Genomic DNA, 576,716 nt, shown 5'->3' on the forward strand with positions numbered 1-576,716 from the left:
AATAATGACATGTTTGTTTGTATGTTAACATCTTCCGAGTATGTAGACCAGGGATTTTCAAACTTTTAAATGCCAAAATATGATGAGCCCCTTGCCAGGGACTTCATTGTTAAAATGCATTGAATATATTACATTTATGTATTAATAATGTATGAAATGTTGTCACGGCCAGCTCGTTTCCGACCGTAACATAAAGAGGTTTCCACATACAACAAACGGTTTGCATTGCAAGCTTATTTATTTAGAACAAAAATGATCTGTTGCAGAAATATAACACAATGTCTAGGGATTTAAATGAACAAGAGAAAATAATAGTCCAATGGGGTAATAAATGTTGGTAAATAATAGACAAACTAAAATAGAACAAATTGGAGCAAACAACTTTTTTGGAGAACTACGTTCCACCAGAGGAAGTAACGTTGGGTACATCAGTCCAAACATTTATACTCTCCACACATCAGTTATCCAATTAACAGTGATCTCACAGTCGGATGTAATACTGCCACCATCAGGTAGAGATTAAAAAGACAGGGTCGTAACAATGTATAAAGGTTTTTTGTGTGTGTGTGTTATTCAAGAAGTATCTTTGATATTGTCATTGCACTGAAGCCAATTCAAAGCAATAATAGGCCTTTATAATCTAGAAATTATCTACTGTATATACCTGAAGAGTAAAGATGTGTCAGTAAAATCCAATGTATTTGAATACGAACAATAGGAATAGTTTCAAAGCAGTTTTACAAGTAACTTTTTTATTTTACACAGACACCCTGGAACCCTATTACCTCCCCCTGAGGCTGGCCCCAGTTTGAAAATCCCTGAAATATAATCCCTGGAATGACGTGCGTAAATGATGACGAATTTCATTTTTCCTTTAAGTATGGAAAATAAATGCAGAAATGAATACACAAACACATACATCATAGTCCGTTCACATTACAGATGGTTGTATATTCACGGTTCCCACTTTAAAACAAGATGAGCACAGACATTTGCATATGATTTATCTCAGTCATGGCTGTTTGCAGGGCATGTATGCTTAAAAGAGACATTTAAATGCATTTGTACAGCATCATTCTGTCTGTGAAGAATGAATAGATCTATCTATCTATCTATCTATCTATCTATCTATCTATCTATCTATCTATCTATCTATCTATCTATCTATCTATCTATCTATCTATCTATCTATCTATCTATCTATCTATCTCAAGACAATTAAGAACACTCTCCAAATCAAAAAAGCATAATAAATATGGAGGTCTTCTAGACCTTGAAGCTCCAGGAGCAGAATTGGACACCTGTATTAGAACATTATTAATAATGATTCATTGGAAGCTTTAATTGTGCACTTGTAACCCCTCCAATTGTACTCCTACCATTCCGAGCGGGATTCGACCTGGCATCTCCGGCATGGAAGGCGGGCACGATAACAAGACTACAGCCTCTAGCATCAATCACTTGTGCGCCTCTTGTTTCTTTCTAGACTGTGGGAAGTGGAGGGATTAGGAGGCCGGAATCAAAACTGTCACTTTGATCTCTCTGATTGTTGAAAAGGAAATTCCAGCTTTAATCTTAACCTTTGGATTAGTACAGGCACTTCCGTAAGGACACCTGCAATACTTCATTGAGTCTATATGTACTGTATCTACTGTATGTGTATGACTGTAAATAAGTCAAGAAGAAATGAGGTATTGAGGGTGTGGCAAGCAGGGCGAGGTCGAGGGCCGCGAGAGAACGGCGCAAGGTTTCGTATCTCTCACGGAGCTTCAGAAGCATAAAAGGGGGAGCGACGACAGTGAAGGACGAGAGAGGACCAGGCCTGGACTTAATGTTATGTTTTGTTGTGTGTGTGTGGCAGTCGTCCGTGAGGGGCTGCCGCTTTTACTTTCGTTTTATTGTTGGTTTATTTGATGGATTTAAAAGTGTTTGAATGTTCGCCGGTTCCCGCTTCATTGCGCATTTGTGTCTACCTTAATGATGATGATAAGGAGGAGGAGATGGTGGTAATGGTTGTTGGAGTTAAGTGACAGTTTGAGAAGTCTAATGAGGTCTCACACACACACACACACACACACACATTGGGTTTCCATGTTTTATGGGGACTTTCCACAGACAAAATTATTTTTATACTGTATATTCTGATTTTTGACTGTATATTCTATCCCCTAACCCTAACCCTAACCCTACTCCTAAACCTACCCAGACAGCAACATAGTGTCGGTCCAGATCTGGCATTTTCACAGGTTTGCATTTTTAAAGCTTGCGCAGAGATAGAAAAAATAAAATAAATAAAAACATATTTATTACTCGAGTCACCAGGCACTGTTGTTGTGCGAATGAGCGGGCCGAAGCGCGTTAAATCTAAGGGATTTCTGGTAGAACGGTGTCGTGTAAGCGGCCCCTAAGTTAATAACTAATGATCTTTGCAACGGAAGTGAATCGATCAAAACTAACTTTAGCTGGACAATAACTTTATTCTAGAGTGCTGTAAAGCCAAAACAATCTCTGTTACTTTAATTTCCTATTATCACTGTAAAGCTGCTTTGTAACAGTCCATATTGTTAAAAGCGCTATATAAATGAAGGTGACTTGACTTGACTTGGTATTACCATCTTTGTGGGGATGGTAATACCACAAACACACACACACACACACGCACATGCACATGCACACACACACCCTCAGTCTACTGCAATTGTGTGGTGCTCAAATGAACTTGTCACTCATACTGTAGCCTATTTGAATAAACACACACTTATGAATAAGTTCCCTAATATTTTAGCAAGTCACTTGTCTTATTAACCACCAGACGACTAAATTTAACTCCAACGCCTCTCTTTCTACATCTTCACCCTCTACAGACATCAAACCCAATGTCAGCCACCCCGAACATGCAAAATTATTCATAGAGAGAAAGGTACTTGAAGTTTTCTGATTGACAAAAGGTGGCGTCCCAGTAGTCATCTCTAAACAATGTGATTTTTGAAGTGGATGTCATGCCTACCGACTGTTTTTGCTGAAATTTCACCCTCTTCGGTCGGAGGTCTGTCACACTCACTAATTAAGAATGGAAGAGGAGTGACAGACTAAACGACTGCCTGTGACATTTCTCTCCAATTCCCTGTCATGGATTGCAGTAGCCCATTTTGGCAGCAAATCAATGTGAAGCTTGCTGAAATAAGAATACTACTGCATCAACATGAACAAAACAGACTGAATTAGGAGGCAATCCATGGAGTAACTTTGCTAAAGAAAGCATATTATCATCAGTTAATTTTTTTTTTTTATTCGACAAACGCTCAATCATCTGTCAATCATACACTGTGCTGAAGAGAGGTTTCATAACTTTGCCAGTTATGTTTTTGTATTCAAGACTTGCCGGGAGTGAGGAAAATTTAAAATTTTGCTCTCATAAAAAAAACCTTAACTGCATTGAATGTGTATTTGTGGTGTACTGCATACATACATACACATATATATATAATATATATAGCTTCTGGCAGCGTTTCTGAGGATTCTTATCATATTCCTCATGATCAATGGCCTCCAGTTCAGTAATATTATTGGGTGTGTGTGCTGCAATCACCTTCTTCAAAGCCCACCAGAGATTTTCTATGGGGTTCAAGTCAGGTGACTGTGATGGCCACTGTAGAATCTTCCTGGACTTATTCTGCAACCAAGCCTTGGTGGAATTTGAGGTTTGCTTGGGATCATTGTCCTGTTGGAAATAATCCCAAAACTTATGTGGCTTATTTATACGATTCTGAGCACTTTTATTGTGCTTTTGGGTCAGTAGTGGTGTACGTCCTGGAGTTCTGGCATGCGTTTAGTACGCACCTTACTTTGCAAGCTGAAACCTCAGTGTCTGTTGCCACCAAGTCATGCTGCAGATCTTTTGCAGTCACTCGAGGGTTTTTTCTGAACCTGCCTTCTAAGAAACCTGATTACAATCGTTGATAGCTTCCTTTTTCTGCCCCGTCCAGGAAGTGTAACCACAGTTCCTTTAACTTTGAACTTGCGAACTATGCTTCCAACCGTGTCTCTAGGAACATTTGTTATTGTGTTGAGCTATTTCAATTACTTTTGTTTGATTTGTTGAACAGCTGAAAGTCTATACATTTTGTCAATAAACCTGATTTGCAATGGGGGTTGAATAATTTTGATTACAACTGTATATAAATATGAAATTGAGTAGTGCGGTATTAAAGCAACATATTATTTTTAAACTTAAATTGTTGGGAAAAGTCTTCCATTGAAGTGTGTATAAGGTAGTGTGTGCGTGTGCGTGTGTGTGTGCGTGCGTGTGCGTGTGTGTGTAGAAGTGTGAAAATGGCAGCTGTGGTCCACTGACAGAAGTGAGGGGGAGAGATAGAGAGTGAGAGATGTCACAGCTCATTTGACATGACAGGTGACTCCAGGGTCAGAAGTTCACATTCTGAAACACCACACAGCACTAACGTTTGAGTGAACCAGCTGACCACATACCTATTATATTGCCATGCTTCGGAAAATACATTCCACCGCTATCCAGTTACCTGACACATTTCTTTGTCTCTTGATGACGGCATGCTAACGTAACTTCCACATATAATAGGGCACAGCCTCGGCTGTCTGCGCTAAATAAAGAGCCACATTTCCAAGAATGAGTGGCTCCGTGTGCAGAAGTTTGTGTATTTGAGTGAGTGCAGATTTGAGAGTGGGGTCAAAGTTTAAAGAACTATGTATGAATACTTCATTATTTAAACCATTTAAAAATATAATTGAAATAATACACATTGCATTACAGTGATGAGAAAAACTATTTCAGTTATTTGTCTTGAAAAAAGCTTTCACAATGCATTGTTGTAAGATCATATAGTAATTAATTTGATTGGAGAAAAATCTGTGTATTGGATTTTGCACACGCTTTTATCCAAAGTGACTTAAGGTGCATTCAGCGTATATGCATTTTGTCAGTTCATGCATTCCCTGGGACTCGAACCCATGACCTTGCCTTTGCTGGTGCCATCCTTTACAATTTAAACAACTGAAAAAATAGTCATCAATATTTTTATTTAATTGTCCAAGAAGAGAAGGATTCCACATTAGAATTGTGTATATGCATTCAAATATATTTATTTTTTGTCAGCTTTTAGAACTATACTTGCTTATAGCTGATCTCAAAGCTAATTCAATCCACCAACATCTTTATTTTTATTTCATTTTTATTTTTAATGATCCTAAAATACTAAATAATATATATATATATAAGTTCAGATGCATAAGTCTCTAAGTGCCATCTGAAATTTTCTTCTAGCATGATGATTTTTATCAAGCTCATATATTTAAGTTCAGTAATTTCACTTAAATGGCAATGAAAATTACCTATTAATTGTCATTTAAGTGAAATTACTGAACTTAAATATACGAGCTTGATAAAAATGATATATATATGTGTGTGTGAAAATAATATATATTTTCATCTTTTACATTTTATTTTATTTCACCTTTATTTCAATGAATGAAGACTATTTTAATAGTTTTTGTTTTAGTTAACAAAAACAACACAGATAATGTAATGTAATGTAATGTAATGTAATGTAATAATTGTCTATTTCTCTGTTTTGATTTTGAGGTGACCTGGACTATATTCTTTAGATTCCATACTGCTGCGTATGACTCACAGTGGCCTTGGGCAGTAAATGACCATCTCCTGTGTCCTCTCCTTCGGTCTGTCTCTCATGTGAGTGGTTTATATAAGGCTGAAGGGGGGAGAGAGCGGCATCTCTGTTCTGCTGATGAGAGATGGGCTAGAATCTGAGGAATCTGAAGCGGCTCGCTCCTCTCTCTCCTGTCATGCCCTCCTGACTGAGAGCATTTGAGGTTCCTCTCACCTCTGGAGGATTATTTTCAAATAAGAGCCTGTGTTATACAGGATATCAGCAGAAGCTTTCAGCACTGGGAGAGAGCAAATGTACCTCATTCATACAGAATAATGCAGGTCTGCTGTAAGAGGCTTAGCATGAAAATGTATTGTAATTTTGAACTGGCCTTAAACCACATCCTTCTAAAAAATTAAAGAAAAGGAAATTAAATAAAGATATAAAACAAACAGAATCTGGCTTTGAGCTAGTAGAAAAAAACATGCAGATTTTTCCAAGAGGAATCCGGGTGACTTTCAGTGCCCGACACTGAATACTGAGATGGTGCTGTGATTGACAGCTCTGTGTGTGAGCTTGGCAGCGCTGCAGAACGCTTCTCCTGCTCTGTAGTTAGCAGAGCTGCCCTGAGCGCTCGCTGTGTGTTGGATCACTACTACTGCAATAAACCTCTTTCACCCTCTCTTTTCACTCCCCATTCAGGGGGAATATTTATCTCGCCTTTGTTTTATAATTTATTTATTTATTGCCATTGTAATGAATTCAGTTGTATATTCTTCATCTGGAGGGTACCATGGCTCCTCCAAGGGTTTGCTTAAAGAATAAGGAGTGGGTGGTTTTCACAAGCTCATACTGTAGTACCTCCGACAGAAACAAAGTGCCTTTGTGTTACTTGGCTTCAATAGATAGACCAATAGTGAAACTGCTTCTATTTTTATTATTGTATTGTCTCTAATTTTTCTCTTTTTATTTTTTAAATTATACTATTAACATTCAAATTAGAGTGAAGCAAAGCATGGATTTCAGAATCTCTCTCTTTTTCTAAGTTTAAATTGGATGTTCAATGAGGTTTCAGACTTTTTTTAAATGTCTAAATAGTTCTTAATTATTTTTAAATAAAAGAATTTAAATGATATAAAATACTTGTTTTTATATTTTATTTTATTTCAGTTAAAGGGGTCATGAACTGGCTTTTTAAAAAATGTATACTGTTTGTCTGAGATCAACTTATAGCGTTCGCATGGTTTTTACATTCAAAAACATAATAATGAATAAGTAATAGACTATTTTCTACCCTGGTTTTGCGCCCAGGTCCTGAAACGCTCGGATTTTATGGGCGTGCCGCATTGAAGGCTTGGAAGTAAACACCCACTGATATGATTGGATAACAATAACAGTTTTGCATATTATAATGAGTTTCGACACTCCCCTGTGAAAACTTCCAATGTGGAAAAATGGCAACCGGAATGATTCGCCCATACATGTTCGACCCAGTGTCTGATCACGAATCGCAGGACAATGAGCCAACAACACCTTAAATACTAGTGATGTAGTACTCGAGTCCGGTCTCGAGACCGATTTCTGCTTTCTCGGACTCGACTCGGACTTGTTCCTTCAAAGACTCGGTCTTGACTCGGACTCGACCCTTCAAAGACTCGGTCTTGACTCGGACTCGGCATAGGCGGTCTCGTCCCCATCACTAGTCCACTAGAATACATACCACTAGAAAATTTTAATTTGCTCTGCATGTCCTAACTATGATTAAAAAAGTCAGGGTGGGCTTAACATGTTGATGACAGAGCAGCACTGTTGAAGCAGTTTAGAAAAATAGGCAGAAGATGATGTATGTGGTAGGGATTTTTTTGATGATAGTAAAAGCATAGTCCATATTAAGACGTTAAGACTGCTCCTCTAAACAATTCCCAATCTAGCTTAGTCTGTAGGCCTAACTGTTGATTATTAACTGGGGTGATATTAAATCATGAATATGAAAACTGACATGTTTTTATGATCTTGGTCTCGACTCCTAAAGACTCGGTCTCGACTCGGACTTGCTTCCTCAAAGACTCGGTCTTGACTCGGACTCGACTGAATTTGAAAACCAACGGACTCGGTCTCGACTCGGACTCGACCCTTCAAAGACTCGGTCTTGACTCGGACTCGGCATAGGCGGTCTCGTCCCCATCACTATTAAATACAAAGGATACTCCAGCCTATGACAGCATAGTAAATTATCGTTAATTATGACAAGCTATGTCCTTCATAGTTGGACCCTTCTGGGTCTGGTTAGACATAATCAGTAGATAGCAAACGATCTGTAGCAATGCAATACTAGCACATATTAAAAATTAAATTTTACTCACATAAGTGCACCATTCCTGTCGGATACAATATAGAAGGCACAGCATAGTTTTTTAATCTCATTCTGTCTGCAAATCCAGCCTTGACCTGTGTCTTGTTTACAAAAGAATCCGCGGTGAAATGAAGCGAACAAACGCACAATGTCTCACCCACGTGAGCTGGAATTTCATTAAAAATAAAGTTCAACCACGCATTCCTAAAATTGGAATATAAAGGAAGCTTATGCAGCGGCTGTGTTCTTCCACAACCAGGCACTGCACTATATTTTATAATCTTCAGCTGCATTTTCATTGCTTGGTAGCTCGATCAGGTTTAGCGTCACGTAGGCCTATGTTATTTACCTATTATATGTCATGTACGAATTGGTGGTCGGGGCTACAGAATTAGGTGTAGGTCTTCTTCTGTTGAGGCAGCATTTCACTGCACTCTGACGTCACAGGAAGGCAAATTCGCAGACCTCTTGTTTGATGAGCCAGCTGTCAATAAAAGCTTTTAAATGACTAACAAGGAAGTTTTCGGGAGGTCAGAAATTTACAGGATATTCTTATATTACGATGACCTTTTATATATTAAAAGCTCAAGGAAAAGTTGATTTCTCAATTCATGACCCCTTTGACATTTATTTTATTTCACGGAAATGGTTTTAGTTTTAGTCTTAGTTAACAGTCCTGAGTACCATATATATTAGGGGTGTAATGGTACATGTATTCATCTGACGGTTCATACAGTCAGACAACAAATACAGTCAGTCACAGGGGATCCACACTCCAATCCAGAGGAGGTGCACGTGGTAATGTAATGCTGTTTGCTAACCGCCACAAAAGGAAAAAGAGCAGAAGAAGAAGAGAGGATATATGCACCAACCCAAAACAAGAGTTCAGATGTCATGTAAGAGCTTGCTAGTAGCATATAGAGGGCATTGGCGTCACTTTCCCGCCGGAACACGCCCCCTCAGCCAGACTGAGTGGCAAAAGAGTCTGCTGCGTGACTGGATTTAATTGGAGAAACTGAGAAAACACGAGAAACGATTATCAGTTTAAACTAAAGGTTGGACTCGATAGTATTCCTTACAACTTACCAAAGATCCAGCGGTCCATGGATATTGACATGCAGCAAGGAATCGTGTTTCCTGACATTTAAATGTGCCTGATTTCGCCACCAGGGAAATACATAAAGAAAATGTGCCTGTGAATGCTTCATATAAATACAAAATAGGTAGGCCTAGGTATAAATCCGGGTGATCACTTATATCAAAGTTATGTATATGACCTAGACCCAAAGACCCAATTTAGGCCAAACTTTAGATGTCAGAGAAATGGCCTCACATTTGACTTTAGAATACTTTGATATACAGAGGAATTCCTGGTTGACTCAAAAACTGCAAGATGCCCCAGTCTTGTGTCTGCAAAACAAGCCAAAAATCATCAACCCTCCATCAGTGTGATGTTTATGTTGATATGCTGTGTTTAGTTTTTCACCAAACGTGGTGCTGTGGATTATGGCCAAACATCTCCACTTTGGTCTCGTCTGTCCAAATGAGTCTTGAGGTCTGTTCCAGAAGTCTTGAGGTTTGTTTAGATGCAAATTTGCAAACCAAAGCTGTGCTGCCATGTTCTTTTTAGAGAGATGAAGCTTTCTCCTGGCAAGCCTTCCAAACATGCCATATTTGTCCCATATTTTTCTAATTGTACTGCCATGAACTTTAACATTAAACATGCTAACTGAGGCCTGTTGAGTCTGAGATGTAGTTCTTGGGTGTTTTGCAATTTCTCTGAGCATTGCACTGTCTGACATAGGGTGAATTTGCTGGGACGTCCACTCCTGGGAAGACTGGCAAGTGTCTTGAATGTTTTCCACTTGTGAATAATCTTCCTTGTGTTAATAATGGACTTAAAATGGTTTATCTAAGATAATTGCTCCTTATGTCTTTCCTGCTTAGCATTGTGTTAACACACACCTGAATGCTCCAGACCAGCAAACTGCCAAAAGTGTTGCTTTTATAGAGGTGATCACACTTGCTGATTATCAATTAACCAAAGACATTTGATTAGCAGCACCTGACTGCTACTTACCCTCTTAATTCCTATGGAAGCAGTAAGGGTGTACTTAGTTTGTCACCCATGGCTTTTCCATTTTGTTAAATAAAAATGTACACTGTGTAATATGTCATGTGTTGTTGTTCATCTGAGGTTGCATTTACCTAATTTTAAGACCTGCCAAGGACCAGATTATGTCCTGATACATAAAACCATACAATTCAATAGGGTGTCCTTTCTTTTTCACATGACTGAATACATACATACATACACACACACACACACACATATACACACACGGTATACCCCTATACCGCCCGTCCCTAAAACTTGTATAGTTTTTGTCAGTGTTTATTTAAAAACATCCAATTATGCAGAATATAAAATGTTAAATAATTGATGAGTTGTCAATACATAACATAACAATATATAACAATACAATATATAAGGTATGATTTTACCCCAAAATTCAATATACTGACACAAAATCGTAACGGCAAATCCAAGAGTCCAGCTGTGTCTGTGAATTGCAGCGATCCATTTGCTTCTCTTTTCTCTAGCTTTCGGCAGTCTGTAAAAATAAACCTCAGATTTCTTGCCAAATCTGTTTGTACAGTCAGTCTCAAAGCTCTTTCCTGTTTTAGATGTATTTTGTGTGTTTTTCGCGGCATTTACGCTGAAAACCAATGCTGCCACTCAGTCTTTTTGCCACTCAGTGGGCTTAACAGTGACGTCATGTGCATACCCTCTAAACGCTGAGTTTCAATTCATTTTTGTGACGCGTTTTCCACTAACTTCACAGAAAGGAAACCGGGACGGCAGAAAGCGGCATGCTGTTTGTTTTCTTTATTTTACAAAAGCACAATGTTTTGTTTTTATTGTGAGTGTACACAAATAAAAATAGACTCTTTCAAATGATGTCTTACTCTTATCTGTATGACTATAAATGACTGAGTACCCTCTTTTTGAGAATAGACGTGAAAATGCACTATCCAATCTTAAATGGTTGTAATTTGAGAATGTTTTGGAATATAGACCTATATTTGGTCTTGTTTTAAACAAAACACTCAAGACAGATTATTCCTGAAGTGAAAGCATTTAAAAATATTTATTTTATATAGAATATATATTTTACTAAATCATTTTTACCATGAAATTACTATAAAATCAAAGCCATATGTCTAACCAAGTTGTGTTCCAAATTTGAAGTTGATATCACAAAAATGTAAGTTCCCATGAAATTTTGTTGAGGTACTGTACCAAAAATAGCCACTCATACAAATCATCCACATTCCATAGATTTGTTTATGCATTCTCCTGTAACATATTAATACATTTCTGTCCAAATATCACTTCTATCACAAAATAGTCGCCAAATATGGAATCTTGAGACTCAGACCTTTCCGACGGTATGTTTTGTCAAGAATAAAAAAGGTTTTGATTATTAAGTAGTTAAGTTGTTGTTTCCGCTGTTATAATGAGACAAAATCATTTGGCATTGTGCCGATTTGTGTCGTGGAATTCCAGCGATGAAATATACATGTCCTGGAAATGGGAAGCCTCGGGCGGCGCTTCACTCCTCGTGGAAAGGTGAAGTAGGCTCTTTTTCTTCTTCTCGCTCATCTTGGTGCGAGAAGGTGGATTGGTTGTCTCCTTTGGTTGCAAGGGTGTAGTTTGAACATTGGGGGGTTGAAGTAGCTTGAACATTTGGGGGTAGAATTCAAATGGGTTGCACATTTTGTCATCAGCGTTGCGATAGTTACTTTGAGCACTGATTTGATTTCTTTGATGGCAAAGATGAATTTTCAGCATCATTACTCCAGTCTTCATGATGCATCAAATAGGTATCTGCTAGATGATTTTACTGATGAAGATACAAAATAAATAAATAAATAAAAATCACTTGTTGGCAAGGTTCCAGAGAGGTGTTCAGCTGAAGACACACCAAGACCTTTGTGTGAAGTAACTTTACCACTGTGTGCTGCAGTGGTGGTTTACTCTGAACATCTTGTGCCTGGCAATGAGGTGCGACTGTAATCAGAAAAGGCCATAAACACCTCTTCTGTTAACATCAGCAACACAGCGTGTCTGAACATGCCGATCTGCCTCATGCTACACAAACACAAACACGGGCCGAGACCATAACACTCCACCCAACGCAAAGCCTCATTATCACATGCCTGATTAGGCAAAATACAACCTATAAGTGAAAAACAGCAGCAGGGTCATTCCTACAGTATAGTTTGGTGGATTGCATGTCCCCATTAAACAATACTGCATATTTTACAAAAAATGTTAATCAACTTTCATGCAACATGATTTTCCATGCATAGATGTACCCCGGCTAATACATATAATGATTAGTATCTAAGAATAATTATAATAATAATATCTATCTTTTGTATTGTGATACACATTTTTATGTGTAAAACCATTTAATTAGTTTAAGTCCCTCCAACTTTAGTCCACCCTGTTACATAGGTGCTACTTGCCCTTTAAAATCTTAAGTTTATGCCCTAAATCACATGACTTGCAAGAAGTGACATAATTTCCTTGGAAGAAAAGCAACTCCAAGAAGAATCAGTCATAGGCTGCATCCGAAATCACATAATTTGCCTTTATCTGAGTCCTGTATCTGTAGTACACACCAAAGCATTGGCCTAAGATGAAGTCAGGTGACGCAACTCAGTGCTTAATCAATTCTATAAATAACACCTGTTTGAGAGCATCACCAGCTTCATGACTTCAGAAGCCACTTGTTAGTCACTGTCTGTCTCTGTTTGTCTGTAGTACAGGAGTGAAAAAAATACATTCTACGTTTAGGAAATGTGTTTCGCCGTTCCCCCGCTCTATTACCGGGGACGACCGACATGAGCTATGTGTTCTTTGTTTGGAAGTTCTAGGCTTGATCAGCTCTCGACATCAGAAAGCTCCATTCTGGTTTCACTCTCTTTGATGATAAAAAAAAAAGTCCCCTTACTTATGCACCTCGTGGGACGGGTCATACGACTGCCGAGGCAGCACGTCGACTTCCCTCATGGGGCTCCCAGATAGAGCTCTTAAACAAGCTCTGCCCTTTTTCTCGGTCTGTTGACGTTTGCGCCCCCTGTTCAGGCTGGTACAGCAGGTCCTGCTCTGAGCCGATGGTAAACTGCTCACCCTGAGGGCAGTTTACATTCCTGGACACCTCAATTTGGAAGCAGATGTCCTGTTGAGGCATGGGCTGAGGCCCAGGGATTGGCAACTCCAAGGAAGTGGACTTGTTTGCCTCTGAGGAGTCAACACACTGTTCCCTGTGGTATTCTCTCCATCCTCCAGCTCCTCTGGGGATTCTAAGGGAGGCTACATTCTAATTCTACAGAAGTAATCAATACCATTCTCAATTCTTGGGCTCCTTCTACTAGAAAGCCGTTTGCTTTAAATCGCATTTATTTTCGTCAGAGTTTCAACAACACCATCGTGCAAGTTGACTGCACAGTTGGTTTAGTACTGAAGTTTCTTTGGGAATGTCTGTCAGCTGGACTGCCCCCTGTGACTCTTAAGGTTTATGTGACCGCTATGTTGACTTGCCACAACTAGATCGAGGGAATGGCAGTGGGTAAACATGTATTGGTGTCCTGTTTTCTGCACATTGCCAGATGGTTGAGGCCGATAAGCAGACTGTGGTTTCCGTCTTGGTATCTTTCTGTGGTGCTTGAAGTGAAGCTTCTGACTCTTACTCCATACCGGCATGATGACTCCGACTTCCAACCAGATGGAACTGGATACATATTCTGAATGTTCTGATCCAATCTGACTTCTGACCTGTAATGCTGCCTGAATCATAATCATACACTGTTCGTTCGTTGGCCAGAGGAGAACTGGCCCCCGACTGAGCCTGGTTTCTCCTAGTTTCTTGCAACTGTTGCCTTGGCTTTTGGCTTGTTTAGTTGGGGACATTTATTATTCAACAATATTATTGATCTGCCTTACTTAAGGTGGACGATGACACAATTTTCTTCTAGAAACAAACTTTGTTGTATTATTTTCATGTTATCACTGTGAAGCTGCTTTGATACAATCTGTATTGTAAAAAGCGCTATATAAATAAAGGTGACTTGACTCTTAAGGTGGATTTTCTAATTGCTTTTATCTTTCTCAAAAGGGTAGGAGATCTGCAAGCTTTGTCAGTCGCCTCCTCCTGTCTGGATTTTGCCCCTGGACTGGTAAAGGTGATTTTGCAACCAAGGTTGGATTACGAATGAATGAATGAGGCATTTATATAGCGCTTTCATGTACTACTGTACACCCAAAGTGTTTTACAATCATATCAGGGGATCTCTCCTCAACCACAACCAGTGTACAGCATCCACTTGGATGATGCGATGGCAGCAACAGTACAACGGTGCCAGTGTGCTGGGGACACTATACTGTAACAAGTACACGTCCTTCGTATGAGACGTTAAACCGAGGTCCTGACTATCTGTGGTCATCAACACTTATCTGATAGTGTAAAACATAACATGTCCACCCTGTTTTTAAATAGATAATAAGTTTTATATATCTAATGTTAAATGCTAATCTTCTATTAGCATCTTTCCTAGCTAGTAATGGACTTTATTTTAGCTTAAAACATCCACCGTGTTAAGGTCCACCCTGTTACACAATGCACTGTAAAAAATTTACATTTACATATTCACAATAAAACGAAGCAACATCCAAATGAAAACTTGAACGCCTCTGTCAATGTGACTCACTCAGTTCACCATGCAGAATCCGAAGCTAGCCAAAGTCACCTCTCCGGGAAGAGAGAGCATTTCTTTGTAAATGTGAGACAGGTCAGTCAGCTTTGCACATCCCTAACACACTCTGGTGTGAAAAAGAGGCACCAAAACGGAGAGCACATGCTCACAGCCAGTCCAAAGTCATTACTGCTAGTTCATCCATCTTGTTTTCTCACTGAAGGCGCATTTGTCAGTCTTGGAGGGAGACGAGCGAGCCTCACGCCATGCGAGCTTTCAGGGGCTGATTTATTGGTTCAGAACAATGACTTCCTATTTGGCTAGTGATCAGTCATGTAATAGGCAGTTGTTTGACTTCTTTGTTTTGATTTTTTTGGTGCGATGATGAGAGACAGAATCCTAGATAAGGCTGGACTAGGTTTGTCAGCTTTGTGGTATGATGGATGAAACACTCTGTTTTCTAAAGCTGACCCCTGAGCCACACAGGTCAGAGCAGCATGGTGGTGACACACACACACAGAGACAAGCACACACAATCAGAAAGATGTTGCCCCAATCTACAGTGTGTCCTGTAATATGATGACTCTAGTGCACAGACACAAACATTAGATGAACTGGAACAGTGACTGCGAGCCAGACCCCATCGCCCAATAACATGCCTGAGCTCACTCATGCGCTTGTGTCTGAATGGAAGAAAATCCTGCTTCCAAGTTCCAACAGACTGGAAAACCTTCCTAGAGGAGTGGAAGCAAAAGGAAGACCAACTCCCTATCAGTGCCAGTGGATTTAAATTTAAATGTATGTGCTGTGCTTTCGTTTGTGTGTTGCTTTGGATAAAAAAAAAAAAAAAAATATATATATATATATATACTGAATGAATAAAGGTAACTGGATGTGCACATACTTTGGGTCATAATAAATAAATCATTACCATATTAATTTGCCATGGTTTCTATAAGACACTACAGGATACATTTAAATTATACTATGGTATTAGATTGTCAGAGGGTGCAAAACACATATTATAAAGCACACACAAACACACACACATGTTAGTACTCCTATCATTATGAGGACATTTCATAGGCGTAATGGTTTTTGGGAACACTTTATTTTGATGGTCCCTTGTGAACATTCTGTTGACTACAAGCAACTATACAGCTACATGTTAACTAACTCTCATTAAAGTATTAATAGACTATCTGTTTAATATCTGTTAAATCTTTATTGTGATGCTCCCCAACAGACATTCTACTGACTATAAGTAACTTAGCAACTATATGTCAACTTATTCTAACCTTAATGCTATCTGCATTTGATAGCACTTTAACACAATTAAAATGTATTTAATGTCCATAGAATAGCACTTTACTGTGTATGTGTATATGTGTATTTAGATGTCCTGTCTGCTAACTGTGGTAATTATAATATGTCGTTGAAAATTGTGGTATCTTTTAAATTGTGTTGTATTGTATTTAGTTTCAATGTTTAGTTGTGTTACTTTGTATTGTGATGACCTGACGGGGGACTGCAGATGTAAAATAGCCTTGGGGCTAACTCTGGCATATTTAACACTCTAAAGAGAATTAGTAGACATGTAGGATCCAATGTTACTTTTAGTCAAAAGAATGGGTTAAAGGGACCATCAAAATAAGGTTAAACCTGTTTTTTATACTGAGCTAATGACATTTTCTAGCCCCTAACCCTAAACCTACCCATTGCAGAAAACATTCTGCATTTTAACATTTAAAAAAAAAAAAAAAAAAAGTTTACTATGTTTATTTAGTTAATTTAGTTAATTTAGTTAATCACAAAAACATAATAATAATAATAATAATTACTGTAAAATTATAATAATTATAAGTATTATATTTTAAATATATAATATTATTATTTTAAATAAATGTTTTAAATAAATTATTATTATTAATATTATTATTATTAAATATAATTAAAATGATTAAATTAATGATATTTAATAGTATTATAAAATATTAATATAAAAATGTATCACTTGGTGAAAATTGCCTTGTTATTTGAAATAAACAGTTTAAAACCATTATTTTAAATTACAGTACCCAATAAAACCAACAGCAAGAATGTGCTACCAAAAATAAACAACTTCAACAATTTCCCAAGAATGGTATTTTCTGTGGAAAACAGGATCAGTATCTCCTCGAACTTCTTTAAATGAAATTATAAACACTCTGACTTACTGCTTCTGTCTATCTGTAAAAAAAAAAAAAAAAAAAACCCAAGGGAGAATACCACCAACAGCACTCATTATATAGGATATGTCTGCTGTCCTCCCCTGGGAAGATGGCTCTGGCTCTGTCAACCTGTTCTCTGCTTTCCGTCTTGAAGCCAACAATAGATGTACACAGTTCTCTTGAATGAGTAGCCGACAAAACAGGCTTTTTACCTTGACCTATTGACCTGACACTGGAATGCACCAACACCAGCTTTTTAACCTTGCAGCTACAAACCACACAGCCATAATCAAACCAATTAATGTAAGGGAAAGTTTGCTGTTACAGCATTAAAATGAACCTCCATCATAACACCACATTTGAATGCCGTAAGCATGTTTCAGTCATGTGTTCACTCAGTTCACGTGAAGTACTCAGAACTATAAATAATGCTGTGTGGGCACATGTGGGTGAAATGCACAACCAAACTCTGTTTCTTGGCATTGTAGATGAAAAACAGTTGAGGTCTGGACACGAACGTGGTGGTCAGCTGTGAATCGTTTGATGGAAAGGCATTTTTTAAAATCCCATCTCTACCCTTAAGGCTCCTCTGGAGACATTGAGAGACAGTTGGTTGTTGGAAAGTGTCGAGCCAGCATGTGTTTGAGTTGTGTAAGCACATTTACTGATTCGTCCCCCCTCTGTCGGCATTCAACTCCCCAGTTCGCTTGTTCATTGTGCGTCCTCCTTACAGAGCATGAGGCATGTTCACTGCCTGTGGTTCAAGGGGATGAATTGAGATTAGGGGAGGGAACGTACAGCATTCATTCATCCCGTTGAAGGATTGTGGGTTACTCTCCGCTCCTCTGAGACAGACGTTCTAAATGCATGCTGACACAAACACCTACATCAGTCTCTCCCATGTCAGATAGACACTGATTTAAGTAAATCATAAAAACCTATTAAAGGGGACCTATTACGCCCCTTTTTTAAAGTCTTAATTTTGTTTTTGGGTGTCTAGCATAGAGTTTCATACTTGATTTTTCAAAAAAAAAAAATTCACATTTCTAACGTTGTTGCAACACCTCTCCTCCTCTGTCTTTGAATGCTCAGGAGTGCGTTCACAAAGCCAACTATGGTCGCAAGTTCCGTCATTACCAATAGAATTCAATAAAACTAGCAACCATAGCTGGCTAACAATGCTTTTGGGAAACACACTCCTGTCTTCCAAAAAGCACAATGTGCTCTGATTGGTCAAGTGTGTTGTGATTGGTCAACTGCTTCAAGTGTGTTTCAGAAATGTCACACCCCTTACCATAACCATGAGTTTTAACATACTAATGCAAATCAACCAGCCCTCACCTCTTTTTTTGGCTTATGCCTTGGGCAGTAATTGTTCAGTAATGTGCGTTTCCGGATGAAAACTCAAGACTACAATCTAGCCATTTCAGGGAGTTCAGAAACAGTGCTTACTTATGTAGAGAACACCATTTTTCAAGCTCAAACAGCAGCATTACACATGAAAGAAAGGAAAAAAAAGAAAAAAAAAAGGAAAAAAAAGAAAGCATAATACGACCCATTTAAACGTATAGTTCATAGGATTTATCATGATTTAATTGCTCTTATGTCACTTATTGCCGCTTATTATATTCTTTATTCCATGGAACACAAAAGATTATGGGCTATGCAGAATGTCTGAGTAGCTATTTTCCATACAACTGAAGTCAATATCAAATCTCAGGTACCATTAAACTTGCCAGGTTTAAAGTGGGCATATGCAATGCTGGGTAGATGTGATGGTGGTGGATCCAGCAAGAGAGTAGTTTAGGCAATATCTAATTTTATTAACACTATAAACAAAATAATCACAGAAGGTGGTCCAGCGGTGTGTGTATCCAGCACGCTGTCCATACAGTGCATCATTTATCCCTGGGTGTTTCTGCTGAAAGAACAGTTCCTTAAAAGAGCAAGCATGGGCGATCAGCGTTTTTAAAAGCGGTTCAAAAGCATCCAGCGTCCAAAAGTAGACGGAGGCCATAAAGCACATCTTGCCCCGGCGCGACACTGACACCAAGCCGCCACGGGCTGGCCCCCAGCCTGCTCGTCGCAGAGGGCGTCCCCGCCTGGCTGAACCGGCTCCGGGAATACCAAAGGCATCCCGTCCACCCCGAGCTACCCACAGGAAGGCGACGCAGCCCGTCCAGATTGCTAAACCCTCGAAGTGAACATCAAAGTGGCCCTGAGACAGGTGGCCCATAGGCCCTTTCAGGACCAGCTGGTGAACGTGCAAGCACTGCCCCCGGAGGAGGCAGACCCAGTCCTCGTGTGGCTGTGCCCCGTTCGCGCATCTACGTGCCGTCTGCGTGGACCGCACATAGAGATTCAGAAGCTCAGAGCAGCTCTTTGCCTGCGCTTTGGAGGTCAGCAAGAGGGAAAGGCTGTCTCCAAACAGAGGTTGGCTCACTGGATGGTGGATGCCATCGCCTTGGTGTACCATTCCCAAGGTGAGCCATGCCCCCTTGGGGTGAGAGCTCACTCCACTCTGGGTTTTGCTTCCTCCTGGGTACTGGTGCATGGCAAGACCCCATGATGTCAGTCCGACGTAACGTTTCCATCCCCTTCTTCAGGAAACGGCGGTTAAATTAGTAACCTAGATGTTTCCATGACAGCGTTTAAGATAAATCTTTTCAACTTACTACTGGAGCAGCCACGTTGCAAAGTTTCAAATAATTATTAAACAGTAAGCACAAACTATGCAAAAGTGGCAGCCCTTCCGGAACACTCAGTGTCCAAATTCATTCACTCATTTTTATTTGCTCCTTCAAGTGAACTATATCAGTGGACCAATTTGAGCATCAGTGAATGAGGGTATGGAGGGCGATTTCGGACACAGTGTCAAAAATATGCCACTAGTCCTGAAAAGTGAAACCAGAGTATTTTGATCTGCTGCCTCTAAATTTCTGACTATGGTTGTATCTCTCCATGACTACAAATTGTCACACCTCAGGCCCATTCATTATAGACAGCACACCAGACCTGTCTAGCCTTTCCCACCTCTTATACATAATGTATAGAAGTGAACTCTTAAATAATTGAATAGCTGACATGTTTGCCCTACACACAAACATACAGACAACAGGAATTAATGTATAAGCAAGAATACAGTACACTCCCAGACACATGCAATGCACTACAAACATATGTCCACTGGAATATAATATTAACCAGTATTGAATTTTCTGTCAGGTGAGCCACAAGTCATGTAGTTTTTTTTTGCTGTTGTTGTTTGCCCCATTGTTGAAAAGGCTTGATTTGTGTTTGTTATTTTCCTAACCCTGTCAACCTTGAGGAAAATGACCCAGTGGGAACATACATTAATTAATTCAGCAGCCACAAAATTAAAACAACTGCATTATCATATCAGAATACATTTGCTGTGGCCATCTTACACTGGCTATCAGCACAGCTGGTGGTGCAGAACCTCTCAAAGTCACCAGGAAACGAGCATTCCAAAGCCCCAGAGAAAGTACTGTGCCGCTGATTAAATATACGCAAACCTGCAGTATGACAAAATCCACCATAAAGCCTGTGGTACATGCTACAAAACTACAAAGAGGAGGAGGGTCTTTAAGGTATGGCTACAGACACAGGCTAATGCTAAACGTTATGTTTTGAATGTTCTCCAGACGTCCATGTAAAAAAAAAAAAAAAAATCATTATAAGTGATTATCTAGTGACTGTGGTAATCCCTTGGATGTCTGTCGTTGCTGCTACAGCCTTATTAGATTTGTCCCTCTGGCTCAATTTAAGCTACTATTAGAAATAATGAGCCTTTAGCCACTAATAAATTGTGTGCCTTTAACCCTGACTCAAGCATTCAGAGAGAAAGAGATTTGTGCTCAGTAATTCATCTCTTCTTGATATCTCCAGTTCTTTCTTTCTTTCTTTCTTTCTTTCTTTCTTTCTTTCTTTCTTTCTTTCTTTCTTTCTTTCTTTCTTTCTTTCTTTCTTTCTTTCTTTCTTTCTTTCTTTCTTTCTTTCTTTCTTTCCCAGAGTCCCATGGAAATACTTTGTTTATTGTCATGTACCACAGTAACTATTGCATTCTTTGAAGTACCTCGGAGAACCATGGTACATCAATATGGTAATCATTAATTACCATATTATTCACCAATTGTACCCAACAAAACGGACAAACTTCTTCTCCTAAACAATAAGGACTTTTTAAACTCTGCTGCTCTATGTTTCACTGAAACCTGGCTAACTGAACCCATTCCGGACAGCGCATTACATCTGCCGGGCTTCCAGCTGGGAAATCGAGTGGTGGTGGGACATGCTTCTACATCAAAGAAAGGTGGTGTACAGATGTAACAGCATTGAAGAAGATGTGCTGTCCAAATCCAGAAGTGCTCTTCATCAGCTGTAAACCGTTCTACTCGCTGCGGGAGTTTTCCTTGCTCATTCTCGTAAGTGTTTACATTCCACCGCAAGCATGTGTGAACGCAGCGCTGCAAAAGACACGGAGCAACAACAACCGGACTTTAATAAAGCAAATAAGCCAAAACTGCCCAAAAAACAGACAGCACGTTACATGCCCTTCCAGAGACAGTAATATACCACTGTTACACCACAAGAAAGGATGCATCCATACATCGCTCTGTCCCACATGCAGCTTTGTGGCTCTCTGGAATTTACAAGCCTGCGTCAAGTGCACTGATTGAAGTGTTTCTGAGGCTGCTGCCATCGATCTGGATGAGCTCACAGAGACTGTAACATCATACATCAGTTTCTGTGTGGATATGTGCATCCCTACCAGGACTCATTAAACTTTAACTTTGACAAACCATGGTTCACTGCAAAACTCAGGCAGCTTCATCAGGCCAAAGAGGATGCCTACAGGAGTGGGGATAGAGTCTTGTATAAACAGGCCAAAACACACTGACAAAACTCAGAGCAACTACTCTGAAAAGCTCAAAAAACAGTTTTCAGCCAACGACCTTATATCAGTTTGGAAAGGCCTGAAAGACATCACCAATTACAGGACACCATCCCGCAGTACTGTGTGGAATCAACAACTGGCCGATGATTTGAATGAGTTTTATTGCAGGGTTGAAAAACCCTGTTTCACATCCCACACCCATTCTGACCTTCTCTCCATCAAAACCTCCAGCAACATCACTCTCAAGTTTGCAGATGACACCACACTCATTGGCCACATCCAGGAAAGTGCATGATGAGTCTGTGGCTGTCTGGTGCTGTCATAACAAGCTGGAGCTGAACATGCTCAAAACTGTTGAGATGATTGTGGACTTTAGGAGGAACACCCCAACATCTCCCTGTGGTCCTGTTTTTGGAATGGCAGGTTGACTTGTGCTTATTTAAGAGTAAGTACTTTTTAAGTTGTAAATAATTTCTGCAGTGTAGAATTCAGGAGCTTTGTATGTCTTATTGTTTTAAAAAAAAAAAAGTTATAAGCATAGGTTCCATTTAAAAAGTATGTTTGCAAAAAGAATACTGAAGGTTTAAATCTATCTTGAATTTATTTTGTTTAAAATTTAACATGCAGTAGAAGAGTAATAACACTTTTTTGTTGTTGTTAATAGAAAGGTTTAAAAACAAACACTTTCTCTTGGCTGCAGAAGTACAGTGTGAGAGAAAATGTCAAGCTTCTAGGGGGGCCTTGCTGTATTGATTTGGAGAAGTAGGGGGGCCTTGGAATAAATAAAAAAAATAAAAATAAAAAGAACCACTGCTTTAAAGTGTATTACAGTTTTTTTACAATCACTTTGATACTATTTTCAGAACCTTGATGTCATTTTTCAAAACTCTAGACACAAAATGGTTATCACTTGTAACACAGGCTGTCTAATGTTCAAAACAATGCATTGTGCATTCACATCTTTAAAGAAATATTGCACAATCATTGGTTCAAAAAACTAATTTACTGTGAAATACCATTGAAACTGTAATGGATTTTTCCCTAAACCTAACTATCTGGGGTGTCTCTAAATGGACACCCAACTCTGTACCTGAGTCTCGTCTCCTGGCGACGTCCCCACCTGATATCTGAGTCTTGTCTTCAAATCGACGTCCCCACTTGGATATCTCACCTAGTCTAACTTGTTTTCCCTTACTAATTAGTTTTCTTGCTGCGCAGCAGAAATGAACAGACAGACTTTCAGCAAATGTCCTTTATATGCTTTAATAACAGCCGGGAGAGTCTTCAAGCAGTTCTCAGAGAAACTCTCCCAAGAAGAATCAAGGCCGGAGGATCTCAAACAAATTCCATTGAGAAATCCCACCGAAAAACACAGACACAACAGTTTTTATAGAATCGAGGTATGGCATAAATGTCAGGCTGCATTACATAATTTCCCCATTATTTGATTGGTTCTTCATATGCAAACCCCTCTGTTACTATGTAAAGCAAACTTTGTTTTAATGATGACTTCATTCGTTAATCACAAGATTCTAACAGACTGTCTAGTTTCATTTCCCAAACTATGTTATTAATACATACGCACAGTCAAAGTCACAATTTTTCCATTGATTTTGTACAATACATCCTGTTCAAATAAGGTTAGATGTTAGGAACATGGTTAGTTTAATATACAGTTTAAAATTTCCACGACAAAACATAACTATAGATCACCCACACACAAGCAACCGATAGTTTCACTGTGTCATTGTTCGTACAATCATTAAATATTGTAGAACAAAATAGGTGATACAGGTTTCATTATGGTACTACATGTACAGTAAATACACCTCTGTAAAAGTACTGCAGTTGTAAAGAGAATACTACAGACACAGTGGAATCATTGAACAAAGTTTGTAATATATGATGCAAAACACTACAGTACAATCACAACATAGGTTTATTTGAATCAAAGCAAAAATAATTAGCTATGAAATAGAAAATACAGTACTGTAAAACATCAAATGCAGTGTTCCTCAACTTGCTTGCACTGTAAGAAACAAAACAGGAGTGATTACTGTACTTCTACATTGTCATCAACTCTGTGTTGTGGATTTGGCCACAGGTTCTCATCTACATCACAACGGATGTTTTCATTAGCCAAACATCTTGGAAAAAACCTTCAGGCATGGCGAATCTAGGCCTGACACTGGTCTGCTGTGATGTCATTGCAGGCGTCATCCATGGTCTGAAGAAGAGTGACTTGTTCATGAGGGTGCCTATCATGAACCTTCCATCTCCATGCGGAGAAAAATTCCTCAATCGGGTTAAGGAAGGGAGAGTATGGGGGTAAATACAGGGTGGTAAATTGTGCATGGGCCTGAAACCATGCTTGCACCACATGAGCATGATGGAACCTGACATTGTCCCACACAATGACATAGGTCACACCTTCAGCTCTACAAACCTGATCGAGCTCATCAAGAAAGGTGACAAGGAGAGCTGCATTATATGGTCCAATATGAGGTCTGCGTCCCACCACACCATCTTCTGATATAGCCGCACACATGGTAATGTTGGCCCCACGTTGTCCAGGTACTTGGATGGTTGCCCGCTGGCCAGTGAAATTCCGACCTCTCCTTGTCTTTGCCTCATCCAAATATATGAATTTGTGATGGTCGTCATCAGCATCCAGCTCCATCACCCTCTAAAAATACATTTTGGAAAGAGACTTAGAGATTACTGTACAATGTAGAATTTGGGAATGTTTTTACAACAGCCATCTTGAAACTGAACTTACCTGAACATACTCAGTCCTCATTTGCTTCACTCTGTCTGCATTTCTTTCGAAAGGCACACGGTATAGTTGTTTTATAGATACCTGGTGCCTTTTCAGTATGTGTGCAATAGTTGGCAAGCTTATGGATCCCACATTGTTGAACATGTCTTCATTGTCCAAGATATGCTGGCGAATTTCTGTAAGGCGAATATCATTTCTGGCCTGAACCAAATCGACCACAGCCTGCTCTTGTTGGTCAGTTAGAATTTTGCCTCTGCCTCCACTATTTGGCCTGGTCACAATTCAACAGGGAACATTAGAGTAAGAAGACACTTGGTCACATCACCTATTCTGTGATACACATTGGTATGCAGTCGTTTGGCAATTGAGAGTAGCATATTACAGTTTTTCTCGATTGTTTACACACATTTTCTGGTACTTGAGACACAATGACCACAACATGTAACTCATTCACCAACCCCCTGAGCCAATTCTGCTGAACTACAAGCAAAATTCCTGCTTTACACTCAAATTGCAGTTCTAAAACACACTTTTTTCAAAACACTACACACAATTCTCTGCTTTTGGCACAATTTTCATGCAGAAAATCTCTTGTTTTCACAAGGAACACACTGCCATTCAGATATGCACACTGACTCATCACATGGGCAAACACCCGTCACACAATTTTACAATTAGCAATCAGAGCTTTAGCATAAAAGGGCAACAGGTGAACTCTTCAGTGGAGCAATGAAGGCCAACACTGGATTTTTTTATTTATTACTGTAACTGTATACAGTAAATTCTGCTGTTGTTTTGTATGTAGACCACTGTATGTACAACTTTGTGTTGGTTGGGATGTACACTGTGTACATTGTTTTTGTGGGAAAAATAAAATATATTCGTTACCGTGTATTTGTGTGTTCTGAGTATACAAACAATATTCTCAGATATTTTACAACACACTTATGTATGTACTGTCTGTAGTAAGTGTAACACTGAACAAAAAAGGCCTACGTCATTATGATGAATGGAGAAGAAGTGTTTTACATTCATCATAGTGTTTTACATTGAGCACATCAGTGTTCAACTGGTTCTTATAAATGTCTATTCATGTGATGGTTTGTGTGTGTCATTTGAAAACAAAATACCATTTTGAGAAGAAATAACATTGTTTTGAATGTAAAGTTTCATTTTGCAGGAGAATTGAGGGGTTTTGCCCATTGTGTGTGTGTTTTTGGATTTGTGTGTAGAGTTCTGAGAATATGAGGCATGCTTTCAGAAAATGTGTGTAAACAATCGAGAAAAACTGTAATGAAGAATCAAGGTGCTAGCAAGCAAGCTTAGCGATAGTTTAGTTATCACGTAAGTCAGGATTGTATGTTTTGACTAGAGGCTGGATGTTAGCTAACTTTGTTATTCAAGATACAAACACCTAACGTTAATGTTACAGACACGCTGTTGTGGTAGTTTTGAAGGTGACTAACGTTACCGCCACCGTGTTGACACAGTCGAACAATATGAAGTTGTCGGACGTAGCAACAGTAACTAAGGGGGGCGGGGCTTAGCCAAAGGTGAATTGAGAAAAGGGTTAGAGTTTTGAAAAATGTGCATTTTGATCATTGGTTGTGAGTTTTGTGTCTAAAGTTGTGAAAAATGACATCAAGGTTCTGAAAATAGTAACAAAGTGATTGTAAAAAACTGTATTTCCACAATAAGCATGCTTTTTTTGTAAAAGTATGCCAAAGTGTACTTTATGTTGGTTTACCATGGTACCAACATGTTAAGCTTCAATAATATCAGAATATAAAAAAAGAATATAATATCTGTTTTTAATGAACATGGATGTTTTTGACTGTCAAAATGTGAGCTAAAACCTCAAATAAATGTGTGTGTGTGTGTGTTTGTGTGTGTGTGTTTGTGTGTGTGTGTGTGTGTGTGTGTGTGTGTGTGCGTGTGCGTGTGCGTGTGTGTGTGTGTGTGTGTGTGTGTGTGTGTGTGTGTGTGTGTGTGTGTGTGTGCGTGTGCGTGTGTCTGTGTGTGTGTGTGTGGTGTAAGGCGCTCAGCTGAAGTTGAGGGATAGTGGTGCTGGTTATGTGATGAGACTACAACAATAAGTAAATGTGAAGTATTATCACATCACTTCCTGTATATGCAGACATCTGGTATTAGCCATAATTTAGCATAAAAAAAATAAATAAATAAAAACCATCAGAGGCTACAGAGAATCCATGGAGAAGAACACAGTTCATGAGTCATGCAATAAAACGTTTGAGTGTTTGGGGGTTGCCTATATTGTGAAGAGCACATGTCCCCACAAGGATAGTAAAACCTAAAATCACCCATATTATGGGGAGCATCCAACAGTCCCCATTAAGGAAAATGGCTTATAAAGATTCTAAATAATGCCTTAATGAAAATATAAAAAGCAGAAAGCTTTCTGTGGGGGTTAGGTTCAGGGTACGGGATGAAACAAATTTGAGAATCTAAGAATACCTAATGTTCTGGAAAGTGTTTCAAAATTATCATCAGATTTCTTTCTACTACACAATTACAGTGGGTTTTTTTTTTTTTTTGCCAATGAATCACACTCAAAATTTGAGTGTGGGTTGGTGGAGACAGAGTTTGTAACCATAACTTTAGAAAAAAAAATTTAAAATAATTTATTTACGATTAATGTGAATATGATGTCAATATTCATTCTTTAAATATTACATTTATCATCAAGATTGATATATTGAGACACCCCAAATGTGTGCTTCTCCACATTCTCCAGAGTTTACATAATATTATATTCGCCAATATTACAGATGATTTGGACAGATATTGGATATCCAATATCAGTGTGGCGAGCAGGACGAGGTCGAGGGCCGTGGGAGAACGGCACGAGGCCGGTGGCGTGATTGCAAATGAGTGACACCTGCGCGACGCACCGGTCTCGCATCTCTCACGGAGGAGCGGAAGCATAAAGGAGGAGCGACGACAGTGAAGAGCGAGAGAGGACAGGCCTGATTTTTAGTTCATGTTTTGTTTCTGTTTGTGTTGCCAGCAGTCGTCCGTGAGGGGCTGCTGGCTTTTACTTTCATTTTTGTATTTGTGTATTTATTTATTAAATATGTTTGAATGTTAGCCGGTTCCCGCCTCCTTCTTCCCATAACATCTGAACCCCGTTACATTGGTGCCGAAACCCGGGAAGAAGGAGGGACACGCTGTCGGAGAGCCCTCGCTGCTGGGAGGAATCGCGGTGCTGAGGAGGTCGGGCAGCACGAGGGAGCGTCGGCCGCCGATTGCTGCCCGAGGCGATGGTGCTGGATCGAAAGAAGATCAGGTGGGACGGAGAGCTCGCTGCCGTCCTCCTGGGTCGAGGAGGGATGGCTGCCATCCGCGAGGGAGCGGAGGAGTCGCTCCCGTTCGCCGTGGGCCGGAGCCTGTTGCCGTCGGCCATGATGGGGGCGGAGCAGGGGACGGGAGGCTCGCTGCCGGCTGCCCTCGACAGGAGGAGCCATCGCCGTCCGCCAGGAGGCGGAGGAGCGTCGAGCCGTCCCCCAACGGATGTCCAGTACCATCGCATGGCACCGCGAGTGAGTCTCTCAGCTGGTTGAGGGCCGAGCGGCAGTGTGTCCGGGAACCGGATCAAAGATTATTTTTTTTTTTTTTCCTCTCTCCCCTCTCTCGTCTCTGTCGCTCCTCATGCTTCCGTCTCCTGTACTCTCGCCTCGTCTGTCCATACCCCCAGGTACCGCAGCCGCCGTGATCGGTCCTCCCGGGGAGGGGGGGGAGTAGGCGCAGCCTCGGTGGTACCCCCCGGCCTGCGAGGGGCGATGGGGGTATGTGGCGAGCAGGACGAGGTCGAGGGCCGTGGGAGAACGGCACGAGGCCGGTGGCGTGATTGCAAATGAGTGACACCTGCGCGACGCACCGGTCTCGCATCTCTCACGGAGGAGCGGAAGCATAAAGGAGGAGCGACGACAGTGAAGAGCGAGAGAGGACAGGCCTGATTTTTAGTTCATGTTTTGTTTCTGTTTGTGTTGCCAGCAGTCGTCCGTGAGGGGCTGCTGGCTTTTACTTTCATTTTTGTATTTGTGTATTTATTTATTAAATATGTTTGAATGTTAGCCGGTTCCCGCCTCCTTCTTCCCATAACATCTGAACCCCGTTACAATCAGATATCTGGATATCTGTGTACCTTTATCCAACCACCAACTCAACCACCACCGTGTGCTGTTCGTCTGATCAACTGAAGATGAGGCGAGTGTTCGGAAACTCGATTGAAAAGAGTCTATACTCGTCTACAATACATCACAAAAGTCATACTTCAAAGGAGAACTGCAAGAGCTAAAGGCAGCATTTGGGACCGGATCGGTGTCTCTCAGAGCAGTATGTTTGCACTAAAGGGTGGTTTTCACCAGGATGTTGACTCTGTTGAATGTCTGGGTCAGAGGTGAAAGGTCATCAGTGCAGTGAACATTTAGAAAGAGACAGAGAGGAAATGTCCAATTCCTGACAATCTCTCTCATTACCTCAAAGATCCTGAAAAAATCCATGTGGTTTGTTACACGGCCTCAACCTCTTTACCTCGTTCAGCTTATGACATCAGTTCCGATTCACTGTTTCACCAAGTCGACACCATGAAAAATACAATTTCATATCTGGTAAGAAAAATGTACGTTTATGTAGGTCTATGTAATGTTTACTGTGAGTAATGTGAATAGTTCAAAAAATTTTTTTTTAAAAAGCATGAAGGTCCACCCCAACCCAGATTGTACGAAAACATTCAAATGAGATTTTACGAATTCATACAAATTAACCACCAAGAGTTTGTACGTTTCCGTATGATATGCTTACGCCCCTGTTGACGGTTAGTTTAGGGTTACGCTTTCATACTCGTCACATCGTACAAATTCAAAATGGCCACCTCATAAAATCGTTAAGTTTTTTTTTTATGAGAATAGGTTGAAAATGTTCATTTTGAACCCTTATTTAAGCCACATACATGCATACGTGATTTGTTTACTTTCCCATATGAAGCAGAATTGTTGTTTTTGCTTTGATCCGTGACCTGCTGTAGACTCTGCTCTGTGACCTGACGCTGAAAATGATAATGAGGTCACAGTCAGGGGCAAGGCCGAGCCTGGACAACAACCAAGGTTTTCTTGATGGATGGTAACCTTGAAAGAGCCTCAAGTGACATTAGTATGCATCCTGTCAAATACAGGGCATCTCCCAGCACGAATCTACAGAAATTCTGAATATTTCTTTAAAAGTCTCAATATTAATTCAGTAAACAGTTTTGTGCATGCCATCTCAGTACAAAAATCAATTTTATTCACATGCTACATGCACTGAAATAGTGCTGCACAGTGAATATTTACATTAATGCTCCATGCTCATTACATCAGCAATGTACAAAGCTACAGTTAAGCACACCATGTATGTGCTTGTAGAGGACAACTGAATTCTTCAGAACATCACATACACGTCTAGATAGGTTGTGTTCTCAGTTCATCTGTCTCACCATTGTAAGTGTGTGTTTGTGTGATTGCTGGTACATGTGCATCTGCTTCCAGACATTTGGTTAAGCATGGGCACCCCAACCATCTGATGGTAGTGGCATAACAGGAGGTTCAAGCAGATTCTCATGCATTGAATATCAGACATCAGCCAGTCAGAATTGTAGGACAAAGATTATAGGACAGCAGATGCAGTGTCTCGAGAGTCGAATCCACACTCCAACCCTTACAAAAACAAGCATCCTTCAAATTCATTTTAAGTATACTTAAGTAAGAAGTTTATTTGTAACTAGTAGTACTAGTACTAGTACTAGTAGTATACTTGTTTGTGTACTGTTTCAATACTACTTGGGACTAAATTGGCCCACTATTTAGTGTACTTGTAAGAATTTCTTTAAGTTAACAAAACACCGTACTTACAGTTTACTATTTATATATAATTTTTTATTTTATAATTAAGTATACTATATGTTCCTGTTTTGGTCTTAATTTTTCATATTTGAAATATACCTTTAACTATACTTGAACTCTTTCCATTCCAAAAACATTTTATTCTAGCTGCATTCTTTGTTTATCAACTCTTGAATGTGGGTAAGTTTCATTAAAGAAAGCAACATTTTAAACAAAAAGCTGAGAAAATAGCATTTTTGTTAAAGATGGGATTCAGAACGATGATCAAAACATAGATGGAGTAGATTGCGTCCATCAACACCCCCAAAGCTTCATATTAATTTCCTCTTCGTGGGTTCAACATTTCATTTAGTAACGTTTGGCTGTTTTGATTTATGATGTTTAATGTCTGATGATCATGATACAAGTTGAGCACCACAACATGTAGCCAATCAGCAAGAGGGAGATTTGAAGAAAGACTGTAGAAAGAGATATGGTTGAGAGAAATTACAAAAGAGAAAACTGAAAAAAGAAGGGTTATGATCAGGCAAGATCTTTAGGACCTGCATTAATATTAGACAAGCTTTCCAGTGCTGGAGGGACCTAAGCGGGAAGGCATGAAACGGACAGCGAGGTTGCATTGTTTCTGCTCCATACATGAGTAACCAACACTATCTCACGACCAATTCGTACGAATTCGTACGAATGATAAAAAGTTGGCTAATTTGTACGAATTCGTACGACCTCACTCGTACGAATTTGTACGATTTGTCTAAACCCACGTGATGGGTAGGTTTAGGGGCGGGGTCAGGGGTAGGTCATTCGTATGAATTCATACGAATTGGGCAATTCGTAAAATATGTACGATTTTTCGTACAAGTGAGGTCGTATGAATTCGTACGAATTAGCCACCTCGTAGAATTTGTACGTTTTCCCGTGAGATCAGGTTGGAGTAACACTGTTTTTGAGTTTTGTGTGCTGCTGGCGACTAACAACAAACTCTTGCTTGTATATACTCATGTACTGTATTTTTTTTTTTTTTTTTTTTTTCTTGTTGTTTGTCATCTTTGCATAATTTTTCAAGCAGCCTTATTTTGCTTATTTTCTTTAAAAAAAAAAAAATCCACTCTTGCATTGCATGTTCGTGCATTTTGGGGGCGGAGCAATGAAGGGAGGGGTGTGTTTGTTTGGGTTGATTTCAAATATCAACAATGTTTTTCAGAAATCCTTTACTGCACCTTTAAGTGAAAAGGGCATATTCTGATGGTAGCTTATAAAGTGAAAAAAGTGCTTAAATGAGAAAAGTTTGGCAATGATGAGTTACTTACTTTGCATATAGTAAAAGCCTGATCTTCTTTCTTTTATTTAACAATATGATGTAAACACACACATAGGAATGACCAAAATTTGCAGTTTCCTGCAAATCTGTCCTGATAATAAAAATAATTATAATAGGCATAACATAGTGATTTAGGGTAAGGCAAAAACCTTTTTTTTTTTAAAATGTACTCGCTCAAAGACAACCAAAAAGTGACATAGTGTAGCTATAACTTGATATGCTGTATCTTAACATCGAAATGCACACGCCACAAGGCGCGGAATGAACAGTGAGACACAACAGCCGAAGATGTCCGTCTGACACGTTCTTATACAACAACTATTTCAAATCAGCACAGATGGAACCGAAGAACAGGCTGTGATACTTTTACATGGACAACTATATTGCGTTATATATATCAACGTATATGTTAACCATGCAAATAAGTTATGAATTGAAAATGAATTTATATTCTGACCCAATTCAGAGGGTGGTTGTATGAAACAGAAGGAACAGGAGTGAAGAAACACACTATGTGAGAGCATCAGTGGCAGCAAGCCTACTAGACGCCCACTTTCTTTTCCTTTCCTCTCCCACACACACTCTGTTCCTGTGACGTCCACTCAAATCCCCCCACACGTCTGCGTGGGTGTCTGCTCCCCCATTCATCCGCACTCCTCCGCTTCACACTGTTCTCATCCCCGCACATCCTCCTCTCCAGCCTCTCAATGGTTTTCACGGCCAAAAGTGCCACACGCTTTGGGCTCCGAGTTGGAAGAGGGAAGCACACCATGTTTGGTTGCATGAATGTACTATTTGTTTAACTTCCTGAATAAAATGTTAAGACTCTCTAAAGTCAGAGATTTTCTTGTATAAGCCGCCTTATTTCATCCCATTTCATGTTTGCATCGGGTTGCGATAACAAGAATTGTGGATCCAGAGGTGCTCCCATCTTTCATCAGCTGCTTGTGTCCTAATGTTACCTCAAGCTGATGTACCAGGCTTCAATTTCAATTGGCTGGTTTCCAGGAGTTACAGCCTTTTCCGAAGCTCACTCATAATCCTATCAAAACACGCATCATACTTTCCATGGAGACCAGCTTGTTTCTCGGGACAATGTCTCCTGTGGTATTATGGTCACACAATGTTGAGGATTATTGCACCATCACTCATTAATAGCTGGAATTAATGTGACGAGGTTGAGGTCGGACCAACACACCACATATGGCCTTTTTTGCCCATTATCAAGACTTAGGCGCACACTGTAACTGGTAATAATGAGAACTTTCCACTGACTTGACATTAATGCTGCTTTCACATGCTATCAAAATGATCCAACTACCAACTTCTGAAATCTAAGTACTGGTATGTCATGTTTAAGTGCTTTATTCTAGCATATTTCTAAGGGAAAGTCACTGAAACATTCTAGCAATAGAACACAAAATCATGTTATTTACAGTCACATTCCATAAAGAAAAACAAAAAAATGTGCAGAAGATAGCCATAAGCCACGCTTGCAGACTCTATTCAGCTATTTAGCTATCAGCTTGCAGATAATAATGGATATGTATTTGTTAATTACAATTCTTTGTTTAAAAACCGCACAATGTGCCTTAAACAGTCACACTTTAGATTAGGGTCCAAATCTCACTATTAACTAACAATTAACTATGACCTTTTCCTCAATAAACTCATAATTACTGCTTATTAATGGTTAGTAAGGTGGTTGCTAAGTTTAGGTATTGGGATTAAGGGATGTAGAATATGGACATGCAGAATAAGGCATTAATATGTGCTTTATAAGTACTAATAAACAGCCAATATCCTAGTAATATGCATGCTAATAAGCAACTACTGTAGTAAATAGTGAGAATTGGAACCTAAACTAAAGTGTTACCCATTAAACTGTTACTGTATATGTAAACATTTATGACCAAAGTGACAAACGCTAACACGGTTAGGCGTATTTGGAAAAATAGATAAAACCTACCATTCAAACGTCTTCACCAAGATTAAAGTTAATGACTTCTCCCAAATCCAAATTATCTTAGTTTCTGAGTCGCAATTACAACTTCAGGTGGGGGAGTTCATGTGCAACTTCTGTATTTACAATAATTCCACTGTGAAGCAGCATAAAGCACATGAATATTTAAGTTCACATAACTGTGTGTGCTTGCTGTTTCTTTCGAACTATTTATGAAATATATTTCTGAGTGAGAATTGTCAACAGGTTTTTTTTTTTTTTTTTTTTTTTTTTTTTTTTGCATGCAAACATTTAGAAGGAGAGAGTTAACATATTTATAACAATAGACATTGAAGAGGCAAAGATTGATAGGCTAATTGCGATCTCATTAATATGGATGCCAGAGTCATACCTTTCTGGATTTATGTCTTCAGTGGAAATCAAACAGTGCGTGCGGGTGGATGTATTTGTTTGTTTGCAGCTGGAATTTATGTGGGTGGACTAACAGTTTTCTTTCAGCTCACGTGCTGTCAGTGTGTGACTGTTATGAAGTTATGAAATCCATATGGCTGTTCTCAGGATTGTAAATGCAACACAAATTTTTGTTCGTTTACATTTATAAATTTTTAGCATATAGTAATTTATTTGTAATAAACACTTTATGAGGGTTATTAAAAAAGTGTTATTTATATGTTAAATCATGTTTTTTTTGTTTGTTTTGTTTTTACATACACGCAGAGTGTGCAGTGTGCTTAGAAATTTGTCCGCTCTCCAGAGCACAAGTTTACCTTCAGTGTTGTGTAAAGCCAGGAACACACTAGGCCGACGGTCGGTCGTTGGGCAACGTTGGGCCGTTTTTGAGCGTCGACTGACTTAGTTTTTTCGGTGTGTTCTGAAGCATTGGTTCTAGTTGGCGCCATAATTTTTTGGGGGGGCAATTCAACTTGTGTTGACAATTGGCGACAATTGTGCGAGAGAGAGAACTCTGATTGGCTGTTCAGTTTAGCGAACGAGTCAGTGCTGAGAATAAGAGCAAAAGTGATAAAAGAGAGCAAAGAATTCACGACGGCACAGACAGAAGGCTGTTTTAATTTGACTTTATCTTACCTGACCATTACACTGCATGAAGATTTTCAGAATAACATGAACGGAGTGGAATACAGAACGTGATCAGCATGATTAATATTCAAAACGGCAAGCAAGCGCTGCTTTGTTTATGGTTTGTATACCTGCAGTCTTATTTTTGCTTTCCCTTTTTGAATGACGAATATAAACGAATAAATCTGCTTAATTAGACAGTTATCTCCTTTACACGGAGGCGCAGAACACACGTGCTAGTAGATGACAGTCGCCTGTAGTCCTTTCGGTGTGTTGAAGAACAGATTTTTTCTTCCCCAGATGCAGGGACAACACAGTCGGCTTTCATCAGCACTAGTTCTTTGTCCCTGTCCCATATGGCACCCAAAACACTCACGGTCTTCCTACGGAGTCCACAATTTCATGATGTAACGCCGCTTTGACTGTCGGGAAGAAGTCTGCTGCGGAGCTTCAGTGTGTGCGTGTGCAGTGGGTGTGAATGTTTGTAATTAAGGCACCTAATACACTCTTACTTGAACTTTGTGAAAACACAATTCATAATGAAGCTCTGGTCCACATTGCATTCTCAAAAGTGTTGATCCAGGAACATGTTGTACTTAGTGACCTAGAAATAAATCCTAAAATGTTTTTGTTCATTTCCAGGTTTAAACTGGATTTTGAATCCCAGATTTCCAATGTGGCTTTGAACTTTTGATCAACTAACCCATGGCTCTTTGTTTGGAGGCTCATAAGAAGGAAAATTAGGACCGTCTCCACTGTCTGCCAGTTTCGGTGACTCTCTGCTCCTCTCTGTTCCTCCTCCCTTGTGGTAATAGATTATATCTTCTATTCATAACAACTCAAAGACGAGCAGGTTATTGTTATGATATTGGAATGTAACCACCGAAAAGTCATGTCACATTACACCTGGGCCAAAAGCCGAAAAGCCCCACCCTGCCCTGAAACCTGTTTACTTTACTGTGTGTGCATGTTTGCATGTGTGTAAATCTAAACCATGCCTTCTCTTGCCACACCTTGCTTCATTCCTATCTAGAGAACAATAAAGCAACAGTACCTTGCTGAAATCAAAGATCAGGGTAATTTGTTTTCTTTCCCATGCTTTCATATGACTATTTACATCATAGCAAACCTTTTACGCAATAAGTTCAAACAAAACAGCACACTGTGGATAAACACATTAACAGTGGTTAACTGGTTACGCTGACTACTTTGGCAGCATATTCAGCATCTTTACTTTACCTGAGGCCTTCTTTTAGCCAAATATTAAAGCAACATCACATGTATACTTCTCAGAGAAGACAGAGAAAAGAAAATCATCCAAAATGACAGAGAATGCAGGCAAAATGCAGGTAAAAAATTTAGGCCTACTACCTTACCCGATGTTTATACCCTTTCTGTGCTTATTAGAGTATCAAATCATTCGCTAAGCAACATGCTAACTCTACACTCAAAGTTAAATCTCCTGAGCATTTTGCATGAGAGCAGAGAGAGTAAATCAGTTACATATGAGTTTTCATTTCATTTAGGATGCTGCCCTTGAAGGCACTTAAGTGGGCAGAAAATATATCGGTTGATCTTGATCTGACTTGATGTCATCATCATATTTTTTTATGAGTTTGACACCTCAAACAGTAGCACACATAGAGTTATATTTTAAGACTGTGGTTTTGTCGCACCCTGCTTTAAAGACATGCTTGTCAGGTGTTTCCATGATAGATAGAGGTTATGATGTTGTACCAAGTGCTGATCTTTGCATTTTAATTCAATTTAATTACATTTATTATAAGTTCGTCTGATGTTATTCAGACGTTTCTTATATTGACGTGTCATGCACACATGACATTTCATCTATTGACTTGCACAGCAGGATTTATTGACAGCTTATACAAATATCAAATTGCTAACAAAACATTAGCTTAAGCTAGTGTGGTGGCGCACATTTGCTTGAGCATGACGTTATGTTTACTTTGTGTGGCTTCTAACAACTTGTGTGGGGAAAACATTTTGTCATTTAGTATGTGACCTTCTTAAAAGTATGAATAAAATGATCAATTTAGTTGTTCAAATATATTGAGCAACACACAGCTTTGAGCGGACCATTTGCTAACATGCCCCTATCCAGGTGTCATACAGTCACTTGATTGTAATCGGCCTCAGTCTACACTTCTAGCCAGAAAGCATTGAACCAAACTTGGTGAATTCATAATCATTTATTGTGGCTAGAACAGTACCCATTAGAAAGAGAAATAAAAAAATGAGATCTCTAGGGTAGGCAATTTTCAGACAGGCTAGCAATAGCGAGCTAGCTTTGGAAGCATAAGATCCCACCCTCCCTTCAGAGTCGAGGTCTGCACTGGACAGTTTATTCCCCCCGCTTCTTGCGAGGTTCTATTCCGCCCGCTCCCGCTTGAACGTCTCTCCTCCAAAACCCGACCACAAAGGCTGAACGTGGCCGGGATGCAAAGAAAATATCTTGCCAGGTTGCTCAGGGCAGGGAACTGGGAACTGTGTGAATGCCACCACTGCAGAAAGCAGTATAATATATTGTATTATGCAGGAACATTCTATTTTTTAGGTTGTGGATTTGAATATATATTTAGACATTCTCAAATATTACTTTTTGTCAAAGTTTATTTATTTTTTTGTTTGTTTGTTTTTAGGTGCTCTTCATTTGGGAGTCACACTTGTGGTCTTCACGGTCAAAAGTGACCAGACCCCTGAAATTTAACATGAATAATGTGTGCGTTTAGGTATGTGTGTTAGTGTGTGTGTGTGTCTGTTTTGCACTCTTGATGTTTTAGAGATTCACCCCTTCACTGTGTGCTTTTTTCTGCATCGTGGCTGATGTGTAAATTGTACACAAAAAATATTCTCTGTATTTTCGTATTTTTGACTATTTTGACTATTACCGCGAAGACCACAAGTGTGAAATTTTCTTATGACCACTTAGACTTTTCAAATCACGCCCTTACTTTTTGTGTGTGTGGTCATATACTAATTGCCATAAAATTCACCAAGTTTCGTACCATTCCGCTAAAGGTAAGATTTCTTTACGATTTTTTACGATGAGCACCGACTTTTACAAAAGTGACTGAAGAGCACCGGAGGGTTAAAATATATTGAAATAGAAAACAGTAAATTCTAATTACATCCCACAATATTAACATTGTACTATATATATATATATATATATATATATATATATATATATTATTATTATTATTTATTTTGTATCTACTAAATGCAGACTTGGCATGGCAGTGGCATACTTTTACTTTATTTCTGAAAATGTAAAAAAAATTAACAACAGGAAACCGATTTATATAATTTCAATTAATTAAACCAATTACATTAGATGTTACATTAATCAATTTGATCAAATATTTTTAAACAGTGTATATACATACACTCACCTAAAGGATTATTAGGAACACCATACTAATACTGTGTTTGACCCCCTTTCGCCTTCAGAACTGCCTTAATTCTACGTGGCATTGATTCAACAAGGTGCTGAAAGCATTCTTTAGAAATGTTGGCCCATATTGATAGGATAGCATCTTGCAGTTGATGGAGATTTGTGGGATGCACATCCAGGGCACGAAGCTCCCGTTCCACCACATCCCAAAGATGCTCTATTGGGTTGAGATCTGGTGACTGTGGGGGCCATTTTAGTACAGTGAACTCATTGTCATGTTCAAGAAACCAATTTGAAATGATTCGAGCTTTGTGACATGGTGCATTATCCTGCTGGAAGTAGCCATCAGAGGATGGGTACATGGTGGTCATAAAGGGATGGACATGGTCAGAAACAATGCTCAGTTAGGCCGTGGCATTTAAACGATGCCCAATTGGCACTAAGAGGCCTAAAGTGTGCCAAGAAAACATCCCCCACACCATTACACCACCACCACCATTCTGTTTACGCCAAATTCTGACTCTACCATCTGAATGTCTCAATAGAAATCGAGACTCATCAGACCAGGCAACATTTTTCCAGTCTTCAACTGTCCAATTTTGGTGAGCTCGTGCAAATTGTAGCCTCTTTTTCCTATTTGTAGTGGAGATGAGTGGTACCCGGTGGGGTCTTCTGCTGTTGTAGCCCATCCGCCTCAAGGTTGTGCGTGTTGTGGCTTCACAAATGCTTTGCTGCATACCTCGGTTGTAACGAGTGGTTATTTCAGTCAAAGTTGCTCTTCTATCAGCTTGAATCAGTCGGCCCATTCTCCTCTGACCTCTAGCATCAACAAGGCATTTTCGCCCACAGGACTGCCGCATACTGGATGTTTTTCCCTTTTCACACCATTCTTTGTAAACCCTAGAAATGGTTGTGCGTGAAAATCCCAGTAACTGAGCAGATTGTGAAATACTCAGACCGGCCCGTCTGGCACCAACAACCATGCCACGCTCAAAATGGCTTAAATCACCTTTCTTTCCCATTCTGACATTCAGTTTGGAGTTCAGGAGATTGTCTTGACCAGGACCACACCCCTAAATGCATTGAAGCAACTGCCATGTGATTGGTTGATTAGATAATTGCATTAATGAGAAATTGAACAGGTGTTCCTAATAATCCTTTAGGTGAGTGTACATTAATAGTAATTATCTATTAATGGTGACATATACTCTATTTCCACATGCTATCATTTCATAAAAGAAGGCCTGGCATTAAAGGTCAATTTTTAGAATCTTCATGGTCCGTACTGTATATGTGTGAACTCTGACTCTGTGTGGAGTTTAGAAGAGAAATGTAAATCCCAGTGAATTGAAAAAACATGTGAGCCTTTGAAATTTGACCAGCTGTGATTGTGCCATTGCTTTGTATTACCATCCTTTGAAACACATTTGAATTCCTGGAAAGTCTAGACACCCCCGTGATGCTCTTATGTGACCTTGTGTCAAGCTGCACTTCCCAATGTAACCAGCTGTGACGTGGAACTATGGAGTTGATGTGCAATGCAGCAGTGAACCCTGTGACACCCATATCAGATCAGCCTTTCATCCCCACGTGTCACCAGCAGTTTGGCAGTGGGATTTGTGGAATGTGTGTGTATCTGATTATGTATAAAAGAGTAATCCCTGATCAGAAAAAAACAGTTAGATGGTAACCTGGAGAATAAGCCTTTTTATTTGATTTTGGACTGATCAAAGGTCATACACGCTCCAGTCTGTCACACTGCGGTCACTTCAGAGGTCTGCTGGGACATTTTCATAGATAGAAAAAAACATGCACTGAATGAGAAAACAACATAGTCATCCATCATGGTACTGTAGCTTCACACGTACACACAGTACAGTACACACAGTAATCACCAATGATTTGTGAGTCTTTTTGAGACAAAAAAAAAACGCTCTACATGGGGCTCATGAATACTTAATCATTTGAATTAATTCAATTGATACCAATGCATTCCGCACAAGGTGCAATTACCAAGTACACATTTTTCGATCCGCACAGTGGGAGACGGTCTTTAAAATTAAGTGTGCACAAAGAGAAGGTTCAGTTCGTTTGTAACCGAAGGCCATGAACCAATTGGCTGATGACTTCACTGGGTTGAAAAGGGTTAGGGATCTTCTCAGCCTGTTTAATCTGTCACAGACTTCACTACTGAGGCAAGGGGTGAGCTTGAGCCAAATCAAATTGTGCTGCATACGCAAACATTTACTGCAATATATAACACTCTCCCCCAGTTTCACGGACAAGGCTTAAAGGATTAGTTCTCTTCAGAATTAAAATTTCCTGATAATTTACTCAACAAGATGTTCACGTCTTTCTTCAGCCGAAAAGAAAATATGTTTTTTGAGGAAAACATTCCAGGTGTTTTCTCCATATAGTGGACTTCAACGGTTATCCACTGCAGTTTCAATGCAGCTTCAAAGGGCTCTACACGATCCCAGCTGAGGAATAAGGGTCTTATCAAGCGAAAAGATCGGTCATTTAAAAAAAAAATTATGTTGGCCGTTATGTTGATTAGTCTCCCCAGGTGTTTTTCATTAGCCACGCCCCCTTGTTATCTTGTTTAGCTTGTCTGTCTGTGTATTTAAGCCCTGTGTCCTGTTTCAGTCTTTGTGAGTTCTTGGCGTTGTATGTTGGCTGTTCCTGAGTCTCTGTCTGAGTTTGCTATCTTTTGAGTTTCTTTAATAAAACCTGCTGCACTTGAATCCTGCTACTGCATCTCCTTCAGCTGTCTTCATTACAGATATAGATATACTTTTTAACCACAAATGCTCGTCTTGCACTAGGTCTGCAATGTGCCACGCATTACCTAATCACATTGAAAGGTCACGCGTGATGTAGGTGGAAGTACCAACCTAGTGTTTACATAGTGAATGTGCAAAGACTAAGGCTGCCTTCACACTTCAGGGCTTAATGCTCAATTCCGATTTTTTTTAAAAATTAGATTTTTTTGCAAGGCCGTTCACATTTCCAATTAAATGCGACCTTTTGTGATCTCCTGTGTGAACGTGAACGTGAAATTACCCAGAAGTGACCCGCATGCGCAGAAGAGTACTCAACGGTCAACGACGTTGTTGTTTGCGGAAGTAGCTAAACATGGATGTCAACAGTGGAGCTCGTTTAGCGATATTAAAGTTATTTTCCCAACGGAGCCAGCACAATTTCAATCTTCTCGTTTTAAGAAGAAAATGAAAAAGGAGGAGAGCAAGGTTTTTGGCTATAGTTGTTGTTTATCTTCTCATTCCCGCCTACTTCAATGCAGAATTATGACGTTTGTTGCGTATCAATGACGTGCGGGTCGGATACATGCGACCTGGCCGTTCAGACTGAAGTCGCATTTCAAAAGATCGGATACGTATCGGATTTGGACCACATACCCAAGTGGCCTGGGTCGCATTTGAAAAGATCGGATCTGTGTCGTTCAGACTGTCATTAAAAGATCAGATACAGGTCGCATAGGGGCAAAAAAATCGGAATTGGGTCGTTTCAGCCTGCAGTGTGAACTAAGTCAAATGCCATTTACAAAAATAAATAAAAATAAATAAAAGGTAAAACAACAATGTCAGTCGTTTTTTCGCCCTACCTTATTGAACACACGTGACCTTTCAATGTGATTACGTAATGCGTGGCGGATCGCAGTGCTAGTGCAAGATGAGCATTTGTGGTTAAAAAGTATAGAAAATGACCGATCGTTTCGCTAGATAAGACCCTTATTCCTCTGCTGGGATCGTGTAGAGCCCTTTGAAGCTGCATTGAAACTGCAATTTGGATCTTCAACCCGCTGGACCCCAGTGAAGTCCACTATATGGAGAAAACTTCTGGAATGTGGGGGTGAGTAAATCATCAGAATTTTTATTCTGAAGTGAACTACTCCTGTAAGCCTAGTCCCAGACTAAAATGCATGTTTGAGCTGTTTTAACTGAAAACAACTTGCACTGATGGTGCTGGTGTAGTGCTGCCCCCAAAAGCCTTCTTAACTAGCTAAACCAGAAGGGATACCTAGACGAGCCCTGGTTCAACAGCTAAATTTGACTGGTTAACAGGCATGCTAGAGAAGTACCAAACCAGCATGGACATTCATACTGATCGGTTCAGCAGCATTAACTAGCATTTAACTTTTGAAGCTTGATGCTTTGCAAAGCAGTGACATTAAACCAAGTTTGACTTGAGGATTGCGAGAGACTTTTAACAACAGCATCCTGTCCGCCCTCTGGTTGTGTGAAGCACTTTTTCCAAAAGACGTGTTGTGTTGACGGAGGAATGAGTGGGATACAGTACCATGTTGAAAAGACCCGCATAAGCTCCAAAAGTAATAGTGAATAAAACCTTTTTAAGCAGTTTTTGAAAGAAGTCTCTTATGCTCACCAAGGCTGCATTTGGAGACTAAAATGGTTATATTGTCAAATGTAATTTTTTCCAAAGCTGAATTTTCAGCATCATTACTCCAGTCTTCAATGTCCCATGATCTTTCAGAAATCATACTGTTATGCTGATTTGCTCTTCAATAAACATTTCTTATTATTATCAATATTTTTTTTATGGAAACATTTATGGATTTTTTTTCTTTCTTTTTTTTTTTAGGACAGAAAGTTAAAAGAACAGCCAAGTATTTGCTATCACTTTTGATTAATGCATTCTTATTCAAGAAAGGTATTGATTAGTTTCAATGTGTGCATATGTATATATTATTTTCAGTTCACTCACCATTGACAGGTACGTATTGTTTTTGATTCTGAATGTTGGAGCATGGATCTGCAAGATTCCTGTGCATACATCTTTAACCAAACTGATCAACCAGCAACCACCAGAAAACCATGCTGGTCAACCAGCTTCCTCTGCCCACCACTATCCTGGTCCAACAGCTTAGACCAGCACCAAACCAGCTTCAACCAGCATAAACCAGCCTTCTGGTCTTTTCAGCACATGTGCTGGGGGAAGGTTTCTGTTTGGGTATTGCCAACAGCAGAGTTATTTGGCAGACTGAGAGCTGTTTGGCACATGCACATAGTGTTCCAATAGCTATGGGAGCAATCTTCCAGCCCCTGGAACGGCTTGCTCACGCCGTGCTCAAATACCTTGACTGAACCTGGTAGTATATAACATGAGCTTGCAGCGATACTCTATTTTTGTGACTTGTGCACCAGCAAGATTCAAGTCCATAACAATAAGTTGAACAACAACAAAAAAATGTTTCATAGAATTAACTAACGGGAAGCATTGGCGAAGGAGGCTTCGTAGATGTTTTATTGGCAGCATTGCATATGGCTAATGCTACACCTGGTTAATAATTCAACACAACCAAGTTACCCAGCCATTCCACATTTCACACATGCAGCTATAGAATCGCTACATGTCAACAATGAACCAGAGGGTGTGCGACACTAATGTCTGAGCGCTAAATGAAAGGCAGCCTTTAAAACGATTTACAGACCTATTCCACGCACTAGCCACAGAGCGCCACGGCTATAAAATGAGAGCATGCTGTAGTGTTATGAGAGCAGGTTGAAAGAAAACTGCCTTGACACTTTCATGTGCACAACAGTGTGAATGTCCTGTAGGATTTTGCTTTACAAAATCAGGGCACACACACGTGAACATACTGTATCGGGCGTAATAACTGTGATTTGTAGTTGTGGCTAGCACACGCTATGGGGCCATGTGTTCAGAGGGTTACAGAAGGACACGATCAGACAGTAAAAACTGGCCTTGTTGTGTCCACCCACCCCTTAGTAACAGAGCTTAAATTAGTGGAGTCATGCTTATTTTCTTACTCATAACAAGTTACTTACAAGTCTACTACTGCATAGTTGTCAAGACACCTTTATTTATATAGCACAGTACAGATTGTTTCATAGCAGCTTTTTCAGTGATAAACGGGAAAATAACGATTCAATGATGCAGAGTTCAACTCTGCTGTAAAGCAGCTCTAAAAAGACAATAGTAAACAGTCATTAATCCGTTGAAATCAGTTCAATGTTGATTCATTTTGGTTCAACAACAGTGTAAAGTGCTTCCATTATTAAATGAGTTCATTTCAGCTAAAGCAGCTCTGCAGAAAACTAAACTAAGCTAAATTGAGTTATAATCCAATAGTGTCAGTGCAGTAAGATCAGTAATATTGCTGCATATTAGCTTAGACAACCAAGTTTTATTTCAGCGTTAAATTACCCCTATAAATAAATGCACGTATTTGACATAAATGAGTATAATTTATACTATCCAATTCCAAACCATGTATTATGGTTCCTAATAAAATTACCTGCCAACCAAAGCCCATTTGGTGCCTGCCAAGTGTTACTTTTGGACCGTATAGGACCTTTTTTACCCAAATTACACAACTTAAAAACTTAAATTCCATTACTGTCAGACAAGTAACTGTATAAAGACAGCAGTGTTAAAAATTAAGTTTGCAATTTCGACATGACTAGTTTCACCAAACAAAATGGCAAAACAAATTACCGTATTCAAACAGATTTACTGATCACTCCCTTGTCTTCAATTGGCCAGGCAAACAAAAACCCCGCCCCAAACTCACATTATAGAGTGCAACATAATTTATTTTAATATTCTCATTTTTCTTTCTTTTTTCCATAGGAAGTGTAAGGTCTTACAAACATTTAGCGTTATAAGCCATGAACCAAACCAATCAGCAATGATGTGAATCACAACATTACAACACTTTGAAACAAAAAAGTAATTGAAAATCAGACAAAAATACAAAAGTATACAATATTGTGTACTTAAAAGCTTTAATGAGGTAAATTACTACAAGCATTGAGAGTGAAAATAAAACAGATGGATAAACATAAAACTATTGATTGAAATATGTTTATTCTGTATAGAAGCAATATATTTTACGTTTATTGCAAAATAGACATTGATATACAAACATTTAAAAAAAAAATTATTTATTTTTTTAGCAGTTTGCTTGTTTACTGGTGGAGATTATTTGCAGAATCACGGGTAATGTAGTGTTAAACACGATTATTTAACAATAAGTTGAAATAATGTGGGCTGATGACTTCAACAAAGGCACGTTTACCAGAAATGAACAACACCGTAGTAGGTCTGTCTTTAACGGTTTATAAGTTGTCATTAAAAATCTATTCCACTATATGGAGAAAATAAATAGGATATTTACTTCCAGAACATGACTGTTGCACTCTATGTTCCACAATCACACAAAGGCAATTAACCTACAAATGGTTTACTTACATTTTTAGTAAGTCGGGAAATGAGAAAACATTTGAACACAGAATAACCTACAACAATAGCATGGCAAAAACATCCATTTTGAGAATTTTTATGTATAGATTGTTGGCGCTGATGTATGCATGCCCACAGCAGTCACAGGTGAACTCAGGTGATAGAGCAGTGGGAATCTGCAGTGCCAGCATGCCTCGGGCTACACTAGACCAAAACTCACCCCAGTCTTCCCTCATGACTCATGACTCCACGGGCACAGGGCAGCAGAAACATTTGTTTGAAGGAATCGAGTAACCTTAGGAAAAAAGGAAAAGAGTGTGGAGTGTTGAGACATGCCCTTTGTTGTGCTCTTGGCAAAAGATAAGCAGGGGGAGGAGGAACATGCTGGGAAATCCATAGCATGAGCATTCAAGGCATGGAACCATCATATCAGATAGACCTGTTTTAACGCAAGGCTACAGAAATGTCCAAAGCTTAGAAAATGCACAGAAGTGCTACCAGAACAAATACAGCTTTAGCCAAGGTTAGGATTCACAGCATGCAAACAAGTGCAAAACAGATAATTATACATATCAGTCACTACAACAAAGAGACAAGTTGCAGTATTACAGTTCAATATGGGATTTTATGCACAACATATTTCTAAATAGTACTTAAAGTCCCCTTGTAGTCAATAATTGTATCCCTTAAAACTCATATTTGATCACCAAAATTACATATTTAAACGTTTTATTCCTTGAAAAAATTCTTCATGCCTTAAAATAGCTTTAATGTACCTAGACCCTTGGCTCATTTAGTATACGTGGTTCTATGAATATGCTAATTATCCCCGCCTCCACTCACTCACACCAGCTCAGAGAGCCACTCGTTGACGATCATACGTTGACCTGATTGGTTACAAGGTAGTTTGTGATGTCAGAAACACCAGCGATTTCAAATCGCGTTTTTAAGACTTTCTTTGGTTCACTGCAGTTTTAAGGAGAAAATACTCTGCAATTGTTTTGACTTATGAATTTGCACATGGTTTGTCTTATAAAGCATATTAAAAACACCACATAGACATAAACAACATTAAAAGCTTGATTTTCACCCCAGGGGGACTGTAAGAAACTTCAAAAATGACAGCACGGAAATTTCATTTAAGTTGCACAGAGCCCTGTAACTTAGAAAAAATTATTTATACATACACTCACCTAAAGGATTATTAGGAACACCTGTTCAATTTCTCATTAATGCAATTATCTAATCAACCAATCACATGGCAGTTGCTTCAATGCATTTAGGGGTGTGGTCCTGGTCAAGACAATCTCCTGAACTCCAAACTGAATGTCAGAATGGGAAAGAAAGGTGATTTAAGCAATTTTGAGCGTGGCATGGTTGTTGGTGCCAGACGGGCCGGTCTGAGTATTTCACAATCTGCTCAGTTACTGGGATTTTCATGCACAACCATTTCTAGGGTTTACAAAGAATGTTGTGAAAAGGGAAAAACATCCAGTATGTGGCAGTCCTGTGGGCGAAAATGCCTTGTTGATGCTAGAAGAGCAACTTTGACTGAAATAACCACTCGTTACAACCGAGGTATGCAGCAAAGCATTTGTGAAGCCACAACACGCACAACCTTGAGGCGGATGGGCTACAACAGCAGAAGACCCCACCGGGTACCACTCATCTCCACTACAAATAGGAAAAAGAGGCTACAATTTGCACAAGCTCACCAAAATCGGACAGTTGAAGACTGGAAAAATGTTGCCTGGTCTGATGAGTCTCGATTTCTGTTGAGACATTCAGATGGTAGAGTCAGAATTTGGCATAAACAGAATGAGAACATGGATCCATCATGCCTTGTTACCACTGTGCAGGCTGGTGGTGGTGGTGTAATGGTGTGGGGGATGTTTTCTTGGCACACTTTAGGCCCCTTAGTGCCAATTGGGCATCGTTTAAATGCCAAGGCCTACCTGAGCATTGTTTCTGACCATGTCCATCCCTTTATGACCACCATGTACCCATCCTCTGATGGCTACTTCCAGCAGGATAATGCACCATGTCACAAAGCTCGAATCATTTCAAATTGGTTTCTTGAACATGACAATGAGTTCACTGTACTAAAATGGCCCCCACAGTCACCAGATCTCAACCCAATAGAGCATCTTTGGGATGTGGTGGAACGGGAGCTTCGTGCCCTGGATGTGCATCCCACAAATCTCCATCAACTGCAAGATGCTATCCTATCAATATGGGCCAACATTTCTAAAGAATGCTTTCAGCACCTTGTTGAATCAATGCCACGTAGAATTAAGGCAGTTCTGAAGGTGAAAGGGGGTCAAACACAGTATTAGTATGGTGTATATCAACATCTAAATATCTTAAAAAAAAAAAAAAAATGTGAGGAAATGTTCTCTTTTTTTGGGAGGAGGAGAGGGGGTACTCTCTCAAGGTACTTTCAGAAACATCTTACAATGGCCACAAATTGACAAAAGATAAAGTTAGCCAATGAGGCATTGGCAATTAGCGGACAAAAAGCAGACATTTCTAAATAAATGGCAAATTTTTCATATCAAGAATGTCATAAAAAAGTTAATATTTCCCATTATTAAAACTTGTGATTAGAATATTTTGTCCAATATAGCAAGAATTTTTCTCAAAATGAACTTGAACTGAATATGTACCAGTGCTTCCACATACCAGTGTGACCATTTTCATTCAGCTAGTTGGTCAATCACAGAAATATTTGTTCTGTGCTTTGCATTCTTTCTCTCTCTCTCTCTCTCTCTATGAATCCACAATTTGGCTATAAATGTATTTGCCCGCTGTGTACAGTCTCCTTGAAGTTCGTCCATCTCAAACTGATCTATTGTGAGTCTGTCTGTCTGTCCCCATGTCTAGGTGACGGCACAGACCTCTCACCTCAATTTACTGCCATCCTCTTCTCCAGCGTGTTCCCTTTGACCGACAGAGTTTCACAACACTTCTCAGCTGCTCCTCTCACCCCATAAACACCCACACTCAAATAACTGTATGTTCAAGGTCACTCTGAGGAACAGGAACTTAAACATATAGCCAAACTAAGACATAAAACATAAATCATTTGACATGTTCCAGTATGTACATAATGTCTGTTGCTTGATCAAAGCGGATAAATATATCCACACACATGTTGCAAGGGGCATCCTGAAACACTACTATCTAGTTTACTTCGCTCAGGGTCAAAGGTCACCCATTCATACACGTCATTTTAACAGCAGCTCATGACTGAATGGGGTAAAAGGCTATGTTTGTCCGACTGGCAAACAGAGGGGAGAGAAAGAGAATGAGATCCCTATAAAAACTGAGAGATGAAAGAGAAAGGTTATCTCTTCTCTCACTCATTGATCTGTGTGCACGGCCCAGAGCCTGCATGGGTGCTCACACGCACCACTTTACACGCATCACTAATAATAATAAAATAAAACCTGCTCACAGAAGTACAGATTTGCTTTAAAAAAGTAATGCAGTTCTTTAATGCAGTTATTCATTCTGACCAGTGGGAGGGTTTTAAAAGCTGAGCCAGCTGATTGGTCAATAATTATGAGCGTGTTTGAAGGCCAGCGGGACCTTAGATATTATCCTTAAACATTTCTAGGAAAGCCAACAAGGAAACCTTTGGGGGAAAAATGACCGTTTGTCTGTTATTTTGCAGGAAAACTTATTTCCTTCAGCAGAATTAAGGAAGGGTGCAAATGTCTCACTCAAGAGAATGGGATAGTTTCTCAGAATATGTTGTCAAATAATGTGAAATGTGAAATATTCTTGGAAATCCAGATGCAGCACATCTACTGTGTCTCAGATACGGGGTGAAACATTCTGTATGTAGGACACGTGTGAAAATATTTTGTGATTTTTATCATTGACAGGACCTGTTGTGAGTATATAGAGTATACATGTTGATATAACCAACAATGAAAGTTGGTTAATCAAAACTCATAAACTGAGTGAGTCCTGAGTGGAAGTGAATAGCCGCGTTTCCACTGTCGGGCCAGGGCCGGGCCAGGGCTTTAAACGGGCCGTGCCGGGCTAATAGCCTCGGGCCAATAGCACCGGGCATGCGTTTCCACTGTCGGGCCAGAAGCTCCACAGCGCTTCACTAAAAACACGCCCGTAACACGCCTCTCTGGGACAACGTCACACTAACCCATCATTTCACCAACAAATGGAAGTGTTATCAGAAAACTAATAAGAAATCACTGGAAACAGCGTTGAAAACAAACACGATAAAAGCGGCCGTTTGCTAGCTTTTTTTTTTTTTTTTTTTTAGCAGCTAACGTTACTTGAATATTTAAAACCCAAGGATCGATGTTTTACCACAGGTTTACAATAAAAAGTGATACATTGACCATAATGAATCAATTTATGTAAAAATTGCACATTAGTCACTCAGAAATAAATTACCGTTAGGTCTATTTCACAAAAGAAAGAGGACACACTTACTTTTTCAGTCGCGTCTGTTTCTTTATCTGGTAACTTAGTTACAGGACATATTTACATCACATTTAGAAAAAATGATAATTTCTACAAATATATGCCATACGACCTGAGGAGCTTTAGCACTCTCTCGACTCCCATACAGATATTTTCAGTCAGAGAAACAGAGGAAGCTCCCGAAAAAAAAAGTTACTTTATTTTTTGATAGTCCGGTTTAAAGAGACGAGACGTAGGCTATAAAATAAAAACATGACTGTGATAGCCTTTAAGATTGGTCTGATTTCTTCAAGCGTTCGCTATGTTTTTTTTTTTTTTACTATGCGTATCTTCAAGCGTTTACTATGTTTACTATGGTAACGGCTAGCGCGCATAGTCTTTTGCATCACAAACAGAAGGCATTCAAACATGAACGCGATTTAAATTATTTTATTTTTAAGTCTTAAATGCTGACAGAATCATCCGGCGCTGCCGTCTCCCAACGGTAAACTCCTCCTCTGTTGGTAACCACTCCTCTAGCCCGAGCTGGCCCGCTTTGGCCCAAGGTATTCGACGGGCCAGAAATCCTGGCCGTTGGCCCCGAGTAAGCCCCGATCAAGCCCCGGAAGTGACAGTGGAAACGCGACTGGCCCTGGCACGCACTAGCACGGCCCGGCCCTGGCCCGACAGTGGAAACGCGGCTAATGAGACATTAGCACATGTTAGGTCACATGCTTTCAAGGCACTATAGTGAGTTCATTGTAGACTAGAAAATACATATGTGACCCTGGACCACAAAACCAGTCACATGGGTCAAGTTTTTGAAATTGAGATTTATACATAATCTGAAAGCTGAATAAATTAGCTTTCCATTGATGTATGGTAAATCTGGAATCCGATGGTGCAAAAAAATCGAAACATTGAGAAAATCGCCTTTAAAGTTGTCCATTTATGTTCGCAATTGTGCAGCATTCACTCACAAAAATAAATGTTTTATATATTTATGGTAAGAAAATTGACAAAATATCTTCATGGAACATGATCTTTACTTAATGTCCTTACGATTTTTGGCATAAAAGAAAAATCTATATTTTTGACCCATATGTATTGTTGGCTATTGCCACAAATATACCTGTGCGACTTGTGACTGGTTTTGTGGTCCAGGGTCACATATATATTGGATTAAAAAAAAATCTTTAATGCACATTTTGTAAAAACAATAACTCAAAGACCAAACAAATCTGTGTTATGCATAATTTCTGTGTAGCTGCACTATTGATGATATTGATGGCAGCGCAACAGAAAATGAGGACGTAGTAAGAAAGGATGAAATTGAAGATTAAGGAGGATAGAAGCAGTGAGGGTGATGGTAGAGATGAAGAATATACTGGAAGTCATATTGTTGTGGAAGTTAGGCATTTGGGTACATTATCCTATGCTAGTTTGAAAGATGTGATCCATACAACCAGAGGTCAGGAAAGATGGCACTGCCTATGGTCTCACTACACTGACAAGCTGGGATTCTCCCAAAATGATTACTAAACAGGTTAAAATCGAGTTACGAGTGGAAAGCGTGCTACGCTGAAAAAGAGTCTTGTTGATTGTCACTCGTGCTTCATTGATTTGGAATTCCAAGAAAGAAACAATGCTTTTAATGCTTTTTAAAACACTAAGAAATGGTTTCACTACTTTCCAAGCAGTGAAGTTGCATCAGAATTTGTGAGTTCCAAATAAAATATAATAGCACAATAGATGAAATGAATAATTTTTTTAAGAACTTTTCACCACTTTTCAGATAGTGAAAATGCACCTTTCACTATCCTAAAAGGACAAAGTCAGTAGGAAAGTCAGTCTACTGATTGCACCCTGAAGAAAAGGTCAGATGTAAAAAAACGAATTTTGCAAAGTGATTTTTAGTCTTAAATAGCCTATATGTAAATAAATAAAATATAAAGTCATTTATTTTTTTCTAGCTGTGATTTCATAATTAGTCTCACAGAGGGCTAAATGAAGTGGTAAAGCAAAGTAAATATTATGAAAGGTAATCTAAAGAAATATAGCCTTGTTTTGTAATATGATACTTTACAGGAATGAGCTGTAGTAAGGGTTACGGCTTTGTAAAAACTAAGTGTTCTTAGAGCGCCCTCTCCAGGCCAATATATGTAAGCTGAAATTAAATGAAATATTTAAATGACATGATAATCATAAACATAAAAAAAAAAACGTATTAAAAATGTTTCCTTGGCAACTAACTGAAATAAAACTAATTAAAGTAGTAAAATTGCTAAAAATTTATTATAAAAACAAATCAAAGCTAAATAGAAATATATAAAAAGTCAACGAATAAACACTAGGCCTATTATGTGCTTGGAGCAATAACTTAATAGTAGGCTACATTCGAAAATAAAAATTCGGTCATCATTTACTCACTCTCATGTTGTTTCAAAACCTGTATGACTTTTTTCGTCTGTGGAACACAAAAGACCGGTGGAGTTCAAACAACATTGCCATACAGGTTTGGAACAACATGACAGTGAGTAAATTTGAACAGAATTACATTTTTGGGGGAGAACGTATACTTTTAACAGCATTAATGGTATGAAACCCTCTTTTTTTGGTATAAAAAAGACAAACACATTACACATTTATACAAACATTGTATTGTATGACAGTATAGAATGGGGGCATCACTGAAATCCTTTGACACTGAAAAAAATATATATTTTCATAAATTTCAATCAACCTCTGTATTAATCAACATATTCCAAAGCAAGAGCCGTTAATACTTCATGGACACATCAATGCACAGAGCTACAGCGGGTGTGCAAGATCAGTGACATTGTGCGGGCTCACATCCGTGACTCTTCACGCACGAATTCATGCAAGGCACAATTTAAACACAACTAGCTATTTACTTAGTGGAACAATTTGATCAATTCTACACAAAAAGGTAAACTGCAGGGAAGGTTTCGTAAAAGCAAGTATTGCATAGTCAAGTATTATCAGTGTAAAATGATTAAAAAAATCATGAGCAACAAATCCACTGTGTAAGGGGGACATGTGCCGGTTATTTGGTCTGGCATCTGAGGCATTAAGACAAAATAAACTCAAGACATAAAGCAGAATCTATAGGCAATACGATTCTGTTCAAATTAAAGATAGCACAAGAGGGAACATGCTTCAGACACAGACTCTAAATTATGTTTATCATAGATGTTGTAGGAATCAAGTCAGGTCAGTTTGCTGATGAGTTCAAGTCAATAGAGTGAGAAATGAGTCAACAAAGAAGATGTGATGAGCTTGAATTTCTGACAAAAAATCATTTTTAAAGGCAACAGAGGTGACTTACTATAGTGCACTTGGACATACTGTATGTTCAACATAGGATTATTTTGATTAAAGCTATATACAGACACAGAAGGGACTGTATGTGTATATTTGACATGCAACGAGATCAACCGCGCGGACGCACTCTTAATGGAAGATTTCACGGCCATATAATTCCATAGAATTCGATTCCATAGAAGAATCATTTTGGTTGCTCAAAGAACATTTTGGTGAACAGTTCTTAGTGTAAAGAGCATTTTAATAATCTAAAAAAACTTTTTCCACTATATATATATAAAAAAAAAAAAATCGTTGTGCTAAAAGGTTCAATGGATATTAAAGGATCTTCATAGAGCAATTTATGCCAAGAACCTTTATTTTTAAGAGAGTAGTGTATTTTCATAGGAAGTTAAATGGCATCATGGGAAAACTGAGATTGTGAACTGAACTGGGCACTATTTGAGGGGACAGCCATTTGTAGTGGTGTCCGAAACCATAGTGGACATTACCGAGTACACTCATTCAATCCCAGATTGCACCGCCGGATGCACTCATTGGCAAGAGAATACCCACAATGCACTGTGAAGGTCGCGCCGAATGAATTCCCACGTCTCGCCAGAAGATGGCGCCTGCAGCTGAATCATCCATCCATTTTCCAAACCGCTGGTCCAATGTGGCTACAGGTATAGACCCAGACAGCAACATTGTGTCGGCCCAGATCCGGCCCACATGTGGATTCCACACGTTCCAGGTATGGGTCGGATCTGGGCCAACACTACTGATGTCTGGGAATTCCTTTTTAATTGATTATTAAATCGTTTAAGGTTTATACATGCTAGTTTCCATGATATAGTTTAAAATAAATCTTTTCATTACTATTGGAGCTGCCAGTTTGCTACGTTTCAAATGATTATTAAACAGCAAGCACAAACTATGCAAAAGCTGCAGCCCTTTCCGGTGCACTCAGTGTCCGAATTCACTCAATCGTATGCATTCACTCCTTCAAGTGGACTATATTAGTGGACTAATGTAGGGTATAGTGAATAAGTGTATAGGGGGCGATTTCGAACACAGCTTGAGACTGAAACTGTGCCATTACATAATAGTAATGACAACTTTTCTGCACCAAAAGGAAAGTGGAAACATATACACATAAACAAACATACACATCAAAACATGGCAAGAATCAGTCGAAAGGCCACATGCTGATGCTGGAAAAAAAAAAAAACAGTGCAGAATATTACAGTTTATGTGCCATGAAGGTCTTTTGCAGTGGTTAACAAAGAAATCAATGTAGAAAGGAAAGGCCCCTTGGTGTTTAAACTCTCATCGCATAAGTTTTCATAAATAATTAAGTATAACAAAATCAATGGCATTTACCTGAAGAGATTATGGGGACAGAGTGTTAACTAAATAGAGCACTATATTTACAACAAAGCTTGATCTTTGCCTTTCTTACATCTTACAAAGAGGGTGCTGACAAACTTACTGACAGTAGGAAAATAGAATTATTCTATAATGTTAGTGTTGCTTGATTATACATTTTTAGAGAGAAATAAACAAGATAGGCTATCTGCATCTGATATTGTTGAGTGGCATGATAAATAAGAAGGCTTGGACGGAATAGCATATGGATTTGTTGAAGATGGTTACCTGCTTACTAATACATATACTCAGTGCAAGTGTAAACAGGTGTCATTCATTAGACACAATGGAACAATGTTAGTTAAGCGCTCTGTGTGAAGCAAATGTGCCAGTAGATCTTGAGGTTCCATTGCTATAAACGTTGAGACGGGCATTTTTCTATATGTGTTCTTGAAGTTTTTTTTCTATGGCTTTTCATAGAAGTAGCACCATACGTTCGTCGCTTGTTCGTAAATCTGGAAGATAAAGAGCAGATGCAATGCTGAGGCTGGTCTATACCCTCTTCATGCACACTTGACACCTGCTGATGTGAGTTCGTAGATTCCCGGCTTTTAGTGTTGTAGGGACAGGTTTCCTGTAACCACAATAAAAACAGATATTTAACAGGAGAACAGAAAAATACATTTACATTTTTTGATCAGTATTATTATTATTGTAAGAATCTACAGTAATAAAAGAGCAGTTGACCAATTGTTGGAAGTGTGGAAACCATGGAAGTTTCTGCCATGGAATAAAATAATAATAATAATAAAAGCTGAAGTCACTACAGTATTTCTTACAATTCCTATTTTATATTTAGTTTTTTAGTTTTTAAGTTAGCATCTCGCAATTCAGAATTTCTCATAATTGTGAGTTTACAACACAATTCTGACTATTCCGCGCAATTTATATCACAATTTTGAGATAATATCTTGCAATTTGGCCTTTCCTTCTGAGAATTGGAAGCTTTTGAATCTCGCAACTTGGCCTTTTTTCTTATAAAAGCAGTTTATATACTTCAATACAGACTTTTTTTTCTCAGAACTGCACGTTTCTAACATAAAATTCTGACTTTTTTTCTTTTTTAAGTTTATATGTCACAAAACTGCATATATAATGATTATTTGATTAATTTATCAAATGATCTAATTATTAAATCATCAAAAATTATGAAATTCGATAAATGTTGTTTAAATAGTTATTTAATTATATGCTACACTTCATCTTTGTACCATCAGTCCTAAGTAATACTAATTAACAAGATATATGCAATATATAACAATGTTTTAATTGCATATTGTTATTGTAATTAATTACAGCACCATGCGATGTAATGTGTAAAGTGGACACATTCTAAAAAACAAAACAAATTGTATTAGTTGTTGACCTGGTTATTGGTTATATTAGACATTGGTTCTATTTATTGAGACATAAATACAGTACAAATGCACTAAAATTATCAAGAAAGTATTGTGCCCTCTTGTGGTTAGAGAGAGGTTTTACTTTAGCTTTGAAATTCACCATGGGTGTGGCATTTACAGCATACATATTTCAAATGATAATAAAAAAAAAACAGCTTATGATATATTCTGTGTGAAGTTGAAGGAAAAAAAATGGTGCATCCATTGAAAGGGTATGAAACTGCATGAGAGTTCAGCCAGTTGTCAAAGAATATAAAGTGTGTAAAAGCTTACGTAAACATATCGTTGTCCTCTATGGTGGCTAACCAGAAGCTGTAGGAATTAGCATAGTAGTTGCAGGTGCCGCGACCGTGACACTCGATGAAGGGAGCCGAACGAAATTCTTCCAGACAAGAGCCAGGAGAGGCCAGAGCCTGACCGGAGCCCTCAGCACCAGCACTGGTGTGCTATTACACAGACAGACAGAGTGAGACCTTAAGTACACATTCTCACTGAATCATCCTTGGGTATTATGAATTTAAACTGATTTAGCTTGCTCTCAGTATACCAGGTGACTTAAATAGCTATGTTTGGAAAGAATGAATCATTCAAGAATGAATGGGGTGATGTTGTATGGTAGTGCAGCTACATAAAAAATAAGAATAATTTTACAAAGCTATTTTTTTTAAATCTATTTCCACTTGAGTTTCAATAGGCCACATTTAATATGACTATAAAATATTATAATGATTTTTTTTATTGTTATAATTCATTAAAGATATTCAACAAAATAAGGCTATATATTGCAATAATACTATTGTATTGTAAAAATAAATCTATAAAAAATCAAGTATTTAAAAAAAAAAAGAAGAAAAGATTTCATTTTATAATACAACAGTAAAATTATAATACTAATATTTCTGTCTAAATTTCTTCATTTTTGAACGTTTAAAACATTGAACTTTTATTTTGGTGGGTTACCGGCAAATAAATATTTGTGCAGCCATTTTCAGAGTGAAGCACAGCACTGCGTTCATTTAAGACTCTGAAACTATCTCTGAAACCTGCAGCACACATATTTATTTCAATAATTTGCCGTCTTAGTGATTTGACTATCACATTAAGCCATATCGTGATACTGATTTTTTTTATATATATATATATATAAAACAATTCTCCTCACCATGACGAAAGAGTATCCGATCCAGAGAGAAGCCCAACCGCTAGGGCAGGTTGGGATCTGGATGGTCTGGCTGTGCACTGCTATCACCATAGCAGGAGCCTCACAAACCGAACATCTGTCACAGGAAAACATACATGCACATGAGTAGGAAGATAAATTCTTACACATGGAAATAGCAAATGTTTCATAAAAGATCACAAACCTGCTGATGAAGGGTTTGATGCTCTGACCGGTAATAGGGGCCATGCTCATTGGCATGGGCTCAGGAGAGGTGAGCCAGTAGGAATAGTCATTCCGAGATGCAAAATTACATACGTTGTTGATGGTGCAGAAGAGGAAAGGCATTGGGCTGAACTTCCTTAGGCAGCTACCAGCTGTACCTATAGGGTTAAAGAGAGCAGGAATGTCAGGGACAGTTTAACTTTGATTTATAATCCATAAAAACTACTCTACTAAACTACTCGAACTTTTTTTTCACTGTTTTTGAAAGAAGTCTCCTCCCGCTCACCAAGGCTGCATTTATTTGATCAGACATTCAGTAAAAACAGTAATATTGTGAAATATTATTACAATTAAAAAATTACTGTTTTCTATTATTATTTTCTATTATCTGAATGTATTTTAAAATGAAATTTATTCCTGTGATGCAAAGCTGAATTAGTCTTCAGTGTCACATGATCCTTCAGAAAACATTCTAATAAGCTGATTTGCTGCTCAATTATTATCAACTGTTATTGGTGTTCAATTATTATTAATGGTTCTTATAATCAATGTTAAAAGTTATTGCTGCTTAATTTTTTTGTGGAAACCATGATACTTTTTTGATGGATAGAAAGTTCAAAAGAACAGCATTTATTTGAAATAGAAATATATTATAACATTTCAAATGCCTTTACTGTCACTTTTGATTAATTTAATGCATCCTTGCTGAGTAAAAGTATTAATTCTTTTTTTTTTTTTTTCTTACCTCAAACTTTTGAATGGTATTGCCTCAAGTTTGCCACAAAAATATTAAACAGCAACTGTTTTCAAAATTAATAATAATAGTGTTGCTATAAAAAATTGCTGACCTAGGTCTTGCCCATGTGATCTCTCGTTGCCCTGGACATAAAGCAGCGAATATCCTTCGTAAATCAGTGTTGTTCCATCAGGACATTGTGGAACATCAACAGACTGACTGTGGCGGGTTACGAGGAAGCCATGGTCCATTGAGGAAGGGCCAGGAGGGCCGATGTGACCTGGGATACCATCAGGCCCTGAGGGCCCAGGGTACCCTCTGGGGCCTACAGAAAAGAGAATTTGGGGAATAAAATAGGGATCAGTGAGCATAACCGATCCAATGAATGAAAGTCATTTCAGTTTTGCTGAAATTTCCAGAACTTTCCTCCAGTTCTTCTGCCTGGGACTGGTAATGTCTGTTAACATAATTGGAATATCTGTGCACCTACCAGTAGGTCCAGTCTGTCCAGGCTCTCCTTTGGCTCCAGGATTTCCATCAAAGCCAGGTGTCCCATCAGATCCTTTCAAACCCTGAGGTCCAATCACACCTAGGAGAGTGGTTTTGTGTTAAGTGATGTTAGCTTTTTTCATAGACTTGAGTTCAGATAGTTGAAAGACTCACCGTGTTGTCCTTTTGGTCCAGGGAAGCCTTGGATTCCCACTAGACCTTCGGGACCCTGTGGTCCTGGAAGACCAGGTTCTCCCTTTACATATGTGTGTGGCCCAGGGGGTCCAGGGGGGCCTTCGCTACCTTAAATAACAATATTAAAAGCAGAAATTTACAGAATATAGAGCTTTCAGACCTAAATTGTCATTTTATTACAGATGCTTCACCACATATTCATGGGATTTGTGAAAGCAATTTGAATCTGTAATTATGTGAATACATCCTGCATCAGAATACAGTCAAAGCAATGGAATATGAATTATATTGATCGAGATTTTATATTATTGAATTATTTATATAATTAATTGTTAATAATAATAATTGTAATAATTAATTTTATGAACAATTATGTACAATATAAAGCAATACAATTAAAGTATACTATTAATATAATATTAGCTATACAATTGAAAAGGCTTATCTGAATAAACATGGATAGACACCAATGATACAATTTAATGGAAATCTAAGTTCAAGTTTTGTTCATACCTTTGAGACCTGGGAATCCTCTATCACCTACATCACCCTTAGAACCAAACACTCCTTCCTCACCCTTCATACCTGGAATGAAAGTCACTCAATCTCCCATCTCTGTCAAGCATTGCTTTATATAAATATGACGGATGACACAAAGGATAAATAAAATGCACTTCTGATCATTCTGTCAAGTTAAATTTAATCTTAAATCTTACCAGGGAAACCAGGAACACCCTGTGGTCCCATCTCACCCTTTGGTCCATTATAACCAGGCAATCCAGGCTCACCCTACAGAGAACAACTGTATTAAATTATACCCTATCATTTTTAAAGGCACATGTTTTATTTTAGAAGATGTACCCTTTACAAACTCACAAGGTCACCAATGAAACCTTTGTCTCCTTTATACCCTTGAGAGCCTCGTGGGCCAGGGATGCCAACATCTCCCTTATCTCCTTTAGATCCAACACTGCCTGGAAAGCCAGGTTGGCCTGGAACACCAGTCGCACCTGCGGTAAAAAATGTTTAGCTGGGTGTAAGATGATGCAGGCCACAATCAAAGTCATGCTTTAGAGTACTAAATCCAGTTCAATACACTTCATTTATTAACAAGAGTAACAACTGCATTTTATAATCATAGTGAACCCGTTAACTGTTAGACTACTAACAAGGAAAATGATTGAGAATGTTTAGGGTTCACCTTTTTCTCCTGGCTGCCCCTGAGGTCCCCTGTCCCCTTTAGGCCCCTCCATGGATTCTCCTGGAAGTCCTCTCTCTCCAGGTTGACCACTTTCCCCTGAGAATCCTTGCACACCTTTCTGACCTTTGGTTCCAGGAATACCTGGATTCCCAGGAATGCCAGGAAGACCAGGGTTGCCTTTGTCACCTGTGTGGAGACAAGGAGAAGTATTAATGTTTAATTTTAATTTCACTAAATATGCTTAAATTATTAATTGGAAGGAAAGAAGAAAAATGTATTCATTTTTAGTAGAACTCTCAGTCCTCCATAAATGACAACCTAATTATTGAGGACCTGTGATTCTAACCTTTGCCACCAGTCTCTCCGGGGGTTCCTGGAAATCCTTTCCCAGGTATACCTGAAGAAACAGAACAATTATTTGTCTTTAGATCATCGGGTCTCATTCACTAACCATTTGTACAGTATGCACACATTTGTGTGAGAAAACTGCGTAGAAATGTTTCAACAAACAAAACATGATTCATCAACTTTTTTAATTGTATTGTAAATGTATGAAAAACATTGGAAGAACTGAAACGACACTTTGACAAAAATCACTTACTCTGGGGTGAGTGAATGTGTTATGATTAAATTTGATTCATAGATATATTATAAATATATACAAAGTGTAAGAAAAGGTGTTATAGCTGTGAGATTCCTCTACATACAAAAATGCAGATGCACCTATGTAGGTGTTGTCTGTATAAAAGGTGTTTAAACTGGTTTTGAGGATGGCACTCTTGACATTGCTCGGGGATCTTGCTGCGCACGCTCTGAGACGATAGCGCATCCTTAGAGCGCGTTATATGTTTGCTGTGATGAAAGCCCTTATACGGAGATGGTTTGGGCATGTTTCATGCAAATAACTAACCTCAGTCACACAGTCACTCATTTACAATACTCAAAATTCATTAATTGTCATGAGAAGTTCTCCTGTGCATATAAATATGAAAAATCTACGCAGTTATCAGTGAATGAAACCCATTGTCCAATAGTGTCTTCAAAGGAGTCCAATATATGTTACTCTGAAGCAGGATTTCCCTTTTTGAGCTACCTTTCACCTTTAGAGCTACACAATCTCACCGGGTACTCCTCTCTCTCCAGTGAATCCAGGAATTCCATCTACCCCTGCTTCACCTTTGTCCCCATATGGACCTGGAGGACCCTGCAGACCAGGTTCACCTAATAAAAAATAAAAAAAAATAAAAAAAAGATCTCATTAGGATTTTCACCACCAAATGTATGTGGGACATTTGAAGCTTGCCTGTAAAGTAACTTTAATGCACATTTATTTTGTCTGTCTCAGAAGGGTTCTACCTTGGATAGAAACCTTTTGAATGTGTCTAGCAACATTAAATGGGTGTCTTATTAAACAGATCTCAGGTGTATTTCAGTTTGACTTACCTGGGCGTCCAGATAACCCAGGATCTCCTGGGGACCCCGGCAAACCACTGACACCTTTCTCACCTGGCTTCCCTGGACTGCCTGCTCATGAATGAAAGATTGTATTATTGTCCAAATGTGTTAATAACACATTAAGTGTAATGTGTAAAATTTAAGTGTAATATGCATTGATCATTGGAATGATCTTGCCTTGGTAACCAATAAGTCCTGTGTCTCCTTTAGTTCCTTGAGATCCAGGACTCCCCGGGACACCCATTGTACCCTTCTGTCCCTTATCTCCATGTTCTCCAGGGAAACCAGGGGCTCCTATATTTCCCTGTAAGTATGAGATGAGTCAGAGGAAGATATTTATTAGCATTGATAATGTGCAAATTTACACTTATTTAGTACGAGTCTCATACAACAACACAAACCTTCACTCCAGGAGGACCGGGGAATCCTACTGCTTCTACACCAGGATCTCCTTTATCTCCTTTGGAGCCATCAAAACCCTTAAATCCCTTGTGTCCCGGTAACCCACCACCACCTTTATGACCTTTTTGCCCAGTTGAACCTAAAGAACCACAAATTGCTCATTAAGAAACAGTAAAAAGGCCCAAACAACAGTACATTTACATTTAGTCATTTAGCAGACGCCTTTATTCTAAGCGACTTACAAATGAGGACTAAATTAAGCGAGTCATTGTGAAGAGACAAAAACAACGCAAGAAGTGCTCAAAATACAAAGTTCAGGCATTGCTCAGAATAGCATAAGCCAGAAAAGGGAGGATTAAAGGAAAAGGATTTTTTTTGTCTTTTTTTTTTTGTCAGTGCCATGGTTCAACATCTGCCTGTAGACAAAGACTAAGAACCTTTTTAATACGCAATGGCCTATTATCTATGAAAAGTCATACAAGGGTCATTGATGTGATGCTTATTTTTGTCCTATTGATTTTAGTGCAGTCAATCGATTTAAAAAGATAACTTATTAATCACACATTTTTCTGTAATTAATTGTTGATTGTTGAACATTAACATTTTTACTATCTTTTTATATTGTAATACATACTTTTACACCGAATCTCTAAATTAATGTAGAAACAACATAGTGTATATTTTAAATATTGTTTTGATTTCATATTTTTATTAAGTGCTTTGAATGAAGGCCAGTATCACCGATACCAATACTACTACTGATGTCTATATTAAATATATTTTTTCTCTAGATTTTTGGAGATGAAATGAGTGATTATAGCCATACATACATTAACATTAATCAAATAAATTAACCAGGTATTTGACAGCCCTAATTTATATATTTATTTAAAAATACATGAAATGCACATGAAAATACACACAAATAAATACACCCCTTCTGTGATGAGCAAATGTCTTGTTGAATTGAATTTAACTGAATTGAATTTCTTTATTGTCATTGTATGCGTTTGTAGCTTCCTCGCTAGATGCAATAATACGATAAGTCACAATAATGTTAAAAATGATCCTAATACTAAGCAATACAATTTTATAAGATAAGCAAATAAATAAAATAATTTAAATGTATATAATCAATCTAATAAAAATAAAAAAAAGATAACAATAGTTAACATCAGTAGGCTATACTATGGAAGCTTGTTTCCGCCACAAAATAAAAAAAAATTAAATGATAATTGCGACTTTTTATCTCACAATTGCGAGTTTACATCTCGCAATTCTGACTTTATTTCTCAGAATTGCGAGATATAAAGTCAGAATTGCGTGTTATAAAGTCAGAATTCTGAATTCTGACATATTTTCTCAGAATTGTGAGATATAAACTCACAATTGTGAGATATAAAGTCCAATTCTAAGGGGAAAATAAGACGGACTTTTTTTTTTTTTTACCTCAGAATAGTTTATCTCACAATTCTGACTTTATAACACGCAGTTGCAACTTTATTTCATGCAATTCTGACTTTATATCTCCCAATTGCGTATTATAAAGTCAGAATTGCGTGATATAAACTCAGAATTGCGAGAAAAAAAGTCAGAATTCTGACTTTATAAGATGCAATTGCGACTTTATTTCACGTAATTCTGACTTTACAGTATATCTCGCAATTCTGACTTTATAACACGCAATTGCGACTTTATTTCACGCTATTCTGACATTATATCTCAAAATTCTGAGAAATAAAGTCAGAATTGCGAGATGTAAACTCGCAATTGTGAGATAAAAAGTCGCAATTATCTCTTAAAATGTTTTATTCTGTGGCGGAAACAAGCTTCCATACTATACACAATATACACCACCATAAAAAATAAAAAAGAAATAAGAAAAAGAATAATAATTCCAGCTGGAAACTGAAACTGGATACACACTATTCCGGTGAAATTCACATTCTCTGTGCAGCAATTAAATGGATTACAAAACAGTTAAGTTACAGAACAGTTTGAAAGTAAAAATAAAACTCATATTGGCTTGATTCAGAGCATCTATGGCTCTGGGAATAAAGCTGTTCCTCAGTCTTGAAGTACGGGCATAAAATGCCTTATAACGCATAGGTGGGAGTAATTCAAACATATGACGGCATGGGTGTGCAGGGTCCTTATAGATGCTGATTGCTGACAGCCTTCGTCAGACAATGTAAATCACAGAGATATCTTCCAGTGCTGGTAGTTCAACTCTAATTATTTTCTGTGCTCGCAGGACAACCCTCTTGAGTGCTTTCCTATCACTAGCTGTGCAGCTAAGAATCCACACTGAAGAGCAGTATATTAAGATACTCTAGTACACTGTTAGAAGGTAATCAGCATTTGTTGAGGCAAACCAGCTTTCCTTAACATCCTTAGGAAAAACAATTTTTGCTGTGCTCTCTTGATCAATGCAGTAGTGTTTATGGACCAAGTGATGTCCTCTGAGATGCACTTGCCCAGAAACTTGAAACTGGACACTCTGTCCCCTCTGGCTCCGTTGATAACAACTGGAGTGTATTCCAGCTTCTGTGATCTCCCAAAATGTATAATTAGCTCCTTGGTTTTCTTTGTGTTGAGAATCAAGTTGTTCACCAGCTTACTATATTCTGTCACCCACTCAATAGGCTGATTCGTCATTGTTAGAAATCAGACCAATCACTGTTGTGTCATCCGCAAACTTTACAATGATGTTATTAGAAAATGCAGTAACACAGTCATGTATCAAAAGGAAAAAAAGGATGGGGCTCAGTACATATCCTCGTGGTCTGCCAGTGCTCAATGTTATGGTGGAAGACAGATGTGTGCCTAATCTCACCACCTGAGGACGCTCTGACAGAAAATTCAGGATTCAGTTACACAATGATGAGCTGAGTCCTAGATCATGAAGTTAAAGAATGAGCTTATTGGGTTCACAGTATTAAAAACAGAGCTAAAGTCAATAAAAAACTTTCTCACATGCCCTTGTCTATCCAAGTGGGACAGGACAGAGTGGATGGTCAAAGAGATGGCATCCTCAGTGGATCTTGACTCTATACGCAAACTGGTGTGGGTCCAGAGAGGCAGGAATAATGGTCTTAATATGTAAGAGGACCGGTCTTTCAAAGCACTTCCTTATTATTGCAGTTAAGGCAACTGGATGTCGTTCAAATTGCTGATGTTTGTTTTCTTTGGTACTGGTACTATGATAGATGACTTCAGGCACTTGGGGACTCTTGTCTGCGATAAGGACAGGTTGAAGATACTTGTGAATACCTCAGCTAACTGTCCAGCACATTCTTTAAGTACCCATCCTGAGACCCCATCCAGGCCCGTGGCTTTCCGTGGATTAATCCTCCGCAATGTACACTGTACCTTATGTGTGCTTAATATAAGTGTCTGTTCAGTCTCTGCTGCTGGGATTGTTGCACTAGTTATGATATTGTCAACTTCAAAACTAGCAAAAGCTTGTTAGTCAGTGCAGCATCACTGTGGGAACAGACAGATAGAGTTACTCTTATAGTCAGTGATTTTCCTGATACCTTGCCACATACTCTGTGCATCAGCACTGCTGAAATGATTTGTATCCCTTTGTCTGTAGGTATTTTTGGCCTTTTTTCTTCAGTCTTGACCTTGCTTTTTTATATACTCTGGTGTCACCAGATTTAAAAGCGTTGTTTTTTGCTTTCAGGAGATTTCAGAGCTTTATTCATCCACGGCTTCTGAGTTGGGAACATCTTTATTTTCTTATATGTTGTGACACTGTCCACACAGCTATAAATTACCTGGCTAATGACCTGAATGACTTCTACTGTAGGTTTGAAAGGCACCCATTATCACACCCCTCACGCACAAAAGATTTTTCCCCAACAACCCCCCCCCCCCCCCCCCTCCCCCCCTCCCCCCACCTGTGTTGATAATCTGTGAGAATGATGTGTGCCGGCTGTTCCAGAAGCAAAAGCCCAAAAAGGCCCCCGGCCCTGACGGCGTTTCTCCATCCTGCCTGCGTGCCTGTGCGGACCAGCTGGCGCCGATTTTTACGCGGATCTTTAACCGGTCTCTGGAGTTGTGTGAAGTGCCCTCCTGTTTTAAACGGTCCACCATCATTCCAATCCCCAAAAAAACCTCCATCACAGGACTAAATGACTACAGGCCTATCGCTTTGACTTCCGTGGTCATGAAATCTTTTGAGAGACTGGTGTTGTGCCATCTGAAGAACATTACAGGCCCCCAGCTGGACCCCCTGCAGTTTGCCTACAGGACAAACAGGTCGGCAGATGATGCTGTTAACATCGGGCTGCAATACATACTGCACCACCTCGACTCCCTAGGGACGTATGCTAGGATCCTGTTCGTAGACTTCTCCTCAGCGTTCAACACCATCATACCTGAACTCCTACAGTACATCAGAAGCTCACCCAGCTCTCAGTGCCTGCCTCCACCTGCCAGTGGATCACCAGTTTCCTGAGTGATAGGCAGCAATATGTCAGATTGGGGAGCATTTCATCCAAACCCCGGTCCATCAGCACCGGCGCTCCTCAGGAGTGTGTCCTCTCCCCACTGCTCTTTTCCCTCTATACCAATGACTGGACCTCAAAGCACACGTCTGTGAATCTCTTGAAGTTTGCTGATGACACAACTATCATTGGTTTGATCCGGGACGGGGATGAGTCTGCCAATAGACAGGAGGTGGAGCAGCTTGTCCAATGGTGCAGTCAAAACCACCTAGAGTTAAATCCCAAGAAGACTGTGGAGATGACAGTGGATTTTAGGAGAAGGCCCCCCTCACTCCCCCCACTCATCATCCAGAATGACACAGTGTCCTCTGTGGACTCCTTTAGGTTCCTGGGTTCTACCGTCTCAAGGGACCTAAAATGGTCCACCCACATTGACTGTGTCCAAAAAAAGGCGCAACAGAGGTTGTACTTCCTAAGACAGCTAAGGAAGTTTAACCTGCCAAAGGAGCTGTTGATCACATTCTATTCGGCCATCATTCAGTCTGTCATCTGTACCTCCATCACTGTCTGGTTTGGGTCAGCCACCAAACGGGACAGGGCCAGACTGCAACGGACAATAAAGGCTGCGGAGAAGATCATTAGAGCTGACCTTCCCTCCATCCAGGACCTGCACCGGTCCAGGTTCAGGAAAAGGGTGGTAAAAATCTCTGCAGATCCCTCTCATCCTGGTCACAAACTTTTCAACCTTCTCCCCTCTGGCAGACGATACAAGGCACTGTATGCCAAAACCAGCCGATACAAAGTCAGCTTCTATCCCCAAGCAGTTACTTTGTTGAATACTTGAAACTGCCCTTATCCTCATACTGGACATAGTCAACCAATATGACTATTCATCTACTGTACCTCATGCAAACTTCAATTTTCTATTGAATGCACTAATTAAATAATATATTACCATTGTATGGACCTGCACTGCTCTATTGTTATTTTATTAAAAAAATTCTAAGACAATACTGATATTGCACTATCCTCCCTTCTGCACTTTGTAATTTTCACTGTATTGTCAGAGTAAATATATAACAGTATTCTGTTTTGACATACTTTTCCTACTTGTGTTTATATGTCAAGTGAGTGTTGTAGCCTGTTGCAGTCAATGAATGTTGTAATTTGAGAGCCTTGTTGTTACCAAGTCAAATTCCTAGTTTGTCTCTGCAAACATGGCCAATGAAGTTGATTATGATGATGATGATTATGATGATGATGATGATGACTCCAATAATTGTGAAGATATTTATGGATTCATAATTAATAATATTTCCTTTTTTAAATTAATTAATTATTATTTTTATTTTCTGTATTTTGTATTAACCCACATGTAGAAGAGTAGAGTACTATATGCACCTGGAAGTCCCATGTCTCCTCTTGGACCTGTGTCTCCAGGATCTCCAATACGTCCTGGATCCCCAGGGATTCCAGAGTCTCCTTTCTGACCTACAGTGTAGACGCAGTAATCAAATAATGTTCTCATAATAACATTATTGTATCATAGTGCTTATCATAATTTTAAACTGACTTTTAAAAGTCAGATTTTGCTTTAGGGACTAACCTGGCTGTCCAGGTGATCCTGGCATTCCATCTTTTCCTTGCATTCCAGGGTCTCCGCGTGTTCCAGGGAACCCCTTATCTCCAGTAGGACCAGGATCACCTGATAGACAAATATTTTTTTTGTTTACAGTTCACTGATTTTCAACAGCAAAATCAGCAAAATCTTTGATGATTGCTCTCATTGGAAGCCACCAATTCAGAAATGTGTATTTCCTTAACATTTAATCAAAGATTGTTTGTTATTTACTTGCATCTGTTTATCTTAAAACAGAAAAAAATGTCTGACAATATTTAGATTTTTTAAATATTTAGTTTGTCCAGTTGTTCTACAGTCGTTAAGAAAAAAATGTAATTGGTTTATGGTCTATGGCAAACACCTTCTGCTCTAAGTACCTGGGTCTCCGCTGTCTCCTTTATCTCCTTTAAGGTGTTCCATATCCACATCAGTCATGTTACCAGGTGGCCCCTGTAGACCCTGATCTCCCCTCTCACCCTTGGGACCTGAATCACCAAACACTCCCCTGATCCCAATCAAACCAGGGTCACCTGAAAGAGACAGAACATCATCATGAAGATTTAGCTAATGCAACTCTGCAGGTGCCTCTGCCAGAGTAAGATAAAGTTATCTTACACTGCATGAAAAGTGGGATTTTCGACAGTTACCGGCGCTGTAAATTGTCGTGGAAGTTCAGGTTTACGACTGCAAACGGCAATTTACAGGCAACACTGCAAACTGTCGGAAATTGTCGGAAATTGACGTGAGACTTGCTTGCCCCGTGACCCCCCTCCCTCTAATGCTTTAACATGTAAATGAGACTGCTGTGAGCTTTACAAATGCAAATGAGGGTAGCAGGGGGAGTTTTATCCCAGGTGACTCAAAGGTATTAACTTAATTCTAAAAAAAATACAATATTTATTTATAACGCAAAATTAAAAACAGCCAAGGCTGACCAAAGTGCTGTACAGGGCAATAGATAAAATGCAGGGCGGAAACAGGACAATTAAAAAAAAAAACAATAGTTGTGTCAAGGGGTTTTAAAAGTTTTCAAGGATGTTTTGAAGATGGAAATTGAGGGAGCTAGTCTGATATAGAGGGGTAGACTGTTCCAAAGTTTTGGGCCTGCAGTTGCAAAAGTGCAGTCGCCTCGTTTTTTAAGTCTGGATCTGGGCACGATGAGAAGACAGTGATCACTGGATCTCAAAGTACGAGATGGAGTGTACGGGCAGCGGAGATTGGTCAGATATTGGGGGGCCGGTTTGTTAAGAGCTTTATACACAAATAGTAAAATGTTAAAATCAATCCTGAATGTGACAGGTAGCCAGTGGAGTTTGAATAAAATAGGGGTGATCGACTCGTATTTGCGTGTCCCGGTGAGAAGTCTAGCCGCTGCGTTTTGAACTAGCTGTAGACGAGAGAGAGAGGCCTGAGATAGCCCAAAATAAAGTGAGTTACAATAGTCTAAGGCCATCCTTAAAAATATTCTTGTTTGCCGTAACCCGATCGACCCTGTCAATTTAGTAGCCTACCGACCCAATTATTTATTTTTTCCCCCTTTTAGTCCGACCGACTTGCCGGCTGAAACTTGTGTTAAGACCGACCGCTTTTTTGTAACTCTTCAAACAACTAATATTCTAATTCTAACAACTAATACTGCATACAAACATAAGCTATAGCAGTGTGATTTTTATTTCAAAATAAGAGATTTTTGTTTAACAGTAACACCAGTGACACAACTCCAGGGGACCACTACTTTCATTATAAATTTTATAATATGTATTCTGCATTTTTTTTATATATATCATTTACATAATATATTTGATAGTTATGTATACATTATTGTATTTTAAATGGTGTAAAAATCTGTTATTGACCTCAAAATAAAGCATTTTCCCTCTGTACATGACTGGGGACGAGCACCTCTGTGGTGCTTGAAATTCTATATAATTCATAAAAATCAAATATTGCCACATTGATGGCTCAAGAGGGTGTAATTGTTCAAATAACATATTGTTTTATTTTAAAATGTGAAACACGTTTATTTTAAAAGTGTTTTTTAAGTGTAATATTTCTGTAAAGGCTAGGGACAGAAAAATGGACATTTTCATAGAATGACCCTCTTACATTTTAGCTTAAATTGATATATTTAATGAAAGTAGCTAGATTAGTTATATGTGTCATTAGCAATAGCCAATGTTATGTAAAAAAGACACAAAACCATTTATTTCAACAATTAATTTCAATCAGGCTTTGCCACAAAGGTAAAATGTGCATTCCATGCAAACAGCATCACAATCTCTTAGAGGCCAACCACTGTGCATAATACAACACGAACAGAAGATTGTATTTGACTCATGCTGCATACACATACGCAATGACAAGAATTATGCCTACTGTACATATAGAGTTACAACTACGATTAGAGTTGTTTACATAAAATGTACCTCGTTTCTATTTTGCATTAAAAATGTTTGTGGCCCCTTTAAGAAATCCCTCTCTTCTCGCGATACTATTCACTTGTGCTGGACGCGTGCGCGCGACCAGAGAACGGCAGCCATTTTTCATTGTTCAGGAGAGCTCCATGACGGTGCGTGCATCGATCGGATTCTGTGTTATACGTTCTTCTTTCTCGGTAAATATTACTCCAATATCTTTAATATGCACAAATAAGTTGTGAAGCGAAGTTAAAAGAACATTTGATGTGTACATTTTTGTTTATAGATTTATTTGGAGCGCATGTGTGACGAGGGAACCTCGTGGTGATCGGACGATAAAGGATTGGGTATGTACGTTTTATGGTTTATGGGGGAAATTACTGATGGCATGTTTATTTGATAAATCTGTTAATGAGTTGAATCTATATTCTGTGATTATACAGTATAACTTTATGGTTAAATGCATATTTCTGGTTCCGCATGGCATGATTAAACGTGGGTTGTGGCTTTGTTAAAGTGCTTTTATTTCTCTTGTAACTTAGGCCTAAGTTACCTCAGCCACTGCCGTGTTCCAGTTTGTGTTATCGTATTTAATTGTAGCCTAACATATTTTGGTTTGGAGAAATCAATTTAAATCTGACCAGTTGCAGTGTATTACACTGCATTTCAGTTTGAATTGAGTTAAGTATTCTGTGGATTTGGGCATTGATCCACTGGTTAAGCTTTTTGTGACATTTGATTGTCATCTTCAAATTTACTGTAAACTGTTTCTACAATTTCTTTCTTTTTTTACTAGTGAAATCTATTTTTTTTTCTTGTGAAATCTCTTAGAACAAGGCAAACTTTTTTCTTAATCAGACTTTTATCTGTTTAATTGTGCTTCCATTGACCGCTGTCACTTATTTTAAACAGCAGTCAGAATAAAACCCCAATTTCAAAAAGCATAGTTTGCTTCCGGTGTGTATTTCTGCAATTTCACCCGGTTGCATTTTTTCTCCTTTGTTTAATTTTACTGTGACTTATGTTGTTCTTATTAATTTTACTGTGACTTATATTGTTCTTATTAATTTTACTGTGATTTATGTTGTTCTTATTAATATCACTCTCAATTAATTGTTTTCCAGCTGCCTTTAAGACATATTACACGACAGTGCGCAGGAGCTTCAGGTACAAACAACCAGATCTGGCATTGCAGGCGGAAGCTGTGGTGAATTCAGCTCGGAGTCGAGCGAGAAGAAAGACGGTAAGATTTATTAGATTAGATTCGTTTTTGGTCAATGTGACTATTTTTCAGGTGCATTAATAGATGTGTGTTGTCCATACGCAGTGCATTGGGCAGTACTGATTGTCTTTATTGGTTTTAACAGCTGCTAAAAGCGAGACAGAGTGTGCTAGCTGAGGATGAGGTGGGCCTTCGGAAGTGTGCTACCATAGACCTGATGTCTGATGAGGAAGGTGTGTGGGGTGTCTGGATGGATTGTGCGACCTCCGTCCTGTCGCAGCCAGGAGCTCACAGAGCTCTGTACCACGCTGCAGTCGAGATTAGAGGCGACTCCAAAGTACAGGGCAACGCACCACAGACGTCTGCAAAATGGACTGAATTCAGACAGAATGCCGCTAGTTACCTGCAGCTGTATTTTGTCAGGCCTTGTGAAATGTAAGAATATTCTGTTTTTCATGATTTCATCATAAAGCAAGAGGTCATGGGATTGATGGCTATTATTTGTTTAATAATTGTAAATAATCCTGTAATTTACAGGAAGCAGTATGCCATCTTCACAACTCTGAGACAAATTGTGGGCGCTACAAACTGGATCAAGGTAAAAAAAAAAAAAAAAAGAATCTTACATTCTTTTATTTTTTTACTTTCATAAAAACTTACAAACATTTTAAAGGTAAGATTCAAAGAATATGCTTTCATTCTCTTGTATAAGAAAATAGATCCGTTATAGTTTACGATCTTAATCATACATTTTGTTTCCATAGAGTAACCTCGCCTCATAACGAGGGCGTAACCTCACATTTACTCAGAGCTATGTCTGCAAGTCCAGATTTTCATGACGCTGATCATGACGACATTGTAAGTAACTTTTACTATTTTCTCCTTGTTTCATTTTACTGTGACTTGCGTTGTTTTTATTCATATCACTCTCATTGAATTGTTTTCCAGCTGCCTGTAAGACATACTACGAGACAGTACGCAGGAGCTTCAGGTACAAACAACCAGATCTGGCATTGCAGGCCGAAGCTGTGACGAGTTCAGCTCGGAGTCGAGCGAGAAGAAAGAGGGTAAGATTTTTAGTCAATGTGACTATTTTTCACGTGCATTAACCTGTTAAGCTGCAACCCCACTTTTGAAAAATCCCCAGAAATGACATACCCAAACTGAAACAGATACAGTTCATGAACCCTTTGCATTAAAAGCACAAGTATGGTCTCATTTGAAAGCTGACACCTGACAGTTTATTGTAAATGTAGAATTAATTTTTGTCATAATGACAAAAATTGTTATAAATAGCTTCAAAGTTTTGTAAAATTACTAGAAATTAATTTTTATGAAACATCCTCATGAAAATAAAATTGAAGTTGGCACTGGAGCAATCTAGAAATGCACCACAGCTAAAGCCATATGTCTAAACATTCTATGTTTAAAATCTGAAGATAATAAGTCCAAAACTCTGTATTTAGTTAAATGTTTTTCAAGACCATGTCAAATGACTTTATTTTGATTTGACGCTAAAATGCTACTGATGTTTATTGTCATCTTCTAACCATCTATCCAGTATATTGTCTCTATTGTTTTGTGGTGCAGACGATCCCCATTCAGTCTCAGTCTCCCCCTGCACACATTCACACCTCTCCAGCCTGGTTATGGCTCGAAATATGCATTTCTTTTGTCTGCATTATAGCTACTAACGACTGGCTATTCACAGGCTATTCATAGGGTTTCAGTCCCTAATTTCTTTTCTCAAAGTTTACCCCACATTTTAAACTGTATCAAAAGCATTTCTTGAATAAAGACACATTTCAGGTAGCATTAAAAAAATAATAAAAGTATAACTTCTAGGTAGCAGGTGCAGCTAGCATGTTAGCTTAGCACACCATCAATACACGACAATTTATGAGATTAAAACCATGTTTGTGCTCTAAACTTACTTTTTAACGCACGTTGAGTATTTTAAATAATCTTCTGTGATCTAATTTGGCTTCAGATAAAAAAAAAATCAGACAGAAAATATACTATTGGATAGTGTTCTGCACAATGATAGTCTATATAGATTAGCATTACATTATAAATATAATCTATTATTATGAAAATACCTGGCATGGCTTGAAAAACACAGGTAACTCAAATATCAGTGCAATCATGTTTATTGTCTTCAAAACATCTGTATCTGCATGTTACAGCACGATCTCTTGTTAGCTTTGTGTGTATCAGTGACATCCTGGAATGTCACATGGTCATGGCTCTTCTTCATGTTCCATATATGGACTATTATTGTGCTTATAGCGCCCTCAGGCTATTGGTATGAATTAAAAAACACAGTATCGGAATACCAAATGCTCATAAAGATTACATCGACGCATTTGGGTATAAATTCAATAAATATTATTCCTGTCTATAGAAATATGATGTAAATCTATGAGAATCTATCAATATTTCTCCAAATCTGCACATTTTTGAGCTAAAGCCCTGAGGGACGTTGTTTTGTGTATCGCTGTCATGACGACAGCACGGAGTTTTTTATGAATGAAAGCGGCTGACGCGCATAATTCATATTAAAGGTATCGACTCATTTTTTCATTTCATAACTCCTGACACAAATTAAGACATAACTGTCACTATGAGTTTCTCAGAATACAATAGTGGTCAAATACTGAAACTTGAGTATTATATCTTTTTAATGATGTATAGTTTGTCAAGGTATAACATTAAATCTGATATTAATTTTGAATTAAATAAATAAATAACGCTTCAGTGCGCGGGCGCACTGGCAACGGTTAACAGGTTAATAGATGTTTTGTGTCCATACACAGTGCATCACAGTACTGATTGTCTGTATTGGTTGTTTTTACAGCTGCTAGAAGCGAGACGGTGTGCTAGGTGAGGATGACGTGGGCATTTGGAAGTGCGCCACCATAGATCTGATGTCCGATGAAGTTCAACCACCAGCCAGGAGCTCACAGAGCTCTGTGCTACGCTGCAGTCGAGATTAGAGGCGACTCCTAAATACAGGGCAACGCACCACAGACGGTTTCAAAGTGGATCGAATTCAGAGAGAACGCCGCTAGTCACCTACTACAGCTCCGAAGATGAAAACAGACACTGAGCTTCCAATTTGTTGTGTGTGCAGATGATCTATGCTTTGTACATAGGTGTATATTGTTTTGTGTCTGTGCTAATAAAGCTCTTTCTTTGAATAAACAGCATGTCCCTGGCAAATTTTCCATTCCTTTATAAATTCATGTCCTTGATGGTAATAATAGTGTAGTCCATAGGTTAACAATGACATGAATATACCACAGAATAGCATATTATGAATATAAAAAAATAATTTATATATTATTATTTATGTGAATATTATAATTTTTTGAATTTTTAATGAGCAAGGGTGACCAATAGTAACAGATCTGCCAACCAATCACGAGTGATTTTTCTTGTTTAAACCACGTGGGTTCAACCAATAGTGAGTGAGGAAATTCAAGCCTTTCTCTGGCGGGAGCTGCTATTCATATGGTAATTAGAGCCATTCACACCTCCAGCGCGAGCGCTCTGCATACGTCATGGTTCGTTTCCGACAATATTCGGCACAGACGAACGCGACGTTCACAGGCTGTAAATTGTCGTTAACTGCCGAAAATTAGGGAGATTTGCGGCCGTTTACGGGGTCGGAAATCCCAATTTTCATGCAGTGTTATTTAGTCCAAATAAAAAGAATAGTCTTAAATGTGTTTTCATACCTCTTTGTCCAGGTTCTCCAGGGTTTCCAATGAGACCTGGAAATCCAGGGGTTCCTGTCATTCCCATGATTCCAATTTCTCCTTTTGGACCTGAAAAAATCCAAATAAAAATCCAAATATGAATCAACTTAAGATAAACAAGTATGTGTCAAGAGAATGCCAGAAAATGGGTATCAAAAAAGTACTCACCACGTTCACCAGGGAAGCCATCTTCTCCAGGATTTCCTGGTTGACCAGGAAATCCCTTAGATCCTGTTAGACCTGGGACACCAGGGTTACCCCTGTCTCCTGGAGGGCCAGGCATGTCCAGACCAGGTAGACCTTGATAACCTTTTTCACCCTTTATACCTATCCGACCTGGGATGTCATCAAGGAATGTTACAAACCATGTGATATGTGAACATCTATGCATGTGTGTGCATATACTATACACCTGTGTGGGTGTTACTCGCTTGAAAAACTCACCAAGGGGTCCAGGGCCTCCAGGTGGTCCCATTGGTCCAGGTGGTCCAGGTTCTCCATGTCCTGGAGGACCTGGCGGCCCCACCGCACCATGAACTCCAGGCGGTCCATGGTCACCTGCAAAAATCCAAATGAATTTAAAGTTATTATACCCCCTGAACCCATCCTCTTCAATTTCCTGCAAGCCACCTCTGTAACACAGTCATTATCTAGAGTGGATTACTTCAATGCTCTATTTTCCGCCTAGCATGCACAATACAACCTATGCAAAGTATCCAGAACATGCCTGATCTTCAGTCAACCTAAAGGTACTTTCACAACTTTGCCCAATGCATTTAACTCTGTGCAGAGCTGTTTAGTTCTTTAACGTAAATTCACCAATACCATCCTATGATAGGATGGTCTTCGTGAATTTATGTTCAAAGAACTTTTGTGATGCCACATTCAATAAATCATCAAAGATTGCATATGTAACCTAGGTTCCCTGAGAGGGAACTCAATGCTGCGACATTTTGTTGATGATATAGGGACGCTTCACCGAAACCGATGTCTGAAGCACTACTGGCCACAGCAGTCATATGCTGTCACTGACATATCTACTAAAGGGTGCCCGCATTAAACTTCATCAACTTTAAATTGTCAGAAGGAATATGCGCAGGCATACCTGAAGTATGGCAATAAGGCTCAGTGTCTCGTTCCCTCTCAGGGAACCTGGGTTACATACTCAACCTTTGCCAATTCTCTTTCAAGGGAATTTTGACAACACTATGGGAACGTTTCGCCCACTACGCCATACTAAATGAATGCCTGCGCACCAGCTGCAGCGAACCAAGCATAGCCCAACCCGAAGGATCTGAGTCTAGGATTGCCATACAAGACACATACCATGTGACCAAGTGCTTTACCGCCTAGAAGCACGAAAATGTTCTGCAGCTCAAATGCCCCCTTCAAACTTGCCTGGCAGGGACACTCCTGCAACCAGATTGGTCCTAAGACCAAAAAATCTTTAGGTAATCCTTCAAAGGAAGAAATTCCTTGCTAGAGCCCCCAGGAAAACAGATGAAAGCTTTAGCGCAAGTTCTGCAAGGAAGACTCAATTGTTACGTCACTTACCTTCTCATCTAACCAATCGTGTTATAATACTTGTAGTATAAAAGATCGGTACTTACACATGTCTGAGTTTGCAGATGCTGATGCCAACATTCACCGCCATCCTCCCCACCACCACCACCACCACCACCAGGATGGTCCCTACTCATACCTCCCAAGGGGTCGGATGCGCCCCTGCCTTCGTCTTCAGGCAGGAAATGCAGATTCCAATACCCTCGGATTACGAGCTACGGACTGGACCTACGCCAAAGAACTTTATAAACTTGCTTGCTGGGCTGTTAATAAATGAATGCTTTGTTACATCATTTTGCCTAACTAGGAAGGCCGCAGCTTCAGCTGTGTCCACCAACAACTTCCACTCTGGAAGAGAGCAGATTACTGCTTCGCCACATTAGCTGTCCACAGGCCTTGGCAAATAGTAAAGCTCCTTAAAAGCAACCCAACTGAGTGGATCAAATACTTCAGCATCAAGTCTCAAAGAACTGGAGGAAGATACAGAAGATAGCAAGGGATATTCACTCGATCCATCTAATCCATCAACTGCTGCTCTAACCCTCAATCCCTCAGAGGAGAATAGCTAAATTAATTTCAGGAGATCCAGCCAGGAAAATATTCCAGCCTATAAGCTTTTTCTACACTATCGCCCGGGTGACAGAAGAGAAAGTGGGAAGCTAATAGCGATGCACTTCTTCCTGGGTGTCACCTTAATAAAAAGCAACTGAAAGACTTTTACCATCGATCCACCAAAGAAAAATGCTGCCTGTTTTAAGCCGGTTTCCTAGGGAAGTGTGCCAACATATCCTTTTTTTTTTTAAACTGGACCGAAAGAGTGGGTTGAAAATAGAGTCCTACAACCTCTCTGCTAAGCAGCCCTTATATCAGTTGATGGTTGTTTATTCTTAACGCAGTTCCAGCAAGGAAGTGTGCTGATGTCACACAGGTCTCATCTTGGGACTTATGATGGAGGGGAAGGGGGTGTCGAGAGACAGAACGTTACACTCCATCTGTGCTTGACATGCCCTCCTTAATTTCCTCATGGATCCATCAGGGATACATGCTAATGCAGCTAACGAAGAAAACTTAGCAAGGATTGCACAGCTTTGAGTCCTCAGACCTACGAGCCAAGATGGCTTTCCTGAGATTCACCTTAGATTTTCTGTGGGCACGCACAGAGAGGAATGAACTTTTTAAAAGCCACAGACTGAACCTTCACTCTCTGAACCTCTTGTCTACCATTTCTATGGCAGCACCAAAGAGGCCAGAGGGCAAGATTGGGGCATCGAGGAGAAAGGATTTCTCAATCTCCACTATCCCCAAAAGATTTAGCCACAGACGCCTCTCTGTGGCAATCATAGCAGCCATTGAATAGCCGATGGCATGGGCCATTTGCTTTGTGGATTGAGGAGAAACGGAAGGCTCACAAGGGAGGAGCACTGATGACTGGAAACATCCTGAGAGCCAGAGTTGGAAAGTAACTAATTACAAATACTTTCGTTACAGTACTTGAGTAGATTTTTTTTCTACTTTCTTCAGCATAATTAAATTGTGGTACTTTTACTTGAGTTGACTTCGCTACATGTATTTTCACCAAAAGTACAAAGTACTTTGACAAAGGTGCCGACAGAGCAACAGGGCAAGCTGACATTTAGACACTTTTGAAACTACTACGGTGGAGCCCTGAGCTTCAGCCAATAACAGACAGATCTGAAGCAGTTCAGCCAATAACAGACAGGTCTGAAGCAGTTTAGCCAATAACAGGCAGATCTGAAGCGCTTCAGCCAATAACTGACAGGTCTGACTGAGGCACAAAACCAATTCAAAACTTCCAGTTCAGCTGTGGGACGGGGTGTTCAAACCACGCTTTGACATTCAATCACTGTCGCTCGTGTTTTGAATCAGTATCGCTAACGTTTCAATATTTTAGTGAATGTAAGTGAGCTATGCTCATATTCTGATTTTAAATTTTAATTATGGCAACTCCTGAAATGGGTCATCCCATTAATAATACCAGAGCACTGACCAGTTGAAATAAATAAAATAACTCATTACATGGACGCAGTTATTGCATGGACAGAGCAATAACAATGTAAGTGTCTTAAATACATGGACATAGTTCAAATGAATGGTAAAGCTCGCCCTCTTTAACAATACAGTTGAAGTAAATGTACAAAGCAAACTTTCTACAAAGCTGAAAAAACCTCAACAACAGTGAAATAAGATCGCATGATTTATCGATCAATCAGATGCATGTAAAAGTGTAGTTCGTTACTATAGCAACAGTGGACTCCCAGCACATTTTCGGAAGAACGAAAAAAAAAAGAGCATTTAATTTAAAATATTACCCATACCCCACTTATTTTTTATTTTATTTTTTACTGGCACTTTTTTATTCATACTGTTGTAAATCTCTCTTTTTTTAATCGCACCTCTCACTTAACCTTCTTTGCTTTCAATTATGAAATGATTCAAATGAAAACATTCAAATGATCTTACCTGGACTTATTTTTCAAAATTAGTAATAAAACAATCGCTCTTGACAACAGGGAAAGCTAGTATGTTTGCTTAGCATACCGTCAAACACTACAATTTATGAGTTTAATATAATTTTTTGTTCAAAATCACAATACATGTCAGTCGTGTTTGAAATTACCTCTGGTGTTTCATGTTGCTTCTTAAACAGAGTGAGAATATATTTGATTAAATTATATGATACAGGCTATGTTGATTAGCATTCCATTAAAGGGTTAGTTCACCCAAAAAATTTAAATTAGCCCATGAATTTCTCACCCTCAAGTCCTCCTAGGTGTATATGACATTCTATGTTCTACATTCTGTGTATATGAATACAGTTGGTGTTCAAAACATGTCCTGGCTCTTCCAAGCTTTATAATGGGAGTGAATGGCTGGAAAAAAATTGAGTTTTTGTAAGAAAAATACCCATATGTATAACTTTATAATCTAAAATAACTAGCTTCCGCCAGCTGACCGTACGCATACTACGCAAGTTGACTTGCACCACAAGAGTAAACCGTGGCGCATGTATGACGTAGGATGTAAGGAGTATCATAAGCTTAGATGCCTCTCGCAGTTTAAACAAATAGGGCTGTGCAACAAACTGAAGCTCCTCTTCTATTATATAGAAATCCTCCGACATTTATTTTCAGAATTGCTAATTCGTGACTTGGGTTTTGTTTTGCTCTTACCTCTGAGCTTCCACGTTTGTCATTACACTGTGAGTCGGGCCAGGGGTTAGTCTTCCACCGTAAATCGATGCGCACAGCCGTCTGGCCTAAGTTAGCGATTATAGTTTATAAAGTTTTAAATATGGGTATTTTCCTTACACAAACACATGGCTTCACTTCAGAAGGCCTTTATTAACCCCCTGGAGTAAAAGTGGAGCACTTTAATCATGGATGGATGCACTTTTTTGGGCTTAAAATTTTCTCCAGTCATTCAATGCCATTATAAACCTTGGAAGCATTTTTCAATATAACTCTGATTGTATTCGTCTGAAAGAAGAATGTCATATACACCTACTGTAGGATGACTTCAGGGTGAGTAAATCATGGGCTAATTTTCCTTTTTGGGTGAGCTATCCCTTGTAGACATACATCATTCTTATGAAAATACCTGAGATAGCTTGATGAACACAGATATATTATCGCTATCATGTGTTTGTCTTCATGTTTCATCAGTCAAAACATTTGCATGTTATTATATCCATATAAGACATTTCCTGAAACGTTTAATACTTCTATGAATACTTCTGTGCGAGGTATGAATCAGTATGTACTGGGCTTCCAGTATGAATGAAGCAGATATGACATGTGAGTGTTTAGCGCTCCATATCGCTATCATCTCCCCATTTTGGGTAAAAATAGCAAAATAATACTAAAGTACTTTGTAATGTATAGTTACTTGACTAGTTTTTATTTTAAGCAAACTACTTATTTACTCTTACTTGAGTCATATTATTTTTCAGTACTTCTACTTTTACTCAAGTAAATTATTCATTAAGTAGCAATACTTTTACTTAAGTACAATTTTTTAGTACTCTTCCCACCACTGCTGAGAGCATCGCAGCTAACACATGAAGAGAAAGGGATATACCTGTCTTGAACTCCTCCGCCAGCTCCACCTGTATTTCCATCAATCTGCGAGGTGCAGATGCCTGGCTCCCATCCCTTGTGAAAAGAGCCAGGAAAGAGCAGAGCTGATCGAGCAAGCTCCACTCCTAAATATATATCACACAAGTTGTGGTTTCATCCCAAAAATGAAATGCACATCTCCTAAACCTGTTAGAGCTTTCGGCTGTCACGATTATGCAATTTGGCAGACCATTCATTGTCTAAGAAATTATTGCTATTATGCGATTATGACAATTAATTGTCTGTTTTTGTCAAGGTTGGGGTGAAGGGATGAAGTGAGGACTCAATAATGCAGAATAATGGCTTTTATTTCATACAAAATTTAAACTACCCCGAGGGTGAAAACAGGACCGACAGCAGGACTTGACTTGACAACAAGGCAGGGAAACACACAAGAGGTAACATTTGAAGACGATCCTGCACAGGACTGCAAACACAAGGAGAATAAATAGGGCAGCAAACTAAGAGGGTAACGAAGTAGGGCAGCTGAATCAATAATCAGGTAACAAGATGGGCGGGCGGGCTTAAGATAATAGACAGGAGAGCACATGGCACAAGGAAACATACATGACAAGCCATGTGCTCAAACAAAACAAGACATGAACACACAGCTAATGAGAACACTCATAAGCCGCTTGTTCACACAGAAGGACACAGCCAGTGAAAAACAAAAGCCTCATGCTGTAAAGTACAAGACAAAACATTGAATGAAAGCACTCGGCTGATGAAAACACGAACCGCATGCTACACAAAACACAACAACACACACAGACAGAAAACCGCACGCTCACACAACAAACCAGAGCGCACTAGAACGAGTGAATGCTCGTCCCATGCGCTCACAACAGAAGACAAATACACGGAGTATGATGTCTGCATCCCAATACAGAACCGAAACCAAACTAGACTGAAGTGCCGGGATACGAATACCACACTCCGCACACAAAACAACTCATGTGGACAGAAGGAGTGTCAGAGCTCTTAATCAACCAAGAATAAACAGACTGAAGTGACAGAACCCTGACAGTTTTAGGGGTTTGATGGTTATTACGTAATTAAGTAATTAAACTAACAGCTTCACTATTAGTAGAGAGACGTTGCACAAACTCAATTCACACAAGCCCAATCTCTCTCCACTCCCTCTCTCTCTCACTAATTCATTTACATAAATCCAATCCTACGCAATGCTTTATCTCTGTTTTTGATTTAAAGTGGACAGAATGCTGGATCTAACAACCTGCAGCCAAAATAACTAACACAAATTAACTGTTATTCTTACCCATCCAGTAAGCTTTAACTTGTCAATGATTGCCAATTACCTTCTCCGTGCGATACGATAATCGATACGCTGGCGCCAAATATCGATATTTTAATTAATAAAATAAGGAGCTCTATATAGATTTTCCTGCTCCCAGCATTGCTACTTCATGGCTCCTCGAGGTGGCGCTCAACACATGAATGAGGGAAACGTGAACACGTTAACAAGCCTAAGAAAAATAGTTTTTTAACGGGATGGTGGACAGCAGTGTGAGTAAAATAATAGATGCCCCAGCTACGTTTAAGTTCAAAGTCTGGAAGCACTTCGGCTTTTATACCATTGATGGGACAAACATGTGGTAAATCCGCTTACACAGATACACACGGGAGCAGCTGAAAGCAGGTGACTATCAGCGGAACCGTCTATCAGTGTGTATATTAGGGATCCGCTGATAGACGCCTGCTTTCAAATGCTAACGTCTGTATCTGTGTAAGCATTTGGTGAAAAACGTCAAAGATGTCTATTTACAACATGTTTTGGAAGCGTTGATCATTGTAGCCAATCACAGACATATATGTTGAGCATGTGAACCCAATGGCCAATCAGGGGTATTTAAGAATCCGCTTAACAACGCTCAAAATTCTAGGGGGTAATGCTGGTATAGTCACTTTTTTGAATTTTTAAATACCCTAGTTGGTATCTTTGACAACACTATTCCCAGGTTTATTTTAAGGAAGCTGGTAAACACTGAGATGTTCCCAGGTTTAAATAAAAGAGGTTGGTAAATTTTGAAATGTACCAGGTTTATATAAAACAAGTTGATAAGTGTTTAAATGTGTCTGTTTAAACAAAAAGAAAAGTTTAAAGGAACCGTATGTAAGATTGTGGCCAAAACTGGTACTGCAATCACTTTCAAATTACTGTAGAGCGGTGTATCCCCTCCCCCTCCCCCTGACTCGAGGTTGCCTGCTAGGCTGCAGGATCCAGCAGGAACGTAGGCTGCTACAAGGAGCTTCCAATGGCAAGTGACGAGTCCTACACAGTAAGTTTTTTTTCTGTTAATTATGTTTATGCTTCATGAGAGATGTTTTGCGAAGTAATTATGTATAGCAAAAATTCCGTTTTCAGCCGTCTCCATCTTTCAAAGGCATCTCCTATACAAATCCTTGTTTTATTTCGTAACGTTAGACATTTTTTATCCGACACGTTTGTAGCTGCAGCTGTGGTAATTAGAGCAGAGCTGGCAACCCGGATGCCGAAACACTACTGACTTTGTGATTGGTAGATAGGTGGAGGGTGGCGCATCAGGCCAAAACACAACATGACAACATCAACATCAGTTGAGGGCTGCAACTTCACTTTTAAATGACAATATCCTGGCCGGACTACTGTTGTCAGTGATATAAGTATTTGAAATGAACATGATTTCTTAATGTCTAGTGACATATCAGGGCCATTTTATGATTAATTGAGATACATTTCTTACATACGGTTCCTTTAAGCTTTTAAAAAGTATAAGCATAAAATGTTTAATTTACATAAGATGTTAAAGGGGTCATCGGATGCCCATTTTCCACAAGTTGGTATGATTCTTTATGGTGTTCTTGTAAAGTTTGTAATATACTTTGGTGAAAATTTCTCAATGGTTGTGTAAAACAACACCCTTTTTACCTCCTCAAAAACAGCTTTGTTCACAGTGACCTGTTTCGGTGCATGTCTCTTTAAATGATAATGAGCAACTGCTCACTCCAGCCCTCTCTTCCATGGGGGGTGTCGAATGGCTGAGGGCAGAAATATGCTAATACGGGACAGTCAGTCAGTGGTCGTTAGCGGAGCATGAGCATTATGACATCATAGTGCTCAGAAAATCCAAACGGCCTGATTATTGAGAGTGTTTAGACTTTTTGAGGATTAAAAAAAGGAGTGAATGGATTTTTTTAATGGTGGTTGTGTCCACACACTGCAAAGACACATTTATATGCAAACACCATATAAAACTGAATTTTGCATTCGATGTCCCCTTTAAATTTAATTTACTGTTTTCTAACAGTTAAATAAGGAGAGAAAATCTGCATTTAACCTTTTCACTGGCATTTTGTTTTCATAATTAGACAGATATCGTGATGTATCATTATAGGATTGTCTAGCAATATATAGATTATCGCAGAATTGCGAGGAACCCTGTGATTGCCACCCCTACTCCCTATACACATAGTATGCATTCTGTTTGGGCACCAACTACAAAGAAAACTACCCTCCGAAAAAGAAGAGTGAATTTGAGAGTAATTTCGACTGAGGGGGAACCCCATGTCTATGTCTCTTGTGCCTTCTAAAAGAGCTCAATAATCGTGGTTGACAAAAATAATCGCAATTAGATCAAATAACCGCAATCAGGCAGTTATTTAATAATCTCAACAGGCCTAGAGCTTGCCATTATGTCTAACTAAGCATTAAATTGACAAACAACCACATATATTTTTACATGCACACACAGACAAAGATGCTTCCTGAAGACAAAAAAGCTGATGATGTTTAATGCGGGCACCCTTTTATAGACATGCCGGTGACATGACATGCACCAAATGACATCATATGACTGCCGTGGCCAATGAGATTGGCAAGATCGTGCTTTAGACACCAGTTCCACTGAAGCTTTCCCATAGCATCAACAAAATTATGCAGTGTTGAGTTCCCTCGAAAGGGAACCTTTACCTTTTTTTAGAAAGGCATAAATGAAACCATCAGGATTTTTTTTTTTTTTTTTATCACTTTCCATGGTCTTCCAAAATCAGTTACAGGGAACAAAAGTATCTGCTAAAAATTCCTTAGTCACTTCTCAAAGTACATTTTGAACATCTGGTAAATAATCTATTCAAAAGCATTATGTGAAACCAACATATAACTGTACCTTTGATTCCTTGAGGTCCAGGTGGCCCAATACTTCCCTCAGTTCCAGGAACCCCTGCCATTCCAGGATTACCCTTTTCCCCTGGAAATCCTGACACTCCTTGCAGACCTATGGCACCCTTAGGACCAGGAAGACCCCTGCCAGGTTCACCCTGTATACGATACAGATCAAAGTCAATGACAAAGTGACAATTTCTCACCCATTTCAATAAAATATTATACATCAAAATCTAAATGGCAGCCACCATCATACTTTTTGCCCAGGTGTCCCTGCACGACCAGGAAAGCCATCCTGGCCTGATTGACCAGGCTCTCCTGGAATTCCATTAGGACCTGGAATCCCAGAGTATCCTAGCAGAGGGAAAGACGGATAGTTAGAAAACATTACAGATTAGATAGCTGAAACAAAAGTGACACTCATTTATAAATGTGCATTCCCTAGAATGTGAATAGTTCACTATCTTTTCTTTTTTTTTTGCAGAGTATAGTATATCTTTATCAGAGTATAATATATCCAGAGTAGTATATCTTGATCAAAGTATGCCCAACCTAAATCTATATAGCACTTATTTTTCCACTGTAGCTGTTGTTATCAATGAACACAATTAGAGTTTAAAAGTTAAAGGTGCAGTGCTTTAGCACATTTCTCCTTTAAGCTTTTAATTTGACTGTTACAGTCTGGCACTTGCAGGTTACCTTTTGGCCCTGGGGGCCCAGGAAGTCCAATTCCTGGCAGCCCAGGGTCACCTTTGTTTCCTGGGAATCCTTGTAGTCCATGTTCACCTTGAAGACCTCTATCACCTGAGTGACAATGTGAAAAAGACGTCAACACAGCCAGCTCTGCATCACACCACTGAGTGCAGTTTTCAAGCAGTATGAAACATTAGCATAACCTGAATTTACCTTGAAGACCAGGTCTGCCAGTCTCTCCACGAGGCCCTGGGGCACCCTGAGGTCCAGGTAAACTTATTACTCTACCAGCATCACCTTTACTTCCTATAAAGATATTTGGGATTATGGTTGTTTTAAAGAGCATAGCATTTACTACCAGTGGATAAGCAAATGTATTACTCTAAATCAATGACCTGGAAATCCTGGATTTCCTGGTGCACCAGGCAACCCTGAAGAGCCTTTGTCACCAGGTTCACCTGGCTGTCCTACACCTGGGATACCAGGGGGACCTCTCTCACCCGGAAGGCCGGTGGTACCAACATCTCCATCCAGGCCACGATCACCCTTAATACCAACTCTGGCCTAATCATAGAAAAGATTTATGAATCAAAATATCTTCTATGGTTAGGAAAACACTGCAGAATATACATTGGGGCTTAGATGCACTGTGAATTAGATGCAAAAGTGAATTCAGCTATTTAAGTATATAAGTCTTTTTAGTCAGATCTTTGAACTCACAGGCTCTCCCTTGGCTCCAGATTGCCCTGGGAGGCCATCTCTTCCTGGGATGCCATCAACACCTGGGAATCCTCTTTCTCCAGTAGTCCCAGGATAACCCTTATCTCCTTTCAACCCTGGAGCCACAAAGACATCACCAGGTGCACCCTGAGCGCCAGGGGCACCCATTAAACCCGGAGAGCCATCTTGACCCTAAAGTCCAAGGAAATGCAAGAAGAAAGGTAAGATTTGTGCAGACAGGATTTATTGTGTTTACATCCACATTTAAAGTGGCCACAGTGCACTACCAATTGAGTTGTATCCAATCCAATGTTGTTGGTGCCACAAAATGGACTTTGACATACTAAGTAAGAAATGTTATATAACAATATAAAATGTACGTACAGGATTTCCAGCAGGCCCAAAAGGTCCTGGCACACCCTTCTCTCCTTTACTCCCTACTTGTCCAGGAAAACCTAAAATGAAAACATTCAGCATGATGCATAATCTCAGAAAGTCCAAACATACCAAAACAAAGCCTTGCTCACTTCTTCTCACCTTGCTGACCCTTTGGCCCCTGGGGACCAGGCGAACCTGGGGGCCCGGAATCAGTGCACTCGGTGCATTTTTCCCCTTGATCACCTGAAAGAGTAGAAAAACTTAGAACCAATTTTGAGGAAACTGAAACTACAGTGAACAAATGGATGACTGTATAACAGCCTCACCTTTCTGTCCCACCTCTCCTGACAACCCTGCAGGTCCCGGAGGGCCTGGAGGTCCTTTTTCAATATTACAGTCTTCATCTAAAATAAACAAGATTAATGCCAATGACATTTTGGAATGGACAATCAAAGGAACCACACAATCATCTTTACACATTGTGTCTTATTACTATTAGCCTCTTACCAGAAATTACATAATCACTCCATTCTTTCCATGAGGTTTTTGAGTTATGATTATTAACACAGCATGACAAAAACAGTCATTTATGTTTAAGATGTTCTTACTGATCGGCCCTGGTGGTCCGGGTGGGCCGGGTTGTCCATCAGCTCCGTTTGGACCTTTAAGAGACACTCCATCAGCTCCTTTATCTCCCTTCTGGCCAATCTCTCCAGGAAGGCCAGGAGGTCCAGGAGGACCCTCAATTTGTCTGCCTGCAGTCAACCATGGACATAAGGGAAAGCATCATCATTACTGTGAACTATTGTACTAAATTATACCAACATAATTCTACATAACACTTTATCAAAGTGTGCTTCTCTCACCTGGGGGTCCAGGATATCCACGCTCTCCCGGATAACCTGATGAATGAAGAAAACAGATGAACAGATAAAAAGACTGTACAATTTGACAGGACAACCGCATAAGGACAAGACGTCAAGCAGACATCACCTCTCTCTCCTTCTACTCCGGGGGAACCAGGAGGACCAGGAGGCCCAGGACGACCAAAACCCTGTAAGATAATTAGTATTATTAGAAACTACCAGTCCATAACATTGTTCTAAGTGAATTAGGTGTGGAAGTAGCGTGTGGCTTTGTTAGTCATCAGTACAGTTTCATTACTGCAGCCGATCTAAGTTTGTATTGTATTTTGGAACCACTTACATGTCCTGGTGGTCCTTTTTCTCCTTTGTCACCCTAACATGAACCAAAGTCATAATTGAAATAAATAAAAGAAAAAAGAAGAAAATGCATTGTATGTCTAGAGTTACAGCATGGCCCTCCAAGATGGGATTTCTTACCTTTATGCCATCAAACCCAGGAGTACCAGCGAGGCCACTTTCCCCCTATCATAAACAAAGGGTTTCAAAAATAATCTCATTCAATGTGATTTAAGTATTTGAAATAAGAGAGTACAATTAACCATTATCAAATCTGAAATAACAGCTGGCAACAGGTAACTGCTCTGCTCAAGTCATTGTCCAAGATCACCATACCTTTTCTCCACTCTGTCCATCTTTGCCTGGTTTCCCCTTGAAAACATAAAGTGAAGCTCAGATTTCACATAATAAATAAAACACTCCTATAATGAAAAGGTCAACCATAATATGTACATCATACAATTACACAATCACAACAATCATACAATCACAATTCATACAAAACAAGATGTACAGTGGAGGAAAGTCTGGGATTCAAAGCCTGTAAATTAACAATGTTTTATTTTACTTTATGGTATAAATTAATACAATTATTTAAGATTGATTATTGTGACTCTTTATACAGATGATCAGATGTTCTTGCTTCAATGCTCTCTGGATCTTTCTTAAATCATGATCATCAGGTTTTAAACAAAAATGCAGCTTTCATACAGCTCAAGTGCTGCTGTCATTAAAGCAAAAGAGATACAAACTAAATTTGACTTTTTAAAATTATATTTTTAATCTACTTATTCTGATAATATAATTCATAATTATATATATATAAAAAAAAACACTATTAAATTATTAAAGTACAAGATAACACATTTTGCAATTGGTCTAAGAAATGTGGACCCCACTGTTAAAGCTGAGTGATTTATGATTAATGTATTATGTAAGTAAGCATTTAGTTGTGTTCTTGTACAAGTCACTTACTATTGGTCCTGGTGGTCCTTGTTCACCTTTGATTCCAGGTTGATATGGTGCACAAAAACCCTTGGTGCAGAGGGCAAAGGCTAAATTAATATTTATTACTATTCCTTAAAACTTGTAGACAAACTCATAAATTCAAAGATTCAAACAACATCACAAGGTTAGGTTTTGTTTTACAGGTCAACTATGCAAATATATACAGACAATGCAATATAATTATAAAATTGCATAATATTATAATATATAAAATTACACAGAAATATACAACAATATACAATAACACATTTTATAATATATTTATAATTATACAATTGATTCTGTACAATCCAGTTGTATTTGTTTTGTTTATAGAGTAACACAATTTTGTGCTGTCACTTACTCTTTCTCCTTTGTCTCCTTTAGAGCCTGTTTCACCCTAGAAAACATGCAAGGCACAAGGAACACTTAGCAGTGTAACTTAGATAAAATAAATGTAGCCCCAAAATATTTGGACACCTAAGCCACACAAAAATGTATACATTTCATAGGGGATTTGATGACATCATACCGTTGGTCCAGGAACATAAATTGTTGTGCCAGGGCCTTCAAATTCATCTTGTCTCCCAGGTGGACCGGGGGGACCGGTTAAACCTCGTTGTCCCTGAAAAGAGAAACAGGGATGATCATGATAATGAGTGAGACTAAACCAGGAAAGATGCTGATCAGCTTTGATAATGCAATATGTGGGGGTGTTATCTGACAAATGGGGTACAGAGTTTGATTCTTATGATTGTTTGTATTATATTTTCAACTTCAAGTCATGTTCAATAGTAAGAAGCACACAAATGTATCCTTCTAAGGCAGAATTTGTTACATGCTTCAAGTGCCACTAAAGGTTATGAGCCTATAGTTTCCCAGAACTCACCTTTTCTCCTTTCTCACCAAGAAATGTCAGCTTGTCACCCTGCAACAAGAACGGGTAAGACAGACTCTAGTCATTTCACAAACTCTAGGCACAAACATTATAATCTATGCAAAAGATTTCAGATGTTACCGGTTCTCCCTTTTGACCAGTTTCACCATGCCTTCCCTTCAAAGAAAAATGGCATGGTGTGAGATTCAGGTGAGAGTTCACTGGTGTCGGTTAATTATGTTTTAGTCTATAATTTGTTTTAGAGATTTTAACTTTAAACTCACAGTAGGTCCAATTGGTCCAGGTGGGCCGGGTTGCCCTGGTTGTCCAGAATATCCTTTTTGCCCCTACAAAATGAAAAGAGAATCAAATAAAAGTTATGAAACATGTTAAAGCATACAACAGGCAATAATATATAAATGGTAAATGCACATTTTCAATATGAACACAAAAAGGGGCATTGAAATTAAAATCCGTACTGGTGAACCGGGTGGTCCTGGAAAGCCCCTGTCTCCTTTTTGAGGGATGGGTACTCCAATAACACCACCTGGATCTCCCTATGAGAGTAAAATATTCAAAACAAATTCACTGCACCATTTTCAAGACACACATCAATGACTAATGAACTATACTGCTTGACCAACGCTATCTCACAACCAATTCGTACGAGTGAGTACGAGGTGGCTAATTCATACGAATTCGTTCGACCTCACTCACCTCCATACGAATTGGGCAACTCGTAAAATATGTACGATTTAGCAAAAATCATACGAATTCATACAAACTCCCTCGTAAAATACGTACGAATTGCCGTGAGATCGGGCTGGCTTGACAGAAGAATTGTTTTTCTTCTTGGTGATTACCACCATTTTATAAAGGCACCTAGGCACTCGAGCCAGTACGTAATGGTAATTTTACCATGGTTAGGGTTGATTTAGGCACTCTTCATGCTTTATGTTGTGCTTAAAGGGATTTTCAACTACCTTTATATAGTTACGTCATTAGTAATATATCATACTCTTTCTCTGTGTTATCCACGCCCAGATATCCCTGTTTATTTGTCAGCATAAGTCCATTCAGCAGACTTTTAGCCCCAGGGCTTTTGTTAAACCTACAGATAGAACTGCATTTTTCTATTCCCACTCACAGACAGTCTATTCGACAAAGGGATTCAAAATCAAAAGTGCATTATGGGTGTTTAAGTTTTTAGCAAAAGGGAACAAAACACCCCTTTTTCTCTGTTTTCTCATGCAGTACTGATTTATTGTCACTTGTTAATAACCCCCTTTAAGAACAAATCTCTGTAACATATGACCATATTGCTTTAAAATGGGTTTCATACCTTTACTCCCTTCAAACCTGGAATACCCTGAGGAAGATTCAGAAAGATATTTGTTAAGTCAGGAATCTGTTGTTAGACTGGATTAACAATGTTACAAATATAACACAAGATGTACGTTTTTATGTAATGGCACAGTTTATTAAGCACTAATATAAATTTGACATATTAGAGGTATATGACATGACATAAAAACTAATCATACTGGTGGTCCTTGCACTCCTGAAGAACCTGGAAGTCCGTCAAAACCACGCTCCCCCTGGAATACACAAAATAAATCCTCTATTCAATCACACTGAGGATTTTGAGATGAATTGAAGACACTGATGGCTCATCCCAATTGATTCACTTTAAAGGTATAGTGGAGGATTTTCCCGAATTTTAGAAAAGAACCGCCCTCACCACTTTTTGATAAAATGCACATGCGCAACACTCTACCTGCTCCCGAGAGGGAACGCCTATTAAACGTGTGCACGAGACAGCATGCACGAGCCTAGTGCGTGACTTGTGCCAGGGCTAGCATCGCTAATCATAGCTTACATTAACTTTTACTAGCAGTGATTTTAAATGGATTTCTCCAAATAGCATGCCAAACTTTACCTGTCGAGTAGAAACTTCGCGACTGAGGCATCAGTGGGAAGCCCAACCTGTGCTTTTAGTGCATGCCAGCGTGTGAAATATTCTCCCAAAAACACTCTGGTCTTGTTTCTTTCTTCAGAGGCCTTTCTCTTCTTGTCATACAATTCGTAGACACTTTTTCTCTTGCGACCCTCAGACATTTTGAAAAAACCCGGTGAGAACGGCGAGCTTCAGTGAATGGCTGAAACCGTAGCTCACCACACATATACACCTGAAAGTGCGCATGCGCAGAAAGCGAAAACTACCTAGGGACGAGCACGTACGACGGCCTTACGTAAACATATCACCAGAATGATCCACCCGGGAAAAGAAAATCCTCCACTATACCTTTAAATAAAAAAAATTATAGGTCTCATCAAAAACACAACAAACATTTTGTACCTTGGTTCCATTGCAGCCTGGAATTCCATGAGGTCCAGGTGCGCCTTCTAGACCTGGAAGACCCTGTAGAATATCAAAACAATAGCAGAAACATACAGAGATGCAGAAACATTGTTTTGTTTTCCCAAAATTCATGATATTCATTCATGATGATCAATTTTCTCCAAAAAAAGACTCTCAGTTCAACTTACTGGAATACCTGGACGTCCTGGGAAACCTGCCACACCGGGTGGGCCCTACAAAAGAAACATCTATATGATATAATGATGTAAAAGTACATTTTACAGTGCTACTATTATGTAACATCAATCTTTTTTGATCAATCTTACAAAATATGACTATATTTTTACAAGACAAGAGCAGACACCTACTCTGCTTCCTTTCATTCCTGGAGCTCCTGACTCCCCTGTATCTCCCTGGAAGAAAACACAAAAACATATTAAAAGAACACTGCAATTCATTTTTGCTTTTGCTAACTCACCTTAAAATTGTCTTTAGTTATAATAGCAAAGTGTTGGTTGCCATTTGTAAAACCTAGGGTGACTTCATTGTGTATGTACACTTCAGGCAGCTCCAGATACCACAATGCAACACGATTGTGATATCAACGCATATTGCGTTTAATTTACCCCACCACAAAGCAAGCAATGTCGTACATCCGAGTGAACGAGACGGAGGGAAGTTAGCGAGAGAAGGGCATGACGGACTGGAACGCAGCCCTAGTTTGTTTGTTTCCTCTTTCCTTTGTTCTAGTTCCCGCTAGTCTTTTGTTGTCATAGTAACTAATTTGATTAGTCATTCTGTTCAGGTGTGTGCACCTCGTTATGTCTGTGGCCGTTTCTCAATATGCTTTTTTTGTCTGTACTTGTGTTCTTGTGGACTTGTGAAACGTCATCAATCGCTGCCCAAGTACTGTTCCAATTCAAAGTTCACATCTAGCCAATTCCAGTTCAAATCCCCGGATGTGTTCTTGATCCGCCCCTTTTACCGAGTAACCCCGCGTAATTTAAAAATACTGCTGTTATTGTGTCACGAAATGTAGTTTTAAGAGTTTTTCAGGTGAGAATGTAGTTGTTTAAAGCTCAAATCTTTGGTTTATTTATAAAGATAGCACCTATTTGAAAATTTGATCTGATGTTTTCGGAGTTGTGAGATCCATGCAATCGGACGCTCATGTACCCTGCCGAGAACAGCCTTCCCTCGGTTAGTGCTGCTGACGTTTGCCGCTGACTCGGATGTGTCTAGTCTAGTGGTTTAACATGAGATATAAATAGTCTTGTGTATATCTAACAGGCTATTTATTTATTTATTTTATTTGTCTCATTAATCTATAATTTGTTCCCTGGCAAAACATTTTGGCTGAGGGCAAAGTGCAGTTTCATAGCTTTATATATCTATTTAACTTTAACGTTGTAGCCTAGAGAGCTGACTTGTTTGACTGAATCGTTTGCTTTATTATTGTATAGCTTCTTATACCTTTTAGGCTACTTATACTTTTACAATGGCTATTATTGATCATTAAAACTGACATTTAACAAAAAAGGTTATGTCATTTTATTTTATATATTTAAAACATATAAAATATTTTATTATACATGTTGACTACATTCTCTTCACTGTACAGTATGTACATATATAATCAAATTAAATGACACAACCCTGTCTCTTTTTGCTAAATGTCAGTTTTAATGATCAATATTATAATGTTTTTTATGTATCATATTTTTTAAATGAAAACAAAAAGAGTCAGGGTTGTGTTTTATATTTCGTGTTGTTATAAATATATGCAGTGAAGATAATCAATTGCGTTGCCTGAACCACATTTGTGTGGCCATTAATATGTTTACGATTTTTTTTAAATAAAAATGAAAAGAGGCAGAGTGGTGGTTTATAACATATTTTGTTTTATTGTAGCCTAAATATACATAAAGAGATAACCGGAATAGCCAGAGCGAGCTGAGTGACGCTATCAAGTACGCCGCTGTTCCATTTGCAGAATTATCAGACTTGAGTCCTTCCGTCCTCGGGAGTTCGTTCTCCTGAGTCGAACTTGTCAAGTCCGAACTACCAAGGACTCAAGTCCGAAGTTTGCGTACTTGGTATTGAGAAACGGCCTGTATATAAATTCATGCATGTTCCTCTTTGTTAATGATATAGTTGTGTTTGTTTGCCTGCCTGGTTTTGAGTTTACGCTTGTGGATTATTAAAAACTTTCTGAACCTTCTTCTTCATTGTATGTTCTTGCAACTGTGCATGTCAGCATTAACCACTGTTAATGAGCCTAGTTGTAAAGTGTTTAACTGAGCTCACAAACTTTGTGCTTTGCTGGCGTAATGTGTGTTTCTATATGGTTTGCACCTTTATATGTCACTGACACATGTTAGCTTTGCACGTGATCCTGACCAGGATGAAAGGATTTTTGTGAAATTTACATTTGTATTTGGGTATGTAGATGGAGTCAGCCATTTGCTAATGTACCTGAAGCTGTGCTGCACTTTTTAGGCCAGTTTCACACATACTGGGCGTTTAAATATCAGTGAATGGGGCGAGTTCTGAGGAGTGATAACACACAGCTCATGTTCCCAGTGGGTTTGCTGTAATCTGTAAATACGAGTGTATGTGATATGTGGATCTGCTGTTCCGCTTGCTGAAGTTGATGATAGAAAAGTAGTTCGACCAATAGCGTGAAGGCATTGTGCATAATCGACCAGTTGTGACGTGCAAGAAGGCGGGATCTACAAAGATCCGTCAAAGGATTGCAAGTATGCGTACATAGAATGTATGAGCACTTTAGAGATTAGAAACAAAACCCAAAAAACTGACATTTTAGGCAATTTAGAAATTTCAACCGGACACTTTGTTAAAGTCCAAAAATGAGGGTACAAAAGCAAAACCAGTTGAGAACCATTGCACTGTACGAGTCACGCTCTCCAAAAAAAGGGAACTTTCGAATAGCAAATAGTCTTTTAAAATTACTTCAAAATCAGTATTGTACTTTACCTTTGGTCCCATTGGCCCTGGGGGGCCCTCGTGACCTTGCAATCCAGGAAATCCGACATGGCCCATTAAACCAGGGAGTCCAACCTCACCCTAATAAGGAAGAACAAAGGGTGATGATTTCAATTAAATGAGTGTCTTCTCATACATATTCACTACTGACCTTATATGTCACAACATATGCTGTTAACAGAACCGCACCACTAGATGGCGCAACAGATCCTTCTTTGTAGGATCAGTGCTCTGACATTATGAACTACATAAAAAAATATAATAAATGGCACACACTCAAGTGATCACGGTGTTCTTGTGCTGGGTGTGTACAGTTCATGCTGTATTACAATGTTCAACAACATACTTTTTTTATAACAAGTATAATGCTTGATCCCTACTCTAATCTTTACTTTCAGACTCCCTCCTCAAGTCCTAATTCTAATTTGACCTCTTCTACTAGGTCAAAGTGCTAGTGAAGATGTCTGAAAGAAACAATATGCAAAACAGGGGAGATGTGCAGGAAGCAGAGGAAAACATACTCACCTTTGCGCCTTTAACACCACTGCAGTCACATCCACCACATGAAGACCCCGAGCATCCCCCCTGCAAGGAAGAAAATGTCAAGTTTCACACTGAACCACTAGGAGGCAGTAAACACATGAAATTGCCATTGGTACCAGGTTCTTAAAGGAGCGTTGGACTAAATCAGGGGTGGTTGGCACTGGGCCAGTAAGTCAGTGCTGGCAGAATGTACCAATGGTTTAAAAATAACTTGACAAACAATGATAGCTTGCATATATGCACATCATGTTGTATCTATATACAGTGGCGTAAATTTGATTTAAAAAGTGGGTGGGACATGAGTAAGAATAACAATTGCAGAAAAAATAACATTACAATGTCCAGAAATCAATTTCAATAGTAAATTTTTTATTGACATAGAAGTCATATTTAACGTGATAGTTTCATCCTTAAATCTATTATAATGCAATTGTTATATGGTTGTTATATGGTTACAGTGTCACACATTAATGATCCATGCAGATACATGGCTCACATTTTACCCAGCCAAACTATATGTAAAAAAATATTTTAATTAGATATAGACACAAGCTCTTTTTGTGGTGCCCCTAGTGAAACTGCACTTTATTTATTTATTTATTGTTTGTTTGTTGTTGATGTATTGTTTGTGTGTGTGTGTGTGTGTGTGTGTGTGTGTGTGTGTGTGTGTGTGTGTGTGTGTGTGTGTGTGTGTGTGTGTGTGTGTGTGTGTGTGTGTGTTTGTTTTGTTTATAGACCAAAATTTGCTTTTAGGATTCTTAGTGTTGTTTAAGAATGTGTTGTTTGGTTTTTATAACATGAACAAAAAAATTGTATTTTACTATTAATCTTTTATTGCTCCTTGGCACATATATTGTAGTAAATTCAGTGAAAAAAAAAAAAACTTTCATTGTCTTTAAAAAAATTTATCCAAGATATTTAATCTTTGAATCTTTATTTAAAATAAAACTTTTTAATCTAATTTGTTAAAGTATGCAGTATGTTTTAAATGTAATATTTATTTAGTTATTTTGTTTATTTTGCTTGCTTGCTTACTTTTCCTTCCCACTTTTTAGTACCATAATATTATATAGTACTATATTAAATCTGTACATTTGCATTTGTGCTTCATGTATATTTTTGAGATACATTGGAAATAAAAAGTACAGATGAAGTCTACACCCCATAACACACTATCCTCGTTGATCCTGGAACAAAATTCCAATCAACCAATCAGATTTGAGGGATAGGTTTACAGTTAATGCTGAGTTTAGGCTTACAACAAGGGTTAGAACATTAGGGCTAAAGGGCTAAAACATTCTTATTCACCTACGATTTCCCTCTGATATTAGGGATAAGTAATGGGTAAGGTTAGGTTGAGGTTTTAGGCATAAGGGATAGGACTATGTTTTTGGACAGGAATATTATTCCAGGATCAACAAAAGATGTCTTACTTGGCAAAAAGGAAGCTTAGTTTGGACTATTTATTCATGCAGTGTTGGGAATAAACTAATCCCTCTGCTCTCTTTTACACACGTAGATCTGGACAGTCCGACTCATCCTAGTGAATCAGTTCGTTCTAAACGTACCTCTTTTCATATTAACCTAAACTGTTATCTCTCATATGTAGCTCTTGCAAGTTCATTCAGATGGTTATTGTAAACAAATTAACATAAAGATTCACAGATTCAACTGAATTGGTCTTGTTATTGTACATTTAATTTTGCAGTTACACTTTGGGCTGTATACCATAAGCAAATGTTGTCTTATATAAGCTAAAGAAAGGGTTACAGTTTAAAATTTTAATAAATCACATTCATATTTATCATACTTAAAGGGATAGTTCGGGCAAAAATTATATTTAACCCATGATTTACTCACCCTCAAGCCGGAGATGGATGCTGGCGTATGACGTAGAATGAACGTGACAGCGCAGCCAGAGAGCAGAGCAAAACAAAACTCTACGTTCGTTCTACGTCACGACGCTTCCTACGCTACGTCCTACGTCATACGCCAGCATCCATCTCCGTGAACGCGCATCGACCGCTACCGGAAGCCAGTTATTTTCATTTATAAAGTTTTAAATATGTATATTTTTACGACAAAACCGCACGGATTACCCTCAGAAGGCCTTCGTTTATCCCCCTGGAGCCGGATGGATTACTTTTGTGAAGGATGCATGCACATTTTGGGACTTGAAGGAGGTGGACCCCATAGCTTCACATTATAACCACTGAAAGATCTAAGACATTTTCTAAAATAACTGAAAATGTGTTCGTCTGAAAAAAGATTGACATATACATCTCGAACGGCTTGAGGGTGAGTAAATCATGGGTTAAATATCATTTTTGGCCGAACTATCCCTTTAATAAATCATAATTAATAGGTTTTTGCAGAATAGAGGTCCACATTTGCATTGCATTTGCATTTTACTCTAATTTTGTGTCTCAACATCAAATGATGACTCAGGAAAGAAATATTACTACGGAAAGGTCAAGTCAAGTACATTGTTGTATACATTATCCTGTTTAGTATACTCTATTGTATACTTCACATTTCAGCAAATAGTAGATCATCCAAAGGTTCTTTATTCATTTGACCCAGAAGAGAGAGAGAGAGTTCCCATAAAGTTGTACTACAGTCCCTGTGAATTTTACCTATAGTCCTGATACCACGCATGCATAAAAATAAATAAATAAATAAATAAATAAAAACATTGTGAAGGGTGTGTTCATCAAAATGAAAATTCTGTCATTAAAGGGATAGTTCACCCAAAAATGAAAACCGTTTACTCGCCCTCAAGATGTTTCTAACCTGTATGAGTTTCTTCCTCATATGTGTAATCAAACAGTTGATGGGCCCCATTGACTTCCATAGCAGGAAATAAAAGTACTATGGAAGTCAATGGGTGCAGTCAACTGTCTGGTTACCAACATTCTTCAAAATATCTTCTTTTATGTTCAACAGAAGAAAGAGGTTTGAGAGTAAATGATGACAGGATTTTTATTTTTGGGTGAACTATCCCTTTAACTACTCATCCTCATGTCGTTTCAAACCCATACGACTTTTTTTTTATCTTCAGAACACAAATGAAGATATTTTTACACAATCGCTTTATATGATGAACAGATTTAATCTAGGCTTTTGTTCACATATAAATATTGATCAGCGAATGTAGAGCAATTCAATTCGGTAAATGGAAGCTTGAGAATGACGTAAGAAAACCAAAAAGGCTCACACCAGCATATTTGAGCTTCCGCAAGAACAATGCATATGGTTAAGCTTCACCAAATTTAAGTGTTCTATGTATGTTTGCTGATTAATATTTATATGTGAATGAAAGCCTAAATTAAATCCGTTCATCATATAAAGCGATCGTGTCTCTTCAGAAGTCTTGGATTAAAATGCTTGATTCATATGGATTTATTTTACAAACTCTTATGCTAGTTTTGAAGTGTAAAGAGTTTTGGGTGAAAAGACTTTCAATGGAGGGACAGACTAAGATTTCATAAAATGTATTCAAACTTATGGGTTTGGAACGACATGAGAGTGAGTAATTGATGACAGAGTTTTCATTTTCGGGTGAACTAACCCCTTAATATAATGCATATGTCAGAAATTGTAAGAGTAGTATGTTATTATTGTACCAACGTTTGTATGATATAAAGGCACAACAGAGCTTGCTGCTTTGCACTACAAAGATTGAATATGACTTAAATAGTTTATGTACTGTAAGGTGAAAATTGTGCATAATAGCTCAAGCCAAGACATTTATTTACAAGCTAACTGTTGTAAACACTGAAAATTATTATGACAAAAAACATGCACAAGTTTTTTTCTCTCTCTCTCTCTCTCTCTACATAACAGTGTATACATGCGTATGTTACCAAGGAGATAAAACAAGTAGTTGGCATGCATGCAGATTGTTTGGTCTATACTGAAAGATTACAGATATCATGGAGATGGTCCTGTAGATCCAAACAGAGGCATCAGGCCAAGAATTTAACAGACCTGTTCTACTGTTAAGACCCTAATAAAGGCCTCTCTCTATATCACTAGATGGACAGCTGGTCTAAGCATGATACTGGACCCTGGGAAACCATTTCTTCCATCCACGCATCCCTCTATCATTGCAGCCGTTCTCCCGCTCACGTGTGAGGCAGGCAGCCAAACGTCTGCACATCTGGAGAAGCAGGCCTGGCGAGGACTAGCACCAGCTGCCGGGGTCGGGTCTGAGACCGCACTGCCCCCACCGTGAGCAAGGCCTAACTGAATCAGCATGTGGGTGCTGAGGACCATGAGAAACAATGCTTTCAGTCTCAAATATCAGCTCTGGCTTGACCCACTCTGTCCATTTCTACAAAAGCCCGCCATCCCTGGAGTGTAATTTCCGCATGTGAACAGACCGTGTTCTGGCTATAATGTTAGATCGGACATCCCTAATGCAATCTCAGTGCCAATGAGATGCATTCTTCCAGCAATTCACAGACAAGCTGACAAAAATATATCCCTTTCTACAAGAGAACTGAATGTCTTGTAAGTAGAATGCCCACTCTCACACACTCTCTCTCTCTCTCTCTCTCTCTCTCTCTCTCACACACACACACTATCCCGCCTGTTTTTGAACAGTTAAACATAGTGCTGACCTACTTCTTAACAGCCAGTCAGTCTATTAAAACAAGTAGGTACTTTCCAGCAACAAGTCACACTTGGCATTTCAGGACTTTTTAAAGCATTTTTGTGAGACACAAATGCCATGTTTTTGTTGTCAACATTATTAAATAATTATGTTAGTATGAAAAGTAGGCCAGCTTCTTGCTTGGCTGTTCCCAACAATTTAAATAAAACAGCAATGTCATCATAATCTGTTAAATTGATACAATCTTATTATTAACATTTAAAATACAAATATACATATATATATGCAAAATGCATTGTATGTGCAACACTGTTATTGCATGATTTCCTTCAATTAGAAAAAAGTTACATTTTTATATAACTATGACAACCAATAAGTAACATAATCTGGATTTGTTTTGTTGTTGTTGTTTTTGGTAACACTTTATTTTGATGGTCCCTTTTGAACATTCGACTAACTATAAGTAACTTTGCAACTGCATGTCAACTAACTCTCATTACAGTATTAGTAGACTGTCTGCTTAATATCTGCTAACTCTTTATTGTGATGCTCCTCCAACAGACATTCTACTGACTATAAGTAGCTTGGCCTTCATGCCAATAAATTCTGACCCTATAGTCTACTAATACTCTACAAACTCTCTAATGACAGTTAGTAGACATGTAGGTGCAACGTTACTTGTAGTCAACAGAATGTGTTAAAGGGACCATCAACATAAAGTGAAACCAATAAATCTAGCAAAGTTAATTTATGCAGGCCTTGTTTATTGTTGTTACTCATTCTAGAGTATGTATTTTTAGGTCATATAAATTCTATATACTTAATTTTATATAATTTGATTTTGAAATATTTTAAATTAATTAATTGCATATTACATTAGGGACAGTACTTTTATTTATTTTTTGTTAAGTAATTGATATGTTTACTGTTACATATGCTGTGTTTTGGTTCTGTTTTCCCTGGGCCTGTCTTCTAACCCAGTTTCTCAGTGCATCTGATTAGGTATCCCATTTACATGTGTCTCATTAATTAGCTCATTAGTTCCTCTTTTGGTTTAGCATTTATACTCCTTGTATTCCTGCAGTCTTTTTCCTGTCTTCGTTAATGTTAACTTGCGTAATGTCTGTTTCCCTGTGAGTTTTGTGAATTAAAGACCGTTTCCTGATTCCTTCGTCTTTGTGCACTACTTCTATACTATCACCGGTGGCATTTACTCAGCAATGCACATTAAATTGATCAAAAGCGATATTAAAGACATTTGTAGTGTTACACTATTTGAAAATATTACTGTTTTGCCGTTTTTAAATGCAGCATTAAGCAAAAGAGACTGTTTTTCAAAAAGATTAAATAATCATACTGACCCCAAACTTTTGGAAGGCTGAGTATGTCCCACGTACAGTTAGGGAAACACTCCTCCAACAGACATTCTTTGTAACTACATGTCAACTTATTCTACAAACCTGAACCCTAACCATAACCTAACAGTCTATTACAGTCGACTAATACTCTAATGAGAGTTAGTTGACATGTAGTTGCAAAGTTACTTATAGTCAACAGAATATCTAAAATAGAAACATTGTATCCAAAGTTAGTTTCTAGAATCTAGAATCTAGAATAGTTTTGTCTTCATTATAAAAGACTCTCCCTCATCTTTTCTTTCCTGCGCCATCATGTTTGAAATAACCACCAGATCTCTGAAGGCCAAAGTCAGATCTGTTAGGGATCAGACATTCCTCTTTCCCCAAAGCATGACCGAGGTCAGATCCCACCCGTCGACATGCATGAGTAGCGTGATCTACGCACATGTGTATAAGTTGCTTTATCATTCTAATGTATATTTTAGCACTCAGAGATCCTGTGATGACTATCGCCCAGTTCAGACCACAGCTAGCTAATCTGCAGCCTGGATCAGCACAGCAGGGGAACTGCTTTGAAATGGGAATTTTGTTTTTCCTTCCCGGGTCAGTCTTGCATCCCAACAAACCCAAACATGACTTGAGCAGAAAAATAGCAAAAGCAGATAAGAGTGCTGATAAAACTCTTAATATAGATGTTTTTATAGATGTGAAAAATGTGAGTGCTTAAATGTCCTTGCTTTCAAAGACATTATCGTGAGATTTTGTGTTTGGCCTGTGATACATAAACCGTCTCCTGGGTTTGTCTAGGCATTGCTCTTAGAGCAAACAACCCATGAAAGCGTGAAAACACAAAGACACAACTTGTCCTCACCTTTACTTTTGTGCTGGGTTAAAGAGCAGTGCAATAGTGAGATATTTAACACCCTCAGTGTGAAAGGAGGCTGTTTTGTAAGCCTTAATGTAGTTTCTTTGGCTTTTAGAAACAATTAGCTAAAATTTTGGAAGGAATGACTGATTACTGGTTTCAGGCTTGGACCGATTGTATAGTAAATTTCGGAATGAGTTATGATTTTTAGGCTCTTTGAGGCAGAAAAATAAACATTGGACTGATTTATTTTCCATGAATGCATGGAAACAAATGATTAATCAATTAAATTGAAACTGATTTGAATAGCTTATTTTGGTGGTTGTACGCCAGTTTCCATTTCTAACGTTTGTTTTTCGTGTGTTAGCTGTCCCAAAATAAATATGTGAACTTTCCTAAATAAATACACATTAGGTCTAGTGTTCTGACAAATGTATCAAAATTAAATACGTACAAGCTTATAACAAGAAAAAAATATCTGCCAATACGATAAGAAAAATAAACTTAACTCAAGGGGAAACTGTCAGGGTTCTGTTTATTCTTGAGTTGGTGACAGAGCTCTTGACATTGCTATCGTCTTGTCTTTCTGTGAGCGCGCGGTTTCGAGCGCACTCGAGTCATGCGCTCTTCCATCTACATGAGTTGGCCTGTGTGCGGGGCATGGTGTTTGGATCCCGGCACTTCGGTCTAGTTTGGTTTCGGTTCTGTGTCAGGATTCGTACCTTCATAATCTGTGTGTTCGTCGTCTGTAGTGAGCGCATGGAATAATTTGTTCGTTTTCGTGCACTCTGTCTTGTTGTGTGAGCGTGCGGTTTCGAGTTTGCTCGGGCCGTACGCTCTTCTGTCTGCGTGTGTTGTTGTATTCTGTGTAGTTTTCATGTTTTGTCTTGTGCTGTGTAGCAAGCGGCTGGTGTTTTTCACTGGCTGCGTCCTTTCATGTTGTCGTGTTTTGTGTGAACACGTGGTTTATGAGTGTTCTCATCCGCTGCATGTTTGTGTCTAGTTTTGTTTGAGCACATGGCTTGTGATTGTGTTCGCTGGCCATGTGATTGTGTTTTTATCATGTTTGGTGTGAGCACATGGCTTGTCATGTATGTTTCCTTGTGTCATGTGCTCGCCTGTCTATTTGTCTTAACCCCGCCCATCTTGTTACCTGATTATTGGTTCATTTGCCCCACCTGTCCTCCATTGTTACCTCCTTGTTTTAGGAGTTGTTTACACGACACCGCTTTCGACTAGAAATGCAAAACTTTTTATGCGTTTTGGCCGTTCGTTTACACGACTACAGCGTTTTAGGTGTCTGAAAACGCAAACTTTTGAAAATGGGTTTCAAAATGCTAGTTTTTGAAAACGGTCTCTGCGTAAACAGCAAAAACACAGATCTCTGAAGACGATGACGTCATGCACATGCGTCTTTTACCCGTGAGGTAAAAGGCGCCTTTGATTTAATTTTTTCTCTAAACCACTAGATGGCGCAAAAACTTGCCGCAGCACTTTACAAAACATTCGCTTTTCAAGATGCACATAGAAATTTGGCTGATCCTTGACGCAATAGCAGACAGCAGCTTAAAGTTAATTCTGTCCTAATTTGGGATAATGATAATAATGGGATCTCCTTCAATGTTTTCATAATCTTAACTTTTTTAAATAACTTTGTTTCTGTATTTTTTAAATAATTGGTTTATTAAAATATTTTTATGATAGTATATATTTTTTAACAAAATTGAATGAATTCTTTTATTTATCAAAATAAACAGAAAATAGTACAAAGTTTGCTAGAGTGATTGTTTTGAACAAGTATTAACTTAGACATTATTAAAAACATATTATTTTAGCTACAGTATTTGTATCAATATTGTGTGCCTTTTGCCCCCCTCGCCACTTTGTACATTTATACGATTTTTAAACAAAATGAACCGCTTTTATGATTTATTTTCACACAAAATGTGTTGCTCTATCAGTATTCAATACAAACATTATTATATATATATATATTTTTTATTTTTTTTTGCATTCATACACTTTGTGAGGAGTGAAAAGCGCAGTTTTTCTTAAGGTGTGCCTGTAGCCCCGTTGTACCCTACTAAATTATATTTATGGAATAGTTATGCTCCATTTATTACCTGTTATCCACTTTTTGATCTTAAACTGTCGTAAATCTTGCATGCTTTGGAGCACAGACTTAAGTTTGATCTCTTTTTAGAGAAGATACTTGGCAGATTATTGTTGAAGTGGGAAAGTTGAAGTTTATTATTACATATGTGTTTCTTATTCATATATCTGTTTTCTTTATTTTTTATTTTACTATCTGTGTAATGTATTTGTCTCTGTGTACTGGAATCTTGACACCAAAACAAATTCCTTGTGTGTGCAATCATACTTGGCAATAATTTGCACAAAAATAAAAAATTTAAATTAACTCCAAACCTGTGAGAAAATCAAAGCCAGAAATCTAAACAAGCTGTGGTCCAAATTTGAGGTTGATATCTCAAAAATTTGCTTTCGGTAAGATTTGTTTTGGTGCAGTACCAAACGTTTACTCTAGATAAAATGAGTCTCTTATTAATTTCCAATGGGAAATTGGAAAGAGAAATTAACTCTCTTATTAATTTGCAATATAAGTATGACAACTTTTTTTCATTTCCCTTTTTGGAATCATGTCCATGATTTTTTACCTTTGCCAAGCTTCGTACCATTATAATGAAGTAAAAAATTACAAAAAAAAAAAAAATTACAAAATTAAAATGACTGAACGGCACTATAGGGTTAAGCTTATAATCACTTAATTATATTTCATTTTTGAGAGAACAAAACTTAATGTCTTATGTCATTTTGCCTCTCAAGTTAATGTATTGATTTACGAAAGTTTAGATATACTCGAATATATTGATATACCTGAAAAATATTGTGCTTTGCATTCCGCAAATCAGCCTGAATGGGTCGAACTGGTGGGTAAATGATGCTTCATGATCAAAAATCTGTCTGAACATCTGGAACAGACATTTATTTTAGACAACAGAAAAAAAAAAGAAAAAAAAGGACAAATCAGCATGTGTACGTGCTCTTCAGAGTCTGAAGACATCTTCTACATGTTATTGTAAAATCAAACAGATCTTCAAAAGATAAAGGTGAAGGAGGAGTGGAAAGTACGCATTCAATTAAAATGTGCAGGGAGGGTGTTTTAGGAGGGAGCATTTAGAGGCCACTTTGAGGCTGCTCTCAGTATTTTAACTTAATGAGTACAGATAGCAAGAGCAGGGGAGTGTTACACAGTCAAAATATTGTGAAATGAAGCCCCTAAATCCCTGAGGTACAAACAGTTTGGGTGGATTCTGTCAGTTTGGCTTCCTTCCACGTGTATTTCAACAGTGAGAAGCCAACACAGTCTTTCTTTTACTTAAACAGTGTGAAAGACAGATGTAATGTGTAATGTATATAAGAACAAGAGAGCGAGAGAGAGAGAGAGAGAGAAACAGCATGTGTCATGTGTCATGCTGGCTTTTCTATTTGACAGGATACAGCAGTGGAAAGAAGGAAAACTGATACCAGCTATCCAGTCAAACTAACAGTTAGTGTATAAAAGAATCCACGTCATATAGCCAGAGGTGTAAAGTCCAGGTTCAGAAAGTAAAAGTCCTCCTTAGTATTTTGTTCCAATCACCTGGATTTGCTAATTAGCACAGTTTTTCAGCCAGGAGATAGAATTAATTAGTGAAATCAGCTGGCTGAGTTCATCGTATGGCAGGACTTTTACTTTCTGCCCCCTGGACTTTACACCTCTGCATATAGCCTACATTATGTAACTTTTCTTGTTAATAGTAACTAGTGAATCTCAGATTTATAACCTGAGCTGAATGCATTTTACGTTCACACTGTCAGGTGACAACCGCATTAACAGGTGTGAGTCACGAAATGTCCCGTTCACACAGCAGCGTCTTGAATACTGTCTGTATGAACAAGCAACGGGAGTCAAGCCCGTATGAAAAGATGGTGACGTCCATAAAACTGCTAAGTCTTTAACACGAGTCCAATCAAGCTTTGGGTTTATCCGTCAAATCTTCATTGCAAGAGCAGCATTTATATCTGGGTGGAGAGCGGAGTATTTGAGTCACACACAAAACTGATGGGAGCCGCTCCGGTGGAGAAGAGTGATTGGATCTAAAACCCTCATATCTCAGTCATGAAAACCCACAACTCACGGTATACACTCGTTTGTGCAGTGCAGAGCGGCTCTTTCACATTGTATGACGTGACGGATAACAAGTTGTCCAGTCCGATTCCGATCAGGGCACATTTTCCGAGAACGCGCTTGTGAGTCCTGAAAGTTTACGGGTGTGGGTTCGGTAATCGAATGCGCTTTTCACTCCTGTAAATAACTAAACTGTGTGTGAACGTAACCGTGATAACAACCGCATTCTGCTGCTGTGTGAACATGGCCTAAGTCTGTAACTCTGTATCACTAAAAAAGACAGCAAATTCTGTAAGATACTATTCACCAAGGCATTGACTGGGAGAACCCAATTGATCATATATGACAAGCTAATAAGTAAATATTGTGATATATATTTTTCATTAAGGCTGGGGAAAAGTAGCCTATCACACAAATCATGCCTGACAAACGTTCAAGCATTTCAACATAACCTCTGCATACTGCCTGTTAAAAGCTACATTTCATTTTAGGTTTGGAAGTCTGCAACAGCATAATCATGAGCATTAAATACATGTGGAATGAGCTTGATCTCCTAAGTGGTTTTCAACAAGGGGGCCTCAGCAAACTTCCAGGGGTCCCAATATGTCTTTAAGTTGAAAATGCTAAAACACACACACACACACACACAAAAGATGTAGGTATAACATTAAACCAATATCATATGTTTTTACTAAAACAGAAATACCAGAGGTAGATATGAGCTTATATAAGAAGGCCTTTGAACATTTTCTTGAATAAAGGAAGAGTGAGTGAGAACTACTGCCCTAAACCAATTCCATCCAAATGAAAATATGTACTCTGTGGATCAAGCATGCAATATAAAAAGCAACATAACAAAAAGGTATTTTTTTTAGTTTATGACCATTGTAAATTTACTATCAGTTAGACGTCAAAGTGCTACACCAGAAAATGTCAGCATAAATATACTGCATACTTTATTTTAAAGAAGTACTATGTAATGTTCTAATGTTAAAAGAAATGTTCATCCCAAAATGACAGTTCAAATATTTTATTATCCTCATGATCAAACGACATTGTTTGTATCAGGGTTATCATCACTAACTAAAGCTAAAACCATAAAAAAAAAAACGTTTTCGTTGCTTGAAAGAAGATAAATGTTTTTAAAAGAATTTCACTAAAATGACTAAAACTAAGTAAACTAAAATTAATAAATAAAAATGTATAAAATGATACAAACTGATGAAAACGTTAACTTTTAACTTGAACTATTCCTTTAAAAATAATTTCTCCTCTCTCAGTTCAGTGTGTAAAGACAGCTATAATTAAGCTGATTTGTAGGTTGATTTTAACATTGCTGTGTTTGTGGCTCGATGTGAGTCTGTATATTTCCTGCAGTTTAAACATGTAAGGGCGCTTTCTTGAAGATTGCCTGATTACTTTGGTGACTTATCGGGTGGGACGTTTATGTAAAGAGAATCAGAGAGTATTGTTGTTTGTGTTTTCTAGAACAACAACAACTAAAACAAAAGCTTTCCTGTTGGTGCCCTGCCAACTGCAACATTCCATCTTTCTCGCTTCTCATATCTGTAAAGCTTAAGGGCGCTTCCCTCCTTTACAGATAGAACAGCACTGAGAGAAACACAGCGAGAAATGTGTTAACCCATTGTATGTTCAATACATCGATATTTGCAAACGGATTTGAGAATGTCCGGTCTTTATCTCTCACACACCATAAAAGAAAATCAGGCTTGCTGCATGACATTCCTGTCAACAGACCCCTGATTACAGTTGCCATATGGAGGCCGTTAAGATAGTGTTACCACATTAAACGGCTCTGCTAAAGATGTCATTAGCGTGGAAAAGCTAAGTGCAACATTTTAGATTTAAGGTAGAAACTGATAGCCTGGTAATACCAAACTCTGCTACTGTACTTCGCTTTGCTTCGTAGACAGAGTCTGGCATGGCATAATTGAAAAGCGTTTTCTTTCTCGCGGGGGGGCGCTTGTCTGAAGTTTAAAATCATTGGTTCCCGTAAGCCAATCACATAACGTTTGGTTATGGAGTGTGTTATGCGCATGCTCAGCCGCATCTAACTTCCACTGTAAACACATGATTTGAAAACAAAACCATTGAGCGAAATACCGGAGTGAACATGGCTGTGAACGACTTTTGCAGATTATGTGAAGTAAATCTACGCATCCACGGTACAATCAGTGTCTACGTCACGGCTCTCAGCCCGCCCTCAGTTCGTTGATTGGCCGGCTGTTTTCAGGCCGGAGGAAAACGGAAAGCTTTTACGCTGTCTCAGACTGAGTACAGAAGCGAAATGAAATTGAGCGGAAGTAAGAAGTCTGACGTAGTCAGCCTAGGAAACTGAGGCCCCATCCACACTACTGCGTTTTAGTTTAGAAACGGAGAATTAAAATGAATACGATCTCCGTCCACACCAGTGTTTTAGCTGCGTATTAGAATTGATCTCCGTCCACATTAAAACGACTGAAAACGCGGATCACGTGACCATTCACCAACACTGGGCATGCGCAATGTGTAAACCTAGAGACTTTCAAACATCAAAATGTCATTTATTAATATGTATTTGTGTCAAAATGACATATAAACATCTTTTCCTATTCTATTTTGCCTGGAAACGCTTCCACGTGTCGCATGAAAAATAGGCGTCGGTTCTATTTCTAGCATGCACGCGTTTTCCGCGCGAGCCGCGCCTGAGACGCGGCAGTTTCTTACTGTAAGAAACTGTTCCAGCGGGTGGAGTTTACTGGTACTGAATATTACCTGTGTATACTCCATGACTGATGACACCCAATCATAGAGCCGAGCGTGAGCCTCTGCGTCATCGTTTCTAAAGTCCTCCGTTTTGACCCGTCTTCACTAAAACGCCCTTTGGAGATTCAAAACGCAAACCGGGGTCGGCAGCGTTTCTAAACTTCTCCGTTTTAGGTCTTCGTTTTAGTCTGGAAGGGAGGTGCAAACGTAGCAAAAGGTCTCCGTTTCTAAACGAAAACGCAGTAGTGTGGATGGGGCCTGAGGCTGTGAAACACTCAAACTGCCCATAAAAGTAACAGTCAGAGTTTAGAGTGTGAGAAACTAGGCCATGCTCCTAATATGGAGAAGCAGGACTGAAGTGACCATGAAGCATGACCGTTATGTGAAGTGAATTGGGCTGGAATGACGTTTCATCACCTTTGATTTAAAGAAGAAGAAATTCATATGTCTTTGTTCCAGTCAAGTTTTTGATTCATTCACAGTTACATGTAGCTTTGTTCTTGCAAAAAGTAGGCCTATTTTAAAGTTTCTCATGGTAAAGACCCCATGAAATGGCATGATGAGTACAGTTTTTCACTAATATTCCAAAAAGGTTTTTAAGGATACATCAGGATTTTATGGCTCATATTGTATGAGGAGCTCATATTCGATGAGGAAAAAACACTTAAATTTTTTTTCAGAGGCCCAAACTGAGCAAAAATATGCACATTGGTGCAGTTGCTGACAACTTGTAGCTTGTAATGTAACTCATTGAGATCAGTATAGCAGACTATTAACATAAAATGCATATAAATATCAGCTTAGATATTTACTTATATGTCTTAAAAAGATTATATTTTAATGCTTTTATAATTATTATTTATTTTATTTGAATGCTTTCTGTATTATTATTTTTATTTATTTTTTTGTGGGGCAAAACATATGATGTGGTGCAATACAACGATCATTGAGAGATGAACAAATGAATGTTCCTTAAAAGCCTGATATTTTAACATGATTTTCAAGTAAATCTAAGTTGTTGCTTTTGTCCAGTACATATTTATTTTATATATAATATACTCATTACTTTAGCAGATTATAAACAACAGATTTTTCATGAAAGTTTTGATCATGTTGATAATTTAGAAGGCCTTGTAAATTTGTGTATCAAATATGCACACTAGGCTTTAAACAGCTTGCATTAAAAATGTTCTAAGGATGCTTCCACTGCTTCCACTTTATTCAATACTGGATTGTAACATCCGATATTAACACGAAGCATTGTTTTCCTGACCAATCCTGATTCATTGCAGTATAGCATATTTGTCTCAGTAGTTGACAAAAGAGTCTTATCTGGATCCTCTACTGCAGCCAAGAGGAAAAGGCCTCTATAGCAAGGAGAATAGAAGGAAATCTGGTGATTCAGCTTTTGGGATCATCCCATTTTTAGATGAAATCGCTACTCCACATTTTCGTCATTGTTATAATCATCTGTGCACATCTGTCCTGTGATCAGCAGTGTGGTCAGAAAGGGCTTTTCTCACAGCCGCCTACGTAAAACATGCACATAGCCATTCAATGTTCCATTGTTTTCACATGTACACATTGACACGCCATTGAAAGCATCTGAGGCCATAGGCTAAGCATTCCTTCATCAGACTGTCCACATGCATTGTCCTACACACGCCTGGAATCCCCCTGAGGAGACTGGAAATGACCTCATCGGTCAACAATGACAGAATGTCCCATTGTGTGTTGGGCACATGGTTTATACTGGACTAATGCATTAATCATACAACTGTGTTTTCTACATATTTAAAATCAAACAACAATAAAATTGTTGTCAGCCATGATCAGACATGAAAACTCAGTACATTCAGCATGCTGCTGTTTTTCAAATAAAACCAAATAATTCACACATAAGATGAAATCAACAGACACACAAGTATCGTGGATGAATCCCGTGCATTCAGTATGCAGATGTTCACTCTAACAGCAATTATAATTATGGAGCCAAAAGAACATGGCAGGCACTGAATGACAACGGCAAGATTTAAACTTTTCAAATGACAAAAATTCATCATTCAAAAAAGATGTTAAAATCATGACATCACAGCTTGTGGGCGGGGCCCCATCTTAGTTTTTACTATTGTGTGCCACTGCCTTTTGGGTTTTTTTGGGCACACAAATATGCTGCATGTAAGCATGCGCTATATACGCCGTAATGAATTCATGGCAACAACAAAAACATTCACTTTTTAACATCCTCCAGATGTTCTGTAGTAGTAAGCATTTTGGCTCGCTCAGTGCTCAGTGGAATTAAAAACACATTTTAATTGCTGGGAGCCAGGGGTTGACAAAAACTCTAATTATATCAGTTCACCTTTCTACACTTCTTTGCTTTTCACAGTAAGTTTTCACATGACCCTGATCAGATCAAGGGCCATTATGTTTTCTGTCAGGACTCTTCTGTAGGGTTGAATTGAGTGAACATGTCTGAATATTACAGATTAAACCAGCGCATCACAACTTTGACTCCATATGAACTCAGTGAGTGCTGTGTTAGTATCATTTATAATTATATTTATTCATGATTAAAGTATTTATACAAATGTTGAATTAGCTTATATTTTTAGCTTTTCATTTTTCACTTTAACTTTAACTATTTTCACTAATTTTAATACTTTAACTTATTTATTTCAGTTAGCTGCCAATGCAACATTTCTAATTTTCATTTAAGTTTTTCATTTAATATTTTTATTTTATTTTATTTCAAATAAGTTTTAGTTAACAATAACAACACTGACTTCATATTTTATATGCAAATTAGAATGTAGCCATCAGAAAAGTGAAAATCAGAGAGAGTCAGAAGTCTTAACGCTGAATGCTTAAAAAGGACAAGGGCTACATCCACCATCCACCAGCATTGCCAAAATGACGACACATAACTCTCGGTGGACCATGTCATGACTCCATTAGGACACAATCCAAAGCTCTAAAAAGTGACAAGAGTGCAAAGGCTGTCAACAGCTGCCGCTATGTTCAAAAGGAACCAATAAAAGTGTGTCGCTGAGAGGAATAGACTGTCTCTCATAGCATTCTTGCATGTCTGAGTATTTATGCGGGAGATAAAACATCTTGCTTATTAACATAAAATCAGCAACACATTCCATCTCATAGTTCAGCACATTTTCTGAAGAACACATTCTGTGAAGATGCAGGGAAGGTTTCCTTTAAAAGTATGACATTCAAATCCAGAATATTCCATTCCAGCCTGACTAGTTTTTCAGCTGTCGCATGACCTCTAAGGGGCAACATCCAGCCTGGGATCTATTTATCCAACGTCTACAGGTTAACCTGTCAGTACACTGACCCTTAACCACGTCCTGTGCACCTCTAATGTTGACTCTCTTCAGCGGTGTGGATTTATGTGTTTTTAAGATTTCGGCTCTGTAAATAGACGAAAGTGCTCCAGATGCAAAGGCTGTTCTATGCATCACAGGTATCCTTTATGTTATGCCAATCACATAATACACTGTGATTATAATATAATATAATATAATATAATATAATATAATATAATATAATATAATATAATATAATATAATATAATATAATATAATATAATATAATATAATATAATATAATAAATTCAGTTCATTCTATACTAAAACACATCCACATCCTAAAATACATAAACACATTAGGGACTGCAGATGAAAAATAGCCTTCTGGCTAACTCTGGCATATTGACAGAAATGTTTATTAATATGCACTGTCCCTGTAATAAATAAATAAATCCATAAAATAAATAAATAATCACTTGCAACTGCGACTTTTTTTCTCACTGACGTGATAAAGATGCTATTCTCTAATAAGCATTAAAATACACAAATATTTTAAATGAGTTTTATTTATTATATATTTTATTATATATTTATTTAATTCATTAATATAGAGAATAGAGAATGGTGCTAGTAATGCCAGTGGCATCGATTCCCAGAACGCACAAGCCATAAAGATGTGTAATATAGCTGCATTGTAAGTTGCTTATATGTAAATGCAATACATTGTGAAAGACGAATATGTACCAATGAGGAACATAGGACTGCTGTAAAGTGTTCAGAAGGCACTAGTATAGCTGAACATAGATAACTCTCTCTCTCTCACACAGCCTCTTCTCATCTCATTATGCTGTGTGTAGGAAGCCAACCAGATCCACAAAAAGGAAGGAACTCCCACACTAATGCTTCAGCTATGGAGGGGTTTCCCTGCCTTAAGAGGATGGATATTGCTTTTTCCTTCTGTCCACAACTTATTAAGCAAAGACTAATAGCAATCTGTCAAAAGCACGGCTACATCATGCTCACGAAGGCAGTGTCAAGCTTTTACCAAAACCACATGCACAATGAGCCAGTGAAGCATGCCAGACACATAAACATAGTTCAATCAGTTGAACAGCAGAAGTGAAGTCTTTCACACTTGGTTCGATTACCTGGTCTGAACCCGAGTTTACATGTCCCCCCCTCCCCCTGCTGGATTTTGTTCACATTATTTGACTTGGGTCTGAACCGCAGTGCATTTGCATTATCAAAGCAGCAGCTGTTTACACCTGTTGCTCTGTAATGACGACGCAGCTGTAAAATGTATAGCCCTTTTGCGCTAGAGAAACAATCTTTCGAATTTTGTGTTTGAACTTTGTTTTGCTGTAGCTCTGTATATTTCTATGGCATAGCTGTCGAATTAGCTGGTGAAGTGGATTTACTTATTGTAGAAATAATGAAAGTCTTTGATAATGTTTAAGCGGATGTCACAACAATAAGGTCTATAGCATTGCTCACCTCACTTTTACAGCCTATTTTGGTTTTTGAACCTTTGGTTTTATCAATGGTGGGTCACTTTCGCGGTTTAGTACGATTGCGCTCATATCAGCAGCGAACTGTACCGGAGTTCACATGAACCATACCCCAGAGACCATCCTTTTAAGGCGGATTCGGATACTGCAAGTTCGGAAAACAGCGTTCATATCATCCAAACCAACCAATCGAATTTGGGTGCGCATCAAAAGTGCTATTGTGAAAGCGCCCTAAGACAAATCCATAACCCACATTATTACATCAGCTATGCAAGATGCGAATAGATATGTCTGTTTGCATGCAAAATAGGGACTGAAAAAAAGAGAGATTTGCATAAAGGTTTGTAGATTTAAATTACAGTGTTAGTGTTTGATTTGTATTAAAATTATAGTGTTTATTTTAGATGCTACTCTGATAAAACCTCTCACAGATCAGCAAAAGGTCAGTATTTACAGTACTCACCCTCATGTCATTCCAAACCTGTATGAATTTCTTGTAGTGAACATCAAATCTTCTAAGTATATTTAAAAAACTGTACTTGCAGATCATATATTATTAAGTATCAAATCAAAGAATGCTTAAAAATTTGTGAAGCATATGATCATTATAAAGTGGATCATTATATTCCCCTCATATCTATTACTCCATAATGTTGCATCTCAATCAAGCATCTCATGTTTTGCGTGGATATGTGAGAGCATTCAAGATACTGCATTAATGGTGTGTTAATGAGAGAGCTATAGTAAATGTGGGATTAAATTTGGAGACTGCTTATGATATTCCCTGTTCTGTTAATCATCTGGCCCTGTGTATTTACGCCCTCTGCTTCGGTTTAGTGTTCTAAGTTTAGTGTTCTACGTTAACATTTGTGGTTCTTGTGTAGTGTTATAGCTCTTAATTAAAGTATACCATCATCATTCATTCTGCGTCACGCGTCATCCATGGAATTTGAACTGCATGCATCCCTGACAGAGATACTGTCTGTGTCATAAACATCAACAGATAAACTAGACATGACCCGGTGTTTATAATGAAACTGCATGCATATATATGAGAATTCCTGCTAATGCAATAATCTAAGGCACATGGACGTTTGGAGGTACTCCATATTCTGCTACGATTCAAAGAGAGGGTGGTAAACTTAATCTGATTTATTGTACTAAATATTTCCTTGTTCTTGTGGGAAAGTGCAAGTCTCTGAGAAAATTCACAGTGAGATCCCAACAGAACAAGAGCACAGGTCAGACTCTAAAAACAGGAGTAAATGCCTGAAACGTGAGAAGAGAGAAAGGTAGTGGACAGAGAGCACAAAGCTAAGAAAAGACAAGCATTCAGAGGCAGTCCTCTGTGTTTAATCTGGATGTAATAAAGCTGCTCAAAAATAGAGTTGTGGTCCTAAACAGGGGTGAGAAGATTTTGCAGGGCATAGCTGTTTTCTTCACTGAAAATGAAGGGCATCTAAAGGACAGAAGATAGGCCTAGGAGAATGGTATATACATTCTACATTCCATTCTCAAACAACATCATAACATGCAGGAAATAAAATAAAAAATGCAGATAATTTTTCTCACAATCTATGGACATAATCTAACATGAGTCTGTGGTTCGTAAAAGTGTTTGGCATTTGCTTTCGGGCCTCAAGAGAAAAAATGCAGATGAAAGGTAAGGAAATGCTTTCTGTTGGTTTTCATGATCACAGTGGCGATACAAAGAGTCAAGGCGCTGAAACATTGTGTAACTGGTTCTACTCGACCTGCTCCAAGCGGGATTCAAACTGGTGTTGCTGCTGCACTTGAGGCCAGGGGAGTGAGGTTTACACATACAGCTCTTACTAGCTCGCTTCCGTTACAATTGTAATGCCTACATACACAAACATGACAAATGTATGCGCCCCTGTATTACAGTAACTCAAAAATATCTACATCTGAATAATTCAGGAATCACCCAGAGGGAAGAAAAATAGCATTCTCTTTCCAAAGGTAAAGCACAAGAGTGAACTAAAGTCAAGAATATCATGACTTCCTTAGTCAAATGCCATGTCTTTCCCTCAGATCATGTGTAAGCTAACAATGACCCTACCTTTTTTTTTAGACAGGAAATCTCCACAATTGATGTCCTGAACAGACCAGGAAGGACTGGGATGGAACAGGTCATTACATTTTTGGAACAGACACATTTGCTCTACTCTATATTTAGGGCTGGATGTCACACAGGCTTCAGGTTTAATAATTAAAATAACATCTGTGTCTCGTTTCAGTCTGATACGTGTCCAACTGGTTAAAAAAAATCCAGCTTCTGTGTTTAGAAGGTTTCTTCCTCCATATCCTCAGAGGTGAAAAACAGAGTGGGTGTCAGATGTCACCCACGGCTTATTTACTGTAGATTAAAAGAAAATGTAAAAGAAAATGACAAATAAAACTAAAGCTGGATGGAACAGTGGGAGGTCAGACAGTGTAGTTTCAGTTTAACAAGAGGATTTTTATCAGACACATAAAAAGTAATAGTCCACTCCTCCATTGGTAGGGTCAACTGTTAACTTGGGAGTTTCAGCCTCCTCATTATGCACTGAGATTCCAGAGCTTGGCTGATTTGGCGTATGCTGGGTCAGTTACTTGAGATTTATTTATTTTTTCATTTAAATTTTTTTAACAAAATCTATAGTTATTCAAAAACGACAACTTTAAACATGTTGGTAGGCAGTTTTCTATCACACACACATGTTGTGTTTTCATGTTTTATGGGGACTTTCCATAGACATAAAGATTTTTATACTGTACAAACTGTATATTCTATCCACTCAAATTAACCCTACCCCTAAATCTACCCATCACAGAAAAATGTCTGCAGTTTTACATTTTCAAAAAACATTACTTAGTATGATTTATAAGCTGTTTCCCTCATGGGGACCAACAAATTTCCCCACAAAGACAAGGATTTCGGATATTGACATCTTTGTGGGGACATTTTGTACACAAGTACACACACACACACACACACACATTAGGGACACCTGGGCTGCGTTCAGCCCAGACAAAACGTTGCACAACGTTTTTTAAACAGAAACGGTGATGCGTTGAACACACTGTTCTGATGACGCAAGAGTTGCAACTATGGCAGCTGAGAAGGCCATTCTTTGTGTTCTTTGTGAAGAATTTTCGGAGCCTGATGAAGTCGGTATAAATATGTGTTTAATACTACAAAATATGCCAGATGTTACAGTTACTGCACTTGCCGCCCAGAACAAAAGAGAACATCCCAATCGAGTGAAGGGATTTGTGGAAACTGAAATGGAAGCACACATCTTACCTAATTCAGACTAAAACACATATACCCTGTATTTTCTTTCTCATTTTTAGGAAAAGCACTTAATTAGCATTGTTTATTTCTATGCCAAATGTCATACACTTGCAATGAAGCTAAAAATATAAACAACTACATCATTATGTTGATATCCTATATTTTTACAATAAAACTTACGACAAACATGTCTTCTAATATCCTCAGTTGTTGCGTATACCGAGCTGCATCGAACACATTTGTAAATTACTTTCCTTGAACCCATTGTGCGAGTTCACTTTAATACCGCGTGCTTTATATACATGTTGCTGCTGATTGGACTGCAGTTCTGACACACCCACCAAACAAGAGAAAACGTATCTCAAACCCCGTTGCACACCGGTGCACGCCGTTTCCAGGAAACATGACGTTCAACCCGGAAAACGTAGCAAAACGTTGCGCACCGTTTTGAATTTGAACGTGGCCCTGTTCAACTGCTCATTAACGCAAATATGTAATCAGCCAATTACTTTGGAAAAGTACTGCCTGGTCTGATGAGTCTCAATTTCTACTGCGACATTCAGATGGTAGGGTCAGAATTTGGCATAAACAACATGAAAGCATGGATCCATCCTGCCTTGTATCAACAGTTCAGGCTAGTGGTGGGGGTGTAATGATGTGGGGGATGTTTTATTGCCACAGTTTGGGCCGCTTAATACCAGTTGAGCATCATTTAAACACCACAGCCTACCTGAGTATTGTTATAATGTTCTGATGGCTACTTCCAATGGGATACAATGAATTCACTTTACTCAAATAGCCATTCACCAGATCTCAATCCAATAAAGCACCTTTGGGATGTGGTGGAACGAGAGATTCGCATCATGGATATGCAGCCGACAAATCTGCAGCAACAGCTTGATGTTATCATGACAATATGGACCAAAATCTCTGAGGAATGTTTCCAGCACCAACTCTCTACTAGCAAGGTGTACCTAATAAAGTGGCCAGTGATTGTGTGTAAGATAATAATTAATATAATAATAATTATGAGATGTTCACTCAAATGTATTCAAGGTGCAAGGAAAATGCAGGAAAATAAATTAGGAAAATATATTTGCTGTAAATGATACCTAAAATTGTGAGGCTAGTTGAGCAGAGGTTTGATATTTCACTTTTCTAAGCAACAAAAATTATGTGTTCACCTTATGGGTGATAAAATGAGCCCAAATGCTTACATTGAGAAATATACCTAGGATCCAAAATATCATAGAGAATTGTTATTGGGCTCTTTTGACCTGAGCCAGTAAGAAGCCAACTAGCAATGTAAAAATCAAGTTCATAACTTGCATTCATGGGAAAATGATGGTCTTGCCACATGGATCACGTGCTCAAGTTGCACATGCTAAACCATCAACACTGTAAACAAACTCTCCATGACGCAAAACAAGGGGTGGAGCGACCAATTACAACAATCAAGACCATATCTAACAGAGAAAGCAAAGAGCCGGAGAGAGAATAAACTACTTCTGTTTATCTGTCCTGATGATTATCGTTTTGTACCATCCATGTTTATCTGTTGCTCTCTCTTCCTTGAATCATGCTGGAATAGCAGGCGCTGTGCTTTGTCAGCAGTGATTTTAGATCAGATACAGAGAGATTACGAATGATCTCACATCAAATAAAATCTCATCTGAAATCCCACACACAGAAACATGTCAATGTACAAAACCCCAAAAATTACACCCACAGGTCCTGAGTTCATGTGCATGCAGTACAGACCCCAATGCGAAATGTGCATGAACTCGCCCCTACTGGTCCATCGAACAATAGAGCGATCAAACAGCATTTGAAACACTGCATTCAGAGCACTGGACAGAGAGGCTGTCACTAACAATAGTTATCTGTTCTCCAAAAAATTGCGCAGAAGCCTGTGAGGCCTACTTGTAAAATGCTCTCCGGATAAATCGAAGCGAGGTTAGAGATTTTTCCAAAACATCTGTGTCTTCTGTTTCTTGGAAATACGTGAATTTGGAGTTATTTTAGTCATGAACTCAATGTGAGTGTTTAGTGTTGGTCTTACTGCCTGCAGCTTGTTCATCTGATCTTTAACATTGATGACAACATGACATTCTTCCTAATAAAGTCCACAGACGCCTCCTTGTGTGATGCTCTCTGCAAACACTCCTGTGGCAGAGCTGGCATGGATTTTGGGCTAATTTGGTTCACGTGGTACTGTGAAAGGCCAAAATAGCATGCTGGGATCTAACTCATGGTTCTCTAACAAAAGTCTGTGCTTATGTATGTCTGCGAGACAGTGCATGTTTTATGTCAGGTTAAAGATGCAAACCAGAGACAAAACTAGAGCAATCAATTGATATAAGTTGCCACCAATAGCTTATCTGACAGTATCACTACAAACATATACAACAGGTCTAAAATCTGAGACACAGTTCCTTACACAATACTATGTTATATGACCTCAAAACACTTTTACACATGATTACCAAAACCAACATAATAAAACTTTGCCAGATCGTGCTTAAAGGTATAGTGGAGGATTTTCCCGAATTTTAGAAAAGAACCGCCCTCTTCACTTTTTGAAAAAATGCACATGCGCAACACTCTACCTGCTCCCGAGAGGGAACGCCTATTAAACGTGTGCACGAGACAGCATGCACGAGCCTAGTGCGTGACTTGTGCCAGGGCTAGCATCGCTAATCATAGCTTACATTAACTTTTACTAGCAGTGATTTTAAATGGATTTCTCCAAATAGCATGCCAAACTTTACCTGTCGAGTAGAAACTTCGCGACTGAGGCATCAGTGGGAAGCCCAACCTGTGCTTTTAGCGCACGCCAGCGTGTGAAATATTCTCCCAAAAACACTCTGGTCTTGTTTCTTTCTTCAGAGGCCTTTCTCTTCTTGTCATACAATTCGTAGACACTTTTTCTCTTGCGACCCTCAGACATTTTGAAAAAACCCGGTGAGAACGGCGAGCTTCAATGAATGGCTGAAACCGTAGCTCACCACACATATACACCTGAAAGTGCGCATGCGCAGAAAGCGAAAACTACCTAGGGACGAGCACGTACGACGGCCTTACGTAAACATATCACCAGAATGATTGACAACTAGGAGGACCAATAGTCTTGATGATCCACCCGGAAAAAGAAAATCCTCCACTATACCTTTAACTGATCGTGCTTTTAACGCCACTCATTGGACATTTCTCTTTGAAAGTGTCAAGAAATGTGCAAGAAGCAAAGCAATGTAATTTAATTAAAAAAATAAAAAACAATTATATTCTAATCATTAAAATTTACGTAAAAAGAATCCCTTTAAATTTGACCTGATTTCAGGTAGGGTCTGGCCAGACAGCTGCATTGTGACAATAAAATGTTTTAAATGGCCAGTCAGTGTGTTAGGGTCTGGAAATATGATGTAAAGGCCTATAATGTGTCAAAAGTTAACTGTCGACCCCTATATTTTTCTATGCTTTATGACCTGGAGTAAAGATTGTGCTGTCCAGTCCAAACTGTTTGCTGAATGTATTGAGATCCATTAAGTCAGCTGCATAAACAAACCACAGAGAACAACACAAACTCCTTCCAATTTTGATGTTTAGAAGACATGGTGAGAAACAGAAGGACCAATCTTTCAAAGCAAAAGGCAGGTCAGACAGAAGAAAACTGCACTTCCGTTTGGACCTGAGACAAATTTTGGCTTGGTCTTTTTTTTTTTGCCCAAGAGTTTGTTTTTGGTAGTGCAACATTATGGATTATGATACGCTTTTCACAAAATGTGATTATACCACAATATAAATGATTCATTTATTTGTTTGTTTGTCTGTTTGTTTAAAACAACCTTCCCTTACAGTTTTTGTGTGGGTCTGGTCATGTCTTATTGTGCCTATATGAATCCTCACAGCTACTGGTGTCCCTTCTAAAAAAATGCTAATAATAACAATGCAAGATGCCCCTGTTTATAATGATATTTACACAGGCATCTTCTCTGAGTCATCTTCCATTCCACTTTGATTGACAGGGCAGATGGCTGTCTCATGCATTATGGGCCAGTAGGGCTGGCTGAGTCCCAGTTACCGAGACCAAATGATCCGCTATGGGTATTGCCCAGGCTAATTTCCACATTCCCACAGAGAAAGCCTGGGATCTGGGACTCCCTGTGTGCAATGGCTGTTCCCCCTTATCCCAGTATAAAACAATCAATACCTCGGACAGTGTGAAATAGACTAGTGATTAACTACAGCAAAAGGGAACAAAGATACTGTGAGTGCACAGATTCAATGAAAGGTTTCAGATATCCCCAAAAAAGGTATGTTCCAATCACCTGGTAGTATTTACACATCTTGGGAGTGGTTACTAATTGTGTATAAATGCAAAAGCAATGCCATGATTATGACCAGTTCACATTTCTTGGGAATTGAACCCATGACCTTGGCGTTGCTGTTTAACTGTTTTAGCTATAGGAAAACTGTTGCCCTTGTCTTGTTCTGATCATGGGCCAGCAACAAAGTTTATCAGTAACGAAGTTTTTTAATCCATTAAGCCATAACACATTTGTATATGCCTTCCTCTCTGTGCAGTATTAGTACATAAACCACTGAGATAATCTAGGCTTGATATAATGACAAAACTTGCTACACTGTAGGCAGCAGATCAATAGGTTAAGGGCATAAGAACAGTTTCCCCAGACCACCCAGATATATACACTCACATCGCGTTAAAAAGCCTTTTACAAAGCTGTGTGAGTGTGTGTGTGCGGTTGGATTGCAGGAGTATAACATTTCACTTTATACTTCACTGTCATAAAATGATAATAATAGCAGTAATAAAGCATTTTATCTTTCAAACAACACATTACTACTCAACTTTTCCTAAACAATGATTATCATAATCACAAACTGCTTTCACCAGTCCACCTCTGTGGTTGCCTATTTTAGTCAAGTAAAGCAGGGTGGTCACCAAGCAATAGTTCATGAACTAGAAGGGCAATGCTTCTAGTGCTTCTAATGCTTCTGTGGCCCTATCACAAAGGTCTCAGTTAAAGGGGGGCCCATCAGGGGTTATTTTGTCCCAGGCCCTGTGAACTTAAGCAATGGCCCTCTGTAAGGGTCAGGGTTGTTCAGTTTAGCTTGGGGTGTTTAGTCAAAGAGAAAAATACTTCAGATGATCCATATTAGTATCAGTCAGTCTGAATTGTGTTTGAAATTTCGGTGCCATTTCTAAACTGTCAGTTCACTAGTTCGCCTGCCCATTCAGCCTTAAAGGTTAATAGTAAACTAACTTGGCTTGCTGTCCTTGGAGGAGGCTCGACCTGAGAGAGGGCCCACGTTTGATTTGCATATACAGAAGGCTGCATGACGGAAATTGGAGCGAAAATGGCATTGCTCTGGTTTAAATGTGTTTCACCAAGCTTGGAAAAACTGCTTGACACACTACAGAGTATCTATTGAAACTGCAAGATCTGCATATTTCTCATGTATTATTGAAAATAATCAAAACAATCCTAGACAGCACTTTCATACAATTAACAGTCTACTTAATGTAGATGGTGTCAGTTCTTTGACTTCATCTGATTGGTTGTGTAATGAGTTTCTTAAATTTTTCAGTGAATAAATTTACAATGTTCACACAAATATTCAAAGTCTTTTTGGGTCTGCTGAAGTTTTTCTGGCACTCCATTCTCCAAATGTACTATATTACAATCTGAGATGCTCTGCAAGCAGGTTTCTCATATGAAAGCTTCCACTTGCATACTTGATCCTATGCCTAGTAGCCTGTTTAAATCTTGCTATGGTCCTTTATGTCCCTCAGTTCTTGCTATAATAAATGACTCTTTGTCATCTGGGGAGGTGCCAGAAGCACTTAAAATTGCTGCTGTCACTCCTGTTTTGAAAAAGCAAAACTCTGATATAAAAATTCTTTCAAATTATCGCCCTATTTCAAATCTTTCATTTCTGGCTGAAATCTTGGAGGGTGTGGTTGCGGCCCAATTAAACAAACACTTAATTGAAAATAATCGATTTGAGCCTCATCAATCTGGGTTTCGGAAATTACACAGCACCTGAGACTGCGTTGGTTAAAGTCACTAATGACTTATTATTAGCCTCCGACTCCGGCTCCATGTCTCTTCTCATTCTCTTGGATCTTAGTTCAGCCTTTGACACTATTGACCATGCACTGTTACTTAATTGTCTTGAAGATGTATTTGGTTTGTCAGAGACAGTTCTTGGCTGGTTCAAGTCCTCCTTCATTGACCGATGTCAATTTGTTTTTATGGGTGGCTATAGGTCCAAAGTTGGTTCTGTTCATACTGGCGTCCCACAGGGGTCAGTATTGGGTCCCTTACTTTTTAGTATGTATATTTAGCCACTTGGTCAACTATTAAGATCTCTTGACCTTAACTATCACTTTTATGCTAATGATACGCAGATTTATATCCATTCAAGACTGGGTCAGCAAGTGGACGTTGTGCATCTTTCGAACAGTATTGCTGAGATCAAGATTTGGATGCCTAATAATTTTCTGTCTTTAAATGGCTCTAAAACAGAAGTTATGCTCCCTGGCTCTCCTCATCAACTGTGAACTTTTGTGCAGAATACGGTTAAGACATCCTTTTATCACCTCCGAAATATAGCACATTTACGTCCTATGTTGTCCTTCTCAGTTGCTGAGAGGTTGATAAACTCTTTTGTTTTATCACGTGTTGACTACTGTAATGGTCTTCTAGCAGGGGTATCAAAAACCTCAATTGACAAACTTCAATATATTCAAAATTCGGCTGCTAGAGTATTGTCTGGGTTCAGGGCTAGGGACCATATTACCCCTGTCTTGGAGTCTTTGCACTGGCTACCTGTCAGGTACCGTATTGATTTTAAAATCCTTATGTTGACATATAAGGCTTTGCATAATCTAGCTCCTCAGTACTTGACAGATCTATTAATGCCTTACACACCACGTCGTAATCTGCGTTCCTCTCAGAGTGGTCTCTTGGTTGTTCCCAAGACACGGCTTCGTTCTAGAGGTGATAGAGCATTTTCTTCCTATGCTCCTAAGCTTTGTAATTCTCTCCCAGCCGACATTAGGGAAGCAAATACATTATTTACTTTTAAATCTCTTCTCAAAACATTCTATTTTAGGATTGCTTTTACTTGATTGTTCATTTTTATTTGTTTAGTTTTGTATTTAAAGTGTGTTGTTTTCTCTTTAAAGCAACTTTTTAAAGGCGCTGTGTAAAATAAATGTTTTATTATTACAAAACCTCTCGCAATACAACTTTAATATAGTAGGATGTCCTGTTACTTTATCCTCTACAGTAAAAGACCTGGGTGTTATACTCGATTGCAACCTGTCTTTCAAAAATCATATTTCATATGTTACAAAAACCGCCTTTTTTCCACCTTAGAAACATTGCTAAGCTACGTAATATGCTATCAGTTTCTGATGCAGAAAAGTTAGTTCATGCATTCATGACCTCGAGACTAGATTACTGTAATGCTTTATTAGCCGGTTGTCCTGCATCCTCAATTAACAAGCTACAGTTAGTCCAGAATGCCGCCGCTAGAGTTCTTACTAGATCAAGAAAATATGATCATATAACACCGATTTTATCATCACTGCATTGGTTACCTATAAAGTTCCGTATTAATTACAAGGTATTGCTACTTACTTATAAAGCCCTAAACGGCTTAGCTCCAGTCTATTTAACGGATCTTCTATCGCCCTATAATCCATCGCGCTCTTTAAGATCACTTAATTTAAGGCTTTTGGTCATACCTAGGATATCCAGAACCACCAAAGGAGGGAGAGCATTTTCACATTTAGCTCCAAAACTCTGGAATAGCCTTCCTGATAGTGTTCGTTGCTCAGATTCGCTCTCCCAGTTTAAAACTAGATTAAAGTCGCATCTCTTCAGCCAGGCATTCATATAATATTTTTAATCTTACAGTTCAAATTACAATCCGGCCTCTAGTTAATAAACGCCAGAGGAGAACTGGCCCCCGACTGAGCCTGGGTTCTCCCAAGGTTTTTTTTCTCCATTGGGTCACCTGATGGAGTTTTAGGACACCATTAGGTCACTTGATTGAGTTTTTCGGTTCCTTGCCACTGTTACCTTTGGCTTGCTCAGTTGGGGATATTCTGGGGATATCTAATTTGATTTTATCAATAAATTCCACTAGAAACAAACCTTGTTGTATTATTTTAATTTAATACTGTGAAGCTGCTTTGATACAATCTGTATTGTGAAAAAAGCGCTATACAAATATACTTGACTTGACTTGACAACTAACAAAGGCTCAAAACGAGGAACAGTTGTGTGAAATCAATAAAACAATGAGTAACCACGACAACCAATGATAAACGTGCTAGACACCATCGCTGCGTCCGGAATCGAATACTTCCCTACAATATAGTGTGTGAAAAAAATGTTCGCCAACTCAGTTCGTTTGGAGTAGTATGTCCAAATACATAAAGAATAAATAAGTTGTCATGAAAACATGTCATGTAGGGAGCAATACATTTATTATTCGATTTTAGCTTCTTATTTTTTTTCACAAAAAAAAAAATCTGGATCTGAACATATCTAGAAATGTTTATATTCACTATAAAAAAGGTCTAATTTTTAAGATTTTAATTTACATGACTTTTCCAGGCTTGTAAATCACAATAAAAAAAAAAAAATCATGCTGTGGGAACCCTGTCTTTAGGTGCAATTCTACAAACATTCAACAAACATTTTGTTCACAGTCCAGCCAACAATTTACGTGAATATCAAATACAGAGTACCCTACAAAAATGCTTTTATTAGGGCTGCTTGGCTAAAAAAGGGAGCACATGTAAGTGCTTTATGAGACTACGTGTTGTTTTCTATAAAGATGAAAACAAATAAAACACAGAAAATGAGAAAGAAATGTCCAGGGCGAAGGGAAAGGAACAGTGATTCAAGAAGGTAAACAGTTGCAACTGTTGCTTCCTCTGCACTGGCATTCCATCCACCCTCTCTTGGGAGATGCTGGAACAGTCCGATCAGGCGTAGGCGGAACAGTGTGTAAGCCTAGTGATGTCCGTCATGTTTTTCCCCCCAATTGGACCTCATCCATCCTCCGTCTCCCCACTCACTCTTTCTCACACCCATCACCACATGTGCGTTTTCCAAGAATTAGACAGACAACCCACCTACATGAAACTTGCCAGTCTCGAGGGGCAGAGCAGGCCTGAGTCACTTCAGGAATTTCTTTCACTATCAGAGGGTGTGATAAGACGGATTACAGCGCACAAACTTAACTACATAAAGCACATAAAGATTGTATGTGTATTTAAAAACACCAACATTTGCATAGTATGGCTTTCAAGGCCTAAATATACTTAATTTTCCATGTTCTGCTCTGTCTGAGTATAGTTGAGCATGCAAGACTTTCAAAGTATACTTCAGGTTTTACACAGGTTTACACATTCAGTAAGTGAGCACTTCCAAGTAATGCATACAAACTGCAAAGTTCTAAAGCACGAAGTCCACGCCAAATGGAGTTGATCTTTTCAACAGAAAACACTTGCCTGAAATGCCTTGTTTGTATGGTCTTGACATTATTTCTGTACAATGTTATACATTTGCATAATGCCTGCCTACTGGCTGCTTTGGCCCACCATCACTGAGCAGTTGGGTAAGTGATTTTGCTATGTTGAGAAGATGCTGTGGGCAAAAAATAAAATAAAATAGAAAATGCAGTGACTTCCAATACCGACATAGTTACCATAGATATAATATAGTTTACAGCTGCTCATGAAGCCTTGGGAGCTGAAACAGGACTATGGTTAGGGGCATTATATATTTCAACATTCTGTCTAAGCGGTAGACCAATCACAACAGACCTGGCCATCTGACCAATCAGAGCAGACTGTGCTTTAAAGAGACAGGAACTTAAACAGAACATTTCAGGCAGATGGCAAAAAGAGGTGCTACAGCAATGCACACTATGACAACAAGTTTTTAAATCAAGTATTGTATTCTAGAAATAAAACTTGTAAATGAGCATAATAGGGGCCCTTTAATATTTACAATCTTTCTCTTCAGTGAAAATTTCCAAAAATATTGATGACTTATCCTGAGTAAAAATCCATCACACCTGAACATTAGAGGTAATTTTAGGGAAATGCATTTACGTGGTCAAGTGTAAATGCAATTAATACCCAATCAGACAACTGTCTCACTATTCAAGACCAATGAAGTGACTAGGCTGATAAAATGAAGTGTAAATAGGTCCTCTAATTCATCTTTCAGGGTGTGTCGGGTACATAATGTTGTTTTGGCATGACTGAGTTCGCTCAGAGATTGCACTGCTATCAGTTAAGTTTACCGAATTCACTTTCATTTACTTTGGCCGTTTCTTGACTTAATTCAAATGGAGAATCTAATCTGTAATGCCATCCTAATTAAGTGAGTTAAGTCCAGGAAGTGAGCACTAATCTGATATGAACTGAATACACGTGAGACCACTTTGACCTTATGAGAATCACAATTGATAAACAAGCTTGGAAAAACATAGTGTTCAACTGAAACTCATCCGGACCAGCCTTCCATTAATGTACAAATAGAAAAGGAAGAAGATTTTCTGAATAAATAAACTGCCAATGTAGACTAATTATGCCACTGAAACAGAAACACATAGATAATATAAGCAAACATTTGTTTGTTAGGGATATTCTTCACCTTTTGTATTTGTAAGAATAAGCCTAGGGAAACAATTCCAAACACACATCTTTAGTCAGCATGAACGTTTTTTTTTTTTTTTTTTTTTACAAATATTTAGGCTCCCAAGAGGAAAAACTAAAATGTCTGGTGAACCACACATACCACTAATGCTGCAAGGATTTAGGGTGGATTTTGCAATACACAATAGTTCATTTCCACCCATTTCACCTAAACATTTATTTAAATTGATTGAGCTCAGGATGCCTTCGCCTTATAGGGCTCCCATTACTAACTTTTCAGTTGTATGTGATAACTGGATAAGTATGTATATTAGGGATTGCACTCACCAAATACATACTACTTTAACTAGAAAAAGTGACTAGTTAAAAAAATATGTCATGATTTTTTTTACAGATGAGAACACTGCCTCCCAAAACAAGCCAGCAACAACAAATGGTTACACCTTTTGGTGTTTGTCACACACAATACAAAGCAAAACATTATTGTTCTCAGGGCTATTGTTGTTGTAGTTGTTTAAACAGTGTTAACAAACCTGACTTTTATACCACTCACAAATGGCATCAATTACAACCCAAGGCTGAGGTGACAGAGAGAGGCAGCTGTGGGAGGCATATGATAGGTATTCCACCCCAAAAAAGTGCTGAGAGATTACAGATTCACACACTTTCAATGTAAATGCATGCCAGAGAACAAAAATACACAGTTCAGAACAGCTCACATAATTAGGTGATAATGTATGACGGCCATTAACCCTGTCAGGGTGATCAGGACCCCAACAAACAGTGGAGAGACGTGGTTGATATTCACATTTATGATTTAAAATAAAAAATACATCCAGAGTACAACGCATGTGTTGCTAGTGTCATGCTTTACAGTTTGAGATACAGAAGACACTGTACAGTAATCTAAAATATATGAAACCAGTACAGCTATGTAAGAAATCTATTGCCAAGGACAATGATCAGTCATAAAGTTTATTAATTATAAAGTTTTAATATGAAAAAAACAAAACAATTGACCAATTGTAATTCAGTATTGCAGAGTTGTGGAATATATGGAAAATGTTGATTATACATCTTATTCAATATAGCTATGTGACATACCAGTTTAAATCAAATTAATGCTTGTAGTAATGTGATAATCCATCAACCAATTCCATTGGAATAGAGTTGTAAGGCATGGTCTGCTATGTTGGGACATTGTATGGCTGTGTTTTGAAATCAATAGAGTTATTCTTCATACAGACATACTCCTACAAATATATCTGCAGTATCAAGGGGCAGTTTATTCATCCAGCAGATATGCCCTTATATTCATTCAGAAATATGACAAAATCACCAGATGTAACTGCTTTGTGAATTTATCTCATCATTGTCACGACACAATCAATCATCCTGCCAGGTCTTATCACCCAGGCACCTGTCATTTCCCGAATCCTTGCCCTGAAGGTGCTTCCCACTGGAGCCCCGCCCCCAGCCACACCCCCAATAAAAACACATGTCCAGCTAGATCTCTCAGATTACTGCATCTAGATCCTTATGCAACTAACATGCAGGAGAAAGCATAAGTTGCCAGAAGTTTACAAAAGTTTGTGTTAACTGTAGCAGTGTGCACACAAGAGTACAACACATTGAAAGAGAATCCAAGGTTGTCTGTGGTTTCCCACATAGGCAAAGAAAAAGGTAGACTCAACATGGCTTTCAAATGAAGACAGTCTCACATTTACTTTTTGTCAGAAACATCTCAAATGCAGGAGTTGGTGATGTACATTAATGTCTTATTGAATATTTATTCCATTCTATTGCACAATTCATATTGCTGAGTATTTTTATTTATTTTTTTACTTTTTATATTACTGGAGCCCTATTTTACTGTATTTTTCGTTTCCTGTCATTGGCTTGATTTGCTTTGCCATTATTTTGTGTTAAACAATCATGCCAATGAAGTACTTTGAAATCGAATTAAGGGGATGGGGGACTATTGTTAAAACAATTGTCGTGCTATATGAATATACATTATGCATTTGATAAAACTGGACTGGCATAATTAGTTTGGTTACTTACAGCATCAGAACATGCATAGCTATCATTCTGCTTGTTTATAATAAGTAATCTGGATTTGGTGTGCTATTTATGGACAATGTTGTCGTTAAATACAGTTATATCCCATCCTTTAACTTTGTCAAATGGAAATTTTCGCATTTGAAAACTAAAGTGGAACTTGAGCGCAAGCAAGTCGCGCACAAGTTACACGCACTTCTCTATGCGCGCGACTTAAGCCTCACGAGCGTACATGGCACTCCTTATGGCCAAACCGACGACATTACTAATAAACAAACATTTAAGTTAGCAAAAGTTTGTTTTCTAGTTGGACTTACCTTAGCTGTGCTCTTGTCTATGCTCAAAGAGACCGTGAGAAGAAAAACAGTGACACATGGAAGTCGCATCTTCACACCTATGAATAATGTCCAAAAGGACACGCTGATGACGGATTCGTCTCCGTTTCAAGCAATTCTTGCCTCTCTTCTACCCGAGCCTGAACTATACGTTTGTCTGCATCTTTGCCCGAAACGTTATGTGGCTGTTTTTGAAAGTAATGTCTTGAAGAAGAGCCCACCACACCCCCTGTCAGGACACTGCGACCACCCATCAGTACGCACCAACACAACCCTGTTTAGAACAATATCATTCGCATATCAGCATTGTAAGGGGAAGTTTAAGTCTGGGAGAACAGCAATTCCCTTAAAACAGCTTTGGAAAGGTGGATTTTAGGTGAGATAACTAACTTTCCGAAAGCGCGAACGCATCAGGATTGAGCGCGTGCGAGATCTGAGGTAAACTATGCCGTTACTTCACATTCAATAATGCACAAAAATAGCTTACTCTTAAAAATATTCAGCTTAAATGTGTTTTGTTGTCATTAAAAGTGATCAAATAATAACAAAACCAAGTGTTTGAAGTTATTTTACACATTTAGTACAAAATGGTAGTTGTGTTTTTGGAACATGTTCTTGGTTTCTAGTTCGTCTAATATGCTTATTAGTTGATCGATTATATATGACCACCTTGAGCTATGTTTGTAGCTATTTCTTGATTGTAAGCTAATGACAGATTGGGCCAGCTAGAAAGCAGTTGCCATGTTCCAAAACACAACTACCGGCTAAAGCTGGATCTTTCAACAAGGAACATGAGATCTAAGATACCAGTACATTTAATGTGTTATATGCACACAATATGCTTAAAATAGAGAGAACTAACTTCAGTCCATCTGTAACGTTCAGATCATTGAGTATGCAGTAACAGGACACTGGCATTGAGCAGAAGGAGATATTTAATCTGTTTTCAAGCTCGCATGGAGGGTGAGAACCATCTGCAGCATTGGAACACATTAAGGTAAAGTCTGTTGTTTTGTTTTGTGTTTTAGAAGCATCTGTTTTCCCTTTGCAAATTTTTTAATTCACGTTTTTCTCATATTGCAGGTGTTTTCTGTTGTGCCTTGCAGTCCTTGTCCTTACAACAGAGGTCAATGCAGTAAGTGTGCTTTTAATTTTACTATATTGAGTGGACAAGTTTAAGTGCAGATTGTGGTGTAGGGTTTGTGCAACATGCTGAGCTGAGCCCCTCAGATGAGTGGGAGTGTCCTTGTTTGGATTTCAATTTCCTCATGTGCAATTCACAAATGTTAAACCGTTACAGACCTTTGCAGTGTGCATGTTCCTTTAATTGAAAGCATGTTTTTTAAAAGCCATTTTTACCCATTTTGCCCATTCCTTATAAGGCTGAAATGTGACAGTTTCACAACAGTCCCACATCAATTAGGTGTGGTTGTTAGTGGTAATATAACTAACTGGTATCCCATAGTGAGAGATTAGACACTGGCCTGAAGTTAATGAGGAAAATGTGTTCAGAGTCTGTGAGTGATTATGTTTTAATACTCACAAACTGACACTTGATGATAAATCGCTCGTAAAAATTTATACGAATTGGTCATGAGATAGTGTTGGTGTGATCATATATACTGTATAAAATACACATCTGCTTATTTACATTTTTGTCTCTTATTGCTGGTGTTAATTTGTAAAACTATTTAAGATGAACAATGCTGCCTTAGGGTGAACTGGACTTTCTAGAATCTCCATAATGTTCCAGTGCAACTTTCTAAGAAAACAGGGTTGTCAACGTAAGGTCCTTAATGTTTATTTTTTAGCAGTTCAGTATTTATTTTCAGAATATTTGTTTAAATATAAAGTTGCGATGAAACGGAAGTGAAAAGATTTAAAGTTGTGATGAAACGGAAGTAGCAACAAATTTAAAGTTGCGATGAAACGGAAGTAGAAACAGATTTAAAGTTGCGATGAAACGGAAGTAGAAACAGATTTAAAGTTGCGATGAAACGGAAGTAACAACAAATTTAAAGTTGAGATGAAACGGAAGTAGAAACAGATTTAAAGTTGCGATGAAACAGAAGTAGAAACAGATTTAAAGTTGCAATGAAGAGGAAGTAACAACAATTTAAAGTTGCGATGCAACGGAAGTAGAAACAGACTTAAAGTTGCGATGAAACGGAAGTAGAAACAGATTTAAAGTTGTGATGAAAAGGAAGTAGCAACAGATTTAAAATTGCGATGAAACGGAAGTGAATAGATTTTAAGTTGTGATGAAACGGAAGTAGCAACAGATTTAAATTTGCTATGAAATGGAAGTAGAAACAGATTTAAAGTTGCGATGAAACGGAAGTAGAAACAGATTTAAAGTTGTGATGAAAAGTAAGTAGCAACAAATTTAAAATTGTGATGAAACGGAAGTGAATAGATTTTAAGTTGTGATGAAACGGAAGTAGCAACAGATTTAAAGTTGAGATGAAAAGGAAGTAGTAACAGATTTAAAGTTGCGATGAAAAGGAAGTAACAACAAATTTAAAGTTGCGATGAAACGGAAGTAGAAACAGATTTAAAGTTGAGATGAAAAGGAAGTAGCAGCAGATTTAAAGTTGTGATGAAAAGGAAGTAGCAACAGATTTAAAGTTGAGATGAAAAGGATGTAGCAACAGATTTAAAGTTGTGATGAAAAGGAAGTAGCAACAGATTTAAAGTTGCGATGAAAAGGAAGTAGTAACAGATTTAAAGTTGCGATGAAAAGGAAGTAACAACAAATTTAAAGTTGCGATGAAACGGAAGTAGAAACAGATTTAAAGTTGAGATGAAAAGGATGTAGCAACAGATTTAAAGTTGCGATGAAAAGGAAGTAGTAACAGATTTAAAGTTGCAATGAAAAGGAAGTGACAACAAATTTAAAGTTGCGATGAAACGGAAGTAGAAACAGATTTAAAGTTGCGATGAAACGGAAGTGAATAGATTTTAAGTTGTGATGAAACGGAAGTAGCAACAGATTTAAAGTTGAGATGAAAAGGAAGTAGCAACAGATTTAAAGTTGTGATGAAAAGGATGTAGCAACAGATGTAAAGTTGCGATGAAAAGGAAGTAGCAACAGATTAAAAGTTGTGATGAAAAGGAAGTAGCAACAGATTTAAAATTGCGATGAAACGGAAGTGAATAGATTTTAAGTTGTGATGGAACGGAAGTAGCAAGAGATTTAAAGCTGTGATGAAAAGGAAGTAGCAACAGATTTAAAATTGCGATGAAACGAAAGTAGAAACAGATTTAAAGTTGTGATGAAACGGAAGTAGAAACAGATTTAAAGTTGCGATGAAACGGAAGTAGAAACAGATTTAAAGTTGTGATGAAAAGGAAGTAGCAACAGATTTAAAATTGTGATGAAACGGAAGTGAATAGATTTTAAGTTGAGATGAAAAGGATGTAGCAACAGATTTAAAGTTGAGATGAAAAGGAAGTAGCAACAGATTTAAAGTTGCGATGAAAAGGAAGTAGTAACAGATTTAAAGTTGCGATGAAAAGGAAGTAACAACAAATTTAAAGTTGCGATGAAACGGAAGTAGAAACAGCTTTAAAGTTGCGATGAAAAAGAAGTAGCAACAGATCTTTTCTTCCGTATTTGTGTCATACATCCAAGAGTGATGGATTATTGAAAAAGAGAAAAGAAAATAGGGCAGGATTTGGTTCCATGCATCGGTTGTTTCTTGGATTTTAAAATGGATGGACAGATTAATTGTTCACAGCGAGATCTATAACAAGCATTTAGAAAAATCAATGGAGCAAATGTTTTTTTCATGCAGAATTTAACTTGGTGTCGTTATTGTAATGAAGGGTTATTCTGCATGAAATTGTCATTTAAATTAGGTGGCTACTTAGATAAGTGGTGTATTATTTTGCTGTCATCATGCCTAGGTTATTCAGTAAGTTATCATCATAATTATTGTTATGTTTTGCACAGATTAATAACCACCATTGGACAGAATAGTATAAGCTTTACCATTGGACAACAGTCTCTGCATGTGTTATGATGAGTGTGTGAACTCCTCTTACATTTTGAGGATGATTTCAACATGAAAACATAATCATTTTCCTGATCCTCATGTTTATCCTCAAACATGTTGTGTTTCTGGCCACGCACATCACCAGCAAACACAGCAAGTTCAAAAGAGCTGATCATTTGCCAGCCTGTAAAAGCTCCTTCAGCTGTAACCTCATTCTTTTAGCTCCAGATCTAGCTGTGGTATGCACCTTGGCACCTTGTTTTTTGAAGAAGACATTGCATACTGTGTAAGGTGGTTTTATAATAGCATCTCAAATCTACACTGACGTGGCAGGAACATGTCAATTCCTACTTTTCAGTTACATGTTAAAAAGTCAAGTTTACAGTCGTTCAGTCATTCTCATGTTCTACTTTAGTTTGCTCTCAATTCTTTCAATTTGGTCCATTCCAAGGTTGTGTGCTGATACAAATGTTCATTTTGAACAGTAGCCTAAGTGCTGATATGGCAATTTGCCCCTAAAGAGATCTGTATGTGCAGTCAGTGGAAGGTTTTCTTTCAGAAAAAAATCTATTTTCACTTTTTTCACAAGTTTTACATGGCACAACTATGGGAATATAGCAGCAACAAAACCTTTGGAAGAAAGTATAAAAGTATATGCTTTTGCTCATTTGACTTGTCAACATTTATATATTTAAGTGTTTATATGGTATAAACATGTATAATGTTTTGCATTATTCAAAGGCCCTTTTGGTTTATGAGAGGTCAGTCAGTTTTGCACAGGATCCTGTGGTGTGTTTCTGCCAAGAACTCCCTCTCTACAAAAAGGAATCAATATCAAGTATGTTTTTTCTTCTTCAGTTAAACTGATTTCCCTGAATAGAAGAAGAATAAACCTCCTTGTCTAAAGCTTTATCAGATTTTGTGCCTCCCTGATCAAAAACTTGTGACAGCAGTAGGCTGAGGCTCTGCATTATACTGGGACAAGGAGTGTAGTGATTTCAGGTTTCAGGCCAAGCTAATTTTAGACAGGCAATGATCCGGCCTACAGGGCATGGTCAATGTAGGTGGCTCACTTAGACAGTAAAGACTGTTTGGTGCATGATGAAGAGCATCAGAGATTAGAGAACCTAAATATAACATGGTCATACCCATATACATTGAGTCTCTGATTTTGAGCCTTTTTGTAATCCAAGACCAAATGCACAATTTTTATCCAAAAGTGACCTTTTTTTTTTTTTTTTAGAGAGAGAGAGAGAGAGCTGGATTAATTAAACGTGTAATGGAGGCCAGCTGGTAAATACTGTAGGTGCAGGTACAAATGGGACTGGTTGTACATTAATATATGATATATTGATATACCAATGCTCAGGCCTGTCTTTTGTATACACTTAAGTATGTTTTATGGCTATATAGTGTTGTCATGGAGATTCAGCACTTTATTTCACAACTTTGGTCTGATGAAAATGCCTCAGATAGTGTTATAATCAATACCACCCAAACCGAGACCAAGTCAAGACCGAGACCAGTGTGTGTTGAGACCAAGACAAGACCAAGACCAGACCAGCACTCCTTAAATTAATCTAAACTAAACATAATTTACTGCCTGAGAAATGTATTATATTTAATCAATAATACAATTATAATAAGACACTATAAAGAGATGTTACCAATTTGCTTATTTATATCTCATGTTATAATATAAAAATCAAGATCTCATAAGTACTTTTTTTGCAATCATATCTTGAATTTTGTAGGCATTTTTGTATTAATTTTGGTGACATTATTTGACCCAACCCCTCATCGATTTCTGACCCGGTACCCAGAAATAAGTTATTGATTGTATTTGAAGCAGGAAGATTTAAATCCAATCACAGTAATATTGTTAACAAATAAATCAGGCAATGCACCGGCAATTCAGTGATATCCCTGCAGTTGTGGTCTTGACCGGGCTTGACAAAAATGCAATGTGGTTGCAATTTCTGCCGTTATCAGCATAGTTCAACGAGTGTTTCCCGAAACCATCGTTCTAACGAACATTCGCAAACTGCATCGCAAAGTTGTGTGGTTGGAACGACAGCTTTTGACCTGTGGTTAGAAGCGTAGTTTCTTGTTTGCATGACATGTGGACTTAATAAATCCTTATCTTGAGCAAAATAAGCAAGCTGACATTAAGTGCAATCTGTATCTTTTATTTAGAATACATACAAATGTAATTTTACATCTTTAGTTTGTCAAGAGATTTAAAGCACCGTTTTTGAAGAGTGCGCATGTGCGAACATGCTCTACCACGTAAGAACGAGCCTATGATTGAATCTGGAAATAAAGCAAAATGAGAGAAAATGTGAAATAGTCATCAGATGCCATGTTCGTAATTTATAGCAAAACATCTAGCATTAATTAGATCTCAAACAGATTCATTAAAGAAAGTTGTTACTCGTGTGACATCATTAACCAACGTCCAATTTGCGACAATATGGTTTCGGGAAATAGTCGTGACTAGCTAGTTTATCGTACTATGGTAGTGAGCCAGCGAGTTATGCCGTTGTATGGGAAACGCACCCCAGAATAGTTCGCGTTCTGGAGCCTGTTCTCGGCCAGGTGAACTTGAGCCTGGCCACATTTTTCCACAGACTTGACGAACGAACAATGACGTAAAGCTGCTACGTGTTGTTTGCCTGACTATAAACAGTCTAAAATCAAACTGTGCGTATCCTGGTGTCTGGCAGGCAGTGCGGCCCTGTTCACAGTACCGGTTCTACACCCAAGACAAGAACGAGTACAAATCAAGTGGTCTTGACACCAAGACCACTCTCGAGAACTACAACACTAGCTTGAAGAATAACATTTTGGGCTGGGATGTAAAAAATTGAGAAAGAGAGACATTTGCATTGTCAGGAAGCACATTTTTTTTAATGGATATGTGGGATTTATTTTACGATTTTATCTTTATCCTTTGGGGTTTATTACTGCCTCTTGTTGCTTGACCTATGTTTGGATAGAAAATCAAAGAAAGTGAAAAAGTTGGTACATAAAAATGACCCATTTGCAACAGCAATAACTGCATTAAAAAATACTGTATTTATGACCTGCATGCTATTCATCAACATCCTCTGTGGAAATTCCTTCTACCATATAAGGTAAGAGGACATGGATGTGGTCACTGGGTGGTTCCTGAAGTTGTGCACGAGAATAAGGGCGCACGTGAAGTAAGTGTGTGCACTCTATACCAGTGTGAATAGGTGGACCAGCACTGCACAAAAGATGTCTACTGGTGATAAGGACAGGAAAAACGCTGCTACATCGCCTGCCAAAATAATCTGCTCCGTCAAAAAAGCTAAACAATTGGGGGAAAATCTATTGTGTTCGATTAGAGGGATCAAGGCAGGATGTAAAATTGTTCCGAGGGGAAGACCTGTGCTGAGGAACTCTCAGCCCGAGCGACACTGGAAGTAGCATTGCAGATAGCAGAGCTTTTGAAATTTTTCGGAAGTTTAGGTTTTTAAATGAATGCACATTCTTTAGATCTACAGTGCATGTCTGTGTGAGTAATGTATGTAGTTGACTGTACAGTATACTGGCCTACATTGAAGGGGTAGTTCCCACAAATGAGTTGTAGTGGCACCACCCATGTCCGGTGTTAAATAGCGACCCCTTTGACCCCAGACTGGTATGAAGTTTGTGTGTCGTGTGAACTTTCCCTAAAGCTGGGAAAGAGCAGCACACACAAAGCAGTAAAATATTCATTACATTTTTATAAAATATCACAAAGGATGTGAAAAACAGTTATTCAATCCTCTATCCGGAGGCTTCTTGGTATTGTTAAACACCATGTCCTACCTAACCAAATGTGACAAATCCATAAGTGACATCTTCAACAATGTGGAGGAAGTGTAGTAAAACTAAACTAAAACTAACTAAAGTAAACCTTTGTGAAACAGAAAAGCACTTCATTATATTGAATGTACACTTGTAGTGTACTTCAAATTGTATGTTTAAAAACTGCACTTGAAGACAATATTATATCAATGAAATAAAATAAAATAAAATAAATAAAACCACTTAGGTACACTTTTAAAAAGTGCACTTTGTAGTAATGTTAAATCAAAATTTTTACTTTAAGTATATTTTAAATCATTGTTTTAATGATCTTTTGTTGTGCTTTAAGCAAGTACAATTATTTGGTGTCTTGACTTCACATGAGAAGTACTTCATTATAAATTTGTACTTAAAGTACTTAAATTCTAAATTGCAACTTTATCATAGAAATGTGCAGTCACAAAAATATTGAAGTGCATGACATAGAAATTTTAATAGAAATTATTTGAGTTTATAAATCCTGCATTCAATAGTACACAACCATATTTCAAAGACAATAGGAGTGAATTACATATCGTTGCTGTTTGGGCACAAACCTTCCCTGGTGAAAAAAATAAATAAAAATGCTAAGTATACTTGCAGCCAGACTAATTAGCAGTATACTTCAAGTGTGTTAATGATTAGTTAACTTGAAGTGTGCTATTTTGAAACAACTAATTGTTTGTACTGAGTATATTTTAGTTGTAATTAAATTGTAGTAAAGCATAACTTTAAGTGTATTTAGTGTACTTTTGTGTACTAAATTGGACCAACTTTAAGTGTACTTAGTATACTTTAAATATATGCCTGTGTAGGGACTAATTACATGCTTGATTAGTGATATTAAAGTGTACTTTATTTGTGTTACAAGTGCATTACAAATTCATTACAAGTGTCTTCGAAACATACAAGCAATATACCATAAGTGTATTTATATATATTTTATTTTATATACGTTTTCGCCTTTTATTATTTATTATGTGGGGCACTTTGTCTTTGGTAACATGAGATTTTGGCCAAATGAAAAAACTGAGGGAGGCACATTCTCGTTTACACCAGGTGTTTTAATCTGTCTCTTCCGTCCACTTTCAACCATTTCTTTCGATCTGATAATCTGAGCTTGTGCAATTTACATATGAACGCGAAAGGAGACGACAGAAAAACATACGAAGAGCGACAGTTTTCGTTTCTGCTCTGACAGCAGCAAGACTGCGCCGAATGCGGTGAGTGCGTAGCCTGACGTCATCATACTCAGATTCTAGTCAGAATGTGAGTCTGATAATGCTCCATTGGGCTGTGATTATGGGGTGTGTTTCAACCGAATCAGGAAAGAATATGCCTCTGCACTCAATTGGATAGACCTACAACCAATCAGAGCAACGGAGAAAGTGACGTATGTTCTTCATTCATATTTCCGATCGACAAATGCCTTGATCGCGGGTTCTCTGTTCCTCTTTTAAAATTAATGCGCTGTCGATATCTTCTATAACAGACGCGATGGCGGAATCTACACATCTCAATTCTCCAGCGGCAGTCATCTTTGTTGTAAACGAATTCAACCAAAGCGCTCTTTGGTGACGTGGATGATTACTTTACTGTTTATCATCTGTCCATCATCGTATAAAGCCCGCCCTGACAATTTGATTGGTCAGAACAGCTCTGGTTCGATCATAGTTGCTCCACAACGGATCAAGTCCAGACCGAACTTCCCGACCTCAAATGTTGTGGGCGGGGCTAAGTTCGGCTGGCATCCAGGCTAGTGAGTGCGTGTTAGAAACCAGGAATGGTGAGAGAACATTATGCTTGGTACATATTTAGACTTCAAACCAAACTTGGGTCTCCAGCCAACAAAGTTTATATCCCGTCTGGCTGCTTGGCTCAAAACCTTTTAGACCCTGTTTACACCTGTATTTGGCTGTTACTAACTGTATTAGTACTGTTACTAACTGTTAACATGAAGTTAAGTGTTGCAAAACATTACATGCAGTTTGCACTAAAGTATATTCTTTTAAAGTATATTATACTTTAAATCTTACCCCTGTCCTTGAAATGTTGGCTTTTGTGAATTACAAATGGCTAATTAATCAAAGTTAAGACATACAGCCGAGGTCAATTAAATGTACGCAGGAATTCACTCTGAACTTATTACGTCACTTTCAAAGGTGCAGCTGTGCTAAGAATGTTAAGATTATTTTTATTACCACTTTATCATATCCGGCTTTTTCTCATCCCCATGTTTATCAGAATTGTGAATTTCTGTTGGTCTCTGGTTACTACATTATGACCTACATTATGAATTAACTTGAATTCTAAATAATTCTAAGCCTAAATATTTACACTCCCCATCGTCCTTGTTTGCTTGTGTTTTTTTGTGCATGTGTGCCCATCCAGAATGCTTAAACATCTCATGAGAGAAAACATCCTTGTTTTAGTATAATGCTATGAGCATGTTACATGTCTGAGAGGAGCATGTGGACATTTGACAAACTAAATGTTCCTGCCTCAGTGACTCAGTGTTTCTATGGGACTTGCCTGTGGTAAAATGTAGTTCCAAGTAAACACTGTGGTACGGGGAAATGTAATTAAGTAGAGCTACTGAGAACAAAGCAATAACACACTTAATGCCATGAGTTACAGTCATTTTTTCCATAGGTAAGGGGTATTGGTATACTTCAGTATGAAGCAGCAGACCGAAAACATAGTTAACTCTTTCCCCACCATTTACGAGATTTTTCTTCATTCATAACAAAATGCTTCTCTGACATTGAAGGGTTTTTCCATGCTTTCACTGTTATATGGTAGGGGGCGCTGTTATGCATCTTCTTAAATAGTACAGCATCTCCATATCAAAAAATAGACTGACATCAAACATTCAACGGCATATAAATCAAAACTGCCTAACATTACAGCATGAAATGTTGAACTGACAAAAAAGTATTGGACAGGGCTAACTTTAAGGGTGTTGATGGTCTCAATCTTCTGATGAAATCTATGACTAAAACGCATTTTTCTCAGTATGAAGCAGAGGGCCTAAATCATATTTAACTCTTTTCCCGCCATTGACGAGATTTCCTGTCATAACAAAATGCTTCCTCGCCATTGAAGGGTTTTTCCATGTTTAAACTGTTATATGGTAGGGGGCGCTGTTATGCATCTCTTTTTGTTCAAAATGGTTTATTTAAAGAAACTTACCCACATTCAAGTATTGATCTGTCTTTTCAAGACTCTTGTGTTGATCTCACTTATTGGATATACTTACCTGGATTTCTCTGTTGTTGTTTTCCATCACCTGTCTTCTCCTTCGTTGGTCCGCTGTGTTTGCTCCCTCTCCTCATGTTCTCATCTCACCTGCCAAGAAAGAACTGTTATTCTCAAGTTAAGTATAGTGATAGGAGGTCCGATTCATTTCGCCAAACCATTTCTTTTGGATGGTTTGTTTCAATGAACCGGTAAAAAAAAAATATATATATATACAACGGTTCTTTTACCTAAACGCATATTTATAACAACTCAGTATCATGGTATGACCATGCTGAAACATTCAGATAAAGTCATGTGAAAAAGTTACTCCAAGTTACTGATTATTAATTTTCATTCACCAAGTTGTTTGTCACAGTTTCATTTTGTGATCCTGCATGTCGAATAAAGTGACACATATTGAGTATTTAATATTAAATTAAAGTTTCCTACATTGAAGTTTTACACCTAAAGTATACAATGCAGACATTACTGCACAAATGCGGATTGAAAAAAAAAAAAGATAGTCTTATAAATTCAACAAAAAGATGTTTGCATGTTTTAATTAAACGTTATTTAATACTATTCAGGTATGTTTCCAGTACGTGCATTAAGCTCTCATGCGCATATTGGCAACTTGCTTGTAAGATTCCTCTGTAATCCTTGTTAAACTTTAACAGTTGAACCGGCTCATTCGTTTTTTTTTTTTTTTTTGTCAGACATGACCGAAAAGGTGACTTTCAAATCTGCCTGTTTTTATTAATTCCGTTCAAACTGGTTATTTGGTTCAATAACCAGTCTAGTAGCTTCTAGTGTAGCCTCAAAGTCGTTCATTTCATTTCAGCCTGGACTCATTATACTTGATTACGTTCAGCTGTGTCATTATCTGGTTAGCTTTGCCAGTTGCTGCCCCAATTCAGAGGCTGCATCCTTCGAAGGCTGTATTCGAAGGATGATAGCATCACCGCTGTGCAACGAAGGATGTCCCAATTCAAAGGCTCCTTCAAATGCGACCTCCAAATGCGTCCTTCGTTTCCTGTGAAAGAAGGATACAACATATGGATCCTTCATGGCCTTGTATCCCAGAATATATTGTGTGTAAGTATTGGGCTTCAACTTACTCAGATATCTAATGATACAAGTGTAAAAAGAAAAACTTTAAAGCAGTTCAAATGTTGACATATATAACTAAGATGTGTTTAAATATAGTTAATACTCTTTATTATTTATAGAAATGGACCTTGGTGAAAATCTTTAGACAGTTTGTGAACCCTGTTTTGTTTTCAGACAGTTTAATATAACTTTCAAAAAAGTCTAATATAAACGTTACTGTCACTCATCAACGGCCGCTGTCACAGTTGGTAGGCAACAAGAACAATCCTCTGTATTGTAATTTAACAATGCTTGTTCCGACCTTCGTGTCATTCGAAGGATGCAGCCTCTGAATTGGGACTCCACTTATATAAGCCCAGTGTTTTCACTCATTCGTTGTGAAGTCTTGTATTTGTGTTACACTTCAAATCTGAGCGTTATCCTTCATGGTTTCCTGTGTTTGTTTGTTTTTGTTTGCCCGTGTTTTTGACCTTTTGCCTGTTATGGGGATTACGATTCTAGATTGTCCCAATAAAGCTGCATTTGGATCTTCAACCACAAGTCTCGGAGCAATTCGTAACACATGACATGAAGGGGGACATTTTTAGAATTATAAAAAATATTTTATTTGCTAAATGTCGAAAAAAGCATAAACTATCAATTAGAAAACAGAAGGCATGTAGTAAATGCATCTGCAGATGCAAAACTACATTTCTACAACTCTTTGAAGCCCATTGCTTCCTCTGCTGTCATTTCCACAATACTCTGCATTAGCCTGCTCAGCTTTCATAGAGAATGAATTAAAAATACCCAGTCAGCTGTAAGATAAGGGGTAAGGGAGTAAGGGGCTTTGGGCAAAACAAGGGGGCTTGCTGTCTCATTCACAGATAACCACAGTTTATCATGCCTCACATTCATCTATCTGATTATTACATGTATGCCAGACAAGACTTTATCTACACCATAGATCACTGTGAATGGAGATACGGGCCACTCTGGAACATGACACACTCGTTTCTCTGCTAAATGGCTATCTGTGGATGTTCTTGTTGTTCAGTCTTACAGTAGCTCTCTGTGGCTTTTTGACTTGATTCTTTTGAACTTGAATTCCTTATAGTGTTTGTCCTCCTTACACATCACCCGTCCTTTCCCTCTTTTCATATTGACTGGTAATTTGTTTGTAATTGTTGCCCCGAGGCTCTACAGACAGACCTCATGTGGAGTACAGAAGTGGTCACTGTAGGAAGCTTAAAAGGATAGTGCATCCAAACCCAAAAAGCAGCGGCCTTCCACTAAGTGCAAATAGCATTAATGCTATAAAACTTAGTGTCTGATGTCTGATGCTATTTATACTTAGTGGAAATAGTGGCAGATACTATTTGCACCTCAGTGTATTTTAGTGTACTATAAAACAGTGTGCAATAATAACAACATATTCAGTGTATGATTATATTTTTGCTGTGCGTATTATGGATGCTGCTTTATTGGGACATTAGCTACTTGTAATTGACATCACCTCCCCTAGCCCTAGGGTTGGGTATCGTTTGATTTTTAATGATTCCGATTCTGCTTATCGATTCAGATTCTTACCGATTCCTAATATTCTAAGGGGCTGTTTACACCTGGCCACTTCATGCGTTTTCTGGGATCGGATAGCTATCCAATCGTGAAAAGACCAGGTGTAAATGCCCTCCGAAACGTATTCGAGACAGATTTAACCTGTTAAGCTGCAACGCCACTTTTGAAAAATCCCCAGAAATGACATACCCAAACTGAAACAGATACAGATACAGTTCATGAACCCTTTGCACTAAAAGCACAAGTATGATCTCATTTGAAAGCTGACTCCTGGCAGTTTATTGTAAATGTAGGATTAATTATTGTCATAATGAAAAAAATAATTATATTTTAGGCCTGAGGGACGTTTTTTCTGAATGGGAGTGGCTGACGCTCATAATTCATATTAAAGGTATCGACTCATTTTTTCATTTCATAACTCCTGACACAAATTAAGACATAACTGTCGCTATAAGTTTCTCAGAATACAATAGTGGTCAAATACTGAAACTTGAGTCTTATATCTTTTTAATGATGTATAGTTTGTCAAGGTAATAACATTAAATCTGATAGTAACTTTGAACTATTTAAAAAAAAAAACGCTTCAGTGCGTCCGCGCACTGGTGAAGCTTAACAGGTTGCTCAAACCACTTCAGGAGGTGGTCTGGGCCGCATTCCCAACGATGCTAAAAAACGTGTGAGAGCGTGTTTTAGACTAAATATCATGTTATAGCCAGATATGACGGCGCTACTGGAGCACGCATCACTGCAGATGAGCAGCTGAGCAGCTGAGCATCTATTCATCAAGCCAATGTGCAAACTATCGCAAACTAGCCTAACTAATATAAATTTCAAGCATTACTAAAGCTGCAGTCCGTAGTTTTTCCTCTTTGTCGCCATCTCTGTTCGAAATCTGCAATTGCAGTTATTCGCAGAATTATCAACTTTACGTGGGTTGTGCCTTGGCACGGTACAGCGCGGATGAATCCAATGTTTTGAGAAGAATGTGCGGCTGTCAATCACCGCGCCGGTGTGAATACTGTCATTCGGAATCACAGATTCTACTTTTTGGAAGTATGGGTTAGCCACTCTAGCCACTCCGAAGTCTTTTGCGGGTGAAATGAGAAATGGCGACACCGTCAGCAGATGGAAGAAACACGTGAAAGTGCGTGAAAGTGTGTGAAACTGTAGACCGTTGTGTAAAAGAAATGGCAATACTGCCTCTCATAAATAACATGAAGACTTCACAAAGCAAGTCTTACAATTAACAGCCTACACGAACACCTGTTTGATCGATCTGCAATGTAAAACAAACAAAATCAAACGAAGATTACAACAGAAATGCAAATTAACACATATTGGCAAAATATGAAATATGTTCTGCAATAATATTGGCATGTTATGCAAATCATCCTCATAACACATCTGTAGCTTGTCAGATGCAATCAAATGGATGGTAATAAAATGTCCGACCATTTCTTTTTTATTTCGGTCCGAGGTTGTGAGGCTGCAGCATTAACGGCGTCTGCAACCTTTTGCCACTTAAGTGCCTTTTTGGCATTAGTAATGCCCACACTGTGCCCTCCAAACAACATTTTACTCCTCTTTTCCACCTCGCCAATGATAATTTCTACTTCACATTGAGTGAAGTTACGTTTCTTGGTTTTCCTCTCTGTGTTTGCCATGATTTTGCAGTCGATGTATATTAACTTGTGGGCGTTTCACGGACTATTTATGGGCAACTATGGGCGTGACATGAAGCCGCAAAAGCTGCGCTACATTTAGAATTGATTGTGATTTATTAATGGAAAACTGCGTAGGATGTGCGTGCGCACGGTTTTATAAATCCGAATATTTCTGTGCGTACGCACGTCCTATGTTTCATCCGTACGCCACTTCTGACGCAAATCCTACGCAAAGTTTTATAAATGAGGCCCCAGTTGTCACTGGTGATTGTCGTTTGAACCTTTCTGAATCCTCCATCAAATTGATAAGTTTAATTATATCAAGTGCTGTGAGAAAAGGCTATAAATTTCCACCTCCAACATCCTCACACGCAATATAGCCTACTAGTCAAGACACCTTCTTTATGTGTACAGATGTGACGTAATGACGCAAAAACATGCTCGAATATCCAGCGGAAATCCAACGTATGAGAAATAAGCGACTGTGTTTACGAGGATATTTTGACATATTTTTGTGTGTATTTGCCCGTTCAAGTTTAAAAAGATGCGGAAGAGAACTCTGTTCAGTATAGCGCACTATTCTGATGAGAGGCGGCTTTCTGTGCATGTTGTTTTGGATGTGTGCACAGCACAGAAAACAGCGCGCGAGTATTCATGCGCTTGAATGGTTTAAAATCACATTAAAATCACTTTTTTTTTCTGTGCATGTGCTTTGGATGTGAGTGCAGCACAGAAAACAGTGTGCGGATCTTCTTGCGTTTGAAATGTCATATTAAATGTAAATGTTAATCATATTAAAGTGCACACAAAGGATTCGATAAGAAGAATCAAAGTTTTTATTTTATAACATATATCTAATTCCTTACCTTAAGTATCCGATTCCAAAATTGGAATCAATTTCCCAACCCTACCACTTACTTCTAACCGTACACGTTAAAAACACTTTATTCCCACTATTAAATACCCGTTAGGCACTTTATTTCCACTTTTGGATGAATTTTTTTATTTGCTAATACAAGATGATGGGCCCTATTTTAACGATCTGAAACGCAAGTGTCAAAGCGCAAAGTGCAAGTAACTTTGTGGGCGGGTCTTGGCGCTGTTGCTATTTTCCCGGCGGGATAAATGACTTCATTATTCATAGGTGTGGTTTGGGCGTAACGTGAAATAAACCAATCAGAGCGACATCTCACATTCCCTTTAAGAGCAGGCGCGCTTGTTCTAAAGCGGATTCCTATTATAACGGCGGATTTGCCAGGCGCGCGCCAGGAGCGGTTCAAGGCTGAGGAGACCGACGTTCTCGTCAGGGACGTTGGGGATGGAGAAACACACCCAAATTAACTTCGGTTAAACAGGCGTATGATAATTTGGGTAAACGTGTAAGCTAGATGTATGCTAGATGTATGATCTATCTATCTATCTATCTATCTATCTATCTATCTATCTATCTATCTATCTATCTATCTATCTATCGTAATAACTGCTGCGTCTGTGTGTAGATGAGAGAATCAAAGTGTATGCGCGTTGTGCACACACTACATTGATTACGGCCAAGCATGCGCCCTTAAAATAGCATATGAATAACATGCGCAACGCGCCACTGACTTTAAACTGTTTTTTTTTCGGTAAAAAAGAGTTTGGTAAAATGTGAATTTGAACTCGGGTCGGTCGCGTCAGAAAATATTGCCACCCACCTTACTCTCAACGGTCTTTTATAACTTTTCTATTATAATACATTTTAAAATGGTCATGACATGACAATTTTATTTTTATATGTGTGCACCTCTAATAAGGAGTCCACTGGCGGCAAGTTGTAGAACCCAAGTGCAGTTTTATTAATACTAAACAAGATCAAACATAAAACATAAAACAAAGGCATGACGTGGCATGGCATGAAACTCAACTGGACATGAACATAGACTTACAAACAGTGGATACAGGAAGAATACTTGACCAAGACACATGGCAAACATGAAATAAACTAGACTAATGACTAGACAAGGGACACCCGTGAACAATGAAACAATGAACCAATGACAACATGACAACACAGAACACATGGCAGGATCACATGACTAAAACAGGGGATCTCATGACAGGCATGAAACAAGAACAAGAAACAAAACCGAATCGTGACAGCACCATAGGCCCCGTCCACTGACGTTCAGTCGCTTGGCGGCTTACACCTGTCTACAAGAGCAAATAGAACCCATTATAATCACTGACACTGTCTACACTGGGTACAGTATGCACATTACATTTCTGACACACTCCAACGCTTTTGAGTCTGACAACAGGATAAAAGGAAGAGTAAAAGAATGTTTGCTTTGACACATCCTGTTTTATCCTGTTAAAAAGACTTTAACATTATAACCACAAAGAACATATAAAAAAAAACATAAAAAAAAAAAAAACATTTCATGGCCCCTTTAAAATTTAATTTATTCCTGTGATGGAAAAGCTATATTTCAGCATCATCATGTCAAATCCTTCAGAAATAATTATATGATGAACTGTTGCTGCTTAAATGATTATTTGATGAATAGAAAAGAATTAATTCTTTCAAAAAATAAATTGCAAAAATATTGCTGACCCCACACTTTTGAATGAGTGTACTCACATTCCAAACATGTATGCTTTTATTTGTTCATAATAAAATAGAAAAGGTGTAATTTCATGAATTATATATTTTGTCCTGTTTGCATTTTGTCAGTGGTCACTAGAAATGTCATTGTATGGAAAATTAAGATTCTTTTAAATTAAATTAAAATATATATATATTATTTTGTGTTCCTCAGAAATATACCAGCATGTTTGGATTCTAATAAGGATAATTCATTTTTAGGTGAACTATCTCTTTAAATGGTCGATTTGAACTGCTTTTTTAATGTGTCAGAAACACAGACATACCTTTTTAAGGTAAGATATTCGAACAAATTTCAGCAAGTTCCTGATTGCAGCTGTGTCAAAAACGTAGACTCAACACTGTTATACAACCAGAACAGGGGTTTGTGACAAACCCCTCATGTTTAATGTGCTGTATAATAGACCTGAGGACGTCTACTCATTCTTTACACCCAAGGAGTTTAGACAAAGGCATGTGAAGACTTCACAATGCTAAATACTCTGGATGTCCAATGCTGTTCTGTCTCATTTCCTTTTATAGCCTGCTTGCTGCTCTAGTCTTCATTCATGATTTCGAAGTCTCTTTCTCTCTATCTCCACTTTTATTTTGTGCAAAGCTGGTCATGTTACTTGTCCTCAAAGAGACATGAAGCATGTCTCCCCTTAAGAAACGCATTAATCTTATTAATGAATAGACATTTTAAATCAGCAAAAGTTACTGATTTGAAACGTGGAACAGAGCATATGTGAAGCATCAAGAATTGTTTCTGCTTTGTGTATCTAAACCAGACACTTAGAACAGCAAAGTGTACATATTCTGTATGTATTTATTTCAGCCTGAAATAAACACTAGAGGCAGTATGAAAACATTTTCAGATAATCTCAAAATTGCCAGTTTACGTCTCACAATTCTGACTTTATTTCTCAGAATTGTGAGATATAAACTCACAATTGCGAGAAATTAACTTGCACTTCTGAACTTTTTTTCTGATAATTTTCTCGCACTAATTCGATTTTAGTGCTATTGTCAAAAACCAACGTAATATCATTTTGTCACCACAGATTCCTTTTTCATATAATTATCTAATTAGTAAGATGGCTAAAGCAAGGATTGCTATTACTATTGGTCATAATATGTTCATCCTAAAACAAAGAATGGCTGTTCACACCAAGGACGATAACTAAAGATTTAATAATCGTTTTAATTATAAGAATAGGGGGCAACACTTTATTTTAAGGTGACGTAGTTACACGTTACTACATCTACTTACTGTAGTTATAACCAGGGGTTAAATTGGGATTTATTATGTGGGGGGGCTCTCCCTGGGGGGGTCCGGGGGTATGCCCCCCCGGGAATTTTTTTTTAAAAATAAACTATTAAATGGCATTTTCTGGAGAGTTTTGTGCAAAGAAATGGAGAAATTGAGTCTTAAATGATATGTGAAAAACTGCAAGGTTAAGAGCATATTTGCATTGTTGTAGTATCAACAGGTATTAGGACATTTAGCATTTACATTACTGTTAATCAGCAGTGGTGGAAGTAACGAAGTACAAATACTAAGTTTCTGTAGGCCTACTTTACTTAAGTAGAATAGTGCATACTTTTGACTTTTACTTAGTTACATTTTGCAGCAATTATTATACTTTCTACTCCACTACATTTCTACAACGTTTCGTTACATTTTCTGATCAGTTTTTCCCCTGCCAAAACAGGGATTGAAAAAAATGTCCTGTTTTCGGTGCTGATGCGGTGACGCGTTCATGTAACGTGAGGGCGGCGCTGCCAATAAAGCACCTAAAAGCTGTCACAAAGAACCGGTAAAAGTAATGATTAATATGTAAATTATAGCAAGTTGACATTTTAATTGTTTATTAATAAACAAGAGTTTTCTGTGTCAGTGCCCTGCATAGATGAAGTTGACGATGCTATCCTCGCAATCTTCGCAGTAGTGAACTCGCCAGAGAGAAATGCACATTTCATACGGATTAGGCTACTCAAGCAGCGGTCTGTTTTCTTTCGTTTTGCATTGTTCTGTTTAAAAGAAGACCTTCCAAGCTTTCTATAGATATATTTATCAGGTCTGTCAGGCAAGTATAGCTCCCTTATACGCTGAGTTTCGGTTCATTTATGAGACGAGAGTCCAGTTCACTCGCCGGCGCGTCCGTGTCGTGATTATCTATTGTCTATATACTATTTTTACTTCTTGTTTATTACAGGCAATTGTTTGATGAAACATTGATTTAAATTAAGATACAATTAATACAAAACGAAATTCATTTTAAAGAAAGGCTTTGTGCTTTCTGTTTGAGGTCTCAGTGAAAGTTTTAAACAGTCTTTTAGTGGCGCTTTCAGAGCGGTCCCGTCCGTAACATTGTTTTTTCCTCATAAATGCGAACATGAAAAATAAAATAAAATGAATATGTTATGTTCTGTGGAGAGCCAACCCTTCTTCATCCGGTGGGTAGTATTACTTTGGTTTGCAGTGTAATTCACAGAATTACCAAAACATATTTTGCCACCTAAAAGTTAAAGATTTTTTGTGTCACGTCCACGGCATGTGTAGCCTATTTCCCTCATATTAAATATAAAACGCTTGATTACACACTGTATTACCTTGTTATGATAGTGACCCACAATGTGCCAAACATTTTTCCTTACCTTGTCATTCAAGGCCAGGGCACTTTTTGTACAACCAACGTTGTGCTGAACTTGACAAAACTGATCTGTTGTTGCAGCGGCGGTCAGCAGCTCGTTTTTTTTTTTTTTTTTTTTTTTTTTTTAAGAAAGTAGAAGGTTCTGGAACTTTTGCGCGCTTCCACATCCCGCGCAACCACGGATCTCCCAGGAACATTCATTATTGCTGCGTACATTTATCCATGTCGGAGTTCTGAGTAGTAGTTTATCTGTAGATACGCATGGCATGCGCGAGCGGTGCGCGATCATGGTCGACTGACAACGAGATTATAAGCAGCTGAACAAGAGTGCGGCCGTGTCCCGATTGTTCTCATCTCAGCTCCGCCGAGACAAAATAGACATGCCATTTCAAAATCGTTCATTTATAATCAGAAATATGTTTTCAAAAGCGTCACTTTCATCAAATTTTATGTGACATAATTTCCAGTAGGCAACTGCCTGCAAACGAGCAGGCTTATGTGCCGGGGCTGAGCCCCGGAGAGCCCCGGCCCAATTTAACCACTGGTTATAACAGTAAATTATGCAGAATTACAAGTAACTAACCCTAAACCAAACCCTAACCCTAACTGTAACTCTATAGTAGTAAGTACAATGTAAGTACAATGTAACCATGTCACCTTAAAAAAAAGTGTAACAGAATAGGGACGTCCATGTGATTTGTTTATGTGAGGTTTGCTATTACATTTCTAAGTGATGGCATTAAAAAAAAATGCAAATACAATCCTTTAGACTTACATTGATAGAGGGACCAAGCCATATTATGGAGATTAAATTATCCTAGTCTTGAGAGAAGGGCTTTTTGATCAGTAAGCAACCACCAACAACAGGAAACACCCAGAACACCCTAGCAGACAAGCACTACTCACATTTTGTTCAGAAATATAACTACAAATTACAGTTCTTTTCTCACAGTCTGACCAATAAAATGACTCACAATACTTGGCTCCTGATCAGTATTCTGTTTGGCTAAGACTAACGCTAGGTTCTTATTTTGAATAAGTAATTACTTCACGACCATTAAAAAAGTATGTTCTATATACTATTAATGTAATCTGGACGTACTACATTCACCATGTTGTCATTATCATGTGACCTACAGTACCAGTATCAGTTATGTTGCTTCACTGCCATTCATAAATCCTCTCCTGAGGCCTCATGGGATAGTAAAGTGTCCATTGTATGCACACTTCAGAATCTCACTGGAAGAAGTTGGTCATCCGGGTACTTTTTGCCTACTCTTTTATGAGTACTGTGAATTTGGACATACTTATTTTGTCACATACTGTTTTTCACCTACTATATAGTAGGGAAGTATATGCAGTTTCAGATGCAGCCCATGTTCAAATAGTAGAATACTCCTTAATGCATACTGCACAGTATGCAATACTCCCTGCTGTTTTATTAAATAATATATGAAACAGTGCACATTATGCAACAGTAACCATTTCAAATGCATGTAGTGAGGTCCTGTAACAACAAAGTGTGCTACACTACATGCATTATACATTTTTAATTGATCAAGTGACCTGATCACACACCCTGATCAAGGTATTCCTACATCCTCAAATCTACTGGTTGTTTATGATGGCTTATCACATAGAACACTTAATGCAAACATGTTATATTCACTATACACAAGTACACAGCTTGTCTTTGAATGGACACTACTGGCAAATAGCAGTTCTTCTACAAGCTGTAAGTATTCACAGTCCTGAAGCTTGGCAGCTTTTCTAATTTGTCTCTTTCTGAGATATACCAGTCCTGTCCACTCTCCCCTTCCTCTCCTCCCATCTTGCTCCCCCAGCACTCGGTCTATCTACAGTATCTATATCTCTCCCTGTTTCACCCATCCGTAATTCCTCAAAGGATTCCTATGGAATTTATTCTCCAGAGCGATTCTAATTTGTCACACGGCATAACAACCGGAATAACCAAATCCAAATACAGTGTCAGTTTTCTTTGCTTATCTCCCCATAGTTGCTCTGTTTCTTATTCATTTTTCCTGCTGGGGAGTGGATGGATATCACCCATCTGGAAACCATTTCACTATAATAGTGAGAGAAAGGCTTTCTATGGATGCAGAAAAAGACAAAGAACTAGGGCAAAATCTTCAAAAGGAATCTTCTTACAGAATAAACATTGCTGTTGTGATTTGGGGATGGATAGCATCACAGTGCCACAGTGTTAAAAAAAAAAGTTTGACCTTGCATATTAAGCTAATATTAACTTAGCATCAATATCTAATTGTTATGAATCTTTTGGTTTCTGTTACATGTTTAGTCTCCCACATACAAAATGAGCTGTGTGACCATTTTTGGTTCCTTTCCATTGTACTGGTTTTCCTGTGTTCCCTGCTAAATTAAACCAAGAGCTCTTCTTCAGTGTGGTTTAGATTAAACTTGGTAGTACAGAGGTTTCTAGAAACTTCCTTTTGGAACTGGGACTTACAAGTTGCATATTCTGTGTACAGACCCACAGCTGCTCACATGAGAGGAGGCCAAAGGAATGTCCTTAGTTTCCGTCTGCTAGCTGTTTTTCCCAGCACTTATTCACTCTGTCAGATGACAGAGACCAGCCGTTATAACCCTCAGTCTATTAATTATAAAGTTATTACTACTCTCGTTCACACACATATATTCATACAGAGACTGTGTTAAAGGAATTGTTCACTTACATCTTTCGTGGAGCACAAAATGAGTAATTTTGAAAAATGTTCATGCTGCTCTTTTCCATACAGTGAAAGCATGCAGTAAATACAGCTGTCAATGTTTAAAAAAGGAAAAAAAATAAACTCATGCGAATGGTCAATGTTAAGTCTTCTTCCATATGACAGCTTTATGTGGCAAACCAACGCATTCTCATCCTAGGGCGTCATATACTGACGCTTTTCACATTTCGTCTACATCGAACGCACATGGCACCCTTTAGTGTCAATATGACACACACAGAGCTTTGTTCGGTTATGGGTAGGTTTAGGTCTGGGGTAGGGTTAGGGTTAGACCGCTAGGAGGCGCCTTCTGGCCCATTTCTATCTGCGTCTCATATTGACGCTAAAGGGTGCCATGTGCGTTCGATGTAGACGAAATGTCAAAAGCGTCAGTATATGACGCCTTGGGATGAGATCGGGCTGGGCAAACAGGCCAAAATACTTTCAGATGAAACAGCAGCACACTTGATTGTCAGTCCTATCACTATCATTTACCCAATGGCAAAAAGTCTCATCATAATGATATCACTTACTTCTTTGAATATCATTTAAGTTTTTACTTCCAGGTTTGTCACTCTAAAAGCATTTTGTCAGAAGTGAGATTTTTACCAATGCCTTCATTTGGACACCAGAATACTCAAAACTTTTAGGCAAAAAAAAAAACACCCAAACCCCGGTGATGGTCACCTGGAGCTTGCCCCATTTCAAAAACTCTACTTGGGATATCATTCAACACCTCCATTTGAAGACCAGGAACCACAACATGTAAGAGGGCAGAAAGCCTTTGAGTTTGGCACCTTGATGGTCATCGCTATCTCTGGAGCTTTCCCAATGGCAAAAAGTCTCATAGCAATAATAACACTTAAAGTTGTGAATATTGTTAAGGTTTAAATAGGCTTTTACTTCTAGTTGTGTAAAATCTTTTTGCTAGAAGTGGGATTTGAACTTGCAGCTCCATTCAGAGATCAGACACCTCAACATGAGAGAAGGCTGAAAACCTGCCATTCTGACTTTTATGCATTGCGGCAGAAAAAAGAAAATCTCACTTCTATCACTGGAGCTTGCCCAGTGCTATACATTTTAATGTTAATGATAAAGCTTAATGCTTTGAAAATAATTTTACTCTTCACTCTTAAAGCTCACTAGAACCTTTTTAGCATGATTTGGTGAATTACTTATGTCAAGTTACTGGCTGAAAATTAAGTGAGATTTTGACAAACTGACAAGTAAACCCAAAGTCCGTTTTTTTTTTTTTTTCAGGCCAATTCACACTGCACCCACAGACAGCAACAGACACTTCGTCAGGTTTTGTCGGATCAGTGTGTTACCCCTGTCAGAGTCTGTCGGATCCTGTTTTCGGCAATTGAGCATGCTGAATTGGCGTTAAAATGTCTGAGAAGGGACAAGCTGTAATCTGGTGACTTAGTGTCGCCCTTGGTCTGTGTCTGTCGGTGCAGTGTGAATTGGCCTTTAGGGTACCTGGCACAGACATAACACATTTGTGTGCGTACACGCACATAATCACAAATGCACCTTGCCATACTCTGATCTTCTTATATGAACAATTTTTTTTCTCATGGTTCATGGTGACTCAGAGTGCACTCATAGGGGCTGTCTATACACCCTTTTACCCAGCTTCCTCGGCTTTCTGTCTTTGTCCGTGGTAGATGGAATGCTGGCGCACTGTCTCAGAAGAGGCAGATCCTCTGAATCCCTTATAAGACAGGATTGCAGGTTACAATCTTACGTTAAAGTCAACGTCTGAAGGGAAAACTAATTGAATGTAGTGCTTAAGAAGGAGAGATCACAGTCTCCTTGTTGCATTTGATGGAATTTCATGCAATTAAAGCAATGTCCTACAGTGCTATTCTTCTCCAGAAACCATATTGAAAATAGAAATTTAAAACATTATGCATATATTTTACTGTAATTTTTAATCAGTTTAATGCAACTTTGCTGAATAAAAGTATTAATTTGATTAAAAACACAATTTTGAGTGGTTGTGTTTGTTAAAGGGGTGGTATAATGCCCTTTTCACAAGATGTAAAATAACTCTCTGATGTCCCCAGAGTGTGTATATGAAGTTTTAGCTCAAAATACCCCACAGATATTTTTATATAGCATTTTAAAGTTGTCACTTTTTGAGGGTGAGCAAAAACGCACCGTTTTTGTGTCTGTTCCTTTAAATGCAAATGAGCTGCTGCTCCCGGCACAGGGGGCGGAGCTTCAACAGCTTGTGTCCTGAAAATTTCTAAAAACTTTTAGCCTGTTATATTCAAACCGAAGTCAGAAAGATGGAGAGACTCAAGAAGAAGTGACAATATGTAGACAACATTTCTGATTGGTTAGTTGGTGAATTTATGTAGCTTATGTGTAGTTATCTTCTAGTCATTGATTAGCATATTCTGTCATGATAATCTTTAAAACGTGTTCACGGGGGTGGGGTTTATGTAAATTTTAGGGTCCGTGATGCCACTAGTCTCTACCAGCCATTTGTTGTAGTCCTTAAAAAGCAATTTCTATAAAAGAAAATATCTCCCTTTGCTTTGAATTTTGAGCATTGTAACTTTGCAGATGTTGTTTATGCTCAAACAGCAGCATTACACACTAATTAAAGTTAGAAAAGTGAAATCATATTCAACCACCCCTTTAATATGAACAACATATTTTAGTGTTGGTTGCTTGTTGATAGTGTAAGGCATATGTGGTTTAACCTGCAAAACATGTAAACATCAAATGGAATTAGCATTAATTTAAACATTCATTTACATCGCACAAAAAAATTAAAAATAAATCAGGCTTATACAAAACTCCTCTGCTCCATGTTGGGCACTAGCCCTTCAAGGCTTACAGTATTTTACCTTAATGACTGTATAATATGGACATTCCCATATGTAAAATATTTGTACAATATCTGTATAATATCTCTAACATAATTCCTTAAAGTGCTGTGGACTCTAAACCATACAGCATAACTGTGATTTTTAAAGGATTAAAGATAAGTGGGTTGATTTTAAGATTTGATGATCCTAGACTGTTATGCTCTGGATTGGGGGCTAATGGGTAAATCATGTCTCTTTATATAGCTGAGATAGCTTTCTGTCTCTGAAAGGTGTAGCCTTCACCCTTTAAACACATTCATATGTGACGTTTTGAGGAAGCTACTCTAAAACTGTAGCTTCACAAGAATTAATGCATTAACAATACATTTACAGGCACTCAAATGCATGCACTCAAATATACAGTATTTTTAATTTAGTTTAGTTTATTTACATGAACTGTCAGGAAAAAAATATATAGATTTTACTTGAAGCCTTAATCCATGATAAAGATGTTCATAATTTATTTTCCAATGCATTTATATAATTTAATTTCTGTCATGCAGAGGCGGACAGAGTACACAGCTTCATTACTTGAGTAAAAGTACAGATACCCCTTGCAAAATTTTACTCAAGTACAAGTAAAAGTACTACAGTCAGATGTCTACTTAAGTAAAAGTACTGAAGTACTTGTTTTTAAAAGTACTTGAGTATCAAGAGTACAAGAGTACATTTTCTAAATATTGCATTACTACTGCCACAGTGCTTACATTGATAAACACAGCAAACACTTGAAGCGAAAACTATCATTAACTTGTTCAGAAAATTGAAATAGTCTGGCGAGGTAGGGCCACGGGTTGGCACATTCCCGGGATGGACCTGCTGCGTCTTCATCCATGGTTTCGTCTCTTATCTAAATCTGACCATGGAGTTGACTTTGGCGGAAAGCTGAAGGTGATTGCTGATAGGCTGTCCCAATCAGTGGCGCCTGCACAATCCAATCACGTTTGAGAGGGAAACAACAAATTGAGGGTTTCCGAGAATCTTTTTTTTTAGAAGAAGTAACAGGTACTCACAGTTATGGATAGAAATGTAGTGGAGTAAAGAGTACAATATTTGCCTCTCAAATGTACTTGAGTAAAGTCATGAGTACTCCTCAAAAATGATACTCTCAGATCCCTCAAAATTGTACTTAAGTACTGTACTCAAGTAAATGTACTCCGTTACTGTCCGGCTCTGCTGTCATGACAACTGGTAAAGCATAAGAGAATGATGATATGTTTGGTCTTGGCGGAATAGATCTGCTACGCTGCTGCTGCAGAGCAACTATACGGGACTTGCTACTGCCAATACACCAATACGCTGCTGTGAGCAAGCGAGACATGCTGCTGCTGGACAAAAGCGAACATGAATTACCCATAGCAGATCTATACAGGTGGAGCTGGGGAAGGTGGAGGGTTTCTGGATGTCATTGTGATTTTAAAAATAAGGTGGATATCACAACATGCCATATGTGACCGTTGTCATAAACACAATCATGCTGATCCAGTCATGATTGTCTGTTTGTGTGGTCGAAATCTATTACACAGTATCATGCATTATGCTACACAAGAACATATGTGTATCAGCAGGACGTCATGGTGAAATGCTGAAGTAACTCGTAAAGTGTGCTGGTATTCTGAACTTTAAAGCCCAGCTGCTGCTCACACTCCCTCAGACATGTGAAACAGCACAGTCCCACTGAACTCCCACTGACCTGTGTGAGCAACACACACAAGCACACGCACTCACATACACACAGGTCACATTCCACTCTCATAGCAACTCATTATAAAGTCCTTTAATTGGCAGGTGGTATGGATCCCTCCTCCAGCTCAGTCCGTCAGTCCTCCTCTGAATCTTTGGAGTAATTAAACACAGACGCATCATGCCTATTTAAGGAGAGACACCAGGTGAATAGGAAAAAAATGAACTAATAGATATCAGCATGAAACTTCTTCAGTTGATTACTGACATTAAGACAAATATCTTTTGTATTTATGTTTAAATATGCAAATTAGGTATTATCTCATTAAATATGCTCTAATTTGCATAAATATCTGAACATTGGATAAAGCCAGGTTCAAAATTCTTGTTTCATTTTGTTGACATATTAGAGTCAAAGGTTTTTACAGAGGGGATTAAAGATATTTCTTTTTATCACTCCATTAATCAGAAAAACTGTCAACAGCCATAAAAAAATCCACTTTCGCCCTGTTTTTAGGTATAAAATGTTGTATAAATCAGAATCTGAATGATATATGAACAAACCCCTCTGTAAAAACCTTAAGAATATGGATAGGAATACAACTGGAAAGTTTGGTGTATGTAAGTGTTACTGAAGTGGAGATTTCTGGCTCAGAGTATGAGAAAAAAAACATTTTGAGAAAACGGCCTTTAAAGATGTGTATTGTAAAAATTCATACTTTTTTTAGTGGAAACAACTACAGACACTATCTTAAATCATTAGCAACAACAACAATACAAACCACCACAGCATTTATGGCCTTCAACTGAACAGAACCCCAGTACAAAAAAACAGTCAAAAACACACACAAACAGAATCACGTTGTCAGAATTTGACATCAGCCAATGAGAATTTAGGAGAAATCTACAGACGCAAATAGACAAAGTGTAGTACAATAAAAACCTAAATGTGTATTTTGGACCTTTTTTTCACCACAAGTCTGAAATAAGACATGTTATTGAAGACAAATAGCCCAAAATTGACCAGTGAAAAAAAAAATATATATATATATACTGTATATATGTTTTTGTCTGCCGTGTCTCCCCTTAAACTGAAAGTAATTTTTTATAAAGTTAATAAAAAAAATAATAATAATAAAAAATAATAATAATAGGGACCATAAACGTCAAAATACTGTTTCAATAGTATAGCCACAAGAAAAAAAAAAAAAAAGATATATGTAACATGATGTGTGTAAATGAAAAAAAAAAAACAGTTTTTCCTGTTTATGTGGAAAAACAGCTCAGATAATACAGAAAATAATTTAAGGTTTAACTGAAATGTTTTGTTAATATTTTTTATATGAAATGTAATGGTCAAGCTCCATATTTCTGCTTTTAAATCCTCCAAACATTGGCCCCATTTATTTCCATTTTAAATCCCTCACGTAACCTCACTTTTTCCTTTTTTTAAGAAATGGAGACACTAACTGAAATATTTTGTTGTGATGATCAACATTAAGCTCTGTCAATTTCAGCCTATTTTAATAAACTCTGAATATTCCTTAAAGTGTTTTTTTTTTCTTTTCTTTTTTACTCCATTGGTTGTGTCTCATCTCATATCGTGTACAAACTGAGCCAGAACTTCCAATGGTGCTCCTTAAAAAAAAGACAGCTTTTGATGTCCCTAATGACCAAAGAGTAGAGGAAAAAGGGCCAAATGAATGAATGAAATATTCAAGTGGTGATTCAGAGGGAAGTTTTTGTCTGCGTTCCGGGTGGCCGTATAATGATAGTGTTGTTCAGGAACCGCTTTGTGCCTGGCCTGAATAGTAAATAAGTGCTGGGAATTAAACAGTTTTGTTGTACAGCATCTGTTGCGAGAGAAATTGATTTACTGTACAATTATTGCAAATTGTATTCAGTTTCTTGTTTTTGACGTTACTGAAAGCAGGAACAACATCCTGTCAGAGCCGCGACCTAGTGGTTAGCACACATGCTTTGACAAATTTAGCTACAGTACTTATGCGGATAATGTGAGTTTAAATCTGTCGAACAAGATGTCTGGTTACGGTTCTTCAAGCTGCAAAACATGGCCAATAGTTCCAAGAAGTTTCAAGCTTGCGTCACCAAGCAACACATATAATCTTATATAAATGTATATGAAAATAAAATTATTAAATCAAATATAGAAAGAAAGATACAGTAAAATAATAGACTAAAAAGAAAAAAGATCCTGAAAACACTTAACACTTAAGCTCATAACTCATAACAGTAGCACTTGTCCTCTATCATCTTTCTAATCAGGATCCCAAGCCGAGGCGAGACCTCAGCAAAGGTCAAAGGTCAGCAGGGGGCAAAAAGTCAGTGCTCAGAAAGCTTTAAAGTGATCTGAGATTCTTGACCAAATGGAGTTAGGTCACTGTTCAAGCAGACAGCTGAGTAGTTAAAAGTCCTATTCAGTTACAAATCATCCAATAAGTGAATCAGTCAGGGTACAGCTCCTAAATGTAAAGACATAAGTGGCTTTATACAAGTGCAAACATCAAAAATTCATAGCTTTGTAATGTAAATGGGAGTGGTTTTCCTCCCATGAGGAAGAATGTGTTTATACTTCACCTTAATGTTGTTTTATGCCTGTAAACTGAGATTCCATCTCAAGGTCTTCAATCACTAGAGACCTTTTGAACACAACAGTTGTTGAAATTTCCAATTGGCCATTTCAAAAATGTAAATATTTAATATTTGATGTTTTATGTTTACAGTAATATTCAGTAGCTTGCACAAATGGTGTCTGTAGTGTAGTGCATTAATGTGTTTTAACGGGGATGTCAGGATATCCAAACAGCTCTGGACACACTCTAAACTATACTGATGTTGCTCCAATTTATAGTCTTTTTTCATCACTTCCTGTCACTACATTGATGGAAATATTCTATAATGTATATAATTTGTAATAGGCAGAAATAAAATGATATAGGCTAACTGATCATTCCATGATACGTTTTGTACAAAAACATCGCACTTACTGAAAGAGAAGAAATTGCACTGAAAAGGTCTGAAAAATGAAAAACAACTATTTTAGCTGCTTCAAACCTGGAATTGATTACAGAAAGGATGTCCTAATTCCCCGTCAGGAAGCTGTCATCTGCAAACAGCCATTAGCATATTTATGGAAACCCCTACAGTATTTTACAATGTTCACAGAGGAAATCTTGGTTGCCAGTTGGTAGTGCATTGGTTCAGGACAAAAACAGAAACAGATTTAAAGGGATAGTTCACCCAAAAATGAATTACTCACTCTCGTGTCGTTCCAAACCTGTAAGACTTTCGTTCATCTTCGAAACACAATTAAGAAATTTGTGATGAAATCCGAGAGCTTTTACCCAGAAAGGTAGTAAAGACGTTGTTAAACGTTGTTGACGTTCCTGTCTTCATCTAACAATCTGGCGTGCGTTTGCCATACAACAACGTAACTTAATTGCTTAACTATGATGCATCAGAGAATTAACTAGATGTGATTGTTTCCTGAAAACCTATAACTTTGTTGCATATTTAAACAAGGACTAGATGTACGGTAGGTTCAATGCATTGTTCTATCTTAACCCTCTGGGGACCAAGCTGTTTTTGGGGCCCTTGAGATGTTCTGACATGCTCTGACATTTGTGCTTTTTTCAGTTATTTATAAACATGTTAATGGCAAAGGTGTAAATTCACTCTATATAGCACAAACAGGCCTACCATAATATGCGAGCAACATGTATGTAGATGTTTGTATTTTTAAGAGAATAATGTTTATGCGTGGTTATTTAAAAAAATAAAAATGAAAGTTGCTGAAATAAGACCACAAAACTCATACAAAATATGTGCCCACAAGACTTTTGACTAATGGATGTTTTCTCTTCGAGTTCTAGCTTCAAAATTATGTGAAAATAGTCTTGCTTTATCGTTCACAAAAAAAAAAATACATTGATTTAAATGGTGTAAAACAGGTTTTGCTTGGAAAGCCAATATGCGAGGGGGAGGAGTAGTTTACACCTTAGATTACCCAGTCCCACCCACTCTGCATAATGACTCTGCATAATTAGCCATTCATTCAGGTGTGACACTGACTGAGCCACAATGCAAGGACAAAATAGCCTATATATTTAGAAGAAGACTTATATTGACCATTTAAGATTTTGCTTACATCTATCTTGTAAATATGTTTTGCTATTTTATTAAAAAGGTTACAATTACAACAATAATTACTATTTCAGCAATATTTCTGCAAAAAAGTACTCTTTCTTTGTAAAAAAAAAAAAAAAAGATTATAGGCCTACATTTTTTCATATGTATTCATTAGTTTGAATATAGCCAACATTGGAACATCTTAGTCTATGACTTTATTTTTGACAAAATAGTATTTTATATATATGAGCAGAAAAGCTTATTTGATGTGACAGTATATTCTACAGTAAAAACTGTACCCAAATCTAGCCAACAAAATATTGTCTTTCATACTTCGCCTGACTGTAACGTTGTTTTTATGAAATATTAGGGCATAGCCTATAAATGTTAATTTGCAGTTTAATACGTTGCTTATACAAATACATTTTATTTCAACATATTTCAGTCGATTTTTACTCATCTCAGTAGGCTATAGCAAAGCAGTTTATTCACACACAGACGCGCGATTCATATTTAGGCTAAACAGTCTTTACAAATATGTACCCTTCATTCATCTCACAGAAACGCGATTCATATTTAGGCTAAACAGTCTTTACAAATATGTACCCTTCATTCATCTCACAGAAACGCGATTCATATTATAGAAACGCGATTCATCTTTTTGTTTACATAGGCCTACACTAACGTTATTCCATAACGTTATTCCACATTAACACTTGAGAAAGGATAACTTAGCCTACCTCACTCCTCAGCGGGATCTGCTCCTCATATCAGCACGGAAACTTTTCTCCATAAGGTAGGCTATATTATGCCTCTTTGTTTACAGCTGATGTGGGGGCGTTTCACAGACTGAAATGGTTCTCAGAATTTGCGTTTGAATAGCACGCGCTCTCCGGGGAGTGGTCAAATTACTGTGAATCATCTCGTAATGAGCTCGACTGGAGTCGCTCTCTTTTTATACAGATTACAGAAGCTGATAATATTTGTTTTTTATATAAATTACTTCATTTAAAAGCTGCGATCTCAAGCTTTATGCCCGTGGGTCTGTTTCCCTGTTTGACTGAATTTTCGCAGAGTTATAGATCATTTTCGAACACGTTTCAAATGGGAGTTTACTGACAGAGAGAAGGCAGAAATAGCATCATGTTAGTTTTTCTTTATTTGTCAAAAAGCAAAACACTTTATTTTTATTGTGAGTATACAGAAAAAAAATAGAAACTGAACAGGATCGATTGATGTATTACACGAAAATGAAAGATCAAAATTAACAGAGCATTTTGTGTTTATTTTTCATTGCTAAAAAAAAAAACGAGCAAAACGCGCGGGCGCGTTTTTGGTCCCCAGAGGGTTAAGGTCCTTTGAAAGTATCTCTCTTTTTTTTTTTAAAGATACGATATTTCATCAGTTTAACATCTGACAGCAAATTTTTCAACATTACAACCCACTGAGCAGACTATCTATCTCTTCTCCACAGCCTTGATTTAATTTGTGATGGATTAAATATGGCATCTACCATAACTAAAGTCTATAATCAAGCATAAACCAAAAACTTTTTTGTGTTTGTAAAGCATTTGTGTGTGTGCGTGTGCGTGTTGTTGATCAGTCATCATGGCGATTTCACTCTCCAGTAGAAAAGGCCTAAAGCATCTGGATCCCAGTGTGTTCCAGACACCTGTTAGATGGTTCAGCCAAGGCTAGACAACAGTGTTGAAATTATTGTGGGAATTATGGTTACGTGGTTAACCACAGAGAGTTATGACTGTGGTACATTGAGAACAGCATGAGTCATATTGTCTTTGTAGCAAACACTGACGTCCATAAATGGATGTTTCTTTCTCTTTATCGTAAGAATTTAAACAAATGGGATAGAAGTCATTTTCCTGCCATGTGCCCACACAGTAATGTAAACATGTGGTGCTCGAGTCAGTATAATGTCATCACGCTGTCTAGTGAACACCGCAAAGGGTGATGTCCAACAAGAGATATCAAACAAAGTCATGTCTAACTGTGTGGATTTTAAAATGGCCACCCAGTGAGAGTCTTATGTCATTTAACCACACAATTGATACTAATTTAGAATGATGCTATCATTCAAAGACTTCAAACCTTAAAGGTGCCCTTAATATTGTTTTGTTTATGTTGTGCAAATGTAATAGTTTCCCTTTATCTGTCTGTTCGTAGAGGAGGAACAGTTAGAGATAGGCCTATCTGAACCTCTCTGAACACTCACTCTATAGCATCAAAACAAGACCGGGTGGAGCGTGGAGGAGGAGACAGGTTATGTCTTTGAGAGGAAAACATATCTCTGTTATCTGACTCTATTCTCTTTATTAGACACATTAATCTCTCTGACACTAGACACTTCCTTCATAAAGTCTAATCTAAGACAAGTTCTAGACTAAATATGGGTTTTTGCTAACACATCGCCACCCTTGTGAAAAAGAAGTCAAATAAAAGGCCACTTAAAGAGAGTATACATTCATGACTACACTTTGTAATCATGTCAAATTAAAAAGTACATTTTAAAACACATTTTAATACAACTTTGTCATGCTTTAAATAAGTACACTCATTTTGATGTGTAGACTACTAAAGCACATGTAAAGTTGCTTGATTATACTTTTGAATGTTTTAAATTTAATGTTGTTATTCAGTATTACATTTGAAGTTAGTAATGTACTAAATTGCAACTTCATCTTTACAAATATTGTAATTACAAATATATTGAAATGAATGACATACAAGGTCAATAGAAATGACATTAAACTATACTTTAGTGCACTATGAATGCTTGTATATTCGGCAGTACACTTTAACCATATTTCAAGGACCATAGAAGTAATTATAAGAATTACATATAAATATGTATTTAAGTTATACTAAATGTAAGTGGGTCAAAAAAGCACTCTAATGCGCAGCTTATAGCAATTTAATTTATGATACAAGTGTATTCTTTTTTAAGTATATTATTTTCGCATTAAGTATTCTATAAAGTTTGCGAAAGTGTACTTCTCAGAAGGTTTGAAATTCCTAAAACACTTAACAAAGAGTTATTCATTACGACATTATTATTTACTGCATGTGTTAAAATGCAGCTACTAATAGAATAGGTCTCTGAGACATTGATTATATGTAATTTGGGCATAATTGTTGATCATCAGAGATGAATGCACGTAGTTTCAGGCCAGTCTGAAGTCATGGCTCTGGAATGGAGCATAGACTTCCCTCTGTCTCTTATTTAAGGAGCCTTAAAATGTCTTTAAATGAATGAGGCCTATTGAACACTCAACTTCCCTCTTCATGACAACAAGACTCAGATGCCTTTTAAATATGTACCATAAATATGTCTGACAGTTGAAAAGCTCTACAATACATGGCAATGCCCTATGGTCTCAAAGTGTGCCGTCTGGTTTTATGATTGGTTTGAAGCAGATTTTTCGCATCATTCCAACATGTGAAAAGAGATTTAAAAGGGAAGTTGCAGGTAGGTGAGTTTGGGCCAAGCTATTGAACCAACAACCTCCACTAAGCAGTGTAAGCATCATTTCATTCCGCTGTTTTATATCAGTGTGGCTTTGAGCTTCATAGTTAGACGGTTGCTAGTTCGTTCCTCATTAATCTATGCCTCTGTTGTCTAGTTTCATTGTTGTTTTAGCGGTCAGTGTCGTCTGGGACATTTCTGGCCAAATGTGCGTCTGTGTTTTTGTTCTCTGTTTTAGCTGGGTATTGTTTTTTGTTTTAGACATAGCCAAAGGCCTATTAGTCAGCCTTCTGACCTTTCTGCGAGGGCTGAACAGACTGCACACTGCATCAGGACATCCCTTTTAGTTGGAAAGATACTATTGTTTACTTTATATGAAGTCCCCAAGTATGAAAAGGACACTGATAAACACTTTACATTTTAAAGTTCATTTTTAGTTCATTTAAAGGTGAAGTGTTTACGTCAGCACTAGTCTCAACGATCAAAGTGGCAAAAATCAATATCGTTCAAAAATGTGTGATCAGTAAGATTATTTTTTTCAATTCTTATATTTAGCAAAGATATATTAAATTGATCAAACATGACATTAAAGACATTTATGTTGAAGTGTTTCCTGTTTCTTGTGCCATGTGCCATTGTTGTAGTCCTTTTGTTCATTCATTGTAAAAAAAGAAAAGTTGACTTGACTTAAAATTATAAGGCAACTTGCTGCACAGATCTTTTGAGTTGACTCAACTAATAGAGTTTACTCAACTAGAGATGTTATAGTTGAGTCAACTCAACTATAGAGATGTTTTAGTTGAGTCAACTCAAAAAATCTGTGCAGCAAGTTGCCTTATAATTTTAAGTTAAGTCAACTTTTCTTTTTTTACAGTGTTGGTTCCCCTGTTCATTAGTCCAGGGCTGCGTTTCCCAAAAGCATCGTAAGCCTAAGTTGATCGTAAAAACGATCCTACGACTGATCTTAATATTATGGTCTGTTTCCCAAAAGCATCGTAGCTTAAGTAGCTCTTGAAAATCTTCGTAGAACTACGAGTGCTCTGGAGTAATCGTACATCCCCAAGTGCATCGTAAGAAGACAGATTTATGAGGACACCTGCAGGACAACCGGCAGTTTACACCTTTAACTTTATTCAAATGCAATGTGATTATAATATAAGGTTTTGATTGTACTTTATTGTACACTTTATTACTCTTTTTTTGTTGAATTAATGTATAAATTAAATAATTAAAAAGGTCAGAAAACAAAAAAAATAGAAATAATTTAATCTAATCATTTTAATCAAAATTAAATGAATGAACAAAATAAATAAATAAAAAATCCTTTAAATCTGTTAAAAATTACATCTTTGTTTCGCTCCATCTCCTCTAAAAGGACATTAATTTCATCTTTTTGAAAGGTATCTTTTCTTGTTTTTTTTTTGTTTTTGTTCAGCCATTTTGTCAGTGCCTATAGACTTGTCTTGATTGCTAATCCACAACATATGACAATTATTAGGTTAAAAGTTCAGAATATAAGGTTATATTTCAGCACTTCGCGACTGGACAGCGACTCTTAAGTAGCACGTAGAGCGCGTTCTCGCGCGTTCATGTTAAGTTCATTTTTGGGAAACGCTCGTGGAATTGCTGCGAGCGTTCGTAACCTTGCACGTAGAAAGCGCTCTTAAGAGCTAAGATACATCGTTATCGGGAAACCCGGCCCTGATTGTTCCCAGGTGTGTCTAGTTAGATGGTTAGCCCTTTTGTATTTAAGCCCCAGCATTTCCTGTGTTGTTTGTCAGGTCTTGTTTGTTTGATTTTCTCAGTTCTGCTCCAGGTTTGCTCCTTGTGTTCCCTGGTGTTGTTTTCATTCATTCATTCATTCCTATTCGGATCCAGCTCTCATTCGTTTTTTTAGTTTGCCTTCATTACACTTGAACAGCAAATAAATTCATCATGTCTGTGTGAAACTTTTCTCTCAGCTCCCGTCATAGTACAGGCATTACAGGAATGGATAAAATGAAACTGTGCAAGCTTTCTTAGCTATTATCAGCTGTTGTTACTCATTACCCTTTGTCCTCCGGTGATTTGATTTGGAAAACCTCATTCCTTCACGCACAAAAACACACTCCTGAGTGCATATACTTAAAACCTTTTTCTCAGGTTGTGTTGGAAGCAGACAAATGCTAATCAGGTGATCATTGTCTCAGGCTAGCTGGAAAATGTTTTCCAGGTAGTGGAGGAAAAGGTCCCCCCTTTTTTTGTGGGGAAAGCGTGGGGTGGAACAGGATAGAACACAATACTCCTCTCATCATCTGCTGCAATCATCAACTATTTAGCAATAACTGAACCTGGCCAGTCTTACACTTATTGTTTAGGTTGCCTTGACGTTTGTGCTGCTTTTTAGTTTGTCATCTTTCCCACCTTCTGTAAGACAAAGCTTCCCTATGGAGTCACTGTTTCAGGACTAACAGTGCTCAGAGAAAATAGCAGTTCCACACCTTTACCTTATTTAGTGGTTGATATTCGCTACACTATCTTCTATCCACTATTTATCCACATATTTGCTAAATATTTAAATGTTAAAAATGCGTATTATAAATCTGGGCTCTGCAGTATGAATATTCGAGAGGAGGGACATATAACTTTAGTCTTTCTTCTGCTAGAGGATCATGAATCTCTCTGAGGTCTTCTTTGTGACTTGAGGCAGGAGGCTCAATGTGGCCTTTGTCTGTTGCTTGTCCAGCATCTCATATCAGACGAACTAGACGGAATGTCTCTGAAACACTTTGTCGCAGACAGTTTTGTCTTGGCCTTAAAGGTTTCATGGACACACAGGGCTGTTTCAGCAGTCTGTGGGATCTGTGTGTAGGTGTGAGCAGACATACTGCCGTCATTGAACGAGACCCTCCAAAAAATGAGGTCCCCTCTTGCAAAGAGAATAATAAATCATGTATTCAATAGCTCAGTAATTTACAGACCCCCTTAACTGAATTCCTGTTATGGGTTAATGTTATGTATGTTATTAACTTTCCTTTATGGTGAAATTCCATAGTTAACTTAGTCTAACTAGTCATGCTTTGAAGGACATTTGAAGATGGGTATTAAGTTTTAGGCGTGTTTCTAATTCACAGTTGCAGTTTCTTCAGTTAAGGGCTATTATTAACAAATTATTATTATTTTATTTGTTTAATTCTATATGGACTTTTTTTTATTGTATTTAGAATAGCTGCTTGCTGAAGCTAATTTCTTAGCAACTATGTATGCTATATACATACAAAAATAGATAAATCATGTACTATAAAATATTTATATATTTTCACAACAAATTTTTTTATTGCTTTTTGTCATCATATGCATCTCATATTTGATCTCAAGTATGTTCTTCTCTGATTCTGATGCTTCAGATTATTTTAGTTAAAAAATAATGAATTTCCATATTTAAATATTGATTGGATCTGGCATTAGGGTTATGCAATAAAAGCTATACATAAAATGCATTCGAAAGGTATCAAAGATAAAGGATGAAGGCATTTTAAAAGTTGTAATGTTGTCTTAACACAAGAAAAAATTTAAGTTTAAATCTATTTGTTTTAATTAAATAAAACCACCAACAGTTATCTTCCAAATTTGGAATATATATATTTGTACCTTTGGTAAGTTAAACATTTTACATTCTCATGGATATTTTTTCAAATGATCTTGTTCGCTATAAACGACCAGGAAAAGAAATAAACAAATAAATTATGGTCTGTTGAGTGATACAGTCTGACCAAGCACAGCTGGAACATGATGGAGATTCACATCAAGCTGCCACATTAGAAAAACCAACAGTACAGTGGCAGCCTCTTGCACAACATCACAACTTTGCAGCATTCTTGTCTGTTATTTTAAGGCTAAATATGCTGCATATATGTCATTTCATATGGCTTAACATCTGATGGCACTGAGCAAGCTTTTAAACCAACCAACTCAACGTGCCATTCAACATTGTCTTCACTCTTTTTCTTTTCTCTTTCAGGGAGTGAAGAAGAGCAGTGGACCATGTGGGGGGAGAGACTGCAGCGGAGGGTGTCAGTGTTATCCTGAGAAGGGTGCGAGGGTAAGTCTGTTTCATTCTTATAGCTCAGCCTAAGTGTCTTTATCCATCCAGTGCTATTGTGTTGGATTTGAAGGGCGTGTCCATCATCAAATATGAAAACATGACTAGAAATATAACACTGCTAGACTATCGACAATGCATCAATGTTTTTGAAAAAGAAACATCTAGGTGAAGCTGAAGAGTGAATGAACACCAGTAAACTGAAGCCTTTTCTATATTACACATCATATTTGAGATTCTAGATACACAACATAAAAGTCAATAATGTTGGGCAGTGCCGTTTGAGCAGACGCTGAAGGGTCAATGAACACCGGTAAACTGAAGCGCTTTCCTAGCAGGTCATCAGCTCAACCAAAGGTCATCATATATTAAATTAACAAAATATATACACTATAAAAGTAACTTACACCTGCACAAAAGGATGTGAATGCGCTAGTGAACTTGACTGTGCTTGTCTGAATGTGTAACGCTGAAACACAGGCAACTAAAGCACAAAGAATTAATGTTATGTATATGGCAGATTGGCACTTGCACTTAACAGTATTTTCATGATCAAAGTGATTTAGGCATCATTCAATTAACTTTATTTTGCCGGTCTGGACTGCATGTGCTAACCAATCAGACCTCAGGTACAGCCCCAAAATCAGAAAAAAAAAATATATATTTTTCAAAGTCACAACGATCATCATTTTCATGATCGATCGGCGCTGTCACTTCCGAGTACTCGAGGACTCATGCACATCCCTAAAATATAATGAATCTAATTTGCATACTAATCCTGCAGTTGCATGCAGTAAATAAAATGCAATACTTAAATGGATAAGTGCTAAATTATATTGATATTATCTTGTACAACACTTCCAAACTAACTACATCAAGAATACATAAAACTTAATTTCAAAATGCAGGCCAATTGAAGTTTGTTGAAATGTTCGCTGAAGTACATAGCAACTTTAAAGCAGGGCTATGCAATTTCTTCTGTGTATTCTCGCTTTTTGCTCACAGGTTTCTCTATAGAGCTCCCCCTACAGCTTCGGAATAGATATTTGACAACACTGTCGAAAAACTCGTTGGCGACTCTCAGATACCAGAGGCTATAGATCAACGACATCAAAGCAGATGGGACATTCTTTAAAACGTCTTCTTCGTTCGAGTTCGAACAGCGTGAGGGAGCGCAATAATGACAGAATTGTAGCAGATTTTTTTGCCGTAAAGCAATTCGTTACATCGCGAGACCTGATATCACGCGATACTTGGGCCCGCCGGCCCAAAGTTGCAAGGGTGGTTTTTCGGCTCACAGGCACTTGGGGGGGTGCGAGACGACCACCATTCAACCCGAAAAAAGTCATATAACTATTCCAATGACTCCGAAGCTGTAAAAAAGTTACTTAGTTCACCTTTAAAGGGATACTCCACTTTTTTTGGAAATAGGCTCATTTTACAACTCCCCCAGAGTTAAACAGTTGAGTTTTACCTTTTTCGAATCCAAGAAACTTTGCTGCCGTACCATGGGTCCAGCAGGCGTAATGATATGACGCAGCGCCTGAAAATAGTCGACCCTATAGTCTACCGAGCTGGGGACTATTTTCAGGTGCTGCGTCATATCATTACACCTATTGGACCCATGGTACGGCAAGCAAAGTTTCTTGATTATTACGCAGGAATGAGAGTATAGTTCCTAGCCATATCAGCCTAGATAATCGCAACTTTTCATTTTCCGTCGGTCTTAGTACACGATGTAACTACAGAAGAGTCAAGTTTTAAATAGGAAAAATATCTAAACTCTTTGGTCATTTTTTTGAGAGAGATGCTAATGGTCATGTCCGATTCAATGATCTATGCTAAGCTATGCTAAAAGTGGTACTGCCAGACCCGGAGTTCGGCTGAATGGATTCGAAAACGGTAAAACTCAACTGTTTAACTCTGGGGGAGTTGTAAAATGAGCCTATTTCCAAAAAAAGTGGAGTATCTTTTTAAATAACAGATAAGTTGCATTAAAGTTACACACTGCACTGAAGTTGGATGTCTTTTTTTATTTATTTTTTTATTCGAGATCTCAGTTTTTTACAGAGTAATCCAGATTGAATTCTAGGTGTTTGACAGTGTTTCTGGCTGCACAAGACATGGCTGTTTGTTCACCAAATCTGTGACCTCTCATCATCATCTGTTGTAAAAGTAAAGCTCCTTAGGGAGGATGAAGTAGAGAGGAAACACATTCCTTAGCAAAATATCAGGATATGAAGGGCCTCGTGAGTATGACTTGAGATGTCAGTTCAGTTGTCTTTTTTTCCTGCACTGTAAAGGAGCAGGAAAAGGGGGTTGATTGTTCTGTTGAGACATAAGTGCCAAGTCTGCTGAGGGTAAAGTGCACTCATTCCAAAAGACATTTTTTCCTTTTGTTAAACATAAATGAAAACGTACTCGGTTACTAATGTAACCTCGGTTCTCTCTAGAAGTGGGAACGAGTACTGCGTAAGTATCTTACGCTAGGGGGAAAATCCCCCAGATACTGAAGCCAAGAAAATTATCCTTAATTTTGTATTAATGTAAAACGCGTTGCGGCAGCATGCAGACATAGGCAAGACAGCTCGCGTGCCTATTGGCTGCTCTGCGGCAACTGCAGCAGCCTATCGAGCGAGGCCTAGCGTGACGTCAGACCCAATGGGGTGCTTCGTGCCCACTGTGTCACGTCCCGCCGAAACGGGCATGGCCTAGGCCTATAAATTCAACTCACAGGCAGCTATTTCTGGTTTTTCATCGCCGAAGCTTAACCAGAGCGTGCATGCACGGCAAGATACGCAGTACTCGTTCCCTCTTCTAGAGAGAACCGAGGTTACGTTAGTAACCGAGTACGTTCTCTTACGAGAGGTCTCTCGTACTGCGTAAGTATCTTACGCTAGGGGACCCAATGTAAAATGCCGTGCTTGCTGGGATCAACACCAAAGACCCAGGGGCGAAGCCCAGGGTTCATATAGTGCATAATCACCAGGGGAACTCACAGGGAGTCTGGGAAGAGGGAGGGGCGGAGCCGCGCTCTTCCACATGCAACAGCGTCCTTAAGACGCAGATGTCATCATACAGCCAGGGCGGGGTGCGGCCTGAGCTGATGGGAAATCATGGGTCCTGCCATTTATACGTCGATCAGCAAGCATTGCTGTAGGGCAGCTCTCAGCAGACACAGTATGCTGAACCAAAAGCATCGGGACAGACAGTACTGGTGCATTTAGACCGACAACAGCCTGGCCTGTAAGGCGGGAACCTCTAGGTTATAGAACCTTATAAATGTAGACGGGGAGGCCCAGCCTGCCGCCATACATATATCTTGTAAGGCAATCCCACTCGACCAGGCCCACGATGAAGCCATGCTTCTCGTGGAGTGCGCTCTGACACCCGGAAGTGTACGCCAGCGCAATGGCGTCAACTATCCATCTGGATAGGCTTTGTTTCGACGCGGCCAGCCCCTTGGAGCGTCCGCTAAATGAAACAAAGAGCTGCTCCGTCTGTCTGAAGACAGATGAGCGAGACACATAAGCTCTTAATGCCCTGACTGGGCAAAGGAAGCTCGCGTCTCCTTCCTCGTCAGAGACCGGTAGGGCTGACAGGGAAATGACCTGCGCCCTAAACGGTGTGTTGAGGGATTTTGGAACATAGCCGTGCCTGGGTTTGAGTATAACTCTTGAGTCATTAGGCCCAAATTCCATGCACGTCGCACTCACTGAGAGCGCGTGTAAGTCCCATATGCGCTTCACTGAAGCGAGAGCCAAAAGAAACACTGTCTTGAAAGACAGGTGTTTAAGACCGATGGTCTGTAAAGGCTCGAATGGGTGACCTTTCATGGCCTCTAGCACCGTGGAAAGGTCCCATACGGGGACTGAGGGAGGTCTGGGAGGATTCAGTCTCCTAGCTCCTCTAAGGAAGCGGATGACTAGATCTTTCCTTCCTATTGACTGACCAGACTCTGCGTTCGAGAACGCTGTAATGGCCGCCACATAGACTTTGAGCGTGGAAGGGGACCTGCCCTTATCCAACAGCTCTTGTAGTAAGGAGAGAACCTCCGTCACACCACAGCTGGAGAACACTGACCATTTTGAGGAATAGAGACGTCGCGTAGACGGAGCTCTAGCCTGCGTGATCGTGCTTAACACTCCGCTTGGGAGGTCAGCGGGTACCCGTTGATGGCCCAAACGTGAAGGGACCACAGCTCTGGGCGCGGATGCCAAATCGAGCCCTTGGCCTGAGAGAGGAGGTCCCTCCTCACTGGCACTGGCCATGGGGCAGTGCTCTCTAGCTGCATCAGAACTGGGAACCAGGGATGGTTCTTCCAGAACGGCGCTACGAGTAGCACTGAGCATCCTTCTTCCCTGATCCGCTCTATCACCTGAGTCAGGAGAGAGACGGGAGGAAATGCATAGAGCGGGCGGCGAGGCCAAACATGAGCCAGCGCGTTTCTGCTCTTGGAGAAAAATTCTGGGCAGTGAGCGTTTTCTTGAGACGCGAACAGGTCTATCTCCGCTCTGCCGAATTTCTTCCACAGCAGCTGGACTGTCTGTGGGTGTAGAGACCACTCGCCTGTCGGAACATTGTTCCTGGACAGTCTGTCCGGTCCCACGTTCAGGAGCCCTGGCACATGCGCTGCTCTCAGTGAGAGCAGGTTGCTCTGAGCCCACACCAGGAGGCGTTCTGTCAGCCTGTACAGGTTTCTGGACCTGAGGCCGCCCTGGCGGTTTATGTAGGACACCACTGACATGTTATCCGAGCGGACCAGGACGTGGTGTCCTTGTATTTGGGGACGAAAATGCGTCAGCGCGTTGTCTACTGCCAGCATTTCGAGGCAGTTTATGTGGAGAAGCCTTCTGACCATTGGCCGAAGAACGGTCTGCCCTCGAGCAGCGCTCCCCATCCCGTGGAGGACGCGTCCGTAGACACTACCTTCACACTCGAGGAAGTCCCCAGGCTTACACCTGACTGGTACCAGTCGTTTGCTTTCCAAGGTTTCAGAGCTGCGATGCATTTCTGATTGACCTTGAGACGAAGCAGACCGGAAGCCCACGCTCGGCGCGGAACTCGCGCTTTCAGTCAGAACTGTAGCGGGCGCATGCGTAGCAAGCCCAACTGGAGTACTGACGATGCTGAGGCCATGAGACCCAGCATCCTCTGAAATTTCCTGAGCGGGACAGACGCGCCGCAGCGGAAAGAGCTCGCTGCGCGCTGAATGTCTAGTACGCACTGAGGTGTCAGTCGCGCTATCATAGAGAGCGAGCCCAGTTCTGTGCCCAGAAAATATATTATCTGTCTGGGGAACAAAGAACTCTTTGCCCAATTGACTCTGAGACCCAGATTCTCGAGGTGATCGAGTAAAATGGTCCTGTGCTCTATGAGCACCAAGTGAGATTGAGCTAGAATCAGCCAGTCGTCCAAGTAGTTCAATACTCGCATGCCTCGTAGTCTGAGGGGTGCGAGCGCCGCGTCCATGCACATCGTAAATGTACGGGGTGCCAGGGACAAGCCGAACGGAAGGACTGTGTACTGATATGCCTGGCCCTCGAAGGCGAATCCCAAATATCGCCTGTGACGTGACGCTATCTGTATTTGAAAATACGCGTCTTTCAGATCTATTGACACAAACCAATCTTCTCTGCGAATCTGCGCGAGAATTTTTCTGGTCGTGAGCATTCTGAACATCTGCTGTACAGCCCCCCTTCGCTCTGAGCTTGAGATAACGGCTCTATGGCCCCTTTGCTCAATAGTTTCGAAATTTCGGTTCGAAGTAGGTGTGCTATTTCTGTTTTTACCGTGGTCTCGACGCGCGCTGTATAATGGCGCGGGCATCGGCGAAACTGTAGCGAATAGCCTCTTTCTATAATGTCTAGCACCCATTTCGTAACCCCGGGCAGCCTTGCCCATGCATCTGCATGGGTGGCTAGGGGTTGAATGCGAAGCGCACGCTGGTCGCTTGGCGACCGGGGGGCTTCGGTGTGCCGCAACATAAGCGTCGCGTTTATGACATTTGAGGCAGAGGGCGCGCTGATGACAGCGGGCAGATTGCCCGCGCTCGACTCCTCTGCGGTGGCAAACCGAGAGGGGGAGGGCTGGGCGAATCCCGTAGGATTTGTCATGTCTATGTGTGGATGTGGGCGCGGAATAGCGGGCACATTTATCACACCGAAAGCATTGTCCGCCTGGGCAGAGCGAATGCACACTGGTTTCGTTTTTACAGAAACCTGGAGACATGCAGAACGTAGTGATTGTGGGCACTGGGCAGTGGGCACATCTGCTACGTTTAATGCGCAATCGAGCTGGGTCGATTTTATGTGCGCGAGCCCTGTGTGATGGGCTGTGCTTGTGTGTAGGAATGAGCACTGGGCAGTGGGCATTTTGTCTACACTCATAACACCATCGGCCGTGGCCGGGACACCAGAAAATACGCTCTTTATGGGATTTATCTGGGTAGCCGTGAAAACGGCTTTTGTGTACAGGCAAGCGGGCAGTGGAACCGGCTTGTTGGCTGCTAAATACACTTGAACAGTCACATTTCTTGGAACTGGACGAGCGATGAGTTTTGGTGGAAGCCCGGCCACAGCGGGACTTGAACACCGTCGTTTTCCTAGACGTGCTAGGACGACTTCGGGACCTCGGGCTTTACCGCAAGCCTGGGCCGCGGCCCACGCGGAGCGGAGCGGCAGCCAGATGAGCGAGAGCGCGGTCTCGCGCTTCGGGCCTGTCGGCGCTGCGAAGTGGCGGCGGTGGGCGGAGGCTGAGGCTGAGAGCTCTGGGCAGACGGTCTTGCACGGCCTGCTGCAGAACTGGAGCGCTTCGGTAGGAAGTGCTTCATAGCCTGTGATGCTTTCTGTACCTCTGCAAAACTCTCCACTAAATCCTTAACGGAAGTTTCGAAAAGACCTGCGGGAGACAGCCGAGCGTCGAGGAACGCGGCGCGCTCAGACTCAGACATTTTGGAAAGCGTCAACCACAGGTGTCTCTCAGCTACGGTGAGAGAGGCCATGCTCCGTCCTATGGCCTGTGCAGCAGACTTAGCAGCGCGGAGAGCGAGGTCCGTAGCACTTCTTAAGTCTGGCACGCAAATTGCATCTGGTCCTCTCTCGTCCAGCTTTCGGAGGAGGTCGGCCTGGAAAATTTGCAACGTGGCCATAGTGTGCAACGCTGACGCAGCCTGCCCAGCGGCAAGCTTTAGAAGGTAGCGCCAGCTTAGCGCGCCGTCCAGCAGAGGGCGGGCATAAGTGGTTGGCTATCGCTTCTTCGACCGGCGGCAGCGAATGGTAGCCTCTGTTTTTAGCATCGTCAACAGCGGAGAATGCTAGCGAAACAGAAGAGCGCATTCTAGCAGAATGGGGGGCGCTCCAAGACTTAGCGACTTCTTCATGAAGCTCGGGAAGAAAAGGCGCTGGTCTGGAAGCGGGCGAAGCGCGCTCCCCAGGAAGAAAATATCCGTCCAGCCGGTTGTGAGCAGGCTGCTCAGGCGTAGTCCACTCGAGGATCGCAGCTGATGATCAGCAGAGCTCACCCAATCCTCACTGCCCGATGCCAGGAGAGAGCAGGAATCATCTTCCCCCGACGCGGCTCTTTCATCAGCGTCAACAACGGAAGCGGCGGCAGACGGCGGCCGCTGTCCGTCAGGAAGAGACGCTGACGAGACCGGTGAAGCTGGCGGGCGAACCGGCAAGCTTGGGCGGGTGGGGGAAGGTTCCGGGACCCGCTGAGCACGGCGCTTTTTACGGCGCGGCACTACAGCGGGCGGGGGTGCAGTCTCGGCGAAGAGTGCCAGGCGAGTCCTCAGAGTCGCCATGGGCAACAGCTTGCAATGAGGGCAGCCGCCGTCAGCGAGCGCGAGAGCTGCATGATCCTCACCCAGGCAGGAAGCGCAGATAACATGGCGGTCCCCGTCACTGAGTGTGGCTCTGCACGAGCCGCAGGATGGCATCTTGAAAAAGACGCAGCTCTTTTAGACAGTGTGTGTCGTGGCGGCGAACACACACGCAGCAGAGAGAAAAGGATATAAGCGCCGGATAGCGCGGCGGGAAGGCGGTTGAAGGCGGTGCGGCCAGCGACTTCAGAGGCGACTCGTCCCGCTGCAGAGGCTTCTTCTGACGGCGCGGCTTCTCTCGGGATCCAGCGATGCGTGTGCTTCGCTGAAGAGATGAAAAATCTGAAATAGCTGCCTGCGAGCTGAATTTATAGGCCTAGGCCACGCCCGTTTTGGCGGGACGTGACGCAGTGGGCGCCAAGCACCCCATTGGGTCTGACGTCACGCTAGGCCTCGCTCGATAGGCTGCTGCAGTTGCCGCAGAGCAGCCAATAGGCACGCGAGCCGTCTTGCCTATGTCTGCATGCTGCCGCAACGCGTTTTACATTAATACAAAATTAAGGATCATTTTCTTGGCTTCAGTATCTCGTGGAAAAGGGATTTTCCCCCTAGCGTAAGATACTTACGCAGTACGAGAGACCTCTCGTAAGAGAACCCAAAAGGGAAGGAATTGTACACTCCCTGTTTGTATTTCTGACGCACATGACACACAACAGAAAAGTCATATTTCTGTTCAGTCTGACATTCTGTTATATATAAGTCAGCTTTTCACATTGATTTGTAGTTGTAATGCACAACAGGATTTACTTTGTTAAACCAATTTCATTCTGATATTTTTTTGTACTATTAGCCATATACAGGAACTAAATATAAGCAAACACCCGGAATATTTACATTTACATTTGATAATTTAGCAGGTGCTTTTATCCAAAGCGATTTACAAATGAGGAATACAACAAGCAATTAATCTAAAAATGCAATAAACATGAGAAGTGCTGCTAATTCAAAGTTTCAGACATCATTCAGGATAGCACACGATAGAATAGGGAAGGATTGAGGAATAGTGAGAGCATAGCTGAATAAATAGTTTTTTTTTTTTTTTTTTCAGCAGGCTGCAGTTAAGACACAATTTCTTGAAAATTCTCAGAACCCCCTAGCAACTCCATAACAACAACCTAAAAACACGTTAGCAACTGCATAGCAGCACCCTGGCAACCACCTACTGCTCTCCAGCATTTTGGTGGAAAAATTCAAAAGAGAGCAAAATTATTCCATACAAAATTACTATCAAATTTCACAGTTTTTTTTCCTTCCAGGATCTGTCAGCATCTTACTTTAGCCAAACACACTTTTCCACTCCACTCTTTGTGTAGTCCTTAGTTTGATGTATGTGTTCATAAATGATGTTTATAGGGAAAAAAACAGCCACACACAGATGTCTGGACACAGTTCATGTCTCCCACTGGGTCCCTTGTGACCCCTCCTCTGTCCAGCCTTGACACGTGAGGCCAGCAGGAAGTAAACGTGAAACTAATTTGTGTAATAATGACAGGGCCGTTTATTTTCAACATTTAAGTTGAGGGATATATTTTTGGCCAGAGGAACTGTGGACATTTTAAATGATTATTTCTATGGCCTAATACAACTTGAAGTGTTTATTTGTACAGGAAAAAGTAATACATCTACAGTAGTTTGATGATTTAGATTTATTCGCAGCGGTATTTTATCAGAGAAAAATAGTCAAATGAATCTTATAGGATCATACAATGGTTCATATTAAATTATCTAACAAATTGTATGAATGTAACTGTACTGGCACTGCACAGCCTAACTGAATCCTTGAGGCCTTTGTTTTGTTTTGTTTTTGTTTTTGTTTTTGTTTTGTTTTGTTTTGTTTTGTTTTGTTTTGTTTTGTTTTCTTTTCTTTTCTTTTCTTTTCTTTTTTTTTCTTTTGGTTTGGTTTCCCATTACTAAGTATCAAACAAAAATGTTATATGATATTTATATTTATATTTATATTTTTGTATTTATACACATTTCTATTGTGTTCTATAAAGGAACATCATTTATCTAATGTTTTTTTTTTTTTTTTTTTTTTTTTTTTTTGGCTGTTACTTTGTGAGGATATTTTAAGAGATATTATGGACCTGTAGTGCCTGCCAGCCAAAATATCCATATTAGCAATATTCTTCATGTGAGTTTTGTTAGTCAGTTACACTTTAGTGAATAAAATGATATCACTATTCACTACTCCATCACTGTTTTGAATAAGAGACACACATACAGGACAGTTAGCTTCTTCTTCTTTTTTAGCAGGTGGTGTAATACGATACGTTTCAACAGATAATTTCGTATGATAGTTTCTTGTTGGTGGGAAAGAGGCACAATTGCTCTTATCTTTCTTCTCTTTTTTTGGCTGTGGGGAAAAAGCAGATTCTCTATAAATGGATCCATGTTCCAGGTAAATAGGTTGTGCATCCTGCATCTCTTTTCATAGACTTCCATGTGTCTGTGTGAGAGAGGAAGTAATGGAGTACTTGAATTCCCTGTGTCTGTCCCGGTGGAAAGATCTGTTGAACTTCTTGTTTGCTCTCATTGTCCGTTTAATCACACACTTTCTAGTCCATGACTTTACTCTCTCTACATTAAAAATGGATTTATATTGAAGACTGCAACTCTATGAGATTCATTCAGCCAGCAGTATTATTATTATTTTGATATCTTTTTTTGGAGATGTCATGTAATGTTATGGAAAATGTTCTCTGTTTCCCTCCTTCAAACAGATACCACAAGTATTTCCCGAATGTCATCTTCATTTCCTCATGCCTCCATACTGAAAGAGACTTTTCTTCTCTTGTTTCTCAAAGGACTTTTTTATTTCCTTTAAATATCACCCCTTCTATCTTCCACTTTGTCTGTGCCCTTTCCATATTCAGCTGTAGAGTCTTGGAAAAAGTCTCTTCAGATTTAAAGAGCACATAGACAAACAAAAGAAGCTTTGTAGACAGGGAGAAGCACAAGATGCAACTGGGACTGCAACACTGAGACATTTTTTTACTTTTAGTTGGGTGGCTACGATCGAACAACTGCAATTAATCTCATGGATACAGAAAAGCATTGCCCCCACATACAAGATACTACAGTCCTGTCTCTGTTATTGCTAGTGTGGGACAACATCGAGATCTATACATCTGTCTGTCTATCCATCCATCAATCCATCCGCCCACCCAGCAGTTGACAACTGCAAAGTATTTACAGTACACCAGCCTACAGCCATCAGACTTTAAATCTCTCTTTGAAATGCACAAGTATGCAAAATACACACAGCCTTAATAACTTTCAGACTTCATGGCCAACTTTAAAAAAAAAAATATATATATATATATAGACTGGCCAAAATCCTGTTAGTGCATTGTTAGTAAATTGTTGTTTCACTAGAAACACAAACCCTAACGACTTCATTGAAAAAGTTTCCATAACAAATTCCTAATGGTGAATGCTTATCCTTCCCTCTTCTTCCTTCCTGTCAAGGGTTTTGGATTTTTGTCTCCTTTAAGGACATATTATATATTGTTTTGACATTTCCTGTCTTGACAAACATTCCTCTCTATTTAAATGCTAGTGTCAAAGAAGAAAATGTGGAGGTCAAAATAGATTCATAGGCCTTCAGCTTCCATTAAACTACACAATATATTAAAAAGTAAAAAAAAAAAAAAAGACCTTGAGTTGTAAAAATGTATTTATGATTACTTTTGTCTAATATGCCATAAGGGACTCATAAATAACTTAATGACATTCACAGTACAATAGTAAACCCTATATCCCAGCCATTTTAGATAAATGTGGTCTACTAAGGCTGTGTGATAAAGATGCCACTGTTTTACTAAAGGCCATGGCTTTTTTGTTTTAGTCTCAACACAGGAATTAGACCTGTAGTTTCCACTCAGTTGGCAGTCTAAACAGTGATCTAAGAGTAATCAACATGAGTGACTTGAAAGGAACCAAGCTGAAGGCCGCTGAAGAGATGCACATGAGGTTTGACGTATGTTCGAAACATCTGTTTGCCTGTCTGAGTAGAGGCACATTTCCTGTAAAGGAAGTCTTGCTTTGGAGTGATTCACAGTCAGTCAGTCAGTCAGTCTCATCCTATCATATCTTATCTGTCTACAATGTGAAGAGCTTTATTGCTCAGGTGCGGGTGCACCACAGAAAGACAAGCTTGTATAAAGATTAGGGTCAAAAATGACATCATTATTATTATTATTATTATTAATACAACTATATGTATATATGTAATGTCATAATGTCATTTTTGACCCTGATCTGATCTATATATGTATGTGTGTGTGTGTGTGTGTGTGTGCGTGTATACAGGTAGGTACAATATGATCTTTACCACCTTTGCCTTTCGCTTACTGTACATTTTCTATTTGTATTTCATTTGTGTAATAGATTGATTAGATTTATATAGATTTTCCATTTTTAATCATCAGTTTGCCTTTCAAATAACCCCTTTTTCTCTGTGACATATAAGTCAAGTTTTTTTTAAATAGGGCAAGGAATTATTCCAGCTTTCTATCAGTCACTCCTTTTCTCTCCCTCTCTTTTTGGGAGATAACAATAATCTAGTTTTTATACAGGAAGGAGCAGTTTAGTCTCTCATGTCTTCATAGTGAATAGAATCAGGTCATGTTATCTCTCTCTCTCTCTCTCTCCCTCCCTCCCTCCCTGCGCAGGCCCTTCTGTCATATGAAATGTCACCACAGGTTTTAGCACAGTGAAGTCTTACGTTTTTGGAAACAATCTATATGTATAGATTTTATTTGGAGAATGTATCTAGTTCAGTTATGATAGAGGATGCAATCTGCAAGCAATCACTTCATTACCGCATGGCGCAAGCTGATTGGCCTCTGCTGATCCTGCAGCCAATGTTTTCAACATTGATAAAAAGAAGAAATGTTTAGTGAGCACCAGATCAGCATATTAGAATGATTTTTGAAGGATCATGTGACGCTGAAGACTGGAGTAATGATGCTGAAAATTCAGCTTTGCCATCATAGGAATAAATTGCATTTTAAAATATATTCAAATAGAAAAGAGTTATTGTAATAGTATTTTGTATTGCTGTTTGTAATGTTTTTATTTTGTTTTTTTTTGTTTTTTTTATGCAGTCCTGGTGAGAATAAGAGACTTTTTTTAAAAAACATTAAACCATTTTACTAACCCTAATATTTTGAACTGCTGTGTCGGTTATCTGTAGTAATATAATATGGATAGTCAGATGTTCACATAAGAAAAGGCCTGCTGGGTCCAATACCAAAAAAAAAAAAAAAAAAATTGCATTCTTAAATGCCAATCTTCACTAATCCAGCTATTACAAAATTTAAATAAAAAAGATTGTTGCAATATATGTAAGAAGGAGAGATTCCGTGTTGTGAATAACTTAATAGGTATTAAACCGGATTGGGAAAATCCATATAAATTATTTGTTTAGCAGTCGGTAGCTCGACAACACTGTTCCCTATCAAATCCCCCTCAATGTCTGCAAGTTGGTAACACACAAATCACATTTTTTTTTCATGACTGTGTTACTGGCATCCAGTAACATCATGTGTTCCTGTGAATGATACTGGCATCTTCTGGAATCTACAAATGATCCAGTGGAAGAATTGAAATGACAGGATAATCTGTTTGTGGTTTAGTTTGGTGGCCAAATCAGCAATGGATCCTTTCCCTCAATTGACTATTGTGTGTAAGACTCAAGAATCAAGCTGCGGGCCTTCAGTCCACCCACGTTTGGATCTCTGCCCTGGTTGTCCAGTTGGTCTGCTGGTGAGCAATGTTTTAGCACAGCTGGGACAGGAGTGGGAGGCAGGTCATTTTGTGAGAGAGAAGACATAAAGCGTGCTAAGTGATGTACCAAACAGCTACTGGATGAACCAACACAGATAGTTTTGATTCTAGTTAAAGATTGTGGGCGTTTGACAGTTGACTTGTTTTTTTATGTAATATTAGAACTAGTGAGTAGATGTTACTATAGTGGGATGTGTGACAGTGATAGTGGTATCGTACAAATTGCGAAATGATTGAAATACCTGTTTTCTTTGTGCAGTATTGTCGGTCCCATAGCCTGAAAGTCCGATGGGGAAACGGTGGTGGGAATTCTTTGTTCCGCTAAGTTTGGGAATGTACCATTGTTAATAGGGAATGGGAACACGGCCTAGTTGCCTCTGATACATTTCCTGTTCAATGCAATGTAAATTATATATTTTATTAAGAGAGTTGATTGTTTAATCTGAGCACCATGACCAAATCTTTCTTCTAGACTTGATATGCATGGGAAAATATGTTAACTGTTCTTGCTCACTTTGCACTTGTTCTCTTTACAGCTTATACTCTCCTTAAGTTCAGGAACAGAATCCACAGACAATGATGTACAGTGAGGAAAATAAGTATTTGAACACCCTGCTATTTTGCAAGTTCTCCCACTTGGAAATCATGGAGGGGTCTGAAATTGTCATCGTAGGTGCATGTCCACTGTGAGAGACATAATCTAAAAAAAAAAAAATCCAGAAATCACAATGTATGATTTTTTTTAACTATTTATTTGTATGATACAACTGCAAATAAGTATTTGAACACCTGTCTATCAGCTAGAATTCTGACCCTCAAAGACCTGTTAGTCTGCTTTTAAAATGTCCACCTCCACTCCATTTATTATCCTAAATTAGATGCACCTGTTTGAGGTCGTTAGCTGCATAAAGACACCTGTCCACCCCATACAATCAGTAAGAATCCAACTACTAACATGGCCAAGACCAAAGAGCTGTCCAAAGACACTAGAGACAAAATTGTACACCTCTACAAGGCTGGAAAGGGCTACGGGGAAATTGCCAAGCAGCTTGGTGAAAAAGCGGGCCCGTCTTAAGTTTGCCAATGACTGAGCCATTTGGATGATCCAGAGGAGTCATGGGAGAAAGTCATGTGGTCAGATGAGACCAAAATAGAACTTTTTGGTCATAATTCCACTAAACGTGTTTGGAGGAAGAAGAATGATGAGTACCATCCCAAGAACACCATCCCTACTGTGAAGCATGGGGGTGGTAGCATCATGCTTTGGGGGTGTTTTTCTGCACATGGGACAGGGCGACTGCACTGTATTAAGGAGAGGATGACCGGGGCCATGTATTGCAAGATTTTGGGGAACAACCTCCTTCCTTCAGTTAGAGGATTGAAGATGGGTCGAGGCTGGGTCTTCCAACATGACAATGACCCGAAGCACACAGCCAGGATAACCAAGGAGTGGCTCTGTAAGAAGCATATCAAGGTTCTGGCGTGGCCTAGCCAGTCTCCAGACCTAAACCCAATAGAATCTTTGGAGGGAGCTCAAACTCCGTGTTTCTCAGCGACAGCCCAGAAACCTGACTGATCTAGAGAAGATCTGTGTGGAGGAGTGGGCCAAAATCCCTCCTGCAGTGTGTGCAAACCTGGTGAAAAACTACAGGAAACGTTTGACCTCTGTAATTGCAAACAAAGGCTACTGTACCAAATATTAACATTGATTTTCTCAGGTGTTCAAATACTTATTTGCAGCTGTATCATACAAATAAATAGTTAAAAAATCATACATTGTGATTTCTGGATTTTTTTTTTTAGATTATGTCTCTCACAGTGGACATGCACCTACGATGACAATTTCAGACCCCACCATGATTTCTAAGTGGGAGAACTTGCAAAATAGCAGGGTGTTCAAATACTTATTTTCCTCACTGTATGTCTCATGCGTTTGACATTTCTTTTGACCGAAGATTCATTCACAAATTCAAATGATTCAAATTCTAATGGTTTGCTCAGAAGGACATACCTAGCACTTTTGAAGACACAAGATTAAATTATATGTGCTAACATGATTTCAGTGTGGGGAAAACTGCTAATTAACCTTTTATCTGTTTTTTTGTTGTTGTTTTTTTTACAACTGCTTTACAGCTCAAATAATTCACCATTTTTAATAAGTAAATAGAACATTCTTGCCTTTAATTTCTCTAGAAATTGGTCCCATTTACTCCCATTGTAAGTGCCTTACAGTAAACGAGAGATGAGCCAAAATAATTTTTCCATGGTCATCAAAATGATGTCACAAATGTAGTCGACTAAGCTTAACGTGACGAGAGGGTTACTTAAAATTCCTGTTGTGGAAAAAAGTTTCATGAATTTAACTCGTTGCCACTCAAACGTGTGGTACTGTAACCATCATCACTCCATCAGCCTTGAACTATTCTAAGATAAAAAACAAACAAAAAAAACATGTTACTTAAAGTGACATAAACATTTCATGATTTCCTCAAAGGAAACTTGATATTTCCAGCTCAAGAGGCGTTTGCTTTTATAAACCAGGTCTTTGAATCCCATGGGCATGTCTGTTAGGATATGAAAGGTAATGTGTCCATATGATGTTATTGATTGTCTGGTGGAGCTCTTCCCATAGCACAGTTCCCCAGCTTCATTCTCACTTATACAGCTGGATCCTGTTTGCACTCATAAGCCGAGCCTCAGAGGGTTCATTCCTGAATCTTGAGTCAACGGCGCAGGTGCCTCAAAAAGTGAGGGGCCCAACCAGGCCTCCCAACACACGTGAATCTCATGCTCTCACATAGACGTGCTAATGGAGGAAACTGTGTAAACACAAGGCATTTGGAAAACAGAATGAACCAAAAACCGATGGGAGTAAAAAATTTCACCCACAGTCTGTGTTTACTCGCTGCATTGTTTACTGTAATATCTTTCATGTCTTCTTTCTTTAGCTCTGGACTGAATTACTTGATGCAATGTGAGGCACGTGTGGCAACACTTGGGCCAGACACCAAAAGATGATCTATCTGGGCCAATTAAAGCCAAATCTAAACATTAAAAGTATAATAAACACAGGATATCAGTGTAGCTGATCTGTGTAGAATACATCCTCTGATGGACTTACTATGGCTGGACAGTTTCTTTTCTTTCTTTCTTTCTTTCTTTCTTTCTTTCTTTCTTTCTTTCTTTCTTTCTTTCTTTCTTTCTTTCTTTCTTTCTTTCTTTCTTTCTTTCTTTCTTTCTTTCTTTCTTTCTTTCTTTCTTTCTTTCTTTCGAATAGTACTTCTGACAAGTGGTTCAACATCTGCTTACAGAGTGTTGATGCTGATGATACTCTCCAAAATATGGTCCAAAATAACAAAAAAAATAACAAAAAAAAAAAAACAGCTAGGCCCACTAGACTAACTCAATTAGCCCCTTTAACTTTAAAACACAATTATAATGAATAATAATTATTATAGTAATACCTTGGCATCCACTGTATGCTGTATTTTTTCATGACATGGCCATTTTGATTTTGTATATGATTAGTTAGAATGATATCTGAAGGGTCATGTGACACTGAAGACTGGAGTAATGATGCTGAAAATACAGCTTTGTCATCATAGTAATAAATTACTTTTTCTGTAGGCCATCTATAGGCGAATTGCGCGATGTTAAATATAATGCTCATTTTCAGATTAATATTGAATTTTGACTCCCACATGCATTATTATTTAGCTCTGGGTTCTGAGGTTAAGAGGATGTGTTTGAAAATGGAGCAGGGAAATTTGGTTCGGTTTTAATGGCTGAACACCTCTGGCACTTTATTTAGTCACCTATTTCAGAGAGAGCAGCTATTTTTAGCACTAATGTCAGCACCACTGTGAATAAACACAGTGACCACAAAGAGTCTTTGGGGCACTTAGGCAACACAAAAATAATGATATGAATGTCAATGCGTTTCATAACTAAATGTCACACCCTTTTTCTTTCTTTTTTAGGTTTTAAATGATAACATAATCAACATACTGTTCAACATTAAAGGAGAAGTTCACTTTTAAAAAAACTTTTGCTGATAATTTACTCACCCCCATGCCAAGATGTCCATGTCTTTCTTTCTTCAGTCAAAAAGAAATTAAGGTTTTTGATGAAAACATTCCAGGATTTTTCCCCATATTATGGATTCTAATGGGACCCAAACGGTTCAAGGTCCAAATGACAGTTTCAGTGCAGCTGCAAAGGGCTTTAAACGATACCAGACGATGAATAAGGGTCTTATCTATCGAAACGATCGGTCATTTCAAAAATAAATTAAAAAGTTTAAGTTTTATAAGCACAAATGTTCGCCTTGCTCTGTTCTGTGATGCGCGTTCGTGACGTCACGTAATACGCAATTACGTTGAAAAGGTCAAGTTTGATGTGTTTACAAATGTGCGGGAGGAGGACCATATACACATTTTAAAATGTATTTGTGTCAGTTTAACGTTTAAAATGCCCATTCGTGTGCGTATCCTAGGTGCTTTAATATTAAAAAGCCAAAAAGAACATTTTTCAAGCGTGACCTTTTCAACGTAATTGCGTATTACGTGACGTCATGAACGCGCATCACAGAACAGAGCAAGGCGAACATTTGTGCTTATAAAACTTAAACTTTTTTATTTATTTTTGAAATGACCGATCGTTTCGATAGATAAGACCCTTATTCATCGTCTGGTATCGTTTAAAGCCCTTTGCAGCTGCACTGAAACTGTCATTTGGACCTTGAACCGTTTGGGTCCCATTGGAATCCATAATATGGGGAAAAATCCTGGAATGTTTTCATCAAAAACCTTAATTTCTTTTCGACTGAAGAAAGAAAGACATGGACATCTTGGATGACATGGGGTGAGTAAATTATCAGCAAAATTTTTTTTTAAAGTGAACTTCTCCTTTAAGGAACGTATTTGTCCACTTTGTGGTTGTCTAGTGTTAGTGGAGCATGTTCATATGTAATGTGATGAACTACACCTGTGATTACTTGGATGGGACACCTGTGTGAACTTAGAACTGAACTAAGAACTCTTCTGTGGAAGTCTCAGGACCAAAACATTTTTTACCAATCATTGCATTCGGTCCAAATGCAATGATTGGAGGGTGGGAGGGTGAGATCTCATGCTTTCAAAGCTAGCTTGCTATTGTTAGCCTCTCCGAAATTGCCTGCCCTACCTTTAATGTAAAATGGTTTTACATTTTACAATTTTGTTGGCTGGGATGACTCTTGGTTTGATACTTTGTATCTAATACAATGTCATTCATATTGTTTAAAGTGTGGCTAAAATGTCCAAATACTTTTTGGGCCACTGTAAATGTTTTGCTTAAACATGGTATCAGACAAGGATTACACTTCAAATTTCGACATTATCAGACACCCACTTAGTGCATCTCTCTGAATCTATCTCTCCACCATCCTGTTTGGATTCCTTCCTTCCTTAAGGGAGATATCTGTTACTAAACCAACAGTATGAACCATGGTAACCACTCCAGCCCTTTAGCCCAGTTAGCAACACTGTATAAATACTATGGGGAAAACATAGAGAGCGCATATGAAAAAAGGATTGGGGGTATATGTGCTGTATCTGTGTGGGAGCAGTCCCAGAGCCTCACGTGTATTTGGACTATCGCTTTTTCCCAAGGACCGGAGATATTTCATTGTGAAGATTAGTCATAGACTAAATAAAGTCAGCTCCAGTGGGAGGTTAAATGAACTGCAACCCCTGACATGGTCTCCAAATATACCCCCGGATGAGCATGAAACATTAGTGACATGAAGCAACTGTAGTGTTTAACATAGAATACATTAATACATTATCTGTTTGTCAGAACACCATGTATGGAAGTTTTGCTGGGGCTCTTATGCTGAATGGTCAAATTAACATATCCAGTTTGTATATTGCAGAATGTTTCGAAAATACAGATGTGTATGGAGAGGTTTACAGATGTACCTCTTTTCATTCAATTCTACCAGGCTCACCTGCCTGTGTGATTTATGATATCTTTTCTTTTGCTTTCTAATTTCAATATCTGATCTAGAGTTGCCATGGTACCAATAGACAATATAAATACCATTTTCAGTACCACAGAAACAAAAATAGGTTATATATAACAACTAAATAGTCATTGCTTCGAGTTTATCAAGTAATTCTTCAAGTAAACAAAAAAAGGAAAGTAATTAAACAAATAAAAACAGTTGACCAAAGATACAATTTCAGTATAAAGTGACTGAAGTTTGTAACAGTATTACATATTCAAGAACATTCTGAAATTCTGAAATCAAAAAAGAAAAGTCTTATGAATCAACTCTATCGATGCCCTTCTCAGTCACTCAATAATCGTGGAGTACCTTCAACCGGCCCTGCTCAAAGTCATTGATTTTGCATCATCCATGGTTAAATAGCTCCATGTGAATGGCCTCAAAGTTTTAACCAAGTTCCAGATGTAGTCAGCGGCCAAAATTTGTGAGACACAGGTGTGGGACAAGGGCCGAGTTTGTTTCAAGGTTTAGCAGTTTTACATTGCAATCATGGCTGCTGCCATTGCTTTTCTGTGCACCATTCATCACTTCCTAATCCTGTCCAGTAGGTGTCAGATAAGCACTGTTTACATTGGTTTACCAACTGGCAATAAAACACCAGAAGAAGCAGGTGAACCTTTCCACCATCTACTGGACTGGAGTATGACACACTGGATTTTAAATCACTTGAGGGTTAGTAAATTATGACAAACTTCACTTTTTGGTGAATTAAACACTTAAATTTTCTCATAATATACATTGCACATAACCTCATTTCTCAAAGAGTCTGAAAACGGTTCGTTTGAAGATTGAGTTTCTCTAAACCCCTCCTTGCCGCCAGCCTACTCTGCTCTGATTGGTCAGACGTCCCAATCTGTTGTGATTGGTCTATCGCTTACAGCATGAGTCGGAAACCAAATGCCTATTACCATATCTAAATTTCAGCTCCGGAGGCTTCCTCAGTGCTCTATTCGCAGTAATACGAACGATGGCGTTGGTTTTTCCATATCAATTCCAGCGTGAGTCCTCCTTCTTTTGTAGTGCATGAAAAGTGTGTTTGCAGTGCTGAAAACAGAATCTTCTTGACATTTCGACAACACAAACCAAATTTGTCCAGGCCTCAGCAACAGCTACAGTGTCTGAGGGCAGGTCAAAGTAGATGTCATGCACAGGCAGCCAAGGAAGACATAGACTGGCATTATGCAAATTTGGGTTACACTTTATTTTAAGGTGTCATTGTTACAGTGTAATTATATATTTAAGTACTGTGTAATAGTAACCCTTTAGAACCTGAAGCTAAAATAGGTGTTTTTCACATAATTAGATTTTTTGACTGTAAAATTCTAAAACAATGTGCTATCTTCATGTGCAAGGTGTCATCTTTTTCAGAAAAAGATAAGCTTTCAATACATTACAGTTATTGACCATTATTGTGTGTGGTGAGTTTGTAAATAGAATTTAAATAGACAAAAAAAAAAAAAAAACGAGAGTAAATTTACTGATTTTTATTTAGAAAAAAAAAACAGAAAAAATCATGAACGAAAGAAACTAACACTTTAAAGTTGAAAAATTACCTATAATACATAATATACAAGTCTTTTTTGTGACATTGGGTTGCACAGTTTTCATTTAGGACGCTTTTTATCATACACGCACACATACAAATGCACGCATTCATAGGCACGCACACATACACATGCACGCACTACATGCTTAGATACGTGAAAGAGTAACGGCCATCCGCCTCCCAAATTTCATAAAAAATCATCCCTCTGTTATGTGTGGAGAGAAAGATGACCCAAGAGCGAGATGCAGCAAAGCAGTCTTTTAATTAACAGAGTCAGAATGTCCAGAGGTAAGAACAGAAACTTTCAGCATATTATAATAAACAACGAAAATCTTCCGGAAAACTGTAGCCGGGAACTTAAACTCAATTCCTCCGTCAAAGCAGCGGAGCGTCTCTGGTAGTAGTGGTTACCGTGAGAAAGCCAGCCGACTCCGGGACCTCCAGGATCAGATCAGAAGGCAACGAGCGCAGTCACAGGTACTCTGTAACAAGTATAGCTTAGTAGCAATTCACAGTGGTAGAACAATCCTCTTACGTGCACAGAACAGACAAAACAGGACAGGACAGGACTTCGACACGGCAGGATGTTTGGCAGAGAATTCGTACGCATAACTTCTGAAATAATCTGGCAAAGAGACAGGGGAAAACAAGGCTAGAAAAAGAGAAGATAATTAGGGAAAGTGATGACTGGTGTGTAACTGATGATGAGAATAATAAGTAATGAAAGAGAACACCTGGGAAGAAGGCGATGTGTGTGCGTAATGACCAATGAAGTAATCAGGGGTGTGAGAGCGTAAATGTGTGTGTGTGTGTGAGTGTGTGGGTGACCAGAGGGGGGAGACAAAGTAAAGGAAGAACCAGGATCATGACAGTACCCCTCCCTCAACGAGCGCCCCCTGGCGCTCCCGAGGAAGGGGACTGACGAGACCGAAGAAAATCATCGACCAGCGAAGGGTCCAGGATGTCCCGGGCAGACACCCAACTCCTCTCCTCCGGGCCGTACCCCTCCCAGTCCACTAAGAACTGATGACCACGACCTCGGCGACGCATGTCCAAGAGTCGACGGACCTTGTACACAGGAGACCCCTCGACACGAATAGGAGGAATAGAGGGGCGTGAGGGCGCACGAATCGACGGTTTAATGCAAGAGACATGGAAAACGGGGTGTACGCGACGAAGATTAGGAGGAAGCGACAGCTTGACTACGACAGGACTAATGATCTTACAAATGCGAAATGGTCCGATGAAACGAGGGACCAACTTACGAGATTCAGAGTGGAGTGGCAAATTAGACGAAGAAAGCCAAACCTTCTGGCCGCGAACGTAGCGGGGACTCTTTACGCGACGCTTGTTGGCTGTGGTGCTCATGCGTCTCCTCGAGCGACAAAGAGCTGATCTCACCGTTCTCCAAGTGCGCTTGCAGCGATCGATAAACGCCTGAACGGACGGGACATTAGATTCCGAATCCTGCGAGGGAAATAACGGGGGTTGATAACCCAGGCAGCAGGAAAAAGGAGAGAGACCCGTGGCTGACGAGGGGAGCGAGTTATGTGCGTATTCAGCCCAGGCGAGCTGCTCTGACCATGACGAAGGATTACGAAGAGCCAGACTGCGGAGAATGCGGACGACAATCTGATTGGCCCGTTCGGCCTGACCGTTAGTCTGTGGGTGAAACCCGGACGAAAGGCTAGCGGAGGCTCCAATGAGACGACAAAACTCCCTCCAGAATTGTGAGGCAAACTGTGGTCCCCTATCAGAGACGATATCAGTGGGCAGACCGTGCAATCTAAAAACGTGATCAACCATGATCTGAGCCGTCTCCTTTGCGGAGGGAAGCTTGGAGAGCGGAATAAAGTGAGCGGACTTAGAAAAACGATCAACGACTGTTAGGATGACCGTGTTACCCGCGGAAAGAGGGAGGCCGGTGATAAAATCGAGTCCTATATGGGACCACGGGCGCGAAGGGACCGGTAACGGACGAAGAAGACCGGCTGGAGGAGAGTTACCGGACTTAGTCTGGGCACAAACCACACAGGAAGCGATAAAACGCCGCGCGTCACGGACCAAAGTAGGCCACCAAAAGCGTTGGCGGATCATGGCAAGAGTGCCCCGCACGCCGGGATGGGCAGACAATTTAGAGGAATGTCCCCATTGGAGAACAGCCAAGCGCGCAGGGACGGGAACAAACAGACGATGCTTAGGACAGGCGCGCGGGACAGCGACACGGGTTAGTGAACGTTTGACCAACCTCTCTATTCCCCAAACTGCCGCGCCCACCACACAGGCAGAGGGAATGATCTCCTCTTGGGTAGTGGCGGGAGTTGATGAATCAAAGAGGCGAGAAAGAGCGTCAGGCTTAACATTCTTAGACCCGGGGCGAAACGAGATGGTGAAATTGAAACGTGTAAAAAATAGAGCCCAGCGAGCCTGACGAGCGTTTAATCTCTTAGCAGACCGAATGTATTCTAAATTTCTATGATCCGTCCAAACAATGAACGGAACCGGAGCTCCCTCCAACCATTGACGCCACTCACCGAGAGCCAAACGAATGGCGAGTAGTTCGCGGTTACCGACGTCATAATTGCGCTCCGCGGGAGTGAGGCGGTGAGAAAAGAAGGCACAGGGGTGTACCTTCTCATCAGAAGGTGAGCGCTGAGACAGGACAGCCCCGACCCCCACCTCCGAGGCGTCGACCTCGACGATAAATTGTCTCGAAATGTCCGGAGTGAGTAAAATGGGAGCCGTAGTGAAAAGAGTCTTAAGACGATCGAATGAGCGTTGAGCGGAATCGGACCAGTCGAATCTAGAGTTAATAGAAGTCAAGGCGGTGAGAGGAGCGGCCACCTGGCTGAAGTTGCGTATAAAGCGACGGTAAAAATTTGCGAAACCAAGAAATCGTTGGAGCGCGACACGAGACTCGGGGGCGGGCCAATCGGTAACCGCCCGTACCTTGTTGGGATCCATACTGACTCCCTCAGCAGAAATGACCGAACCGAGAAATGAAACTGAAGAGACGTGAAACGAGCACTTCTCTGCTTTAACAAAGAGTCGATTCTCCAGTAAGCGCTGGAGGACTCGTCGAACGTGTTGCACGTGCACTTGGAGAGAGGGAGAAAAGATCAGTATGTCGTCGAGATAGACGAAGACGAAAATATTAAGCATATCCCGAAGGACATCGTTTACGAGGGCTTGAAACACGGCAGGAGCGTTGACCAGGCCGAACGGAAGAACCCGATATTCAAAGTGACCGAGTGGCGTATTAAACGCGGTCTTCCACTCGTCACCCTCCTTGATGCGCACGAGATGGTAGGCGTTACGGAGATCGAGCTTGGTAAAAATCTTTGCTCCCTGCAATAACTCAAAGGCAGATGACATCAATGGTAAGGGATAGCGATTCTTTACAGTGATGTCATTCAGCCCTCGATAGTCTATGCAGGGACGCAAAGAACCGTCTTTCTTTTTAACAAAGAAAAAACCAGCACCGGCTGGAGACGAGGACGGGACGATAGTACCCGCATTTAACGATTCTGAAAGATAATTCTCGAGTGCTTCGCGTTCTGGGGCTGACAAGGAATAGAGTCTGCCGCGCGGAGGAGTGGTACCCGGGAGGAGATTAATGCTACAATCGTACGGCCGATGAGGAGGAAGAGAGGTTGCCCGGGACCGACTGAAAACCTCCCGCAGATCGAGATATTCCTCCGGGACTCCAGACAAATCACCTGGCTCGACCTGTGAAGAAGAGACAGAAGAGACAGGAGGAATAGCAGAGGTTAAACAATCAACATGACAAGACAATTTCCATGATAAAATCGAATTATTAGACCAATTGATAAGGGGATTATGTTTGACCAGCCAGGGGTGTCCTAAAACCACCGGACTAAAAGGGGAAGAGAAAATTAAAAAAGAAATAGTCTCTTTATGGTTCCCCGAGACAGTGAGAGAGAGAGGGATGGTCTTCCTTTGAATCCTAGGAAGCGAACTTCCATCTAAGGCAAACAGGGGGGTGGAGTCTCTTAAGTCTATGAGGGGAATACCTTGTTCTAGCGCCCACGTCTCGTCGAGGAAATTTCCTTCAGCACCAGAGTCTATAAGGGCAGAACAAAAGACTGAAGTGTCAGGCCAGTGGATAGAGATAGGAAGAGAAGTACATGATCCAGATGGAGAGTCCTTGGAGTATGCGCTCGCCAGTAGCCCTCCGTTTACTGGCGAGCCCTGGCTTTTACTGGACAAGCGCTGACGAAATGGTTAGGCGCGGCACAGTACATGCACAGACGATTGGTAATTCTGCGCTCTCGTTCCTTTGCAGAGATGCGTAATCCACCAAGCTGCATCGCCTCCGGCTCCGAACCAGCAGAGGGCGAAGTAGAAACGACAGGCGGAGCAGACAGCAGAGACGAATCCTGGCGGCGCGCGCGGTGACGTAACTCAAAGCGCTTCTCTATACGGATCGCCAGGTCGATGAGCGAGTCGAGGCGAGCAGGTATCTCCCGAGCGTAGATCTCGTCCTTGAGTTCCGGAGAGAGTCCCTCCAGGAAGCGGGCCACCAAGGCTGGCTCATTCCAGCCACTGGTGGTAGCTAAAGTGCGGAATTCGACTGAGAAGTCCGCTGCAGAGCGCCTTCCCTGGCGAAGAGTAGACAGTAATCGTGAAGCCTCCTCTCCATAAGCCGAGCGATCAAAAACTCGGATCATCTCTGCCTTAAACTGGGAAAAATTAAACACACAGTCCGCGTCGATCTCCCAGTTAGCAGCTCCCCATTCACGGGCTCTTCCGGCCAGGAGAGAAATGACAAAGGCGACTCGAGCACGATCAGTAGCGTAGGTCGAGGGCTGGAGAGAGAAGACAACTTCACATTGCGTCAGGAAGGCGCGACATTGAGTGGGCTCACCGGAGTAACATGGAGGATTGTTTATCCGCGGCTCAGGCAACTCACGATGATCCTGGGCGGCAGGTGCTTCAGGACGCAGATGAAGTACTCGAGAGGAGAGGTCCGACACCTGAGAAGACAGGGACTCGACAGCCTGTCTAGCAGCAGAGAGCTCCTCCTGATGTCGGCCCAGCATCGCGCCTTGGAGTTCGACCGCTGCCTGAAAGGGGTTGCTGCTCGCTGGGTCCATTCTTGGCCAGATTATTCTGTTATGTGTGGAGAGAAAGATGACCCAAGAGCGAGATGCAGCAAAGCAGTCTTTTAATTAACAGAGTCAGAATGTCCAGAGGTAAGAACAGAAACTTTCAGCATATTATAATAAACAACGAAAATCTTCCGGAAAACTGTAGCCGGGAACTTAAACTCAATTCCTCCGTCAAAGCAGCGGAGCGTCTCTGGTAGTAGTGGTTACCGTGAGAAAGCCAGCCGACTCCGGGACCTCCAGGATCAGATCAGAAGGCAACGAGCGCAGTCACAGGTACTCTGTAACAAGTATAGCTTAGTAGCAATTCACAGTGGTAGAACAATCCTCTTACGTGCACAGAACAGACAAAACAGGACAGGACAGGACTTCGACACGGCAGGATGTTTGGCAGAGAATTCGTACGCATAACTTCTGAAATAATCTGGCAAAGAGACAGGGGAAAACAAGGCTAGAAAAAGAGAAGATAATTAGGGAAAGTGATGACTGGTGTGTAACTGATGATGAGAATAATAAGTAATGAAAGAGAACACCTGGGAAGAAGGCGATGTGTGTGCGTAATGACCAATGAAGTAATCAGGGGTGTGAGAGCGTAAATGTGTGTGTGTGTGTGTGAGTGTGTGGGTGACCAGAGGGGGGAGACAAAGTAAAGGAAGAACCAGGATCATGACACCCAATCCCCTCTTCTGCTGTCTAACACTTATTTCGCCATGTATTTGTTTGTTTCTTTTATTATTTTATGCAATCCAAAACACTCTAACCTGCCGCGCGTCGTATCTCTCTGTTCAAATCCTTCCATCCCGCGCTGCTGTCATTTGTAGATGGAAAGCATGACATTACCGTAATAAGCCGTATATTGGCGAAAAGCGCTTATGTCTACTTTCAGGAACTATTTGAATTATTTTGATAGTGCAAACGGTTGAAGAGTTACAGTGACATGAATACAGCTTGGTTGGCTGTGTTGTTGACGACACATCCGGTTTTAAAGGTCCCATTCCATGGATTATTTTTATTATTTTATCATGTTTCCAGGGGTGCCCTTATAATGTTAGTATGTTTTTTAGATCAAAAATTGTTATAATTTAGAAATAAAAGGCATATTTCCTAGCCTGATTTCATTCCCTGGTTTGAACACTCTGTTTGAAGGGGCGTGTCTGCTGAGAGACTTCAGTGTAAACGCCCTCTGCTGTGATTGGCTGAAATGCTTGCATATGAAATATCTGGCATTACATGTGGAACTATCTGGAAAACTTTTACTATTACAGCTATTATACGTTTTTACTATTACAGCTATCGGGATTAACGAATCGTGAGAAGTTTTTTAAGTATTTAGATCTCTTTCAATCACATAAAAAATTGCAGTGACGAGCATTGAGCAGATGACAGCCTGTTGATCGCGTGAAAAAAGATCTTATCATTGCAACGCAGTTTCTGCACTCACTAATGATTTCACCAATGCAAACATGAGGCATATAAATACAGTAAGAGCTTCGTTGTGCAGTGTAACAGCGTCATTGATTTCATAACGAGTGTTGGCAAGTGTCCATATAAACTCGCGCTGTGTGATTGACAGCTTGGACGATTGGAAAGGGATTGTTCTTTGATCGCTTTCTGTATATTAATCACAGTTTAAGTTAGATTATTTTCATCCTACTAAGAGAAACGATGTGAAGTTGATCGCTACTTCCATATTAAATCACTACTTGTACTTACCGCTTGCTGGAATATAGTTGAAATTGTCCCCTTCGTCAGTATGAAACGCTGAGAGAAGCCTGCTTGATATTATCCCAGGTTAGAAAAACAGTCCGTGGTGAAATGGACAGAGCAAACTAACTTCGAATTAAACTTTTGCGGTATCCGATTATAGATAAACATCAACCATCTGTTGACATTTCGCCATCAATACGCCTGTGTTCCTGTGGGCGGAGGTTAGTCTAAACACGGTTCTGGTGATGTCACTAATGACGGAAGTAGAGGGGTGTAGTCCAATCGAGCCGTTTTTTGTAGTCAACTTCTGTTAAATAAAATATCTCGCTTGGCATTGAACTTTGAGCTTTATAATTTTACAGATATTATTTATACTCTAACAACAACATTACACACTAACTAAAGTTTGAAACATGGGATCACGTAGAACGGGACCTTTAAAGGGTTAAGGAACTACATGTACTTACTACAGGGTTAGGGTAGGATTAGGATGTGGTTGAGGGTTAATTGCATGTAATTATGCATCATTTACTGTTATTACTATGGTAAGTACATGTAACATATGTAACAAAGACACTGTAAAATAAAGTGTTACCCAATTTTGTTACAGGAAGTGAGAATGGGATTGCTGACGACTCATTTCAGCAGTTCAGAATATATTATATATTTTAGGAGACAATAACTTTGTTTGTCGTGCAGTTTGATCATTAAAACTTTGCTGACTTTTTACATTCTCTAGCAGCTATATTATACACTTCATGAAAGGTAATATTCGTTATATATATATATATATATATATATATATATATATATATATATATATATATATATATATATATATATGTATGTATGTATGTATGTATGTATTTAGTTACAGTATAAAATAATCCCCCTCAAAAAGGAGATGAACCAACATGTGATAAATGTCCTTCTGAAGAACTGTGTCTGTGAGCTGTATTCTGTGGCAAAAGTTGAATAAGAACATGAAGCACATGATTCAGTTCAATCTGTGAGCATGACACTACCTTTGACCCGTAACCCTTGGCCTAAAGCTCCAAAGTGACTCAATTGGAATCAGATCCAGGAGGATTTTCCCATCATCCACGCACACTGACCTGCACGTCCTGGCCTTAAGAATGTTTATTTGTTTGTGTTTTAGAGGGTAAAAGTCACTTTTTGGTCTTATTTCCCATATATATTTTGTTAAAGGGCTTTCCTGAATGCTCCCCATGGAGATTAAGCACTCAGAGCAGATGTAAATGCATGGTCTTTTGGCACAGCAGCCATTAATAGCAGAGATGCTTTCCATTTTTGTTCATTCTGTTTTAATACTAGAATGACCCTCTAAATGACACATAAACAGCATCAGCAAAAATTTGTAAATGTAAAACATTCAGTGGTGGACTGTGAATTCATAATGCCGTGGGAACAGAGTTTTAATGTAGCTTTTTTTTTTACTCAATGGACTCCCAAAGAGCTCAGCATGACTGTATTTGGGTCTGCATGTGTGTATACAATTCTGTACAGTTGTTGGCATGGCGTTAACAGTGCACATACACACAAAGATGCACATGGAGGTCTGGACTTCCTCACACTATTTCACCAGCTCTCTCTCTCTCTCTCTCTCTCTCTCTCTCGCCCAGTCTGTCTGTGTGTTTACTGGCACCCATTAGGGGAAGTTGAGAGAATGAAGCTCACATTTGCCTTTTAAAGCCTAAGACAGTGTGCTGGGCAGAATTCTGGGTAAGTTCCTCACTGTACAGCCGGCTGAGGTCACTCTCAGGTTCACATCTTCATGAAATTGATTTGCTATACCCTTTGATCATGCTGAAATATGTTCTATCCTCAGCCAAAACGTCTAACCAAAGAATTGTATCTGATTTGTTGAGTCAGATGTCACCTCACTGGCATGACATCACTACCATGCTTCGCATTACATGACCTGCCCACTGTTTACTTTGTATGGATCTGCACTTCACTAATGACGTTATTCTTTATTAGATACATTACATCAGTGCTTAGTATCCAAATGACACAAGACTAACTGATATGTCAAACAAATGAAAAGAAATTTAAACAACAGTCCCAAGTCATTATACAGTAATTGCGTAAAGGCACACACAAGGATTTGAATCTTTTAAATGCCAAGTCTTCTGGCATCTGCCTCTCTCTTGTATAAATACATCCACAGTCACTGGACCTTCCCAATGATGGGAAACAGTGAGGGTTGGTAAAGAGGTACTCAGTAGCTGGGATTGTGTCCAGCCGTGTGACTCCGATGCCGCTCCTGTGCAGACCAAAAATAAGACAGACTCAAATTGGTTTGAAAAAAATATTGTTTTCTTTTTAGATTTTCAGAGATGGATGACTGCACATTATTTAAACAGTGCAGACATTGCTGATTATATTTGTGGAACAAATATTTGAAAAGTTTTTCTGACCCTGGATCCTAGCTTTGCTGAAGTTTGAGACCTTGATAAAAACATAACAGCAATGCAAGGCCAATATAAACAAATATTTCACTCAGTAATAAACATTCAGTCATCATTTACTCGTCTTCATGTCAATCCAAACCACTTCTGTAAAACACGAAACCAAATTCCATAAAATGGCAGTACACCTCACTTTTTAACACTTAATAAAGCACTCAAGAGTGTCAGCAAAAAAAAAAAAGTGCATGTGGCTTGCTGAACATTTTAAAGTTTTTATGACATTTTTTTTTTTTTAATACAATCATGACTGCTGCCATTGTTCTCCTGTCCACCATGCAGCGCTTGACACTCCAGTCCAGTAGGTGTCAGAAAGGCACATTTTACATTGGTTTGCCAACTGGCATTAAAACTTCAGAAGCAGGTGAACCTTTCCACCATCTACTGGACTGGAGTATGACACACTGGGTTTGAAAGGACTAGAGGGTTAGTCAATTATGACAAACTATTTTGGTGAACTAGCTAGCTGTCAACACCCAGAACATGAAGAATCATGAAGAACATGAAAAGTGTTAGTGGCAAAGAAGAAGAAGAAAAAAAAAAAGAGATATATTTGGCTGGTGAATTTTGTCAGGCCATGCAGGTGATCATTTTGTTGTGGATTAGTTGAATATGTGCGCTATTGCATGAGGGATCTCTGTCAGTAACGTAACTTATAGCCTCAGAGCACACAGCAAACCACATGAGAAAAGAGCACAACCCAATTTGTCTTGAACATCAAATTTGTATGTTTTATTTGATCTGCTACCCTCATTTGGTTAGTATTTGGGTCATTTTCATTTGTTAATGTGGCAGTTTGCTCTCTTAAAGGTGAACTAAGTAACTTTTTTTACCTTAACTGAACAGCTTCGGAGTCATTGGAATGGTTATATTACTTATTTCGGGTTGCATGGTGGTCGTTTCGCACCCCCCTGGTGCCCCTGAGCGGAAAATGCGCACTTGCAACTTTGAGCCGGCGCGTCAGGAAGTCTCGCGTGATATCAGGTCTCGCGATGTAAACAATTGCTTTACGGCCAAAAGAAATCTGCTAAAATGCTGTCATTATTGCGCTCCCTCACGCTGTTCGAACCCGAATGAAGAAGATGTTTTAAAGAATGTCCCATCTGCTTTGATGTCGTTTATCTACTAGCCTCTGGTGTCTGAGAATCGCCAACGAGTTTTTACAACAGTGTTGTCAAATATCTATTCCGAAGCTGTGGGGGGAGCTCTAGAGAGAAACCTGCGAGAATACAGCGAAGAAATCCCGAAGTTACTGAATGCAGCTTTAAGCACAATACAATACCAATTATGGCACAAGAAAAATAGACTACGCCACCCCGGAATGGGCCGGGGACCCACCTGTACATCAAGTGCAAAGCACACAGACACGCAGTGGCTGAGTCAGATATCAAACAACAGGAAAATGTTTCTCATCATTTATTAAATAACAGCAAGAAAAAAAAAAGAAAAAAAAAAAAATATATATATATAATAAACACACTTTGAAATGAATACATCAACCATAACACGTACTACACCCACAATTTAACCACTTCAGAATTGGGGGTTCGACTCGCCTGCCCAACAACCACTACAATTATTTGTGCGCCCACCGCACAACACCAAATCACACTCTGTGAACACTGCAAGTCGATAAGCGACCACCACCACACCAGAGGACTTTGGCGTTGAGTTGTTACCCCGATTCTGAATGGAAAAAAAGAAAAGAACAATATAAACATAGACAACCACACACACACACACACTCACACACCCACATACACCCACATAAGAATCTGTTAATTGAACTCTCTTCACATGCAGACAAAAGGCATCGATTGGTCACACACAAAAGAAATGGAACCACCACTCACTGGCTGACGCTCATTAATAGCTTTTCAACACCGCGTCGCCCAATGATTACGCTCTTCTGAGTGTAATCTCAAATTGGATTACAAAAAAAAACACATAAGAAACATATTCAAAACATACAACACCAATTTCACAAACATAAACACTTTAAAAAGACATCATGTTTTCCGCTAAAAGAACAAATAGAAGTGACAACACAGTTGTTTGCCGCTGTACCCAAGTCCAAAGATCAAACACTGAAATTGAGCGTACTAAATTTGGAATGCGTCACCACGGCCGTGAACGCGCCACTGTTCCGGTCGCCTCTGGACTCCTTATCACGGGACTGAGAAATGGAATAGTAAGTCAAGTGGTCACAAACAATACACCGTTCCGGTAATAGGCAATGAGAAATGGTCGAGGAGTGCTTGCAATAAGAGCCACGATCCAACGGGTCCAGAAAAGAGTCACCACCAAGCCTAACTGCCTCCACAAAGCCTGTTTACGTCCATCGAGCCTGCTGCAACACCTTCCTCGTATCACTATCAAAAATACAACGCACGACGTTTGTAAATTACGAGTTTATGATCTCATTAACCTGACATTCAAATAGGTATGACTTACCGATTGTTGGTGACTCGCACCACCCAGTGTACTCCGTAGAGTGCAAATTACAGGCTTGCCATGACGGGCGTTAAGCAACGCGTCTACGATACTCCGCAGTCGCACTGTGAATTAAATGGGTCTTAACTTATCCTTCCCAACGCACATTAAAAATTAAGCAGCTACCAGTAATTCTTACCTCCCAGATCTAAACACTGCACACCAAAATGACGTCACGTCCGTAACCCAGAAAGACACGCTCCCTTAGACGCCATTCTCATCCCTTTTATATCCGCCGAACATACTGAACCCGCCCCTAATCCTTATCATAATTGATCGCATCACCACATTAAGACACAATAAAATGAATCCTTAAATCTCCCAATAGTGGCATGTCAATGATTCAACCCATGTCATCAAAATCTCACTATTGCCAGGCAAAGTTGGCACCCTGACATTTCTGAGAAGACGTAGTTCTGCTTAGCAAAAACAAATATTAGAGGGAACATTACTGACCACCCAACCCAGTCCTACGAGACCCTCCGCACCTGCTCGAGTGATTCACATTTAGCACATGATGATGATGTCACATGTACTCTCATGATAGGTAGTATATTATTTTTGCAGTTCATTTTGTTCTGGTCCTGCCTTAGACAATGTGTGAAAACAAATAGGGCAAGTATAGACACCTGGAGTGCAGTCTTCTCATTCACTTTTATTGTAATCAGGATAAATGACTCATGTCCCCAGACAGATGTTCTTAGTTAAAAAAAAGAAAGAAAAGTTTTTGCCTGTTAGCAGTTACATATCTGTCTTGGGTGTTTTTAAAGGAATGTTATGGGTTTAATATAAGCTAGACACTATTTCTGTGTTCATGCTTGGCTGTATTACTGTGATGAACTTTCAATAGAATTCTATGGGTCAAGGCAATGCACTGTTCTCTTTGTTCGTTTCACACAGCCGTGTTGTGGCCTCAAAGAGCTCTTGTGGGTAATTTGATCCAGGACTGGGGCTGGATCTATTCACTACTGCTTGGATTTCTGCCTTGGAACATAATATTACACAATCATACAAGTGGGCGAGGACATTGAAATGATCATGGATTGCTGCAATTTTCTTCGAAGGTTCTCATTTTGTGTTCCACTTAAAAAAATTTTAAATAAAAATAAAAACACAATTTTTTGGGTGAACTATTCCTTTAGATATCTGGTAATATCCACTTTCAGTGGCATTTTTGCTCTGAGACCTTTCTGAACCTGCATTCCTACAGTAGTTCCGAGTGTATTCCTGATGCTCAGGCATTTGTCTGTGCTTCCTGCCTTTACTCTCCAGAGTGCTTCCCGTTTCCTGAGTCAACCTCTCAGATTAGAGCTACTGTTTGTAGCTGATTCAGAAACGCATGACTTAGAGCTCACGTGCAGCTCTGTGATGCTGCATTTACTTGATCAAAATAGTAAAACTGTAATTTTGTGAAATATTATCAACATTTTAAATAACTGTTTTCTGATTAAAAAAAAAAGTAATTTATTCCTGTGGCGGCAAAGCCGTATTTTCAGCATCATTACTCCAGTCTTCAGTGTCTCATGACCCTTCAGAAATCATTATAATATGCTGATTTGCTGCTCAAGAATCATTTCTTATTATTTAATGTTGAAAACTTAGTGCTGCTTAATATTTTTTTGTGAAATCCGTAATGCAGTTTTTTTTTTCAGGATTTTTTAAATAGAAAGTTCAAAAGAACAGCATTTATTTGAAATAGATATATTTTGTAACTTTATAAATGTCTTTACTGTTACTATTGATTGATTTAATGCAACCAGGTTGAATAAAAATATTAATTATATTTTTTTACATGTATGTATTTGTATATACATATATAAATAAGGGTATTCTGTTTTTCTTCACTGTATGCTATTTCACATCACTCACACGCACATCATCTGTCTCCAGACCATTTTAAACATCTGCTCTAAATTCAATGTAGTTGGCCTATGAAGTCTAGTTTAATTTTTCATGCTATGAACAGCAGACCAGAAGAAAGACCCTGGGCATTATGTGGGACGGTTCACATGTTCTACAGCACCAGTTCCAGCTGTGTCCCCTCTTGCATCAACCACATGTACCACAAGGCTTTACTAACTACAGCGCATCATTCATACCAGAGGCTGTAGCAATCAAAGATGAAAGCTCTAAGCCATTTTAAGAGTATGGGACATGACATCAAATTACCCATGTAATTCCCACATTAAATCTTGTTTTCAGAGAAATATAATGATTTTTTATGTTAAACATAATAATTGTAAAACATAATAATTGTCAATTAGAAATTAGAAAAAAAATCTAATAAAAAATCCCTTTGAATTACATTATTTAAAATTTTCTAAAGACAATATTTAATATATTATGTAATTTTCCTTTTTCCATTTAGATTTTGTTTTATTTTAATTTTTTTTGCAGTAGATTTTATATAAGTACTTTCAATATCCTGCCCTAGTGCAGTGAACGAACACCAGAAAATTTTGTTTCTGATAGCTCATGGTCTCAACTATGCATTTAAACATACAGTGTATTTTGTCTGTAAGCCAGTATTATCCTGCTATGAATCTTGCTTAGTTGCAGACAAATACATTAACATAAATGTCTGCCTCTTAATTTATTGCTATCCCACCTCCTCAACTCTTCCGTGTCTCCTGTTTTTTCCTGCAGATTGTTGTGTGATGAGGTAATGGAGGAGGTGAGGAGACACTTAACCCTTCAAATGTGGCATTACTGTTACACTCAGTGAAGACACGGGGGGTTTGCATGGGAAACATGGAAAGTTCAAGAAGGATTGAATTTAGTTAAGGCCAACAGGGTCAGCAGATTAAATAACAGAATTTAAACGAATTTTTCTTGGAGAGACATGCAGAGAAATGAAAGGAATGACTAAACAAAAGACATGCAATTTATGCAGAGAGGAAACAATGGTGTGGGGCAGAAGCAGAGGGTAAGAGAAACAGGAAATGACCTTTACTTTTAGGGCTCCACTCTGAACTGGAGAACCCTGGGAGAGTTTCGCTCTCACCTGGCAAACAGGAGCTGTCAGTGACTTGAACTAATGGCTAATCGCTTATTTCCTCCTCATACAAATGTACACTTAGGGCCATGTCTGTTTGTATTTTTCTAAAGGGCCAGTCAGCTGCACTCTCCCATTCCTCTGGTTTTCTTAGAGTTTTTAGACTTGTTTTGCCCTATTTCTAACTCTTGTCTTCCCTCTTTACACACAGCTGAACTTTAAAGGACAAGTTCGCTGATTTTTAACCAGCTTTCAAGTAAAGATTTTTGCCATCATTTACTCACACTCATGTCATTCTTAACACCAAACTTTTGGTTCTTTTTGATATTTACCATGTTCTTTTTGTTGGCTTGCTTCTTATTTTTCTTGACAACAAAATGTTTTTTGAAGAATTTCCTGGCCACTCTTTTCCATATAATGAAAGTGAATAGGGACAAAATGTCAAAAAGGTGCCAATATAGTCTCTATATGACCTGTGCACTATAATCCAAATCTGCTAAAGCCTTGTGATAGCATTGTCTACTGAACAAACAGATTTAACTTAAATTTAAATCGGTTTTGACATCAAACCTGGCATGATGCAACTAAAAGTACCATATTTAAGATCTGTTTTTCAAGTGAATTCACGATTTTAAGTGAATAATGACTGTCTATCTTCACACAACTTCAACTATTGTATGTCTTCAGAAGATTTGGAGGACTTCACAGTGCATAGTGACAGCTCCAGTCACATCCACTTCCATTATATGAAAAAAAGGCAAACAGGTTATTCATGAAAATTTCACTGTTTGTGTTGCCAGAAAAAAAAAAAAAATTGGAATGTATGGTGACCGGGAGGGGACATGTTCGGTTCACTTAGTTTTGTCGTGGCCACAACATATAAACTCGTGGGAACGTGATATTATGTTGTTGCCACGATATATTAATTCGTGGGAACATGATAATAAATCATGGCCACAAGATCATTTTGTTGAGGTAACGACATCACTATGTCGTGGCCGCGACTTCATATTTTGAGAGAACGACAACTATTTGTCGTAGCCACGAGTTATGTTGAGGGAACCCCTCCGGTCAATACTGTAACCATATACAGCAGTCGGAGATGGAGATGACTGATGATATAACATTTTACACTGAATTAGGAATGTCATATAAAGATATAGAGCGGTCTCTGGCATTAAGACATAGGTACGTAAGACACCTGAAGCGCATTCTTAAGTTGAATGGACTTTTTCGTCGAACATTTGCTGGCTTGAATGAAATACTCAACAATCAAAAATAAAGTTCCTTTTAAGGCAATAAACAAAAACAAATTATGAGAAACATAAATTAACAAATAACAAAGTAAATTATGACCAGGGTAAAAGGAGGAGCCCGTATTGCGTGTGAAGATTCGGTTACCACGTTATAAAACTGGTAGCCACGAGAAACGGATGTCGTTCCCTCAACATATTCATTCGTGGCCACGAGAAACGGATGTCGTTCCCTCAACATATTAAGTCGTGGCCACAAGAAACGGATGTCGTTCCCTCAACATATTAAGTCGTGGCCACAAGAAACGGATGTCGTTCCCTCAACATATTCATTCGTGGCCACGAGAAACGGATGTCGTTCCCTCAACATATTCATTCGTGGCCACGAGAAACGGATGTCGTTCCCTCAACATATTAAGTCGTGGCCACAAGAAACGGATGTCGTTCCCTCAACATATTCATTCGTGGCCACGAGAAATGGATGTCGTTCCCTCAACATATTCATTCGTGGCCACGAGAAACGGATGTCGTTCCCTCAACATATTAAGTCGTGGCCACAAGAAACGGATGTCGTTCCCTCAACATATTCATTCGTGGCCACGAGAAACGGATGTCGTTCCCTCAACATATTAAGTTGTGGCCACGAGAAACGGATGTCGTTCCCTCAACATATTAAGTCGTGGCCACAAGAAACGGATGCCGTTCCCTCAACATATTCATTCGTGGCCACGAGAAACGGATGTCGTTCACTCAACATACGATCTCGTGCCCACGAGATATTATGACGTTCCCACGACTTAATATCACATTCACAGAGTTTATATGTTGTGGCCACGACAAAACTAAGTGACCCAAACATGTCCCCTCCCGGTCACCGTAGGAATGTCATCAGGGAGCATAAATCAATTTGACAGAACAGACTTTTGTTTTTGGTTAACTATCCCGTTACATAATTCGCCCAAAAATGAAGATTTTGCCATCATTTTCTCACTAAACAGAGTAATTATTCATGTCAACTCTTGTTTTTGGTTTGTTGTCAGTTCTGAGTTGTGCCGCTCACTCCTCATTAGCATCTGCACTGGTAGGATGGGACAGGACAGAAATGAGTATTGATGAGTAATGAGTATTCACAGTTGAAGGTTGAAGGATGTTTGATCTTAAAGCAATGCCAGATGATGGTAAAAAAAAAAAAAAAAAGTTTCTCAGACCCTATATCTACCTTTGTAGAGTTAATCAGAGACATTGGCTTCATCTGACTGTGTTTATGCTGGTGTGTGGAAGGTTATGGCTCCACCCAAACACATGCTTGTACGCTTTCACGCTAATCTGCAATTGATAGGACTTGGGCCAAGAACCTTTTCATCTGAGTGCGTTTGCTGTGTGCCAGGAATTGATCTCAGATTTAAGTACTGCAGACTGCCAGTGCTCATGCCTGTCTATCATCGTTACTGGCTCATTTCACCAAATGTACACCTTGTAAAGAGCATTGCCAGTTCCATTACTGCCAAGGCCTCATGACATACAGAACATTACCAATCAAAAGTTTGAGGTTGGTGAGATGTTTTTATCTTTTTTGAAAGAAGTATCTTATGCTCACCAAGGCTGCATTTATTTGATCAAAAATATGGTAATATTGTGTGAATATTATTACATTTAAAATTAATTTCTTTTCTATTTGAATGTAGTTTAAAATGTAATTTGTTCCATTGGTTCCAAAGCTGTATTTTCAGCATTATTACTCCAGCCTTCGGTGTCACATGGTCATTCAGAAATACAATTAATTCTGATATAAAACCTTTTTGGCATGTAGGGCTCTTTAAAATTGAGTCAAAAACCCATTGCACTTTTTTTTTTCTATGAGTGCCGTGAATAACTCCGCATGAGTTTCAAGAGAGACCACTACTGAAAGAACTTTTTGTATTATGTTACTATTTTTTTGTAAGTTTGCTGGTTCTGTGGGGCACAGCAGTTTGGTTTTCCCCTGTTGAGCAGAACAGAAAATGGGTCAAGGAATCAGGAAGACACATAGTAGGGGACAGGACGTTTGATGGCCAGCAGGGTATTGACCTGGTTCCTGGTGACGGCCCAGGAAATAACAAATCTCATGTATTTGATCTCTTATACCTTAAAGGCTTTGCATCTGGGCACAAATACAAAGCTTTTTCTGAAGAATAAAAAAGGCTGTGGCCATGGAGTAATGTTATTTTAGTAAACTTTGTTATATTTTCATTGACTGTGACTTGCAGATAGACTAAGCCCTGATACCCACTGTTGGGCAAGTTACTTCGAAACTGTAATGCGTTATTTATTACTTATTACTGTCATTTCAAAGTAATTCGTTACATTACAATATTACTGTATTTAAAATGTAAGGCATTACACTACTATTGCATTACTTTTAAGTTACTCTCACCCAAATAACTGCAAATATGGATTTGGAAATCTAAATGTAGCTTATGATGCTCAATTAGCTCATTACACATCCAGTAGAAGGTGATGTGGTATCCGACTGAGCTTGGACCCATAAGAAATTTTACTATGATGTACTATAGTACATACCATGGTATACCATAGTAGTACCATGGTATTCCATACCTTACATATAACCATGGTACTATATAGTACTTCAGATATTATCATGGTACCATGGTACATTGCATGGTACTGTAGATGTTACTATGGTACATAGTATGGTACCTCAGATTTACCGTGGTACCTACCATGGTACATACCATAGTACCTCAGATATAACTATGGTACATACTTTATAGTACTTCAGATATTATCATGGTACCATGATAATATCTGAAGTACTATACTGTACAGTATGTTACTATGGTACATAGTATGGTACCTCAGATTTACCATGGTACATGCCCTAGTACCTCAGATATAACCATGGTACATTCTGCCGTACATATTACCATGGTACATACTTCCTCAGATATAACCTTGGTACCTCAAATATTACCATGGTACTTTGCATGGACGCATGGTACAGAAATCTTTTTACTTTAAGCCCGGGCTAAACTTTAGGGTTAAACTTTAGCAAAAATAAAAATAACTAAGCCAAATATTTTTATTTTATTTTAATTATTATTGTGAGTGACTGCAGTAGTGTGGGCATAGGCCATTTGGTCTATGAACGAGTCATAGATCTCCAAAATCAGTTTTAAATGTATAATGTAATATTAATGAGATTTTTATTTAAGTAATGTTCTAATTCTAGATGTTTGTAAATGCTGCATGATTTTGACGTGGTTTAATCAATGGCCGTGCGCGTGAACTTTGAACATTCATGTCGCTTTCAAACCCATTCTAGGTGTTTCTCAATGTCAAGGATACTTCCTTGGCAGGACTGGTCCTTCCAAGTCACTTCCTTCAGAGGCTAGGCGAGGCTCCTCTTTAGCATTCGGAGAACATGTAAATGGAACAGGCTAGCAAGTGCACGTCAGTGCGTCATTACGTCAGTGAAAATGAAAAACAGAGCGTTGCTATGGACGCAGTTCTGTTCACTCAGGCAATATAATCGTTTTTAAATCAATAAACTCCTTTTTAATCATATTGATTATTTGACTGTTAAGTGTGTTTAAACAGTGCGGGTCAATTTGACCCATAACATAATGGATGTAATTATTTTTTTAAACAAATGTTTGGTAACGTAAATATATTTACATTTGAAAGCATATTGATCCGTTAACGCTCCGACTCCGTTAACGTCTAACATTTTGAATTTTTTGAACAAGATAGCAAAGCTGCGCGCATAGGATTGTGGGTGATTTGAGAGCGCGAAGAGCGCGAAGGCTACACATATGCATCCTTTCCTGTATATGGGATATTTTTCGAACGAAGGACTCAGTCCTTGGTGGAAATTCCGAGGATCCTCGACATTGGAACAGTCCTTCGACGGATGTCGATGACGTAGCATCCTCGAAATTCTGGCTTCCGAGGATCCTTCCTTGACATTGAGAAACGCCTACTGTCTATTTTTCAAACACTGGAGCGGCCGCGGCGCAGAGTTGCCATGGAAACGGAGTGAAACATTTTGCGCGGACGTTTCTCCTCTGCTGATCTCGCGGTGATTTTGGCGAATTTGCATGAAGGAAAAAAAAACTACCACTTTATTCCAGGTTAACTGCTTGTAACGCGCGTTACTGACATTTGTACCGAGTAAAATATTACATTTTTCCCCCCTGTAATGCCTTACATTACCGCGTTACAGCAAAAAGCAATGCATTACAGTAATTAATTACTTTTGTAACGCGTTACTCCCAACACTGCTGATACGTTAATGCTTTATTTAGCTAAAAACAGATAATGTGTCTTCACAAAGCTTATCAAGGACATGTAAGGGTGAAAACATGCGCTGGAGGGCATTACACAGGATGTTTATATTTACTTTAAAAAACAACAGCGATCATGTGATTTCCTGGGTCGTTGCTAGGTTTGTAGGGGTGTAGTCGTTGCTAGGTTTGGGTGTAGGATGATTTCTAGGATGTGGCTACCACATGTCAAAACAACAAACCATAGACTTCAAGTGGAGGGTAGGACATCATATTTAATGGGCCATATATTTGCTGAATTTTGGGGATGTGTAAAATAAATCTGGCAGAAAGGGTCAAGTAAACATTTGGTTTTTGAGAAAGAAGGGACTTTTCTGGATAATACAAAAGCTAAATAATGAGCCACTTAAAACTAAATGGGCTACTGTATGTCTATGTAAGGACTTGAGGTGCATTGTATGGGGAACTCTCTGGAAATCCATGTCAGTTACTTTCCTCTCTAGCCATAATCTCACTGTAAGGCAGTAATTCACTGTGGAGTCTGAGTAGTCTGAGACTATATATATCATGTGACTCTTTGTACAGTCAGTCAGATGTTCAAGGTCTTTGGTCTTTGGATGATCTCAACCCTGCTGAAAAATCCAGCATTGCTGGTCACCAACATAAGGTATGTTTTGCATGTTGGGACCTTCATGGGCTGCTGGTTTGCTGGACCCCAGCATGGGAAGTGAGAGTGCCTTTGGACCAGCTACACCAGCTCAGTTTTGCTTGAGAACAGCATTACAATGCGAATCCACCAGCACTATACCAGCTCTGACTTGCATAAACCAGCCTCGACCAACATGGACCAATGTTGCTGGTTTATGCTAGATTTTTCAGCAGAGAAATCATGCTGAAGAACATGATCATCATTTTGACACAAACTTGTGGAGTTCATTCAGCTTGAGCTATTAAAACTGCTATATTTGAAGCATTGATTACTTATTTATTATTTCAAATTATATAGCCTGTGTATCAGGTGCAGTTTTTAAACATTTTAGCCTGTATAAACATGACCTGTATGTTACATTAAATGTGTCATTTAAAAAAAAAAAGAAATAAAAATCAAGCCATAATTTCAAGGTTTTTAAGCTATTATAGACATGCAACAAAATATATTTTAGTTGATCTCAGTCAAGTTCTTTTTCCATGGCATTGATAGATTCCCCATGCCCCATTTTCATGGTAATAAGTTGCAGAGTTATGAAATGTTGTTGTAAATGCTCCCTTGTGTTTTTTTTTGTTTTTTTTTTTAAGTAAAGAATTATTTGTATTAAATTATGTTTCATTTCCTGAGAGATGTTTCTAGAAGCACTTGTTTTTTTCTACCATGGGAAATATCAACTACATTAACAAAGTGCCCCCAACACCAACCTCACTACTACTGTTACTATGACAGATCAGCCCGTTCTTATCCCAAGGCGTCATATACTGACGCTTTTGACATTTCGTCTACATCGAACGCACATGGCACCCTTTAGCGTCAATATGAGACGCAGATAGAAATGGGCCAGAAGGCGCCTCCTAGCGGTCTAACCCTAACCTTACACCAGACCTAAACCTACCCATAACCAAACAAAGCTCTGTGCGTGTCATATTGACGCTAAAGGGTGCCATGTGCGTTCGATGTAGACGAAATGTCAAAAGCGTCAGTATATGACGCCCTAGGATGAGAATGCGTTGGACAGATACATTTGGTTTATAAATACAAATTCAGTTCTCACAGTAGCATCTTTCTCTTCATGTTCAGCAAGTAATTTATTCTCTTGACCAGTTGTAAATTCATAGAAGCACAGTGCCACCATGTGAAGTGGCTGTCCCCTACACATCACCACTCTTACAGTCTCACTGAAGTGCCTTGAAACGCACAGCATTATTCAATGTGTTGATGTAATTTCCACTGAAACAGGATGACAGGGCGGGACATATCAAGCAGCTCCTCCCCTTTTTTAAATAGCCAATGGTGTTTAGTTAATCACAGCTCGGCCAGAGCCGTTGAGCTCAGTAAAGCCGCAGTAATTCCTCCTAATCTCCTCCATATCGCTTTAAAATATAGCATTCTGTGCAGAATTTAAATGGGTCCGATATGTTTTGTGGTCTGCGCCGACTCGAACATGAGATCCGCTCTGAAGCAGACTGTTTGTGCATTGCGGGTGGTTCGCGTGACACTAACATGAAACCAGACCTTAATTCACCCCAATGGAAAGCATATTTACAATGTCTGAATCGTTCCCTGTCCCCTACATAGTGCACTTTGTGCCAGTCACCATATAGAAAATGGTAAATGCTTGAACAAGTGACCGATTTTAGCCGCAGCTTCAGTGTCTATTTATAGTGTAGGGGGCGGGACGCTTCAGATTCTAGAGAGTATTTGATTGGACTGAAAAGCTGATGAGAAGCTGAAGTGCAGAGTGATGTCATCAAAATCATGATCCCTACTGGCAGAAGTGAGAGACTGTAAGTTTTGTAACACTTATTATCCTCTAAATGCAAATGTTTTCATTGTTATCGAGCACACTAGCTTATAGATAACAGTAAGTGTTACATATTCATACTAAAAGCCCAAAAAATATAATTTTGATTTCATGGGGACAGTAATGTCAGCATGTCAGTTGCGACAGTCTTTTTTTTTCCCCTATTGTGACGTATATCCAAGTGAAGCGGCTTCTTGAACAAGAAAAAATGTAGGGCGGGACTTAATTTTGTCCACCGGGAACTGATTTGATGGTTGTGGTTTGCCATTGCTCTGATGTCATGTGAGTGACCATAGACTGTAAAAAAAGATGGATGACGCACCCTCACTCTCTTCCATTGTAGAAAAGTGAAGCCGCCAAAGTCCCTATATGGCGCTGACATTTTGCACTGATTTTGAGACCTGATTCTGCGCAGTACTGAACAATGGACTCGAGTCTGCGCAGTAGTGAGCGTGAGGTGGAGCACAGGGGCGGAGCTACGTGGTGGCCAGGGGGGGCCACGGCCACCACTGGTCAAGGCTCGGCCCCCCCGCCAGCCCCCCCAAACTCACGGCCCCACCCCCAGTCTGAGGAGGGGGAAAATAAATTTAATTTAAAGAAAAAAAACCTCCTGAGTTTAAATAAATACTCATAAATAAATACTCGACCCCCGCCGAGTGAACAGGAGGGCGCGAGGGGCGGATTCGCTTTCTGTACGTAAGAAAGCTAATCTGCCGCCAGAGCCGGGATTCGAACACGGGTCTCTGGCGCGAAAAAGCTTAGATTTCACCACTGAGCCACAGGGGAAGATACATCTTTTTACCGTTAGAGTGAGTATAGAAGAGAGCGTCATATTTTGTATCAGCGTTTGTTTGTAGGTGTGTTTGTTGCTTTGTTTATAACAGACTAAAACACTCTATTTCCACCTTTCGCCGATGAGTGACGCAGATTTGAAAACTCACTCAGCAAACAAACAAAAAGACAATTAAGAAAAATAAATTGAATATTGCACTTAAAATGCCATGGTTTACATAAATAAATTATCGCCTAAAATGACAATTCATATTGTGTCTTTCTGTCATTTGCACTAAAAAATCCCCGTCTCATGTTAAGGTCCCTAACCCCTCACATAATCATGACACATCGCACTCGCACAACACAACAGTGGCAACTTTGAAAGCGCCGGTGAAGGCAGCAGCAGCAAACGCTACAAAACAGTGAGAAATTATGATGACATTTTAATTTAATCATTAAAAAAATTACCTGTGTAACAGTGCACACAGTGCAGTGTTGATGTTAAAACTGTGTTGTTACAATGTTTAAAGTGGCTGACAACAATACATATTCTTATTATAAATAAAACTGCCTGTTTTTTTAGCTGTGCATAACTGTAGCTGAATAGTTAGGCCTACTACGCTACTGTATTTTAATATTGATCATTATGGTGGTACTTGGAGAGCCAAATATTTTCTGAGGTGGTAGCCTACTTGGTGTAAAAAGTTTGAGAACCACTGATCTAAGCACCCATCCCAATAACATGGATTATCAATAAGACATTATTAGTGTCCATAAGGAAGTTCAATCCATTGTTTATGGCCTGACGAGCCGCGGGAAAACCGCTACTCTGAGTGAGTTTTAAAATAGTAGTTTTTGACAATCAATTAAGTGCCACCCCAAATAAAAGACTGGCCCAAGCTGGCCCCCCCAGAAATAATGTCCTGGCTACGCCCCTGGTGGAGCATCGATATCAAGGTCCCGCCCACACTCGCGCAGAAAAATGCAAAAAAAAATCCGTCCGTTGGTGCCTACTTCAGTCCTACTTCATTTAGAGATGCTGTCAATCATGACATCACACTCCCGTTTTATAGCATCAAATAACTAAAGGCTGATTTATACTTCTGCGTTGGACCTACGCCGGAGCCTCTACGCTGTAGGCAACGCGTTGGTTTTCATTTATACTTCTGCAAAATTACACTTGCAGAGGAAGCATGTGAAACCCGAGGGAGCGGTCCTAGCAGACCAATCACAGCGCTTGCGTCCGCGTAGAGTTGACGCGTTGTTAAATTTTTGGAGAGGTGCACGTCAGGGTACGCCGAAGGGTATGCGCGCTACACACAACCTACGACGTAGCTACGCCGTGAGTTCGACGCAGAAGTATAAATTGGGCTTAAGACCAAACTTATTTCCAAAAATTAACACTTAAACTTACATCAGCGTGATAAAAACTACCTAAAATGAAAACATCTTTGGAAAAAAATTATTTGAAGTGTTGTTTAGTTTCCCTGGCATCCCATTAGACTACATGGGGGGGATTATGACCTATACTGGGACCAACCACCAGAGGGGGGTGATCGAGATACTTTGGCTTTACTTTTCAGAACTCGTGTGGCATGCTTGTGAGTGACAGGTTGATCCCACCCTCAAGCATCATCTGGAAGAGAAGAGTCCTTTTAAGAGGGAGGGGAAGTTATTTTGATTAAAGATTATGAATAAAAAAAAATAAAAAAAAGATGTGCATGGATAAAACATTTATAATAAATGCTGCAATATTACATAAAACAAGAATTGTCAAGTTTGATTTCATTGAGACTTTAAAACGCAGTCAGAATCATTGGTTCACAATCAATAAGAAAACATTTATGAAACATATAATGCCTAGAGTTTCCGCTTTAAAGGTCAGGCAGTATATACTGCAAAAAAACATAGCTTCATACTAGCTCAGCTTAAACAGTAGCCAGGCCTTATCTGTGAGGTCAGAGGTCAGAGTACTTGACCTCCAGATCCACAGAACACCTCACGCACATGGCTCATCTCTGACTGATGAGGACCTTAAGACCTCTATGTTGGCCACTGCCCACTTCGTAAAAACCTAAAACTACAACTTATGTTATTGGCTGTATTCTGGCACCTTTTTTGTTTTTAGTTAATCGCTTTTGAACCTCTTCTCATTATCTGTCAGAATAGGTGTTATTTATGGATGGACAGGTGGGAGGCATGTCCTGGCCACTTGTTGTCTAGACTTTTTTTTTGGGTAACGCTTTAGATTACAGCCCGGAAAGTACTGCGTAATTAAAGCGATTTTACAGAGTAACTTTCTGTTATTATAGTGTACCTATAAAGTAATTACATGTAAGTATAAGGGAACAACATGTAAAGTTTGGGGAATAAAGGGGTAACAACCAGGAGAAATAACTTTTTTTATACTGTAAGTATTGTAGATCTAAGGGGTACTTATTGTACTATTATGATACAACAATCACATTTGGGACAAATTTATAAAGGTTTCCAAGTCAGTATTATAAGATTGTCAGTATGTATTTTTTTATTGTACTTACATTGTAACTACATTGAACAAGAGGGTAACAAGCACCACTTTAATTTACGGCCCGCAATGCCACACTTACCCTGTAACTACTTGGAACAAGAGTATATTTCCCAGTATATATAAAAAAAATGCAATAGTTTTAGCTTTACTTGCCTTGAAGCATGTAAACTCAAACTTAAACATCTGTACTTTTACTATCAAAAAAATATATATATATATATTATATTATATATTATATATATATATATATATATATAAATGCATAGATATGTACCCTGTAATTTTTAAAAGTTTCAAATTAAAAAAATTAAAATTTTAAAAAGCCTATACAGTTTGTATTGGTACACAATTTTTACAAAAAGGTGCACAGTGTATGTCCTCGGTAAATTGGTCCCAAATGCAAGATTGTTTTATCATAATAGTAGAATAAGTACCCCTTAGTTCTATAATACGTACAGTATAAATATATATTTTTTAATTCTCCTGGTTGTTACCCCTTTATTCCCCAAATTTTGCATATTGTTCCCTTATACTTACATGGAAGTGGGAGGTACACTATAATTACCGAAAGTTACACTGTAAATTCATCTTAATTATGTAGTACTCTCCGGGCTGAAATCTAAAGCGTTACCGAGATTTTGTCCTCATTACTTTTTGGTAGCTCTTCTCCAAGTTGTACAAACTTTAAACATAATGTATTAAATGTCTTAAATTTGCCTTTCTGTGAAAACAGGACTTGCAGAGATGGATGTAAAAAGTGACTGCACACTCACACAGCATGGGAAATATGTTATGCTTATTTTATTGCTAATATTGTCTTTCATTGCAATTCTTTATGAGTTTAAAACATTTTTAATGGCCATGTAGAAAATGAAAGGGTAAAAACTTTGTTTGCAGATTATAATTGTGTTTGTGTTATAATGACTGAGCGAAGTGTAATACGAAGGCTTTAGGACCAAGCAGAAACCTCACTGGCTAGTGCTCACCTTTCACTATCTGCATTTTAAATTCTGCAATTCACTTTGGGTGAACGCAGACGACATGATTAATATTCATGAACATAACAGCCCACCGCTACATTAGCATAACAGGCACTGAGCGATCTACATAAGGGAAGACATAGAGAAGTCATCTTTGACAATTGTTAATGTAGATACAATCATTTCATATTTAAGTAAATGTTAGCGTGTTAGTCTTATTTTCTTCAAAAAAAGAAACTGACTGGCCAATAATGTCTCGAGCACCACCAGTCTTTAAGCTCTGTTTAATATGAAAAATACAAATGATCTTTCATACATGATTGCAAGTGCAACGTTTTAGTTCTAAGTCATTTAAAACTGCATCATATTGTAAGAGAGGCTGATGAGATTTAAAATGTGTCTGCCGTAACTTTTCAGATTGTTTTTACGCCCCAGTGTATAATATTATTATTATTAATAATAATAATAATGTTCATTTCTGTCTGAATGGATGATACAATAAAAAATAAAGGTCTAAAATGGGGTTTTGGCAGAGATGCCATTGAATAACCATTTTGATTTCCATAAAGAAAAAAATTCTTCTTACTGTAAAGAACAGTTTAATAATTTAAAGAACCTTTTTCCATAAAGAACCCTCTATGCAATGGAAACAGATGTGGTTCTATGAACCATTGATGGTAATAAAAAGGGCTTTCGCACCGGAGGATCGGTTATAGGTCCTATAACTATACCAGCTTTTTTGGGTGTTCGCGACAACTGCGTGTTCCCAGGAACTGGGAACGATTTTAGTGATAAGGCAAAATTAGCTCCTTCAGAGTAGGGTCTAACACAGCTCAATAGGAAGGAACTACCAGTGACGTAATTGTACGTTGATTGGCTGAACGCAAGCCATACAAAACACCGGCCCCTGCCATTTTTTTTTGGTGTAAACACAGTTTACATACTTACTCTACGAACTAACTCCATGAACATGGAAAACAGCAAAAAATGAACCAGCGGCGAAGTCCAGTTACTTCTCAACCTTTATGCTACGGAGCTGTTAACATCATTGAATGTTGCGCTTAAATGACGTCTCTGTCGTCCGGCTTACGTCACTTCAAGGTTCCTACTGGCTTTGCGAATGCAACCAGGAAAATGGCCCTAGGGGAACATTTAGTTCTCGGGGGAACGCCCTGGTGGCTAGTCCCTATAACTGAGTTCCTATAACTGTGAAAGACCCTATAGAACCTTTATTTTGTGAGTGTATACAGAGCTTTATGAAGAAACAACTTTGTGTTCGCTGTAGACTATCTTAGACCTCCATACTTACCATGCAAAGCTCAATCAGTGACTTCATCAAGTCTCTTTCTCAAATAATCAGCACACTACCCAGATGCCGCTACTAATCTGAAATGATTTTTTGATGCTCTGTTGATGTGGATGTGCTTTGTGCGGATGACATCCAGTACATAGCACTGTCTTTGATCAGACGGAGTCTTGCACTCTTAACAGGGTCTCAGATCAGTTGGCTGACTGTGGATTAGGGGCAGAGCAGGGGGTTTAAGTGTGCATGAGACTGCAGGGCGTCTGTTTATCAATCTATCCCATCAGAGTAGAACACGGTTTGTTCACTGGATTTAAGTTCTTACCCACACAAATCTCTAGACATGAACACAAACACAATCTTGTTTCATTGCCATTTTCCATTTAATTGCATTTACAGATTTGGAGCAGACAGATCTACAGATAATAGGGCAGACTACATATCACATGTCTAATATCATAGTTCTACAGTTTGACTAATACATGTTTCAGCTCCTGAATGAATTCAGATCAAGTTAAGGAACAACACATGTTTTAAACTAAGAACTCAACATGTGTAGGCCTACTCCACAATTTATCATACACTCATATATGCAGTGTGGTGTTGGAAGCACTGGATGGTGCTATAGAGCTTTACAATGTGTTATAAAAAATATTCATATTTTTATTCATACAAAGTATTATGTTGCCATCTGGTGGGCATGTTTTGAAATGTAAAATATGTCTGGGTTGTGTTCTCAATTAAATATACTAGTTTACTTACTACTAAGAAGTTTGCAGTTTGCACTGTATACTGTGTACTATTAAAAGGTATTTGAAACTAAATGCATTATGCATTTTTGCAACATTCCATACTAATGTTTAATGCATGTGAGAAACTTCTTTGTGGTCTTAAGTGTAAATGAGGTTTACACATTACTGTGTATATATATATATACACATCTTTTTTTATTTATTATATAACTTGTATATTATGATCTAAAACATAAGAATTGAATAACCATTTTGATTTCCATAAAGAACCATTACATATAGAATTACATTCTATATGTAATTTATATGTAATTTAAACTAATTGTGTTACCTCTGTATGTGAACTGCAGGGATTGCCTGGACCCCTTGGTCCCCAGGGCCCCACAGGCCCTAATGGGCGACAAGGTGACACTGGTCTCCAGGGCTCTAAAGGAGAGAAGGGAGACCATGGCAAAGGAGGCATTATGGGTCCAAAAGGAAGTGTGGTGAGTCTCTCTGTCCTGATCTCTATTTCTGCTGTTATGTAAGGACTTAGTAAAATGCTTTTTAAAATACAATAGGTTTAGAGTTTAAGCTGCCTTTTCACTATCTCCGACATTCATGTACTATTGTTACTTTTCATCTCGTGGCAATTGCAATGAACTTTCAAATTGGCCGTGCAGAAGCCGTTATTTATTCGCCATGGTAAAATGAATGAATAGTGAATGAATGAAGGCAAATCAATTTAAATAATTATGTAATGATTATAAAACGATTATTTCAGACATAAGTAGGCCTATCCATAACCCCTCATTTTACAGGAACAGTGTTTAAAGAATAACATTTTATGGTAGTTGGTAGTTCTCGCCTTGCGCTCTTATTTTTTTTTTATTAGATTACATCACATTCAGTCTGTTAGTCGCATAGGCTCTTGTGAATGTACATCAACTTAAAAATGAATACTTTCAAGAGTTACCGAAATCATTTACATTAATTATGTCCCTAGTGTTGCCAGCCAGCACCAGATTTTTTTTTTTTTTTTTTTTTTTTTTTTTTTCACAAAACTTTCATTGCCCCCAGAATATTTTAGTTGTATGAATATCATGCAAAACATTTGATTCTAGCTTAATGCATTATTTTTTTATCAACTCTTGCAAGAAGGTACGATAAAAAAAAAGCAACATTTTGACCAAAAAGCTGAGAAAATCATGTTTTGGTCAAAGACTAAAGCCCAATTTATACTTCTGCGTCGAACTCATGCTGTAAGCTACGTCGTAGGCTGTGTATAGCGTGCGTACTCCGTCAATGACTGGGAAGCGTTGCGTCATAAATGGCGGGAAAAGAGTGAAAAGAATATACTTTAGTGAAAACTGAATTTTTTCAGACACCTAATTAAATGTTAATTGCAATTAAATGAAAATATATAATTCTTTAAACTTAAATGCAGAGTGTCAGAGTTACGTTCAGTTTTGTTGTCATATTGTTTCCTGTGTTTTTGCTTCTTTTTCAGGGTACGCTTACACGACAACAATGTACTAAAAATGGAATCGTTTTTCCTTTGTTTTTCGTGTATAAACAAAGGCAATGTCAAAACAATCCCCTTTCACAAGAATCCGCGGAATCGACAAAAAAATGCTGTATTCTGCTGCCAGGCCAGTAGGTGGCGATATATAGACTGAACACGTAATACACATGCACATGACGTCACCATTTTCACAAATTTGTATTTTTGTAGTTTACGGAGACAATATAGGTATCTTTTTCAAAAACTTGAAACCTGTTTTCAAAAGTTTGCATTTCCTGCCCCCCAAACCACCGCTGACATAAATGAACGGCCAAAAAAGCGTTTTTAGTTGAAAATGGTGATGTGCACTCTAAAAAATGCTGGGTTGTTTTAACCCAATGTTGGGTCAAATATGGACTAACCCAACGTTGGGTTAAAAATGCAATTTAAAAATGGACAAACCCAGCCGTTGGGTAACATTTTTAATGTAACCAATGCAATTTGCCCATTTTTTTATTGCATTTTTGTCCATTTTTGATTTTGTCCAAAATGCAATTTGTCCATTTTTAAACTGCATTTTTTAACCCAACGTTGGGTTAGTCCATATTTGACCCAACATTGGGTTAAAACAACCCAGCATTTTTTAGAGTGTGTAAACAGCCCCTTAGTTTAGTCCCTGGTTAGTGTCCTTTGTTTCTGATTAGTTTCAACTGTGTCTCATCTAGTTACCTTTGTTGGCCCTGTGTATTTATAGCCCTGTGATTTTCACGTTTGTCAGTTTTCATTTGCTTTATGTGTGGTTAGCGTTCTTACTATTTATTCCCACAATCTCCTCCATATTTATGTTTAGTAAATTAAGCCTGAGTTTGTTTTGGATTACCTTTTCGTCGTCTTCATCTTGCACGTTGGCTACCACACGCATTACACAGTGTGCTTTAGAGTGCTTTTTTGACCTACCTACCTAATCTTTATATGTAATTTCATAATTACTTATGTCGTTTTTTAAATATGGTGAAAGCGTGCTGTCGAATGTATTGACAAGCATTCGTGGTAAACTAAAATATGCTTTATTCTACTGAACCTTAAATAAATGTGTAATTTCACATTTTTATGATGAAGTTGCAATTTAGTACATAATATTTTAACTTTTAAATGTAGTATCGAATAACACACTACAGTTTACAGTAAAATTATAATAAAGTGCTTTTACGTATTTTAGTATGTTACTCAATATGCGTACTTCTTTAAAGCTCAACAAAAGTTATCACTTAAGTGTCCTTTTATTTAATTTATTTGATCTGAAAGTAATATATATATACATATACATTTAAGATCTAATGTACACTAAGTGCACATTAAGTTCAATTAAGAATACTTCTTTTTTTACTTCTTTTTTTAAGCCATTTTCGCCTTGTTGTACTTTATCGTTCTGTTTAAAACATACTCAAGAGAAGTTCTGAGAGCGAGTTAAAAAGTTAAACTTCACATGAAAAAGTGAAATGCTAATGTCTTTGGGTCTTTCTTCAGGGAATGGTGGGGGTTCCAGGGTTTGATGGAGCAGATGGTATTCCGGTAAGTATTTTGTTTATATCAACAATATTATGTTTAGATGTGTGAAGTGAAGCAGAGTTTTATAAAATCATAAAGCAACAGCAATATGACAAAAGATACCAATGTTAAATAAATAGTTCCATTTATTAAAACTAATCACAGAAATAAACAAGTCTTCTAAGTAATATAGTTCAAATATCATAAATACTTTTCCTTAGACTTCTAAATGCAGTTTTTATTGTGAGTTTTGGATTCACCAATTCTGGGTCATTGGTAATCTCTCATCAGGGCCACCCTGGTCCATCTGGGCCTCGTGGAAAACCAGGAGCTGATGGCTGTAATGGAACCCGGGGAGATTCTGGAATGCCGGGACTTCCAGGATTCGGTGCTGGACCTGGAATACCAGTATGAATGTTCATTTATTTGTGTGTCAGAGTGAATTATTGAGACAAAATCTATTCATAACTCACACATTACCCATCTAACCTATAACGATTTTATTTTCTCTCGCACTCTCTTTCAATTATTTTGTCTCTGTGTACTTGCCTATCTGTAACTTTTACCTTCTGTATAGGGTCGGCCAGGAATAAAGGGGGAGAAGGGTGACCCTTTGGAGCTGTGGGTCTATATGGAAAGATTCAAGGTAAGAGGAATTTTACTAGTTTAAATGCAGTTTACATCAATACATTTGGTTTAGGTAAAAAATAAAATAGAAATGGTTTCCTGTCACTTTGTCCCTTTTTCTGTTTGCAGGGAGATCTTGGGCCACCAGGTCTTCCAGGATTTTTGGTAAGTTTGACTTTCGTTATTCATCTTGTGATATCAGAAATTGAGCAATCAGGGATGAAAAGATGAAGGGATAGATGTGTTTTCTAAATCATCTAATTTCACTCTTACAGGGACCGTCTGGTAACCCAGGGTACAGTGGACTGCCAGGAAATCAAGGACCTTGGGTGAGTTAGTCATACAATAAAATTACTGAGTTTTTATTTGTTGGACTATTTGTCTGTTTGTTGGATTTGTTGATCTGATAACACGAACGGTGGCGTGGAAAGTAGCTTTTGTCACCACTGACCCAAGTTGGAATCTGCTTTTTTCTGAATTAATTCTTCTCCTTTTTCTTATCACATATCAGCTAAAAAAATATTTTAATCAAAATGATATTCGAAAAGTGAAAATAAAGTGCCTAACGGGTATTTAATAGTGAGAATACAGTGTTTAATGGGTTTTAATTGGTATATAATTGTAAATGGATGTGATGTATCTGCGTGACGTGCAGCTCATAATTACCACACTCAAAACCATGGCTCCCTTCATGGACTTTCGAGGATACCTTTGCGGATCAACAGGTTCAATATGGTAGGATTAGGAGTAGATTTAAGGGATAGGGACAAGTAATGTCTCAATAAGTCAGTATCCATTTATGATGTTAATGAAAATGATCATATACAGTGAAAATGTTGTTATTATTGCATACTGTTTTATAATATACTACAATAGACTGAGGTGCAAAAAGTATCTGCCACTATTTGTACAGCATCTAACAACTATTTACGTTTATTGTAAAACTGCATCTATATTTACATGTAGTGCAAAGAAAGTATTGTTATTTTCACTTAGTTTAAGTAGCATCTATCACTATTTGCACTTAGCATCTGCCATACAATTATACTGCTTGTTTTATTTCAAACCTACTATCTCTTCTTCTCACTGTATTATCTTTATTCAGGGTCCCTCTGGTAGTAAAGGTGTTAAAGGACAAAAGGTATTAAAACACAATATTTTGCTTAGTTTTATATAAAAAAATTACATTCAACCATATATATTTTTATGGCGTCACAATCCAATTAAGTCACTTTGGTAAATTAACATCTATGTTAATGTACATGTGTCGCCTCTACACAGGGTGAAAGCAGTAAACTATTAAAAGGATTCAAAGGAGAATCGGTAAGACAAATATTTAGTGTCATATATCATATATATCAGACTAATATTATTGTGTTTAATCTGCACTGTTAACCCATCTGAGTTTCATATACTCACCTCAGGGGGAAATTGGAGAGCCAGGCCCACCAGGAACTTACTCGCAGATAAGACCAAACATTACAGAATTGCAGGCAGGAAGAACATGATTTTAGTTTATTACGAATATTTTCTCTTTGGGGGAGAACATGATCTTGCTACTGTAATTTTCATCTTCCGTTCATTTTCTGTTTTTTTTTAACAGGGTCAAAAGGGGCGGAAGGGTTATAAAGGTGAACCAGGAGATTTGGTAGGTTACATTAGAGCTTTTTTGCACACAAATTTTCCATTCCTTCAACACAAGGATGTTCATGCTATATTTCTGGAATAGTCAAACAATAGAAGAAGACAAACCACTTATAGAAAAAATGGGAGAACTTATAATGCTTAATGTGGTGGTTGTTGGAATAAAAGCCCCATCTTTCAGTTAAAAGGTTATTTTTGATTGACGTTCGGAGTAGTTGGATCACATTGATTTTATTGGTGATTTGAAATATGTTATTGAAATGTAATCTTGAGTTTTACAGATGATCTTTCCTCATTCAAACAGATAAGAGCAGTATGTGACTTGAAAATAGCTGTCAATGTAACTAATCACTGAATGAACCAAAAGAGACTTGGCAATATCTTAATGATGATCTTTTTTTTCTTTCTTTTTTTCAGGGATATACATCTACGAAAGGAGAGACTGGTGTGTCAGGGTTTCCGGGACAACGGGTATGATTGTTTAAGTGCTGAAATCTCTTTATTAACTGTTAAGTCTATCAAAATGTGCAACAAAAAAAAAAAGCCCATTTGGGTTCATTTTGGTTTTTGAACGTGCACACATATTCAACCTTATATATAAAATGTAACCAATTACTATTAATTACAGGGAAACCCAGGATTAAATGGCTGGCCAGGACCGAGGGTATGACATTTTGATCAATTTCCCAACAGTGCAAAGCATTTGTGTTTACTTAAATATTTCAAGTCTCTCTCCATTCCTACAGGGAGACACTGGACTACCAGGTTTCCCAGGAAATTCTGGCCGCAAGGTAATAAATTAATTTCTGGTTTAGTATTACATCTTGTCATACCTTACCAATCAGTCTGTCACATTCACCGTCTGTCATCGTCCTGTCTTCACTACAGTTCCCAGAATCCTCTTTGTTTCCACACCTAAACTCACTCCCATCATTACCCACTTGTTCATCATCATCATTTGCATCACCTGTCTTGTGTTCATCTGTCTGTGTATTTAAGTTCTCTCTGTTCATCATTCAGTTGTCGGTCAATGTTTGTGTTGTTAGAACTCTGTCTGTGCACGCACACTGTTTCGAATATTCTTCAGTTTAAATAAATATATTGAGTATTTTGGATCTTTGCCTGGAACTTCATCTTCTTCAACCTTGAGACGTTACAGATTGACCGACCCCAATATGAGCTGGGAGCTCGCTGGACAGATCGCGGCTTTGGCTCGGGATAGCCGCGATCTGTTCCAATTCACCTGGGGGTTTGTTCCTCTTGCTGCCTCCTGCTCGCTGGATGATGAGACAATCAAGGCGTGTTACCAGCTTGGGGCCAAGGAGGTCGACCCGAGGGAGCTTCCAGATCTCTCCGGTCAGGACTGGAGAGAGGCACTCTCCAGTTGTCTGGAGAGCTTCCTCCCGTGGCACGCCATGTCATCGTCTGAACTTCACGCCAGTCCAGCCGAGCCAGCACTTCACGCCAGTCCAGCCGAGCCTGCACTTCACGCCAGTCCAGCCGAGCCCGCACTTCACGCCAGATCTGCCGAAGCCAAAGCAGTATGCGTCGTGCCCGCCGCCCCTGAGACTGTGAGCGTCATGCCCGCCGCGCCTGAGACAGCAAGCGTCATGCCTGCCAGCACAAAGCCCTCATCGCTGGTCCCGTCCAGCACAAAGCCCTCATTGCTGGTCCCGTCCAGCACAGAGCCCTCTTCCCTGCGGGTCCCGTCCAGCTCAGAGCCCTCTTCCCTGCGGGTCCCGTCCATCTCAGAGCCCTCTTCGCAGCTGGTCCTGCCCAGGTCAGAGCCCTCTTCGCCGCTGGTTCCGTCCAGCTCAGAGCCCTCTTCGCCGCTGGTCCCGTCCAGCTCAGAGCCCTCTTCATCGCTGGTCCCAGCTCAGAGCCCCCTTCGCCGCTGGCCCTGCCCAGCTCAGAGCCCCCTTCGCCGCTGGTCCTGCCCAGCTCAGAGCCCTCAGAGCCACTGGTCCTGCCCAGCACAGAGACTTCTTCGCCCCTGGTCCTGTCCAGCCCTGGGCCGCCTTCGCCCCCCGTCTCATCCAGCCTTGAACCAGAGCCTGATAATTTCCCCAAGAAAATTTTTTTGGGGGGGCTATGGGTCCTCTCCGCCATGGCCGCCTGAAGGGTCCTCTCCGCCATGGCCGCCCGAAGGGTCCTCTCCGCCATGGCCGCCCGAAGGGTCCGCACCGCCATGGCCACCCGAAGGGTCCGCACCGCCAGGGCCTTATCCTCAACCTGCACCGCCTTGGTCCTGTCTTCAACCTGCACCGCCTTGGTTCTGTCTTCTGTCTGCACCGTCGTGATCACGGACTCCAGGACTAAGTTCTCTCTGTTCATCATTCAGTTGTCGGTCAATGTTTGTGTTGTTAGCACTCTGTCTGTGCACGCACACTGTTTCGAATATTCTTCAGTTTAAATAAATATATTGAGTATTTTGGATCTTTGCCTGGAACTTCATCTTCTTCAACCTTGAGACGTTACACAGTCTGCATCATAAGTTGTATGACCTAAATTCATATCATTCAACAGGGAGAGAGAGGAGAACCCGGAGAGCTGATAGGTTCAATTGAAGATAATGGAGGTACTAAAAACAATGCACTGAGATTATCGCTGTTCAAAGGGGTCCTATTATGCTTTTTTTTTTACATTTTCAACTTTCTTTAGTGTGTATAATCGCTGTTTGATAATGAAAAAGGTCTGCAAAGTTTCAAAGCACAATGTCACTCCAAAAGGAGTCTATATCAGTTATTCTCTATATCAGTTATTCTCTATAAACACTGTTTCTGATCTCCCTGAAGTGCCTCGATTGTAGTCTTGAGTTTTCTTCCGGAAACGTCACAATATCCTCATTTAGATTAGTGAGGCATATGCAAAAAAAATGTGAAAACTAGAAACCTATTCTAGTAGACCTCAAAAACAAAATCAAGACTTTAAAAAGGGCATGATAGGTCCCCTTAAATGTCTGGTATTTGAGTAGTCCTAATCTAACCTCCAATATACAGTCTAATGTTTCAATACATTCTTAATATTTTTCTTTCTTTGCTTCTGTCTGTTTTTCTTGTTAATACAGTGGGTCCTCCAGGACCTCCAGGGGAGCGTGGCCCAAATGGAAATTATGGTTCTAAGGGTGTTAAAGGACAGCCAGGTCCCCCAGGACCCCCTCCCTCTGAACAACAACAAGGTATTTCATGACTGAGCCTTGTCTGACAGTTAAACACAGATAGTTCAATCTAAAATGGAAAAATGGAAATTCTGCCATTATTTATTCGCCCTCATGTTGCTTGCGAACTTGTAAGTATATAAACCTGTTGTCACAGAAACATCTCGGTTGCATATGGTAACCCTCGTTCCCTGAAGGAGGGAACGGAGACATACGTCGTGACCGGCGAAAAGGAATCTCGCCAGAGAAGCCAATCCACTTTGAGCGAAACCAAACGAGGCAATGCACACTGGAGTGCAATCACCCGCAACAGCTGCTCCGCCAAGCAGCGCGATCACACAATGAGTAGCAGGTGCGATTGCACCTCAGCGGGCCGCAGCAGATGTGGCGACGGGACGGGACGTACGTTGTGACCGACGAATATGAATCCCTACCAAAGCGCCACAGCTGCTGACTCCATCCAGCGCGATAGGAGAAGGCTTACACAGAGTGTATCTGTCACTGTTGTTCTGTGATAACCCATACAATGAGATTATTGGATAACACTGGGAAAGCATGCCCTTTCTGTTAGGAAGAAGAATGCTGCGGAACCCACATTCTTCCCCCAAGGAGTTATGTGGAGATATACATATGGACTAACCCAAAGGTTGTACTGCGTATGAAATACTGGGTGGCTTAGCCCAAGGGAAAGACACGGGCTTCCGTTTAGGAGCAGCTGTGGAAGAATACACATATGGGATCCCCACAGGGTCACACATAAGGGACCCAGCCTTGACCCGGTTCCCAAGGATTTAACGGATAAAGGCCTGTCACCAGATACTTCGCCACATCCGGGCCGAGGGTGTTTAAGGAGTCAACAGGTTATTTACACTGGAGTAATAAGGGTGCACAGTAGGGTGCAGCAAGCCGACAGAGCTGGGCCTCTCAGTGCTTCTACCCGTTTAGGGTGAGAACACGGGAGGAGACCGGCTCTACACGTAGGCTATAATATCTAGCGAACGTGTTAAGTGTCGCCCAACCCGCAGCTCTACAGATATTTGTTAGCGAGGCGCCACGTGTCAGCGCCCAGGAGGATGCAACGCCTCTTGTGGAGTGAGCATGCAACCTGAGCGGGCAGGGCACATCTTGTGCTTGGTAAGCCAAGGCGATGGCATCAACTTTCCAGTGGGCCATCCTCTGCTTGGAGACAGCCTTTCCCTTCTGCTAGCCTCCGTAACAGACAAAGAGCTGGTCTGAGGTCCTGAGACTTTGAGTTCTGTCCACATACAGACGCAGAGCGCGGACAGGACAAAGCCAGGGCTGGGTCTGCCTCCTCCAGGGGCAGCGCTTGCAGGTTCACCATCTGGTCCCAGAAGGGAGTGGTAGGAACCTTGGGCACATAGCCAGGCCGGGGTCTCAGTACAACATGGTTGTCACCCGGCCTGAACTCTAGGCATGAATCGTTGTCCGAAAATGCCTGCAGGTCCCTTACCCTCTTGATAGAGGCCAGTGCAACCAGCAGCAAAGTCTTCATGAAGAGAAGCTTTTAGTCTGCTGATTGCAAAGGCTCAAAGGGAGTATCCTGGTGTGCTCGAAGCACCAGGGAAAGGTCCCAAGAGGGTATGGAGGGGGCACGGACCCTATCGAACATATTCGGGGGTCCTCTCTGCAAGAAGAACACCACTTGACGAATAGATTCCACTTCAAGGCATACGCACGTCTTGTAGATGGCGCCCGTACTGAAGTGATGGTGTTATGTACCTCTGGGGGTAAGTCACCTAGAACCTCGGCATCCCATCCAGGGACCACACATGGAGTTTCCAGAGGTCCGGACGTGGGTGTCATAGGGTGCCCCGTCTCAGAGTCAGAAGGTCCTTCCTCAGAGGAATGGGCCAGGGAGGAACTGTCACGAGGATCATGAGTTCTGGGAACCAGGTCCGGGTGGGCCAATAGAGAGCCACCAGAAGGACCTGCTCCTCATCCACCCTGACTTTGCACAGGGTCTCTGCAAGTAGGCTCACTGGGGGAAATGCATATTTGCGGAGGCCCTGGGGCCAGCTGTGTGCCAGTGCGTCCATGCCAAGTGTTCCCTCGGTCAGGGAGTAAAACAGCTGGCAGTAGGAGGTCTCTGAGGAGGCAAACAGGTCTACCTGAGCCTCCCTGAACTCTCTCCAGATCAGCTGAACCGCCTGGACGTGGAGTCGCTATTCTACCAGGAGCACAGCTCGTGATAGCTCGTCGGCCACACGGTTGAGCACACCGGGGACAAACATGGCCCGAAGCGACCTCAGATGCTTCTGACTCCAGAGGAGGAGATGGCGGGCGAGTTGTGACATTGCGACGGGAGCGTAGACCACCTTGTCGGTTGATGTACGCAACGGTCGCAGTGTTGTCTGTATGGACCAGCACGTCCCTGCCCTGTAGCAGCCTTTTTAAGCGGCTCAGAGTGAGACGTACTGCTAGCAACTCGAGACAGTTGATGTGCCAATGCAATTGGGGGCCCGTTGTAAGCCCGTCTATTGGTCCAATGGGGGTTTCCAATAATACGGGGAAGGTTTCTCTGCACGTTACTGTCTTTCCTTTTACACAACACAACAAGATTAAATGGAACACAATTCTCATATGTATTTTCTCGTTATTTCATCTGACTCCATGAATGAAAAAGATTTTAATGATATCTGTGCATCATCAAAATGAACGAATATTTGATTATTCTCTTAAACTCTGTTTAGATTTTACCCGCTTAGATCAGGAAACTATATCGCTTCGAGTTCCTTACCAGGTCTCCGGCACAAGTGGTCAGTCCCGAAGATCAGAAGCAGAGGCAATTGGCTAAATATCTAGGATTTGCCGTAATTCCCACGCGCACAATCGAAGATATTTTCATCTAGCCCCCTTGGATGCCCTTCAGGAACTTAATTCAGTCTTTTTACCTTAGTAGAGGTTTTTGGCCACCATTAAAGACGTCAGTAGATCAACTTTACTTCTCTTTAATAGCTTTGGATTAGCCAAGCCTGTGATTATTCACGTACGCTTATCTAAAGTAACATTAAATTAGAACAGAAGTCACCGGACGCGTCCAAGCTAGGTTGACCAACCATCTGCTGATTCTAGACGGACAAACCCATCCTCTCATCCAAGTAGCCTGCACACTTTCTGATATCAGTAATTAGCCGTCGCTAATCTCTGACGCAACCTTGTGGAAATATATGGATCCATTAATCTATTTGGGAAAACAAGTCTCAGAGTCGTTCAGAATAAAATCAAACGTTTACAATTTATTGACCAGGTAATGAAGCAATAATTCAAAATCCAATTCACAAGAATAAAATCATCAGTTAATCATAACATAACAACAGTTCAGGAATCGAAGAATTTGTAGAAATTATTACCTGGCAATGAAAATTACACACAGCGTTGTGGGGGCAGTCAACCTACAGACTCCTCGAACTTTTCTACACCTTTTCCTAGATATACCCAGATAATTCAATATTCTTACCAAATGGTGGCGTCTGTCATTATAATTAGATTTTGGTTCCCTATTCAGGGATTCACACTGAGAGATCAGAATTTGTATTTGAATAGGTTCTTGTTTTACATACAGGAGGCATAGTCTGAATGGAGGATCTGGGGCAGGGAAACACCTTTAAGGGACACATCACTTTTCTCATATTTTATAACTTATTTTAGATTTTCATTATGGTTGGGAGAATGAGACCATTTTACCAGGCGCACTGAGACACTTTAAATGATATCAAACATGCATAGATACTTCTTGTACATAGTTTACATTGCATAGGTTTTCAGTGTATTTCAGGTGAGGGGGAGGGGGGGATGAAGGGGAGATAGTGTGTGTGAAGTGTGAACTGCACTGTGTGCTGCATCTCGGAAATCCCTGTTACATATGCAGGAGATAGTTCAAGTGTTAATTTTCAGGAGGGCCTTTTGTTTCATCGAGGGGTCGACCAGACATACTGGCACCAGCCTTACACTGTCCACACCTCTGACACTGCATGCCCGTTGTACATGGCACCCCGGTCAGTGGCAGAGGCATCTGTGACACCTGTTCCAAGGGCAGCAGGAACGAGGGGTCTGACCACAGGCTGAAGGTCTGGCGGCATGCCAGTGTGATTGTCACCCGGTGAGTGCCGTGATGCCATGCCCATCTCGGGACTCGGCCGTGAAGCCAGTGCTGAAGCGGTCTCATATTGAGCAGTCCAAGCGGGGTTACCACTGTTGCCGCTGCCATTCAGGAGCCTCTGAAAGAATTTCAGTGGGACCGCTGTCCTGCCTTTGAACGTATTCAGGCAGTTCAACACCGACCGAGCGCGTTCCTCTGTGAGGCGCGCTGTCTGTGCGACCGAATCCAACTCCATACTGAGAAAAGAGATCCTCTGCACGGGGGAGAGTTTCTTCTTATCCCAGTTGACCTGAAGACCCAACTGGCTGAGGTGCCTGAGCACGAGGTCCCTGTGTTCGCATAACTGATCTCGAGAGTGTGCTAGTATGAGCCAGTCGTCGAGATAGTTGAGGATGCGATTGCCCTGTTCTCTCATGGGAACAAGGGCCCCCTCCGTGACTTTCGTAAATAAACGGGGAGACCTTGTACTGATATGCTCGACCCTCAAATGCGAAGTGCAGAAACGGCCTGTGTCGAGGGAGAATCGAGACATGTAAGTACGCGTCCTTCAGTTTGATCGCTGCAAACCAATCTTGGAGACGGATGCATTCAAAAATGCGTCTCTGCGTGAGCATTTTGAACGGTAGCTTGTGGAGACTCCGATTCAAAACTTGCAGGACTAAGATCGGTCGTAACCCACCGCCTTTCTTGGGTACAATGAAGTAGGGACTGTAGTGCCCTGACCTCATATCGGCTGGAGGGATCGGCTCTATCGCGTCCTTCACCAGTAGGACTGCGATCTCCGCTCGCAAGACATGGGCATCGGCTGCTCTCACTGTAGTGGAGTGCATGGCCCAAAACTTGGGGGGACGACAGGCGAACTGAATCGCATAGTGACCTGATGGTCCAAATGAGCCAGCGAGACGGACTGGGGAGCGCTAATCAGGCTCGCAGAGACCGTACAAGCGGGACCATAGGTGTACCCGCAGTGGGGCAGCAAGGTGGAACGCAGCGACGCGGCTCGGGAGGCTCTCTCTGGGAGGCGGCCCGTAGCAGGGTCTGAGTGTGCGATGCAACACTTACCTGGTTCCACGGGGCAGGAGGACACTTGGTTGCATTCTCGAACTGCACGCTGCTGCCCACTGGCGATAGAAGAGGCGGATGAGAGTGGTGAGGATTCTCTCCCCCCACTGCTCTCCGGGCCCTCTTCGGACCCAGAGATGGAAGAAACTGCTCTTTTTTTTTAAATGTGGGTACCGCTGGTTTCAGTGGCAGAACACAAAAAAAAGGAAACTCAGGATTTACCACGGCCACCATCTCCCGAAGAGCAGTCCCATCCATCTCCGGGTCGCCCGTCCTAGGGCCGCATACCCCTGGCTTTGCTGCCCCTCTTGGCAGGGGCCTTGACGGGCGGGGCGACCTGCCTGTGACTGGCTCCTCGGCGCCACTTGGAAGGACGCTGCTGCTGCGGCGCGGGAGTGAGGGCAGACCCAGATGAGGGAGACCGACAAAGTCAGGTTCCTTAACTCCCCTGTGACCCAGACCAGCCTCAAGCAGACTAAGGTGATTAATCACATCCTGCCACAGTGGTCAGCTGCTGCCTCCACCCCAATCAGACGCCCCCGGCGGTGATTGGGAGCAGGAGTACGCCCCCGGCGATGAGCAGACTGAGGGGCCGCATGCGATTGGGGTGGAGTACACCACAGGCCTTGTAAGCCTTGCCGGTTAAGTCCGACGAGTACTTACAGGCCCGGGAAGGGAGACACGGCTCTCTGCGCCAAGTGGAGTTAGGGCACAGTTGCATAGCAACGGCCCGCTCCACTGGTGGGACGTGCATTTAATCCTTTGCAGCCCTGCCATCACGGGTGGTGAAGGAGGAGGAGCCACCGGGGCGGTTTCTGGCAGCTCCTCATGCACCTCCGGGAAGAAAGGAACTGGGGTGGGTTGCTGTGAACAAGCGCACACCACCCCGAGAAACCAATCATCCAGCCTCGAGGGCTCGGGACATGGTGGAGGGTTCCACACGAGCCTGATCCTGTTGGCAGCCCGGGAAAGCATGACCATTTTTAAAAGTCTGTTGCGGTGCGTGCAGTAAGAGTTGTTGCTTTTCGAATCAACAATGGAGTTTAAAAATAATTATAGATGGGCCGACAACGAGGTTCAGGCTTTATTAAGCTTATATGTGGAGGACGAAATTCAGCGAGAACTGGAAAGTCACACGCAGTCCTACGTCACCAGACTAATTAGCCTTATCTTCACAGTACTTAAGACCGCAATGGAAATGCAGACAGCAATCGGTCTGGGGGAAAAAAAGTTCCTAGGACAAATTGTTCCTGGTAATTTAGGTGGAAACGCGGCTTTAAACATTACTTTAACCAAACTCTGTCTCTGATATGATTGTTTCTCTGATCCACAGTGGATCTGTGGGGTACAGAGGGACCACAGGGACCACAGGGACCAAAGGGAGGCAAAGGTGAAGCTGGAGAACCTGGTAATCCTGCCACTCAGCCTGGGCCGCCTGGCTTCGATGGGCGGCCTGGATTTCCGGGACCACCAGGACCCAAGGGATCATGTAATAAATCAATGCTAATAAAGTACTTTTTGAATACACACTACCATTCAAAAGTTTGTGGTCGGTAAGATTTTGTTATGTTTTTGAAAGTCTCACCAAGGCTCCATTTATTTAATCGAAAATGTTTTAAAATGTAATTTATTAATTTGATGCCAAAGCTGAAATTTCAGTTTCATTTCTTCAGTCTTCAAATTCACATCATCCTTCAGAAATCATTCTAATATGATGATTTGCTGCTCAAGAAACATTTATCTTGCTTTAAAAAAAAAAAAAACAGAAAAGTCTTACTGACCATATCTGACCGTTCTTTTTAACAGTAGTGTATATAGTGTGTGTGTGGTGCTATTATTAAATATAATATTTGACATTTGACATGCCTAGAAATTAATTGTAAAAAAAAATTAAATAAATAAATTCTGAAGATTTCAGTCTCTCCCCACTTGTATGACTATTGCTTAAAAAATTGCCCAGGATTATTGACCGTGATGACCAAAATTACTGTGATGGAAGTGATTTAAAGTGACATTAAACTGAATTAATACTAAAGACTTTATTAAAAACTATTAATGTGTCTTTATACAGTGGAAGACTTCTTCAGAGGCCCAGCCGGACAACGTGGACGTCCAGGGAATGCAGGAAAAAAGGGACCAAAGGGTAAGATAAGTGGAAACAAAGTTGCTTTAAGTTTTTAATAAACTGCTAGGGTTATTTGCATGGCCAGGATCATGTCATGTTGTACATGTGCGTTTTTTTTTTTTTTTTTTTTTGAGCAGGAACATAAATTATTCTATCTTCTCTACGAACATAGAAGGTGTTTGATATTTGTCAGTCTTTGCTAATCCTGTTAAATTGGTTATGTTTTTATCATTTGATCAGGTGACCATGGTCTGTGTGAATGCAGTGTAAAATCCCAGCCTGGCCTTATGGGCCCTTCTGGTGATGCTGGGGACCCTGGAATGGCAGGGGAGTGGGGTCAGAAGGGTGATCAGGGAGATGCAGGACCCAAAGGTGTCGATGGTGTACTTGTAAGTAGACATACACCATGCCTTGATGTCATGCCTTGTTAAGGTCACAAGGTATATGAAATCTTTACATTAGCCAATTAAATCGATTTTTGTGATTTACAGGGTCATCATGGTGCTAGAGGATTATCTGGACCCAAAGGCAGAAAAGGAGAGATGAGAGAAGCTAAACAGAAAGGTGCAATAGTCATCTGTTATATGTTCAGGAAACAAACATAAAAGTATATTGTCGCTGTCGGGCAGGAACCTCCATATTTCTGTATTTCATCACTTTTATAAAAAAAAATTCATAGACCATTACTATTGGTCACCCTTTACTTCTGTATGTGGGTTTTGCAAGTATTTAACGAAAGAAAAGTATTAAAAAGAGCTTTTGGCTAAACCTCATAACTCCATTGGCTCCTAAAACTGTAGATAAACCTCATACCTCCACCCCGCCTCAATCTTGAATGAAGTGTCGCACATGTTTAGACTGTCTCTGCTTGTTTGCAATGCAGGGGTAAATAATGAACTGGTTCTTTAAATAAGTACAAGTACATTTTCTTTACTCAAGTCAAGTCATCTTCATTTATATAGCGCTTTTAACAATGTAGATTGTTTCAAAGCAGCTTTACAGAGATAAGCGTATAATTTAAGGTAACAGATTGTTTTTGCTTTATAGCGGTTCTTTAATAAAGTTATTTTCCAGCTAAAGTTAGTTTTGATTGATTCGCTTCCGTCGCAACGATCATTTGTTATTAAATTAGGGGCCGCTAACACGACACCATTCTCTCTACACAGACTTTAAATGCGAACCTGTGATAAACGCTGATGGCGTAAATCCCTACAAACCAAGCCTAAACAAAGTACTGGTCTTTCCTTATAAATTTTGATACAGAATTGTATTTTATTTTGTCACTTCGGGGTAGGTACGCGAAACGAAATTTCCCGACAACGCTTTATCTGTAGAGTGGTAAAGGGATCCTTCATAGGGAGAGACTGGTTGGCACTTCAGCACTGCGTTGTCATCGGGTCCAGGCGAAGGTCCTTCGTCAGATCTGGATATGGCCTGGATCCGGCAGGCTGCGGGAAAACCTCGGGATAAACAAAGACACTAAAATTAGCGTAGATGCCATTCTTCTTATGATGTAACGAGTACATCAGGATTTATGGGAAGTGTTCTCGGTTACGGCTGACCTAATCTATGCAGCCTAACATTGAATTATAGAAGTCTATAGTGTATTATGTGAATGCTAGGTCAAAGAGATGTGTTTTTAGTCTAGCTTTGAACTGACAGAGTGTGTCTGCTTCCCGGACAATGGTAGGAAGACTGTTCCAGAGTTTTGGTGCTAAATAGGAAAAGGATCTACCGCCAGCAGTCGATTTTGATATTCTAGGTATTATCAACTGGCCGGAATTTTGAGATTGCAATAGACGTGAAGGACTATAATGCGTTAAGAGCTCGCTTAAATACTGCGGAGCTAAACCATTTAGTGCTTTGTAAGTAATTAGCAATATTTTAAAATTTATGCGATGTTTAATAGGCAGCCAATGCAGTGTTGACAGAACCGGGCTAATATGGTCATACTTCCTGGTTCTGGTAAGAACTCGAGCTGCTGCGTTTTGAACTAGCTGTAGTTTGTTTATTAAGCGTGCAGGGCAACCACCCAGTAGAGCATTACAATAATCTAGCCTTGAGGTCATGAACGCATGAACTAATTGTTCCGCATTTGTCAATGAGAGCATATGGCATAATTTAGATATATTTTTAAGATGGAAAAATGCGGTTTTACAGATACTAGACACACGTGACTTTCAAATGAAAGTTTGGTATCAAAGAGCACACCCAGGTTCCTAACCGACGATGAGGACTTGACAGAGCAGCCATCAAGTGTTAGACAGTATTCTAGGTTATTATGTGTGGGAGTTTTTTGTCCAATAATTAGAATCTCTGTTTTTTCAGAATTTAGGAGTAGGAAATTACTAGTCATCCAATTTTTTTATATCAGCTATGCATTCCGTTCATTTTGTGAATTGGTAAGTTTCGTTAGGTTTTGAAGAAATAAACAGCTGAGTATCGTCAGCATAACAGTGAAAGCTAATTCCATGTTTCCTAATGATATCTCCTAATGGTAGCATGTACAGAGTGAACAGCAGCGGTCCTAGTACTGAGCCTTGCGGTACACCATACTGAACTTGTGATCGATAAGACATCGCTTCATTTACTGCTACAAACTGATAACGGTCAGATAAGTATGATTTAAACCATGCTAGTGCAATTCCACTAATACCAACATAATGTTCGAGTCTGTTTAAAAGAATGTTGTGGTCAATAGTATCAAATGCAGCACTAAGATCAAGTAACACTAATAGAGAGATACAACCACGATCAGATGATAAGAGCAAATCATTTGTGACTCTAACGAGAGCTGTCTCGGTACTATGGTACGGTCTAAATCCGGACTGAAAATCCTCGCAGATATAATTTCTTTCAAGAAAGGAATATAGTTGTGAGGATACCGCCTTTTCTAATATCTTTGACAGAAAAGGCAGATTCGCCTGTAATTGACTAATTCTGTAGGATCAAGTTGCGTTTTTTTAACAAGCGGTTTAATCATAGCCAGCTTAAATGTTTTTGGTACGTATCCTAGAGACAAAGACGAATTAATGATAGTAAGAAGAGGATCTATGACCTCTGGGAGCATCTCTTTCAGTAGCTTAGTCGGTATAGGGTCTAACATACATGTTGTCGATTTAGATGAATTAACGAGTTTGCAAAATTCTTCCTCTCCTATAGCAATAAATGAATCAAATTTTTCCTCAGGGAGACTAAAATGCTCTCCCTGATGCAATACTGTAGTAGACGGTTGCATAGTTATAATTTTGTCCCTGATATTATCAATCTTATAAGTGAAGAAGTTCATAAAGTCATTACTGCTGTGTTGCTTGGAAACTTCTGGGCTTGAAGCTTTCTTTTTAGTTAGTTTAGCCACTGTTTCAAATAAATACATAGGATTATGTTTATTTTCTTCCAATAGGGTTGAAAAATAAGCAGATCTAGCAGCTTTTAAAGCCTCTCTGTAAGTAATCGAGCTCTCCTTCCATGAAATCCGAAATACCGCTAATTTTGTTTTCTTCCAGTTGCGCTCCATTTTTCTGGCTGCTCTCTTAAGGGCCCGAGTGTGCTCGTTGTACCACGGCGTTGGACTATTTTCTTTAATCTTCTTTGAGCGCAACGGAGCAACTGTGTCTAAAGTGCTGGAAAAGAGAGAGTTAAAAGTTTCTGTTGCAATATCAAGTTCTTCTAAGCTATCTGGGATGCTGAGATGATGAAACTGATTAGGAAGACTATTGATAAAGCAATCTTTAGTGGCAGAAGTGATAGGTCTAACATATTTATAACACGGAGTTGGCTTTGCAGCCTTGGCTAAATGTAATTTACATGAGACTAGATAATGATCTGAGATGTCATCGCTCTGCTGCAGAATTTCAACGGCATCAACATCTATTCCATGTGATAATATTAGATCTAGAGTATGATTACAAGAATGAGTAGGTCCTGACACGTGTTGTCTAACTCCAATTGAGTTTACAATGTCTTTAAATGCCAATCCCAATGCATCTTTTCATTATTTATGTGTATATTAAAATCACCAACAATTAGTACTTTATCTGCAGTCAATATTAATTCTGATAGAAGACTAAAGCAAATTCTTTGATAAAATCTTTATGGTGCCCTGGTGGCCTGTATACAGTAGCCAGCACAAATCTCAAACGTGATTTATCGTTTGCACTATATATTTTTACATTAAGCACCAACACTTCAAAAGAAGTATATTTAAAACTAGATTTCTTAGTGGTTTCGAAAATATTACTATAAATTACAGCAACACCTCGCCCTTTGCGTTTCAGATGAGGTTCATGTTTATAACAGTAATCTTGCGGGGTGGACTCATTTAAAGTTACAAGAAACACAATATATAAAGGCTAAAGTTTTTTGTACTTTTGTAGTGGTGTCTTAGTGTCTTAGTCTAGCATTTGTCGCTAAGTCATAGCTAATACTGTCTTAAATAGCCTTAAATATCTTTTATAAGATGAGATTTTGACCAAAAGATAGAACGAGATGTAGTGTCATGATGTTGACTCAATTAGAATGCTTTCAGCGTGACCCAGTGCCTGAGTCATATGTAGGACATGCCAAGGCATTGGCCTGGGACAAAGTCAGGTGACAAAATGATAGCTTAATCATTTCTATAACACCTGCAGGAAATTGTCACCAGATTTACTTGTCTGAAGAAATCGCTTAGGTGTACTTGAAGTATGGCACCATGTGTACAGTATTTTGACGTCACGTCATGGTGTTCACGTAATGGCAACAACAATACCTATGCCACCATACTGAGAGGATGCCTGCATACAGGTTGTGGAAGTTTGCAAAAGCACTGTAGTACAGGAAGGCCTCATTCTGAGAGGACCTGACATCCTGGGGTTGACTCCACATCCACACTATAAAACCTGATGAATGTGTGTGGAGAGGAGATGTCTACCCCAGCACGAACATTGCACGCCTCTCTTGCTAACACCTTAGAAGCAGCAAAACTGGGTAGAATGGGTCCTGACTCCTAGAGGGGAAGCGGTACGGGCCTACGGTGCGGTATCAACTTGATGAACTTCAATAACATAATTGATTAACATCAACTTCAATAAGCAAAGCTACCTTGAGAGTCTGACTCTTCACAGAGTCTGACTCCAAGGGTTCGAAGGGAGCATTTGACAACCCTTCCAATACAATAGAGAGATCCCATGAGGGAACCTGCGGCCTTCAGCCAGGCCTCAGCCGTCTAGCATCACGCAAGAAACCGGACACCAGGACATGCTTCCCCACCGAAGCTCCTTCAATCTGGTTGTGGCAAGCTGAAATAGCGGCCACATAAACCTTAAGGGTAGTGGGGGTCAGTCCAACTGGGAGACACTCTTGAAGAAACTCCAGTACTGAATCAACTCCAGTATTGAATCAACTGGGCAGTCGGCTGGGTTAAGATGGCATTGTTCGCACCATGGTGAGAAAAGATGCCATTTAAGAGTATACAGCTTTCTAGTAGAAGGAGCTCTAGCGTTTAGGATGGTATTAATAACATCGGTTGAGAGACCAGAATCTATGAACTGGTACTCCTTTAGGGGCCAGAACCACAGTTTCCAGATCTCCGGTCAGGGGGTAAAGAATGTCCCCCAAGCCAGTGACAGAAGGTCGGAATCTCCCATGGAGAACCTTCAAGGAGAGATCAGGCCAGACCGAACAGGGTTACCAAAATTAACCACAACCCCTCTTGACAGACCCTCGCCAGAACTCCCTGTCACGTCTGTGACATGGCATCCAGCCTCAAAGGAGCTGGAGGATGGAGAGAAAACCAAAGGGGACGGTGCGTTGACTCCTCGGAGGCAAACAAGTCCACTTCCGCCCTGCCAAACTTCTGCCATATGGACTCCACTATTTGAAAGTGAAATCGCCAATCCCCGTGCCTCAGCCTTTGCCTTCGATAGGATGTCTGCTTCCGTATTGAGGTGTCCCGGGATGTAAACTTCCCTCAGGGAGAGCAGTTTGCCTTCCACCCAGAGCAAACTAAATTCTTGATGTGAGCGAGAACGGCACCTTGATGTCGAACCGCCATCTCCTGCGACTTGGCTCATATTTAGTTCACGGATCCCCTGGAGTTGCAGTGGAGCCAGGGCTGGTATCCATGCACTTGGTAAAGGTTTGAGGAGACAAGGCTATGCCAAACGGAATAATCCAATATTGGTACGCTTCCCCCTGCCCCCCAAAAGTAAACCTCTTGTGAATGGGTAACATTTCTATGTGAAAATATGCGTCCTTCAGATCTATCGTGACAAACCAATCCTCGGATTGGATGTGAGGTACAATAAGTTTTAACGTCAACAGGTTGAAAGACCAGTTTGCTGGATCCGGCGAGGGATGAACTGCCGGAAGGCCTCAGATTGCTTTGCCACCTAAAACCCGCCGATGACTGAACTGACAGTGCCGCCAAACAAGCCAGATGGCGAGATCGGGACGCCCAGCAACAAAGCTCTTTCTTTATTCGATATCCCCAAAAGGTTGAGCCACAGATGCCTCTCCGTAGCCACCAAACCAGCCATAGAACAGTCGATAGCACGGGCCATCTGCTTAGTGGCGGAGAGAAAGATCTGTGGCCTTGTGGAGCTCTTTAACCACTTTGGGGCTAAGGTCCTCGCCAGTGTCAAGTTTTCTGAGCAGGTCAGCCTAGTAGGCCTGTAACACCGACATGGTGTGCTGGGACCCACCAGCCTGGCCTGTCACCTCATAAGCTTTGCCCACTAAGAAAGACGTTACACTGCTTGGCTTTGAGGGTCTCTTCTACCCGAGGCATCAACTTGTTACCCATGCTCAGTAAACCCAATGATAGTTGAATAATTTGACATCATTGAGTTGAACACGGGCAGAATAAGGGGCTTTCCATGACTTCAAGATCACATCATGAAGATCAGGAAAGAAGGGGAGGTTCATTTTGGGTGGCTGGGCCCGACTGCTAGTAAAGAAGTGCTTGTCCTGTTTACTACGCGCCGCTTCCCTCTTCTAATCGGGCCACTCGATATTGAATGTAGCCACCACCCGAGTGACGACCTCTAGCAGTTTCTCACAAGTCTTAGAGGAAGATGTAGACTGCCTGCCAGTCGCACTCACTCCCTCGAGAGCTGATCAAGCATACGCCGCTCTGAGACAGAGAACACACAACTCGTGTCTGTCGTCCCCAGGAATAGCATGATTTCGTTCCTCTTTTTTCACTCCTGTTCTAGACAAACAGACAGATTTGCACACGCAGTGACAGACAAAGCGGCTTCTGAAGACAAGAAGCTGGTGACACTCTTGTGCAGGTGTTATTTGTAGAATTGATTAAGCACGCCATTGCGTCACCTGCCATCGTCACAGGCCAATGGCTTGGCGTGTACTACACGTGACTCAGACACCGGTTCACAGGCATTTCCATTGCGTCAACACCATGGTGTGACGTCTATATTCCCTTGAAAGAGAGCCTAATATGATGCACTGCAGTTAGTGCCTTAGATGCAGCCGGTCTAATAATTGACAAAACACATATATCTGACATAAGCTGGTCAAAAACCTTGTAACTCTATTTGAGCTTGCTTTTGGTCAAATGTTAAAGCAACACCATGTAAGTTTTGCTCTCGGGATCCCCCTACAGTTGGGAAACATTATTGTCTTCTACTACTGTCGTAAAATCTGTCATGGTTACACCAGGGGATACACGTGCATTTGTTGACAAGCCGATACCCCCGAACTCTGCAGAAGGAGTTCTCACGTCTTGGGCAGACTGCCTGCGTTGCGTGTTAAATGTCTTCATACCAGGTACAGTGGCATATATTTCAGCATGTCATATAAATATAATTTCATGGGTTTTATTTTTTTCAAACGCCAAAAGATTGCGTAGCTCACATTTACAAGCCAGCGTCATTATAGTAGCCTATTGGCTACTGTTTTACAGCATGGATATGCTAATTCAATTCAATGTTTGTATGGTAGATAATAGCCATATATCGTTAATATTATAATATCAAGCTACCATAGATGAATCTGCAAAGTTGAAAAATCGATTTGCATTATAGCCTGAGGCAAGACACTGAATTCACAGATTCATGAAGATAAATGGAGGACCAGATAGCTTCCGTAACATAGCCAGGCAGACAACAAATTCGAAAAACTAGAGATAGTATGCAAGCAATATACTTACTAGGCCAACAGCATGACGGCCAAGTCAGCATCGGTCGGGCACCCCTCCTCCTCCTTTAGCTCACGCCAGCGAGCGACACTGGACCAATATTGATCCTCGTCCGGTCTTTGATTTTGTCACTCTCCCTTTTTCTCTTCCTGGTCTCCTCCGACAAAACCTTTGCCTTCTTCGGTTTCGTTGCTGCTTCGGCCATGACAACAACATACAAACGCTATACCAGCCGGCAAACAAAGGCTAGTTGGGCTCTCACGTCCGAATTTGAGGAAATGGGGGGTGGGGGTGGTGGGGGAAGTGAGGTATGCCGTAAAGCAGTCAAATTTTGTAGTTCTTTTTGTGCTCGGGTTACTACCCGAACCCCGAAGTTCCGTAGTGCCGTAGTGCCAGTAAAAGCGATACAGACCCCGTCAGGCTATGGCAGATGTGTCATTCAACCTATTGTAAGTCGATTTACCATCACAAGGGTCTTGGAAATATATTATGAAGGTTGAAAAAGTCCATGGTGTTGCTTTAATAACACAATGACAAGTGTCTGATCATGTATAAAGCCACAATATCAACTTTGACAACACAGTGTTTAATTATTCAAAAAATAAAAATAAAAAAATTCTGAAAAGTAGGTTTGGTTTCCACCTGAAAGCAACGATGTGCAAATTTTAATATTTTGTATGCACTTGTGAAATGCAGGATTACCTGGTGACCCAGGGGACCCAGGTGCAGTTGGTTTCACAGGAGTGCAGGGAATGCCTGGACTTAGTGGAAAAGATGGTGAACCAGGTCTTAGAGGATCTCCTGTGAGTCTTGCATTTCAAAACACTTCAAAACAACACTAATGTGAAGACAGTGGCTGTACTGATGTGCACTGTGCATTGTGTAGTGACTTCTGTGATATTGATCAAGAAAAGTTTTAACTCTGATGCCAGTCTTAACCAAAGTATGTAATTTATATGTATCTGTATGCTTGTTTTCCTTCAGGGAGATGGTCCTGTGGGTGAGCCTGGAGAGAAGGGATACCCAGGTGCTCCAGGTCTTCCAGGTCCAAAAGGCCCAATAGGACAACCTGGCCAAGTTCTTGGAGCAACTAAAGGTGTAAAGGGCCTTTCTGGAGATAACGGACAAATTGGTTTTGATGGATTAAAAGGTTTTCGTGGTCCTCCAGGTGCGTATCAGTGCGTATCATTTGTGTATCATCAATAAACAGTATTATTATAGTTTTTGTTCATATTTTGAATTAGGTTTTATGGGGTTTTTTTCTGTTTTCACTTAAATTTTTGCCATTTTAAAGAATTGCTCATTTTGTTATTTGTTACTGTCATTTTTATTAAATTCTAAACTATTTGTTTATTTAGTTTTAGTTCAACTCTAAACTCTAGAAATATGAGATAATGTGCTTGTAATGAACTTATGTTATTAAACATTACATAATGATTAAGAGATAATTATTTAATGTATATTAAAATGCTCACAAATGTTATTAAACTTTCAATTAATATGATATTGCACTTTTAAAAAATCTACAAATGATTTTGACAGATTGATTAAATGATTTGCATTTATTATTTGAAAGCTTAATTGATAAATCATTAACATACATTATATAATGCTTAATGGATTATTAGTTAATATATATTCAAATAGCTATGAGACCTAATGCTAAATATGCTAATTGTCAATCATCTTTGATGATAGTGGTCTTGACAGAACTGTGGTTATGATGAGTTACTGAATAATATGCTAATATGAATAGTGTGTGATGTGCTTAAAATGACTAATTAAACTATTTTTTTTCACAACATTTGTGAATGTAAAAAAATTGCATTAGGTAATATATGAATCGAAGTTTAATGAGATTTGATAGCTTTTTTTATTTAATACTGAACTGTTAATCATTATGTAATCTTTAATACGTTTATTTAAACATTAACAAGCTATTGACCCCTGTACACTGTTGACCACTTGACCAACCCTTAAACATACCCATACCACCAAACCTCTCTCTAACATTACCCATATCACACCTTAATAGTAGCAAAAGTGTTTTGCAATAGAACATGAATACAATAAGTACATTGTGCCTGACAATTTTTTTTGGTTTGTTTGTTTTGTTTATTTATTTTACTTAAGTAAATAGTAGTTAAAGACACCTAATATAAAGTGGAACCAGTTATACTGGTAACACTTTATTTTGACAGTCCCTTTTGAACATTCTGCTGACTATAAGCAACTATGCAACTACATGTCAACTAACTCTTATTAGATTATTAGTAGACTGTCTGCTTAACAGATCATTATTTAATGTGCTTTAAAATGCTTGCAAATGTCATTAAACTTCAGTTCATTTATAACCTAGTGCACTTTTTATTTTAGTTTTTCTATAGTACAAATGCAAAAAGCTGTTTGAACAATATAAGAATGAACATTTCATTTTGATGGTCCCTTTAACACATTCTGTTGACTATAAGTAACGTTGCACCTACATGTCTACTAACTCTCATTAGGGTTAGATTAAGTTGGCATGTAGTTGCAAAGTTACTTATAGTCAGTAAAATGTCTGTTGGAGGACCATCACAATAAAGAGTTAGCAGATATTAATGAAAGTTATTATAAAGTAAATATATATATGAGCCAGGTGTGAAAATTCTCTAAGACCACTAGAAAATTGTAATTTCTGTGTTTTGCTTTTTGTATTGATTATTTTTCTTTTTTTTCTAGTGAGTTTAGCAAATCCACAGAATGTTATACTCTTCTTCTTAGTCTTTGTATTCATGTCTATTTTACATGTGTCTTACAGGAGACTGTAGCTCAAGAGAAGATCAATGGAATATCGAAGGTAGCTGGATCAAATCTACAACAAGATCTTTAAAGATAAAGATAACTATGACATTAACGGTTGTTGTCCACAACAATGGATAATAACATTGTGTTTATTATAAGCTAGCACTGTAGTTGTCCTCTGCCGCTTTAAACACTCAAACTTTTTAAAGACAGGTGAATTCTGATTTGCTGTCAATATTTTTATCATTAATCATCTGGAAACTGTTCTGAAAGTTATTCCAGTGATATGTAATCCTTGGCATGAACGGGCCTTTGGTGCTTCACCACATTGCAGTCAATCCACCATCTGTGATCACCAATAACCAACTGTTTATTTTTATAGTTTATATATATATATATATATATATATATATATATATATATATATATATATATATACAGTATATATATGTATAGTTTGACATGTTAATCTTGTTACAGTGGAGTGTATTGGAGATCCCGGGCCACCTGGAGACCCCGGGCAGCCTGGACTCCCAGGGTTGGAAGGTTTTCCTGGTAATTGGATGTATTATTGTAATATTTTCCACAATATATTTTTTTTATAAAAACTATTATTATAATAATTTTCTCTCTAGTTACGTTATGCCTGCCAATATATGTGTGTTTTAGGAGTACCAGGTGCCAAAGGCATGCCAGGTCTTTCTGGAGGACCCGGGGCTAAAGGAGAGCAAGGTGAACCAGGAAGAGGAGGCCCACCTGGGCCAAGGGGTGAGCATTGGGTGGCCTGTGTGTTATTGTACATTTTATTTAATCATTCTGTATACTTTAACCCATGTTTGTCTATTAGGCCTTTTTAGCTCTGATCATATGATTTTGACCACATAGGTTTTGTTGGACCTCGGGGCAATTTAGGATATTCTGGCACCAAAGGTGTGAAAGGAGCTTCAGGCATCTTTGGTGTACCAGGTTTGGATGGTGCTTCAGGGGAAAAGGGTGAACATGGTGAAGTTTTAGGAGCATCTACTGGAGCTCCTGGAGAACCAGGACTGCCAGGACAGAGGGGTGAAACTGGCTTTCCAGGAGACCCAGGCCAAAAAGGATACCCAGGTGAGAACTTCATGTGTCTATGGCCCTTTTTACACCTGATAAGATGAGTTTTCAGTGAACCGATCACAGGTGGTCAGCCTAGATGCATTACCCTTTACACCTGGTATTTTTACCATGCGTTTTAAATGCATCTCCTGTGACCATTTTTTGTTCAGATTTCATCAAGAGTAGACCCTTCCTTCTGTTTTTGTCACACTCTACATCACTGCCGCAGGAGCGCAGACTGCAACGCAAAAAAATTAATGAATGAAGACATTATGCTTACAAATGAGGGCAAAAGGAAGCGAATGCAAAGGATGTGAATATTAACAGCGATTTTGATCATAATCCATTTATTATTGGCACAACATTGCGACATATGGTATTAACATGCGAAAGTTGGAAACATTTGTTTTGCGTTTTCGACTACCTCTGGAAGTGGTCAAAAGTGGACAAGCTCAAAACGTTTTAAACCCCATTTACACGTGTATTTAAAGTAATCCACTTGTGTTTGGATCAACGAAAAACGAGATGTCTGTCAAACCCATAATGATTGACATATGCTGATGGTTTACAGTCTTTTGACTTTTGACTCTTTTAAAAGCATTTTAAACTTTCAGGCAAACAAACTTTCCTTTTCTAGTTTCTTCCTAGGGCTGCATATTAAAGTCATGTGCCAAACCCAAATAGTCTTAAAATGTTTTAGTGTGTCAATAAAACATGATATCTATGTATGAAATGTATGATTTATTTCTATTATTATTATTATTTGATTAATGTATTATTTTGTGGACAGAAAAATGTTGAATTTAAGTCATGATTTCATGATTATCGGCACACATTTTACTTTTCTGTGATTGTGATCCTATGTAAAAACATTTATGCCACCTCTTGTATTTTGTAAAAAGCATATTTTATGCCACTTCTAAAACTTATCTGTCTCCAACCCTCAGAAGTTCAAAAGTGAAAGTCTGTCTATGATTAAGGTGGATCAGTTCTGTTGTTATTGACACTCACTAAAGGATGCGATGTCACACAGGTATGGAGGGAATGCCAGGTATGATCGGCCTCAAGGGTGAAGGTGGTCCTCCAGGTTTTCAAGGAGAGATAGGAAAACCTGGACCACAAGGAACATTTGGCTTTCCTGGGCAGCCCGGTTACAAAGGACCTCCCGGACCATCAGGAAAAACCGGAGAACCAGGTAATTAAATTGATGGAAAAAACATTGAAAATTCAGAAGGTATCTTTTTTTGTTGCCCTCATACCGGAAAAGAAAAGTAGAGAATTAACCCAGAACTACCAAATACCTTCAATAACAGGGGACTTGTTACATCTACCAAAGCTCACTCATTTTTTTATGTTAGGGTCAGTTAAGCAAGCGTGTTTATCTAGTAATCATTCAGCAATACCGTACTTGGAAACAGACAGGGAAATCAATGGCCAGTGTACTGGACTCTTATTGACTGATTTTTCTTTATTACTCCAAGATTAACTCTTGGTCTTTAAGAGATTCTTAATCTAATGGTCTTTAGGATCAGAAACATAAATTCAGTCAAGTATGTCCAAACCAATTGACTTATAGTGTATATTATACATTAGATTTGATTTTAGTGGAATGAAGCAAATCCTCTTTCTCCTAACAATGCTTAAATATACTATGTCTCTTTAGGTCCAAGTGGAGTAAGGGGAGACCAGGGAGACCCAGGCCCTTATGGACCCAGTGGAGTAAAGGGTGCCATTGGAGACCCTGGAAATGTTGGGGTACCAGGAAATATTGGGGCCCCAGGAGATCCAGGACAACCAGGGCCCTTTGGATTTAATGGTCATCCAGGGTTAAGAGGTCATTTGTCTTTTTGTTCTTGATTTAATGTTACTTAGAATTGGCAGATTTAAATATGTTTAGTTTGCAATAAGCAGATAGAAATAGTTTGATCATTGATGGTGCTTAAACCCAAAATGGCATTAATTGAATATTGCATTATTATTTTTTCATAAACAACAAAGGTCCCAAAGGTGGTCAGGGCATGACAGGTTTTCCTGGAAAGCTAGGTGAGCCAGGTTTGAAAGGACTTTCAGGAAAGAAAGGACAAATAGGCTTTCAAGGACAAGAAGGTCCAAAAGGATTTCATGGCCCTCCAGGAGAAAAAGGTGAATCAAGAGCATGATTCTGTATGCATGTACATGCACAATATGTAATATACATTCTACCGTGGTCATATATTTTATTTATTTATTTTTCCCCACTTACAAGTTTCCCTTATAAGTTTTTCATGGCCATTTCTTGGCTGTTCTTTTCAGTGTTTTTAAAATATTTTTTTAACTGCTCCATCTGTCAACAGCAGCCTCTTTGCAAAATAACAGATTAAACAATCTGTGCTTAAATGTGCTGCTCAAACCAAAGGTTAGACTAAAATGATCTGCAACCTGTATTTGGACTGTGGAGGAACTTTTGCATTAATTTCTCATTACATAACATCTTTTTTTAATGACGTATGTGTCATTGTCGTCTATATATTGTATTCTTGGTGGATTATTTAAGATTATATTGAAAATGAAATATGCATAATGTCTTGAGCATGTGCTGTATATGCTTTTTCTCAAGGTGACAGAGGGCTGATGGGACCTCCAGGTGAAAAGGCAATCATGAAAATGCCACCATCATTGAAAGCGGACATGAAGGGAACAAAAGGTGACCATGGAAAAATGGGAGAACCTGGCTTCACTGGTCCCAGAGGTGACTACAATCATATTTATTTTCTACTCAAGGACACAAAGAGTAGCATACTTCATATGCAGGGTTTGGAATTTACTTTTTCACTCACCGGCCAATTTGGCTACAAAATATTTATGTTAACGGCCATTCAGAACATCTACTAGCCAAAAATAATAATAATAAAAAAAGAAGAAATAAACCAGATTAACTAAATCACAGCTTTATATATATAAAATTTGGATTTCATATTCATTTCTTATTCAAACAAAATCCTGTCATCCAGCCAGATTGTTCAAACAATCTCATCCCTTCCTCTTTTATCCTTATCACCAAAAATGCATTTTAGGTGGACATACAGATCAATACAGTACAAAGAAAATCAAAAAAAATTAGGATGTTGGAAAATAACAATGTCTTTTCTGTTAACCAAATGCTTTTTAATCTTCGCTATTGCTTCAATGCAAATGAAGCGCTTGCCGTTATTTGTTGTGTCACGTAGTGACGTGCATGTTAAAGTAAGCCAGATATGCGCAGATTCAGTGTAATATGCGCTGTATTTAATATATCATGATGACTCACGAGTTGAGTATTTGCTCCAAATCTGCACAGATTTGGCTTACACGAGTAAGTGAGTAAATATAGTAACACGACAAATTGGCTAGTGATTTGACAGCGTTACCCGCATTTGGCAGGTTGGCGTTTATTAATTTCAAACCTGTTCATATGAATTTCAGAAGCTATGAGAGCTCTAAATGTCGACATGTCTCATATTTTCCGTGTATTTAAAAGAAGCCTTATTTCTGCATACACTGACCACGTTTACATGCACAAGTACATTACAATATTAACCCATTTAATGCATTGAAAAAAACTGGATACACCTGTTGCTGTTTCCGGGTCCATTTGGTTTTCACCATGCTAATATTATATTTACCTCTTTTATTAATTAAAATATGAAGAAATTCTTTGAAATTTAAAAATGTTACAAGAACTACAGCAAAAAACCAGTGTGATACAAAATAATATCTATTTTTATCAATATTTATTGAAGAAATGTTATTTGAATATGTCATGTGAAATTTATAAGAACATATAATATGAGAATTACTAGTATGGATTTTATTAAATTCCTTTGAACTTATAACTCATGACTGCTCAAAACAGTCCAAATTTATGAAATCTGCATATTCTTTTTCAACATCAATATTACTCTGAAATGTTTTCGAACAAAACATGTTCATTTTACTTGCATAAACGTTTACTTTCAGATGAAAAAAAGATAAACAATCTCATTGTCATGCCGCAGTGCTTCATCAATAAGGTGGCAGTAGGGTGAAATGTGGACTTCTCCCTTTTCAAAGCCTTCTTTCTCTTTTCAAATTTAGACTATTTTGTCTATGAACTTTTGATCTACAAACAGACATTATCATTTTATTTTAATTTCATAATTATTGTTTGTGCATGCACACACATGTTCATAAAGTGAGAAAATAAACAAGTGAGAATGAAAACAAATTTGCGTGGTGCAGAAGAAGACGAAGAAGAAGAAGAAGAAGAAGAAGAGTCAAAAGTTCCAATGCAAACTTTTACTCACAATATAAATCAAACTGGTACATAGAAGACAGGCAGAGTGTTCACACACACACACATAACATGACGTAAATCAGACAAGGACTGACTGAACAGATGGAACTAAATACAAACACAGATGAACACTGATTAACAGAACACAGGTGATACAAATGATGATGATGACTAAACAGGTGACAAAACAACTGATAATGACAGTAACCATGGATACAAAGGAGTGGCGGGAAAAGAACAGAGGAGAACAGGAACCAATCAAAACTCAAAGTCCAAACAAACACTGACACGTGACAATTCTCAGCCTGGACTGATGGCAGACTCATGCTTTTGTATTACAATACAAAATGTATTTTTCCGTCACAGTGCAAAATGAAAACATATCCGTACTGGCAAGGCCTGGCCCTGATCGGCACGAAATGGAACGGTTAAGCAATGAGAACGGTTTGGCCAGATGGTAGAAAAGTAGCTTATCTAACAGATGGAGAGAAAAAAATCTACATAATTTTACGTGTAAAGCCACAGTTCACTTTCAGGTCAAAACTTACTTGAACGCAAAAGGTGTAATAATTTAGTTGAAGTACTGTAGTTCTCCGAATTTTTTTATAAAAAAATCTGCAAACAGTCAAGTTTCATTTTCATACTAAACACTATGGATTTTTTAGGAAAGTTTTTGTACATCTTCCAGGTTAAAACGGACCCGATTTGGATAATAGGAGGGTTAATCAGAATTTGGTCATATTCTGATTATTTACATTTCTGCGTTTGGTTTTTGCTGATGTGAATAGAACAACAAGGTCCCTTTCAGACAGATAATTAGAGCTTTTCTTTCAACTGTCCTGTGGCTATAGGTACAAAAGGTGTTCTAGGTTATCCAGGAAGCGATGGGGAAGATGGACATCCAGGTGAGCCCAGTGATGCAAAAGGTACTAAAGGTGTTCCCGGAGAAAAAGGTTATTCAGGGCCTAAGGGAATGCCAGGGCCTACAGGACAGTCTGGAATTGAAGGTTTCCCTGGAATGACTGGACCCAGGGTAGGATAATGACACATATCTCATTGCACATAATCTCCTTGTATATGGGGTTCTGTTAGAATGTTTTGGGTGTTGTGCTTTTAGTCATTGTGGCTTATATTGCAGGGCGACAAAGGCTCACCTGGTGCCTATGGACAGCCCGGAGATTCTGGAATTAAAGGGATAAAAGGTGCTCCTAAATAAACCTATGAAGTGTCCATATTATGCTTGATGTATGCCAAAAAGGTTTACGTAAGATTCCTTTATTTAAGGTGACGTGGGTCCTACCATGAGTCTTCCAGGATCAACAGGACTGAGAGGCGAAACTGGGCTACCTGGAACTTCAGGTTAGGAATTTCCATATTATATAGTGCATCAAACAATATTATTGTCACAGAATGAAGAAGAAGATGATAATAAAAGGTTCCAGTACGAAAAGTCTTTTAATAATAGAATAAACTCAGGTACAGACATATGGTGTAACAGTGTGTGCGTGCAACAAAGCAAACACAAAAACAAACATGGTCCAACAACTGAGGGTGCACAGGGAGGAACTTAAATACATGATGGTGATGAACTGAATGATGAGCAGCTGTGATGATGATTATAGCGCAGGTACGTCTGTAAGATGTCTGCTAGAGATCTGGAAAACATCTGAGAAACATCTTAGAAAGAGCAGTTGTACATACATTCTAAATATAGGCATCTTCTAAATGTCTATATATCGTCTGACAGGAGATGTCTCAGAGACGTATTGCAGATGAGCAAACACTCTAAAAAATACATCTTGCCGATGCAGACATCGAATAGGCGTCTCTAAGGTTTTTAGTGTGCTATCGGGGTGTCCATAGAAACATATAAGTGACGGGAAACGAAGACAAAGAACACATGTGACTGATGAAAACAAATTAAAAGTCCATGAAAATGAAACTAGGAACAAACACAACTGAATAGGTGTGACAATTATATAATATTATGATATTTTACTGTCCCTGGCAGTGGCGCCTGCAGCCGTATGGCTGTATGCTCTGTGCGTACCTTAAGAGGGGTTCATTAATGCCTTCTTTTTTTTAATGATTATTAACATGTACAACACTCATGACATTGAGAAACAAAATAGATTGAGAATAAATAAAGGTTTGCATTTGTGTGTTGTAAAGTCAAATGTGTGTATGTGCGTGCATGCGTGGGGGATGAATGAAAATCTGATTGGCTAGTTTGACATTACAGATAGTTAATGTTTAAAACCAGGCTCAAAATGAGTAAACGCTCTCTAAAACAGCTAAACTTGATTGAAACATTTGCAAAAAGGCCTAAAACTTAATAGTAGGGATGGAAAAACGAAGCCTCTTAAATCTTTGAAGCTTTTATCTGATTCTTTCGGGAAGATTCGAAGCATCAAGAGTCAAAAACAGCGCCATCTTTTTTTGCAGTGCGCTGCTGCATTGTTTTATACAGTTTATATGGCAGGATATATGATAGTGTAATGTAGGCTAAAGACTTTAGTAAATGGACATGGACTTGAACTTGCTTGGGTTCAAACAAGCCGACATGCAGGTGAAGCATTCACGTGACCGGAAAGAAAACAGTGGGTGCTGCTCAGTGAGTAACTTGAGTAATGTAAAAAAAAAAAAAGAATTACGAAGCATATCTACACAAGCACAAAAGTGTGCTCAGTTACTTGCATCAGCTCTTCTACGTGTATGGAAAGAGACTGTCGATTTGTGCAATATTAGATCGTTAACACCAAGGCACAATAGAACGCAACAAATATGGCGTCAAAGCAATCATTTATTTAATAGCTATTTGCGGACGGGTGGGGTACTTCTGAGCATACCCTGAGATAAAATTCTGCAGGTGCCCCTGGTCCCTGTGAACCATTTCTTAAATGAGTTTTTAATTTGCATATCTTAGGTGAGAAGGGACTCATAGGTCAACCTGGAGATAGAGGAAGTCCTGGTTTTGATGGCATTGAAGGGATGAAAGGCCAGCCGGGTGAACCAGGAAAATCTGGACCACCAGGTATAAGAGTTTTGATCATTTTTCTTTGATTAAGCAATTTCGTTGTTTTTGAAAATAGTTTTTAACTGGATCCACTTTTTCATCAGGCTTTGATGGCCAACAGGGTTTCCCAGGAAACCAAGGTCATAAGGGCTGGCCAGGAGAGCCAGGGCAGAAAGGAACCAGTGGATTTCAAGGCCAACCGGGACAAAAAGGTTTGTGGCTCTAATTGTCAAATTTAAAGAAACAAAAACACAGCTATGTTAATACTCCTTATTTGTATATGCTTTCTGGAATGCTTGATTCTAATTGGTCGTTCGTAACATTCCGAGATTATAATGACTGTTGTCAATAGCACCGCAATAGCTACCTCTCGTTCAGGTATTTGAGGCCTGCACTTCCATGATCATCATTATCACATTTTTTATAGTATCTGAAATTATTTATTAATAATCTCTGTCATTTCTACCACTATATATTTATATATATGCTCAAACATTTCCTGGCTAATTTTCCTTCTAGGATTTCCTGGTCTTAAAGGCATTTTTGGGTTGGATGGCCTGCAAGGTCAAAAGGGTATCCAGGGTGTTCCAGGTACCTCTTCAGTTGTATTTGTTATCTTAGAAATGATAACATTATAAATCTTATATTAACTAAAATATATTAATTATGTAACATGATTTACAGTTTAGCAATGTTATCATTATTATCATTATTATTAATTAATATCATTATAAATTATTATTATTATTATTATTTAGATTTTCATGTATATTACCTTATATATTGTTTTTATGCAGAATTAATGATATCTTTGGTGTATTTTGTTCCCTGCAAGGCAATAACGACTGGGGTCCTCCAGGTGACGCAGGAGCGAAAGGAGATAAAGGAGAGAGCGGTATCCCCAGCACTGAGGCTGGCATCCCTGGAGATCTGGGCCTCAAGGGTTTCACTGGAGATCTTGGTAGCTTAAAATGCATATCATAATCTGAATCAGGGGCAGTTCAATGGTCCTTTGAAATGTGGGGCTTTAGCACTATTTCACTGTTAAAACTAAAGAATCGTGTTGGAATTCGCTCTCGTCTTCTGTGAATGTAAGCCCCGCCTTCTTTTATCTGATTGGCCATCACAATCATTTTGGCACTGATGAGCACTATGTTAGACCGCTGTGCTTTTAGTCAACAAACCAAGCAGTGCGTAATGGAGTGCAACAGATCAGCATCAATAATATAAAATACATTACAGCGAATCTATAATTTCCATCTATGGTTTATTGGCTATAATGACGGGATCGCAAAAGTGTAGAACTCAGCGAGCTTGCGCAAATCAGATCTTCAGCGCAGCATATTGAAACACCTCTGATTGGCCGTTGCGTTCAACAGACATGTCTTTGATTGGCTACAATGCTCAACGCTGCAAACGCATGTTGTAAGTAGTAACCTTTGATGCCAAAGGAGAATTTTTTTTTTCATAATTAGGTAATCGCGTCATCTGTATTCGTATTCACAATTATTTTTCTGATTAAGTGTTAAGCTCTATAAGAAAAACAAGGTAACAATACTTTCGGGGCTTAATCCCCCATAGCCCACCCCTAGCACCTCCCCTGTTCCGAAACTGAAGTTTTGTGCATTTTTTTTATTTGAGGCAACTATGAATCAGTTCTAAACACTGAAACTGCTGTGTTTATAGGTGATAAGGGTGAATCTGGGCGTCCAGGTGTAGCAGGTCCTCCAGGCACACAAGGATTCTCTGATAGACAAGGAGTTCCAGGCGACTATGGCTATCCAGGCACTAAAGGACTTCCAGGTGAAGGACCCATTACAATAAACACTAGAAATGAATACTAGAGACTGTATAAGAAGAAGGAGATTGACTAATTAAAGGGACTTTGGTCCCCGTTTGTCCAAATAATTCACAACGAATTATTATTTATTTACAATATTATTTTGCAAAAGAGGGTTAAATATGTTTTGTAAATTAGTGAGGTAAATATAAAGCGTCACTTTGTCAAACAAAAATAACTTTCTTGAAAATTAATTTTGAAAAAGTGTCTTGATACCTGTTGCTGTCATTCGTCAGGTTTTCCTGGTCCTAGAGGGATTACAGGTGACCCATCTCCATTCGGAGCAAAAGGAGATAAAGGAAATTCAGGTGATTTCGGGTTCACCGGAGAAAAAGGAGTCCTGGGGGACAGAGGAGAAACAGGACCGTCTGGGGAGCCTGGAGTGTCAGGAAGAAAAGGTAGATTATGAAATATGGATATGGTAAAGGTCATTGCATTTGGCAAAATCAAAAAAGCGATCTAATAATCATTATGATGATTAATACAAGAGCAAATAAATGTAAACAAAAGAGAATTCAATAGAGAATAAAACTGTTAAATGTGACAAAATGTGCAATTCTTGAATGTAAATCATATTAAAGGAGTCATAATGTAGAAATTTCACTTTTCCACGAGAATCAATGTATGTTATGATTGCATAATGATTGTACACTGGCCGGGAAGCCGATATTTAAAAGTGAAGCGTTTGTTTACCTCAGGGTTTGTAAAATAGGCCACGTGCACGCGCACGAAAAAACGAGATTTTGATTTCTTCCCCCTCTTGACGTCAAGACGGGGGAGGATATACCAAATATGGACACCGCAAACCTATGCCGCGGGAAGCCCGCCCCTCTCCCCCTCAGATTCAGTTTAGTCGACTCGAGAAAGATGGAGAAACCGAGTGTAGCCTACACTTGAGATGCTCTGTGGGTGACTGCCACAAACAACATGCAAATGTGTTTTATCTACCAAAAACGGACGAAACTATCAGGGAACAGTGGAGGAAATTCATTTTTAATGACGCTGTCCCAACAACTCTTTCAAGTGGCGTATCGTTAGGTGTGTGTGCTAAACATTTTACACCGGAATCATTTACAAATTTGGGGCAATATCAGGCGAACTTGGCCTCGAAGCTCCGTTTGGGAAAAGGTGCCATCCCAACCATCAGGGACTTGCCAGAAATTGAAAAGGTAAGACTGTGTTTTTATTGCTCTACTGTGGTTAACAAATAGCAGCTAACAGCTAATGCGGCTATTGTATGTAACGTTACCTTCGAGGTAAACACGGGGAATGGACTCTACGAATGCTAGCCACATCTTTCCACTTTGTTTTACACTAGCAGCTACAGTAGTGACGGTACAGGAGTCCATGCTCAGTGGCTAAAACTGTTTAAATGCAAGTATAACATCACGTTGCATGTCTAAAGAAGAAACATATTGAATGTCTAAATAACCACAACGTGAAACAAGGCAAAAACACCACATGATAGTAAAAATCTCAAAACCACTGTAAGCTGATAAAAAAAAAAAAACTACATCTCCGTTAATGTAATCTACATTAAATAAAAGGTAAATTTATGTGGGAGAAAATAGCAACACACGTTTTTGCTCGAACTGATGTTAATGTATGTCTCAGTCAAAATGATTGTCTTTACCATTCAGAGACATCTTGATGTAGACGTGCATCCAACAACTCTACATCTTCCCTTTCCAGCTCTGGTTCAGAGTCCGGCTCAAACATGTACGGTTGAATCCCATATGTCGCGGCCGGGTCGGGTTCATTGACAACTTGCGCCATGTCAGTTTGTAATGATGCTCAACCCCCCTCCTTCCTGCAACCAATCAACGCGCCCCTCATTTGCATTATTATAATGACCGTCCACGGCAGCCAAAACATCGCATCAGATCTCGCGAGACAATAATGCCTTTAGAAATAAGGGTCTGAGGGGCTCTGTGTTGATTTTTTTTCCACTTTTCTTTTTTAGAAGTGCCTGAAAGACTATAATAGAGCATTGGGTATCCAAGGTAACACAACATTATGACTCCTTTAAAATGTTTTAGATGAGTTGAGCAAAACACCCTGTTTTACACACGTATTTTGCTAACTTTGTTTTGGAATGAGACCTTTTAACTGAGAAAGATCTTGAGTCATCTAGGAATGCTTTATTTCTTTTAAAGGTGAAAAAGGAGAACCAGGAATGATGGGTTTTCCAGGAAGACGTGGTTTTGAAGGCGACAGGGGCCCTGTTGGACCTAAAGGAGATACTGGACCCCCAGGTGATTATTTGAAACAACTAAATGATTTGTCTGTATGATCATTTTTTTATTTAATATAATAAAATACTTTCAATTTACAATCCACACTTAATATGCAGAAATAGCTCTACTATATGGTTTTTCTAGTCAACCAGTTCAGTCATATGTTTCATATTTTGTTTCTAATATTTTGGTTATACAAATATGGAAGTAAAATAATGACTAATCTATAAGAAAAAAAAAAGCATGTTGAATTGCACTAATTGAAAATAATACATTGCATTAACAGTGCTTGCATTTTAATGTATTGTATTTTAAGTGCTTGTACTTTTGGGGGCTGAAATTCAACATGGTTGTATATTTTAGCTGTGAATATTTCAAATGAAAACATTTCATACACAATTTCATTATTAAAAATTCAAGAATCCATATTCACCTTCCAGACTTCCTTTCAAAAATATTCACCTATAATATTCGACAGGCATTTTATAGTCCATTTTATTTCGCTTAAAAAATGTACTTCAACAAATCCAGTGGTTCAAATTCAGCAGAATATTCACATCCGGACACAGCAGGAATAACAGTCGAGTACCAATGCCGTTAAGCCCAAAATTGACTTCAGCCATCCGTGTCCGTGCACCGTCCGCGTGACGTAATTTTCGTCATCAGGAAGGACGTCCGCACACCCCGTCCACATGTACCACAATTTTTGTGACCGCACAGATGGTGCGTATACAACAGCGCATGTGTGAGTAACTTGAGCACTTGAAAACAAAATCCACTAGACAGTGTGCACGCGCCCAACCCATCTTTCTGCGCTCATGGCCAAAGGAGTGTACTTTGAAAGGCTTGTGCACTCAATCGTGTGCAAGACGGAGCGGAACGCGGAAAATAAAGTATACCCAGGCCTTTCTGAAACAATAAAACTACATAATATATGCAGCTTAAAACAAAACATAGATGTATCCTATGTATGCACGTCATTAAATTACCATTATCATCAGTTGAATGTGTGGTGGACAGGACATGAAAATCCATCAATACTACAAATAAATGTTTATGTTGTCCACACATGGACTAAACAGCAGTTAATAAACTATTGTTTCAACTGATCTCTAACTTCTTTAACTTCAACAAACACACAGAAATGAACCGATCAACTGCACATACCTCTGCTTAGCCATGAACTGTGGTTGAAAGCATAGACAGTATAAGAAATGGACACAGCGACCCCATTGGATTCAACGGAGAAAAGTGAAGTCAATTAGAAGCACTCACTTCCTGATGGCTGACCGTACTGCGCAGACTCAAACTGAGCTTGACGACGTAGATGTAACCCGTCTGTCTTCTAGTAGCTGTGCCAAGAGAAATCTGAATTATTCCCTTCCGAATCTTGCAGAGATGGAGAGTGTGAGTAGGAGGTGTCCATGAGCTAGGAGCAGGAGCAACTTTTGCTTAGTATTCTGATTAAATATTTTGTCATTTTGCCTCCACGTCCCACCGATTGCCCGCGAGCTTCTCCTCCTGTCCATACGGTAATCTCTCTACTGTGCGACAGAGAGTCACGTGGTTATGACGCAATCGTTAGCCTATTTTTACAAAAACTGCTTCTACGGGGCCATAACGTAAGATACAAGGTAATGGAGACTTTTATACATTTTCGTGTTTCTTTAGAAATAAATAATGGACAAATGGAGTCTTTAAACGCCTCAGATGTAAAGTTATTCGCTGTCAAAGTGACGCCAAAATGAATGGGAGTCAATGGAATGCTAACAGCAGGTGATGGTCTGCTAATCAATGGCGGTGCCCAGGGAAGCTTCAATGTTTTCCGGAACATTGCCCCCCGGTTGAAAGCTGATGATGTAACATGAAGGTAGGTACGCCCTCACGTGATTCTGATTGGTCGATTGATAAGCTTAAATGTAATTGGCTAAAGAGTATGAATGATCTGTGAAGGAGGAATGCGCTGCCAGGAAAGTCTCAAAAATACACACACAAATCCAAGGTGATCCACACGTGAATGACGATTTACACATTCACATTCAAGGATAAACTCGTAAATTTTAAACATTCGAAGGCTTTTGTGCACAGCTGTAGCTATATCTACGAATTGTATTTTGTATTTGTATTTTTTTTTCACGCACGTGAATTGTTTTTTTGTGCACGGGGATTTTGTTTCATGCATATGAAATTGTCTACGCATGTGTCAATCAAGTTTTTTGCGTGAATTAATAATAAGACTGATCTGCTTCCATAGAAAGTTGCCTCTCGAATATTATAGGTGGGATTATTTTGGAAATTAAGTCCAGAAGGTGAATATGGATTCTTGAATTTTTAATAATGAAGTTGTGAATGAAATGTTTTCATTTTAAATATTCACAGCTTAAAAGTTTTATTATTTACATCGTTACACAGTCATGCTAATAAAGCTCATTTGAAATAGAAAAATTGAATTGAGAGAGAGAGAGAGAGAGAGAGAGAGAGAGAGAGAGAGAGAGAGAGAGAGAGAGAGAGAGAGAGAGAGAGAGAGAGAGAGAGAGAGAGAGAGAGAGAGAGAGAGATGTGTATATAGTATATATAGTAACAAGAGGCTTGACCAGTACATCTAAATGTGTTGGCTGGATCTAGATTGTATATTGAACATTTAAAATGACTGGTTTATCAGACCATAAACAGGGTCAGAAATGTGTTGCAGTGTTCGAAATAAAAATCTAGTTTGACTGCACCTTATTCATTCTCTCTACCTTGTTCTTTCAGGTTTTCCTGGGTCACCTGGTGCTAAAGGACTTCCACCAATTCAAAGGAAACTTCCAGGGGAGATAGGAGCACCTGGCCCAATGGGTATTCAAGGACCTCATGGACACAATGGAAATCCAGGCCCTGCTGGACCTCCTGGTGATGCAGGTACAAGAATTCAAAGCATCAGTTTTAGCCTCAACTAATGCAGTCATGAATGTGACATATAAACTTCTTCTGTGGTACTGTTGTTGCACTCCAGAATCACAGTTCATTGGGTCAATAGCTATTATCTGTTTACAGGGTTTTTGGGTCCAAAGGGGCACAAGGGCATGCCAGGTCTCCCTGGAATACCAGGAAATCCAGGCTTCCGTGGAAAACCTGGACAATTGGGCCACCCTGGTCTGCAAGGAGAAGAAGGTAAATGGTGTGTTTGTGTAAATGGATGAGGATTATGGGATTCTGGGCTAGATTAGTGGATTAAGGGTTGCAGACGACTGGTCACCAAGAGGTCCTGGTTTATTTTTAAATGATTATGAGTTTATTTTTTGTTGTGTAATTTTGGCAACATTCTTTCATTTGTTCAGTTAGGTCGGACAATGTCATTGTTTAAAACAAAGTTTCTAGATTTTATTCATTCTTAAATTATTGGTTTTGTATAAACAGAAAGAATTCAATGAAAAGAATGGAAATTGTTTTTGTGGCTGCACACTTTGTCATGGCTCGAAAGGAACAGTCAAGGATTCAATAGCAAGTGAATACTGGTTTTTATTAACACAAAAGTATAGAGGTGGTGCAGGTTCAGATAGCAGGCAGACAGCAGATAACAGGCTCGGCAACGCAGGACTTAGTGGGCAGACAGCAAACGGACGAACCGCAAACGATCCTCAGAACAGGCAGAAGAATCACAGAACAGGAACACAGGAACTCGCGTCCAATCCTCAGAACAGGCAGAAGAATCACAGAACAGGAACACAGGAACTCGCGTCCAATCCTCAGAACAGGCAGAAGAATCACAGAACAGGAACACAGGAACTCGCGTCCGATCCTCAGAACAGGCAGAAGAATCACAGAACAGGAACACAGGAACTCGCGTCCGATCCTCAGAACAGGCAGACGAATCACAGAACAGGAACACAGGAACTGGAGCGAGGAGAAAAGACTGTGAGCTGAGCCTGAGAACCTCCACAACCATCTGACAAAGACAAGACGAGGTGACAAACAATATATAGGACAATCTCATTCAAAACAGCTGGCGCTGATCAGCTCATCAGCGATAACGAGCCGTGCCCATTCATACAACACGCACTCACATAGCGAGGGCGAGTCAATGAATCCATGAATCGTGACACACTAGAATTACTAATCGATAATGAATCTGAATTCACAGGGTCCCGAGGACGCTCTGGTTTACCCGGTCCTATTGGAATGGCCGGCCGCAGTGTCAATGTTGGCTACCTGCTGGTGAAGCACAGTCAGTCGGAGCAGATCCCCATGTGCCCTGTGGGCATGTCCAAGTTATGGGATGGTTATAGCCTTCTATACTTTGAGGGACAGGAGAAGGCCCACAACCAAGACCTGGGTGAGTGCAGATGACAAAGTAATAAAATCAATAACAAGATGTTGAGTCATTGCATGTCTGACACCACCATCATTTGTACAGCTTTAGATCCAGAATATGAATGTTGAATTACATAGTGTTCGCTTATGAAATTGAATGTGCATTTTCTACAGTATCTGCATTTACATGGACCCTAATATTAGTTTGTAATCGGACTAGTAGCACAGTCAGAATGAAAAAGTCATATTTAACAGCGTCAATCAAAATGAATTGGCCAAATGCGGAATGGATTGTAAGGGTTAGTTTAAACATGTTCTAATCGTTGTGATAGGACATGTATCAACTTGAAAACCGAAACTGGCAAACGTAGAAATGGCGTAATGATGCATGATGCATGGAATGTAACTATACTTTGTGATTCTCTGAAAGCTTTAAAATGCCTCACAGGTCTCTGTTTTGTTTTCCAGGTCTAGCCGGCTCGTGTCTCCCCCGTTTTAACACCATGCCCTTCCTGTACTGCAATCCGGGAGACATATGCTACTATGCCAGCCGCAATGACAAATCCTATTGGCTGTCCACAACCGCACCAATTCCCATGATGCCCGTGGAGGAGGCCGAGATAAAACCATACATCAGCCGCTGTTCCGTGTGTGAAGCTCCAACTGTGGCCATCGCCATACACAGCCAAGATATAACTATCCCACAATGCCCAATAGGCTGGAGAAGTCTCTGGATTGGCTATTCCTTCCTTATGGTGAGACTTCAGTTCAAAATTGTTACACTTTCATCATTGAAACGTGTTTGCCAAGACCTCTAACTGGTTCTGTCACACTCACACAGCACACGGCAGCTGGAGATGAAGGTGGCGGTCAGTCTCTGGTGTCTCCGGGCTCTTGTCTCGAAGATTTCCGCACCACTCCCTTCATCGAGTGTAACGGGGCCAAAGGTACATGTCACTACTTCGTCAACAAGCAGAGTTTCTGGTTGACCTCTATCGATCAGTCCTTCCAGAGTTCCCCGGTCTCCGAGACACTTAAAGCCGGTCAGCTCCTGTCACGCATCAGCCGCTGCCAAGTGTGTATGAAGAACCTGTGACCTATAACCTATGAGCTTTGACACTATTGCAGCAGCATTACAAGTAACACCTGCAGAATTCAGAATTCTTCATTCCAAATTGCAATCGGATGTCAATGTTGCAAGTTAGGCTTTTGAAATTGCTTCAAGTATTTAATGCATCACATATGACATGCCCTCGGATTCACTCTTCATCACTACTGTGTGCCTTATGACCGAAGATATGTATGTGTCCATGATGAGAAGTGAAGCAAGAGATGCATGAAAGCATAGCTATGATATTTCTCTGTATTATTTACTTTTCTATGTATGAAATGGTGCTTAGTTTTCTAACTTATTACCTCAGCATTATCAAACCTGAATCTCTTGTTATTAATACATACAGCTGAACCAAAGAAGCCCATGCTTATGCACCTCTCTGCCCTTTCGTGTTATGTGAATCAAGAACCGGTTCTTATTCAGAACTGGTTCCATTGTTTTAAAAGGCATTATCTATTGATACTTAAAGGGATAGTTCACTTTGAAATTAGATGTTGGTATGTTTTAGCTTACCTCAAGGGCATCCAAGATGTAGGTGTCTTTGTTTCCGCTGTAGTTTCAATTTTGATATTTTTAGGTCAAACCGTTCTTGTCTGTCAGTCATATAATGCAGGTCGATGGTCACCACCTCAAAGAGCATGCACAGAGAAGTCCAAATTAAACAATTCCCCATCGTAAGTACACATTGATGGCCTAAGACACGAAACGAGCGGTTTGTGTGAGAAAACGAACAGTATTTATATAGTTTTTACCTCTTGTACACAACCATGTCCAAGTGATCTGAGGGCGCGCGTTCTGTGCATGCTCTTTGAGGTGGTGACCATCGACCTGCATTATATGACTGACAGACAAGAACGGTTTGACCTAAAAATATCAAAATTGAAACTACTGCGGAAACAAAGACACCTACATCTTGGATGCCCTTGAGGTAAGCTAAAACATATCAAAAATTAATTTCAAAGTGAACTATCCCTTTAATGCAAATAGCCGACATTGTCAGCAAAGGCTATTTATCCTTAGTACAAATAGCATATGACTTCTATTTGCACTTAGTGTGAAAAGCATCTATTGCAGTTTGTTGCTGTTCACACTTGGTGTAAACAGAATCTACTTTATGTTACACTTAGGCTACATTCACACTGCAAGCCTTAGTACTCAATTCTGATTTATTGCTCAGATTAGAATTGTTTTGCCTTTTTGGCTGTTCACGTTATTCACGTACTTCCAAAGAACTAAAAAAACCAAATAACTACCGGTATGTGAAATCTGTGGAGTGACTTCAGGCTGAGGTCGCATTGCAAAACAAACAATCTGTATCTGTTTTAGGCCCACACATGGAAGTGGCCAAAATCAGAATCGAAAAGATCAGATCCCATGTGGTATACTATGCGATGAACAAACAAACAAAAAACAGATCTGAGTCACATCAGATAGCTCAAAAAATTTCATGTGATTTTTTTTTTTTGCCATTCAAACTTGCTGTATATGATCGGATTCCAAACGGATATGCACAAAAATCGGATTTGGAGTCTGAAGGAAAACGTAGCATTAGCGTAAATAGCATCTGCCATTTCTTTCACTGCCTTTTAAAAATACTGGAACCCAGTGATTTCAGTTAAAGTTCCCCTGTGGTGAAAATCAACCTTTTAATGTTGTTTATGTCTATGTGGTGTTATTAATATGCTTTGTCAAACCATGTGCAAATTAATAAGTCAACACCATTGCTGAGTATTTTCTCCTTAAAACTGCAGTGAACCAAAGACAGTCTCGAAAACACGGTTTGAAATCGCTGGTGTTTCTGACATCACAAACTACCTTGTAACCAATCACGCCAACGTGTGATCGTCAATGAGTGGATCTCTGAGCTGGTGTGAGTGAGTGGAGGCGGGGATAATTTGCATATTCATAGAACTGCGCATACTAAATGAGGCAAGGGTGCAGAGTTACATTCTAACTATTTTAAGGCATGAAGAATTTTTTTTCAAAGGAAAAAACTTTAAATATGTCATTTTGATGATCAAAGATTAGTTTTAAAGGATACAATTATTGACTACAGGGGGACTTTAATGGCTTTTGACCATCTGAATTTAACAACAACTGATAGCAAAGTTGCAAAATACAATTTGAATTAAATACAGTTCATTTTTAGATTGTTGTTTTGTTCTATTGGAATCTGAAAGGATCTAATCATTTGACAACATGATTTCTGAGAATAGTGATGGCAATCAAAATTTCAATACGAACGTACCCTCTTCTTTAAAATTACTAAAATAATTATTAACAGAACCAGTGAGGAACTAACTGAATCAGAATCTGAACCAGAATAATTTAATTACACATGATCATTAAGGCTCAATGACACAATACTTCACCACAAGGCCGCCTAAACACAGTGCTATCTGCTATTTTTAATCATTATACAAATATAATTTCACCAGACTTACACTAACACCATCTTCTGATGCCTGTATATTATTTTTGCTTTGTGTTTGTTTATGTAATGAACAGCTTTGAATCATCACTCTTGGATATGTATTTTTTTTAGCATGAACCCTTTATCATCTAATGTTGTCACACACTATTCATTGGGTATTTTATTTCATAAAAGGTCATAAACTTTGAGACTTGAAGCTTTTTACTAGAATTGTGTCCAGTCAAGAGGCTCATTCTGGTTTGTTTGTTTGAACCCTTTGTTGGTTACACCAATTGCACTGATTTCTCTGAGGTTTACATGACACATCTTCAGGTCATTAGAAGACTGTAGTTCAATCTTTGTCCCACTTCCACATAAATGCACAAACAGGCTATATTCTCCATTGAGTCTGTAAACAATGGCTAATGTGGGTCACCTAAAAGTTTTGGACTTTGAGCAGGTTTGCCCATTTTCAGTGCACATTGCACAAGTATTATTGTCCTGAAGCCCATAAACCACTAACATGTATTTGATACCAGTAAAGAGAACCAAATAAGATTATAATTCAGAATATTTGCATTGAGAATGTCACTGCTATTTTTTTTTAAACAAATGTACTTTCAATGTAATTATGTGGAATATTTGAAAACATTGTTTTTGAATCATAGTGTTATTAAATAAAACAACAATAAATGCTTTTTTTTGTTACATTTGTGTCATCTCTCATTTGAATGATATCTGAACAAGATCTACCTTTTAGAAAGTATGAAGTTATGCATTTATAAAGCACCTTATATAGGGCCCACATCAATTCTTGTCAAATAAAAGTAATTGAAGACCACTTTCTGTCCATTTCAAACATATGCTGTTCTTTTGAACTTTCTATTCATCAAAGAATTCTAAAGAAATGTAACATGGTTTCTACAAAAATATGAAGCAGCACAACTGTTGATTATACATTGATTATAATGTTTCTTGAGCAGCGAATCAGCATATTACCAGCATTTTGAATGACAGTGTACTTCGTGAAGCTTTCTCACTAACCACACACTAACCCATTTATTCCAAGATTTAAGAATTTTTATTTTTCTCATATTAGAATTAGTGAGGCAGTATCAGAAAATGTTCATAGAATTTTTACAAAATATAGTGTAGATATGATTTCAATAAAGAAAGATCATGACCATTCCATTCCATTAATGCAAAGAACAACAAAGAAAGTAAAAACTATTTCACAAAATGAAAACAAAGACTATTCAGCAAGATCAAGTTATTCTATCTTTTAATTCCTCCCCCCCCCCAAAAAAGTGTAATACTGCTCTGGAGTAAAATAAAAAAATCAGCACATAGCAGTAGTTCAAATAAACTCTAGTTTAAGTTTAGTGGCGGTATGATTTATATCCATTTCCTTCTTTGGCACTGATTGACAACACAATCCCACAATCCTCACGCCTCCTATGTTTGCTTGGCTCTAGGCACAACATCCTGCTTTAGTCCTTTTCACCTCCATTGGCGTCTCCAGGTCCACAGTGGAACTCTCTCCTTCGCTCCGTTTCTTCAGAATGGAGGGCAGAACCAGATCGAAGAGGGTTTCGAACAAAACGTCCACATTGTAACCCGTTTTAGCACTCGTCTCAAAGCACACGGTCTCGGCAGGCAGGCAGTCCTTCTCCTCCAGGCCTTTGTAGCGCAGCACGCGGGCGTACAGAGCGACGGCGTCCTCTCTGCTCACCTGTTTGTGCTGGAGCGGAGTGCCGGGAGGAGTCGGACACGTGACCTCGGGCTGGGCTTCGTCCCCTCGCTCGCTCTCTGTGTCTGGCCCATGAGCAAGAGTGTCGGTGAGGTCTGCTTTGTTACCCACTATGGCGAATATGCAGTCAGTGTTGGCGGTGTCGGTCAGGGATAGGAAGCGGTTCTCCAGCTCTGCCAGGCTCTGCCAGTTGGTAACGTCATAGGTGAGAATGACTGCAGCCGCGCCACGGCAGTACATGGATCCCAGGCCGTGGAACTGCTCTCGACCTGCACAGCACAAACGTCACGATCAGTATTCATTTGGAGAATTTACACTTACCTGAGTACTATTTAAACGGAATACTTGTACATTACTTTTCTAAGACAAACCTGTTTGGTTCGATTAAAACGAACCCTGGTGCGATTGCTCAGTTAGTGCGGTTCATTTGAATAAGTGTGAACGCCGCCCTGGTGCGCACCAAACAAGTGGACCAAGATGGGTCTCGGTCCACTTCCAAATGAACTCTGGTGTGGTTCGAATGATATATGAACGCAACACAGACCAAAAAAGGGCCATGATGTCACAAGACGCGCCTCTAAAAAGGACAGAATGCTCAAGCATACCTGTTTTTTTCTCATCATAGTCACAATATTGCCCATCACATTTCAGTACAGGCATCAGAACCGCGTCTCCTAGCAGCAGATCTGTGTTTGTGTGTGTGACGGAGGGATTCCTGCCGCTGTTTTGACTCCTTTACACATTTATAAGCTCTTCACGAGTTCGCAGCTGGTCGGAATACCATCATATGTAGGATACGCACATACAACGAGCGCATTTATCCTAGCACACAGCATAGTTTTGGATGTTCTGTCAGTTGCGTCTCGAAATATATACATGATAAAAGCCGACCAATCGGGTTGTGAACATATCCCTTTGCCTTTAGGTTTGGTATCTTTAGGTTCGGTTTTAAAATGCTAATGAGAATGCTAAGCGGAATGTTTAGTCCGGACCAAATAAACCAAGCGAACCAAACTACGAGTGCGAACACATCTTAAGTCAGTTCATTAAATTTCATCACTGCTAGATATTCCAAGGTCAACTGAAAGTGGTATTATTGGAAAGTGGAAGCGTTTAGGAACAGCAGCAACTCTGCCATGAAACACAAGACCACATAAAGTCATAGAGCGTACGGTACACTGAGTGCTGAAGAGCACGGTGCGTAAAAATCGCCTACGCTCTGCTGATTCCATCGCTGAAGAGTTCCAAACACTGGCATTAATATCAGCACAAAAACTGTGCGGCGGGAGCTTCATGGAATGGGTTTCCATGGTCGGGCAGCAGCATGCAAGCCTCACATCACCAAGTACAATGCTAAGCAGTCGGATGGAGTGGTTAAAGCACGCCGCCACTGGACTCGACTGGAGTGACGAATCACGCTTCTGTATTCTGGCGAATTTGGGTTTGACAGAAACCAGTTGAACATGACCTGTCTGACTGCATTGTGCCTACTGTGAAATTTGGTGGAGGAGGGACAATGGTGTGGGGCTGTTTTTCAGGCTATGTCCCTTACTTCCAGTGAAGGGAAATCTTAATGCTTCAGCGCACCAAGACTTATTGGACAATGCTATGCTTACATAGCCTGGGAAAACCCAGACAACTTCCGGCAAATTTAGATTTGCTCTGCAAGTAGTCTGGCAAAGAGCTCATTCAAGCCCATTTCTAATCCGTCGACATCGCGGCACCATTCAGAAACGTTGAGGCGGGCTTTACACGATGACGATCGCTCTGATTGGTTTTAGGTCTATCCAATTGCGCCCAGAGGCATTTGAGCGACGTCCGTTGGTGAAGCGCACTGGTTTTAAATGCATTATTATATTCAAATTGCAAACACATGAGGACAGTCTCCATGAAAGACCCACTGGGAGATGAACGTGCTACTACATTTCTCTCCGAAACGGTAGGAAATTAAATTAGATTTAATAGAGGATTTTAACTGTGACAAGATGATTGACAGGGCAGTTTACGTGACAGGATGCACGCGACAGATCCGTCCGATAAAGATGACGAAGTAGTATGTCCCAAAGCTTGCCTACTTTTTTGCTACACATTCAAAAGTAAATACCTTTTCTTCACAAAAAGAGTACATACTTTTAACTTAGGCGAATTGGGACGCAGCATATGGCTTTACACGATGACGATCGCTCTGATTGGTTTTAGGTCTATCCAATTGCGCCCAGAGGCATTTGAGCGACGTCCGTTGGTGACGCGCCTTTGGAAATGAGTTATTAATGAAGCTTTGCCAGACCATAACTCAGTTGAGAATGGTCTGGTTTTAACCAGGCTAATGCTTACAGCTTTGTGGGAACAGTTTTGGAAAGGCCCTTTTCTATTCCAGCATGACAGTGCCCTAGTGCACAAACCAGGGTCTATAAAGACATGGTTTGGATGAGATTTGTGTGAACAATGAAATCCATTAGAGTGAGTGTAAAATGTATTTGGCCACAACTAGGTCATTTGGCCACAAAAATGGAAATGTTTCATTAGTCACAACAACACAAAGGTAACGGTTAGGTTACAGTTTTCCAGACATTGGTTTGAGTTTAACTAAATATGGTGTATATTTGAGACTTACAAAGTAAAACATATTAAACATTAAATAAAAAGTTTGTGCATTACAGATACAGTTAGAAAGGGTCATTTTCTCTGTACGTTTTACAACCCTACTGATGAGGATTCAACGGTACAAAGGTCAACAGAATTAAACACAAGTACCCTGAATAGTTCTGAGGGGCCAAATCTACTTAAGCCGCGTTTCCACCACAGGAACTTTCCCCAGGAACTAGGAACTTTGGGCTGGTACTCGATGTGTTTACACCGCAGGAACCAGGGTCTAAATGAAGTTCCGGGTAAATATTTCCCCCTCCGATAGTCCCTGCTCACGAGGTAGTACTTTTTCAAAGTTCAGGAACTTTCAGGGGTGGGACTTGTGCGCTGCACAAGCTGATTGGTTGTGTTCACGCCGCATTTTGGTTGGATGACTCCACGCAGCATTTTCTTTATTTTTAACCTCCCTTTTAAAAAGTGGCTTCATGCAGTAAAGTTGTCTGTCTGCAAATATGGAATTTAATAAAAAAAAACTGGGGGACTGGCGACGAGTTTCAGGCTTTATTATTTGGGTATTTGTGGAAGAGGAAACTTTCTGCGCGTTCGTCACAGCCATCTCACGGCCAATGTCCGCAATAGCTGATAACATACAATTTTATATCTAACGTTAGCATTACGAGCTCTGAACACGCTTTATCAGTGCTCGTCTCTTTTATGCCACAGCTTTTAATATTAAGTCATTATGTTTACACATTGTCATCTATTGCAAGGCAAACCATGTTACAAATTTACTATAACAGGATTGAAATAGCGCATTGAGGTGTAACAAACAACTATTTACAAGACTGTCACTATTTATGATTGATAGACGGGGTTCAGGCTTTTTTTAAAGAGTATTTACGCAAAAGGAAATTTTTGCGCGTTATTCCCAGTCATCTCACAACGTACCTTGTCTTAATTTTATACGCATACAAGCTTTCTGAACACGCTTTAGTATCAGTGCTCGTCTATTTTGTTATGTTAATTACCTCGTTAGTAAACCAATAACTGCAACACAGTTTGAATCTCCTCCATACTTATAAATGTGGCGCTCAAAACTGATTACTGTCCGTCGCAGACTGGGAGGAGCAGTTGCGCGCAGTTTACCTACCCGGTACTTTAGACCGCGGTGTAAACGCAGAAAGCAACCGGTCTGGGGCAAAAAAAGGTTCCTGGGAAAAAAGTTCCTGGGACAAATTGTTCCGGGTAATTTCGGTGGAAAAGCGGCTTTAGTTAGAGAAGTAAAAAGTTACAGACTGGGGGTAAAAATATCACTTTCTATTTCTCTTTTCACTTTCTCCTTTAAAAAAAGAAAGACAAATGTTGTCAGTCATGATACTGTAGAAATACAAGAGCTTATTGTTGTAAAAATATGTAGTGGTCTTACACTAGGCTTCTACTGTCTGTGTCTGAGGGATGTGAGAGAAAGCTTTGTTCCTTATTCTTGTGCAGCAAAAATGTGTAAAATAATAGACCTCTAATGCAAATTAAGCGTCTAATACTTATAAGCATGGCTCATTTTAATTTTTAAAATACTTGCATGCCACCAAATAAAGTTCAAAGTTAAAATCATAAGAAATTCAATTTACATTCGTATTTGAGATAAAATGTTCATCGTAGGGATGATCCTGCATGATTTTTTTTTTTTTGGTTATCATGATCGGCCAGTACTTATCCCGATCATTCAAGCTTTATATAAGTGATGTGTAAGCTCTCCCTTGACTGTCACGGGTAACCTTTTTTTTTTTCCTGATAAAGTAATACCACAGATGTTGCCTTGGTTATATTATTTACAGTAATGTTGTAGGCCTATATTATTTTAATTGACAATCAAATAAATAAGCACAACAAATATTCATTTTACAATAGGCCTTTAAAAACAGTTTCCGCAAAACACTATCCATATAAGGATGCTTCGGCTTATCAAAGAGCCTAGAAGACTTTAAACAGTAATTTGTTTTTATTTATTTATGAATATTATGAATGACTCCTCTTGGCACCGGCCCTGGCTCCATCCAGAGACAGCGCAAAGAAACCGATGGAGTTCATTCAATAATACACTTAAAAACGCTGATTCATTCATCAATGAAACAAGGTGTTGAAATTAATTGAACTTTGAGCACCACTTTAAGGCTCAATCGTTGTGTAACGCGTCACCATAACGCTGAAGCGTCACATTGATTCAATGCATTGAACCGCGTTGACGGATGGAAAATCCCCTTAAACGTTGAAAGGATACTTCGACAAAGATATCGCGTTCATCCTCTGACAACTGATGGCAAACTGATTTTTTTTACAAATATATGACCTGACCTGATGAAGGACAGATGCAGGTAAACACACTGCATTGTGTGTGTGAGTGTGTGTGAGAAAGTGTGTGGAGGAGGCGCTGCCTCAGACACCGAGAGCAGATGACCAAAAGATTTTCTTCTGAAAATGTGTATGAAAGCTCTGTTATGTATCCCCCATGTCTGTTGGTTGTTAAATGTTTTTTGTATATTTCTTGAAATGTTATAAAAAAAAAAGTTTGATGTCATCAAGTGTTTTACGTCATCAAATTGGTATAGGTTTGTGAGATTGGCCAAATTTAGTGACTATGCTATGCCGATCGAATCATAGGTTGCATCCAAAAATTGCATACTTCCCTACAATATAGTAGGCAAAAAACAGAATAAGTAGCCTATGTCCAAATTCACAGTACTCATAAAAGAGTAAGCTAAAAGTACCAGGATGACCTATTTCTTTCAGTGAGATTCTGAAGTGTGCATATGATGGACACCTCACCATCCCATGATGCCACGGGAGAGGATTTATGACTGGCAGTGAAGCGACATAACTGAGGCTGGTACTGTCACGTGATAATGACAACATGCCATGGTGAATGTAGTATGTCCAGATTACAGTAACATGCTTTTTTTTAGCAGTTATGAAGTAATTACTTATTGAAAATAAGTACCTACTCAAGAGAGTATGCGATTTCAATCAAATGTGGTTATCGGCTGATAATGATCTGCGGCCGATCGATTGGAGCATCCTTAGTTCATTGTACATTCAAATTTTGCATACTGTAACTTTAACAACTCAAAACTCCCTCCCCAGTGAAACTAAGCTTGCGCAACATCGAGATGTCATAAAGATGAATACATTTAACATTGGGATTTATTCATGGTGTAAAATGTATTACTCCATACTTTCCCTGAATTCAAACCCATGAACTTGGCGTTGCTAGCATTATGCTCTGCTGTATGAGCTTCAGAAGCACCAACAATATCCACTCAGACATGGTGCGGTAATACAGAGAAAGTACAAAAAAAAAAAAATACATCTCGCAATTCTAACTTTTTTTTACATAAAAAATTGTGGAGATGTAAACTTGCAATTGCAGGGAAAAAAGTCAAAATTGTGAGATAAAAAGTTGCAATTACTTTTTTTATTTTATATTCTGTGGCAGGAAACAAACTTCTATAGACTACTTAGATAAAATGCATATAAATATCAGTTGCCACTCTATTTCTCCCAACAAAATATAGTGTCACAATGACCTAACAATACAAAAAAAAAAAAAAAAACTATTATACTAAAAGGGCTTTTACTTAGTAAAAATGAGATCAGATCAGTCAGAGGGCAGAAGCAATGCTTTGATCATGCAGGTAATTTAGAGGCCTTAGAAATTAATGTATCAAATATGATATAATAGGCTTTAAATCTTGGAACATGACAATTAAATAATTGTAAAAATATATGACAAACTGTAATTTTGCTCACATGATGATCTGCATGCTTTCCTGGAAATCCAGGTTATTTTTTTCCATTAAACATAAATAGAGCCACACTCCCACATATAGAAAAAAAACTGAGAAATGTACAGCTACATGGTGAATGTCTTTTGTCCCTCCCTCCTACACCCCCACCCCTGAGAAACAACTGTGTGACCAGTGAAACCTTTAGTTTCCACACACCACACACACACCCTCATCTGACTAGCACACAAGCATGTGACTTATTGCCAGATAAGAGACTGCAAACAACAGTACACCGGGTCATCTGTCATCTGAACAGAATAAAATTCCACAGGAAATGACATAGGCTACTTTCTACATTAGATAGCCTAGATAGAGATAGATTGACCCTTTCAAACATTGACCAAGGCATTTAGGCATTTACTCATTTACATACAAATCAGGTGAAATATGCAGAAGTAAACAATCACGGTCTCCATATTACATTCTAAATATAAATAAAATAGGCAAGAATATATATATATATTATTATTATTTTTCTGTAAATTTTGAAGTGGGTCAAGTTCTATGAACTTCACGCATGACAGGGTCAGTTGTTAAATATCTGAATGAGGAACAAAAAGTGCTGACATTTACGAAAAAAAAGGCCATTACCATCACTGTGAGAAAGCATTTCTGAGCTCTTAAATCAGGATTTAACAAATGCCAACAAATAAAGCAGAAACTCACATAAAAATGTTATAACAAAACAAAATATGATTGAAATAACTCTCACCTGACACTATAGGAGTGTGTTTATTTAGCCTAGTTAAAAGTTCAGCTGACGGTTGGTATTCTTTTAAAAGACACACAGCTTTTACGAAACACACTGTGATAACGTGTTTATGTATTTTGAGCTCTGTTTTACTAAATAAAGAGTAGAAGTAGCCAACCTGCAGTGTCCCATATGGATATGTTGTAGGGTCCCCACTGTTTGAGGAAGAACGCCCCTCCGACGGTGCTTATAGTGTCCTTAAATTTCCTCTCCGTGTATCTGTGGAGGAGAGAAGTCTTTCCTACGTTCATGTCCCCCAGAATGACGACTTTCACGTCTGGTTTCTTGGTCCTTGAGGCTTGAGGCATGTCTCCAAACACATGCCACTCATGCACACCAAACTCTTACAGGTAAAACCTCAACATAAACAATTCAGAGGACGGGCTTTCGCACCATGCGTTTTAAAGTGCATGATCTTATTACGTCCTCCGTATTAAGCTTGGCGAAATAAATCCCATTTGTGTGGGTTAAGTCCAAAAAAAAAAAAAAAAAGATTTTACAGAAAATTAGTAACGACGCCGATTTTCTAACTAAAGAACTTTCAAGTTGGGTTCAGCGGTAAAGCTGTGCTGTCCAATTCGTCAACGAATCATTCTTTTGAGTCAAGATTCGTTCAAGAATCTGATTGAATCAGTCCGAGTGCTTCTCGTGCCAAAAACTATAGCTCCCTATTTAAATGATTTTTTTGTTATTGTTTGATGTAAATGCGTATGGTGTTTTTATAATTGTATAATATATATATATATATATATATATATATAATAAAACATAATCAAATCTTAATAATCATATGTCTACATTAGCTTTACATTTTTGAGCATTTTTTACAACAATAGCCAGGTGGTATATAAAGACATACGAAATACAACAAAATAAAATAAATATATACAAAGAATAAAATCATCAAATGATATTCCTAACATTTTAGAGCATGCTTGGATCAGGGGACCATGTGATAACATCCTGGTTTAAGGGATTATTCATCCAAAAATGAAAATTCTGTCATTAATTAGCCTACTCACCCTCATGTCGTCAACCCGTAAGACTTTCGTTCATCTTCTGAACACAAATGAAGATATTTTTTATCAAATCTGAGAGATTTCTGTCCCTCCGTTGACAGCCTACGCAACTACCACTTTGACGTAAAACTAATACATTTCAATTGAGCGGTTAATCCAAATTTTCTGAAGAGACTCGATCGCTTTATATGATGAACAGATTTAATTAAGGGCTTTTATTCACATAAACATTGATCAGTGAACATAAACAGAAGCTCAACCAAACCTGCATGACGAACAAGAACAAACCTCTTGCTGAAGCTCAAACGTGCTGCTTATCACGAGGATGAACCTCAATGGTTCTTGTTGAAACACAAACGTGGTGCGTAACACGAGAATGAACCTCAATGGTTCTTACTAAAGCTCAAACGTGCAGCATAACACACGAGAATGAACCTCATTAGTTCTTGCTGAAGCTCAAACATGCTGCGTAACACACGAGAATGAACCTCATTGGTTAATTGACTAAACCGCCCAATTCATATCGGTTAGTTTTACGATTTATGAACTTTTTGAAGCATCAAAGTGGTAGTTGTGTAGCTGTCTGGGACAGAATTCTCAGATTTATTCAAAATGGTCTTCATTTGTGTTCTGAAGATGAACGAAAGTCGTCATGAGGGTGAGTAATTCTAATTAATGACATTATTTTAAATTTTAAAGTGAACTATCCCTTTAAATAAATCCACTGAATCACTTTGGTAACCGGTTCTTTGAAAATGGCTGTTCAAAAGAACCGATTCGCCTACATGAGTCAGAGTTCTTTCCAGCTTAACAGTGGCGGGCGGGGCAAATGTAACTTCAGTGCCGACGTCACAGGAAGTAAAAGAGTAAAGGCGGCGCTAAATAAATATAGCTGTTTTTGCTGTTTTAATATCATTGTAAACAGTCGTCGCTACAGTGAGTGGCATTATTTTGGGTGTATGTCATGTCACATGTGGACTGAATTTCGCTTATGTCATCACGCATAAGCAGCAAAAGCAGAGCGTCAGCGGAAGTCTGACGATTGTAGAGGGAGGACAATTCTTCTGTGTCTATCTGATCGAGAGAAGTCCTGTGTCACAGATTCATTAATTAGAATAAATATTGAACTTTGTTCCTGTTATCTGACTGGATACTGCATCTAATCCCTGTACAAAGCTCCACAGCGCCCACTCTCTACCTGAACAGTGTTTGTTTACCCGTGAACTTGATGAATCTGCTCAAACGTGCCACCTTCGTTTTCTCTGAACAGCCACTAATTCTGGCAATTGGTAAGATCGGAGTTTATCGTTGGTTGGTTTCCCAAACTATGAGTAGGTTGAGGAGGACGGAATGCATGGACGTAAATGCTCACTTCTCGGCGTGATAACTGTAACCATTGCGATTGTAGCAGTGTTGCTGTATGATAAAGGTAAATGCCAAAGGAAAGTGCCACATTATAGTAGTGGAGTCCAAATGCTTCCGATCTATTTTTGATTTAATGCATTTTCATTAGAAATGAAAGCAGCAACGTTTTGAGTGACCACGAGTTTATGTAAAGCCTGGTGATTTATGTACGATTTGAGTATGTTCCGAAGGAGTTCACGTCACAAATGTGTTTTTGTTTTTTTTCATTAATGGTTTATTCATTTAAGATTCTTCAGCTCATTGTCCGGTTTAAACTGAATCGCATATCCCTCACCCTGTAAGTTTTGAACCACATTTTATTTTATTAGTTTCTTTTTCTTTTCTTTTTTTATTAAGCTTAACTCACTTTTCAAACACTGAACACGATAAGCTGAACATGCAGAGTGAAAGTGTTTTCCAGAAAGTATTCTTGGAAACATTCTCAAAGCTATTTTACGGTTTTCGCCACTGAGCCGTGGCGTGGAGCGCACGACTGCGATGACGTGGTACACACGTTGTGGTGACGTTCTTACTGTTGTTGGCGCGGTAAACACTGGCGAAGTTCTAAGCAGCTTTGCATGAACCAGCTCAGTTAATCTCGGCGAGGCCTTTATCACTATGCGCTCGGAAACTGCATGAGACGTCGTCAGAACAAGGCCTAGATATCGCCGCCGCCTGTTCGATGCGAAACCGAGTTGCATCCGTGCTCGGTTGCTTCGACCATCATGCTAGTGAATGCAACGCGCGGTTTCCTGTGGTCGGACATGGAGACCAGAGCGCTGTTGAATATCTGGGGTGAGCACGACGTGCAGACGGCGCTGGACGGAAACTTTAGGAATAGCCACGTTTACCGAGACGTCGCGAACCGTTTGTGCGAACTGGGCTTCGATAGGACACCAGACCAATGCAGAATACGGGTTAAGAGCTTAAAGAGGCAGTATTTCCAAGCGAAGGAGGGATCCAGGAAAAATGGGCAGTACCACAAGATGTGCAAGTTCTACGACGAGATGGAGAGGATATTGAGCAATAGACCGTTAGTAGAGAGGCAGGATATTGATAGTGTTGCCGTTGGGGGAGATGAAACGATGGACGAAGATGCTGAGAGTACTGAACTCTTGCAGGAGGCTCACATGGATGGCAGTGGTGAATGCTCTTTTATGGAGCACACAGTCAAAACTGAGTATCCATCCTGCCCCATTCCGGTGACAGTAGGAGGCATGAGTATGTCAACTTATTCTGATCAGTCAGAAAGCAAATGATCTGCCATCTTTAGCCCAATCGGCCTGGTTTCCTCTATGTATGTGCATGTTAATATCTGTATCTTCTTCTTTCGAAGGTTCATTTCCAACCAAACAGAGCAGCCTAACAAAGACCAACCCGCCCGCATCCTCGTCGAGCAGGCCACGGAGAAGCAAGAAGCGATTCGCGAACATGTCGCTGGAGAAGCTGATGGAGAAGTTCTTGGAGCAGAGCATGGAAGCAGAAGACAACTTCTACCGGCTCGAGGAGCAGCGTCTTCAGGCTGAGGATAAGCGCAGGGAGGAGGAACATTCCAGAGAGTTGCAGATGCTGCAGATGTTGGGCCAGATTTTCGCTGGCATCAGCACATCCTCTCCTGCCACTCCGCAGCCCTCTTGTATACCCCAGACTAACCCCACCGTACCACTCATGCGTCCCTCTTTTGGGAATCGTAACCATCCGTCTGCCTTGAACGAGTTTGCCAGCCACAGCCAACCAGCTGGCCCAGGTCTGCTCATGGAAGAGGGTGACGCTAAATGTTCGTCTAGAGTTGCCATTTACTTTCAATTGCCAATTATGAAATCAAAAACCGTCAATTTATCCAATGCTTTACTGTTAAAATCAATGAAAAGGATAGTTCATCCAAAGATGGAAAGTCTGTTGTTGTTTTTTTCGTTTTTTCGCATTGTGTTCAAGCGTCTTTTCCCCCTATTTTAGTTTTAAAAGCATAATGATTAGAAACGTTTCACTTTTCAAAAAGACACCAAAACAACAAGAATTAGGCTAGGTTTTTCTTTTTGAACACAATAGAGAGCCTAAGTCCCGCCCGTCCGCTTCCGGCTCATGGGACCTTATTTCTGAAAAAATATGTATGGAAGTCAATGGCGAGAGACAACTTATCTTTTTATTCCGTCTGAACTGTGCCCTGAACTACACATATGATGTTTGTCAATTTAAAAGGTAATTATGAAAGTCAAGAAAGTCGCAGTTTGTCATAAAACAGAAGAGTAACGTTTAGTTTTATGTGAAAATCGCTCAATGAACTACATCTCTCGTCTCCCACTATGTACGTCACAAGATCCGTTGCTCGTATGTGTGCGGTCTGGTACAAAACACTCAGGCATGACGGCGTTACGTTACGATTATAATTTAAGACTATAGAAAAAATGACAGACATTAGCTTCAGTAAAGTTAGCTTCATTCATTGAGAGAAAAGGTATGACGTCCCATATGTGCGCCTTCTGGGTTTGTAGTCTTTGTAATTACGTATTTTCACAGTCTTATACCTCAACAGTTTTACATCAAGCTGCGACTTTCTTGACTTTAAAATGTATCTTTTAAATTGACAAGCATCATATGTGTAAATCAGGGCACAATTCAAACGAGATCAAAATATTTGTTGTCTCTCGCCATAGACTACCATACAATATTTTTCCGAAATAAGGTCCCATGGTGGTCGACCGGAAGGGGAGGGACTTAGGCTCTCTATGGACATGGACATATTTTCCATACATTGATGATGCTACATTGTGACTGAAAAGGCTTAAAAAAAACATAAAAGTGGTCCATACAGCTATATTCCAGGTCGTCTAAAGCAATATTAAAGCTTTATGTGGAACATACCAATATTTTAGTCATTGCTCACTAATGGTCCTCCTCACCACACAAGCTTTGAAACATAATTTGGGTTCATTAAAAATTGTGGTAGGTTTGATGTCATTGATGCTAAAACGGCATTGGTTCTTGAGTGTATCATAAGCGAACCTGTGGGTTGAGTATGTAAAATACAGAATTATGAGCTACAGCAGAAGAGAATATTTTCAGTGAATAAAATCCTAAATTTCGAGCTCAAGTGGCTTCAGAAGACTCTGATAAAGTGCTCAAGCTGTATGGACTGGTTTTATCATTCTTAATATTATTTTTTGTGTTTCATTGAAAAACAACATGAGCAAATGATTTTTATTTTGGGCAAACAAGTTGTTTTAAACAGTAATTTTAACAAACCAGCTAAAATGGCTGTATCTCTGTCAATTAGTATAGTGCCAATGCATGGAAGTGAACACAGCTGCTCTGGTTTGTGATAAAAACAAAGATTGTTATTTAAAACTAATGATTGATTGTTACTGTGTTCCTCCTTCAGTCATAGAGCGCTCTTTCTCTCTGGGCACGGCAGGAATGGACAGTGTCGTTCCTCTTGTAAGAAAGACAATTCCTCCACTGACATCCAAAAAACACAAGGGTCAGGATGGACGCATTGGAATCATTGGAGGATGTCAAGAGTAAGTGACGCACAGATCTTTCTCAGGGCTATACACTTACCAAATTACTAGGTAAGCAGCTGTAAAGGAGCTTCAATGGCTTATATTAATTCATGGCTAACTAAATAATCACATATTTGGGGGAGATATATAAAAAATTATAGCTATTGTATTGTACAATTTCATCCCATCGTACATTTCCTCTTTTCCCAAAGTTGGTATGTTTAGACTGTCTAATTTAGTAATTAGAATAGTATTATAAGGTGCTATGTGCTGTGATGTGAGTGTTATAGTACTCAGCAGGCTGTTTTCTTCTGTTTTAACTCTCTGTATGTATTATTTGCTTGGTGAAACTTACATATTTGAATTTTTCTTGTTTAGGTACACAGGAGCACCTTTCTTTGCAGCTATTTCGGCTTTGAAAGTAGTAAGTATTCTGTTCAAAATCCACTGCATTTTGCCTTTTTATTCTTTAGGGCAGGGGTGTCCAATCCTGCTCCTGGAGGGCCACTGTCTTGCAGAGTTTACCTCCAAGCCCAGTTAAACACACCTGAAGCAGCTAGGCAAGGTCTTACTAGGCATACTAGAGACTTCATGCAGGTGTGTTGAGGCAAGTTGGAGCTAAACTCTGCAGGACCGAGTTTGGACACCTCTGGTTTAGGGAGATACACAGTAAATTGTCTTCAAAATCCTTAAGTGATCGACCCAGATCGACTCATATTTATCAAATAAATCACCAGTCATTAAATCTTCCTGCCTGTTTTCCAGGGAGCCGATCTGTCTCATGTGTTCTGCACCAAAGAAGCAGCTCCAGTCATCAAGTCCTACAGTCCTGAACTCATCGTCCATCCAGTGCTGTGAGCAGGAACTTTTATTACCATTGGCTTTTATTCAATATCTCAATATTTCGTGTATCATGCCAGCTTAAACGTTTTTTATTTATTGTCATATTGAGAGAAAATTTAGCGTGATGGTTCTTACGTGGTGCTGTTTTGCTCCTGGCTGTGTGTTCCTGCAGAGACAGTCCCAATGCTGTGGAGGAGATTGAGAAATGGCTGCCCAGGCTTCACAGTCTGGTCGTGGGACCAGGTCTGGGGAGGGAGGATATGCTTCTGAAGAATGCAAAGGCAAGAGAAATTATGCTTTACGAACATGTCTTCTGTGGTAATGTAGTCAATACTAAAAGCATTTCATTTTAAAAGGTGAATTTCTTTCTGAATCTACTATATAGTATCGACCACAAATTTAGACATTAGGGTTAGTTCACCCAAAAATGAAAATTTACTCACGTTCAAGCAAACACAGAGTTATATTAAAAAAATATCCTGTATCTTCCAAGCTTTATAATGGGAGTGAATGGTACCATTTTATTTGAAGCCCAAAAAAGTGTATCCATCCAAAAGTAGTCTATAGTGCTCCAGGGGTTAATAAAGACCTTCTGAAGCGAAGCAATGCGTTTTTATAAGAAAAACATCCGTATTTATAACTTTATAATGGCTGTATGCGAATCTAGTTCCGGCAGAAGAGTGACCTCTGACCCGACACATGATATGTTGATGAACGTGGAAGCGCAGAGGATAAACACAACACCGGTCACAAATTAGAATTCTAAAATGAGAAATTTTAAAGAAAAAAATTGTCGTGGGTCTCAAAAGCCAAAGGAGTGATATCTAAGAATTTGTACCAATATTTACCAAAAAAGTAAATATTTCTCCCAACTGGATATTTGTCGTGTCATCCTTTTAATGTTTAAGAGTATTTACCATGAATGGCATCAGCCAGCGACAGTGCGAGGAAGCCGGGAAACAACAATCAGCGAGTCACGCATTGAATCAATGCCATTGGTCTCTATTAAATGAACCATTAGCCATTAGCATTTTTATATTTTGCTCAAAGTAATAAACTGCTAATTTTTGTATTTTGCTCAAAGTAATAAACTGCTAAAAACAAACAACGTACATAATCTGATAATAAACTCTCATCATGAACACAAAACAAAGTTAACTAGTAATTTTTGTCTTCCCTTGCCATCCCTAAATAATTTTCCAAATTATAACATTGTTTATGAAATGCTCTTAATATGCTGATTAAAAATGATACATGTATGGAGAGAAAAGTCTAAAGGCACAATGCGGTAACTTGTCACACAAACCTAGTTTAGTGAAATGGTCTGAGTCATCTTTTATGTCAGAAAAATAATTGTAGGCCTATTTGCAGCATTCTCGTTTTTTTTTTTTTTTTTTTTGCAGTATTTTATCAAAAGTATCTATTTTTCTGCTCACCTTGTTTCTGCTACTGTTATTAAAATAACCACGTCATCTGTAGCTCTTAAGCCCAAAGTGTACTTCGGCCGTCCGTGTTCCGCAACGGTCCGCGCACAAGTGCGAGTTACTTGAGTGCTTGTAAACAAAGTCCACTAGACAGTGCGCACAAGCTGAACGCGTCTTTCCGCGCTCATGCCCGAAGGAGTGGAAAAAAAAGTTTAGACCTTATTCATAGCAGCGCTATGACGGGTATGAAAGCCAGGCTGTGAGAGACAAACTTACTCTGTTTTCAATGGCATCTGCTGTAAGAAGCTGTATAAAGCTCCTAGGACACTTATCATTTCCACAGTTCATATTTTGTCTACTGAATTGTCTGAAAAGAAAGATGCACTGTTTTGTCAGTAGAACAATTCAAAAACACATTAGATAACAGTACGAACCCACTGAATAGGTGTGTGTCTTTCCCTCACAGCCTCGCCATTAAAGATCAGAGATAGATGGCGCAAAAGATCATTACCATGAACGGCCCTGAGCACCTATGATGTAAACCGCTACGTTGTTTTGACTTGCTGCTCACTTTAAAATGTAGAAATGGTAAAATGGCGCAATTATGATGGAACCAAGCCGGGGTCCAGAACCTAATTCTGATGAATCACTGACAGTAGCAATAAATGGACAAACAACATTACAGCAATAGGCAATAATATAATTGCGGAATAGTAAATTCAATATTAATTTGAAATACTTAAATGCACAGTAGACCTATTTAGTAGCCTGATCAGTGAAAAACAAATCAGTGCAGTGGGGTAATTATGGGACATCATATTCACAATGATTTATTCATCAGTCTCTCTCACACACACACACACACACACACACACACACACACACAGTGACGTGTTATCGTGATAATGTAGCAATGCAGAATTGTTGCCCAAATGCCCATACAGTAACACGCAAACCAAACATTTCCCTTTTGTCCAGTCACAGAACTATTTTAATTGTATTCATTAATGGATCTTGCGTTAATATCACATGTCATTAAATATAAAAATAATAGGCTGAACAGTTAATATACAGTAGGCTATGTAGACCACAGCAGTTCTAATTATGTGCCCAGCAGCATATCTGCTTAAAATGGCAAGCGCAGTTAACAGTGCGCAACAATATTGTTATTAAAGTATAAAAACATCTTTATGAATTAATGCCGTACCAAAGATGAGGCGATTTGACCAATCAGATAAAAGGGTCGTTTCGGTGCCGCCCACATGTGCAAATTAAATATTGAACATATTTATAAACCACAAACAAAAAACATATATTGTCAAAATCTTGCTTTCCGTTTGTTTAACAAAATGGAGAAAAAAAAAAACAAGCCATTTTTCCATGTATCACGTATTCCTCCACGGAACAGCAGCATTTAATTTTTCAGATTTAATGGATTAACTGAATGATCGATGATGCACGGACCAGGAGTGTGCACACTTTTAACAGCTTGTGTAAATTAAGATTTTGAAAAGTGTATTTCTAGAGAGCTTGCTCATAATAGCTACATAATTGCTTATGTATTTTCACATTTGTGTTTATGTTGGTTTAATTTATGTTTGGCTTGTGTTTCTTTTTAGGAGATAATTGAGAGGTCAAAACTCAGAGGAATACCAATCATCATTGATGCTGTGAGTACTGTTTTCTCTGACACTGGCAGTCGTGGCCTAAGGGTTAGAGAGTCGGACTTGTACGCGGGTACCACTCTCAATACCAGCTGGAAATAACTGAGGTGTCCTTGAGCAAGGCACCACACCCCCAATCGCTCCCCGTGTGCCGCAGTGAATGGCACGGGTTAATCATGGTTTGCAGTGTGTGTGTTCACTACTCGCTGCTCTAATGTGTGTGCACTAACTTGCATGGGTTACCATAATTGGCCTTCACGTCACTTCACTTATCAATACGCTTTCATACTTGGCATGTTGACAAAAGCCAATAGATTCAGTGTCCCGAATACATTGGGAGAACTGGGTCAGAGATAATAGCTCTGTCATGGCTTTTAAACATTACAGTATTGATGCATATTGCATGATCTAAATCTAAATTGTGAATAAAATAGTCAATTGTGTAAACTAAAGTGTGTTTTTTTTACAGGATGGCCTTTGGTTAGTGGCAAAAGAACCATCAGTCATTCAAGGATATCAGAGAGGAATCCTCACACCCAACTTTATGGAGTTTACGCGTCTGTATGAGGCCATGGTGAGAGTTTTGGATGTGCTAAAACATTCTATGTAGCTGCACAAGTTCTTTTTCTATGTAATATCTAAAGCTCTGTTTGAATCTGGAATCTCATATGGTTGGGACTTAAAATTATTTAAATTAACACAATCCTAATTAAAATACTAAAAGAATCCAAAAACAACAATATACGGAAGGCCTTTGAATATTGTCTTGGATAAAGGGTGAATCCAAAAAGGTTAAGAACCTGTCCTAGAACACAGAAATAGAAAATCATAAAGGCCCAGATATACTTAAAGCGAAATCGAAAAAACTGCAATGATGTCATTTAAAACAAAATCAGGCCAAAATTAAATATGTTATAGTTTGTTTCTGGAGTTTGAAACCGTTTGCCAAAGCAAATCTTCCGGAAAAATTCTCTCTTGCTGGTAAACGCCTTCGAACTACCATTGGTCTGCGGCGACTATGTAATGGCAGGTGTGGCTCTGCCGACTTTGATGTAGAAATGGTCTCTGGTCCATTTATTCTGTTTAGCCAGTCGAGGTCAGATGTCCACGAGTAAAAACAGGGTTCCCACGGGTCCTTGAAATCCTTGAAAGTTTGTAAATCTGAAATGAAAAAAAAAATCTAATCAAGGCCCTGGAAAGTTTTTGAAAATAAGCATTCATAGATACAGGTCCTTGAAAGTGCTTGAATTTATTTTGTGCAAAAAAAATTCCAGAATATTCCCTGCGGTCCACTAATGTGTTATTTCACCAGCACTTCGTGGCCTGTGCATATTAGCTTGCTTGATTTACGTTAGTTACTCGGATTTACGCATTATGTTAAGTGTTTCCCGCGTGAGGTACTTTGTTTTGTACGTTGCCATGACGTTCACACGCACACAAAACTACTATGGTACCTCAACGTGTGACAGACATACCGTGAAACATTGCAAAAATAGGCTGAAACCGCTGAAACGATGTAATCTTGCTCTCGTTTAAAATATGTCCCCACATAAAGTCCTTGAATTTTAGGGTATTAAACCTGGAAAGTTAAAACACTCAGTTTCAGTCAATCTCATGTTAATCTTGAGTATCTATAGAGTAGTATTGCATCCTTCATATCTCCAAAAAGTCTTTAGTTTTATTATATTTATAAAAGAAAGATAGGCTGTACCGAGACTTTCCGGAAAAAAACGAGCGGCTGGAGGCTTGCCGTGTGGGCGAAGCTAAAGAATCACAAGCGCTGTTCACTGTTTACTTGCTGTGCTTACGCGCCGATAGCTAACAACACAGACACTTGAAGCAGTTTTACTCACTGCCTGCGGTTCCAACGCACGACCGTGAACCTTTATCGTTGGGACTGCTCCCTCCTTAAGCATTAGACGATCTGCAAATCCGGCGTCGAACTGGGCCTTGTTTATAAAACAATCATCGTCGAAATGCAGGGAACAAACAAGAACACTTGCACAACTCCGTTGATGCTCTGGAAAAACAAACTCCATCCACTGGTCCCTTAACGCTGAGTTCTTTGGGAATCTGTGCAGCCGATGACTTCCCTAAAGCCGAGCACAGCGCTTTGCTGGGCGTACTGCTTTCGCTCTCTCGCTCTGATCTACGGGTGTGCGCGCGCCCTTCCGGGAGAAGTGCCCTTAGGACCCGTATAAGGAAATTCCGCCCCATCTGACGTCACACAGGCCCATACTCGAAAAAAACTTTCCGAAACTTGTGACAAACCGGAAGGAGTATTTTTGGCACAGAAATACTCCATCAAACGTACAACTTAATTTTTGAAACGTTGTCCATGTTTAGCATGGGAATCCAACTCTTTAACAGTGTAAAAAACTCAGTATGCATGAAATAGCATTTCACCCCCCCTTTAACTAAGGTGTGGGAACCCTGTAAAAACTTGAACACACTGGAGAGGCACTTATTATAAACGTTTGTGTAGCACTTTTCATGCATGAAATGCATTTCAAAGTGCTTCACAAGTATAAAAACAAATATTGACAACACACATATTGTAGTAGAACATGAAGTTGCAATTCCAATTAAAAGCAACACTGTTCAGTGTTTTTATGCTTAATACTGTAAAGCTGCTTGCTTTAAAGCAATCTATTGTATAAAGTGCTATATAAATAAATGTGACTGGAGAGACGTTGCTATGATCAGATTTCTTAACTGTTTACTCTCTGCTATCATTTTTGTTGTTTAAAGGTGAACTAAGTAACTTTTTTACCTTAACTGAACAGCTTCGAAGTCATTGGAATGGTTATAATACTTATTTCGGGTTGAATGGTGGTCGTTTCGCACCCCCCTGGTGCCCGTGAGCGGAAAATACGCACTTGCAACTTTGAGCCAGCGGGCCGCCGGCTGCCGCGTCAGGAAGTCTCGCGTGATATCAGGTCTCGCGATGTAAACAATTGCTTTACGGCCAAAAGAAATCTGTTAAAATGCTGTCATTATTGCGCTCCCTCACGCTGTTCGAACCCGAATGAAGAAGACGTTTTAAAGAATGTCCCATCTGCTTTGATGTCGTTGATCTACTAGCCTCTGTTGTCTGAGAATAGCCAACGAGTTTTTACAACAGTGTTGTCAAATATCTATTCCGAAGCTGTGGGGGGAGCTCTAGAGAGAAACCTGCGAGCAAAAAGCGAGAATACAGCGTAGAAATCCCGAAGCTACTGAGTGCTGCATTAATTTAGGGATGTCAATTTACACGAATTCCCATGATTGATCGCCGTTTAAAATAACGATTGATTGATCTTTAGCCATAATACTGCAATATGCGTCTGCTGCAGAGGTATATAGCCAACAGCATGACAGGGTGTGCAAATGATGCTCAAAACACCATGTTCCTCACCAAATGAATGAGAAGCATTTTTAATCTAAATAAAGGGCTAGTAGGATTGTAAAATAAGTTGATGTGGTTGATCATTTAATTAAATTATTAAAATTATTTAATAATCAAATATAACGACTGGTACAATGTGTTTCCAATGCCGCCTCAGATGCGTGCTTGTCAGAATGTGTAACTCCTGTTGTGGATGCGCTCTTTCTGGAACAACACAGCAACTAAACCCAAAGAATTCACAACAGTTTGTTATAATATTGTTCTCTTTATAATGCTATGTAATATGACAGTCCCAATCATAGTTATCATTAGTCGTGCATTGCTGTTTGAGCTGCATGCGCTGAAGATGTTCGCCGGCGCGCTTTATATAGCGGTAATTCTTAACCAAAGATGAATCATATACATATAGGCCTACACAAAATAAACACCATATTACAACTTACATTTGCTCAAAACGAAATTATCCGAATACACACACATAATCATACTTCTAATCTTAAAGGTGTTACTCTAGCCTTTAAACATCTCGCTTCATTTTTCCTCCTCTGCTTTGTGTTTCGTGGTTGAGCAGCACACACGTGCATGACCACCTGCGTTTTATCAATTAAATCATCGACAAATGAATCAATCATCAATTAATCGTTAGCATCCCTATTTAAGTTATTGTTGAAAGCAAAGTGTGCAGCACATATTTTCATATTCATCTAAACTCAGTGTGGGCGGCATCGGGTTGTTCGCTAACAGTATTACCATGGATCATGTATTTCTATCTTCTTTTTCCCTTAAGTCAAAAAAAGAACTTCACCCAGAGTATATCGGGGCTTTTACAGACTCCCAGTGCATACGGTTGCAGTGTACGTGCTAAATTATTAAACTTTGATTTCAGCATCATGAACCTCTGGACAGCACCGACCACAAGAGAAGTGCTCAGCAACTGTCCATCGCCTTGGGCAATCTGACCATGGTTTTAAAGGGGGAAGAGGACATTATTACTGACGGAAAGAACAGTAAGTGGTTTTCTTGAAATATTTTGACTTTATAACGTTCCAATGCACCATTTTCTTTCTCTAATGTGTTGTGTTTCTACATACTTTCAGTACTGACCTGTAGTCAAGAGGGCAGTGGGCGGCGCTGCGGAGGACAGGGAGATCTGCTCTCTGGTTCCTTGGGAGTTTTCGCTCATTGGGCGTTCAACTCACCTCCAGATGCCACTAAAGGGTAGAGTGCTCCATCTTCAGTAGTTATTTGATGCGTCATTGAATATTAGGGATGTCCCGATACCACTTTTTGCAGAACGAGTCCGATACCGATACCGTATTTTCCGCACTATAAGGCGCACTTAAAAGCCTTTATTTTTTTCAAAAAACGACAGTGCGCCTTATAATCCGGAGCGCCTTATATATGGATCTGGCGCCTTATGTTAACGTCTGTTAAACAACCTCTGACTTAAACCTTGTTTATACTTTCGCCTGACACCGGAGCGCGAGCCTCCGCTGACTGCGCGCGCAACTCCCCAAACAGACGAGGCATTTATACTTGACGCAACTGTTTTGTTTTAGACTGAACACCAGACAATACAACTGATTTAGACGCGCAAACTGGGTGCCGGTGTGATGAGATGTATTGTAAAAAATAATATCCGTCTGCTCGGGCAGATTCGGCTCAAAGTCATGCATCTTCGGATTCAGAGGCGCGCGCGCTGTTAAGCCGAATCTGCCTGAGCAGACGGATATTATTTTTTTTATTAACTTCGCGCTCATGCGGACGCGTCGAGTATAAACAAGGTATCTTGGTTTACATTTGGACTTTGGATGTGATCTTAGGCTTGAAAAGGTTGGTGACCACTGCATAACGCAAACCCAGTCAAACGTTTGACTGCAGTATCTTCTATTCTATATGCGCCTTATAATCCGGTGCGCCCTATATATGAAAACAGTTCTAAAATAGGCCATTCATTGAAGGTGCGCCTTATAATCCGGTGCGCCTTATAGTGCGGAAAATACGGTACTTTGATTTTTGGTACTCACCGATACCGTAACCGATCCCTGAATTTTCACTGCATTTTCTAATTTTTAAATGTATTAGTAGATAAACCAAAAGAATATAAATCATATTAGTTGGCTTAATTTGTTAATCAAATTTAAATATTCAAATGTTTGTCAAAACCAGTGAAATATCAATTATTTAATCCAATTTTGATACTACAACAAAAACTACCATCCTAATTAGTGTGAATTTAAAACAAGTAAGCAGTCAGTGACAAAATAAGAACAAACAATCGAATTACAAATAGGACAAATAAATACAATAGAACAAAGAAAGGCTACAAATGAAATAAACAGTGTTTTTAGAGTTTTTCGGGTAGATCTAACAGGTACAGAAATTTGAATAAAGTAATCAAATGTGAAAAAAAGCATATTCATTACTGTATAAATTATATATAGATAGATATTTTTGTAAAGTTGAAAAGGGTAGCCTATTTAGTCAAGAGCAGTGAGTATTTCTTTGTCCTTTGTTTAACATTAAAACACAGAAGCAGGTTTATCAAACTGCTGCCCCTTTAAGACCGAGCGCACGGACCGCATTTGAACATGGCTACGTTCATTTGAGATATAACCGACTTTGTTTACTATTGGATACTCGCCAAGACGGGCGTTTTTACATAATTTTGTGTGAATTCGTCCGTGCAAGCGCAAGACGTGAAAGACAATTTAATTCAGTATTCGCGCGCTGAGACGCTGGTTTGCGGGGTGCGCGCTTTGGATGTTTGCGTTCATTGAACTTCTTGACCTGCACACGTCCTGTAATAATGTAGGAAACCACGCGTTATACTTAAATAAGGTAGGCCTAACAGTTCATGTTTTACTTTACTTACATATACGATTTCGTTTTCATCCAAATAACGTGCTGAGTGAACGATCAGCAATCAAGAGCATTCAACAGAAGTGCGCTCGCTCGCTTTCTATCTCTCTCTCGTCAGTTAACATTAATAAGCTACATGCCTCGTTTTATTTTCTTTGCCATTGACATCCGACTGAACAAACTTTCCACTATTAAAGGAATGTGCTCGACCAGCTCGCGCGTCTGTGCCGTTGCGCACTTAATCCACTGCGCGTTTTTCTCTTATCAGCTCGCGCACCACAGCTGTTACTATACACACGCACCTTGTACGAACCCTGTGAAATGAGCCCAAACCGCCGACATTATACTTTTCTATGCCTCAGTTCACCTCCACAAAGCACTCGCGGCAGCCAGTTTCGTTTTGCAAAATGTACGTGGTATCGGCAAATTTTTATGAGTACGAGTATATGAGGACAGTATCGGCCCGGTCCCCGATGCCAGTATCGGTATCGGGACATCCCTATTGAATATCACTCTTGAGTTTAAAGAGGACCAATTATGCTTTGTTACATTTTCAACTTTTTTTTTGTGTGTAATGCTGCTGTTTGAGCATGAAAAAGGTCTGCAAAGGTACAAAGTCAATCCAAAGGGAGTTATTCTCTAATATCAGTAAACACCGTTTCTGAACTCCCTGAAACGCCTCTATTGTAGTCTTTAGTTTTCGACCGTAAACGTAAACGTGACAGTATTCTTCTTTTAAATAATTCCCACCCAAAAAAACTTGGTTGACTTAAGTTAGTAGTGTTGAAACTCACCATTATGGTAAAGGAGATGATACTTCCAAAACACACTTGATGCGGTTGACCAATCAGAGCACACTGCACTTTCCAGAAGGCGGGGCTTCATAGAGACAGGAACTAAACAGTGTTACTGACAGACTGGGAAGAGAGGTGCTGCAATCATGTCAAATATGTGAACAAAATAACATTTAAGCATTTAACCTATTGTAGTAGACCTGGAAAATGGAGAGTTTGTATAAGAGAATATGGCCATTTTATTTGTAAATGTTTCTTTTTTCTTTTCTTTTTAGCATAATTGTAAATGTTCTTTTCTCTTTTCTTTTTTTAGCATGAATCCCTCGCTGGTAGCTGCATTCGGTGCTACGTCTCTGACGAGGCAATGTAATCGCCAGGCCTTCCACAAACACAGCAGATCAACCACCACCTCTGACATGATCCAGGAGATAAGCAGCGCTTTCAAGAAGTTGTTTGAAAGCTAAACTGTGTGTGTATCCATTCTCTTTTTACGGTCATTATAAAGACTAAAGGTCTGCATCTTAACGCTACTTGTTAAATAAACATGAAGTACATTGTTGAGCATCTATGTTCTTTTTTTCTTTTCCCTTTTATTTTAAAGTGCCTCTTGTAGTTCTGCAATATAGTATCAACTACTTCTCCACATTCATATCTGTGTGGTGGCCCTCTATAAACGTCCAAACACTGTTTTTTGTTTTTGTTTTTTTAAATGTATGTCTATAGATGTGTGTGTTATGTCTGCGAGTGTTTAGATTTGTATATGATAACCCACCAAAAGATAGTTTTAACACTGTCCCTCTATGAATGAATTGCTGTCTTACTACCAGCTGCAATTTATTTGTCGGTCTGCTTGAAAAATGCTCACTTTCAAGTATTCAAAAAAATACCTTTATAGTGGATGTTCTCCTTACAATAAGCTGTTTAACACCTTGTTTTCTGTCAATAACTCACAATCCTCATTTAATGTGTGGGTCATATTACAAATAATTGAAAGTGGCTGTCACTTTTAGATATAGTTTGTTATTCTACATATTAAACTAACATGAAAGTTTTACTTATAACTGTTTATCTTTTGTATTATTCCCTCTGTGTGGATAATGAATGTGTCGACATGATTTTGGTTGGTATGATCGAGATAGTTGAAACAAAAATCAAATGGGGAAAAACTACAAAAAGTGTTCAGTTTTAATAGCATTCCTGTTTGTACTCGCTCTGATAGTTTCTGTATGGTTTACAATATCTTGAGGACCATAGAGTATGGGGCTTTTGTTAGGTAAATTCATAGCTATTTTATGTCTCATTTGCAATACACTTGTTTAAAAAAAATGCATTCAAATACCTTTTTGTGATTAGTCACCAAACAATTTGTAAATTGTAAGTCAACATATGATAATACCTGAGAAAAGGTGCGGTTTCTAACTAACCAACAAAAATCTATTCATATTAATATTACAAAACATTTAACAGGGTAAAATGTCTTTTCATTTACACTTTATTCTAAGGTGTCTTTGTTACATTGTTATACATTTAAGAACGGAGTAATATTAAGTAACAAAGTACTTCCTATAGGGTTAGGTTTGGTTTGGTTTAGTTGCATAATTATGCCTAATTGTAACTACATGCAACGTTACAATGAAACTATCAAATAAAGTGTTCCTGTATTTTCTTATAGGAGATAAGCATGTAATTTTAGTTCATTCAAAATATTTTTTTTCTATGTGATGGTTTTGCCACATTGTTGCAACCGTGCTCTTCACCACACCACGTTCAGATTTCAAAGCGCATGCGTGGGCTGGCACTAAATACTTGGGGTTTCGAGTCTGACGACAACACGAGGGCGTGGTTTGTTCGCAAGGTCATGGAGCATGCGCAGTCTACTTGCTCCGGGAATACCGCAAACTTAAAACTTAAAATCGCGCAGAAGCCCTCGTTGCTTAAGTTTCATTTTCACTCAGTTCAAGCACGAATGATATCATAATGTTAAACGTAAAAAAAACGTAAAAAAATGTAATTTTTACATTTTAAATGTTGCTTGGTGTCAAGGCCCACGTTGTATACGTTTTATGTTTCTCAAAAGTTTTGGGATCGGTAAGATTTGTAATCATTCTAATGCTAATTTGATGCTCAAAAACAGTAGGCCTACTTCTTATCAATCTTGAAAACTTGTGTACGATTTATTTATTTTTATTGATTGATGAATAGAAAGTTTAATTTATTTTAAATAGAATCTTTTGTAACATTATAAATGTCTCTACTGTAACTTGATAATTGTAATGCATCTTTGCTGAATAAAAGTATTGGTTTATTTTATTTACTCACCTTCAAGTTGTTCTAAACTTGTTCTTCTGTTTAACAAGAATGTTGGTAGACATTGACTTCAACACAGCTTACATTTTTCAGTGTAATTTGAGATGAAATTATATTTCACTGGTGTGATGTCAGACCTATTTTAGTGATATTGTAATAAAATTAGTAATAAATCTTAACTATATTAACATTGTATTCCCATTTAGCTACATTAAAAGTACTGTTCATGCAAAAGTAAAGTTTCTAGAGAGCAGTTTAAAATAGAAATGACTCAATCACATCTGTTGGCTTAGATAAAAACATACAAAAACACCTGTCATTACCAGGTTAGGTGTACAAAGCAAGGACACATTTTTTAACTGAATTGCAAACAAACGATTTATTTACAATATGCAAGGGAACCAACATATTTAAGGGAAAAATATGTTTACAATAAATAAATAAATAAATAAAATATACGATTTACAAAAAAATTGTGCTGGGCAATAAATAAGTGCATCCAAAATAATGTGTGCACTATGTATAATTATTTTGTATATATAAATACACAACATACATGCATATATTTAAGAAAAGTGTTATTTATAAAATATTTATATTTACCGGTATATATAATATACCTCCGAGCAAATGAAAAGGTAGACAACACAATACAAAGAACAAAGCACATAGCACACAACTCTGTTCGGCAGAGACATACACAAGAACTCGAATCACTACAGAAAACTCATTCCGCTACAAAGAGCTCAGTTCACTACAGAAAACTCATTCCGCTACAAAGAGCTCAGTTCACTACAGAAAACTCATTCCGCTACAAAGAGCTCAGTTCACTACAGAAAACTCATTCCGCTACAAAGAGCTCAGTTCACTACAGAAAACACATTGCGCTACAAAGAGCTCAGTTCACTACAGAAAACTCATTGCGCTACAAAGAGCTCAGTTCACTACAGAGAGTTCAAATCCGCTCCGGAGAGAAAGCATGAATGAACACGCCATCCTTTTAAACCAGCAAAAGGTAGGAAAAGCACTCGGGGAAAGAAGAGTACAAATATTAGCATAACGCATTTTGCTTGAGTTTGTGGCACACAAACTTCCTCATTTCCACTGCATGGCGTTGTGTCAGTTGGCTGGGACTGATACCTCTGGTCAGGGCAAGAGCATTCTGGACAGATAAATTAAAAATATTGAATGTCACATAAAAGGAGTCATTTTTATGTATTAAAAAAAAATTCTTACAAAAAGAAAAGCTCTGGCTATGAAGCTTTGTAATGCCTTACCAGTAGTACAAAGGCTCCACAATTGTTTCCATCTTTTTGTGATGAAGAGCAGAGACCACCATTTCTCCAGAATCCTCCCAATTCTTTCGTCTTTGTGTACCTCACAGCCATATACTTCCTGAGTAAATAAGTGGAATACATTCAATTATTTACAAGGTAAAAATGATGAGTATTTCTAATGTGGTCTAGTTCAACTTAAAGGGGACCTATTATGCCCCTTTTTAGGAGATGTTAAATAAGTCTCTGATATCCCCAGAGTGTGTAAATGAAGTTTTAGCACAAATTAGTTTTTTTGCAAAAAAATTAGCTTGCTGTTTCTGTGTTTATCCCTTTAAAACTTTCAAGAAGAGGGCGGGGCTTCAAGAGTTCATACTCCTCAGTCAGGAGGACGCACTGAAAATATCAGAAACTCTCAGTAGCGGTGTTCAGTTTGAACCGGAGTCGGACAACCCTCCTCAGACTCGACGCTCAGTTTGAGCCAGTTTAAGGACTTAAATTTCAAGTTTTTTTCAATGAAAAATTGGTAATGTGATATCAGTCATAAAAAGGGTATCGAACCAGAGACTACCTGTAGGAGGTGGTCTGAGTTTGGTAGCAATGGAACTGTGGCATGATTCACGGGAATGTGAAAGCAACTACTTGGTGCACACTTGTTCAGGAAGTAAAGTAACTGGAAGTTAAGTGACAACGTCAAAACACATGGTCATGATACTGGCGATGATTTTCACAGTGTGTGCAATCAGAGTGGCAATTGAATGGCTTGCAATTAGCCATATCTATAAAAGAGTCTGTTTGCAAGTAGCAGAAAGCTGCCTTCACACAACCTATAGATCCACGTGTCATTCACTCTGCTGTGCATAATAGCGCCAAAATAATAAAAAAGTATATATTGCACTTCTGTTTTCCATCATGATGCACTGTGATGATACGATATACGCGGGGCGCGCCAGGAACACTCGCACATGAACCTCAACAAATGTGCCCAATATGAAGATCAATATGATGGCCGATAAGCAAGCAGAACTTAGTTCTGTTGGAATGAAAATATGTACAGTATGACACTACACTATGATTAAAAAAACATGTACAGTAACATTACTCAATTTGTAAAAATCCTTTATCTTACCTCCACATATCAACATATGTGACATTGTTCCCTGACAATGAGTCCAGTACTGATACTTCCATATTTGGAACATCTGCTACCAGAAGTATCCAGTGATTGCCCCACACATGGATTGGAAGGAAAATCCACTTCATTCGGGAGAACGCCATCTTGGAACGAATTTTAAAACGGTTAGTTCCAGTCCAATATTTGTATTGTGTGGCAGAAATCATCAATCAAAAGCTGGGTCACCATTCATAGCCATCTCAGAACAGGCACCATGTAACCATTTTATAAAAGCAATAAGGTCCTCGAGTCTAGTGCTGTATTGTGAATAAGTCAAGGCTGAAGGACGTTGTTAGGCGCGAAGAGTTCACAATACAGCACAGCCTCATGTACCTTATTGCTTACAGACATCAAGAAAAAAAAACTGCGAAATGTTTGCAATTCACTTTCATTCTAAAAAAAAAAAAAAAAAAAGAAAGTCACTGACTACAGTCAGTAGATACCAACATTATTAAAAATATCATCTTTTGTGTCCAACAAAAGAAAGATACGCAAACAGGTTTGGAACAACATATGGGTGAGTAAATTACAATTTTCATTTTTGGGTGAATTATCCCTTTAACATAGCAAAATATATATATTGTAAGATTTACACTAGTCATAATCACCTTTTCAAACATCCAGGCATCAAATCTGTCACGTTCCCAGAGCACAGGCATGTATGTAGAAATATTGAAACAGCGGTAGCCAGTGTTGGCTTCGATGCTGTTTTCGAGCGTCAACGTGTCCAAATATGCATTTATCACCTGTGACAAACAGTAAAGAAACTTAGTTTTGAAGATTTCAACCTTATTCTTTCCTTTTGACCTATCATGATACTTAATTCTACCTTATCATTTAACCAGTGAGGATGTTTCAGAGATTCAAAATCACTGCTCTCTAACACCTGTCCACAGACGGACAATCTAACTCCACTGTCTACCTCAATCTCATGCTTGCTCAGCTCTGCCAGAAGTGTCTCAGTCTCTGTCAAATAATACCATATTTTATCTTTCAAAATTGCAATTGCAAAATGTAAATTGCAATAACTTTAACATACTACTCACCTGTCAAATCTATTACATCAAAGTCTGTCAACAAGTTCTCCTTCAAAAAACCAGACTGGTCCCCTGTGTCACGTACAACATAAAAAAAAAAAAGATTACATTGAATGATGCATGTTAACATGGATGCAAACAGCAGTCCTTCCCATAGTAACCTTACCACTGTTTCTTTTCTCAATTCTACTTTTTTTGCCTTTCACCTTTCCTTTTCTTTTCCGGGTTGGAAGTACACGCAGTTTCAGCTTGTCATCTTGCTTACTTAGAAGAGGTAGTGAGTCTTCTTTTGGGACAAAGAATTTCATTTTTCCTGTAATTTCATGAATGACTGCAGTTGCATTTAGCAACAACTCATGATCCACACATATGTATGATAGATCCTGGAGAATTTTTAATTTCTCTCGCAGGGCACACTGTGCAGTGGAAACTCCATTTGCCTCTGTGTCTGTCTTCGTACACTGAATGTCATGACAGTCTATGGCAACAGGATGTTCAGTATTGTCCTCGTCATTACATGTCGGTGTGGTGCCCACGAGGCTATTGGCGCAGACAGTATCGTCCTTGTCAATCACTTCTTTCACCTTCAAATTTTTATGACTTGACACAACATCCAAGTCAAGAGTGACATATGGACTGCTGATGTAATCTGGACACAACGAGTACCATGAGTTGTCAGTGTGTTTGAAAACAGCAAAAAAATGCTTGCAGGGTAAAAAAGTGGACTTAAAAGATCTGCATTCACATGACGGAAAGCGGTCTTTGTCTCCGAGATCCACAGAGTACCATTCACATGATTGCTCACTCTGGACTTTATAAAGCCCCTTACTCTGCTCTTGAACTTGTTGGGAGGTATAACAACAAGCTGCCTCTAGGTTTTTCAGGCAATGTTGCACAAAGGTTCTTGGACGGTCCCAGAGGAACTCAGGAACATTAGCACTGTAGACCTTGTGTTCACTGCTGTACATGTAATTAAGTTTAGCGTATGAGAGGAGCTGTTCAGGGATGAACTCGGTAACTATTATTTCAACCAAAGATGATACTGTTTTAGTACCCGAAATCTTCAGGTAAAAGCTCTTCAATGAGTTGTTCATTGCTTCAGTGCCATTGTTTGTGGTTACAGACACATTAAATCCATGTGGAGAAAATCCTCTGCACCACCTCTGAAAATAAGAAAAAAGTAATTTAACACGAAGTAAAAGAAAAAAAACTTTCTGATCTCCCTTTACTGTCAATGTACATAAATGCATTACAATTAATTATAAACAATGAAACAAAACATCAAACAAAAATATTCTCAAGGTGGCACTGTTGTAACCCCTACCTCTTTAATATTGAGCCATCTTTTCTCAACATAGTTCTGAACTTCTGTATTACTCTTATACAAGACACTGTCCCTGAGCTTACTTATTGCTGCCTCACATGTTTCTCTATCATGTGCAGAAGCTACACTACGAAGGAGGCCAAGAAGTTCACTGCGATCTTGATCAGATAGATGGTTCTTGCCTGCAACAGGTGCATTACAATGCCTAATTAGTAATTTCTTCAAAATGTTACAACTATTACTATTTAACACACATGTAATTTCTAGCTTTGCCAAGTTCAATAAACTAACATTACTTTTTTTTCATATTATTTCTCTAATAATAAACATTTATTTGTAGGCGAAGTTCCTCAACATATAGCAGCTGAAGTTATAGGGAAAAAACTTAACGATTATGACAAATATAATTGTTTATCATTTCCCTTAATATTTTGTTTAATATCAATTACTGCAATGTTAATTAAAATACTAATTTTGTGTGGGGCAATTACATATAATTCTTAATGTAGACACATTTGAAATGAGCTGAGATTTGATTTCTGTATTATTGCAGTGCCCAAACAGTGAAATCTGCACTTAGCCGCACGGAAAACAAAATTATTACTCATATTAAATTGTCTGAGTTAAATGAAAAAAAAAAAAACTGAGTTATGATACTGATTTGATCGTAGAGAAAAAAGGTTTAATAAGACAACTGCTAGACATTCCTGGTCCATCACCACATACATTTTGAGAGAGAGAGAAGAATACTTACTTTCCCTTGTCCAGCGAATCCAGGCTTGCTCTCGATGGAAAGAACACAGGTATTTGTGAGTATTTGGGAAGACCAATTGAAGTGCCTGGTATTCTTGTTCACAATAATCAGTCATGAAATAATTTGGATTCCAGGCATCATTCCATTTTTTAATTAAAGACAAGGCCTCAGAGATCGCCATGGTGGACTCATTTTCACAAATGAACTCTGCAACAGGTTTGTAGCCAACATTTGTCCTGACAACAACTAAAAAAAGTGGCAAGGCATATTTTGTTGTTCTGTATGTGGCATCCAGGAGAACCATGTCTCCATACCGTTTAAGAAGTCTCTGCTGTTCTTGGGACTGATGTACAAACAAAAATGTGTTCTGCATGGTGGACTCCTTTTCTTCACTATTCACACCATCACCATCTTGGGATTTATCATCTGTGATTTGGGCCTCTGAGCATTTTCTGAAGTAAAAATGTGCAGCAGGATCATCTTCTTTCCATTTATTCAGCTTTATTTCCAAATTAAGCTGATCAAGACCAGAGTACCTTCCCGCTACTAAAGCCAAATGCACATGGTTTTGAATGGTATGGCTAGTTGGAAAGTAGCACTGATCATGTGACTTTGGGAGGACACAATCCGAAACTGAGAGTTCAGTGTTCACAAACTGCCGAAGCACTTTTTTAAGGAAAGGCACAGATGTAATTCCCAATGACACATACTCTTGAATTTTTTTCTTCACAAGAGGGTGGATATTTCTTGTGTATCCACTTTCTGCCGAAATCTTGTGGTGTTGGTGAGCTGTCTCAAATGGTAAGATGATGTGAATTATTTCAGATGACTCTGCTTCATTTTTCTGTAGAGCTGCTTTCAGAGTGTCCATGACGACTTGTTTTCTCACTTTTGAAGCTCCTTTCTCAATGCTGAATTTGTTGAATCTAGGGGAAAAAAAATGCTTTGTAAGAATATAATTGATTGAAAGAGTTGCTAAACGAACAAAAAATCCTAATGGTTTGATGTATTTTATAAGAGAATATTCTCTGTAAACCCACTTGGAAATGATATTTATTCAAAAAAATGCTACATAAATATATTGTAGGGCTGCCCCGACAAAAGATATTTCTAGTCAACTAGTAGTTATTCATTTAAGTCATTAGTCAACTTAGCCTCTTCCTGTTGACTAACCTTTGTTTGTATATTTGTTGGCATCCCAAAATAAATTTGAATTCAATGCATTTATTTTCAGGTTATACATTAAAACCATCAGTAGGTTAAAAAAAATGGTGTTAACTTAATACAGAATATGTATTTTGTGTTTCAAAATATTTCTAGACAAATGCAATTTGGCTATTGAAATATAAGTTTCGCAACACTATTGTACAGAAGCAATGTAGCTTACCTTCTAATATACCTAATAAAAAGTTTGGCTGTGCAGCCAACTTTTTTGGTTGTTTGAATGTACATTCTCTTCCTTTTGCCAGAATATATATGCTCATCCTCTGAAAAGAGCTGAAATATATGCAAAAGTGTTAACAGAAAAGTATGCTTTTGAAAATTGTGCATTAGTTACCCTAAATGAAAAAAGAAATCCCCTGAATCTTACCTCCTGAGTTTTGCAATTCTTTCGTGGATTTCCATACTGACAGCAATGAATTACTCTGTTTGTGACAGCAAGAGGTACATCCTCAGAAAAATCTTCCACCTGCCAAACCAGACGATGCGGCCCCTTTTCTTTCTTTCTTTTATCATCAGACCTACAAATAAAAGCAAGCACTTAAAGACAAGAAATTGTAATAATAATCTTCAGTTCTCTAAAAGCAACCAAAACATCTCTTATTCTCATCCTTACCAAGCGATGAAAGACGTCAAAGTCTCTCTCTTGTGGCATTCTAGCACAGTGTTGAGGTCAGCTTTGTTGGTGATGAAGCCAGACACATGGGTTTTTGAAATGTTCAGTACATTAAAACAATCAGGGAGCCATTCTGTGGCAAAAAATTGAGTAAGGTAATCTGTAAATAAGGACTAGGGAGAACATGGTGCATTTGAAGAAACTTTTGAACTTGAAATAGCATATTCTATGGTAATTCTTACCTGGAGTAATTATGGTCTGGTCTGCCATAATGCACACAAAACAGAAGGCCTAAAAAACGTAACAATGTGATAACAGATTCTTACCATAGCATAGCCTAACGTTACATTATATGTGCTCTTTAATTGAGTCTTCAATAATTCTACTATAAAGACTATATTAACAATAATATACGAGACAAGCATCTTGAAAGAGACACCTATCATAGTATAAAAACATTATTCCAAATTGTCAATATGTAATAACGTTTCAGTCTACAATTATTCTATTAATTATTATAAAAGAGAATATTTAAACAAACCGTTAAGCATTAAAGTAGTAAAGTCATTCCGTCATTGGCAGTTAAATTAAATTTCGCGGTATTCCCGGAGCAAACATAGACAGTAAAAGGAAGGAGCAAACAAAGTAGACTGCGCATGCTCCATGACCTTGCGAACAAACCACGCCCTCGTGTTGTCGTCAGACTCGAAACCCCAAGTATTTAGTCTGAGCCCGCATGCGTGACTCCATCCGGATCCTCGAGGTCTCCTTTTCTGGTTTTGTGGTACGTTTATTTTGTAGTGAGCATGCGCAGTGTCAGTTCGAAGTCTCAAGGGATCCGTTTCTGGTTTTGAGGGTCGTTTAGTGGGCACGCGCAGGCTCAGTCCGGGTCTGAAAGATTCCGTTTCTGGTTTGTGTTAGGTATATTGTAGTGGGCATGCGCGCAGCCTCGGTACGGAGTCTCAAGTGATCCGTTTCGGGCTTTGGTGTACGGTCATATTGTAGTGGGCATAGCTCCAGTCCTGAATCTTAAATGATCCGTTTTAGGTTTTGACAGATTCCCAATGTGAAGTTTCGTTCCTTCAGCGAGCGCGCAGTGTGTGATGTGTGTATGTGAGCACGCTGTGCGTCTAGTCTCGCGTCGCCTCCCCCTTGTAAGCTCTTTGTTTGGGCGGTGCACTTAATAAGAGCAGACATCGTGTACAGTCCACCATTTTTGAGACAATTCCTGTTTGCACGCATTTGTAAAAGCGAGTGTTCAGTAATGTCGGTGGGACTGGAGTCTGGGTTTTCTAGCGAGGAGGTGCTGAATATTCGCTTCCCTCTTCACCGGGCGTGCAGAGATGGAGATGTGGGCGCGCTGTGCTCGCTCCTCCAGTGCAGCGCAGACCAGCTCTCGGTGGAGGACTCTTTCTACGGGTGGACGCCTCTACACTGGGCTGCGCACTTCGGCAAGGTACATCATCATCATGCACAGTTAAATTATCACCCAGCCACAATGTGCACAAATGTGTTTGTTACTTCCCTTAAAGATGTTAAGTTATTCGCGATGCTTCTCAAACCGCATCAGACATTAATCCATGCAAATGTCATGGATCTGACGCGCGCTGACGATCTATTTGAAAAGGCGCATTCATTCAGTGCGTGCCGTGAACCTCAGGCAGTTTCAGTTTGGCTTGATTTTTTCCTTTTCATTTGGTTTTCCATTTTACGAATGTGTCGTGATTTGTACAGTCTTGTCTAGTGATTATAAACCATTAGTGAATATAAAAGAGCAAGAACGATACGAAGACGAATGTTTTTTTTAACGCTGCCGTTAAAACCGTAACCGAATTTCGAAGACGTAGAAAAGAAATGCAGTTGTTACTGATGATGACATTCAAAAGAGCAGATATAACGCACCAGAAATGCAGCTAATATACAGTTTTTACTGACAGTAGCAGTAACACTATCGCATTCCATATAAAATAAAATATCACACGAACAAAAATGTTGCATTGATTTATTCATTCATTTTACACTATATAACTTATGACAAATAAATAACACTTTTATTTACGTTGCCATATGAATAACCGGCCTGTGAATAATCGTTTGGACACGATGAAAGTAATACGGTTCCACTGCTTTAAAGGGATAGTTAACCCCACAAATTACTCACCCAAGTTGTTCCAAACCTGCATGAGTTTCTTCTATTGAACACAAAAGAAGATGTTTTAAATAATGTTGTGAACCAGACAGTGGACGGTACCCATTTACATTCATAGTAGGAAAACAAATACAATGGAAGTCAATGGCTACTGTCAACTGTCTGGTTAACAACATCCTTCAAAATATCTTGTTTTGTCTTCGACAGAAGAAACTCATACAGGTTTGGAACAACTTGAGGTAAATTATGACAGAATTTTCATTTTTTGGGTCAATTAACCCTTATGAATAAGTGTTTTTGATTCACGTGGTCAAACATTTCAGTCTTCATAGAAGTGTATTTTTAGATTGATCCCTGTGGGTGTAGTCTTTCCTCAGGTAATGATGCTGAACTTCAGGTTCCCCTCACTTTCTCAAGAGCTACATTATTAATGTAACTGATGCTTAATGTGTTGTGTTCTCAGATGTCTCAGAGTTACACAACCAGATGAAGTATGAGAGACAGCAGGTTGATATAAACACCAACCCATCGGTTTATTTTTAGTAATGTGTTACTGAAAAGGGCAAACGTTTTCTGCACAGTTTAAAGTTCCACAGGATGCATGCATGAACTTGCACCGCAACCTTTCAAGGCAGTGTCCGTGTGTATGAGCTTGATCAAAAGGGTTTTATATCAGACTAGATTCCAGTTGAATTAAAGTGATGCCAAATCTGATGTATGACTTATAAAAGAGAGAATGAGGAAGCTGTAAACCTCTCTGTTCTGGTGTCACTCCCACTTTCTCTGTGTTGTTGGCTTCATCTGGATGGGTGTAATGTCTTCTAAGCATGGGAGTGTCTAGAGTAGAATCGTTTTTAAGGCAATGCACTGTTGATTAGATGAATAACAGGAAGAGTCAGGGTGAAATTTGAGATCTTGCAGGAACGAGGATCAGGGAATGTTGAAAACACAACAGTAACCATTTATAAAATGTACTAAATGGCTCCTTTGTCAAATGCAATTGTTTTCTTAGCCATGTGCGTTAAAGCAAGACCAATTATTATGTCTGATTTAGATGTTTAACAGAGGTGTTGTGAACCCTACTGGAGAATAATGGACCCATTTCACAGACTGGCATATGGTTGTGTTTTTATATTGTTTCACATGTTCATGTTGAGAAAAACTAGAATATCCACATGCTCGGGTGAAAGTTGGCTCCTCAGAAGGCCAGAGAGGGTGCAGAGAAACCAACACAGATGTTGCAGGGACACAAGTAACGGTGTGCTAAACAAACTTTCTTATCAGATAAGTTATCTTCTCAGCTATCTTCTTACCTGTAGTAGTGAATGCAGTGACGGACTGCTGTCTTTCCTAATTCTACTGGTCAAAACGATGATTGTTTAGATTTTATGCGGCCTATGCAACGGCTAAGGGAGTGACGGCAAATTTGACATCTTTTTCTCTTCTGACCAATGTAATCAATCTCTAGACAATCTCTCAAATGCCATTGTGGATTTTTTCTTTTGCTATTTGAGCAAATGGGAACGTAAAAATTATATTTGTTGTAGTTTCCAGTCACCACTATACAAGTTTACCCAGCTATGACGACTTCCACTACTGAGAACCTCGGAAATGTGAAGGGTCCATTTACAAAAAAAACAGTTTGTCTACATCTCATTTGTTGTCATTAAATTGTATTTTAAATATGCATTTATGTATTGTATTTTCAGTTTCGGCATTACATCTGCAATCCTGCTCTATCGGTATCGATTACCATCAGCTATTGAAAAGCCCATATCAGTTGAGCACTATTTAAATGCACTTTTCCTTTGTCCTCTCCCATAACCCAGCTGGAGTGTGTAATGCGTCTGGTGCAGGTGGGATGTGGTGTGAACTCTGTGACCTCTCGGTTTGCCCAGACGCCTGCTCACATTGCTGCCTTCGGGGGTCATCCTCAGTGCTTGCTCTGGCTGCTGCAAGCTGGAGCTGATATAAACAGACAGGTAAGACATCACTGTCTTATGAGGTGATATATGAGATGCAAAAAAAATTTATGGCCTAACATTGAATTGTACTTTTACAATAAAATACATTAAAATTAGTTTGTAGTGTCATAGTAAAAACTATGAACTGTCATATAGTGTTCTGTGAAAAACTGGAATGATGTTATTTTATACATTTGGTTTCTTCTCATTTTTGTTATCAGTAATGTACATTAGGGTGTTTAATGTTTATTGCATTATTTTAGTTTTGTGTGTTGTGTTGTGTTTTTGTGTATGACCCTGTGTCTATATATGAGTTTGATCTGTGTCTATATAAGAGTTTTGACCATGTTTTATCATTATTATCATGGTGGTTAACAGTACATTTAAGGTAAAAAAGCAGATTTTGGTTGTTCGTAAGTTTGGTAGATTGGTATATTAAAGGCCCGGATATACTCACGACGAAGTTCTCTTTAATTTTTCACTTTTTAAAGGTATAGCGGAGGATTTTCCCGAATTTTAGAAAAGAACCGCCCTCTCCACTTTTTGAAAAAATGCACATGCGCAACACTCTACCTGCTCCTGAGAGGGAACGCCTATTAAACGTGTGCACGAGAGAGCATGCACGAGCTAATCATAGCTTACATTAACTTTTACTAGCAGTGATTTTAAATGGATTTCTCCAAATAGCATGCCATACCTGTCAAGTAGAAACTTCGCGACTGAGGCATCAGTGGGAAGCCCAACCTGTGTTTTGAGCGCACGCCATCGTGTGAATCGTGTGCACGAGCACGTACGACGGCCTTACGTAAACATCACCAGAATGATTGACACTTAGGAGGACCAATAGTCTTGGTGATCCACCCGGAAAAAGAAAATCCTCCGCTATACCTTTAAGTTTGAAATGCCTGAGCAAGGTATACTACTGTTAGCGAACACCCGGAGCCACCCACACTGCTGAGAGCGCATTTAGATAAATATGAAAATATGTCCTGTACGCTGTCATCTCAATAACAAAATAAACGCGCAACTTAAATGACAGCTGTGAGAAAACAGCAGTTAAAAAGGCATTTGATCGTATTTATTTATACACCACTTAATACTTTGTTTAAAAGTAAGCAGCTTTACAATATTAAACATGAAAAAAAACTGTACTTTTAATAACTTTTAATTAGAATCACAACTTTTCAATTTCTACTATAAAGTGGCTCTACAGTATGTTTGTGTTTTTTACTGGCGGACGTCTGACCTGACCTCGACCTTTTACGGATAGTTCGCTTTGGCAAGCTTGTTCAAACTCCAAACGAACTTCATTTTGGCCTGATTTTGTTTGAAATTGTCAAGTTCGTTCTTCGATTTTGCTTTACTTATATGGGGGCCTAAACATTATATCACTTAATGAAATTATTTGGTTATGAGTTATTAAATATAAAGGTACCAATATGCCATCCTGTAAAACCTGCAACATTGTCACTGTTGTCAAGATATCAAGTTCCATCTTGATTTAAGATTGTAGTCATACCGTCAATCCCTACAGTTTGCTAATTTGAAAGTAGAGGTGTTTATGAAATATGGCTTATACTTGTGCTTATTTTTGATAATAACCCCAGACCCAATCAGCCTAGGTTTACTCAGTTTTTTGAGGCCCTGGGCCCTTCACGACTGTGCTCACGCACTGCATCACTATTATGTTTTCCATATGTGCAGAATGTGGTAAATCCCCATCGGCATATGAGCACATTTCCGATTGTTTATGTATTCTCCACCCCTATCATTCATTGGTGTGTTACAGCAGAGAAATGAGATTACTAGGCCATTGTTACATAACCAGTGACGTGTTCTCCAAATATAGGCTAGTTTCACATCCCCGGTGGCTCAGACAGTTCAGCATTATTCATTTAAGGGCATGACCCTTCCCATCGACTGATCTCTCACACGGTTTGATACTTCAATGAATTTTGCACACATTCTTTTCCAGTGAAAGGGCTGGGTGAAGCTCAGCCGCTCATTTAAGTGTTTACTGTAGCTTTCGGTCAAAGTGGAAAGTGTATTGCTCCTGCTGGGAGCGCCTTTGCTGCTCTGCCAGGATGATCCACCAGCTTCTAAATAAATGATGATGCTGGGTTGTGACGGAGAGATTGCACTTTCACTTCCAGCAAGATGGTGAATGCTGCCATATCCAGCACTCTGGGTAGTCTACACACATTGGGTTACATTTTATTTTAAGGTGACATAGCTACATGTTACTACATGTACTTACTATAGTAATAACAGTAATTATGCATGATTACAAGTAACTAACCCTTAACCTAACCTTAACATGTAAGTACATGTTGTTAATTAATACGCAGTACTTCATTAAGTACAATGTATCTACATCACCTTACAATAAAGTGTAACCAAAATTGACATAAAGCTGAAGGAAAATTACATACAAATATTAGATTAAAAATTAAAACAATTAAATAAAAACCATAGCCAAAAATTGTAAATGTTGCTTTAGCAACTAGCTAAGAGGAAGACAATTTGAAGTAGAGTTGAAGTACTAAAATTACTAAACCTGAAAAGCTAAATAAAAAATAAAAAAATCACATGACAAAATTGCTAAAACTAAGTAAAATTAAAGTGAATTTGCTCCTTTTATTAATAAACACTATAACGGTGATAATAAATAATGCTAAAATAACACATTGCAGATATTTGCTTTATCTAATAGATCAGCTCAGCCTGTGACGATTATTACATGATTGCAATTAGTTGAGTTGATTTAATCTAGATTATTTTGAGAACCACAATCATGGTTCGCTTTAAATTTCAAACACATTGTCCCACATTTTAAGCAAATACAAAAGGCTGATTTCATAGCATTTTGATATGGACTGAAAGATTGAGTTTCTGCTGATACACATAATGTAAGTTTTGATATTACTGGTTATTTTTGCTGTTTTGGTTGTCAGACATACCAGATATTGCAGTTGCAAAACAATTAAAAATTATTTGTGTGACAAATGATCCCAGCTGGTGCTTTAGATTCTCTCTCTCTCTCTCTCTGTGTCTCTCTCTCTCTCTCTCTCTCTCTCTCTCTCTCTCTCTCTCTCTCTCTCTCTCTCTCTCTCTGTGTCTCTCTCTCTCTCTCTGTGTCTCTCTCTCTCTCTCTCTGTTTTGTAGGACTATGTTGGTGAAACCCCCCTCCACAAAGCGGCCCGTGCAGGTAGCATTGACTGCATTACCACCCTCCTGGTCCAGGGAGCCAAGGCAGAGTAAGTCATCTCTAACTGCTGCGCAGAGTAACTGTGTATCTCTCTCTCTCTCTCTCTCTCTGTCCCTTGCATCCATTCAAATGCCCCACTGGTGCCTCATTTAAGAAGGGCTCCATCAAAACTGAAATGTGGATCCTCTTAAATGTAAGGCTCTACATGTCATTTCTTCTGCTGCATGACAACATTGGCTCAAGACACTAGTGAATTATAGTGAGACCATCTTGAATTAAGATTTTCTTAACCCTTTTCTGTAAAGGCAAATGAGCCCCATTGTCCTGAGTGGTAGAAAACTTAATGGTTTTCAATCTCACATTTTCACTTGATTTTAAAACTTGCATGCATGAGTTATAAATAAAAGAATTTGAACTATGTTTATATTCTCTTTATTATGCTGTTAACTGTTAAAGATTTACGCCATGGAAGTGAGGCTGTTACAATTTATACCTAAAAATGTCATGCGGCATTGCATGACTTGCAACCAAAATTAAAAGACAGAAATATTGAATAAATATGCGTATATTAACAACATTGTAATCCAGTCAGATCTGTTAGTCAGATTTTTCTGCTGATTATTTTAGATTTTATAATGATTTGAAAGCTTTTTAATATGTGAAGGAAATTAATTTTAAGTTCATGAAAAATGGTACATTCTTGGACAATACATGTCGGTATATTGGTTTTTTGATGACGAGTGTTTATTAGATCTTTTTCATTGAAGTTAATGTGTTGACAGAGTAACACAATATGTAAACCTTTAAAGGGATAGTTCACCCAAAAATGAAAATCCTGTCATTAATCACTCACCCTCATGTCGTTCCAAACGCGTAAGACTTTCGTTCATCTTCGGAACACAAATAAAAATATTTTTTATGAAATTGAGAGCTCTCTGTCCATTGACACCCTATGCAACTACCACTTACAAGCCCCAGCAATGTAGTAAAGACATCATTAAAGTAATCCATGTGACTCCAGTGATTTAACCTACATTTTATGAAGCGATGTAAGTGCTTTGTTTGCGCAAAAAAACATAATTTGCCACTTTATTTACAAACTATTACATTCACGTTCAGCGCAACAACGTCTGCTCTCGTGTCAACACAACATGAATGTGTCGTGGTGCTCTTGTGAATGCGTGTTGGTAAGTTGTCTTTTTGCGCAAACAAAGCACTCGCATCGCTTCGTAAAATTGAGGTTAAACCACTGGAGTCACATGGATTACTTTAATTAGTAGTTGCTTAGGCTGTCAATGGAGGAATAGAAACCTCTCAGATTTTATTAAAAAGATCTTCATTTGTGTTCTGAAAATGAATGAAAGTCTTACGGGTTTGGAACGACATGAGAATGAGTGATTATTCACAGAATTGACAAAGTTTTGGGTGAACTAACCATTTAATGAATTAGATACCATGAACTAACAATTTTTACAGCATTTAATTTATAAGTATATTTTTGTTTATTGATGTTTGTTCATAATACATTATGGGTAATACAAAAATGTATTAAAATTTATCCAAGATTAATACATGCTGTTCTTGTTAGTTCATGACAAATTGAACCCTACTGTTATGTGTCACTATACACTGTATAGTACAGCTTTTGTCCATTGTGCTAGACCAGGGTTGCCCAATCCTGTTCCTGGAGATCTTCCTGCAAAGTTCAGCTCCAACCCTGATCAATCACAACTGAAGCAGCTAATTAAGATCTTCAGGAGCAAGACGGGTGGTTGGAACTGAACTCTGCAGGTGGACCTCCAGGAACAGGATTGGACACCCCTGGTCTAGACTCTATATCAAGATTCAATGTTGAATATGTGTGTTCTTTTTGTCATTAAAGCTGAAAATGTGATTTTGAAAAGTGACCTAAATACACTCAATCCATTTTGAAATGTATTTTGATGGAGCTCTTCTGAAATATTTGACCAGATTTGGTGTTATCGGCTTGATTTTGCCTAAATGTGAAATGTATTCTGAATTTAGTAATTTGATGATCTCTATCATGTCTTCTATAATCCCCTGTGAAGTGCGGAGGTACAGTAATATCCTTTTTGTTTCCTTCACTTTTTGATTTGAAATGTGTTGTCATTACAAGGTTGCAAACGGTTGCACATTTCCTCATAGCTCAAAAGCGAACAACTGTTGCTATTTTAAATTGTCCTTTGTTGAGAAGGATTTTTTTTTTTTCCTTGTTGGGAGATGTTGAAATGAAGTGTGAGAGCCCCTATAGTATCAAGGATGAATTGAGCTCCATTCACAATGTCTCTGCAGTGTCATTATTTGGCTAATAAATGCATTTTATTGCATTTGATATTTTCTTAGTTTTTCCTAGAATTCTAAAGGCCCGTTCACACCTATAACGATAACTATATTAACGTCCACACCAACGTACGATAACGTCCGGTTTACTAGAAGCACGCGCTGCAGTTTTGTTGTCTGCTTCTTAAAATGCTCGATCTCTTTAAAACAGGATGAATTCTGATTGGCTGTCAATGTTTGGATCATTCATCAGCTGGAAAATTGTTCTGAAAGCGATTAGAACTATTCGTTCATTCGTTCATTCATTCATATCGTTGTAGTGCGGACTATTATTTTTAAGACACTTTTTGAACTATATCTTTATCGTTATTTAAAATAATAAAATATTTATTTATTATTTACCCAAAAATGAAAATTGCCATAATTTACTCACCCTTATGTTATTCCAAACCTGTTCTGCTGAACACAAAAGAAGATATTTTTAATAATGTTGGTAACCAAACGGTTGGAGTAGTATAGAAAAAAATATATATATACTATGGAAGTCAATGTGGCCCATCAACTGTTTGGTTACCGACATTCTTCAAAATATCTTCTCTTGTGTTCAACAGAAGAAAGAAACTCATACTGGTTTGGAACAATTTGAGGTGAGTAAATGATGACAGAATTTATTTTTGGGTGAACTATCCCCTTTTAGAGAAAACACTGTATTCTATTTTAAAAGAAAATGAATTAGAAATTGTACCAAAATAATGTGAGAGAACACGTGTGAAAATAACTTTTTTTAAACTGAAAAACGAAAGAAATGGTAGTTACAAATCTATGCCGATAGTGTTCATCGTCCAATCCTGAAGAGTTTATTTCCAACCTTCTGCAACACACCTGTTTGAAAGTTTCTAGTTATCCTGATATCCTTGATAAGCTGGTTCTGGTGTGTTTTATTAGGGTTGGGGCTAAACTCAAGGAGCAGTATTGGACACCACTGACAGTCATATGCCATAGACATGTGTAGATCTACTTCACATTCTCTTAACCAACACCTTGTTCAGCATTTAGATTCATGTTAGTATATGGCTTTAGTTTGCCCTGCTCATACAGCATTTATTATAAAACGTGCAGTTGACTTTGCAGAGGGATTCTGATGGAAGCTCATTCATGATCTTGATTGTTTGTCTACAGATCTCCAGAGTTTTGCAACAAGGCTCTCGTAGTCGTACTAAGATTTGGTTTTGGAAGTATAACCTCCTGGATATTAAGAATTGTCACTTGAATAAACTGCATCGCACTCATTCAGTGGTGCAGGAGTGTCCTTGTTGCTCATTCTGGAGAAATGCAACGGTTGAATCTTAACAGACTCTCGCCATTTCATCTCTCTTGACAATGAAAAATGCCACTTGGGAATGTAAGGCATACTTTAATGATGATAGTGGACATAATGAATAACTGGAAATGATCTGTTCTTCCACAGAGGCACATCTATACATAAAAACAACCTTTCTATTACTGACTGAAAATTTTTAATACAGTTTGGCTCAATTTGTTGAATGCTTGAAATTTAAAATCTATTCATTGTCATTTTACACTACCAGATCATGAAATTGCAAAATAGTCTAAAATCTATTGTGCTTGATTGGTTCGTAATATGTGTTTTCTTTGTTCAAACTAACATTAGTTGACTCAACAAAGTCCTATTTTGTAAAACAAAGTATGATGTGTTTTGTGGAACAGCGGTCATCTTAGTGTTTCTTGCAGGCGTTTGGTCTAAAGAACACAAGTCTGCTGAAAGCACTACAACAGCTAATTTGACCTGCAGATGTTGTGCTCCTCTTTTGAATGCCATATGGTTGTGGTCAGCAAAGTGTTAACATACATTAATATAATTTATAACAATAGTCTATGCCATTTAATTAAAATTGGTGACACTTTACTATTACCTTTAATTTGTTAACAGCTGCATTTTGTATCATGAACTAAAATAATTAATTTATTAATCTATGTTTAGGATAATTTGTAAATGTACTATTGTTAATTCATGTTTATACCATGGTCTGTCTGAATACTCGATTCTGATTGGCTGGAATGTGTGCAATAAAACCTTTTAATGTACAGGTAGTTCCAAGTCAGTTTATTAATGTTCTGTTTTTTAATAAAGCGCGCACACACATACAGATCGCTCTGCACACAGAAACGTTCAGGAGCACAGAAACTGATGAACGCTGCCCCGCGACTTTTATTAATAAAATAGCTTCATTACTGAATGGCTACATTATATTTCTCAGCAATGGGGGTACCATCGGTTTTGAAGTAATTAAACTCACAGCTTTGCCGTTAATAGAGAGAGAGAGACGCTGCACAGATGCAGGTAATTCACACACACATCTCTCATCTCTCTCTTTCTCTCTAGATAATGAATTCAAATAAGTGCTATAATTCATCCATTCAAATAAATGTAATGTTACTGCACTACTTTATCTTTTTGTCTGATTCAAAGTGGTCAATGCTAGATCTGACGAGCTATAACTGACGAAAATAATGTCATTTTTATCCTTCCAATAAAATATTGCACTGAAAACATTAATTACGAGTTGTCAATGCTGGCAAAAGGCCATGGTATAAGCAGGATAATCCTCGGCTAGCTGTGCATGAAATGATCTGAAACTCCACTTTGTGTCGGGCAGTTCTTTGCCTTCACGTTGTGCATTTAATATATACAACTTGAAAAGCTGAAAGTATATTATAGTATAGTTTGATTACCATTTACAGTGGGTACGGAAAGTATTCAGACCCCCTTAAATTTTTCACTCTTTGTTATATTGCAGCCATTTGCTCAAATCATTTAAGTTCTTTTTTTTTCCTCATTATTGTACACACAGCACCCCATATTGACAGAAAAACACAGAATTGTTGACATTTTTGCATATTTATTAAAAAAGAAAAACTGAAATATCACATGGTCCTCCTAAGTATTCAGACCCTTTGCTCAGTATTTAGTAGAAGCACCCTCTTGATCTAATACAGCCATGAGTCTTTTTGGGAAAGATGCAACAAGTTTTTCACACCTGGATTTGGGTATCCTCTGCCATTCCTCCTTGCAGATCCTCTCCAGTTCTGTCAGGTTGGATGGTAAACGTTGGTGGGCAGCCATTTTCAGGTCTCTCCAGAGATGCTCAATTGGGTTTAAGTCAGGGCTCTGGCTGGGCCATTCAAGAACAGTCACGGAGTTGTTGTGAAGCCACTCCTTCGTTATTTTAGCTGTATGCTTAGGGTCATTGTCTTGTTGGAAGGTGAACCTTCGGCCCAGTCTGAGGTCCAGAGCACTCTGGAGAAGGTTTTCGTCCAGGATATCCCTGTACTTGGCCGCATTCATCTTTCCCTCAATTGCAACCAGTCGTCCTGTCCCTGCAGCTGAAAAACACCCCCACAGCATGATGCTGCCACCACCATGCTTCACTGTTGAGACTGTATTGGACAGGTGATGAGCAGTGCCTGGTTTTCTCCACACATACCGCTTAGAATTAAGGCCAAAAAGTTCTATCTTGGTCTCATCAGACCAGAGAATCTTATTTATCACCATCTTGGAGTCCTTCAGGTGTGCTTTCATGTGTCTTGCACTGAGGAGAGGCTTCCGTCGGGCCACTCTGCCATAAAGCCCCAACTGGTGGATGGCTGCAGTGATGGTTGACTTACTACAACTTTCTCCCATCTCCCGACTGCATCTCTGGAGCTCAGCCACAGTGATCTTTGGGTTCTTCTTTACCTCTCTCACCAAGGCTCTTCTCCCCCGATAGCTCAGTTTGGCCGGACGGCCAGCTCTAGGAAGGGTTCTGGTCATCCCAAACGTCTTCCATTTAAGGATTATGGAGGCCACTGTGCTCTTAGGAACCTTAAGTGCAGCAGAATTTTTTTTGTAACCTTGGCCAGATTTGTGCCTTGCCACAATTCTGTCTCTGAGCTCTTCAGGCAGTTCCTTTGACCTCATGATTCTCATTTGCTCTGACATGCACTGTGAGCTGTAAGGTCTTATATAGACAGGTGTGTGGCTTTCCTAATCAAGTCCAATCAGTATAATCAAACACAGCTGGACTCAAATGAAGGTGTAGAACCATCTCAAGGATGATCAGAAGAAATGGACAGTTAAATATATGAGTGTCACAGCAAAGGGTCTGAATACTTAGGACCATGTGATATTTCAGTTTTTCTTTTTTAATAAATGTGCAAAAATGTCAACAATTCTGTGTTTTTCTGTCAATATTGGGGTGCTGTGTGTACAATAATGAAGGAAAAAAATGAACTTAAATGATTTTAGCAAATGGCTGCAATATAACAAAGAGTGAAAAATTTAAGGGGGTCTGAATACTTTCCGTACCCACTGTACATAAATTAATCAATGCTATTCTCATATTGTTCATTGTTAGTTCAGGATACCTAATGAATTAGCTGATGTTAACAAATTAAATCTTATAGTAAAGTTTTGCAATAAAACAAAGACAGTTGGTACATTGAAAGAAAAAAAAAGAAATCAATTACATTTGTTAATGTACAGTATAGAAACGACTAGAAGGCTGCATTCTGTTATTGTCAAATGGCACATTTAATTAAATTAGCCGTACACGAGAATTTGTATTAAAATATAGCAACTGTTTGGCTAAATTGTGGACTTCGCAGCATTTAATTCACTTCCAGTCAATAGGAAATATTGAAAAACAATGCAGTGTAAAACCACTTTAAACATTATTCAATTCAGGGGTAGCATTTTGTCAATTGAAATTATTCTAAATATGATATTGCAATTGAAATTATTCTAAATACGATATTTTCATTCTAAATTGACATGGCAAATCTGTTTGTGATTCATAACAGAGAATCTTTTAACTATAAGAAGCTTTTAACTTTTTTCTTTAGATTGAATAGTTTATGGCCTTGTGTTTAAGGAAAAAGAGAGACCTCACAGACCGTTGTCTAGGAAGACAAACAGGCACCAGAGAGAGACATAATTGCATCAAAAGTCTTGATTAAACTGTTTATATCCTGTCCAGTGGTACCATACCTACTATCTAAATTAGACCTTGGTATATTTTAATTGATAACCTTTTATTTTTTTTTAAACAAATCAGTTTTAGAAGTAGTCTGATTACTTATATTTTGTTATATTGTTTTATACCATCGTCTGTACTCGAATACTCGATTTTGATTGGCTGAAAGGTGTGCAATAAAACTGTTTAATGCACAGGCTGTTCCAAATCAGTTTAATAACTGTTTTATATTAATGCGCTGTTTTCATTGAAGCAAACTCACACATACATCACTCGCACAGAGAGCAGAGATCGCGCTGCACACTGAAACTTTCAGGAGCACAGAAACTTATCAACGCTACCCCGTGACTTTTGGTAAAATGATTTCACTACTGAATCGCTACATTATATTTCTCAGTGACAGAGGTGACATCGCTGGTTTTTAAGTAATTAAACTCACAACTTTGCTTTTAATAGAGAGAGAGGGAGAGAGAGAGACGCTGCACAGATGCAGGTAATTCACACATGCATCTCTCTCTCCCCCTCTCGCTTTCTCTCTCGCTCTCTCTGTTGCTCGATAATTAATTCAAATAAGTGCTACAATTCATTTATTCATTCAAATAAATTTTATCTCTGTGTCTGATTCAAAGTGGTCAGAGGGCTAGATCTAACGAGCCATAACTGATAAAAATAATCATAATTTTTACCCTTTTGGTCAAATATTGTACTGCAAACATCAATAACATATTATGCTGGCAAATGACCATGGTATAAGCAGGATAATCCACAGCTAGCTGTGCATTAATTAAACAATTTGAATGCACTTCGATTCACTTTGCCTCGACGTCGTGCATTAGAATAATTCAATCCATAGCTAGCCGTGGGATATCCCTTACTTGCCCTGAGTACGTGGCATTCAAAAAAACAGAGGAGAAACATCTTGGAACTAGGGGTTGTTTTTAAGTGTTCAATTTATATTAGTGCATGTTTATTGCCCTATTGGAAATGCTTTTGAGATAATGATGAAATGTGCATTTAGCAGCCACACAAATAGGATTTTTATGATGGCAGTATAAGCAATGTTTCAAAAGTCTTGCAGTGGTAGTGGCACTGAAGCCCCAGGCAACATTAGTTCTGATGACAGCTATAGTGTGTCAGATTTACCCAATTCAAAGCAGAAGGGAAGGTTTTAAATAAAAGGGTTTTATAATATATAGGCCTAGGTAGGAGATTGAAAGGAACGAGGGTTTTGGGTTTTTATTTTAAAAAATCTATTTAAACATTTGCCTTGAATCCTAGACAAAATATAATTCTCCCTCTCATTATTTTTTTAACAAAATTAAAGCTACTTTTTTTTTTAGATTGCTAAATCTGGAAACTTCAACTAACTAGTTTTAAGTTGAGTTAGTTTGCTCCTTCTCATCAATAGTGAGGTCTTGTCTTAACTCACTTGCATTTTTGTTGTCTATTCTGGAATCGTTTACATAATTTTCATTAGATTTGTAAGTTCAAACACATAGGACACAAACGTCAGAATGGTCTTGTTCACCATATTATCAGTGTAATATATGGAAACTTGGAGTTATTCTTAGTACCGACAGAGTAATATGATTTTTTTTTTCTAAATCTACATGATCTAAAAAAAAAATGCAAAACTGGATGTTTTATCTGATTCCTCGCTATCTATTTCTAGCTTTTATGTTAATTGATTTCTTAAAACCCGAATACAGATGATGCTTTACTTTTCTGGAGAAAACATGTCGGCCACCAGTGAGAATATTCTGGATGCTTGAACAGACCACCATATTCCTACCTTAAAAGCTGGCTAAAGAGCACCATTTCATTCTGATCAAATTGTCTGATATTCCTTGAAGATCTCTTGGACTGAAACTGACCCCTAAACAACATAAATGGCGAAGAGAAGACAAAGGAGCTTACAAGAAACAAACATTCATTTATTGCCTTATTGCTGGAACTGTTTCACCAGATCCCAGCAGATTTAAAAAAAAAACAGCAACAAAGTAATTGCTTAACGTCCACTGAAAATTTTCTCTTTTGTCAAATCAAAGAGAGTGAGAATGGATCCCCTCCAAATTCTGCTTGAATCTTAAATGCACTGGAATCAGATTCACAATTATCAACTGCACAAATGTGTATTCTCATCTAAATATGTTTTTCTTTTTCTATTGGACGTCTCCAGTTGTTCATGGCTTACTGAAAAGACATCCACACTTCAACTATTTTTGATGGATTGCCACATTTCATACATCTCCCGTCTCGTCATTGAAATCTTGGTTCTTTCTTCACTCAGATGTCTTCAGTAATTGTGTCTTTATCAAACATGTCTATAAGTTCAGAAGGCCAAGTCCTTTGGAGAAAAAAAGTGCTTTGTCACATTTTCTTTCTTTCTTTTCTCCCTTTCTGTGATACGGAAAGGTTTGCACTCCCTTCTCTTTTAAAGCCTCATGGTTCTCATGTTGGTTTAAATTCACTTTGTTCAGCTTCTTATGTTCTTTACCAGTGACGTACAAGGCTTTCTAGTGTACATTTGGACAATTATCTTTCTTTATTGCCTTGTTTTATTTAAATTCTGCAAAGGAGGTATTTCAGATAAAATGTCCAGTTGAAATTACAGAGTTTGGCTTAATATCCTTATAAATAACTCCATGTAAATTGAACTTATTCTTTTTAAGGCACACTATATTTTTGAGGCTTAAATATGTAAATCTGCTATGCGGATGGCACAAGTCTGATTGGAACATGTACAATTTCTCTTTATCACTTCCTGTCCCTTCTCTAAAGTAAATCATATGGGAAAAACAACACTTCTGGTTAGTCCTAAACCATTTTAAAACATACAGTAGATGTCCTTCTGCCACGACTATTGTCTTTTTTGATTTTATTTTATTTTTTCCCAAAGCCCTCGATCCAAAATTCTGACAGGAGAAAGTGTGGTTCAGGTACTATAATAGTAAAGGAGAGCAGGGTAAAGCACAGGCTTAAATATCAGAGGGTTTGCATTACTAGACCTTAATAGTATTAATAGCATTACTATTTTGTTTTAACCTGTCTGCATCTATTATTCTGAGACTTTGTTCATAGAGAGAAACTGTTTGTATTTACAATGTCGCCTGCAGAATTTAACCTATGATATGATTACCTTATAATAAAACATGTTCTTTTATGAATCATCTGTCACCTTTGTCCTTATGAAAGTGGCATGATGACAAAAGAAATGGAGATTGCATTTTGTTAACTGTTACGGCAAAATTCTAGAGAACATCTACACATCTCAATGTTTTGCAGCTATTGAATTCGAAATGACTTGACTTTTTCAAGTAATCCTAGAAAAGGGGGAGAGCATTCCAAATAGACACTGCTGACTCACTCCAAGTTCCCTCAACGAAACTACACTGTTGTGGCATTAGGAGTGTTCTCACTATCGCTCCCTTCAGTATCAACACACTGGCAAACTGTTGAGGTATTTCATGCGGTGATTGGTTTTACTGATAGGACATTTTGTACCTAGAACTTTCAAAAGACAAAGTTTTTTGTTGTTTCTTTTAGATCTAGTTTTTGTTTTTGACCTGCATGCTTTGCTTAATTGTGCCCTTAAATCAATGCAGTTGATGTTTGTTTATTTCCTCTTTTTTTTTATAGACTAACCATAGGACGTATATAGGACAGGTCTAATCAGTCCCTTAGTCACGTCCAGAGTAAGCATGGTCTGATGCTCAGGAAGATATGTGGTAGGGCTATGGAAGAGAATTTATGAAGTTGAAATAGAGAGTAGCAAAGCATATCAGGAATGAAGAAACAAAATGAATGCTTCTGTTTCATTACTGAAATAAATCTTTAATTCACCAAAGTGAAATTGTAATTTGCCAAAGTGATACAGTTATTCACACTGTATTGAACATTGAAATGACCAGGAAACATGAAATGGCAAACCTGGCAGGTCTAATGTGTATATAAACCTATTTGCCTTTTATGTAAGAAAAACGCAGGTTAAAGGAATTGTTTGCCCCAAAATTTTAATTGTCATCAATTACCCACTCATGCTATTCCAAACCTATTTGACTTTTGTTAATCTTCGAAATGACATTTAATGAAAACTGAATGATTTATATCCCTCCATTGAAAGTTTATTCCACCAACAATTCAAAAGGTCCTAAAGAGATTGGAAAAGCAATCCATATGACTTAGAAGTCTTCTGAAGAGACATGATTGCATTATGCAATGAACCGATTTAATGTGGGCTTCTATTCACATATAAACATTGAACAATGCACATACATAGAGCACATCAAACATGGTAAACCGAAGCTCAACCGAACTTGTTTGATTCATGAGAATAAATCTTGTTGGTTCTTATGCCTCAAGCAAGCACGTTTGAGCTTCTGTTTGCCATACCACTTGATGAACTCTTTGTTTGTTGGTTGAGCGTCAAAGTTTTGGTGTAATGGACTTTCAATGGAGAGACAGAAATCTCTTAGGTTTAATTCAAATTTCTTCATTTTGTGCTTCGAAGATAAATGAAAGGTTTGTAACGATATGAGGGTGTGTAAATTATGACAGAACTTTAATTTCTGGGTGAACAAACCCGTAATGTGCAACTCCTTAGTTTTAATTAAAATTATTAAATATACATGCATTAAAATCAACCGAATCAATAAGCAGTGCAGGGACCAGTAAGTACCATCTCAATAGCATATCATAAAGATAATTCCCTTATTAAAAGTTCAAGTGTGGGTATTTGCAGGTTGGAGTAATGGGTGTGCCGAAAGGTCTTTTCAATTGGTTGCTTAAGCTGTTAGGGTGTGGGGTAAATTTAGGGGTTAGTTTCTGTTGTAGCATTGTTTACCTTTCAGCATGCCCATTACGACCCTGTCTCTAAACGTTAGCCAGCATAAGTAAATCAGTATGTCAAGGTTTTGCTGTTCGTTACCACCGCTTCCGTGTCCAGGTTTTAACATGTCTTGTGTGAAAAGTACCTGGACACATGACCGGTGGCAAAATTGCAAGAAAAGCTTGACGTGCATCTGCAACTATACATTATTTAAGGGTATTCTATTTGTTAAATTATTAAAATTTTCCTTTAAAGGGATACTCTACCGTTTTTTCATATTAAACTATGTTATTCCCTTAACTAAGACGAGTTGATACATACCTCTCTCGTCTCAGTGCGTGCACTAAATCGCTCTGTCTTCGATTTCGGCGCAGTAATATCTTCACTAGAGGGAGCAGGGGCCGGTGAGAGGATTTTTCACAAGTGAAGATATTACTGCGCCGAAGTCGAAGTGCTTCCAAGCACTTGCTATGGTATTCCGCCATACAATATAGTTATCCATTTTACACGCTTAGAAAAGCGCAATGTTTTGTTTTGTGTCACCGTCCTAGGTCGAGTTACACTACGCGAGTAACTGTATTTAAATAGGGAAAACGTGGAGGTGTTTTGTAGCTTCTTTGCTTGGCACATATTGAATGAACTGGGCTAACAAAGTTTCGCCGCAAGACAGAGCGATTTAGTGCACGCACTGAGACAAGAGAGGTATGTATCAACTCGTCTTAGTTAAGGGAATAACATAGTTTAATATGAAAGAACGGTGGAGTATCCCTTTAAACCGGTATAAAATACACTGCCCGGGGGAACAAAGTCGCTCCTTGGATTTAAAAAGCTTAAGAGTTTATGACTGGATCATTATTGCAGAGATTATTATGTTTCTAGCATGTTAAATGTTTGGCAACAGGTCTTCTAACCCTAATTGATGGAGAGTGTAGCTTTTCATTTCTTAAACAACCATATAGGAAGACACTTCATGGCCATATTCCAGGATGACAATGTCAAGATTCACCAGGCTCAAATTGTGAAAGAGGAGTTGGGAGGAACATGAATAATTATTTTCACACATGAATTGGCACCTTTGAGTCCAGACCTTAAATTAATTGAAAGTCTTTGGGATGACAACATTAATTTACATCCAGATTTTTGGTCAAGATCTTGTATCGACAATGCAAGAGTCTAGCACTCTATAAAGTCTACTCTAGCACAACCCAAAGACTTTCAATGAATTTAAGGTCTGAATTTAAGATCACAGCAATAAGGATCCAGTCATAGACTATATGAAATATTTGCCTATTCAAATCCAATCAGCGACTATTTTTTGGCCGGGGCAGTGTATTTCAGTAGGCTATTTTCTCTCATAACCGGTAGTATAACAATCCAATAAGCGAGCCTAATTGTTATGCCAAAATACTCCTTTACCTTTCTCGTCTTCCGAGTGGACATTACTGATTTTTCCCCAACTCCAGATATGCAATAAATAATGTATCATTTTAAAATGTAACATTAACATGACAGTAATTTGAACATGGGCTTTGTAACAACATAAAGCAAAAAATAAATGTGCAAAAAAAAATATTTAATGTAAACTACTAATATTTTTAATGTCGACTTGGCGGCATCATCGTTTTGTCGACAAGTCTTGCACATCTCTACTGAAAATCGTGAAAAATTGTGAAGGTATTTGTGAATCCAATCCAGACATTTAGCAAAACGCCATTTGAGGTACTAAATTGAATGAGAAGGCTACCAGAATACATCTGTGGCAATAAACCATCTTAGTTACATATTTAAGAGGCTAATATAGTGCTATGCATAAGTTTAGACACCCATGCTAAAGTTGATTAAAAAGAGGAATAAAAAAATCATCTTTTGGAAATTGAACTTAATGCCTTAATTAATAAAATTAGGAAAAATCCAACCTTTAAGGACACCAATTTTCTTTGTGAATGAATAATGTATCGTAAATAAATAAATGTTCTTCCTTAAAATACAGGGTGCATAAGTCTGGACACCCCTATGTTAAATTCCCATAGAGGCAGGCAGATTTTTATTTTTAAAGGCCAGTTACTTCATGGATCCAGGATACTATGCATCCTGATAAAGTTCCCTTGGCCTTTGGAATTAAAATAGCCCCACATCATCACATAGCCTTCACCATACCTAGAGATTGGCATGGATTACTTTCCATAAGATCATCTCTCAATGCAAATCAAACCAGCTATTAGGCTAACTGAAATAAAACCATGCCAATCTCTAGGTATGGTGAATGCTATGTGATGATGTGGGGCTATTTTAATTCCAAAGGCCAAGGGAACTTTATCAGGATGCATAGTATCCTGGATCCATGAAGTAACTGGCCTTTAAAAATAAAAATCTGCCTGCCTCTATGGGAATTTAACATAGGGGTGTCCAGACTTATGCACCCTGTATTTTAAGGAAGAACATTTATTTATTTACGATACATTAATTCATTCACAAAGAAAATTGGTGTCCTTAAAGGTTGGATTTTTCCTAATTTTTTTAATTAAGGCATTAAGTTCAATTTCCAAAAGATGATTTTTTTATTCCTCTTTTTAGTCAACTTTAGCATGGGTGTCTAAACTTATGCATAGCACTGTACAAGCAATTTGTGAACTACGACAAAATTATGAGCAATAGGTTAGATTTAGAGTAATCCAATATATTGATTATTATTTAAAACCTCAAGAATGTTTGACATATCTGCGTGTCTATTTATGAATATATGCATGTATCTAAACACAGTCTTCGGACAGTCTTTGTAAATTAGTGTTTGATATTGTCAGAGAGGTTCTATATTGTCGGTTAAAATAGCTGTTAAAGTGATTGTTCACCCAAAAATGAAAATTATGGAATTTACTCAATCCTCAAGTTGCTCCAAACCGGTATTCATTTCGTTCTTCTGCTGAATGCAAAAGAAGGTATTTAGAAGAATGTCGGTAACCAAGCAGTTGATGGACCCCGTTGACTTCCATAGTATGGAGAAAAAATATATACTATGGAAGTCAATGGGGGTCCATCAACTGTTTGGTTACCCATATTCTTCAAAATATCTTCTTTTGTGTTCAGCAGAAGAAAGAAATGAATACCGGTTTAGAACAACTTGAGGGTGAGTAAATGATGGCAGAGTTTTATTTTTGGGTGAACTCTTTAATTCACCTGAATCTGATTAGTAGAGAAAAATGGTTAAGTATTTGCAAGTGCATAGTTTAATGCAACAGCATAACGAGCATAAACAAAACGTTGACAGCAGTTTACAAAAAATTGCCACATATTAGCATGTTCAGTTGCTAATAATTCTTTCATTAACGGTTTCATAAATTGTTGGCATCAAAGTTTCTTGTTTACTGCCACATAATGGGAAATTACCTAACTTGGCCATTTTGAGACTGAATCTTATATTCTGTACACACAGAATGAGAGGGGATTCTGAAAACCATAGTGTAATCAAATTACTGTAAAGTTTGGCCCGAACACTAAACTGTCTCCGTTCAAAAAGGAAAATAAATATACATAACTTATTGTATTAACTGCCACACTTCTAATTACATTTATTTCAATTCCAAATCATAAGAACTCAAGTAGCAGTGAGGAAACTAAATGAAAATCAGTGCAAATGAATAAACCAATGTATTCATGAATCTTTTACATTTACATTAACTGAAATGACCTCTAATTAAAGGTACCAGAAATCTGATCTAACTCTGTCAACATTGTGGACAATATGTATACAAAACACAAAACAGTTTTCAGAAAATATGGCTTTCTAAACTGAACTGGCACTTAGGTTTCGGGATCTAATTCGGGGGACTTTACGCAAGAAAATTACACCCATTTCTTTTCTTTTTTTGTAAAATTATATTATCTGTGATCTACAATAATTGAGTTGTTTGCTGCAGCAATAGCTCAAAAACCTTTCACCACCGTAGCAAGGGTAGACACCTTGCAACCATCAAAGTAAAATGTAGCCTACTATTTCAGATTACATGATACGTTTCTCATTTCTCATTTGTTGAAGTGATGTTTAACAATGGGATTTGTCACATATTGGCAATATGAATGTAAAATATATATAACTATTGAGGTCATGAAAGCAGCAAAAGAAACTAACCCTAAGGAACAAATTAATCTGAGTTGTATTTTATGTTCAAGTCACTCACAGATTTGGGCCAATAAACAGCAGTGGATACATTTGAACTATTAAGCTGTTGTCCACATGATCATTGTGTTTGTGTTGGTAATTATTTCAGATTTCTTGCACCTAAGAGGTTCATTTCCAATTGAGACCTGCCAGGATGGCCACACACCTTCTGAAGTATTTGTTACAAATGTCTTTTTGACATCAGAACTTCCGAGAAGCATTCATATTTTTCTTCAGATTTGGGTAGGAATAATTGGGGAGGGTCTGTTCAATGGAAATTGTTTTATTTTTACTTTATTTGCTGGAAACTGTATTTTATTTTTAGATGTATGATTTGAAAATGTTTTATGTGTTGGAATGAATGTGGGTGTGTGGACTGTGATATAGTTAGATATTCAAAAAAACATGTTCTAATGAATATTATGATGATTGTTTTATAATGAATCCATGAATGAACAAAACTTTATCTTAAAGCCACAAGCAAACCCCTTACTTCATGTATGTAACTCAGTGGTAGCGCATACAGGACATCAGTTAAAATGGATGAAGTGAGTTTAATTGTTACCTAATGATTATTTGCTCAATCTAACATTTAATATTAAATGTATTACAATGCAACAATGCTTAGTTTAAAGTATTTATGAAATGCTTTCTTTTGCACAAATTCCACACAGGTTCAGATTCATGAAAATGATATATAGGGTTTTGGAGACTGCCAGCATTTTCCTTCCTCTTTCCAATCAAATACCAAGGTCTTGGCACCTAAGCATCATGTCCTCCTCACTCACAGTGATTTGCTTGTCCTTCAGACTTTTTGTTCCCCCACAGTACAGTGCTAAAAGATCTTGGACCGTTTTGGAGGCAGACCAACAGTACACATTTTCAGACTCTTCCTAATCAAACACAATTCAGCTCATAAGCTTGTTGGTAGAGACTTAAAACAGAGATGCCCTTCATTTGAATATGCCTAGCCTAATTCCGTACTATACAGTTGGGAAATAACCGTACATAAGTAGTATCTCTGAATTCATAATTTTCATAAAACGGTAAGTGTAAAGCACCCAGATTACTTACTACCAAGGTTCTGAAGTGCACATCTGATGGACACTTTAATGTCCCATGAGGCCACGAGATAGGTGTTGTGAATGGAAGTGAAGCAACGTAACTGGTGCTGTAGGTCACAAGAACTGTGCAGATGTATTATGTCCGGACTTCATTTATCCAATTTTTTCCTAAACTTGGAGGCTCCTCCCAAGTCGCTCCTGAAATGGATGGTAAGGGAGATATCCAAAATGTGTTCTGTTTGTGTACCTATAGGAAAAGGGTTGGAAAACATTGATTTAGGTTTTGCTTTTCTGCAATAGATTCAGTAAAATGTTCTTAATGGGTCCTTAATGCAATGTGGAATGATGTCTTGTAGGTATAAATTGCTCTTATCCCCAGTCAATTTAAATGTAGTTGGTAACAAATCTTGCGTCTAGTCCTAGCTTCGATGTTACATGTAATATGAATAAAGAGTGCAGCAAAAGCTGGCAGTCACTCAAACCCCATACAGATGCACACATTTGCTTATAAGAGAGAACAACACACAAATTAGTGACATTAAACAAATTATTGGTGTCTGATATAAATTGGTTTGGATTGTCTGAGGCTAGTCTGTGTTCTGCGCTACCAAGAGTGACATTTCTGTATTCTCACTGCATTCAGGATAGAAGTGTTAACTGGAGCCACAGGGGTAAGTGTGAACACTGTTATTTTGCCCTTGATTTTGTTCATTCATGTATTCTGGTTCTTCACTGCAATAGAAAATGACTGTGTTGATGCCAAATGCACACTCTCAATCCTTTCTTGTTGTCATGTCTAATTTTAAATGGGATTGCATCTCACATTACCCTTTTAATGCTTTACGGTATCAGCGTTCACCATTTCATCAAATCTTCCTCTTGATGAAGCCTGGATGCTTTTCTCTTTAACTTGCTGTGTCTTCGAGTGTTAAAAGAAGAATTTCCTGACCAGGTCTTATTCCCCTTGTCGCTTCCAAGCTGTCCTTTTTCAGCCATGCAAATGAAGATTCAACCACCATTAAAATCTCTTTAAGGGACAAGTCTGTCTCTCTCTTTTTTTTTATCAGAAGATGGATTGCCATGATATTTTTATTCAGCTTTCCAGGCCACTTATTACAGATTCAAGAAGACTTGTTCTGACTTTGTACGTCTACATTTCTATCTACAGTTATTGTCATCTTAATTGCAACTTCTTTACTATGTTTATTAATAGCATTAATAAACAATAGCATTATTTCCTTTTCACTACTTTTAAATGAATCATCTGTCCAGTTCATCTCTTGCATTGAAGAGAATTCTTGGAAAAATTAATTTAGCAGTGCCAAACTCCCCTTGCCAGTCAATCTTGTGGAAATAATCTCTCCACTTGTGCAAATTTGCCATTGACAGATATTTACCATTGACTGGTGTAATTGAATTATGGTTATTTGTATATATATATATATTTCATGTTCTTGTCTACTTGTGTATGCTTCAATGGTTTTTCATTTTCTATTGCAGTTGAGAAGTCACAACATTATAAATGTCTTTAAATTATATACATTTTCAAAGATGTCAATTTTATAACTTTTTTTTACCCTGATTAAAGAACATATATGTCAGAAATAAAATAGGATAGGAAATGCAGAAAGGGACAGTGTGTGTGTGTGTGTATGAGTGGTTTACAAACATTTGCCATAGTGCAGCAGTGTTAACACGCTAATTTTATCATTGCGCAGCATGAGGAACGCTAGTGGACTGACCGCAGCTGACCTAGCCCATGCCCAGGGCTTTCAGGAGTGTGCCCAGCTGCTTTCCAATGCCCAGAACCAGCAGCTCAGTCAGCTTAACGGGTTCTCAACCAATGGCTCTGTGTGCTTTGGGGACCGCAAGCTAAGCCAAGAGCGGAGCACCCTTAATGGGGTTCCCAGCCGAAAGAGGTCTCTTGATTGCATGGTGTCCAATCACATTAAAAAGGCCAGAACAGATGGTAAGTATTGACTGAATATTTCAAAGATTAAAAATTCAAGCGAATTTACCATTCAAGTGCAAGGAGATGCTAGACTGGGTAAACCCAGCCCAATCTGCCAGCGATTTGATTTCGGCTGGAAACCTGTACATTCTTCTATCCTGCTTCTGTTACAAATTTGCGGAGACCAATCACAAACTGGCTTATCCACCTGGCGCGCTATTGGCGGGTTTAATCCAATCCAATTCCTTTTAACCTCTCGACGATGCTCAATGGCTTCTTTAGTTTAGCAAACAAATCGCTCGAGTGGGTGTAAATATCACTCGCTTTCATGTTTTTTCGTTTTTTTTTGCACAACCTGCAAAAAAACGCTCGATGCCATTGCTGCAAACCAACACGTTTGTTGACACGTTTCCTACCTGGAGTTTTCGCTGCAAAGTACGTCACCCAGATCGTTGGTCTGATTGGTTGAAGGACTATCCAATTGCGTACAGAGTCATTTCAACTATGCCCGTTGATCACGCCTCTTGTGCAGTAGACAATACAGAGCAGACTCCCCAGACTAATGTTCAATCTTAAAAGATTGAGCTTGGTCTGGTGATAGCCAGACTAAGGAGATGCAATACAAAACTCAATTTGGTATTTAGAGAACTTAATCACAAAATTGACAGAATTCTCTTTTGTTTCTCCTTACACTTGAGCAGACAAATACACACAAAATGACTAAATACCCATTGTGTCTCATATCCTCATTAACAGTTGACTATGGCAAGGTTTTTTTTTTTTTTTTTTTATCAGTTTCAAGCTACGTCAATATGCGGTTTAAAATCCTATTCAAATTGCATTTCTCGAAATACGTTTCAGTCCGACTGCTCTGATTGGATTTCATGTGGTTTATGTGACTTTCTCACGCCGCATAAAACTTAACCGTCAGACGTTGTTATAGGAAAAATGCTGACGAAACAAGGTTGTGTTGTGCCGGATGAGCAGAATGACAATATAACTGAGACATATTTTGAAACCGGCAGAGATGACAGCGCGGAAAAAAGCAGTGCATACCAGCCTCCTCCGGATCTACCATGGCCTCAGATGATGCATAGTCCAGCGTAGCGGCTACACATTTCCATGTTGTAAAATTTAAATAAGACATCATCTCTTTTGCAAACCCCTCCATGTTGCGGTTGTTGTTTTTGGCATATATGCCTACCAACGCAACATCATTGCCATAGAAACCAATGCAGATATTTTGAAAAACAAAAGCCACAAATCGGATCTGAACAGTTGCGATACACAGTGTGGACATCAATAATTTTAGATCAGATTTCAATCGGATACACATAATTTGGACTGACGGTCTGAACTTATCCCAAGTTTTAAGTAAGTGTAAACCGTTGAGAAAGAAATCAGGTTTGTATCATCATTATATTAAGTGCATTAGATATTAAAGGCTGCTGTCTGTATCATTATCATTAGCTTTAACAAGGATTAATCAGTTCACTTGTCTTTAATGTTTGAACTTTATATTAGTTAGGCTCGGTTTTGATATTGTATTGAAATTGGAATCGAGAATTGTCATAAGCTTATTAGAATACAAGGTTACATGGATCGAAAACAATAACTACTTTTTTGACAGGGCAGGTAAAAACACAATCGAGTCTGTACAATAAAATTCTTCTCGTGAAACCCTGCATTTGGTCCTAAAGCAAAATCATTGGGACTGTCATCACCACATGTTAATACCTCAACATGTGTCATTGCAGATCTCGGCTATCAGCCAATAAACGGATCCAGCGGAAAGGACCAGATGGAGAGCATGCACATGGAGTTTGGCCCACCACTGAGTACCACAGGTGGGAACCGACTCTTAAATGGATCCTTGCCTTTGGCGTCCAATGGCTACATGAGTCCAGAGCAAGACAGGGGGGTCCACATGGAGAGCTCATCCTCAAGTGGACCTTCAATCCACAAAGAGTTGGAGGTCTTCACCGTGACCTCCATGCAGATACCATGTCGTTGCACTAATTCCTATGCCTATTTGTAGGGGCATTTGCCTTGCGTCATTTAAACTCTTTTGGTGATGTGTGTCTGGGAGGGAAAATAATTTAATTTGGCACACATCACATGTATAAAACATTTGATCATAAGTTACTCGCACCACCCCGTCCTTTTAACTTTTGGTGGTATGCACTTTGTTTTAAACTAAAATGGAGAAATAATTTAGCTGAGTAGGAGCAAATTGAGTTTTGTTTTGCACAATGACTTCCTTGAATGACATTTTAATTTTGATTCCAAAGCGTTCCAAGAACAATTAAAATATTCCGATATTTTAAAGTAGTTTAATTTTGTTATGAGGCTTTTTTTTATGCCCTGAAATCGATACTTGGAAAGTTTGTCAATGTTATTTTCTCTTCAGTCTTAGTACGATATTGATTGACAGCTTTTGCTGTGAATTTTTATTTTCCCTGCCAAGTTCCTGCCCTTGAGTTTTGGTTCAGGCTGTTGGGTAATACTTTTGATATGAGTGGCCCATATTATTTTCCTGTAAAGTAGCAAGAAAAAAAAAAACGAATTCCTGGTGAATGCATTTTTTTCCATGTTTGAAACATGAAATATTGTGCATTTTATTTTCAATCTATTTTTTATTTTCATTTCTTGAACTTTTAATTATCTTGTTATGCCAAAGCATATCTTTTCATGAATGTATAGAGAACATCCATGGACCTTCGCTGTGCAGCTTTCATGCGTGTGTTCTTGTTTGGAAGTTAAGGTGCTATTCAGTCACTTCTTAAACCTTAGACTATTTTACTATATTAGATTGTTGTTCTCTTTCTTTCTGTTGCTGTTATTGCAAAATCTGTCGAAGAGGGTCTTTCTCGTTAGATTTATTCAGTCTCAAGTGTTTATCAGTCAGGTTACTGTACGAGGCTTTTTTTTTTTTTCAGCTAATGTTTTGCATAGAATTTCAGTGTAGAAAATATTTGCTAAACTGATTTCGTATGATAGTAGCTATTAATTGAGAAAAAGTTGGTTATTTGATTACATTGTACTTTATATAAATTCATATAAAAATTGTCATATTTCACACAGAACAAATGGCAGAAATGTAGAACTGCATTATAGACTAACGCATGATTTCCTACTGAAACTATTCTGAATTACAAAGGGACGTCTGACTGTAAGTGCTCATTTCAACATGAGATTGAGATGGAAAATATTGTTCATGTGTGGATGCCTAAGATTGATGCAAATGTAATTTCTATATTCATTAAATGTTCTGTCATTTAACAATCATCATTGACTCTTGGGTTTGTACTTATGAATTGTTTATTAGAACTTATTAAAATAGAAGCCACGTGCATGGTCATTTGATACCCTTTTTCGTAAATTATAATCCAGTGGTTTGCACTTTCCAACTTTGCTGCTTCCACATTTAACATAAATGAGATTAAGATTCAATCCCTGTTATTTAATATTGAATAAATATTCATTCGGCAAAATGTTTAAGGTTGCAGTGACTTGATGCAGGACTTTAATCTCGGGTTCAAATGTTCAGATGTAATCATGTTATGTAAACCAAACTGGATGTGATTTTGAAAACCCTAAACTGAACAATCTACAGAGTACCCCTGAAATGTCCACTAAAGAACATTAACGATGCAGAATTCAGTTTGGATCAAAGACGAATCCTGTTGGAAATTGTTGTGCAAAACAAAAACATTCAGGTCAAATTTGAATGTTAATGAGATTATAATTCATTTGTTCTCTTTGACAGCAGGACTTCCTTTAAATGGGCGCTGCCATCCTGTGCAGCACCTCAATGGTGGTGACCTGACGCGTGGGAACGTAAATGGGAATTCAACCGAGGTTGAGAACTGTGATCATATTGGGAATGTGGGTGTTTCTTTACATCTTGGTTACTTTGACAAAGGCCTTCCCTTTGGGCATCAAAATGGAGATACAGCTGAGAACATGGAGGACGAAAGCAGTCAGATAGAGCACCGCAAGTCAGTCAGTGTAGAGGAGCAGTATGACCACATCACTTTCAACACCATGCACCTCTATCATGGTTGTTAGGATGTCCCATCCGGACTCATATGCCTTTATATATCCATAGAGAATGTGCTGAATTGCTATAAGTCCATGTACTTTGACAGGGTCACTCGATTTGTATTTATGTTGTAAAAAAAATGTTTGTTTTTATTATTTTCTAATTTTGGCCATTTTAATTCAGTTGGAGAATCCCAGAAGCTGTTAATTTGTATGCATTGTTTGTAAGAACATATTATTGTATTAATTGTGCCTACATATAAAATGTAATTGTTTACTGCCAGCATTTTCTTACATAGTAGCTGTATACTGTATGAATAAAATGGTTGATGAATTGACTGAATCATGAATCAGTTTCCACCCTCGACCATTTTTACATTTGTCGCCTCTTGTAGTAAGTTATGTATGCAGAACTTGTGGTAAGATAATGGGTGGTAAGATCGCTGGTTTTATTGACCTGTACAATTTTGGTTATGTTTATACTATAGTTCACACACTTCTAAACTCAAACGGCCCTCCCTCCTAATTATTATCAGATATATGACTGAAAATGTGAACAACAAACGAACAGTAATCGTTTACCTGTTGTGAAATATCATTCACGTCAGAGTACAATGATCGTCGTTTGTTGCATTTCCCGCCCATAGCCGCTAGGAGGACATTGACCTCATTCCTCCTACAGAAACGTCATCGAGGCTGTTCCTCCGACTAAGACCGTACCAACTATTAGGGGGAACTCTGCCATTTACGTAGTCTTGAGATGAACATTTCAGGCAGATTATCTTATTGCTTCTCTTAACCCATAAATACTTCAAACGATTAGTGATATTTCAATCATTGCGTCTCTAAAAACAAAACACAAAATTGATTAACATACATATTGTATGATGATTCTATATTTTCAGTCGCAAATATCCCCCTGTGTTGAACAGGTGGTATAATCGTATCTCGTGAAAAGACGTCTTGTACTCAGAAAGGAATATTAATCATCACTGTTGTTGTGACATATATACTGTTATATTAGGATTTGTTAGTAGAGCTCTAAAAATAATCCCTGACGCTTTTAGTGTAGTTAAAGATGTCTACTCCAGCTAGAAGGCGACTCATGCGAGATTTTAAGCGGTGAGTAACGTTAGCTGAAAAATGATAGATCTGTTTGGATTAGCTGGCTAGCTAAGTTAGTTAGCTTCATAACACTCAGCTCGGTAGGCGATTATTAAACGTAAAATAAACGATTAAAAACACGACATTTAATGTTGTTCTTATTGTTTTGAGTCTGTCGGTAGTATCACATTGCCTGTTTACATTGTGAGGGTTCACAGAAACTCCACGTTTATCTTAGCTTATTAGCTAGCTAGTGTAAGCCGGTTAGAGAAGTTATTCAAGCTCGACTTGTCTGAATGTGATTATATTTTTTAGACTAGTAATATTTTTAAACTAGTAATGTTTATAAAGTAAACAGAAGCCTCACTTTGTCATGTAATATCACACGTTTTTAACAAATTAACGTGATTGAGGCACTGAAATCTATGTTGGTTCCGCACAGGCTCCAGGAGGATCCGCCAGCCGGCGTTAGTGGAGCTCCATCCGAGAACAACATCATGGTGTGGAATGCAGTTATATTCGGGTAAGAAGAGAGCAAATCAGGCTGATCGAGTGGAGGCTCAGCCAACCAGGCTAACAGGCTTCCCACGATCATGGGAAATATGAGAGAATTTTAAAATGGACATTTTCAGGCCTGTAAATGTTATGTTTAAAAATGATGCAACTCCTTGTTAAGTAAAGCTTGGGGTCAGTGAGAATGTTTTTTTGAAAGAATGAATACTTTAAATTAGGAAAGACTCGTTAAATTGATCAAAAGTGGACATTAAGATATTTATAATGTTAAAAAAAAAAAAGATTTATGTTAAAGCAATGCTGTTCTTTTGAACTTCCTATTCATCAAAAGCTCAATTTAGACTAGACTGACAGATGCAGACAGTCACCAGATTACTTACTGCACATCCCTTCTCAGACATACTTATTCAGCATGTGCGATTGGCCAAAACAAGCTCCGACAGGTGTAGCACACTGACCTGACGAAGTGTCTGTTGGCCTAAAAGAATCCTGGGGAAAAAATGCATCACAGAATTCTGCAAAATCTTAATCAGCACAACTGTTTTCAACATTGATAATACTGAGAAATATCAGCATGTTAGAATGATTTTTAATTATTTTAAAATATATCAAAGCAGCAAACAGTTGCACAAATTGTAATATGTACAATATTACTGTCTTTATTGTATTTTTATTTTTTTTAATCAAATAATATGGAGCCTTAGATTAGTAAGAGGGAAGGGGGGGAAAAACGCTTAATCTTACCGACCCCAAACTTTTGAAAATTAGTTTGGGAATTTTTTTAATTTTTATTGTTGTCCTTTTTTCTACAATATTTTATTGTGTGCATATTACTCCTTTGAGTTTGAGGGCTTGACAAGAGTAAATCTGGTTCATATGTGCATTGTTGTTATTTGATATCGTGATCAACATGCTGTACTTTTAGTGACACAAATGTTTCATGTCAGTGTCCTCCTGGCTTTGACCTGATTATTGTGTTTCATGTTTTTACATGCAGTCCAGAGGGAACACCTTTTGAAGATGGTAAGTGTCTGTCTGCTGACCTAGACACAATCACGTGTGGTCAATTGCATGTGTAAAGAAAATTAGTTGTATTTGTCTTTCACTGATTAAAGATACAATGTTGTTTCTGCTCTGCACACAAGGTACCTTCAAACTCACAGTTGAGTTCACAGAGGAATATCCAAACAAGCCCCCAACTGTGCGGTTTGTCTCAAAGATGTTTCATCCTAATGGTGAGTGGTGCTTCCTGTTTGTCTCAAATTAGAAGCCTTGTCAAAGACAATCTAAGCCCCAGCGCTCTCTAAAGTCTGCTCGAGATTAAGGACGTTCCCACACAGAATCTGCTCCTGTAGGATTTATTTAGTCCCTCATTTACAAAGTTCTGCACATAACGTATATAATAATAAAATGTTTTGATAAAAAATTATTTTAGTAATAAACCAATTCAGCAAAAATATTTAATACGTGTGTTAATGCATTTCTTGGTCAATAATATACATTTATATACTAGGGCTGGGTATAAAAAATACCGATTTCACTATTTTAATCTATTCTCGTTTTTATGAACCGATATGGATTCTTAAATCACAAGGATTGATATTTAAGTCTATGCTGTCAAATGATGAATGAACAAAACATTGTATCGTGCCTCCCATCTAATAAATCACTATAACTTTTGAACTTTACTTTTGATATGAAACAACGTCTCAGATTTCAAATTGAAATGAACCGAAACCCAATGTATAGGCGCTTCAGCACGGAATAGGCTATATATTACGCCTATATAATATATAGAATATAGCTCATTATGGTTTATCCCCCTCAGTGTATATATTTGAAGTCTCCATGAAAAAAAAAAAATATATATATATATAATTTTTTTTTTTTTTAAGTATGAATATGTTAGCCTTACTGATATCTATAAGCTGAAATTAGTCACTTGTTCTCACAATTACTGTTTTCTACATGGTGAATGCCACAATGCACTATATAGGGGACAGGAAATGATTCAGACAGTGTAAATATGATTTCCATTGGGGCAAATGAAGTCTGGTTTCACGTAAGGGTCACGTGATCCACCGCAGCACGCACAGTGCTTCAGTCCAGAGACACAAAAGCACAGAGCGGATCTCATGCGTGAGTCTGCGCAGACCACAAAACGTCCCATTTAAGCGATATGGAGGAGATTAGGAGGAGAAACGGTTAGACAGACTCAGCATTTCAAACAGCACTGACGAGTAGAAGAGAAAAAAAAAACTGGTGCCATTCACCAACATAAACTACACATCCTCAGCATGACTAAGTTCACTGTTTTGCTTTTGTAACAGTTTCATATTAAATCTAAAAGGGGAATCTATTAGACAGTGGCTGTCAAATGCGGCTTTACTGAGCTCAACGGCTCTGGCCGAGCTGTGATATAAATGAAACGCTATTGGCTGTTTTTAAAAAGGGGAGGAGCTGTATGATATGTCCCGCCCTGTCTTCCTGTTTCAGTGGAGATTTTGTCAACACGTTAAATAATGCTGTGAAAATAGTTCAGTGGGCCTTTAAGAAATTAAATTAATATAAATGAGTGATTAGTCGACTAATGGCTTAATTGTACGACTAATAGTAGACTAGAAAAATCTTTAGTCGGGGCAGCCCTAATTAATACCGTTTTGGCGCTCTTTAATGTGGTGTGACGGATCGCTGAAGCAGCAGTGAACTGATCATCTCTTCCTCTTTACTACTAGTTACAGCGCAAAATAAACTATATGGACATCAGAAGGTATGTTAAAAGATACAGTACAACTTACCGACACGCCTACTGTATTTAGTACCAACTGACTCGCCGTATAGTTTACACGGCATTAGTTGAGATTTTTTTTCCTTGAGAAAATTTGCCAATAATCAATGTTGATTCTAATTGAATCGGAATCAAATTGCAAGCTTGTGAAAGTGAACTGAATTGTGAAATTTGTCAATACCCAGCCCTAGTATTTACACTTTCAGTATTTTCAAAGCCATTATCAGTTACTGCGGTCATATTTTCTGTACAGTATTAGGAAGTGTTGTTAATGTGTTTTGGAAGCATTCTGAAAGTTATTTTACCATTAAAAAAAAAAATTGAATTTTCTATTTTATTTCTTTATTGACAATGTAGGGAATATGTTGCTCTAACTTTTCTCTTGCTGTTTTTCTCAGTGTATGCTGATGGCAGTATCTGCCTAGATATTCTTCAGAATCGTTGGAGTCCAACTTACGATGTTTCTTCTATTCTGACATCAATTCAGGTGTGTTAATTAACTTTGTTTTATAGTCCTTTTATAGTAAAAAAAAAAAAACAGCTTTCTGTTGCATTTGGACATTATTAAATCTGAGAATTGTCTAATTAGAATGCTCGTTTTGATTTGTGGTTTAGAGAGTGAAGTTTTGCTTGCAATTGTAACTTTTTACATTTCCAATGGACCCTTTTCACATTTCCGGGGTTCTCGAAGCGGAAGTCGTCATAGTTGGGTAAACTTCTATAGCGGGGAACGGGAGATGACCGCAAATAGTATTTCCATTTGATAGTTTCCACGACTTTCCAAAAAAAGTTTAAAAAAAAATAGAGATTAATTACGTTGGTCAGAAGAGAGAAAGATGTCAAATAGGCTGTCACTCCTTCTATTAGTTCTATTAGAAACACCCTTTAAAAGCGTTAATTAATTTTTTTTTTCATTTATTATATTTTTTACTGACAAGGTAATGTAAAACATTTATATAGTTATACATATGTATAAAAAAATTTTTTTTGTGAAAATATAAAAAGCTTTACTAGACTTTGGGATGTTGATAACTGGAAACATGTCATCACAGTATGTGAAAAGGTTATACCTTTGAGGCCTAAAATTTGATTTCTCTTTCTTTACAGTCGCTTCTAGATGAGCCCAATCCCAACAGCCCTGCAAACAGCCAGGCAGCACAACTGTATCAAGAAAATAAACGAGAATATGAGAAACGGGTGTCAGCGATTGTAGAGCAGAGCTGGAGGGACAGTTGACCACATTCACAAACCCATGTTCTCACTGAAACTTTGTTTTCCTTTTGTTTGGCTCTGTTGTTGGAGGATAGGTTTTCTAATCTCCATTTTTAAGTTTTTATGCACTTTACTCATGCAAGATTGTGATCTTTCTTTTGTTTCGTTTTATTTCTCTCCCACATTTTGGCCTGGACTGATTTTCAGCCCGCATTAGGATCACTGAAAGGGGAAATAACCCCTGGTGTATAAGGCTCGACTAATTTTGCATCCGGCATGAACATGCAGTAATTGTCAATTTTTGCAAAATGCATTTGCATCTCTAAAGAAAAACACATTATGGATGATTCAATCAAGGTGTTCTAATCTGGATACACATTAATCCAAGTCATAGTAGTGTTGATGAAAATGTTCTTGGTGCTTCATTGTCAGTTTTAATATCATGCCGTTAAAAGTGTCCTTTTAATTTCTGTTTTGCTTCCATTTCTTTCTGGATTGGTTATGCTGATTTAGTCACGACTCTTCTTGGCTCTGCCAGAGGAGGGTCGGCATGTTACCACAAGAGTGGTAAGAATCTCTAGTACGCACTGAAAACACATACAATGTTGGTAGACAGATGTGAGGGTTTATATAAATGGTCAAAATATGTTGACACAAAATGGCAATATGTGGAGTATAAAATATATATTTACTAGTTGAAAAAAAAAAAAAAGAGAGATTTTGCTGGAATTACTCAAAAATGTCACAAATATCCTTTAAAATACTATTGAGATATACGTTAACTGCAGTTATTAACTGTTCATGGCTTGCATCACAAGTCCAATCAATCAAGTCAAATAATGTCTTCAGGTCTTTTTCCAAGCCCTTACTCTCTGCAGATGTATTCCCTGTTACATGCATGAATGGCCGAGTGTGTCCTTTCCTCTACTAATCTCTTGTATATACAAAATTTTGTGTACAGATTTTGCACTGGTTGGCAGTCTCATTTTCCAGCACTTGTAAATAGGCTACTTAAATAAAAGGTGAAACTACCTTTGTGAGTAATGCATGATTTCTTAAGGCCTGTTCAGTGTTCACACCGAGAATGCTAACTAAAGATACCTATACCAATAACTTTATTAGTGTTTACACCAGCAGACGATGTTATTTTGTCTGTTCTAAGCCTTTAACGTTCATCAGCTGTAAAAATAGAGAAAAACATCTGCAAGTGATTCCAACGATACTGTTTCTCTGTGGCGATATAGTTGTGCTGAGGACTGTGCTGTTTTTATATTTAGAACGATTCTTGGAACTATATCATCATTATCGTTAGTTATTGTACTTTAGTCTGTCATAATAGCTGTAGTCTTTTCTATTTACTAAAACAGAGCCTTTCATCTTTCCATTTAATAACAGACAATTTTCAGATCTAATACACTAAGTTAGTTGAAACCATAGACTGTAAAAAAAAAAAAAAACCGATCGCACAATTATTTTAAGAAACTGAGATCGTGCAACACAGAAGAGCTAAAGACACATTTTTGCCCCACATTTGCGATGTACTTCAAGGCCTCGTCTGAATGTTTACTTTTTTTTAATAAGCCATAAAATGACACTACAACAAGCATGGTTTATTATTTTTTTAATGAACATATGTACAGTTATGCAAAGCATAAATACAAAACCGATAGTTGAAAATGATTTTTACAAAAATGCACTATACTTGTGGCTGGATGAAGAGGATACTTCCAATACTGTAGAACGCTGATAACTAAGTAGCTGACAAAGTGAACCCTATCTCAAATATATCCCTAAAAGATATACATTTACTAACTGATGACCAACTCTAGTTTGTAACATCTCAAAACTGGGTACTAAACTCCTGAATAGAAAAACATTACATGGCAACCAGGTTCACGTGTCACTACCTGTTGTACGATCGGTCTTTTTTCGACCTTTCTAATGCTTTGTCCATTGTCTTCTCATTGTCTCCTCTGCACTTCGGACAGTACCATTTCCCTTTGGGCTTGTGGTACAGGCCAACGCATGAGAAGTGAAACCATTCAATAGTGCATTCTTCATTATCACACCCTATCATCTCTCCAAAAGACACTTGCTCGCACAGGCAGTAAGTGGGTTCATTGGGATCAATCGGCAGGTCTGTCGGGGACGGCTCCCTGTCCTGCTTGCTTTTAGACCTCTTCTTCTTCTTCGAAGACGTGGATGACGTCTTAGCCTTCTTCTCTTTCGGCGTGCCTGAAGCAACCTCCTCGCTTTGCTCCATGGTGTAACTGGAGTTTTCCCGGTTCTCGGAGCCGTTTTTCTGCCTGCGTGAACGCTTTCCACCGGATTTGTCAACTGAAGTCGGGGTCTCGTCTCGTCTCCGGTCCACGGACGGCTTAGTGGCCGACAGCGTCGCAGCAGAAAGTGGTGTCATAGTAACGGTTGCTACGGCACTGGGGGTGCTGCCCACCGACACGGTGCTCTCCGGAGAGTCCTGGGAAGCCTGGAAAATCTCACCCTGCCACTCAAGCTGGCGACTGCGATTCTCCACCATTTCCACCATTTGGCCTGCGATCTGGATCTTTTCGTCACCGAGTTCTTCTGTGCGGATCAAAGAGCGCTGGATGCAGTGAAGGAGACGCCGCCTCTGCACAGGGTCTGATTCATGTCTGTGCTTTTCATAAGCCTCGTCCAATTCATTGAGGATCTCTGCAAGATAAATAACCAAGGATTTGTGTAAAAAAAAAAAAAAAAATTTATATATATATATATATATATAATACTGACACAATGTTTACTGATACTGTCAATCTATGCAATTTTTTTTTTTTTTTTACCTTTATTTAACCAGGAGAAAAGATTATATCTTGATTGAGAGCGTAAAGAGTAATTGCCAGACAAATGCAACATTATTTAATTAAATATGCACTCATTTGGCATCTGAGCTTTCTTTAAAGTCAGGTTATTTTATTTTTTATTTTTTTACATATAGAGACAAAGGTTTTTAACAGAAGGGATTTAATTAATTTAGTATCTTTGCCATCATGTTTTAGGAATAAAATGTTATATAAATAAAATAGCAATGCTCTCTATAAAAACATAATATAAATAGGAATAAAACTGTGAAGTTCGGCATTTTTAGAAAACGGCCTTTAACAATTTGTATTGTAATTGAAATGAACAGATGCAAATAAATTAAGTGTAGTAAAATAAACATTGAAATATAGGCCACAATATTAAAATTGACCAGTGCATGAAAAAACGTTTTTTTTTTTTTTTGTTCTGTAGCGTCGACATTTTACATTCGGTTGACACAGCCGCTGACCATTCATGCGTGTATGTGCAGTCTTTATGATATTTCAAAGACTAAATAGTATTTACGCAACACTAGCACGCAACTGTGATTTCAAGCTACATAAATTTAGACAGGAAGTTTAGTGGCGCTCTAGAATCTGCCAGACCCCTCGACTTCACACTCCATCCGAACAGGATAGGTAGCGATTTCATAGAAGTCACTACAAAATTGAGTTATAAATGACTAATACATAAACCATACATATTTAACCAACTTTGTAGATTTAACCAACTTTGTAGATTTAACCTCTCAATCAGGGGGGGGGGGGGACCTGCGAGTTTCACGTGCTAACAGTTAGCCGCTAGCCAGCTAGTAAGTGTGACATCTAACACCCGTTGCTCAAACAATGCAGTGTTTTCTTCTTACACGAGTGCGAGTGTCCGTATAGTCTCACCTTGATATCTGGCGTCTATTTCCTTCATGAGAGACACACATCTCTGTAGGTCCAGCGGCAAAGACTCGACCAGCTCCAGATACTCCTCAACATATTTCACCACAACATGAGACGACTCGCCGTTTGAAGAAGGGTTCAGCATCTTTTCACACGCATTTAAGAGGTTGGTAGAGCAATAGAAATACGTTTTTAATAATTATTTGATCCTAGTCTTAAGAATTAAAAGTCTGGGAAGCTGAGAAAAGTTACTCATATACGTGTTGTATTGATTTGTGCAGGACCAGTGACGCTTCTATGGCGGAGACTGAGCTCATGAATATAAATTACCTTACGCTGACGTTCCTCCGTAACCTTTCAAAGCGGTGTGTCTAGGCACGGAATCTAATTAATATTCATGAGCAAAACCTTTAACGCAGAATAACCGGTAGTTGCGCGCAACGACGCTTGGTGGCGTTTAATGGCAAGACTTCGACGCAACGGTAATGTTAGATGAGTGACCGACATGTCTGTGTTAATTTTAGGCTTGGGTTTAGTTGAGTTTGGTTTTGAACTGGGAACTGTATAAAAGTCTAGAAAAAATAAATAAAAACGTGCATTTAAAAGAAAAAGAAAATCAGTAATACTTTATAGTAAGTATACAGTAATAAATTACTTACAAATCATTTTGCAAACTATTAGTTTATAGTTCATTCATAGTTTATATATTGAAGTCTCTACATTGTTAATATATTAATAGGCTATATACAAATACTGAGGACTTCATTCATTGTCACTGTAAATAACCAAATTATTATTATTGTTTAATTAGCTCATATTATGTAAAGAGTTAGATCGTGTTTTTTTAGTTCTCACTTGATTAGGTCACAGAAAATGGGAAAATGTCATTAATTAAGTGCTTTAATCCAACCTTTATTTGACAATAACTGCATTAGTATTAAGCGTCTCTTAAACTATAAAGTTTACTGTGATGGGTAGGGTGTGTGTGTGTGTGTTTAATGTATTTGTAAAAATCTTAAGGAACCCTGAATATGAATGATGCAATTAATGTCTAATAAAGGTTGGTTTAAAGCACTTAATTATAGCATTTTCCCTCATTGTTTTCCTAATAACCAATTAACAATTTCTTTACTTCGAGCTAATTAAACAATAATAATTTGATTAAATTACAGTGACAATGAATGAATAACCTACTATTTGTAAATAGCCCATTAATAATATAGAGACTAAAAGCTATTAACTATGAATAAATTATAAACTATTATTTTGTTAATAATTTGTGAGTACTTCATTACTGCATTGTTATAACGTGTTACCAAAAATAGACTATTCAAATCTATTGAATAGATTAAGTATAGTGTCTTATTGTGTGATTATATGAGCCATCTTAATCTATTTTGTTCTTTTTCGTGTGTGTGTGTGTGTGTGTGTGTGTGTGTTGTGTTTCTCCCTTCTTGTTATTCTGATATTTTAGCTTCATTATCAAGTTTGTAAGATATTTTTATATCATTACAGAATAGCCTATTACATTCAGAGTACTGTCAGTCAATCTTAACACCTGTGAATGCCTGTTTTCCCATGTATTATTTTAATATCTCACTCAGACATCTTGAATTTTGTCCTCTCTATATATTCTTTAGATACTTGGATCATTTAAAACTCATGCTGCAAGGTTAGAAGGGTAGTTGCATTCGTATAACACCATGAATGCCCTGCAGGGGTCACTTATGTTAAGGCAATGAGACTCTGAAATGTTGTTTGTCCTCAACTCTGTTGTTTACTGGAACATCATCTAGATATTATTTTCTCTTGAGTGTATTCTTGTTTCCGTTACAACCCTGAAGAGAAATCCAAAACAGTTATTCTACATTTTTTTTACAGTGGTGAGAATGACCTTTAAAAACTGTAAAAGTAGTTCTTTGTACATCTGTATTATTAGCAGTAAGAATGTCAGATGACTGAAATGTCATGGTGAGAGGGGAAAATGTGTATAAAGTTATCCAGAGGCCAGCACAGCTGTCTTCTACTCTTACAGACTCTAACCCGAGTGGTGTTGTAAAAAAAATCACCTCTTACGCATTACAGTGTCAATGGAGGATTCAGAGGTTGGACCAAATTAGGTTACTTTCCACATTAACTTAATGTCAAGAATCAGGGTGTTGAGAAGACGCTCGCAAGCTACGGGCTAATGGCCATTTAAACACCTAAATATAAAGAGCACATTCTTTTGAAGGCTTTTCCCTCATTTAGATGGTGGTGCGGTAATCAGGGGAAATGTTTTGAAATGTGTTGTCAACAAAAAAAGTCTAAATGAATTAATTTGTAGCTCTTAAAGCTAAAAGACATGGATTCCAACCCCAGTTAAAAATTATTTAGGTAAGGTAAAGTTTTTTTAATAAACATTTTTTGTTATACTGGTTGAAACTCTCACTATTCACATGGTGATAGCAATCAATAGAAGTGGTCTAAATATTAAACCATGTGCATAGATCTTCTGCGGAAGTCTTTGTAACCACGTTTGTTTTTTTTGAAGGAGGAGTGGATTTACAGACTCTCTGATGGTAATATTTTGTTGTTGTTTTTTATGAATAGTCATACTTTTCACTTTTTAATTAATAATCTTACAATTTCATTAGTATTCTTAGATTTTGTTTTTCTGTCAAATGATCAGATCCCACGAATCAGTATACATTTCCTGATACATATAGTCAATTCACAACTTTATGTTGCATTTCAATTGAATAAATTCCCCACTTATTATAGTTCAGTACTTTATCTGTGCAAGCTCTTAATCTTAATTATTTGTAATATCTTTGTTAAATCTTAATATTTACCATATAACATGCTGTAAAAGGATTTCAGAATGTTTGCTCCTGTCTATTTATTTTCTTGAGGAAGCTGCCGAGAATTAACGACTCCAGATTTCCCATGACGTAAACTCATTGTTCAGGCCCTTTCAGTATAAACAAACCTAGGCTTGTCTTTGATGAATCTCATGGCCCTTCATTGAGTCACAATGTCCTAGATTACAGTTACCTGTAGCTCACTTTAAGTATTATTCCACAGTCAATTCAGTTCCGTTGGGTAATGTGTAATCAGGCTCATGGTTTAGAGTCATCTGGATTGGTTTTCAGGTATTTGGTAATGGGTGGTGGTGAGAAAGGTTAGGAACGGTGAATGACTTCATCAATAAGTTCATCAATACAAGTCAAATAAGTGCTGATGGTGCTGAGCCTCCTGGTGAGTAGCCTAACACACACTCTCTCTCTCTCTCTCTCTCAAGCACACAGACATAATGGCTCTGGAATTTATTGCTTAAGTGTAAATAATTAAATCACTTCAGATTACCATAAATAAATGGAAATAGGAGACCCAGATTTCCTTTTTTTCTTTCTTTCTTTTTGTGGAACATTGTGTTTTATGCATCTCAGTTACTTTAATTTCTTTAAAAAAGGATTTGTGGACATTTGTGAGACTTCAAATTACTGCTAGCTTTACAATTGACCCAAAAGCATTTGGACTCTTAAACTACACTTACATGTCTTGACATTAAATAACAAAATATCAAATGGCATGGCATTTATATTAAAGAATGACTGCACAAGCAAAATGTTGGACTATATTACTAATAAATACTGTTGACTCAAAGACCAAATAAAAATGTAATTGCATCTTTATTCAAGACAAAAATAAACATAAAACTAAGACCATAAATGGCATTTTTGTACTTTGTACATGTACTTTTTCAGATGCTCTATATTAAAATGTAAAGTCAGCGGATCTCAGATAAACACCTCCCTCCGATTCACTTTCTTATCGTGCCTGCTTCTGCCACCCACTTCCTGTTTATCCTCCGTGTTTCTTCATCTCTCCTTGGGTTGGTGTTTCTTCCTTCATTCGGAGACAAAATTGTATTCCTGTACGACCCCAGAAGTGGTTGGAAAAAGAGAACACAATTTAGATGTGGAAAAACTCCCTGTACAAAACTTAAGATTTCTATTAACCAATTAATGAATAGGTGAATAACTGTGCAGTCACACTTATGTTACTCTTGAATGTATCCTTGTTTGCCATTGCAGACATGGCCGACAAACATGAAGAGGCTCTCCCTCTCCACATGTTCCTACTAGTCAATGTACAACACATAAGCATTCAGACAGACTAATTATGTAACTAGATTGCATAGTCTGAGAAACAGTGACTACTTGTACCTATATGTGATCAGACATTTGTCAGTGATACAGTCTTACAGTTCCTTATTCAGATTCACTCTTGTTGATAAACTTTAGATGAAGAATATCCTGGCATGCTGTTACGCGGGGTGTGTATATTGTATGTGTGTGTGAGAGCCCGTGTATATAGTGAAACCAGAGACGAAGAATGAGAAGCCGTTAGAGCGCTGTCTCCGCTTATGGTGACAAGCAGTTAATCAACATGATTTTGACTTTTTATGGTCTTCGAGCTGCCCAGTGCCACTGCTTGATAAGGACATTCAGTCCCTCTCCTGTCATTCAGTGGTTTCCTCTCACTGGCGGCTAATCAGCCTGGAGACCTTAAGACCTTAGTGCAGCAGTGCATTTAGAAAGTATCCAGACCCCTGAAAACTTTTCCCATTTTATGTTGCTGCCTTATGCTAAATATTTTCAATTAAAATGATTTTCTACAACAATCTACACTCCACACTTCATACTGGCAAAGCAAGACCTGAAAATGTTTGTCTACCGACGGTCCGAGGATCTGCGGAGGAAAATTGCAGAAAATCCCCAAATCTAGATGTGCAAATCTTGTTGCAAAAAAGGTCCTTCATTATATAGTTATGGGTCTGAATACTTATGCATAGTCTTATTTCAAGAGTTTCTTTTTAATACATTTATAAAATTATCACAAATGAGTTTTTTGCTTTGTAATTATGGGGCTTGGAGTGTGGGTTGTGATCAAAAATAAATAAATAAAAACATTTTAACATAAGGCTGTAACATAACAAAATGGTAACAGTATTAAGGGGTGTGAATACTTTCTACATGCACTGTAAATGTGCTTGTATCAGACCGATTGTAAATTCCTTTTCAAATACATTGCACTCACCTGGTGTTGTAATATGAAGTGTGCTCTTCTGTTGCAGAGAGCCGGACACAGAGGGGTACGAGGCCACACAGCTGAGGTCACTGATGGTCACATCATCAGGAAGATTTACTCGATTCTCAATATAATATGTGTCAGCCTTCTTGACAGGAGTGTTTTTGAAGGAAGAGTTCAAGGCAGGTTCCCAGTGAAGAGTGGGTGCCGTCTTTTTATATGTGGCCTTACAGACAGCAATCCTCTGACCATTTTCACTGACCAGATCAGTTTCCAGGCGGGTCACTTAAAAACATAGAACTTTAATTTGAATATCGTTATGATATCATCATTATATATTGTTGTCTTCATTGCTAACTCTAAATACTATTTTTTTTTTTTTTTGTACAACAAATTTAATTCTTCACTGGTTCATGATGACTACAATGAAACAGAGAGATGTAGTCTATCACTGAATGAAACTTAATAACATCAGTTGTTAGTGATCAGTTCTTCAAATTTTCACTGTTTTTACAATAGTGTTACAATAATTTGAAATTGAACTCACCGCTTACAGAGACATTTACAGCTCTGCTTCTTCCTTTTATTGATAAATCACAAGAGTAAAATCCTTCATCTTTCATTGAAATATTGGGAATGAATAATGAAACTCCATTTGAAGTGTTGTACAGCCTCTTTCCATCATTACAAGTGTCGTCCAGTTTGGGTGACAAACCAATATAACATTGTCTGCCCTGCATGCTGATGTTCCACACAAAAAAAATTAATTTATTCCATTTGACATCAGTGACATTATTGGCGCACCATAAAGTTGCATCGCTGCCCTCCACAAAGATCTGCTCTTTGAAATCTGAAAGAAAAAAAATACTATAAATTGTATTTAAATTAGATTAAATATTGGACTAAATTAAATTGTTTGTTTAATCAAACTAAATTAAATAAATAAATAAATAAATGTGATCTGCTTTTGACACATTGAGGTAAATTATTAAAATATATTTCAAATATAAAAAAATGGGTATTACAATGTATTTTGCCTTTTTTTTATATATTTTTTTATACACAAAACCTATATTTCCCTGCCAAGCCAAACTGGTTTTAAATGTTTTCGCGAGGTCAATCTCCTCCGTTCACTGACCATTCTGTTTTTGGTTTTTCCTTTTATTTTCTATCTTGTATCCATTCATGGACAATACAGCTTTAAATAAATAAAAGTGTATATTGTCTGACCTGTCAGTTTTTTTTGAATCACATCATCTTGATTCTGTTGTTCTTCTAGGACAGTAAGTACACAGCATTAGTAACCGGTTAATGTGAGCGCTGGAAACAGAATCATTCACTCAAGTGAGTATTCCTGTTACACAAATGTAAATGTGGGATATTAAAGGTTAAGAAGAAGCTTTTATTACATACATTTGTCATATTTCAAACACAAATCCATCACATGCACATGAAATAACAGATTCCTCATTCTTCTGTACAACCATTTTGAGCTCCATTAAATCAAAGAAGCATCGTGCTTAAAAGTGGAATATAAAAGCAGATTTTCCCTGATCAACAGTTACTGTCCGTTACACTCGTTTATCCACAAAATTGAGTCAAAGCATTGTTTTTGTGACAGATTTAAACAAGGCCATGATTTTCACCATGAAACAAAATACAGTGTTTGGGCACTTTAGCCACACATAGAAATGTGTGAATCTCATTCCATAAAATATAAGTGGCATCTGCAAACATTTTGTTATAATACGAAGAAAGGCCGAACCATTTATTAAGAGATGTAATTGTAACCATATTACAAATTTAAACTCACCTCGTGTGTGGCATCCTGGTCCAAAGATGCTTAGGAGGACGACCACCATCAATATCCAGCTGTTCGCCATCGCTTCAAATCTCTGGTCAGACTCCCTTTTCACTCACCTTTGAATGTGCTCTTTCCCTTGTCTTGAGTTCTCCTCTTTTTGTTTCCTTCAGCAGTGAAGCTATTGTACACTGTTTTTAATTATCATTTCATAATCTTCTCTCACATCCTGTCTTGTTAACCACGGCAGTCATGTGAGAGCATCTTCAAAGTGCAGATTGGCAGTGTGTGATGTGTTAATCCTGTTGTCATCTAGCTGGCAGAACAATGAGAGTATAGTGACCGAGAAGATGAAAGAAAAATGAAAATGCTCTTTTGATCAATTTACAGTGCAGTTTCAGACTCAATCATTTTTCAAATGTTTTGAACATTGCTTGAATACTTTTAATTACCTTTTTTTTTTCACATCAATTTATCCATAATGAAAAGCAAACACCAAATTTACGATCACTTTGCAAATTTGATCAACCTTTGCAATGGCACTAAAAATGTACCTCAGTTGCGTCCCATCTTTAAAGGCCTACTGAAGTGCCTTGAAAGGCGCAGCTTTGTATGATGCGTTGAGGTAATTTCCACTGAAACAGGAAGCTAAGGCGGGACACATTGAATGGCTCCTCCCCCTTTTTCAAATAGCTAATAGCGTTCAGTTTACCTCACAGACTGCAAGTCGTACTTGACAGCACCATGGAAGCGAATCCGAGCGCTGAAGATACGTTGGATTCAATAGTAGAGGTGTAAATAAATTCTAGCCATTTTATTCCTAACCAACGTACAGTTGGAAAATGCAATAAAACTCGAGCATCCGAACACACATCTCCAACCAGTGGCATCATTTTGTTTTAAAAAGTGGGTGAGACAGGTGTGGGGGGAGGAGGTTGCTATACAATGCTAAGATATATGTACAGTATATGTGTACAATAAAAAAATTCGGAAAAAATAACATTACGATGTCCTGAAATCAATTTCAATAGTACATTGGGTTTAATGTGTCATTTAATGAGGTCTACTAATATATATTGTTAGTGCCGATCATTTTCACGTGAATAAATCCATAGATCCGCGAATATAGCTTGTGTACTTGTGGTCTAGTGGCAGAACTGTTGCCAAGTGTGTCAGAGGTTCTGGGTTCTAATCCACACTCGTGTGTTTTTGTTTTCCTCATCTAAGCCAAATTTGTTTATCAGTGGTTGTATATCAAGCAGGGACACGTTTGTGTGCAGTTTGTTTTGTGATATAGAGAGTCTCCGCAACGGTGATAGATTGAATCGCACATCCGAGTGAAGACAGACACTGTATCCGCGCCACTGATAGCCACGAGCACTCAGCAGCTTGATTTAAAAAAACAACACATTTCAGCGCTAGAACGCCTCTTATTCGACAAACGAACGAAATGAATACCCTGCTAGTTAACTGGAGATGTTTTATTTATCTGTATTAGGTACACCCGTCCCGCAAGTTATTTAAAAAAGTGGTGGGGACAATATCGACCCTGGCAAAAACCCATATTGCTCCGCGACATGTCAACGGTCGCTTTAGCCAGGTGGTATTTATAGCATAGGGGAGGGACGCTTTAGATTCTAGAGAGCATTTGATTGGACAGAAGATGTGATGAGAAGCTGAAGTCTGCGGTGATGTCATAAAAATCCATGATCCATTTTAGCGGAAATGTGGGACTGTAAGTTCTGAATGCTTAAATCTCCTAAATGCGAATTTTGTCATTGTTTTGGAACACACCAGCTTATTCATAACCTTAAGGCTAACATATTCATACTAAAAGCTAAAAAACATAAAGGGGTCATATAATGCCATTTTTGTACAAGCTAATATGATTTTTTTAGGGTCTAAATTGCTAAAAGGGTCTAATGCTAAAAGCCAGCAGCCATATCACCCTGTAGCCCAAGACTGGTTGCCCACTGAAGCTAAGCAGGGCTGAGCCTGGTTAGTACCTGGATGGGAGACCTTCATGGGAAAACTAGGTTGCTGCTGGAAGAGGTGTTAGCGAGGCCAGCAGGGGGTGCTCACCCTGTGGTCTGTGTGCGTCCTAACGCCCCAGTGTAGTGACGGGGACACTATACTGCCAAAAGAGCACCGTCCTTCGGATGAGACGTTAAAACCGAGGTCCTGACTCTCTGTGGTCATTAAAAATCCCAGGATGTCCTTCGAAAAAGAGTAGGGGTGTAACCCCGGCATCCTGGCCAAATTTGCCCCTCCTAATCATCCCCATACACTGATTGGCTTCATCACTGTCTCCTCTCCACCAGTAAGCTGGTGTGTGGTGGGCGTTCTGGCGCAATATGGCTGCCGTCGCATCATCCAAGTGGATGCTGCACATTGGTGGTGGTTGAGGAGATTCCCCCCTTCCATATGTAAAGCGCTTTGAGGTCTCAGAAAAAGCGCTATATAAATGTAACAAATTATTATTATTATTATTATTATTAAATTAAAAGTTTGTAATATACTTTAATTAAAAATTCTCATTAGTATTGTAAGAAAACACTAATTTTACCTGGTCAAAAACAGCTCTGTTTTCAGCACACCGTTTAAGTGCATGTGTCTTTAAATGATAATGCACTTTGCTCACCCCGCCCCTCTGTTCTGTGCGTACACCGTTTGAAATAATAACACAATAACCATAGCGCGTTGTTCATTATAAACGTGGGATTATGAATTATATTGAGAACGTCGTACATATAAAACATGCCGTAATGTACCCTGAGTGTAAACAGCCACATTCATTGTGAAGCGTGCAGCAAGCGATTTGCAAAGATTAATATAAATATTAATATAAAGGTTAATAAAACGTTACACTCACTTCAGTTCTTCTGGAGGTGCAGGAACACAAATAGTTGGTACCGATCCTTTTTTCAGGAGCAGCTTCTTAGCAAAACCAGCTTTATACTGACCCTCGTTTGTAAAGCATTCTGGTGTGTGAAATGATTCGCGCAAACATGAAAGCATTGACGTTGATAGTGGAGAATATTCCCTTCGAAAACAAAACTCAGCCACTGCGTCTTCAGCAGTTCGGATTTAGGAACATCAAAATTACTGATGTTGTTCCATATTGCACCCAAGAACAGAACACCACAATCGCTTAGACGCCATTCTGCTCCAGCGTATCAACAACGCGGACTATGATGACAACTCGCTCACGAGCGAGGGTGGGTCTGTGTTAAAACGCTGCTGTCAATCAACAATCATGGGAGGGGCGTCCGATCTTGTGACGTCACAAGATCAAACGGCTTGATTTGAGACGGGAGAAAACATATAAGGAGATTAAAAAACAAAACACTGGATGGATTTTTATCATTATATGATGCAGGCACTGCCAGCACACATTTCAGTACAATCAACTTGTAAAAGTGCATGTACCATTATATGACCCCTTTAAATTTCAGGGGGCCTTTAAAGCTGGGGTAGGTAAGAATGGTCTAAAAAACGTATTTTTCAAATTTGTTTAAACTTTATGTATATATCAATACATAATTAAAATGTAAGTATTCTGAAAAAGAAAGTATAAAAATCGAGTGTATGTAGACCTCTAACGACTGTTTTAAAGACAGCTCATTATTTCCATTCAGTCCACCCTCTCCCTTCTGGGGTCCTTCCAAAGCCACGCCCCCAAAACACATGAACGCGCGACTCCGACAGCTGAGCTGGAAGACGCATTATTTACCTGAGACGAGCGGAGATGAAGGAGCGCAGTGCATGTAGCATCATGTCAGAATCACATGTAATAAAAAAATCTAACTTTATCATTATGAATATAAACAAATAAGATGTATTTTAGTAGCCTACTCACTATCAAGCTATCATATCGATATTGGTAAAGTTTAAAATATATATTTTTTGATTCGCTAACGAGCTAGTTATAACTATAAGGCAAAGCTAAAAACAGGTTGCATTGATACACGTTTTTCCATTTCCATTAGTTGCACTGTGATGAAGATGAATTTCGTGTAAGATTCATAACATATAACGTTAGGCCTACTAGCTGTTAAACATGTATTTTGTTATGTAAAGTTCCCCCCACAGCGGAGCCTGCCGTGAACGCGCAGGCTAGTAAACATGCAGGGTCACAGATGACGACGGATAAGGTCGCTAGATATAAGGTTAGCAGGTTTCAATTGTTGCTTTGCACAGTGCGTGACATTTTGTCTGTATGTTATGCGGCTAGAGTTTTAACACTGAGTCAATGGGCTCCGACGGGCTTGTTTATCGTCATCGGTCTTTTTCCGTTTACCCGTCTTTGTTGTATGAGCAGGTTCCACTCGAGTTTTTGGCAGTTTTGGTTGTTTGTCTGCCATTAGCACAGCTGCTCGGCACACCGGCAATCTTGATTTTGAATGACGGTACGAACTTGATTGACACTGCTAAGACACTCCTCCTGGCTCTGAAGGCATCTGATTGGTTCTTTACATTCGCACCGAATGGCAGTGATTGGTCAAGTCAAGTCAAGTCAAGTCATCTTCATTTATATAGCGCTTTTAACAATGTAGATTGTCTCAAAGCAGCTTCACAGAGATAAATGTATAATATAACGTAAGATTGTTTTGGCTTTATAGCGGTTCTTTAATAAAGTTATTTTCCAGCTAAAGTTAGTTTTGATTGATTCGCTTCCGTCGCAACGATCATTTGTTTTTAAATTAGGGCCGCCAAGACGACACCATTCTCTCTACACAGACTTTAAACGCGAACCTGTGAGAAACGCTGATGGCGTTCAGATGCACATTAAGAACGAGTTCTATAGTTATGTGCGTTTGAATATATGTGTGCAGGTTTGGAATTCCCTACAAACCAAACCTAAACAAATTACTGGTGTTTCCTTATAGTTTTGATTCAGAATTTTATTTTATTTTATCAATTCGGGGTAGATACGCAAATTGAGTTTTCCCGACGACGCGTTATCTGTAGAGTGGGAAAGGGATCCTCCATAGGGAGAGACTAGTTGGCCCTTCAGCACTGCATTGACATCGGGTCCAGGCGAAGGTCCTTCATCAGATCTGGAAACGGCCTGGATCCGGCAGGCTGCGGGAAAACCTTGGGATAAACAAAGACACTAAAATTAGCGTAGATGCCATTCTTCTCATGATGTAACAAGTACATCAGGATTTATGGGAAGTGTTCCCGGTTCCAGCTGACCTAATCTATGCAGCCTAATATTGAATTATAGAAGTCTATAATGTATTATGTGAACGCTATGTCAAAGAGATGTGTCTTTAATCTAGATTTGAACTGACAGAGTGTGTCTGCTTCCCGGACAATGGTAGGAAGGCTGTTCCAAAGTTTTGGTGCTAAATAGGAAAAGGATCTACCGCCAGCAGTTGATTTAGATATTCTAGGTATTATCAACTGGCCGGAATTTTGAGATCGCAATAGACGTGAAGGAGTATAATGCGTTAAGAGCTCGCTCAAGTACCGCGGAGCTAAACCATTTAGTGCTTTGTAAGTAATCAGCAATATTTTAAAATTGATGCGATGTTTAATAGGGAGCCAGTGCAGTTTTGACAGAACCGGGCTAATATGGTCATACTTCCTGGTTCTGGTAAGAACTCGAGCTGCTGCGTTTTGGACCAGCTGTAGTTTGTTTATTAAGCGTGCAGGGCAACCACCCAGTAGAGCATTACAATAATCTAGCCTTGAGGTCATGAACGCATGGACTAATTGTTCCGCATTTGTCAATGAGAGCATATGACGTAATTTAGATATATTTTTAAGATGGAAAAATGCGGTTTTACAGATACTAGACACGTGACTTTCAAATGAAAGATTGGTATCAAAGAGCACACCCAGGTTCCTAACCGACGACGAAGACTTAACAGAGCAGCCATCAAGTGTTAGACAGTATTCTAGGTTATTACGTGAGGAAGTTTTTTGTCCAATAATTAGAATCTCTGTTTTTTCAGAATTTAGAAGTAGGAAATTACGAGTCATCCAGTTTTTTATATCAGCTATGCATTCTGTTAATTTAGTGAATTGGTAAGTTTCGTTAGGTTTTGAAGAAATATAGAGCTGAGTATCGTCGGCATAACAGTGGAAGCTAATTCCATGTTTCCTAATAATATCTCCTAATGGCAGCATGTACAGAGTGAACAGCAGCGGTCCTAGTACTGAGCCCTGTGGTACGCCATACTGAACTTGTGATTGATAAGACATCTCTTCATTTACTGCTACAAACTGATAACGGTCAGATAAGTATGATTTAAACCATGCTAGTGCAATTCCACTAATGCCAACATAGTTTTCTAGTCTATTTAAAAGAATGTCGTGGTCAATGGTGTCAAACGCAGCACTAAGATCGAGTAACACTAATAGAGAGACACAACCACGATCGGATGATAAGAGCAAATCATTTGTTACTCTAACGAGAGCAGTCTCAGTACTATGGTATGGTCTAAATCCGGACTGAAAATCCTCGCAGATATCATTTCTTTCTAGAAAGGAACATAGTTGTGAAGATACTGCCTTTTCTAGTATCTTTGACAGAAAGGGTAGATTCGAGATCGGCCTGTAATTGACTAATTCTGAAGGATCAAGTTGCATTTTTTTAACAAGCGGTTTAATCATAGCCAGCTTAAAGTTTTTTGGTACGTATCCTAGAGACAAAGAGGAATTAATGATATTAAGAAGAGGATCTATGACCTCTGGAAGCATCTCTTTCAGTAGCTTAGTCGGTATAGGGTCTAACATACATGTTGTAGATTTAGATGATTTAACGAGTTTAGTAAATTCTTCCTCTCCTATAGCAATGAATGAATCAAATTTTTCCTCAGGGAGACTACAATGCACTGCCTGATGCGATACTGTAGTAGACGGTTGCATAGTTATAATTTTATCCCTGATATTATCAATCTTATAAGTGAAGAAGTTCATAAAGTCATTACTGCTGTGCTGCTTGGAACCTTCTGTGTTTGAAGCTTTCTTTTTCGTTAGTTTAGCCACTGTTTCAAATAAATACCTAGGATTATGTTTATTTTCTTCTAATAGGTTTGAAAAATAAGCAGATCTAGCAGCTTTTAAAGCCTCTCTGTAAGCAATCGAGCTCTCTTTCCATGAAATGCGAAATACCTCTAATTTTGTTTTCTTCCAGTTGCGCTCCATTTTTCTGGCTGCTCTCTTAAGGGCCCGAGTGTGCTCGTTGTACCACGGCGTTGGATTATTTTCTTTAATCTTCTTTAAGCGCAAAGGAGCAACTGTGTCTAAAGTGCTGGAAAAGAGAGAGTTAAAAGTTTCTGTTGCAATATCAAGTTTTTCTAAGCTATCCGGGATGCTAAAATGATGAAACTGATCAGGAAGATTATTAATAAAGCAATCTTTAGTAGCAGAAGTGATGGGTCTAACATATTTGTAACACGGAGTCGGCTTTGCAGCCTTGGCTAAATGTAATTTACACGAGACTAGATAATGATCTGAGATGTCATCGCTCTGCTGCAGAATTTCAACGGCATCAACATCTATTCCATGTGATATTATTAGATCTAGAGTATGATTACGACGATGAGTAGGTCCTGACACGTGTTGTCTAACTCCAATTGAGTTTACAATGTCTTTAAATGCCAATCCCAATGCATCTTTTTCATTATCGATGTGTATATTAAAATCACCAACAATTAGTACTTTATCTGCAGCCAATACTAACTCTGATAGAAAGTCCGCAAATTCTTTGATAAAGTCTGTATGGTGCCCTGGTGGCCTGTATACAGTAGCCAGCACAAATCTCAAACGTGATTTATCATTTTTACTATATATTTTTACATTAAGCACTAACACTTCAAAAGAATTATATTCGAAACTTGATTTCTTAGTGGTTTTGAAAATATTACTATAAATTACAGCAACACCACCCCCTTTGCGTTTCAGACGGGGTTCATGTTTATAACAGTAATCTTGCGGGGTGGACTCATTTAAAGTAATGTAATCGTTTGGTTTTAGCCAGGTTTCTGTCAAACACAGCACATCTAGGTTATTATCTGAAATCATATCATTAACAATGAGTGCTTTTGAAGTAAGCGATCGAATATTCAGCAACCCAAGCTTTATCATTTGCTCATCTGTATTATAGCTGTTTTTTATTTGTTGAACATCAATTAAATTTTTAACCTTAGATAGGTTTAAACATTTTTTGGATTTCCAAAATCGGGGAACAGACACAGTCTCTATATGATGATAGCTAGGTGAAAGAGGCTCTATGTGATGGGATTTATCTGACCTGGGTGACGCGAGGCCGCTAGCAGACGGTTGGTTTAGCCAGTCTGTCTGCTTCCTGACCTGGTGCCCAATTTGTCATGTTTGAGCTCTAAGACTATGAGCCATATTACTAGATAGAAGAGCAGCACCATCCCAGGAGGGATGAATACCATCTCTTTTCAACAGGTCAGGTTTGCCCCAAAAACTTTTCCAATTGTCTATGAATTCTATATTATTACACGGACACCACTCAGACAGCCAGCGATTCAGTGAACACAATCTACTAACTATCTCATCACTCCTGCGAACAGGAAGGGGGCCAGAGCAAATTACAGTGCCTGACATCGTACTTGCAAGTTCACACACCTCTTTAATATTAATTTTGGTGATCTCCGACTGGCGGAGTCGAACATCATTAGTGCCGACATGAATAATGATCTTAGAGAATTTACGATTAGCATTAGCCAGCACTTTTAAATTTGCTTTGATGTCAGGCGCTCTGGCTCCCGGCAAACATGTGACTATGTTCGCTGGTGTCTCTATTTTCACGTTCCGTGTGATCGAATCACCAATTACTAGGGCACAATCAACAGAATTCTCAGTGGGTGTTTCACTGAGCGGGGCAAATCGATTTGTTGTGGTAATCGGAACGGAAGAGTGGTTTTTTGATCCGCGACTAGAGCGATCCCTCACTGTCACCCATTTGCCCGGCTGCTCAGGCACTACTTCAGCTGGAACCGAATCATGTAAAGAGTTCACTATGCTAGGCGCATCCAAAATAGTATCTAAAGCTCTAGCACTCTTACTATCCTCAATTAAAGTTTGGATGCGTGTCTCTAATTCTGAAATCTTCTCTGTCAGCCTAACTGTCTCCTTACATTTATCACATATAAATCCTACATTGCCAACAGAGAAGTCTATGCTAAACATGTGACATGAAGTGCAGGTGACAATAACAGGACAAGACATTACTCACCGTGTTTGTTGACTGATTATTACTTACCTGAGCTTTTATGAACTCAAAGGCGCGAGCGCGCGAGAGAAAAAATAAATAAATAAAACAGCTGAGCGCACGGGTGGCGCGTTAACAGGCTAGCAGTAGCGAATTAGCGTGTTGTGTTAGTAGTAACGGATGCTAGCGATGTCAATCTGAGATGTTGGGTAAGCTGTATTTAGTATAAACAACTACAAATTGTAGTAAATGATGGTTCAAAACAAAGAAATACGAGGCTAAGACGGAGCTTACAGCACCGAGGCAAACACACTCACAGCAGGCAGCGAGGCAGACAGGAGCAGAGTGGTCAGAGTTTTTACTGTCCTGCAGCTGCTACAGAGGTCTGATTGTTTTCATTCCCTTTTCTGAACACATAATGTATTGACTACTCTCAGGATGGAAGGACCATTTCACCCAGTATAAAAAAAAGTGTTTCTGAACAGGATTACCTACTATAGCTTTAAGATATTGTACACTTTGTTTGGTGTCCTTCTGCAAATTCACTTGATTGGACATGATTTAAAAAGGCACATCAAGTGCATCATAAAACAATCTTCCAAACCCTGATTTTGCCTTCCTTATCACTATGGAAAATCACTATGGAAAGCCTAATAATTATTTATATTTTAGAGCTATCTGGACAGATTTGATTGAAGCAACTGAATCTCAAAACAAAATGAGTTTGCTAGCAAAAAAAAGGGAAAGCGAAAGTAACCATAATGAAACACGAATCAACATAATTTGCATATGATCACATTTGCTGTGCATTGACTATAGGTTCACAAAACAATGTTTATGTTGGTAACAATATCTAAACCACGTACTGCTTTGGTCTGTTTGCCTATAAATATTATTGCCAAGTTATAATTTCCTCCATTGTCTAATGTCAGCATTGGCAAACTTGTAACATTACTTTTCAACAGGTCAAAACAACAGTGGCAACAGCTACTTACCTACTCGTAAGAGATTTTTTTTAATTATTGCTTTTTTAATGTCTGCTAAATTTCAGCAATCCTATAAGATCATTATAAAACACACTGTATGACATGGATCTAATAAAACTTGGGTATGACATATATGTAGACTGTACGATGATGGCACCTATTGAATCTACAACTCAAGTTAGTATTGAAGAATAAATCGCTAGTGGTAAACAAATAGAGCAAGATGCATTTTTTTGTGCGCTGAAAAAAAGAGGAGGAAGCATAATAGGAGAATATGGACGTGGTCATGACTAGGGAAAAGAGGCCAGCTTGGCATGCAAATTTTGCAAATGGAGCTTGAGGTAGTTTTAAGTTTCAGTGCCATGTTGCGTTGATCAATACGCCATTTCATGTTACATTTTTATTGGCTAGTCGGTAGATCGTAGCAGCACACACACTGTGAGATGATCGTGCTAAATTATCACAGGCTATCTTTGGTCACAAGACCGTGACAACATCCGTCTTTGAACCTCTTTCACAGCACTCTCAAGCATTTTAGCATAAGGCTGCCACATAAAATAGTATTCAGTGTGAATACTTTCTGATTGCAGTATATTTCCTGTTCCCGTCTGCTTGGCTCTGATCCCAGTCTGCTTTCCAGAGCTCTGCTGTTATCTCAACCAGAGGAATGTGGGTTCGTACGCTATCAGTTGGTAAACCTCGAACTGTTTTTAACACTCCCTCCTACCCTGTCTCTGTTTGTCTAGGTCGGTCAGACTGACCATGGGGGGTGGGGGGGTCATTGCAGGTGCGTCAGAAATGACCCAGTCCTACGGTGACACAACAGAGCAATCAATACAAACGCCTTGACACAGATTGGTGATGGTTCACCTCCTAATGTCTGTTCAAAAGAAAGAGCAGAGCTAGGTGTGTGTCTAGCCTCAATGCGAATTTTTTTTTGTGATCCATGAGTCAGGTCTGTGCGCGCAGGGATGATGAAAGGCGATGACGCAGAGTTGTGACAATAATGCAGACGCTGGTCTATATGTCTCCACGTCTTTAGAGGTTAAAATAGAACTCAAGGTGTTCAGCTTCCGGTCGGGTTTGAAAAGTATGTGTGGAACTGAGATTTGACCTTTCATCAGTTAATTATGTTTTGAATGTGTGTGTGTTTGTGTGTCTCTGTGTGTGTACTTCACTAGTTTGCTGGCAAATCTGCACCCTACAGTGAGATAAATGTGACGACCTCCCTTTGGGAATATTTAGTGATGTCGTCATTTGACAAAGGGATTCACACACACACTTAACAAATAGGTTCAATTAGTTAACGCATTAGGTATCATGAACTAACAATAATACTTTTACAGCATTTTGCATTTAATAAATATTAACGGTAATTTATAAATATACTTTTGTTCATCCATTCATGTTAATGCATACAACTTAAAATGTATTAATAAATGTTGCTAGTTCATTATACCTAATGCAATAACTAAATTAATTCAATTATCAATTTAGATTATTAAACTTTCTACAACCATTTTATTGAACTTTTTTGTAAAGTTTTTGCCAAATTAAAGGTGCATTCACGTCCATGTTGGAATTACCGCAATTACGAGATCCCAACGTAAAAAGCGTTCACGTCCTCATAGCACTTATTGTTACAACTTGTTAACTCAGAATTTTTGGAGAGCACCGACTTATTAATTTTTCCATTGATAGTGTAAATAATTGCATAAAAATTGCAGCATAATAAGGTTTTTATTATAAAAATGGACAAACAGGTAGGGTTAGGGTTAGCCTGTTATTAATATAATATCCTGTAAAAAAATGTATAGTACAAAAAACAGCGGCAGTGGTTGCCAGAAATTCACAATAAAAAATATGGGGTCAATGTTTCCGGTATTGCAGGGATGGGATATTTGGCCTGTACGTTTGATAACTTATAACCGTGTATTTTTTAAGAGATATAATATAAAAAATCTAGTCTACCTGAATCTATTTTTTATTTTTTTTTGGTTTACCTTAAAATGTACTGATAACCACCATAATACTATTATGTCTTAAGTCTTATTATGCTTGTCTGAAGTTTAAAATCATTGGTTACCCGTAAGCCAATCACATAACGTTTGGTTATGGAGTGTGTTATGCGCATGCTCAGCCGCATCTAACTTCCACTGTAAACACGTGTATGATGCGAAAACAAAACCATCGAGCGAAATACCGGAGTGAACATGGCTGTGAACGACTTTTGCAGATTATGTGAAGTAAATCTACGCATCCACGGTACAATCAGCGTCTACGTCACGGCTCTCAGCCCGCCCTCTGTTCGTTGATTGGCCGGCTGTTTTGAGGCCGGAGGAAAACGGGGAAAACGGTCGCTATCTCAGACTAGTAGGGTAGAAAGACGAGCCACACATTTCCAATACTCACACAGGGACATAGACGCAAAGACAAAACATCATCAGGGTAACATACGACACAAAAAATATGTATAATATACATTTATTACATAACACAAAATTTTACACAAAACATACTGTACATGTACATTACTGATAACAAAAATAAGAATGAACAAAACTGAGAACTTCTGAGACTTACTTTACTGCTTTTCACTGGAATTTATATAGTAATTCATAGTTTTTACAAAATAAATGCAGATTTGTATTTTCAGACAGTTAAAATTACATATAATGTGATACTAAACCATTCATAGGTTTTCAATGTAAATGGACAAAGAGAGTAAAGTAAGGACATTTTGGCTGGTCCTGACGTTGTGAGAGCCCTTTAAAGGCCTGTTTGAGGGTCAAGACTAGGGGTACGGCTATAATTAGACTAAGAGTAGACTTGGGGTAAGGGTTCGGATTATGCCTTTGAACAGTGATTCATGACTTATGATGAGACGGTAATTGTCAGGTTAGTGAGGTACATGGAAGGTCTAACAAAAACCTCATTATTTTCATGCCTCATTCATGGGAATGGCTTATAGGGTTGTGACGCTCGGGTGTGTGTACAAATAAAAAGGCCTTGTGCCGTCATGGTGTCACTTACTGGTTCGTTTCGCACACGATAAGCCTCCCTGCTGGGTCCTGTGCATGTGCGTGTGTTTCATCTGTCTTGCGTAAATGTCACAGTGTGTGAGAGAGTTGTAGCCAATGGGAATGAAATCAGATGGGGCAGCCCGCTGCGACCGCACTGTGAGCGTCCAGATGCTTTGAGAGATGAGGGTGTGAGGTCAATATATCAGCTCGCTCATGTGTTTGTTTGTCGTGTGAGGTCTCTGAGGTTGTTGTCGGGTCCTTGCCCTAGTTTTGTGTGCGTGTGTGAGAGAGAGAGAGACACAAACCATGTGGGCCTGTGTGAAAACCCAGCAGCCCCGGACAGGGTGACCCCATCAGGAGGCAGGTTAAATATTTATACCAGCCTTCACTGTGAAGATTCAATCTGCCCAGGGGAGAGAACCAGGAAACCCGTCAAGTCCAATGCTTTTCACAGCATTGCTGGATCTGCGTGCTTGTGAGAGGAGGAGAGCGTGCGAATGAAATAGTGTTTTGGATAGAGACGATGTTCTGCCCACAGTAAATGTAATTTGCATGTGCCTTTGTTTGTTTTTGCATGTGTGGGGGGAAAGAGAGACAGTATTGTATGATAACCGGTTGATTTTAATATATCACTGAATGCTTTTTGTTTTAAATAAACAGAAAGTTCTGAAACTAAATTCTGATTGATGTGGATGAGCTTGATGCCTGAAAAAATATTTATTCTGATGATAATAAACTAATACATATAAGCATTTTATTAGGTTAGATCTTTTAACATAATGCGTTTGCTGCACTTTTATTGAAGCCCCAAAAATCCAGCCTTGCAATACACAATTGTGTAATACACAATTCAATTTTTTTTGCCTCTATAAAATTATGGTAACAACAGTTGTATAACAGTGTCTGCCCACTTTTTAGCAACCTTGTGATTTTTGAAACGTTTAATAGTTTAATTGTTTAATAATAACCAGCCACAAGGTGAATCACAACATTACTTTGATTTTGTCACAGACACCATTTCCCATCATTCTCCTCGGCACCTAACTACGCACCCCTGGATCTCATATAGTCCTCATCACCAGCACTATATAGAGTGCATGTGGATATGTGTGTATGTACCATATAACTCGTACTATACACTGTAAAAAAAAATTACATCCCCAAGTCAAAAATTTCAAGTGACCGATAACATCTACATTTTTCAATTAGTCTGACGTATTATTTCTCATTGAGCCAATGTTAACAGACTATTGCAACAAGAATTTCACTTGGGCCAATTGAACAATTTAGATGTTATCGGTCACTTGAAATTTTTGATTTGGGAGGGTTAGACATTTTTTACAGTGTAACTTTTTTTGAAATAAAATGAGATCTTTACCCATATACACTCTCATAAATTATAATAATTATTTATTTTTTAGAGCTGTCAGGACAGATTTTGTGGGATATGTGCATAGATATGTCATTTGCCCATTTCTGTCATGTCATGCACAGAGAAAAGTAGCTCTACATTGGTAATTGTGTGGGAGTATTGAGAAAAAACAAGAAAAAAAAAATTACCATGGATCATTCAAAATGGCAGTTTGATTTGACCCTATGGCATTATTTTTATAATCCTGACTTGACCCGAATGTAAGTAGGTGTAATGTAATAAGCAGCGACGTCTGCACAGCCTGCAGGACCGGGTATGACATAGATGGAAATCAGAGAATACAAATAAGAAACATCATTTAAAAGTGCATTTTAAAAGAATTCTGTTCTTCAGAGATCCATTTTGTCATTTTTAAAACTGCCCAAGGCCACTAAAACTCAAAACTAATACTAATACTCAACCCGTGTCTGGCACTTGGATTCTTGGACCCAAACCCACTTGGATCTGGGACGAACTCTATACTTTATAACTTAATGTCTTCAATGAGGTAAAGAACTACAATCCCATGAAGCTTCAACAAAGGCAAATACCATCAATTAATAACCTTGTAGCCAACTACTGTAAATGTCTTTAACTGTTCATAAGTTATCATTAAAAATCAATTCCCCTATGGAGAAAATGAATGGAATTTTTACATTCGGCACCCAACTGATGCACTTTTAAAGAGACTATATTTTATAAGATCATTTTGTACAATCCAAATAAGCTCTACAGATCTTTTTAGGAAAGGGTTTAAAAAAACAGTGTTTTTCATGCTTGTTCAATGAACCATAAATAATTCTTGCACATGCAACAGTCTTTAAGACACTAATAACTTAGGACACAAAAGAGACACCAGAAGAAAGATGCCCAGGGTCCCTGATCAGCTGTTTGAACATGCCATAGTCCTGCAGATGTGGCCAGTGCAATAATAAACTGTAATGTAAGATGCCTAAGACAGTGCCACAGGGAGACTGGAAGGACAGCTGATCGTCCTTGAAGTGCCAAACAGTGTGTAACCATATATCTCCCCAGATTTTCCACATCAATGTTCAGTCTTTATATGTTAATACAAATATTTACACATTAAGTTTTTAGTCATAATAATAACAACAATAAAAAAATAAAAAAAATCAATTTTTTTTTTCTGTCCCTAGATTTCAGGTCAATCATTGTTCTGTTGTAGGACCCGAGATCTGAAACTCAACACAATGTCAATCTCGGAGTTCATATTTCAACTCAAAAACCGTTTTCTGCTAACACAAATGCTATATGTCTTAAGTGATGCATGCAGTCATTCTCAATGATAGTGTAATTGGAAAAGTGATACTGTAATGTCATTTCATCATCATCTGTTCATCGTCTGTGTATTAGTGTACCACCATTGTAAAGCATCCTTGAGTTCCGGAAAGGTGCAATATAAATGAAACAACATTGTTGTTATTATTATTATTTTAAAGGTTCCTACTTTTATTTTGGAAGTCTCCTACAATAGATTCACATGCATATAAGGTCAAAAATATACCTTCATCTTCTCATAATATACATTGCAGAATCACCTCTTTTCTCACAGTGTCTGAAATGGTTGGATCAGTGATTCAGTCTCTCTAAACCCCTCCTTTCTGAGAGCCTACTCTACTCTGATTGGTCAGATGGCCCAGTCTGTTTTGATTGGTCTACCGCTTACGGCGCATTTCGGAAACGAAACGGCCATTACCATATGGGAATTGTAGCTTCCTCGGCACTTGAATACACAATGATACGAACAGAAACAATGGCGTCATTTTTTCCGTTTCAATTCAAGCCCAAGTCCTCATCCTTTGGAAGTGCATGAACATTGTATTCGAAGCGCTAAAAACAGCATTTCTCGACATGTCGACAACATGAACCAAACTCTTCCAGGCCTCAGCTACCACTACAGTGTTTAAGAGAGAGTCAAAGTAGAAGCCAATGAAGACCATAGGCTGGCATTATGCCAAACAATGTAGCAACTTGACATATTAATATAGCATGTGCAGTCACAGTTTTATGTGCATTTATCAGCCTTTTATAACTGATGCAAATTGCCCCTCTGCTTCATGTTGTACCTAAAAGCACCCCTTACCCATGGTAAAATCACTGTAATGCAATAATAATAACCCTCTACTGTATTATTAATACGATTCAGTTAGCAGATGCTAATAATCCTTGAAGGGTTAAAATGTTACCATAAAAGAGACTGTGACATGGTGCACTAGATTCATACCGCCAGTGTGAAATCATTCAGAAATCATAACATTTTTGTGTGACAGTTCTGGTAGCATCTGACAGCACACTTTTTACATCACTGCATGTAGGGTATTTCGATTACTTGAAAAACGTACATGCACATTTTGGACGATTTATAAATGATTTGGAAGCAGATCATTCATGCTTAACGTACAGTGTAATGGTTTCTCGTGCTGTGGGTGGGTGCACATGGAGGCCTAACGTGTTTGGCTGTAAAGTAGTACGCACGTTTGTTCATGTGTTCTCTAGAGCTCGAACTGCTGTCCACATTTAGCCATCTGAGTGAGCCGCAGACATCAACTGCACGGCGCATACGTGAGGCAGCTCTAAAAATACCCGCAGCACACATCCGCCGACACACACTGGGGCCTTGCATTCAGCACATGCAGTTCTGGTAATGAATAGTGGGAGGCTGTTTTTGTTTTTGAAGATGTTTATTTGGGTTGTAGATTTCTGCCAGCACACTATGGCTGCTTACAACCCGGCCACGAACAAAGATCTTAAAAACAAATCAGATGGAAACCTTTGAATTGCCCAAATTTGATTCACACAAATGAGGGTTAATGTACAGTCAACTGGTCATTATCACAAAATAAACTATAAGCTGAGGGGTCTTGTCAATCTGAAGGGGTTTAGTTTGTGAAAAGAACAGGCTGACTGTACATTATCCTGCTTATTTATTACTACTTGCCAGATAAATAAATATTTGGACATGGAATATTCATTTGAGTTATACTGTATATCAATTTTTGACTGACAGTCTTCAGAGTTTTAGTGTCAGTACTACATTAACCTACTATATATAATGTTGAATATCGTGTATAATAATGCAATGGGGGAATGTTTGTGTGTCCTGATAATGCCAAATGTCTTATGTTACCAGTAAAAAGTGGCTTATATTATTTTAAATATATCTAGTCAGTGACAGTGCAAGCATATTCGTCTAAAATTATTCTGTATTTTCAGCTTCAGAATCATATTTGTATGCTGGTGTCACCATTGTCCTGTGCATTGGGTTATCAGCACCAAGTCAAAGCATATTCATTTACACCCACAATGTAACATCAAATGTAGCATTTTAAATCAACAGTACATTTTTCGTTAACCTTTTTTCATGTGTCTTGGAGTATCGCAATAATATTGTATCTTGAGTTCAGTATCAAATCGTGACATGAGGCTATCGTTACACCCCTATATAATATGTAATTTTTTCTTTGACTTTCCTCTGCCAGTAACTCCATTGACACAATTCAGTTTCAGAGATTTCCCAATAGTCATTCACTCTTAACACCTTGTTGGTCTTACACCAGTGGCCTGTTACACAAAGCTAGCTGAACAAATTCGGATTCATTTTACTGTGAACTGCATAGGAAAATCATTAACATAAGACAATTATAGGGATAAGCTGAATAGGAAAACTGATCATTTTGGTCTTCACCTAATAATTCACAGCACAAAAACATTGTTGTATTTTCTTTTACCATGCGTAGTTTGTCCTTTTTGTAGTAACTGATTACATGTATTCTGGAAAATCCAAAAATGACTTGTAATTAGATTATATTACATTTTAAAATACTCGTATTCAGACTACAGTTACAGTACAGTTCGAGCCCTAGTCTAAACCCTGACGTATTTTAATATTTAATGCACTTCATGTTGTTGACAACAAAGATTGGAATATATTTTCTTTCTCTTTGCATATTTTTATATCAATATGGTACGATATTATCCTATTCAAATCAATGTGATAAATGAGTTAGTTCAAAAGTAATCTAAAAGTAATCAAAAAGTAGTCGGATTATATCACCTTAAAGGAGAACTTGGTAACTTTTTTAACGTAATAAAACTGTCTAGAAATCATTTGGATGGTTAAACAACCTGTTCTGGTGATATTGGTGACTTTCCCCGCTCCCCCCAGCGTTCCCAGGCGGAAAACCAACCTTGCAACTTGGGGACTACCGTCCCGGCAAGATAGAAATTGGAAGTCTCGTGAGAAGCGAGAACGAGAACGAGCGCGAAACACAAATTTCTTTACGGCAATTCGACATAAACAAACACGCATGTATGATGTATTACCAGATTACCCACCTCGGTAGACATAGCTCCACACGATACAGTTGGCTTGCTCCGATCAAAACAAACGCACATGAGCAGCGGTAGAGAGGGGGAGGAGGCCGCCGCAAGTGAGTTTTATTACGACCGTGTTGTGAAATATACACCCTCCCACAGCTGTAGGGGGAGCTTGTGGGGAAAACATGCGACAACAAAAGGGAAAATCAGCGAAGAAGTGAGTAGAGTTCGCTAGAGTTACCGAGTTCTCCTTTAAAAGTGTAATATAATGGATTAAACGTTACTAACTACAATTATTGTCATGTAATTTGGAATCAGTAACCGACTATAATTTGTAATTAATCTACCCAGCACTGTTTGTGGATTACGGCATTTTAACATTTTGACGTCAAAAACAAAAGATATGGGAAAAGACTTTTCCTCACTGTTAAAATTTGATAAGCCTATTCATTTAGTTATTCAAACTATGCACATCTAATGCATTTTATTATTTCCTTCTAGTATGAATTTAGTATTTCCCCCTGCTGATCTTTTCCTCAGAAAAGACCCACCATTTGAGACTTACTTTAATAAATTACCTCAGCATGCGAAGTTTCCCTTTCCTGTTACTCTTTCTCATTTCTTTTCTTCATGGACTCTGTGCTTTGTTGCTCAAGCTGCACGCTGACGTAGTTCCTCTACTGTAATGCGATGGTGTGTATGGTAATAGTATTTTGAGTAAGAGGGATGGAAGAAGTGCTCGTATTGTGTGCACGTATGCATGTGGATCAGAGAGACGGTGGAGGAAAAAAGAAAAAAAGAGTGGGTGGAATAACATTTCTTTGCAGTCTGCATATGGAAAGTCTCCTTGTCTTGCAGGTGCATTGTTGAGATAAGAGGAAGAAAAGGAGGAAGAGAGAGAGAGAGAGAGAGAGGGAACCCGCGTGTGTGCAGCACATGAACAGCACATCCATCTGAAATAGTTGAGGAAAAAATGAGACATTACACAAGACTTCCTGAGTATGAGGAGGGAGAGATTGATGTTTCCTTCTGTGCAGGAATGAAAGACCGGAAATTCTGCGGTGAACGTAACAGACCGGTATGTTAGCAATCATGCTCCTAATCCAAAAAACCTACTTTATTCCACTGGCGTTTCACACATGTGGCAGAGCAGTTGTTCACATCCTCAAATGAGACCAAAGCTCTGCTAAAACGACTTGGGCCTGTGTTTGCCTATGTCTCGTCCAGCTTCAGGTCTTGTACCAAAACGCAGAGTACAGGTTACATCAGAGCCCTGTCCTCATATACCTCACCAACTTAATGATCGCAAATGCTGCTGCAGTTCAGCTGAGGTTAGTCTTAACTTGCTTGATTACTGTGGAGAGCTCAGAATGAAAGGTCTTAAGGGCTGTGGCTGGTCCTCAGTCTCATCTCTTCCAAAGCCGGGTGATCTGCCTACGTAGGTAGCGTTTTAAGACATCATAAGCTCACTCCTGACGTTCTAAAAGGGAGTTCACATTAGGACTGGGCGGCATTTACAAGACAACTGTAGAAATGTGTCAACTGGTACTAATTTTAAACCTGCCTTGGCACAGACTTGTTATCAGCCCTATTTTGTTTCGCATCCATTAAGTTCTACAGTGCCTTTCATTTGAATAAAGTAGCTGTCATTTCTTAAGTAGGCCTATTTATTTCCTGGATTACCTAAATGACATTACCACATGATTATTTTTTTAAGAACTATATTGTGATACTTTTTATATTATATGAAATTACTGACATTACTGCCCATTGGAGGTACATGCTTATTACACGGCTCTCCGAAACGCTTGATTCTGATTGGTCAGTCGTGACATTCCGAGGTCGGTTATTCCCCAAAAATTACTGTCGTCAATAACAATGCTGTACAATGACCGCTCATCCGGGTATTTGAGTCCGGCGCTTCTTTTATGTCTCTTTTATGCCTGGATTTTAAGATAATAAACAGCAACGTTTTTAAAGGGATAGTTCACCCAAAAATGAAACTTCTGTCATTAATCACTCACTCTCATGTCGTTCCAAACCTGTAAGACTTTCATTCATCTTCAGAACGTAAACAAAGATCTTTTTAATGAAATCTGAGAGGTTTCTGTCCCTCCGTTGGCAAGCCCCAGAAAGGTAGTGAAGACATCATTAAAGTAATCCATGTAACTCAAGTGGTTAACCTCAATTTTATGACATGAATGCTTTGTTTGTGCAAAAAAAAACACAAAAAAACATAATTTACCACTTTATTAATTATTAATCTCATTGGGATGCTTTGGTATAAAGGGATGTTGTTCACTTCTTATGTGCTTTATCATTAATCTGCAGATTGTCGTGCGTTCGGTGGGTTCCTGGAGCTACTGAATCTGACATGTCTGAATCCTGTCAGTTTTCATTTATGCAGACATGAGGGACACGTCCCTTCAGAGATGAATCATGTCTGTTTGTTGAGGGTTGGACTCAGTTCAATTAGCATGCAGTCTTCTTGAGTCACCGCCTGCTCTGCACATGCTATGGCAGCGTTCAGTCTACAAACACTTGTTCCTTGTGCTTTAAATCATGAGTTTCAGTAAGATTGGCTTCTAATAGTTCAATAAAAGATTTGATAAAAGGCCTTCCCTTTCCTGAATATTTGACCTGGATTTCGTGAGATTAAATGTGACTTCCACGAAACGTGTAAATTACTCTCGTGTGTTACACCACTGCGGTCATTAACGGCAAAGCAACCCACACAGCCCACAGCCAGACAGAGCACTGCTAATGACACCCAGCTGCTTCCTCAAAAACTCTCTGTGCATGTTGAGTGTGTTATCTTTTGTCTTCTTTCTCATAACTTGTGCACATTTTATGCACACCTGTGTTTCAGTGGCTTTTGCTTCTACTTTGTGATTGTGTAGACTAGTTGCTTGGTTGGAATAATATGAATGTATTACACCTTAGTTTGGACTTTTCTTTTTCTTTTCTTTTTTACTAATCTGAAAGAGGTTAACATTCTCAGGTCACATTTTACCATTAAATAACAGAACACAAATTATATATTTTGCATAAAGACCATTCATATTTTCAGCATTTTCAGCATTCACAATTTTATCCCCATTTTATCCCCAAATTCCCTTTTGATTTTCTTCTTTCAATTGCAATATTTAACATTCGTAGCAATAATTATAACATCTATATGTATTGATTAAACATTAAAATTGATAAATATTAAAACACATGCATAGAAGATTATGAATATTACAATATTTAAAGCAATAGTTTACCCAAAAATGACAGTTCTGTCATAATTTACTCACTCCCGTGTTGTTCCAAACCCATTTGACTCTCTTCTGTGTATCATAAAATATGATAATCTGAGAGAAGTTTCACCATAATGTTTGGTTGTCAAAGAAATTTTGTGATTAGAAGAAGAAAATCAGTCACACAGGTTTGGAACGATATGTGAGTGAGTAAATGATGACTGAAGTTTCATTTTTGGGGCGAACTATCAATTATATTGAAAATAATGTCGATAAAAAAAATTCTATGATTAGTCTTTTGCACGACTATTAGTCAATTGCATTTTTTTGATGCAAAACAGAATTTCTTACTTTGAGGTACATTTTGAGGACCCAGGCATGTTCTTTACTGGTTGCATGAAATTTCAATCACCTGTAGCCTACATGTGGTCTTTTACGTCTCTTGTTTATCTATCGGTTTATGCATGTTTGGCATGTGACGTCAGCATAGCATGCTGTCTGTTTACACTCAAGTGTGTGTGTGTGTGTGTGTGTGTGGCCTCTACGCTGACACTCTCACCATTGGAGCCAAAGGGCCAGAGTCCCACATTAATCTCATTACCACAGGTAAGTCTCTTAACTCAAGTCCCAATAATCCTTTTATACAGAGCAGAGAGGGAGATTCCCTTTTTCGGGGAGTGACAGATGCACAGGGAAAAGGAGGGGGGCATTGCTGATCAGTTATAGGCTTCTATTCGGTCAAAACAGCCATTAATATCTACAGCAATATGTGACTGTCAACAAGAGACGGTTGATTTATCAGTTTATATTGGAATATCTGGAGTTCCTGTGCTTTGGATCAGTGTGCCTCGTCTGGAATCAGAACAGGCGGAGGAGGAGGGGATGTTCTCCCAGTGACATCAAGCTTTATCTACTCACAGCTCTCTGACGCCAACCAGTTCTCACGTGTCGAGGAGAGGAGAGGAGATGATTAAGACCGACTGCTTTATTGCGTGCACACTTACGCACACACACTCACACATAGTCAGATATGCTTATGCACACGAACACACTTATGTGGATGGTGCATCGCTGAGTCTGGGAAAAAAGACACAACCTCACCGAATTTTATTAAAAAGAGGACTACAGGCATATTCATTCCTCTTATGCACTTATTTTCATTTACATGAAATGGGAAAAACCCACAGGAAAAAGAACAAACAGAAGCGAGATCAAATGAATATCTCAATTGTTTCTAGATAGTAATGAGATTGAAAACTTTGCTTAAGTCTCCTATTTCTCTGATATTTCTAATGCAAATGATTACTCACACTACCGTTTAAAGGTTTGGGTTGGTAAGATTTTTAGTGTCTTTAAAAGGAGTCTCTTCTGCTCGCCAATGGTACATGTATTTGATCAAAAATACAGTAAAAACAGTTATATTGTCAAATATTATTACAATTTAAAAAAACAGTTTTCTAATTGAATATATTTTAAAAATGGAATTTATTCCTAATGGCAAAGCTGTATTTTTATCATCATTACTCCAGTCTTCAGTGTCACATGATCCTTCACAAATCATTCTAATATGCTGATTTGCTGCTCAAGAAACATTTATTATTGTTGTCAATGTATCATAAACGAAAGAACGAATGAACAAACAATCCGAAACTTTTGATTGATAGTGTATGATTCATTTAGAAAAATTCAAAGAAAACAAATCATTTAAAGAGAGTTTATAGTTTACTGTAAAACAATAAATTAGTTTACAATAATACCACAAAAAAAAATTTACCCATAAAGAATAGAACAATGCATCCATGCATTGCCATATCAGTGCAATATAACCAATTAATTACGGTCTGTCCCTTTAAGGAAACACACCTGAGACAAAGTTGAATTTCACCATAAAGAACATCTATATAAGTTGAGTTGACTGACACCCTGAATGATTTACAATCACAAAGGTGGGGGCACTTAATCAACTGACTCATTGTTTACCCACTGTCATCCTCTTTCTTACCCCTCATCTACTGTCCCAAATTCACCTCCTGGTCTCTCTCCCCATTCCTTTCCTCCTTCAGGTCATCCGCCTGTTCAAAAGAGTCATGCGCTTCCTGACGCAATACTATTAACATCAGTGTGTTTTTCCCTTCAGAAATAACCTCACAAAACATTTGGACAAGTTGTTTACTACCTAAAGTAAGGCTTGTTAGAGCACCACTCGCATTTGTTCTCAGAAACATGTAGTGCACGTGTATTATAACTCTCCAGTACACAGTGTTGAGCTCATCTAAACTGGAAGTAGAGAGGGTTTTCAAAGGTCACTGTTTCACACTACGTCACAAACTATAGTAGACGCTGCTGAATATATGCATCCTTAAATAGTTCACATTTGAGGGAGCCGACAAAAGAAACACTTTGACATTAGACAGAAAGCTGCCTGCTCCATTACTTTTGACCTTGTTTAGTCAAATGCCAGAGAGTGCCTTGGAAGACGAAATGTCCTTTAAATGCCCTGAAGGCAGATAGATTGATCTTCCAAACGGACTTAACTGTGATTCATTTCTACAATTTGACTCTGCCCTTGTGTTTGAAGGCCAGACCTCTTACAGCTGTCAGGCCCAATCATTGGTCATAATCTTCTCAACAATGCATTGATTATGAGGTCAGATATTTCCTCTTCATAACCCTTACAGATGGAAGCTATTTTGCCCTGTACCTCAGGGTCTTTAAATGGGATTTCAAGGTTGAACACCATTAGTCAAAATGGTGCCAATTCACACACTTTAGTTGGCAATCTCAGGATAATATATATACCCCTGGTTTCACAGACAGGGCTTAAGACTAGTCCTAGACTAAAATGTAAGTCTGAGCTGTTTCCACTGAAATAAACTTGCACTGACTGATCTTAAAAATATATCAGTGCCTTTTTAGTTTTAAGATGCACATCGGTAATGTTTTTTTTCTAAGCATGTTTATAAAAATTACTTAAATGTCCTAATTGATCTATGGTCTAATCCTGGCTTAGTCTAAGCCCTGTCTGTGAAACCGGGCCATAGTTTAGTTATCTTTTTGTTCCTATTTGTGCTTCAGTTCATTTTAGCCTTGATTGTTTCCTAGTTTGTCTCTTTGGTTACTTATTATGTTCAGCTGTCGATCATTAGTTTTCCTTGATACCTATGTGTATAATTTCTCCCTGTTTTGTTCAGTTCTTTGTCTGTGATTGTCAGTATTTAATGTGGTAAGGGTTTGTGTTCTTCTGCGTAACTCTATTTTGTGGATTAAAGTATTATTGGACTGAATTCTTGAGTTCTTGGTTTCGATGGTATTACCACACGTGACAGAATCACAGACCAGTTAAAAGGAGCAAAAATATGGACTGTTTCATGCTAGATGGATGAACGCTGGAGGAATATGTGGAGGGCTATCTTCAACTTTACAACAAGGCGCACTGGGACGATGAGACCCCGGAGCCAGAGCAGGTCGTCGCACCCGTCCCGAGCCTGGAGCCGATCGCCAGATCCAGCAATGAGTCAAGTCCAGTGAGATAGTTCTCTGATGAGCCAATTGAGGAGCGCTGGCTCATCAGTTTAGCCACAGAGCTCGTCCTTCTCCAGCCCACTACCCTCGACATCATAGATGACCCAATCCCACCCAATATCCTGCCCATTAGGCATCTTCTCACCTGACTCCATCTAAGTCCCCAGACTTACCTGCACCACTGGTGTCTTGTAGCTCCTATAGCTCCTTATTCACCACCAGCACGGCTCTGTGAAATCGATCACCCTGGCTACACCTTAGGCCTCCAGGCCCATTTTTTTCACCTCAACCTGTCAGCCCTTCAGCTCCGCTTTGGATCGGAATCTTCCTTCCCTCCAGTTCCACATTGATCCTCGCTCCCAGTGTCGCCCCGTTCTGCCAGGCCCCCGCCTCCTCCAGTGAATCATCTGTGGCCTAAAATAGTTTGCTGTTCTTTGTACTTTACTAGAATGCAGTGCATTGTACGCTTTTAGAATGTAGTACTTGTAGAAGGAATAATATAGTATGTACATACCAATGAAAACTGTACTCTGCAATATGCAGTGTGAATTAAGTATAATATTGTGTGTGTTAATGCTTGTATACATTTATATAGTAAATAAAAAAATGCTATCTAGTGAGTACAGTTTTGGAGTGTGCCCTTTGTAGAAAGCAAATTGTAATTTTCCATGAAAGCATTCACTTTTAGGTATGTACAGTGTACAATTTGAAGTATACTTTAGTGGGTTTATAATAAGTGAAGCCTGGCCCTATGATATTCATCAAGTCTTTCCCTCAGGACACCACTGACGTCAGTCATGCCGTATTTTCTCTGCTTAACGACTTTATTTACTAAATAAATGTTGCTTTTAGGAAAATAAGGCTTTCTTGCATTTCCCAGCAGTGAAAGAGGCAGACGGTTGTTCAGGGTGGCAGTGCTGATCTCATTCTGTTAAAACGTTCTTAAGCCTTTTTTTTTTCCACTGGCCAGACTCCTCGTAAATGGTTGCTTTATTTTGTTTTATTTGGTGTCATTCTGTTTTATATGATCTTTCAGTGTGGAGTTTTAGAACAGACTGACAGTAACTATCTTTATGAGACTACTTGTCTCAAACAGTGTCAAAGTTTGTACTGAAAGTACCTGCTGTTATCAGTACTGTAGCTTCTCTAGTACTACAGCCTCTCCAAATGATTTCAATTTTTTGGCTCTGGCCTATTTATCTTGGGTGCTATCCAATCTTTTCATCGCATAACAGTACGCCATGATAAACCCGTTCTCTGAAAACACATTTATAATCAAGGTATGTCAGAATACTTGTATTTTACCTTCATGTTGTAGGTCCCTAATAAAACAATTCAATCCATATACATAATTTCCTTCACTGAGGACCTGAAGTGCACAATGAAAATGTCAGTCAGAAGATGTGCTGTGTTACTGTGCAAAAACCGACGCCAAAGACTAGCGCTGAATCGCTGATGAAAGCCGACTGTAAAAAAAAAAAAAAAAAAAACTCAGCTTGGTGTGTCCCTGGCTTAAGGCTGCGTCCAAAATCTTGGCCAGCTGACTTGTTGCCATCAGACAATAACTTTGCAGGCGGCATTTGCTCATGAAGGTAGTTTACAAAACTGATTTCGGGCAGGCTTCTGAGGCAGCATAACAATTTACTGATAAATACAACAAAAATACCCCCTGAAAAGGTACGGCCTCAAGCAGTAAAATGAGGAGGGCACAGAGGAGGCAGAGGAAAGGGAAACAGGGTTGAAGCCAATAATGGAGACCAGGGCTGCGTTCAGCCCCGACAAAACGTTGCACAACGTTTTTTAAACAGAAACGGTGATGCGTTGAACACACTGTTCTGATGACGCAAGAGTTGCAACTATGGCAGCTGAGAAGGCCATTCTTTGTGTTCTTTGTTTAGAATTTTCGGAGCCTTATGAAGTCGGTATAAATATGTGTTTAATACTACAAAATATGCCCGATGTTACAGTTACTGCACTTGCCGCCCAGAACAAAAGAGAACATCCCAATCGAGTGAAGGGATTTCTGAAACTGAAATGGAAGCACACATCTTACCTAATTCAGACTAAAACACATCTATTTAGCCTCACATACTGACTTTATTTGTAGTTCATACTGTTTTAATAGCCTACCCTGTATTTTCTTTCTCATTTTTAGGAAAAGCACTTAATTACCATTGTTTATTTCTATACCAAATGTCATACACTTGCAATGAAGCTAAAAATATAAACAACTACATCATTATGTTGATATCCTATATTTTTACAATAAAACTTACGACAAACATGTCTTCTAATATCCTCAGTTGTTGCGTATACCGAGCTGCATCAAACACATTTGTAAATTACTTTCCTTGAACCCATTGTGCGAGTTCACTTTAATACCCCGTGTTTTATATACGTTGCTGCTGATTGGACTGCAGTTCTGACACACCCACCAAACAAGAGAAAACGTATCTCAAACCCCGTTGCACACCGGTGCACGCCGTTTCCAGGAAACATGACGTTCAACCCGGAAACCATAGCAAAACGTTGCGCACCGTTTTGAACTTGAACGTGCCCCAGGGTGGCAAAGATGGTGGGCGGAGACAGGAGCAGGAGGATCCAGATGGTGACCCAGAGTCCAGCCAGAACGATGCCTCACGGTGGAGTTAAGGGAGGGTGGAGGAATGGTGAAGATTTCCTCTAAGCCATGGGGACGACTGATGGAGACAGAGCCCAGTGGAGAGGGTGCCCAGAGCGTAGACAGAGAGCAGATGGACCAGAACGACACCGCAGGCTTCGGAGGCCGCGACAGAGCTGTAGCGACGACCCCCCCGAGGTGGAACCAGAGTACCGGAGGGCTGAGGTGGAGCCAGAGCAACTGAGGGCTGTGGTGGAGCCGGAGGGAGGGCAGAGCCAGATGGAAGCCATAGGGTGGAGAGAGACTGAGGCGAGGCGATGTCCAACTGAGGTGGAGTCGGAGGATCGAGGGAGCCCAGTGGCTGTAAGTCTGATAGTCCCATGTGGAGCCGAGGGAAGGAGGGACCAAGGCGGAGGAGTCAGGGTGACGGGCCAAGGTGGAGTGATGGGAACAGTGGGGAATCCCCTCAACAGGGCGGATCTGGGGCTGAGGGGAACCAGCAAAGGCAGGGTTGAGGAACTGGCTGATTTTAGATGGGGAGGCAGGACAGGGAGGCTGGGAGGTAATTATGGTAACACAGGCGACTCTGAGATGGCCGGGACCAGAAGGGGCACTGGAGAGTTCATGCTGGGACGGGAGAAACAGGGCTTGACAACAGCTCACCCTTGACGGTGGGAATGTGGGCGGAGTCTTCCACCGTTCCCTTGTACTCCACGATGTCTCCCACAGTTACGATGTTGCCGGCTCACACACCTGGTCAGACATCTTGCAAGGCTCAAACTCCGGGGTAATGTATGACTCCTTCCTTATAGTAGGTTTCGGCTCGTTCATCACGGCAGGCTCAGTTCCCCCATCTGCGATGGGCTCTGGCGTCGTATCCATGCAGTGGGATGGTGGCTGGCTGTTCTCTGGGTGCGAAACGGGGGTTGGTAATGGTGACGCCACCGTGCTGGAGCACCCAGCCCAAATACTCCAACAGGCTCCTCTGTTTGGGCTGGAGGAGAAGACGCACCACTGGTGATGAGTCCATTTCTACTTGTCGTGTTTGTCCTGTATTCTGAACTAGAAAGAAACCTAAACAGAACATACACATGTGTCAGGGTACTGCTGTGTAGAACTCACCCACAAAGGCACAGGAGGCAAGAGTCCAAGGAAGGTAATCTTTAATCCACAAACTGAGATGCAAATTATCTCAGGAGAATGCAATAGCACACCTTTGGTTAGTCAACTAAACATGACTAACACCAGACAAAGAAAGAGGAGCAACTAAGAGAATTTATAGAGACTAAAAGAGGTACACACCTGAAATGAGGACTGTAACCATATAAACTAAACGGCAGGGAACAAAGGAGAACTGAACTAATTAACAGGCTCAAAGCAATGACAAAATAGAGCATGACAAGAAAACATGACTATAACAAACTAAGATTATGACAACGTGACACAAATATGGAGATTTATTCCAATTTAATTGCAATATTTTTGTTTTATTATTTGGAGTATTGAATAAGGTAGATGTATTCCAGAAATAATGTGGATAGTACTTGTGTACTATAGTATGTGTATGTGTATATTTAAAATGCTTGTATACACAAATACATACACATGCTACAGTGTGTATATAGAATATATAGGCATTACAAGTTTTGATGTAACAATTAAAGTAACACATTACTTTATAAATTAACATTAATACTTAACTTACTTTTCTGAAAAAGTAATGCACATTTATTTTTAATTTTAATTAATTTGCTTAAACAGTTTTTTAAACTACTGAATTAAAATTCTCCCTCTTCTCCATTACGTAGACATGCACACTTATAAGTAAGTGGGAACAGACAAAAAGTACAAAAGTACAAAAAAGTAAAACATTTCAGTAAAAATGGTTGTACAATAAGGAAATTAACCCGTAATGTTGAGAGATGTTTTGTTTGGCATACATAGGTCTAGGGATCAAGAAATATTCCAAGTGGTCAGAATATAATATAATAATGCGTTTTTAAAAGAAAACGAAAGCGTATGTTATAAAGGCTATGTTGTAGAATGCATTACTGCGCTAAACACTTGCCAGAAAGAACTTCAGTCAAAAACACCTTAAAGGCTTGAAAGAGAGCAAAGCCTCAGCCAGGTGATAAAAAGTAAAGCAAAAGTAACATAATGCATTACTTTCCATTAAAAGTATCGTAATTAGTTACTTTTTCAGGGAGTAGTGCAATATTGTAACGCATTACTTTTAATAGTAACTTTTATCGTTATCTGTTGGAGATGATAACGGTATCATTTTCAAAAACTCTTTAGCAAAAACTTGCACTTTGAAACCTCAGCCCACCAAAATGCCGTTGTCGTGTAAATGAACGGCCAGAACGCAAACAGTTTTCTGTTTTCTGTTTTTAGTCCCTCCCTGTTTACTGAAGTCAGCTGGACCCCGGCCGTATCCAGTTCAGATGGTGGACCTGCACCTGGACCCACCCATGACGCATCCCTGAAGTGCCAGCCTCATCAGCCCTGTGAAGGCCTCATCGACACGACCAATCTGACTTCTGACCTGTAATGCTGCCTGGATCATAATCATACACTGTTCGCTCGTTGGTTCCCCGACTGAGCCTGGGTTCTCCCAAGGTTTTTTTCTCCATTCTGTCACCTGATGGAGTTTTGGTTCCTTGTAATTGTTGCCTTGGCTTTTGGCTTGCTTAGTTGGGGACATTTATTATTCAACAATATTATTGATCTGCCTTACTTAAGGTGGACGATGACGCAATTTTCTTCTAGAAACAAACTTTGTTGTATTATTTTCATGTTATCACTGTGAAGCTGCTTTGATACAATCTGTACTGTAAAAAGCGCTATATAAATAAAGGTGACTTGACTTGACTTGACTTAAAAATGGTGTTGTGAAAACAGCCCCTAAATTAACTAGATGTACCGCATGGCGGTACAAAATATGACCGCCGCTCAGGCCTGCACTGGCTTTCCACAAAAATAAATGACGTGGAGCAATTTGGCTGTATTGCGTGTTTATGTATATACCTAAAAAAAGTAGTAGTATGTGCATGTCTGTGTGTGTGTGTATGTGTGTGTGTTTGTGTGTGCGCATGTGTGTTTGTGTGTGTGTGTCTGTGCATGTGGATTTGTATGTGTGTGTATGGGTGTGTGTCTGTGCGTGTGGATGTCAGTGTGTGTGCATGCTTGCGTTTGTTTGTATTCCTGCATGTGTGTGTGTGACAGTATCATCCTAAACCAGCAACCCTTCGCTCAACAGCACCATCTACAGGCCGATGAGTGTACAGTCACTAAATGTGCACATAAATTAATTTATTTTATACCCCCCCATGGATGAAATTCTACGAAACTTAGCATACCCCCAGAGGATGTCAAGTTAATCATACACATGAAATATGGTGCAGTTCTGAACATCTCCACTGAAGATAGGGGCGATTAAAGCAGAATAATATTGCATTTTCATTTTTTATGGGAGGGGCGCAAATCACAAATGAGTGATTATGGGCTAGGTTGATGTGGGCCCTTAAGACCAACATACCATAAAAATTTCTTCATCCTCGGTTCCACGGTTCAAGTAGTTATTTAGGAAAAACTGCATTTTTTGGGTTTGGGGGGGCCCAGCGCGGGGGGGGGGGGGGGGGGGGGGGTAGTGGCCCCCGGGGACCAAACGAAATTTTTCCGTAAAAGTCTAGTGGGGCTACATGCTCACCAAATTTCATGTTCCCCGGTGTTTCGGTGTCCCTGGTATCGTTGACGGAAAATTCAGTAGATTGACGGGAAAAAAAAACTAAAAAACTTTGACAATCGATTATGGGCTAGGTTGATGTGGGCCCTTAAGACCAACATACTTTGCAAATTTCTTCATCCTCGGTGCCACGGTTCAGGTAGTTATTTAGGAAAAACTGCATTTTTTGGGTTTGGGGGGGGGGCCCAGCGCGGGGGGGGGAGTGGCCCCCGGGGACCAAACGAAATTTTTCCGTAAAAGTCTAGTGGGGCTACATGCTCACCAAATTTCATGTTCCCCGGTGTTTCGGTGTCCCTGGTATCGTTGACGGAAAATTCAGTAGATTGACAAAAAAAAAAAAAAAAAAAAACTTTGACAATCCCTATATGATGAATAATAATGAATGATTTTTACAATGGAAATTAATCAAAGCTGAACTTACTTAAGCTGGACAATGACACAACTTTCTTCTAGAGCTTATATATTTCTTATATTATCTTATATATTTTACATTTAGTAGTATTCCTCTTACATCTCTGGACTCTGATCAAATACCAGTCAGGATACATTGAAAAGCCTTAAGATAAATAATTTGTTTTAATCTGTGTGTGTGTGTGTGTGTGTGTGAGAGAGAGAGTGAGTGGCCTCAAGTCTGTCTGTGGTCTCTTGCTGACGTAAATACAACACAACTGCTTTGTTTGTGTGGTCTGAACTTTAACTGACAGAGCAAAACATCTAATGTGTTAAGCTGCTTGTCTCTGAGCCCATCTGTAGCACCGGCTGCTATCTCATGCCTACAACCTTGTGCACTTCTGTTGCAAAAGGCAAATTGTTGCAAATTTTGTGTCATGATGTTCTTGGGAAAATGCTTGGACAGAGGATGTTCCTATACTGTGTGGGTGAGATATTTGTGTGTGTAGTTGAATCATCCAGCTTGTATTTTATTCAGAGCGTCACATGCTATATGGCCTGGTGCTTATGACTGTTTTTTTGTGAAAAGAGGGAGAAGGATAGTGTTGTCCTTTGTTCTGTATGTTTTGCACCATCCTGCATGCAAAAGCACAGGATTTGATTAAGGATGCATTAAATTGGTCAAACCTCAAAGCACCTCTGTTTACCAAATTTGCAGATCTCTTTGTATTTATCAGTGGAATAGCAAAGTGAATAGTGCATGTGCCTCATTCCTGTGAAAGTCACAGTTGGAGGACACAAGGAAATCAGTGAGCCTTGGATGGGATCGACCGGCTTCATTGATCAGTCTTGGGAGAAAAACTCGCCACATGAGCAATCCTGTGCTTTCTAATGGACCATTCCAGCTGCGTTTCTGTTTCACAAAATGGCATTGTGCGTGCACTTGTTTTTTAGTATGCCTTCCTGTGTGCAGAGACATACGCTTAGATATATTTATGATAACAGCAAAGCAATTATGCTTAATTATGCATATAATATGGTTATGTTCGCACACAGTTCAGTTATAAGGAAGAGTGATGTTTATAAACCACATTCAGTAACCAAACCGACTGGTTAAAAAAATGTGCTGTGTGAATGGAAATGATCCAGATTAACTGGTACATTAAGATTTGATAGATAAACTTGTGATGGAAGTTCATCCATCAAATCTTAACTGTTTATAACTTAGTGTCAATTGTGATCAAAACTGACATGATCACATTTCAAATATATGTTAAATATATGGTGTAAGCATAAGGAAATATATATTTCAAATTTTAAATATATTTTGTTTAAATCTTCAAACGTGAAAAATGGGGCTGGCAAAATGATTTCTAATTTTAAAATAAATTCTGGGTAAATTCAATATATATATAAGTATATATATAAAGCCTAAACATAAAAGAGCAAAAATATTTTATTTAATAAATATAAATATGTGATAATATATAAGAAAATATACAATAAGAAATATAAGTAACTGCAGAAATCTATCTATCTATCTATCTATCTATCTATCTATCTATCTATCTATCTATCTATCTATCTATCTATCTATCTATCTATCTATCTATCTATCTATCTATCTATATATATATATATATATATATATATATAAACATTTTATTATCTTTGTGAGTAAGCAATACATTTTTGAGACATTTATTGTATATTATTATTGAAACATTACAAAACCATTTAGTATTTTAATATATATTTATTTATTTATTTTAATTTTCTTTAACTGTATGTGCTGTAAATTGTTGTATGAACAGGATTATTCAGGAGTAAACACGGTTGTCAAAGGCAAACACTGACTCTGTGGACTGATCACTTTGAGTAGTGTGTAATGAGCCGCCTTCATTGCCGGGGCAGGAAAACAAGCGCTTTTTGAGGCACAGAATGAAACTGGTAATGAAATGAGAAGAAGAAGACCAGTAACAATGATAGTAAGAGAACACAGTGTGTATGGACCAAGAAAAAGAGTCACAGAGTACAACAGTGGTTCTCAATTCCAGTCCTCGGGACCCGCTGCTCTGCACATTTTGTATGTCTCCCTTATTTAACACACCTGAACCAGATCATCAGCTCATTAGGAGAGACTCCATGAACTGAACAAGGGGTCCCGAGGACTGGAATTGAGAACCACTGGAGTACAATAACATATGAAGAATGAATAAAGATGCAATAAAAAAGAAATTTCGACTTTTATCTCACAATTCAGAGAATTGTTCAGAATTGATTCAGAAAAATTCAGAATTGCGATATACTATAAACTCGGAATTGCGAGAAATAAAGCCAAAATTGGTCAATATAAACTCCCAATTGCGAGTTATAAAGTCCCAATTTCCTTTTTTTTTTTTTTCATGATTCAGATATAAAATTTTCAGATAAAAAGTCCTTTTTGTTATTCCGTTTACCCTTTTATTTTATTTTTATTCCATGGAATAAACAAGCTTCCATAATAATCCGATTATTGTTATTTCGATTACCTTTTTATTTTATTTTTATTCCATGGAAGAAACAAGCTTCCATAATAAACTTTGTAATTCTCATCTGATCTTAATCATTAAAACAATTGGTTCATAAAGTAATTGATTCAGTTGGAGCAGTGGCACAGAGTATAGAGTGATGCTCATGCTCATATAAGGAGATCTTGTGTTCACAGGGAATCCAGGCTTAAGTCTGACCTGGGTCATGTCCTGAACCCACTCCCCATCTCCTCTAGTATTTTCCTGTCAGCTCGCCAGTGTCCTGTATAATTCCAAAGGGAAAATGGCAAGAAAAAAAAGGTGCCTCTCTAAAACACCGTGGCAAAAGTCACACATTTAAATGACTAAATTCTCTCAAACCAATTGAGTCGCAAACTCAAATTAAACACTTTATTTTGATGGTACGTTTTGAACATTCTGTTGACAATAAGTAACGTTGCACGCATGTGTCAACAAACTCTCATTAAAGTATTAATAGACTGTCTGCTTAATATCTGTTAACACTTTGTTGTGTTGGTCCCCCAACAGACATTCTATTGACTATAAGTAACTTTGCATCTACGTCAACTTATTCTGACCAGTCTACTAATACTCTACTAACACTCTAATGACAGTTAGTAGACATGTAGGTGCAACGTTACTTACAGTCAACAGAATGTGTTAAAGGGACCACAGAAAAAAGTGAAACCAAACTTTTTGATCGTCATCCACCCACTTAAAATCATTAATCAAAATGTTGAAGGTGTTATTTTCAATGCATCATGAAAACTGGTTGTCAAGTTTAGTTTTTGCTTTATTTCCCCTCCATGTCTTGTCTTACTTATGGCATGAATGAAAACATACATTATAGGCAAATAAACAACTAAATAAATTGATAAATGCATACATACATAAATAAAATGTAACATAAAAGAAGTATTTCATTTGTTTGTAGCCCTGACCTCTGCCCTTTTAAGGACCATAACCTCAACTTTTTCGAGTGCACGCATTGATAATCAATTTAAATATCACTCAAACCCAAACTGACACTTTCAGCAGTGGGTGTGGTGGTTCACCTCATGTAGGCAGAGAGAGCCTGGTTACAAGAAAAAGAGAGTGTTACACAGCTGTTACATAAGTACAAGAAGGGCTTGTTATGAGTTTGTTTTTTTCTTACAGACAGAGTGAGATGTACAAAAAAAAAAAGGCTGAGTGAACACACTGGAGATTCATCTAACCTGACACCCCTCTCCCCTGCAGCTCTTTATTTCACTCTGGTTGTTTGCTGGAAGGTCACCCTGCCCAGGTAACCCAATCCAGCTCTTTCTGCGTCACGCTGCTTTCAGTCTGGCCCAGTGACGTCTCGCACACCCCTGGTTGCCTGGCGTCGCCGGCTCGTTTTCACCGTGTGAATGGAGATTGTTCATGGTGACAGATGAAGGCAGGTGACCACCAGCTCTCGGTCATAAACCGGAGGGTAAATGCTCAATTATTGAGAGAGAGTGAGAGAATGATGTCGGTAAGATAAAAGCAGAGAGACAGATATGAGGACAGACAGAGAAAGAAAATGATGTGTTAGAAAGGACGGATGTGCTGATGTTCACCCTCACTTTACCAGGCCATCTGTCAGTAGTGCTCTGTCAAAGCAGTCATTTTATAACACACGCACACACACAACCAGATATTACAACTTAGCTCACACACACTTCAGCTGCCAAAATATTAGATATGAGATATAATGTACAATTTGCCATAACAAAACAAACCCTGACATGGGTCAAATAAATGTACCTTGATTGATTTACATCGAGATAATATTGATTTATATCAGTACTGATTTGGGTTGACATTATTCTGAATGTTAAATAAGAAGAAATTAAGGCAAGTATACAGTTTTGTGGTCATTACACAAAAATACTAGGGATGGGCAATACCACTTATTTTCTTTTCAATCTAAATAAAGGCCAGTATCTATGAAGCCCCTAAGTGGACATGGTGAGATAATAGGGAAATTATATTTTACCGCTTTTGCTTTCACTCTTTTGTGTTCTCTCTCACAATAGTATTGTGTTTCCCAGAGAAACATCTAGTCTACTGATGTAAGAGAGGGAATGAGGCACTGCACCAAATGACGCTTTCACCGTGTGAAACAAAGACATTGGCCAACGCAGTGCGATGACGTCACAAGGTGCGCTCAAGCTTATAAAGAGGGCGCCTATAAACACGTCATCTGGTTAATATTTTCTGAAGAACAAGCAGCCATCCCCAAAGCATGACAATGTGACGCAACATCTCATTCCCTCTCAGGGAACTGGGGTTACATGCTTAACCTAGACGTTCCCTTTTGACGCGCTGTGTCGAATGACACTATGGGGACGTCAATACCAATTTGACCATGCTGACCGGTGCCTGTCCTCTTGTGAAAATTCCTTTTCACCTGTTACATGACCTCAGGTCTAGGTTCCTTAAAGGCCTCAGCATCGGGCATTAGCAAGCAAGTGGTATTTACCCTGTGACACCATTGCTCCCAGCAATTTTTTTCTTTTATCCACTAGTTTCAGAGCTTTAGGAAATGCCTTGCAGCTTCCATGCCCAAAAAGGACCCATGAACCAGTTTCTAGCCAGGCTCCAGGACGGTACAGATCACCAGAGCAGAGCTACCAGTAAAATAGACATTAGCCTCTGCTAAGTCCATATCAACATCTGACTGCTCAGCCATGCTGTCGTAGAGAATATGAAGTTGCTATGGCAACACAGCCAGCTATGTACTACAGCTGGGACAATAAGAAGGAGCATAACCTTATTAATATTCATTTCTGGAGAGGGTGGCAGAAGTGGGTAAAATTACTACCTAATTAGTCTACTCCAATCTCTCTGTCTAGCTCTACGTCAGTTTTTTATGTCAGGGGACTATGTTTTTTTAGTTTTTTTACATTAAATAGGCCTTAATTGCATGATTTTTATAAATTGTTTTCATTTAAATGTACTTTAAAATTAAAATGGATTTTTGTTTTAAAAAATAATTAGTTTAAAACACTTAGTACTGCTCTTTTTTAATGTGAGGACAATTCTTCTCTGAATTGATACTTCAGGATCAGTCTAGTCACCCTTACTTACACCCATACTTGACCAACAAGTCTAGAATCCAATATTCTAGAAAGCCGTATAATAAAGCTGGGAATGTTGTCCGGGGACATGTGATGAGGAGATCAACATTGGTAAAGCCTTCTAATTTGCCCTGAGGAAGAGCAGGTTCATCCATAAAAATGTGCCCCTGAACCTTGTGAATTGTCCTCAATATTAATATTAATATTAAATCTCAATATTAATATCTTAGTGACAGCATTGTTTCTCCACTGACTGTATCATTTCCGAGCTTGGCGTGATGAGAGGGAAAGAGGGGGAGAGAGTCTCTCACAGGATTTATTTCTTTGGCAGAGAACCTGGCTATTACTTGGAAAAGAAACAAAAGATTGTGGGAAGGGGCCGTTCAGGAAAGAGAGCTATAGAACTCTGAACGAGAAGAAATATTTTGCAAATACATCACTTGTATTTCATGCAGACTTCTACCCCTCATGAGGAGCCAAGCACTGTCTTACTCTTAACTACAACTGTCTTTTGATGTCGAGCTATAATCCTGTGGATGCGTCTGAGTCTGATGCATGGCTATTCTCAATGCTGCTTTACTTCAAGTAAATGTATGCACTCTTTCTTTCACATTACAATGCTTTCTATTTTGCACAAGAACTGAAGCGCTTCATTTCCTGTTTGAGGTTTAGCAGTACTTCTGACTTCTGTAGTTCCCAGGGTGGCTGTGCTACTTCGTGTTTGGTGTGTTTTTGTTTGTATGTGAGGTAAACCACTTAATAAATTACTGCGTCTAAATCTGGAACATGTCAGAAAGTCCAGTGCCATAGTTTCGTTAATTGAACCGAGTCAGCTGCCGTTTCCACTGTGTTTCCCGTGTTCCCTCCACTAGCCCTCTTCTCTCTGTGACGCAGACACTACCGTGCTTTCCATTTCCTCCTTCCTGTGACGCTCCTCCTACTTCCTGTGAATGAGACCCTCAGGAGTGATCGATACTTCCTGATTTAGGCTACGCTCTGCTGTTCTGTCGCAACAGTCCTTTTTCTATGAAGTGACGTTTCCCAGCATGACATTTTTTTCCAGAGTGCTCTTAAGCATACGGGAATAAACTAGATGCCCTCTCTATGCCCTTACATGCAGATGTTAGCAGTGTTTCATATACGACATTGAAGTTTAATTTGTGCTTGCTGAATCTGTTAATAATGTCAAGCATAGAATAATGGTGTCAGAGAATGTTAGTGAGTAATATTAAACATGGGGTTGACCGAGGAGGTCTATAATAGCTGAAGTGAGTTGAGTGAGTTTGTTAGCATTAGCATTCCCTCTGGAGTGTAAGGTTTGGATGCTGCCATCTCTGTCACGAAGTTATAGCAAAACCCATCTCTCTCCATTGAAGGCCATCCAAAAAAAAAAAACTGTTTATTTAAAATATTATTATGTCAGAATATGTGGCTACTTCTGAATGACCTTTAGAAGCTGCTTTGTGGCATCTGAATGATATTCAAGCAAGACATACCGAAGATAACCAGCCATAGAACTTTATTAGGATTTCCAACAGCATTACAGGAACCTAAAAAGCTTCTCCAAAGGCATCTTTATTTTTGGTTTTACTGCCCCTGTAAATTGTACTTTGGATTGAAAATCTATGGCAGGAAACCATGTCTGAGTCTAAGATTTACTCTCAGTACAACTATTATTAATTTTCCTACTTTTGGATATCATCCCTAAAAAATGTATTGTATCTTGTGTGTGTGTGTGTGTGTGTGTGTGTGTGTGTGTGTGTGTGTGTGTGTGTCCACAAAGATGTCAATATCCGAAATCCTTGTCCTTGTGGAGCATTTTTTAGTCCCCATGAGGAAAACAGCTTATACATCATAGCAAGTGATGTTTTTTGAAAATGTAAAAATGCAGAAAGTTTTCTGTGATTGGTTAGTTATCTATTGATAGTCGGATAGAATATACAGTTTGTACAGTATGAAAATCATTGTCTATGGAAAGTCCCTATATAAAACATGGAAACCCATGCGTGCGTGCGTATGTGCGTGTATGTGTGTGCGTGGCCTGGTAAATCTACATTATGGGGACAGAATGGAAATGTCTGAAATCTTTGACCTTGTGGGGAATTTTTATGGTCCCCATCAGGAAATCATACTAAGTGATGATTTTTTTGTGCAAGAAAGTTTCTGAAAAAAATGCAGAAAGTTTTCTGATATGGGTATGGGTAGGGTTAGAGCATATTATAATATACAATTTGTACAGTATATAAAGAGGTTGAGGTTGTGTGTGTATGTGTGTGTGTGAGCGTGTGTGTGCGTGTGCGTGCGTGTGTGTGTGTGTGTGTGTGTGTGTGTGTGTGTGTGTGTGTGTGTGTGTGTGTGTGTGTTTATCTACCCTCACATGGCAAAGACAGCCCAACAGGTGTCCCTCACCCAGCGTCCCCTCCCACGCCCCACAAACAAACACACACATCCTCTAATCTCTGCTGAGCTGCTCTTTACTCTATATTCTATGCTCTATACTTACTGTTTTCCTGTGCAGGTACGAAAACAAAACAGAAAACAAGAGTTAATATCTCAAGTTAACGTATCATGGTTTAAGAAAATCTAGATATTTTTAATTGGAAAACAAGACAAAATACTAAGAACATCTTTCTGTAACTACACAGTCTATATTCGTCCACTTCCTTCGTTATTCATGGTTTGTAAGCAGTCAGTGAATTAGACTGTTTACCAAATCCGCTCCCAAATAGAAGCAAAATGATGGTGACAAACCCTTGAGAGGGAAGAGGCTGGGGACAGTGGACATGGATCAGAGCATCAGGACAAGGAGAGAGGGTTGTGTAAGCCTATTAGACTAAGTGAGGTAAATCCCACTCTGCACGTGCATTTGGCAAGAGCGGCCTGCAGAAAAAAGCCACACACCCTACTGTCCTGGGAACTCTCCAGCTGTAGACACAGATTAAGGTTTACCTGAAGATAAAACAAACAGCACACATGGAGGCAGAGGGAGGGGGAAAGAAGTAAAGCACCAGATAGAAGAGGAAACATAAGAAGATGAAGGGCAGGGGCCAGAGATGTCATGAAAGATCGTCCTCTAACAATAAACTTAATACCCAGACATAAGCGCTTAAAGGACATAGTCTTTCCAAGCAGTTTCTTTTACATTTGTATTGCAATACATATAAGAATAAACAATAAAAAAATAAAAAAAATAAACACACCCATAAATAAATAAATAAACTTGAACAAATGCAATTGAAATAATTAATAATCAAATAAAGCAATATTTTATTAAATAAACAAATGAATCTGAAATAATTCTTTTATCATGCTTAGTATTGTTCTGATTAATATCTACAGCAACAATAACAACAACAACAATAATAAAATAAAAATAACAACACTAATATTTGCTCTGATTACAGTAATAATAATATTAATAATTTATTTTTCAATTCAAATTAGGCTAGTTAAATAAATACATATGAAATGATTGAAATTTTAAATAAATAACAGCAATAATAATAATAATAATAATAATTAGAATAATAAGTTATTCTTTTAATTCATTCTTCAATTTCAATTAGGCTAATTAACTTCAAAAATAGACATAATGTTAATAAATAATTAGGCAGGGTTTTACAGAAGCAAGAACGCTGTTGGTCTGAATATGCAGCTTGGCCATTTGGATCAGAGTGTTAAAATTATGAAATTATATATGAGCAGAACCAAGATAAAGTAAAGTGAGATTAAATAAAATAGCAGATGTTCTGTGTGTGTGTTTGCCAGAAAGCAAGACAGCAGGCCTTTTGCTTCTGAAATTGCAGAAACAATATCACAAAACTGGACACCTGTGGCTCTGTCAGCAGCAGCTTTCTTCTTCTTTAACCTTGCTTGAAGGCTGCTCTCTCTCTCTCTCTCTCTCTCTCTCTCTCTCTCTCTCTCTCTCTCTCTCTCTCTCTCTCTCTCTCTTTAGGTAGGTTTAGGGGGTAGGTTTAGGGTAGGTTTAGGGGTAGGGTTAGTGTAGGGGAATATAATATACAGTTTGTACAGTATACAAATAATTATGCCTATAATATCCCCACGTGTGTGCATGATATGCAGGTGGGAGAGAGTGTTCAGCTTTGGATTTTGAATATTTTCTCTTTCACACACAGTATATGTAATATGTGACGTCTGCTATTAATATATACTGTGCTCATATGCCATCCACCTCATTTCTCTCCACTCATCCGTCTTTCTGTTGACTCACTGGGCCTCTGAGAGACACCCGTCCACTCTGACATATTTATTTTGCTCTTATTTACCTCCTACACATTTAATCAAAACCCAGTGGGTCTGCATATTAAATTCATTCATTTCATAGAAATAGCATCCCTTGAATGTTCTCTTTCTCTGTCTCACATACAAACCCCCGCATTCTCTCTCTCTCTGCCTCTCAGTCAGTCGTTTACAATAATTACTGCAGTGTGTGTGCTTGTGTCCATGTGTATTTGTCTGTCTAATGGGCAGGCCACAAAATCTGCACTCACAGAAATAATAATAAATTATTATTATTATTATTAATGAATGAATTTAAATCTGATTTGTTTTTAATTATTATTATTGTCTATGTGATTTGTCTGTCTAATGGGCAGGCCACAACATTTGTGCTCACAGAAATAATAATAAATTATTATTAGTAGTAGTAGTAGTAGTAGTATTGTATTATTAATGAATGGATGGAAATAAATAAAAATTAAATATTTTTTATTATTATTGATATGACAAAACAACAACAACAACAATAATAATAATAATAATAATTTGTTAACTATTTTAATTTATTCTTTAATTTCAGTTGGGCTTATTAACTTTGATATTCATATGAAATTAAATTAATTATGTATTAAATAAATCTGAAAAAATATATTTTTTATTGATATGATTAACATCAACAATAGTAATAATATTAATACTAATAATAATATGTATTTTTTTATTATTATTTACTTTTAATTAGGTTAGTTAACTATGAAATATAAAAATAAATAAAAATAAATACATTTAAATGAAAAAGTAATCAAATAAAGAAATCTGAAACATTAATTAATTTTATTTGTTATTGTTACAAATATATACTGTATATACATATACATATAGTAACAACAAAATATTTAATTCTGAAAATATTCGATGCTATGGCATAAATTACTAACTAATGAATGCCTTGATCTGTGAAACACATCAACACAGGAAAAAAGTGATATCACTGGGTATTTAATATAGAATATGTCAATTATGTGTTCATCTGAATTTCACAGCAGCTTTGAATGTGCTTTATCCAATCAGAGTTAAAGCAAAGGGTTTTATAAAAAGAGTTTTGGACATTTTATTCTGATTTTGGGAGGTAGCCTACTATAATAGTTGCATAATAAAACCAAATGTCTGACCTCTATCTCCCGACCTCTCTAAATTCAGTCCATGCTTTGCGTCTGTCTCTCTTTCTCTTTTTTCCTCTCTGTATTTCATGTTACGACATCCTTTTTGCTTTTACCCTAATTTTCACTTTTTTCCTCCATTACTCTCTGTATCACCGCCGTCTCTCTGCCTCTCTTTTCTCCTTAGGGACAAAGGACTGTCTACCAGCAATGACGCACTTAGGGCTTTTGTGCAGAGAGGCATTTGAACAAACATATTCGTTTCTCTAAAAAGGAGGGGGGAGGTGAGAGAGAGAGAGAGAGAGAGAGAGAGAGAGAGAGAGAGAGAGAGAGAGAGAGAGAGACATGCTGGGGACGTGAACTGTACATGAACATGAGCCATGCGTGTGAAGGCATGCCAGGTAATAAACAGTATTTCTCACTAATGAATGCTGGCTGTGAGGTAGGCTACATCTCATCTCACCTCAGCAGGTGTGAACACACTCCCGTTGACTAATCTTCCAATAACGTTATGCATGTTATGACTCAAATATTGGTGATTCTCAAGATTCGTACTGAATATGGTTTGAGACTGTGCTAATGAATGTTTTGTTACTCCTGTGATTAGAATGGATGATATATTTCTGAATCACATGTTGCCTCCTCTGGATCTTGCGACGGGCTGCTTAGTGATTTAAAAGTTTCCCTGTGACAATATCACATGCATCTGGACCTTTATACCTGCATATGAGCGTACCTCATTATTGCCATATTTACAGGAAACTTTGTGCGCCGTTCAGTGGTTGATAGAGCATTTGAAAGAGTCTTTGATGTTTGTTGTCTAAACTCAGAGAGACGTTCAAAGAAAAGATGTGACTGAGGTCCTGACATGTTCAGGAGGTTTGTGGAGCAGTAGAGCTTCACAACATCAGTCACCATCTTCAAGATACTCAGTAGTTTAAGAAGTGAACTACTGTCAAGCTACTCTTTTTACAAATTAGTTGGACGCACAACTGTTCACAACTGTTGGAACGATTTTGTTTCTTATGCTCACCAATGCTGCATTTATTCGATCAAAAAATACTGTAGATACAGTAATATTGTGGAATAATATTAGAATTTAAAATAAATGAAGTTTTATGTAACAAAGTTCGGAGGAGCACGTTCAGGTAATCAACCAATCAGCACAAGAGGAAGCCGGTATAAATAAAGCCTTTCCTCACCTCTGTCTCATGTCAAGTTTCACAGCATCCCTCCACCACCCCATCACCTCACTCTCGGCTGGTTTATATCCCAGTAAAAAGGGGGAGTACTCTGGGTTCGGGCCAGATTCCCCCGGACAGCATGCCAAATACGCTTAAAATACTACATCTGATTTCATGTACGTGTGAACTCGTCAATTGTTTTCCATATTAAAGGCACCCTGCGTGTGATTTGTGGTGATTTGTTCCAGAAACACTATGGACATGTGTACATAATCATATCTTGTCTGTGGAAGTAGGACCAAAAAATGTTCATTCGGTCTGAATGCAATGATACACCTCCGCGCACCTGCTCGCACAGAAACCACACAGAGTTAGACAGACGTCAGTCACAGAGCACCGCAAACGAAACAGCAGCCACCTTTTACAGTTTCTCCTGAACCAAAATAACGAGCTCATGCTGCGTTTATGCCAAAACTACTGTAATTTGGATGAGATGGACACCTGTGACGTTATACTTGGAGCAGTTTGTGACTCGAATTAATGCTTTTCAATGTCAACACTATCAACGCCGAAATGAATCTGCAGCAGTCAGGTGGTACAGGTACTCTTTAAGTTGTTTATGTTCATTTTTATTAGTGTACATTACAAACTATTATAATTTTTATCAATATTACCCAGACAGCAACATAGTGTCGGCCCAGATCCGGCCCACATCTGGTACGTGTGGAATCCATGTGAACCAGATGTGGGCCGGATCTGGGCCAACACTATGTTGCTGTCTGGGCTTGTTCTACAAAAACAATAAGGATCCCATTTAATGTTTCAACATAAAACAGCATTTGAACAAATCAGATTACACAAAATACCACCATTAAAGCTAGAAAACACCATCATTTATCTCACATTAGGGATGATGAGAAAACAAGAGTGACTGACTAAATATGATATTGTATGGAAGCTTGTTTCCGCCACAAAATAATAATAAAAAAAATGATAATTGCGACTTTTTATCTCACAATTGCGAGTTTACATCTCGCAATTCTGACTTTATTTCTCAGAATTGCGAGATACAAAGTCAGAATTGCGTGAAATAAAGTCGCAATTGCGTGTTATAAAGTCAGAATTGCGTGTTATAAAGTCAGAATTGCGAGATATAAAGTCGCAATTGCGTGAAATAAAGTCAGAATTGCGTGTTATAAAGTCAGAATTGCGAGATATAAAGTCAGAATTGCGTGAAATAAAGTCAGAATTGCGTGTTATAAAGTCAGAATTGCGAGATATAAAGTCAGAATTGCGTGTTATAAAGTCAGAATTGCGAGATATAAAGTCAGAATTGCGTGAAATAAAGTCAGAATTGCGAGTTATAAAGTCAGAATTGCGAGATATAAAGTCGCAATTGCGTGTTATAAAGTCAGAATTGCGAGATATAAAGTCAGAATTGCGTGAAATAAAGTCGCAATTGCGTGTTATAAAGTCAGAATTCTGACTTTTTTTCTCGCAATTGCGACTTTATATCACGCAATTCTGACTTTATAACTCGCAATTGCGAGTTTATATCTCGCAATTCTGACATATTTTCTCACAATTGTGAGATATAAACTCACAATTGTGAGATATAAAGTCCAATTCTAAGGGGAAAAAAAAGACTGACTTTTTTTCTTTTTTTTTTACCTCAGAATAGTTTATCTCACAATTCTGACTTTATAACACGCAATTGCGACTTTATATCATGCAATTCTGACTTTATATCTCCCAATTGCGTATTATAAAGTCAGAATTGCGTGATGTAAAGTCGCAATTGTGAGAAAAAAAGTCAGAATTCTGACTTTATAACACGCAATTGCGACTTTATTTCACGCAATTCTGACTTTATATCTCGCAATTCTGACTTTATAACACGCAATTGCGACTTAATTTCACGCAATTCTGACTTTATATCTCGCAATTCTGACTTTATAACACGCAATTGCGACTTTATTTCACGCAATTCTGACTTTATATCTCAAAATTCTGAGAAATAAAGTCAGAATTGCGAGATAAAAAGTCGCAATTATCTCTTAAAATGTTTTATTCTGTGGCGGAAACAAGCTTCCATAATATTGTTTTGTAAAATGATTGCAATAAACATTAAAATATTTTGTATATATATTGCTAACCAACAAAAACACAATGTAAAACTCTGCATAGACAAATGCATCAACGGACTAATTCATTCAGATGAATCATTCAAACAAACTGATTCACTAAATGAATCAGACGTCCTAATGTGTCACATATGAGAGAGAACGTCTTAGGAAGGAGTGTTTGATTATTATTTCAGTTTTCTAATCTGTAAAGCTACAATGTGACAAATGTGTCATGATACACTGCTGCTTGTTACTGGAAAAGCTGCACTAGCTAGTTGGTTAGTTGGTTACACCCCTACACTGGCCACCCTGTCTGTGATTACTCATCTGCAGAACATAATCTTCACCAACACAGCAGAACACGTTTTCTACGTTTTCCAGATTATAAAACCCAATACACTTGGCGATATTAGGGAAATTATGGCAAGGAAGCCTCCATTGTACTGTCAGCATATCTTGAAATATATATGTCAAGGTATTGATTCATTGACAGAGTCATCAATAAATATCTGGAGCTGCCTCTCATTTAGCTGATGGCTCATTGATTAACACAGCAGAGATGATTGAGTTACGGGAAATGACCGTATGTTTGCCCTGCAGATGCCAGCACTGCTTTGCTTTATGAACTTTGACCCATTAGCCAGATAGGCATTCAGATACATAATGTTCCTGCACGTCCTTTGTCTGTGTTTTTTTGTGTGCATGTGTATGATGTGTTTCATTAACGTTGTGCGTTCAATTCCGAGGATAGAAGCTCCAAATAGTCAGTACTGTTGTTTGTAAAAAAAAGACTTTCTTGTAGAAAAATTATGCTTTGACGTCCAAACTCACGAGGTGGGGATGTAGCTGCCAAAATCAACAGATACTGGGAAAACAAAGTCAATAATCAGTCAAAGAAGAAAAGCTTCTCTATTCTCTCTTTCCTCCCCTCTCCTCTCTCTTCATCATCCCCACAATAGTTTTGGGTCACAACACATTTTGGATCACAAAATGTGTCTATTCTGCTTTGTCTGGTCTACTTTGCAGCTTATTTGGGCCGAAAAATGCACACTTGGGCAGGAGAAGGTCTGGCGGACAGGCATGAAATGCGACCAAACAGAGTTTCTTTTGGTTCAAATTAGTTAGATACAATCCCGTTCAAAGTTCAGGGTATTTAATGGTCACAAAGGCTGCTTTATCTGATGAAAAATACAGTAAAAAGTAGTATTGTGAAACATTATTACAGTCTTCTGTTTGAATATATTTTAAAATGTAATTGATTTTCCAGCATCATTACTCCAGTCTGCAGTGTCACATGATGCTCAAGAAACATTTCTTATTATTATCATTGTTGAAATCAACAGTGCTGCTCAAAATTTTTGTGGAAAGTGTGAAATAGTGGGCAGCAGTTTCTGACTCTGAATCAGGATTGTCTTTATGAGAAAACAGGAAAGTACTTGAAATTAAACATTTGAACATGTTCAATGCATAATAATGTACAGTGGTTACATGACAATGAAGATAACAGTATTGTGCAGTATTGTGACATCAATAGCTAATGTGGACTAAGATGAGTGTAATTCAGTGGGAGTTGTATTTCAGTGTGACTATGTAAGGTTAACAATGGTGGTTGCTGTTGTGGTATTTCCTAAAAAACACAAAAAAGCTGTGGTAATTTCCATCACAAACTCAGAGTTATTTTTTTTTGGTCCGGTGATTCTGTTTTCTGATAATTCGGTCAATGGCGGTGAAAGAGTTAATGCCACGTGCTAACAAAGGCTTGTGATATTTTGCCACTCTTAACATAGTTTATAATGTTTTGGTATGACAAGACTTTAAACATGTCCATTCCTTTCATTATAGCTCTGTAGATTAGCAGCTGAATGTGAGTGTAATTTATCATGCTGTGGTGATATATGACGTACGAGAACAAGGAATTTGCAAACAATGGGGTGGTACAGCGAAACGCAGCTTTCAGAAGCAGATGTAATGGCATTAGTTTCACAAAGGATACCATTTGAAAAATGTTCAAAGTATGCCATGTATGTTTATAATGCAGGAATGAAAAGCAAAGATAAGAGCCTTTCATTCTTTTATGACACAAAAAAAGTGAAGGTAAATAGGGCGTAACTGGGTAATGATATGGCAATATGACTTCTATAGCTTTGAGTAAACAGTGATTGTTTTGGGTGCCAACATGTTGGTTTTGATTGGATGGGATGTTTGCAAAGCAGTATGGAGTAGTATGGCTAGGCCTTGGGTGGTTACTCATCATCAGATCACAGCTAAAACACTTTAGACAACTGAAGTCAGTTAATAAAATTAGTCAAACCACTACACAGGCTTTTGTCACAGACTGTTATTCAGGCCTCTTTCTCTCTCCCATAAACACACATATCCAAACATTCTCTTGGGTCATAATCTTCACAGTAACGTCAGAAGAAAACCGCATTTCAAATACTCACTGCATTTCATTTCCTATGCCGATAGCCTTTCCTGACCATTTAGGAAACATCTGTGTATGTATTTGCACGTGTTATTGAGGATTTTTTACACATGTAGTGTTTCTTTAAATGAATTAGAAAGATGTAGTGCATTTATTTTGCTTGTCTTTATGTGGCATCCACAGAAAACCTCAGAATGATTGCACACAAACATAAGATCTTCTTTGCTTAACCATGAGATTTCTTTTATTATTTATTGAAATTGTATTCAATCAATTTTATTTATCGATCTGTCATTCAAAAAAAGACCCCTTTCCCCCTTCCATGAGCAGAAATAACTGAAAATAAGAATGATGAAAGTCAAGTTGAATTATAAACAATATCTACAACCATCGCTCTGAGTAACATAATTTAACATGTTTTTTTTTTTAAATATATATTTTAAATGTTATTGTCTATTATAATTGAAGGTAAGGTAGGTCATTTTGGAGAGGCAATAGTAAGCTAGCTTTGAAAGCATAAGATCCCACCCTCCATTCAGAGCATCTCCAAAGCCATGTATCATTCAAAACACGTGAACACACACAGCCAGAGCAGAGTCTGCAAAGCGTCAGGAGACGAGAGACAGAGTAAAATGACCTCATGTCTAGAAGCACACAACATTACAATGATAACGAACATAAACAACTTACAGAGCTCTTACTTGCACCACCTGACTGCTGCAGATTCATTTCGGTGTTGATAGTGTTGACATAGAAACGCATCAAATTTGAGTCTGAGGACGTGAACAGTTCCGGGTAGAACGTCACAGATTGCCATCTCATAGTTACAGTTAACAGTTATGACATGGCGTGAACACAGCATAAAGCTTGTTGTTTTGGTTCAGGAGAAACTGTAAAAGATAACTGCTGTCCTGTTTGTATACGGCGCTCGTGACTGACATCTGTCTCATTGCCTTAAGGAACAAGCGTTGATGACGTGCGATGTCTGTGCGAGCAGGTGCGCGGAGGTATGAAAATACATACAGGTAGGTAGGACATCCTATCATTACATTCAGACATTTTGTGGTCCTGAGACTTCCACAGATGATAAATGTACATTGTTTTTCTGTTTTCCAATTTGTGTTTTATGCTAATAAGACATGTCTGAGTGCTCATGAATATTTGCCTATACTTTAGCTCAATGGTGCATCTTAATAATAATAATGGTGCAGAATGTCAGAATATGGAACCTAAATGGTTTGCAAATGCCATTTGAGGTTGACTTTAATGTGAAAGGGCAGTTTCTCTGAAAAAGTCTAATTTGAGAATCGATATTATAACTGTGCAATGACCTAAATGTTTGTTGGGATTAAATCACTCAAGGTTAAGAGTCTAGAGCAGAGCCCAGGTGGCATCATGTGACAGGTTGCATAACAAACAGGATCATATGAAAGTCAGATTACATTCAAAGCAGAAAGATATGCAAACAGGTTGGGTTAAAGTCATCTGCAATGCAAACCGTGTGCTGCGGTACGTGCGGAGCTCCACTGTGACCTTTAGGGCAGTGCAGCATTGATGCTTTAGGTACAGTAAGGTGAAAGCATGACATTTGAGTCAGCTCATTTCTTTGCATTGTGTTTGCATTCCTCCAGCCGAGCACAGATTAACCAGCAGCGTGGGATGACCTGCTTTTTTTTTCACCTTTCTTCCTCGGTCTGTGGAGGAGGTATCGTGTTGATTTGCCTCCCCCATCAACTGTATCTACCTCATTCCCCTTTTCCATTGTTTTTTTGTTTGTTTTTTTTCTCGAGTGATGCTCTGGCATTTCAGCAGTTGTCCAGTGTCTGGTTTGTTTATTCTCTCGGTCTATTCCATTTCCACCATGACTCAGAAAACTTTTTGACACCACTAGAAACGGAGCGGAAAAGTTTGTGTTTAATGTCTCACCACCAACACCAAGAAACTCCTCCGAAGACTTTTGCGTGGGCGGCGTGTCCTCTATTTCTGAAAGGTCGTTTGCTTTTGAGGGAGACCCCTCATTAATGTCACGACTTGAAGATACTATATTGGGTTTTCTTTTCAGAGCTATCAAAACCAAAAGGAGTCCCCAACCTCCGCCTAGTGTGAAAAAAAATGAAATTTAGGTGCTTTCCGCAACCGTCCTGCCTTTAAATTGTGTATTCGCAGAAAGTGACTAATCCAGATATTTCAAAAAAAAAATGTGACAAAATAAATAGAATTCTTTTAAAACACAGGAGATAACAATATTTGACTCAAAGGAGACATCTTTTGCGTAAGAGACTCTATTAGGAAAGAATCTGCTGTCCTTTTTTGAAGAATTGGAAGCAGTAATGTCTGAATTATGACTTATGGAGCAGCTTAAAAGCCTTTAATCTGAAACATATTTGTTTTTTCTGGAAGGTAATCTTCGTCATCTGTTTGACAGATGAGTTGAGGTCACAGAAAGTAAGACATTAAACATTAAACACCTGATGATAATGAGGGTAATGGCGCGTTTCATTCCATGACAAACAAGTATGTGTTTTACGATCCTTAACTGTCATCTATGCAATGTGATGTATTGCTACCATCATTTTAGACTTCTGCGTCTGTTTCAGTGTTGACGCACCAATAACCACTAGATCTTTATCTTTATCAACCATTAAAGTCCTCTGTGGGGTTGCCTCAGGCATAAATCAATGCACTGGTGTGTGTGTGTGTGTGTGCCTGAATGAGACTGTGTGTCCACAGGGAGAGGTTTGCAAGCAAAAGCTTGTGTGTCTACATATTTGTGTGCACGTGTAAGATCTCTGAGATATGCTAATGACAATGCGGTATATGCTCTCTATGGACATAAGCATTGTCATATAGATCAGCGCTGTGTATACACAATGAATGATGCACCACTCCCTCTCTTGTTGAGCTGCAGAACATATTAATCACAACCTTGACTTTGAGAAGGAGACTTGAATCTTGCAAAGAGCCCTGTAAGTGGTGTTTCTAAGAACAAAATTGCGCAATACAGTCGCTGCAGGTATAAAGGTGTATATGCATATTTGCATCTATTTCTTGTAAATATTGCAATTTAGGGAGGTGTAACGATACCCACATGTCACAATTCGATACATATCATGATACTGAACTAACAATACGATATTATGGCGATACTCCAAGACATCTGGTAAAAGGTTAAGAAAAAATGTAATGTTGATCAAAATGGTAAATTCGATGTTACATTGCGGGTGTAAATGAATATGCTTGGACTTGGTGCTGATAACCCAATGCACAGGACAATAGAGACACCAGCATAAAAATATTCATGAATCTGAAGCTGAAAATACAGAATTATTTAAGACGATTATGCTTTCACTCTGTCACTGGCTAGATACATTTAAAATAATATAGGCCACTTTTTACTGGTAACATAAGACATTTGGCATTATCATTACCCACAAATATTCCCCCATTGCATTATTATACATTTTATTTATCATTATATATAGCAGTTTAATGTAGTACTGACACTGAAACTCTTAAAACTAGATTTTTTTCTCACACAGCAATTTTTATTTCGGGTGAACTACTGTATACACAATACATATTGTCACTATCCACAATACATATTGTTCGATTTTTTGTATTGTGATATATTCTGACACGATATATTGTTACACCCCTATTGCAATTGCAATGTGCCCTTTGAACATAATTTCAAAATGGCTTCTGTCATGAAACTCTGGATGGCGCTGGCTGATGGATCCTTTACACAACCTGATGGCATTTACATCGTTTACTACATGGCACAAGCTGATTGGTTCCTCTTGTATCTGCAGCCAATGAGCTTGCTGCTCAACATTTAAATAGCTGGTTAGCATTTGCTATGGCAGTTTGCAGTTTCAGTGTTCCTCTGAAACCCTCCACCTTCCCCAGCTCCACCTGTATATATTGCTACGGGTAATTGTATATATGCTATCTGTGTGTTGTACATGCCACAGCAGTGTATCTGTGTTTGTATTGGCAGTAACAAGTCCCTTGCTCTGCAGCAGCAGTAATAACAGCAGCATAGCAGATCTATACCTACAAGACCAAATTAACACAGTCATATAACCATTTCTATGCTAAAAATCTTTATGCAACTGTTAGGAATTGGTGTAGCTGAAAAACTCAAACCTGTTAGCCGCGGTTGTCCACATACTTGTGGTTATGTAAAATACTTTATGCAGTATTAGTAATGACAAAATGTAATATTTGAGAAAGTATGACATGAAATATAAAATTCTTTATAATGCTGTTAGTTTTGTCAATGAAACCACGTTTATAAAATAAATGGTGTGTGTGTATGCGTAGGTCATTTTATCCCTTCAGTTGTAAAGCTTTTAAAATGGGAGGAAGTTAAATTAGATTTAGTGGGGGGGTTTGTACTTTTTTTATGTATTGTTGTGTATTTACACAAGCAAGCACATACCTCCAGGAAAATAAATGAAGACTAACTGAACTGAACAGGTTTTACCTCAGGTTGCAGGCTCAAATCACTATGGATAAAAATATTTGCTAAATGGTAATCTGCAATTTACTTTCTTAGTAAATATCCATCTGAACATACTATTTAAGCTATGTATTTACATATGCAGATAAATACAAAAATAAATGTATATATACATTTGACACACGTATGAACTAGAGTTTCAATAGCATGTAGATGTGGGGACAAATACTCACTGCTGCAGCAGCCTGAATATTATGCTAAATAGGGAGAAATTGAACTCACTTTTAAAAAGGGCAAAATAAATGTGAACTAAATTAGCTGCCATAATAAATTCCCCAAATGCCAGATGGAAATATCCCTTTATGTGGAAAAATACAGCAAAAACAATAAATAAGCTAATGCATACTGTGAACTTAGATGTAGGTTACCCCATCGCTCCAAAACAAACATGCATCCTCATTTGCGTCCACACACCAGAATCATAATTCATTATCTGTATTCCTCAAATAACACAAGCATGTCGAGCAAGTTGACAGCTGTGAGCGCGCGCGCGGAGTATGCATGCATGCCTTCCAGCAGGTGGAGCAGACTCTGAGCCTCCACATAACACTAACAGCTTGAGAGCAGGCGACACATCTCTGCCACTGGCGTCATCGTCCTCATCTCCAAGCAACCCCTCCATCAGCACTGGCGTCACCGTACGACGAGCCCGCACAGTTGCTCGGCAACTTCTGCCTTGTGCGCTCGCGCCCAGCTCAGAGCTCTGACGCGAGTGTGACGTTAATGAGGCGGGTATCAGTTTGTTATGGCAAGAGGAGGAGGAGGAGGAGTCCCTCATCACACCATGAGCCTGTAGCGTTTGTCTCATGCCAGCAGAACTGCTCTAGACTAGAGCGGAGCCTCAGTGGCCGGAGCGGCACTTTGTACATAGTAGCGCGCTCCGTGAAAAGTGTATATCGTTGTACATAGGAACTATATTCAAGACAGAATAAGAACAACATATTTTCCCTTCAAAATTTGCACAAGGAATAAATTGTAAATGCAGACTTAAAAATCATTTGTGCTGTGGAAGGAGTTGGATTTTATTCATGTGTTAAAGGTAAGCGTATTTTCGGTTTTGTTACTTTGACATGACGTGCATGTGTACAGTTAATGTCTAACAGATATAAACACTTTGTCGTTATATACCTAGTTGTTTAGTTGTTTTTATTTATTTGTTTCTAATTTGATATTTCTCACTGAATTCCAAGGACATTTATGGACGTTGTGCGCTGCTTTTACTTGTTAGCCTATTTGCGGTTAGTTTTAAGATGATAGCAATTTGAATGCTATAATTTGAATGACTATTCCACTTAAATTAACTTGCTTTTAAGTGAGCTGAAGATATGTTATATAGCTATCAGTGCATCTTAAAAATAAAATGTTATTAGGAGATTTGATTTATTGATGTATGAAGCACTCATAGACTGTTTTGTGAAGGCTGTGATTGCATGTGTAAGAATCATTGCTAATGAATAATAATAATAATAATTAAAGCTGCAAGCAGCATTTATCGGGGTTCAAGCAATTAAGGCCTTTAAGGCCTGTAAGCATAAAACCATCAAAAGTTATTAAGATTTATTTAGCATGCATGTAACTACTGACATAATAGATGAAAAAGACCATTTACCATAAGAAATATATGGTTTGAAAGCTTTTTAACAGTTATAGCGCCACCTTTGGTCGGATCTCCATAAAATTTGGCATGCTTATTAATGATGTTATTTCACATATCTTCACCAATTTTTGTGAAGTTCAGAGTTTTTATTTAGGATTTATAGGCTTTTTTATTTATTTTGCCCTGCCCATTTTATAAATTACCCTATTACAGCCATCCAAATGCAAAAGTTCAACTTTTTTTTGATAATTATTGATCTAGAGAGTCCAGAGAATTGTCCTAGACTGGTCTGGTTCCGATCGGGCGAAAAACCAGGGACTAGTTCGCAAAAGTAGGTTTTTAACATATTCATGAATATTTAATGAACTGTTTGATTGACAGCAATAGTTCTTGAGGCAAAGTTGTTCAAGATGAGGAGGTCTATCAAATGATATGCATTTTGTGACAATAAGTGTAACACCACGTGATTACAGAGCCATTAAACTCGTTAGCGCCAACTAGTGGCCGATTTCTTTCAAAATTCTTACAGACCTTTAGGGCCATGAGTCGAATATGCCCATCGAGTTTCGTTCCGATTGGACTCCGTTAACCTTGTCTAATAGGTGCTCAAATTTCATTGGCCGATGGCGGCCATGTTTTTCAAGATACACCAATGTCCTCATAGATATACATGGCACCTTGGACCAAGACACTGCATACCAATTTTCAAGTCAATCGGACTAACGGTCAGGTGGTTATAGCCTGTTTTATGTTTTTGTCATGTTATAGCGCCACCATGTGGCCAATCGCCGCGTTTTTTTTACTGTGACCTCAGATTGACCTCTTACACATGTGTACCGAGTTTGGTGAAGATACCTCATTTACTTCTGGAGTTATAGCCATTTTAGTAAAATAGGCGCCGCCTTCTTCGAACGTTTTGGCGCCCCTTAGTGACCGTGAATCGAAATTTCAACTTTTTTTCGATAATTATTGATAATCAGACTCCAGACAACATTTCTGCACTGGTTTGGTTCCGATCGGGCGAAAAACCTAGGACTAGTTCACAAAAGTAGGTTTTGGACAAAATCCAAAATGGCGGAAAAATTTGCATACCGGAAATGAAATCCTTGAGGCCTTTTTTGTTCGGCTTGACCCAAGGATTCCAATGATATAAGACACTTGAGTCTGTGACAAACGGTTAATGAGATTTAAGCAAAAATGTGCAATTTTTTTGTTTTTTGCGCTGTAGCGCCACCTATTGGCCAATCTGGGTCATATTCTCTGAACCTCTCCTCGATTTTTGTACTACCTTCTGGCCAAGTTTCAAGTCTCTAGCCCTTACGGTTTGGGCTGCACGATGCGTTTTAGCGGAGAAGAAAAATAATAATAATAAAAATCCTTACAATTACAATAGGGTTTCAGCATTTCATGCTTGAACCCCTAATAATTAAAGCTGCAAGCAGCATTTATCGGGGTTCAAGCAGTTAAGGCCTTTAAGACCTTTAAGCACAAAAGCATCAAAAGTTATTAAGTTTTATTTAGCAAGCATTTAACCACTGACATATATGACTCCAACGTCACAGTCAGTGTTATGCTGGGATTCACTCATTTTTCAGCGGTCTTTTGCAAACAGGAGATTTACACATGAAGGAGAAAACAATGGTGTTTGAGGCTCACGGTATGTCAGTTCCATGTCCAGAACTCTTATCATTCAACTATGCCAAGATAAATACAGTTTTCAATTGTATGGCACCTTTAAAATAGATGATTAGTAATGTAATGCTTACTTGCAGTCTGAAATGGCTTTAACAAAAGAAGAAAAATATTCTTAGATTTCTGTTCATTCTAATCATGTACAAATAAAGTAGCACAGTAAGATTACATTTATTTGAATGCATTAGTGAGTGTGTGATTGTGCTGTGTGTGCAGCTTATCAATACTAAAAGTGAAGGTGTAGTTGATATCTTTGGTGATAATATCTGTAATCATAAAAAACAAAAACAATTAAGAAATAAAGAATTAAAATTACAAATAATATTCTATTAAGATATGAGTTACAATAACATGATTTGTAATAGTAATAATATCAATAATATATGCACAATACACACAGTTTAGACTATCAGGTCTGTGTTTTACAAAAACATTAGTATTGCAGCCAATGTGAGTCTGTGGGATTTATAAACAGACAAAATATGATTTGAAATGTTATTTTAATGATTTTATTAAGTTTAAACAATATTTCAAATGGGAAAAAAATGAAAAATAATATTTTAGTGGGTAGAATGAACCAATGAGTGTTCTTCTTCTGGTGGTTAAAATGTAAATGAAAACAATAATACTTAAACAATAATACTTAATACACTAACCATGCTTGAACACACACATGCACACATTTTGTTGTAGATGTAGATATTTAAAATAAAAGATAGGTAACAAAATGATAATTGCAAATCTCCTCTGTATAACACCATTTTCAGATTTCAAATTAATCACTGAGAGGCAGAATTGTTCAAACTGAGAGCTCAGTACAAATGAAGTGATAAACTTTGACAAAACATGATTGTGTTATAATAGGTGATTTTCATGCAAGTAATTTTATATAGTCCAAAACTTAATGCAAAAGCACAGATGAAAATATTTTATTAAGTAGAATGTCCTGCAGAGGGCAGTAGAAGACCACTAATTGACTCACTTTCATTTGAAAGACTTTTTTATCCACCAGTAAAACAAAGCAGTTTCTCCATGTTCTTTCCATTAAGCATGCTTACACACACAGACACACACACAGACACAAACACATCCACACACACAAAGACAAATGTTTTCAATGTTTTTAGGATGTGATATTGTGAAAATATCTTCATCTCCTCATCCTGAACAACTTTGACTCAAGAATTACTAATGTCAATCAAACCGTTCATAATCATAATAAAAAAAAAATATATATATATATACAAATATCATAATAAAATAAAAAAACATCATAAAAAAAGATTGCTTCTTAAAGCATTTGTTTATTTCCCAATACTGAAAGCGAATTAAAAGATCATGCGTAATCCTGCTGCTCCCTCTAGTGGACAACAGTGGAATTACAGTCTCCATCTTACAGTTGAAGTGTTTGAATGAATGAATGGGAATTTGGTTTTTCACTTATATCTCGGGAACCAGAAGGCGAAAAATTCTGAAACTCAGAGCATAGATAGTGCTTGAGGAGTCCTGTTGAATGAGACCATCGCAGTGTTTTTGGGCGATTGGGCCCGGGAGTTATGAGGCATATTATTTTGGGGCTTTTATCTCTGGAATGCCCAGGGCAAATTACACCACATTTGAATCGATGTTAGCCAAGGACGCGCCCTTTCCAACGAGCTCTCACACAAGGTTCGGGGTGGTCTGGGTCGGGAGTTACGGGCGTTCAAAGTCGGGGTCCCGCGGACTAAAGATCCGCGGGGGGGGGGGGCGCTCCCGAGGCCCGCGACCATACGTTTCGATCAAGAGCCCGGAGACGTCCTTACCATCAAAATTTGAGCGCGCAGCGACTTTCCGTTTTCGAGTTATGAGTGAATTTGTACTGGGGGGGCGTGGCCTAAATGGCGGCCTCCGTTTTTACTTTCGTTTCTGGATTCCATTCATTAATGTGACACAATTGTCAATAGTAATACTTCAATAGATGAGTTTTGACAAAATGTGATTGTAAATGTTAAAATAATGATTTTATAAAGTCTAAATATGAATTATATAGCAATATTAGGGAGTAGTATGATGAAATGACAGCAGGGGGCAGTACAATACCACTTATTGGCTTAATATGCCATGTTATATATTTTTTTACATTTTTAACTGTTATAGAGGCAAATTTTGTCCGATCTGTCTGAAATTTTTCATACTTCTTAAGAGTCACATGTTCTGACTTGTTTTTATTAAAGAGATATAGGCTTTTGGAGACACTTGGTCAAGGCTACATATTGAAGTGACACTATTATAGCCATCCAAATGAAGAAGTTATACTTTTTCTGATAATTATTGATCTAGAGAGTCCAGAGAATTGCACTGCACTGGTTTTGAACATTATTATATGAACATTATATGATTATATGAAAATACCATTTACAGCCAATACGGGCAATTTACCATATAATATATGATTTTAAAGCGTTTTAACAGTTATAGCGCCACCTATTGTCCGATCTCCATGAAATGTTGCATGCTTGTTAAGGATGTTATGTCACATATGCTCACCAATTTTTGTGAAGTTCTGAGTTTTTATTTAGGATTTATAGACTTTTTAGTGTATTTTGCCACGCCCATTTTATAAATGACCCTATTACAGCCATTCAAATGCAAAAGTTCAACTTTTTTTCGATAATTATTGATCTAGAGAGTCCAAAGAATTGTCCTAGACTGGTTTGGTTCCGATCGGGCGAAAAACCAGGGACTAGTTCGCAAAAGTAGGTTTTTAACATGTTCGCGAATATTTAATGAACGGTTTGATTGACAGCAATGGTTCTAGAGGCAAAGTTGTTCAGCATAAGCAGATCTATCAAATGATATGCATTTTGTGATGATAAGTGTAACACCACGTGATTACAGAGCCATAAAACTCATTAGCGCCAACTAGTGGCCGATTTCTTTCAAAATTCTTACAGACCTCTAGGGCCATGAGCCGAACATGCCCATTGAGTTTCGTTCCGATCGGCCTCCGTTAACCTTGTCTAATAGGTGCTCAAACTTCATTGGCCGATGGCGGCCATGTTTTTTGAGATACGCCAATGTTCTCATACACATACATGGCACCTTGGACCAAGACACTGCATACCAATTTTCAAGTCAATCGGAGTAACGGTCAGGTGGTTATAGCCTGTTTTATGTTTTTTTCATGTTATAGCGCCACCATGGGGCCAATCGTCGCGATTTTTTTACTGTGACCCCAGATTGAACTCATACACATGTGTACCAAGTTTGGTGAAGATACCTCATTTACATCGGGAGTTATAGCCATTTTAGTAAAATAGGCCCCTCCCACAACGTACGTTTTGGCGCCCCTTAGCGACCGTGAATCGAAATTTCCACTTTTTTTCGATAATTATTGATATTCAGACTCCAGAGAACATTTCTGCACTGGTTTGGTTCCAATCGGGCAAAAAACCAGGGACTAGTTCGCAAAAGTAGGTTTTTGACAAAATTCAAAATGGCGGAAAATCTATCATGGCGGAAATGAAATCGGAGATATACGTTTTGTTCGTCAGGCATCCAGCTTTCCAATGATATAAGACACTTGAGTCTACGACATACGGTCTAGGAGTTATGAACAGTTTCGCGCTTTTGGTTGCTATAGCGCCACCTATGGGCCAATCGGGGTCATAATCTCTGAACCTTTCCTCGATTTTTGTACTACCATCTGTCAAAGTTTCAAAGTTCCAGCTCTTACGGTTTGGGCTGCACGATGCGTTTTACGGCGGAATAATAATAATAATAATAATAAAAATCAGCACAATTACAATAGGGTTTCAGCACTTCGTGCTTGAACCCCTAATAATAAAAATCAGCACAATTACAATAGGGTTTCAGCATTTCATGCTTGAACCCCTAAAAATCAGTACAATTACAATAGGGTTTCAGCACTTCGTGCTTGAACCCCTAATAAGAAGAGACGTTTTGGACAGTTATAGCGCCACCTATTGTCCGATCTTCACGAAACTTGGCATGCTTCTTCACCATGTTCTGACACATATGCTCATCGATTTTTGTGAAGTTTGGGGTTTTCCCTTAGGTTGTATAGGCTTTTGAGTGTTTTTATGTCCCACCCCTTTCCTAAATGACCCTGTTACAGCCAGGCCAATGCAAAAGTTCAACTTTTTTTCAATAATTATTGATCTAGAGAGTCCAGAGAATTGTCCTAGACTGGTCTGGTTCCGATTGGGTCAAAAACCAGGGACTAGTTGGCCAAAGTAGGTTTTGGACAAATTTGCCCATAACAATTTTTTTTTTTGCTCGTAGGGGAATTTGGAGATAGCCATTTTGTCCGTCTGGAGCCAGGGATCACAGTGATGCTAAAATTGAGATTCTAGGACAAACTGTCTAGGAGTTATGAGCAATTTAGTAAATGTGGTCATTATAGCTCCACCTATGGGCCAATCTGGGCCATACTTTGATAGGTTCTCCCCAAATTGAGGACTACCATCTGGCAAAGTTTCAAGGTTCCAGGTCTTACGGTTTGGGCTGCACGGTGCGTTTTAGCGGAGAAGAAAAATAATAATAAAAATCAGTACAATTACAATAGGGTTTCAGCACTTCGTGCTTGAACCCCTAATAATAATAATAATAATAATTTGAAAGTTCAGTATTATTATTGCACATTTATAACTCACTATTGATTGTTTATTGCAGATCAAATTAAGTTATCGCTGCGCTTAGGCACACACAAACCGGCATCATGGTTATAATGACGGACAGCATTACGGGCTCTCGGTCAAGTTGTGCCCAGTCCAGGCCTCTGCAGGTCGGCTTCTATGAGATCATCAGAACCCTCGGCAAAGGAAACTTTGCTGTAGTGAAACTGGCCAGACACAAAGTAACGAAAACACAGGTAAGACTCCTGCATCATGCAATGCCTCAATATAGCCTAATGTTTTTTTTTTTATGTTTTTTTTTACTTTTATATATATATTGTTTTATTCTTTCAAATCGGTCAATAACAATAGGTCTAATAAGAATAATAATACTGTACACTGTAAAAAAAAAAAATATATATATATATATGGTAAAAAAATGTGGACAACAAATGTTTTATATTGCTTTAACTCATCAAAATAAGTTAAGCAATTTTCAACTTTTTTTAGTAAGTTATACAAGATTCAACACTTTTTTTTTCAAGTCAGTTTCATGTAATGTAAGTTGAAATGACTTAAATGTCCAAGCTGATTGAACTTAAAAATGTAATAAATAAATATTCTGCATAAACAAAGTGCATTTTATTGCATTTCCATGCAGGTTGCAATCAAAATAATTGATAAAACAAGACTGAACTCTGCCAACCTGGAGAAAATCTACAGGGAGGTTCAGATCATGAAGCTGCTCAATCACCCTCACATCATAAAGCTCTATCAGGTAAGTTATTGGATTTGTAAAGCTAATAATGATGTTATAATTACAAATAAAAGCCCGATAAACTCCCTGGATTAATGTCTGAGGGAGTGTTGTGTGTTTTAGCATGCTCAGTGACATTAAGAGAGTGTGGAGTGAATGTCTAAGTGTAGGTCATACATATGGTGAGGTGTTCTTCCCTGGAAGTTCATCTGGATATCTTGCAAAGTATAAATAGACTGAAGTTACTTTCTCGCTTGCATCCAGCTTCTGCATAGCAACTCTCCACTGCATTACACTGTTAATTATGTTTTGTCAGATCACCTAAACCTTTTTTTATTGAATTAAAAATATATATGACAGAAAGAAAATGTGAAAATATAATAGAAGCAGAAATAGATCCTTAAAGTAAGAACTGCAGGGTTTTGCTAAAACGATGTAGTAGCAATGGCCGTTTTTATTTTCATTAAAAAAATTCTGATTCAAGGCTGTTTTGAGGTGATTTGTTGGCTTTTAGATCACTTTTTTTTTTTTCTTTTTTTTTTATATTGGACAATTCTGTGTCCAAAATGTGTGGTTTTGCCTGGAAATAAGAGACACAGAAAAGGAGAAAGTGTGTTGGACATAAGGATTCAGGATCTAAATCTCAGACTTAATTAACACGGGTGGAAGCCAAGTGCAATGTGTCTGCAGAGTCACGTGAAGCTAGCTGTCTGTAATGAGGAAAAATCTCTAAGAAGTATAATCTAATTTGATCCCTGGGCTTGTTTTGTCACCATAGTTTGGCTCACACACTCATGGCAAACAGTGGCAGGCTAGTACAGGGTGCTAAAGCGTCAGCGCATTCTTGCTCTCATAGCCTGTACCATTTAAGTATGTTTTGTTCAGATTAGCATTTTGCGGATTATACTGGAGAAATTTTTTCCCGAGGTTGCGGGAACCTAAAATCCTTGGGAATAACATCTCAGCTCACTGCTTTGGATCTGACCCCTCACATTTGTAAGAGGTGGAATTTTTGGGAACTGAGCAGCATCATTTGATATGAGCTTGATGTGCTTTTCCTTCAGCATATTCTTACATATTAATTAAAACATACCTTAATGTCATCCAACATATGAGCCGATGACTGCAATATCAGTAAGAATCCTTCACGAAAGCGTCCTGGATTTTCAGCTCATTTTGGTGTCGGATAACCTGGAATGTAACTCTCCTTTCATAACTTAAACCCTGTTTATTTAAAGGAGAAAGCCTTTGAGATGAAAAATAGGGAACTTGTGACCCATGACCCTTCATGATAAACTGTTTCCGTTTTTTTGCTTCTTGTACAAACAGTCCTTTTATTGCCTTTAGCTTCTCGTTCACTTCAGACACACTCTCTTCACAACTAACAATAGTCTCCTTCACTCATCTCCCTCTGCATTAGTGACGGAGGGAGACGTCTCTGTGGGCCAAACAGGCCAGGGTTTCTAAGGAAGCTATGACATCATTGGCACCTCTGGGTTGACATTAAAGGCTGAAGTCTTTGGAAGCTTGGGTTATCTGGAGATAAAGACCCTTTTCCTGCTGTTGCACAGCCTGACTACGTGAGCCATTACACATCGTGTTATGCACTAACCTGAAGTATCGAGTGTCTGAGCTTGTGTATGGATGATTACACAATTTTCTCAGTGATAGAAAAAGAGGACACCACAGAACCTGTTGTGCAACTTTTTCTGGTATCGCAGCAGCGTTTAGTGTTTCTCCCTCAAGCGCTTCCCGTGAACATACGAGAAATTTTTGTGAAGGGTGAGGATGTCATACACCCTCTCTTTTACAATGGTTTACGTTGTTAATGGTTGCACCAGTTCCTTTTGTGTAACTGCATGCCTTTGTGCTCAAACTAGGTCTTATGTGTGAACATGTTTAATGGTTCATAAGAAATGGGTCGGTGAAGATAAAGTTTCAGTTGTCAATAGCTTCTTCAGTGACTTGGACTATTTGTATGTGCTCAGGGCATTCAGTAAATACTTCACTACTCTCTTATGCAATGGTGCATGTCATTACAAACTAACCTGTCCTGTATGAATGACAAGAACTATGAAAGAAGTTGACAGAAAGAGGGAATTTAGTTTAAAAGAGACCATAAGAACACAGAGAACACAAAATGTGTGTTTTTTTAAATAAAATAAAAAGCTAGCAAAATGTGTGGTAATAATAATACAAATGATGATTAACTAATTAATAATATTTATTTGAATGCAAGTGTAATAAACATTTTTTTATAATTCTATGATGTTTTGTCTTTACAGGTCATGGAGACCAAAGACATGCTGTACATTGTGACAGAGTATGCAAGAAACGGAGAAATGTTTGGTAAGTGGAAACACTTTTGTAAATGAATGACTAAGTAATCTGCGAAAAGATTGAAGGGCGTCTATTGTTTTTGACGTCTGTGTCTCTCCCAAAACCTCTTGTCCAGTTGTTGTGGATAATGAGGTCTGACGGGGAAAGAATTATTTAGATCAACGCTGCCGTCAGAGCAGTGAGTCAGTGAGTGAGCACAGAGCGAGACAGGTGTTGGATTTTCAAGCTTTATGTAACTGTAAAAGGGATAAGCTGCTGTACCTCTGCTTGTCCTCACCACCTAGGGATTTAAACACATATATAACATATCTGTCTCTTCACCTGTCAAATACTCAGCCTTTAAAAAAATAACAATGGCTGTCTCCCCAGATAAACCGTAGGCTTGGTTATGTCTTTATATGGTGTTTTTAAGGCAATGTCTCCTCCCTTCCTAAGCCGTCCTCTTTTTTACAGACTATCTGACTTCCAATGGAAGGATGAGTGAAAACGATGCTCGTAAGAAGTTTTGGCAGATTCTGACAGCGGTGGACTACTGCCACCGACACCACATAGTCCACAGAGACCTCAAAACTGAAAACCTGCTGCTAGATGCCAACATGAACATCAAGCTGGCAGGTGAGCAGAGAAAATAAGCTTTTTAGGGTTCACATATTGATGTGCCCTGCTCATAAACCCATGCAGTGCCAGACTTTAAGTGTCTTAAAAAGAAAGTAATTACTGTATTCACAGGATCAGTAATACAATTAAGTAATCAAACCAGTCTGCTTCTTTGTACCAACACAAGTCATTCATTATATACTTTTATTTCAGGAATTTACACTATTCTGAAACAATTTAATGAGTAATGAGTCTTTTCATCAACAAAGAACTTACTTCTGTTCTGTTTTTTCCAGACTTTGGATTTGGAAACTTCTACAATGCCGGTGAGCCTCTCTCCACGTGGTGTGGAAGCCCTCCATATGCTGCCCCAGAGGTCTTTGAGGGGAAGGAGTATGAGGGGCCACAGTTAGACATTTGGGTATGTTCATTGTTTGTATTTTCACCTGATGTCTTACACAGCTGCTGAATATGAAATTAAAATGATATAATTATGAAAGTATATTGTATACAGTGATTGAAAACCAAAACTATATATAAAAACTACTATATAATATAATATATAACACAGTTCTTTGCTGCCTTGCCAGCACTGGTATAAATGCTTATCTAGTTTAATACATGCTCCAAATGTTTGTCTTTCACAGAGTCTGGGTGTGGTTCTGTATGTGCTGGTTTGCGGGTCCCTGCCCTTTGATGGGGACAGTCTTCCTGCTCTGAGACAAAGAGTGACGGAGGGCCGTTTCAGAATACCATTCTTCATGTCACAAGGTACAGATCTACACTCCATCTTTTCATGTACAATGCTGCAGCTTCATAAAAAAAAAAATGTTTTGACCGAAACCTCCTTATCTCCTTGTCCAGACTGTGAAAATCTGATTCGTAAGATGCTAGTAGTTGACCCTGCCAAGCGGATCAGTGTGGCTCAGATCAAGCAGCACCGATGGATGCTTGTGGATGCCAGTGCACCCCACCAGACCCTTTCCCTGTCCCTTACTGACTACAACTCCAATCTGGGAGACTACAGTGAACCCGTCTTAGGCATCATGCAGACCCTCGGCATTGACAGACAGAGGACTGTGGAGGTGAGAAAATGGGCAGATACAATGGGATTGTAGAGACAGATTATGTGTATGTTACAAACAGTATTGGCTCAGACATTTCCAGCAGGGAAGGGCTTGTTTACCACAGCAAGGGTTAATACATATTGTTCGAAGGGCATTCATTGTCAAATTGTCACCTCAGAATAAAAGCAAAAACCTATCCAGCTTCCTGTGGCTTTAAATATGCTCTTCAGTTGGCACCAAAAGGATAAACACAGTAGCCTCTGTTTTGAAAGCTGCCATATGTTTCTTTTAGCTTTCACTAAAATCCCTTAAGAAGTTAATTATTGATGCAGACTGCCTGTGTTTCATTACACCTGTTAATGTGACACTCAGTATAACCACTGTGTCTAAAACAGTTTTTCAATTGCTCTCCACAGTCTCTCCAGAACAGTAGCTACAACCATTTCTCAGCAATCTATTACCTGCTGCTAGAAAGAGTAAAGGAACACCGCAGCCAACAGCTGAGCCGCCAAAGCGGGGCCTGGACTCAGAGGTCGAGGACAGCATCCGATTCCTCCGCCCCAGAGGTGAGTGTCGAAGCGAGGCCAAGAACATCTCCTGTTTAAGATGAAATCTCCCTCTGCTAACTCAGCCTTTCCTCTGTCCATCTCACTTTCAAGGTGATCCTGGAGTCATCTGACAGCTTCAGAACCTCAGCCTTCCCCATCAGCGCCAAGGTGAACGCTCCTGTCCATTCAGAGATGGAATGTGAACAAGGAGGCCTGTTTCAGGTCAGTACTTCCCCTGAGCTTGAAGTAATTCCTCTTTAGATTGGGGGTCGGCAACTCTGGCCCTCAAGGTCCACTGTCCTGCACGCTCCAACCCTGAACACACAACCTAAGCAAGCTAATCAAAGTCTTCAGGATCACTGTGTTTGATTAGGGCTGAAGCTAAACTTTGCAGGACAGTGGACCTCGATGACTCACCTCTGCCTTAGACCCCTCTCTTTCTAGTTGCTCAGTAAATAGACTCCCTGTCCTGTTTCATATTGCAGATATGCAGTGCACCCCCAATCCCCCTCCTCCATTAGAGACAGGCAGTGGCTAATGTGAATGCCTCCCTCCCTTCCTCAGCGTGTGGTGTGCCCGGTGGAGGCCAGCCTGAACGGGCTCCTGTGGAACCGATCCATCTCCCCCAACAGCCTGCTGGAGACCACCATAAGTGAGGAGGTGCGACCTCATGACCTGGAGGAGGAAGAAGGGATGCTGCAGGTCCAGCCGCCCCATCTGCCCAGCACTACCTCCCGAAGGCATACACTTGCAGAAGTCTCCGCTCGATTCCACAAGTGCAATCCACCCTGTAAGTGAAATGTTAATAATATGGTGACTTTAAGGATTTAATGCACAGATCTGGTTGTTAATTACATCTGTTGTCCTCTTTCAGGTATTGTTGTTAGCCCCTCAGACGGTGCTTCCTCTGACAGCTGTCTGAAGTCCTCCTCAAACCCCAACCCGGCTCTCTTCACTGCTGTAGAGGATCTTTCATCACTGCTCATTTCCGGTACTGGCCCAGGGGCCTTAGCCCCTGCTGGGACACCCCTCACTCTTTCCTCCAACCTACTCTTGCTGAACCAAGGCAGCATGCTTGCAGCCAGCTTTCAGGAGGGGCGTAGGGCTTCAGACACCTCCCTTACACAGGGTGAGTTTAACCAAAAAGGAAAAATGTACTTTGATACACATGTGCCAAGAATCACATCATAGACCTCATGTTGAAAAATCTTAAATGGCTTAAAAAGTTTTCTAACTGGACGGTGACTATTTCTGTAGGACTTAAGGCATTTAGACAGCAGCTGAGGAAGAACACTCGTGCAAAAGGCCTGCTGGGGTTGAACAAGATCAAAGGTCTGGCGCGACAGGTGTGCCCTCCGACCTCATGGTCTAGAGGCAGCCGTGGGTCGCTCGGCCCTCCCTCAAGCCTCCAGAGCTCTAGTGGCCCCCGTGAACGCCGAAGCATGCTGGAGGAAGTACTGCACCAGCAGAGGTGAGAATAAATCTATACCTACGCCAGAATGCTGAAGATTGCTTCAACCCTGTTTGCAGAGGCACCCCAACACTACATATTTTCAAACTCTTTGTAATCAAATACACCTGAAGAAACTTATCAGCTCATTAGTAGAGGCTCTAAGACCTGAAATGGATGGGTCAGTAAATAGACTCCCTGTCCTGATACATCCAAATTGTGCACTGTTGGGGTGCCTCCAGCAACAGGGTTTGGAAACACTGGGGTACATTTCCTGAATATACCTAAACTCTGTTCTTATTTCATCATACAGAATGCTACAGATCCAGCACCAGCCTCAGCCCCAAGTCCAGTCTCAACAGCCCGTGCTCTTCCTCTCACAGTCCCAACCCTCATCTCCTCCCTCCAACAACCTCTTCGCCCCCGCTGCCCTCTTTTCCAACCCCCCGACTCAACCTATCCTTCCCCAGTGCCAGCAGACCTCCATCGCCTTTCAACACAACCTGTGGCAGCAACAGCAGCAGTCTCTTGACTCCTCTTCCTCGTCCCTGTCTCCCGTGACATCTGCTGCCCATCTTCTTGAAGCTCGTCTGCACATCAGCCAGGGGCCACATCTCCACCCTCAGTCCCAACAGCACTTGCAGATCCAGCCCACCATCCTGTCCCAGCGGCCTTTCTCCTTTCTGCCCCACCAGGGCAGTTGGAGCCTGAGCACCAGCACTGAGTATGAACCGGATAACCAGGTGACGGTTTGTGCCGGTCAAAAGCAGCAACTCAGCAGCTGTGTCATGGTTAAGTAAAGAAGGCAAAAACTTTTTGAAGATCTTCAGAGTGATGCTTGCTCCCACCACTCTAAGACCAGAGTGAGCCGGTGGACAATGGTGTTGAGCATCAGAAAAGGCATCTCATTTTGATGATTCTTTCAATAGTTTTCTAATGCAAAGGAGAGACAATTTTACTCTCTCTTCAAGTCCATGACCATGTCTATATGGGTTGGAATGACTAGAGACAATAAGAAGCAATAGCCAACCTCTTCATTGAGCCCATGATCCTTGTCAGGTGGTCCTGCCCACACAGCAATAAAGGACGGGGCTCTGAACAAGAAACCGAAGAGTGTGAGTTTTCATCCATTTGCGAGTGGGTCCACTCATATATAAAACTGGCCTCCGTAATCGTAAATGATTATGTCAGAGATGCTTGTTTATCCTCTATACAAGTATGAAAATAGGACAGTGATGTCTTCCTCACAGATTTTTCCAAGGATTTCCTTTCAGGTCGTGAGCATTTTTTGTTGTTGTTGTTGTTTGTTGTTGTGTTTCACATCTCCAGAGAAGACCAAAGTTGATTGCTTTTTGTTGATTTTGACTTGATTTCTTTCCTAGAAGTTCTTGAAACAAAATGCAGTATCTGAATTATCCTAAACTTCCAAAAACCAAGAAAAATACTGTCATTTCATCTGTGATGTGAAAATGTGTGCAAAGTAGCCACACTATGCCTCCAATTTTTTGTGTGCAATGAAGAGGCGCCTTAGTATGAGGGGAGTTATAAGCTAGATATAAGCACAAGAGGTACTGCAAACTGCATAGTGTTCACTTAGACCAGGTCTTTGAGCTTTCGCTATTTGTGACTATGACTTTAATGCTGATTCATGTTGTGTCACATCCGTACAAAGACACTAGACAATTATAATCACATAAATGTGCACCTACCAATGATTTAATGATATTAGGAGACATTGTAAGGTTTAGCTGTTCAGTTCTGGTCCCTCAAGACTCCTCTTCCATCAGTTCACTACCTCCTCCATAACTGATCATTCACCTCAGAAGGCTGCATCTCAACACACACTGTATGAGAATAAGTTAAGCCCATTACAATGTCTTTTTTTGAACCGTGAACAAAGAATATGAGAATAGTGCAATATTTCACATTGAAATGTAGAACCAGGAGAGGAAGCTGTTGAAGGAAAGCAAAAGGTACTTCATGCCTGATAATGTTTTTTTTTAAAGAGCATGTTTTTTTTTTGTTTTTTTTTTCTATTTTGAAATGATTGTATGAAGATCATTTTAACAATGTATTCTGCATGAGCATAGGAAATAAGAGCCTGGCCATTTTCTACAGCTTGTTCTCGTCGTGACAGAGATTGCCTTTGCATCCAGGCTAGCTTGGTAGAATGGGAGAACTAGAAAAATAACAGGAAAAGCCAAAGAGAGAGCGCAGCTAGGGAAAATCAAGAGAAACATACTTTTTCAACAGATGTCATGGTGATGAAAAGCTCTCCTTTTATTAAAGTGTTCAAATCTCCCAGTCTTACTGCTCAGATGTAAGAATTAGCTGCCTCCTCTATAGCTAACAAATATTTGATAAGCAATTGTTTTAGAAAGCAAAGGTCCTCCATTTCTCAGAAAGGTCATGCATTTACATACTCAAATATTTTTTTCTTGATTAAAATGCACACACACATAGATCTTGTAGCGATATAGTTGCATTTTATATTTTTTCTATTTTTAGCTTACAATCTAGGTGCTAGAAGTAGATTTCAAGTGTGTTGGGTTTGTGTGCTATTTATATGACATAATAGTGTGTTACCATTGTTGAAGCTCCACCATTTGCTTGAAGCACTGTTTTCATAGCCCTAAATGATCCTGTTGCATGTCTGTCTTTTGTGAATTCGACATATTTGTGCAATGGTTTCTAGTAGTTTAGAAGAAAGAAAAAAAAATCTGTGCTGTGTTGTTTTCAAATTGGGTCATAAAACAACAGTGTTTGAAACCAGTGCAGGAAAAGATGAGTTGAAGGTAAAGCTATTGAAGATAATGTAAGAAGCAGTGTTAACACCCCTTTCCTTTTTCACTAACCACCAAAACTTGTGCCTTTGTCTGAACAAATCCAATGGTGTCGAAAAAATGTAAGCTTGATTTTAGGATATAAGAAAGATGCAGATGTGTGTAGTTTAAACTCCTTTTGTTAGTTTAAACATCCCATTGTATACTTTAATTTCATTTGCTGTTTGACAGTAATGCACTTTATGATGACAGTTGCTTTTGAAAATAGTGTTTGTTTCCACTGCAGATATGAGTCTGTAGTTACTTTTGAAACACTGTTTTGATGCTGAACTGTAAAAATTTTAATCTGTGACTTTTTTTATTTGGTTTAATTTCCTGAATGTGCTTGCTTGCTGTATGTGTGATTGTACATGGCTGTGTGAAAGTTTATGAGAGATAGTTTTATTTATGTGGCTATTTATTTGAATAAAAATTCACCTCTTGAAATTAATTTATGTGTGTTTGTGTTTTTCCCCACCTTTTTCTGGGTCTCCAGTTGCTTATATCGAATTTCACATTACTATTAAATCATTAGATTCTCAGGAATATTTAAAGACACTATTTTTGACAAATTTACTAAATGCAATACACATATTAAAATGATAAAATATCCCGCCATGCAAAAAAAAATTGTAATCTGTATTTTTGTCTATCGTTTTTGAGTACATAAAATTTAAAATAACAATAAAATAATACACGTTCAAAATAAAGCTTGTTTTCAGGGAATATATCTTTGTTTTGTTAAAACTGTTTTCTAAAAAATGTTAGATTTTTATTTTACTATTGGCTTTTGTTGTTGTTGTTGATCTAACATAACATGGAGGCTTAAACTTAAAACTATTATCTTGTATAAGAAAAAATTATTCAGGAAAAAAAAATATATAGGCTATATATATATATATATATCAGTATAGAATTTATCTTGTTTTAAGGGACATTTTTTACTCAAGTCAAAATTTTTTACTGAATAATGTAATGTGACAGTTTCTGTGGAGAGGATCACAGGTACAGTGGAGTATAAAGCACAGTAAACACATTCCAGTGCATGTGCGCTCATCATGCACTCCAGCTGTAAGCTAGCGGGTGGCTATGTGCCCAGAGAGCTCGGATTGATCTATGCTGGGAATTCCACGCTCATACGTTCAGCCCCAAAGCCAGCGGTCCATGCCAATCATTCTGACTGGATGCCCTGCTCCAACCTATAAGCTCAAACGCCTGCTCACAGCGTGTCAGAACTTCTGTCACATAGACTCTGATTGATGACTCTTCCGTAAATACCTTTGTGTGTATATCCAGATCACTCTGCTGCACTCATAGCTAGACTGCTGATCTCATGATGTGGTCCTGCAGAAAAACACCAATTACCAGGAAGAGGCTGTTCTCTGTTCATGCTTCATCATTTCATAAACATCAAGTGTTTTAAATGTACACAACAAAAACCTGGTCGGAACTATAATAACACTAAATCATATGAGATTGTCATGAAACGCTATGAAAAGACGTGAAAATTAGAATCTACATCAGCACTGAACAAAATGTAGATATTAAGCATATTTCCCCAAAGCAAAATTGTTTTCTTGAAAGACATTTATCATACAGTATATTAGGTTATCAGGACTATCTAAACAAATTTACATAATATGTAGGCAATTTTTTGTCTAGTTTTTGTGCACAAATATCAATATGATAATAAAAATAATACATTAAATAAAACTAGATAAAGTTTGAAGACAAAGTTTGATGTTGACCTGAAAGCCAGGTCTGAAAGTTTAAAATAACATTGAAAAACATGAAGTTTGAAGGGTTTACAAAAGATTTGACTAGCTTGTTTAAGCATGTTGCTAGCATGTTTTTAGCACGTAACTAACATGTTTTAACAAATTGTTCGCATGTTTTAGCATGTTGCTTGCATGATTTAAAGCTATATGTAATTTTTTCGCCGCTAGGGGTCGCTAACCTCTTACAACAACAAAGGCGTATATTGATGACACATAAGCATTAAGCAGAATTATGGATCTTGTCAGGCTGATGGATCTAATAATGTTTATGGATGAGGGAATACATTGATATTTTTAACATGACTGTGGTATGAAGCCGGGCGCGATTGCTAATGAGAGACATATATCAGCGCCACACGCGAGGCCCGCGGATATAAAGGAATAAGGACAGTTAATTCAACCGAACTATCCGCAAGTGCTTTATTACTACTCAAACAGGTCATTTTATTAGACGAATTAAACTTGTGAGGTAACGCAGCGCTGTTTCACTTGGTCTAACAGTTAGGCATACACTATCACACTAAACTGCATTTGAGTGTGTTGAATGTTATTCTGTGTTAGTTTGTTGGCTGTATGAGACTAGCAGTAAACTAGATCAACATTAGAATAACATACAGATCATATTCTAACATTTCATCATGTTGAACTATATAACATTGACTAGTTTTATGTAATTTGCTCACCTGTCTATAAAGTACATGCAACAGTCTGTATCCTCGTTTTAGTCTGTCGCCATGGTTACTATGGCAGTACGATCGGTAACCGAGGGTAACGCGGATATGACGCCATTGACTGGCGACTCCCTCACCCCTGCTCACACGTCCCGGTTCCTTGGTTAAAATCGCAATTTTCTAACGATTTACAAATAGTTGGAAACATTTGGGATATTGTAAGTAATCAACTAAACAAAAAATATAACATTGGCCTAGTGGTTTTTGAATATTTTACTGAAAAAATCGTACATAGTTCACCTTTAACACATTGGATGTTTTTAGCATGTTGCTAGTATGTTTTGCTAGCATGACTAGCATGTTGCTAACATGATTTAGCATGTTGCTAGCATGTTTTAACATCATTAACTTATATTGAAAAAAAAAATAGACTCATTCTTTATTATTTCTATTGTCTGCACTTTAAAAGGATAAAGTCATCAACACTATGAAATAAACCAAAATGGAAGTATGGGAATTATAGTGGCCACATTTTTTTAAACAATTCAAACTTATCTACAATTTCAAGCATTTAAGCCTAATGAACTGGGTTTTGAAGACACAATAAATGTATAAATTTTGTCAAGCCTCTTGAAAGTGGTATTCATTAGAGAATTGTTCAAGTAGGCTTAGTATTCGAAAACTATTAGTATTTGTGAGGCCGTGTAATATTTTGTTTCCCTTGAGAGGTAAAGAAAAAGGCTTTTTTTTTTTATCATAACATATTTTAACAGCTTTTTATATTTTTCTCACAGAACAATATAATAATCAATCCAAGTGAGGAGGAATGCATTTATTACTGAACACTTGACATCTCTTGGGATGTTGAATAGCATATGATGAGTACCAAGTTAAAGTTAGCTGTCTTTAATGAGGCAAGCATGGACGTAATGACATTACATGGATTATAGAGTGTAATAGTCGTATGTATGGTAGGTAAGTCAGAGGTATTTTGGTACGGCACTGCTCTATCTTTCCCTTCTGGGACACTCTGTGGCCAGGATTGTAAGCTGAGATAAGTATGAGCGAGAGATGAGTTGATTCTGTCAAAGGTCAGACTAGCAGCTAGCCGTCCTTGACGGGAAGTTCAGAGAAACCACTTCAAAGTCATTTAAAAATGCTTTTAGTCTGTTCTCAGTTGTCCAGGTAAGTAAGAGTAAACAGAAATGGGAAAATCTATATCAGGGATGGGCAATGTCGGTCCTGGAGTGCTGCTGTCCTGCAGAGTTTAGCTCCAACCCTGAAAAAATAAAATAAAAACGCACTTGACTGTAGCCTTAGCAAAGTACCTTGAAGGCAAGCCTGCAAGGTTAGCAAAAAAACTAAAACAAAGGAAAAGTGTAATGCCTGCTAACACTGAGGTATGCAGGGAAGGAGACCAGAGGAATTTAATTTTAATGGATGTCAATAGAGGAGAGCTGAATAAACTGCTTTTGTGTGAAAACAGCTTATCATTTAATGAATCAACAGCCCATCGGCTAATCTTTAAAATATTTGCTCTTAAACATTCATCGTTGTGGATTGGTCTAGTTTTAGAGTTTGCACCGGAAAAATGCTATTTATAAGAGAAGTCACAGAAAATTGTACGACAGGATTCAGTTCACGGCACTTGTCATTCATTTCTATGGTAGGCCTATCTGCAAACATTGACAATTCAATGTCTTCAAGGCTGTAATGTAATCAAGGCACATGTGATCCAAGTTAACCGTTAAACTTCTTTCCAATGGTAGAGACACGGACTCATTATCTCCCAATAATAAGACCATCCCTGCTTCCCAATGTCCATATCTATCCTAAATAGTATGATTACATTAGGCCTAAGTGTGTCCCAAAGCATAGTATGTTGAAAAGAGTATCTCAAAAGTCCCCGGATGGTTTACAATTTACGGTAGATTTCCGAAGTGTGGATCCGTGCACATATTGCCCACAACCCACTGCGCTTTGGAGGAGGATTCGGTTCAGGACAAGAAACATGAGTAAAACGTGTTAAAAACAAAACATGGCAGATTTGCGCGACCGGTGGTGAGAGGTTAGATAAAGGTTTGAGTGACTAATAATCAAAGTTTAACCTGATAAAAAATATTTATTTAGTGTTATATTTCATCTGCAATAACATTGTGGACTTTTATAAAGAACCGTTTGGCTTTTAAATGCATCGTTATGCATTAATATGAGGAGAGTTTTCCGCATGAAAGACCTGTGACTGCAAATCAACGTGCTATGTCTCTCTCCAATACGGTAGGAAATTATATGAAATTGAAAAAAATGTGGAGGATTTTTACTGTGACAAGATGATTGACAGGCCAGTTTACGGTGACAGGATGCGTGTCAGGATGTGACTGAGAACAATCGTTGAAGAAGCTATTTTATGACATGATAGTATGTCCCAAAGCATGTTTACTCTTTTGCTACACACTCAAAAGTGTGTACGTTTTCTTCATAAAAAGAGTACATACTCTCAGGACGTAGTATAAGTAGGCGAATTGGGACGCAGCACATCTCTGACCTAAGTAATCCTGATGACATTAGCTTGTTCAGGTGTGTTTGATTAGGGTTGGAGCTAAACTCTGCAGGACAGTTACTCTCCAAGACCAAAGTTGCCCATCCCTGGTCATGTTTAAAGACCTTTAATCACAGTAACAACATTTTTTACTAAATTATTGCTCTTCTCTTTATGTAAACTTGGATTTACAAGTCCAACTTTGTATACCTGGAATACAATCATGTAAAGTGATATATACTTTATAGCAAATCTCAACTAAATGTAAACTATATTATCACCCAGCTCTAATCTGCTAAATGAAGATAATAAGATGTTATAAGAATTAACAAAGCACTATACAAATACATTTGACTTGACTTGATTTGACCTTTACTTTGCACCTCCAATGAGAAACATGTAAGAGATCATGTACAATCAGCATCATCACAAAATGAACTCTTGACAGCTGTCAATCCACGTGTACCAGATATGGGCCGGATCTGGGCCGACACTATGTTGCTGTCTGGGAGGGTGATCAAGAACTTGATGTGAGTGAAAGAATCTTATATCACACTTTTATAGTTTATAGTTTATAGACTGGCTGACTGCACAATCTCCCATGGCTATAGCAAATAAATCAATATATGGACATGAAATGCTGAGTTATCTTACTGAGTTGCTCTTACTGTTACTTATGTAGCCTAAGTAGAAAGAGTGGCGTGCAAGAGAAACAAAACTAGGAAAATGGATTTGGACAACAGTCAAACTAAAGCCCATACTAGCGGGAATATTATTAATAACAGGCATAATGAAAATATTTGAGCACAGAAAGCAACGACTGACCAATCAGAATCAAGTATTTCAGAGAGGCATGTTATACATGTTCTATAAAACCTCAATAATAGTAATTTAGAAGGTTGAAACCAGTATGTTCATCTCAAAACCAGTAAGCAGTGACCATGTACTGTGGCAAATTAAAAGTTTAAATATTTATCTAGCAAACTTGATACATTTAAGGGCCCATTCACACAGAACACATTTTTGCTTTTAAAAACTTGATATTCAGGGCAGTGGAATGGGGGAAAAAGCAGGTTCTCAAGCACCACGTTTTTAGAATCTTGATGTGTCATGCGCAAGAAGCTGCAAAATGGTTAATTCTGACACTTTTGGCTTTCCATAATATGATGGAAAAGATTGTCACTTGCTTCTCTGACAAGAGTTCAGACAGGTCCAGATGACCAAATTATCAGAACATTTAGTGTATTAAGCCTGGTTCACACGGCAGGATAATTAGGCCGATTTTAGCCCCGATTCACCCCTTCCGACAATCTTAAGGATGCTCCGATTATCGTAAAATAATCTGATCAGATATTCCTGCCGTGTGTGGTGTGTTAAGACTGCTCTCGTCTGCTCGGAAGGACGTCGGGACCGCTCCGATCTCAAATCGGGGATTTCCAACATGTTGGATTTATTTGGCCCGATTTCTCCTCGTGTGTGGTGTCCCCCGGAGACAAACGAGCACGCAGCCTGTGGACTGTGGCGTGTAGCCAATCAGAAAGCGAGGTGACGAGGCGGCGAGGAAGCACCGGGAAACAAAATCAAAATAGCCGGCGGCATGGCGCACCAGAAAGTCCAGTGGACGTCGGAGATCATCGCCTTTTCTTTTGATAATGTTTTTTTTCGGTTAAAAACAAACTACAAACTATCGCCACTGCATCCTCTTCGTCCGCCATGATTGTTTACTCTGAAGTCACGTTTGATCTCGAGGGATTTTGCGAGATTTCCCGTCTGACCTGGGAATGCTCGGGAGTCAAATCGGTTTGTGTGTGATGTGTTGATTTTGCCGTGTGGCTGCGCACCACACACTGTACGACCAAAACCGTTAGACCCGTGATTTTTTAATCGCCGTGTGTGGGGTCTCTCAGGTTTGGAAAATCGGCCGACAATTTTAAAATCGTCCTGTGTGAACCAGGCTTTAGTGTATTTGTTTCACACTTCATAATCCCCTTGTCATAAGCTGCACAGTACAGCCTATGATGTTGGCATGAGTCACATCAACAGCAAACAAGTCCAACCTTACTAAACAGTTCTTCGGTGCACCATTTTAACTTTTCTGAGCATTTTGATGTGATGGATATGTCTAGTTTCACAAGATTTGGCAGTAGTATGACTTTTGTTTGTTCTTTAAAGCAGAGCACAAACATCACTTTGACCAGAGTTGAGAAACAGTGAGGGGTTTAACCTTTATCATAATGGAGTCATTAAGAGACCATTCCCATTCACTCTGTTGCATAACTCTTTCTTACACTCCTGGAGATTATTAAAGGAGAATGTGTGGTTCACAGGTTGAGAAAAGTTTTGCGTCACTAATCAGAAACAGCTGTTGGATGAAACTGGGTTGGATGTAATAAAGTCTTTCAGAAAGTGGAACCACCTTTCTGAGAAACACACTAAGTTTGCATGACATTTGCATTGTCATTGTCAAAGGAATTTATACGTTTGCATTCCAAATCTCCAAATATCTAAATTTACCTACATTTAAGAGTTTCAATATAAACAAACTAATAAACTTGTGATGCAAATTTTAATGCATCACGTACGATTTCTGTATAAAACAGCATTGCATAGTTTATCAGCTATTTGCCTATATTTGATTTTATTGAAATCATAAAATCTTATTTTCAAAATGCATTTATTTCCCAGAGAAACATTGCGTTCACTCACGTTTTGTGAGCGAACGCAAAAAAAAACTAAAACATAAAAAAACCTTTGAGAGAGAACGCTAAAGCATTGAGATATACTTTTTCCACCATCATGTCCCGGCTTTAAGGGCTTAGTTTTAATCTGTTTATTGTGAAAACAATTAAATGTACTCAGTTAAAAAGTATGTTAAAATATGGCTAGCTGTGGAACAAGCAATATTGTTTTATAGCTAAAATGTATGAGATTCAAACTAATTAGATTTATTGATGATAAATATATAAACCTGTTTTTTCCCCTTTGTTATACACACGGTTTCATGATATGAAATGTGCAATATTTGCACATATAAAAAAGTACTTGTCACACTGCAGGAACACTTAAAATAAACCAGTGAAGGTAAAAAAAGGTTATTAAAATGGTTGAAAATAAACAAATGGTTATCGGTTACCTATGATACACAAATACATTCATAATATTTAACCAAAAATATATTGATATTGATAACAAAATAGTCCATGTTATGTCAACTACTCATGTTGTACATTATACAAAACAGTATGGTAAACAGAACCAAAAACAAGCTGCTAGAATTAGACCAATTAAAACTGTGCTGTGCAATGAACTCCTCTATGTTATGCCATTGATCTGCATTATGTCCCTTCTCTGTAATGTTGGTAAATGACCCAGACTTTGATCTCAGGGCAGATAGACAGAGAGAGAGAAAGAGAGAGAGCCAGCTAAATCAGCACACAGCTGCTTAGTGAACTCAGCATGAAAGGCCTGTAATGGAATGCTCAGTCAGACGCCAATGCCTCCTGTACAATATTAACTGGGGCTCAATGTGCGTCATTCAGCAAACAGCTGACCCTGAGAGCACTGAAGCAAGTGAGAACCTCTCACCCTCTCCCTCTCTCATTACTTGCATTTTGAAATGAAAACTGCTCAAACTGAAATACGCAACAGTGTTTAATAATAATAATAATAATAACTACTACTGCTCCTGTTGATATTGACGATGATCATGATGATGATGATGATGATGATGATGATGATGTAGTAAAGGATACTGAATTGTTCTCAAACGTCCTGGTAAAACGTTTGGTATGTTTGGTAAAACTTTATTTTGATAGTCCACTTTAGACATTCTATTAACTATACGTAAGTTTGCAACTACATGTCATCTAGCAGTCATTATAGTATTAGTAGACTGTCTGCTTAAAATCTGCTAACTCTTTATCATGATGGTCTGGCAACAGACATTCTACTGACTAGAAGTTCTTTTGCAAGTACATGTCAACTTATCCTACTAACCCTAACCTAACAGTCTACTAATTCTCTAATGAGAGTTAGTTCATGTAGTTGCAAACGTATATCTAAAGTGGACTGAACAGTTCAGAGTAACGTTCCAGCACCTCAGGGTCTCTGTCAAGGCCTCTTTTCATTGCCGCAGTTTGCATAGATTTGTAATTTTTTTTAAATAACAAAATGTTATTAATGGGAGAGTGCAAAGAAAAATCCATCTTCCAACATGTCTTTACCCAAAGACATGTTGATAAATACTAATGATTCAGATTTTAGAGCTGTCGGGATGGATTTCACAGAAGTGGAGTGCATTCGTCATTTTGCGTGTGCATGTCACATTATCCGTATTTCATAATGAAAAAAAAAAAAAAAAAAAAAAACATTTATTTGACCATTCTCTCTGACAAAATGTCCTGCATCTGTACACCGGAGCCTCAAACCACATGTATCCGTGCAGAGGAGCAGAGCTGAAGCACAACTAAATCAATGTTGCATGTAGTTTACCTTTAAGGACTGAATAAAATCAAGATTATTATTGTTTTGTTGTAGTCCAGGTCTGTTAGCTTTGAGGTGTACTACTAAAAGTTGACAAAATCAACACATTTAAAATGTACGTTTTTTTTCTTGAGACAAAATGGACCAAAACATTTTGATGACTCATCTTGCACTCATGGGCGTGTCCAATTTTTGTCCAATCAAATGCTGAAATTAAAATGCCCCTAATCTGAAATATCCTGGATTCTCCAAGGCTATTAAAGATAAAATCATATTAAGATTATTTACAGACTAATACATTTTAAAGTAATATACAACTTGGGAACCTGGATAATTCAATTTGAATAATTCAATTTCAGAAAATGTACACTACAATAAAATGCAGTCTGTAGATTGCACAAGTTAATGACGTTTCCATTGTGGTGAGTGTCCCACAGCAAGACGTGGAGCAAGAAGGGAGTTGTGTGGAGAGCCGGCAGTCTGTTTCCCATTCCCATGGAGTACGTGCAGATCAAGTTTCCTGTCACGTGTCAGAGTTGAGGGTGACACAGGAGAGTGCTATGTGACCAGCAGTGCATTTTGTCATGTTATGACAAGACACTCCACTGTACCCCACTTTAGCACAATGCCTGATGATTAAACCAGTTAATTAGATTATATGTTTTTCATTAATCACAAATATTTGATAAGAAAAGCACCCAGAAGAAGATTTCAGACTAAAGCATTACATGGACATTACAAAAAGTGGATTTAGATGTCAAGGTAACAGTTTACAATAAGGTCTCAGTGAATGTTAGTTAATTCATCAACTTACAGTGAGCAATACATTTGTTTCAGTATTTGTTAATCTTTGTTAATGTTAGTTAACTATTAATTTTCAATGTTATCTCATTAAATACAATGAACGTACAACATTTGATTTTAATAATGAATGAGTAAATGTTGAAATTAACATTAACTAAGACAAATAAATGCTTTCGAAGTATTTTTTCATAGTTCATTCATGTTAACTAATGTAGTTAACTAATGTTAACTGTCACTTTCTGGAGGCTGTGACAAAAACAGTTTTTAATCAGTAAATCATAGGAAATCTTTGGAGTAATAATAATCCACAAAGACGTATACAACACCAAACAAAGAACTGTGTAAACTGACATTTTGAATACACAAGGAGGCTAGCCAACAGAAACTGAAACAGATGCGTAACAATCAGTAACCAATGAAACTAACCAGTGAATAGATGGGCAAGTAGTCAAGGCAAACCTAACTATGGGTACATTTACACGGAAAAGTTTTTAAATGACTAAAAAAGCTGTATTATTCATGTCTGGCCAGTAGTTGGCGATGACACTTTGTAAAGAAACACTGCGTGCCTATAGACTGAACACATAGGCCTGCAGTAATACTCATGCGCATGACGTCACAGTTTTCACAAATTTGAGTTTTTGTAGTTTACACAGAGAAAACAACGGTATCGTTTTTTAAAAACTTGCACTTTGACACTCGTTTTCAAATGCTTGCGTTTTCAGGCATCCAAAACGCCGTTGTCGTGTAAATGAACGGCCAAAAAGCATGACAAGTTTTTAGAAAATTGTGTAAATGGCCGCAAAACACAAACAAATTGACATACACCTGACATTAACAAATGAGGCCTTATTAAAAAATAATACCAAAGTCAATTTCCATATAATTGAATTAAAGTCTATAAAGTTTACTAAATTCCACAACAATCCACATGGTAAATTGTTGGTTCATGTGTTAGACAGATGTCTTTGGCCATTGTGTCATGTTTGTACTTAACTGAACTAAATTAACACATTAAACTGCAATCTCACATGATAATGCCAAAATCTTTGTCCATTTCTGTCATTTTGACTGCATGTGAAGAGTTTTGCAAATGTATTGCCTGCTTTTGAGAACTCGGCCATGGGAGACAGGATTTGTAATCGTGCTTCACTGAATAGGTCAAATGGCTACCTTAGCAAAAAAAAGGAACAAGCTAAAGGTACGTCACGTCACGCTCATCTACAGTAAACTTTGGCAGTGTGTCAAATGTACAGTCCATAATGTTTACATAAGAGATAAACCACTGTGTAGAAGGGAACTGACCTTGTTGTATTTAATGATTTTGGGTCACACAGACATGATTGTGCGCTCTCTGTCTGTTGCTGAGCCCTGGGTTTTCGTTCTGCCCCGTTTGCACTGGTTGTCACCTCTGTTTGTGCCGCCTGCAGCTCAGCACTGTGGGGACCCGTGATGTCATCGGTGTGTGAGTGCACTTAAGGCCTTCCCACACTGAACTATTAAAATTCAAACCGCTACGTGAGACAGTGTCATATCTCAGAGGAATGAACTCTCTCTCTCTCTCTCTCTCTCTCTCTCTCTCTGTGAGAAAACACAACTTAGATAAACACAACTTGATTAACATTTGAATCTGGTTACACACTACTGACAATAAAAAGCATTTGTTTATGTAATAGAGAAACCCACCGATGACGCAAACAGCAAATCATTTATTTTCATAGATGTTTCCTTTTTTTGTATCAAACTATAAAAACATTGACAAAAATAGAGTACAGATTCAACAAGATATGAATGTGATTTGATACAGAAATGGAAATACAGAAAATCTCTGGTTGTGATTGGCTATTGACGGCCTTTACCCATTTAAGACCATATTGCCTACTAGGGGAACTAACTCTCACTCAATTTTGGATTGCTTAAACTATCCTGCAATCCTTCAAAAAGAAACCCATAACCCGTTATGGATTTATTATTATTATTATTATTATTATTACTAATCATCCGTATTTTCGCTAAAATTATTATGCTAGTTATGTTTGAAACTTATGTTTGAAGTCTTTTCTGCTCACCAAAGCTGCACTTAAAAAAAATAAAGTAAAAACAGCAATATTGTGAAAAATTATCACAATTTATAATAACTTTATATTTGAGAAAGTCATTTATTCCTGTGATGGTAAAGCTGAATTTTCAGCATCATTACTAATTGGCGGTATGGTCCGGTTCTGGGAAAGAATTCCCTGCGCATCCATGCAGCCGAGCATGGGTAAGAGCAGGGAGAGCAGCAATTGACTGACATGACCTGACATGACCTGCCAGAACTGACGCTACGCTTAATGTCTTCAGTGTCACATGATCCATCATCATTTTAATATGCTGATTTGCAGCTAAAGAAACATATCTTATTATTATCAATGTTGAAAACAGCTGTGTTGCTTCATATTTTGTGGAAACCGTGACCCTTTTTTTCCCCAGGATTCTTTGATGAATAGAAAGATCAAAGCAACATCAAACACAATAAGTAATAATTTAGGGCCCTATTTTAATGATCTAAGTGCATGGTCTAAAGCACAGGGCGCAGGTTCACTTAGGGCGTGTCTGAATCCACTTTTGCTAGTTTAACGACGGGAAAAATAGTCGGCGCGCCCAGCGCATGGTCTTAAAGGGTTGTCCCTATTCTCTTAATGAGTAATGGGTGTGTTTTGGGCGTAACGTGCAATAAACCAATCAGAGTCTCATATAGGCGCATATTACTAATGTGCCCTTTAAATAACTAAAGAAATACTGCACCATTGACTTTAGACCAGGTTTCAGTTGGTCAATGGCGCAGTCTATTTCAGTTGCCTCAAAATAGCAACGCACCAACAACGCAACTCGTTTTCAGACCATGGGCGAACAGATGGGCGCAAATGCATTTGTTATTTAAACAACGTGGCGCAGGACGTGAAAATGATAACTGCGTCGGGCTGAAACTAGCAAAAAACACTTGCGTTGCGCCTGGCGCTGCATTGTGCCGGGTGTGTGATAGGGCCCTAAGTTTCCAAGGTACAAAACAGCATACAATTGATTCCAAAGGCAATTACAAATGCTGAACATTAAATAAATGTTATTTTTGATGTAAAACTTGTAAGTGTTTGTAATCTCACATACAAAGCTATGTGACAAACACTGATTCCTTATTCAGGCTAGGAATATTGGGAGCTGCTATATAGCACTAACTCTGCATCCAAATGTATAGATAGGCTTCAGGGCAGTGCACAAAATCTGTCTACTTGTTTAGTCTTGTGTGGCAGAATTTCTGATCTTTGGAGACAGACTAAAATCCCCAGGGTGTAAAGACATCGAGGCTGTTTTCCCTGAATAACACCAATCTAATGCAGTTAGCCTCTCCCTGCGGAGAAGAAAAACTCCTAATAATCCTTTTGCGTCAGCAACTTTGGAAAACCGCCTTTGTGTTGATTCATACACATTTCAGTAATGATGAAAGATAGCCCTGTCACTGAGTGGAAGGAGCAGTGTTAGCTGCTATCGCAATCTGCGTAATTATAAATAATCACCACACAGAAGGATTCATCAGAAGCCGGTTTATCAACTGCTTTGGCATCTTTTCTCAGCCAGATATCCAAAAGATAATAATGCTTTTACGCAATGTGCCTTCATGAAATTTACAAATGGTATGTGACAAAGGAGATTTCAGTGTAGTTATGCTAATTATTACAAACATTTGGATTGTGTAGCTGAAAATATGGTGATGAATATCTTTAAGACTTTTGAGGTTGTTTGCAAGAGTTCCAAAGGTTATGTGCTTCAAATCTCATGCCAATTCAAGAGCGCCCTCCTCTGGTTTAGAATAAACCTCAGACACATAGTAGAAAAAAACACAATACCATTAAAAAAATAATTCGGAAAAATTTGGAAATGTGGCCCCCTTTTATAAGATTTTTTTTGAGTAGATGATTGACTATTCAGATATATGTATTGTGTTATTTACACTCTTATAAAATAGGAAATGCTGGAAATGTGATAAGTCTCTCTCTCTCTCTCTCTCTCTCTCTATAACACTGTACACACACACACACACACACACACACACACACACATATATAGTTCAAGCAAGTAATACAGCACAGATTATGAGCCTCATCATGATTATGATCTGCTCGTTCATACAATGAAATCAGTGTGAGGGTCAACCAAACCAACTTAGACATTAGCATTCAGGGGGGCTGACTCACAAAAGAGCACAAACGTTTGTAATATAATATTAGTACACGTTGGAATTGCAGGGTAATTCCCAGAATTTTCCTTCTTCTCGCAGTGACAGGGTCAATGACACACTTGAATGAGCCAAAAACTCCTCTCAAATCAAAGCAAAGAGTCGGACTGCTCTTGAAAACTTTGAGAAAACTATGCGCATCCAAAACAGCTGGGAAATGCATCATTACTAGTATATTCAATCCTTTGTTTAGTGGGCATCCTGTGGTTCTGTGCTCAAATGAGTTCCTGCAGCTCAACTAAAGCATGCATTAGCAAGGTCATGGGTTTGATTCCAACTGAACACACAAAAAGATAAAATGCATACATTTGCTTCAAAATGTCTGCTAAATGCATAATAGTGAATGAACAAAACAAAATATGGAATTGCAAAAAAAATGAAGGTTATTAATTATATATATACACATCTCGGACAGCAACATAGTGTCGGCCCACATCAGGCCCACATCTGGAACGTGTGGAATGATGTGGGCCGGATCTGGGCCGACACTATGTTGCTATCTGGGATGGCAAAAGAAAAAACTGGACACTCCTATTTAATGTTTTTGGCTAGACTATTAAAGATCAACTGATATTGCTTTTATATGACTGATAAAGGGAATTTTTGTGCAATGGCCCAATAATCAATATGCAGAACCATTTTTTTATGATATATTTCAGATTTTGACCCAATAATAATTACATGGTCATTATTCAACAAGAATAAAAAAATATGCATTATGAATGTTGCTGCTACTATACTACTACTAAAAATATTATTAATAATGATTATATTATTATCCATAATGAATGTTGTTTTAATAATTGCACGTGTTGTTCTTGTTTTTCGTACATATGCCAATATATTTATTGTTTTTGCTATCTAGATGGTCTCTTTTTTTATTTTTATCTTTGTGCTATGTCCTAATGATTAAACTATGTATTTTTCATTTAAGAATGGTTGTTTTAAAGTGATTTAAAGTAATGGTAATTATCCAAACAAGTCATTAAACAAATTACTTTGCCTGAAGAAGGTCTTTGACAAAAACAGTGTGCTAATTTAATAAAGGTTATTTATAGAACATATTTATTTATTTATTTAAATGTAATCCTCACAGCACATTTTGCAGTACTGATTCCCAGAGAAAACCAGCAGACTAGCCCCACAGTTTAAACGTTTGCAAAATAGAGAACATAAAACCACTGCGGTTGAAAACGCAGAGCTTAGACACAAAAACAGGCACACAATCTAAAAGGGAAAAGGTGAAAAGCCAAACACATGTGTTTCCTCTCAGCCTGAAGCTGCGCTCTGAGCACTGACTGTGACGTCAGCGAAGACTCAAAGAGAGAATATTCATCATCAAATGCACAAAGCTACTCCTCTTCCCTTCTTTTCAACCGCCCTCCAGTTACTGTCTAGTTCTCTCGCTGACTCTTTCAACAACCTCTTTCATTTTGTCTTCTGATAACCTTTTCAATTAGACTCTCAGAGCCACTTGTTCTTTCTGCTTTCACAGTGCTTTTCTTCTCCTTGCACAGTGATATTTCATACCTCGCCATGTGAAGAAGCAGCTGAAGGCTGAGAGGAGGGGGGTGCGGAAGCCTGGAGCGGGGCTAATGGGATGTCATTTCCATGATTTATTATGGCATTCAGAGGAATGACGCAAAAGACTCAAATTGAAACCAAAGCTGTTTTTCCTTACGTCATGTCTACTCAACCATCAACCTTCCCAGCAACTTCCCATTACGATTTTCAAGCACAAGCACAATCACCACCTTCTCCTGCATTTCAGAATAAATGGCTCCTCTCAATGCCTCGTATTATGTAGCGCCCTGGCTAGCCTTTTCGGCAGCGCTCTCTGCAGGGGGCTGAGTACGTCTAAAACACCTCAGCATTCACTAAACATCTACTTTCCCAGCAGGAGAATGTGGATAAATCTGTGTTTCTCTGCCAATAAATGTAGGTTGCGTATTTGACCTGCGTGTTTGTGTACATTCGCATGTATTTAGGGGCAGATGGACAAACTTGTTCTTCTCCGCAGGCTTGACAGGACAAATGTGCCCTGTCAACTTCTAATCTGAACAGGTTTGAAACTGACAGGTCTGTCAAAAGTTCTGAAGGAAACCAGAAAAAGTGTGTTTAAAGGAGCTGTTCGGAATTTCTTTAAAGCTCCAGATAAAGGGTTCACTGTAAAAAGTGATCAGTTCACTTCAATTTTAGTAAACCCGTTGCCTTAAAATTATTAAGTAAATAAACGTAATGCTTAATTAAAAAATAAATAAATAAAGTTATGTGAACTGGACAATTCCACATTGCTTAATTTTCTTTGATTAAGCATGAAGTTTATTTAATGAATAACTTTAAGGCAACAGGTTCCCTCATTTTTTTAAAGTTAAGTCAACTGATCACTTTTTACAGATATCACGAAACAGCAACCTGGTTAATAAATAAAGTAAATAAAGTAGTAGTAGTAGTAGTAGTAGTAGTTTATTTCTTCGGTCATTATGAACATTTAAATCTTAGGTCACATGTAATTCAAAAATCCTGTACATAATATAATAAAAAAAAAACAAAGAAAGAAAAAAACTCAATGTGTACATTAGAAAGATAAATACAAAAATGTGTACATTAGGAATTTAAATGCTAAGTGCTAAGTGACCCCAGTTATTATGGGGTTATTATAATTTGGGTAAGGCCTTGTCCACACTAATAAGTTTTCCTTTTTTTCTCCGTTTTGGCCTTCCGTCCACACTGAGACAGCATTTTTGTCAACAAAGACGGAGCTTTTTCAAAACACTTTCCCAAGTGGATAAATTTGAAAACGCCATTTTCATTTTCATGTAATGTGGACTGTGAAAACGGAGGTATTCAAAACCGATGAGGCATGATTAGTCATGTGACACACATTATACCCATAACATCTATGGTTATATCGGCATTGTTGCGTTGTTGAGTGACTGTCCAGATGAACTTGCTCAAATAAGTAAGTTTTGATTTGTTTAACATTTTCTAGACACTATTAATTATCATTTACTTCCATTTGTGTTATAATCTTTTTAGTTTTTATGACTTACCAATACATAAGTGAACTTGATTTCACTGAAAGGAAACACACATGATCTGTCACAGCAAATAAGAAGGACGGAAACCAGATTGAAGGATGTTGGCAATGGCAGAGACATTCTTGCAATAAAGTTTTGTCATTCATGGAGGTTATCCAGCATGCTGGGTTTAAAGAGGGCTAAACATCAATTGATATAGACATCTGCACACACATTTCTCTAAACCATCCTTTCTGAGAAGCTTTAAAAACATAATGATGAGTTTGACTGACCACGGCCTGAGGATGAAAAACCACTGCATGTTCTTGGCAGAGGACAACTCTCCAACATACAAATCATGCTGACAGACAAAACCACACCAATGTCTCAAGTTTAGGGAATTCTGTGGCTGAACACTGTAGCCTCAGCAGTGAGTGATGGATAGCATGCTGTCAATCACAGTAAACCTGTGCATTTAAGAACCGGCTCCCTCTAACACTATTTGACTCCTTTTATTATTGGCTAGACAGTGTTTTGTTGGTGTTTTTTTTTTTTTTTTTTTTTTTTTTTTACCAATGACTTATTTCTCATGGGGACCCCATCCAAAAAATGTAAAAGGCAGCTGTATATTTTCATGTTTAAAGAAGACTCAATTCATAATTATTTAAATTGTATACAATACCAATTTATATGTATTATCTGATGAGTTACTTATTACTGTATTATTTATTTAAATCAATCTTTGATTTTGTACTTAAAGGGTAACTAAACCCTAAACCAACTTTTTTTAGTTAATGATCTGTAAGAATGGGGCTTTATTAGTGCTGTTCATTGATTCGAGTAACTTTTTTTACATTTGCGTATAAAGTGTTTTAATTCTACAATATATGGTATAAAAACGTCTGAGTGCTGCCCTCTTCAGGTTGAACGGTGGCTACTGCAGTTGAATTTTCCTATTGGATGTTGCGGTACTGTGTGACGTAAGCGGTACTGCGTGACGTAAGCAGGTTCCAGCTCACCACGCCCTCCCTTGGTACGAGCTACCACGCCCTTCTTGGTACGAGCTACTACGAATAGTATTGCATCAGTTAGGATAGCTTCAAGTTAGTGTAGATTTATCTGTATTTAGTACAGTGGTCAGTGTACTGCATAGCTTTCCAGCAGACTTGGGAATTAGGCACCAGTGGAGCTCAAGTGTGCAACTTGAATTTTACGTGGGATTGCTTCTGCAACGCATATGTATCTATGAACGCAATAGAGGTGGAAATGGGCTTCTCCACACAGCTCGCGCTGAAAAGCGACGCAGTGCCAAACGCTGCTCCTCCTGCATGGACTCCACCACCGCAGCGGCGTCTTGATGTGAGTGATCATTTATATAAATCACAATTTATGGTTAGGCTAAAGTTAATCCTCTGGGGTCGACAAACGCGTCGGCGCATTTTGCTGGATTTTTTCACATAGCGGCAAAATATGAATATGCCTAAAGAGAGCGCGAGCTATTGACATCAACTCGATAAAACTCATCAGATGCATGTACTTTACGTCGTCTTGCGACCCTGTGAGTCACCATTTTAGAGTCTGACAGCAGCTGTCAATTAATCCGTCACTGCGGGTCTCAGGTGCCCCGCCCTCGTTTCGTCCCCGTATATCCGCTGGGGTCTGCCCACTTTTCCAGCATTTTTCAAATATTGCCAGTGGGTGGAGTCAGGCTCTGACCAGGGGTTTAGTTACCCTTTAAAGGTGCATTGCGCAAGTCTCTGAGTTTTTGCAGAACTATGCCCCCTTCTGGCGACACGCAAAACTGCAACCAGAGTTGTGCACGCGGTTACGTGGAGTTTGCGTTGGGGTTTGGGATGAACTAGAAGCCGGTCTCTTTGAATCCATCTTCTACTTTTGCAAAAGTCGCTTGAGTTGTCTTCGCTGATGCGGATAATGGCGGCAAAATACACAAACCTGCCAGAAATAGCCAGGTGAGCGTGAACGCGCATGACGTCACGCCCAGTCGATTCCGTCCCGAATCCCTCTTATTTATTTTACTGTACAGGATTATAGAGGCAATCGCAGTGATCATAGAAGGGCTCATTCAGCCCATCAGGCAATTGTTTAAGCATGTATGGGTTAGAAAAACGGATATTTTTAACATGAAATGTTGCGCAATGCACCTTTAATCTAGTCTTATATATTAATCATTTTTTATCATTTATTCTCAACCATTTTTCATTCATTTTAATCCATTGAATTATTTGAATATATTTATTTATTTATACATTTTACACACCCGTTGCCCTCCTTTCCGCCCCATGGACTCCAGTTTGAAAGCACAGGGTTTTGCTTATTTTGGCGTAAACCAATCGCACAATTATAAGCGTGAATTTGCTTTCATACAACAGTTCAGAACACAAGAAGTTAATATTATTTAAATCAACCTGACGAATTATGTCAACAAAGAGTTTTGGATATGAATCAGAGTATCATATATTATGAATTCTAGGATCATGCTAGATGTAGGCTACCATGTATTACCTCCTAAAACCATCACTGTACTATGGTACTCAAACTGTTGGCTATGTATTGAGTTAAGAGACACTCAAAGAGCTCAAGAGTGAATTCCACTTTATATTTGACGTCAAGAATATTATATATATATACGCTTGTCAGTGTGATGTCACTGGAATTGGCTATAAATATGGAGCATCTCTTCATAAACGAGTGCAGTTGTTATTAATGATGTATTAAGTGACTAAAGCCCTATTCAGACGTCTCTGTGCTGTTTTATTAGTTGTATTTATAGTAACAGTAATAATTATTAATAATGTATTCAGTGACTAACATGACTGTGATTCACAACAACTTACAATTACGCCACATATATAATTTACAGTGCAAAAGACATGCCAATATTATACCATTCTTACCTGTAAAATAAATCGGCACGGATTAATAACAAAAGAATTGATTCACTAAACAGCACGATTTTCTAAATAAATCTGTTTTAGTCTGCTCCTAAAATTACACAAAAAACACAAGGTAGTTATTAAAGGGGTCATATGATGGTTCTAAAAAGAACATTATTTTGTGTATTTGGTTTAATGCAATGTGTTTATGTGGTTTTAGGTTAAAAAAAGTCATTATTTTACACATACAAGTTCAAGTTCAAGTTCAAGTTCACTTTATTTATATAGCGCATTTACAACAGCCACTAGGCTGACCAAAGTGCTTTACAGAACAACCAGATCAATAATAAGAAAATATTACCTACATAACACATAAAACACAAATAAAAGCAGCAAAGCTAAGAGCAACTGGAGTAGCAAAGCAGTATCAGACTCAAATATAGAATAGAAAAACAGAAGTGGCAAAGCAGTATCAGACTCAAATATAGAATAGAAAAACAGAAGTGGCAAAGCAGTATCAGACTCAAATATAGAATGGAAAAACAGGAGTGGCAAAGCAGTATCAAACTCAAATATAAAATCGTAAAACCAACCTAAGAATAGAGATCAATATGCTAAAGAAAACAGGTAGGTTTTTAACAGAGACTTGAAGACAGACAGGATAGGGGCCGTCTAATCTCTAGATGTTCCAGAGTCGTGGCCCTGCCACCGCAAATGCAAACTCCCCTCTACGCTTGAGTCTAACGTGAGGGACTATCAGCAGAGCCTGGTCGGAGGATCTTAGGCTTCTGGATGGAGTGTAAGGATGAACAAGTTCAGAGAGATAGGCAGGAGCTAAGTTATGTAGAGATTTAAAAACAAAAAGTAGAATTTTTAAATCTATTCTCTGTCGAACTGGCAGCCAGTGTAGAGATTTGAGAATCGGAGAGATGTGGTCATATTTGCGACAATTATGAATAAGTCTGGCTGCAGCATTTTGGACTAACTGAAGACAAGCAATCTGAGAAGTTGATATAGGCCTACCGCAATATAATTAATTGCAGTAATTTAGCCGAGACGTTATAAATGCATGAACAGCCATTTCCAGAGTTTTCGGAGTGAGAAAGCCTTTGATTTTAGACAGTAGATAAAGTTGGTAGAAACTGGAACTGATTATGGGTGAAATGTGTTTGTCAAATTTTAAAGGCTGGTCAACAAGAACACCTAAGTTCCGCACCCCTGGGGATTTAAAAGCCGATAGACTCACTAAATCAGGGCTTATACACTGAGAATTTTCATTTGGGCCAACAACAGTGTTGTCTTCATTTCGAAAGAGGAAATTTTGAGCAAGCCATGCTTTAACCTCCTCTAAGCATAGCAGAAGAGAATTTATCGCTACAGGTTTGTTTCTCTTGATTGGAATATACATTTGGGTGCCGTCCACGTAAAAATGAAATGATACACCATGTTTCCTTAGAATAGCGCCCAGAGGTAGCATGTAGAGAGAAAAAAGAGAAGGAGCCAAAATAGAGCCCTTTGGAAGACCACAGGTCAGAGGTGGTCAACACCAGGCAATATTGACGATAAGCTCAGCAAATTGCTGTATAAAATCCTTAGTAGAATGTGGAGGGCAGTATATCACCCCTAGACAGACAGGACCATTCCAGTCTAGGTGGAGAAGCTGAGCTTCAAAACTGGGGAAGGCCGTTACAGGGACAAGCCGGCAGCGTGAGGAGAGAGCGTCATTTAAAATTGTTATTATCCCGCCCCCACGTCCATTCAAACGAGGAGAGTTAAAAAATGTACAGTCAGCTGGAATCAGTTCTGAGAAGGGTGTTAAATCACCAACCTTTATCCAGGATTCTGTGATGAACACAAAACCCAGGTTATGAGATGAGTAGAAGTCATTTAATAAAAAGGTCTTACTCACCACAGAGTGGGCGTTTATTAATGCCATCTTAGGTGAATAGTGACAGGAGATGAAGATGCTCTTCTCAATGAGCGCAGATTTTCGTGATTGACTCCTTGCCGCCGGGATTAGAGGCTAGCTCTGTGGAGATCAACCCGAACGACAGGACTCAGGTGTAGGGAAAAAACAGGATGGAGTCACCGGTAAACCTCATCCAGCGGGCGCTAAGCAGCAGAGCTGCACCGAGCGAGTCTCAGTTTCCTTAGTTTTGCGATGTATCCTCCACGAATTCCTCGTTTCCTCCTTCGCTTTCTCCGCGAGATATTGAGCCTTCTGGATATGACCGTTCTGAGCGACTCGTACGATTTGTAGAAGGGGCAGTCCACGTCCAAGGTGTGAGAGTTTGTGAGTCTACATCTTTTAACGATGTCTAGGAGAGCTTGATAGTCGTATACTAGAAGCGTACAGCAGGTTAAAGACACAGCAGACAACCAGAGAAGAAAACACGAGGGCAACAGACGGCAAGCCAAACACACAGGCGCCATCTTGGAGACTTCCGATCAATCAGTCACTCAGATCAATCAGCTACTCAATAATGTACATACTGTACATTATTGTGCTCTCCTATGCCCGGCCTTTCTGAAACGCGTCGATTTTTACAAAGCTCATCGTTCTGAAAAGCGTGGTGTGCTCTGATTGGCCAGCGATCCAGTGCATTGTGATTGGCCCAAAAACCTTAAGCATGTGATGGAAATGTCACGCCCCTTACCAGAAAATGCAGATGACCAAGCTGATCGATCAACTTTGCCAGCCCGACTGGTAAAAGTTACGCCTTCTTTCTTTGCATATACATTTGGGCGGTGTTATGAAACTCTGCACCCACACACCGTCGTAGATTTGTAGGGGCGTGTTTGAACTAAGCGTTTTAGGAAGCCGTGGCTCAGCCTTAACTTTTATAAAGAATCTCTCTTTAGGTTTGACACTTTGAGCTTTGTAACTCTGCAGACCTTATACATGCACAAACAGCTATATAACAACACTAAAGTAAAAGGAAAACAAGAAATCGCATCATATGACCCCTTTAAGTGGGTTCGCAGAAGCTCCGCCCACAGCGCAAATACGGACCGCTCACCGGCAGCATATAGGTAGGCGGATTTTTTTCCAGCAGTAATGAGCCAATAATGCCATGGGTGATTTGATTAATTTAGATTTTAAAATATCTATGTGGGCTTACAGTATATTCCTAGCTACTATTTGCTATACTTTCCCATTAATTTTACAGAAGTGGTTGTACAACTGATTACTGTAGATGTGAATGATATAGAAGTATTATGCAATTGAATCACAATTGTCTGTGTCAGAATTACAGTGAACGTCTCGGGTTACGTATGTAACCCTTGTTCCCTGAGAAAGGGAACGAGACACTGCGTCGGTGACGACACTAGGGGAACGCCCTTCAGCGTAGCGCGTCTGAATTTATGAATGAAACCGAATCCAATCCTATTGGCGTTGCGTGATGACGTAGCGTGTGACGGCATAAGCGGATGTATACAAAAGCACGCCGGCACACAGAAATGTCAGCTTTTGCTATGAAGCAAGTGCTCCAGGCGGGGTGAGGTGTGGCGAACCGACGCAGTGTCTCGTTCCCTTTCTCAGGGAACAAGGGTTACATACGTAACCCGAGACGTTCCCTTTCGAGGGAACTCGAACTGCGTCGGTGACGACACTAGGGGAACGAGATACCCGCTATACCACAACGAACCCCGCTTATCCTAGTGTGAAGCTGTCTTCAGACACACTTAGGACGAAAGCACTCGTGCACCGGGTGTAGAGGGAAGGTCCAGACTGTAAAACCTCATGAATGTGTGCGGAGTGGCCCAGCCAGCCGCCTCACATATGTCATGGATAGAAACCCCTGAAAGGAGGGCTCTAGAGGACGCCATGCCTCTGGTGGAGTGAGCTCTCACGGCCATAGGTGAAGGCAATTTGCGCACCTGATAGGCCAGGGAAATAGTCTGAACGATCCAGTTGCTGATGGTCTGTTTAGAGGCGGGAAGCCCCTTCTTGGGCGACCCAAAACACACCAGCAACTGGTCTGACTTCCGCCATGAGGAGGACCTCTGAATATAACACTGCAGTGCTCTGACAGGGCAGAGCAGATGAAGTCTCTCCTCACCCGCCGTCACGTGAGGTGGAGGATGAAATGCCTGCAGAACCACAGGCCGTGCCACATTAGATGGCACCTTGGGCAAATAGCCGGGCCTGGGATGTAAGATGGCCTTAATGTTGCCTGGAGCAAACTCCAAGCACCCATTGGAAATAGAGAGCGCCTGGAGATCTCCTACCCTCCTCAGAGAAGTAATGGCCAACAGAAAGGCCACCTTAAACGAAAGGTTCTTGGCCTCAGCCGACTCCAATGGTTCGAAGGGAGCCTCGGCCAGCCCCTCGAGAACCACTGCCAGGTCCCAAGAGGGAACTCTGGTGCGAGTCGCAGGTCTCATCCTCCAAGCCCCACGTAGGAAGCGTACGACCAGGTGATGCCTCCCCAGCGGGCCATCACTCAGAGGAGCGTGGAAAGCCGCAATGGCAGCCACATAAACCTTGAGTGTGGACGGGGTAAGCCCGGCAGAAAAGCGGTCTTGGAGAAACTCCAGTACTGAAGCCACTGGGCAGTTAACTGGGTCCAAATCACGCTCTCTGCACCAAACGGAAAATACATTCCACTTAAGGCCGTACAACTTCCTCGTGGAGGGAGCTCTGGAAGATAATATGGTCTCGACCACTCCAGCTGACAGGCCGGCTTCTAGGTACTGTGCCCCCTCAGGGGCCAAACCCACAGTTTCCACAGCTCGGGTCGAGGGTGGAGAACTGAGCCCTCCGCCTGAGACAGCAAGTCCCTCCTCAGAGGGATCTGCCATGGCGGGCCTGCCAGGAGTGAAATGATGTCCGAGAACCATACTCGGGCCGGCCACAACGGGGCTACTAACAGCAGGCTGACCCCGTCTCGACGGACCCTTTCCAGAACTCCTGGGAGCAGAGCGATCGGGGGAAAGGCATACAGACGTAGCCTCGGCCACGTCTGTACCATAGCATCCAACCCCAGTGGGGCTGGATGTGTGAGGGAGAACCACAGTGGACAGTGAGTCGTCTCTCGAGACGCAAACAAGTCCACATCCACTGGGCCAAACCTCTCGCATATCAACTCCACCGTCTCGGGGTGGAGTCTCCATTCCCCGGGCCTCAGCCCCTGCCTCGACAGTATGTCTGCTCCCTGGTTCTGGTCCCCCGGGACATACATCGCCCTGAGAGACGACAGTCTCCGCTGGGACCACAGGAGGATCTGATGCGCCAGTCTGCACAGAGGGCGCGACCTCAGACCCCCCTGGCGGTTTAAATAGGACACCACTGACATATTGTCGGTTCTCACGAGAACGTGGCGACCTTGGAGGTCTGGCAGAAAACTCCTCAGAGCTCGGAACACCGCCAACATTTCTAGGCAATTTATGTGCCATGAGGAATGATGGTCCTGCCAGAGACCTCTCGTAAAGCGGCCGTCCATGACCGCGCCCCAGCCCGTGAGGGAGGCGTCTGTCGAAATCGTAATTCGGCGACATAACGCTCCCAGCTTGGGACCTTGGGACAGAAACCAAGGCTTCTTCCATATTGATAGGGAACGAAGGCATCTGCGCGTAACCCTTATCATGCGGAATGGATTTCCCCTCGGGGAAAACCCCTTGGCTTTCAACCACCACTGCAGGGCCCTCATGTGCAGCAGGCCAGAGGGTATCACGCTGGACGCTGCTGCCATGAGACCCAACACTCTCTGGAAGTGTTTTACTGTGATGGTGTGGCCTAGCTTCACCCTGTTTAGTGTGGTCAATATGGACTCGATACGAGCAGGAGACATTTGTGCCTGCATCGTTGTCGAGTCCCATACCACCCCCAAGAACGTAGTCCGTTGGGCGGGTGTCAACACGCTCTTTTTCGTGTTGAGCCTCAACCCCAAGCGCTGAATATGGCCAAGGACAACATCTCGATGCCGAACTGCCAACTCTCGAGACTGGGCCAGGATAAGCCAGTCGTCGATGTAATTCAGCACACGGATGCCCTGGAGCCTCAGCGGGGCCAGAGCTGCATCCATACACTTGGTGAATGTGCGAGGGGAGAGTGCTAGGCCGAATGGAAGAACCCGATATTGGTACGCTTCGCCCCCGAAAGCGAACCTCAGGAACCTCCTGTGACATGGAAGGATGGATATATGGAAGTATGCGTCCTTTAGATCTATCGTGACAAACCAATCCTCGGATTGGATTTGACTCACGATGATGGGAATAGTTAGCATCTTGAACTTGAATCTCCTCAGAGACCGGTTCAAGTGCCTTAGATCTAGAATTGGACGCAACCCTCCATCCTTCTTGGGAACTATGAAGTACCGGCTGTAGAACCCGGACTCCCTGACTGGTGGGGGAACATGCTCTATGGCCCCTTTTGCCAGCAGCGAGTGAACTTCCTGTTCCAACACCAGACCCTGCTCTGGGTGCACTGAAGTCCAGACCACCCCGTTGAATTTTGGTGGGCGGACCTGGAACTGCAGTCTGTACCCAATTTCTACAGTGCGCAGGACCCATGGAGAAATATTCGCGAGGTTTTGCCATGCCTCTGCAAAATTCACCAAGGGAACCAGCCCCTCGGGGCTGGTGTCCAGTGTTTTGTGCAAGTCCTTGACGGCACCCTGAAGCGGAAGACCGGCAGGGAAAGACCGACAACGACTCACGGTGTGCGAACCCAAACGCTGACTGGCTGCAAGCCCTTGGGGCAGACAGACCAGCGTGTGCTCGCTGGAAGCTAGCGTGTCCCGAAGCGTCAGCGACGGCGGGATACTGACGCCAGCTTCCTGAGGGCCCAACGAGAGAGGGGACCTCAATCGCTCTCTCTCGCGGGGGGCGGCCCTCCGAGGTCTCATAGGAGTTAGGACCTCTTTCCCTTAGCCTTCCTGGACTGAAGGACGGTCCTCAGATCCGTCCTCTCAGGGGGCTGCGGGTACGAGCGACGTCTAGAGTCCCAAGCTTTTTTAGGGGGAGCTCTAGAGGCGACACTCGCTTTCTGTGCCTGGCGATAAGAGGAACTGGCAGACGGCTGTGGCTGTTCTCTAGCAGCCGCCCTCCTGGACCTTGAACGGCGAGGGAGATATTGTTTAAAAGCTTCGCCCTGCTTCTTAACCTCCTGAAACCTGTCAACCACGGCGTTGACAGCTTCTCCAAACAGACCCGAGGTTGAAACAGGCGCATCCAGGAGGAAGGCCCTGTCCTTCTCCTTAATGCCAGACAGGTTGAGCCACAGATGTCTCTCCGTGGTTACCAAAGCTGACATGGAGCGACCGATGGCACGGGCCGTCTCCTTGGTAACCCGGAGGGACAAATCTGTGGCTCTGCGAAGCTCAGCAACATCCTCAGCCGAGGGACCCTCGCCTTGGTCCATATCCCTCAACAGGTCGGCCTGGTACGCCTGCAAAATGGCCATTGTGTGCAGGCTCGCACCAGCCCGACCTGCCGCCATGTATGCTCTGCCCACCAAAGCTGATGTGGTGCGGCAAGGCTTAGAAGGCAGCGCCGGTGTATTCAGGGATGACGCAAGGTCGGGTGAAAGGTAGCTAGCTAGTGCTTCCTCAACCCGAGGCATCATCCCGTATCCCTTATCCCTAACCCCCACGATATCACTGTAATTTAAAATCGGGGGGTTAGACAGGCGTGCAGAGAAAGGCCTGTTCCAGGATTTACACAACTCATTGTGTAAATCCGGGAAGAAAGGGAGAGACCGGCGTGAAGGTTGCCTGCGGGGCTGTAGGAAGCGCTCATCAAGTTTGCTCTTAGGACGCACTTCCTGCCGCTCTTGTGGCCAGGAAATATCAAGCTTGGCCACAGCCCGCGTTAAAACCTCCACTAACTCACCATAGCTGGGTGCAGGCTGAACAGTATCATGTCTTTCATTTGGATCCCCCCCCTCAACATTAAGCACATCTAATTCCTCAGAATCAGAGAGGTGTAAAACTGGGTCATCATCGCGAGCGGGAGAAGCCGCGGGGCGGGCTCCCGAGCGGAGAATAGGGGAACCTGAGCTCTCCGACGAAGAGTGGGAAAGTGCCTCGGCAGTCCCACTGTCGTCTAAAAGATCTCTCTGCGATCCCCACGATGCACGGCGCCGCATTGCCTCGGCAGATGCGGGACCTGAACCGCGGGGAGAACGCATTTGGCCATCCTCAGTAAACAAAGCCAACCGAGAACGCAGCACTCTCACTGACATAGACTCACAGTGAGCGCAAGCAGCCCCCTCGAGAGCTGCTTGAGCGTGCTGCCTTCCCAGACAAGACACACACATTTCGTGTGTATCCCCAGGCGTGAGAAAACGTGGGCATGGGAACACACATTTTGAAAACTGTTCACTTGCCATGATGAGACGAATATAGGAAAATATAGAGATTCGCTGGTTCAAACACACACAAGCGCTTGCTGAATAGCAAAAAAGCTGACATTTCTGTGTGCCGGCGTGCTTTTGTATACATCCGCTTATGCCGTCACACGCTACGTCATCACGCAACGCCAATAGGATTGGATTCGGTTTCATTCATAAATTCAGACGCGCTACGCTGAAGGGCGTTCCCCTAGTGTCGTCACCGACGCAGTTCGAGTTCCCTCGAAAGGGAACTTGATATTTAGATACTAACTTTAATAGTGTGATTTCCATAGTAATATGCCTGCATTCCATGCATAAATTATGTGGTGGCCTTTTTTGTACTATTTGATGGTTTATTATACCGTTGTTCTTGTTTATTTTAGTGATTATATTTGTTGATTGATTGTTAATGAGTTTTAAATGCAGAGAGATCATATTAAAAATCCTGCCTTAATATTGCCAATATATTGCAGAGGCAAGCAGCAGTGGAATGTCATTTGGAACGTGACGTCACAGCACGTGTATAATAATGCTATCTCCATCACTTGCAAAAAAAAAAAAAAAAAAAAAAAAAAAATATAATTCTCCATCCCTTGCAGTTTTGTTGCTTATTTAAATGTTTTTCACTTTGCACTTTTAACAGCCTAATTCTCACAGCCCAGTTACATACGTATGTAAGATTGTGGCCAAAACTGGTACTGCAATCACTTTCAAATTACTGTAGAGCGGTGTATCCCCTCCCCCTGACTCGAGGTTGCAGGCTAGAAAATTACGGAAGACAAATAAATATGATTTAACAGTAAAATGTTATAATAAAACAAAAATACCTGCTTCACAATGGACGTACTGTAAGCATGTTAACAGATTAGAGAAAACGCCAGAAAACGCCGTCAATTGCGGCGCTTTCATTTAACCCTTAAAACCATCAGAAAGAACACCAATCCCCCCCAGTATCCAGTATCCCTTCTGCCTTCAAGACAAGAGTAACAAGAGTAGTATGTCCGAATTCAAAGTACTCATAAAAGAGTAGGCAAAAAGTAACCGAATGACCTACTTCTTCTGGCGAGATTCTGAAGTTTGCATACGATGGACACTTTCCTATCCCACGGGAGAGGATTTGTGAATGGCAGTGAAGGGATGCAACTGACGCTGGTAAGTCACATGATAATGACAGCATGGCAAATGCAGTATGTCCAGATTACATTCATACTACACACACACACACACATTCATACTATACAACATGTAGTACAGGTACAAGTACCTACTCAAGAGAGTATGCGATTTTGGACGCAGCCACACAGCTGTCATCAGCTAATTCAAGAGAGAAGCACGAATCAATCAAAACAGAATACTGGGAAACCTATCCTATAAAACCATTTAAAAAAAAAAAACATTTTATTTTAGAAACATTTCCTGTCACCATACATTTTATACACCATTTGTTCATCAGAAAATTGAAGTTCAGCTCGAAATCAGCCGTGATGTCCGTTCATACTCTTGATTGAGTGGGGAAGGTTCCTTTATGACAACAAAGGCAGATTTCCCATAACATGCAGAGGCCAAGTGCCAGGAAGCTTCAAAGGAAGTCCTAATGACGTTCTTTGATGGTCAGTGGAGATGGAGAGGAGACTTGGCCACAAGATGAAAAGTTTCCAAAACAACCTCCATGCACTCATGCAGACCTGCACATTTCTTCACACTGCTGTTATGTCTGGATATGTTTGAACTTGAGTGGTACTAGGAAGATAGCCTTCATTTTATTAATATTTCAAATTAGCTTTTATTTTTATTTGTCATATTTTAGTTTATCTTTTAGTCATTTCATTATGTGCTTTTGTCATTTTATTAGTTTTCATTGGTATTTTGTGCAATTTATGTTTATTTCAAATTTCATTTTAGTTTTTATATATATATATCCAGGTAATCATTTTAGTGATCCACCTTAAACTTACTTCTGGTTACCCCAGAAACACTTTAAGTAATATTTCTCTTTATAAGTAATATCTTTCTTTAATACCACACTAAGGGCATCACTAATTAAAAACATTGGCAATAAACAGACAAGACAAATATTGAGAAATGCCTCTAATTTAGTTGAGCTGTCACCATGATGTCTTGTATTGTCTGCACCTGTTCTTGTTAGTCCCTGATTAGTTTACCTTCCTCCTCACTCTGTTTATTTATACTCCCCGTTCTGTTCATCCTTTGTCAGTTATTGAATGTGGCCATGCTGTATGTGTTACTCACCAGTAAACTTTAATGTTATTTGGATCCTGCATCATTCATCTTCCTTCCACGGCAAGTTTGTGACAGAATAACTGACCCTCTAAATGAGTATTTAATTACAAGAAGATGGACTCACCCGCAGTGCGCCTCCTGCTTTGCCCGGAGAACCGATGGTGGCTGGGGTATCTAGCTATGATGCTCCAGAATGGTGAACTCTCTCTCACCACTCGAGAGCCTGAGGCATCCATGGAGAAGATCGAAGCGCCAGAGCTTGAGCCAGGAGCGGACATAGACCTAAAAGACCTGTGGTCGGCAGATCCTATTCCCACCCTTGTATCATCAGTCTCTTCACCGGTTCCGTCTGGAGACCTTCTTCTGCCCTCTTCCTACTCCAACATCCTGAGTCAATCTCCATCGCTGGTTTCGGCCAGTCCCTTGGATCCGTCGGCACCACTAGTGTCATCAAGCTCCTCGGCTCTGCCACCGCTGCTAGCTCCATGCGGCTCACCTACCCTCGGGCCTCCAACACCTGTGTGCCGTAAAGGAGAATCCCCAGCTATGCATCAGGCCTCCGGGCCCACGTCTCCACCTCAGCCTGTCAACCCGTCACCTGCACCTTGCCTCACCACTCCCTCGTGCCCGGAGACTCCGCTGGGTTCCATCGGGACTCCAGGTCGACGGTCAGCTGCTGACACGGACTTCTGGAGTTCTGGCAACGCCTACACCCCTACGTGATCATCGGACTCCTTCCTTGCTCTGGCTTCCCCGTCGCCCTCTCTCACTGCATCGTCGCCCCGGTCAGCCGGATCCCTGTCAATGCCTCAGTCCTGTGAGTCAACGGCTGGGCTCCAGGCTTCCAGCGATTCAGAGTTGCCCCTGTCTGTCAGCCTCTCTACTACGCCGGTTCCTACCTTCACCACAGTTCCGCCTCCGTTGTCCGGACCCTGAATTCTGCCTAACCCGTCACTAGGGCTGTCAACGAATATTCTAAATTCGAATATATATTCGAATAGTTTTAAAAAACAGAATTTCGAATGTGAAAATTAATATTCGAATGTGGAAAAACGCCCGTGGTAGCAGAGGCGCGGCTGTCTGCTTTGCGAGTGGGGACAGGTCACAGGAAGAAGGCGTTAACGTTAAACAGAAACATTACTAAAGTGTAGGCTACTGTACTGACTGAATAGATATCGCATGAATAAGGTAGGTTAGATACAGCAGTTTCATGCACTGCAGGCTTCCACTGGTTTGATTATTTACCGTTTCATGTCAAGGAAAAGTTCTATGTTTACCACAGCACAGCACGCTCGGAGCGTTCAATGTCGGATTCGCGTCTACCGCGTCTAGTTGGACTCTTGAACATTTTGAATCCATTCGCGCGTCAAAAGCAAAAGCTTGAAGCGAAATTGACGCGCGGAGAGCGTGATGCCTCATTCGCGCCGCAAGACCCCCGAGCGCGTAAACGCGTCTTTACATTGACTTAACATTGAAATCACTCACGCCAGACACTCTATTCGCGTTTGGTGTGAACGCAGCATGAGCGTGACGGTGCGTGTCTACTGGCACGGTGCGAGCGGAGCGGAGCGAGCGTTTTCAATTCATTCCTATGGAAGTCGAGCTTCACGCTCGCGCAGTGCATTTTGGGATTGACAGCGGACCGGAGAAAGCGTTGAGAGCGGCAGAAAGCGTCAAAAAGGTTGGCCAGTTATTGACTTTATGCAAATATCAAGCGAAAAACGCGGTCGGCAGCCAATTGCTGTGAGGTTCGGGATGTGACGTCTGTTTTACTTTTGAGAGTTTAAAAATATGCAAATTGTGCCGGAGTTTATGCTGGATTTAGTGCGTAAATCATTTTGTTTACAGATTAGACACTTTGCAGTTGTTATATATTATGTTAAATATGTTATTGTGGATGTGTTCATTGTGATTATATTGGCTGGGTTTATAAAAGTTTATAAAATTGAAAGGATCTTTGCTTGGTGCATTTGGAAACAAAGCTTGTCTATTTCTAAATCGAATCGCATGCATCGCTGATGATTAGCCTTCTGTCTGTTGAAAAAAAACTTAGCTTAAAGCGGGGCTCAGTAGTTTTGGGATTTCTTCGCTGTATTCTCGCTTTTTGCTCGCAGGTTTCTCTCTAGAGCGGGGCTCAGTAGTTTTGGGATTTCTTCGCTGTATTCTCGCTTTTTGCTCGCAGGTTTCTCTCTAGAGCTCCCCCCACAGCTTCGGAATAGATATTTGACAACACTGTTGTAAAAACTCGTTGGCTATTCTCAGACACCAGAGGCTAGTAGATCAACGACATCAAAGCAGATGGGACATTCTTTAAAACGTCTTCTTCATTCGGGTTCGAACAGCGTGAGGGAGCGCAATAATGACAGCATTTTAGCAGATTTCTTTTGGCCATAAAGCAATTGTTTACATCGCGAGACCTGATATCACGCGATACTTCCTGACGCGGCGGCCGGCGACCCGCCGGCTCAAGCCTTGTTTATACTCGACGCAGCCGCAAGATCGCGAGGCGCGCGCGGCAAAAATGACGTCATTGCGGAGTGGGCGGTCTCGCGCGTTGGGTTCGCAAGACCCAATTTCGCCTGGCGGTGTGCATGGCACTTTTTGTAACATCGCGCACGGCGCCGCATCCGAAGATGAACGATTTCGAGGCGACTTTGTCCGAGCTGGTACGTCTGTACCAGCATGTTTATGATCCTTCCATGCGGGACCATAGAGACAGTCAGATGGCACAGAATTCCTGGAGGGAAATTGCGAAGACGTTGGGGAAGGAAGACGTATTTTGTCGAAAAGTTTGGAAAAATCTTCGAGACAAATTTGTCAAAGCCAAGAAAAAAGTACATGGAAGAAGCGGTGACCCAGGTGGATACAAAAACAATCCGCCAATATTAAACGAACTAAGTTGGCTGTCCCAGTATGTAAAGCACCGTGAAACCGATTCCAATATGGAATTCCAAGTTGAGGTGAGCAATATTTTTAATTACCTTTTCTCTTTTAAAAGTTAAGGAATTTAACTAGTATTTTTTTGGTAATTTAATTTTGTTTTGACGTAAATAGGCGTAAGATTGTATGATAGGCCTATGTTGTATAACGTAATTACTTAATTAAAAGTTAAGTTGTATGTTTAATTTAAGTTATTAGCAAAGTAATACTTTTACTGTGTTGAACATGTAAGTATATAGTAATGTGCCTGAGGAACTTGAATACATTGTGTTTACATAGGCATTCTATATTTCTGTAGCATTGTGTTTTTTAAAAATTTTTTTGACTTATTGCCTTTTTAAGGAGGAAGATAACACCAGAGATGATCATATCTCCATGGCCACACAGTCACCTGGAACATCTTCAACATCTGCTTCACCTCCAGAGACAACAACTTCGGACAGCTCCTCACCAGTTACGCCATCACCACCCCCCATCTCTCCACTTCCTATAACATTGCATATTCCACCATCTCCTACGCCATCTTTGTCCTCCCTACAAACACCATCACCGAGAGGCAATCCACAGCATCCCTTCCAGTCGCCATGCCCTTTATCCTGTAAAAGAAAACGGACCACTGAAGATGTCCTGCTAAAAAGACTGGAGAGGCTGGACGAAGAGAGACAAAGTGCCATGCAGCAGGACAATGAGGACTACAGGTTTACATTAGTTTTAGCTGACATGCTTGCAAAAGTGGACCCAAGGAAGAAGCTTGATGTAAAGTTCAAGCTGAATCAGGTCCTTTTTGATGCACTGAGGGACAACGATGCATAGACTTTGTTTGCCATTACACACATTACAAAGTACTTAAAAATTTGTAAACAGAAACTTTTTTTTGTATCTATTGTGTATTATTTAAAAATTCTAATTCATTTACAAAAGAGATTTGTATTTATAGTTTGCTGTGAAATAAAAACAAAAACTAAAGATTGTATTTTGTGTTTGCATTCATAAATGTCTTCATAAATAAAAGTGAGGCAGTACACTGATGGTAACAGACAGTGATTAACCTCATTCTTTTGTCTCTATACACATAGAAACATTTACATTGATGGCGACCAATAAAAGCCTCTCATTTTGTGAATAGAAACACATTTCTATTAAGCACCCAGTTTGCACTTGTCTAAAGTAACTGCTTACATTTACAGTAGCAGAAGTTTGCCCTGCTGATAAAATTAAAGTTTAAACACTCTTCAATAAGGCTTCAGCTGTTTTATTTCACTCGCAGGCTCTCTCTCTCTCGCCCTCACGGTGCGTGTCCACTACAGCGGCAAAACTCCGCTCAGTGCCGCTGGCAATGCTGTAACGTCTCCGCTTTGGGGTGTGTCTGTTGCGAGTGTGTTTAAAGGTGAACTAAGTAACTTTTTTACCTTAACTGAACAGCTTCGGAGTCATTGGAATGGTTATATTACTTGTTTCGGGTTGAATGGTGGTCGTTTCGCACCCCCCTGGTGCCCGTGAGCGGAAAATCCGCACTTGCAACTTGAGAGTGAGGTCTGCGGTCTTGGTCATTAGGTGATTTACTTGTTTTTGTGTAGGTAATACATTGTCAAATATGTTTAAACTTAAATAAACTACCTATACAAGTAGTTATGTCTCTTTGTATTAATTTGTCCTGTTATTGATGTAATGCCAACCAGATGTTCGAATAGTTCGAATATTCGTGTGTTTTTTAGAGGGAATATTCGAACGTCATTTTTGAGCAATTTTGACAGCCCTACCCGTCACTCAGGTCTCCACCCTGGTTCCTCTCAGCTTCATCATGGTCCACCATTCCACTGACTCCTCAATGTCATCACCATTCATCACCAGCTCCATCTCTCCACACCCTCTTCTGTCATCACAGTGCGAGGACGTGCCTAACCGAGGGGGGCGTAAATGTCACCATGATGTCATGTATTGTCTGCACCTGTTCTCGTTAGTCCCTGTTTAGTTTACCTTCCTCCACCTGTGCCTGTTTAGCTCCCTCCTCACTCTGTGTTTTTGTACTCTCCGTTCTGGTCATCCTTTGTCAGTTATTGAATGTGGTCACGCTGTTTGTGTTACTCACAGTAAACTTGAATGTTATTTGGACCCTGCATCATTTGTCTTCCTTCCATGATATGTTTGTAACATGAGCAGTCAGACCACATTATCAAAACTGGATTTTCTTCTAATTTTCATTCAGGTCGGCAGGTGGCGCTATTGATCAGGTTTGGTAGATTAGTTTTTCCAAATATGTATGCACTACAGTTGGAACTTGAAACACATTTTCACTAAAATAGTCAATAGGGTCAGAAAACTAATCTTGTTTTCCTTTTTTTTTTTTTTTTTTTTTTAGTACAAATCTGTTAGAATGACATGTAAAACTATTTTGACTGGCTCTTACTTCTAAAAAGCATAACTCCACTTGCCAAGAAAAAAAAAAAAAAAAAAAAACTAAGATTGAGAATAAAAACCCCATTAATTACAATGTATGCCCAAAAAACAATACAACAATTTACCAAACACTAAATGTTAAAATTCAATAAAAATCATCTTAATAAAAGAAAATGCAACTCTTTTTCAACAATTTCAGAGAATCCCACGTCAACACAAAATTGCTTCAAAAGATATAAGATCATGCATTATCTTATAATAATGCATAATTAAAATAAATTGATCATAATCAAAATCCTAGATTTGACTAATTTCCCAAAAACAACTTCTAAACATTTTGCTCAACTTTTTCTTTTTGTGTGGCATAAATTGCCATTTTTGCTTGACCTAACAAGAAATTCAGCAGTTGAGACTTTTGTCAATGTTTTTTTTTTTTTTCACATAATAAACCACAAATAAACATTTTCATTGAAAAAAAATCACATCAAATAAATTAAAGTTCTTCAAGATATCAAATAAAGGTTTTAACCTCTCACAAATGCTTGTAAAAGAGTCTCTTTATGTTAACAAAAAGGACAACCTTCAGTAACATCAGAATTTATCAAAGAGACAAATGCATTAACTGCAATGGCACCATGTAACACTCTCCACTGTAAACCCCAGTTTTTTGACCAATGGTGATTTATACAAGGCTCTCCATTCTGGTTCTCTTACGAGAGTTCTCTCGTACTGCGTCTTAGCTAAGACGCTGCGGGAAAAGTCTCTTTTCACGAATATTGAAGCAAAAAATTATCCTTAATTTTAATATTTGTAAAACGCATTTGCCACAGTATGCAGCCATAGGCAAGACGGCTCGTTTGCTCATTGGCTGTTGTACTAGCAAATGCATAAGCCTATCGAGCGCAGGCTGATGCAACATCAGACCAATGAGGCCACTTCCCGCCGACGCGGGCGTGGCCTCGCCCTATAAAGGTAGCTCGAAAAGGCTGACTCACTTGATTTTTCACCTCTTCAGCGAACCTCTCACATCGCTGGATCTCGGATAGGAAGCAAGCGTCGTCTGAGTGCAAGCACATCAGCGGGACGAGCCATCTGAAGTCGCTGGCCTTCGCCGCCTTCCACTGCCGTACCTGCTGCGCTTTCCGGCGCTCATATCCTTTTCTGTTTCTCTGTGTGTGTGTGTGTTCGCCCTGCGACACACACTCGTAAAAGAGCTCGCGTCTTTTTAAAGATGCCTTCCTGCGGCTCGTGCCGAGCCCCACTCAGCGAGGGAGACCGTCATGTCATCTGTGTCTCCTGCCTGGGTGAAGATCATGCAGCGCTCGCACTCGCTGACGGCGGCTGCCCTCACTGCGAGCTTATGCCTTTGGCGACTCTGCGGACTCGCCTGGCACTTTTCTCCGAGCCTGCACTCCCCGCCGCGTTGCCGCGCCGTAAAAAGCGCCGCTCCCAGCGGATTCCGGAGCCCTCTACAGCCCGACCGAGCTCGCCGGAGCGCCCGCTCGCTTCGCCGGCCTCGCCTGTATCACTTCCTGATGCTCAGCGCCCGCAGTCTGCCGCCGCTTCATCAGAGGAAGTCGATTTCAAAGCCGCGTCGGGGGATGAGGACACGTGCTCTCTGTTAGCTTCGGGCAGCGGCGATTGGTCGAGCTCTGAGGATCTCGCGCTCGCTGCTCGTAAGCCTAGCAGACGAGCCAACATCGAGAAAGAGTTGATGCGGGTGCTCTCGCTGGCCGCGACGAGTCTCGGCCTCGAGTGGTCTGCACCAGCACCTCCCTCTCGTACCCGGCTGGATGGTAGCTTCCTTCCCGGTGAGCATGCTTCTCCTGAGTCTAAGCCCGCCCCCTTTCTTCCTGAGCTTCATGAAGAAGTGGCAAAGGCCTGGAACGCTCCCTTCTCAGCACGAACTCGTTCGTCTGTTTCTCCAGCATTCTCCGCCCTGGACGATGCTAAAAACAGAGGCTACCAGTCACTTCCGCCGGTTGAACAGGCGATAGCGACGCACCTTTGCCCGCCCTCTGCTGGACGGCGGACGAAACCAGTGTTGCCATCCAAAGCCTGCCGCACGACGTCATCGCTGCTCGCGCGAATCTTTTCCGCTGCTGGGCAGGCTGCGTCTGCACTACACACCATGGCCACGCTGCAGATTTTCCAGGGAGATCTCCTCCGTAAGTTGGACGAGATGGGACCTGATGCAGTCTGCCTCGCGGATTTGAGAAGCGCTTCGGATCTCACCCTTCGCGCTACTAAGTCTGCCGCTCAAGCTATGGGACGTGTTATGGCTTCCGCCACTGTGGCTGAAAGACATCTGTGGCTGACGTTTTCAGACATGGCCGAGTCTGAGCGCACCGCGTTCCTCGACGCCCCGCTGAATCCCACTGGCCTCTTCGGATCCTCTGTCAATGAGTTCATAGAGAGATTCGCAGAGGACCAGAAAGCGTCACAAGCCTTCAAGCACTTCCTGCCGAAGCGCTCCAGTTCTGCAGCGAGTCGTGCTAAGCCGACCCAGCGGAGCTCTCAGCCACAGCCCCCTCCTCCTGCTGCGTCATCACGACAGCAACGCAGCGCGAGACCCCGCTCTCGCTCTACCAGCCGTCGCCCCGCGCCGCGTGGTCCACGGCAGAGGATTGTGGTGAAACCGGAAGCCCCGAACACATCCTAGCACGCCTAGGAAAGCGCCGGTGTACAAGTCCCGCTGCGGCCGGACTCACACCCAAGCGCGCCGCTGTTTCAGTTCCAGGTATTGCGACTGTCTCAGCGTCTTATGCAACGCGCAAGCCCGTACAGTTGCCCGCTTGCCTGCACACAAAAGCCGTTTTCACGGCTACCCAGATATATCCCATAAAGAGTGTATTTTCTGGTGTCCCGGCCACGGCCGATGGTGCTATAAATGTAACGCTGATGCCCACTTCTCAGTGCCCATCCGTACACACAAGCACAGCCCTTCACACAGGGCTCGCGCCCATAAAATCGACTCAAGTCGATCGCGCGCACTGCATAGTAGACGTGTCCACTCCTCAGTGCACACGATCACTATGTCACGCACGTCTGACGGTTTCTGTAAAAACGAAACCCGTGCACGTTCGCTCTGCTCAGGCAGACAACGCGCCAGAAGTAGTAAAGGTGCGCGCTTCCAGCCCACACTTACTCACAGACGATATGAGTCCCACGGGACCCGTTCAGCCCTCCCTCACTCAGCTAAGCGCCATAGTGGGGTCGAGGACGAGCGCTCTGCCCGCTGTCATCAGCGCGCCCCACGCCTCGAATGCCACAGACATAACGCCTGTGTTACAGCACACCGAAGCGCTTTCGTTGCTCAGCCAACAGAGTGCGCTTCGCATCCAACCCTTAGCCATCCATGCAGATGCATGGGCAGCGCTTCCAGGGGTTTCGGAATGGGTGCTAAGCATTATAAAGAGAGGCTACTCGCTACAGTTTTATCGACGCCCTCCCCGCTTTACGGCGCGTGTCGAAACTACGGTGAATTCGGAAGTAGCACACCTACTCCGAGCCGAAATTTCAAAACTGATGAGCAAAGGGGCTATAGAGCCTGTATCTCATGCTCAAAGCGAACGGGGGCTGTACAGCAGATACTTTCTGGTTCCCAAAAAAGACGGGGGCTGCAGACCCATACTGGATCTGAGACAGCTGAACAAAGCATTAGTGAAACGCAGTTTCAGAATGCTTACGACCAGGAAAATCCTCGCGCATATTCGCGAAGGAGACTGGTTCATGTCAATAGATCTGAAGGACGCGTATTTTCAAATACAGATAGCGTCACGTCACAGGCAATACTTGAGATTCGCCTTCGACGGTCAGACATACCAGTATACAGTCCTGCCATTCGGTCTGTCCCTAGCACCTCGCACATTTACGAAGTGCATGGACGCAGCGCTCGCCCCTCTCAGACTCAGAGGCATGCGAGTGCTGAACTATTTGGACGACTGGCTGATTCTGGCTCATTCACGATCAGAGCTCGTGGAGCACAGGACCATGTTACTCGATCACCTCGAGAAACTCGGTCTCAGAGTCAATTGGACGAAGAGTTCACTGAACCCCAGTCAAACGATTTCGTTTTTGGGCATAGTTCTGGACTCACAGTCTATGACGGCGCGGCTGTCGCCACAGCGCGCGCTCGGCATTCAGCGCGCAGCGAGATCTCTCCGCTGCGACGCGTCCTTCCCGCTCAAGACGTTTCAGAAGATGCTAGGTCTCATGGCCTCAGCATCGCCAGTTCTTCAGCTGGGCCTGCTCCGCATGCGCCCCCTGCAGTTCTGGCTGAAAGCGCGGGTACCACGCAGAGCGTGGACTTCTGGTCGATTGCGTCTCAAGGTCAACCAGAGCTGCGTTACAGCTCTAGAACCTTGGACGGTGAACGACTGGTACCAAACAGGTGCAAGCCTGGGGACTTCCTCGAGAGTGAGAGTGGTGTCCACGGACGCCTCCACCTCGGGATGGGGAGCGCTGCTCGAGGGCAGACCGTTATATGGCCTGTGGTCAGAACGGGAAAAGCTCCGACACATCAACTGTCTGGAAATGCTGGCAGTAGAAAACGCGCTGACACGTTTTCGTCCCCAAATCAAGGGCCATCACGTCTTAGTCCGTTCGGACAACATGTCGGTGGTGTCCTACATAAATCGCCAGGGCGGTCTCAGATCCCGAGATCTATACAGGTTGGCGGAACGCCTCCTGGTATGGGCTCAGCACAACTTGCGCTCGCTAAAAGCAGCTCATGTGCCTGGGATACAGAATGTGGGTCCAGACAGACTGTCCAGGAACAACATTCCCGCGGGCGAATGGTCTCTACACCCACAAACAGTCCAGCTGCTGTGGGAGAGATTTGGCAGAGCGGAAGTGGACCTCTTCGCGTCCAGCGAAAACGCTCACTGCCCCGCGTTCTTTTCCAAGAGCGAAAGCGCGCTGTCCCAGAGGTGGCCGCGCCGCCCGCTCTATGCTTTCCCCCCGTCTCCCTCCTTCCAGAGGTGATAGAACGAGTGAGGGAAACGAAATGCTCAGTGCTGCTTGTAGCACCACTCTGGAGGAACCAACCTTGGTTTCCAGAGCTGATGCAGTTGGCAGACACTGCCCCATGGCCGGTGCCATTGAGAAGGGACCTTCTCTCGCAGGCCAGGGGCTCGATTTGGCACCCTCAACCGAAGTTGTGGGCCTTACACGTGTGGGCTCTCAACGGTTACCCGCTGATTTCTCAGTAGGAGTGCTAAATACTATCACTCAGGCTAGAGCACCGTCGACTCGACGGCTCTATGCCTCAAAGTGGTCGGTATTCTCCAGTTGGTGTGTGGCTCGGGGATGCTCACCCCTCGACTGTGAGGTAACGGAGGTTCTCTCCTTCCTTCAAGAGCTGTTGGATAAGGGCAGAGCCCCATCCACGCTCAAAGTATATGTGGCGGCTATCGCAGCGTTCGCTGAGACAACGCTCGGTCAGTCGATAGGAAGGAACGATTTGGTCATCCGCTTCCTCAAGGGAGCTAGGAGACTGAACCCTCCCAGACCCCCGTCGGTCCCTGTTTGGGACCTCTCTACGGTCCTGGAGGCCATGAAAGGTTCCCCTTTCGAGCCCATCCAGTCGATTAGTCTCAAACACCTGTCATTTAAGACAGTGTTTTTGCTGGCCCTTGCTTCAGTGAAGCGCATAGGGGACCTGCACGCGCTCTCAGTGAGCCCGTCGTGTCTGGAGTTTGGGCCTAGTGACTCGAGAGTCATACTCAAACCTAGGCACGGCTATGTGCCGAAATCCCTCAACACACCGTTTCGGGCTCAGGTTATATCCCTGTCCGCCCTGCCGGTGTTAGAAGAGGAAGGAGACTTGGGCTCTCTCTGCCCTGTCAGGGTTTTAAGAGCCTATGTGTCTCGCTCTGCTGCCTTTAGACAGACTGAGCAACTATTTGTCTCGTTCAGTGGACGTTCCAAGGGAACGGCTGTTTCGAAACAAGGCCTATCCAGATGGATAGTTGACGCCATAGCGTTGGCATACACCTCCAGGGGTCTTCAATGCCCGCTGGGTGTCAGAGCGCACTCCACGAGAGGCGTTGCCTCTTCGTGGGCCTGGTCTAGTGGAATATCTCTACAGGATATTTGTATGGCGGCAGGCTGGGCCTCGCCGTCTACATTTATCAGGTTTTATAACCTCGAGGTTCCCGCTTTGCAGGCTAAGCTGTTATCGGTGTAATTGAACACTGAGAATGCAAGCACAGTGCGTTACTACTATCTTACGGGCAGTTCTACGTAAGACCCATATTCCCACTTTAGTCAAGGGTGTCTTGTCTAAGTGATGTCTTATATTACGTCTGCAGACGCAGCCACATATCAGAACGGAGAGTTCCTCCTCTTGTTCTAGGACTCTATGTCAGTCCCTCTGGTGATTGTGCACTGTAAATCCTGGGTCAGCCTCCAGGTTTATGGTTGTTAATCCCTGCACGCACGGCGTCTTACATTGGGTTCCCGCAGCGTCTTAGCTAAGACGCAGTACGAGAGAACTCTCGTAAGAGAACGTACTCGGTTACTAACGTAACCTCGGTTCTCTCTAGAAGAGGGAACGAGTACTGCGTTCCCTGCCGTGCGTACGATTCACTTTGGTTCGCTTCTTCGTTGAAATAAATCAAGTGAGTCAGCCTTTTCGAGCTACCTTTATAGGGCGAGGCCACGCCCGCGTCGGCGGGAAGTGGCCTCATTGGTCTGATGTTGCATCAGCCTGCGCTCGATAGGCTTATGCATTTGCTAGTACAACAGCCAATGAGCAAACGAGCCGTCTTGCCTATGGCTGCATACTGTGGCAAATGCGTTTTACAAATATTAAAATTAAGGATAATTTTTTGCTTCAATATTCGTGAAAAGAGACTTTTCCCGCAGCGTCTTAGCTAAGACGCAGTACTCGTTCCCTCTTCTAGAGAGAACCGAGGTTACGTTAGTAACCGAGTACGTTTTTCATTGGTGTCAAGATTAAGTACATTTCGCCAGGGTGTATAACACTTGTTCAAAGATTTCTTATTAAAGGTTTTTACACAATTCTTATACAAATCTTTGCCAAATACATAATTTGAACCCACAATCATTAATTATTGACTAACAACATACTATTACACTCACCCAAAATGGGGGATATACTCAAGTTTGGAAAGGGGTCTTTACAGTCAACATTAATAGACCCCTTCGAGTACTGATCCAACAATTCGGTTTCTTCACCAGTAACGGTTGATCTCCCTTTTTCAAATGCTTTTGCCACTATGTGGTATGATTTCATTCCAAACCGCTCAGCTATCACAATCACATTTTTAAAAGCAGATCCTGCTATTTAATGGAGATGACCGATTGTTGTCAACTTGGCATTACACAAAGTCCTTTCCGGTATGGCAAAAGACATCTCACGTGATAAGTCCAATCGTGTGCCAATGACCAATGGCTCCTGTGGTAGCCAGAACAGGGAAGTATTACTTTCCCTATTTGTCTTAAAGACGAGACTTTGAACAGGTTACGATAAAAAACTGGATAATCACACAGTTTTAATCTTTGAGGGTCCAACCAAAATCCTGTCCAATCCTAAGTCTTCCATACTTCAAAGAATTGCACAGGCAGCACCCATCCACGAATAAGGTGTCCATTTTCACTGCAACCAAAGCTTGTATTTGTTGTGGGATATATTCCTCATGACGAAAATTAAGATTCATATCAAGTTCCTCTACGTTGTCTATCAGAACCATTTATACATAATGCCTGAAGGAGAACACATTTCAACAAAGAGGACTTCTAATTGGAATCATCTTTATTGAAGAGACCAGTTTTTCATACCTAGAGAGCATTCCAACTAGAACTGTAAGGGCGCTTTCACACTTGGTTCGATTGCCTGTTCCAAACCCGAGTTCGATTGCTCCCCCCTCCCCCTGCCCCCGATGGACTGTGTTCACATTATATTATTTCTATCCGAACCGCGGTACACTTGCGTCATCAGGCTGCAGCTGGCGTAATGGTGTTGCTTGGTAACCGCGAATGAAAAGGCGCCCAAATGGATAGACTTGCTCGGTTGACATTTTTTCTTCTTTTTTTTAACCTTTGGTTTTGTTTTCAACATAGACATACAGAAACACACTTGCGTCTGTCTGCCGCAAAAATTCTGAAAACGTTTCAAAGACAGCGGGCTGTCCGCCGAAGACACATTATAGCCTACGTCAACAATAGCGGTTCGGTTCGATTGCGTTCATTTCAGCAGCGAACCGTACCCGAGTTCACATGAACCGTACCCCAGACCACCTTTTTAAGCGGACTCGAGTAGCCTACGGTTCGCGGGTGCGCACCCGAGTTCGGAAGACAGCGTTCACATCATCCAAACGAACCGAACTCTGACGTCATTCGAACCCGGGTGCGCACCAAAAGTGCTAGTGTGAAAGCGCCCTTAACTCTCTTTGAAGGCCTAGAAAGAGGTAATTGAGGTAAAAATACCACCAATCTCTACACCACTCTCTACTAACAAGTTCACCAGTTCGATCGTCTTAACAAACAGAACAATCGCATTGTTCATTCGCGACTCTGATAAAACATTCTCATTTCCAATTACTGCACTCACCGTTAATCTACACTCCTCTACATTTGCAGTAACATCGATTTTCACACCATGACGCCTCGTTATAAACTCCAAACTCTTTGCACCTGGAGCTACCATACTCAGTATGCAGACTGGGAGTGAAAACTCCCCCAAAATAATCACCTTTCTCTCACTAATATAACAAATATATATATAACTAATAACACAATTACAAGAATTACTAAAGATAGAAAAGGGTAGAAAGTTTTCAAACGCTCGTACCTTACACCGCCGTCACACTCTCCATCCACGCTCCTCACTCACTCAATGCATGCGCACACACGGAAAGAGAGGGAGAGAGAGATTTTCTTGTTTATAAAAAATGTATTAATGTATTTATTTATTGATTGATTGATTCATTCATTCATATTTTCTTTATGTACTTTAAAATCATTATTTTGTTCATTGCTCATGTAATGGTCAATGCCAATAAAGCTCATTTGAATTGAAATTGAATTGAATTAAGAGAGAGAATAACGCTCCACCATTGTGTTCCCACACTCTTGATCATTCACTGTTCTTCAGACAGAGAGCACTCGGACAGCGAGCGTTCCCTCCTCTCACGTGTGGCCACGTAGTTCAGCAGGTCAATGGCTGTCACGACCCCAAACACCATCTGCCTCATCTTGGGGGATCCATTACTCATGTCTGTAAGACAGGAACCCTCAAACATTTGAAATGTTCATGACTAAAAATGGAAAGAATCCAGATTTTTTAGGGAAGAGGTGGAACAAAGATTTCCAAAACTTGACTTACACTGAATCTGTACGTTCACAAGGGCAAAATGGTCCGTCTCCAGGATACGTGAGAGTTTGCCCAGGTTATCAGTTAGGCGCACCTACAGGATGACAGACAAGTGGACTATTGAGAGATCATTACCTGTCATTACTGGTTATTAAGTAACACTCGGTGTACTGATTATTTAATTGACATGTACAATTAACACATTATAAGTCTTAATTATAGACAATCATATAATTACATCCAACCCTCATTTAGAGTCAAAGGGGAAATAAAAATAAATAATAATAAAAAAAAAAAAAACACCAGAACAACATGCACTTATAAGAATTTTCTGTAGGCTGTTTATTGTGTGAATACTTTTTCTTGAACCTTCTGCTGCATGTACAGAATGACAGAAAGGTGTGTGTGTGTGTGTTGTGTACTACCTACCTGTTTAAAATGTTTGTAGAGAACTTTGCTTATGGGATCAGATGGCCTAACCTTCCCAGCCAGAACCGACGAGAGCATGTTCCCCAACGTGACCATGCCCAGAATCTGCCTACAGGGAGAAAACCAGATACCAGACTGAGCCACACCTTCTTCCACTTATTTCTTCCTCCATCTGTTTGATCATTTTGCTATTTTTTATAACGACATGACACTCTAAGTCATTAAGTCACTATTAAAAGTAACTTAAAATAATTAATATTGACAATGACTTTTTCTACTTTGAAAGTTTTCAATATCTGAATGAAAATTATTTTGTAATAATTTTAGAAAAATAATTGTATAAAAATGAATAAGTACTATTAAAATATAATTAATTGCATGCTTACACAAATATATGCACACATACACAAACACAACATTTCTGGTCGGACAAAAAAGGGCGTTCAACTGTATTAAAGACAGACAAACATAATAAAAGAGAAAAAAAGTTAAAATAGAAATTAAAAGTTAAATGAAAAGAATAATTAAAATCCAAATATTTCATTAATAGCATTTGCCCTGTTTCACAGAAAAGGCTTAAGCCTGGTCCCAGACTAAATGCATGTCTGAGCTGTCTAAACTGAAAGTGACTTGCACTGACATACACTGCGTCGATTGAAGCTAAGGGGAACGCCTCAGGCGTGACAGGTGTCTGAAATCACTATCAAATCACGCCAATCATATTGACCGGCCGGCGACAGTCCATGAATCATTAACGTGCGACCTGGAAGTATATAAGGGCGCCTTGCAAACATGGTAATCACCTTTTCGTCTGAAGGGACTGTTTGGTAGGCAGGCCCCGAGACATGGCGAAAAGACGCAGTATCTTGTTCCCTGTTCTCAGGATACAGAGGTTACAGTTGTAACCTAGACGTCCCCTTTCGAAAGGGAACTCGCACTGCGTCAATTGACGCTAAGGGGAACGATATACCAACACCACCATGCTAAGGGGAGTGCATACCCATTGGCAGTGACAATTGTCAAAACCAGCAAATTCAAATGAAATGCCAGAACCACTCACCCTCAGGTCACACTGGGCTGACAGTGACAGCATTCCCTATGGTCATACCCCAAGCTATACATTCCACAGGAAAACCTCCATAAACATTGTTTAATGAAAGGCTTGCTCAAGGGCCTAATACCACAGCTTCAAATTAGAAGGGGTCCCTTCTAGGTAATGTGGCTAGGGAACCCGAAGGAGCCCCAGCCAATCACTATTCAGGGGAACATAAAAGGGAGGCCTGGTGAGGCCTACTACCTGATAACCAGAGGGCTGGCTACCTAGTGCCAGTTACTCTTCTCACCCCAGAATGCAGAAAAGGGATTGGCCTTGGCCTAACGACTCCCTTGAGAGGAGGCTGTCATATAGGGATGCTAAAAACCTACAGATCCTGCTATTTAATGGAGATGACCGATTGTTGTCAACTTGGCATTACACAAAGTCCTTTCCGGTATGGCAAAAGACATCTCACGTGATAAGTCCAATCGTGTGCCAATGACCAATGGCTCCTCTGGTAGCCAGAACAGGGAAGTATTACTTTCCCTATTTGTCTTAAAGACGAGACTTTGAACAGGTTACGATAAAAAACTGGATAATCACACAGTTTTAATCTTTGAGGGTCCAACCAAAATCCTGTCCAATCCTAAGTCTTCCATACTTCAAAGAATTGCACAGGCAGCACCCATCCACGAATAAGGTGTCCATTTTCACTGCAACCAAAGCTTGTATTTGTTGTGGGATATATTCCTCATGACGAAAATTAAGATTCATATCAAGTTCCTCTACGTTTTCTATCAGAACCATTTATACATAATGCCTGAAGGAGAACACATTTCAACAAAGAGGACTTCTAATTGGAATGATCTTTATTGAAGAGACCAGTTTTTCATACCTAGAGAGCATTCCAACTAGAACCTCGTTCTTAATAAACGACGGCACATTAATACTGTTACTCTCTTTGAAGGCCTAGAAAGAGGTAACACATTGAGGTAAAAATACTGTACCACCAATCTCTACACCACTCTCTACTAACAAGTTCACCAGTTCGATCGTCTTAACAAACAGAACAATCGCATTGTTCATTCGCGACTCTGATAAAACATTCTCATTTCCAATTACTGCACTCACCGTTAATCTACACTCCTCTATATTTGCAGTAACATCGATTTTCACACCATGACGCCTCGTTATAAACTCCAAACTCTTTGAACCTGGAGCTACCATACTCCCAGTATGCAGACTGGGAGTGAAAACTCCCCCAAAATAATCACCTTTCTCTCACTAATATAACAAATATATATATAACTAATAACACAATTACAAGAATTACTAAAGATAGAAAAGGGTAGAGAGAGTTTTCAAACACTCGTACCTTACACCGCCGTCACGCTCTCCATCCACGCTCCTCACTCACTCAATGCATGCGCACACACGGAAAGAGAGAGAGAGAGATTTTCTTGTTTATAAAAAATTTATTAATGTATTTATTTATTTATTGATTTATTGATTGATTGATTGATTGATTCATTAATATTTTCTTTATGTACTTTAAAATCATTATTTTGTTCATTGCTCATAGAATAGAATAGAATAGAATAGAATAGAATAGAATAGAATAGAATAGAAAGACTTTAATAATCCCCAAGGGGAAATTGTGATGTCACAGCAGCAATTTACAATACATACCAGACATATTACATATAACATACATTGACCTATACTGTATAAAAATCCTTAAGAATAATAATAAATAAATAAAATAGTTACACAAGATGTGCAGTTTAAATATCATATACCATATATTCATGTGTTATTCTCTATTCTGTCATTAATGTCCATAATCTCTTATCTACCCAGAGAAGATCTATTATATATTGTTATTGCAGTGGGTAGGAATGACTTTCTGTACCGGTCCTTGCTACAGCAGAGTTGCCGTAGTCTCCAGCTAAAAACACTCTTCTGCCCAACCACCAAGTTGTGCAGCGGATGTGATGTGTTGTCCATGATGTTAAATAGTTTCTACAACATCTTTTCCTCCACAACCAACTCCATAGGTTCCAGAGCAAACCCCAGCACAGAGCCAGCCTTCTTTATTAGTTTATTTAGTCTCTTACTGTCACTGCCTCTGATGCAGCTGCCCCAGCAGATGACTGCAAAGAATATTGCACTTTCGACGACAGACTGATAAAACATATACAACATCTTGTTGCATACATTAAAAGACTTGAGCTTCCTCAAGAAATAGAGTCTGCTCTGGCCCTTCTTGAAGATGGCCTCAGAGTTGCGTTTCCAATCCAGTCTGTTATCGAGGTACACACCCAAATATTTAAATTGATCAACCACCTCCACCTCCTCTCCATGCAGGTAAATGGGTTTTAATGTTGTTTTCCTGGTCCTTCTAAAGTCCACCACCATCTCTTTTGTCTTAGTCACGTTTAAGAGAAGGTGGTTTATCCCACACCACGACACAAAGCGATCAACCAAATCTCTGTACCCAGTCTCATCTCCACCGTTAATATACCCAACAACTGCAGAGTCATCTGAGTATTTTTGAAGATGACAGGACTCTGAGTTGTGTTGGAAATCTGACGTGTACAACGTGAATAGAAATGGCGAGAGAACAGTCCCCTGTGGTGTTCCTGTACTGCTGACCACTCGTTCAGACACACCACCCCTTAGTCGCACAAACTGAGGTCTGCATGTCAGGTAGTCTATAATCCAGGAAATTGTGGAGGTGTCCACCTGCATCACTTGAAGCTTCTCACGCAGCAATGACGGTTGGATCGTGTTAAAAGCACTGGAAAAGTCAAAGAACATGATCCTCACCATGCTGCCAGCTCTATCCAGGTGAGAGTGAGCTCGCTGAAGCAAGTAGATGATAGAATCCTCCACACCCACCCCAGGGCAGTAGGCAAACTGCAGTGGATCAATGAAGGCAGTTACTTGTGGTCTCAGATGGGCCTGAACCAGTCTCTCTAGAACTTTCATAATGTGTGAGGTTAAAGCAACCGGTCTATAGTCATTGAGAGCAGACGGAGCAGACTTTTTAGCCACTGGAACAAGGCAAGTTGTTTTCCACATTAGTGGAACTTTCGCCAGACTCAGACTGAGGTTAAAAAGGTGTTGTAAAATCCCACATAGCTGGTTAGCACATACCTTCAGGACTCTGGGGCTAATACCATCCGGTCCCGGGGCTTTGTTCTGATGTAGTTTCACCAGCTGCCTCTTAACCTGACAGCTAGAGACATACAGGGGGGTGGGAGAGATAGAGGGTGGCATGGTGTTCTCAGCAGTGAAGATAGATGATGATGTTGAAGGGTGGGTGGAGGTGGCACCATGTGAATCACCAATTTTGATCTTTGAGGAGGTGAGAGAGGGGAAAGTGGATAGGAGGGAGGAGGGAGAAGGATGCAGCTGAAGAGCAAGGGGTGATGTGTGGCCAATTTGACAGGCTGCATGGGAGGCTAGGGGTGAGCTGAACCTATTGAAAAACACATTCAGCTCATTAGCCATATCCCGGCTTCCCTCAGCCTGGTTACCAGTCACCTTAAACCCTGTGATAGTCTTCATTCCCGCCCATACATCCCTTGAGTTGTTTTGCTGGAGCTTGTTTTCCAGTTTCTTCCTGTACACCTCCATACCGACTCTCAACCTCACTTTCAACTCCCTCTGTACAGTCTTCATTAATTCTCTGTCCCCCTGCCTAAAAGCTCTTTTCTTCCTATTCAGAAGCACCTTTAGGTCACTGGTTATCCATGGCTTGTTGTTAGGAAAACATCTCACTCTCCTATAGGGTATGACCGTATCCACACAGAAATTAATATACCCTGTGATACAATCCGTCATGGAACTTATGTCATCTCCATAGGGATCACAGAGTACCTCCCAGTCTGTGGATTCAAAACACCCTTGCAGAGCCTCATCCGCTTCCTGTGTCCATCTTCTCACAGTCCTATAAGTAACCGGTTGTCTTTGAACAATTGGTGTATATGTGGAGTTAAGAAGTACCAGATTGTGATCTGATCTTCCAAGAGGAGGAAGGGCTGCAGAGCAGTATGAGTCCTTAACATTAGCATACAGTAAATCCAAAGTATTTTTGTTTCTGGTGGGGCAGTTCACATACTGCTGAAATGTTGGGAGAGTAGCAGAGAGAGACGTATGGTTAAAATCTCCAGAGATTGCAATAAAAGCGTTTGGGTGTTTTGTTTGTAATCCAGCGGTGACTGAATGGATAACGTCACACGCCGCGTCAGCATCAGCTGACGGTGGAATGTAAACAACCATAATGATTGCACAAGTAAACTCCCTCGGCAGATAATATGGACGTAGACTCACAGCTAACAGTTCAATATCTGGGCTACAGAAACGTTCCTTTACAGTAATATGTCCAGGATTACACCATCTTTTATTTACAAATACAGCAATCCCCCCTCCTTTCTTCTTACCGCTCAGACAGCGATCTCTGTCCACCCGTACCGTCTGGAAGCCGGAGACAGTGGTGTTGGACTCGGGAATATGTTCCTGCAGCCATGTCTCTGTGAAGCACATAACACTGCACTCTCGATACTCCCGCTGTGTCCTCGTCAGTGCGCTCAACTCGTCCATTTTATTTACCAGGGACCTCACATTCCCCATTACAATAGAGGGGAGAAAAGGTTTATATTTCCTCCTTCTTATTCTCCGAACGGCGCCAGCTCTACAACCCCTTCGTCTTCTTTTCAGTTCCACTGGGATCGAGGAACTGACATCGGGCTGCAGTAGAGAAGGCTTGGATAGCGCAATTAGCTGGTCGCGAAGGTAAACAATAGGCCTGACGTTACCTTTAGGCCCATAAGCAAAGTGTCCCGGCAAAAAAATCATAAGTGCCAAAAATAAGCAGAGAAAATGGCAACTCCACAAGATATCCATTCGACTGTAATGATAGAACGATCAACAAACACTTAGAATGTATGAAACAAATACACAAACGGGAGCTGCAGCAACAGGCAGCCACTCGAGCAGCGCCAGACCGGAGATACATGTAATGGTCAATGCCAATAAAGCTCATTTGAACTGAAATTGAATTGAATTAAGAGAGAGAATAACGCTCCACCATTGTGTTCCCACACTCTTGATCATTCACTGTTCTTCAGATAGAGAGCACTCGGACAGCGAACGTTCCCTCCTCTCACGTGTGGCCACGTAGTTCAGCAGGTCAATGGCTGTCACGACTCACGACCCCAAACACCATCTGCCTCATCTTGGGAGATCCATTACTCATGTCTGTAAGACAGGAACCCTCAAACATTTAAAATGTTCATGACTAAAAATGGAAAGAATCCAGATTTTTTAGGGAAGAGGTGGAACAAAGATTTCCAAAACTTGACTTACACTGAATCTGTACGTTCACAAGGGCAAAATGGTCCGTCTCCAGGATACGTGAGAGTTTGCCCAGGTTATCAGTTAGGCGCACCTACAGGATGACAGACAAGTGGACTATTGAGAGATCATTACCTGTCATTACTGGTTATTAAGTAACACTCGGTGTACTGATATTTAATTGACATGTACAATTAACACATTATAAGTCTTAATTATAGACAATCATATAATTACATCCAACCCTCATTTAGAGTCAAAGGGGAAATAATAATAAATAATAAATAAATAAATAAAAAAACACCAGAACAACATGCACTTATAAGAATTTTCTGTAGGCTGTTTATTGTGTGAATACTTTTTCTTGAACCTTCTGCTGCATGTACAGAATGACAGAAAGGTGTGTGTGTGTGTGTGTGTGTGTGTGTACTACCTACCTGTTTAAAATGTTTGTAGAGAACTTTGCTTATGGGATCAGATGGCCTAACCTTCCCAGCCAGAACCGACGAGAGCATGTTCCCCAACGTGACCATGCCCAGAATCTGCCTACAGGGAGAAAACCAGATACCAGACTGAGCCACACCTTCTTCCACTTATTTCTTCCTCCATCTGTTTGATCATTTTGCTATTTTTTATAACGACATGACACTCTAAGTCATTAAGTCACTAAGTCACTATTAAAAGTAACTTAAAATAATTAATATTGACAATGACTTTTTCTACTTTGAAAGTTTTCAATATCTGAATGAAAATTATTTTGTAATAATTTTAGAAAAATAATTGTATAAAAATGAATAAGTACTATTAAAATATAATTAATTGCATGCTTACACAAATATATGCACACATACACAAACACAACATTTCTGGTCGGACAAAAAAGGGCGTTCAACTGTATTAAAGACAGACAAACATAATAAAAGAGAAAAAAAGTTAAAATAGAAATTAAAAGTTAAATGAAAAGAATAATTAAAATCCAAATATTTCATTAATAGCATTTGCCCTGTTTCACAGAAAAGGCTTAAGCCTGGTCCCAGACTAAATGCATGTCTGAGCTGTCTAAACTGAAAGTGACTTGCACTGACATACACTGCGTCGATTGAAGCTAAGGGGAACGCCTCAGGCGTGACAGGTGTCTGAAATCACTATCAAATCACGCCAATCATATTGACCGGCCGGCGACAGTCCATGAATCATTAACGTGCGACCTGGAAGTATATAAGGGCGCCTTGCAAACATGGTAATCACCTTTTCGTCTGAAGGGACTGTTTGGTAGGCAGGCCCCGAGACATGGCGAAAAGACGCAGTATCTTGTTCCCTGTTCTCAGGATACAGAGGTTACAGTCGTAACCTAGACGTCCCCTTTCGAAAGGGAACTCGCACTGCGTCAATTGACGCTAAGGGGAACGATATACCAACACCACCATGCTAAGGGGAGTGCATACCCATTGGCAGTGACAATTGTCAAAACCAGCAAATTCAAATGAAATGCCAGAACCACTCACCCTCAGGTCACACTGGGCTGACAGTGACAGCATTCCCTATGGTCATACCCCAAGCTATACATTCCACAGGAAAACCTCCATAAACATTGTTTAATGAAAGGCCTGCTCAAGGGCCTAATACCACAGCTTCAAATTAGAAGGGGTCCCTTCTAGGTTATGTGGCTAGGGAACCCGAAGGAGCCCCAGCCAATCACTATTCAGGGGAACATAAAAGGGAGGCCTGGTGAGGCCTACTACCTGATAACCAGAGGGCTGGCTACCTAGTGCCAGTTACTCTTCTCACCCCAGAATGCAGAAAAGGGATTGGCCTTGGCCTAACGACTCCCATGAGAGGAGGCTGTCATATAGGGATGCTAAAAACCTACAGATCCTGCTATTTAATGGAGATGACCGATTGTTGTCAACTTGGCATTACACAAAGTCCTTTCCGGTATGGCAAAAGACATCTCACGTGATAAGTCCAATCGTGTGCCAATGACCAATGGCTCCTGTGGTAGCCAGAACAGGGAAGTATTACTTTCCCTATTTGTCTTAAAGACGAGACTTTGAACAGGTTACGATAAAAAACTGGATAATCACACAGTTTTAATCTTTGAGGGTCCAACCAAAATCCTGTCCAATCCTAAGTCTTCCATACTTCAAAGAATTGCACAGGCAGCACCCATCCACGAATAAGGTGTCCATTTTCACTGCAACCAAAGCTTGTATTTGTTGTGGGATATATTCCTCATGACGAAAATTAAGATTCATATCAAGTTCCTCTACGTTGTCTATCAGAACCATTTATACATAATGCCTGAAGGAGAACACATTTCAACAAAGAGGACTTCTAATTGGAATGATCTTTATTGAAGAGACCAGTTTTTCATACCTAGAGAGCATTCCAACTAGAACCTCATTCTTAATAAACGACGGCACATTAATACTGTTACTCTCTTTGAAGGCCTAGAAAGAGGTAACACATTGAGGTAAAAATACTGTACCACCAATCTCTACACCACTCTCTACTAACAAGTTCACCAGTTCGATCGTCTTAACACACAGAACAATCGCATTGTTCATTCGCGACTCTGATAAAACATTCTCATTTCCAATTACTGCACTCACCGTTAATCTACACTCCTCTATATTTGCAGTAACATCGATTTTCACACCATGACGCCTCGTTATAAACTCCAAACTCTTTGAACCTGGAGCTACCATACTCCCAGTATGCAGACTGGGAGTGAAAACTCCCCCAAAATAATCACCTTTCTCTCACTAATATTACAAATATATATATAACTAATAACACAATTACAAGAATTACTAAAGATAGAAAAGGGTAGAGAGAGTTTTCAAACACTCGTACCTTACACCGCCGTCACGCTTTCCATCCACGCTCCTCACTCACTCAATGCATGCGCACACACGGAAAGAGAGAGAGAGAGATTTTCTTGTTTATAAAAAATTTATTAATGTATTTATTTATTTATTTATTTATTTATTTATTGATTGATTGATTGATTCATTAATATTTTCTTTATGTACTTTAAAATCATTATTTTGTTCATTGCTCATAGAATAGAATAGAATAGAATAGAATAGAATAGAATAGAATAGAATAGAATAGAATAGAAAGACTTTAATAATCCCCAAGGGGAAATTGTGATGTCACAGCAGCAATTTACAATATATACCAGACATATTACATATAACATACATTGACCTATACTGTATAAAAATCCTTAAGAATAATAATAAATAAATAAAATAGTTACACAAGATGTGCAGTTTAAATATCATATACCATATATTCATGTGTTATTCTCTATTCTGTCATTAATGTCCATAATCTCTTATCTACCCAGAGAAGATCTATTATATATTGTTATTGCAGTGGGTAGGAATGACTTTCTGTACCGGTCCTTGCTACAGCAGAGTTGCCGTAGTCTCCAGCTAAAAACACTCTTCTGCCCAACCACCAAGTTGTGCAGCGGATGTGATGTGTTGTCCATGATGTTAAATAGTTTCTACAACATCTTTTCCTCCACAACCAACTCCATAGGTTCCAGAGCAAACCCCAGCACAGAGCCAGCCTTCTTTATTAGTTTATTTAGTCTCTTACTGTCACTGCCTCTGATGCAGCTGCCCCAGCAGATGACTGCAAAGAATATTGCACTTTCGATGACAGACTGATAAAACATATACAACATCTTGTTGCATACATTAAAAGACTTGAGCTTCCTCAAGAAATAGAGTCTGCTCTGGCCCTTCTTGAAGATGGCCTCAGAGTTTCGTTTCCAATCCAGTCTGTTATCGAGGTACACACCCAAATATTTAAATTGATCAACCACCTCCACCTCCTCTCCATGCAGGTAAATGGGTTTTAATGTTGTTTTCCTGGTCCTTCTAAAGTCCACCACCATCTCTTTTGTCTTAGTCACGTTTAAGAGAAGGTGGTTTATCCCACACCACGACACAAAGCGATCAACCAAATCTCTGTACCCAGTCTCATCTCCACCGTTAATATACCCAACAACTGCAGAGTCATCTGAGTATTTTTGAAGATGACAGGACTCTGAGTTGTGTTGGAAATCTGACGTGTACAACGTGAATAGAAATGGCGAGAGAACAGTCCCCTGTGGTGTTCCTGTACTGCTGACCACTCGTTCAGACACACCACCCCTTAGTCGCACAAACTGAGGTCTGCATGTCAGGTAGTCTATAATCCAGGAAATTGTGGAGGTGTCCACCTGCATCACTTGAAGCTTCTCACGCAGCAATGACGGTTGGATCGTGTTAAAAGCACTGGAAAAGTCAAAGAACATGATCCTCACCATGCTGCCAGCTCTATCCAGGTGAGAGTGAGATCGCTGAAGCAAGTAGATGATAGAATCCTCCACACCCACCCCAGGGCAGTAGGCAAACTGCAGTGGATCAATGAAGGCAGTTACTTGTGGTCTCAGATGGGCCTGAACCAGTCTCTCTCTACTTTCATAATGTGTGAGGTTAAAGCAACCGGTCTATAGTCATTGAGAGCAGACGGAGCAGACTTTTTAGCCACTGGAACAAGGCAAGTTGTTTTCCACATTAGTGGAACTTTCGCCAGACTCAGACTGAGGTTAAAAAGGTGTTGTAAAATCCCACATAGCTGGTTAGCACATACCTTCAGGACTCTGGGGCTAATACCATCTGGTCCCGGGGCTTTGTTCTGATGTAGTTTCACCAGCTGCCTCTTAACCTGACAGCTAGAGACATACAGGGGGGTGGGAGAGATAGAGGGTGGCATGGTGTTCTCAGCAGTGAAGATAGATGATGATGTTGAAGGGTGGGTGGAGGTGGCACCATGTGAATCACCAATTTTGATCTTTGAGGAGGTGAGAGAGGGGAAAGTGGATAGGAGGGAGGAGGGAGAAGGATGCTGAAGAGCAAGGGGTGATGTGTGGCCAATTTGACAGGCTGCATGGGAGGCTAGGGGTGAGCTGAACCTATTGAAAAACACATTCAGCTCATTAGCCATATCCCGGCTTCCCTCAGCCTGGTTACCAGTCACCTTAAACCCTGTGATAGTCTTCATTCCCGCCCATACATCCCTTGAGTTGTTTTGCTGGAGCTTGTTTTCCAGTTTCTTCCTGTACACCTCCATACCGACTCTCAACCTCACTTTCAACTCCCTCTGTACAGTCTTCATTAATTCTCTGTCCCCCTGCCTAAAAGCTCTTTTCTTCCTATTCAGAAGCACCTTTAGGTCACTGGTTATCCATGGCTTGTTGTTAGGAAAACATCTCACTCTCCTATAGGGTATGACCGTATCCACACAGAAATTAATATACCCTGTGATACAATCCGTCATGGAACTTATGTCATCTCCATAGGCAGGGTCGGCGCCACGAGGGGGCCCGAGGGGGCCTGGCCCGGCCACCTAGGTTACTGTGCCCCCTCACCTCTGGTCAGCACACCACCCTTCCTCGGAGCGCGATTTCATCCGTTGAGACTCAGCAACAGGCACGGTGACGGTTCCACTGTGCCCTCTTATTCCTGACATAATAATTAACTACATATTGTCGCTGTCGCCTGTCGGGTGGAAACCTCGTATGTCCAAATTTGGTCAATTTCATATTTTTTTTACAAATCGATGCTATTGGTCAGTCCCCACGTGGTACTGTTATTTTTACAAATTATTAACCAATCTAAAGAGTTGAAAATAGCTTGAGAGCAAATATCTTAACTCCATTGGACAACTGTCTGAGAATCCTCATAACTCCACCTCTTCTTCACTCCGCTGCGGGAGCCTCGCGGCATTTTGTCTCCTCAGGATTGAAAGTAACAACGATTAAGAAGTCCTCGTCGAGCAACATGTAAAGCAAGCCTTTGTTTGCGTGCAGATTAATTTCCGCCTATTTTAGACAGCCTAGTATTTTGGTATTGCATGCATCACTCATATCTCTTAAACGTTTAAAATGTGTCGTGTAACCACAATCATTAGATTTGAATGGCTCTTAAAGCCTTATCTCTTGACAAAAGGCTCAACGCGACCGCAGACTTTGATGAACACTGCTGGCAGCAGCGACGTCTGTGTCCGTACCGTTCTTATCAACAACGACAGCGTAAATTAACCTCGTATCTCCCTGCTCCCAAGTCATAAATCTCGTATCTCCGATTAAACATGATTTTGGGGAAATGTTGTGTTAATTTTGGTACACAACAGTATAGGATAGCAATATAAGGTATAATACCAACTTTAACGATACAAAAAATAGGCCGTTTTTTTTTTTTTTTCAGAGAGATACGAGGATTCCGCCCGACAGCGACGATATAGGCCTATTTAAATATATATATAATTTTTTTTTTTTGTAAATTAGTTTTACTAGAATAAAATCAGCTTTGCAACTTTGCATTTTCACCCGCGACAGGCGATTAAATAAATTACGTCACTAGCAGCTTGTATGTAATTGATTGAAATATCATGACTGTACGTCATGACGTTAAGTATTTTTTTTTCAGTCAACTTCTACTCTTTATTCATAATAATCTGTATTCGTCTCAAACACCTAACGTGCTTGATCATTCAAGCAATCATGGATTTATAGAGGTTGTTGTTGTTGTTTTAATTAAAAGTGGGTGTATTATTATTATTGAGGGTGGGAGAGGTATGCCCCCCCAGTGACACAACGAGGCCCCCTCGTTCGGTATGTCCTGGCGCCGACCCTGTCCATAGGGATCACAGAGTACCTCCCAGTCTGTGGATTCAAAACACCCTTGCAGAGCCTCATCCGCTTCCTGTGTCCATCTTCTCACAGTCCTATAAGTAACCGGTTGTCTTTGAACAATTGGTGTATATGTGGAGTTAAGAAGTACCAGATTGTGATCTGATTTTCCAAGAGGAGGAAGGGCTGCAGAGCAGTATGAGTCCTTAACATTAGCATACAGTAAATCCAAAGTATTTTTGTTTCTGGTGGGGCAGTTCACATACTGCTGAAATGTTGGGAGAGTAGCAGAGAGAGACGTATGGTTAAAATCTCCAGAGATTGCAATAAAAGCGTTCGGGTGTTTTGTTTGTAATCCAGCGGTGACTGAATGGATAACGTCACACGCCGCGTCAGCATCAGCTGACGGTGGAATGTAAACAACCATAATGATTGCACAAGTAAACTCCCTCGGCAGATAATATGGACGTAGACTCACAGCTAACAGTTCAATATCTGGGCTACAGAAACGTTCCTTTACAGTAATATGTCCAGGATTACACCATCTTTTATTTACAAATACAGCAATCCCCCCTCCTTTCTTCTTACCGCTCAGACAGCGATCTCTGTCCACCCGTACCGTCTGGAAGCCGGAGACAGTGGTGTTGGACTCGGGAATATGTTCCTGCAGCCATGTCTCTGTGAAGCACATAACACTGCACTCTCGATACTCCCGCTGTGTCCTCGTCAGTGCGCTCAACTCGTCCATTTTATTTACCAGGGACCTCACATTCCCCATTACAATAGAGGGGAGAAAAGGTTTATATTTCCTCCTTCTTATTCTCCGAACGGCGCCAGCTCTACAACCCCTTCGTCTTCTTTTCAGTTCCACTGGGATCGAGGAACTGACATCGGGCTGCAGTAGAGAAGGCTTGGATAGCGCAATTAGCTGGTCGCGAAGGTAAACAATAGGCCTGACGTTACCTTTAGGCCCATAAGCAAAGTGTCCCTGCAAAAAAATCATAAGTGCCAAAAATAAGCAGAGAAAATGGCAACTCCACAAGATATCCATTCGACTGTAATGATAGAACGATCAACAAACACTTAGAATGTATGAAACAAATACACAAACGGGAGCTGCAGCAACAGGCAGCCACTCGAGCAGCGCCAGACCGGAGATACATGTAATGGTCAATGCCAATAAAGCTCATTTGAACTGAATTGAATTAAGAGAGAGAATAACGCTCCACCATTGTGTTCCCACACTCTTGATCATTCACTGTTCTTCAGATAGAGAGCACTCGGACAGCGAACGTTCCCTCCTCTCACGTGTGGCCACGTAGTTCAGCAGGTCAATGGCTGTCACGAGTCACGACCCAAAACACCATCTGCCTCATCTTGGGAGATCCATTACTCATGTCTGTAAGACAGGAACCCTCAAACATTTAAAATGTTCATGACTAAAAATGGAAAGAATCCAGATTTTTTAGGGAAGAGGTGGAACAAAGATTTCCAAAACTTGACTTACACTGAATCTGTACGTTCACAAGGGCAAAATGGTCCGTCTCCAGGATACGTGAGAGTTTGCCCAGGTTATCAGTTAGGCGCACCTACAGGATGACAGACAAGTGGACTATTGAGAGATCATTACCTGTCATTACTGGTTATTAAGTAACACTCGGTGTACTGATATTTAATTGACATGTACAATTAACACATTATAAGTCTTAATTATAGACAATCATATAATTACATCCAACCCTCATTTAGAGTCAAAGGGGAAATAATAATAAATAATAAATAATAAAAAAAAAAACACCAGAACAACATGCACTTATAAGAATTTTCTGTAGGCTGTTTATTGTGTGAATACTTTTTCTTGAACCTTCTGCTGCATGTACAGAATGACAGAAAGGTGTGTGTGTGTGTGTGTGTGTGTGTGTGTACTACCTACCTGTTTAAAATGTTTGTAGAGAACTTTGCTTATGGGATCAGATGGCCTAACCTTCCCAGCCAGAACCGACGAGAGCATGTTCCCCAACGTGACCATGCCCAGAATCTGCCTACAGGGAGAAAACCAGATACCAGACTGAGCCACACCTTCTTCCACTTATTTCTTCCTCCATCTGTTTGATCATTTTGCTATTTTTTATAACGACATGACACTCTAAGTCATTAAGTCACTAAGTCACTATTAAAAGTAACTTAAAATAATTAATATTGACAATGACTTTTTCTACTTTGAAAGTTTTCAATATCTGAATGAAAATTATTTTGTAATAATTTTAGAAAAATAATTGTATAAAAATGAATAAGTACTATTAAAATATAATTAATTGCATGCTTACACAAATATATGCACACATACACAAACACAACATTTCTGGTCGGACAAAAAAGGGCGTTCAACTGTATTAAAGACAGACAAACATAATAAAAGAGAAAAAAAGTTAAAATAGAAATTAAAAGTTAAATGAAAAGAATAATTAAAATCCAAATATTTCATTAATAGCATTTGCCCTGTTTCACAGAAAAGGCTTAAGCCTGGTCCCAGACTAAATGCATGTCTGAGCTGTCTAAACTGAAAGTGACTTGCACTGACATACACTGCGTCGATTGAAGCTAAGGGGAACGCCTCAGGCGTGACAGGTGTCTGAAATCACTATCAAATCACGCCAATCATATTGACCGGCCGGCGACAGTCCATGAATCATTAACGTGCGACCTGGAAGTATATAAGGGCGCCTTGCAAACATGGTAATCACCTTTTCGTCTGAAGGGACTGTTTGGTAGGCAGGCCCCGAGACATGGCGAAAAGACGCAGTATCTTGTTCCCTGTTCTCAGGATACAGAGGTTACAGTTGTAACCTAGACGTCCCCTTTCGAAAGGGAACTCGCACTGCGTCAATTGACGCTAAGGGGAACGATATACCAACACCACCATGCTAAGGGGAGTGCATACCCATTGGCAGTGACAATTGTCAAAACCAGCAAATTCAAATGAAATGCCAGAACCACTCACCCTCAGGTCACACTGGGCTGACAGTGACAGCATTCCCTATGGTCATACCCCAAGCTATACATTCCACAGGAAAACCTCCATAAACATTGTTTAATGAAAGGCCTGCTCAAGGGCCTAATACCACAGCTTCAAATTAGAAGGGGTCCCTTCTAGGTAATGTGGCTAGGGAACCCGAAGGAGCCCCAGCCAATCACTATTCAGGGGAACATAAAAGGGAGGCCTGGTGAGGCCTACTACCTGATAACCAGAGGGCTGGCTACCTAGTGCCAGTTACTCTTCTCACCCCAGAATGCAGAAAAGGGATTGGCCTTGGCCTAACGACTCCCATGAGAGGAGGCTGTCATATAGGGATGCTAAAAACCTACATTCACAAAGTGAAGGGCCAGAGGCAGAAATGCTTTAGTAGAACACCTCACTATCCCTAGCACAGCCTAGGCCAGCTACAGAGGTGGCCCTGGTGAGGGCCAGGCTGTAAGCATAGATCTACCTGAGGGCTCGGAGGAGCCACAGACTTAAGCCTTTTTTTTTTTTCATACAAGGGGCTGCAGAACCACTCAGCCTACTGAAAACCCAAACAGAGCTCAAGGGGGCGATGTACTCAGGAGCACATACACTCTGGGCTTCTGGTAGTACCTAGGATATCTAAGTCCACTAAAGGAGGGAGACCGTTTTCGCATTTGGCTCCTAATCTCTGGAATAGCCTTCCTGATAATGTTCGGGGCTCAGACTCACTCTCCCAGTTTAAATCTAGATTAAAGACGCATCTCTTTAGCAAAGCATTCACATAATGCATATCATAACTCCAGTACTCCAGTTATATCAAATCAAATGCACGATTATCTTTGCTTAATATTATGAACAGCAGCTACGCTAAATATTTTCCATTTGCTTTTCTGTTTTATCTCTGGATGCCCATCCCGAGGTAATTAGAGAGTACGTCAACTCCAGTTTGGATCCAGCCTCTTATGAAGACTTCAGATGCTCCTACACCTGTGAAGAGATGATTCGAGAGGACTACGAGGACTTCAGATGAAGCAAACTCTGAATCAACAAGCAAGAGGATTATATCTACAACTTGAACTGACATTGTGGGTGGTGTTCAAATACTGTATATGTGATCTAAGCATAATAGTAGCAAAGGTCGTAGACATAATATAGAATTATGTAATTGAACGATGTTTGATTGCAAAATGTTTGATGTCCTGAAGTCAGTCAGGAATTGTTTTGGGGATGAATTTATGTATTTTGATATGTGAAGTCTCAGTCTCTGTGGTTTTAAGAGATTTCAACCCTGGGGGTCGTTCAAAGGTCCTTAAGAAAAAGGAGGTCTGTTTTAAATCCTTTGTCTTGGGATCAAACAACCTCTGCCGTTATCTTGGTGGGTCCTGAGCTGTGCCATCTCTGAACCAGGGTTCGAATTACAAAGTGGCTTTCGGGGGAGCCCTATTTTCCGATCCTCCCTGACTGACTTTAACGCTTTTGGTGCATGTTCGGGCATTTAAAACAATAGGTTTACAGTAAACAGTACAGAACGTACTTGGTTACTTACGTAACCTTGGTTACCTTAGACTAGAGATAAGGGAACGAGTACTGCGTTGCCTTGCCATGCTATTTCTCTCACGTCAGGTGTTTTCACTTCAGTCGATTATCTGTCATATGGCGAGTTTTCTCTGTATTTATACTCTTCTATTTGGCGCGCAGAGTCTGGCAGGGTGCCAAGCGCTCCTATTGGATCGCGCGCTTCTGCTTTCTCGCCATTGGTTTGTGCAGTTGCCTCAGCACAGCCTATCAGCGCTCTCGCTTGTGCTGCTGCAATGCATTTTAAAATAAAGGCTTCAATATTCTCGAGAAAAGGAGTTTTCCCTTGTACAGAATGTACAAGAAATGTACAGAAAATCAAAATCTATATGCGACACAAAAAATGGACAGTGTTTTAGAGCTCCCCCTAAATGTCTCAAAGTAGGCTTTCAGGGGAGCCCAGGTCCTTTTCAGGGGAGCCGAGCTCCCCTTAGCTCCCCCGTGATTCGAACCCTGCTCTGAACCAATCAGTCTCTTCTAAACTATCTAACACTGACACGTTCTTCTTAGCTGGGGTTTTTCGTTGGTTAGCATAGATGGCTGAAGCCTGGATTTTATGGTTCTGGATTGGTGATTTGGGGTCTGAGGTGTGAAATTATTTTGTGTGAAATTATACTTCTGGAATCTGGAAGATTCATTTGTGTTTGGTTCGCCCTCAAATCCTACATATATAACACTTTTTAATAGCCCACTTAAAGTGTTTATTACAAATAAATTGCTTACAAAATGCTAAAAATTAACAAATGTTTAAATAAAATAAAAATGTGTTGCATTTTCAATCCTGTGAACACAGGGGGTGCTGCAGCACCCCTACTCCCCACACCCGTCAACAATATAACATTTTAAATGTTAATATTATTAATCTGTGTTATTTTATTAATCTTTTTCTATTTTATGTTGTCTCTCATCCAGCTCTTTGTCTCTGACCGGTTTGTTCTTGCGAGCAATGTTTTTATTTTCTTGCTTTTATTAATGACTCCTGAGCTTTTAGCCATTTATCAAAAGTTTTATGCTTACCATAAAATTAATACTGAGCTCCAAGGCCATTTTTATTAAAATCTAAAAGTCTTTAGATTAGTATTTAAGATTATTTGTAACATTACTGAAATATTCTAAGTTATGAAAACAGGGGGACGCAGAGTGATAGAATAAGTTAGCACTGATATGTTGCATGGAAACCATCAAATATAGTTTAGCGGTCATGATATTGATCACTCAATTTCATTATTAACTAATCAGCATCATGTATTCCATAGTGCTGTGCAATAAACCAGGTGCATAACTTCTAAGATTTAACATCTAAAAAGCCTAGTCCTCAAACAAACATTCCTTTAACAAATTTTAAAACATTGTAACAACCGTACCAAAATTATTCATTACATTTAAAGGGGTGGTTGATTATGATTTCACTTTTTTAACTTTAGTTAGTGTGTATGCTGCTGTTTGAAACAATATCTGGAAAGTTGCAATGCTCAAAGTTCAAAGCAAAGGGATTCTTTTCTTTTAAAGAAATTGCTTTTTAAGGACTACAACAAACGGCTGGTAGGGACTACACGACATTCCTCCAGGGTTAGTGACATCACCAACCCTAGAATTTACATAAACCCCACCCCCTGAACATGATTTATAGATTATCATGACAGAATATGCTAATCAATGACTAGAAGATAACTACACATAATCTACATAAATTCACCAACTAACCATTCAGAAACGTCCTGTTGCATTCTACATGTTGTCACTTCTTCTTGAGTCTCTCCATCTTTGTCTGAATCCGGTTTGAACATAAAAAGGCTAAAAGTTTTAGAAATTTTCAGTGCATGTCTGTGTGAGTGGAAGCTGTTGAAGCTCCGCCCTCTGTGCCTGGAGCAGCAGCTCATTTGCATTTAAAGGAACAGACACAAAACAGTGCATTTTTGCTCACCCTCAACACACTCTGGGGACATCAAAGACTTATTTTACATCTTGTAAAAAAGGGCATTAGCCACCCCTATAATGAACAATCCGGCAAACCCACACTCCCAACAAACTGTGTCAGAATTCTATGTGTTAGACCATCCCTCGAAACTGTGACAAACAGGCAGGAGAAGACTGGTCTACAACCTAAAATAATGTAGGATCCGTTGCTCTCTAGACTCTCTTTGAATCAGGCTACAGGAAAGACACATAAAGCCTGAAAAACAGACTTTTCTGCAATAATTTATAGACAAACTGTTCCATAAATGAACAAGCATATCTCCAGAACATTCTGTGTATGATTATTACTGTCCTGAACAGTGTCTTTGGTATTGGATACCATTTTATGCATGCTTTATGAGAGAACTAGTTAATGTTATCCACCTATATCGTGTCTCCTATCAAATTAATGCTCACTTAACGACTCACACTTTAGTGTACATTACCTCCTCATAGAATGCAGCATGTGGTTGTTATATTAATCTGAGTATAAATGGATACTGCCAGACCCATTCTAACCATGCTCCAGCCAGAGGGCCATAAAACCTCCAAACAGAGCAATTTTCAAGCAAGCATTAAATTAATCAAAAGTGACAGTAAAGACATTTATGAAATTACAAAACAATTCTATTTCGAATAAATGCTGTTCCTTGAACTTTCCATTAATCAAATAATCCTCAGAAAATGTATCTGTTTCCACAACTGTTTTCAACTTAATAATAATAATAATAAATTCTTAAGCAGAAAATCAGCATACTAGAATGATTTTTGAAGGACCATGTGACTGAAAACTGGAGTAATGATGCTGAAAATTCATCGCTGTCATCACAGGAATAAATTACATTTGAAAATAAAATAGAAAACAGTTATTTTAAATTGTAATAATATTTGATTACACAATTTTACTGTTTTTACTGTATTGTTGATCAAATAAATGAAGTGGGAATAAGAGACTTCTTTCAAAAACAAAAAATAAATCTTAACAACCCCACATGTGAACAATACTATACTAAATGTGCTGTTTGTCACTTGTTTCATACAAATAAAAAAAAGAAAAAGAAAAAAAGAACAAAGTGCGTATGCTATTACCGGTATAATAAGATCATTTCATAGATAGTAATGAAATTTATAGATAGCAGATAATAATGAAGCAAGATATTAGAGGCCTAATGACACAAATGTTAAGATTAAAAGTAGATCTACTCAAGGGTTCTGTAACAATCATTATGCGTTTGAGTTCAACAAACAAACAAACAGTCATACATCTTTCTTCTGCGGCCATACAGTTCTCTTCTGAGTTCCCTTGAGATTGGCTTCAGGTGCATGAAATTGCAGAAGCCACCTCGAGTGCACTCTCTGCAGGAAGACACATATACTGCAGTCAGTCACAGTGAAGCCATTGAAAAGCAGTTTTAAGGGCCCTACACACCGGGACGAATATCGGCGCGCGTTATTCGCCAGCGTTTTTCAATACGTTTTTTGTGTTCACACCCAAGCGATTTTCACTGACGATGAGTCGAGTGAACATGCAAATTCATTCCCTGACATTAGATGGCGCTTAATGTAAAACAGAAACCACTCCATAACAATTCTCTTTTATCAAGATTTTTGTAGTCGCTGTCGCGTTTGTCATATAGTTCTTTATGTTCCGACACCAACGAGACCAGCTGCTCTACACTCATCTTGCCTTGCATCTTCCTCGTCTTATTTCTTCCCGGCAGTGTAGACGCTACTTGGTGTATATCTTCTTCGGCGTTACGTAGCCTACGTGTGCACGGCAAGACCGTTTGTGTTTGAGCGCCCACAAGTTGTGTTTTACCAGAGCCCGTCTACGGAGAGCCTGCCCACTCCCTATTAAGTCCTATTGTAACGAATTTTGGTTGTAGTTCCACCAGAGTTCCACTGGGGACGGTCGCCCATGAGTGCAGAATGAATGGGAGTCTATGGGGCTAGACGGCTAAATTTGTCTCTTTCACCCTATTGCCGTCGAGAAATCTCAGATTCTATAGTAGGTTTTGCAAGTTCAACATGGATTATAGGTCGAAAGTTGAATGAACGAGTACTTATGTCCTTTCGATTTCTGACAGGTTGAGTTGTTGTTGCCCATAACACGCTAGCATTCTGCTAATGAACGCTGATTGGTCAGTGAAGGACTGATTACGACCAGAGATACCGCTTGATGGCATCGTGGCATCCGAAGCGGGACCAGAAGCAAACAAAACAAAAACTCGTCTAGCACGTGTATTTACCTGTGTCAGCTGTGTTGTCGATGCCTCGAGAGAAAAGAAAGTGCAGAGCGCGAAAGCACCAGAGTGACTGAAGGATTGCCGTAAAGCAGTATCTCTGGTCGTACGATGTGTATGACGTCATTGACACTTTAAAAGACTTTTTAAAGCAAATAAGTGACTCTAAAAAATCTAACAACCAGCAATGTGTAATTTCTTTGCATCTCCTTTCGAATACAATATTCAAATTACTAGACAAAAAATTATATCCTGAGAAAAGTGGATTTTGAGGGGTATACTGCCATAGACCTCCATTCATTCTGCACTCGTCCTGTGAGCGCCCTCATATGGAATCAAAGTGGAACTGCAACCATTTCGGAAGCCGGAAGTGTACTGAGAGTGAAACTTCTCGCCTTATTAGACATTCTCTGGTTTTACTGTAACTTCAGAAGCTCCAGACACGTGAGCAAAAGCGCCAATCTCATTGGTCGGATAGTTTTTGACGCGGCGCGTCAAACCAAAAAAACGAACCCGAGGCGTTTTTTAAAAAATGACGCATTTACGCGTGCCGTTTTTCGCGCCGGTGTGCACACTCACATTGGCGCCCTTTGTTTAGTCACGAGGCGTTAAACGTCGGCGAATATCGCGCGCGAAATTCGTCCTGGTGTGAACAGGCCTTAAAGGTGATGTAAGATTTATTTTTTTTTTTACTTTAAAATATGGGGCAATGGACTCTTCATACCTTTTTTTTTGTTTTTCAAATAAAATAAAATAAAAATGTATTTGTAAAGCACAATAAAAAACAACAGTAGTTGACCACTGTGCTGTACAAGACCTCTGAGATCTATCGGATGTATTTGGGTTTAAAAGATCACAGAGATATTCAGGAGCCATTCCACTTGAAGCTTTATTAGCAAAGAGTAAAAAAACATTAAAAAACATTAAAAAAACTTGATTCTATAACAAACCGGCAGCCCGTGAAAAGAGCATAATACAGGGGAGATATGATCACATTTGCGGGTGCCAGTCAGAAGTCTGGCAGCTATATTTTGAACCATCTGCAGACGATTTATGTTTGATTGCATTACATTAATCAAGCCGAGATGTCACAAATGCATGGATCACTCTCTCGAACTCTGGGAAAGATAGGAAACTCTTAGTTTTTGATAGTAATTTTAATTGGAATAAACTGGATTTGACTACAGAATTGATCTGTTTATCAAATTTGAGTGCAGTATCGAAAATAAAAATTTTCACAGACGGCTTTATGTAGGTGTCTAGATCTCCCAAAATCACAATCGGTGGTATCTGAAGGCCCAAACACAATTACTTCCATTTTGTTCTCATTAAGATGTAAAAAATTCAAAGAGAACCAAGACTTAATATCAGACAAACACGTAACTTGTGATCTTAAGACTCTTTTGTCATTTTTCCTCAAGGGCAGGTAGATTTGGGTGTCATCAGCATAAAAATTAAATGACACCCCATGCTTGGTAAGAATGGACACCAGAGGAAGCATATATAATGAGAACAGAACAGGGGCCAAAATGGAGCCCTGAGGAACTCCTAAATGCAGGGTAGAGTTAGATGAAGAAAAACCATCAAGATGCCCACACATTGTTTAAGGCGTGAAATAAGGATTCTATGATCAGTAGTATCAAACGCAGCACTTACATCTAATAGAAGAAGTATCACTGAGTCTACAGATAACATAATATCATTCAAGACTTTTAAAAGTGCAGTCTTAGTACAATATTTCATAAACCCAGACTGAAATTTTTCAATATTACTATTTGACTCTAAAAAAACCCTCTGCAGTTGTACTAAAACAGCATTTTCTAAAGCTTTTGAAAGAACAGATAATTTAGAAATGGGTCTATAATGTGATAGGATAGTTGGGTAAAAACTGGCTATTGCATTTTGGGACAATCGCTGTAAGAAGAAACTTGTTTATAATTCCTAAAATACTTGGCCCAACAACATCAAAGACCTGAAGCAAGATCCATGTGGGAATGATGCCTTGCGGACACGTGGAACGCTTTAGCTGCTTCATTTTATCTGGGAAGGAGTTTAAAGACATTGTCTGGAATTCTTTAAAGGTAGAAGTACAAAGAGAGGGAACAGACCAATTACAATTTGGAGGTATAATATGCTGTCTTATGTCAACTATTTTGCCTGTAAAAAAAGAGCTTTCACATACTGCAGCTGATACATTAAAATAAACAGCACTAGTTGGATTTATAACAGCATCTAGAATAGTAAAAAGGGTTTTGGGTTTACGACAGTTTTAGCTATAATATCCAGATAATATCCTATAACTATAGCTATAATATCCAGATCTGATGAAGGACCTGCGCCTGGACACAACGACAACAACACAGTCATGAAGTGTCAACTAGTCTCTTTCCTGTGAAGGCCTCCTTCCCTTCCCTTTATCTCTGAACAGATAAAATGTTGTCAAAATGATTCCAATTCACATGGAAACGCAGAAGCGACAAAATAATTCTGTATTATGAATTTTTAAGGCCAGACAAATAATTTGGTGAGGTCAAAGACTAAAGAAAGACTACACGCCTGCGCACATATATATTCAGACGCGCATATAGACTTAACACGCAATATGCATTTGCACGCCGTTAGCGTTTTCACTGATTCTCGAGCCACCAGGCACTGTTGTTGTGAAAATGAGCAGGCATTAAGGGTTTTCTGTTAGAATGGTGTCGTGTTAGCGGCCCCTAAGTTAATAACTAATGATATTTGAAACAGAAGTGAATCGATCAAAACTTTTACTAACTGGACAATACCTTTATTCTAGAGCTGCTGTAAAGCCAAAACAATCTCTGTTACTTTAATTTCCTATTATCACTGTAAAGCTGCTTTGAAACAATCTATATTGTTAAAAGCGCTATATAAATGAAGGTGACTTGACTTAAGCTACTTTGAGACAGTAAGCTACCAATAGTTTGTGTTTAAAATAACTGTAAGAGTCTCAATAAGGGAGTGAAAACAGATTGTGTACATTGAATCACTGAGCACATTGATGAAACCCAAGACCGAATAACAAAGTTCAATACTTGAAGCAAACAAATAAACAAACAATAAATCATAATAACGTGTTGCCACAAAATATGGCTTGTTGGATGGAGTACCCAAGATAATGTAACAATAATTCCCAAACCACTGAAACACAAATAAACAAAAACAGGCAAAATGAGGTATGGAATGTGTACCAAACAGTTCAGAACATAGCAGGAGAAAAGGAGTAGAAGTCCCAGTCTTTGCAATGTACAAGCAGGCAATGAAGATATATAACCCTAAATCCTAGAACCACAAATAAATCCCACTGGCGTAAGCAAACAAAGGTGAGAAGTAGGTATCAGCAAAACTGTCCTTTTGCCTCTTAAGCCCCATAACAGAGTCCTCTGTGAACTTCTCTGCAAACTACCAAACACTATGAATTAATGTTTTTCAGGGATACATCAAAATGTGGATTTGACTATCAATTAAGCATTTGAATGTAAAATTCACTTAACTTCCCAAACACAATGTGATTCCAGGCATTTTCACCCTCGCTCAGCCCACTGCATCACCATGATTTCTTCCTCTATGCTAGGGATGGTTTCGACACTCTAGTTTTTCAAAACAGTGTTCCGGTGCATTGCTTGAAATGAGGCAGTCACGTGACCTGTGGAAATGATGCATCATTACCTTAATGACACGCTGTCCCATACCCGCTATCCATTTAGTGCCTATATGTTTGTAGCTTTTTTTTACGTGGTGTATTGTTGTTAATTAAAGTACTACTTTTAAAAACTGTTGTCTGATTAAATTAATTATCTAAATTAAAACACCTTGCGGGCTCAACCACTGAGCATGGTCCAATGAAAAATCACATAGGCCTAATTTATTGGTATAATATTAAACATTCTATTTAGCAGGTGAAAAAAAACAAAGTAAAAATGAAGAACATAAAGTTTGTATTGTAATTGTATTGTGCAAAATACAATGAAATTTGGAAACTCTATCGCACACACACGCGCCTCCATCTTGCTAATGGCATAATGCTTTACAACGTAGTTAGTTGTAAAAGCCTCACTGCTTCAGAAGCCTTGTTCCCAATCAATCGGTTAACTCTTGACAACACATGACTATGTGACTACGCGCACGCTATCTGCTGAAGACACCTTTATTCACGCCTGAAAGGCCAATGACACATGACGACGTGGGTGGGGCCACCTGCCCACAGCATATTAATGCAGTCAGATGCATCATTCCCTTTGTTCTTCAGCTCTTCACCATGTTGTTAGAACACCATCACGCCATATTTTCGCAAGAAGAAAACTAAGGCAGAAAGAAAAAGCTTTTAGCACAAGTTTAGCTTTGCTAATGAAGGGCTAATAAGTTTTTGCTCAAACAAAATGTTCAGACATGCCACATTCCCATGAAAACCCACGATGGCGACTCTTGTTGAAGGAAAAGGCATAAAAGAGAAGTTTTTAGCTCGTGTTTACCACAACTAACAAATGGCTAATAAACTTTTTCATGAGAAATATCTGAACATAAGCTCTCGCCCCTATCCTATGGCATGTGGGTGTTAAAGGGATACTTCAGCATTTAGCATTAAGCTTTGTATCAGTAGAAAACCTGTAGTATTACCGTGCTTCCCTCCTTCATATCCCCCAAGATACAAGAGATTTATGTATTTTTTGTCTGGAAAAATCCTCAGATGACGCAAAAATCGTCATTTTGCATCATCGGAGGATTTTTTTAGCCTGACTACGTCAGACTTCCTACTTCCGCTCAATTTCATTTCGCTTCTGTATTCAGTCTGAGAAAGCGTAATAGCTTTCCGTTTTCTCTGGCCTGAAAACAGCCGGCCAATCAACGAACAGAGGGCGGGCTGAGAGCCGTGACGTAGACACTGATTGGACCGTGGATGCGTAGATTTACTTCACATAATCTGCAAAAGTCGTTCACAGCCATGTTCACTCCGGTATTTCGCTCGATGGTTTTGTTTTCGTATCATACATGTGTTTACAGTGGAAGTTAGATGCGACTGAGCATGCGCATAACACACGCCATAACCAAACGTTATGTGATTGGCTTACGGGAACCAATGATTTTAAACTTCCGACAAGCGCCCCCCCCGCGAGAAAGAAAACGCTTTTCAATTATGATATGCCAGACTCTGTCTACGAAGCAAAGCGAAGTAGCAGAGTTTGGTATTACCAGGCTAGGATTTTTTGGCCAGAGGCTAGAAACTAAAGCCAGTAGTAAGAGCTAGTTCCGCATGTTCTCAACTCGCCCATAAGGGGTGGGATCTCACTCACAGAATGTACAAATAGTGTCATGTCAGCCATCTTTTTTTGGAAGGTAAACCAACAGGCTCTTGCTCTGTGGAGAAAGCTGAGTAGTAGGGGTTACCATACATCCTCTTTTTCCCGGACATGTCAGGCCGTCGAGATCATCCAAAATGTCCGGGATTCGGTTTTTGCTTTCTACAGTCGCCATTCATTGTTTACATGCACACCTTTTGTTTCAATCTAACTGAATTCATTCCGATTGGTGAATCTGAATGTAGTGTTTACATGAACGCTAAACAAGTGATCGGTTGATGTGCGTTATAGCATTGCTAAGAAAATTCCCGCTCCTCCGTCAGAGATAGCCTACGAGACCGGTGCGTCTCACAGGTGTCGGTCAGCAGTAATCACGCCACCGGCCTCACGCCGTTCTCCCGCGCCCCTCAGCCTTGTCCTGCTCGCCACAGTAAACATGATGCATGGCGAGTGTAGAATGCAAAAGCCGAATCACGGACATTTTGGGCAATCTCGAAATCCCGGGCAGACTCGTCACGGAGACTCACAATAAAACGGCGTCTTTTCAGTTTCGAGTCAACTAGTAGTAGCTGCCCTCTGTAACCGGTTGGTAGGCGTGGCTTGGGAGTGGCCTCGTAGGGCAGCGAAGCAAGTTCATTCTGGGAGTTATTGTCTTTCATCCACATAAGCCAAAAATACATGTTCTGGCTTTTCTCAGTCTAGAAGGCTCCAAATTCAAAAATAATTTCACATTTCTACTACATAATTTAAATACACCCAATTTAAATACACACTCAGAACTCTGGGTTGGGGTCGAACTCCGAGCTCGGAGCCCTCCCCACGGACAGCACGCCAAATACGCATTCAACTTTACTCCCTCTAATTGTATGTAAGTGTGAACTCGTGAAAACTGTATATATCTTTTTAAGCAGGGCAGATCACGATTTCCCCAAGGTGGGTCGAAGTGAAGTGATGGTCCTTGCATCGATCTGTATTGGAGAGCGGCAACAAAGTTTGTCAGTCGAGTGACCTGCTCTGCTACAGGGAAGCTTGCGGGTTCTATTTGACTTAGTCGTGAGAACTCGACTGCAGATCTATCCAGTTTGGGTAGAAATAACCCTGCAAGATAGCGGGTTCATTTTTAAGTATGTTGTCAGTAAAATAAATGTGTGTTCAGCATACAAGGCCTCATGTGTATACTTGTCAAAACAATCAGAATGCATTAGAACCGCTAACCTCACAGTCTGGCTGTGTGCCAACAGAGGAGGAAAATGCAGACGTGGGGTTCCCTATAGCTGATGACTGGGAAGGTGACTGAGAGGTGACTGCAGGCTCTGGCCCATGGAATACAGCAACAGTGCTTGCTCATTTAGCCCGGCTCCCAGAAATGAAATATGGACTTGTTTTGTTTGAGAAAGGTCTTCAACGTGTTAAAACATATATCTGTTCTTCTAGCTCACCATGACGACTATAGGTCACAAAGTTAATTGAAACTGATCGATTAAACGTACAGTATGTAATTTTTTCGCCGCTAGGGGTCGCTAACCTCTTTACAATAACAAAGGCGTAGTTTGATGACGCAACATTTGCTAAGAATTATGGATCTTGTCGTCAACGTCAAGCCGACCGATCTAATAATGTTTATGGATGACTGAATACATCAATGTTTTTATCATGACTGTGATATGAAGCAGGTCGGGATTGCTAAGAGACAGCTATCAGCTCCACACGCGACGCGAGTCCCGCGGATATAAAAGGAATATGGACATTTCATTCTACCGAACTACACGCAAGTGCAGAATTACAACTCACAGGTCAGTTTATTAGACAAATTAAACTTGTGAGGTAACGCAGCGCTGTTTCACTTGGTCTCACATTACACTATCACACTAAACTGCATTTGAATGTGTTGAAATGTATGTGTTAGTTTGTCTGTATGAGACTAGCAGTAAGCTAGATCAACATTAGAATAACATACAGATAATATTCTAACATTTTATCATTGTTGAACTATATAACATTGATTAGTTTTATGTAAATGTGCTCACCTGTTTAATAAAGTACATGTAGGAGCGGTCGAAGTCTCGGACGTGGAGCTCTCGTTTATATACTGTCTGTGGGAGCTCTAGGCATCTCGAAAACACCGCGCTGATATTGATTCTCATTTTAGTTCTCCTTTTTTATCCAAAGTCTGCTTGCCATGATCCATAATGTTTGAACGAAACAACAACAGCGTGCAAATAGACATTGTGAACTACACAGTTGTCCACGTCTGTCGCTTTGGGGGCTCTGGTTCATAGCTCTGGTTGCTATGGCAGTACGAGTGGAAACCAGGGACAATGCTGATATGACACCGTTTATATACTGTCTATGTATGACACCATTGACGGCGACAAAACGGAAATAAAGAAAAGGGACGTGTCTTCGAATTAAATTACAAATTTCTCCTGGTTTGAAAGTTGTTGGAAACAGTCGGGATAATGTAAGTACACAACTAAATACATATAAAATATATAACATAGATATAGTGATTTTTGCTATTTTTAAAGCAAAAAAGTTACATATTGTGCCTTTAAGTGAGAGAAAGAACATGTTATCTGGACGTTTTGGGAAGAGTCTCCTGTTTTTCTTTAGAGCCAGACCAAAATTCAACCTTGAAGAAGCTGTGTATCTGTGTATTCTTGGTTACAGATTAAGGAACAAGTAGCATATTATTGGAGATTGACTGACTTGTTTTCTTCGACATGTTGGCGACCTGATCTGCGACCTGGAAGTTCACAATGTGCCTAAATTCAAGGTCCGAATTTTCAGCCGCATAATCGATGGAGATATGCTTCAGTCTTTCTGTTTATGTGTGGAAAATGTGGGTTTATCTATTTCTAAGCCAATAAGAATCATTCATCCTGAAGCAAGGACGCAGTTTAGACCTTGGTGAAGGGTATAATTGCTGTGATCTTTGTAACTGTAAGCGGGGCGGCATACAATCTCCTAGTGAGTCTTGAAGCTGACTTCTGCCTGATGAAACTGCAAACTATCTTTAGTAAAAATGTTCTTTAATTCATTATAATTCTGACTCTTGCCTTAAATTGACTGCACTTCTGACTTCGGGTCTTAATTAATCATATCTGGTCCTTGGGTCTTTAACTGTAAATCCCCTAACACTGGCGATGGTCACAACATATTATGTGTTTTATCTGTTTAGGTAATGGAGCATGCACGACATGTTCAGCCCTAGCGGGGGCTGGATGCATACATTGCAATCATTTCTCACTGAGAAAGCTCCGCTCTCGGCTGTTGCTCTTTATAAGTGAAGAGAGTCAAGCAGCTGAGCCTCTTGTGAGTCTCTTGAAGAAGTGTGAGTCTCTTTTGGCAAATAAAAAGAGAACATGAAACTTTGCGCGTTACTTTCACATTCTGAGTGCATCTGTTTGCCTGTAGCCTATATAGTATAGCCTAGATCACCAAAAAGGTATGAATTTGGTCTTTTATATCACTGTATTAGTCCATTAAGCTATGTTATGCATTTTATATATCCCAATGGCTGGGGAATCCTGGAGTATGATGTATGAGGGAAACCCTAGGTCTGCAGCAAGGCCCGATGTAAAGTTAAGATCTAAACAACCAATAGAAATATACAGTATATCTTCTTCAAATGTTCAGGGGACTAGCATTATTCCGGGGAATAATGTTATAATCTCGTTTGTCTTACATGTACTCAGGGAAAGTAACCATGAAGACTTAAACACATTTGTTGTCTTTATCAGCATTTCCACATACACTGGACCCGATAATCATCACATTACCGCTTGCTCAATTTCTGTAAATTTGTTTTTGTGATTGAATGACTTTCTCTACCCGTTGCTCTGACCTTTGTCAACCGTGAGCCGACTAACAGCAGATGGAGATCATGCATCGGCACTCCACCGCTATTCCTGCAGTTCCCAGATGTGCAACATTGAATTTTCTGTTGAATTTGAACCACTGAATTTGTGGAAGTGAATTTGTAATGCAAAATAAAATGGACCGAAAATTGCCTGTCGAATATTATATGTTGTAGTTTTAAACAGACAGACTATTTTGGAAGCGAAATCTGAATTAGATTATTGAATGTTTAATAATGAAAATGTGTGAAATAGTCTAGATGGGATGTACCCAAAAAGTGAAAGTGAGGAGCATTTATGGGTACAAGTCGGGAACCAGCCTACTTTACATATTTCAAGGGTGCTGAATCCATAAAAACTGGTACCCAAGCAAAATTGTGAGTTTTTGACCTTCTAATTTGCATATCAAAATGGCCGCCAAATTGCCTATCTTGCTCAGTCGTTGGACCATTTTCCCCTAGTTTTTTTTGTAAGTAGACAATCAAGATGAGGAAATTAAGTTTCTAGATCGATAGTCAAGGGTCAGAGTAAAGATATAATGGAGGCTCACTGACTTTTTTATGTATATATATATATGCAAAATACCAACTTTTAAGGTGGAATTAAGCATTATTTGTGTCATTTTTTAAGGCCGACATACATATTTAATCAATATCACTCTTAAATGTTCCCAGTGTATGATATGTGATGTATTCCATATTACATAATAACTAAGAAAAACACCATTGCAAGTTGTCTGAGATTTCATTTTTTTATGCAAATTAAGCATTTGTTCTCTAAATTCTAAGATGGGAAAAACCCAGGTGAATAGGGAAAAAAACACCATGAAACTTCCCTTGAACAGATCTACAGATCACATCTTGTTTCTGTATATTTTCTTTCATGTTTGTAGCTTAATTGCTTTGCTTTTTTCTGTTAGATTTTTAGTTCTGTAGTTCACTCCCTCTGTAAATTGTTTTTGGTAAATTGTTTTTATACCTTTCTAGTTTGCTTGTGTGCCATTTGTCTTTGGAATTTCATTTTGATTAGTATTTCTTTCTGCAGTCCTTTTCCAAGTTCTTTGGTTACCCCTTGCCTTGGTATACTTGAGGACTACAACTCCACATTTAAACAAGGACATTGGTCATCACTCTGACATGCACACATTGCAGTGCATAACAGCCCTGATTTTCGGCATTTGCACTGGCGTGTTGTGCATTGTTTTTTACAGGTACACAGGATCATTTCCAGGCAACTTTCAGGTATTGGATTCTGTGACATAAGAATGGGCTGTAGTCCTGAACCGGGCTGTTTCCATCCCATGTCCAAGGGTGAAGGAAGCTCAGGTGTGGCATAGTGAGCTTTTCTCCAAACCATTGCCTGGTAGTGTACTCTCACTCAGAGCTCTTAGAGCACAGGACCATTTTACTCGAACACCTCGAGAATCTGGGTCTGAGAGTCAGTTGGTCTCCCAGTCAGAAAATATCTTTTCTGGGCACAGAGCTGGACTCGCTGTCTATAACAGCGCAGCTATCGCCACAGCGCGCACTGAATATTCAGCGCATGACGGAATCCTTCCGCTGTGGCGCTATTGTCCCGCTCAGGAAATTTCAGAGAACGCTGGGTCTAATGGCTTCAGCATCGTCAGTACTTCAGCTGGGTCTGCTTCGCATGCGCCCACTGCAGTTCTGGCTGAAAGCGCGAGTACTGCGCCGAGCGCGGGCCCACGTCTGGCCCCGCCGTCCGCTCAATGCTTTTCCCCCCGTCATGCTCATGCCTCAGGTGCTAGAGCGAATCAGGGAAAACGGATACTCAGTGCTGCTTGTGGCTCCGCTCTGGAAAAACCAGACCTGGTTCCCAGTTCTGATGCAGTTGGCAGACACTGCCCCGTGGCCAATACCAGTGAGGAGGGACCTCCTCTCTCAGGCCAGGGGCTCGATCTATCATCCTCGCCGGGAGCTCTGGTCCCTGCATGCATGGACCATCAACAGGTACCTGCTAACCTCCCGGTGGGAGTATTAAACACAATCACGCAGGCTAGAGCCCCCTCTACGAGACGGCTCTATTCCTCGAAATGGTCTGTGTTCTCTAGTTGGTGCACAGCCCGTGGCATATCACCCCCGGACTGTGGGGTGGCGGAGGTTCTGTCCTTCCTGCAAGAGCTGCTGGATAGGGGCAGAACCCCATCCACGCTCAAGGTCTACATGGCAGCCATAGCAGCGTTTACTAAACCAACGGTTGGCCAGTCGCTTGGAAGGAATGATTTGGTCATCCGCCTCCTTAGGGAGCTAAGAGGTTAAATCCTCCCAGACCTCCATCAGTTCCCATGTGGGACCTTTCTACGGTTCTGGAGGCCATGAAAGGTGCCCCATTTGAGCCAATACAATCTATAGACATCTAACATTTGTCTCTCAAGACAGTGTTTCTTCTGGCTCTCGCTTCAGTAAAGCGTATAGGGGACTTGCAAGCGCTCTCAGTGAGCGCGTCGTGTATGGAATTCGGGCCAAATGACTCGAAAGTCATACTCAAGCCAAGACATGGGTACATTCCTAAATCCCTCAACACACCGTTTAGGGCTCAGGTGATTTCCCTGTTGGCCCTGCCGGTCTCTAATGAGGAGAAGGACGCAAGCTTCCTTTGCCCGGTCAGGGCATCAAAGGCTTATGTGTCTTGCTCGGCTGTCTTCAGACAGACAGAGCAGCTCTTTGTCTCGTTCTACGGACATTCTAAGGGACTAGCCGTGTCGAAACAGAGCCTATCCAGATGGATAGTCGATGCTATAGCGCTGGCTTACGCTTCTAAGGGCTTGCAGTGCCCGTTAGGTGTTAGAGCGCACTCCACGAGAGGCATGGCCTCGTCGTGGGCTTGGTATTGTGGGATTGCCTTGCAAGAAATCTGTATGGTGGCAGGCTGGGCCTCCCCGTCTACATTTATTAGGTTTTATAACCTAGAGGTTCCTGCCTTGCAGGCTAGGCTGCTTTCGGTCTAATAGATCAGTATTGTCTGCCCCGATGCTTTCGGCCCAGATTACTGAAACTGCCTGAGCAACGCTCGCTGTTAGATCATGCAACCCTTTGGGCAGTGTGTAAGACCCACAATATTCATCAGACTAGGCCGAGTTTTCGCTCTGGCTGTATGGTACACTATCATTATAATTGCTCCGTATAGGATGCTGTTTATTACAGGAATGATGCTATTGTAGCCTCTCTTCCTGGACTCTCTGTGAGTCCTTGATGATTTTGCACTGTATGAGCCCCGGGCACCTGCCCTTGGGACTTTGGTGTTGGATCTCAGCACGCACAGCGTTTTACACTGTGTTCCCCATAGTGTAAGATATTACGCAGTACGAGAGAATCTCTCGTAAGAGAACGTACTCGGTTACTAACGTAACCTCGGTTCTCTCTAGAGAGGGAACGAGTACTGCGTATCTTGCCGTGCCTGCAACACGCTCTGGTTCGCTTCGGCGATGAAAAACCAGATTATCCAGCCCGTCGAGCTATATTTATAGGCCCTGGCCACGTCCGTTTCGGCGGGACGTGACGCTGAGGGCGCAAAGCGCCCTCATTGGATCTGACGTCATGAGGGCCTCTCTCGATAGGCTGGTGCAGTTGCCGCAGAGCAGCCAATAGGCACGCGAGCCGTCTCGCCTATGTCTGCATGCTGCTGCAACGCGTTTTACATTAATACAAAATTAAGGATAATTTTTTGGCTTCAATATCTCGCAGAGAAGAGATTTATTTAATAAATCTGGTCGTGAGATTTACATCTCACAAATACGCTGCGTGTTTTAAATAGCGTTAAAAGATTAAAGACATTGAAAAAGACGAAAACTAAGGACATTTACTCTATAATTTTATTTTATTTTAGTTAGTTTTGCCAACCACATATACTATTTTCTTTTGGCGGAAGCAATACAATCGTTTTTAAATCAATAAACTCCTTTTTAAATCAATAATTTGTGTCAAATTAATTATTTAATTATTTATTTTGTAGCCATGTAATAAGCGGGATAATGTATAGATAGGCGGTAGTACATTACATACGACCGTCCGTACATTACGTACGGACCAAATGTACTCCGCTTCGCGTCGGGGTCCCGTTCAGCCTGTCGGGCTTGTTATTCGCTATAACGACCGCCTATCTATACATTATCCCTTACTTAGTTAGTTATCGTTTTTTTGTAATGCCTCGTTTTTATTTTTATTTCAGTTAACGACAATGTTTTTTCCCACCTAGTTTCCGTTTTTTTCGTTAGTTTTTGTTAACGATTATAACCCTGGTGTGTGTGTGTGTGTGTGGTAAATGAAACATGCCGCCATATGCGCCATTCAAAGACACGGAAGCAAAAAATACAGAAACAAGATGTGATCTGTAGATCTGTTCAAGGGAAGTTTCATGGTGTTTTTTTCCCTATTCACCTGGGTTTTTCCCGTCTTAGAATTTAGAGAACAAATGCTTAATTTGCATAAAAAAAATGAAATCTCAGACAACTTGCAATGGTGTTTTTCTTAGTTATTATGTAATATGGAATACATCACATATCATATATACACTGGGAACATTTAAGAGTGATATTGATTGAATTTGTATGTCGGCCTTAAAGAAATGACACAAATAATGCTTAAATTTCACCTTAAAAGTTGGTATTTTGCACATATATATATATATACATAAAAAAAGGCAGTGAGCCTCCATTATATCTTTGCTCTGACCCTTGACTATCATTTTAGAAACTTAATTTCCTCATCTTGATTGTCTACTTACAAAAAAAACTAGGGGAAAAATGGGCCAACGACTGAGCAAGATAGGCAATTTGGCGGCCATTTTGATATGCAAATTAGAAGGTAAAAAACTAAATTTCGCTTGGGTACCATTTTTTTGGGGACTCAGCACCCTTGAAATATGTAGGGTAGGCCAGTTCCCGACTTGTACCCATAAATGCTCCTCACTTCTTATAGAAGGCCATTTTTCTGAAATCCGTCTAGTCTAAAAGGATTTGGATTTAAATATTCAAAGCTTAAATATACAACCATGTTGAATTTTAGGCCATAAAAATACAAGCAATGCAAGGTTTTTTTTTTTTTTTTTTTAACTAAGGTTGAGACCTTCTGTAATCACAACCTGTAATTCTCACCATCCAGAATAAAATGTTCCGTTACAAATGTTTCCTTCGAAGGGACAAAGACAAGTGTAGTTGCAATACAATTCACACAACCACCATTGCTTCTGGAAATAAAGCCTTTATTTGTAACCAGTATTTATTACAGCAATAAGATTCAAGTAAAAGCTAAATCAAGTAACAGAACATCATAACAGAAAAGACATTCTGATCCGGAGACCTCCAGCAGCATGCACAAAAACCATAAACATGAGATCAACCTAATGCACATTCATTCACTTCACATCGACTCCTATACAAACAATCTCATTCAGTCTCCATTAGTTACAGTTTTGATTTACAAGACATCAGACAATAAGTACATAGAAAAATGAAAATAATTATCAAATTTGCTTAACACAAAGTGGTGTGTTTTAAGCAAGTCCGAACCACCATTTATTTACATTCTATATCGCATCTTGTTTCAATACAAGAAAAATACCAAGTAACCCTGTCTGGGTGCAGTTCGGTTTACCAAACACACTTATTATTTGCTTTGTCAAATATTATTAATCATGCCTGCAAAACTCCCCACACACCGCAGAGATCATTGTGCCAAGAAGCAGAGCATGACTGATGAAGATCAAAGTCTCCGTGAATGTTGTAAACTATTGCAGTCACTAGGTGGCAACGTAGCTGTAGATCAGACAAGAGAGCACCTGAATCTAGCACTTCAACTAAACCCAAAAATACTAAACTGCATGCAGTTTTTGAAAGAATGAAGTACATTCAATTAAATATATAAACCTCTATAAAATCAGATTCGCAAAGTAAACAAATCTACAAAGGGTGGTTAAATGACCTGTGAGATTACTTCATTATGTTGACTGGTTAACAAAGCACCTAAACTGAGAATGACTAAAAATTAAGAGACCAAAGAAGAGCAAAATCAAGTAAACAGAGTACAAATCTATTAGAATGACATGTAAAATTGTACTGACTGGCTCTTACTTGTAAAAAAAACTTTAAAACTGAGCTTGTCACTTGCCGAGAAATAAAAAAGAAAGAGAGAGAGAGAGAGAGAGAGAGAGAGAGAGAAAGAGAGGGAAAGAAAAAGAAAAAACCAACACCGCTTCACCATTGTGTTCCCACACTCTTGATCATTCACTGTTCTTCAGACAGAGAGCACTCGGACAGCGAGCGTTCCCTCCTCTCACGTGTGGCCACGTAGTTCAGCAGGTCAATGGCTGTCACGACCCCAAACACCATCTGCCTCATCTTGGGGGATCCATTACTCATGTCTGTAAGACAGGAACTGCAATTCAGACTGCAGACACCATCCACTGCAATGACATCACAGCCTGCATTTACTGTACTTCATCTGCACAGGGTCCTGGGTTATTATCGGTAATTAAAACCATAAAAATACTTGAAAAAAATTAAATACTAACTGAAATAAAATATAAATAAATAGATAAAAAACAAACAAAAAAAAAAGAAGAGTATCTGAGAATATCTGAGATATTCTGTTATCTCAGAATAAACCTCCTTCAGGCTGATGCAAGACCTCATCAACCTGTCGGTGGTTTATTCTAAGATAACAACCGGCCGGATGAACACGAGCCATTTTTATTAACTAAAATTAAGTAAGGGATAATGTACAAGTTAGTTTACACTTACAGTGCATTAACTGTTTTAACAAATACAAATTTCCATTAACTAACATTAACTAAGGTAATGAATGCTGTACAAGTATTGCTCATGTTAATGTAGTTAACTAATTTCTAATTTTAACAAATGAAACATTGTAAACGGTGTTGGGGGTAACGCATTTACGAGTAACAAGATTTATGTCATTATATAAAATTTGCTCAAGTAACGCATTACTTTTAAATTTACAACAAAATATCGGACTTATTTTTCAAACTTATTTTTGCTTCCCCATTTATTGACTGACAGCTCTCCTGTCCCCATGTTGAGAGAAATGTGTAAACATGATGGTTATTGTAGCTCTAGACTTAATGCGAGCATGCATTTACTCATCTCATCTACACAAAAACCATTTCAGTATTCCTCAAATTGAATAAAAACTGCGAAATGCAAACTCAAACCTGCAATAATTAAATATGTTAAATTACACAAGTATACTTTATGTATTTTATCTCACTTTATTAACCAACGTCTTTGCCGATGACCTTCAATGATCCAATTCAACCATGCGAATAAGCAAACATGACTTTAGATAAACCAATTTTTTTCTCCTGCAAACCAGAATGGCAGCACAGCTGAAAGAGTATGTTTGAACTACTTTACAAATGTGAATTTGCATTTCCTTCAGCCTGAGGCTTATTCATTTCACATTGTGTAAAAGGCCCAGCCTAGATGAGAAAAAGCAACGCAACATTTTAATGCATTACTTTTAAAAATAACTTTCCCCAACACTGATTGTAAAGCGCTACCACAAAAACTATACAAGTATGTCAAGTGATGCGACAATAACATTATTATTTTCATTTACAATAATGATGTTATGAAAGTTATAAAAGCAGTCCCGCCCCGTATTCTTATGTAATGTTGGTTAACCTTAGCTAGAAAATGGAAAGTTCACAGTGGTGTCCTTCTAGCACTTGGCTGAGTATATGCCACAGCAGGTGTAATGCCACAAAGAGCAAATAGAGGGGCGCGGTGAACCGAAGTTCAGGAAAATACGTGTCCTGTATCACGAATTGGTGCTGTATTGCATTAAGCTCCATGAATAAGACTGTTGTTCCTGAATAGTGCTGTGTTTTGTATGAAAAGACTTAGTACATTTTGTAAAATACCTGTTAATTCGTCATGTGATGTAGCTGCTGACTACGACACTTCTTTGACAATGTTTCACATTCACCAATGGTTTTGATTTAGGACCCAAACTTTACATTGTATAGTTACACCTCAGTGTTGTTGTACGTTAAATGGTATGCGATAATAGCAGTTTAAATTATTATATTTAAATTATTAAATGGATGCTGCCTTATTGGGATAATAAAGCCCTCCCTAAGCCTAACCGATAAACTTTATTATTAAACACGTTAGAAACTTTATTTCCACTTTTTGACTATTTTCTTCATTTTTATTGAAAATAAATGCCTTTCCGACCTGATATGTGATGAGAAAAGGGAGTAGAGAGAGTTCGGCAAAAGGAGGATTTGAACTCGGGTTGATTTGCGTCAACTTTCTGCCACGCCATACACGATTGCTACTGAGGACAATCCAGCTTTTTCCATAATTTTGTCTGGCCCAACAAGACGTCAGTGGGCGGAGTTAGTGTAAATAGACACTCCTTTTAAATAAGCTCCAAATATACAATAGCGTTCAAAAGTTTGGCATTTTTTATATTTCTGAAAGAAGTCTTGGTAACACTACACTAAGGTTTCATTTGTTTACATTGTTTGTTCATGTTAGTTAATACATTGTGAACTAACAATAGTCGTTCATTCGTTAGTGCGTTAACTAATGTTAACAAATACAACTTATACATTGTTAAAATCAATAGTAAATGTTGAAATTAACATTAACAAAGATTAATAAATGCTGTAGAAGTGCAGTTCATTATTAGTTCATGTTAACTAGTCAACTAATTTTAACTAATGAAACCTTATTGCAAAGTGTTACCGAAGTCTTTTTTGTTCAAGGCTGTATTTATTTGATCAAAAATACAGTACAAATAGTAACATTGACAAATATTATTAATTTAAAATAACTGTTTTCTATTTGAATAGATTTTAAAATGCAATTTATTCCTGTGATGCAAAGCTGTATTTTCAGCATCATTACTCCAGTCTTCAGTGTCACATGATCCTTCAAAAATCATTCTGAAATGCTGATTTTATGCTCAAGAAACATTTATTATTATTAGTGTGGTTACATTTTCATGGGTTTTTATGTTTTAGGGGGACTTTCCATAGACAATTATTTTTATATGGAAAAAACTGCATATTCTATCCCCTAATCCTAAACATCATAGAAAAAAATGTCTGCATTATTACATTTTCAAAAGGTGATTTATGATTCATAAGCGGTTTTCCTCATGGAAAATGTCCCCACAAGGACAAGGATTTCAGATATTGCCATCTTTGTGGGGACATTTCCCCATAGGGTTTTCCAGGACCTCACACACAGACACTTATTTGTGACTAAAAATAAGAAAATGGAGATTGGTTATGGAAAATGGAACAAAGAGTTAAAGAACTTGACTTACACTGAATCTGTTCATGCACAACAAGGGCAAAATGGTCCGTCTCCAGGATACGTGAGAGTTTGCCCAGGTTATCAGTTAGGCGCACCTACAGGAAGACAGACAAGTTGACTATTGAGAGATCATTACCTGTCATTACTGGTTATTAAGTAACACTCGGTGTGAAAGTAATTGACGTACAATTAACACTATTTATTCAGCTATTATTTCCTTCTTCATCCAAGCCTCAGAAATCAAAACTGCAGAACTCTTCGCTATAGACAATCGTATAATTAGATCCAAGTTACCCCCATTTAGAGCCAGAGGGGAAATAAATAAAAAACACCACCACAACAACATGCACTTATAAGGATTTCCGATATCTCAAGGTTTATTTGAACAAATTGTGTGAATAGCCTACTTTTTCTTGAACCTTCTGCTGCATGTACAGAATGACAGAAAGGGGTGTGTGTGTTTGCGTGTGTGTGCCCACCTGTTTAAACTGTTTGTAGAGAACTTTGCTTATGGGATCAGATGGCCTAACCTTCCCAGCCAGAACCGACGAGAGCATGTTTCCCAACGTGACCATGCCCAGAATCTGCCTACAGGGAGAAAACCAGATACCAGACTGAGCCACACCTTCTTCCACTTATTTCTTCCTCCATCTGTTTGATCATTTTGCTATTTTTGGGTCAATAACATGACACTCTTTTTTTAGTCCAGATCTATTAAGTCTCAATCTTGGTCCTGGAAGACATCAGCACTGTACATTTCGGGTGTCTCCGTTGTCCGAAACACTTGGAGTCTCTAATGAGACGATGATATAAGTAAGGGAGATGTCAAATGAGCAGTGCTTGGGTACACAAATGTCCAGGATATCAGAATGTATGAAGCTATTCAAAATAACTATTCATAATAACTAATTCATATTGACATTGACTTTTTCTATTATGAAAGTTTTCAATATCTGAATTAATTTGTAATAATTTTCGAAAAAATATTTGTACACAAAATAATAAAGTACTATTAATATTAGGGCTAGGCAAAAAAATAGATTTTCGACCACTCAAAACCGATGTCGATCAATCGTTTTTTAAAATGTGGTCGATTCAAAATTGATTCTCAAAGGCCACGAATAGATTTGTTTTCCAGGTTTATTTATCCATCACCCAAAAGCCAGTATTACTTTTCCTACACTGTCCATAGGCTTGCAGCCTCCTTGTTGCAGCTAATGCTGTGAGATTTTATGTTTGTTTTATCTTAAACATAAAATAACCTGATCCTGTTTGATCAAGGCATGCGACTGTTCTGACTTCAATTATTCATCTTGCATCAAAATCGTGTCTATTCATTGTACACATCTGAATTATAGAGTCGGGTTCTGTACCAAGTGTACCTAAATTATTATCATTTTTTTTATTAATTAACCACTTGTAAACTTATGATCACTGTTTTTTTGTTTTTTTTGTATAAATATAGGATTTGTAATTAAATCTATAGTCACTGAGTCGACTCGAGAATCGAAACTGAATTGAAAGCTTGAAAATAGAAATCGAATCGGAACATCTGAATCGACACCCAGCCAAATTAATATATAATTAATTACATGCATACACAAACAACCTATTTTCAAAAGAAATTAAAAGTTGCATGAAAAGAATCATTAAAATTAAACTATTTTATTAATAGCATTATCATTTTATTTTATTAAAATTAAACAGTAGTTTTTTTGTTTGTTTTTTCATATTGTGTATCAATATCACTAACTTAAAGTAACTTCAATATAAGATATTTTGACCTTTTTATAACATGGCAAGGTGAGTTCAAAAGTTTTTCAGCAGTCGAATGGAATACCCTAAGAAAAGTTCGATATTTGTAAAATATTTTACCTAAATATATATTTAGAAATCTGTTAAAAAATATTAACACATGTATTCAAATGTATAAGGGGAAAAATACTTTAAAATATAGTGGAAAACAATTATAAAATTTTTTTTTGGAATGATATGTAATAAAAACACAGCACCTTTTTTGGTGCCAAAAAAGGTTTTTGATGGATTCCACCTCTTCATTGTTTCAGATATCTTTATTAACGCAGTACATAATAGTTTAACTGGTTAACATAATAACTGGTTTCTGAATGAATGACCTACCCGGCGTCATCCACCACGGGTGCTTGGTCAAAGGCCTTCTCTTTCAGGATCTGAATGGTCTTCTTGATGGACACTAAAGGCAGCACAGTCAGGGGGGCGGAGAGTCTGAGCTCCTGCAGAGTCAGATTCCACCACCTACCGAGAGATGAGGGCAGGGAGAAAGACAGTAAAAGCTCACGGTAAGATGACACACATACAGAGTAATCTGGGAGAGTGAACATGCCTCCACATATAGAAGCTTAACTGTAGCAGTAATGCAGCCTAGTGTAATAACAGATGCAGAGAGAGACTATATTTGCAGAGGATATCAGAGTGTAAATAACAAGGGTGCTTCCAAAGACAACATGCGTGTACGTGTGTATACACTCACCATTGCTTCTTGACAACAAGATCCTCCTCACTCAGGAAGCCCTTTTCACACATCCACTTGTCACTAAGAAATTTAGACCTAAGGGGGAGAACAAAGCATTTAGGCCAAGCCTAAGAGTGTACTAACATGTAGCCTACTGCATTTTTTTTTTTTTTAAATAAATCTGAAATATAGTATGCAATGATAAACAGTTCAGACCACAGTTTCAAAAGCATGGTACATTGTCGTCACACAACCCACGCTGAACTATGATTACATTACCAAGTGTTTTTTCAGTTCTGTGGCGTTCATCATGCGCATTACGTTTCCAAATGCATGTTATAAGTGACTCAAAGTCATATCAGATGCAGAGATGAGTTCATGTAGAACAGCATTTCCTGTAAACAGTTGCTCTGAGACACTGGATCACAAGCTGCTCACATGCAACTGAACACAGCTGAAACACCCAGCATACATTTTTAATTCCATGTGATTTGATAATCACACTAAGCTGTATCGTGATTTTGGTTTTATTTAGATCAATAGTGCAACCCTAGGAAACAGTATTCAACACAGTGGGAAATATGCATGCTATGTATTGTACACATACTGCATTTGAGGAACAAGCATGCAGTATTGGGGAGTATTTAACTAAAAGTAGTTATTTTTCCTGAAATCACTATTTGTTTCTCAAAAAAAGTATGTTTTAGTAAATTGGTTATTTTAGATGCTTTATGTAAATTAAATGTATGTATGTATGTATGTATGTGTGCGTGCGTGCGTATAAAAATGCTGATAAACAGCAGCTGCTCATCACAATGTTTTAGACTATTATATAAAGGTGTGTGTTCTCTAGTTTTATTAGTTGTATGTAGTGTAAATTTATCTGTTTAATCTTGTTAAACATCATGCTAAAATCCTTGTTGGTTTTGTTTTGAATAGTTATACATTGGTAAAAGATATTTCCTCTAAAAGAATCAACTACATTGATGCTGTTTGTGCAGCTAACTGACTAATTTAACCACTATCTTAAGATTAGGATAGTTCAGTAGACAAGACTAAATAAAACTGTAAATAGCTTGTATTTTGGGAAGCTACAGCTTTAAAGCAGATTCTCTACTCTGGTAGAACGGTGGCATACAATTCTGAACATACTGGCTGTCTAGGGTTAAGTCTAAAACATCACAATAGAATTGCTCTTGCTTAATCTACCAGGCAACACAAAACACACATTCACATCACAGCTAAGCACACTAGAATGCTGGGAACACCGAAACCTACATGTAGTTGCGGATGGAGTCGGGAAGGATCACCACACAGCGCTGGCCTTCCTTCAGCTCTTTGGCTACATGCACTGCTGCAGACATGGCTGTGCCTGAACTACCGCCTACAAAGAGTGATAGAGAACAGACTTTAGATACACACTTAATTTCACACACATTAAATGTGAGAGATGTATTATGAGTTACATACCGCACAGAAGACCCTCCTCTCTTATAAGCATACGAGACATGGCAAAGGACTCTTCATCATTGGACTTGTACCAACTATCCACCACCTGAGACAGAACATTTGGTAAAAAAAAGAAGCTTGAATTAAGTGTGACATCAAAATATGGGTATACATATACATATCACGATATAGTTATTTTATCTCATTTCTGTTATTAAAAATAAGAAAAAAAAGAAGCAAAATTACAAACAATAGGACATATACAATAATGAATTAAACATTAATTAAACAAATACAATTTCTCAGGTACAATAGGTTTATTGAACGTAGTTAATAATCAAATGTAAAAATAAAATAATGCATAGTCTTTACCGTATTAATTAAATAAAAATGTTAAGGCAAAAAAACTAAAACAAAAAACATTATCCAGTCAAGAGCAGCAAGTTATTTTCTCTTTTGTTTGATTCACATTAATTACAGAGCAGGATGTAGGTATATTAGGCTGCTTTCACTTTAAGACCAAACCCAACTGTTTACTTTCACTTGAGACATTACCGGCTGTGTTTACATGAATACTTCACACGATGGGCATTTTTACAATTGCGTGTGTATTCGACCATTTAAGCGCAATAAGACATGAAAGAGGACTGAATTCGCGATCACATGTTTAGAGATACAGCTTTCTGTGCACAAGCTTACGCTGGATGTCTTTTCACTGCTTATTTTCCTTTTTAACATCGCACGTACTCTGCTTTCTCTGCGCGCACTTTGGCAGCGTGCCAGTCAGAACGAGTTCCTTTTCAGGACACATTACACTTATAACTCTTTTTAAAATCAAGCATATCCCGCTCTTTATATTCTCATTCATGCATTTCATCTATTGAAGTGTCAATAGTGCTATATATTTATATAGATAGACATTTAATACTGTGGTATTTTTTTACCGTAATATTTAATTTAGTGCAAAATATATGTCATTAAAGCTGGATTTTTTTTTGTATCGCTAGGTTCGGTGTTAAAAATAGTGTGAATGCCAAGCGAACCAGGACTAAATGCATTATTTTCTTTTTTGGTCCGGACCAAAAGAACCGAACTACAAGAGTGAACGCATCCTTATTTACTATTGCCTCTACTATGGCTTAAAACAACATGTATCCAAGTACTTCAAGATTTGAATATCTGAAAAAGATTTAAATAACTGTGCATCCTTTCTAAGTAGCTTATCTCTATACAAATATGACAATAGGTCGGATGGCAACCACTGGAAAGGAATGACAGTTTTAGGAGATAACATTTAAGGTGGGTCACGGCGAGGTCATTTGCCATCAATAAACATCAAGTGTCATTTCAACTACATCAAATGCTCTACAAATACACACTTACAGATCTGTCCAGAACAGTGGGGATGAAGTCATATCCGATGCCCTCCACCTCATACTGAGTCTTATCAGTCTTATTCAGCTCCTCCGGCTCAGCAAGGATGGATCCCTCAGGATCCACTCCAACTATCTGAGGAACAAAGACATAAACACATTATAGGCGGTGTAAAAATAAATGTAAGTGGAAACAAGTGTCTCTCCAAAAAAAGTAATGATTATTCAGAATTCTTTTGAGTAATAACCATTATGTGAAATAAAAGCTAATTTAAAAAAAAGAATACTTTAAGAAATAGTAATAAAATATAATGCCAAAATACTTAAATCAGGTAAAATCAGATAAATAAATAGAAGAAAACATGTTCATTGACAGCTGTATCAGAATTCATGAACTGATCTGAGTCTCACCTTGATGTTGGGGCATTTCTCCTTCAGCTTGCGGGCGATACCAGTGATGGTGCCACCAGTGCCAGCTCCAGCCACCAGCATGTCTATTTTACCTACAGAGGGCAAACACAAATACATGGCTTCAACATTAGTCATATGCCGTGATTCTTGACCTTTTTTACTTTTTCTTTTGTCAATATTTGAAGGCCCTATTATCTAGGCCATATTATCTGATGTCAGCTGTGTATGTAAATCAATAATATGTAATATAACTAAATTTTAGGGCTGGGTAAAAAAAAATATATATTGATTTCTCAATTTTAATCAATTCTCATTTTGAAGAACCAATATCAAATTCTTAAATCCCAAGAATTTCTCTTTTAGTCTATGCAGAGTAGAAACATATGTAATTATAAAGTTAGCATACCTTTTTCATTATGAACATTCCTTGGGTGTAATTTAAGTGTTTGTGTACAAATCATTTAATTTTTTTACCTTCAATATTATAGTGTGTAGTACCAACTGACTTCCTGCATAGTTTACAACATTAGTTTTCCTTGAGAAAATTGGCCATGTACTGTATCTGATTTATAGTCAAATTAATCGACATTGAATTGAAAGCTTGAGAATCAAAATCAAATGGAGAAATTTGTGTATTTGTGTCACAACCCAGCCCTACTAAATTGAAATAATTGTAAGACTTATTTGGGCTTTCTGGTTGAGAACCAACGGTAAATTATGAGCTTTTTCATTAAAATAATCCAATTGACTGAAGCGAGAGGTTAATGATTAATTTAGAAAAAGCCACAAAGTTGCTTCTACACAAATTCAGCAGTTACCGTCACACTGCTCCAGAATCTCCTCTGCAGTGGTGTCATAGTGGGCCAGGGGGTTGCTGGGATTACGGTACTGGTCCAGAATGTGAGAATTAGGAATCTCATTCTTCAAACGCCAAGCCACACCCACATGAGACTCAGGAGAGTCAAAACGGGCAGAGGTAGGGGTACGAACAATCTCTGCACCCAGAGCACGGAGCACGTCCACCTGGGAGCATGCAAGGACACGAAACACATGACTATTCAAACACACATTCACACGCACTACAAATATTGACAGAAGTCTTCAGAAATCAAGTGGATTCATACCCACACCATATTTATTTTCAAAATTTCACCTTTTCCATGCTCATCTTTTCAGGCATGACAATGATGCAGCGATAACCTTTTACTGCTGCTGCCAGGGCAAGTCCAATACCTGAAAAACAAAACATTTATTCATTTAGCAGACACTTATCCAAAATTCAGTTAGCTTCAAGTGCTAGCAATACCACGTTTCAAACATTGTCCAGAAAAGTACAAACTAGAACAAGGAGGGATATAAGAAAAAGTGAGCATAGAAAAACATTTGATTTTTTCTTATCAATAAGCCTCTATCACTATTTAAGATCAATAATATTCACTAGTTTGTTGATTAGTAAGTGTTAGAAATGTGTATAACACTTAGCAGACAGACACTTTTGTACAGTAATTCTTTGACTTTGGTCCCATACTAGTTGGCACATGACATGTTTAACTGGCCCTTCAGCATTCCAGTGTCTGGATTAAACGGAATGGAACAGAGGCTGTTTCTCAACATGTCACAGTTAAAAACGATTAGTACTTTCTTTCAATAAAAATATTAAAAGACATGTTGAGAATAAGTATTATTGTGCCACTTCCAAATGGGGCGCACGAATAATTGCATTTGCGATAATATCGCGATATGATGAAATGCGATTTTTTTAACCGCAAAACTGCGATTATAGTCTGGTCACGTGACACGCGTGTAAACCAGTCTGCACTGCAGATGAAGCATCAACTTGGCACGCGACGCATATAGACCTGGCTACAGGAAATAACAGTTTATGTTTACTTTATGTGATATTGTGTTATAGATTCTCTCCAACGATTCTGTATCGATTAAGATAATTTCAGATTTATGTCTGAGCTTAGTTTTAAACACAGATACGTGATGACGCGTGTGCTTTATAAACAACCGTATTCTGCTTGCTTGTTGCTTCTAATTCCTCTGTCTCACACACGCGACACCACTCGAACCTTACGAGAAATAATCTTTAATAAAGTTCGGAAAAGTTGAAGCGAATTACAAGGACATTCGCGGGCTGCATCATTGCACAAGATATGAGATACGCGCAGTCTGCGTGATGTTACTTTTGTAGTGCGCGGTCTCGCCCGCCGGTATTTTACTTACAAATGTTCTACAAAGGCATCATATGTCTTGGAATGCAGTTGGCTTATATATTAAAAATATGAAAAATCACCGACAGAAGCTGCTTTCAATTTCAATTTCTTTGAGAAGAGCGCTTGAGCATGCGGCTGTGAGCGACTCCGTCTACGTGGTTAAATGTACTTGCATCTCAAAATGCTTTTATGACGCGAAATTAATGTGACACAGTCAGTTATTAAACAGACAGGACAAACCACATCTTATAATTTCAAAAGAAATGAAAACGTTCAGACTAGCCTACTCTTAAATCCTGAAAGCACTCTTTGTTTATTGCTTGTAATATTTTTTTCCCTCTTTGTTATTTGTTTTGAAGCTATATTTGTTAAAATTATTAACATGTAATTGTATTAATTTAGTTTTTTAATGTGTAATTATTATAAGTAGGCCTACTTATAATTATGTAATTAAATATTTTAAGTTTTATTAATAAGATCAATTAAAGAAAAAAAAAAAAATGTATCAGCTCATGAGGTGCCTAAAGATTCCCTTCCCTATTTTACAATGATTTATTGCTTGTTTTTGTTGAATAATAGAATAGATAAAGAGCTTTAAAAAAAAGCTCATATATAATATGCTATATATATATATATATATATATATATATATATAGCATATTAAATCGCAATCGCAATATTGGTAAAAAAAATAAATAAATCGTGCAGCCCTAGTGCGCACAAACACACACACCTGTGTTTCCAGACGTGGGTTCAATGATAGTGTCTCCAGGTTTTAGGACGCCATCTTGCTCAGCATCCTCTACCATTCGCAGACTGATTCTGTCCTTCACGCTTCCACCGGCATTGAAGAACTCGCATTTAGCCACTAGACAATGATTGAAAGACCAAAAAAAAAAAAAAAACATATCATAAACTTCGTAAACTATCTTTTCCATTTAGGTACGCTATGTTGTCAATTCCAAGTCATCAGCTTGTCCCTTAGATTATACATACAAACATCACTGTATGTATAGTTTCTTTATAATAGGAGTGTATGGGGCAGAAGCAAATTTTTACAACACTTTGATTAATTAACATTTCAGTCAAAAAATGTGCTTTAGCTTTACAGGTAAATCAGTGGTTCTTAACCCACTGGGACCCTCAAAATATTTCCAATGGGGTTTGAATTATTATTATTATTTTTTTTGTGAATTCTAGACCTAGTCATAAAAATAAAATCTTGACTACATTTATAATGATTACACATTTTTGTAGTAATGCCGAACTGTAAGATATTCTATCAGGTAGAAATTGTGAAAGAAATATTGGTGGAGCCTTTGTGAATATTGTTGTGAACAGTCAGTGGGGGGTCTTGCAGTCAAAAAAGTTGCGAGCCACACAAATAACTTTTGGTTATAGGCCTACCAGTGTGAAATATTTATACAGCAAAAACACGGTGCACTTAATTCGATGGAAAGCATTTACTGTCCAACCTGAACCTCCCCTCTATCCCAACCACATATAGTCACACATGCAAAGGTGAAAAATGCACCAACTCAGATGCAATTAGTCAGCTAATTCTATGTCTGTATTGCCAAAGCCTGTCGGCTCAACTGGCCAAAGGGTAATCTTGCTCACATGAAATTGCTAGACATAATGAATCCCCATTATAAAGCTCATTAAAACATTTAGGATCAAAAGGCTTTGACTTCCACACAATAACACTTTCAAACAATGTTCATTAAACCAAAGAGGGGCTTAACTACAGACCTGCGGCACTTTTGACCCAAGCGACTAAACTCGCTCACCTTTCACAAAAGAACAGAATGACTGCCGCCATTTTGTGAGCCTGGTTCTGTCAAAGAATGCACTGAGTTTCAATTTAGGTCCTTGAGTACATTCTGACAGAAAGCTTTTGTTCCAAACCAAAACAAAATATACAATGCAACAACCTGGCCATGTGAGGTATGCATCTGCTGCAACACACAATGCATTTCTCTCTGCAGGAACTACTAAGTGGTATTTTGAAGGCCTCTGATTTTATCTGAGGAAGTTAATTGTACTTTCCAGCAGATCCAGCCATCTTAGAATTTTGTATTTGAACTTTCGCTTTTGCGGTAGCTCTGTATATTTCAATTGCATTGCTGTCGAAGAGTAATTAGCTGGTGAAATGGATTTACTTATTGTAGAGTTAACGAAAGTTATCATGAGCATTGTAATGTTTGAAGCAGATGTCATAACAAATGTCTTTAGACCAGGGAGATTTTAAAATGAGCCGTTCATTCATAAATCTGTAAGATCTTAACTTCATGCTGTAGAAATACAAACCAGAAGACAGAACACAACGAGCGCAGCGCTGAAAAGGGGCGTGGCTACATAAGATCTATAGAATTTATAAAGTATTACAAAAACAAAACAATGACTGGTCTTTAATTCCATCAGCCGTTCTTTAAAAAAAAAAAAAAAAATTTAATTGGTGACTCCTGGATTCTGCGCTCTTAAGAATTCTTTCCCTTGTTCATTGTGGATGAGCATAAACTCGGAGTTTCAAACTCTGGGTTGACTGAATTAACTCCAGGCCATGTTACTGGAACCAATAACCGCAATTAAGGTTTGGGTTAATTTGAACCAAGAGTTCAAAGTTTATGTAAAGGCAAGTTAACACTGGATTTCCTAGGATCTTCACTCATGAAAGTGTATTAGGGAGGTGTTCCATAAAACAGATTCATTCTTCCAACTCTATGGCTGCATCCAAAATCACAGTAAGTGCTTCTAAATAAGTTCTTTGTGACCGTTAAAAAATCTATATTCTTTACAGTATGAATGCGTGAAGAATGGATGGATGTATTACATCTGTCATGTTGTCACTGTTATGTGACCTACAATGTCAGTTGCATTGCTTTGCTGCCATTCACAACTTCTCTCCCATGGCCTCATGGGATAGTAAAGTGTCTATTGGATGCGTACTTCAGAATCTCAGCAGTAGTAATAGGTCACTGTTTGCCTACTATTTCATAAATTGTGAATTCAGACATACCATTTACATACGGTTTCTCGCCTACCATGTATTTACCAGTGTAGAAGTATGCACATTCAGTGCTAGTGCAAGATGAGCATTTGTGGTTAAAAATATAGATTCTGTTATTTTTATGTTTAAAATGGCCGATCGTTTCGCTAGATAAGACCCTTATTCCTCGACTGGGATCGTGTAGAGCCCTTTGAAGCTGCATTGAAACTGCAATTTGGACCTTCATTGTACCCCATTGAAGTCCACAATATGGAGAAAAATCCTGGAATTTTTTTCCTCAAAAACTTTAATTTCTTTTCGACTGAAGAAAGACATGAACATCTTGGATGACGTGGGGGTGAGTAAATTATCAGGAAATAATTCTGAAGTGCTATTCCTTTAAGTGTATGTGATTTAAGTAAATAAATAGGTTCATGCACTCAAAATGCTTGAATGAACTGTGACTCAGTACGGTCAGTCTAGGAAAGTTTGCTTCTTCACGTCCTCAATCAGCTGAGAAGAGCGAAACCCAACACCTGCATTCCTCATTTCAGAACTCGACCCCTTACTTCCAACGCAGACACACGTGCCGATACATGCACTTTACAGGCTGTCCTTAAATGATCTTGTGATCTTAAAACAGGTCGGAAGACACATCCTCTGCACACGTATTTCACAGATACTCACAAAGCTCACACTTGAGGCCAAAAGCATTGGGAATCTTGTTCATGCGGACCATTGGGGTATCTCCAATCTTGCTTAAGATGTTGGGGAGGACACTGGGTGTCTCGGTCCTGTGAGAAAAGGGAGCACATCAAGCAGTTAAACATGCACTACCACAGACACACATTAAGGTAAACGTCAATCATAAAATAACCACAACAGAACTGACTGAATCACTGTGACTGTGCAGACTGTGACATTGATTTTTGTGGGTGGTAAAAGTGTGGTCAATCACTGTTACATTTCTAGATGAGTCATTCTTCCTGAAAAATCACTGTTGTTAAACTAGAATAGAGTTACTAGAGTGGTAATGACTAGGACATGACTCATGACTATTCATGTGTATAAAGATTTTTACAGATTTTTTAAATATTAACTGAAATGATACTAATAATATTCATTTCTTCATTTTCAAAAGTTTTCTGGCTTTACTTTAAAGTTTCTCCTTTGTTGGCAACAGGTTTTATTTATATATTGTGCAGTATAGTTTATTATTTAAAGGTTTTTTTTTTAAATATATTTTAGTATCTCAATGTTCACACATATGCATACAATAGCAACAAATATAAATTAGCAGCGGTAGAAGGCTGTGTAGGTAAACACATCAAGTGCCTGCATAGATTCCTGCTTCATGTTAAAACAGCCCTATGCCCTAATCACTAAACCCACTCTTAAAGGGTTAGTTCACCCAAAAATGAAAACTGTCATAATTTACCCAAACCAGTATAAATGTTCTTGTTCTGCTGAACACAAAGGAAGATATTTTGAAGAATGTTTGTGACCAAACATTTACTGGTCCCCATTGACTTCCATAGTATGAAAAAAAATACTATGGAAGTCAGTGGTGCCCCACAATTGTATGGTTAATTGACATTATTCAAAATATCTTCCTTTGTGTTCAGCAGAACAAAGAAATAAAGGTTTATACAGAACAACTTGAGGGTGAGTAAATGACAGAATTTTTACTTGATAAAACTATACCTTTAAAATGTACTGAGTGACATATATGAATTCTTAGTAAAGCATGTAACAGCTTGAAGGTGCTGCATTCTTACCGTCGGAAGTGGTTGTGGGGCGACTCTGTGTTTGGGTCACCAAGTTTCCAGGTGCATCTGCTGGGCAAATCTGGTCGAATCCATTTCCTCTCCATGGTGACCTCTGATCCATTCTCAATGTGCTCCCCATTAATACTCTTCACATGGTGACTGTTTGTTTCATTCACATGGGCTGTGCCGTTCACATTTAACTTTTGTCCAGCATTTCCATTCAAAACGGCATCGACTTTCAGATTGGCATCCATGTTGATGCCAGATCCTCCATTTGCAGCATTTGCGAGGCCCTTGGCAGCATGTGGGCAGATGGGACCAGTCCCAACGGACTCTGAACTAGATGGTACTGATGGCATGGCTTACCTGAGAGGAAACATTTTAAGTGTCAGTCACCAGGCTTTCCTTTGTACTTACTGTTTTACAGTATCCGATCACCAAAGAACTGTTATAAACATTATTAGAAAACATTACCCAACTATTCCATCATAAATGTGGGTGTATTACATTGACATATCTCAATTTGTGATAACACTTGCGTGCTTAAAGACAGTGAGAGGAAGCATACAAAACATTATCATTTAGAATGTGTACAAAAACACTCACTTCTTGATAACAATATCTATTAGATTAGACCTATACATCTCTATGGTCTCGATCGTCAAACATGAAGATAAAACAAGCACCCTTAGTTATTGCCTCAACTTCCTCCTGGTCAAAGCATGACTAAGCAAAAGTTGATCCCTCATACAAAAAAACAACAACTTATGAGAAGGAGATGCAATGGAGTCCAGGTGATATGGACAATTTTATCCCTGTGGAAAACTGCCACTGAATTTTCTTTCAGTTCTAATAGCGGGAGATGTTTAGGTTTCTCTTCAGAACAGAGCAGCTGTACTTGTTCATATGCATTGCATACCTCACGTGCTTGTAAATTTGCCAGGAAGGGACGCTTATGCAATGAACATTACAGTGATACACAACACCAACAAAGCCTTTCAGCCAAAATTTCCAAAGAGGGGGGAAAAAAATCCAAGCACTGACATGACTGTAGCTTTTACTACTAACGGCATGTTATCTCTGATCTGAATTGACAGCGTAATTAGTTACATAATCATAGAAGAACCATCCATACTTTGAAAAGAAGCTACTGTAAACTCAACACAATGAAATAAGAAACTTCTGCTTTCCACAGACAACCTTCAAGGAAGAGGTGTGGCTTTCTAGAGACTAATCATGTTCAGTCATGTCACAACACTGAAACAATATCTAAGAAAAAAAGTTCTCAACCATCTTCAAAAAAATGTTCTCAACCGGAGGAAACGTATGACTAAACCAAAAAATTTGATAAGAAAAGAGCTGGTTAAAGGCCGTCTCAAGAAATCTCTGTGATTTGAGATCCTATAATCTCTGAACAATTTTTATTTTACGAATTCATAAACTCTTCATAAACTCTTAAACTCTCCGCAGACATTTATAATAACATACATTTAATAATAATAATAATAATAATAATAATAATAAGGCTTTAAAAAGAATCGCCAGTCATCCTGCTTAAATGATGAATAATGAATTTTAAAAAATGATTCAAATGAATTATAAATTGGAGATCACCACCGCAGGTATATGTAGATATGAGCTGTAAAACATGTAAGAGCATCACATTAATGAACGAACATGGTAAAGTATGCTGACGCAATCGCGTGGCTATTGCATTGTGCTCGCGCTGATCGTGATGCTGACGCAGAGGCTCGATTTCATTTCATCATGCGCGCGCCGCAGTCTCATCACTTACGACAGGCGGAATGTGAGATTTTTTTTAATTTTTTTATCATTTATGTGGAAAACTCTTCTGTGGAATGCAAGCGATTAGGATACGTTCCTCAGATACAAACAACACCACTGTGTAGTAATGTCGCAGATTGATGCGTTTACCGTGTCTTGATCGTTATCATAAAAGGGTTATCTTTATAGGGCTTAACGACTAAAATACGAACAGTCATTTTTACTCACCTGACAATCAGATAGAGACGAATTTGCGAGCCAGTGAGGTCCGATTACACAGATGACCTATACGTATGTGAAAAGAAGTCGGCTTGCCAGCAGCTCACATGCGTTAAAGAGTAAAACTGGCGTCCAATCAGGTGACAGCATACCTTGTTGGGGTCGAGCGCTGATTTGCTGTTTGTTCATTTCTCCTAACCAATGGAAATGTCGACATGTAGTCGTGCCCTCGTGCACAGAAAACATAAGGACAGTCCAATGAACTCAAGTTAGTGGATTGTGTTATTCAGGTGCACTTGACCAATTTATTTCTAACATAGTAAACTAACATCGGGGTATTGTAAGCCACTCTTACTATACTAGGTTAGAAACTAAATCGTTTTCAAGGCTGAAATACGCGTATCATTACTTGCCTTGCAATAATGAGCGACTGGCTGTACATATTCCGAGATTAAAATATATTTGTTAATGTCGTCTTGTAAATTAACTTAAAAATAGCCTATTAAATTTTCCAAAAAGAAAAATAGCCCATTAAAACAATCGTCAGCAATAACATTATAAATGCAAATATGTATTAATCTGCATCAGTCTACATACAAATATGTATTAAGCTGTTTCTATGGACAAGTTAGCTAACATACCTTATTTTATGTTGTCCCTCACCCAGCTCTTTGACCGGTTTGTTGCTCTTGCGAGCGAGGTTTTCATTTTCTTGCTTTTATTGAGGATCTCTAGCTTTTAGCCATTTATCAGTTTTAGGCTTATAAAATTAATACTGCATGAGCTCCAAGGCCAATTTTTCTACTATCGAAGTAATACAAACAAAAAACATTCTTGAGTCTTTAGATCAGCATTTAAGATTAACCGTAAGATTATTTAAAATATTCTAAGTTATAAAAACGGGGGCACAGCGTGATAGAATATAGTACAAAGCTGCATGGTAACCATCAAATAGTTTTGCTGTCATGATTTTTGATCGCTGAGTTTCGTTACTGACTAATCCAAATCCATAGACTGTAAAACAGTCAAAATCATGTATTCCATAGTGTATAACGCCAAAGACATTTAACACATAAAAAGCCAGTATAGCTTTTGGCGCTTTAGCTGTTAATAAACAGAACTGCATGCGTCTTGCGGAGGAACATAGTAGCCGGAACTACTTCTCTGTTTATGTCTATGACGACTCACGCAGGTACTGGGCTACTCCGCAGCAGTACAACCCGAAACAGTCTAAAATAGTCCGAATGTAAACACATTTGTTTGGAAAACGGATTCATGATGTACTCGCTCATTTTATAATTTTTGTCCCCGAGTTCAATATAGGCAACCCCCTTTTTCCTGAGCATGTTATTGGCCAAGATTTTCCGTCCCGGGCAAGAGCTTCTCATCTATTACAATCCTCTATAATACACAGTAAATGGCATCATAAAGCCTGTTTTTTTTTTTTTTTTTCACAGATTGGGGTTTAAACCATTTTGCCCAAATAGAAGAAAAAAATGTCAGGTACAGTACCTTTAAAGAAACATTCCTTAAATTAACTTAAAACATTTTCCTCATTGACGTGTTAGTTAATCCAAATGCGGTTTTGTTATGAATATAAAGGCCATTTGTTGTGTGACCTGATACTATCTGTTATGTGGATATCACCCTTTCCTGCCATTAAAATAGCTTTGCAACATGCATTAATCTCTTCTTGAGATCACAGCAAATTTGAGAACAGCTTTATCAATTCTGCTAAATTAAAAAGTATTAAATCACTGGGTTAAGAAATCAAGAAGCAATCACTAACCACTGCTTTCAAAAGTACAAGTGGAAACAGTAAAATAAGAGTATATAATCACATATAATAGAATATATATATCTACTGAAAAGAAGTAAAATGACTAAGGTATTTTTTATTGAAAAGCAAACAAATCTTGAATAAAAAGATGGGAGGACAAAGAAATCAGGGAAGGAAATAAATTCAACATTTATCACATTTCATCAGGAGAGGAGCAGGGCAGGGTTTGGGGACTGAATGTTGGTTTCAAGAAAGAAGGAAATTTTAAAATCGTCCAGAGCGTTCTCGATCTCTTGACCGCCGTCTCTCTCTGTCTCTTCCTCCTCCTCCTCCTCCTCCTCCTCCACCACCACCTCCGCCTCCGCCTCCACCTCCGCCTCCTCTATTGCGTTCCCTAGAACGAGAACGGCGTTCACGGGAACGTGAGCGGGAGCGATGCCTGTGTAGGAGAGAAAATAAATTAACTAACGAGACCAAAAACCTGTTCATTTATACACTACCACATATACTGTACAGTACGGTGACCGGGAGGGGACATGTTCGATTCACTTAGTTTTGTCGTGGCCACAACATATAAACTCGTGGGAAAGTGATTTGTTGTTGCCACGAGATATTAATTCATGGGAACGTCATTAAGTCATTTTTATGAGGTAATGACATCATGTCGTGGCCACGCGATGTAGTCGTGGCCTCGAGATCATATGTTGAGGGAACGATATAGTTTTCTCGTGGCCACGACTTCATATTTTGAGAGAACGACAACTATTTCTCGTGGCCACGAGTAATGTTGAGGGTACCACACCTGTCAATACTTTATACAGCAGTCGGAGATGGAGATGACTGATGAAATAACATTTTACTTTGAATTAGGAATGTCATATAAAGATATAGAGCGGTCTCTGGCATTAAGACACGGGTACGTAAGTGAAAGACACCTGAAGCGCATTCTTAAGTTGAATGGACTTTTTCGTCGGAAATTTGCAGGCTTGAATGAAATACTGAAGTCACGAATAAAGTCCCATTTAGGGCAATAAACAAAAACAAATTATGAGAAACTTAAATTAACAAATCCAGTAAATTATGACTGGGGTAAAAGGAGGAGCCGGTATCGCATGTTAAGATTCGGTTCCCACGTTATAAAACTGGTAGCCAGATCTGGACTGCAGGAAGACCAGTCAAGCACATCCACCCTATGGTGTATTGTCTACAAAACCGTTTCTATTCTGTTGTAGCACATGCTGACTGAGGCATTGTCTTGCTTCCCAGGAAAGATATCATGACACATTTACATGCCGTTTGCACTGACCCATACCAAAGATGTTCGCTTTAACAGCCTTTCGTCCAACTCGATGTCCGTTTTTCCCAAAAGTACGCTGAAACATGGACTAATTTGCCCGCAGCACACATTTCCACTATGTTTTGGTTCATCTAAGATGAGCTCAGCACCATCTCTGCATAGAACTGATGTATAGCTTTCTCCTTGGTTAACAGAGATTCAAGTTGCATTCCCTGATGCAGCAGCAGACTGTCTTAAGTGACAACGGTTTTACAAAGTACTCCTGAGCACGTGTGGCTATATTTCACTCAGTAGCATGAAGGTTTCTCATGCAATGTCGTCTGAGGGTTCAAAGGTCACACACATTCATCGGAGGTTTCCTGTCTGGCCCTACACAAACTGAGATTTCTCTGAATTCCCTGAATCTTTTAACAATATTATGTATGCTAGATGGTGAAAGACCTAAATACTTTGCCATTTTGCATTGAGAAATGTGATTTTGGAATTGTTTGGCAATTCTCTCATGTAATTTGGCACAAAGTGGTGAGCCATGACCCATCTTCACCGACCTATCTTTTCACACTCAATCACAATACCCTCAAACTATTACCAAGATAACCTTTTTTTTTTCTTTTTACCAGTTTCACTGGATATTCTATTCTTTTTTTCTTTTCTTTTGCCTGTCCTAATTTTTTTTTGGTGTGTTGCAGCAATGTAGTAACACTGTAGTAATTATGCTGAAAATTAAAGTTTCCCGTCACAAGAATACATTACATTTGAAAATATATTAAAATAAAAGAGTTATTTTAAATTGTATTAATATTTAACAATTTTACTGTTTTTCCTGTATTTTGATCAAATAAATGCAGCCTTGGTGAACAAGAGACTTTTCAAAAATATATAATAAAAAAAATTAACCCCAAACGTGAACAATACTATATTTAAAATGTGCTATTTTGTCACATGTTTCACAGAAAGAAAAAAAACTGCAGTTTTCCCAGGGTTAAACATTTGAACTAAGTCAGTATGCTTTAATGTGCTTTTTTATGAGGTCCTTTTACGGTTGTGGACGACGATGACACACATGCATTATATTGCATTGCATAAAATGTGTGCTGGTCAACTAGTCTAAAATTAAGAAACCCCTTTAAAACTGTTTAAAAAAAAAAAAAAAAAAAAAATTTCCAATTAAGATAGGCTACTTAATTTATTATCCCAATATCCAAATATGATACTAAATACCACAGGGAAAAGGGCTTCTATTTGTGACGGGCTGCCTTTGCATTTGGACATTTTAAACAGGGCACGCATTAGCTGAATAAATGTTACCAATACAAACATATTTATAGAAAACATTTGACAATGATTAGACAGGAGTCCAATAATAGCATAACGAATCACTTATTCTAAAAAGAATATCAAGTATACCGGTAACGTTAGACGAATCCGACATATAAGGGCTGTTAACAGTAAAACGTTCGTCATTTAACGAATTTTAAAAACAAGGATGGATAATACAAAATGCTTTCTGGCATTTTGACAGAAAAAAACAAAAAACAAAACCAAGCAAAAACAAAATTTAAACTTAGCCCGTCAAATTTAATTGTACAATTAGGCTATCTTCTCTCTCTCTGTGCGCGCGTCCGTGTTTGTGAGAGAGCTCGCGCAGCACTGATACAACGGTAGCCTACTTTTTAATCCATAACTAACGCGCTAGTTTTCATACAAAATAAATATGTAACATAATTAGGTACTTTAGTTATTATTAACATGATAACGTAACACATGAAGGCTACGTTTCTTAGCACTGAGAATTAATTAATAAACGCCTGTTTCTCCAGACTCGCGCTTATCCGTAATATCACATCACTTTCATAATCACTAAGCCATAGCGATTTCAAGTTTATTAAGATTTATTGTTCAGCATTTCTTGAGCATTTTATTATTTGCATGGCTGAATGATGTATTCCTCTTTTCTGAGTGACCATGAAGAACGGAGTATTTTAAGATAATCCATGCAATCCGTATGATCATCGAATCCATAGGATTAGGTTAACTCAGTACAATATTTCAACTTTCCATATCGAGCCCAGCCCAGCCCGTTTACCTTCAGGAGTCAGATGTAGGCTACAGTGACTACTGTACTGTCCTCGCTTATGACATCAGACGGCGGGCGGAAGTGGAAGGCGGATCGAGCGGGATTCTTTATTGGTGTCGATTTTCAGTCTCTTTTTAATGATAGGCCTTACGCATCTGTCAATCATCCCCTCTTGCTATTTGGGGAATGAATCCAGTGCTATGATTGGTCGAACTCTTCTTCTTTTGCTGTTGCTTGATTTGAGGACTGCGCGTGCAGAGGCGTCACCAGGTTTTTGCGTAGTTTAGACTAACAAATCGTACCAGCGTACTTTGAAGTCAAAATGCGTATCCGCTACGCAAAATGCGTACAGGTTGGCAGGTCTGCTTCTATCTTATGGCAGATAATAATGAAGCAAGACCTTATAGAGGCCTGATGACACCAGTGTGAAGATTACAAGTAGATCTACTCAAAGTGTTCTGTAACAATCTTTATGCGTTTAAGTTTAAAAAACAGACATACCTCTTCCTTCTGCGGCCATACAGTTCTCTTCTGAGTTCCCTTGAGATTGGCTTCAGGTGCATGAAATTGCAGAAGCCACCTCGAGTGCACTCTCTGCAGGAAGACACATATACTGCAGTCAGTCACAGTGAAGTAGTTTACAGGTAAAGTTTTTAAAGGTGAAGTATGTGAGATATTTTTATGTTAACATACAGGGCATTGTGATGAAATGCGTTACAATGGACTCTTCAATACCATTTTCTTGCTTTGCGTTCCTGTATTATGGAATGTGTGCAGCCCTTTCTGCTGGTTTAGTCACTTACCCCATTTCATACTGTCGACAACAGGCCTCTCTGAAATCGGTGACAGGCGAGAGCTCAGCATGGATGGGCTGTCCATTAAACCAGCGGTTATTCAAGTTAATCACTGCTTTCTCTGCATCTTCCTCACGGCGGAACTACAAACACACACACAAAAAGGTTTTTAGTTGCTTCTTGGCAATAAGGGGTGTTTTAAAGAGCCTAAGATGCATTTAACCATGATAAAACATTGTAAAAGCCTCAAATAAATGACTGTTTATATAATGGTTGCAATACCAATATAAAAAAAAAAAAAAAAAAAAAAACTATTTCCCACAGTTCCTTTTAATACTTTTAATAATAATTAGGGCTGTCAAAATCAACGCATTCATTTTGTGATATTTCTTTTCTTCATTTTAACGCTTTTAAAATATTTAACGCAATTATGGCATCCTTGGGCTAGCAATACATTATATGATCACACTATCATTTATTTAAGTGCTTTTATTCATTTAAGCGTGATAAGATGCAAAAGAGAACTCAAATATATACTGGCGCGATGTCTGTGAAGCACAGCGCCACATTGAGTTCTTTCGCACTTGAACGGACAAAACCACACAAAATTATGTCAAAATGCCTGTTATTGTCTAAAACGAGTTAAAAAGTCTTAAATGACCAAAAGATTTATGAGAACACCGAATGCGTGTCATGTCTTAAAGTGTCAGCAGCCTGAATGTGATCAGCGTGATTAGAGGAATCAGGTGTACCAAGTTTCTTTTTTCTACAGAAAAGGGTTCAAAAGTTATTACCATTTGAAAAGTGAATTTGAGCTGGTGGTGGCGCTTTAGAGTTGGTCCTAGAGACCTCAAAGTTGGTCAGGGTTCGATTGATAAGCGCCCCTAATAGGGGATTTCACACTGGAGGAACATTTCATAGTTCCTTGAATTAATGACGGTGTTTTTTGGCATGTTTGCGCCACAGGAACTGGGAACTCGGGAACCACCCCGATGGCTAGATCCTAAAACTACCTAGTGGAAAGCACCATTAACGCTTTCCCTGCCAGCATAAAAAAAAAAAAAGCAACATTGAGTAAAAATCACGTTTTTTTTTAATACTACATACAGATCAGATTCAGAACGATTACCAAAACACAGATGGAGTAGATGGAGTCCATCAACACCCCTAATGCTTGCACAGCTTGTCCTGGGTCGACATTTCATTCAGTAACATTAGGCAGTTTTTTATTTATATGCTGTTTAATGTTGTTGATCGTGTTATTTTACATAAGCATATGATTACATATGAGACTGCTTGTTTCTGCATCTTCTTCACATGTGTTCTGATCAGGAGATTCAGTACTCTTTTAGAAGATGCGTAATAGCGCCTCCTACCATTTAACAGTGAAAAAACAGAAAGCCGGAAATTTCCGTCAATGGCGGGGAAAGAGATAATAAACAATGTGCGGTCACAGGAATGACTATACTGGCGTTTTACCATCCTTTTGTTTAGAAATAGATGTTTTTATTGTTTTAAATGATCTGAAATGAGTGCATGCGTATTTTAGTGGTTGACATTACATTTATATTACATAGACATGACAGCACTGTAAATTCTCTCACCTTCACGTAGACATTTCCCACCAGGTGATCTCCTAAATTATCACACACATTCATCTCCTCAACCTCTCCATATTTCTCCTCCATTTCAGTGAAGACCTCCTGTACACAAAATTTACAAAGAATGATTTACAGCCAACAAACACAACTGATGCAACAAATGTGTCCATTATTCAGAAAGAATGATTGTGATCAGACACTGTACAAAAGTTACAAAAGTTTGAAGTTGGTAAGATTATCATTTAAAATAACGGTTTTCTATTTTAATACATTTTAAAGGGTAATTAATTAATTGATAAGTAACTAGATAAGAATGTTTGAGGTGTGAGTGTGTGCAGTGTCCGTTGTAGAACAAAACGTCGAACTAACATCACATTATGTTAACCACAGGCTGTATTACTTGAATTTGAAATTGTAAAAGCCCAATAGAAAACCCCAAAGTAAAATCTCAAAGGAACCAGCGGCGAACTAGACTTCTGGTTTCTGACATCACACACCACTCTATTTCAGCGTGACTTTCAAAGAAAGACCACCTACCTCGAAGAACTCATCGTAATGTTCCTGCATCTCCACATCGCTAACAGCATCTGATAAAAAAGAAGACACCGACAACCAGAAACAGTAATGGCTTCAGTAACTCTTGGAGGCTGTTCACTTCTGTGCCGCTTCAAGCCACTCCAGAATATCATGCAAGATGTATATTATTCAAGACTTACTTATGCCGTCAGCAGACTGAGCTGTGTTTTGTGGGTTCCGGTAAATGTTCAACAGAGCAATGGTCTGAAACACAACCCAAATGAGAATTACAATGCAAATCTACCAGAAGAATCGTGCATTGCAGAAATACATTAAAGGGTCTCTGTTGTACAAAAATAAATAAGATAAAACTGGCACGTACCTGGCTGAACGTGGGTTTGTTATGGAGTCTAGAGCATCGGTCTCCATGGCGACATGCTCCAATTTTAAAGTAGAAAGAGCAGTTTACCCTGTTGAAAACAAGAGAGGTTCAAAATACATACACTTGATGTGATTTGTTCACACAAACATGAGAGTTAGTTTGGATTTCTGTTCATATTACTATTTCTTTTCCAAGGTATTAAAATACAAAACAACGAGAAGCCAAATGCAGCTTACAAAAACTATGGGGAAATATAGAGGTTTTGATTTTGCTATGAATAAGATCGACCAACAAGCAACACAATGAAAGAGAGACGCACTGCAGCCACGCCGAGATGAAACAAACAATACAAACACAAAATAAGCATTTTTATATATAATAATTATTCAGCACGTGAAAGCTCTGTTGTGTGAAACAAACATTTATTTATTATTATTATTGTTTTACTAGAAGCGAGGTTGACAAACAGGTCAGTTGATAACCACACGAGGCATGATATAGGAACGGCAAATATCCTTATATTCTACCCATTATCACCGGTTGGTAACAATGCATACGATTACAAATCATAATCAAATGCACGCAATATTTTAGGAAGAATATATACTTACTTGTCTTTTTCTGTACCGAAAATCGACGCCAAGTATTCGGCCATTTTGAAAAAAGAAAGGCGGTGGGCGCTTTTTCTTCTACTGGAGAATCAAGAACAGAGAAGCGGAACACAAAGAGCCAGAGTACTGCCACCTAGTGTAGTGAAGCGCGAACTGCAGGGTCGCTCGCTGCTTCTTCTTCTTCTGTGGATTTATTGGCGGGTCGCATACCAGATTTTTACGTGCATACCGCCACCTCCTGTGCTGGAGTGTGAAGTGATTTCAGTCTGTCTGTGTCCGAAATCGCCCCCTACACCCTTAAATAGGGCACTATTTGAAGGGACAGCCATTGTAGTGGTGTCCGAAACTAGTGGACGTTATTGAGTGCACTCATTCAATCCCACAATGCACCGCATTAACGTGTACAAGTACAATCGACAGTAAAAAAAGGTACAACCGATGTATACTCGATGGCTAGAGAAGTGAGAGTCGCGCGCTGAATGGATTCCCGCGTCTCGCCACAAGATGGCGCCCGCAGCTGAATCAATCATCCATCCACTTTCCGAACCGCGCTGGCCCATCGTAACATCATACAGGTACATTCCTTTTTAATTTGTTGTTAATTGTTTAATTACGTTTTATATGCTAGTTTCCATGTCAGGACTCAAGATGAATATTTTCATTACTAGGCCTACTGGAGCTGCCATTTTACCAAGTTTCAAATTATTATTAAACTGCAAGCAAACTATGCAAAAGCGCCAGCCCTTCCCTTGTCCGAATTCACTCACTCGTTTTCATCAACTCCTTCAAGTGAACTGTATTAGTGGACTATAGGGAATAGTGATTAAGGGTTTAGACTAGAGGGTGATTTCTGATTCAGCCAAGGTGTATATGATGAGATCTATTCTATTCTTAAGTCCACTATATTCTTACATTTTAAACGGTCTTTATAATTTTAACATATCCTTGTTTTGTGTTTAATATGTTGATTGTAAATTCTTTGCATATTATATATATTCTTTATTTCAGACCCATGGGTCCATATCAAGAGGGGGAAAAATACATACAAACATATTTTACAAACAACAGGCAAAATGTAAAAAACATACATGCTTTCATTCCAATGCTTCCAAAAACAGGAGAAATATCTTGTATCACTTAATGTAATATTGTAATATAAGACCATTATGAGTACAATTTTTTTAATCACTGAACCGACACATGACATTATACATAGAATTCCTTAAGACAGCATGCAAAGTGGGTACATTATTAGATACAAACATTTGGCTTGCACATGTCCACTTTTATATATATATATATATTATTTTTATTTATTTTTTTCATTGAAGAAATATAAAAACAAACAATAGAAATACAATACAATACATTTCAAATACTAGGGGGAGGTATAGACAGGAATATTTTAAAGAGTGTACATGCTTGTAAAATTCGAATAGCTTTTTGTTTCTTTGAAGGCAATATTTTCTCAATAAAATGCTTCACTTCATTTTTAAATGCAATAAAACATGGTCTTTTCCCTGAAAAGTTCCCTGAAATTTAGCCATAAAATATATATATATATATATATATATATATATATACAGCGGGGAAAATAAGTATTGAACACGTCATCATTTTTCTCAGTAAATATATTTCCAAAGGTGCTATTGACATGAAATTTTCATCAGATGTTGGTAACAACCCAAGTAAGCCATACATACAAAGAAACAAACAAAAATAAGTTCAGAAATTAAGTTATGTGTAACAATGTGAAATGACACAGGGAAAAAGTATTGAACACATGAAGAAAGAGAGACGCAAAAAGGCATTGAAAGCCAAGACAACTGCTGAAAACTTACAGTAATTAAAAAGCAATCCAGCCCCCTGTCAGTGCAAATTAATAACAGCTGGTTCAGTCCCAAATGATGGCCTACAAAAAGGTCTCATTGCCAAGGTGTCACACAAGACATGATGGGTAAAAGCGAAGAGCTGTCTCAAGACCTTTCGCAACCTAATTGTTGCAAAACATAATGATGGCATTGGTTATAGGCGCCATTCTAAGCTTCTGAATGGTCCAGTGAGCACTTTTGGGGCCATAATACGGAAGTGGAAAGACAATCATTTCACCATAAATTTGCCTCAACCAGTGCTCCTCGCAAGATTTCTGATAGAGGAGTGAAAAGAATAATCAGAAGAGTTGTCCAAGAGCCAACACCAAGTTGTATGGTGTTTTTAGGGTAATGTGCACTGCCATTTCTCCTCCAAATATGGTGTGTATTATGGCATCCAAACAGTTCAATTTTGCTCTCATGTGACCACACTATATTCTCCCAGTATTTCACTGGCTTTTCCAAATGTTGTGCAGCAAACTTTAAATGAGCTTCAACATGCTTTTTTCTTCAGTAATGGAGTCTTGCGTGGTGAGCGTGCATACAGGCCATGGCGGTGGAGTGCATTACTTACTGTTTTCTTTGAGACAACAGTACCTGCTATCTGCAGGTCTTTTTGAAGCTCTCCACAAGTGATTCTTGGCTCTTGGACAACTCTTCTGATTATTCTTTTCACTCCTCTATCAGAAATCTTGCGAGGAGCACTGGTTAAGGCAAATTTATGGTGAAATTATTGTCTTTCCACTTCCGTATTATGGCCCCAAAAGTGCTCACTGGACCATTCAGAAGCTTAGAATGGCGCCTATAACCAATGCCATCATTATGTTTTGCAACAATTAGGTTGCGAAGGTCTTGAGACAGCTCTTCGCTTTTACCCATCATGAGATGTGTCTTGTGTGACACCTTTTTTTTTATTTTATTTTTTATATAGCGCTTTTAACAATGTAGATTGTCTCAAAGCAGCTTTACAGAGATAAATGTATAGTTTAACGTAAGATTGTTTGGCTTTATAGCGGTTCTTTAATAAGTTATTTTCCAGCTAAAGTTAGTTTTGATTGATTCGCTTCCGTCGCAACGATCATTTGTTTTTAAATTAGGGCCGCCAAGACGACACCATTCTCTCTACACAGACTTTAAACGCGAACCTGTGAGAAACGCTGATGGCGTTCAGATGCGCATTAAGAACGGGTTCCATAGTTATGTGCGTTTGAATATATGTGTGCAGGTTTGGAATTCCCTACAAACCAAGCCTAAACAAATTACTGGTGTTTCCTTATAGTTTTGATTCAGAATTTTATTTTATTTTATCAATTCGGGGTAGATACGCAAATTGAGTTTTCCCGACGACGCTTTATCTGTAGAGTGGGAAAGGGATCCTCCATAGGGAGAGACTAGTTGGCACTTCAGCACTGCGTTGACATCGGGTCCAGGCGAAGGTCCTTCATCAGATCTGGAAACGGCCTGGATCCGGCAGGCTGCGGGAAAACCTTGGGATAAACAAAGACACTAAAATTAGCGTAGATGCCATTCTTCTCATGATGTAACAAGTACATCAGGATTTATGGGAAGTGTTCCCAGTTCCAGCTGACCTAATCTATGCAGCCTAATATTGAATTATAGAAGTCTATAATGTATTATGTGAACGCTATGTCAAAGAGATGTGTCTTTAATCTAGATTTGAACTGACAGAGTGTGTCTGCTTCCCGGACAATGGTAGGAAGGCTGTTCCAAAGTTTTGGTGCTAAATAGGAAAAGGATCTACCGCCAGCAGTTGATTTTGATATTGTAGGTATTATCAACTGGCCAGAATTTTGAGATCGCAATAGACGTGAAGGAGTATAATGCGTTAAGAGCTCACTCAAGTACTGCGGAGCTAAACCATTTAGTGCTTTGTAGGTAATTAGCATAGCAATATTTTAAAATTGATGCGATGTTTAATAGGGAGCCAGTGCAGTTTTGACAGAACCGGGCTAATATGGTCATACTTCCTGGTTCTGGTAAGAACTCGAGCTGCTGCGTTTTGAACTAGCTGTAGTTTGTTTATTAAGCGTGCAGGGCAACCACCCAGTAGAGCATTACAATAATCTAGCCTTGAGGTCATGAACGCATGAACTAATTGTTCCGCATTTGTCAATGAGAGCATATGACGTAATTTAGATATATTTTTAAGATGGAAAAATGCGGTTTTACAGATACTAGACACGTGACTTTCAAATGAAAGATTGGTATCAAAGAGCACACCCAGGTTCCTAACCGACGACGAAGACTTAACAGAGCAGATCAAGTGTTAGACAGTATTCTAGGTTATTACGTGAGGACGTTTTTTGTCCAATAATTAGAATCTCTGTTTTTTCAGAATTTAGAAGTAGGAAATTACGAGTCATCCAATTTTTTATATCAGCTATGCATTCTGTTAATTTAGTGAATTGGTAAGTTTCGTTAGGCAAACCTTGGCAATGAGACCTTTTTGTAGGCCATCCGTTGGGACTGAACCAGCTGTTATTAATTTCCACTGACAGGGGGCTGGATTGCTTTTTAATTACTGCGCCTCCCTTTCTTCATGTGTTCAATACTTTTTCCCTGTGTCATTTCACATTATTACACATAACTTAATTTCTGAACTTATTTTAATTTAGTTAAGTTATGTGTAATAATGTGAAATGACACAGGGAAAAAGTATTGAACACATGAAGAAAGGGAGGCGCAAAAAGGCATTGAAAGCCAAGACAACTGCTGAAAACTTACAGTAATTAAAAAGCAATCCAGCCCCCTGTCAGTGGAAATTAATAACAGCTGGTTCAGTCCCAACGGATGGCCTGCAAAAAGGTCTCATTGCCAAGGTGTCACACAAGACACATCTCATGATGGGTAAAAGCGAAGAGCTGTCTCAAGACCTTCGCAACCTAATTGTTGCAAAACATAATGATGGCATTGGTTATAGGCGCCATTCTAAGCTTCTGAATGGTCCAGTGAGCACTTTTGGGGCTATAATACGGAAGTGGAAAGACAATAATTTCACCATAAATTTGCCTTAACCAGTGCTCCTCGCAAGATTTCTGATAGAGGAGTGAAAAGAATAATCAGAAGAGTTGTCCAAGAGCCAAGGATTACTTGCGGAGAGCTTCAAAAAGACCTGCAGATAGCAGGTACTGTTGTCTCAAAGAAAACAGTAAGTAATGCACTCCACCGCCATGGCCTGTATGCACGCTCACTAGGCAAGACTCCATTACTGAAGAAAAAAAGCATGTTGAAGCTCGTTTAAAGTTTGCTGCACAACATTTGGAAAAGCCAGTGAAATACTGGGAGAATATAGTGTGGTCACATGAGAGCAAAACTGAACTGTTTGGATGCCATAATACACACCATATTTGGAGGAGAAATGGCAGTGCACATTACCCTAAAAACACCATACAACTTGGTGTTGGCTCTTGGACAACTCTTCTGATTATTCTTTTCACTCCTCTATCAGAAATCTTGCGAGGAGCACTGGTTGAGGCAAATTTTTGGTGAAATTATTGTCTTTCCACTTCCGTATTATGGCCCCAAAAGTGCTCACTGGACCATTCAGAAGCTTAGAATGGTGCCTATAACCAATGCCATCATTATGTGTTGCAACAATTAGGTTGCGAAAGGTCTTGAGACAGCTCTTCGCTTTTACCCATCATGAGATGTGTCTTGTGTGACACCTTGGCAATGAGACCTTTTTGTAGGCCATCATTTGGGACTAAACCAGCTGTTATTAATTTGCACTGACAGGGGGCTGGATTGCTTTTTAATTACTGTAAGTTTTCAGCAGTTGTCTTGGCTTTCAATGCCTTTTTGCGCCTCCCTTTCTTCATGTGTTCAATACTTTTTCCCTGTGTCATTTCACATTGTTACACATAACTTAATTTCTGAACTTATTTTTGTTTGTTTCTTTGTATTCTTTGGCTTACTTGGGTTGTTACCAACATCTGATGAAAATTTCATGTCAATAGCACCTTTGGAAATATGTTTACTGAGAAAAATGATGACGTGTTCAATACTTATTTTCCCCGCTGTATATATATATATATATATATATATATATATATATATATATATATATATATATATATATAAAATAAATGCAGGGTAGTTTATCTTTGGAGTTTTCAATAATACCTAGAACATTTTTCCACAGTAATGTAACATTTTCATCAACATTTCCAACAATGAAATAAAGTACATTTTGCCAAAAAAAAAGAAGAAAAAAAGGGCAGTGCCAAAATAATTGAACTGCTGTCTCTGGCTTCTTTTTGCAAAACTTTCATCAATATCTTTTTTAAACTTGGTTTAAATAATGTATATTCTATGAAGCAGTTTAAAAGATACTTCTTTAACCTTGTTTGTTAAGAGATAGTGATTGGGTTGAAACCAGACTTTTTTCCAGTCAACATCACTCACAAACTGACTCCAATATGCAATAACATTTGGTCTCGAAACAACATCCTTCTGGAAAAGGGCTCTTATTGATCTGTTATAATTATAATGACAGGAGAAGCATATTTTACCAACAAGGGAGTGATTTGGTGAGAGGGGTGGTAATTGCTGGTAATCTAATCTTTTTTATTGTTTAAATAACATACATATTTTAGAAGAAATTGCTCCAAAACAGTTGCAAATTCTCTTGGTGGTATAAGAATATTATATTTGGACATGAATTCCATATAAGTAAAAAGAAAGCCATCTGAGTTAAATAATTGGTCTACCAAAACAATATTATTTCGGAACCAATTTTCAAAGAAAAAATTTTTTTGTTTGAAAAGAATGTCCTTATTATTCCAGATAAAGTATTTGTGCGGTGAAAAGTTGTGTTTGTAAATTAAACTCCATGCTAGAAAAGCTTGACGATGAAATGCAGAAAGTTTCACAGGTATTTTGTTAAAATCAAGAAATTTATGCCACCCAGACTAGATAAAATATGGAGGGGAATAATATTCCAAATAGAGATTGGATACCTAACAAGTTGTCTAATCCACTTGATTTTAAATGTATTGTTTAATGTATAGCAAAGTTCAGGAAATTAAGACCACCATTTTCATACGAATTCTTAATACTGATTTTCTTATAATGTATCCTATTTTTCCAAACAAAGTCAAAAAGCATTTTATTAATCTCCCTTGATATTTTATCATCAACCTGAAGAGCCATAAGTTAACCGGGATATACCTTCTGCTTAATCAGAACTCTCCCTCTTAATGACAAGTCTCTTAGAAGCCATTGATTAAACGTCCTCTGAGTTTTTATTGGATAACAGGATTACATTTTAATGAACTTCTATTCTTTTGATTCTTATTTATTGTAATTCCTAGGTATTCACTGGAATGTTACAATAAGATGCCACTGAACATTCTTTGACCGCCATAAGTTCACATTTCTTTACATTCAGATAAACACCAGATGCTTTAGAAAACTCTTCTATTACTTTAATTGCAATGGGTATTTGGTTGTCATTTTGGATAAAGAGGGCAGTGTCATCTGCTAATTGTGTTATAACAAGTTCTCTATCAATAATAGTCATACCTTTAATCGTACTGGCTTTAATATGATTAGCAAGGAGTTGACTTATTATCAAAAATAAAGGGCAACCCTACCTAATCCGTCTGGACAAATTAAACCTACTAGAAGTGCCACCCAACAATTTAATTGAACTGTTATTGTTCTTATAATGGGTTTTAATTGCGCTAGTGAAGAAATTTCCAAAACCACATTTTCTAAGTGACTCAAAAATAAACTGATGCTCTATGGAGTCAAAAGCCTTACAGAAATCAAGAAAAAGCATGAACCCATTGTCTACATCAAATTCTGGATAATCCAAAATATCTAAAACTAATCTTATGTTGTTTGTGATATGCCTATTCCTCAGGAAGCCAGATTGTGTTTCTTTGATAATTGAGTCTAATACAGCTTTGAGTCTTTTAGCGACTACCAGGGCACATATTTTATAATCATTGTTCAGTAAACTAATTGGACGCCAATTATCAAGACAGAGTAAATATTTTTTTGGTTTGGGGATTAAAGTGATTAACCCTTGAGTCAAGGTAGGTGGAAGGCATTAATTACTGATACTTTCAATAAACATCCTGAGCAAAAAAGGGGCCAAATCTTTAATAAACTGCATAAAATTCGGCAGTCAAACCGTCCGTACCTGCCGAATTATTTTTTTTCAAGTGATTAATTGCCTTTATCACTTCCTCAACAGAAATAGGAATATATCAAAGTTCATTTTCATTTTTGTCAATAGTTTTCACCTCTATAGATCTCAGAAAAGCATCAGATACCATTGGAGAATAATTGGATGTATATATTTTCTTTAAAAAATCACAACAGTAATTATAAATTAGTTTATGGTCCTTTGTTACAACCCCATTCACATTTAATTTACCAATGTTGTTATTATAGGGCCCCTATTATGCTATTTTAACGTTTCCTAATGTTGTTGTGGAGTCTCCTACAACATGTTTACATGCATCAAAGGTAAAAAAAAAACTGTTTAATTTCCTCATAATATACATTTGCACATCATCACATTTTCAATGACTCTCAAACGACTCGTCAAATGAATCAATCTCTCTAAATCCCGCCTTTCCGCGAGCTACTCTGCTCTGATTGGCCAGACAGCTCAGTCTGTTGTGATTGGCCTACCGTGTACAGCGCGTCGAAAACAAAACCGTCCATTGCCATAACAACATCAGCTGTCCTAAGGCTTACGACCCATCTGCTTACGGTCTGTTTAGTAGCCGGGCAGCCCTTCTTAGGGGGCCCGAAGAATACCAAGAGCTGGTCAGTTTTTCTCCACTGGGATGTCTTCCTAACATACATCTCAAGGGCCCTGACCGGGCAAAGCAACCTGAGCTTCTCTTGTTCCGCCGACACTTGAGGAGGATGGAAGGCCTGAAGGACAACTGGCCGGACCACATTAGTGGGCACCTTAGGTATATACCTGGGCCTTGGGTAAAGAATAGCTTTTACTCCCCCCGGAGCAAATTCTAGACAGGAGGGGGCAACCGACCAAGCCTGTAAATCTCCTAGTCTTTTGAGAGATAATATAGCCAGCAGAAACGCCATCTTTAAGGCTAGGCACTTGCCTGATGCCGTGTCCAGAGGCTCGAAGGGTGCCAAGGATAACCCTTCTAAAACTACGGCTAGATCCCACGTGGGGACTCTAACCTGAGCTGGAGGCCTCATCCTCTGAGTACCATGAAGGAAACGAGTAATAAGATGATGCCTTCCCAGTGATCTGCCATTCAGAGGGACATGGAAAGCAGCCACTGCCGCCACGTACACCTTTAGTGTAGAGGGGGAAAGGCCGGCCGAGAAACGACGCTGCAGGAACTCCAGCATTGAAGCCACTGGGCAGTTAACTGGGTCCAGTTGGTGTTCTGTACACCATAAAGTGAATGTTCTCCACTTCAGAGCATATAGTTTCCTCTCACCTCTCATATAAATTGCTCTCAGCGAGAGAATCTTCCTTTGGGCCCATAAGAGAATCTGATGCGCCAGTCTGCACAGAGGGCGCGATCTCAGCCCCCCTTGATGGTTTATATACGAGACCACCGACGTATTGTCTGTTCTCACCAGAACATGATGACCTCTGAGGTCTGGGAGAAAATGCCTTAAGGCTAGCAGTACCGCTAACATCTCTAGACTATTTTTATGCCAGGATAGATGATGTTCCTTCCACAGACCCTGGGTTGAGCGGCCCTTCATCACCGCTCCCCACCCTGTGCAGGACGCATCTTTCGACAATATCTTGCGCTGACATGGTGCTCCTAGCACAGGGCCTTGGGCTAAGAACCAAGCTTTCTTCCACATGACCAAGGAACGAAGGCACCTGCGCGTAACCTTGATCATGTGAAAAGGGTTGCCCCTGGGGGAGAACCCCTTGTTTCTGAGCCACCACTGTAGTTGTCTCATGTGCAGCAGGCCAAAAGGTATCACGTTGGACGCTGCCGCCATGAGCCCTAACAGTCTCTGGAACTGTTTTACAGTGATGCGTTGGCCTAGCTTTATTCTGGACACCACGGCCAGAATCGACTCGATACGTGCAGGAGACAGTTGTGCCCGCATCGTGATTGAATCCCACACTACTCCTAAATATGTCGTCTTTTGGACAGGAGTAAGCACGCTCTTTTTCGCGTTGAGCCTCAGCCCGAAACACCTCATGTGGTCGAGCACGACATCTCGATGCCGTGCCGCCATTTCCTGAGACCGAGCTAGTATCAACCAGTCGTCTATATAATTGAGAACTCTTATGCCCTGCAATCTTAGTGGCGCCAGGGCTGCGTCCATGCATTTCGTGAAGGTGCGTGGGGATAGTGCTAGGCCAAATGGAAGAACCCGATACTGGTACGTTTTGCCCCCAAAAGCGAACCTTAGGAACTTCCTGTGTTCCGGTAGGATGGAGATATGGAAATACGCATCCTTTAGATCTATTGTGACAAACCAGTCCTCGGATTTGATTTGGCTCACGATAATGGGAATTGTTAGCATCTTGAACTTGAATCTCCTCAGAGATTGGTTCAAGTGACGAAGATCTATAATGGGACGTAATCCTCCATCCTTTTTTGGAACTATAAAATACCGGCTGTAGAACCCAGTGTTTCTCTCTGCGGGAGGAATGAGATCTATGGCCCTCCTTCGCCAGAAGAGACTGAACTTCCTGCTCCATAATCTGCATGCGTTCGGGGGCTACCACTATTTCGAGAATTCCCTTGAATTTCGGTGGTCGAGACCCGAACTGAAGTCTGTACCCTTTGTGAATGGTACACACTACCCACTGAGATATATTGGGTAGCGCTTCCCAGGCCTGCAGGAAATTTGCTAGCGAAACCAGCCTCTCGGGGCTGGAATTCAGGGTATCTTGAAGAGCAGCTTCGGTGTCCTGAAGCGGATTCCCGGCAGGAACTTACCGAACAAATTTTTCTACAGGCCTCTGTGTAGAGAGCAAACTCCCCGCGACCGCTATTTTCTTCTTGACGAGCGGAAGTCGAGGATTGTGTTCGTCGGAAAACGTTGCGCCCCGAAGTAGAGACCTGCGCGGGACACAATTTTCAGTCCCGCTCCCGCCCGCTCCCGCAGTGTTTAGTACCGCTCCCGCCCGCTCCCGCAAAGATTTGTCATTTTTAGTCCCGCTCCCGCCCGCATCTGTGATATTATGTCCCGCTCCCGCCCGCAAATGCCCGCAAGACGGCAGGCAGGATCAGGGGCGGCGCTAGGACGTTTTTAGCCCCGAATAATTTTGTTAAATTGTGTCTCTCATAGAGCAAAACAATTAATCAGAAAAAGAAATGTGAATAAGATTACAGCAGCCGTGATTACCTAATCATGTGCATATTACAGTTTTATTTATATTTTTCCATTTTGCATTAAAGCGATGTGCTTTTTTGCAGCGTTCAGCAGCGTTGCGCACTTGATATTCTTGATGCTGCTCTGATGCACTACATTACGCAATGCTCTGTTTGTTGTTAGGATGACTAAAAGTTCAGCGGTTGACGATTTACACTGTAAGCGCTTAGGGCTATATCTGAGGTGCTCTGAGTCTGTTCCTCGTCCATGATGTCTATTTTGAACTTGAATGAAGTATTCAAACACGGAGCAGCGGGAAGGAATTGTCTCTAAACAAGTGTGCGCGAGATTACGCCCCCCTCTACCCCAAACGACAACATCCACAAGTTTAGATTGCTTAAAACGTTTTTATTGCTGACAAACAGAATCTCTCTCACAAGTACAAATTATGAACGCTACTTTAACCATTTATATATTTTACTTTACACTAATATTTAATTTGCGGGAGTGCAGCGTATCATCCCTCCCGCCCGCACCCGCAAGTGCACCGGATCATCCCGCCCGCGCCCGCAATGACCTTTCAAAATTTGTCCCGCGCCGCACTGTTTTGCGTCGCGACCCGCGGGTCCCGCGGGACTCCCGCGGGAGTGCAGACCTCTACCCCGAAGCGCCGAAGGTGGCAGGGTTAGCAAATCGATTTCCTGAGGGCTCCGCGGAGGAGCGGGTGTAATTTGCTCCACCCCCGGAGGGGGCGCCCTCAGAAGCCTGATCTGACCATCAGGAGCTCTTTCCCGAAGCCCGTTTTGTCAGAATAACGGTCCTCAGATCCGTTTTCTGACTCGCAGGCTTCGATTGAGAGTATTGCCTCGAGCTCTGAGATCGTTGTGGAGGGGCTCGATTAGCAACTCTCTCTTTTTGCCTCTGTCTGTACGAGGAGCCAGACGTACATGGCTGGGGCTGTTCCTTGGCAGCAACCCCATGAGATTTCTGGTGGCGGGGGATGAATTTCTAAAACGCCGCTGCTTGTTTCTTTGCCTCCTGAATTCTCTCGACGACAGAGCTAACGGCGTTGCCGAAGAGACCAGGAGGCACAAGCGGGGCATCAAGAAGGAAGACTCTGTCTCTTTCTTTTATGCCAGAGAGATTTAACCATAGGTGTCTCTCCGTCGCTGCCAGGGCTGCCATGGAGCGGCCGATTGCGCGGGCCGTCTCCTTGGTAGCACGGAGAGATAAATCAGTAGCTCTTCTCAATTCTTTAATATCTTCAACGTCAATATTCTCCCCCTTATCTAAATCACCTAGCAGGTCGGCCTGATAAGCTTGCAAAATGGCCATAGTATGTAAACAGGCACCTGCCTGACCTGCTGCCATGTGCGCTTTGCCCACCAACGATGATGTTAAACGGCATGGTTTGGAGGGGAATACCGGGGCTTTAAACGAGGATGCAGCGTCTGGTACTAGATAAGCTGCCAAAGTTTCCTCTATCTTAGGCATAGCGCCATAACCGTTTTGTTTCTGTCCTATTATGGAGGCATAATGGTGAACAGTAGGACTGGACAGCCTAGCTGAATATGGCTTGTTCCAGGATCTCGACACCTCAGTATGGAGATCCTGGAAAAATGGTGAACCCCGGCGTGGAGGTTGTGGTGCAGACTGCAGAAATCGCTCATCTAGTTTTTGCTTGCGATTCCTGCTTCTCGGCCGGCCATTCAATATTTAATCTGGCCACGACGTGAGTTATAACCTCCAATAGCTCCTCATACTGTGGTGATTGGGCTGGCGAATCACCCAAATCACCACCTCCAACGTTGAGCACATCAACTTCCTCAGAAGAAGATAAGCCCAACGTCAAGCCCTCGTTCGAGGCGGAAGAAGCCGCGGAGCGGGCTTCTGAATCCCGAACGTGAGCACTAGAACTAGGGGATAAGGGCTGAGAAAGGGCCGAAGCCGTCTCAGACCCCTCCCCTAGATCCATCTGTGATCCCCACGAGTGAAGCCGCCGGGTTGCCTCGGCAACCGCGGGACCCGCACCGCGTGGGGCACAGAGCTGGCCGCTTGGATCAAACAGCACCAGCCGGGAGCGAAGCGTTCTAAGAGGCAAACGCTTGCAATGCTCGCACTCAACCCCCTCGAGGGCTGAGCGGGCATGCTCTGCTCCCAAACAACTAACGCACATATTGTGTGAATCCCCGTCCGGAATGTAGCGAGGACAGGGATGAACACAGGGATGAACACGCAGATGTAACTGCGTTGTTTTTCACTCGCCATTTTGATATATATATATATATACTACGGGACAGACAACACCAAATAAGACTGACAGAGAGCGCTTGCTGAAGATCAGAAAGCTGACAGCAGCTGTGACGCCGGCTCCCTTTATAGCTTCCGCATTCCGCCGGCACACGTCACGGGATGACGTTGCACCAATCAGGATTGGACTAAGTTGCACATGTGACTTCAGGAGCGCTGACGCTGAAGGGATTTCCCAAAGTGTCGTGTCGTCATAGTGACGCAGCGAGTTCCCTCGAAAGGGAACTGGCTTTACCTTCACATTATAGAGCTCATATTATAGAGCGTCTTCTTAACATGATGCTATCTAGTGTCCACAGGAATCAGCTGTTGGTTTGAGGTTCAAGTTTTCCATGGTGTCTGCGCATGCAATAAGTGGGCGGGTAATATTCTAATGTTTCGTCTTGACGTCACAACGAAACGGCTTATGACTCGTTTGAAAAACGATTCATTTAATTGACTCAGAGTCGACTCTTACTTTATATGGTGCACTTTCAGATTTAAAACTTTGCAGGATGTTTTCATTCACTTAGAGCTATGTTACACACTACATGAAAGGTCATTTTCAAAAATCCATAATAGGGGCCCTTTAAGATGCTGTCTCTCTAAATTAAAGAAGTATTGTGAATTTTGTTCACCTTCTTCGAGCCAACGTCACCTTGATTGGACAAACGCACCTTCAGCTTTCTTTCTGTATAAGTCATCTAGTTTGATTTGCTGATCTGATAATAGTAATTTTTCTGCATCCATCAAATTTTCTGGCCATTTGTTTGCTATTTTTGCTATTTTTGTTATTTCAACAACTATGTCGGTTTCTTTAGCTCTTTTGTGTTTGGCTCTCTGGCTGCCAAATTTCCTTAAATATCGAGTGACTTCAAATTTCAGAAGTTCCCAATCTGAACAAAATGCATCCTCCTTATTTGCTTTATCCCAAAAGCTACTTATGAACCCAGTGATTCCTTTTTTTACTTCATCATATAGTAGCAGTTAAGTTTCCAATATGATCCATTCATATAACAACTTTGTATTAGGTGGACGGGAAATGACGTAGCTACACGTACACGCTGAGCTATGCTCCCACAACTTATGTTGTATTATTTACTTAAATCAAACTATGCTAAATCAAACTATGCTTTAACTTGAACTTCACTCACAACGGAAGAAACTTTACCATCCTGCTAAATCATGCCTCCAAAAGTTGGGAAGAGAGTTGACCAGGGAGTTACAAGTTCTGACGATGGAGAAGTGTTGACATTGGCGTCCATAGCCACCTTATTAGAGGAGAACCGAAAAGCCCTCACAGCTGACTTCAACGCTACTATGGTGAAACTTGAAAAAAAGCTTGATCGTATTCAAACTACAGTGACGGATCACGTTGTGAAGATCGGAGAGCTCAAATTGAATGCTAACCTGCAGGATGAACGCCTGCTAGCTCTGGAAACTACATGTACCAAGCTAACTGAGAGCAACACTAAACTTGTTGCTAAAGTTATTGATTTAGAATCTCGTAGTCGGCGCAAGAACATCAGAGTGCTTGGTCTTCCGGAATCGATCGAGGGGTACAATCCCACTACTTTCTTTTTGAAGATGCTGGCTGAGATCTTCGGCGACAAGATTCTTGACTCTCCGCCGGAATGCGACAGAGCTCATCGGACCCTCGCTAGGAAACCACAGCCGGGTCAGCGTCCAAGACCGGTTATCATCCGCCTTCACAATTTCCAGGTAAAGGATAAAATAATTCGTGAAGCACGGTTAATGAGAGGAAAGTTGAAGTACCGGGATAACCTGATCTCCATATATGAGGATTACGCTCCGGAGGTTGTGGAACAACGACAACAATACCGAGAGGTAATGACTGAGCTATATAAACTAGAACTTAAACCAGCCCTGCTGTTCCCTGCCAGGCTCACCATTAAACTGAAAGAGGGAGGCAGGAAAGGATTTACATCAGTCGCGGAAGCTAAAGATTATATAGCATCTTTTCGTCAAACTAAAGCTATTCACTAATCATTGTGTACGATTGCACTTGACTGTTCCGGGGAGTGTGTGTGTACGCATATATCCTCGCAATACAGTCGTATGTTTCACCAGACTGTTAAGCAAAGTAATGACTACGGGCTTGATTTTGATTTTGACGTTCTAAGACTTTACTACTGAGACATGTTTTCCAGAGGTGACTCACTCTTCCCCTATCATGTGTTCTGGTATTTTAATTTATGCATTTCAAAAAGGGGAGAGCAATTTTGTTTTCTTCTGAAGTATAGCGTTTAAAGTTATATTTTTGAGATTATTACATTACTGTTGGCCTCAATTTATTTTTCTTATAAGCTCTCAACAAATGTTGTGGGTAGAGAGCTATTTAAATAGGGAGCTGGTTTAGTCTACTATAGCAGTAGATCAACGTTATCTGTGAAAACATGTATGTGTATGTATGTATGGGTTTTGTGTGTATATGTTATTTTTATTTTTATATGATCCCAGCAAAGTTTTTGGCCAACCAACTTAAATACGATACTATCTTTTCACATGGCCTTTGATGAATTGAATTATGATGGAGAGGATGTAAACCATTGCATTGATATAGAAAATAATTTAAATTGCAGATATTACACTCCTGAACAATTAAAAAGCTTAAATAATACAAATAGTTGCTCATTTCTGCACCTTAACATTAGAAGCTTGGGTAAACACTATGAAGAATTAGCTACTTTACTTTCTAACTCTGACTGTAGCTTTGATGTTATTGGTTGCAGTGAAACCTGGCTCAATGATAGGACCTTTACTGATATTCTTAACCTAGATGGATATAAGCTCATTATCAAAAACAGGCTTGGGCGTACTGGTGGTGGTGTTTGTTTATATGTTCACTCCAGATATCATATTAATGTTTGTGATGATATTGTCTTAGATGACAATCATTCTGATTCACTTTTTGTTGAGATAATTCTCACTAATGCAAAAAAAATTATAGTAGGAGTGATTTATCGCCCTCCTGACTCTGACCTTGACGCTTTTGAGGGTAAACTGGAGGACATTTTATTCTCCATAAACAAGAAAAACAAAGATTGTGTCATACTTGGGGACTTCAATATTGATGTCTCCAAAGATGACGTTGTAAAAAGAGACTTTGTTAATACCTTGCATTCATTTTCTTTTTTTTGTACCATAAATCAATTTACCAGAGTAACGTCCTCCACTAGGACAGTTATTGGCAATATCATCACAAATATTCGAAATACTAAACTAGAATCTGGAGTTGTGTTATCTGACATTACTGATCATTTTCCGATTGTATTGTTTTTAGATTTTGCAAACAAGAATGAATTACCACGGCGAAAAACAAAAATTAAAGTACTAAATGAGAGAACTCTGAAACTACTGAATGAAAACTTACAGGCTAAAACATGGAAAGCAGTCTATGACTGCAAAGATCCTGATACTGCTTATGATAACTTGATAAATGAAATTACAAATTCTATTTGTTGTACTATCCCTGAAAAGAACGCCGGACATCGCGCAACTGGTCTCAATCCCTGGCTCACAAAGGGTATTTTAAAATCTATCACCCATAAAAATAAGCTTTATAAACGTTTCTTAAAATGCCCAAGTGCTTTGAACAAGGATATATATACTAGTTATAGGAATAAACTTACTAATATAATAAGGAAAAGTAAAAGTAACCATTATACATACCTCATAAAAGCATCACAAGGTGACTCTAAGAGGTCTTGGAAAGTGCTGAATGAAGTCCTTAACAAGAGCAAAAACAATGCTGTGCTTCCAAATGCTGTGGGCATACACTCAAACTTGGGTAATAAATATATGTATGACATTGAATTAGCAAATAATTTTAATAATTACTTTAACTCTATTGGGGAAAAACTTTCTAACAAAATAGTTCAACCTCAGGGTATCACTTTTGACCATTACTTGCGGGGTTCTTATGCAAATTCTTTTTTTATGAAACCAACCAATTGCGATGAAGTCTATAAAATAATTACAAATTTACGAAGCTCGTACACTGCGGGTGAGGATGAAATTTGTAGTAAAATTCTGAAAGCCATAGCACTTAATATCATGGAGCCAATGACTTATTGTATTAATCTCTCTCTGCTTTCTGGAATTGTACCAAAAAGGACGAAAATTGCCAGAATTATACCCGTGTTTAAATCTGGGGATAAAAATGATATGTGCAATTATCATCCGATATCAATCCTGCCCACAATCTCCGAGGTTTTAGAGAGAGTGGTGTACAATAGGCTACATGGCTACCTTGAAAAATGTAATATTATTGCTTCTTCACAATATGGTTTTAGGAAAGAAAGAACCACATGCATGGCGGTACTTGATCTGATTGAAAAGATTAATGATGCCATTGATAAAGGTGACAGCGGTTTTGGTATTTTTTTAGATTTATCTAAGGCGTTTGATACTATTGATTTTGACATCCTATTGAATAAATTACACCATTATGGAGTTAGAGGATTAGGCCTTAGTTGGTTCACAAGTTATTTATTTGGTAGACAGCAGTATGTAAGTATCAATGAACAAATTTCAATAAGCAAACCCATTAAATGTGGAGTCCCTCAGGGATCCATTTTGGGCCCTCTTCTTTTTTTAATTTATATAAATGATTTTGAAAATTCCACAATGGCATTACACAAAGTTTTATTTGCTGACGACACAAACTTATTTATGTCACATAAGAATCCAGATGAAATAGAAGAAACAATAAATAGAGAGCTAAGAAATGTTGCTATCTGGTTTCGGTGTAATAAATAATCTCTTAATATAAATAAGACAAACTACATTGTGTTTCATTCTAAAAAAAATCAATTGGCAAATAAGCATGTATGTCTTAAAATAAATGAACAAATTATTGAAAGAGTAAACACCACAAAATTTCTTGGATTCTTTATTGATGAATGTCTACAATTTAAATATCATATTGATCAGTTAATAAAAAAATTATCAAAATACGTTGGGTTATTTTTCAAAGTAAGAAATTTTCTTCCACAGTCATCACTTGTCATTTTATATAAAACCTTGTTTGAGTCTCATTTAAATTATTGTAATGTCATATGGTGTAATACTTTTACTAGCTATCTGAATAAAATACAGTCTTTACAGAAAAAAAATTATACGGGTATTAACGTGGTCTGAGCTAAATACCCCCTCACGTCCATTGTTTCATCGTCTTGGTTTATTAAGACTTACCGAATATAATGTTTTTCAAAATGCCTGTATGATATTCCAGGTTGTTCATATAGCTGTCAACATTGAACATTGAAAATAAGGGAGATTTCCCGGAATCCATCCCCAAAATAAGGGATTTTTTTTTACACGATTCTTACCCAAAAACTTTAAAAAAAAGCACTAATCATTAACAGTCTAAAGAGTTTATAACTACACAATATATATTACAGACCAATGGATATGTTTAAAGAGCTTTATTTATTAACAAAGTAAACATTCAGGGTTTCTGCAGGTTTCAGTAAGTCAAATTTAAGACCTTTTTAAGACATTTTAAGACCATAAAGATTCAAATTTAAGACCCTACACGTGACGACGCATTATCCAAGTTAGATAGATAGTTACCTCGGGATCATTATGTATCTATTTATCTATCTTTCTATCTATCTAGGATTATCTGATGTGTGTGTGTGAGACAGAGGGAGAGGTAGATATTTTTTTATAGAAAATTGTACTTTTGCATATTATACTGTAAAAACACAATTATTGTTGATTGTTGTTTTAGTTGATCATAACTAGAGGAAATGATAAGATGATTAAAGTGACCAAAATTATCACGGTTATCACAGAATCCTGTTCAAAAAGTACTAATACTACATAATGAAGTCAATTCAACAAGTTTTATGTTGAAAAACAGCAAAAAACAAATTGATTAGCATCAATATGCACTTTTTGTTTACGTAAACATTAAAATACCATTAAAAATGATGGCCAGATTTTAAAAGAGTGTCTTGCAACATGTTATCTACTAACATGTACAAGCTCAAATAAAGTTTTGACAAAAAAGGTTTTATACAAAGATAAACCTCATATTTCAGCCTTTAAATATTTTTTTTTTATAAAAAGTCAAAAAAGATAAATTATACTGACATTTACACATTATAGCTTATATTTATTAGTAGTGTTTGGGTGCACCCCCATCCTTCATGTTGACTGAGCTTTCAATGTTGTTATGGAAAGGGGTGATTGGTTGGTTCCTGTCACAGGACCTGCGGTGCGTTTGCGGCATTCTGAAAAGTGTAGATTTTTTTTCATCTCGTTGCGCCTGGTAAAAAAAATTGCGCGTCGCTTCAATTATGAGCGTGCTTGCCGCGCGCCTACATTTGAACAAACTTGAGCGCGCAAAAGAGGCGATATGTGAACGGCGTCTGGCGAGCTAGCTCATATTGAGCCACGAGCGACTGGTAGCACGCGAGCGACGAGTTGGAGACCCCTGATCTAGCGCTCCGCTTTGTAGGCTACATACTCCATACTTTTTTGCTACTTTGTAACAACTTTCTGCGGCCAGCGTTTCTGGAAATTACTTTTTTAGACATGTCACCTGACTAAATGAAATTTAAGACCTAGGATGAAAATTTGTCCGTTTTTAAGACTTTTAAAAATACGGGATATTTTACGGGAAAATACTAAAACGGGAAGACAGCGGGAAAAGAGTTAAAATACGTGAGAAACCCGGAAAAAACGGGAGGGTTGACAGCTATAAGTTAAATTGCCGATTGTGTGAACTTGTTCCAATCAGTCGACCCCAGCATATATATCACACAAGGGAAAAACATTTAATTACTGGTAAATTAAGACGATTGAAATGTACGAGCCTGAGTGTAGTCTGTAGAGGTCCGCAGATTTGGAATGAGCTTGAGGAAAATTTAAAATTGTTGCATTCTGTCTCCGTTTTCAAGAAAAAACTTAAGGGAAAATTGCTTTTATCATACACTTTTTGATCACTTTGTAAGTGTCATACTTGTGCTGGGATTGTCTGTTTGTTTGTAGTGTTTGTGTCTTGCTGTATTTGTATATTTGTTTGTTTTGTTCGTATATTATGTTGTATGTTGTTATTGGGCCCCCTCCTAAAAGCTTTAAAGGAGAACTCCGGTCAATTTTAACATTGAGCTCATTTTTTTGTACATTTGGAGTGCTGTCAATACAGAGAACAACGACAAAAATCGGTGTTGCCTACACCGAGTTATTCTATTTTTAAAATTTGCACCCTATTGACTTCAATGGGGCAAGTAGTAAGCCTGCTTTTTAGCCTCTTAACATCCTTTAAGTGTCATTACAAGTGCACAGAAAATGTGAGTGATTCCTTCCGAGTGAACACGGGTGGATCTGACTGCAGTAGATGTTAGAGATATTAATAAAAATGAAGTTAATTCAGCCAGCGCTCATACCTTTGTTTACATCCTGTTTTCGGTGGAAGGCCATAGTAGTCGATTGTGGAGTTCACGCGCGTGATCATAGGTACTAAACCTATGCGCATGAACTCGACAATCGATTACTATGGCCTTCCACCGAAAACAGGATGTAAACAAAGGTATGAGCGCTGGCTGAATTAACTTCATTTTTATTAATATCTCTTAACATCTACTGCAGTCAGATCCACCCGTGTTCACTCGGAAGGAATCACTCACATTTTCTGTGCACTTGTAATGACACTTAAAGGATGTTAAGAGGCTAAAAAGCAGGCTTACTACTTGCCCCATTGAAGTCAATAGGGTGCAAATTTTAAAAATAGAATAACTCGGTGTAGGCAACACCGATTTTTGTCGTTGTTCTCTGTATTGACAGCACTCCAAATGTACAAAAAAATGAGCTCAATGTTAAAATTGACCGGAGTTCTCCTTTAATAGCTTCTTCGGGGTTTCCCCTTTTTCCACAAAAAATATACTATTGTATTTTGCCTTTAAAATTATGACGTGTGTGAAATAAACTTGAAACTTGAAACTATTAGAGAATTTAATTTTAATGCTGATAGCTTTATGATCTGTGAGTGGAGTAGAAATAATGTCAACTTCTACACCATCTTTGTTAAATCTGACAATAACCAGAAGTAAATTTTGGATTGACTAGACCCTGATTTATTACTCCAGGTAAATGACTTATTATGTGGAAATTTGGCTCTCCAAATATCTGTAAGATTGAATTTATCCATAAAGTTTTTAAGATTGTTGTTATTTATGTTACACAGTAAAATGGAGTTAAATTTAACACCGCTCTGTGTTTATATGGGAACCACCAGCAGGGTGTTAAAAGTAACACTGATTCAGTGTTAGGGTGCTTTCACACCTGCCTCATTTAGTTCGGTTGAATCACACTAGAGTTCGTTTTTCCCATTGGTGCGGTTCGTTTGGGCAGGTGTGAATGCGGCAATCGCACTCGGGTGCGCAACAAAAGCGGACCAAACAAGCTCTAATCTACTCGAAGAGGTGGTCTCGGTACGCTTTCAAACGAACTCTGGAGCGGTTCGTTTGTGGAGAGAACGTGATCCGACTTCGAACAGAACCAACTGCCAAAGAACTGCGCATTTTTGGACTACAGTTGCCGTAGTCAGCTGCGCTGTACATTATGGGATGAGGAGAAATGTTTGTTGACAATTTGCACTGTAAGCATGGCAGCTCGCGGACAGACTTGGAGTTGTGAGGAGGTGCAGAGCCTAATAGAAATTTGGTCTGATGACCATATTAGGTCCCAACTGTCAAAAACCCACAAGAATAGCGAAATCTTTGCTTTGTTTAGCAAGCAGCTCAGGGAAAGGGGATTTAATAGGTCTGTGGAACAGTGCCGGGTTAAGGCAAAGAAACTTCGCCAGCAGTACATACAAGTGCGGGATGCACTTAATAAAACAGGCAGCTCAGGTAAGGAGAAAGACAAGTTCCCCTGGTATGATGACCTCGACAAAATACTACAATCAACCTGACGTTGATCCGGTCGATGTTGTTGAGTCCCATGATAGTTCAACATTGCCATCGTCAGATTCCAATGATGCTACTGATGCTAGCACAGTTGACCGGGCTACCGAATCTGACACGGAGATTGACGGTGAGTTTATTTCGTTTTTGCACTTGCCAATACCAACCACTTGTTTCAGAAGTTATGGTGTAACTTTAGGCATAGATTGTAGTATACTTTGCCTTGCCAATATGACAGCCAGTTAGGATACTGCACATTAACCAAAAGCAGCTAAATAAACATGTTGCTTGTTTTCATGTTATATTCTATTCGTTATACTCACACACACTGCATTGTGTATATAGCAACATGCATTGTAATGTATTTTTTTTCTGCATTAAAATGACATGAGTAACACAGAGAAATTGTGTATTTCAATAAACAGTGGGAGATTCAAGCAGCATATCTGTGATGGAGATGTCACAAACACCGTTGCTGATGCAGGACTGTCTGTTGATCCAAGCAGTGTCAATAAAGAAGACATCAGAGGAGGGAGACTGCCCATTCCTGGAGCCAAGGCTCGAAAAAGAAAGAGAAAGTCTTGCCAAGCTGATGATGGAATCGAGGCATATATGATGGACAACAGAAGGATGCTGAACGAATTGCATAGAGCTGAACAGACTCAGGTGGCTCAAGAGGCTTCCAGTTTTGAGAGAATACTTAAAGCACAACAGGAGGCTGAGGAGAGAAGATTCCTGATGATGCAGGCACAGCAACAGGCCACTAACCAGATGTTTCTGCAACTAATGGGCACTCTTGCAAGTGCGTTGAATCCTGATAAGCTTCAACCTCATTCCTCAACAATGCCAGCCTGGACCATGACACCCCCACCAACATCAATCCCTAGTCCTTGGTCCTTGTCCCTTGTCCCAGCCATTTCATCCAAACCAGCTGCCTGTGATTCGTCCACATCAGCACCGGCAATCCGAGTCTCCATCCACCCAAGATGAACATCCTAGCACTTCATCCATTATACATGACATTAATAGCACACACTACTACAACATGTAGTCCCCCCCCCCCCCCCCCCCCCAAAGTAGAAAATACTTTTTTTTTTTTTTTGTGTAGGCCTTAAATGTACACAACCATTATTTGTGTTTTTTTAATTGCTAGGCAAAAGGTAATGTTTTCTGTTTAGTGTTCTGTATATATTTCAGCAGAAATGACTACTTTGTGTGCGTTTACAATACCCAGAAATATGCTACCTCATTTTATTTTATTTTTACTAATGTAATACACTAGAATATATAATATAAAGTAAAAGGAGGATTTTTTTCCCCCCGAATATATAGCTTTAAGCTTGATTTTTTTATTGTGATTTCAAGCAATCTACCAAAAAATTCACAGCATGACATGTTAAGATGTTAAGAACTGTGGTTCTTAGAACTGTGGTGTGTGTTTACAAGTGTAACATGTACATGTACAAGTGTTAGCAGGCAGCTGAATGACTAGTGGGAAGCACAAACCTCCCTGAGACCTTATGACCACCACTTACGCTCCGAAATAATGGTGGCGTGCCTTTAGCTTTACTGTGTTCGTGTGTGGTCTTTCACGTGTGAGTTCGGGGTTCAAATCACAAGCAATATGTTACCTAATTTTCAAGGTTTTCTTATCATTCAAAGAAAGAGTACAACATTTTTGCTATTAGTAAAAGGAGGGTTGCTATTTTTCATTTGTTAATTTGAAACAATCTACCAGACACAGCACTGTTAAAAAAAAAAAAAAAAAAACATTTTATTTTTGAAATGGAGAAAAATAATGTTTGTCCAGATGTGTCAACTTTACATTTGTTACTAATTAAACAGGAAATAGTGTTCCCATTCCATCCATTTTAAATCAGACAAAACTTCAGTATGTGTTGGTTCTTATACTAGCACATAAGAATAAGCAACATGACATCATGACTTTGCGTAAACATGTCAAGTCAAGTGGCGTGTTATCTATACGCATTTTGAGCTATCCGCGTGTATGTCCACGCCGTTAAATGTCTGAGTGATTCCGAGTGTATGTCTACGCCGTTAAATGTCCGAGCGAAACGAAGCAAAATGTAAATCTACATCTGGGGAGCGATATTTTTTTACTAGGATGGTAGGGGAAGACTCATAAATGGTATTAATCAGTGACAGGTAGGTTTAGGGACGGGTTGGGGTAAGTCATATATATTTATATAGAGAGTAATGTAACGTTAAGTCAACGGCGTTGATAAACACGCTGAAAAGCGATTATGCGTGTTGATAGCACGCCAAAAATGGAAATACGAATTGGCGTGTCATACATACGCCATTTCATGAGATCAGTCTGGAATAAGTGAAAATGAACTCATCAAGGGAGATAACAACTATTTAACATACTGAATACTAAATGCAGAGTATTTGCAGGTGTTGACCATTCATATTGTAGCGAAGTAGCTACACAATGCATTTCTAATGTCGTGTTGCTGCTGTGTGTGTCCCTGCTCATCATGTACAGATCCTTCTTCCTCTGCAACGGTTTCTCCCTCCAGAAATTCATCCTTTTGTATCTCACAGAAATTATGCAGCACACAGCAAGCAGACACAATGAGGCTTACAAAAGTTATGTGGGTCTCATTTTCTTTAAGAAGGCAACGCCAGCGTCCTTTGAGGCACCCAAAGGCACGCTCAACGGTCATATGGGCTTGGCTCAATCTGTGGTTCACGAGTTCACACTTACAAATAAGACAGATAGAATAAAAGCGTATTTGGCGTGCTGTCCGAGGAGAGGGCTCCGGGCTCGGTATTCGGCCCGAACCCAGAGTACTCCCCCCATATTCCTGGCTGTAAAAGAATGAGCCAAGAGTGAGGAGTCAGTGTGGTGGAGGGATGCTGAAAAACTGTCAAGGAATGTTAGGTGAGTTGACAGAGTGAATATATATATGCTTCTTGTCATGCTGATTAGGGTAGACATAATTGTTTGATGACAAGTAGATTGGATTGATTATTTGAACGTCCCGAACTTTGTTTATAAAACATCATTTGAAGTTGAGCTGCTGTGGTGTTACTGCTCCTCCCTCTAGGTAAGCTTTCATGAGCCAAGTTAGAGGGTAAGCCGAATCACCCAAAAGAAAAACAGGCACGTTGACCCCCTCAAACGTTTTAGTCCAGTGAGGTAAAAGAGTGCCTGCACTGCCACGCTCATACAATGATGAGAGGGAGAAAACACGGGCATCGTGTATCTTACCTGGTCGTCCAACATTAATGTCCCAAAATCTCATTCTATGGTCCACCACACCTTGCAGAATGATGGAATAGTCTCCCTTCTGATTGTAATAGCAAGATAAGTTGTCAGGTGGAGCTCTGATCTTGATATGGGTTCCATCGACCTTGAGTGTCCAGAAAGGCGCCAAATAAATAAAATGTATTATTATTATTATTATTATTATCTATCGCATCTGCCACCTGAGGGAATTATCTGCCTGATCTCTGCTGCAGAGGGATGCTTTATGTACAGAGGCTTCATTACCACATTTATGGCAGTCACAACCTCTTGGGTGATAGTGCAACATGTTGATAACCCAACACCAAACAGTTGTGAGATGGATCTGTACTCCAGGTTTGTGGATAACCTCCAAATACGAATTGCAGCACAAGCCTCTACAGGCACAGCCTGTCTGTATTCAGTGTTCTGTCGTGTCAGCCAGGGCCGGAGAGTGTCACACAGTAGTTTGAAACTGCCTCTTCCCATTCTGAAGTTTTTCAGCCAATCATCGTCTGTCCAGGTGGCGTTGATGTGGGGCCACCAACTTTCATTACGTGGGTGTGTCCAAATGGTCCTGTGTTTAACATAAAGATGAAATTGGTCATCTAGTCATTATGATAACTTTCAGGAAAATAACTCTTAATTTAAATTATTATTATCATATGTAAACTGCTTTCATTAATATTGTTAGATGAATGCTATGTTATTTTTGCAATTAAGATTTTACACCTTTAATAAGGTTTCTCACTTAATAAAATTACTTTATGCTATAACATATGCCTGTAATCTGGACAGATATTTTAAATTGTTTAATGACAAGCAAGCAGATACATAGGTAGGATTAACAAACCTTCTTCAACGTCAAAATTAAGGACTTTCCAGACCCAGTTCCCTCAAATTCAAGGACTCAACACGGCATAGTGAGAATGTTTATGATGAGAACTTGTAGGCATTATAGATGCTCACAGAAAACAATTTTAAAGAGAGAAAGGGCACAACATTACCTTTTTTGGATGATGAGCATGTCACTATTTAGAGAAACATTAATGCACGCCTCCTCCTGAAGTGACCTGCATTACGTGTATGCGCGTTGTGCACATGCTACATGTGTGCACGCGTGCAGTGCATTAACACATTATTTTCGAGCCACATCCTCACCTCATTCTCAAATATTATTGTTTGTCTAAAGTGGTGTAGACAAAGTATATAGTAAAATAAGACAAGGGATACAATCAGCCCACACAGTCGTCTCTCCATAGTAAACAGCGGTGCGTTGTCTGCCGGATTTTCCACCTCTTTGTTTACTTCCGGGAGTTCTGTTGGAATTTTCCCACACGTTAATTCTGACCAATCGAAGTGCAATTATGGAAATGCGTTCAAGACACATCTGGCCAACGAGTGATGTGGATGTTGTCACGTGACTTTTGGTTTGTTTTATCAAATCATAAACTGATTCGGACCAGAGCGATCAGTGTGGTGTGAAAAGGAACCAAAACGCCTGAAAAATGCTACAAAGTATCATTTTTCGCCATTGGTCCGGACCAAATGAAACGAACTACAGGGCTGCGTTCAGCCCCGACAAAACGTTGCACAACGTTTTTAAACAGAAACGGTGATGCGTTGAACACACTGTTCTGATGACGCAAGAGTTGCAACTATGGCAGCTGAGAAGGCCATTCTTTGTGTTCTTTGTGAAGAATTTTCTGAGCCTTATGAAGTCGGTATAAATATGTGTTTAATACTACAAAATATGCCCGATGTTACAGTTACTGCACTTGCCGCCCAGAACAAAAGAGAACATCCCAATCGAGTGAAGGGATTTGTGGAAACTGAAATGGAAGCACACATCTTACCTAATTCAGACTAAAACACATCTATTTAGCCTCACATACTGACTTTATTTGTAGTTCATACTGTTTTAATACCCTGTATTTTCTTTCTCATTTTTAGGAAAAGCACTTAATTACCATTGTTTATTTCTATACCAAATGTCATACACTTGCAATGAAGCTAAAAATATAAACAACTACATCATTATGTTGATATCCTATATTTTTACAATAAAACTTACGACAAACATGTCTTCTAATATCCTCAGTTGTTGCGAATGCCGAGCTGCATCGAACACATTTGTAAATTACTTTTCTTGAACCCATTGTGCGAGTTCACTTTAATACGGCATGCTTTATATACATGTTGCTGCTGATTGGACTGCAGTTCTGACACACCCACCAAACAAGAGAAAACGTATCTCAAACCCCGTTGCACACCGGTGCACGCCGTTTCCAGGAAACATGACATTCAACCCGGAAACCGTAGCTAAACGTTGCGCACCGCTTTGAACTTGAACGTGCCCCAGATGTGAAAGCACCCTTAGAGTTAATGAGATAATTAAGTGATTAATTGAGTGATGATTGAGCATTGAAGACACCTTTAGTATATTTACACCACAGTGGGCTGTATAAGGAGTAAAGAAGTACAGTGTGCCCTGAAAAGAGCTATTTTAACATCATCTGTATATAAAATTTACCAGCCAGCATATTAGCCTGCCCATACAACTTACAGCACTGGCGCTGCACATCATCGTCATCATTTAAATCATGTCTAATGATGTGACCCAAGTATTTAACTTTATTTACCACATTTAAAACTTGGTCATCTATATAGAAAGAAGGAACATTAAGGTTAAGGTCCTCTTTGGTTCAATCATAACCACACTCTTTTTAATATTAAATTTAATATCATGCTGCACACCATAACTTGAACATACTTGACGCAGCTGTGGTAATCCAGTATAAGGAGACATAATAACTAAATCATCATAATACATCAGATGGTTAATAAGACTACCACCTATTACACATCCAGGGCCCTATTTTAACGATCTGAAACGCAAGTGTCAAAGCGCAAAGCGCAAGTAACTTTGTGGGCGGGTCTTGGCGCTGTTGCTATTTTCCCGGCGGGATAAATGACTCTTGCGCCTGGCGCAAATGTAAAAGGGGTTGGTCTGAAGTAGCTTCATTATTCATAGGTGTGGTTTGGGCGTAACGTGAAATAAACCAATCAGAGCGACATCTCACATTCCCTTTAAGAGCAGGCACTCTTGTTCTAAAGCGGATTCCTATTATAACGGTGGATTTGCCAGGCGCACGACAGGAGCGGTTCACAGCCGAGGAGACCAACGTTCCCGTCAGGGACGTTGGGGATGGAGAAACACACCCAAATTAACTTCGGTTAAATAGGCGTATGATAATTTGGGTAAATGTGTAAACTAGATGTATGCTTTTATAATAAACTGTATATCTATCTATCTATCTATCTATCTATCTATCTATCTATCTATCGTAATAATGTATGATTTGCAAAAATGATAACTGCTGCTTCTGTGTAGATGAGAGAATCAAAGTGTATGCGCATTGTGCACACGCTACATTGATTAAAGGGATAGTTCACTTTGAAATTAATTTTTGATATGTTTTAGCTTACCTCAAGGGCATCCAAGATGTAGGTGTCTTTTTTTCCGCAGTAGTTTCAATTTTGATATTTTTAGGTCAAACCGTTCTTGTCTGTCAGTCATATAATGCAGGTCGATGGTCACTGTCTCAAAACACAAGCACAGAGTCCAAATTAAAACAATTCCCCATCGTCCAAATTAAACAATTCCCCATCGTAAGTACACATTGATGGCCTAAGACACGAAACGAGCGGTTTGTGTGAGAAAACGAACAGTATTTATATCGTTGTTATCTCTTGAACACAGCACACGTCCAAATGATCTGACGGCGCGGGCGGGTATAGATGTATACACTAGATGTCGCTTGGCTACGGTTTCGTTCCAATGAACTGCAGTAGCCAAGGCGACATCTATTTATATATCTATACCCGCCCGCGCCGTCAGATCATTTGGACGTGTGAAATACTGTTCGTTTTCTCACACAAACCGCTCGTTTCGTGTCTTAGGCCATCAATGTGTACTTACGATGGGGAATTGTTTTAATTTGGACTCTGTGCTTGTGTTTTGAGACAGTGACCATAGACCTGCATTATATGACTGACAGACAAGAACGGTTTGACCTAAAAATATCAAAATTGAAACTACTGCGGAAACAAAGACACCTACATCTTGGATGCCCTTGAGGTAAGCTAAAACATATCAAAAATTAATTTCAAAGTGAACTATCCCTTTAAGGCCAAGCATGCGCCCTTAAAATAGCATATGAATAACATGCGCAACGCGCCACTGACTTTAAACTGTTTTTTTTCGGTCAGTGGCGCAATTGTTTTCTAAACCTGTAAAATAGCATGAGGGAACGTTTGCGCCGGAACACGCCTCCTCTTTGCGCTGAACCGCCCCGGGGAGCGCAAGTGTATTTCTTAGTTAACCGACGTGCTTCTGTGGAGGGAAAAGTCCGCTTTGCGCGGGTGCAAAATAGGAATGATACATGCGTCGGTGTACAAAGTCAATTGCGCTGGGTGCAAGATAGGGCCCCCAGTCTTACAATCATTTAACTCTATAGATAGACCATCCATGTACAGGTTAAAAAGAAGAGGTGAATATACCCCCTTGCCGAACCCCATTCGTCATATAAAAGGGTTCCGATACATTCCTACCCCATTGAACTTTTAAGGTTTGATGTATATACCAAAAATGTAAAATCCTTATCAGATATGGGGAAACCCCTCTTTCTTGCAATTTTATAAATAACTTAGTAAGATTGACTTGATCAAACGCCTTAGATTCATCTAAAAAACACATGAAAACTGTGGAATTATGTCCATTATACTTACTAACCACTTCTTTTATTGAATATATGCATAAATCAGTGTCATGCTTACTTTTGAACCCAAATTGATTTAGTTATTAAATATTCTTTGAGCCTATTCATGAGGATTTGCTCAAATACTTTTCAGATCACACTTGCCAAAGGGATTGGCCTATAGGTTTCTGTCCCAGATATTTGAGCCGTTTTATTAAGTGTGCTTGCTGAAAGCAGCACACTTATTGTTCTTCTTAAGTTTTCTTCTTCTTATTATTATTATTATTCCCGGGAGATACATTTTGGCCAGCTCCTGCGCCTCGGCCCTTTGAGACAGAAACACCGTTCCAACTTTAAAACGTCCGGTCAGTACCGGTGTAAGTTGCTCGCGAAGATGACATCACGAGTCCATGTCGTTCGTCCGCCATATTGGATTGAACAGAAAGCGAAACTAAATTTTCACAGGTCACAAATTTGGTCCGAACTTCACGAAACTGGACGTACATGATCCTTGGACCAAGCCTCACAAAAGTTACTAGAAGGATTTTTGATTTTCGGAAGCGTTTGCCCGTCACAGCCAAACGAAATCGGCGGTGTGGTCGCCAAACAGGAAGTCGTCCATATCTCAGGAACTCTGTCACGTATCGAAACCAAACTTTGCACATGAACTCGGGGCTCCAATGTGAGGATGCACATGATTTGATGTGTTTTTGTGGGTTTTTTTTTTTTTTTTAGGCTAATTGACAAACCCATTTACCTATGTCTATGCAAAAGAGTTTCACCTCACACTTTTAATGTTAATGCATTTAGACAGTAGGTAGCACTGTTGTATTACATTTCACAGAGCTGCCAAGTCAGTGTATAGACTGCATTCGTTTTTACTAGGTTTGTCTTAATAAATGCAGGGCCTGAATTTCGTTTTTTAAACTGGGAGGGAATTCCCCGCTTACATGGGTCATGGGGGGATCTAAAAATTATGGGGGGGGGGCATAACTTTTGATGCATCGGTCTAATTTAATCATCTTCATTTATTAATATCTACAGATTTGTATGCATGAATTGTGCATTTCCAGTTCTCAAAACAGTTAATAACAAAACCAAAAAAAACTTTATACAAAATACATCATCATGATCATGCTCTTCTTCGCTAACCGAACAATTCATTGTCTGTGGCTGTGTTTGTGCGCGCGGGAAATATGCTGCACATAACAATAGAAAATAAGTCACATGCTCAAACAATCAACAACGTCGCTCTAGATGTGTAAAAACAAGTGGAAAGTGCGGGCACACCGCTGTCTCCTTTCCACAAGTGCTTGCTCTCCCGTGGCGTCTGTCGTTGCTATGCAACCATGAACTGCACTCTCCATGATGACAAGGAAGTATCAGCAAAAGATTAATAGATTTCTAGCCCTTGCATTAGCTTTTCTACTAGATATATTTATGGAGATGAAAAATAATAAGGCGCCCTGTACAGCTATGATCAGCTGTTCGGCCGAACATTCAATGTTGTTACGCTGCAAGCTGATCAGTTGGTTCGTTGCTGCCGCGCTCTATCACTCGTACACCATAAAGAGCAAATTGTTTTTTAATGTTTCAATTTCTTGATTAAAATGACATAATTTGGAAGCGGATCATTTCTTCACAAACAGCTCATTATGACTCAATGTTAGAATGCTGCACCTACACTCTATAGTGTGAATAAGATCAGCGCAACGCAGACCACTGCATTGACAGCGTGAAACACATGATCTGTCTACGACCAGGGCTCAGCGGAAGACAGAAAATGCCGGTCCAGCGCTGATTGAGGAATTAAATTCGAAAATAAAAGACAGTTCGACATCTTTTTTCTCGCATCTGTGAATTTATTTTTTAATCATTTGCTCTGAGATGAAGCGAATATATTTGTGCGGGAATTTCTTGCACTATAAAAGCTAACCTTGCGGGAATGGTTTAAATTATGCGCAATCCCCACATTCCCACACCGAAATTCAAGCCCTGAAATGGCAGCGGGATGTGTAACTCTAGCATATGGAGCATATGTCATATAAAGTTAGCGTTATCATACAGCGTTATCCATGTTGTTGCGACTGCATCGCTAGAGTAAGCTAATAGTGAAACTGATAGCGTTTTTCATTTAATTACAATATGAGGACTGACGGTAGGCTGTAAAAATCTGCGTTTCTGTGTAGGTGATGACAACCATCTTGACAGCAGCAATCAAAGCATCGTGCTAATTACGGTAGACCTTAATTTGAGATAGTAAATTTGTTCCTAATCAAAGGGAACACTCAACCACAGAACAGCTGGGTGAGTTTTGTATTGGCTTATTGGATACAGTAAATGAAGACTGTCAACTTCTTTTCAATACTATTTCATCACCCAAAACACTCCCACTCTCTGCTGTATAACCAAATATTTCAAAACCAACAACCAAGCCACATAAACAATGCCATTGGCACTAGTCTACATTGCAGACATGTCTCTTAATGCACATAACTTTTCACCTTTTTGCACAATCTTGAAAAAAGTAGGGTAGAGTGGGGGAAAACGCCCCCCTGGGGTAAAACGCCCCCCACCTGTTTTTCCCAAAATAACCACTAAAAGTAGTCAAGATACATTTTTACTGTTGCTATGCACTACGTTGATAACGGGGATATACAAATCTCTATGGAGAAGCTGACACCAGCGACACATTTGAAGAGAAGAGGATTACAGGGTAAATGCTATAATTTTCAGATATTAGTAAATAAGTGTTTAAGAGAATATTGTTCTGCAGGATATCGCAGTGATGTATGATAGATGAATAGTGAAGTCAGTTTTTTTATGATCATATATTATTTATAAGGAATATAATTGTATTTAAAAAAAATTTTTTTTTTTTTTTAAACTCATAGCTTGTGGGGTAAAACGCCCCCTACGCTGAGGGGTAAAATCTATATATTTGAACAAAACATGAAAAAATTACCTCAAGTGAGCATTAACTAGCTAGCTTGCTAGCAAATTTAGCTCACTGATGGAAGGTAGTTAAATTTGGCTATTTAGGACATTTCTGAAATAAATATTAATATATATACATGTTGATACATTACTTGCCTTTTACCTTTAGAGATTAAAAACTATTGTCTGTTAATTTTGCTGTTGATCTATGAAGCAAACTGGTTGGTAAGAAAGGGGGCATTTTACCCCACCTTGGAGGGCGTTTTACCCCACCGCTGGGGCAAAACGCCCCCTTTGTACAAAAATATTTTCAGTGAAAATACTAATTAATTATGAAGGCTGAGCAATTTTAATATTTGGTGAATAACTCCTGCCATAGTCACTCAAAACCGGGATGGCAATTCTAGTCACATTTATGTTTTGTTTCACTGTAATGTCACATTTTCCTTAAGGGGGGCGTTTTCCCCCACTCTACCCTACTATTGTTGAAATTCTCAGATCAAGCAAACTTCAACGCACCCTTAATCCACTACCTGCTCACGTTAGTGAACCGCACTCAAGCAAGCACACTTCGCAGTTCCTCCGGAAATGCATTCTAGTCTTTAATAACTGGCACTAGTAAAACTGTTATCATGGAATCAGGTTGCACACCATGGATTAAAAATCCTGTAAAACACAAAGGAAGTGTGCAACCTGATTCCATGATAACAGTTTTACTAGTGCCAGTAATTAAAGATTACTGTCCAAATGCAGTTTTACTAGTGCCAGTAACGCTATAGCATGCTTCAACTGTTCAGCTGTAATTCGATCTGGACCACATGCTTTATTCTCAGCCAATTTATCAATTGCGTAACTGACCTCATCAGGTGTAATAAACATACCTTCATCGTTCAACACATGACCAACTTTGAATTCCTTCCTCTCAACACAATTAAAAATATCTCCATAATATTTTCTCCGCAAGTTAACAATATTCTCAGCCCCAGTTGGCAGAGATATTTTACTATTATTGATAACCTTAACTTCTTTCCAAAATTCATAGACATTATTTTGCTGAAAGTTCCTGGCCATTGAGTTTGCTCTCATGGACAGCTTGTTTCTTTTTACAAAACGTACAGCATATTTAAATTTAGCATTTGCCAATTTATTTTGCTCATATTCTGGGCCATACCGAGCTTTACCCATTAAAACCCAGTTTTTAAATGCTTCTCTGGCCTGCAAATGCAGTTCAGAAACATATTCATTCCATCCAGCCCTAAAATTATCATTTTTAACCCTTTTTTGACAGAAAGGTCTACTGACATTATTTAAACAGGCCACTATTTCATCATACATCACACATAGATCACGCTTATGCTTAGGATTCTTACAATCGACATTATCACACACAATAGTCTCAGTTGACACTTCTATATTGCTTAACCTCTTCTCTGTCAATAGTTTATATTCCCAAAGATCATTTTCTGTGAGTCTTGCCCAGTCTAATTTTCCACTTTGTTCAAAATTTTCACAATTAGTCATATCAGGTAAACTTTCAACTTTTAAATTTTGACATACCAAGTCGCCTTTTTATCTCATAATAATGACTTAAAGGAGAACTTGGTAACTTTTTTAACTTAATAAAACTGTCTAGAAATCATTTGGATGGTTAAACAACCTGTTCTGGTGATATTGGTGACTTTCCCCGCTCCCCCCAGCGTTCCCAGGCGGAAAACCAACCTTGCAACTTGGGGACTACCGTCCCGGCAAGATAGAATTTGGAAGTCTCGTGAGAAGCGAGAACTAGAACGAGAACGAGCGCGAAACACAAATTGCTTTACGGCAATTCGACATAAACACCCACGCATGTATGATGTATTACCAGATTACCCACCTCGGTAGACATAGCTCCACACGATACAGTTGGCTTGCTCCGATCAAAACAAACGCACATGAGCAGCGGTAGAGAGGGGGAGGAGGCCGCCGCAAGTGAGTTTTATTACGACCGTGTTGTGAAATATACGCCCCCCCCACAGCTGTAGGGGGAGCTCGTGGGGAAAACATGCGACAACAAAAGGGAAAATCAGCGAAGAAGTGACTAGAGTTCGCTAGAGTTGCAGAGTTCTCCTTTAAGTAGGCCAGATGTCATATTATGTGGTGGGAATGGGCTTCCATAGTAGGCTACAAACAAATTCCTATAGGCTACATCAAGTTATGAAGCAGGTAGATAGAATCCTCATGCAAAGGCAAACTCGCAATGTGATTGGGGAAACATTCAAATCACAGAACTGGCCAGAGTGCTCAGGACGAGTTTATCATGTAGAGGAGCAAGGGGTGATCAGCCTTCTTAAATTCTTATGTGGTAACACTTTACAATAAGGTCTCATTTGTTAACATTGGTTAATGTATTAACTAACATGAACTAACAATGAGCAATAGCCTACATTTGTTACAGTATTTATTAATCTTTACAACCCTGTGTCTCCTGCTCCTTCAATTGGATTTGTCTGCCGCCAGGTGGCGATTTTGTTGTTTTTGTCACGTGTAAGGAGAGAGGACCCAAAAGCAGAAGGCAATTTGACAATGTTTAATGGTTGAGACACAGTTCAGGTAAAGAACACAGGTGGCCGCAAGGCATGAAAATCCAACAGAAAGTCTCTCAGTATTAAATCCAACAGAGGAATAATCTCAGCCAAAGGGAACAGAAAGTCTCTCAGCAGTAATGCAACAAAATATACGGTCTGGACCGGCAACGGGAAAACCCTGGAGGTAGAGAGAGAGGCTTCAGTCTCTGTACATGAACATGGTAAAGTGAAAATCAAACACCTTGGAAATGAAAGGTATGTACAATGTTTTTAGGAATGGCACAAAGGTCTCTGTCTTTGGATCATTGGTTATCTTTGGATTATGTTGTGTTGTAAATAAATCAAACAATCTAAAAGCCATTCTTTTTTAAATCTCCTCATTCTTTGTGCAAGGTTGCTCAGAATGATAGGGGCCTGATAGCTCATGATAGGGGCCTGATAGCTCCTAATAGGGCAGTTAGAGGAGGGTCTTTGTCTTTCTCAGGTGTGAAAAGCGTACATATTAATGAGCTCCCGCATAAAGCTTTGTGGCACAAAACACGTCGTAAAATTTTTAAATCAATATATTGTCTTATCTGAATGAGCAGTCAGGGTGATTTTCACATCGGTTTAGAGCAAATATTCTAGGCTACGTCATACAATTTTCAAAAGTCTTGTGAAGAAATAATCAGTATGGGTTTCATGGCCTTATTTCAATGAGAATTTTTTTTTTTGTATTTTCACAAACCACGCATAAATGTCATTATCTCAAAACTACAAACTTTTACATACATGCTGCTGATATATTATTGTAGCAGAGTTTGTGCTGAATACAGTGTAATTAGACTTTAGCCATGAAAATGTCACAAGTAACAGAAATAAGCACAAATGTCAGAGCATGTCAGAACACCTCCAGGGCCCAGAAAACACCTCAGACCCCAGAGGGTTAAGGGTGGAAAGCCAAACCCTCTGTCCAACTGAATAACGGGGGCTTTTGACACGACGTCTGTTATCGGCCCGCCGAGTACGGGTACGAGTCTTGCAAAGGACGGATCTGACCCCTCTCCAAGTACGTTTAGCACGTTGAATAAAGGCTTTGACGGACGGCATCTTAGAATCAGCGTCTTGTGAGGAAAAGAGCGGAGGTTGATAACCAAGACAACACTGAAAAGGAGATAAACCTGTAGCAGAGGACGGGGCGGAATTGTGAGCGTACTCTGCCCAGGGAAGCTGTTCTGACCAGGAAGCAGGATTACGGAAAGCAAGACTACGGAGGATGCGCCCGATTATCTGGTTGGCTCGCTCGGCCTGGCCATTGGTCTGTGGGTGAAATCCGGAGGAGAGACTAGCCGACACTCCAATAAGACGACAAAACTCCTTCCAGAATAAGGAAGAGAATTGGGGACCCCTATCAGACACGACGTCGGTGGGGAGACCATGGATCTTAAAAATCTGGTCGACGACAATTTGGGCTGTCTCCCTAGCGGACGGGAGCTTAGGTAAAGGAATAAAGCGGGCAGCTTTGGAAAACCGGTCCACGACTGTAAGTATCACGGTGTTTCCCTCAGAGGGAGGGAGACCCGTGATAAAATCCAAGGCGATGTGCGACCACGGGCGAGACGGTAACGGAAGAGGACGCAGCAGCCCCGCTGGGGGCGAATTACCTGACTTAGTCTGGGCGCAGACAGAACACGAAGCGATGAAACGGCGTATGTCACGCTCACGAGAGGGCCACCAGAAGCTTTGGCGGATAGCGGCGACGGTGCCCCTAACACCGGGATGGGCAAATAATTTGGAGGCGTGACCCCATTGAAGAACAGCGAGACGAGCGGAAGGAGGAACGAACAAAAGGCCCCTTGGACAAAGACGGGGAGTAACGGCGTGGGCCAGGGAACGTTTGACCAACCGTTCTATTCCCCAGACAGCTGCGCCCACCACCATACCTTGAGGAAGGATCTCCTCCTTTGTGGGAACAACTTCTGGAGAAGCGAACTGTCGCGAAAGCGCATCTGGCTTGAGGTTCTTAGAACCAGGACGGTAGGAGATGGAAAAGTCAAAACGCGTAAAGAAAAGAGCCCAACGGGGGCCTCCTTAGTCCAAAAGAAATGGACCTTAGCAGACGTGAGAGCTGAAAGAGGAGCGGCGATCTGGCTAAAGTTACGGATAAACCGACAGTAAAAATTCGCAAAGCCCAAAAAACGTTGAAGAGCGACGCGCGAATCAGGAACTGGCCATTCGGTGACCGCACGGACCTTGGAGAGATCCATGCTAATACCCTCCGCGGAAATTACAGACCCAAGAAAGGAGACGGATTGAGCGTGGAAAATACATTTCTCGGCTTTGACAAACAGTCGATTTTCGAGAAGACGTTGGAGAACCTGACGAATGTGCTGAGTATGTACTTGGAGAGAGGGGGAGAAAATTAAAATATCGTCAAGATAGACAAAAACGAAAATGTTCAGCATGTCTCTGAGAACATCGTTAATTAACGCCTGGAACGCGGCAGGGGCGTTGACCAAACCGAAAGGAAGAACGCGATATTCGAAGTGCCCCAGGGGTGTGTTAAACGCCGTCTTCCACTCGTCCCCCTCCTTTATGCGGACAAGATGGTAAGCATTACGAAGATCTAGTTTAGAAAAGATCTTGGCCCCCTGCAGGATCTCGAAGGCGGATGACATGAGCGGCAAGGGATAACGGTTCTTGACCATGATGTCATTCAACCCTCGATAATCTATACAGGGGCGTAATGAACCATCTTTCTTCTTAACGAAGAAAAAACCCGCACCGGCAGGGGAGGAGGAAGATACGATTGTACCTGCGTTTTGGCAATTTGACAATGTTTAATGGTTGAGACACAGTTCAGGTAAAGAACACAGGTGGCCGCAAGGCATGACAATCCAACAGAAAGTCTCTCAGTATTAAATCCAACAGAAGAATAATCTCAGCCAAAGGGAACAGAAAGTCTCTCAGCAGTAATGCAACAGAAATACACGGTCTGGACCGGCAACGGGAAAACCCTGGAGGTAGAGAGAGAGGCTGGGTCCGTTGAGAGCACGGGAACGCCAAACCGTGGACCACTCACGTAGCTGGAGGTTGGACAGAGCAGAGGTGAGGTAACAATGCAGTTAGTCAGGACCACGCACCAGACAGGACACGACAAGACAGGGGCTGGAAAAGCTGGCAAACAGGTACGTAACATTCGGCAATAATCTGACAAAGAACAAAGGAAAGCCTAGAAATAGAGAGTCTAATCAGAGAAGGTGGGAATCAGGTGGGTAGAGAGAGTGTAGAGATGAGGTGATGAGGAACAGCTGAGGATGAATGGGATAATGAATGAGGATGTGTGTGCGTGGAAGGATGTAATAATGAGTGTGACCAGAAGAGGGAGGAAGAGTGTAAGAGAAGGATACCAGGATCATGACAGTTTTGTGTGTGTGTGTCTTGCTGTGTGTTTGAGGGTGGAGTTGAGTGACAGTTGCTGTGGATAACCTGTGTTTAACTGACTGAAAATAAGACGCTTCTATTCCAATGTGCCAGAAGTTTTGTTACCAATGGTTTTTCACAGGCATGTATTTTATCCCCAATTCTCTTCTCTATTTATACAATAGAGATGACTTGTGATACTGATGATTTGATGCTTATAAAATATGCAGATGGCATGGCACTGGTGGGATGTGTAAAGGATATCACTGGACATTTTTTCTAATTTTGTTAATTTTCTAATCGCCTGGACGAAGGATAATTTTTTGCAGCTTAATAACAAAACTAAAGAAATGTGTCGTGGGGCTAATAATGCATGCACACTTTTTAAGCCTTTGTTACTTAATAGAGAGGAAGTTGAGCAGGTGGGATCTTTTAAATACCTGGGTACATAGATTGACTCCCTGTTTACATAATAAGCATTCAAAATGTGTTTTTAAAAAGGCTTACCAACGACTAGGCTTACTGAGGAAATTGAGGAGTTTTAATATTGAAGGATATTCGGTAACACTTTATTTCGATAGTCCACTTTAGACATTCTACTAACTATAAGTAACTTTGCAGCTACATGTCAACTGTCATTATAGTATTAGTAGACTGTCTGCTTAATATTTGCTAAGACTTTATTTTGTTGCTCCCCAACAGACATTCTACTGACTATAAGTAACTTGGCAACCACAAGTTAACTTATTCTCCTAACCCGAACCCTAACACCTAACCATAACCTAACAGTCTACTGACAGTCTACTAATACTCTAATGAGAGTTAGTTGACATGTAGTTGCAAAGTTACTTATAGTGAGTAGAATGTCTAAAGTGGACTATCGAAATAAAGTGTAACTGGATATTCTGATAGTTGTGTATAAATTACTCATTGAACCTGTGTTCACTTTTAACATTGTATCCTGGTTTAACTCTCTTTCTGTTAAATGCAAAAACAGACTCTTAAGGATTATAAACATGGCTGATAAAATTTTTGGTGAGAAAGTACCTCTGTGCTCTGTCTGATCTTTACACTGTGGCAGTGTAACTAACCCTCCTCCACAACTGGTGATGAGATGGACAGTTACACGTTATAACTAAGAAAGGTTCTGCATTGTTTTACACACCTGGCTCAAGGCATGATAGCATTAAGAGGAGGCCACACATAGAAGCACGTTTAAGGTAATATATTATAATACTTAACTGCATTATTATTCATAATATTATTTAAGAATCAATGCTATCAGTATATGTTCAAAGAAAAAATGTGTTGCATATCAATCGAAGGGAACTCTAAATGCCAAAAAGGGGTAGAGAACCCTCGTCAAACTGCCATGTAAAAATACAAATGATCTCCCTTCTCCCTGATAGTTATAGCCACCTCGCAGTCTCTGTTGATGTGTTGTATGAGAATATCCTCCCTCTACAAAAACAACAAAAATCACACCACTCAATCCCTGTAAGATGAAGCTGACCTTGCACATGCCAGTAGAAGCATGTCAACCCGTGCAACTAGTCTTTGCAACTACCCATTGCTTACATCACAGCAGCGCTGAGCTACCGGACCTAGTTGAACACCATGGGTGAATGAAAGCAAAGTGGCAACACTGATACTATTCCTTATATCATAGTAATGCTGAGCTACCGGACCTAGTTGAACACCATGGGTGAATGAAAGCAAAGTGGCAACACTGATACTATTCCTTATATCATAGTAATGCTGAGCTACCGGACCTAGTTGAACACCATGGGTGAATGAAAGCAAAGTGGCAACACTGATACTATTCCTTATATCATAGTAATGCTGAGCTACCGGACCTGGAAAATACCCCATCAGATTGTCCTACCAGTATGAAATAAACAGATGGGATGATCTGTAAGTTTTTAACATGTAGTCCCTGGACAGATGACAGATGATAATATACCCAAAAACAGATGATAATATAAATTGATTATGTAAATTGAAATAAGATTAGTTATTGAGATAATTTATAATCAAGCAGAACAATATAGAAAAGAGATAATCAAATTAATTTCAAAAATTCAAAAACATGCAACAGAGGCACAATACAAAACAAGTAAAACAATAAAAATAGTTATTAATATAAATATGAACTAAATAAGACCACATTGTGCAGCAGACTGTTATCAATGCAAATACACTCAAACTAAACCACACATTTTTTGCACATAAACACATTTAGGCTGTTGAAGTTGCAACATTTAAAATGTGCCCATCTATTGCAGCTCTCACACTGTACCTGAAAATAAAAGAGATGAATATATTTGTAAATTAGTTCATCTAAAACAATATAGAATCTAAAAATATGAAAAGATTTAAATAACAAAAAATGATTTAGCATTTAAATAACAAAATTCTACACACAAAAAAACATGGCACATAAAGTTAAACTATTGCTTTTTGGGTGTGTGTATTATAAGTTGTATACCATTTCAATCATGCTTTCGTTGGGGTCGTCTTCCAGCATGCTGCAAAGCACACAGTACTCTATAATTACCTATAAATACCATTACCTATAAATTTGTTAACATTAATAAGATAAATATGAATTCATTGGGCAATCATATCATAGTGTACTAAATGTCAACATTAACACCGTGAAAAATACTATGTCAGACCTGTTCTGAAATTACATTAAATCATTCTTGCATTACTTTTTGCATCCTTCAAGTTATTTTCAACTCTATGATTTTCTTCTCTCTTTCTATCCCCTCTGTACATTTATTTGGATATTCTTACTTGATTAAATACAATTTTAAGAGTGAAGATAGCATCTACAGAGGTGTACTACATGACATACTGTACATTACAATATTACTACGGTATTACAGAATTAAAACAGCACTCACCTCGACATCCAAGAAGTGTGCAGGCTACTTTCATGCGTGCTGAGCTGAAAGCTTCAGGCGTAGTCTGAACATTGCTGATCGTTCCTGTCAGCAGGTATTGTTCAGCAAACTGAAACATTAATTGACAGATGATTTAATTCAATTCATTACAACATTTCCAGATCTGAAGCCACTTGTGCAAATATATTCACATACATGCAATACCAAAACTCCACAACTGCTGGAATCCATCTGCAGGTCGTGCTTCAGGGTCCGTAATTGCCACTGTGCTGTTTGCTCATCACACCTCTGTTTAAAAAAATTCCTAGATGTCGTTGAGACATTTGTACTGTTTAGAATCGAACAGCATACAAAAAAAAAAAAAGAATAACAGTTCTAACAAGGTTACCTCCAGTTCCGTAGAATTTTATGTTCATAGGAACGTTCATTTCCCATTGGGTCAGTCAGAAGGAGTGTTTTTTCAGGCATGTTGATAATCTAGAATATAATGTCATGTAATCATAAATAAGTTTATTAAACATTTTTAGATCACCACTAACAACTACAGGAAGCTGCTTGGTATAGACACTATCAATCTCTGAAATACTTCTTATGTAAATGGAATAAATAAACCTTTAAATTATTGACCTAAAGCATTAAAGAATGTCTGCAGATTATGGACAAAACTGTTAGGATGTGACTTTGAGATAGACAGAGAGAGAGAGAGAGAGAGAGAGAGAGAGAGAGAGAGAGAGAGATGAGGTAAGTGTCAACACAATGAATTAGTTATTTGCAGGTGAATATAAGGCCCTGTCCCAATAGGAGATACAGATAACAAAGGCTCTTTGCCTTTGTCAGAGAATATATATAGCCTATGTCCCACCATCTAGCTTTAAAAAAAAAAAAATCTATTGGACAATAGCCCAAGATCACTAAAGAAGATTTTCAATAATCTCACTTGCAATGTACTTTGAAAAATACACACGCACCACAAGAATCCAATGTGCTCCAACGTTCACAGGGCACAGCCAAATGTCCTCAATGGGAAACTTCATCTGTGAAAAGTGTTTAATAAGTTTGTGATGGTTCTAAAACACGTAAATAAAATCTACTTTATTACTTTATGGAAAGCTAAATTACCTTCCCTAGGCATGTGAACTGTCCAGCAAACAACGGACGTGCAACAACTGCACAAAGCTGGTGTACGTGGTTCTGAGAAAAAAAAAACCCACATTTTGTAAGTATATAAAATTAAATGAGTGCTCCTAAATAAGTAGACATTCTATACATACCTGTTGTTTTTCAATGACCAGGTGCAGGTATGCGTCAATGACCTAAATTAAGAAAAATAAACATGAATATACACAAACTAAACTTTGTTTTTGTGAGAGAAAAAACTTTTTCAATTGGGTGACTCTTAAAATCATGTTCTGGGTCTACAAGTAATTTAGACAACCGGCATAAGAATAAATAACTTACTTCATCAGAAAGCCACTCGGTCCCTTGCAGTGAGTGAAAAGAAGAGTCATAGAGCTTATATGGCCCAACAACTGCTTCAACCTGACCAGTGACATTTGCAGCCCAGACCTTCATTACTGAAAAAGAAAGACAAAGTTAGTGTTGTCAATAATTTTTCTAATAATAAAATAATAAAATAAACAATAATTGAATCAACTTTACAGGGCCAACGAGCCAACATAAAATGAACTTGGCAAAATGAACGTGCCAAACAGTCAAGGCCGTAGGTTTGGTCTACGTTAGAAGAGACAACAATCCACCCCCTACCCCCACATCGGTAGTATATAATATGAAAAATAATGTGATCGAGTTCACTTAAGTACTAGGAAGGCTGTCCTCCCAAAATATTAGTAGGAACATGTCCCTACTATCCATATGCAAACCGACGCCCTTGCAAACAGTCATCATATCAAAAGTGTACAGGACAGCTAGAGGAAGTGGATATAACTTAAAAACAATTTATAGTATCTATATTAAATAAGAAAATTTGTATATTTTGGTGGCATGCATTTTAAATTTTTTAGGCATATATATATTTATTTATTTATTTTTTAATGGGGCTGTGTCTTTTTTATGATTTATTGGTTATTATGTCCACTTCCTATAAATAACGGTGACCTGTGACTTTTTTATGATTTATTGGTTATTATGTCCACTTCCTATAAATAACGGTGACCTGTG

General features: G+C 39.3%; 15 protein-coding genes across 25 annotated transcripts; 6 read left to right on the forward strand and 9 right to left on the reverse strand.

Annotated features, from left to right (window-relative positions):
* Window positions 1-54,579: 54,579 nt before the first annotated feature.
* col4a1 (collagen, type IV, alpha 1) lies at window positions 54,580-131,355 on the reverse strand. The gene is made up of 52 exons (XM_084421071.1): window positions 131,155-131,355; window positions 96,120-96,179; window positions 95,586-95,675; window positions 92,957-93,001; window positions 92,777-92,821; window positions 92,586-92,648; window positions 91,771-91,824; window positions 91,569-91,595; window positions 90,706-90,783; window positions 90,511-90,573; window positions 90,368-90,403; window positions 90,239-90,277; window positions 89,882-89,974; window positions 89,714-89,749; window positions 89,338-89,397; window positions 88,699-88,734; window positions 88,504-88,548; window positions 88,367-88,399; window positions 88,154-88,214; window positions 88,027-88,062; window positions 87,769-87,915; window positions 87,487-87,564; window positions 87,320-87,403; window positions 87,167-87,237; window positions 86,783-86,974; window positions 86,458-86,626; window positions 86,276-86,368; window positions 86,069-86,173; window positions 85,626-85,723; window positions 85,374-85,524; window positions 75,953-76,066; window positions 75,677-75,844; window positions 75,488-75,577; window positions 68,486-68,638; window positions 68,094-68,192; window positions 67,889-67,978; window positions 62,033-62,172; window positions 61,809-61,935; window positions 61,620-61,700; window positions 61,299-61,397; window positions 60,523-60,573; window positions 60,177-60,362; window positions 59,852-59,985; window positions 59,692-59,764; window positions 59,489-59,560; window positions 58,955-59,083; window positions 58,782-58,880; window positions 58,404-58,616; window positions 57,536-57,713; window positions 57,334-57,448; window positions 56,445-56,617; window positions 54,580-55,345 (listed from the first exon to the last, which is right to left on the reverse strand). Exons 1-52 carry the CDS (start codon window positions 131,221-131,223, stop codon window positions 55,264-55,266), a joined length of 4,923 nt encoding a protein of 1,640 aa, XP_084277197.1. The 5' UTR covers window positions 131,224-131,355; the 3' UTR covers window positions 54,580-55,263.
* LOC311298286 (uncharacterized protein) lies at window positions 71,472-72,814 on the forward strand. Its single transcript, XM_084421085.1, has 5 exons — window positions 71,472-71,768; window positions 71,893-72,182; window positions 72,285-72,345; window positions 72,512-72,605; window positions 72,696-72,814. The coding sequence occupies exons 1-4, from the start codon at window positions 71,607-71,609 to the stop codon at window positions 72,527-72,529; spliced, it is 531 nt and encodes a 176-aa protein (XP_084277211.1). The 5' UTR covers window positions 71,472-71,606; the 3' UTR covers window positions 72,530-72,605; window positions 72,696-72,814.
* Window positions 131,228-267,166, forward strand: col4a2 (collagen, type IV, alpha 2). Its single transcript, XM_084421070.1, has 49 exons — window positions 131,228-131,610; window positions 132,058-132,169; window positions 132,256-132,307; window positions 170,819-170,899; window positions 221,721-221,855; window positions 224,381-224,425; window positions 224,693-224,809; window positions 224,979-225,047; window positions 225,158-225,193; window positions 225,304-225,357; window positions 226,134-226,169; window positions 226,310-226,351; window positions 226,453-226,521; window positions 226,632-226,676; window positions 227,090-227,143; window positions 227,301-227,336; window positions 227,419-227,463; window positions 229,199-229,250; window positions 229,740-229,850; window positions 236,345-236,500; window positions 237,083-237,154; window positions 237,377-237,525; window positions 237,628-237,700; window positions 245,970-246,076; window positions 246,258-246,441; window positions 248,074-248,112; window positions 248,538-248,612; window positions 248,727-248,825; window positions 248,943-249,164; window positions 250,183-250,344; window positions 250,813-250,983; window positions 251,148-251,291; window positions 251,746-251,877; window positions 254,292-254,473; window positions 254,579-254,642; window positions 254,725-254,799; window positions 256,367-256,474; window positions 256,561-256,668; window positions 256,976-257,047; window positions 257,292-257,417; window positions 258,143-258,259; window positions 258,533-258,694; window positions 260,453-260,551; window positions 263,288-263,434; window positions 263,570-263,686; window positions 264,657-264,848; window positions 265,295-265,581; window positions 265,668-266,386; window positions 266,903-267,166. The coding sequence occupies exons 2-48, from the start codon at window positions 132,129-132,131 to the stop codon at window positions 265,920-265,922; spliced, it is 5,016 nt and encodes a 1,671-aa protein (XP_084277196.1). The 5' UTR covers window positions 131,228-131,610; window positions 132,058-132,128; the 3' UTR covers window positions 265,923-266,386; window positions 266,903-267,166.
* A 2,245-nt stretch (window positions 267,167-269,411) lies between these two features.
* rab20 (RAB20, member RAS oncogene family) lies at window positions 269,412-277,928 on the reverse strand. Its single transcript, XM_084421083.1, has 2 exons — window positions 277,401-277,928; window positions 269,412-270,372 (listed from the first exon to the last, which is right to left on the reverse strand). Exons 1-2 carry the CDS (start codon window positions 277,588-277,590, stop codon window positions 269,825-269,827), a joined length of 738 nt encoding a protein of 245 aa, XP_084277209.1. The 5' UTR covers window positions 277,591-277,928; the 3' UTR covers window positions 269,412-269,824.
* Window positions 277,929-279,134: 1,206 nt separating this feature from the next.
* naxd (NAD(P)HX dehydratase) lies at window positions 279,135-295,849 on the forward strand. Of its 6 annotated transcripts, none has more exons than XM_084421073.1 (11): window positions 279,135-280,926; window positions 281,042-281,452; window positions 283,085-283,223; window positions 283,584-283,629; window positions 283,971-284,059; window positions 284,221-284,329; window positions 287,092-287,142; window positions 287,606-287,710; window positions 291,411-291,531; window positions 291,622-291,742; window positions 294,494-295,849. In XM_084421073.1, the coding sequence occupies exons 1-11, from the start codon at window positions 280,431-280,433 to the stop codon at window positions 294,642-294,644; spliced, it is 1,839 nt and encodes a 612-aa protein (XP_084277199.1). In that variant the 5' UTR covers window positions 279,135-280,430; the 3' UTR covers window positions 294,645-295,849. The 6 variants fall into 6 exon arrangements, with proteins under 6 accessions (XP_084277199.1, XP_084277201.1, XP_084277203.1 ...); XM_084421075.1 differs by having other exon boundaries at window positions 279,141-279,590; window positions 281,042-281,482; window positions 294,494-295,241; XM_084421077.1 differs by having other exon boundaries at window positions 279,141-279,590; window positions 294,494-295,241.
* Window positions 295,850-296,847: 998 nt separating this feature from the next.
* LOC311298226 (calcium-responsive transcription factor-like) lies at window positions 296,848-304,575 on the reverse strand. 2 transcript variants are annotated; one of them, XM_084420983.1, is made up of 12 exons: window positions 304,429-304,575; window positions 304,130-304,178; window positions 303,888-304,020; window positions 303,642-303,792; window positions 303,438-303,547; window positions 302,051-302,976; window positions 300,139-301,135; window positions 299,982-300,044; window positions 299,544-299,681; window positions 298,891-299,039; window positions 297,765-297,882; window positions 296,848-297,649 (listed from the first exon to the last, which is right to left on the reverse strand). In XM_084420983.1, exons 2-7 carry the CDS (start codon window positions 304,155-304,157, stop codon window positions 301,101-301,103), a joined length of 1,383 nt encoding a protein of 460 aa, XP_084277109.1. In that variant the 5' UTR covers window positions 304,158-304,178; window positions 304,429-304,575; the 3' UTR covers window positions 296,848-297,649; window positions 297,765-297,882; window positions 298,891-299,039; window positions 299,544-299,681; window positions 299,982-300,044; window positions 300,139-301,100. The 2 variants fall into 2 exon arrangements, with proteins under 2 accessions (XP_084277109.1, XP_084277108.1); XM_084420982.1 differs by lacking the exons at window positions 296,848-297,649; window positions 297,765-297,882; window positions 298,891-299,039; ... (1 more) ...; window positions 299,982-300,044; window positions 300,139-301,135 and adding an exon at window positions 301,168-301,478 and having other exon boundaries at window positions 304,429-304,553.
* A 352-nt stretch (window positions 304,576-304,927) lies between these two features.
* Window positions 304,928-334,935, forward strand: ankrd10b (ankyrin repeat domain 10b). Of its 2 annotated transcripts, none has more exons than XM_084421051.1 (6): window positions 304,928-305,343; window positions 307,866-308,018; window positions 311,166-311,257; window positions 330,309-330,559; window positions 332,299-332,388; window positions 334,311-334,935. In XM_084421051.1, exons 1-6 carry the CDS (start codon window positions 305,152-305,154, stop codon window positions 334,610-334,612), a joined length of 1,080 nt encoding a protein of 359 aa, XP_084277177.1. In that variant the 5' UTR covers window positions 304,928-305,151; the 3' UTR covers window positions 334,613-334,935. The 2 variants fall into 2 exon arrangements, with proteins under 2 accessions (XP_084277177.1, XP_084277178.1); XM_084421052.1 differs by having other exon boundaries at window positions 334,314-334,935.
* Window positions 334,936-335,279: 344 nt separating this feature from the next.
* On the forward strand, window positions 335,280-341,234 carry ube2al (ubiquitin conjugating enzyme E2 A, like). Its single transcript, XM_084421367.1, has 6 exons — window positions 335,280-335,707; window positions 336,132-336,212; window positions 337,200-337,225; window positions 337,348-337,437; window positions 339,389-339,477; window positions 340,098-341,234. Exons 1-6 carry the CDS (start codon window positions 335,664-335,666, stop codon window positions 340,224-340,226), a joined length of 459 nt encoding a protein of 152 aa, XP_084277493.1. The 5' UTR covers window positions 335,280-335,663; the 3' UTR covers window positions 340,227-341,234.
* Window positions 341,235-341,808: 574 nt separating this feature from the next.
* Window positions 341,809-344,075, reverse strand: ing1 (inhibitor of growth family, member 1; the record flags this gene model as incomplete). The annotated part of the gene is made up of 2 exons (XM_084421771.1): window positions 341,809-342,893; window positions 343,934-344,075. 2 exons carry the CDS (start codon window positions 344,073-344,075, stop codon window positions 342,106-342,108), a joined length of 930 nt encoding a protein of 309 aa, XP_084277897.1. The 3' UTR covers window positions 341,809-342,105.
* A 3,510-nt stretch (window positions 344,076-347,585) lies between these two features.
* On the reverse strand, window positions 347,586-351,123 carry LOC311298664 (uncharacterized protein). 2 transcript variants are annotated; one of them, XM_084421772.1, is made up of 5 exons: window positions 350,820-351,123; window positions 350,237-350,281; window positions 349,554-349,856; window positions 349,016-349,291; window positions 347,586-347,847 (listed from the first exon to the last, which is right to left on the reverse strand). In XM_084421772.1, exons 1-5 carry the CDS (start codon window positions 350,887-350,889, stop codon window positions 347,777-347,779), a joined length of 765 nt encoding a protein of 254 aa, XP_084277898.1. In that variant the 5' UTR covers window positions 350,890-351,123; the 3' UTR covers window positions 347,586-347,776. The 2 variants fall into 2 exon arrangements, with proteins under 2 accessions (XP_084277898.1, XP_084277899.1); XM_084421773.1 differs by having other exon boundaries at window positions 350,237-350,278; window positions 350,820-351,072.
* A 54,190-nt stretch (window positions 351,124-405,313) lies between these two features.
* On the forward strand, window positions 405,314-422,493 carry sik1 (salt-inducible kinase 1). The gene is made up of 14 exons (XM_084421502.1): window positions 405,314-405,595; window positions 412,520-412,718; window positions 413,123-413,239; window positions 415,504-415,567; window positions 416,012-416,173; window positions 416,452-416,576; window positions 416,803-416,926; window positions 417,020-417,240; window positions 417,639-417,788; window positions 417,882-417,992; window positions 418,335-418,560; window positions 418,645-418,899; window positions 419,028-419,241; window positions 419,534-422,493. The coding sequence occupies exons 2-14, from the start codon at window positions 412,566-412,568 to the stop codon at window positions 420,018-420,020; spliced, it is 2,409 nt and encodes an 802-aa protein (XP_084277628.1). The 5' UTR covers window positions 405,314-405,595; window positions 412,520-412,565; the 3' UTR covers window positions 420,021-422,493.
* A 44,975-nt stretch (window positions 422,494-467,468) lies between these two features.
* Window positions 467,469-468,309, reverse strand: LOC311297838 (cystathionine beta-synthase-like). The gene is made up of 3 exons (XM_084420305.1): window positions 468,189-468,309; window positions 467,772-467,853; window positions 467,469-467,663 (listed from the first exon to the last, which is right to left on the reverse strand). The coding sequence occupies exons 1-3, from the start codon at window positions 468,282-468,284 to the stop codon at window positions 467,527-467,529; spliced, it is 315 nt and encodes a 104-aa protein (XP_084276431.1). The 5' UTR covers window positions 468,285-468,309; the 3' UTR covers window positions 467,469-467,526.
* A 6,078-nt stretch (window positions 468,310-474,387) lies between these two features.
* On the reverse strand, window positions 474,388-475,188 carry LOC311297839 (cystathionine beta-synthase-like). The gene is made up of 3 exons (XM_084420306.1): window positions 475,023-475,188; window positions 474,598-474,679; window positions 474,388-474,489 (listed from the first exon to the last, which is right to left on the reverse strand). The coding sequence occupies exons 1-3, from the start codon at window positions 475,116-475,118 to the stop codon at window positions 474,422-474,424; spliced, it is 246 nt and encodes an 81-aa protein (XP_084276432.1). The 5' UTR covers window positions 475,119-475,188; the 3' UTR covers window positions 474,388-474,421.
* A 29,246-nt stretch (window positions 475,189-504,434) lies between these two features.
* On the reverse strand, window positions 504,435-523,401 carry cbsb (cystathionine beta-synthase b). 2 transcript variants are annotated; one of them, XM_084420304.1, is made up of 15 exons: window positions 523,257-523,401; window positions 521,253-521,609; window positions 520,162-520,268; window positions 517,219-517,353; window positions 515,420-515,499; window positions 515,085-515,289; window positions 514,267-514,358; window positions 513,866-513,991; window positions 512,504-512,588; window positions 512,312-512,417; window positions 511,052-511,129; window positions 510,682-510,816; window positions 509,022-509,130; window positions 508,553-508,637; window positions 504,435-505,613 (listed from the first exon to the last, which is right to left on the reverse strand). In XM_084420304.1, exons 2-15 carry the CDS (start codon window positions 521,600-521,602, stop codon window positions 505,477-505,479), a joined length of 1,830 nt encoding a protein of 609 aa, XP_084276430.1. In that variant the 5' UTR covers window positions 521,603-521,609; window positions 523,257-523,401; the 3' UTR covers window positions 504,435-505,476. The 2 variants fall into 2 exon arrangements, with proteins under 2 accessions (XP_084276430.1, XP_084276429.1); XM_084420303.1 differs by having other exon boundaries at window positions 504,435-505,655.
* A 1,721-nt stretch (window positions 523,402-525,122) lies between these two features.
* Window positions 525,123-532,779, reverse strand: u2af1 (U2 small nuclear RNA auxiliary factor 1). Of its 2 annotated transcripts, none has more exons than XM_084420728.1 (8): window positions 532,306-532,779; window positions 531,695-531,782; window positions 531,513-531,576; window positions 531,334-531,383; window positions 530,800-530,898; window positions 529,205-529,338; window positions 528,903-528,995; window positions 525,123-525,466 (listed from the first exon to the last, which is right to left on the reverse strand). In XM_084420728.1, the coding sequence occupies exons 1-8, from the start codon at window positions 532,347-532,349 to the stop codon at window positions 525,292-525,294; spliced, it is 747 nt and encodes a 248-aa protein (XP_084276854.1). In that variant the 5' UTR covers window positions 532,350-532,779; the 3' UTR covers window positions 525,123-525,291. The 2 variants fall into 2 exon arrangements, with proteins under 2 accessions (XP_084276854.1, XP_084276855.1); XM_084420729.1 differs by having other exon boundaries at window positions 531,334-531,380; window positions 532,306-532,439.
* Window positions 532,780-576,716: the final 43,937 nt, after the last annotated feature.

Source organism: Rutilus rutilus, assembly GCF_951802725.1.
Source record: "Rutilus rutilus genome assembly, chromosome: 10".
In the NCBI taxonomy this organism is placed as follows: domain Eukaryota; kingdom Metazoa; phylum Chordata; class Actinopteri; order Cypriniformes; family Leuciscidae; genus Rutilus; species Rutilus rutilus.

What these genes read in the sequence shown, in the direction of transcription:
- LOC311298286 (XM_084421085.1), top strand. Translation starts at nt 71,607, where the DNA reads ATGTTGTTCTTATTAATATCACTCTCAATTAATTGTTTTCCAGCTGCC. An exon ending in GTCGAGCGAGAAGAAAGACG is followed by an intron (nt 71,769 to 71,892) that starts GTAAGATTTATT and finishes TGGTTTTAACAG; the next exon opens with CTGCTAAAAGCGAGACAGAG. An exon ending in TTTGTCAGGCCTTGTGAAAT is followed by an intron (nt 72,183 to 72,284) that starts GTAAGAATATTC and finishes TGTAATTTACAG; the next exon opens with GAAGCAGTATGCCATCTTCA.
- col4a1 (XM_084421071.1), bottom strand. Translation starts at nt 131,223, where the DNA reads ATGCGACTTCCATGTGTCACTGTTTTTCTTCTCACGGTCTCTTTGAGC. An exon ending in CGGAGTAGAAGGAGAGAGAG is followed by an intron (nt 88,063 to 88,153) that starts GTGATGTCTGCT and finishes TTCATTCATCAG; the next exon opens with GTTATCCGGGAGAGCGTGGA. An exon ending in CTGGAGCCAAGGGAGAGCCT is followed by an intron (nt 86,627 to 86,782) that starts GTGAGTTCAAAG and finishes TTCTATGATTAG; the next exon opens with GCCAGAGTTGGTATTAAGGG.
- col4a2 (XM_084421070.1), top strand. Translation starts at nt 132,129, where the DNA reads ATGGAGGGTGAGAACCATCTGCAGCATTGGAACACATTAAG. An exon ending in TCTATATGGAAAGATTCAAG is followed by an intron (nt 225,048 to 225,157) that starts GTAAGAGGAATT and finishes TTCTGTTTGCAG; the next exon opens with GGAGATCTTGGGCCACCAGG. An exon ending in CAGGTCTTCCAGGATTTTTG is followed by an intron (nt 225,194 to 225,303) that starts GTAAGTTTGACT and finishes TCACTCTTACAG; the next exon opens with GGACCGTCTGGTAACCCAGG.
- rab20 (XM_084421083.1), bottom strand. Translation starts at nt 277,590, where the DNA reads ATGCCTCAAGCCTCAAGGACCAAGAAACCAGACGTGAAAGTCGTCATT. An exon ending in ATCCATATGGGACACTGCAG is followed by an intron (nt 270,373 to 277,400) that starts GTTGGCTACTTC and finishes TGTGCTGTGCAG; the next exon opens with GTCGAGAGCAGTTCCACGGC.
- naxd (XM_084421072.1), top strand. Translation starts at nt 280,431, where the DNA reads ATGCTAGTGAATGCAACGCGCGGTTTCCTGTGGTCGGACATGGAGACC. An exon ending in GGTGACAGTAGGAGGCATGA is followed by an intron (nt 280,927 to 281,041) that starts GTATGTCAACTT and finishes CTTCTTTCGAAG; the next exon opens with GTTCATTTCCAACCAAACAG. An exon ending in CCTCCAGATGCCACTAAAGG is followed by an intron (nt 291,743 to 294,493) that starts GTAGAGTGCTCC and finishes TTCTTTTTTTAG; the next exon opens with CATGAATCCCTCGCTGGTAG.
- LOC311298226 (XM_084420982.1), bottom strand. Translation starts at nt 304,157, where the DNA reads ATGGCAGACCAGACCATAATTACTCCAG. An exon ending in CCAGACCATAATTACTCCAG is followed by an intron (nt 304,021 to 304,129) that starts GTAAGAATTACC and finishes TTTTTGCCACAG; the next exon opens with AATGGCTCCCTGATTGTTTT. An exon ending in AGAATTGCAAAACTCAGGAG is followed by an intron (nt 303,548 to 303,641) that starts GTAAGATTCAGG and finishes CATATATTTCAG; the next exon opens with CTCTTTTCAGAGGATGAGCA.
- ankrd10b (XM_084421051.1), top strand. Translation starts at nt 305,152, where the DNA reads ATGTCGGTGGGACTGGAGTCTGGGTTTTCTAGCGAGGAGGTGCTGAAT. An exon ending in GAGCTGATATAAACAGACAG is followed by an intron (nt 308,019 to 311,165) that starts GTAAGACATCAC and finishes TCTGTTTTGTAG; the next exon opens with GACTATGTTGGTGAAACCCC. An exon ending in GTCCAGGGAGCCAAGGCAGA is followed by an intron (nt 311,258 to 330,308) that starts GTAAGTCATCTC and finishes ATCATTGCGCAG; the next exon opens with CATGAGGAACGCTAGTGGAC.
- ube2al (XM_084421367.1), top strand. Translation starts at nt 335,664, where the DNA reads ATGTCTACTCCAGCTAGAAGGCGACTCATGCGAGATTTTAAGCG. An exon ending in CTCATGCGAGATTTTAAGCG is followed by an intron (nt 335,708 to 336,131) that starts GTGAGTAACGTT and finishes GGTTCCGCACAG; the next exon opens with GCTCCAGGAGGATCCGCCAG. An exon ending in GGGAACACCTTTTGAAGATG is followed by an intron (nt 337,226 to 337,347) that starts GTAAGTGTCTGT and finishes TCTGCACACAAG; the next exon opens with GTACCTTCAAACTCACAGTT.
- LOC311298664 (XM_084421772.1), bottom strand. Translation starts at nt 350,889, where the DNA reads ATGGCGAACAGCTGGATATTGATGGTGGTCGTCCTCCTAAGCATCTTT. An exon ending in GATTCAAAAAAAACTGACAG is followed by an intron (nt 349,857 to 350,236) that starts GTCAGACAATAT and finishes TTTTTCTTTCAG; the next exon opens with ATTTCAAAGAGCAGATCTTT. An exon ending in TGTAAATGTCTCTGTAAGCG is followed by an intron (nt 349,292 to 349,553) that starts GTGAGTTCAATT and finishes TATGTTTTTAAG; the next exon opens with TGACCCGCCTGGAAACTGAT.
- sik1 (XM_084421502.1), top strand. Translation starts at nt 412,566, where the DNA reads ATGGTTATAATGACGGACAGCATTACGGGCTCTCGGTCAAGTTGTGCC. An exon ending in AAGAAACGGAGAAATGTTTG is followed by an intron (nt 415,568 to 416,011) that starts GTAAGTGGAAAC and finishes TCTTTTTTACAG; the next exon opens with ACTATCTGACTTCCAATGGA. An exon ending in CCGATTCCTCCGCCCCAGAG is followed by an intron (nt 417,789 to 417,881) that starts GTGAGTGTCGAA and finishes CTCACTTTCAAG; the next exon opens with GTGATCCTGGAGTCATCTGA.
- LOC311297838 (XM_084420305.1), bottom strand. Translation starts at nt 468,284, where the DNA reads ATGGTCACGTTGGGGAACATGCTCTCGTCGGTTCTGGCTGGGAAGGTT. An exon ending in TCTACAAACATTTTAAACAG is followed by an intron (nt 467,854 to 468,188) that starts GTAGGTAGTACA and finishes GTCATCCTGTAG; the next exon opens with GTGCGCCTAACTGATAACCT. An exon ending in TGTGAACGTACAGATTCAGT is followed by an intron (nt 467,664 to 467,771) that starts GTAAGTCAAGTT and finishes CCTGTCTTACAG; the next exon opens with ACATGAGTAATGGATCCCCC.
- LOC311297839 (XM_084420306.1), bottom strand. Translation starts at nt 475,118, where the DNA reads ATGGTCACGTTGGGGAACATGCTCTCGTCGGTTCTGGCTGGGAAGGTT. An exon ending in TCTACAAACATTTTAAACAG is followed by an intron (nt 474,680 to 475,022) that starts GTAGGTAGTACA and finishes GTCATCCTGTAG; the next exon opens with GTGCGCCTAACTGATAACCT. An exon ending in TGTGAACGTACAGATTCAGT is followed by an intron (nt 474,490 to 474,597) that starts GTAAGTCAAGTT and finishes CCTGTCTTACAG; the next exon opens with ACATGAGTAATGGATCTCCC.
- cbsb (XM_084420303.1), bottom strand. Translation starts at nt 521,602, where the DNA reads ATGCCATCAGTACCATCTAGTTCAGAGTCCGTTGGGACTGGTCCCATC. An exon ending in TGGCCTCAAGTGTGAGCTTT is followed by an intron (nt 517,354 to 520,161) that starts GTGAGTATCTGT and finishes ATCATTGTCTAG; the next exon opens with TGGCTAAATGCGAGTTCTTC. An exon ending in AGAAATGCCCCAACATCAAG is followed by an intron (nt 513,992 to 514,266) that starts GTGAGACTCAGA and finishes TTTGTTCCTCAG; the next exon opens with ATAGTTGGAGTGGATCCTGA.
- u2af1 (XM_084420728.1), bottom strand. Translation starts at nt 532,349, where the DNA reads ATGGCCGAATACTTGGCGTCGATTTTCGGTACAGAAAAAGACAA. An exon ending in TTCGGTACAGAAAAAGACAA is followed by an intron (nt 531,783 to 532,305) that starts GTAAGTATATAT and finishes TGTTTTCAACAG; the next exon opens with GGTAAACTGCTCTTTCTACT. An exon ending in TGGGAAATGTCTACGTGAAG is followed by an intron (nt 529,339 to 530,799) that starts GTGAGAGAATTT and finishes GTGTGTTTGTAG; the next exon opens with TTCCGCCGTGAGGAAGATGC.